This window comes from Acomys russatus, chromosome 9, assembly GCF_903995435.1.
Source record: "Acomys russatus chromosome 9, mAcoRus1.1, whole genome shotgun sequence".
Classification (NCBI taxonomy): domain Eukaryota; kingdom Metazoa; phylum Chordata; class Mammalia; order Rodentia; family Muridae; genus Acomys; species Acomys russatus.
This window is the reverse complement of record NC_067145.1, coordinates 7,868,753-8,445,468: the sequence shown is the minus strand read 5'-3', so window position 1 is coordinate 8,445,468 and position 576,716 is coordinate 7,868,753. Positions and strand designations below refer to the sequence as shown.

Below are 576,716 nucleotides of genomic sequence, written 5' to 3'. Positions count from 1 at the left end.
GCTGATACCACAGTCTGCCTTATAAACAGAACTTAGACCCTTCTTTATGCCAGGTACCCACCAATGCCAACTGCTGGTTCCTTACCTACAAGGGGGATGCCTTTAGGAAGGCGAACCTTTGCGAGAAGATGATCCTGTTTGATGCTAGGAAATTTGTAGAAAGCTCTAAAAAGGAAAAGAATTCACAGGAAGAGAAGCAGAGACCCAAGGCCAAGTGGAAAGCGGTGTTCCAGAAGAGAACATAAACACAGCAGCCAACGGCTGCTGAGCCCAAAGCCAAGAACCTTTATTCTGATGCCCAAGAGTATCTTTGGTTGGATCATTGCAAGCATGAGTGCCCCAATGGAGACACCCTCATTGGTGCTGCCATATTCAGGGGAGCACTTTGGCAATAATAGTTGGCTCCTACAGTGTGGTGAGAGCTGCTTTCTGAAGAGTTCACCTAGACCCTCATGAGTGACAACCTTATCACTGGTGTCTTCCAGGGATTGGACAGGCTGAAGAAATCTGCCTTGCCAGTGTCATTCTCTTTGGACCCAACAATGGCAGCGCCGTTGTCCAGATTGTCCGAGAAACTCTAAGTCACGTATATCATGCAGAAGGGAGCCCCGGATTCTGGTTGGTTCTTCTCCTGGAATGGGTTCTTCCAGGATGTGGACAGAGCCTTCAGTCAAGGCACGATCTTCAAGTGAGTGTCTCATGCTGTCATCTAGCTGCCTGTACCGACCCTTCAAGGGAGATGAAAGTCATTAAAGGAAACAGAATATTTTTTTTTAAAAAAGTCACAAATCACCATTTGAACATTTTGGGCATTTCTAAGTTATTTCATTCGTTTTAGGTTTGGCTTCTGAGCTAGAATGCAATGAATTTATTGAACAATGAATAGCCTGGTGGGCCAAAGGATGGACATTTCATACCTGCCACCCAAGCATGACTGATGTGGTTCCATATACCCCATACGAGAAGAAAGGTCACTTCCTTTCTTCTCGTCTTCATTGTTTTACAGAGTTGCTCATCCTCAACAAAGTTACAAGGACCTGCATTCAGAGCCTCAGAACTCACGGACAGGCCTGATGCTTAAACAGAAACACATAGACAGACCCATGCAGCTTGCTGGCCCAACAAGCTAGTCAAGTCACACACACACACAGAGCACACAATACATCCTTACTGTCACAAAGGATTTGGATTTGTTAGGGATAGTTAGAGGACATTTGATAAGGTAATGGAGTAAAGCGAGCCCCCGTGTTGAGTAGTGGTGAGAGCCTGCCCTAGAGGGTCAGGTTACTTGGGTTTGAGTCCTAGCCCTTCCTGTCACTGACAATGGAACATATTAATTATAGTCAGGCCACTTAAGATAGATTAACATTTCAGGAAAGGTTATTTTTAATGAAAAATGAAGCTATAAATTATGAAGAAGCTTTCGTTGAATAGAACATAGGCTATAATTCAAACTATGGGTTCGTTCTCAGAATGAAAAATAATAAATCTCATGGACTTTTCTGGCATAATTATTAAACTAAAATCCCATGATATTGTATGATACAGTAATCTTCACTTTGTGTGTAGTTTTGGCAAACATATTAAGAAGCATCATTCATTTTCCTAGGGCTTTCTTCTAATTCATTGACACTAAGGCATCACGTTTAAAAGCCACATATTCCTACTATCCGCAGTGGTTTCAACAGGTATGACAATAGGGAGGGGCACTGTTAGGAGGTGTGGTCTTGTCAGAGTAGGTGTGGCCATGTTGAAGGAAGTGTGTCACTGTGGGGGCAGGCTTTGAGGTCTCCTATGCTCAGGCTATGCTCAGTGTGGAAGAGTTTCCTGCTGCCTGCAGATCAAGGTGTAGAACTCTAAGCAACTCCAGCACCATGTCTGCCTGCCATGCTTCCTGCCATGATGGCAACGAACTAAACCTCTGAACTGTAAGCCAGCCCCAACTAACTGTTTTCCTTTATAAGAGTTGCCATGGTCGTGCGTCTCTTCACAGCAATGAAACCCAAATCCTTTGAATTTTCTTCCTCCAAACACTATTTTATCCAGTCTGTAATGGTTGTTCATACACATGCAGGAATCTCTCATTACTTTCACCAACTCTATTGACTCCTGCATTGTCTGAAATAACTTCAAAGTCACTTTGCTTTCTTTCTCTTTCCTTTTTTGCTTATGAGCCTTTAAAAGCTGAGCCAATTTCCCACACTCATTTTTTTTCTTTATTTTGTTCTTCACTTCTTTTTAAAAAAACATTTATTTTTAATTTTGTGTGTGCGTGTGTGTGTGTGCGTGTGCCTGTGTGTCTGTGGGTGCCTGCGTGTGTGCATGTGTGTGTATGCGTGTGTGTATGTGTATGTCTATGCGTGTGTGCATGCGTGTGTGTGCATGTGTGTATGCGTGTGAGTGTGTGTATGTGTCCGAAGGTGGATATGTGCATGTGAATACAGGTGTCTGAGGAAGCAAAAGAGGATGTTAGATCCTCTGCAGCTGGAGTTACGGGTGGTTACGAGCTGCCTGATACAGGTGCTGGGAACTGACCTAGGGTTCTTTGCAGCACTCTAAACCACTGAGCCACAAAACACCACCTCCCACACACTGTACACATAATTTTTAAAGAATAAAAATAAATCTTATTGTTAAAAAAAAAAAAAACAAAACAAAAGCATGACCATGACCAAAGCAACTTGGGGAGGAAAGGGTTTATTTGGCTTACACTTCCATATTACTGTTCATTATTGAAGGAGTTTAGGACAGAAACTCAAAAAAGGCAGGAACTTGGTGGCAGGAGCTGATGCAGAGGTTGTGGAGGAGCGCTGCTTACTGGCTTGTTCCTTATGGCTTGTTCAGCCTGCTTTTTTTTTTTTTTTTTTTAATAGAACCCCAGACTACCTTTCTTTTTTATTTTTATTTTTTACAACTTTTTTTTCTTGTTTGTTTGAGACAGGGTTTCTCTGTGTAGCCCTGGCTGTCCTGGACTTGCTTTGTAGACCAGGCTGGCCTCGAACTCACAGTGATCTGCCTGCCTCTGCCTCTCAGGTGCTGGGATTAAAGGCGTGCGCCATCACACCTGGCACCAGACTATCTTTCAAAGGATGGCGCCACCTACGATGGCGTGGTCCTCCATCATCAATCACTAATTTTAAAACTGCCCTGTAGACTTGTGTGCAGCCTGATCTTATGGAAGTATTGTCTCAATTGAGGTTCCTTCTTCTCAGATGAACACAGATTTGTATAAAGTTGACTTGAAACTAGTCAACACAGCACAGGTAGACTGTATCATCGTCCCATTTTATAGTTGAGGAGGCAAAGGTACATATGCATTTAAGTTCCTTGTCCACAATGTCATAGCTATGGTGTAGTAGGGATGGAATTTGGGCCAGGCTTTCTGACTCTGCACCCTATCCTGTCTCTCTGTGCTAGCTGCCTCCTGCCCTAAGTCACTGTTACTTTCACATTTAGGCAAATAAATTAAGACTTACAGAGAACATAGTTGAGCAGGTATCCTTGTTGTAAGGGGGAATGTCTTTTGGGTATATGCCCAGAAATGGTATAGGTGGCTCTTGAGGTAGAACTATTGCCAATTTTCTGTGAAACATTCTTGATAGCAAGAAACTGAAAACAACCCTAAACCAAAGAATAAATAAAGAAACTGTGATACATTTACACAATGGAATACTGATAAGCTATTAAAAACAAGGAAATTGGGGCTGGAGAGATGGCTCAGAGGATAAGAGCACTGGCTGCTCTTCCAGAGGTCCTGAGTTCAATTCCCAGCAACTACATGGTGGCTCACAACCATCTATGATGAGAGAGGTCCTGAGTTCAACTCCCAGCAACTACATGGTGGCTCACAACTATCTATAATGAGATCGGGTGCCCTCTTCTGGCATGCACACATGCAGGCAGAGCACTATACATAATAAACAAATCTTTAAAAATCATCAATAACAACAAAACAATAACAAACCAAGGAAATCATGAAATTTGCAGGCAAATGGATGAAACCAGAAAATATTATCCTGAGTCGGGTAACCCAGACCCAGAAAGACACACATCATAGGAGACTAGCACAACTGTCCTCTGAGAGGCTCTGCCCACATGCAAAGACCCACAGCCAAATGCTAGTCGGAGCTTGAGGAATCTTGTGGAAGAGTTGGGGGAAGGATAGACAGGCCCAAGGTGACAAGAACTTCACAAGAAGACCAACAGAGTCAACTAACCGAGGACCACGGGTCTCACAGAGACAGAAGCACCAACCAAAGAGCATGCATGGACTGGACCTAGTCACCCTACACATACGTAGCTGATGGGCAGCTTAGTCGTTATGTGGGTTCCCTAGCAGCCAGTGGAGCAGGGGTTGTCTCTGACGTGAACTCTGTTGCCTGCCTTTGGATCACTGTCTCCTAGCTGGGCTGCCTCAGTGGAAGAGGATGCGCTTAGTTCTGATGCAACTTGATGTGCTGCGGTGGGTTTGTGGGTGGTGCTCCTTTTTCTGAAGAGAAGGGGAGAAGGGAAAGGGGAAGAGGATAAGAGGGTGGGAAGGGAAGGAGAGGAAGGAGGGGCTGCAATAGGGATGTAAAGTGAATAAATAAATTTTTAAAAAGACTTAGAGGTTTTTTTTAACTTTTATTTTTATTTGCTTTTTATTATGGTGTATGTGTATGGCACATGTGCATATTGGGTGAGGGTGAGTGTGAGAGAATCTCATCTGATCTGAGTCAACTTTCTTCCTCCATGGGGCCTCCGGAACCAAGCTCAGGGTCTCAGGGTTGCATACCATGTGCTCTTACCCACTAAGTAATCTCCCGGAACTGTTTTTCTTTCTTTCTTTCTGGCTTACTCTAATGAGTGACTGCTTCTCTTCTTGCCAATGGGTGGGTAGAATTGTATTTTTCTGAGGGAAAGGTTGGAACATCTGTGATTTGCTAGACCCCTTGGGGAGTCATATTTAAGGGCAATTGACTCATTAATAGACGAGGCCCTTATACCCTGACTCTAAAGACGGAATTGTTTTAGCCAGTCCTTTGGCCATGTGTGTTTTCCCTGTTGTCATTTGCTAAAGATATGACAATGTGCTCTTTGCTTGGGTTTGCAGCTAGGAGGCCTGTGTGTTTTCCCACCTACCTCTGGAATGCAGCCAGAAAAAGCACTGGCATCCAGGAGCCATCTGGGAATGCTTCCTGAACCTGCTCTCAACTGGGACGCAGGGGCAGCTGCACGCTTACATGCTTCCCAGTTCACCTGGATTAGGCTCACTGCAGAGGACCTTATCGCCCAAAGTGATTTATCTGCGATGCCAGCTGTCCGGCTTCTGATGAGCAGTTCCCAGGGAGGGAAGCTGCTGCTGGGTGAGGTTCAGTGGGTGAGGTTATGGCTGAGGGGCCCCTTGACTCTTCCACTGCCAACCTCTCGACATCTGGGTACATTCCTCATTTTGATTGTTTCCGGATGCTGGCTGCCTACCCGAGCAATGGAAATAATGGCCACCTACGCTCTGGAGACATCAACCCAACTTCTGTCTTGCTTAGAGGAAGCAGAGAGATGTGTGAGAGCCATGTCAGTGCTATTTATTTAGGCAATGGAAGTGCACGAGTTGGTGTCCAATCAGAGAGCAAAAGCATAGTCAGGGGAGTGACTAAAGAGAGTGTCATTGACAGAGCAGTTAAGGGGAAGCAAGAAGGATGAAGAAGCATGCCACAGGGAGCGGGAAAGGGGCCCGTGGCTACCCGGGGTCAGAATAGGCATGAGGAAGGAGCACCTACAGAGACAGGGCCTGCGAGTGGTCAGGTGTGCCTGCTAATGCATGCCTGTGATGCTCGCACTTCAGAAGAGGAGGAGGAGGAGGAGGAGGAGGAGGAGGAGTTTGGATCCAGCCTAAGCTACGTACCCAACCCTATTTCAAAATACAAAAGAAAAGCAACAAGAAAGGATGCATGGACATGGCAGATTAGAAAGGTTCCTAAGAGCAGAGACACTATCAACCCACAACCCAGAGGAGAGTTGGGGTAGATGTCAGGTACCTTCTCCCTGCTCTCCTGCCTTCAACCATTGGCCGGTGGTACCTACTGCTCAAACCCAAATAGAAAGCAGAAGTCAAAAGGGCAGAACACGAATCCCATCTGTAATTCCTGGGGCCTGACACTGGGAAGACAACTGGTGGTAGTTCACAGAGGGCAAATAGGCACAGTCCATCCCAGGAACCACACATTAGTGCAATTTTAGGCTTCTAGGTTTTGGCATATTGGCTTCTGAAGGGCCACCTTATGAATGACTAAATATGCTTGCTATATAGATTGCCAAGCAGAAGAAATCAACTGAAGAACAATTCATGCCACATATGGCAAGAGCAAAAAACTGTTCAGATAGATACCTTTCCCCCCAACAGATCAAGGAGCCTAGAACTAATGCAAAGAAAGAGCATTTTTATTTTTAGATGTTATCTAACTTTTACAGGTACAAGGCAATTAGCCAAATGGTATGTGTGTTTTTCCTCTACAGCCCTATGAGATAACTGTTAATCACCAATGTCCTCAACAAATATTTCCTAAGCAGCCACTTTGTGCCAGGCACTGAAAGATATTTCTCTAAACCAGATGAACAAAACGTTTCCTATTGTGAAGTTTGCTCTGTACCTGAAAAAAAAAAAGCGAATATTAAATGGGTAATTTAACTAAGAATTAAGAGCAGTTCAGATAAGAATTTTACTATAAAAGCAGTGTCACGGGATAGGGCTCCTAGCCTAGCCTGGGAAAACCAGAGCTTTTCCTGATGGAAATGAGGGTTGGTTGGAGTCCTGAGGAACAAGAAGGAACAAGTTGAGGGGAGGAAACCTCCCTCATGGCAAAGGAAACAAAAACTCCCAAGTTCTGTGCAACAAAACAGCATCATGGTGTTTTTGAAGGATGGAAAGGCAAAGAACACTTCTGAAACTGGGAAATTAGGGCTAGAGTGTGTAAGAGGTGGTGGATGAAGATGCAAATGAGCCCTGTGGGCTCATATTTTTGAATATTTAGTTCCCAGTTGGTGGGCGTGTCTTGAGACGTATCAAGAGGTAGAGCGTTAGTGGAGGAGGTGTGTCACTGGGGGCAGCTCCGAGGTTTCAAAAGACTCATGCCATTTCCTGTGTGCTCTGTTTGTGGCTCAATATGTGAGCCGTCAGCTGCTCCTGTCACCATGCCTTCAGTCTGCCATCATAAACTCTAAGTCTCTGGAACCATCAGCCCAGTTAAACACTCTCTTTTCTAAATTGCCTTGGTGATGGTGTTTTTGTTTGTTTGTTAGAGTTATTTATTTATTATGTATACAGTTCTCTACCTGCATGTATGCCTGCAGGACAGAAGAGGGCATTAGATCATATTACAGATGGTTGTGAGCCATCATATGATTGATGGGAATTGAACTCAGGACCTCTGGAAGGGCAGTCAGTGCTCTTAACCTCTGCGCCATCTCTGCAACTCCAGGTCATGATGTTTTATCACAGCGATAGATAAACAATTAAGACAAAGCAATGAGAATGAGAGTGAGGCAAAGAGGGCTAGGGACACGTGTTTTCAGCTTTCAAGGTTTTTATTTTGGGTTGGTTTTGGTTTTGGTTTTGGTTTTGAAACAGGGTTTCTCTATGTAGCTTTGCCTGTCCTAGACTCACTTTGTAGACCAAGCTGGCCTCGAACTCACAGCGATGTACCTGCCTCTGCCTTCCAAGTGCTGGGATTAAATGTATGCACCACCACGCCCGGCCCTTTCAAAGCTTCTAACATGGCCATGAAGCCTTTTAAGAAGACCATCATATGTCCTATAGTACAGCATGTTTCTGTGGAGCTTGGTGTAGGCTTTGTTGAGGAGATCCCTGTTGTAGTATAGATCTGGGGCCAAATGGACAAATCTTGCTTGTCTAGGGCCATGTAGCAAACACCTTCAGCAGTGTGGTTCTGTCACACTATGTCAAATGACTATGTTCAATTCTTCCCTTGAAGGATGAGCAGCCATAGCTGTGGTCTAGTGTGTGTGTGTGTGTGTGTGTGTGTGTGTGTGTGTGTGTGTGTGTGTGTGTGTGTGTCTATGTATATATATATATATATATATATATATATATATTTTTTTTTTTTTTTTTTTTTTTTTTCCAAACTCTGTTTAGAACAGAGTGGTCAACACTCTAAGTACTGCAGAAAGAACCGAGCAGACATAGCTTTGAGACTTAAGAAGCAAGGGACTTTTGAGAGTTTTGGTTTAGATAGTAGGGGATATTTGTGTTCTGAAGGTTTCAGGGGAAGAGATTACAAATTCAGTTTGTAGTTAAGGAGCCTGAAGAGCCCAAGGAATTTGAAAGTAAAGAGATGTCTCAGGGCTGGAGAGATGGCTCAGAAGTTAAGAGCACCGTCTGTTCTTCCAAAGGTCCCGAGTTCAATTCCCAGCAACCACAGGGTGGCTTATAACCACCTGTAATGAAATCTGGTATCTTCTTGTGGTGGGTAGGCACATGTGTGGGCATAATACTGTATAAATAATAAATAAATCTTTTTTTTTAAAGCGATGTCTTCTTCGTGAGGACGAGGGATGCAGGTCTGATTCAGAGAAGTCCTATCAACCTAGAGAAGTAAGAAGGAGGGTTCTTTTTGGATAAGACAAAGAAGTAAAAAGTTTGACCATAGTAGAGAAGGTAATAAATAGTGGGCCAGAGAAATAAATATTGGATGTTGTTACAAGCCAGTTAAGATTGGCAACTGAAAATTCACCATCTACTAGACTTTCTATAGTCTTGCCATGAGCATTTCAACAGACAATATAAGCCAGGCGCAGAGCAAGTTTCATGCTGGGGCTGGAGCTTTCCCGGAGTTGCCACCCAGGGACAAGAGTGTTTAGATAAGCAAGTGGTCAAGTGAAAAGACATGGAGTTCTTCACACTGTTCCTGACAGTGAGCTATGAGGTTACATGTGTTGTGATCAAATAAACAGACTCCACTAGAGACAGCTGCGGGGAAGGCGGGGTCCTTGGTGGAAGTCTGGAGTGGAAAGGAATGTTAAAAAGAGCGGCTGAGGACACGGGGCACTTGTTGGCTGTCGGGGTAGGGGTGCTAGTTGCCACAGTAGTTTGGGAACATAAGAGAGGAAAGCACACTGGGGTCTAGACAGGGCATTAGTGACAAGTCCATGGTAAACAGGGATAACAGAAGGCTGGCAAGGGGCGTGGACCCATGGAAAAGTGAAGGCACAAGCACTTAAGTTTTCCATGCCACCTGCAGGGTGCTGAGCACTCAAGCAACAGAATGCAGTTGATGTGCAAAAAATAGAAAGTATGGATATGCCGCTGCCAGAGCGGTCTCTTGGTGACTGTTTGCCAAGTGTTGACAACTGTGCTCTCAGGATGTGTGTGGCCATTCAGAGCGGGAATGTGGGAGGGTGTGGGCAAGGCAGAGAGCTGAAGTGTTACATCATGGAGTTGCATCTGGACCCAGGTTTCCTGAGCTCACCTCCACAGTCATTAACAAAATCCTAAGCTTGTCTCCAATTTGGGCCATTAATTACTGCCACAGAGGTTCTGGCTGGTTGATGTCCAGTGTTTCAGCCTTTTCAGGCCTCTGCATTTTATGTGTTCTGTAGGAACCAGAATCAAAAGTAGGGTAAAGGGAGTGGTCCAGCTTGAGACCCACACCATGAGAGGGAACCCATGCCTGACACTGCTAATGCTATTCTGCTGTACTTGCAGATAGGAGCCTAGCATGGGCATCATCAGGAAAGCATCATCCAGAAACTGATGGGAACAGATGCAAAGACCCAGAGCCAAACATTAAGCAGAGCTTGGGGACTCCTGCGGAAGAGGGGGAGGAAGGATTGAAGGAGCCAGAGGGGTCAAGGACACCACAAGAAAACCCACAGAATCAACTAAACTGGGTCCATAGGGGCTCACAGAGTCTGAACTGATGAGTAGGCCTAGGTGCTCTGCACACATGCTACAGTTGTGTAGCTTGGTCTTCATGTGAAACTCCTAACAGTGGAAGCAGGAGCTGTCTCTGGTTCTGGTGCCTGTCTTTGGGGCCCTTTCCTCCGATGGTAGAAGAGGAAGCACCTCATCTTACTGCAGCTTGATATGCCAAGGCTGGTTAATTTCCACGAGAGGCCTTTTTTTTTTCTGAAGAGAAACAGAGGAGGAGTGGATGGGCTGGGGAGACTGGGAAGAGAGGAGAGAGGGGAAACTGGCTGGCACATATATTTTACAAAACTAGGGTAAAGGGCTGGAGAGAGGGCTCGAATGATAAGAGCACTGGCTGTTCTTCCAGAGAACCCAGGTTTAATTCCCAGCACCCACAAAGCAGTTCAAAACTGTCTGTAACTCCTGTTCCAGGGGATCCGAAACCCTCATACAGACATATGTACAGTCAAAATACCAATGTACACTTTATTTTAATTTTGAAAAGACTTTTTAAAAACAGGGTAAAGGAAAAGAGACATCTATAGATGCTTAGCATCCTGCTTCTGATGCAGAGTCGTCGCCCGTCCAGAGAGCTGCTGTCTCCAGCATCTTCCTGCTTCGCCTTAAGTCCTATCCACATCCAGTTAGGATGTACTAGCCTTGGGACCATTTACTTCAAATTTTAATAAAGGCTTGCCAGTTAAAAACTCCATAAAAAATCAGGTTTGCTCTTGGAATAGATCATTTATTAGGAAAAATTTTGTATTGTATGCGCCTGCAGTAAAGAAAATTTGGGAGGCTTCACTCGGTGACCCAAGCAGAATGGCATCCATTAAAAACCGTTTGATCTCTAAAAGCTTCTTCTTTTCCTTCTTCTTCTTCTTCTTCTTCTTCTTCTTCTTCTTCTTCTTCTTCTTCTTCTTCTTCTTCTTTCAGTTCCATGCCGGAGAGACAATATTGATAAGCTGCATGACATTCTGACTGATCACAGACATTTCAAAAGACTGTAATAAGAAAAATAACATGCTTTGAGGAGCATTTGAAATTTATCATAAGGAATAAATTTATAAGTATGCTGCCCTCATTGGAGATTAATTTGTCTCCTGGGCCATGGCACAGAGGTATGTATCTACCCATACTGGGGACCATGAACGACCTTAGTTCTTGAAGCTGGTCCACAGTGTGGGGAGTGGATGAAGTCCCAAGTAAAGGCGTGTTGTTGATATGATCATGACCAAGTCAAGGACCTCAATGCCTCAAGCCAACGGGAATGCCATGCCAAAACCTTCCCCTGGGCTGTGTACGGATGTTGACAGGGTTTTCCAGAAACTGTGGGAGTCAGCTTCTTCCCCCAGAATATTTATAGCTGGAGACTGCTCCTCTATAGAAACCTCTTATTGACATCAGCTGTATACAACAAACCTACATCTACCAGCTACAGTATACATTAAACCCGATATGCTTTCTGGCTGATGCTGCAGCGCCATTAAAGCACGCGACCCACCTGATGGAAGATTTACTATACATGCCCCTGTTTGTTCCTCATTGACCCAGTGAGGTTTCCAAGGCCCAGCTATACAGGGCACAGCAACTTGGTAGTATTCAGCACTCGAGCAGCTGAGGCAGAAAGACTGGGAATTTGAGGTCAGTCCAGGTTACCTATCTAGTTTGAGGCCATCCATTCCAGAAGGAGAGGGGGAGGGATGAGGTGAGTGGGGGTGTGGGGGTGTGGGGTGTGGGGCTCCTGCTTGCAAATGCGATGTGGCCTCCTGCCCCACGCTCTTGCCACTAGGCTCTCTCTGCCATGATGACGGTCACCTCTACCTATGAGCCAAAATAAACGCTCACTTCCTTAAGTTTCTATTGTCAGATATTATTCACAGCAACAGAAAAGTAACTAAAGCAAGGTCAGTCCAGTTTACCCAGGGAATCGTAGGACAGGCCCAGCTACATAGGATTTTTCTCTCAGAAAGACAACAAACAAAACAACCCCTCCCAAACGTAGTTTAAGTTATTTGCCTTATTGATAAGCACATGAGAAGGTGAAGGAAACAGTAATTCATATTCCCCTGGGGCCATGGAGTTTTTAACATTCAAGATTTCATTTGTTCTCCTGTTAGCCAGAATAAGACAAAGCCCTCGGGTAAGTAAAATCTAGCCAAGACCATGGTCACCTGGGCTCCTTCAAGAAGTAGCTGGGCGGAAGTCTACTCTGACGAACAACCAGTGTTTGTTTGTTTGTTTTTTTTACCAGATGTGCCTTTCAAGTTCACCTTAGCATTTCACGAAAGGTTTTCATTTCTGTGGGTTTCACTGACTGATGAACTTGCAGACGGCAAAGATGCAAAATGCATTTTTAATATCTCACTAATTGCTACACCGTGTGGAGAGGCTGCGGATGATCACTCACCAAATGCTCCTGGTGATGCTCACTATGGAGGCGAAATATAATAAGGTGCTTTATCTGCTCACACTTGGTGATAAACTGACGTTTGATTGGCTGTTGCTCACACATGCTTCTCGTTTGAACAGAACTTTAGTTTCTTTCAAAGTGCCATCATATCTTTGTTCCCTTTAGGGACCTAAAATCCTAATGAGACCTTGAGTCACAATCATTTCAGAGAAGCTCACCCCAGGTTATGCCCGTGCTTCCTCGTGTGGTTGCGATTGGTCTCAGAACACAGAGCTTGCTCTCTGTTGTTTTCCCAGATGAATTGTCATTTCTGTCTCCACATCCAGAGCACCAGTAAAGATGGATGCTAAGACTGGCAAAAGAGATAAGGAGTGAAAAAAAATATTTAAAAGAAAGAAAACAGCACACATGAGCAATATATTTCTTTCTATAATTACCATTTTTAGATGATTCAGTGAAGCTACTTAGAAAGTAAAAATAGCGTGTGACTGACTTAAAGTGATGCCTTTTCCCTAAGCTGTGCAGAACAGAACGAGGATGATCAGCAGGGGAGCTGGGACAGGACTGACGATGAGCTGTGCACAAAATCAAAGGCATAGATAGCAAGCCGCTTCGCTAAAGAGACATGCGTTTTGATACACAGTATTTGCCTATATTGTCCCAAGTTTTGAGACCACAGCCGTACTAGCACAGCAGAAACCACAAGCCCAGCGAGGACTCGCTGCCAAGTCCCATCTCTGGTTTATAAAATGAAAGCAAATTATAAAAAACAAAACAAAACACCATCAAAAACACACTCTGTGCCTGTGTTACTATTACAGCAGCTTATTTTAGAGAGGCTGGTTGTAAGACAGGTTATGCTAGTCAAAACCCCTTTCTCTTTTCTTCTAATTTGCAGTAGATGTGTTTTGCTGGTGCCCTAATCCTAAGGATCAAGGATGCTCAGAAGCAACCAAATGCCACTGCCACCCATAGAAACCTACTGGACTGGGGAGTAGCTCAGAGAGTGAAGTGTTTTCCTAGCATGAGTGAAGCCCTGGGTGTGACTTTAGAACTCTCTGGAACTGGATGTGTAATGCCCACCTGTAATCCCAGTGTTCAGGACATGGAGGTAGGAGGGATTCGGAGTTCAAAGTCAGCCCCTGCTAACATGACTTTTCATTTAGAAAACAAAACAAAGCAGGATCTACTGGATTCCCACTACATCCTGGAACCCTTTGACACAAGGATTGCATCATTGATATATATTGTGACCATAATAAGTAATACACGAACTGTACTTGCTAGTGTATAATTGATTTTTCCTGCCAAAATATATGAAAAAAATAGTGTGGTAATCAATGTTTCCTTATTATAAGTGGAGAGTTGTGAATCAAAGTAACAAAATAATAGATTGGCTTGGCTGTCTTAATAAATCAGAGTGTGTTTTGTTATTGTGAGTCCAGGCGAAAGTCAGAGCCTCTGCGTATGTCGAAATATTAGACAACTTTGGAAAGACAAGGAGCATTTGTCCAGGCTCTAATATCACACACATGAAGCATCACTCTTATTATGTGTAAGAGGGAAAGTACTTAAGTCTTTCCATGGACCTATCTTTCAAAGAGCATTCATCAACTGCAGGTCCATTCTGTATACTGGCTAATCAAAGATTGGGTCTGAGACCAATAAATACCACAAAGTTTTCATCAATATTTAAAACGTAATCTATCACTGCTATGACCAGGTCTTGGAATGTGGACCTGCACTGCTTCTTGTCTGGACTACAGAGCTTCTCCAAGCCTGCAGCATGGTTCACCCAAATACCAGCCACTGAGCTCCAGGTTAAGGAAGAAGGATACAAGATACCCTAACCCCATCAGGGCCAACTTACAACATCCAGAGCATGATGGCTCAGGGGGCTTAGAGCCCAAGGATAGAATTTTCCCATCTCATAGGAATCTGTAAACCCCAAATCTGATTTGGGGTCCAGCAGTTCTCTTTAAGCCCTTTTCTGGCCAAGGGATGGCACATTCCAATTTGAAGTCTCAAAAGGGGAGTTTTAAAGGACAACAAGTTACAGAGAAGGAAAGGGAGGCAGCCAGCCTGGTAACAGGAAGTTAGAGTCAGGTCTGGGGATAAAATGAACCCCCAGAATCTGAGAGGAGAGGGGGAGCCAACCCAGCACGCAGTTGACTAAAGCTCCTTTTCCTCCCAGTGAACTTGGGAGAGAAGTGGAGGAGGCGCGATGGAAAGAATGGAAACTTCCAACGTCTCTTCTGAAATGTGTGATGAAGCGATCTGGTGGGGGAGATTCTGCTTCTAAAACGAAAGCTCAGAGATGACCCAAAAGTCAGTGAAATCTGAGGATGGCACCCGAAGGACACAGCGTTCTTCAACCTGTCAATACGCGATAACTGAGATAATGTTTCTTTCTCTGCTCATTATTTTTATCTTCTGTCTGAGTAAGTGCAACAATTTCTGTGAAGAAACACCATGACCAAAGCAACTTGAGGAGAAAAGGGATTGTTTAGCTTGTGCTGCCATAGTGGCTCATCACCGAAGGAAGTCAGGACAGGAACTCAGGCAGGGCAGGAACCTGGAGGCAGGAGCTGATGCAGAGGCCATGGAGGGGTGCTGCTTACTGCCTTGCTCACAATGGCTTACTCAGCCTGCTTTCTTATAGAACTCAGGACCAGGCCAGGCGGTGGTGGCACACGCCTTTAATCCCGGCACTTGGGAGGCAGAGGCAGGGGGATCTCTGTGAGTTTGAGGCCAGTCCGGTCTACAAAGCAAGTCCAGGATAGCCAAGGCTACACAGAGAAACTCTCTCTCAAAAAACCAAAAAACCTCCGACAATGGACTGAGCCCTCCCCCATTAATCACTAGTAAAGAAAATGCCCTCCAGCCTGATCTTATGGAGACACTTTCTCAATTGAGGATCCTTACGTTCAGATAACTTTAGCTTGTGTCCTGTTGACATAAAAACAAGCGAGCACACTCTAGTTTTAGCTTTTGTGCTTCCTCCTCCACACCATGCATGTTTCAAACAGTGAATTAAAGTAGCAACTTGGATAGATGAATTAATCTGTGACCAAATATTTGACAAGAGGGGGCAGAAAGGATTTACATTTTGATCTTCAAACATTGGACATTAAATGACTTCGCTTGCCAGTCTTCAAATCAACAGGACTGCAAGGGCAAAACAAAAATTCCACGCCTTTGATTGACCTCCTGTGAGTTGAGCTTCTATTGAAGAGCGAGAACTCACAAAAACATACCCGAAAAATAGCAGATGAAATAGCAGGGATTGGAACCTGTAGCCTTTTAAGCAAGGTAACAGAACCATGTCTGAATGAGGCAGATAATAAAAACATTCCATTTGCATGCATTTATGTGTAGAATGGGTCACACGTGTATTTAGTAATAACTTATCTTTGCGTGTGTGTGTGTGTGTGTGTGTGTGTGTGTGTGTGTGTGTGTGTCATGGCACACTTGTGGAGGTCAGAAGGTAAGCTGGTTTTCAGTTTCCATCTTGTCTACAGCCTGTCTCTCTCTGTGACAGGTTTGCTGCTCTGTGTGCCAGGATGGGGCTCCGAGCTCCTCAGGGTCCCTGAGACTTGCCTCTCATCTCCCTGAAGGAACACACATGGGTTAATGATGTCCTACCATGGCTGCCTTTCCCTGGGGTCTGGAGATTCTAACTCAGATCCTCGTAGTTGCACAGCAAGCATTTTACTCCCCAAGTCATCTCCCCAGCACCCTAACAACTCATTTTACTTTGGTATATAATTTTTTGAGAGGCTGGCTATCGGTTGGACATGACACTGAGCAGAGCTTTAGAAACACCATATGATCTGTTAGGGTTTTTTTTGTTTTTGTTTTTGTTTTTTTACTTCCAGGAACTCACAAGCTAGAATTATGTAATACAAACACTACCAGCTCCACAGCTCTGTTACCGGTATGAAGGAAGTGCTACCTTTGCAGCAATTAATGAGGAAGAGGGCACCTGATGCTGGCGCTGTGAATAGGGGAACCCTCCCAGAAGACAGACTACTGTTCAACTCTGGGATCTCAGCAGAGCCTGGTGAGTGAGAATGCCATTTGGCCAAAAGAAACAGAATTTCTGGGCTGGAGAGATGGCTCAGAGGTTAAAAGCACTGTCTGTTCTTCCAAAGGTCCTGAGCTCAATTCCCAGCAACCACATGGTGGCTCACAACCATCTAAAAGGAGATCTGGTGCCCTCTTCTGGTATGCAGGCACAGCACTGTATACATAATAAATAAATAAATCTTAAAAAAAAAAAAAAAAAGAAGGAAAAAGAAAGAAACAGAATTTCTAGGTCAGAGCACAGGGTTGGGCTGAAAGGGTTTGAACTTTGGATCCGGCTCTGTGAAAATGAACAGTGAGAACCCTTGGAGTTATGACCATTTGCATATTCAGCTGAGTGCACAGCAGGATTTCCGGGCTCCGGTGCTGGGTACAGAGGCTTGGAAGACACCAGTGGGGGGGGGGGGCGGGGGTGGCAGCTGAGCCTGGGATCACTGAACAAGCAGATAGCACTGCATAATTGTGGAAAGATTTTTAGGGGGATCCTAATAACACCTTCGTAGGCAGAGACCACCTCCTAAGTGCTACCCAGAACAGCCTACTGCTGATCCTTACTCCATTTCTGCATGCTAAGTGTTTTCTCTTATTTATAGGTAGGAAGAGAAGCTCTAGGTGCCAAACACTGCAGTTCATAATACTCGAGGCCTGGGTTTGTACGGGTGTTAGTCTCTGTGGCTTGGGGACTACAGAAGCTGAGGAGGAGCTGAATCCAAGAACCCCAACCCCTGCTGAAAATACTATCCAGAAATTCCTTGGGAGTACTCTGGTCTCTGGTGCTGAGGAACAGCACTGTGAGGGCTGCAGGTGAGGTATACCCATGTGAGAGAGAGAGAGAGAGAGAGAGAGAGAGAGAGAGAGAGAGAGGAGGGCTTATTTCCTTGCTGGGGAAATCTAGAGCCCCAGTGAGGCTCCGCCATCTCCCCATCTCCCTCAAAGCAAAGATTTCCAATTACTGCTCGGCAGAAGATGTCAAAAGCATTATTCAACAACTTGTGATCCCCAGGTTTGTAATTTTTCGTATGTTTCCACCCTTATCTGCCAGCACTTGAAAAAGACCAGCTTTTTCTTCTCAAGAGAGCTTAATTTGCAGAGCTGTGCAATCTCTCTATTATGTTCTTATCGTCCTCTCCCTGTGTTAGGCAAAATGACAAGGATGACAAAAAAAAAAAAAAAAAAAAAAAAAAAAAAAAAAAAAAAAAGAACCAAAAATATGTGAAGGCTTCCTGAAAATCTATGGGTGAAGCATCCTAAAAGGCAGAAGTTCAGCTTCCCCCTAGTGACCTGGAATAAGGCGAAGGGCGGTTGGCCTTAGTTCTTGAGGCCCACTCAGCAGGAGTCCCTGGCTAGTGCTCACAAGGTCCAAATCCCCCATCCTGGGGCCCATGGAATTTCCTCTAGCGCCTTAATTGAAGGATTAACAGCTCTGAGGTTCTTAATGCGCAAAGAGGTTCTCTCTCCCGAGGAATGCTCATAGCAATGCTATAATAACTTTTGGTATCCTAAAGACCAGAGGCCAGGGTCGTTTAAGATGGGTGGTTGGCTCTTCTCCAGTCTCCCTTGGCTTCCCCACTCATTCTCTGATAAGGCAATTGACATTTTTCTTGGCGCTATGTTAAGTGCTATGCAAAAGCTAGTTCAAGTCTCTTAGCTCTGGTTCTTCCACCTAGAGGGCGCCCCAAACCCTGCCTGCACGACAATTCTGAGCGGCAGTCTCCCTGGATCGGTTCCTCCCAGGATCCCCAGGAAGCGGGAGCATCAAGACGCTGGTTCCCGGGGAGAGCCGTCCTCCCCGCCCAGGGGCTTGCTCCGGGGAATCCCCGCCCACCTTGTCATTCCTGCAGGGGAATCCCCGCCCCCTGGGCCTGTCACTCCGGGAAGGTAGTTCCCGCCCCTGGACTCCAGCAGTGGGAAGGAATCCCCGCCCATCCTGGAGGCTCGGAGCATCCCCTGCGCCGCGCTGCGCAGCGAAGAGCTCACTCCCATCGCCCGTGCGTGCTGGCGGCGGGCAGAGGGACGCGGCGGGGCGGCTACTGCGGGCGCCCTCCAAGCTCCGAGCCGATCGGAAGACGCTCGGAATCGCGCCTCCCGCAGCAACCCGCGAACCCCTGCTGCTCCGCAGCTCCGGTCAAGGCGCGGCGTCGGCACCGGTGGCGGCAGGGGCGGCGGTAGCTGAGCCGGCACGGCCGGGCGGCGCCTGGGTCTGGACACGCCAGGAGCGGCTGGAACGGCTTGAGCTGCCGATCCACGAACAGGTGAAGAGACCTGGCTGCGGCCGCGACGCTGGAGGGCGGAGTTGGGGGTGGGGGACTCACCGGGCAGTGGAGCTCGGTGACCCCAAGACGGCGTGTGCCAGAGAAAGTTCAGTGACTATTGGGTGCGGGAATCCCAGTCCAGGCAAAGCGGTGAGTGAGGGCACCCAAGTGGGTCCCCACGTTAGGTGGCGCAAACTCCTCTTCCTTCTAGTGGGAGGTGAGCGGGGCACAGTGTAAAAGAAGAGGTTGGGCAGAGCCGGACGGAGGCTCATCGCCTGGGACGCAAAAAAAAAAAAAAAAAAAAAAAAAAGGGCCAGGAGTCCTCCTTATCCCAGTGTGTTGGCTGGTCTTCCTCCCCTAATCAATTCCTGTCTTAAAGACCATCCTCTCCGCTGCATCCCTTCCGAACCCCCAGCCCACTAAGTGGTGCGAGAAAGAGTATGCTTGAAGAGCAAGGACATCTTTGGGGTGATAAAAGCATCTGCTAGGGAGATAAGGGATGTTCCAGTTGGGAAAGTATTTCCCTCTGAAGTCTCCCCACCCCTCGGCCCCCCTTCCCTCCCCTTCCCCACCAAGCACAAGACTGAATTGGGGGGTGGGGGGGCTACGGAGGGAAGGCTCTAGGACTCTGGACAGAAGAAGTTTACCAGCCTCCTGCCTTCAGCAGCTCTGCTCTATGCATAGATAGATCTTGATAAGAACCCTGGGGTCACACCAGGTCTGGCTTGTGCTGGTGGCAGCCACTGGAAAGGCAGACACCAGGGCATCCCAGAGTGTAGGCATCTACCAGGTCTGGAGGTTGGGTACTGCAGAGGCCTGAGCTGGGTCTTGCCTGTTCCATGTGTGTTGCTTGACCAGCCATGCTGAAGCTCCTGAAAGAAAGTGGTTGTGGAGCGGTGGCCAGCGCCTCTTGCAGACACGCCTCCGGACGGACCATCATCGTCAGTCAGAACACCTTCTCTAGGGGGTCTCCCACACTCATCTCGGCTTCAGGCTTGGGTTTTGGGTTCCCATTATTTCTACTGGGTCAGCTTTTTCTGGCCTGTGACTTCTGGGTGGGAGGGAGCCAGGTAGGTGCAGGCTGGCAGGTGTGGTGTGGGAGGGCTGCCTGTGAGGGTGGAATAAAATATCTCAGAGCACGCCCCTGGCTGTGGGTGGTTGTTCTGGCTTCCGTGAATCTCTTCCATTAGGATGAGCCAGGAGCTGCTGCTACTATAAAAGCCACACCATGGTGTAAGCTTGTGCGCCGTGTTACAGGGTAGGAGGGGTGGGGTGGTAGGTGTTGGGAGAAGAATCAGAATCATGTGCAGTATATAATGTATCCCCCTTGGCATAGTTAATAAGCACCTGGAAAAATATTGAATTATGCTTTAAATCTAAAACTGAAATTGATTTGGGAATGCACTTACGGCAGTTTACTATTTAAGGAAATGTGTGATAATTCCTCTATTCATTTCAATCATTTTGGGGCACCTGTGGTTTGCTGGGTCTAGACGGTCTAGCACATAGAGTAAAGAGGCTCTGTCCCTACGGGGTGAAGCGTTTCAGTGTAGCAGGAGAGAAGCCTATGGACAGTGATGGCGCCAGACTATAGTAAGCTCCCTACGTTTAGTGGATGAAGGGTTGAAGGGATAATTAAATGATTAATTCAAGGATGCTCCAAATGAAACATCTATGGAGGAGAACAAAGCCCCCTTTTCACTGTGGGGATCGGAAAGCTTTGTGGAGGACCACCTAGGGGAGGAGGTGTGTGTCAAAAGATTGGTCCTGTCTTAGGAGTCTTCCATGGCAGAAGAGGATGAACTTTGACCTACAAGAATCAAGTTTTCCAGGCAGTCAGGAAATGCTTAGAATTTTTGAGCAAGGGTTTATCATGATCAGGTATGTGAGCAATCTCTCATAGATAGGATTGAGTGAGGTGAGTGAGGAGAGAGGAGAGGTGGCGTGTCTAAGGAGAAGATGGTTGCAGTGTGATGGTGGGGAGGTGGGGAAGTCCTGAGCTGGTAGATGATGGCTTGTGAGGAAGAAAGGAAAGAGTCATCCACCGCGGGGCTTAGGTGTGGGCGTGGGTGGGATTCAGAGGGCAGAAACAAAGGCCACCGCAGGGTCTAAGTACAAGTAGTGAGCTAAATTAGGGACTTGGCGTATGTCTGTGCGCACGCGAGCGTGTAATATGGCTCATGTGTGGAAGTGAGAGGACAATTTTGTGGAGTCAGTTATGTCCTTTCACTGTGGTTCCACGGAATAAACTCAGGTGGACAGGCTTGTATAGCTAGTATCTTCACCAACTGAGCCACCTCGCCAGTCCCCAGCCTTCTTTTTCTCACTACTTATTGTAAAATTTGTCATGGTCCTGGGGACCTATAGGCTACGCTTCATCCCTGTCTGCCGAGATTTCTCTCTTGCCACAGTACACACACACACACACACACACACACATGTACACGCACACGTATGAGTCAAGGACTAGTCTTCCTTACCTGCTATGGTCTCTGCCTTACAAGGCTGTTTTCCCTGGGTGGTGAATCCTTTCCTTCTCTGGTGGTCGTGACAAACCTCTTCACCAAGATCCAGCTACAGGGTCTCCTCTGTGAGTCTGCCACCATTCCCCAGGGACACGTGGTCATGGTGCTTTCTTCCCTGCCCACTCTCTGCAGAGCCTGGGTGAGGATCTGCTCATCAGGGCATCCTGGCTGTTTCTCATAACATTCTCCTGCATATGAGATGTTTACATTACGCTTTCTAACAGTAGCAAAGTTACAATTATGAAGTGGCAACAAAATCATTTTATGGTTGGAGGGGGGTCACCACAATATGAGGAGCTGCATTAAAGGGCCACAGCATTAGGAGGGCCGAGGACCACTGCTCTAAGACCTTATTTTAGACTAATGTCCATATTAGACCTGGGACAGTGGCCTTAGGCTAGGCAATAGAGTGCAGGGGAACTGCCCCAGGCTGATGGCGCCTTAGGGTCTCTAAGCCCTGAGTGGGAGTTCCGCATGGAACAAGACTACAGATGCTCCCTTGACTTAGATCACATGAGCCTAGGTTAGTCATACCTTGGTGGAAGAGGCATCCTCATCCAAAGATGGCCCCAGGCCTGGGTACACTAACCAAAAGCAAAAGAATAATCCCAAAGAAGAGGAAGGAGCTCACCAAAGATCACGGCCGAACCCAAGAGAAGGTGAGCCTCTTGGAGATTTTCTTCTGTCTTCAAGGATGTCCCCAGAGTGTCCAGTAGGAGGCTGAGCACAGCATGTGCCTGATATAGGAAGAGCCTATGGCAGAGAAGCTGATGCCGAGAGAGGTGGAAAGGACCTGCCATGGACATACAGACAGCAGTCTAGAGCAGTGGTTCTCAACCTGTGGGTCGAGACCCCCCCTCATAGCACTGCCTAAGCTAATTGAAATACACAGATATTTGCATTATGATTTAGAAGAGTAATAAAATTATAGTTATGAAGTGGCAACAGAAATAATTTTAAGGTTGGAGGTCACCACAACTTGAGGAGCTGTATTAAAGGGTCACTTAGTTAGGAAGACAGAGAACTCTTGGTGTAAAGGAGGGTCACTGAGCCAGCTTGCAGAAGAAGAACAGGATTGGAAGATGGTGAAAATGGGCCCACAAGCACCAGTTGCAGTGTGGAGTGTTTGGAGAAGGTAGTGGTACTTGAAAGAAGAGTGGATCCCAGTTTCTCCTCCTCAGGCATGCTTGGAAGGCAACAGAGAGGTGGGAGAGGATGGAACATCCGAAGACAGGGTGTTTGGGAGGGTTGAGGCTGGGGACAATCAAGAACAGGTCCAGGGAAAGAGAAAGTCTGCCTTCCGGCTTCCCTGTAAGGAGGGAGGCTGAGGATGGGAGAGCACTGGAGAGAGAGAGAGAGAGAGAGAGAGAGAGACAGAGAGAGAGAGAGAGAGAGAGAGAGAGAGAGAGAAGTGCCACAGCCAGGGCAGTAGTGGAATTGAGTCTTCTCAGGGATACAAGAGGGGTCTTCAGAGAGCTGGTATGACATCTGGTTAGACTGGGGGCTTGGAAGGAAGCGACTGTGGTCCCACTGCTAGCCCTGGGAAGTGAACGAGGTTCTCTCTGAGGTAGCTAAGGGGGAGAAGATGGAGTCCTGAAATGGAAACTACTGGAATTTGGGCAACGCAGCTGTTTTTAAGAGGCATACAAAGAAGTGCCAAGGTGTGCAAGTCCCCAAATGATGGCCTCTGGTATGCAGTGGGCCCTCTGGACCAGCTTGGTGACAAGGAAGTGAATCTCTCTCCAGTCCTTCCCGCTGAATGTAGTTGCAGGAACTTTGACCAGGCTATGACCAGGCAGGCAACTCGTCTTCACGGTTGGATAAAGATCTTTTTTTTTTTTTTTTTGATAAAGATCTTTGGACTGCTCTGCGCTATCTGTCCCTGCCGTCCTCACCTCAAGGAACCCCTTTGGGCTGCTTGCTTTTTCATCTATTGTCTTACAGCAGTGACTCCACCGTCATCAGATGTCCCTCTTGAGCAAAGGTCCAGTCGCTGGGCTCTAGCAAGGATGGTTTGCCCTGTCCCCTGCGATCTGGAGAGGGACAGTGCATCAGCCCTCCCAGTTCCTGTCCTTCAGAAAGCCAAGGCCCAGGAAAGAAAGAGCACTGGCCCCCATCCCCTCAGCTGGACCGAGAACTGCAGCACACCCTTGCTTGATCAGAGAACTCTTGTCAACTTTAAAGCAATTGAGCCAGGTGAGGCAGGCCAAGAAGTAGTGAGCTTCATGGCAGCAAGATGAAATAAATATTCTCTGTTATTAGTGAAGAAGGGGAGAAATAGATTGCGTCACTTTATTTACTAAGCACTCAATAGATGTATGCCAAACTAAATTAACTTTGGGAGAAATGAGAGAGTGCGTTGTAAGGAAATAGAAGCCTAGAATTTTTCTTTCTCATTCTTCATTTTCCACCTGGATAGTTCATACCTGAATCATGTTGCCCTTTGGGCTTATGCATTGCTTGCATATAAAAAGATAGGTATTTTATGACATTTAAAACTTTTAAATCTTTCATACTGGTGAAATGGGAGCGGAGATGGGGTGGAATTTGGTTCTGGGCAGATAGGCATTTGAATCAAGGCAAGTCGTGTGACTCAGTTTGACTATGACAGGTCATGTGACTCAGTCTGACTATGAACTGAAGGATCCTATATTCTGTTGACAACTGTGTTCCAGAGAACACCTTGTGTTTATAGCCTGACCCCAGTCAATGGTTGCAAGAGGCCCCTTGTGCCGTGATAAGGCCAAGGAACTGGTTTGCTAAGGTGCAGGCGTATGGACAAGATGCATTTGTCTATAAGTTTCTGTTGCTGAGAAGAGACCAACCTGGGGGCTGTATCTCTCTCAGATGTCAGATGACACCCTCTCCTCCTGACTCAGTTCTCATCATGTCATGCCCTGGATCTCTCTCTCTCTTTTTTTTTTTTTTTTTTTTTTTTGCTACCTACTTTAATACATTATGAGTAAAGTGCTGGCTGGAAACTTACAGAGATGCTTAACTCTTTCTACTACCGTCTAATGAAACCAGGTGGCAGTGAACACCTGGCCCAGGGAGTCTTCCCTGGGTTATTGGGTTTTAGGTAATTTTTTTCCCTTGTGACTCAAAAGTACTCTTAGAACATGGAAGTTTGGTGGAAGCAGGGATGTGGAACCTCTGTATACAATGTGGATTCATTTTGCACATATGATTATTACAAGTTTTGGATGAACTAGTGGTAAAGTAGAGAGATTTGCCAGAAGCAGCTGCAGATGACAAGATCCCTCCAGGAGGATGAAAAGAAATCCGCAAACTCCACAAATCCTTGAAGAGGGTAATCTGCTCCCTTGACTTCAGTTTGAAGCAAATTAAGGCCTTCCCAGATAGGATTTGTGCTGGTTTAACAGCTTCCTGGGCAGGGACCTCTGTGACATATTTGTCCTTTATAGAATGATGCCCCCAACAGGGTCCTCTGAGGTGTTTTGCAAGAGCGGAAATGGCTTTGAGCAGCTCTCTTCCTGGGCTCATTTTTATCAGCACTTGGGCACCTCTACTACCTTGACTTTGTAAGGACGAGTTTCACTGTGTTACTTCAAGCAAATCATCCAAACTGAAACACACACACACACACACACACACACACACACACACACACACACACACACACACACACACACCCTGTTGTGTTGTTCTAGCCTCGTAGAGTGCTCATCCTGCTTTGCTAAAAATAAAGATGGCATCCGGATCATGCCAAAGGGGATTCCTACTGTGAACAGGGCCATACTCAGTGCTGTGTAAATCCAAAGTCAGTTCCTGGCTGGCACCAGCCCACTGACACAGTAGGGGTTGAGCTGGGAGGAGGGTAGGCAAGAGGGCAATTTTGGATGCTGGTGTCCTCAGTTCTCAGTAGGGGAAGGAAGGCAGGGTCCTGGGCTTCCTGCTGGGGCGATTTCTGGGCACCTGGAGGAAGCTGGTGGGAGGAAACAGAGTGCCCAAGAGAGCTTTGACTTCCTGGGGCCCTGCCTGGCTACAGTTGCCCCAGGAGATATAGGAATTCCTCAGGAGGGAGAAAATAAACAGCAACATTTGACTTCACCAAAGGCCAGCCTGGCTCAGCCTGTTTAAATATGCCAGGCATTACTGCAATTCTGATATTTTATATGGTGATCGTCCTGGACGGTGGACTGACAAGCGCCTTTTAAGCTAACTGTAATATCTTGGACTGGCGCCCAGTAATGCCACCTTCCTTGAAGAGTTCCAGTGATATGGCCACCAGAAGTGTCACCACAACTTGACCCCCTCTGTATAGTGAGCTCTGTATAGGTGGCTCTGCATAAGGCTCTGGTTTGCATGCTGGCGGACACAGGCAATCACAAACTCTTCCCAAGTGTTGTAGCATTACTTTCTCTGCACCCAACAAGATGAAAGTGGAGCCAAGGTTAATGAAACAAGGTGGCAATAAATTTCTTTCTCTCTCTGTCTGTTTCTCTCTCTCTCTGTCTGTCTGTCTCTCTGTCTGTCTGTCTGTCTCTCTCTGTGTTGTGTTGGCCAATAGAAACATAAAATGTCTGATTCCAGCCATGTTTCAGTTCATTCCCGACACCCTCCCCACCCCGTCTTCTGCTCCATTTGGCACAGTGTATTTTATAGAGATTTGGGTAAGTCTAGATTGTGCTATCTGGGTCTCCTGGTGAGGAAATTAACTTTCAAGGCTAAAGCAGCCATGCAAATGTTATCACAAAATCACTCAGCATACCGATGGGCATGGCTCTTCCCCAGTTTCCTCTACCCACTCTCCACACCTATCCTGCTCTGGTCATTGCTATTCCCAATATCATTAAGCTAATAGAAGAGACAGCTGTCCCCAGAAAATATGCTCCGAGTGTCCTCATCAACATGAGTTCTCATGAGAGAGCAAGCAGTGAGACGGCGTGAAGAGACGAACGTACTGGAAAAGATTGCATTCACCCCCCCTCTCGATCTAATACTGATCTTGGAAACCCTAGGCAGATGTAAATCTGATTGATTGCTTGACTGGTGACTGCTGTGGGGCAGCAGACAGCAATTTTTGGCGCCAGGAAAATACACCTGGTACCTGAACGCTCATCTACCGTCTGGTCCCCTCACCTGCCCAGTTTTCTTGAGTGCCATCTTTACCTTGAGCATGGGCATATCCTAAGATGGACTGTCATTTCCTCTTGCTCTTCAGTATCCATCACAATGTCAAATACATGGTAAAAAAAAAAAAAAAATTAAGATGGTTCTAATGTTTAGTATTTGGCGAGCGCTATTCTAGACACTTTCTACATGTTAACTCATTCAGTTCATAATAATCCAGTGAGGCGTATCCTTTTATTGCTCTTTGGGCTGCCAAAACAAATTAACACAAGCTTGGTAGCTTAAAGCAATAGAGGTGCATTGTCTCATGGTTCTGAAGGTCAGACGTCTGAGATCCAGCTCTTAGACAGGACTGTGTTCCCTCCAAAGGCTTCAGGGGGGAAATGCCTTACCTCTTCCACCTCCCTGTACTGTTGACATCCCTCGAGCCGGTGCCACTCCATTCTCTGCCACTGTTGTCACATGACAATCTCCTGTGTGTATGTGCACATGCATCTCGTGTTTACATGATTCCACTTTGTGTCTTTTCCAAGGACACGAGATTAAAGACAAACAGATTGTCTTTTCAGGAACAGAACTGACATAATGAAAATACATAGCCAGGTGTAGTGGCTCTTGCATTTAATCCCAGCGCTCCGGAGGCAGAGGCAGGGGATCTCCGAGTTTGAGGCCAGCCTGGTCTAAAGAATGAGTTCCAGGATAGCCAGGAAAGCCAGAGAAACCCTGTCTTTAAAAAAAAAAAAAAAAAAAAAAAAAAAAAAAAACCAAATAAATTATATGTATTATAAGTGTGTTTATTAGATTGGCTTATACAAAACCGCCTGGTAGTCCACCAATGGCTGTCTTCAAATTGACGAGATAGAGAACGTTGAGATCTAATAGCTACTCAGTCCACAAAGCTGGCTACCTCAACAGTTCCAGCCTGGTGTGGAAGGTCTGGGGGAATTACTGGAGAACCACTGGCCGCCTTCAGTCCACACTGGAAACCAGAAAGGGTTGGCTTCTGATAGCAGTGTTCATTCAGCGAATGAATGCTAACGTGGGCCTCTCTGTGAGCCTTAGACTCATGTGTTGTTGTGCTTTTAAATTGTATTTTTATTTTGGTTTCTTTAAATCTCTTTCTCCCTACCCCTCCCCAATCCCTTACAATATCCCAACACCAGGCAGGAGAGAATGGTTAGTGGGGAGAGAGGGGCTAGTTTTCCTTAGCTTAGTTTTCCTGCTGTCTAGGGTTGTCGGGTTCCTTGGGGGCAAGTCCGATCCTTGTTTCAGGTCGTCTCTGACTTCCTGTTGTCACACTGCATCAACAGCAACCAGGAGCAGCAGAGAGAACGCCAGCAGCCTTCTTCTTCTTTCTCTGAGCCCCCAGTTTCTCTCTGGGTCTGGCATTTATCCCAACCGGCAAAGACCACTCCTCCACACGAGGCACTTCACAGCTGACAACCTTCACAGGCCTTCTCAGGAGGCAGTTGTCAGCTGTGGGCGAACTGGGGTAGCGCCCCTATCCCACACCTGGGATTAAAACAAAACCATGTTTACATAGAAACCAAACCTTCCACAACACTCATGTGTCAACCCCCGCTGAATCTCTCCACATAGGTGAGTTACAGATATCAGAAATCAAACCCAATGGGGTAATTCTCCCTCCAACGAGTTCCCCCCTTCTCTTAGAGACTCCCCCATCCACCCAACACCTCATTCCCAGGAATCTAGTGGCTATTCTTGACATTATCATCCTTTTTGTAACCCCACATCCAAACCATAGGCCTGCCCCAAACTTCCACCTCCAGTGAAGCCACACAGGCCTTCCCGTTGTATTTGTCCAACTGAAACTCCTGTCCTGGAGCTTGTTCTGTGGACCAGGCTGGCCTCGACCTCACATCAATCCTCCTGCCTCTGCCTCCCGAGTGCTGGGATTAAAAGTGTGCGCCGCCACTACTCAGCCTGAAGACAGTCTTGAACCCTCGTCTGAAAACTTTCTTGAACGCTTGTCTTCTCTCCTCTGAGCAGACGGAGGGGGTTGTTTGAAGAGTTTATATTTTCCTATTTCAGTTTGAGGTGCACAGCCAAAATAAGAGGGCAGCACAAGTTTCCTCCGTGCACGCATGCCCGCCCCGTTCTGAGCGGTCTCCACGAGGATGCTGTGTTGGTTATGCTGAAATCTTTCACATCATTTGGCAGATGCCTGAGGACCACTGTTACAGTAGCACATGGGGTATTAGCATTACCCTAAAGATCCTGTGTTTCTCCTGTTCGTCCTTTCCTTCCTATAACCCACTCAGATATTTTAAACTAACTTTTTCTTTCTTTCTTTCTTTCTTTCTTTCTTTCTTTCTTTCTTTCTTTCTTTTTTTTCCAAGACAGAGTTTCTCTGTGTAACCTTGGCTGTCCTGGACTCACTTTGTAGACCAGGCTGGCCTCGAACTCACAGAGATTCACCTGCCTCTGCCTCCCAAGTGCTGGGATTATAAGTGTGCACCACCTGTACCCAACTTATTTTAAACTTTTTAAATGTATATTTTTATTTCATTCTTTTTTTTTTTTTTAAAGACAGTGTCTCATTATGTGGCTCTGGCTGGCCTGAAACTCACTCTGCAGACCAGGCTGGCCCTCTAACTCACACAGATCCATCTACCTCTGCCTCCTAAATGGGTCCTTAAAAAGCATAGTTCAAGATCTGAAGGGATGGCTCACCAGTTAAGGGCACTTGCTTCTCTGGTAGAGGACCTAGATTCAGTTCCTGGCACCCACATGGCAGCTCATAACCACTTGTAACTCCAGTTCCAGGGGATCTGACGCCCTCTTCTGGCTTCTCAGGACACCAGGCACACACATGATGCGCAGACACACATGTACAGATGAAACAATTCATCTGTATAAATAAAGTAATAAAAGTTAAAAAAGAGGCTGGTGAGATGGCTCAGTGGTTAAGAGCACTGACTGCTCTTCCAGAGGTCCCGAGATTAATTCCCCAGCAACCACATGGTGCCTCACAACCATCTATAACGTGATCTGATGCCCTCTTCTGGTCTGCGGATGTATATGTAGGCAGAGCACTGTATACATAATAATAAATAAATATATATTTTTAAAAAGTTTAAAAAGATAATCTTTAAAACACAATTCAAATCATCTCACTTCTTAGCTTAACACCGGGGATTTCTCAATATTAAGTATGATCTGTGCCCCTTGGGCAGACCCATGTCTCCTGTGGCTGTGACCATCCATTGCCCTCCCTCTGTGCCTGACACACTGTCCTTTCAGTTCTGGAACCTACCATGTCTACTTTTCAAAGCTTCTTCTCTAAGAGCCTCCCAAGCAGCCAGGCGTGGTGGCGTACGTCTTTAATCCCAGCTCTTGGGAGGCAGAAGCAGGTGGATTGCTGTGAGTTCGAGGCCAGCCTGGTCTACAAAGCGAGCCTGGGACAGCCAAGGCTACACAGAGAGACCCTGTCTTGAAAAAGAAAAAAGAAAAAAAAAAGAAAGAAAGAAAAATAGAAAAAAGAAAAAAGAAAAAAAAAAAGAACTTTACAAGCCTGTCTTATAAATTGGAACCTCTTGAGGCTCCATAACATGATTCCTGTTTGACTTATAGCCTTGATTTCTTTGCTTATTTTCTGTATCACCTCTAGGAACACAAACATCATTCAAGCAAAGGTCTTGTTTTGTGCGTGTTTCCTCAGTGCTCACAGCAGTCCTGCCATACAGCAGTTTCTGCCAGTTGGAGCTCGTTCACCCCCCCCCCCTCCCCCCCCATATAGCATGTCGTCAGCTGTTAAACACATCGGACACTTAAACGGTCATGGTTGCCCCTGTTTTTCAGGTCAGGGGACGCAGTCTCAGAAAGGCTAAGTGACACGAGGCCCCATGTCCTGCTAGATTGGCATCTAGATCCCTGTGTCTCCTAAACTGGGGCCCTCAGCCATACTCTGCATGGAATCTCTGAGAGGCAGGCATGGGCCAGGGTCCTGGCAGTCCGTACAGACTACTGAGCTCTCCCAAGCTTCGTCTCCTCCTCACAGATGGTGGTGAACAGGGAGGAGGAAATCTCAACCTCGGATTCTCAATTTCTCTGAGAAGTTGGCCTAGGACTTAAACCTGAGAAGCCGCCGAGGAGTTAATTCTGCTTTCTCTCCACTTTGGGCTCAAGACTTTTTTCCTGTTCCATCTTGAGACTTGATGGACTAAAAGCGCCTTCCTTGAACCCTCCCAGGGAAAGTAGAGATGGCCGCCGTAGTCCTGGCAGGCAGCGGTGTGAGCATCACCGCGATAGGTAGGAAAGGACTAGAAGGTTCCGACGTCTGCGGGACTGTAGGAACCCTGGTGCTTCCTTTTTCTCAGAGGCTCCATGTGGGACATGGCTGAGAACTTGGGCTTAGGAGGTGGAATCCATTTTAGCTTTTAGCCTTTAGTCTGGTTTTCCTTACACATGAGCACTTTTCTGTACTTTTTTGGGTTTTGTGGCCCCTGCATCTTTTCACCAACGATGGAGCCCCTGGATACAATTGAACCTGTAGATTGGCAGACAACTTACTTCCTGGAGTCTTTAAAAGGCTGGCCTCTCTGTCATCAGCTATGGGCTAGTCATGGGAGAGGCCAAGAAGAAAGTAGCTACCCTATCCCCTTTGCTGTTGAATCAATCTCTCTTTCTCTCTGCCTTTGTCTCTCTCTCTTCCCCCTCTTTTTTCTTCCCTCCCTTCTTCCTCCCTTTCCTCCCACCCTCCCTCCCTCCCTCCTTCCTTCCTTCTTTCTTTCCTTACTTTCTTAACAGAGTCTTGCCTTGCTGCCAAAGCTGGTTTTGAAATCTTAGGCTCAAGTTACTGTTGCCTCAGCCTTGTGGATAGCTAGGGCAGCAGGCCGGACCCACTGTGCTCAGTTAAGACCTCCACTTAAAAACAAGGCCAATCCTGAAAATTGCATCAGCATGCCAGCAAGTAAACATCCAGATCTGGGGGTGGCGGGGAGAAACCCTACTCTTTCTGGCAAATAGCAATTGTAGTTGTGAGAATTCCCAAGACCCACAAGTGTTACGTGACTTTTCGTCGTGGAGGGGGCCACAACGGCTGAGCAGTACTTGTGGCAGATATAGCTGCTTTCCTGGGGGAAGGCAGAACCCTGGCTATTCGAAACATCATGCACCCCACCTCTGCTGTCGTAAGTGGGGTTTGCTATGGTAACTAGAACTTGCCTGAGGGTTGTGCATGTAAAGTGCCACTCATTGGTAGTACCCTTTATTTTTAGCATCTACCAAAGAGGAGCTGCTCATTGTTCCTGTTACCAGGCAGGTGGGTAGTCACAGTGGAGCCAGGATGGATGTTACGTGTCGTCCTCATGTGGAGTTGTTGCCGCCCACCACAGTTCTCACTTGTTGGATGGCGGTGTGCTTCTGTAATCCCATTGGTTCAGACTCTTGCTAGCGCCTGCACACTAGGATAGTTGGACGTACTATTTTTTCATAACACGTTCTCAGCTGCTGTTCCTGATCATGGTCTTGACACAGCATGCCAACTTTATAACAGCGGTGGTCCTTCCTGCAGCTAGGAGGTGGATAGCTACCCATAAAAATCAACAAAAGCTGAGGAAGCACGGCAAACACACGGAGGAGGTCGTATGTTTCCCCTCAGCAGGATGCTCAGTTTTCTCTTACGGCTTACACTCTGTCCTTGATGCCCTCAAACTTTTTCTCCTTTTTTTTTCATTCAGCTAATATTTATTTAGCACATGACACATAAAGAAATTTTATATATGCCTCTCATTCTGTACGTGGTGAAATAAATGAAATTCAGATTTCTTTGAATTACCATATTTGAACTATTAAGTACGTCAATGTAGTCAACATTCTGGAAAGACTGGACAGAATGATGGCGGCTACCTTTCGGGTCCTCCCCTTCCAGCCTGTATTCACTCCACGATGACTTTGTCTGATACTTTACTGATCCTGTCAGCTTCCAGTGTCTTTTCTTGCCCTCATGCCCCAGACTTCATGTGTGGAGCTGCATGCCTATAACCCCAGCACTTGGGAAGAGAAGGCAGGAAAATGAGGCGTCCGAGGTCACCCTCAGCTATTGAGTTTGGGGCTAAACTGTGTTGCATGAGACCATGTCTTTAAAAAACAAAAGACCGTAGTGAGCCCACAAAGCCCCATTTTCTGAGGATTCTGGGTAAATTGCTTGCTATGCGAACATGAGGATCTGAGTTCAACTCCTCAGTGCCCACATGAAGGCCAAGCATAACTGTGAGTGCTGAGACTCCAGCAGGAAGGTCTCTGGGGCTTACAGACCATCTGCTGTAGCTAAAGTGATGGTTTCCAGGTTCACTGAGAGAACGTCTCTCAAAGAGTAAGGTTCATCTTGGTAAGAAGGATTTCTCATGTCCACCTGCTCCCCTTGCCCCAGATCCTCCTGTGCTACATTTCTAGAGCTCGGTGGGTCTGGGTGGTTGGACCTGAATGTGAACTGTTGTCTAAAGCACAGCCAGTTTTGGTGTCGGCATTGGTCAGAAGAGTAGAGTGGAAGGCCCATTAAAAACAATGACCATAGGGCCAGCGAGATGGCTCAGCAGTAACAGCATTTGCCACCAAGCCTGACAACCCCAGCTTGGTTCCCAGAACCCACACAATGAAAGGAGAGAACTGAGTTCAACAGACTATGCTTTGGGTTCTGCAGGTACACTGTGGCACATGTGCAGTCATGGCTACACAGTCACATGCTCATGCATGTGTACACACACACACACACACACACACACACACACACACATGCTCAAAATGTAACTAAGAGAAAGAAGATTGGTGGCATGGTGTTGTTGAGACTCAAGCGCTCCGTGAGCTGTAATATGTTCTTCATGAAGCATCTTCTTAAATGAATGAATTTAATTTCGGCTGCCATGTCTATGGTGGCCAAAGAAGAAATGGGAATGTGCTCACAGCTGAGCCATGGGGATGCTGCGGTCTGAGATGGCACTGCCCTCGGACATTCCAGTTCAGCTGATGAACCTGCTGATAGATGCCCCTATAGAGTTATGGTATCATCAACAGCCACTTTCCACGAGGGAAAGAGCCCCTTTCGGCATGCTATTTTAGATGCTTTTTTGAATGCCCTGTGCAAATACATGCGCAATTCTGCTTACTTAAGTCAATAAATCCAGTATCTGTTTGAGCTCTCCTATGTGTGGGCCCCTTCAATCACTGTAAGACAGACAGACATCCCATGAGCTGGTCCAGCAGAGCATCTGTTCTCCCATGATCCTCATCTCCAGCTGCTTATAACTGCTCTTCTGAAGGCTGCTAATAATGATGCCACATTTGCTGAATCCTAAGATACCTCCTAACCTGGTATTTGATCCCTCCAAACATCTGACACTGTCAGTCTATCCACTGCTCTCCTTGAGGTACTCCTTGGTTCTGAATGTCACATTTTGTAGGCATTCCTCTTTGCTACCCAGTCAGCATTCTTTCTTTATTTTTCAAGGCTGCCTCCTCACTTCTCCCTTATCCCTCTAATAATACAGAGGAGTCCAAGACTGCACATTTGGACTGTCTGTCTTTCTATGATGTCACTCATCCTGCAGCTCTGAATGCCACCCAGAAGTCAAGAATGCTCACCAGTTTACCCTCATCTTGTACTGTTTCCATATGGAACTACTTACTTGGTCCATAAGGCTCATCCTCTTCCTCCTGCCCCTCCCCCACCCCTTCTTCCTTCTCTTCTGTCCCCTTTCCATTCTCCCTCCCTTTCTCTTTTTCTTCCTCCAGACAGTCCTGTGTAACTTAGGCTGGCCTGACTTTGAACTCTTGATCTGCCTACCTTTACCTCCCTAGTACAGGTGGGTGCCACTGCGCCTGCTGTATGTGCCACTAGAGATCAAACACAGGGCATCGTGTGCCCTAGATAAACACTCTACCAACTGAACTATATTCCCAGCCCTCTTTTCTTCCTGCCTCTCTCTATCTGTCTGTCTGTCTGTCTGTGTCTGTCTGTCTGTCTGTCTGTCTGTCTCTCTCTCTCTCTGACATGTAGCCCAGGCTGGCCTCAAACTCAGGATCCTCCTGCCTCAGACTGGAGTTAGAGACATATGCCACCATGCTCAGCTCAGATGATACGTCTTCACTTGGTCCTTTAAAATATATCTGGAACCTGACCATTTCTCATCACTTTCCTCATCCAAGCTCTTCTCTCTCAACTGGGCTATTTTAGGAGACTCCCATTTGCTACTTTCCCCCTTTCCCCTCGTATTTTATTCTCAATGGAGCATCCGGAATGATTCTAGTAAGATATAAGTCATTCCATGTCACTTCTCTACTCGGATCTTTCCATTACATTCTCACCAAACTCAAAGCAAAAGCCTGCTCATCACATGGCCACCAGGCCCTTGCTGGTGCTCCCTTGCCCTGCTCCTCCCTCTCTGACTTGTCTGTTAACTCTTCCTGCCAGCTCTAGCCACACTTGCAGGCTCCTGCCTCAGGGCTATGATGCCATTCCCTCTAGAATGTTTGTCTCTCATATAGTTAAGTTCTCCTTCACTTTTTCTGAGTCTTGATTCAAATGTCCCCACTGGTAAAATCTTTTGTGCCCACCCTATGCCATCTTGGGGTTTTCTGGGCTCCATTCTCAGCTTTATTTTCTTTTAGTTTACACACACACACACACACACACACACACACACACACACACACCTGATTTACTTTCCTTTTCTGCCTAAAAATTGCAATGTGAGACTGATGGTGTTTTCTGGGGGGCAGCGGGGGTGTCTGTTTGGCTCACTGTTATATCACCAACCTTTACAAAATGCTTGGCTAGTAGCAGGCACTCAGGAAATATTGGTTGAGAGAATGAATTAGAATCAGTGGTATTTTTAATTTAAATATGTGTACTCTGGGGACTGTGATTTAATTGGCACAAGGTACAACCCAAGTGCTGATCTTTCTTGAAGGCTCCCCAGGTGATTCTAATGTGAATCCAGGGTTGCAAACCACTGCTTTGTGAGCTGAACTCCGCGTTGTTTTTTTCTTTTTCCCCTTCGTGGATTTTTACGTCTGTGGCATATGCTGTTATATTCTTAGAAAACCCATTCATTTCAAAACATAAATTGCAGCGACTGGTTCTAATAAAACTGGTGCTATGTAGGGTAGCATGTTAGGGTTTTAATTGGAGCATTCTATTAAAGTGAGTGTTCTGGACATTTGTCTCTGTATAACCTTGGCTGAACTTGGGCTGGGATGAACAGGCCCCACATTACAGTGTTCTCTGTGAGCTCCCCAGCTTAACCTTAGATTTTTTTTTTTTTTTTTTTTTTTTTTTTTTTTTAGGAGAGGGGATTTGACTATGGCTATTTATAAACTCAGTTTGCCTGAGTGAGCTACGTACATTTTCAGCCCCTACCCAATGTCTGCGTGCCCACGGTCTAAATTCTGCCTATCTCTTGGGGCTCGGGAGAAGACTCATCTTCTTTTCTTCCCTGCCTGGCAGCTCCCCCTAGGGTGCTTGGCACAGTCACGTGGTATCCAGTTTGTGCTATATAGCAAGTGAGCCCTTTCTGAGGGCATCTTGTGTTTTGTTGCTACTTTCCCTATCCCTATATTTTCTCTAGGGCCAGGCTATTTTTTTTTTCTGCGCCAGCCCCTTTAAGTCCCTAGCAGGAGGCAGTAATCAGATGCTGATGGGTTGCTTAAACTATTGCTGTTTACTGGATGGACAGCATTATCTAAGGACAGTTGCCTGGGGGAAAGGCTGCTACATCCTTCGTAATGAGGGATTATCCCCTTCATAATCACCCTGGCATTTTTCACTGTTTCATCATTGATCTGTATCGTTCTCATTTTATGATATTTTAAATTAATATATCTTCTCTCATGCAATACATCTCAACCGCAGCCTCCCCCTACCTCATACCCCACACCAGCCCTCTTCCCTAGATCCACTGCTCCTCTGGTTCCCTTCAGAAAGGAGCCTCCCAGGGATATCAAACGAACACGGCATGACAAGGTGCAACAAGACTAGGCACATGCCCTCATGTCGAGGCTGGGTGAGACAACTCAGTAGGAGGAAAAGGGTCCCAAGAGCAAAGAAAAGGAACTGAATATATATACCTATGAGATTTAAAACCCCAGGATTTCTGGACCCTATTTGAAAAAGTACTCAAGAAAGTCCGGACATCATCACATTTGGCCTTATTGCCAAAATCAGATGCAAAGGGGTAGACTTGTCATTGCATCTGAGGCCTGCTGAGATGACTTTACCAAACAGGTCAGTGGGGCATGTTTAGGGCTCATCTGTCTATTCCAAGTAGTCACTTTTCTTTAAAAAAATATTGTGTGTGGGTGTGTTTTTAAGATATATTTATTTATTTTATGTTTATGATTGTTTTGTCTGCAAATATGTCTGCAGACCAAAAGAGGGCATTGGATGCCATGGATGTCTATGTTGTAGATGGTTGTGAGGCACTATTTGGGTGCTGGGAATTGAACCTGAGCCCTCTGAAAGGGCAGCTAGTGCTCTTAGCCACAGAGCCATCCCTCCAGCCTCTGGGGTTACTTTTCAACCAGAGTCACATTATCTGGGTGACATTCTGCATTTCAACAGCCTGGGAGAGTAGGTAACCTGATACACTAGAGTTGGGGGAAGGTCTGAAACTAAGTCCTTATTAACACCTTTATGTCCTTTGAAGCCCGGGGAGGAGTGGGGATGGGGGTGGGGCTTAAGGGAAAGCGATATCTTGGTGAGACAGGAAATGTTACAAAGCTATAAAATGCGACAAAGCAATCTCCATCTGGTTGGAGGTGAATAAGGAACAGCAAAGAAAAGTGTTTTGTATTCTTACTTGCAGAGGTAAGGTTGCCAGACCAGCTCACCGCAGGGGAGCCGTTGATCCAGACTTTCCAGCCTGGGTCATGAATGGTTGTTACCTTTATCTTTTCATTGTCTTGTCTAAAACAGGGTCTTGCTGTGTAACCTAGATTAGTCTCAAACTCACCATCCTCCTGCCTCTCCTATTGGAAGGAACACTTGGATCAGAGGCATGTGTCACTGTACCCAGTCTTAGTGATATCTTCACAGGCAGAAACGGAGCATCGTGCCCAGCATGTGGCCACAGCAGCGGGGCGGGGGAGATCTTAAGGTGACCAGCTGTGTACCCAAAGGTGCCTATGGATTGGTGTCCACCCGGAGAGAGGGTTCCAGAAAAGGAGTGCCAGGCACAGCTCCGCTACTGGTATTACCCTGCTCCTGTTCCCACATTTTTTACCAAAAACCTGAAAAAAGGCGTGGGTGACATGTTTATCCCATTTGCTCATGACCCAGATCTGGGAAACACGGTGACCTCATTTCACTCCAGGAACCAGACTGGAAGCAGAGGCCAAGCTTCGCAGAAGTCAGCCAAGGGCTCCAGTGAAGATCTTGTACTCAGGTTTGAAAAAGCCAACTGCGCTTTTATTATGGGATGGCCAGGAGCCTGTCTTAAGAGCAGCCTTTGTGGAAAGGATTTAGTGCTTCATTGTGGCGTGCCTCTTAAAGAAGGTCAGTCCCGGGTGTGTGAGGCCAGACACACAGCGCGGCGTTCTGCCCCAGTGCCCCACATCCAGCCTGAGCTGCCTGGGGAAACATGAGGCGACATACTGAGGAGGGCCCAAAGCAGAAGAGTCAGTGGGAGAGAGTGTTAAGAGTTTTTCAGTCCGCCTATGATATCACTGCTTACTGCCACGGAGGCGTGGCCCTGCCCAGGGCCATGTAAAAGAATAAACCCTCCTCGTGGTCTCTACTTCCTCTCTCTTTCTTCCTCCCTTCCTCCCTCCCTCCTTCCCTTCCTCCTTCCCTCCCCCTCTTTCTCACCCCTCTTACTCTTCCTTTCTCTTCTCATTCTTCCTCTGTCTCTGTCTTTCTGGGGTACCCCTCCCCCTTTCCCTTTTCCTCCATGCTTAAGAAACTCCTCTACAACATAATATCTAAGCCTTGTAATTAATATATATATATATATATATATATATATATATGTTCCAGGAGAGAAACTGGTTGTCTTCCAGGGCTTTCCCTTTTCCAGCCTGTGCCCCATCACTTCATCAGCTCCTTGGCTACTGTCACAAGCTTCCTATCCTCTTCCCAGGCCCTCCAATGTTTCTACAAATTCAGCCACCTTCACTTTCTGTCCTTGTGGTCTGACTGCTAAAGCATGTCTAAGGAAGAAAAAAACAAAACCAAACAACAAACAAATAAAACCCACTCAAGCTGGGTGTTGGGGTATACGCCTGAAATCCTAACACTTGGGAGGCAGAGGCAGGAGGATCCCAGCAGGTTCCAGGCCAGCCTGATCTCCAGACACCAAAAATCCAAACTGAAATCAGATCTACCCAGTGACTTGTGGTGGTAACTGCTGTAGAGTGAGTCTCTAAGCTCAGCAGGCACACAGGCTAGTGCTCTAACCAGACTGTCGTCCCCTGGACAACACATATCCGTTCCCATTCTAGCATCTACCCTAACTCTTGCCCTCCCCTTTGGCTCCTACCACTGCTTTCTCCTTGCTCTTAGGAGAGAATGTTAGTGTGATCTTCAGAGAGAGAAGCAGTAGAGATCCCCCTGCCACATTCCCTCACCACAGACCACTCACTCCCACACCCAGCCCGCGTGCCTTCCTTCCTATCCGATTTCACTGGGAAGTTTATGGTTTGGGGTGACTGCCTCCTCTGGCTTCACTCAGGGTCTCTGATGAGGAGCATCTCTTTAGCCTTTCTCTGTCGATGGGAGATTCCTCGCCTGCCACTCTTTAATTAAAACTGCCTTTGCCCTGTATGCATAATCACCAAGTCACTTGAAAAACTGGTCCCTCTTGGCTGTTCCTGCTTCCCAAGTCTCTCATTAATCTTTGGGTATGCTATGAGGTCTGATTTCCAGCACTTTCTAGCGAAGTGCTCTCGCTGTGTCTACCTGTGGGGACCAAGACCTAATCTGCTAAGGGATTTTCAGCACCGCCATTCTCTGTGAGTCTTTTATTCTCAGGGACTCTGGGCTGTCACTTTCTTTGTAGATCTCCTTCCATCTCCCCCAGCTTCCGCCTGAGCCCCTATCCAGGGCAGCTCTCAGTGAATTTCTGCATCAACCTTTAGAACCTCATGTACTTTTGGAGATAGGGTCTCATTATGTAGTCCAGACTAGGCTAGCCTCAAACTCAGCCCTTGGCCTCAACCTCCTGCATAGGCCATGATTCCTGGCCTTGTTTACTTGTTTTGATGGAATTTTGTGCTTTGCTTTATTACATCTATTTATTATTTATTTATTTATTTATTTGGTCCACACTCTGCCCTCCCACTATAACCCCAGCAATCTGAGGCTTATCATCAAACTTTATCCGCTATCTACCTATGGACTGGTTCTTCCTATGTCTGTGTCATCCACACAGTCTCTGAGCTGTAACTGACCCATTATCTCCGTCTGGGCCCAACCCTGGCTCCTCAGAAGCAACATGTCCCAGACTACATTTGTCACATTTTCCCCCCACCACTCCCCCACCCCATGGGCCTGCTCCTCTTCCTCTGTCACCTAGGTTGGTCAACACCCAACATGGCGCTCCTCTAAATGAGAAGAAACCCTGGCTCATCCCTCGCCTTTTTCATACTCCCCGTACTTGAGCTTGTCTGGTTTGAAGCTATAATCCATGTGTGGCCAACTAATGAACCATTCCAGTGGCTTCATGGTGTAAGACTTCTTTTGGGTTTGAGAGACAGAACAAGGGCCAAAGCATTGCAGTTAATGCCTAGAAAAGCACTCCCACGTTAGGAATTTTTCTCTCTCTCGGTTCTGTGAAGACACGGAGAGCTCGGCAGCTCCCTTTTTCTGTAGACATCAAGAAAGGACTAGAAGATGGATATGCCAAGATTAGACTGTGTAGCACCTAATGGCTCCTCTAAGTTGCAACTTCCTCCAGCACCAAACCATGCCCTTTCATCTCCTTTGTCTGTAAGCTACCTCACCCTGGCTTCCTCATGGATTGCTAGACACCTTAACCAGTCTCAGGGACGAGAGCTTCTCCTAAGGCGGTGTGGCTGAGCAGATAGCCTTCCACAGGAGAGCTGCTATTCCCAAGGCCTTCTCTTAGTAAAGCCACTGTCTTCCATCTGGTAGTAGAGACAAACCTCAGATCAACTGAGTGAGGCTGAGCCTCTTCATTTGGAACAGTTAAACCTCTGAGGGTAATAGAAAGGAGCCATCCTGTGGTTTGAAGCTCACATTTGGAGCCTGGGTCCTCCCTGAGGGGGCCCTGTGCTTCTGTATGTTACTGTTCCCTCCATGTCTACGAACACCCAGTGCAGACTTCTTTATAGACAGCCACATCTATTTTCAGGGCATTTGAAGAGACACATGAGGAGGGCTTGGTTAACCCTTTGCTTTACTTAGAAAGGGTTATAATTAAATGCAGGTCCTAGCCAGCCTAGGAGGATCCTGGCTGTGGGTAAACAGTTGGTGGTTATGTTGATGAGGTTCATCCTGGGTCTTCCTTTATAAGCTGGCAAAAAAAAAAAAAAAAAAAAAAAAAAAAGACAACCACATATATGGGAAAGACTTCAAGTAGAGAATGGAGAATATATAGAATATATATGTATATATATACACACATACATATATATGAAATGCACATGTGTATGCATACATACACACACATATAAACAAATATTTACCTCCTTTTAATGTCTTGCCTCTTGATTTCTTTCTTTCTTTCTTTTTTTTTCTTTTTCTTTTTCTTTTTTTTTTTTTTTTTTTTTTTTTTTTTTGCCAGCCACTGTACTGGTAGGACACAGAAGCCTGATTTAAACACCTGATTTAAGCAGCAACCTTGCAGGCAGTGTAGGACAGTAACCAGGAGAAAGGACAAGAGGGGCAGGTGAGTCTGGATCTGACACCAGGGCTGTCGAGGCTCAACTCTCATGGGTCAGCTGTGAGCCGCTATTTGGACAGCACTCGTTAATGGCTGTTCTCAGCACTCAAGGAGAACCCATCCTTCCACAGGCTCTGAATTTGCAGCCACTCTCTCCCTCCCTCATCTCATCCTATCATGACTGTTGCAGTGTGCGCAGAGCTCGCTCAGCCTGTGGGCCTGAGGGACTACCGTGGCCCGTGTAATTAAAGTTTGCAATAATTCCTCACCCTAAAGATAGAAATAGTCAGCTCCTTCGCTCCTTTTCTCTGAAGCCCAGGTGAAAAGTGTCAAGTGGAGTGGGGGGTGTGGGTGGGCAGAGGGGGTTGGTGGAGGAATGGGGTGGGAGCAGGGACAAAATTCGTAGACCCCTTCTCTCATCTAGACACTTCCGTGTCTCTCTCTCTGTCTCTCTCTGTCTGTCTCTGTCTCTCTGTCTCTCTCTCTGTCTCTCTCTGTCTGTCTCTGTCTCTGTCTCTCTCTCTGTCTCTCTCTTTCTGTCTCTCATTTTGGGTGAGGCCCTACCTTCCTCACTCTCAGAGGAAATGATGGCCATTAGTAAATCCCAAAGCCACTTTTCTGGAAAAAAACTAAGACGACAACAGCTGGGTGTGGCAGCATACTTAGGCATGAGGAGAACCAGGAGTTCAAGGCTATCTAGGACTACAAAAGTGCATTTGAGGCCAGCCTGGGTTACAAGAGCTCTTGTTTTAAAACTAAAATAAGAGAAGACCGTGTCCCTGCCAGTGGTAGTAACATACATACACCTGTAATTCCATCTCAGGCACGAGGAGACCAAGGCCTGGCTGGGTTACATAGTGCGACCCGTGTCCAAACAACAACAAACCCCAAAGTAAGCCAGGCATGGCGGTATATGCCTGTCATCTCAGAGCCTGAGAGGGAACAGGAGGGTCAGGAACTCAAAACCAGCTTGAGGGTGAGTCTGGGCTACCCCGTCTCAAACAACAACAAAAGAAACCATCCTAACTTGAAGTTGTTTTGCCGTAATCTTTACATTGCCTGCCTTAGTTCTTTTGGGCTTCTCTGTAAAAATACTATAAACGGTGTGGCTCATAAGCAACACAGATATGCATTTCTCGCGGTTCTGGCGTCGGAGAAGTTCAGATCAGGTTTCCATGAGACCCACATAATCATGCTGGCTGGTGGATTGTCCTCAAAAGGTAGAAGGGTCCAGCTACTCACTGGGTCTTTCAGAGAAGAGTTGTGATTGTCACGAGTGTTCAGTTTTTAGCCACACCCTCCCCCCAGGCTCCAAAGACCCGCTTCTATTAGCACCATGGGGCTGGATTCCCCCGTAAGGCAGTGGTTCTCAACTTTCCTACTGCTGTGACCCTTTAATACAGTTCCTCTTGTTGCGTTGATCCCCCAACCATAAAATTATTTCATTGTTGCTTCCTAAGTGTAATTTTGCTACTATTAGAAAAATGTAATGTAAACATCTGATAGGAAACCACTGTGGGGTCGTGACCCACGGGTTGAGAACCATTGCTGTATGCTTAGGGGCAAGCCACAGGCATTCAGACGTTCGCGCTGCCCCTTGCTCAAGAGTGTCCACTCCTTTCCTGTCTCATGACTAAGACTCAGTCACACTGGCAGTGGCTTGGACTTCAGGCCTGGAGGAATAAATTCCTCCAAACCAAGCCTCTTGCGAAGATGCCGCATTTCTGTTAGGAGTAAGTTCTATGGCAGCAAAAGAGTTACAAGGTATAAAAATAAATAAATAAATAAATCAGTTCCTGTTCACTGGAAGTTTCTTCCTCAGACTTCAGAGGCTATCTATTCTAATTTGTGTTTTATAAGTGAACAAATCCCAGAAAGCTGAGGCAGCTTCCTAAGAGCCACACAGCAAAGACTTCTGCAAGGGGTTTTCTCACTGCCCTAATTGCAGGATACTTGGCACTCTGTGTTCAGAAAAAAAAAAAAATTACAGTTTCATTTCTAAAAGGGCTATTTTTAAATGAGAGATTCATTCACCTTGACTTTTTTTTAAGGAGAAAAAAAATAAACAAGTACTCTAGATTTGTCCTTTTAAGCCAATTTGAAAAGTGTGCCTTCTCTGCTGTTGAAACTGGCAGGCTGGCATCTTGCAAACAAACTGTTCTGGTCGGTTCTGGTTAGTTGTTATCCCAAATGCCAATCTGACTCACGGGTGAGATCATGAGAAATTTGGACTTTTTTTTTTTTTTAATGACTTTTTCTTTCCTGCTCCAGTTTTCTTTTTCGGTATTTGGCTGTATGTGATACCCGTGCAGGGCGGTGGCGCCTTGGAAGGACTGTTTCTAGGATGTTCTCTGTTACTGTATGAACCACACATAGGCAGAGTAGGCTTGGCCATGACGCTATGTGATTTTGGTGCAGGAACTTAGGGTACATGTGCATGTGAGGCGGGTGTGTACATATGTTCATGCCTCCGTGTGTGTGTGTGTGTGTGTGTGTGTGTGTGTGTGTGTGTGTGTGAAAGAGCGGGAGGTGGGGAAGAGAAACAGACAAGGACAGAGACAGATGATGATGATGAGATGAAGAAGAAGAATTTCTGTGAACTTTTATTTTCTGGGATTTGAGTCCCCTTTAAAAAAAACGGATGAGGCTCATTCAACAAAAGGCTGGTGAGATGGCTCTGTGTGTTAAATGCTTACTGTACAAGCATGAAGACCTGACTTGATATCCCAGGACTAGTAAAAAGCTCAGTGTGGCAGTGCACACGTATTCCCAGTGCTGGGAACAGTCGGGGCTACCAAGACTCCACTGGCCAGGCACTCTAGCTGAGCTAGGCTCAGTGAGAGACCTTGTCTCAAAAACTAAGGTGGACAGTGAGTGAGGAAACCACCCAATGTCAACCTCTGGCCTCTACGTGTATGCAAACACATGCGTACATACAGACATGTATATATCTACCCCAGGGCTGATTTAATAAATGCACTTCTCAGTGTTCAGACATTTGGGGAACTCCTATGAACATTAAATCAGTACAACAGTATCTACTCTGTTAGATTAGGGTAATGATAGGTCTGGTGGCCACCCAACTGCAACATTTTAGTGTGGTTTATTTTAATTTAACATAACAACAACAACAAAAAAAAGCACTTCTCTTTCACATAATAACCTCTTGTCAGCAGGTTGCTCTTCCCTGCGTGGTAAGTCAAAGACAGGGGTCTTTTTCGGTCTTCCAGTTTCTCAGGGTTGCAAATATTTTACCTCTGGCCATTAGAAGGGCCTAGAGATGGTAGGGTGGTATCATGCCTGTCTCTTTGGGCTGCATTGGCTTGGAGCCGGTACCCAGTACATGGCCCTGGTCAGATGCAAGCAGGATAGGAAATGCAGTGTGCTGGGTCTGCCTGTGCTCTATAAAAGGGAACATATGGGCTTCAGGAACATGTGGACTTTGCAGGTTCTGCTATTGGGTCTTGGGATGTAGTTGGGGCACTACCCACGTAGTGAGGAGAGGAACTAGGTTGGTGTGCAGGGGAATTGGTCCTTTCTGAACTTGATTTCAGCTGCCTCTCCCAGTCTTTCTCTCTATTGCACCCGCCCTTCCTGGTCTTTGACCTTCTTCCCCATCCCGCCGTGACCTTCCTCTGCAGACCTAGCATTCGTTCCATTGGGGATAAAAGTGGGATGCACTTTCCCCAGAATCCTTTCTTGGATCGGGGTCACAGGTGTGTGTTCTGGCCATCTCTCAAGACAAGTTATAATTTCTTGGGATTTGAGGGCCTATGGGGAGGCGCTTGTCCTCATCAGACAGAAGTTTTATGTGCTGTAAACCTTAGCACTAGAACAGAGAGACAAGAAAGTCTTAAGATCGCCGCGGGGGTGGGGTGGGAGTGGGGGGTGGCGGGGGAGGGAGAATGGCCTTCACACCTTCCAGCCAGTGGCAAGGGAGCCCTGCAGCCCTCTGAGGTAGACTAGGCTACTTGTGATCCTCAGCCAACACTTCTCTTCCTGCCTGTCATGAGTCTGTTGAGGAGGCTTATTTCCAGAGAGTAAGTCAGAAGAGTTTTGTGCTGGTTAAAGAATGTTTTCGTGTTTCTATGGGGCCAAGCACTCCTCTGGTCGTGTCTTCCCAGCCTAGAGGCCAGAAGGAGTTATTTACCCAGCCAACCTTAGTCTGGCCCCGAAGCTGAAGGGCAAAGTACAGAATCCTCCAGGACGGAGGTGATCTTGGAATGTGTCTTCATGTCCCAATGGCTCTCGACCTTACAAAGGTATTCATGTGGGATATAAAAAATGAGCATGATTCTGCAGCCGAGTTTATCTCCTTACTCAAAAACTATTTCTCTTCTAATTATTTTTAATGATCTCCAGGAAAAGGGCTTTTTTTTTTTTTTTTTTTTTTTTGCAGTTATTTTGACAAGTTCATACATACAAGTGCCTGCTGATCCTGAGTTTACAAGGTGGTGGCAGCTTTTACTGGGTAGGTTACCGCTAGAGTTGCCTAAAAATAGACCACTGAACTGTGCTCAATACTTGGCAGACTCCCTTAGGAAGGGGACAGGGCAATGCCATTGGCTGTCTGCAGCCTGCAGGCTTGGCTCTCTGAAGTCAGGGTCTGGTTGTATCAGGAGAGATCAGTCTTGCTTTGAGGACTGATGCCACTGAGGACAAAGTATCAGAGATGTGATACTAAACCTCTAAGGTCGGACACACCATTTCCGAACCCTCGGTCCCTTGGCCACCCAGACAGTCCAGGCTCAGACCTTTATTCATGCACTAAATATTGACAGAGCTTCTACTGTGTGCCTGGGGAGCCAGACTCTAAGCTTCTGGCTCTCATGGCAGTCACATATGGAGTGTGGACACAAAGCCAATGAAAGCATAGGCAGTGAAACTGGGGAACTAAAGACTTCTTAAGGGCATATAAAACGGGTTAAGGAGTATGGAGCATTTACGGGGGGGGGGGTCTGCTGTGAGGCAAGGCTACTCTGAGGACAGGGCTTTGACACAGAGATGGGGACAATGAGGAAGTCAGTCAGGCACTGATTGCTGGTGATAGAGAGCCAGAGAGACGGGACAAAAACTCAAGGACAAGGGCTAGGGGAAAGAGTGGAGTGTCCCTTCACACGAACTACAGTTATCCTCCCCAGTCTTCCCTCTCACAGCAGCAGGCCACCCCATCACCACAGCGGTCTTCCGTCACTCTTCCTAGTTACTGAAGCAGGACACAACGTCATCCCATCCTCATACACTGCAGTCCCTCCTTGCCATTCCATCCACTCACTCCATCAGTCCTCCCTATCTCCACGGCCCCGTCGGCCATTCGGTCCTCCCCATCGCTGCAGCAGCCCTCTCTGTCGCTCTGTTGCTCCTGCCCTGCCACTCTGCTCATTTGTGACGGGCCAGTGGTGGCATCACTAGAAGCTGCCTTCTCTGTGGGTTAATGGTACTTAGGTGGCCCTGCCCTGGTTTGGAAAGCAAAAAAGGAAGACTGTGGAATGACTTACGTCCTCTAGCAAATTGACTTTCTCGCTGCTCTAACACATGCAGCTCTGGCAGTGTGCTTGCCTGGTCTTTACAGGAATTTGTTTGTCCATATAAAGGGGGAATTGATGTGCCCAACCAACCTTGAGCACCTGTTTATTTGCAAGCTGGCAGAGCTCTGGTCCGTGGGGGGGGGGGTGCTCTGACCTTCATCAAATCAGCTGGGGTTCACGTCCCATTGTGCAGCGACCTTGACCATCGCCCAGAAAAGCCATCTGATCTTTCTAGTTAGGAGCAGCAGTGTTGTTAATGAATCCTTTGAAATCGTTTGCCTGTGCTGGGATTTCATGGCACATTTGCATGTCAGAATCATCTGCGCTTTGGAGTTTGGGTCTCCTGCTGTTTCTAATGTCATAAACAGATCGTGATAGCCATGGCGAGGGTGTGTTATTCTGGAGTTGTGAGTAGATGAGCTTTAAAAACATCAATCCTATTTGCAGGCAAATGTAGCTAATGATAGACTAGGGAAAACAAAAATAATCTTAACTCTGCAGCAAATGCTTGCTTGTTTCCTAAGGCCTGCTCTCTAATGATGTGTAGTGGAGAGGAAGGATGAGCGAGGTGGGCAAGAGCTAGCTAGAGAAAAGAGTAGGTAGGCATGGCGAAGAGAGTCTTAATATTCTTGTCGTTATTGTTACCAGGCCAACCAAGGCAGAGGAGCCATACCGACTCCTCCCTGACATGGGCCCAGGGCTGGATCACAGGGTCTTGCCCCTGTCTGGGGGCCGCTAGGGAATCGAACCTTCACCCTTGGGACTCTCCACTTGACTGGTTTTTGCTCTAGGGGAACACTTGGGGATATCTGCAGACAACAGTGTTGGTTACGCTGGGTTAGGTAAGAGTAGAGGTCACATACAATACAAATGGTCTGACCGTATTCAAGATAGCTCCCTCAAGCCCAAAACAACCCATTTTCCTTTATCAGCAGTGAGGAGGCTGAGCACTACCCATCATGGCCTGTTGCTCTGACCTAACGTTCAGGGCAAACTACTCACCTTCAGTGAGGGAGACCTGGGAGGGCCCTAGAAATGGCCTGCTATTCATCTAACAGTCACAGGGAGGGCTTTGGGTTGATGAAGTGACTTCCCTAAGTCCGTATTGCTTTTTAGTCACAGCGTAGGTTGAATGAACTGCAAAAGATACAGGTAAGAGCTTTGACCAAAAGGGAGGAGGCACTAGGGAGAAGGCTAGCCTAGTGCTGGGAGCACAAGCAGGAGGACCCAAGTTTAAATTCAGAAACTACAGGAAAAGCTGTATGTAGTGTGTGTTTGTGAGATAGGAGGGCCCCTAAACCTTGCTGGTCAGCCAGCCTAACATACCTCATAAGCTCCAGGCCAATGAGAGAGAGAGAGAGAGACTGTCTTAAACAGCAGGATGGGAAGTTCCTAGGAAACAGTACTCAAAGTTGGTATCTATATCTAGCCTCTGTGATTATCTATATCATGCACTCACGGTGCTTCTTGCGTTCTATATTTGGCTAGTTCCATCGTTTATATAGTAAGTCACTACTGTGTGTCTTTCATGTAGCTGGCACTCTGCCCCATCAACCACCTCATAAACACGGAGATTGCTGGTATGGGCAATGAAATAATAGTAATGATAGTGTGGAAACCATTTGTTGAAGGTTTTTTTTCTTGGCCAGGACTAAATGGATCAAACCCTCTAATAAGTCCTGTTTTATTAAATCCTCCCACAGAACCCTGCAGGCACAGCTTTCCAGCTAATGAATCTGAAACTCCAATACGTCAGGAGGATGCCAGGCTAGAATTCACACCATGGCCTACTGGCCTCCAGAGCTGGCATCTCTAGCCACTGAGCTCTTGTGTATGACAGTTAGAAGTTGAATTGTTAGTGTAGGTAGAAACAAGGCTGTTTTTAATGTGGTTTGATTTTTTAAAAAATCGTGGGAAAGATGTGTTCTAGTCTTGCCACAAAGGCTTTCCTAGTTTGTCTGATTGCTATTGTGTTGGATAGTCAAGGCACGGAGGGACTTTTATTTTACTTCTATAAATACTTGGTGTGTGTGATAGTTCACAGTGTCGGGGTGTGTGTGGCTAAACACTGAGTTTTTAGCAGTGAGTGAAATGCTTGTCCTATTTTGATTCCTGACAGCAGAACAGTCAAGGCTGTGGTACAGGGATGATGACGAATATGAGGTGAGAGGAGAGAGAAGACAAGGGTTTGAAACATGCCTTAGAAGTGCCTCACCATGATGCATGGACTCCAGGTTATACACCACTGAGTCTCAGCCTCCTTCCCTCATTGGGGGCACAGTGGCACCTCCCCAGGCAGAGTTCCTTGGAGAGAATGAAGGACCCCAGAGCATTTTTGATGGGTGTGTTTTGGTGATCTTCACAAGAGAGGCTAAGATCCACCATTTCTGCTACAATCCTGGACTCACAATCATGTAGACAGGAGGAAGATCAAAGCTCACAAGTCAGTGGGAAAATAAGAGAACTACAAGGAATGCAATAGGAAGAGGAGAGGGAGGGAGAGGAGGAGGAGGAAGGGAAGGAGGAGGGGGAGAAGGAGGAAGAGAGGGAGAGGCTCAGTCAGGGAAAATGAAAGAAGACCTTCTGGAGAAGGTGACATTGAGTGACCAAGAAGATAGACACATCCCTGTTGTTGGCACTGGCATCTTCCCTGATCTCTTCTCTGGGTCGGCACACATAATGCTGAGGGGTGTTGTGTGAATTCTTCCTTTCCACTGGGTTGTCATGCCCAGTTTCTCATGTGGTCATCATGAAGATCTGGGGCCCAAGAGCTGTGCTCCCAGCAGTAAGAGTGCTCCTAACAGCACCCCCAATCCATCAGTCTTAAGAGTCTTGTGCCAGTTCCAAGACCTTGTGTGTCAGCCGGAGCCTGCCCTTCTTCAGATCTGGATAGCAGCTGTCACTGCTGATACCTGGCCAAGCCTGGGCTTCCTGACAGCCATCCATGGACAGGTTCTCATGGCTTACACCACTGCTTCGTACTAACAAGTCTAGAAGCAAAAGAGCATACATGCAGTTCACAGAGAATTCCGAGGCTGCTGGGAGGTTCTAGTCTTGTAGTTGCAGGCCATGTGCCTTCGTTTTTGGTTGGGGGAGGGGTGCAGGGACTCTTGTTTCAGTCTTCATGTGGAGGAACAAGGGCTCTGGGACCACTCATCATTTTTTCTCCTGCATTTGTTCTCTTAAAGCAGGATTTCTCATCCTGGACTCTAGTGGTTTCTGGGATAGATAATTGCTCCCCTGCTCCCTTGGTATTTTGAGATGGGGTTGGTCTTAGTTACTTTTCTGTTGCTTTGACAAGACACCATGACCAAGGCAGCTTATAAAAGCAAATGTTTAACGTGGCTTATGGCGTCAGAGGGTTAGAGTCCGTGATGGTGGACTCAAGGAACAGCTTGATCTGAAACCACTAGGCAGAGAGAGCTGGTTGCAGAGGGATGCACTGAAATCTCAAAGCCCACAAGTGACACATCTTCTCTAAAAAGACCATACCTCTTAATCCTTCCCAAACGGTTCTACTACCTGGGGACCAAGTTTTGAAACATGAGCCTGTGGGAGCCATTCTTATTCAAACACCACAATCTTTTTTTAAAAAAATTAATTTATTCAGATTACATCTCAATTGTTATCCCATCCCTGTATCCTCCCAGTTCCTCCCTCCATCCCGCTTTCACCCTATTCCCTTCCCCTATGTCTATGACCAAGGGGGGCCTCCTCCCCCATTATATGGTCATAGGCTATCAAGTCTCATCTTGGTAGCCTGCTTATTCTTTCTTTGAGTGCCCCCAGGGCTTCCACCAAGGGGAGATTGTCAAATATGGGGCACCAGAGTTCATGCCAGAGTCAGTCCCCGCTCTCCACTCAACTGTAGAGAATGTCCTATCCATTGGGTAGATCAGAGTAGGGGTTCAGTGTTTACTACTTGTATTATCCTTGGTTAGTGCCATAGTTTGAGCAGACCCCCCTGGGCCCTGGTCCACCCCGAAATTTGTGGACAAACACCACAATCTTGATGGATATCTCAAGCTAGCCTTGGATTTGCAATCCTTCTGCTTCAGGATCCTGAGCATCAGGGTTATAAACATGAAGTAATATACCTTGCCCCATGTAGTTGCTCATTGCAGTTGTCTGTGCCTTACCCTAGGCTCTGCGCACCATGATTATACCTCTGCAGGGGCACACAGAATGTCTTCAGACATGGCCAAATACGTTGGAAGGTAAACAAACATCATCTTCCTTGAGAATGCCTAACCTCACTGTTCTAGAATTTGTTCAGGCTTTGGTACCCATGCGACTCAGATGGAAGCCTTTTTCAAATGCAGATGGGAATTCAGGAGGCCCAGGGAGAGCCAGAGTCTATCTCCATTGATGGCTAGGTACTGCTGGTGCTGCAGGTTGGTCTCTAGGTACTGCTGGTGCTGCAGGTTGGTCTCTAGGTACTGCTGGTGCTGAAGGTTGGTCTCTAGGTACTGCTGGTGCTGAAGGTTGGTCTCTAGGTACTGCTGGTGCTGCAGGTTGGTCTCTAGGTACTGCTGGTGCTGAAGGTTGGTCTCTAGGTACTGCTGGTACTGCAGGTTGGTCTCTAGGTACTGCTGGTGCTGAAGGTTGGTCTCTAGGTACTGCTGGTGCTGCAGGTTGGTCTCTAGGTACTGCTGGTGCTGCAGGTTGGTCTCTAGGTACTGCTGGTGCTGAAGGTTGGCCTCCAGGTACTGCTGGTGCTGCAGGTTGGTCTCTAGGTACTGCTGGTGCTGCAGGTTGGTCTCTAGGTACTGCTGGTACTGCAGGTTGGCCTCTAGGTACTGCTGGTGCTGCAGGTTGGCCTCTAGGTACTGCTGGTACTGCAGGTTGGCCTCTAGGTACTGCTGGTACTGCAGGTTGGTTGGCTCATGCTCAGAGGAGAGGCCCACACAAGTGAGCACACATCTCTAGCAGTGTCCAAGGCTCAAAGGTGTCCGTGAAAGAACTGATAACTTGTACCCCTGGTTCCCTTCAACTTCCCCAGATGGAGGACATCTGAGGCAGTTCCTTCTCATCCCCCACCGCCCACCCCCTACTCCCCACCCCTCTCGCCCCGCCCCCGCTGCTACACCCCCTCCAGCTGGGTGCCTCCAGCCTTTCTTGTCCTGGGAAGGGTAAGCTTTCCTCCAGAAGTGACAGTGAATCTGTCTTCCTTTGATGCGCTTAAGGATCTCACTAGGGCCTTCTCAGTCTCTGGAAAACCCTATTAGCCCTTTTAAGTCTCCTTTTTCTTTTCTTTTCTTTTCTTTTTTTAAGGGGGACTGTAGGAGGGAGCGTCCTTGTGGAAGAAGAGAGGCACAGGTGTTTGGCCTGAACACTGAGGAAATCTAGACTCTCTAGGACAGTGGAGAGAATCTGCAGAGCTGGAAGAGTAGCCTTAATTATGCAACGGAATGGGGAAGGCCTTAAGCAGATGGGACTGGAGGGGAGGGCCCCTCTTACATACCAGTGAACCCCAGGAATTCTGCTAATGAAACTCTTTTCAGCCTCCTAGAAGTGCTGTCACTTTGCCCATTGTTATTTTTAGCCATTGTCTGTTTCCTATTGTTAGGAGCAGTGAGAATTCTTAGGAGACCTCTTCTGTGTGCTTTTAGCAAGAAGGTTGAGATACTGTAAAGAAAAAGAGGTGGCTACTGTCCTGGGAAAGTCCTCTAAGAAAGCACTCTTGTGTGGGGAGCAAAGAGGACCTAATCTCAAGGATCAGTGGTGGGGGCCCTGACTGCGGCTGACTCTTCTTAACCCTGGTTACTGGTTCTGAAGGACTGTATGGACTGTGCTGGTTGGAGGGAGCGTCCTCCTTACTGTTTCTATGGAACAGTGTATTGCAAATGCTGAACTGCAGATGGGTGTGTTGAGAACTCCTATTGGCCAGACTAGGGGTGCTCTATCTCATAAGCCCTACATACAACAAGAACATAATCCTTCAGTTGTCCATTAGGAAGGGTATGGGCGCAGAAGGGGACGCCTAAGAGCGGTTGAGTGGACTGAACAGGAGGGAGATTGGCCGGTGCTGAGAACTGAGCAGTTGTCTCCTCTGTGTTGAAACCCTAATCTCCCACATGGTGGCAGATAGAGGTAAGGTCTTTAGGACCTTAGGTCTAGGACATGAGAATGAAATTCACACAAAGGCATCATTGATCATAAACAAAGACATGTGAAAATCTGGTCCCTTCTCCACCCGTGAAGACATACTGAGGAGGCAGATGTTCACCGGGGACCAGCTCTGTCGGCCCTTTGATCCTGGACCTTCAGACTCCAGAGCTGGAGGAGATGACTCTGCTGTTCTCCAGCGACATGAGATTTCCACTCAGTCTGTGGGGCTGTTCTGTGATGGCAGCTTGTGTAGATTAAGACAGGCAGGAAGAAGACAGGTCAATGGGCTTCTGAGTGCTGTTTATGCAGAGCTGGATACTGGTCATCACTCAAGTGTTAGTCTGTTGAGAAATAAGGAAAACAAGCTTAATACAGTGAACTTTTTCTTAATGCCACATAAGTGTTTTAAAGAGCAGTGCTGTGGGCCAGGCTGTGTCTCTCTTGCTTGGAGGAGATTAAACTACAAAAGAATGGCCTTACACAATTGTATTTATTTAGTATCTTAATTGCAAAAGCCTTTGGAATAGTTTTATTCCAACAATAACTTATAAAATGTTTTATTGGCTTGCAAAATCCAGATGTGTTAAAACCACAGCATTGAGAAATGCAAAAAGTGGAAAGGAGGCATGACGGGGGTATAGATTTGGGTGTTATCAGGGGGAAGGAGGGCCTCGGAAGGAGAGCAGGATGGGGCTTGTGTCAGGCTCTCTGTGGGTGCCTCTGAATATGGGCTGCCCAGTGATATCAGGAACTTTTAGAAAATGTAGAAGTTGTGGTCGGAATGGATCTGGGGACAGATGGACCATTTGGGAACCATAATCATTAAAACATTAATGGCCGCTGTCTGTTGAGAATCCAGTACTATGAGCCCCAACTCTTAAGATGCCAATTAATCAGTGTGACAGCCTTTTGAGGTTGGTGCTGTTGTTGCCTTGGGTGTTACAAACGAGGCCAGAAGAAAAGAGAGTGACAAGGTCCTCTCGCTGAGCAAGGCAGATGTGGGGGGATGGGGAGGTGACTCAAATATGGGACTTTGCGAGCCTACAATTTGGGAAGCACTAGGCCATTGTTGTGTTATGGTACTGTCTGTGGGAGCACTTGATTCTGGGCTCGGGTGAGATCTGTCTGGGAAGGAAAATGAAGGAGTGAGTAGGGCAGAGACTAAAAGTATTTGTTTAGAGCCTTCAGAACCCCCCCCCCCCCCAGTATCTTGTCACTGCCAGACAATCTCCTGATAGGGAAGGGAAAAGCACTATATATACAAATACTGTTGACTGGCTGGGCAGCGCTGTTTTGATGTAGGCTTCTTATGGGCAACTAGCCAAAATAAAGTGATTTTGAGAATCGCCCAAGTGGGTGACATGACAGACAAGAGCCAAAAGCTTAACAGGTTCCAGTGCAAGTCAGGGCCATATTACTGTCAATCCCTGGGTTTCTTGGGCAGATGGGAATGCCCTGCTTTCTCTGGTCTTGTGGGCTTTAAAGAACTCTAGGGACAAAATCATTAAAAGACATACGGTGGACTAGAACTCAGCAGTACCAAGGCTGATAGGTGAAACAGTATGGACCAATCTCAGAGTAGTTGTCCTGAATCAAAGAAGCCAAACAGAATGGGTCCGTTCAGTATGTAGTCATTTGAATAAAGTTCTAGAAAAGGCAGGAGGGTGCTGCAGGGAAGGACTCTTGCCTAAGTTTGATCCCTGGAAGGAGAGAACTGATCATGCCGTTGTTCTCTGACCTTTGCGGGTGCACCATGGCACCCTCTCCCAAAAATAAAAACATTAAAAAAAAAATGCAAACAACTCTTTGGTAACAGGAAGCAGGCGGGCATTTTTCTGGGAAGTGGGGATAGAAAGACATAGGATGAAGAGAGAAAAAGAACAAAGGGAACTTTCAGGGTGGGGCTGGCACATGGGCTTGTTCATTGTCTTAATGACAATTGCACTGAATATATATACACACACATACGCACACATACATATATACATACATACATACATACACACACACACACATATTTTAGATGTTAAACTATGGTGGTGTACACCTGTCTGTAATGTAAACTCCTTGGAAGGCTGAGAAGAGGATTACAAGTTCAGAGCCAGCCATGGTGGTTTAGTGACAATCTAAAAGAAATAAAAAAGGAAAGAAAAGGTAAAAAGGAGAGAAAGAAGCTGTCCTAGTTAGGGTCACTGTTAGGATTCTGCTAGTCACCATGACCAAAAAGCAATCTGGAGAGGGAAGGGTTTATTTCACTTCCATGTCCACGTCTACGTCACAGTCCATTATAGAAGGAAGTGAGAGCAGGAACTGAAGCCAAGGCCATGGGAGAACACTGCTTATTGTCTTCTCCTCATGGCTGACTCAGTCTGCTCTCTTATACCATCCAGGACCACCTGCCTGGGGGGTGGCATCACCCACAATGTGGTATGGACTCTCCCATACCAAGGTGATGCATGCCTTTAATCCCAGCACTTGGGAGCTCAAGGTCAGCCTAGTCTACAGAGCAAGCCCAGGACTGTCAGGGCTAGGGTCCACTCCTGCTTGATGGGTTTCATAACTCCTTTAGTCACTGATGATATCAATAAATGTTGCCCTATTGGACTGTTTGGGGGAAAAGTGGCTGTGTTGGCTTCTGAGCCAAGGAAAACACTCTTTTTATGTGTACTAGGGTGGGTGGGGGCATGAGAGGACAGGCATGGTGCCCCTTAATCAAGTTTCACTTTCTGTGATGTCCCTTACTCACAGTCACCTTCTTACTGGACATCTTAATGTTTGTCTCGACTCTTTTTTTTTTTTTTTTTTTTTTATTCAAATTTCAATCTATGTGCATTGGTGTGAGGGTGTCAGATCTTGGAGTTACAGACAGTTGTGAGCTGCCATGTGGGTGCTGGGAATTGAACCTGGGTCCTTTGGAAGAGCAGGCAGTGCTCTTAACCACTGAGCCATCTCTCCAGCCCTGTCTCGACTCTTTTTGTGAGGTGAGAAGGAGGAGGGGAGACCTCACATCTGCATAGCTGCCAGGGTAGTAAATTGTTATATTGCTCTGTTCTTAGTTACTACTGTGCCCGATGTGCCTGATGTACACTGTTCTTTATCAGAGGTGTGTGAGTGAGTGTGTGTGTGTGCGTGCATGTGTGTATGTGTGTGTGTGTGTATCTGTCTGTGTGTCTGTCTGTGTAGGAAAGTGTACTAACTGTTTGGTACCATCTCTGAGGAATGTGATGTGTAGATTCAGGAGACACTGCCTTTCTCACAGTGCTGACTGTTAAGACGCCAGGTCCTTTTCCACAATAGAGCGGCACAGTTCCAGAATTTCTGGTGGAAAACAAAATGTTTGTTTTCATTTCTGCAAAGCAGCTTATGCTTAAAGACATTCCCGGCAGCGCATGCTTTCAAAGGCGCCCCTCTTACAAGCAAGCCTTCAGAAAGTAGGCTAAAGCAGCTTGTTTTTCACCCACGAGATGTAAACAGGACACCAGCGCTGTTTCCCAGTGTCTTGTGAAGTGCTGTTACCTGAAAAAGACACTGGTCACTGTACCTCCTTGCATGGCATCCAGTTGTATTTTTATGTATCAGGCTGCTAAGCATCGATTACCACGTGCCAAGCATTGTTCCTTGTGTCCCAAACATATTAGTTCATTTCATTTACTCTTTCCAACAAGCAAATGTAGAATAAATACCTTTAACAAGTGAGCAAGAATGGCCTCTGCCTCGTGGACTATAAGTTTGCATAATCACATACTTATACACACTGAGCTGTTTTCAATCTGCTTCAGGATTGAACATCAGAATTTTGAAGGTTCCCTTCTGATTGTCTCAGGCCCTGTAATACCAAACCTGCATGAACTAAAGATCCCCAAGGTGTCTTGGGAATGCCTACACTTACAGAAGAGCACTGAATTTGTCCTATTTTGTCAAGTCTTTGAATAGCATGATTTCCCCAAATGTTCAGCTCCAAACGTTTTAAATGTGTTTTCTTTTCCCTCTTGCTGGGGTACCAGATGGAGGCTCACTGTATGCCTTGGTGTGCTTCGTGCTCGTGAATTGACTTAGAAGACTAAGGATGTCCCCATTCTCCCACCCAGCCTTTCATTTGTACAGTTAAGAGTAGCTGTCTCTGAAAAACCAAGTGGAGGTGGGATGGGACAAGCAGGACCCCATGGTGGTTGCCCATGGCAGTCTGTTTTCTGTCAATGTGCTGAAATACCTTCCGCTGGTATTTCTACAGAAAAGGGCTTTATTCAGCCCGGAGTTTTGAAGGGTCAAGGGTATGACACTGGCATTGGCTCTGCTCTGGTATAGGCCTTATGGCATCACAGTAGTGACAGGGCTTCCAGGAGGGAGTGATTGATGGTGAGAGAGGAAGCCAGGCAGGACAGCTTCCACTAAGAAGAGCTAACTCTGGGAACTGAGAGCCCCCAGGCACTGCCTGAATCTCACCAAGTGACAATGTCCTCCTCTTAACGTCACCACGCTGAGAACTAAGCTTCCAGCATGTTACCCTCTGAGGGACAAAACCATGTTTAAACCATCATACTCTCTGTCACCAGGATTGGAGGGGATCACTCTAATGTGACATTAGCTTCCCTTTCCAGCAAAGGCTCTTGCCAGATGGGAAATAGAGCCAATGTTGGGGGGAAGTGGGAAACGTGGGTTCTGTAGACATTGTAAGAGAAAGACCTCTACCCATCTTTCAGAGCAGAGAAGAAATAGGTCTGGGTCCAAATAAAATCTCTGAGACCCACTGCTTCTGGGTGGTAAGACTGAGCTGGGTGTGGGATTCAGTCACCAGAGAGCTTGGGGGAAAACTCTGCATTCAGAAGGCCACTTTTCAGAGACAAACCTGCCTTCAGAAGCTAACTCCCCCATGCTGCCAAGGGAGGGGCTGGAACCAAGTTGCACACTGCTCCCAAGTGTATGCCCAGACCTTGGTGACGAACACATGCCAGCCAGGAACAAGACTGTGACTCCTCAGCCTGCCCTGCCAGCCTTCTGCCTGGACATGTGAGCTTAATTGCTCTGTAGCTCCCTGAAAGCAATGCTGGCCCAACCTTGAAATCTCTGAGCAGGAGCCAGGCCCTGCTGGGTTTGTAAATGCCTCCCGTTGTGGGTACAGTTCAGCAGTGCCCAGTTGGGCAACTTGTCTCCTGCAGTTCTGAGAGATGCCTCATAGCAATGGGTCTTGCTTGTGCCTCTTTAACCAGCCTGGGCTTCTCAGATGATGATTGACTGTTGATACCCGTTTGGGGGATTGGCCAAAGCTCAATTTCTTCCTTGGGCTCCCTGAGATTTCTTATTCTCAAGGTCGACCCCTGAAAAATAATTGCCACTGTATATGCAAATGGCTCTACTTTTTCCATGAATGGAGGCTGCTGCCGTATTATCAATAAATGGCTGGGAATTCACTTCTGTTTCCTTTGCCTTGTGATAAACATTAAGGGCTTGGGAATGTTGGTTTATCGATGCTAATGACAGCTTCTTTTATTTGTCATGAATTTTTTGTTTTGGAATTATTTTAGATCTACAGGAAACATACCCAGATATTAAAGGTTGTCCCATTCTGGTTAGTTGTTTATTTACTGATCTCTGAGGTACTGGGGATCAACCCATAGGGCTTTGTCGTGGTAGGCTTAGTGCTGGGCCACAGAGTCACACACTACCGTGTGCTTCCACTGTGGCTGATACGTTACACAGCCATGGTGTATATGTGTCAGAGCTGAAGACCAGTCGTGGTGCATTTTTTTCTAAACTGAATTCCATCCTTCATGCAGATTGCATGACTGTCCTTCATCTGTTCTAGGACCCAATCCAGGATCCCACAGAGCTCTTTGTCGCATTACAGCTTAATCTCAGAGTTTCTTACCTCCAAGCACTGAAAGGACAATACAGAGTGACTGGGCAACTGTGGCTTCTCTTGCAGAGAATACATCCTTATGATAACAATTAAATGACAATCAGATCCTGAATGCCAGCTGTCAACCTTGGGATGCCATAGAGTTTTCCATTGGGCTAATTGTCCAAATTTGGTCTGATGCAGCCACTTCTGTTTATTAATTTTATGACCTCAAAAACTATAACTCTGGGTTTTGCTTCTCTCACAGTGTATGTATTTCTCATATATGAGCATTTCAGATTCATGAGATGTACGCACATGTGTCCATGTGTGCCTGCGGCTCCACACCTGTCCACACTAGCCTTCCTGGCATAGTGAATCTCACATTGCCATGTAGAACTCTTCATGGGCTAATCACTGTAATAAAAAGATTTACCTTTAGAAAAGCTAGGTTAGACGTCATTTCATGATACTTGCAAGCTGATTTTAGCAGGTGTTATTATCCTCAGTGTTGTTGGGTCATGCTTTTGAGCAATATAGAAATCTTTATGTAAAAACCTCAGCTTGCCCAAGCTGGTTTCTCTAAAGAAAAGCACATTTAGAAGAAAGCACGATAGAGAGGTTTTCACACCAACTAAAAGAAAGCATGATAGAGAGGTTTTCACACCAACTAAAAGAAAGCATGGTAGAGAAGTGTTCACACCAACTAAAAGAAAGCATGGTAGAGAGGTGTTCACACCAACTAAAAGAAAGGACGGTAGAGAGGTGTTCACACCAACTAACTATATTGTAGTAACATAGTTTAGATTCCTTTACCAGATGTAGAAAATGCTTAATATAGGACCAAAAGAAGGGTATAATTTTTTCAAAACACCATATTCCTTTTTCTCTCTAAGGCCCACAGAGATAATTATATGATTGGAAAATTATTCCCTGGAGGCAAGTTTAAAGGAACCAAGACTGGCTATACCAGAGGAAGGGAGAGCAAGGGGCAAACTGATGGCCTAGCACTTCCCTGTAGACCAATAGTTCTCAACCTTCCTGATGCTGCAACTCTTCAGTACGGTTCTTCATGTTGTGGTGACCCCCCAACCATAAAACTATTTTCATTGCTACTTCATAATTAATTTAGCAACTGTTATCAGTTGTAATGTAAATATCTGGTATGCAGGACATCTGATATGTGACCCCTGTAAAAGGGTCAGTTGACCCCCCCTAAAAGGGGTCATCACCCATATTTTGAGAACCTCTGCTGGAGGTGGAGAGGCAGGGCTGGATACAGCCACAGTGTAGCTAGCATCTTGGTTAGTCCTGATCATGACGGAGGCCAGCGTTTGTCTGAAAAGCTTTTCAGGTATGAGATCAGTGTGAGTGTGCAAAGCCAGCGCAAAAAGATTTGTTCCAAAGCACTACGTCTAGAATTGGGGAAAGCATCAATGCCTCATGATAGCTTTGTGTCTCCAGAAGCCTGGCTTCCTATGATGCTAGTTAATTAGGAGAGTGGGATGGCAGACGCCTGCTTCCAATTAAATGCAAGGCTTTATTGCAGCAAATGACTCTAGCACTACCTGGTACTATTAACTTTGTATTTAAACAAGGCATAAACTTTTAAAGCCCCTTTTTAAAAGTACAAATAAGGACCCATTGGATACCTCCCTTTCACATTTAAAATTCTTGGCAACAACTTAATTGGGTTTTGTTTGTTTGTCTTTCAGGTTAAAGAGAATAGCTCACTCTCAATCTTTAGGGTGTGTGTGTGTGTGTGTGTGTGTGTGTGTGTGTGTGTGTGTGTGTGTGAGAGAGAGAGAAACAGTTCATGTCCATCATAAACTGTCCTACTCCTTTTCTGTCCTAAGATCTTTTTTTCCTGACTTTCTAGCCTCCATTGTATGGGGGAAACAAAAAGACAAAAACAGACAACCCACCTTTTTCTTAACTCCTTCATGAGTGCATGGACCAGCTGGGTGAACCCATGACACCCTCCCTACCCCCAATCAGATGGAGTCATTTATCTTTCTCTGGGCCTGACCAAAGGCTCTGACTTTATCTCTTTGAGGGATCTCCTGCCTGACCCCTGCCATCTGGTGTTTACTGGTTATTTGTATCCAGCCCTTAAGTTTTGCTCATTAAGTACCCTGGTTGGCAGCTCTGTGGCTTCCCTGCAACTTTTACAGCTTGGCCTTGGGTACAGGCTGCTTCCAACAGAGCCTGAAGGCACAAAATCTCAGAACATTCAAAACAAACAAACAAACACCAAAAAGGTCCTAAAAGTTTCACACAGATTTAAAGTGAATTGTCTAATGGGGTAGGACCATATTCTTTCTTTGTCCTTTTTTCTTCCCTTCTTTTAATGGTACCCAGGAGGATGTCTTTAAAGATGTGTATACAGGCCTAGAGAGATGGCTTGATGGTTAAGAGCACTTATTGTACTATCACGAGCATAGGTTTGGATCCCAGCACCTATATAATACGCTGAGTGTGGTCTTGTGTGCACCTGCAATCCCAGCACTGTGGGAGGCAGAGAGAACAGGATCAAAGGGTATCTTCTCTCTGTGTCTTCTCTCACTTTTAACCTTTTTCCTTTGATGCAGTCAGTCCCTGATTGAGGCAGCTCTCAACGCATGGGTCATGACCCCTCTGGGGGTCACATATCAGATATCCTGCATACAATTGATAACAGTAGCAAAATTACAGTTGTGCAGTAGCAACAAAAATAATTTTATGGTTGGGGGGGTCACTGCAACATGAGGAACTGTATTTAAATGGTCACAGCACTTAGATGGTTGAGAACCACTGTCCTAGAGCTTGCAATTTTTGGCAATGCTGGCGGCCAGCAAGCCAGTCTCGCGTGAAGCACAAATAAAAATAGTGAGAACTTTGATCTGTTTTGTTTGGTGTCTGTTAGTCAGCATCTTGAAGAGTGCGTGATGGGCAGTAACCACTTGAGCTAGCTTTTGGAATTTTACTTCGCACTGTATCCTGTCTGTTTGCTCTCTCTCCAAATTCCTTTTGTGATTACAACTTCACAAGAAGCTTTAATGCGTACAAGACCAGGCTTTCTCTTTCACAAAACTCTCTTTCATAATTTCTACAGCTATTATATTTCTTTTCCTAGAGGGTTTTTCTAAAAGTACTCCCTGTTGGCATTATAATTGGATTCATATTGGATTTACAGAGGGGGACCATTTACCTTTAAGTTTTGTTTTGTTTTCTTGCTTTTTTGAACAGAGGTTCACTATGTAGCCCTGCCTGGCTTCAAACTCATTGAATAGACCAGATGGTCCCAAACTCACGGAGATCTACCTGCCTCAGTTCAAGTTGGCCTAGAACTCACTATGCAGCCGCGTGGGCCTTGAACTTGTGGCCATCCCTTTGCTTTAGCTTCCTAAATACTGAGATAACAGGCATGAGTTACCACACCCAACTTCAGGTTTTTAATCTAAAAGTTGACTTTTATTGACCTAAATTTTTCATCTGGGAGCTGGGAAGATGGCAGTCTTCCTGCCTTAACATCCCAGGTGCTGACCTTAAGGCGCGAACCACCATCCCAGATCTACTATAATTTTTCTCTTTCTCTCTCTCTCTATATATATACACATATACATACATATGTTAGAATTAATCATTTTATATATTGTCTAATCTGTGACTGTATTGAATTTTCATTATATGTGTGTGTACGTAAATACATAATTTCACTTATATGTGTGTGTACCTATATATATACATACACACACATATAATTTCACTTATATATTATGCTGGCATACAGGCTGTGGTCTGGCTAGTCCAAAAGTGGCTATATCGCAATGGAAAGGGCAAAATTCTGGTACTTTTTCAGCAAGGCTGGACATTTCGATACTTCCTGGTGCTGGAGTCCTAGTGGATTCTTGGAGAGCTGTTGATCTTGGAATCCCTAAGAAGCAAGTTCTAATGCTTCAGCAGCGTGGTAGATGAACATGCCAGCAAGAGTAAGAGCAAACAGAAAAACAAAAACAAAAACAAAAAACAAAGGTTCTTCCTTTGTGTCCTTTTTTGGTGGTTGGCCTCCAGAAGGCAGAGCCCAGATTTAGGGTGGGCCTTTCTGCCTCAAATGATCCAAAAAAGAAAACTCCATAAGGCATGCCTGGCAGCTTGGGTTTTAGTTGATTCTAGATGCAGTTAAACTGACAATGAAGCCACCAGGAAGCCTGTGTGGATGAGAAAGAATGGGATGTTCAGAGCCAGGTCAGGTTGGTCCTGGAGGATGCTCACGCCCGCAGAGAAGTACCAGAACACGAGCTCAGCCATGTCTTGGCGTCTCCGATGAGAAGTGCCTTTCCTTCTCTTCCCAGCCTTGTGTCCCTCGTTTGTATCTGAGAGCTGACCAGAATGATCTGTTTAGTGTCTGTGATTGCGACTGTTCTATTTCTGTGGTAAAACACCACGACTAAGGCAAGTTGTAAAAGAAAGTGTTTAGTGGGGCTTACAGTTTCAGAGGGTTAGAGCCAATGATGGTGTGGTGACAGGAACATCTGAGAGTTCACATCTCACAAGCAGGAGGCTAGGACATGTCTCTTTTGACACCTCAGTCCTATCCCAAATGACACACTGCCTCCAACAAGGCCATACCTCCCAATTCTTCCCAGACAGTTCCACCGAGGACCAAATATTCAAACATGAGCGCCTATGGGGGACATTTGCATTCAAACTACCACAGTATCCATATTTGTCCCAACATCCTATTCATATCAACCTGTGCTTTTTCTAGTTAGCATACTCCTTAAAACTCTTCCAACCAGCTCTGTCTCAAAATACTAGTTCCAAAAATACTTGCATATTTTTAGTTATCTGTCACAACAGTACTCTATGTCTCAGTATCGATCAGCTAAAGCTGCTATAACAAAACTTGGAGGACTGAGTGACCTAAAGGGGCCAGAAACCTGAAATCAGGGCACCAGCATGGCTGGTTCTAGTGAGGGCTATCTTCCTGGCTTACTGAGTTCTCTCTGTGTCCTCACATGGCCAAGTGGGACAGGGAGGGAGTTAAGTTGGGGATAAGGAGTGGTTCTGCCCCTTTAAAGCCCTATCTTTGTGTATGTTCACCTGTATATGCTCCCCTGTGTGTGCACATGTGGGATCTAATATAAGAATCTTCTATCTGTCCTCACCTTACTCTTGAGATTGGGTTTCTCATTGAGCATGGAGCTTGCCATCTTATCTAGACCAAGTGGCCATTGAGCTCCAGGGGTCTTCCTGTGGTCCCCACCCCCACCCCGAGCACTGGGGTTACAGAAGTGGATGGCCATGCCTGGCTTCTCCATGAAATTCACGTTCTTTTTTTTTTTTAAGATTTATTTATTTATTATTATATATACAGTGCTCTGCTTGCATGTACTCCTGCAAGCCAGAAGAGGGCGCCATATCACATTACAGATGGTTATGAGCCACCATGTAGTTGCTGGGAATTGAACTCAGGACCTTTGGAAGAGCAGGTGGCACTCTTAACCACTGAGCCGTCTCTCCAGCCCCAAGAGATTCAGGTTCTTGAGTTTGTACAGCAAGCACTTTTCTTTCAGTCCCCTAAATCCTGTCTTACTGAAGTCATGTGGTGCAAACAGGTTGGGGGAGTATTGGGGTTTCAGCACATGAGCAAGGGATGGCAATGCTTTCATCACTCATTCTTGGAATGACACGTCCATGGTTCTTTACTGGGGATCCTTGGGGCCAGATGTGGCTTAGAGCGCAGCCTTTGAGGAATCTTTAGAAAGATCATGTGGTAGATGTACATATCAGGGAGTACTTCCGGTGGGCTTTGGAATAACACCTTGTTTTCAAGTGAATTACCTGTGCAGCAGCCCAAAGTAAGACTACCATAAGGACCAGGTAAAGAGAGAGTAAACGAACCCGGCACTTCATATCAGACAATGCTTTGCTGCCACACACCTTTTAAAGCAAAAAACACACGGGCCAACACTATTTGGTTTGGAGACTTCCAGATTTGTGGACCTGCCCCAGAAAAGGTCTTAGTGGCTCTAAACAGATCTAGAAGTGAGGGTGGGAGAAACAAACAAGGCTGTGGTCCTCTTCTCCACATGGATCTGTTAACCCCCAGACCCCAGCCTTGAGGCTATCCACTTAGAGACTAGGAGCACCTTGAGGCTAACATCAATCTGTGCTCCTTGCAACATCCCCCAACCCCCCCACTGACCCCCCCCACCCCCCGCTTCCTTGTGGCACAACCACCAATTCCCATGCCAAAGCCTCTTTTCTACTTGTTCTGCAGTGCTCCAGGCGACCCAGGGCAAAGAGCTGACTGTCCTTGGAGACCACACAGGCTGAGCCCTTGGGGTGAGAGGTGGTGGCCCAGCAGGCTGTCTTCTCCAAAAAGCTAAAGAAAAGCACTTTAAGGGACCTCCTAGGGCCCTTCTCTCTGTCTTCTTCTCTGTGGAGATTGAATAAATACATGGCCCCTTTGACTGAATATTTGCTGTGCTTGAGAGAATTGGATTTCTTTAAGCAGGAGGTGGTTAGCCAGATTCACATGGGGACAAAGCTACGCTTTTAGAGCTTTGCAGTGAGTTTACAAGTCTCCCTGGGGGCAATTAGCATTTTCAGTTACCCAAGCAGCAGTCTTAAAGTCTTCAGCAACTTGTTTCTTATATGCGAGAACTGCTGGGACCTGGAAGGCTATGGGTTTTCTGATGGATTTGTCCAGGCTCCGCCTCCTGAGAAAGCCACATGTAGCTACCAGGTGCATTGCTGTTCAAATGAGTCAGGGCCCTGTACACCTGGAGTTTAGTTTAGTCCCTACACTTCTCCCTCTCTTGCCGGATTCTGCAGAACACTACCATGGTGAATCGGACTCACAGATTTCTGGGCACAACCGACTGATTTCCCCCTAAGAGAAACTTTAGGAATTTGTTTCTGGTGTACTGCTTTCTGGGTCAGGCAGATTTCTGGGACATTATACTTTCCTTCTGAGTTTAATAGTCTCTGTTCCAAACAGGACAAGCTTATTTGTTTGTTTGTTGTTCTTACGGTCAGCACTGAGACATGTCTGGGTGGTGTCTTGGCTTCCAAGGCTTTCCTTATGAAGAAGGAGGAAATACTTCACAGGCTCTTCAGGGCTATTTAGGTGCTGGCGAATCCATCAGCAACAGCACTCAGGTCATTTGAGATCTTGTCTTCTCGTCCACACAATTAGTCATTCCCTGACTTTTAGAAAGAAGCCAAACCTCAGAGATAAGTCTGGTAAAAATATCATGTGAGATCGAAAAATAAGTTCAGCTCCGATGCGCAAATTCCTGAGGCGGGCTGCACAGAAGCAGGACGTGGTCCAAGCAGTTCTGGTCTTTCAACTGGAGCAAGCAGTCCATGTAGGGTTATGTTCCCTTCATCCCAACCCACCTTGGCCAACTTTCCTCACTTGGTATCAGTTTGCCCATCTGATAGATGGAGACAGTGCATGGGGTTGTTGGATAACTGCACAGTGCCTGGTGCCTGGAATGCACGAGATCTGCTCGGGAGACACTTGCCGTCCTCCTGCTGTTCAGAGCGGTCAATATGTTCCCCTCCTGACAGATCACCGTTGGTCTTAAAAAGAATATTCACTAATTTCCTCCCAATTCCAAAGGCCCTAGACCTCAAAGCAAAGAGCCAACAGGGCCACACTGCCTCTTGAAGGAACTGAGAGAGACCTCTTTTTCCCTCTCCAAGCTCCAGGAGACATACAGGTTCCTTATCTATGGCTGTCACTCTTGCTGTCCTCTGCTGTCACCTCTGTGTCTGGTCATCATCTGTCTTTTGTGTACTCATATGTAGCATTGCATGTCAGGAATACCTGAGTGATACAAGCCAAGTACCTCCTTTTATGGTCCCTCCCTTTATCATATCTGCAAGGACCATTCTTCCAAATAATGTGACATTCACAGGTTTTTGCAACTAAGATGTGGATACTGGAGGGGACCACCATCCAGCCCTCTCTATAAGATGTAAATATTGTCTGGTATGATCGTAGTAGTCATAATGACAAAGACAATACAAAGAAGACAGAAATGCTGGCACGTCCAGGGAGGAGCCTAGACTCCAGCCTCATTTAGCTTCCTGCCCATCACTTTTATGTTTCTTTGTATTAATAACTTAAGGTGGGGGTGGGCAGCATTGGGATCTAGTGATACCCTACATGTATACTGCAAAATTCTGGGTAAAGAGGATGCTGTGAGTTAGGGACCAGCTGTGACTGGATGAAGGTTCAGTCTGTCTGCTCTGAGCTTGCGGGTTCAGAAGAGTGGGAAAGCTCTTTTCTGTCTTCCTCATAGATGGAGCTTTGGGGTAGCACAGCCTCCCAGAGCACCCCAGCAGGAGACTCAGAAGCTCCCAGAGGTCAGCTTAACTCAGAGAGTTACTTAGCCATCTAGAAGGTACTAGAAAGAAATTGCTCCCCAATGTACCAGCTCATTCCCTAAGGCTAAGATCAGTGAAGAGCCTCAGAGTTAGGAGACTTGGACTCTCATCCCAGTTCTGGCTTTCTGGTCAAGAAATTTTTGAGGAAATTGCATAAATACAAATGAGAGGCGAGAGTACTAAGCCAGCTTGCTGCCCAGCCTGGGAGAGGAGCAGGTAGGTGTCTTCCAGCGGAGGTCTTTGTGAAACCATTTGTCCCTAGAAAGCTGCATAGGATTAAAAACAGTTTGAACAAAAATAATGTAATGTGGGCAATGCCTGTGCTATGTTTGCATAGATGGTGGCACTGAAAGCGTCAACAATGAAACTGTGCTTCAGTAAGTTTAGCTATTGGAAAGGACCAGAGTGCAGCCTTCAGCCAAGGGCCTGTCTGGGCTTGTTGTGAACTCCAAGGGGCCAGTAATCAGTCCTTCTGGGTTATTCCAGCCTTCCAATCCAGTGAGGGAAGCAAATGGCTCTTCTAGCCTCTTCCCAGGCTGGGCTTTTGGCCTGTATAGTTTTATTCGTTTTTATTTCATATCTTCGTTGATGTTTATTCTTCAGAGTCCACCTTTAGGCTGCTGAGCCCTCAAGAAATCTTCCCTGGCCTCCTCTGCCAAGTTTACCCTTTATTCTTCTGTTCCTTCTGGGCCTACCACTCACAAAACTGAAGAGATGTCCAAAATCTCTGTTATCAAGATCAATGATATTTAAAAATATCAGCATATTAAAAAAAATCAAGATAATGCCAGTAAATCTCTGTTGAATTTAGTGTGCATTTGAAATAGGAGACCAAGGGGCTGGCAAGATGGCTCAGCTCGTAAAGCTACTTGCTACCAAGGCTTTAAACTTGAATTTGATCCTTGAATTACTCACGGTAGAAGGAGAAAACTGAGTTTTTCAAGTTGTCCTCTGACCTCCACATATGCTGTGGCACACATGCCCTGTCCTAAGTAAATAAATAAATAAAAGTAGTGACAGAGGCAGCATCCTTCCATACACTCCAGTGACTCAGCTACATTCGTTTATATGTCATCTCAGCTCTGCCCACAGCAGCTGAACTGGGGCTATGTAGCTCACTGGGAAATACTTGTGTACCATATGTGATGCCCTAGGTTTGGTCCCCAGTGCCATATGAAATTGGATATGTAATGAATGCCTATAATCCCATCACTTGGGAGGCTGAGGCAGGAAGATGTGAAGTTTAGGATTATCCTTAGTTATATAGTGAGTTTGAGTCCACCTTGTGCTCACTTCAAATGCAAAACAAATATATAAACAAAAGATGTACTTATTTATTTTTAATTTAAGATTTATTTATCTTTATTGTATGTATGTGAATGCTTGCCTGAGTGTGTGTATGTGTGCCATGTGTGTGACTAGTGCCTGAGAAGGCCAGAAGAGGGCATTAGATCATGTGGATCATGGTTGTGAGCTGCCATGTGGGTGCTGGGAACCAAACCCAGGTCCTCTGAAAAAGCAGCAGGTGCACTTAGTCACTGAGCCATCTCTCCAGCCCCTCCCTTAACATTTTTTTTTTTTTTGCTTTTGTTTTGCTTTGCTCTCCCTCAGCTTTTTGCCCAGCATCCCCTCCAGTGTGTGTCTTGGCACACACAACCACAGGTGTTTATCTATTTGCAAAGTTTCCCTCCCACAGCAGCACAAACCGTGTGGGCAGGGCTGGTCTCTTTTTATTGGTGCGGGACCTCCATGCCCAGCTTTTGCTCCCACCTCTTCCTCCCCCTCATGTTGAGAACAGAAATAGTGCTTCACTGGATTCTGCCCAGTCAGTCATCAAAGCATTTGCTGAAGGATGCGTATTTTACTGACAGTTTCATGGGGAAGACAGGAGCAGAGCATCCGCAGAATCCTACTGAAGACAGTTTTTGATTCTCTTGCCCAGAGTTCTTCATTGCTGCCAGCTGTCTTATCTCCTCCTTCTTATTTCTACAACCTCTTAAGATAGAAAAAAAATCAGCATCTCAGTGCTGCCCTGGATTTTTACAGCCTCTAAGCCAAGCCAATGTCTACCTGTTTTATTCCTTAAAATCCCTGAAAGATGGCAGCACCAGCAGTGGTGGGAGTTGCAGGCTTCGTTAATTATACTGCCCCAAGGGATCAATACTGCCCCCTAAAGGGCCTTTAGGGCATAAGTGGTGAATGAAAGAGTTAATGAAAGATGAAGCCTGAGTGGGTTGGATGGGATGCCTGGGGGAGGTGTTCTTTCACAACAGCTTTTGTTTGTCACTTTCCAGATAGATTCTCACTATGTAGCTCGGACTGGTCTTAAATTCACGACCCCCCACCCCACACTCCCAAACACTGGAATCACTGGTGTATACTGCTGCACGTAAACCCTGCCCCCCCAATGCTTCTAAATGGACCTGAGGTACCTTTCTTATCCCAAACTATAAATTCTGGGCTCCTCTGACCCATGAGTACTGGCCAACAGGACACCTAATGGTATCGGAATGGCCCGCCACCCCACTCCCTGTCTTGGGAAACTTCGACCCCTCTGTAACAGTTGGTCGGGATACTCTTGATGACCCACTGGTCCATTGTCATCACAGCAGCCCTGAAACCCAGGCCACAGAGATTTGAACATCAGAGAACATGCCTGGGGGGTTACAACTTGACCCCAATACTAAGTGTCTTGGGCATTTTTCTATTGCTGTCATAAAACACCATGACCAAGGCAACTTATAAAAGAAGGGATTTAACATGGAGCTCATAGTTGCAAAGGTTTAGAGCCCACAACCATCATGGTGGGAAGCCTGGCAGCAGGCAGGCATGATTTTGGAATGGTAGCTGAGAGCTAACATCGGGTCCATAAGCATGGAGAGCTAACTGAGAGTAGCATGGGCTTTTGAACTCTCAAAGCCTGCTCCCAATGACACACCTCCTCCAACAAGGCCACACCTCCTAGTCCTTTCCAAACAGTTCTGCCAACTGGGCACCAAGCCGTTAAATATATGAATGTTCTCATTCAAACTGCCACACTGAACATAAGTTATCTGATGTCCCACCTTCTTCTGGCATAGAACTGGTCCTTCATTAAGAACGGCATGAAAAAAAAAAAAAATCTCCCCACACACAAGATCCTTTCTACCTCAATGTATAGTATATGAAAAATAATTAAAATAATTTTTAAAAATTAAAAAAAATGTCACAGGCATTGTAAATGCCGTCAGACAGCAGAAGTATCTAATTATAGAAAGCTAAGAAAGTAGGGAATGATATAAGAATGCTAAATTGCCTAGAATCTTGCTCTCTGACATAGGCTAGGTTAACACAATGAGTGCTTGTGTTAAGTCATGCTTATTACTTACTAATGGGCCAGGCTGGGTAGCACGTGCATTTAGTCCCAGCATTTGGGAAGCCAAGGCCAGATTGGTCTGCATAGCGAGCTAGTTTCAGGCCCGCTAAGCCTACATAGTAAGAACCTGTCTCAAAAAACAACAACAAACCTTTCTTATTGATTAGGGAGGGGCCTATGAAATCCCACCCGTCTCTATGGAGTGACTGGCAGTTGCTGGCATCTGGAAGAAGGAGAGACAGTTTTCTTCAAGGATGCAGGCGTCCTCTTGGTCTTGTCAGATATTTTCCCATCTCTCTTTGCAGAAAAATAATGTTCTTTTGGGTTGGGGAGTGAGTTTCGGCCTGTGCTACTTTCTAGGCTGTTCCCCTGCCACTGAGCCAGTGTGGAGTGCTGGAGGGCATCGGCACGAAGTCCCTGAAGCTGCTTCTTGGGTATGGAGAGGCCTCTGAGATGCCTGTGTTCCAAGCCATGGAGTCTGGGTGACCTTGGGATCCAGTCACCCTGCTTTGGGTAATAGTGTCACTTCAGGGTCACAGTTCAGGCCTAGCCTTTGTCTTCTTCCTCGTTTTCTAAGACCAAGGTGCAGGAGATGGGAGCTTCCAGTGTACACTATGAATCCAGGTTTTACTAGACTCTGACTCTCTTTTAGCGCCAAGGGGAGAGAAGAGGAGGAAGGCTGGGTGGTAACCAGTACTAGACATTTGCTAACTGCTAACAGTTTTACATCATGACTTCATTTATTCGTCATGACATCATGGCATGAATCATTATGATCCCCTATTATGATTGAGGACCTAGGAAGCTAGGGGCTTTTGATGTTACCAAGGATACCTGCAGCCCTGAGCCAACTGTCTCCAGGGCCCAGGCTTTGTGGTGGGTCCGGAGGTAAGAGAAGAGGGGTTTGTCTTTGCTTGGACTGCTTTCAAGGGTGATCTGACTGCTTTCAAGGTTAGTGCTATTTGGCATGTACTAGGTTGCAAGTTTTTGTGTATTCATCCTTTACACATTGTAGTGTGCCGCCCAAGGGGATGGAAGTCGCGGTTTCCACGTTCCATTTCCTGCTTGTGTGATATGGCACCCTGACAGATGCAATGTAAGGAAGGGTTTATTTTAGCTCACAGTTCCCACGGTTATAGTCCATCACGATAGGGAAATCATGGCAGCAGGAGCTGGAGGCAGCTGGTCACACTGCATCCATAGTCATCAGGATGAAGGGGGAAGGAATGCTGTGCCCAGCTCACTTCTTTCTATGCTCTCTGGGGCCACACGGCCCATGGAATGGTGCTGGTCACATTCAGGATAGGTCTGTCTACCTCCATTAACCTGATCTAAATATTCCATCACAGCTGTGCCTGAGGCTTGCCTCCTGAGTGATTCTAGACTCTGTCAGGTTGTATGAAGTCTGTCCACGGTTGATTTATATTTTGGTAACCGTGTTAAGAGTACAGGGGACGGGAAACAGGTGTACTGAAATCCGTAACAGTCTAAGGAAGGTGGGTGAGGGATCAGTTCAGAAACGCCTCTCAGAGTGGGCAGGTTTTGAGCTGGAGTTGGAAGGCGGAGAGCTGTGAAGCTTCATGGAGTGTGTAGGAATTCACCCATGTCCATGACAGCTAGACTGGAGGGGCAGAGGGCAGAGTAGAGAGCCCAGAAGTGTGCCCAGTTAGAGTGAAGACTGGGTAATCCCTCCCCTGCTCATCCAGACTTTGGTGTTCAGCAGTTTTCGTTAACCTCTAGTCACATCTGTTCAGAAATGATTAAATGGAAAAATTTGGAAAGGCATTTTCTGCAGTCACAGCAGCTTAGAGGACCCACGATAGGATTTTGAGATCAGCTGCGCATGATAGGAAAAAACAAAACAAAACACCTCTTGGTTCCTGAGTAGAGAGCAGCCTGGGTGGGAGATGAGCCTGCAGTAGTAGAGATGTGATTCTTAAAGTCTGAGTTGCACACTGTTGTAAATAAAGTGATGAAATTGTACACTGTCCTGCCCCAAACCTGAGTCATCTCTTAGTCCAGTGTATTCATGCTGCACACACTGCCCACTGATTTCCTGGTCTGTTTCAGTCATCAGATCCACAGTCTCCATATTGGAGTGCTTGTGTTAAATCACTCTTACTACTTAGTAATGTATGGGGCAGAATACATTACTGGGCATTTAGTCCCAGCATTTGGAAGACAGGGGCCAGCCTAGGCTATGTAGTAAATTCTAGGCCAGCTGAGGCTACACAGTGAGACTCTTTCTCAAAAAATGGGGGTGGGGGGCAGTGTTGAGGAGGGGCTTTCAAAGTCCCACCCTTATCTGAAAACAATTGACAATTTATGGCTTCGTGAAGAGGGAGAACCAGTTTTCTTCAAAGATGCGAGCACTATCCACGCCCCAGTGGATGTTCCCACACCCATGCACACACAGGCAACAGTAGGTATTAAATTAAAAAGAAAGAAAGCACATGAAATGGGAGGTGGGGGGGGTAGTAGCAATCGGTAAGGAATGGGAGGAATGGGGGATGGATTTGATCAAAACACATTATATGTATAAATACTTAATAAAATAGTTTTTTAACATCATAAGCCTGTTATGCGACACAATTTTTCCCAGGGAGATACCACACATATTTACTGAGCCCAAATTAGGAGCCCATGAGAGACCAAAGTATAGATACCAGCAAAGTCCGACTTGGTGAACCAATGAGTTTTGTTGGTGTTACTTATAAGCGTATGGGTGAGGGGTTACTTACAGGAGCAGAAAGTACTCAAAGCTGGCTGCATCACCAAAGCCCTCCCCAGCATGGGTGACAGCCCACAAAGCCGGGAACCTGGAGCCCACTGCTCAGCCTGCAGGGCTGCTCAACAGGCTGAAGAGTGTCTGTTCTGAGTGACTCGGTTCGTCTAAACCTTTTCAGCCAGCTGGTCTAGTCTCAAAGTCCCAGAGTTTTCTTTACAGCTTGGAAAGTCTGAGAGTCTTCTTTGTAGCTTGGTTTGCCTAAGAAGGACTCTCAGCATTTGTTGCTCACTCTGGGTGGGAGGAGCCTAGTGGATCCGATAAGTTTCAGGGACTTCCTGAGGCTGTTTAAACCTTCCTCTGTGAGGAGCTTCCCTGCGGGATGGAATGCTTCAATCTTGGAAGGCATTTGTATACAACACTCTACCTCTTGGCTCTTTATGTCCTGTCCAGTCCTGTCCAGCCCCACCCACTCACCCCCATCTTTTCTGCAATGATCCCTGAGCCTGGTGGGGCAGGGTGTATAGGTGTCCACTTATGGCTAAGAAATAGGTCACCGTGCCACAGTAACAGCTATTTGTTCTCAGGAGCTTCACCGGTGGTTATGAGTTGAGGCTGACAACAATGATCTGTGTATGGTTGCAAACACATTTAGAAGGCAATGTAACAGGCACACCACATCTGTCTAGAAAGACTGCAAAAGTTGCTTTCCCATTGGGACCTAGAACCTCAAAGCCAGGTTTTGATTCTGGCTTACAACACCAGTCTTAAACTTCCTGTTTTGGAGCAGGCCTTAAGTCAAATTGGAAAGCTGCTGGTATTGCCCAAGACACTGAGCCACTATTGCACGAGCAGGCACATCGTACATTGTATGCTGTGTTTTAGGAAGCAGTAGCGAAGCAGGAATGTTGGTGATGGTTCTCCACCTTTGTGGCCCCTCCAGGCCAGAGTCAGCTATAAAAGTTGTGAGCCCCTCTCAGACTACTAAAGCTGAAAAGAAGACTCTCAGACAAGCCAAGCTGTGAAGAAGATTCTGAGACCAGGCCAGCTGCCTGGAAGAAGCAGAAACCAGCCAAGCTGCCCCCAAAGAGATTTAGACCAACTGCGACACCTGGAAAGGATGCTCTTCTGTTTGCAGGCTACACGGTGTGCCCCAGGTGTCCAGCTTTGTGAACAGTCACCAGTCAAAGGGGTGGGCCTTTGAGCAATTTCTGCTCCTGTAAGTAACCCCTCACCCATACTCCTGTAATTAACCCCAGTAAAACTCAGGGTTCACCAAGTTGGACATTGGTAATATCATACTTTGGTCTGTTGTGGGTTTCTTATCTGGGGTTAGATATATGTGCTGTGTCTCCCTAGAAGAAGTTTTATCACACAATGAGGCCCCAGACTTAAAAGCAGTGAGGCTGGCAGTACAAATATGCCAAAGACGTGAAATGGGAGAGTACAGTACAACCATGGGAGTGTAGCTGTTGGGAAAAGCATAGTGTGTATAGAGCTCAGCCCTCTCAGAGTTTTGAGCATCCACTGGGAACTGGGGGGGGGGGGGATTCCCCTTGGGTGAGCAGATACTAATGGAGCCTCAAAAGCTTAAAGGAACATTGTGTAATTTTTACAAGTCAATTCCCTGTGATAGAAAGACCAACTCTTGAGTTCTGAAGAGGTGAAGATGAGCTCGCTGCAGTGGACAGTCAAGCCGGAGGAGAGCTGCACAGAGGCAGGAGGAATGGACTTGAGGGGAGTGAGATGTGAGAGCCAGATCAGGAGGAGCGGCTCCCAATGCGATGGGGGGATGGGCCCGGAGGGAGTGGGAGAGCAAGGAAGGAAGGATGCTGCCTGACTTTAGACTGTGCTGGGGTGGAATGGAAGAGCTCTCAGGAGATGGAAGGGTACGTGTGTGTGTGTGTGTGTGTGTGTGTGTGTGTGTGTGTGTGTGTGTGAAGGGTACGTGTGTGTGTGTGTGTGTGTGTGTGTGTGATGCTATTGAATAAGTCAGGAGAAAATACTTACTTACGCTTCAACTTCCAGTGGTCACATAAAAGTCTGGGCCACTGGCTAGCTATTAATGAGGGGTCCACCGTGGTGCCCAGTGCTGAGTCTGTTGTACAAGGCTCATTGCAGAGGACAGACAGGGAGGGGTTGGAGGACAAGGCAGATTTTGCAAAGGATGGGGGGGGGGGGCCTATTGACAGATAAGCAGGAAAAGCCCATGAGTTAAATAGTTGGTTTCTTTTGGTTGTAAGTGTAGAATTTAAAGGCTCTGCTCGAATCCACCCCTCTTTCCCCCTCCCCCGCCCCACTTCCTTTCTTTCCTGCTGTGTTCCTGATCCCTGAACCAGCACATGCTCGCCCTGCCATGCCCCACAGCTCTTCCAGCACCTGTGGTAGGTACTGTTTGCCTTTCTTCTGACTTTATAAATAAGGAAACTAAATTTCATAGCAAAAGGTTAATGAAGATATTGTCTGATCAGAGGAAGAAAGAAGAAGGCACAGCCATGTTATCCTAGTTTGCGGGGACCAGCCTGGTTTAGCATTGAAGTCCTCAGTGCCAGGTTACCTTTCAGCCTTGGGTAAATAGGTATACTGTTGATTACCTGATGTGCTGGGAGTAGGGTGTGCTCTGAGCTTATGCCCCTTTCTCCCAGGGGATGCTGTGTCATGGACTTCCAAGCCCTTCTATCTCAGAGAAACAATTGCCAGGTTATACCTGGGTCACCTGTGACTGTACCTGAGAGTGTGTTTGTCCTTCTAGAGCCACTTGCTGTCCAAGACATAAATTCTCTGTCCTCCTTGACGAGCCTTGTACAGACTCAGCACTGGACACACGGTGGACCCCTCATTAATATCTAGCCAGTGGCCCAGACTTTTATGTGACCAAGTTGAAGCATAAGTATTTTCTCCTGACCCATTCAACAGCATTCCTCTAGCTGCGCGCGCATGCGCGCGCACACACACACGCACATACACACGCACACACACACACATACACACACACACACACAGATGTCTCCTTGCAGCTTCACCCAATTTTATTTAGAAAATCCAATAACTTTTCTAATCTCCCAAATCCCATGCCCTCCAGGGTAGGGGATGAGGAGGGGCAGTTCCAGTGCTCGAGGCAGCTTTGATGTCACACATTTGCATCTGGGAACGGAACTCTGGTCCTCTCTCGCTGTCGGAAACCATGGAGATGACGAGCAGATGTTTTTCTAATAATGAGAAGATGTGCAGGCGCCGACGCGAGAATAGTTTCCAGTCCGAAAGTTAATTAGCAAGCTGGGGAGCCCAGATAAATAAAGCTTCCTGTTTCCCTTTCTGCGGCCTAAAATACCAGATCTGGAGGTTCCCTCCCTGCTTCTCCTCTACCCAGAGCATGAGGATTTGAGGGGAAGCGTTTTAAAGGCTTCGTAATTAGTGTGAGGGGAACTGGCTTCTCACACAACCTGGGTCTGGATGACACGTCGGCTCTTGGACACGGAGTCCACACTTGTAGCAGCTCACTGGCTGATCATCGATATCCTCCTCTCTCGGGATTGCTTGCGGATTAGGAAGATAACAGTACCAGTAAGAGGGCTGGAGAGATGGCTCAATGGTTAAGAGCGCTGCCTGCTCTTCCAAAGGTCCTGAGTTCAATTCCCAGCAACCACAAGGTGCTTTACTGTAACATGATCTGATGCCCCTCTTCCGGCCTACAGGTGTGCAGGCAGGCACAACACTGTATACATAATAGTAAATAACTAAATTAAAAAAAAAAAAAAGAGGACCACTAAGAGAGGACTGAGTGAACAAAGATCCTCGCCCAACCCAACCCCTGCATCCAGTTACGATGCAGGAAAAGTGAAAACCGAGAACAAATTGGTTGGCAGCATTGTTTTTCCGTTGTACAGATGGGGAAATGAAGGCCTAGACAACTTAAGCTACTGCAGCCATTACATAGGGGAATGGATTTAAAACTGGGTCTGTCTAACAGCAGGACCAAGTTCTTTATCACTGGATGTATTTTACTGATGAGCCAAACCTTTGCTTATGTTTCAGTGCTCGGCTTGGACTAGGCCCTGTGCATGCTAGCTAAGCACTCCACTTGGAGTTGCATTCTGTCTACTTCCTTTATTTTTTAAGGAACCAAGGACTCTTCCCCAGAAGGGACATCCCAGGGACCCTATCCCAGACACTGACTTGAGATGGATTTGAGGTGGTTGCTTGACAACTCTTGGTTAGGGTTCCTGTTGCTGTGGTAAAGCGCCATGGCCAAAAGCAAGTTGGGGAGGAAAGGGTTGATTTTTGGCTAACACTTCCTCTTTTTTTTTTTTTAAAAGGATTTATTTATTTATTATTATGTATACAGTGGTCTGTCTGCATGTTCACCTGCAGGCCAGAAGGGGGCATCAGATCACATTACAGATGGTTGTGAGCCATCATATGGTTGCTGGGAATAGAACTCAGGACCTCTGGAGGAGCAGTCAGTACACTTAACCTCTGAGCCATCTCTCCAGCCCCTTGGCTAACACTTCCACATGGTAGTTTGTCACCGAGGGAAGCCAGGGCAGGAACTTGGGGGCAGGAGATGATACAAAGGCCAGGGGAGAGGTATTTCTGACTGGCTTGCTCTCATGGCTTGCTCAGCCGCTTTTTTATGAAAACCCAGGACCAGCAGGCCAGAGATGGCACCACCCACATTGGGCGGGGCTCTCCCCCATCCATCACTAATTCAGAAAATGCCCTGCAGGTTTGCTTTTGCTTACAGCCAGATCTTTTTTGTTTGTTTGTTTTGGCTTGTTAGGGTTTTTTAATTTTTGGTTTTGTTTTTGTTTTTTTTTTCCAAGACAGGGTTTCCTCTGTGTAGCCTTGGCTGTCCTGGACTTGCTTTTTTAGACCAAGCAGCCATTGAACTCACAAAGATCTGCTTGCTTCTGCCTCCCCCAAGTGCTGGGATTATAGGTGTGTGCCAATGTGCCAGCTACAGCCAGATCTTAAGGAGGCATTTTCCCAGTTGAGGCGCCCTTCTCTATGGTGGATGACTCTAGCTTGTGTCAAATTGACACAAAACTGGCCAGAATAGCAACAAAAACCAGCCTTTCAACCCCGAGGCCCCGCTTTGCCCTTCTCTCTGTTGTTCATTAGCTATCTCCTCTCCATTTCTCTCACATGTCAAATTCTACCCTATCAATCTTTTTCTTCTTCTTCTTTTTATTCCTTGTTCTAAGAATTAGCTCAAATGGCCCCAGCTAGTGTTTGTCAGCAGGTAGCACACCATTTTGTGGACTTTGGCCAGGGGGAAGGGGGGAAACATGAGGAATTCTCCAAATTTATTACCGCCAAAAGAACTTAATTCAGGAAGTGAAGGGAAAAAAAGTCCCCAGAAGTGCAGAATGGGAGACTTGGAATTGAACGAGAGTGTCCCCCTGGTTGACAGGGTGTTTACCCATTCTCGGTGTCTGTTGCTAACTGTGCTTTGAAACAAGAGACATGTGTTTTTAATAGAATTGCAAGTTTTATGCCTTGTTAAAAATACCCACACGGATGCTGGCTAGGGCTCTGGCGGGATGCTGCGGAGCGGCTCTGAATTCCATTCCCAGCCTGCTAGGACAGGAGAGGAAGTGGGGAGGATGGCCCATGCCCTCCATTTGCTTGACTGTGGACAGCCCTCCCTAGTCTCTTTGGAAATGACTACTGGCCCTCAGCCGAGCTCCCAGCCCGCCCCTATGTGGAGCAGTGAAGGGCTCCCTCCTCTCTTAACAGGATGACAGAATATTCATTTTTTACTTCCAGACAAGCGTTTGCTGTAATTGGGAAGAACGTCCATTGGACTCTGTGGAAAGCCTGAATTACAGGGTTCTTTAAAGATATGCAGCCCTTGTTATGACTTAATGGAATACTTGCTGAACGCTAGGAACAGGAAGGGCCAGACCCCCACAGTAACCAGTGATCCTCCTGTTCCCCAAGCGCAGCCCCTGCCAAAGAGGGGTTTTCAGTTCTCTCTTTATCTCCTTCCCTCCCTCCCCCAGCCCCTCTCTCTTTAGATTATAGAAAAATATTTTAAAATGAAGTAAATTTAATTTTACCACCTATAGATGCTGCTCGCATCAAAGCATTTCTATGCTGCTTTTTCTCAAGTATAACAGTATATTGGGTACATCTTCCCATTTCACTAAGGAGCTTTTGAAACATGTTGGTTTTTTTTTTTTTTTTTTTTTAAATAAGAAGGAGCTGGAGATGTAGTTCAGTTGATGAGTGTTTGTCTAGCATGCCTAAGAGCCTGGGTTTGACCCCCCCGCCCCGCAGCACCACATAAGGTGGGCATCCTGGCACACACCTGTCCTCAGGAGGACCAGAAGTTTAAGGACATATTTGGCTAAATAGTTTTTTTTTTTTTTTTTAAATATGTATGAGTGCTCAATCTGCATGTACACCTGCAGGACAGAAGAGGGCATCAGATCATATTGTAGATGGTTGTGAGCCACCATGTGGTTGCTGGGAATTGAACTCAGGACCTTTGGAAGAGCAGACAGTACTCTTAACCTCTGAGCCATCTCTCCAGCCCCCTTGCCTAAATAGTTTTAACTAAGCTTGGGATATGTACTGGCTGGCTTTGTGCGTCAGCCTGACACAACTAGAGTCATCAGGGAGAAAGGAGCCTCAGCTGAGAAAATGCCTCCATGAGACACAGCTGTAAGGATCTCAATTAGTGATCAGTGGGGGAGGGCCCAGCCCACTGTGGGTGGTGCTATCTCTGGGCTGTGTTCTGGGTTCTATAAGAAAGCATGTTGAGCCAGCCATGGGAAGCAAGCCAGTAAGCAGCACCCCTCCGTGGCCTCTGCATCAGCTCCTTCCTCCAGGTTCCTGCCCTGTTTGAGTTCCTGTTCTGACTTTCTTTGCTGATGAACAGCAATATGGAAGTGTAAACTGAATAAACCCTTTCTCCTCTAACTAGTTTTTTGGTCATGATGTTTCATTGCAGCAATAGAAACTCTAAGACAGGGTTCATGAGAACTTTTCTCAAACACACGCAAAAAAAGATCAAAAATGTATGTACAATCCTCAGTCCAGTGACAGTCTCCCTGTGATTTAACTGGGATGCTTTCTCTCAAGTATTTTGTCTGCCAGTTTTTCCTATTATAGAAAGTATCATAATAGCCTTCTTCTTTGCTTCTAATTATGTGAAGTGTTTCTTTTGCTTGAATAATCACTGCTTTTCACGTATGTTAAAAGACAGGCATGTTCTAGCAACACAAATCAAATTTCTTTTGAATGCAGAATTCCATTGACACTAGTTCAAAACCACATGTTGTTTTATAAACAGGGCTGAATTTAAAAGATCAAAGGCAGGTGAGACTGGGAGAGGATGTTTGCACAGTGCGTCACCTTGTGCATAAGCCTGGGTTGCATCCTACACATGAAGACTACACTACGTCACATCTTTTCCAGCAGTTCACTCCTTGCTGTGCAAGAGAGAATAAAAGCAAAGCACATGGGAGGCTACTACAAGCTATGTGGCTGATGCATTAAGAGGAGGCAGGAAAAGAAGTTGGTTTTAAAGGCTCTCCGGCTTTAGGAAGATAGAAATTACCTTGTATTGAGTCCGAGCAACGCGCTTAGTATATTACACACATATCAATTAAAATTTCCTTACAGTGACACTGCCTATTTGTAATTAAAAGCAACTGGACTTTACACACACACACACACACACACACACAGAGAGAGAGAGAGAGAGAGAGAGAGAGAGAGAGAGAGAGAGAGAGAGAGAGAGAGAGAGAGAGACAGAGACAGAGACAGAGAGACAGAGAGAGACAGAGAGAGAGAAGGAGAATAAAATAAGTGTAAAATCAATCTTTAAAAAATGACCAGCCAGATGATTCATTGACACTTCCCTCCAGGCCTAATGACCTGAATTTGATCCTGGCACTCACATGGGAGAAGGCGAGAATAGACTCTTGAAGGTTTCTCTCTCTAAATCATAACCTTTGTTTTGTTTTTGTTTTTTGAGACAGGGTTTCTCTGTGTAGCCTTGGCTGTTCTGGACTCACTTTGTAGACCAGGCTGGCCTCGAACTCACAGAGATCCACCTGCCTCTGCCTCGCTGAGTGCTGGGATTACAGTATGTGCCACTGTGCTCAGCTAATCATAAAAACAATTTTTAAAATTCTTATATTTGGGGTTTTTTTGGTGTGTGTGTGTGTGTGTGTGTGTGTGTGAAGTATATGCCACAGCACACGTGCATAGGTGAGAGGACAATTTGTGGGACTCAGTTCTCTCCTTCCACCATGTCGCTTGAAGTCAGTGAACTCAAGTCATCAGGTTTGGCAGCAAATGCCTTTACCAGGTAGGTCAGTGGTTCTCAACCTTTCTCATGCTGTGACCCTTTACTGCAGTTCCTCATGTTGTGTTGACACCTCCCAAACATCAATTTATTTTTGTTGCTGCTTCATAACTGTAATTTTGCTACTGTTATGACTCATAATGTAAATTTTCTCTAAAGATAGAAGTTTGCCACAGGGGTCGTGACCCACAGGTTAAGAACCACTGAGCTAAGCCATTTTACTCGCCCCCTAAAAATTTTAAAAAGCAAAATTGACTCTGATAAACACACACACACACACACACACACACACACACACATATATATAATAAGATTTAACACGTAATAAAACTGGAAAGCTGGGTATTGTGTCTCACATCTATAATCTCAGCACTTGGGAGTCTGAAGCAGATGGATTGCTGTGAGCTTGAAGTCAGCTGAGCCTACACAGTCATTTCCAGGCCAGCCTGGGCTACAATGTAAGACCCCGACTCATGGGAAACAAGAAATATTGAGGGCCCAGTATGTTTGGGTGGGAAAACAGACAGCAAATATCTTCTAAATGATATTTAGAAGGAAGGTAAGATAAGAAGGTGTAAGTGCTATAAGAGAGGTCCCTCTGCTGAGTTTGCTCACTGGCAGGTCCCACATCACTGGAGGAGTGACTTCATGTAGCAAGTGTTCCATAAATATTTGCTGCACGAAGGATGGATGAATGGATGGATGGAGTAACCAGTGTACTTGCCACAAGCTCTTGAGTATTTGGTAATAGCAGATGCAGCTCTGACTCTCAACTGCATTGATGAGAAAGCACATAGTGTAATGTTCTCTGTGAGTTCAGGGCCAGCCTGGTGTACTTAGTGAGTTGCAAGCCAATCAAAGCACTGTGAAGCCTTGTCTGAAAGAGAGAGAGGGAATTGGGGTGAGGGTTGAGAACTGATGAGATGGCTCAGCAAGTAAGTGCACTGGCCACAAAGCCTGAAAACCTGAATCTGAGTCTAGTGACTCCCATGAACATGCCATGGCACACATGTATGCATACATACATACACGCACATAAATAGATAAATAAATGTAGTTTAAAAAACTTAAAAATAGAAATAACCTCAGTCTATAAATAAGGAACAAATTTGATGGCAATGGGGACAGAATTTGACCTCCTTGTTTCTCACAATGGGACAAGTATTGAACTTGCCGCACGTCCCATCGGAAGGGACAGTGCTGCGTAGAGTCAGCCTGGTGGTGCATTTGGCAGCTGGGTGTGTTGGGGACCAGGAGCAGCTTCCTGAGTTGGGTAGAGTACATAGCAAGAACCTATGGAGAGAATGTGGTGAGAAAGCTGACTTAGAAGCAAAGCAACCTTCACACCCCTTATCAACCCGTTCCCTTTGTTAAGAACTGAGTTTTGTCCTGCTGTCCGCCAAGTTCATGTGATAAAGCTCTAAAGCCCAGAATGACTGAGTTTGGAGGCCAGAAGGGTGGGACCTTGATCCTACGGGACCAAGATCCTTGTAGCAGGAAAACACACCAGGAAACCCCTTTCTGCAGCACATATATGCACACTGAGGAAGGCATGGGACCTTGATACTCGGCTTCCAGATTTGGGAACTGTGACAAAGGGTATCTAGCCTGTGGCAACTAACATACACATTATAGGAGGACAGGAGACAGACTCATTCCCACTAGGAGACTACTGCCAGTTCATATTTGGTCCCCAAAGCCTAAAGCATCTCAGCGTTGTCCATTTTTAGCAGACTTGAAATGTGATCTGTCCCCTTTTATGCTTCTACGCATTGACCCTGTCTCACCTCTTCATGGTGGTCACAGCAGCTCAGAGGCCATCATCTCAGATGGGTGGCCTGCGGCCAGCATTGGGTGACAGGGCAGGCCATGCCCATATAGATTGTACCGATTGTGTTCGATCTCTTCAATTTTGGTCTGGCATTTTCCACCATAGCTTTCACAACCTTTTTATCTAAAGCCCTGGCCCCTCCTTGCCTGGCCCTGCTCCACTCTGATCTCAGATACTAGTCACCCACAATTGCAAATCAAAATTGCATATCATGGGAGCAGATAGTCGAGGGCTATCATGGTCACTGACTACCCTTCACTTTTGGCATCCGGCTCCAACCATAAATTCCCCTTGGCTGAGGGAAGGGCTGCGTGGCAGGAACTGGAGCATTTGTTTCTCTCTGGCTGTTTTCTAGGCTGGAATTATGCTTTTTCCCCCCTCAAGCTTCTAGAACCCTTAAAGATATTTTAAAGGGACAACTGATGCTTGGGTCTCACAGTACCAGAAAATACTTTCTCTGAAAGTGATTTTTAAAGCCAGGCTGCCTTGTACAGCGTGTGCATCTGTCAGGTTAGGAGACTGAGATTCTCTGCCTGAGTCTGAACTCACAGCCTGGTATCAGACCAAGATCAATTTGGAATCACTTGTTTGTAAATAATTTCATTTTACACACACACACACACACACACACACACACACACACACACACACACACGCACGCACACACACAAAATAAAGATTAGGGAAAGACCCCAGCTTTTGATGTTCTCCTTTGAACCCCCTTGCTAAATGTCTCTGAGCCCCAGTTTCCTCACATACAAATAAATACAAGAGGCTTGAGAGCCTCACTTTGTCACATCACTGTGGTGGATAAGGAGATGATTCGTGTCTTAGGGTTTTATTGCTGTGAAGCGACACTGTGACCATGGAAACTATATAAAGGAAAACTTTTAATTGGGGCTGGCTTACAGTTTAGAGGTTTAATCCATTATCGTCGTGGTGGGAAGCATGACAGCACATGGGCAGACATGGTGCTGGAGAGGAGCTGGGTTCTACATCTGGATCCAAAGGCAGCAGGGAGAAAATTTGACACACTTTCTCCAACAAGGTCGTTCCCCTTAATAGTGCCACTCCCTATGGGCCTGTGGGGGCCATATTTATTCAAACTACTGCAGCTTGCTTGCAAAGCCAGGGTAGAGCAGCTGGCCTATTGGGAGTTACATTTGTAATGAAAAGTACACTTCACAAGCCGTTTCTTTCCAGGGGCTAGCCTATGGGATGAACTGTTGTTGGAGGGGCTGTTTTGATCTCCCCCTGGGTGTTTAAGCTGAGGTCACAGCCCCTGAGGGCATGTCCAGATGCTGGGGACTAGGCAGCCGTTCATTTCTGACAGATCTTGGCAGAGGGATCCGGACTGTCCTTTTTGCTGAAACAAACCCAGTAAGCCTCATGCCTTGTGGTTTTACAGCAAAACATGTTATTCATTCTAATTAAAGGGCAGAAAGTATACACACACACACACACACACCACTAAACCAGAAAATGTATGATTCCTAAGCTACTGAGTGTGTGTGTGTGTGTGTGTGTGTGTGTGTGTGTGCGTGCATGTATGTTAAGGGTGGGAAAGTCTAAAAGAGAGCTGTGAACCATATCAGTTTTCTAAGCGTGAAGTGTCATTAAGCTCTTGCCTAGAAATCTTCATTAGTTACAAACACATTACTACAATAAAATACCTGAGATGACTGACTAAAGATAAACTGTTTTTACTTTTAAATGTCCTAAGAATTAACATTTACAATTTTATTTTATTTCATGTGTGCGTAGGGAGAGGCATTCACATGGATACCAGAAGACAGTTTGTATAGTCTGTTCTTTCCTTCTACCGTGTAGGTCCTGGAGATTGAACACAGGTGGTCAACCTCGGCAGCAGGCCCCTTTTCCTGCTGAGCCGTCTCACGGGCCCCAGAAATTATTTATTGAGCTTGCAATTTGGGAGACTTGGAGCTGAGATGGAGTGGTCCCCATTGGGTTGAACCTCTGGGGAGGGAATCAGATGGCAATGGCAGGAGGGTGTCAGAACACACAGTCACATGTAAATCAACGATGTAAAGAGAGACAGACGAGAGCCCCACAGTGGCCCAGAGATTTCCCATTAGGCGCCATTTTCTCCAAAGTCCACACCATCTCTCATACTGCTTCCCAAGACCAGGACATACCCAAGACCCAGAGAAAAGGCAAGCCAGTTGCTTGATTTTATGTGTCTAAACCCAAGGCAGTCCCCATGGACATGCACAAGTGGTGTGTGACAGAGGAAACATCTTCCTGGTACTGCCAGTCTCCTTTCCCCACCTCCGCTGTCCATGCAGGGAGGTAGGAGGAGGAAGCCGGTTATTCCTAAACTGTCACTCAAGGTGAGTGGCAGGCTGTACTTGTCACTGTTTCCCTTGACCCTGAGTTTGTCACATCTTTTTCTACAAAATGTACCAGTTGGGCCCTTTAAGCGTTAGGACCACACATAGTTTTTTAGCAGATGGAGCATCTCTGCGGTCTGTGGTCACCCTACGGCTGGTGCAGGGGAGGGCTGTCTTATCCAAGACAACCTTGCAGCTTGCCTCTTGGGTCTCAACCCTAGTATCTCGGCTATAGCTCAGGCACTAACTGCCACTCTCCAAGGCACCAGTCTTAGAAGGAGGAGGTGTTTGCCCTTTGTAGCCCTTAAAAATAGAACAATAAATAGACAACACTTAGAACCTTTGAGCCTAAAGTCAGTAATTAACTTGAGTTCCTGAGGAATTGTACGTGTCAGCCTAGGAGAGAGCTTGGCAGTAAGCAGAGGCCATGGCTCTGGGGGAGCAAAACTATGGTTCATCCTTCCAAATACAGGGTCCAGTCCAGCCCTGGGTGTAGTGAGACTCCAGGGCATTAGCATGGGGAGCCCAGAGCCCTGAGAAGTGCTTTTGTCTTTCTGTGATGTGAATGCGCCCTGAGCACAGCTGCTCCCAGGCAACCCAGCCATTTTATATAAGCTTGTGACTCCGTGGGCCAGGATTTTGGTGGAGTTTGGCTAAGCAACTTTTTTTTTTCTTGATGTGGGATTGTTGGGTCTCTTAAGTGGGATTCGGCTTGTGACTGGGGCTGGTCCAGAGGGTCTAGGAAGGCTCTGTTCTTAGGTCAGAGGTCCGGGCAGGGAGGAGTGGGAAGGCTGAGGGTACCTGAGGCACTAAGGTGAGTAAACCTTTTCTTTCTTTCTCCCTTTGGCCCCAGTGCCTCTCCCTTTGCATTTGCTTTCTCCACATGGTCCTCTTAGCGAGGTTACCTTCTTCTGCCATGGAAGCTCAGGGTTTACTCGAGAGACGGGGTCAGTTCTGCTGCATTCTATTGATGCAGCCGTCACTGAGCAGCTCAGCCTCAAAGGGACGGAAAGGCAGGTTTTAGGTCTCTAGTGAGGAGTGATATGTGTGCACGTGAAATGAAGTACTGATGACAGCTATCTTTGAGAGTCAGGTGCTGTGGGGCCATGAAAGATGGGAAAACTGAAGCCAGTGCTCACATCAAAGGTAAAAATGATGATGCTCTAGTGTCTTTGTGGGTGCATATGGTGCTTTGAATGGGAATGCTCCCCATAGTTTCATATATTTGAATGCTTGGTCCAGAGTTGGTGGAACTGTTTGGGAAGGATTAGGAGGTGTGTGCGGTCTTGTTGGAAGAGGTATATTACTGGGAGTGGGCATCGGCGCCATGATATAAGACCCCCGTGAACATCAGTACATGATGTAAGACCCCCGTGAACATCAGTACATGATGTAAGACCCCAGTACATGATGTAAGACCCTGTGGGCATCAGCACCATGCAAGAGGTTTATACCCAGAGGCTTGGCTCTAGGGGCGCTTCCAGGAGTGTTTGCCTGAATTGGAAATAAGAGTACCCGTGGTGGGTTAGGTGTAGGCTCTATTTTTTAACAATTAAACTTTATTATACAACCTAACTAGCTTACACAAGAAGGAAAAAAGGTTAAAGGAAAAAAAAAGAGTGAACCTTCCAGTATCTGTTCCATGGGACAGGTCCTTAGGTGTCTCTGGCCTGCATGTTGGTCCAGCCTGTTCGCTGATCTATGTGCGCTCAAGCCTGGTCTCAACCTGCTGCTGCTTTTCCCCTCTCCACCTTCTCTCATTGAGGGTCAATTAGAAAAACAATAATCCAGGTGGAGTCCCCAGGTCTGCTTCCTAAATTTCAGGCCCAGGATGCCTCCACTTAGTCTATCACAAGGTATTATCACAAGGTATCCATGGGATGCCCAAGGGTAAAGTCCGCCAAGACTGCTTTTACCTGTGACAAAGCTTACAGTCTTTCTCACAGTTAGGTCCCCAAGTACTGGTTCTAGCTGAGGTTTCTGGTTGGCCATTGTGAATTTGTCTGTAATTCCTGATGCTGCACTGCTGGTAGGTTCTACACTGTCCAGGTTTCCATGGTTGTTGTTTTCCATGGTTTGAATTGCTGCTCCGAAATGCTTACATTGACCTTCTGGTATTAAATCAATAAACGGGAGAGGCTTAAGCCATCAGAGAGGGAAATCATGTAATTGGAATAGCAGGAGAAACTCTGAAGACCTTCAGGATGGGAGCTGGTAATCGAGTGGCTGAATTTCCAATCTCACATCTCCAAAGGAAAGACTGTTTCTTCTTGCCTCTGGAGGGCTACTGTTTACTGGGTACCCACACTATTGTATCTGGAACTCAGAACTGTGACAGTACATTTGAAGATACTCTTTCAGGCCATGTGTTGCTGAATAAGGTTTGTCTCTTCAGGCATCTAAAACTCCCAAGGAGACTATGAAGAAATAGACACTGCGGTTTATGTTATTTATTTCTAATAATGGGAATGAGTGATTCTGTGGAACCTGGGCAGCTCCTTGGGTGCTGAAGCAGTGGAGTAGTCTGTGGATTCCTGCTTTCTGTAGGGTCTCTCTAGTAGAGATCTGGTAACGGAGGTAGTGTGCTTGCTTAGCACGAGGCTTCAGTCTCCGGCACTGGGTAGCAGGGTGTGGTGACACATGCCTGTCTTTCCAGCTTTTGGTGGAGGGAGGAGGAGGAGAAGTTCACGGTCATTCCCTGCTAGTGTGAGGTCAGTCTGGAATGTGGGAGACCCTATCTCAAAAACAAAGCCCGATCTCAAAAACAAAGCCCGATCTCTAGCAGAGGAGGACTTGATAGCATTGGTTCAAGAGTAAATCGGTTCTCCCTGGACATGAATGTGCATGTGGCTGATACATCTGGGAAGTGTCATAGTTCTGTGGATGCTCCATGGGTAAGTCCTGGTCCAGCACCCGACAGGTCACCCAGAGTCTCTGCAGAATCACCGTGTGTGTACCCAAGAACCAAATTGTAATCAGGATATTCTTTATGGTCATTAAGATACAGAGGCAATTAAGGCTCCTCATAACATTGGAAGCTATACAGCACCTTAAAATGGGCCATAATCTTCCAAGGAGGATGAGCTTATAAATAGCCCAGCCACTGTGTGGCCTGAATTTTATTTTACTGACTTTTTGTAATTGGTCAACTAAAAGTTGTTGAAAAGCCGCTTAGAGAATTTGCTCACCACTTGCTGAGAACAGTGACAGTAGCTCACATAATTTGTTGAGCGTTTGCTTGTGAGCGTGCACAGACACAGGGCAGCGTGCTCCGTGCACCTGGGATCTCATCTCAGCATTCCAGATAAATGGGAGCTTCCAGTGCTGTCATTAGGCAAACACACAAAAGGGACATTTCCGTCACCTCTTTGTTCTGTTGGTTTGTATGCGTCCATCTCTGAAAGGGAGGATGTGATGTTTCACTTTGGTGCAGAGAGTGTTGGCTGGATCATCTAGGCCTGTGTCCCTGGCCTGGGCAAGTTCTGCGGGGAACATGCTGGAGGATGGCTGTCTGTCCTTCTGTACGTTCTTTAATTGTCACTCTTGCCCCAAACACATGACTGGGGGACTACACTGCGTATGTGCTTGGCTTGGCCCACCCTCTCCCAAAACTGTGTTCCTCTCTCACTTGTATTCACTCTCTCTCTCTCTCTCTCTCTCTCTCTCTCTCTCTCTCTCTCTCTCTCTCTGTGTGTGTGTGTGTGTGTGTGTGCATGTGTCTTTCTCTCTGTCTCTCTGTCTCTCTCTCTCACACACACACACACATACACACACACACACACACTCTCTCTCTTTCACACACATAGACATACCCACAGCCAGAGACACATTCACACATAGGCAAGACACACTCACACACACTGATAGAACCAACACACCCTTCCTTTCTTTTGAAGAAGATGTGCAATTTGGAAGAGACTGGTCAATTTATGATTACTTATTTATACTGACATTCAGCCATCTATCTCAAAACCTACCTATGATTTGTTTCAGTCAGAGATGCCTGCCAAGAGCAGGAAGTTTCCATTCAGGCCCCTAGAAGCAGGAGGCACAGCAGGTCACTCAGGAGTGTGTGGGGAAGTCATGGTTGGTTGGGAATCAGGATGGAGAACAGAAAGTGGCTCTTAGTGTCTTGGTGGCAAGGCCTGGGCAAGCAGTGGGCGCAGAAGAGTACGGCTGTCTATAGTACCTGATTCTGCAGGATGTGACAAGTGAAAGTTGAACCCAGGAGGAGTTATGGCCTCTTGACTGAGCACTTTAGAGAAGAAAAAAAGGCTGCAGGCTATTGGTGTAAGGTCTGAGAACTGAGAAAGGCCCAGGGCAAAGATAGACACAGCTGTGTTGTCACACATAGGAGCTGGGGAGGTTTCCTTAATCCTTTATGGCCCTTGCCTCAGGCAAAACAGGATCCCTGCCTTCCACACAAAGAATCTCAAAGCAAGCCAATATGAACAAAGCAGATTTAATTATGTATGTGTGCGAGAGAGCACATGCGTACTTGCTTGCACGTAAGTATGAGCACCATTAGAAGTGGCGGGGAGCTTTGGATCTCTGGGAGCTGGAGTCACAGGTTGTAAGCTGTGCAACTTGTGGGTGTTGGGAACAGAACTCAGGTCCTCTAAAAGAGCAGCACATCCTTTTCACCGCTGAGCTAGCTCTTCAGCCTTGAGTTGCAATTCATTTAAAAGACATTTTTTAAACATAGAGTTTAAGCACAAGGGTTAAGAAAAGAGCACGTGGGAAGAAACAAGACACACCTGAGACATAGGTTTTGGGCTTCTTACTGAGAGCCGAGCTTCATTGTGGGGTTTGAAGCTATTATAATGAAAAGTCTGCTGAGGAACCTGAGTGAGATCACAGGGTGGCTCCTGGCAGGATTACAGCTGATAAGGTGAAAGTCTAAATCACAGGGACGCTGGAAGGCAGAAGATCTCCACTGGAAACAGCTAACTTCTTATTTGAGATTCCCAGAATATGCCTGGGAAAAGGAAGGGGATCCTACCCAAGGTCACATACATGCTGGCCTTCAACCTGGCTGTTGCTATAACAACAAAATATTCATGTGTGAAAGGAATACTATCTTTCTCGTGGTGTTGAAATTCTCAGCTGGCGAGGGTCTTCTTTCCTCACCCGTGACCTCTGAATTTTCCCTGACTTTCTACTTTGTCTCAGGAAGTACCACTAAGATGGCATCCTTTGAAACAACAGTTCTCAACCTGTGGGTTGAGACCCCTTTGGGGGTCAAACTATCCTTTCCCAGGAGTCGTTTATCAGATATTTATATCACCAATCATAGCAGTAGCAAAATTACTGTTATGAAGTAGTAATGAAAATAATTTTATGGTTGGGGGTCACCAAACATGAGAAACTGTATCAAAGGTTGGGACTAATTGCTTCAACATGTCTGCCCGGGAGACCGTAAGCATGCTTAGGATGCATGCTAGCACCTGGCCTTGGCAACTCTAGGTCCAGTCATAAGCCATGCTAGGTCCTCTGTTAATACGTCATGCTGAACCCAGACATGTGCTCAAAATCCCATTGTTAGTCACAAGGAGAGCCCATCTAGGCTGAGGCAATGTTTAAATATATTTACTCTCACTTGACCGTCGCCATTGTAAGCCTACAATCATTTCTAGGCCACAGAGCAGGTTGTGGTCTCCCTGGCCATCGAAGCCAAGGGGTTCTTCATTCCTTGCCTCCACTTCCGGTTCAACAACGAGATGGTGCGCTATGACAGACTTCAGATGAATTGTCCTGTAGTCCCTCACACTTTATGGGGAAACTGGGACTGGTGATCCAACAGCAATTGGCAGAACAGACGAACCAATCCTATTGACCCGCCCAACCCTTGGGCCTGGGATAGGGTGAAGCGTTGGAGGGCGTGGCTAATCCCCTGCAGATCCACCCTTCCCCCTAACTTCATGAGTAACAGGTCCAGTCCTTTCTACCCCCTCAAACCAAGGCTGAAGTGTCCCTTTCCATCTGCCATGGCTTCTCTTCAGGAAATCCGGCCTCTCTGCTGCCTCAGGGGTCACTCCTAATACATGCCTTTAGTCCTCTATACCCAACAGAACTCTGGGTGTTAATTTGGAGCAGCTGTACCACAGCTACTGGTGGCCTCCTGGGAAGGAAACAGCGTGGGAGGATGCCTGACAGGATTAGGCAGGAGCCCTCCAAGGGGCTACACCACCCAGAGAGCCCCTTTCAAATGCTCTTTGCTCTAGAAACCACTCTGCAAGGGGCCAGAGCCAGCACAAAACCTAAGAGGTGTGTGTGTGTGTGTGTGTGTGTGTGTGTGTGTGTGTGTGTGTGTGAAGGAGTTTGGTGTGGGAAGCTGTGGGTTAGGCTGTCAAGAGGCAAGGAGGCCTTGATAGATATAATCAGCACCCTAGTCTGCATTGCTTAGTGGAAACTTATTTTTCTCATGTCCCAGAGGTTGGAAGCCCAAAAGCAAAGTGTTTGGTTTCTTCTGAGACTTCTTTCCTTGGCTTTAAATGGTCACCTTCTCCATATGTCTTCAGAGCCCCCCCCCCCCTCTCTCTGTGTCTTTCTGTGTCCACATTGATTTTTGGAGACAGGGCTTCTCTGTGTAGCCTTGTAGACCTGGCTGGCCTCAAACTCAGCAATCCATCTGCCTCTGCCTCCCTGAGTGCTGGGATCACATTCCTTGTTTAAGGACACCAGTTGGCTGGTAAACTCTGACATGCTGACTTACACTAAATCATCCTGTAAGGGCCCTGTCTCTAATATGTGCAGTACTGGAGCTAGAGGTCCAGTATAATTTCACTTGTTGGTTTATTTGTTTTAGGGAGGGGAGGGCACCAATTCAGCCAGAACAGGATAACATGCTCTCTTCCTTTCTCTCTCTCTCCCCTCCCTCTCTCTCTCTCACACACAGAGCAAAAGATAGACTATTTAGGGGAAGAAGGGAACTTATGGCAGGGAGGAGTAAGGTGATTGAGGGGCATGTGTGAATAAAAAAAAAAAATGATGTGTGTGTGTGTGTGTGTGTGTGTGTGTGTGTGTGTGTGTGTGTAAATGTCATCAAAGCATTATTTTGTATACTGACCTCCTCCTCCTCATTTTTTTTTTAACTAAAAGACAGCTCAGATGGCCAAGAATGTATGAGTGAGTAGTGTCCATGCAGTAAATGTAGAATTAATGGATCCCTTTAGACAAACAGGGAGCAAATCTGCTGGTAGGGAATAGGAGGCTGTCTTGCCATCTGAATTCCAGCCAGCAAACAGCACCGGGAGGGGGGAGCTGAGGTGAAGCCGAGCAGCCCAACAGCATGACTTTCCGCTACAGCCTTTGCTTGCACAGCATTTGCTTGCAGTGTTCGCTTTCACAGTGTTTGCTCGCACACTTGCTTTCCACTGCTCTTGCTGACGAGTAGCAGGTGTTACTTTATTTTAAAAGTTTGTTTCTGGAGCTGACGAAGTCCTTCTATTAAACACATTTTCTCCATGTCTTTGAGGAAACTGCACTGCTTTGTCTTCGCCACGGAGCCACCTTGGTGTTCCAGGGATATGTCGTTTAAGAAGTACCATGCGAGGCTCTGACTCTAGGCCTTCCTAACTAGCCAGGGACTCTGGGAAGAATGAATGCTTTGATCATTGGCAGAGAGGCTGGGCATTTATAGTCTGGCTTCCCCCCCCCCCTTTTTTTTTTATTTATTCATTGTGGTGGTTTAAGGAAAAAGGCCCTCATATGCCCATAGGGAGTGGAACTATTAGGAGGTGTGGCCTTGTTGAAGTAGGTGTGGCTTTGTTGGAGTAGGTGTGTCCCTAGGGGGTGGGCTTTAAGGTTCTCTGAAGCCCAAGCCTGGCCAACGTATCACTGTCACTTCTTGCTCCCTGTGGATCCAGATGTTGAGCTCTCAGCTCCCTCTCCAGCACCATGTCTGCCTGCATGCTGCCATACTTCCCTCCATGATGATAGTGGGCTAAACCTCTGAACTGTAAGCCAGCTCCCACTAAATGTTTTCCTTTACAATACAATTGCTGTGATCATAGTCTCTTCCCAGCAATAGGAATCCTAACTAAGACAAAGACATTCATTTGCTCACCATAATAGATCACCTTCAAAAAAATGCATAGCACTCTACCAGGCGTAAGCGGTCCTGAATGAGTGGGATTCTGTTCTTGCTTAAGACACTGAATTATTAGTGTAAATTTTTGGTTAAGGGAATGGAGATGTAGCTTATGCTAGAGTGCTCAAGGCCCTGGGTTTGATCTATGGCACTACTACTACAGCAAGAAGGAGATGGAGGAAGAGAGGGAGGGAGAAAGGAAGTCACACACCACGGAATATGCTCTTGCTGTTCAAGCAGAGAGCCGTTAGCAGAGACAGAGCTGGCTTGGAGGCAAAATAGCTGCTAGAGTTTGAATCTTAAATATCCCCTACAGGGCCCTGTGTTGAAGGCTTGGGCCTGCCCAGCCCATAATACTATTAGGAGGTGGAGTGCAGTGAGAAGACAGTAGGTACATGGGAAGCTGCCCTTGAAGGGTGTGGTAGCTTGAATGAAAAATGTCGCTCGGAGTCTTGAGTATTTGAATGACTTGTTCCCTGTAGGTGACCCTGTTTGGGGAAGTTTAGGTGATGCAGCCTTGTAGGCGGAAGTATGTTACTGAGGGTGGGCTTTGGGGTTCAAATGCTCCCTCCACTTCCACTTTACTCACTGTTGCTTTCGTGCTCGTAGCTGAAGATGTGAGCTCCCAGCCTCCTGGTCCTGCTGTCATGCCTGCAACTAGCTGCTATGATAGACTCTTACCCCTCACTGGAACCATGACCCAAATGGACTCCTTCTCCCATAGGTCACGTTTGGTCATGGTACATTAACCCAGCAACAGAAACGTAGTTAATGCCAAGAGGATATTGGGACTGTCACCTTTCCTTCCCCTTTTGGCTTCCTGGATGCTATGAGGTGAGCAGCTTTGCTCCACCACACACCACAGTCCCCATTATGACAATCTGCCTCAGCCCAGGTCCAAAGCCCATGAGTCAACTAAACATGGTCTGAAACCTCCGAAACAGCGAACAGGGGGAAAAAAAAATCATATTTCTTTTTAAGTTATTTTGTCATAGTGATGAAAACCAAATGAACATGGCTGGCCCCACTTAAAGGGACATTCTTGTGGCTCTTGACCCCTGCTCCCTGATCCCATGGGCATCAGTTCTCAAGGCTAAGCATAAGACACTGCTCTATGATGGCCTGGTCTGTTTTCTGTTGCTGTGACAGATCGCCTGAGGCTAGCTAAGTGTGAAGGTTTATTTGGGCTCATACTTCTAGAAGTCCCAGGAGTGTTGATCCAACATCTGATTGCTTCTGATGAGGGTCTCTTCGTGCTTCTAACTAATGACAGAGCAGAAGGCCAGTGGACCAAGAGGTGGTATGATGAGAGAAGTGAGAGAAAGCCAAGGATACTGAGCTAACATGGCAACTGCCCATCATTCTCAGCTGGAACAACCCCATTACTGATCTTTTCAAGGTCATTCCTCTCAGCGTGGCCAAAAGTGATTTCAAAACAGAAGCATTTTGCTTGCATAAAATTTCCTAGTGCTGTTTCCCCCTGTGAAAGGAATTAATCCTTCCTGCGTTACCGTGACAGCACTGATCTGTTCCTTAGAGCTCTGCCTCACTACAGTAACAAAACCCGGCTCCTGCGTCTCTGATTAAGCCTCAATAGGAGTTCAGTGAGGATAAACTGTGGGAAGAGTCTCGGCCACTGTTGTCCCTGAAAACAGCATGTACTGAATGAACTACCTTTGCCAAAATAGCCTCCACAAAAGATAGCTACTTCCTCACACCTCTCGCTTGTGACTGGCAGAGCCCAAGTCACATGACTGTGGCCCGGCAGCAAAGGAAGATGGGAAAGCAAGTTTCTGGATTCAGCCCAAAGTTGTGTGGCTTCATGAGCAGGGGCCTAATCTCAGCACCTAGTCTGATGGAAGATGTCTGTGTCTCTAGAGTGTAGCATAGTGGGAAAATACTATAATAAAAATATATTCTTTTTTAAAGACGTGGGGGTTATAGTATTGCAAGTAGAGTGCTTACCTAGTATGCACAGAGCTTCGAGTCCAAGTCCCAGCACCCTATAAAACCAGTGTGGTGGATCATGGCTGTGATCTCAGAACCCAGGGTGTAGAGTCAAGAGGATAAGAAATTCAACATTATTTCAGCCACATAGCAAGTTCAGGGCCAACTTGGCCCTGTGTGAGACCCTGCCACAAACAAACAAATAAAAAAGACATGTGTGTATTTGAAGGGACCATAAGTTACTAAGAGTTTGGGGTGACTAAGACTTCCTGGAGGAGGTGATTGATGACTGAGCTCATCTTGATGCGTGGAACAATAGGGTGTGTGTGTGTGTGTGTGTGTGTGTGTGTGTGTGTGTGTGTGTGTGTGTGTGTGAAAGCCAGAGGTTAGCATTGGGTGTCTTCCTTAAACACTCTTTGCCTTATTTTTAAATCACACTTATTTATTTATTTATGTAATGACTTGTGTAGATATGCATGTATGTGCCATGTTGCACATGTGTAGAGGTCAGAGTTCAGTAGTTGGTGCTCTCCTTCTACCTTGTGGGTTCTAGGGATACAACTCAGGCCATCACACTTGGCAGCAGGTGCCTTTACTACTGAGCTGTCTCTCCTGCCCTCTACCGTATGGGTTTTGGGGGTTAGTTAGTTAGTTAGTTAGTTAGTTAGTTAGTTAGTTAGTTAGTTAGTTTGTTTTGAGATGAGGTCTCTCCCTGAACCTGGAACTCACCAGCTTAGCTGCCCATCTGGCCCACAAGCTCCAGGAATCTTCCTATTCCCTACCTCCCTAGCACTGGGATTACAGTCGCACAGCATAGCACCCTGCTTTTTATGTGGGTTCTAGGGAGCAGACTCTGGTGCTCATGTTTCTGTGCCACCTTACTGACAAAGCCATCTCCCCCTAGAACCCTCTGCCATCTCTTTAAAGAAATGTTATTATGAAAGTATAAAGTATGAAGTCGAGACTAGAAATATCTCTACAACAAGCGCCTGTGTATTTCTGTGCGGTCTTTCACACATGACCTCAAGTGCTGTCACATTCTGCCTAGTGTTTTGCAAGTTTTCCCCCTTTCCTTATCTTAGAATATTTAGAAAGTGAGTGTTGGTGACACTGCTTTGCAATGGTATCCGGTCAATAACTATTTATTACTAATGAGGCTAAGGATGAGAGTATTTCTAAGGCTGAGAGAGTTGCAATGCTGGGCTCTGCCTGCATCCCTGTGTCTGTTTCTTAGAGAGATTTCCCCATCTCAGTTCTGTTCACTTAGGAATTTCTTCAGGTCAGGAAGGCAATTATCACCTTCAGTCCCCTACCCCATCCCACCAAGTGGCTGTCAGGGGCTCCATGGTCTCTCCTTACACTTTGATCTCCAAGGGTCCCCTGCCCAGTTACACTTGCATCACACATGCACACAGGCACACACACACACACACCAGAGGTCCTGCAGCCAGAATAAACCCCTTACTGCTCCTAGCTGATCATTCCATGCTGAGATTTCAACTCAGCATCTTCATTGCTGGTCACTTTCCAACATTTTGTCTCCACTGCTGGTACACAGAGCTCAGCCTTGCTGGGCCAGCCTTGACCACATTGCACAGTGGACCCCCTCCTTGTCACTGCTGGCTAGCCAAGAACCTCTGGGAACTTCCAGCCATGCCTTGAAGAATGCCTTATACACCTAGGCCCCAGGCCTGAGTGGAGAGCCTACCCTCACATTACTGGTTGTTCTTAACTGTTAGGCCTCAACTTAAATGCAACATCCTCCAAGAGACTCATCTTGTATCAGCATGCCTCTTACCTTCCCCAGCATTTTCTCCACGTTTTTTTCTGTTGATTTATCTTCTAGCCCTTCCCACAATAATCTATATGCTTTGGACATGCACACGCGCATACACACACACACACACTGATTCTGGAGAGATACACATCTTATCAGCCTTTTCGAATTTGTACCTAGCACATCTGGCTCAGGAGTGTGCAATAATGCTTCCTGAAAGAGCAAAGCAATGTAGCTCCATGCCAGAACTCTACACCCTTTGAGAACTGCTTTGTCTCCCTAGGGAGGCTACTACTGACCTCAGACTTAGTTAGCCCAGGCTGTCCCACCTGCGGCAGCCTCTGAGGGTGTTCAGCCTCTGAGCCTTGCGTGCCTGCACTCAGTCATGGCGACCACCACTAAGGGATGACATACGAAACCTTGTCTCAGTCAGTGAAGCCAGCCCCTCCCCCATCTCTCCCTCTCTTTCCTTCTCTCTCCCTCCCTCCCTCCCTTCCCCCCCCCTCTAGTTTTGTCTTCCAGTGGTGAGGACTGCACCACTGCTGCATGGTGGGTAGAAGATCAGACAGGCTCCCCTGGGTCATTCCTGTAGATGTCTAGTGGGGCAGAGAAAGCACTGGCCTCTGAAGTAGAAGCATAGTGCCTGGGCCCTGCTTCCAACCCTTGTCTGTGCCATTTTGATCCTCCCTTTCCTTATGTGTAGAATGTGACAGGCAGTCCCTGCTTTAAGTTATCTACCAGGACTGTGGAATTGACATTTGTGCCTGCCTAGGGCCAGCTATTTGTCCTGCGAGTGTGCTGCCTAGCATGCCTAGTCTTCATTTGGAAGGAGGGGCTGCTGTGGAGAGGAAAGCCCGATCAGTAAAGTTGCCTGGACAAAGCTCCTGCGCTGCCCAGCAGATCAGAGAGTCATGGGGTCTGTGGAGTGGGTCCAGGACCTGAGGGACCATCTACCTGAGGATGCACCTTGCAGGCTTTCCTAGAGCCCAGGTTTGACCCTCAAAGAACCCGTCTCCGATCATGAGCTGAGAAGGAGCTAACACTGCAGAAGCAGTTGCCCGCTCTGTCTCTGCTCACTCTGTGAGATGGCTTCCTGGCTGCTGCAAGGGAGTGACTTCTGGGAAATTCTTCTTTCCCCCAGGACTGCCTATCACCCTTTGCAATGATGCCAGCCCGCTACTAAATGCAGGCTCCTGTTTTGAGAGCAACTAGGACATAGTGACTGGTTATGCATGGGTCAAAAAAAAAATCTAACATTTCCTCTTTGTCCCTAAGGCAGGAATTTTTAGCGCTCAAAACCAGTGACATTTTGAATAGGATTTTTTTTTTTAAATGAGGAAGAGACTTTCTTGTCCATTGTAGAATGTTTGACAACATCTTCTGGCCTTTACCCACAAAGTGCTAATAGTAAGTCCCCACCCCCACCCCCCAATTCTCATTTGTGATAACTGAATATATCTTCAGACAGTACCTGTGAGAGAAAAATCTCCCTCCAGTGCAGCGTATACATACACCTGTGGAGAAACACTGACCTAAGGGAAATAATACACAGGACAGAGGGGTAGAAGAGGGAGGGAAGTTGGGTACCGGAAGCTGAGCACAGCACAAGGGCTCTTACGCAGGTCCCTGGAGTGCCTGGCTCCGCTTGGCTGTGGTAAAGCCGATCAGGACCACACCTGATGGGATGCTTCTTCCCTGAGCTAGGCTGAGAAACGCTGAAATCAACAGGCCCCTCGGTTGTAAAGAGTACGTTGCCTGAATAAAGGCGATGTCCATGAAACTAGGTTGTGTTTATAAAGTGAGTAACGATGGGGCTGATAAACACGGCGTGGTGTGCTCAGCCTCCGATTCTTAGCTCTTCAGGACCTAGTCATTCATTTCCATGTCCTATGGTATTTATATTGAAACCGCGACACCATGTGTCTGCTCTAGTCTCTATTTATGTGTCTGCTGCACTTCATGTTATAGATCTTACTTGATGTATATATTTTAACATTTACTATTGCATATTTATTTTTATACTATATGTATATACATCTGGTATGTCTGTGTGTGTGTGTGTGTGTGTGTGTGTGTGTGTGTGTGATGTACAGTGGGAAGGTTTGTATGCATGAGTGTGCATGCATGCGGAGGCCAGAGAACAACCTGGGTTGTTGTCTCTGAGACAGTCTTTCATTGGCTTACAGCTCACTAAGTAGGCTCGACGTACTGGCCATCAAGCACCAAGGGCCTGCCTGTCTCTGCCCCCTAGGACTGGGGCTATAAGTGCATGGCGTCAGGCCTGGCATTCTCACATAGGGTCTGGGGATCCAACCTAAGTCCTTAAAAGTTCTGTGCTGCCTGAGCCATCCCTCATCCATGTATATTTAAATATTAATTAAGATGGTTATATGTGTATATAAAATTTGATGTTCACAGTTACCCATGAGATAGATGGTATGGTACCCATTTTACAGATGGGGGGAAAATGATGTTCACAAAGGTTTGGCATCTTTCCCAGGTCACACAGCCCGCACAGGGATGATGTTGGATCTCAGCTTATTAGGCCTTCGTGGCATGTAGAGTGGTTAGGGGAAAAAAAAAAAAAAAAAAAAAGAGGTCTGTCCCTAGATTTTTTTTCCTTCTATCTGTCAATTTAGGAACAATCTTTTCATCGGAATATTGTTTTGTGGGATACATAGATCTGTTCTTAATATATCTGGCCTCACCCAAAGCCACTCAGACACAAGCACACACATGTGGACACAGGGTGTACCTTCTCAGCCTTTCCTCCTCAAGTGCGCTACACAGAGTTGGTGCTTAATAGCCATCTGCGCTTTGATTTCCTTCATCTCCTGCGTGCTTCTGGCAAGACTCAGTGTTTGAAGAGGAGTGAAAGCTCTTCATGCCTCTTAAGGAATGGAAATTGTATCTTACAGTTAAACTCTGACAATGAATTACTTCTTGCCCTCTAATTTTAGACCCAGGAGCGGCAGCTGCTAGGAGAAGGTGCTTGAGTCTGTATTGGCACTTTGTATGCACACCCCTCCTCTGTCGGCAGGGCCTAACTGCGTTAGTGTATGATCGTGACAGGATGAGGAGCATCCTTCCTGAGCTGGGTCCTGGGAGAGGGTCAATGCGCCACGCTGCTGAAAGGATGCAAGGATGTGTAAGGATGATGCAGCTGACAAAGAAATGCCTATCCACTTTAGGAAACTGGGTGTGGTGTGTGTTTGTATGAATTATGGAGAGCATGGGGCACATGTGTGTGCATGGGTGCATGTGGGAGTGTGTGTGTGTGTGTGTGTGTGTGTGTGTGTGTGTGTGTGTGTGTGTGTGTGTGTGTGTGACGTAGGATAACTCTACCTGGTAAATGGGGCTTCTCTCACAATCAGCATGTTTAGGAGTATCTGAAGTGAACCTCGGAGTGAGAAAACCATTAGCTGTATCATGGGTTGGAATCTGAAGTTATTTATATTTTTAAAAACATTCCATGTGTCCTTGCTCTAAAAGGGAACGAAGCTTTGAGGCAGAGAACAAAGAAGTGAATGTTTGGGTGCTAGCTCGCTATGTGGAGTCTGCTGACGGAGTTGATTAGGCGGCCTTTAAATGCTGTTGTGTCTTCTCGGGGTTGTGTGTATCATAATTGGGTGAAAACGAATTCTTTTGCTTTATTTCCACTTTAAATGAAAATGACACTGCTCTCACCTGCTGGAGCTACCGAGATATTTTTTCAGCCTAAATTGCTTGGCCTTTTGGTGTGCAGGCTGTTGCTGTGTCTCCATCACCAGGGCCAGGGTGTAGTTTGGTATCCAGAAGCTCAGAAGCCTTCTAGGGGTGGCTTTTGTTACAGTTGCTGTTTTGTTTTGTTTTACATTTCTAAGTCCATAAAATGGCTGTGGTTTGGGCATGTGTGTGTTAAGAGGCCCAAAATAATAGGGCTCCCTGATCGCTGGGCAAAATGGGTACTCATGACAGCAGGAATATAGCCTGGCCCACCCCGGACTGGCTTCATTTGTGATTTGTTTGTTTTTCTCCCTGAGGTGAAATGAGCCACTTTACTGTCTATATGTCCGTGATGCCTAGTTCTTTCCTGGTGCCATGCAGCTGCCGTCCCTGTCAGGTTTCAAACATCGTCACCGTGCCCCAAGGGAGACCTTGTACCTACTAAAGTAGCCACCCTCATTGGTTGCTCTGCACAGCCCTGGGTAGCTTTAACCTGCTCTGCCTCTGTGGATTTAAATAGTCTGGCTAGCTTCCACATATGGAATCATACAATACGTGACCTTTTGTGTCTGGCTTTTTTTTTTTAAACTTAGCATAGGGTTTTCATCTGCTGTGCATTGTCTCCCCTTCTGGCCCAATTGTACTGCTGTATGAATAGAGCCCGTTTTGTCCGTAGAGTCACTCGTTGCTTGGTGCTGTCCTTGCTCCTACCTTTGAGTTGTAATAGCACTACTGCGAACGAGCATTCCAGAACAAACACTTGTTTGGTCTCTGGCCTTGGCTCTTTGGGTATATTCTTGAGAGAAACTTGCTCAGCCCCCAGAGTAGCTCTGTGCTTTAATTTTTTGAGGCCTCAGGGCTGGTGTTTGTGGTTTAGACTTTGGTCTGCTGTCAGGACTCTGAGGGAGAGTTTGCTGGAATCATGAATTCTGAGAACCTTTCCATTCCTTTTCTATCCTAAGAAGCTTGTCTGAGTCACAGCTCCGAGGAGCCCCTCCATCCTCTCCGGAGAGTTCTAGCACAGAAGTATGACCATCTCGCCGATGGCCGGTACGATCTCCTGGTTTACGTACACCAGGTTGTAGGTGAAGTCTATAGCTTTTGGGGGGATTTATTCCCAGCTGAGATTTAAGGTCAGGGAAAAGTTTCTGACTTTCATTAGTTCTTTAAAATTCTAGGGTGGCCCAATGGTTTGCTTTTCCTTCCTTTGCCCACTGAGCCTTTGGAAGTTTGCTGAAACATCATCCGTGAGTGGCTGCCTTCTTCACACTGTGGCTCTCCGGATACCAAGAAGGGAAAGGTCACGATCCTCAGCGTTCACCTGCGAGAGGACAGAGTGAGGCTGGAAGGTTGTGCGGAAGGAGGTGGGAAGCAGAGAGACACGGCAGACCACACTCACCGGCCTTACCTGCCCTGGATCTCGGGCATCTGTAGTTAACTGCAGGTGATGGAAGAATTTACTGGAGAGCACTTGGTTTGCAGAAAAGAGCGTGTCTGGGGGAGCCGAGAAAGCCCTTGGGGGTTTCACAACTTTTGGTGTTGATAGGGTGGGAAAGATGGATCCGGAGCTGATTTAAAAACAATGAGCCATTTACAAAGTAATATAGAAATGTACAAATCACAAACTGGTACTGGCATATGATTCCATTTATGTGAAATATAACATGAGGCAAAACTTGCCTGTGGGTTTAGGAGTCAGGATATTGTTTACCTTTAGGTGGGTAGTTCCTGGAAGAGAGTCACGAGGGCTGGCCATGAGGTGCTGCCATGTTCTGATTCTTGATTTAAAACAGCTCTTTGTAATATAATGAAATCTGCAGTATTATTTATGTCCAGTGAGAGAGAGAGAGAGAGAGAGAGATATCACGAGCCTGAGAGCTTGAAGTGACATAGTCACCAAAGCATTGCGTTTGGAAATGGCTTTGGTGTGGCTCTCCTGAGCATCCTTTTGTTTGAATTTGCCCTTGCTCGCAGTCAGCGCATGCACATGCTGTGAGTGGTCTGTCTGCATACCCTCCGGCTCCAGAAGCAGGTTCCTAAGTACCTGCTGAGTAACGACCACATGATCCAAGTCAGACAAAGTATGACCTGAGAAACCACTAGGAGGGAGACACTCGCGTTTGATGAGTAGCATAGAAGTTTCAGCTGTTGGGGCTGCCTTTGCCACCATATGCCAGCTGGAAATGAAGCCAATACTGAGATAGAAAGGTTAGGGTTAGGGCTTAGGCTTAGGATTAAGGTTAGGGTTAAAATCCTGGGTAAAGGGCATGTAGATGCAGCCAGGTTCAGCATCATCTCCTATATAATATGTGGGGTTAGGAGTAATGGTATGGTTAGGGGTTGGGGTTAGGGTTAGGGGGTGGGGTTAGGATCAGGGGTTAGGGTTAGGGTTAGAGGTAGAATCCAGGCTCGCTGGGTGCCTGTGCATCAGACTGTTGGTGGTTATCAGGAAGGACCGAGCAGTGACTTTCCATGACCCACATCACGTGAATGCCACATTCAACACCTTGTTGTGGTAAAGCGCACAAAGGTGTTCAAAGGAGGCCATGGGAGGAGGAGGAGTATAAAGATGGACTACTCCGATTGTCAGGGACGCTAAGTCATGATTATGTAGATGGGGCATCAGTAACAGTCTTGCTATATGGATTTGCAGCTGCTCCCTGGGTGGGAAATAGTCTACAGTAAAACAGTTAGTGAGTTATGAGCAGTTAGGAAGCATACACAGAGCATGTCACTGGAATAACCAATACTGCCCGTGTTTGGCTTCTCCTGCTGTTCCTGCACACAGCCGAGGGCGCTGCTGCCGTATTATTGTTCGAGGACCTGTGTGAGTGCTTGGCCGCCGGTGACCTGACCTACTTCCAAGGCAGAGTTTTTGTGCTGAGCCCCACAAGTCTGCCAGCAGCTCCGTGGCCTTGTTTCAACTAACCGTCCAGACTGGTTTGACTGGTATGCTCACCCCACTCAGAACAACTATGATATGACAAAGTGGGGACTTCTACCTGACCCTCAGGGGGTGAAATCTTTTAGATCGTAAAGTTGCTGTGAGCCTAGGACCACATCATCTTACGTGACTAGGAAGAAGCTGACCCTCACTCAGTCACCTTATTTTATGTGACATAGAAGTAACTTGCTTACACAGCGGTGGAATGGGGCCGTGCCCAGGCTAGGATGCCGAGTGGGCAGAAGCTATCCACCCCTCCAGCTTGGGCTTGGGTTGGGCTGTGCTGTTCTGTTGAACTTCAGGGCAGCATCACATCTGAGGATGGTCCTCCTGCTGTATTGAGTTTTCTAGAATTCATGTCTTAGCTTCTTCATATCCTCGGAGAGATGCTAAGCAAAGACAGGTCACCCAGTAATTTTATATTTAGCTAGGATTTTAAGTTCTTTCCCCCCACCCCCACCCCGCCCCTGTGTGGCTTACAGGAATGGAATATAGATGGGACTTCTTGGGTCATATCCCGTTCCTTTCACATCCTCTGGCATGAGGCTGGAAAGCAGTGGAACTCAAAAGAAAAGAGCTCCAGGAATTGATAGCTGCATATCTGCTTGTGAACTATACCCTGACCGATAGAATTAAAATCAGCACTCGCTTGAGGCTCTTTCTACGCCACGTACTTTATGTAGATGCTCTTATTAAATTTTCACCAATCCATGTGAGGCATGTATAGCAACCGGGCCCACTTTCCTGAAGGGGGAGCAGAGTGAATTACATATTAGTTACTTGTCTTACTGCTATGACAAAAATGCCTCATAAAAGCAACTTATGGATGGAGAGAGGTTTATTTAGGCTTACAATTCAGGTCATATAGTCTATTGAGGTAAGGCAGGATCAGGAAGTGGTTGGTTCCTCTGTGTCCCTGTGGTCATTTGAATAAGAATGTCCCCTTCCACACATACACCCATAGGCTCATATATTTGAATGTTTGCTTCATATTTGGTGGACAGTTTAGGAAGAATTAAGAGATGGGGCCCTTCTTGAAGAGGTGTGTTACCAAGTGGGTTTGAGGTTTCAAAAGTCTATACCAGGCCCAGTCTCTCTCTGAGCCTTTATCTTGGATAAAAAGATTTAAGCTTTTGGCTATTGGTCCAGTGCTGTGCCTGCCTGCCCCCGTGATGACCATGGACGAATCCTATGAAACTGTAAGCAAGCCTCCAATAAAATGCTTCCTTTTAAAAGTTGCCGTGGTCATGGTTTGTCTTCACAGCAACAGACAATCAGGAAGCACGGGGCCCTAAATGCTAAGCTTTTCCTTTTATCTTTGTTTTTGTATTGAGAGAAAGAGAGAGAGAGAGAGAGAGAGAGAGAGAGAGAGAGAGAGAGAGAGAGAGATTGTCAGAGAGCAGCTTCTGAGAGTCAGTTGTAGAGGAATGTTAATTCAGAGCATGGCTGCTCTGGCAAGAGGTCACATCTAAAGACCTTCTAGGTCTGTGTGATCTGGCTCGAATACAGACACGCCTTTAATCCAGGAGACAGAGGTAAGCAGATCTGAGTTCAAGGCCAGCCTGGTATAGAGCAAGTATCTGGTAAAGAAAAGTTTAGGTTCAGGCATGGTGGTGCATGCCTTTAATCCCAAATGAAGGTAAAGTTTTTTTGTAAAAGGAAGCACCCATGTTTGAAAGTGATGTCTAATTGAGTGGCAGAAAAGGTGAAAAATCAGAGATTTGACAGAGTAGGATATGCCCAATTCTCAGGAGAAGAGAGAGCAAAGGAAAGCTACTTAAGAGGCAGTTTTTACCAGGACAGTAATAGGGAGATGAGTTGCAGAGAGAGAACTCAGGTGAAGATGGAATGAGCCAAAAAAATGAGAAGAATCCAGAAGATTAGAGCAGATTGCTGAGCAATTCCAGGCCGAGAGAGAAGCCAGATTAAATAAATCAGCTGGGAAAAGAGTTTGAGCCAGAACAGCTGAGTTGAAGCAGCCAGCCCAGCACGCAGTAAGAACAAGAAGGGGGTGAGCTCATTAAGCAGTAAGTCTCAGAGGCTGAGAATGTTCTAGGCCTAGATTAGATTCCCCGGCGGCTAGAAGCTTCTAAGACTAGGCCTAGATTACCAGACAGAAACAGTAATCCTACGAGACAACAATTGAAGCAACAGAATAAAAATTCTTTTACAGTCAGTTCTCAATCCTTCCATGACTGAATTCATGTTACTCAGGCTTAGCAACAGGTAGCCTTCCCTGGTAAGCCATCCTGCTGGCCCAGCTCCTTCTCATTTTTATTCAACCTATAACGCAGCCCTGAAATGATACTGCCTACACTTGGGGTGACTCTTCCCACTCAGTCTAGAAAAATCCCTCACAGACAACACTCAGAGATTTATTTCCATAGTAATTCTAATTGGTGTCAAGTTGAAAATCAAGGTTGGCCATCACCTCGAGGCTTTTGAGGTCAAGTAACTTGCTTAGGGCCACCCAGGGCTATTTCAGTCGCCGTGAATAATAACAGTCTTGAAAAGATGACATTTTTGACGGTTACAGAGATGGAAATGACAAGGTGTGACATCCACAACAACTCTCAGACACGGAAAGTTTCCCCAAATCAGTTCATTCCACTGAGAAACGATAGGTCGTGTATACTAGCTATTCTTCTATCGTTCTGAGGAAAGACCATGGCCAAAAACAACTTATGGAAGAGTTAGTTTGGGCCTATGGTTCCAGCGGGCTAACTGTCCGTCATGCTGGGGGGCATAGCGGCAAGCAGCAGATATGGGGGCAGGAGCAGGGAGCTGAAGATCACATCTTCAGCAGCAAACATAAAACAAAGAGAGAGAAACGGAAGTGCAGCAAGCTTATGGGCTCGCAAAGCCCACCCCCAGTTGAAGGACTTCCTCCAGCGCAGTTCTGCCACCTAACCCTCCTCATCAGCCGGGCACCCAGGATTGTAATACATGGATCTATGGGCACAGTCTCCTTCCAACCACCACACCATCTCACCCCATACAGAGTTCTCAGCTTTCAACTCTCTTTTCCATGTCTGAAAGGTCAGACAATAGAAATAATTTACCTGCAGTGAGGAAAGATGCTGGCAGTCCTTAAAGGGCACCGGGAGAACTGTGTCGGTGTTGAGGTATGCACTTTGTGTTGCTTGGGGCTTGGGGTCTTTCCTGGGTCTGTTGGTGTGAAGGGCACAGGGAGACCCAGATGGCTTCTGAAGGTGGCAGGAGGATTCCTGAGGTGAGGGTGACACTGTAGCTCCAGTTCACCTTATAAGCCTTGTTCTTGCACTTTCTAAAAATATTTCTGACAAAGAGCTAATGGGCATTTTGGCTGAACGGCTGTAAACCACTGCTGCCATTTCGAGCGGGGCACTTCATCAGGCCTGCTCATTTTGATTGATCTGAGTGGGACAGACTCAGCTGTTCCATGGGACGTCCCAGCAGCCCACACACCAGGCCCTTCAAAACTAAGAAGATGCATTTGTGCATCTTTTTGCAAGTGTTGCTTCTTTTGCTCATCAAAACCAAAATGAACCAAAAGCTTCACTGGGAAGCACACACCTGCAGCCAATTCCTAAGCACCGTTCGCCATACACAGGGGACGGGAGGCACTTCCATCCCTCCAGAAGACTAGTTGGTTCTGAAATTGAAGAAGAAAAGATGACTAATTTTTTTGGAAACTGTACAAATTTATGTAAATTGCTGTGGTTTTTTTTTTTTAGAAAGCACATTTACAATATATAGGAAGAAATTCAAAGTGCATGCATTGTTACCCCCAATTCCATTTCTATAAATAGATCTTAAAGAATCAAGTGAAAATAAAAATAGTTTTATATTCATCAACACTTTGATGACATTGCAAAATGGGTCATAACCTGAAATCTCAGCTATAGAACTAGTAAAATAAATAATATGGTGGCTTGGTCATTGTAGTATTACAAAGTTATTAAAGTCTGGAAGAATTATAATACTATAAAAATGTTGAGGATAAAAGAAGTGAAAATACATACCTGAAAATTACACTGATGGAGCTGGTGAGATAGATGGCTCGACAGTTTAGAGCACTTGCTGCTCTTCCAGAGGACCTGAATAAACTTTCTAGCACCCATGGTCAAGTGGCTTACAACCACCTAAAAAAGTGTTCAGGGCATCCAACATGCTCTTCTGGCCTCCCCAGCCACCCGAATATAACACACACACACACACACACACACACACACACACACACACACGTATTCACACACACATGCACGTGCGCGCACACACACTCAATCTTTTTAAAATTATATGTATAGTTAAACATGTGAAATACAGCATATGTAAATTGCAGCTAAGATGAAGGAAATCCAAAGCCATGATTATCTCTCGCTGGTGAGATTGTAGATGACTTTATTTTGCATCTAGCTCAATTCTCTCCTTTTCCTTCTTTCCTTTCCTTCACTCCCTTCATTCCCTTCCTCCATCCCCTCTATCCCCTGCTTCCCTTCCTTTCTTTCCTTAGTTCAGCAATGAAAAACCGATGCAGTTAAGAGGGTTCTTTTTGTCTTTGGGGGAAAAAAAAAAACCAATCATCTCAGAATTTTCTTAGTGCCTTGTTTGTATATGGGCATCCATAGCTCCATGGTGATTTCAAAGCCAGCTCTCCAGAATGTGAGCCTCAGAGAAACCCACATCTCAGCAAACCTCCCTCCTGATGGTGGAGCTGCTGGGAGCACATTAGCGGGTCCCAGCCTGTCCTTTTGATACTTGCTGCCCCTCGCCATCCTCCCCCACCGCCATCCTCCCCCACCGCCGTCCTCCCCCACCCCCACCCCCCCCCCCCCCCCCCCCGGTTTACGAAGGACCTTGTCCCTTCTTTCAAACACACCGCCGCCACTCAGCATGGGGCGCATTGTGTAGTGAATACTGAACCTAAAGCTCTGCCCAGAGATTCCTGCATTTTTAAGGGGAGGAGGAAGTGACCTCGAAGTCAAAGGCTGACTCTCCCTCCAACAACTACAGTGTTGGGGGCCCATGACTGGGTAGTAGGGAGGCTCCAAGGAGCCTAGTTTAGCTCCTGAGGACCAAGACTGAATCAAAGCTCTCTTCAAAAAGCAGATGCAAAGTCACCTATGTCCTTTTAGCCTTCGTGGCTTGATCATCCCCACATCTGCCCTTCGAGGGTCACTGTGAAAAGTGGACCGCCGTAGAGGAGATGATCCCAGGCAACTGCCAGGCAGGGCTTGCTCTTTGGAAGCCGGTGGCCTGTGGCCAGTGGCCTGGGCTTGTTGCACTGTTGTACAGGGTTACACAGTGTTGTTTTTCCTCTTTCTTTCTTTTTGAAAAAGAAAAAAGCCTTTGTTATACTTGAGAATCAAGTAGTTTCACATTTTAGAGGAGAGAGAGAGAGAGAGAGAGAGAGAGAGAGAGAGAGAGAGAGAGAGAGAGAGAGAGAGAGAGGTGTATATGAACGCACATGAATATGTGTATGTGGGACCCTCCCTAGTCCTAGGATTATAGTCACATCCCACTGCTCCTGGCTTTTGCTGTGAGTGCTCAGGATTTGAACTCAGGTGTTCAGGCTCCTGCAGCAAGAACTTTCCCCACTGAGCCACTTTCCTGCCCCCAAAGGTGTAGTTTTCTCTAAAAGAATTTGCTTAGTCTCCCTGAGTCCTGGCAGTCTGGCATAGCACCAGTTTGCTAAAACCCAGTAGCGGCTGCTCACTCCCAGGGGAGCCCAGACCTGAGAGCCCGATTTCCATTCTGGGAAGTGACAGGAGGCCTGGCTGTGAAGCCAGAACTCCCTACCCTGCGTCCTTGTTCTGTCATTTGCAGCTTGTATGACTTTGATCAGTCCACTAAATTAGTGTCTAGTGAATTTTTTTTCTGCTGTGATCACCTACCTGAGGGGAAGCCACTAAGGAAGGAAGTGCGTGCTTGGGCTCCTGGTGTAGGGGGCGGTCCCTCACTGAGGGGAAGTTGGGGCTGTAGCAGCCCCTCATAAATGTGGCTGCAGGAGCAAGAGGCTGCACTGGACGGACTGTATCCCCAGAGACAGACAGGACAGGAAGTGAGGCTGGACTGTAATCCTCTGCTTTCCCTCCCAACTTCATCCAGCTAGGTTCTACCCCTTAAAGGTGGCACAGCCTCCTCAAGCAGTGCCGCCACCTGAGGCGCAACAGGGAGACACACTGTGTGCAAACTGTAAGGATTTGCAAAGCTGTAACTTGCTGAGGCTTCTGTTTCTTCATTTGCACAATCTTCTCAGAGGACTTGGGCAAGGACCAAGGGCGGGGCATGCACGTGATGTACTTAGGACAGGGCTGGCAGAGGTGTCAGATTGGCGTTCCCTGCCCATCTCTGAAGGTATTTGGCTGTCTAGCTTCCAGCTGAAAGATGTGAATCACATGATGGCTGTTGCTTCTATTTACCTGTCTGTCTATCTGTACATCCATTCACTTAGCAATTACTCTGCTATATGTCATTTTGTAGTAGACCTAGATGGAAGTGTGTGTGTGTGGTGTGCACGCGAGCGTGCATGCAAGCACACGCACATGCTTTCCTAGTCTTTTCATGTTTTCCCTTTAAGTGTGCCTGTTTATAACTAAACACAAACAACTTGAGGCTCTGATGTTCTAAGCAGTACAGTTGCTTGTGTTTGACCACACGTGCCTTAGGTGGTGGCACTGCTTAGAGAGGTTGTGGAACCTTTAAGAGGTAAGAACCTAGGGCTGGAGAGATGGCTCAGTGGTTAGGAGCACCGACTGCTCTTCTGGAGGACCCGGGTTCAATTCCCAGGATCCACATGGTAGCTTACAACTGTACCTTCAGTTCCAGAGTAGCTGACACCTTCACACAGACACACATGCAGGCAAGCCACCAATCAATGCTCATAAAATAAAAATAATTAAGTTTTTTTTTTAAAAATAGAGGTAGAAACTAGCTGGATGCCGGCCGTGTTTTTGCCGTGTTCCGGTTGAATCATGACATGTAAATTCTTAGAGACTACGGCTTGGGTACGACCTTAAGCAGTCCCAGTCCTGTTCCTATTTTCAAGTCATGCCCATGCACTGAGAATTGGAGATGCTTCCTGAGATTTGACATTTGAGTTCTTTTAGAACCACCTGGCAGGGGAGACACTATGAGCACTAAGGTGCTTCTCCCAGGCAAGGCGCATCCGTGGGACGCTGACCTCTGTGATGTCCCCAAATTTGGGGGACTTGACTGCTTGGTAGTTGGAGACTGGGTTCCTAGTCTCCTCTGAAAGTTAAAGATTTAAAAATTAACAAATAAGCAGCATGGGTCTTACCTCCTCGTGTTTACTGGCCAGAGACACAGCAGAGTGACAATAGGGCCTGTCATATTGTTAGGGAAACAGCAACAATGAAAATATCCTTCCTGGCACAACCAGTGTTCAAGAAAGGGTGTTGATTGACTTGTTGGGGGATGGTCTGATGTATTTTGATGCTAAGTATTGCTTGCTGTCTGTGTGACCCAACTTTTGCTTAATAAAAAGCCATCCCACCTGGGCAGGGAAAAGGAGATAGGTCGGGCTAGGAAAGAGAGAGGAATTCTGGGAAGAAAAGAGACTGCCACAAGGAGAGAGGAGAGAGAGAGACCTGAAGGGAAGAGAGGAAGACTGCCATGGGTTAGATGGAGGAGACGCACATGGCTGGCGTGGAGGCAGAATCCGGCCCAGATAAAGAACATTAGCAAGTATTTGGGATTATGGATGGGAGGTAACTTGATAGAAGTTATTAGAAACAGATGGCATGGGATTTAGACAGGGATCCCATGCCTGTCACACTATGGAAAGTAGTTTAGAGGATTGATATCTGCCCTGCCCCAGGTTAACTAATGCTATTTTAAAATATAACAAGTGTCTGTGTCTTAATTGATCACTAGCTGGGCCTACAGGTAATACAGATAATTTAAAAAACAATATTCACTTCCAAGGAAGGAGAGTAGCTTACCTAGTGAATATGTTTTGATATTGAGCTCCTTTGAATGAGTCATGTAGTCTTTTTCTCTTGATATTTAATTTCTCCTCTGATATTATCTTGATGCTAATTCTAAAAAAGAAAGAAAGAAAGAAAAGAATTCTCCCTTCTGTAATTTCAATAGGAAAGAATCTTATTGTGAAGGCACTATATTCTCATTCTCCTTTTTCCTATGTATAATTATTAAAACTAAGAATTCATTTTAATTATTTCAGAGGTGTGTGGGTTTTTTTTTTTTTGTTTTGTTTTGTTTTGTTTTGTTTTTGGTGGTTTGCTGTTTTCTGTTTGTTTGGTTGGTTTTTCAAGCTTATAGAGTAACACTAAAAAAGTTTTTGGAGATGGTAATACACACCTTTAATCCATCATGTAGAAAGCAGAGTCAGATGAATCTCTGTAAGTTCAAATCCAACTGGGTCAATCTATGAATTCCAGGCCAGCCTGGTCTACCTATAAGAGTTCCAGGCCAGCCTGGTCTGCCTATGAGTTCCAGGCCAGCCAACACTACCTTATGAGACCCTGTCTCAAAAGAAAAAAAGATACCTTGAGCTGAGGTGAGCTCTGTGAGTAAAGGCACCTGCTGCCCAGCCAGATGAGCTGAGTTTGGTCCCTGGAACTGCCCTGGTGGGAGAGAGAGAGAGAGCACCTGTTGATTGGCCTCTGACCTCCACAAGAGTATGATGGCAGCTGATTGATCTCAGGTCATCAGGCTTTGTCTGCTGGCCTATCTTACTTGCCCTAATATTTTACTTTGATAGGTCACATTTTTGATTAATAAAGAAATTCAAATTTGTTACAGAAAAATGTAAATATGCTGGATTTCAAGGGGTGGGTGAAGGTCAATAATCCCGGTATGAAGATAAAACCATAATTGACACCCCATCACACATACAGAAGGCAGAAAGAAGGACAAGTATTTTAGGGCCACTTACTTTGCTCGTTCTTTTATCTCCAGTTTCTAGAATCGTGCCTCACGTACAATATGTGCTCAATAAAAATTTGCTTAAAAAGTAATTGTGGATTCCTAAAGACATTGCAAGTGCCCCACAGGAAGCTTTCATGGACCCAGGGATGCTTTCTCCATCTCTACGTGGTCTACGTGGTTCTCACCTTCCGGCATGCTCGCCTGCCTCTCAGTTTGCCACAGTAACATACCTCTTAGCGTCTCTTCCGCTTCTAGAAAGGCTTGCAGTTGACTTTCCAGGCTCCCTGTGTTATTAGCACTCTCTCCTGTTTGGAGGAAAGGGGTTTTGTTTTGTTTTGTTCTTTAATAGGGAAATGGTTGCCCTCTGTTTCATGTTATACACCATGGTCCGATGTTGTTCCTGATACATTTTGGAATAGGGCATTCCTAACCGTGCAAATGAAACTGTCTATCAGAAAATACAGCCTAGAAATCAGTAGAATTTTTCTCAGTTGTGTCTCCTAGCACTGCCAAAGTCTGAGAGAAGGGGAGAAAAAAAAAACCCGGTGAAATGTGATGCTTAGAGCCAAGCGGAGGGCCCAGAATTAAGCAAGCTGCGGCAGAGACTGTTCTCACGGCGGCACAAACAGCCAAATATAGGGCTCTAAATAGAGCTGTGTGCTCTCGCTGGTTTGGTCTGATTGCAAGTCAGAGGCTGCTGTTTGGATTCCGGGCACCCTAGGTGGACACCGCTGCCAATCCCTAAAGAAACGTGAGGATGATCAGCGTGTCTTTGGCTAAGACAGACGCCTCAATGCAGCAAGGACAGGATGTTTATGGCTTAGCCCTCCTGTCCTCGGGAGGTTGCAATCTAGATGAAGTGTAGACTGTGTGAGGTCTAAGCAGCATCGACTCACGCGTATGTTTCCTTAGCTGTTAAGGGGAAGTGTTTCCAGGAGATTTTGTGGCTTTGACTGAGATCAATGAGAAAGGTGATTCGTGGAGTAATGTCTATTGTGGAGTGGATGGCTGTGCACTAGCGACGGGGCTCATAGACTATCTTAAATGTTCACCTCTGGGAAATGGGAAACACTAATATGTATTTTCATTAAATTGGGACCTCTCCCCACCACCTTTTTAGACACGGTCTGAATATGTAGCCCTGGCTAGCCTGGAATTCACTGAATTGACCAGGTTAGCCTTGTAGCAGAATCAGAGATTCTCTTGCCTCCGCCTCCTAAGTGCTGGGATTAAAGGCGTGCACCATCATGTCAAGCACCATTTGTTTTCTTGATGTTAGACCTCCTGACTAGGGTGAGATAGAAGGTCAAAGTTGTTTTAATCTGCATTTCTCAGATGGACTAAGGATGTTAAACACTTTTTAAAGTATCTAAAAGTCTAAAAATTACCCTAAACTGGACACAGTGACATACACTTTTAATCCCAGTACTTGGGTGGAGGGCAGAGAGTAGGTGGATCTCTGTGAGTTTAAGGCCAGCCTGATTTACATACCGAGTTCTAAGCCAGCCAGAGCTAGAGTGAGAACCTGTATAAAAGAAAAATTAGACCACAAATGCTATTAAGAGCAGAGAGCCAGGCATGGTGGTGCATGCCTTTAATCCCAGCACTTGGGAGGCAGAGGCAGGTGGATTGATGTGAGTTCGAGGCCAGCCTGGTCTACAAAATGAGTCTAGGACAGCCAAGGATACACAGAAAAACCCCTGTCTTGAAAAACCAAAAATAAAAATAAAAAAAATAAAAATTAAATTAAATTAAAAAAAGAGTAGGGAGAAAACTCTTAATCACTGCTGGTGGAGGTGTAAACTGGTATAGCCACTATAGAAATAAGAATGGAGGTTTCTCAAAACCCAATCAAGACCAAAATCTAAAAGTAGAACCTACCAGACGACCCAGGATACCCCTCTGTGTATATACCTGGAGGATGCAGCCACAGAAGTACCCGCACACCTGTGTTTGTGTTGCACTATTGCTAACAGCCAGGGACCGCAGCCAGACGAGATGTCCACCCACAGATGAATGGATACATTAAGTCTGCCCGGCTCTAATGAAGAGTAGTAGTTGGAAAAAATAGTATTGCACAAAAGGGTATGATGTAATCGAGGACTACAAACCGGGTGGAGACGATGTAGCAAGGCCTGTTTATTTAGATCCATCCCTGTGTCTGCAGAGATGAGAATGCTGTTTTGCAGGTCACCTCAGGAATGAAGGTCTCAGACCCACTTCAGGACAGAGGGCAAGGGAAAGTGAACATGGCCTTGCACCTCTTGTTTACCCAGATGCCAAAGCACCGTGTTTCAGAATGCTGTGACCCGGGCCCTGTCAGTCTCAGCTCCTCGGGTAAATTAGGAGTAACACAAGCTTGAAACCTGTTGACTGAACTTGGACAGCCTGCGGTTGTCTACTTACGACTGTAAAACACTGGGTCAACGTCTATTGCCAGGAAGGCCTTTTGTCTTCAAGTAACTATGAATAGGCCCAGGCAGTGTGAGACTGAAGTCGCCAATTAAAAATGATGCAATCATTGTTGCTGACTCCAGACTGCAGAGACTCCTTCTGGAAATGGCTCGTTGGCAGTATTCCTGGTAAGTATGGTGGTTCTGCTCAGATCCACCACCTCAGAACATCAGCCGGTTACCCAGACTGGTCAAGCAGACAATGTCTTTGACCCGCTAGAGCTCTTCGTTTGTTGTGTTGGTTTGATTTAGCTGCCATTTTAAACAAGAGTGTCTGGGTCAAGAGACTTCATGCAGGAGGAACTGACATCACACATTATCTGGATGGACTTCATTGCTTCTGCTCACATAAGACTTTTGCATTCCGCTCCGTCCCTCCGGGTGTCTGGGCACTGCCACTCACCAAGCGGGGAAGAATGAAGTGGAATCAGGCACAGGAGGGGTCTGCAGGAGCCAGGTCCAGCGGGTACCAGGAGGAGAAGACCTTCTCAGAGGAGTGTTCCAACTCTTTTGGGTGATGATAGGCCTTTGCCAAGAGGGACAGGAAGTGGAGCAGATGGGCAGCCAATGCTGTGAGCAGCGTGGGCACTGGGCGGGGCAAAGATGGGAGCTCAGGTCCTATGGGCAAGGCTGCCGGGAGGGCAGCTCTGAGGATCCAGCAGTGAATGTCCAAAGAAAGAAAGCCGTCTCCAAAACAGCCCCTCAAGTCTTACGGCTCAGTGCAACGGCAACTCTTAGACAATCATTGGTGGATCAGCTTGTGTCTGTTTGTTAGCGAAGCAACTTACATCCGGTTATTCCATGATGAACAAGTACCATGGGAGCCTTGGGGAGTGGGAGAGATTGCGGGTGTGAATGCATCCCATTGGTTGTGGCTGGCATGCTGGTGATGCTCTATTTACATCCAGGTGTCGGCTACATGACTCCCTTTGTCTACCTTGCAAGTTGGAGTTGTCAGGTTATGTGCACCAGGGCATGAAGGTTCAGAACAGGGAGGGAGTGGGTCTTACTCTTTCTGGGGTTTAAATACACTCCACCTTGCTACTTCCATGCCAGTTCCTCTGATGGCATGGTCCGCGGACCCCCACACTCACACCCCATTTTTCTTCTGTGGAGTGGCTGGGTGGACCATGAAATAAATGGTGGTCAATCTGTTTCAGAAGTGGTGCCCTCCATTTTATTTTTCACAACGTAGCATGTCATTGCAACATCCACAGCTCAGATGCTGAGTGGGTCTCAGGGCATCTCTTCAGAGGGGGCATAATGGGTCTTTTAGGCTGCCCTGGCACAGACTGCTGATCTTCCTTTGCTGCCCTCAGCCCCCTGGCCATCTCTCTGAGAAGGTCAGTCCCTGTGTGTAGGCATTCCCAGAATGGGGTGGTAGGTGGGGAAATTAGGAGATGAAATTTGAATCTCTTCAGTTTGCTGCTTGTCAGCAACTCTGATCACACACTTGCCTGGGGTGGGAGCTGAAACCAAAGACTGGAAGAAGGTTTTAGGTTATCTGTGCGCTGCAATTGCAGGTGTGTTTAACGGTGCGTTTCAGGTCCAGGTGTTGTGGTTTCTGTAAGCGACAGGAACAGACTGTAGGCTCTCTACGCTTTGCACTTCTGCTGGGCTGGCTTTATTTCTCGGGGGAGCATGTACAGCGGGCGAACTGCTCCATGCTTTCTCTCCCGAACACTGGTTCTCCAGGGCGGTGATGCCCAGTCCTGGAAATAGCACGTGGAACAACCCTGATCTTGAGATGTAACAGTCCCTTGTCAGCACTTAGTAAAATTAGAAACAGCCCTAAGCAAGCAATCAAGACAGGATGACATCACTGAATTGTTACTTTATCTGGGTCTCTTAATTTCTAGTCACTTATTTAATCTCTGCAGCACCCTAGGAGGAAGGGTTTGTGATTTTGAAGATTCTTTCCTTGCTTTTTTTGTCTCCTGGTGGAGCTGATTGTGTCTTTCAGTATCAGCAGTGATGTGTTATCTAGATCAGTGGCCACAGTAGACCATAATAGTAGGCACATAGTAGTTTATTTCTCAGAAGTTGGATTGACTAGAGAATAAGAAGATAGAGCTTAGAGGAATGGATGATTCACTTGGTACCAAGCCTGGGATAGACCCCTGCTTCCATCCTGTTCACCTGATTTCAAACTAAAAAAGGAGAGCAGTGTGACCCTAACGCCTCTCTACTTCCGGAAGTGCTCACCTGCATTGCCTGTGCCCCAGGATTCTTAGCTTGCCCTGTCAGCCTATCCTACCCTCAGAACCAAGCTGAGCTGTCCTGATCTCCTTCTCAGTGGGGCTCTCACCTAGAAAAGGAGAAATTCAACACTGGCTAGATCATTGCTGTGGCAGGGATGGGCAGATAGCCCAGTCAGCAAGGTGCTTGCTGTGCAAGCTTAAGGACCCCGGATCGTCACCACCCGCCTCAAAACCAAGTGCCAGAGCAGTGTGTGTGTCGTGTTTGCAACCCCAGGCATGCCGGGAGCTGGGAGGAGACAGGCACATCTCTAGCGCTCATTGGCCAGCCAGCAGAGCCAGGCTAGTGAGATGCAGCTCTGTGATGAACCTTCCTCCAAAGGTGGAGGGCTACAGCGTAGGGATTAAGCACACTCGATGCTCTGCCAGAGGACCTGAGTTTGGCTCTCAGTACCCACATCGGGCGACTCACAACTATCTATAGCTCTAGTGTCAAAGGATCTTCTGAACTTCCTGAGAGTGCATGCTGGAATATGCCCATGCTAACATGTTCACACAAATAAAAATAAAGCTTGAAAAAAAGGTAATGTGAAAAGAGATCAAGGAACACACTTCAAGTCAGTCGTGGTGGTGCATGCCTTTTAATCCCAACACTTGGGAGACACAGTTAGGTAGATCTCTGGGTTCGAGACCAGCCTGCTCCACAGAGTTTCAGGATACTCAGGACTACACAGAGAAACCCTGTCTTAAAACAAACAAACAACAACAACAAAAACAACATTTCAGGCCAACTTCTTACCTCCGCAGTCATGCATGTGTGCCCGTAAGCCTACATGCACAGAGACACATACACCCCTACACATAGGATATAGGATATGAATGAAAGAATGTCGTTGCCCAACTGACTGGCTTTGCAACATCCATCACCTGCTCTGTGGCTCATAGGCTTGATGCAGCCACCCAGGTGTCCCTTGCTTGCTCAGGGTCAAAGGTCACACTAAGCAACCAGCCACTGGAAACCAGGAAAAAGCTGTCTTGCCCTTTCTATGCAATGTCATTGTTTGCTAAGAGGCCCCAGGAACTGACCTTTGGGTCACTCGGACCAGTTTGCCCCCCATTACACCAAATCCTGCTTTTCCATTCCCAGTCATGGCTCCTCTGTTATATGGAAAAATTACTGCTCTTGTTGGAGCAATACCACAGATGGCACCAGAAATCCCACACATCCTCCCCAACCCTGTGGGTTCCCTCAGCTCATCCTCCATCCTGATGGAGGAGTTAGTGGAGACTAACTCTTATTTACAGAGCCTGGAGATCACGCTTACGCCAATCAATCAAAACTGGCAAGCAGTTGAGAGCTTCAAAGCGCTCACTAAGATGAATGGAGGCTCAACAAGCAAAAAAAAAAAAAAAAAAAAAAAAAAAAAAAAAAATCAGGCCACTCTTTGTCCCCATGAAACTCACATTTTAGTGGGAAAGCAGATGGTAAACATGGCATCTCCTGAGGAGGGATGCTGAGACAAAACCAAGGTGGGGCGAGGAGCCTGATCGTGAGGGATGATGTTTTCGGGTGTGTGTTTGGGAAGGCCTGAGGGTGACAGAGGGGACTCCGTGTGCTGCTAAATTCAGCTAGTTTCCGATAGAGGGGACAGCAGGCTTGAAGGCCCCGATGCTGGAGCCATTTCACTGAATTCAAGAAGAAATAACAAGCCGGGCGTGTTAGTGTATTCTTAGAACTCCGGCTCTCAGGAGGCCGAGGCAGGAAAATAATGAGTTTGAGGCCCACCTAGGCTGCACAACCCATTCAAGATAAGCCTGTGCTGTTGATCTTCTCTAATGCATAAGTAAGTAAAAAGCAGAGAAACCACTGTGCCAGTGTGTTCCTAGCAGCAGGGGCATGCTGGGCTCCCGGTAGATGCCTGGTAGCCAGCTGAGTGCTGTGCTCAGAGGGAAGTGAGTGGAAAGAGATGGACAAAGAGCTAGTCAAGAGCAAGGTTAGCTAGCATTTTGAAAACCCATCAAGATAGCAGGTTTTGCCGGGCGGCGGTGGCGCACGCCTTTAATCCCAGCACTCGGGAGGCAGAGGCAGATCTCCGTGAGGATCTCCGTGAGTTCGAGGCCAGCCTGGTCTACAAAGTGAGTCCAGGACAGCCAGGGCTGCACAGAGAAACCCTGTCTCGAAAAAAAACAGAAAACAAACAAAAAGATAGCAGGTTTTATACCCAGTAGGCAGGGGTGCCACTTAGTGGCTTGAGCGGTGAGAGAAATTATGACACTGATCTTCTCCCATTGTGAAGAGCTTACTGTGTGGTGAGACCAGAGCGCGGAGGGGTGGGCAGGGAGACTAACTGGGAGATTCTCACAGAGGCCCAGGTAGGAAATGATAAAGACTTGGGTTGGGAAGATGAGGACAGCGTAGACTCAGCATGCATTTTGAAAGCAGAGGCTGTAAGTTTAAAGACTATATTGGATAGGGAAGGAGCCTAGGCTGAGCTCCAACAAACACCCTTTATATTAGTACCAGGGTGGAACAATGATATTAAACCCATGTGTTTGCCCACTTCTTCCTTTTGGTTTCCTTTGTGGACAGAGACTATCGCCTCATCTTGAGGCATACTGTCTGTAGGGCCCTGATAGCCCAGTGGCCACTCCATAAGCAGCCAACGCCATACATAGATCAGCTGCATGGAGCCTGACCTTTTCCATCCTCGCCGATGGTTTGGGTACTCTAGTGCGTAAGACCTTTGTGAGGGTGGTCCTTTACAGCACCCAGCTGTCACCAAGTAGTTAAGATGCCACCTCTGCTTACCTGAAGCGGGGTTGGTGAGGAGGTGGCAGCCATACCACGTTCAAAGCAGTTCATTCCTCCTCTCCCAAGAATACTATGCGGAGAGTTACTCACTGTTCCCTGTACACTCTGGGCCTCTCTTCCTCAGTAGCATCCTCCCACCCTCTCTTGCTTTCTTTCTTATCAAAGCACCACTCCTTCTTAGAAGCCCATTCCAGATACTCTCTATGCCATGTAGTGCAGCACAACTATGGTAAAGCAGGGCATGTCAGGAGGCGGTGGAGGCTCAGGTGGCCAGAGAGCCATTTATTCATGTGACGTTACAGCCAAGTCTCGCTTCCAGTCCTTGCCACAGCGCTGCTGGGTGGTTGCTTTGCCAAGAGAGGCTGCAAATTGAGTCTCTCATATGGGAAGTGCTTGTCTCTGGGTGTTAGCACGTGACTGTACCTTCCACCTGCCACCCCTGAGAACAGCACCTTCGGGAGGGCCTGGCTACCAAATCGAGGTCTCAGATTTATGCAGGTGTTAGACTTGGCTATCCTGAGAGGGAAAGAAGCGAGCTCCCTGTGAAGCCCACCCAGCCGGGGTGTCTCGTTGCTCTGCATCCACTTGAGTGGGAGCCGTGGGGCTCTTATTACCAGTGCATTGCCCAAATCCCAGCTTTGTGTGGCGTAAGCACTTCTGTAGCTTGCCTTGAACTCCGTATCTCAGGCTTTTTTTTTTCCCCCTCTAGGAGTGGCTTAATAGGAGACTGCAGTTTCCTGCAAAGTATAATTGGTTTTAAATTGTAGGTTTAATAATGATGATGGTAAACTTAATGCTGCCTCTCAGCCTCAGCTTGCAGCCCTTGGCAACCAGCAACTCACTGATGCCCGTGCTCTCCTTAGGAGGGGACAGCTGCAAGGACCCAAGTCCATCCACGTGAGGAGAGGACTTCAGGGAGAACAGGACAGATGCCTCCCTTAGCCCAGGGCCACTAGGAAAGGTGGTGACAGAATCCTTTTGTGCCCTGGGCTGGTTGGATACTCTAGGTTTGGGTTGGCCATCTTCTTCCCCACAGCTCATTAGGAATTCCACGGGAAGCCGAGCAGAGGATCTCAAATTCCATGATGTGCTTTCTGGGCAGAAGATTTAATTGGGAGAGTGTATTAACTTAATTGGCTATCATCAAGCTTCTGGCTGTTTTCTGTATTTTAAGGAACCTTTTCTCATTTTCTCTTGCTATGGCCAGGAGAGCATGCCTTTAAGAGATTACATCGTGTTCATCAGTCTCTCTGCGTGAAAAGCACCCTGGCTTTGAAGTCGGAGCCTGGATCTGATTCTGATCTTTCTGGGCTGATGCTGAAGTCAGTCACTTTTCCCCACCTTCTTCCTCACCGAGTAGAGGAGTAGGTTAAGTTATGTGACCACAGAAGTCCCTTCTGGGGCTCTCCACGGGTGACTTAAATGTTTCTGTGAAACGACACTAAACCCTCCCAGGACAACATTTGGCATGTTTCAGAAGTCAGTCAAAATGCCAATCTACATATGTTATACAAGAGACTAACCGAGGCTTGGACGAGCGAGGGCTTGTTCAGCGAAAAACACAGCATTTATGTTATAAAAAGCACAGCAAAGGATGTAGATGCTGTGTGATGTGGGGTAATCTTGCTGAAAATTACAGGCAGCAGAAGCAATGACAGGGCGGTGGTGCACAGGCCAACTGGGGGCCGCCTGCTGTCGGCTTTCCAGGCACACCCTCAGACAAACCACAGCCGTCCAGCACTTCAGGTCTGGTTCTCTGCGGAAGATGAGCAGTTCCTTGTTGGCTTAGGTTCCTGACTGCCTTTGGTTCCCCCAGTGTTTCTGGACTTTTGCTGCTGTTGTTGTTTTTTGTTGCAGATAGGGGTAAATTATAACATGGGAAGAATGAGTGGAAGTCAAAATAGAGAAATGAGCCTGAGGACATCTGTGTGGGCGTGGAGGTCTGTGGTGGTCCTGATGGCCATTATGGAAAAAGCAGGGATTGTAGCATTTGAAGACAGCACGCCTAGAGAGTCCGTTATACAGTTGTGGCCTCCAGTAAAGCTCATCAATGAATCGATCTGTCCCTCCAGTGGGCACACTATGTTCCTGAAGGCCCCCAGGCTTTACTAGCAGGTCTCATTCACGGTGTTTGTTTGTTTGTTTGTCACCCTCTAGGTGTTGTGTTGTTCATCTTCCACAGGTAAATGAGCAACAGATGCCAGCAAGTTGTGTTCTAAACATTCATCATAAGGACGGGATGTAGCATCATGGCAGGTTCATCCGAACAGAAAACAGCGGCCTAGCTCCCTATGAGATGTGGTCACAGCTTCTAAATGGAAGATATCTGTAGCTGGGGGAAGGGGGACCACTACAGCCTGGAATAGAAGTTGTATATTTCCTGCCTATGAGAATTTAAATTGGTTGTAGTTAACTGCCTATGGGGACTTGGACTCTGAAAAGAAAGCACTAGGTCTTAGCTATAGAAGACTATTGTCTTTGGAGTTGGCATTACTTTTTTTTATTTTTATTTTTTAAGCATAATTTCATGCCATCGAAACTGGCGTCAAACTTACTTTATAGCTAGGATAACCGTGAATTTGTAATCCTCTTGCTTCTATTTCCTAAGTAGGATTACAGGTATGTGTAGCCACACTCTGTTTATACAGTAGATATCTTCATCCATGTATAGTCTACATACACTGTAACCTGCCATCCTGCTCCACTGTGATTGGGTGGAAAATAAAATAACATAACGTGGCTGATGAGATGGCTCAGTGGGTAAAGGCACTTGTCACCAAGCCTGACCACCTGAGTTCCATCCCCAGGACCTCCATGGTGGAGAGAGAGAAGCGACTCCTGCAAGGTGCCTTCTGGCCTCCGTACATGCTCCAAGGCACATTCCGGGGCTCTGTGCACACTAGGCATGCACTCTACAACCCGCTACATTCCCAGTCCTTCAGACTTCTTGAGAAGGGTGGTCGTGAGGTAGAACAGCAGAAACAGCTTTTACAGAAGGCAGATTCAGGCAAAGCACCGCATCTCTGATAGTTCTGCGTTGCGTGGTTTGCCTGCTTGTACATTGCGATCATGAATTTACCTCTGATCTAAGAGACCCCTGAGAAATGAAGTCTGGAGGAGAGACAAGGCTGAAAGTATTTAAGGAGTTTTCCTAAGGTCAATTATACACTGTGAGAAAGAATCCAAGGCTGTCTCTCTCTCTCTCTCTCTCTCTCTCGCTCTCTCTCTCTCTCTCTGATAGGAACACTTTTTATCAGTACCTCTCCAGTGCCTGCCACTGAGTGTTACTGCTCATGGATGCTTGTGAAAGCGAAGAAGGCGTGGGGGTAGAAAGATCTCATGCTAGTGCTTGCTAGCCTTTCCCTTGAGTTCATGTAGATCCTGTGCCCACGGCAAAGCTGTTGGCATGAATATCCTCAGAGCACTCTCTCTCAGAGCATCTCTGGATAGTCACAGAAAAAGAATGTAGCCAATGGATACTGGTGTCAGAAGGACCAGAGACTACACCTAAGAAGGCAGAGCTGAGCAGGGGTGGCTTGCAAGTATGGCAGGGTCACTCACAAGGATGGTCTGGGGAACTCTATACATCTACAGTGTTGCTGGGTACCACTACTGGACACCTGTGCTGACTCATACAAGGGACCCCTTCTCCCTGCCATGTGGAGCTGGGGGATGGGCAAGAGAAAGGTAGGCATACCCTGGAACCTTGAGTAGTCTTCTCAAGCAAACCCAAAGAAAGGAACAAAAATCAAAACACTGCTACATACATTTTAGCATGTTCTTTCTTTAAAAATCACATTCTTTACTGAAGGGTGTGTGTGTGTGTGTGTGTGTGTGTGTGTGTGTGTGTGTGTGTGTGTGTGTGTGTAGGTGAGCATGCCTTGAAGTATGTATGGAAGACATCTTGCAGGAATCAGCCACGTAGGTCCTAGAGTAGGAATGCGGGTTGTCAGAGCCATCTCACCAGCCCACATCTTATTTTATTTTGCACCCAATCACAGTGGAGAAGGGCTGGTAGGTTGCAGTGTAGACAGATTATACCTGAATGGAGTTATCCAGGGACCCAAGTACAGCTTAGTGGCTTAGGTGGCATTCTCAAAGTTCTCCTTGTCACAGGAAGGATGTCTTCTTACGATGTACAAGAGAAGAGCCAGGGTTGTTTTGTTTTCAGCTCAAGCTGGAATTCTGCCGAGGGCCTTGGGCTTGGGCAGCATCTACCGTGTCCATCTTCCTGTCCCAGTGGCCAGCTGTTCTGAGCAGTCATTTTCCTAGGTCAGGGGGAGGAGTCGTCCGGGACTGTTAGCTTGGCCTTGTATTCTGTGAAGTTCTATGGCTTCTGGGGGTTAAATTAATTCTTATTTTTTTTATTGTGCTGTTAATTCTAGCTTCTGCTCATCTCCCTGATTCATCCCACATGTCGGAACCTCTCTGCTCTGGCCAGCAGCCATCTGTTTGTCCTCGGCCGTGGCTCCATGGGTGATCTCTTAAAGTTCGTAGGTGCCACAGTCAGGGTGGCCTCCCCTCCTCTCAACCTTCTGGCTTCTAAACCTCCTGGGCCTTCACTGCCTGATGCTTTGTGACTTCTATGAGCCTGACCCTTGGCACAGGCTCAGCAAACTCTTCCATCTATGAATGATCCAGTGCACCTTGGAAGGCCGCCCATCATGAGCCATGCCAGCCAACATGGGAGAGAGCAGGCATGAGTCATCCCAGCATGAAGACATGCAGTTAGGGTCGGTCAGCCCAAGGAGGTATACACTGGGATGGGAAAGCTCATGTGGATCCCAAAATGGATCTCAGCCAGCACTTAGCATTGGAGAGGCTATGACACATTTGGTGCAGTAGCTGTATCTGCTTGAGCTAAAGGCCTAAGAAAGGAGAACAGTGGGCCGTGGAAGATTTTACCCTCACACGTGGGCCCTGGACAGTCCTATTCAACATGAGACCATAATCGTGTGTTGTGTTCAAGTGGGAAGGGATCTCTAGCTTGAAGTTTTCTAAAGTGTGTTCTTTTCCCTCCCCTCTTCCTCTTTCTTTCCTTCCTTCTTTTTTCTTCCTTCTTCCTTCATCTTGACCAAGTCCTTTCATCTTCCCTCTTGATGCAGAACAGCAGAGAAGGTCAGTAAACGGGTCCTTTTCAGGATCTGGACAATGTATGGTCTCTACCTTAAAAGCCAAAAGGCAGAGTGAGAAAATGTTAGAAAACAATGTATTGCTGCTCCTGCCTCCCAACATCCCATCATTCCTGGTCCCTCTCCTTCCTTCTCTTCCTCCTGCTGCTCCTCCTCCACCTCATCCCCAACAGGTGCTCACCCATGATGAGCCATTAGCAATACTCTGAGAACCCACATGGAGAACACCCCCACAGCAGCAGTCAGCAGCAGCACCCACCTCCCTTTGTCTGCACCTACCCACTCCCCCACCTTTGTCCTCTGTCGTTGCCGTTATTGTTATTTCTAGATGCCTGGGAGGGAACTGCATGAGCAAGCTGCCGCAGAATGACAGTGTACCGTGACCACCCTCCTCACAACCACAGCGTGCCTTAAAAAGGATGCATGCAACAGCTGTCGTCACACACACACACACACACACACAAACACACACTCTTTGAAGAGGCTGGGGCGGAACGGAAGCTTCCCAGTGGGAAATGAAAAGATCAGCTCTTTATGCCTTCTTCTAAAACTTTACCGAAGCCTGATTTGCCGAGCCCCTTGCTGGAGTTAGAATTCTATGAAAAATTAGTAGGTGGTTCTCAGAAGAGAGTGCGAAGGCTGGGATTGTAGCTCAGCAGTATAGCATGTACTTAACATGTGGGAGGCACCACTATAAAGTGGGGCATGGGTAGGCATGATTTTGGAACTCACAGTTAAATCTTTTTTCCGAGAGAATGCTAATTGGTTCAATTTGGTGAGGGCGGGGCTATGTAACTGTTGCTCATCTCAAGGCCTGAAAGGAAAAGCTTTTTTTAAAGATTTGTTTTAATTTTAATTTATGCAGATCTGTGTGTATCTGCGCAAGGATACATAAGCAGCGTGATGCAATGCCTGTGAAGACCAGAAGAGAGTGTCAGGTATCTTGAAACTTGAGAGAGAGGCACTTGTAAGCCACCCAATGTAGATACTCCTGAAAGAATGTGTCCTCTGCAAGAACAGTTGGTGTTCTTAACCACTGAGCCATCTCTCTGGCCCCTAAAATATTGAAAGAGTCTATGATTTATAAGGAAGTGGCTCACAGTATCTTTCACCCTGAGGATTCCACACTGGAAGAGCATCTCTCAGATGGGGGCCTTGAGGATATCCCATTCTAGATGGGACAATACAGAGGGGAAAGGGGATAATGTTGCTCAACATCTCTTTAGAGAAATCAAATAGTAATGGGAGAAATGCCACCTTCAGTGGATAAGGAGCAATCAGGTTGATGGCTGTAATGCCGAACTCAGGCACAGCTAGTTACCTGACATATAGTTACTGGAAGAGTAATCTGCTTCCTAGGAGCTGTGCGTGCTTGCATGTTAGATGCCTGAGCAGTCCTGGGTGTGCTTCAGGGATCCATGAAACAAGTCTCCATAAACAGAGTGATCTGAGGCAGCAGACAGCCAGCAGAGAAAAGCTGACATATAAAAGGTAACATAAGGGAGAAGGTGGACGCGCCTAGGGTTATTATGAAGACATTTCAGAGAAAGTAAGATACTGGGTAGACATGATGCTGGTTGAACCTCGATTGTGTGTAAGCACCCCAAGGAAGGCCTCATCCTCTATCTTGTCCTAAATTTTTAGCACGAAGTAGCCGCAATATACACTTTCTGAGTACATGGCAGAGTAGAAGAGAGGGACAGAGGATTCCACAGGTGGGCTATAGAACAGCAGATTTGGGGGTGGGCTGCACTGATGCATGCCAGGAGGATGAGTGATAATGGGGTGAGGTTGGGGGTGGGTGGTTGTTTAGGCACTCTAGGGTAGAAAGCTGGGGTCAAATGGTAAAGATCCTTGAATAAAAGAATGGAAAGTTCAAGCGTGGTATTGCAGACTCTTAATTTAGGATACAACAGGAGAAGACAATAAAAACCCACTAAGATGAGAAAGGGCCACAGCAGCAGTGACTGAGCTCTGATTATCAGCCCGGTGATTGGTGTGGGGTGACTCACTCTTCCCTGTGGGGTGTTAGTCCTGTGAGCGGACAAGTGAAAGGGATCGGAGAGATGGTCCAAGCCCAGGTAGAGTTTGTAGGTGAAGAAACTGAAGGCCAGAGCAAGCATCAGGAGAAGCTCACTGTCTTTGCAGAATGACAAGGCATGTCTCAAAGTCCAGGTTTTAGTGTTACCAGGGTCGTGACTGAACAGCCTCCCTAAAGGTAACTGGAAACAGTATGTTTAAGTTTGGGAAGAAGCCTTAGAGAGGAACAGGGGAGAGGCAAGCGCAGTGGGCCGTCCTGGGACTTTCATCTATGCATCTGAACATACTTGAGATAACACAAGTCAGCTACAAGGGAGTTGTGGTCTGAAGTTCTGCAAAAAAACTGAAGGTCAAGTTCGTAGACGAGTTGGGAGTGTTTGAGGAAGACGTTGATTGATGTATGGCACCAAACATCCACTGTGGCCCAAAGAAGCCAGAGCTGAGGCATCAAGTATAAGAGCTAAGAGATGTTCTGGAAGGTTCTTGACTCAGACTTCTGGAAGTCTAGACTTCTAGGGTTTTGTTGTTGTTGTTTCTTTGAGACAGGGTTTCTCTGTGCATCCTTAGCTGTCCTAGACTTGCTTCGTAGGCCAGGCTGGCCTCAAACTCACAGGGATCCACCTGCCTCTGCCTTCCAGAGTGCTAGGATCACAGGCGTACACCACCACGCCCGGATTCATATGCACCTGATGGAATTCTGTGCACACTGGCCAGAATATCCAGGTCTCCGCTGTACAAATCTCATGCTTGGTTAAATGTTGTAAAAGAACTCCCACTGAATATTAATTTGCCCATTCAAGCTTTCAGGTTCCATGCGTGGCTTCTTCCTTCCTACGAGTGGCTAGACTTGCTAAGTCATCTCCCCGTTCATGGCACTGACAGATAACTAAGATGACCGGGGCAGGTGTTCCGAAGCACCGCAGCCCATTCCTGCGCAGACAGAGCAGCTGTCGACTGCACAACCTTCTGACTTTAAATCTCTCCTGCGCACCCGACTGACTTTACATGTGAAAGCCATGAGCTGAGCAGCAGGATAGACTGATGTTTTGGAAAGACCAACTGGAGTTGGCGATAGTGTAGTTTGAGAGAAGAGATAACCGTGTTCCTCTGGGTGTGTTGGGCTGAGATTATCAGCTAACGGCTGTAATAGGAGTAGAGCCAGACCGGGCACTCGCAATCTCTAGACCTGACCCTGGGAAATGCATGCACAGCATCTGGACCAACTACGTAGGGTCTAGGAAGCCCCGGCTGGGCTCAGCTGTTAATAACATTGTTCTTGCAGAGATCCTAGCCCCCGAATTGGGTGGCTCACAACTTCAGCCCTAAGGGGTATGATGCCTTCTTCTGGACTCCACAGGCACCTGAATTCACATGCACATGTCCATATATATACATAATTAACAAATAATAAACATAAATCATTAAAAAGACAAATCCCAGCTGTTCAGACATCAGCAGTCACTCCCAGCAGGCACAAGCAAAAAGGCAACAGAAGACAGGGCAGGTGTATTGAACAAACAAAATCTCCTGTGGTGCGTGTGGTAAAACATGAAGCTTAAAATGTATCATTTTAATCCGTACATTTCAATAGCTTGAAGTAGCTTCACATTTCATAATTGTCATCATTATCTGGTTCCAGAGCTGTCTCATCATTATTTTTCCCCCTGAGACAGGGTTTCTGAGTAACCTTGGCTGTCCTAGACTCGCTTTGTAGATCAGGCTGGCTTCGAACAGAGAGCCACTTGCATCTCCCTCCCCAAGTGCTGAGCTCACAGGTGTGTGCCAGCATGCCCAGCCTGTTTCATCACCTCACAAGTTACACACTCCATAGTTATTAAACAATGTCTCTCCATGTTCCCTCTCTGCAGCTATTGGCAACCACTAATTGGCTATTTGTTCTATAGATTTGCTTATTTTAAGTACTTCAATAGGCTCATACAACATGTTCGCCTTTATGTCTGGTTTCTTTCACTTAGCATATAATGTTTCAGAGTTCATCCATGTTGTAATATTTATCAATTATTACATTTCTTTCATGTCAAATAATAGTCCCCTAAGGACTAGGTATGTAGTTCAGTTTGTAGACTGTTTGCCTAGCAGGCATTTGGTATCCTGCATTATATAAACTGGGCATGGTGATGCATACCTGTAATCCCAGTACCAAGGAGTGAAAATAGGAAGATCACAGGTCCAGGGTCATCCCCTCCTACATATCAAAATTGATGCCAGCCTGGGACACACAGACTGCCTCAAAAAAGAAAGTGCCACTATGCATGTGTGTAGCACTTTGTTTACACACTCACTGGCTGATGAAACTGTTGGGTTAACTCCCCCTTCCAGCTATTGTGAATAGTGTTGCTATGGACTTGGTGTACAAAGCTGCGGCTTTGCATGTGTTTTCCACTCTTTGAGGATGGAGCCAAGGAATGGGATTGTAGGGTCGTGTGGCGATTCTGTTTAACTTCCTGAGGAACTGTCAAGACTTTTCCACAGTGGCGGCACCGCGTTACACGCCCGCTAGTGACATGGCAGGGTTTCCGTTTCTTCTCATCCTTATTTTTCTTGAAGAATGTCGCTGCCTTGTGCTTCTTTGAGGGACAAAGACTGACCCCAGGGCATCATAGCATAAATCTGAAGCTCCAGCTCTATCCACCGGCCACCACAATGGCGAGCTATGGAGAGGGCTGCCTTCATCCAGGTGCCTTGTGTTCAGCTGCCCAGTCTTTTTTGGTTTGTTAGTTTGTTTATTTTTCCAAACAGGGTTCTCTCTGTGTAGCCCTGGCTGTCCTGGAACACACTCTGTGGACCAAGCTAGCCTCGAACTCACAGAGATCCGCATGCCTCTGCCTCTGGAGTGCTGGGGTTAAAGGCATGTGCCACCACACCCGGCTCAGCTTCCAAGTCTTAATTTGCCACCTTGCCTGCTCTGCTTCCTGCCCAGTCTTATCTCTTGCCCAGCTTACTGTCCAAAAGCTTGAATGCTACAAGCAATATGAGCCAGAATAGACCTTTTCTTCCCTTCAGTGTGAGTAATCAATACCGAATCACTGTTGTCCATCAACTCTGACAGATGCTGTGTGTCACGTGGCTGCCGAGGAGGCCGAGCCATAAATCAAGTTATCAGATGGGAACACTAGATGGTAGCAGGGCTGGAGAAGAAGGGGATTTTTAACTGGAACGTTAAATGTGCGCGCTCACCTAGGCTTCACTTGAGCTCCATCCCATGGTGGCAGCTCTCTGTGGAGTTTGCACTTGGCATTTCAGTCCCTCTTCGCCCCCTCCCCACTACTTCCGCTCAGCATTGAGGAGTAATTTGACTTGACGTCAGAGTGGAGCTTAGCTTATTAGATAATTAATTAAGGATGTGACTTGTAAGAAGTGCCTAAGGGTGATTTGGGATCAAACGTCCATTTTGTTCAAATAAGAGTTACTGGTACATGAGGGCAGTGCCTGGAGCATCATTCTTGTTCTTGGGTGCTGAGGGGCTCTAAGGACAGCCCTGAGTTGCTCAGGATGAACCTTGCCAGCACCAGCATGTCGCCACTGAGTCTCTCTGTGCCAGGGGCTGTAGCTTTTGACTCTATGATACCATGCAGGCTAATGCTGCCTACCTTTACCAAAGCAGTACCCGGCATGCTGCACGCCGACTCCCTTCCAGTCAGAGTGCTGGCCTTAATGGCTATGGACTTTCTTGATTAGAATAGAGGGGGAAAGAAAGAGAGGGGAAGGAACTCCTGAACCTCAACAAAACAACAAGTGACCACAGAGTGCAAATGGTGTTTAGGCGCCACACTACAGGGAAAGAATTTAGAAAGAAACCACTCAGGCAACTTCTTCACATAAGTTTTAATACTATGTGCGTGTTCTTAAATATAACTTGAAATTAGAAACACGTAAACTCTGAGTCAGAAGGAGCGATGTCAACTAGAAAGCAGAGCAGGCAGCTAGCCATGCGCCTCTAGCCCATGGAGACCGAGAGCCAGCAGTACACAGACCGAGACCTCGTGTGAGAGAATCAGAAACCAGCAAGGCAGCACAGCTCAGACAAACCCTTAACCAGTTCCATCCAACACATTTGGCTCAAGGTGGAAATAGCCAGTTTCTAGCAGTGGCCAAAGCGTACACAGCTAAAGGAGGCAATACGGTCCTCTGATAACAAGATACCAGCTCAGGTCTTGTCAGAGAGCATGGCTCTCTGAGCTGTGACCTCAAGCTCTCGATAGATCAAAGGCATCAAAAAGATAAGCTCAGAAGGCACTGTGACTTCTGGTCAGTCTGGCTGTGGGAGATCAAAGAGAGGAATACCTGGATTCCATGGTGAGTGTCAATCCATTTGTGCTCGGGACTCACAGACCCCGTGTCTTTTCCACCCTCCATCTGTGATAGTTAATATTGATTGTCAACATGATAGGGTCTATATCCACTGTCTTTGTTACTCTCCGATTGCTATGACCGAGGCAACTTATAGAAGAAAATGTTTATTGGGGCTCACAGTTTCAGAGGGTCTGAGTCCATGGTCATCGTGGTGGGGAGCACGGCTGCAGGGATGGTGCTGGAGCAGTAGCTGAGAGCTTCCATCCTGATCCTTAGGCAAGAGGATGCAGGGGTGGTGGGGGTGGGGAAGGTAATTGGAAATGGTGGAGCTTTAGAAACCTCAAAGCCCACCCCCCAGTGACACACCTCCTCCAATAAGGCCACACCTCCAAATCCTTCCCAAACAGTTCCACCAACCGGGGGCCAAGCGTTCAAATATATGAGCCTATGAGGACCATTTTTCATTCGAACCACCCCAGTCACCTAGAAGACAAAGCTCTTGGGACGTCTAGGAAGGGGTTTCTAAACTAGGGTGATTGAGGTGGAAACTCAATTACTCAAACTATGGGTGGCACCGTTCCAGGCTGACGGTTCAGACTGAGTTTAAAGAGAGTAGCTGAGTTCTAGCGTTCATCTCGCTCTAGTTCCAACTGCAGGTGCACTGTGCTCAGCCGCATCACATGAACCACACCCTCAAGCCCAGAGCCGAAACAAACCCTTCTTTACTTGAGTTGTTTCTGCCCGGTACTTTGTCACCTCTTCTTTAGTTTATTTAGTCCTTGTCTGTGTGTAGCTGTATGAACACTTATGGCAGGGCCTGCGGAGGCCGGAAGAGGGTGTTGGAGCTGCAGGTACAGGTGGCTGTGAGTGGCCTGATGTAGGTGCTGGGAACTGAACTCTTGTCCTCTGCAAGATAGGCAAATGATGTTAATTGCTAAGTCGTCGTCTGTTTAGCCCTGCTGATTTATTTTTAAACGGAAGAAAATGGGGTGCATGAGAAACAGCAAAGTTGACACACTTTACTTCACTTTAATATTTGAAAATGGTTTAGGGACTCCGGGTCACTGTTTTGCGATGCAGCTTCAGATGGTGTCTTTCTTGTTGCTGTCCACTCTTCCCTGCCTCATTGCTGCCTTCCCCTTCCGACTATCTGAGTCTCAGGCTTGGGAAGTACGCCCCGAGGATTGAGGTCATGGGCCAGATGTTCACAACTTCTCTACCTTCTAGAACACTTGCCTCAGGGAGAGGGTAGCGTTTCAAGTCACTCGCCTTCACAGAGCCTAAAGATTCTAGAAGAAAGCTTTTATTCTCTCGAGAAGAAGCCTTACCTTCCTATTGAAAAAGAAAAATCAGTGTGTGTGTGTGTGTGTGTGTGTGTGTGTGTGTGTGTGTGTGTGTGTGTGTGTCTCAGCTGATGAAGGCATTTGCCATGATGCCTAGTGGCCTGAGTTTGATCTTTAGGACCCAGATAGTGGATGGAGACAAAGAATTCCCATAAATTGTCTTCTAACCTCCACATGCATGCACACAAACACACACCAAGTACATAAACTCAACATGAAATTTGCACACGTCCACATGCCCACCTGACCCACATTTCAGACCCATATTCTAGATTGTTCTGCCTCTCGCCATGTTTTAGCATGCATTCTTCCAGTGCCCTGGTATGCTGGTGTCCAATTTTTCAGCAGCATCTTGTGAGATTGCCGTTCTTGCTTTAGAATTGTCTGAAGGAAGCAGACAAAGGCTGGTCTGGTCTCCTCTGGCTCATCGCTGATGGCTCTCTCTTCAAGCACCCTTCATTAGGCACATCCAGCATCCATCCAAACTGTCACATCTCACGACTGCTGGCCTTTCTACTACAGTGCTGCTGATGGTGACTGAAGAGGAAACTGCACCTGTTCCTCCATAAATGGTGCCTTTTGTGACTCCCAGATAATTGGTGGTGGCCATGTGTCCCTGTAGTTTGCAGTCTCAGCCTTCAACCTTGAGTCCCAAAGCCACAACTGCAAGAGCATTTCTTATTTTTTAAGTGAAAGGCTTTTTTAAAAAAGTGGTAATCTAACTTATAATGAAGATTTAAAAAAGCAATTTCCTGCCCACCACTGTGTGTTCTCTTTCTCCCTTCCCTCCCCTTCCCTCCCCTCTTTCCTCTCCACCCCCCCCCCCCCAATCCTGCTGTATTCTTTGAAAAATACAGCTTGAGTCAATATGGCCCTGGGGAATAGTGGATGTGAGAAAGCTGTGTAGCCTGGGCCGAAAAGCAATTAGTTGTCCCGGAGCAGTCTCCAAGCAAGCAGAGGCGCATCCCTGAGGTGAGGAGGCAGCACTGTGATGTAGTTCTCTCTTGGGCGGCTTGCTGACAGCACGCTGTGTGTCCTGGAGTATCAGGAGCGGCGCTGGCAAAGGCAGAGGCCACCCCTTGCCTTTGCAGTGACCCTCTGTCGGTGAGTAAGAAGGGAAGCCCAAGGTGGGCTGGGACTGAGCTTGTGCCTGATCGCGCGCTGCCACTTGGACTTAAAGCGGTAAGTTAAGATGCTGCCCGCTTGGGTTTTGCTGGACACCGCTTTTTGTTTAAAATGCAAACCAAAGCACACCACGAAGCCCAGATGTGTACATCTGAGAGATGCTGATAGATAGGTATGGAACACAGAGTTCTGTATGCAAATATGTTTCAGGGGCTCCAGGTTAATAGTTTAAGCCTCAGATAGCTTTCTCTAGCACAGAACCTCCCAGAGTCTTCCCTCAGAATGAGAGCCTCAAGGGGGCATGCAGTAGAGCCGCTCTCAAATGTCTGCTGGTGGAAATCCTTCATCTTTGTTCAATAAGTCCCTTGCCACATATCTGCTGGAGAATGTTCTGGTGTTGTCTGACGTGTTCCTGTTCACGGACTTTGATTTTCTTTTTCTCATCCCTTCTTTTTTTCTTTTCTTTTTTTTAAATTGAGGCAGGACTCCATATAGCCCAGGTTGGCCTCCAAATCGCTATGCAGCTGAGGCTGGCCTTCAATTCCTAGTCCTCCATCCTCTTGCCTCCTAAGTGCTGGGATTGCAGGTATGTGATCTGCCTCTCGCTTTCTACTGATCCTTCAAAACAAATGACTCCTTGCTCTGTATTCTTTCCCTGTCACGTGATTTGTTTCTTAAGAAAATGGACCCATTTGGACTATGTCTTCAAAAAGATATGCCCACCCTCTTGAAAGAGATGAGGTCTCTTTAAAGTTTTCAGATGGCCCTGTCGCCTGCAGGCCTAAGAATGTCCTCATTAGCTGAGGCCCAAAGGCATGGAGCAAGTGTCCATGATCACGTTGCTGGCTCAGCAGTCTAGGGCTGAGTCAGGCAGCAGGATTTCCCACAGGCTAGCTCAGTGTCCTTCCTGAGGTGGTTGCTTTTCCATGAAGCATCCCCTTTGAGCCTGAGGACTCTGTTCCTTGTCTGTTCCTCAGTGTCTTTCTTTCTTTTTTTCTTTTTCTTTTTCTTTTTTTCAAGACCAGTTTCTCTCTGTAGCCTTGGCTGTTCTGGACTCACTTTGTAGACCAGGCTGGCTCGAACTCACAGCGATCCACCTGCCTCTGCCTCCAAGTGCTGGGATTAAAGGCGTGCACCACCACACCCAGCCTCAGTTTTTTTCTTAACCCATCTTTCTTGCTTTCTTTATTTATTTATTTCGTGTGTGTGTGTGTGTGTGTGTGTGAGACAAGGTTTCTCTGTGTAGCCCTGGCTGGCCTGGAACTCACTTTGTAGACCAGGTTAGCCTTGAACTCAGAAATTTTCATGCCTCTGCCTCCTGAGTGCTAGGACTAAAGATATGTGCCATTATGTCAGCTTCATCCACGTTTCTTGAGGGGATTTGTCTAGGTCTCTTAAGCCAACTGCTGTTTTAGTAGTTTCACTTTGTCCAAATTTAAGTAGAGAAATTTCAGGACAAGTGTTTTGTTGGTGGTGGTAGTGGTGGTGGCTGTACTGTATTTAAAAGCAAAGCCATCAATTGGGAACAAGCGGACCATTTTTCTGGATCTCTTGTCCCACAATCCTCTATTCTCACCCATTATCACACCCAAAGGCTTAGCCCAACCAAAGGCAAAAGGATAGAGGACAATGCCAACTTCACAAAACCCAAACCCAGCCTGGCGGTAGGCCTCTGCACAGTGAGGTAGGACTGTCTGCAGTCCAGGGACCTGGTGAATGAAGTATGCCATGGCTCCAGAGGCTTGGTGAAAGTCAGAAGGGAAGGCCAGCAAGCAGCTTGTAGCACAGCATAGCCATCCTCTCAGGAGACAGGGTGACAGGAGACAGGGTGACATCTCAGATGCTACTGTAAAAACTCACCTAAGCTCAATTAGACCTGGGCTGTTAGGACTAGGGCCATGGCCACCAGCAGTGATGAGCATAAACTGGTGCTGACTTAAAGGTTGTGACTGGACGGCTCTTCCATCTTTTCCACCTAATGTCACAATTGCACCAAAGGTCCTAATAGTACAAAGCTGGGTTAGAGACTCAGAGGGGTCCCATGTAGGGAGAAATGATGGCTGAGACCCAAATGTCCCCCATGCATTCCTTGCCCTATCTCTGTATGCCTTATGTTCACTGGTGTTTTCACAGATCCCATGACCTGCTTAGCTCATCTTGGCACCACATGTGCCGAGCACAACGCCGTCCCCAAGGTACCGTAAACACTCAGCAGGAGTGACCCACTTACCAGCCTTGCGAAGGAAATGAAGTTTGCATGGGAGCCTTGAGGTGTGCATTTTACATTGCTGTGGGCAATGAAGCTGCTGAGCCCCACTCCACACAGAGTTAATATGCTGACTGGACAGCCTAGATATTGTGTGGCTGAACTAACCTGGCTAGAAATAAACGCAAGTGACTCTCAAGGCTGCAGGTGTGTTTCCTTTGAACTCTGGCTGGTAGACACTGAGCTGGCTCTGTTTGCCTCCCTGAGGATAAAAGAGAAGCTCTGAGTCCCACCAAATGCCAGAGTTTCAGGCTAACAGTGACATTTCCAAAGTCACTAGCGAATGTTTCTTAGTTTCCACTTGTAACTTGGAATATCAGTGTTGGAGAAGGACACAGATCAAACACTGAGAGGTACATGACCTCCAAGGTAAAAATAGGAGGGAAAGTCAATACTCATTTAATTTTGACTAATAGCACCAGGGTTCTGTCCAATCTGAGCTCTTGAATCTAATTTTTATGGCTTTCTTCCTTGTCCTTTAAAACCGTAGGGTGTTCTGAGTCACTGAAGATTTGGAAGGGGGCAATGAATTTTTAATGCACAGTGCAGAATTTGGAAGTGCCGAGCAGGTCACAGTGTGGCAGGGCTCCGGGCCCAGCCACGGCGTTTGGAGGAAGAGGTCTTAGGCTCTTAGAAGAAGTTTGTAGTCATTTGGTTCATTAATAACTTCTTGCTTCTTGTTGAACACTTTTAGATGTTGAACTCCCTGCCAGGGGCTGGAGCTGAATTTTGTAATTGTTTGGTTTGGTTTTTCTCCTGCCTGGTCTCATGTGAGTCTCTGAGTGAAGGAGCTGTAACTCGCCGGTCTTGGTTGTTCATCTCGCTCGCTGAGACTTTCTAGCTCCGTGGATTCTTTTCCCAGAGATGAAAAGCCACTGGAAGTATTAGGGTGAAGTATTAAGCTTTGTGAGTTCTGCATAATCACAAAGAAGGGGAAAGTAGGTCACATTTAGAGCCCGTTCTGTTTGTGGAAGGAAAAGAGGATGAAGAAGGAAACATCAGAGAATTTAGTTTTTATCACAGCTTCTTAAGCCAACCTGATCATGTCACAGGCATGGGGTCTGACACCACCGCGGCTCTCTGGTCTCTCCACAGGTTTATAACAAACCTTCCTAAGCCAGGCTCAGAGACCGTCACACAGTGGACACTAATACAGCTGGCTGAAGAGGATTCCCCAGTTCCCTTCAAGGAGAATTTCCATTGCCACTAAGACGGGCTTCTATGTTGGAAGAAAGGATCGGGAGGCTTATCTGTCTGGGCAGGAGAACTGTAAGTAGCTGCTGTTCAGGTGACCCTAGATTTCCCCTACCCAGTTCAAGTGTCCCATTCGTTGGCTGTCATGGACTGTCAGGGAGGCTAAGACATTAATAACAGCCAAAATTTTCAAGAAGCTCAGTGGATTCTCACCCGCCTTGATTTTGGGGTCATGGGATTTCTTGAACTAGGCTGTCCTGAGAGAGAGGCTAAGAGTAAGCAATGCTGACCACAGATTAACCTGCCCCAGACAGAGCCCAGAGCCCCGTATACACAGAGGGATGCATGGCTTGCGAAGCACCAAACCAGGACAGTTTCTCAGCAGCTTTAGCAAGAGAGTTTTCTAAGCTCTAGGGGAGTTTTCTTTGTCTTTTTACTTCCATTCAGTTATTTTTTTCTTCGTCTTTAATTGTACCTCATATTTATTTATTTATCTATTTGTAGGAGTTGTGGTCTTGAAACTATGCATGCTTTAAAAAATTTTTTTTTAAAGAGTGTGTGATGGAGTCATTAGGGATGCTGGCTATTTATGGAAACACTGCAGTGATGCAATTTGTAAAAGGAAGAACCCTTAGATCGTGCAAATAAGCAGGAGCTCAGGCTGTGCTTGCGGATGAGGTAACCTGTTTGCTGCTTATAAGTGGAGAGCCTTTATGGCATCCTATAGTTCTATGGTTCCGCATCTGATTTCCTGTTACTCTTTTAACATTCACATACGAGCCGAGAGCTCTGGCGGGGTCTCGGTCTGTGTGGATGCTGCGGGGTGTCTTCTGGTTTATCCTGTATGTAGCTGTCGGTCATCCCTATGCTCAGCAGCAGCAGCGTTAGCAGCATCGAGCCCATGCACACTACTCAGAGGGGGCATGGAAGCGATTGGACTGTTACATCCTAGGCTTGCGGCGGGGGAGGCGTTGGCAGGTACCAGGGCCACCCGAGTGGATGTGAATTTGTACGGTGTGGGGGAGATGCAGAGGATGTGGCGTTAAGTGAGAAGGCCTGGAAGGCCTGGTGTTGACTGGCCAGAGTCCACAGACAGGAAATCTTATTCAACAAGTGGGGCGAGCACAGGTAGTGGAGCCAGTGCCAAAACTGAAAACTATTACATCATTTCCTCACCGTCAAGAACAAGAGCAACAGCGAACCAGAGAAAAGAGCGAGGGGAGCATCTCTCAGGCCAAAGTCAAGACAGCTGAAGCAGGAGGGAACGTGGGTATAAATCGACAGTTCTCAACCTGTGGGTTGCACCGCCTCTGGGGGCATCAAAAGCCGTTTCACAGGGGTTACAATACCATCGGAAAGCACAGATATTTATAATATGATTCATAACCATAGCAAAATTACAGCTATGAAGTAGCAACAAGAGTAATATTGCAGTTTGGGGGTCACCACAACTTGAAGAAGACCCTGTGTTAAAGGGTCGCAGCATTAGGAAGGCAGAGAACCCCTGGCTTAAAGGCAGGCTGTCTTGTCATTTGTTGCCTGTGTAATCTTTGCACGCACCCCATCCTCCACTCTGCCTCTATGGGTGTCTCTCAAATGCTCTATTTTTTTTTTTTAAAGATTTATTTATTTATTACATATACAATGTTCTGCTTACATGTACACCTGCACACCAGAATAAGGCGCCAGATCTCATTATAGATGGTTGTGAGCCACTATGTGGTTTCTGGGAATTGAACTCAGGACCTTTGGAAGAGCAGACTGTGCTCTTAACCGCTGAGCCAACTCGTCAGCCCTCAAATGCTCTATTTTTAAGATACCAAAACCCTTTCTTAAGATAGTGTTGATAAAGAAGCCCAGTGTGTAAACCAATGAAGGTGGTTAAACTTTGTTCTGCCAGCACTGGAGAGGCGTGGCATTGGGACCGGAGCCTCTAACTACTTGGTTTCCATATTACACATCAAGGTGGATTCTCGACACCACAGGAATGACACTGGAAGATACTGGATTGGACAACATGTTAGAATCCCGCCTATCTCAGAAGATTGGCAAACAAGCCTTTGGAATTAGTGTTGTCCTTTTCCATAGTTCCCCGGACATATTTCCTCAAAGGGCCCCTTCTGGGTTTTCAGAGTCTTCATATCTGCACAGAGTCAGGCCTTTTTGTCAGGCACCAATGAGCCTGAGCAGCTGCATAACCAGAGCTAGACGGCCCATACTACAGGTGAATGCGTTATCCATGGTCTGCTTAAGAAAGCCGCTTAGTTGACAAGTCTTCTTGCCCAGCTCCAACATGTTCAGACACAGGGAACTTGGATGTATCAGGTGGTCTTGTGATTCATTCTCTTGGTGGCAAAGTGAGAGCCATTGAGTAGTAACAGAGGAGTAATGCCAGTGTTCACCCTACACTCCAAAGGGTCTCATGCAAAGAGTCCGTAGGAAGCAGAGGCGAAGGGACAGGAGACTACCACCTGTCTTCCTGCAGAGACCATGAGCTGTCAAAAGCGAGTCAAGCTGAGGTCAGTGTATTAGACTTTGCTCTAGTCACAGAGGTTGTCTTAGGCTTGCTGGATCACAGGACTAGAGAGAGAGATACTCTAGTCTCTCCCCCCCCCCCTCTCTCTTTCTCTCTCTCTGTCTCTCTCTCTCTCTCTCTCTTTCTCTCTCTCTGTCTCTCTCTCTCTCCCTCCCTCCCTTCCTCTTCCATCCTCCCTCCCTCCCTCCTCTCTCTCTGGCCCAGTCTTACCAATTACACTAAGCTAGCTGGCCACTGAGCACCAGTGATCCTCCTGTCCCTATTTCCCCAGAACTAGGACTAGAGAGGTACACCAGTACACCCCACTTCTTTTTACATGGGTTCTGGGGACTGAACTTTACTGAGCTGTCTCTCTGGCTCAAAGGATTAGCTCCACTACAAAGAGTACATGAACCTGCTGGGAAGATGCCGGAGATTCGAAACAGCCACTTGTTGGTCTCACCTCCCAGAATCAATGTTTTGGCTGCTTTGCTTCCTGACTTTTTATACACATCAAAATTTATACACAAAGACATTTAAAAATGGAAAAGGACCCTCCTGTTACGGGTTTTACCAAATGGTTGGTGGTACTCGGGCCATCCTGACTCAGATCGTTTGCCAATTTCCCCAGTGTAAAGACTCCCACCGTTGCTGATTTCAAACTACCAAAATGATGTCAACCAGCTTGGAAACTTCCTGTAAATTTCACAGTCAGCTCTTGGGAGCCAGCAGGAGCCAAGTGCAGCAGGCTGCCAACTAAACCCTCCTTTCTAATTAGCCTTTCTCTCTTGCAAAAATCTTTGTGTCTAAACTTTGAAAGTTGTCTATTGCAAATTACTCCCCCCTTTTTTTAAACAGTCAAAATTACTTTTCTTTGGGGAATTTGAGGCTGTGTCATATTCTATTCAAATGAGTGTAAATATATTTTAATCAGAAGAAGGGCAGTTTTCATGTTCCATTCCACAGATCTTTGCATGTGTGGGGAAGGACTTACACTTTTTTTTTTTTTTTTATTAGGTAGCTGCTGTAGAAATAGTTTAAAACAAAATGAACAACAGATGGATATATTCAAGGAAGAGAGAATGTGGTGGCCTGGGACTGATCCTTGGGCCCATTATCTGAGAGTATGGGACTTTCTAAAGGCGCTTCTCCATCATGGCTGCTTCTCTTTAGCCCACATGTGCCAGTTGTCCCTCAATTCCCCTGGCTTTCAGAGAAGCTCTGTCCCCTTCTCTGGTTTGTCCAATGAGAACCAGGGCTACAACTGTTTGGCCCAAGCTAAGCTTCTAATCAGATGCACATTTTCCTAGTCAAATGGGAGCTGGAGGTGGGAACCGGAAGAGGGAGCAGAGAGCCCAGTCAAGGAGCAGCAGTGTGAAGAGTCACCTCCTCTTGGCTCTGGTGTGAGCTGTTGGCCTTGGTGGTCGAGCTCCTCTGTGGTCCTCACCTAGGTAAAGAAGTTGGTGGTGCCAAAGGTCTCCCACGCGGGGCTTTTAATTAGCCTCTGTGAGCTGAGTGTTGTGTGGGCTCCTGATAACAAGCCTGGCTCTCCTAGGGCAGGAATACTCAGACAGGAGGGGCTGGCTCAAGCTTCATAAACGTAGGGAACAGCATGGCTTGGTCAGGCGTTAAGGAGAGGGTGGTCCTTTGCCATGTAGAGAAGAAAGCCGCGGCCATCCCCTCTGCCAGCGGAGCCCATGTGCACAGAGAACGGCACAATGGAGTCTTGACAAGAGGGCAAAATTTGGATTTCTGGGCTATCAGAGAAAGGGCTTAAGCTACTGTGTGAACCCCCCAGGCCTCTCCGTATCCTGGATCATCTTAGAATGATTTTCTTTGTCTCCTTTCCTACCAAACTGATTCCAAGAGGTCACCAAATGACTGATGAACTTAGTGATGCTTGAGAGGCCCACACCCACTTTAGGGTGTACAGAGCTGTCTGTCCTCTTATGTACCTATGGTCAAATGTATATTAAAACACTTTCTTGTATGTGTGGTATGTATGTATGCATGTGTGCACATGTGTGTGTGTGTGTGTGTGTGTGTGTGTGTGTGTGTGTGTGTGTGTGTGTGGCATTATGTATATGTGTATGGGGGTGAGGGGGTGCTTACCCATGTTTGTGTGGCAATAAGTAATGGACTTTGGATATCTTCTTCTCTTAATATCATATTGTTGCTACTGTTACTATTACAGTTAGATTGCCAGTTAGATTTGCTGGCCAGCCAGCCAGCCAGTGCTGGGGTTATAGGCCGCCCCACCTTGATTTTCCATGAGTGCTGGGGATTTGAACTCGGGATCTCATACTTAAAGCAGTAAGCACTCTACCCACGAAGAATCTCCTCACTTCCTAAAACACTTTCTTAATAAACTCCAATGTTCTTTAAAAAAGAAAAAGAAAAAGAAAAGAAAAGAAAAGAAAAGAAAAAGAAAAAGAAGGAGCCTGGAGAGATGGCTTAGCAGTCATGAGCACTGGATGCTCTTCAGGAGGACTCAAATTTGAATCCCAGAACCCATATGGTGGCTAAAAATAAATAAATAAATCTGTAACTCTAGTACCAGGGAACCCCACACCCTCTTCTGGTCTCTGTATGTACCAGGCACACATGTGGTACATAGACGTTACAGGCAGGCAATACTCTCCATACACATTAGAGATGGGGGAGGGGACCTGCTTAACACCATCTCAAAAGGTCAGGGCAGCTGCCCTTTCCCTTTGTCCCCATTGCCACACCCTTAGCTAGAAGCATGTTCCCGAGCCCTGCAGCTAGCCCTTCCAGTAGGCTCGTGGCTGTCTGGTCTAGTGGCATCCCACTGCACTCACTAAACACTACACTTTTGAGTCACTAAAGTAATATATGTTCATATGCATCTAGAAGGCCCAGAAACAGAATGTGAAAAGCTTCTGATGAACTTCCCTGAAGTGAAAATTTACATTAGTTAAGTATTGTTGAAAGAGATTGCTTGCATTTTTTAAACAAAATTGATATACAACCAAAGCTACTTATTCACAGGGTGAGCATTTTCCTTATCAGTGCTTTTCTAAGACAAAGACCCAAATTTGATTGCATCATTCTTTTGTCTAATAAAGACATAGTAGGAGACCCTGCCCACTCCTTTACCCAACCTTTCTTATTTGGTGCATGAGTACACTGCCCACAGGCTCACCCTAAGACCCCCTCCTCCCCTGTACCCTCAGCTCATGCACTGACTCTACTCTCCACATCATGGTTTTCATCCTGTGGTGTTCTTTTACGATACACATTTTTAAAATATATTTATTTGGTTATGTATTTTGTGTATATGGGCACTTTGTCTGCATATACTCCTGCATACCCGAAGAAGGCATCGGATCCCATTAGAGAGAGTTATAAACCACCATGTATGTGGATGCTGGGAATTGAACTTGGGACCTCTGAAAGACCAGTCAATATTCATAACTGCTGAGCCATCTCTCCAGCTGCCAAGTTATACATCCTTTATGTGCGTGGACCTAGGAAAACTGGTATATTCTGAAGGTACAAGTAGGACGCAATGAGTCTGGACTTCAGTAGGTGGTGGTCATGCCTGGCACCAGGTAGTAGGCACCCAGCAAATATTTCTAGGGTGAATTACCCTCCATTTGGTATGTCTGTTCTCATCCTGTCCATGGCTAATCTGTCTTCTTCCCCTTTCTTCCTTTACTGTAATGAGAGCTGTACTAGAATAAAAGTCCGTGGCTTGGGGCCATCCATGACTTAGGTTGTACCTTTGTTGGTGCATTGAAGACATCACTAGTTTCCAGTGGCTTTGATGTACCATTTAGGACCCTGAGATGTGAGTTGGCATTTCCAGAGTCAGTACTGTAGAGGTAAACTGCCACCTGTCAATCTCAAGAGGCGACTTACAGGTATGTGGAAATGTTTGACGAAGGCACCACTGGGAGAGTTCTCAGAGTAAAAGTTTGAGGCTAAGAGCCAGGGACCAGCTCAGTGGGTCAGGAAGACAGGGCCTCCAGAAGAAAGGAGACAGGGCAGGTCAAGCGTGTGTGGGTGTGGGTGTAGTTTGCCCACCAAACTGCCCACAGACTCGGGGATCCTGGGCATGAAGGATACCTGGGGGATTCTGGCCTCTGTCTTTGCCTATGTTTCACAAAAACAAAACAAAACAAAACAAAACAAAAAACAGAAAAACAACAACAACAACAACAACAAAAACAAAAACAAAAAAAAATCGCAATAAGACAGTTCCATACACCACGTGCTGGCTCTTGTGTGCTGGTGAGATGTAAACGTGAAGTCTCTGCTGAAGAAAGGCACATTTATTTCCTATTCTTCATCAGCAAACATTAAAGCTGGCCTATTTTGATATAAGCTCAAAGAAAAGAAAAAGCCAGTGGTTTTGGGGATACTAGAAATCAGCACCTGGCTTCCACCTTCTGGGATGGAGCTAAGGGCAGGTGGACCCAGCTAAAGTACTGCACATCGTAGAGTTTGAACTTCCATGCCCAGCATGGATGCTCTCCTTTAAGAATGGCTTTCAACAGAGAAAAAGGCAGATAATGGTGTTTCCAGGTATGAGTTAGAGAAATGTAATCTTAGCCAGCTTCAGCACAAACAATACCAAGTGGCCCCAGTTGTCCACGTATCATCAAAGCCCTAGTTTCAGTTCCCTTCTCACTCTCTTACTCCTTACATTAAGGTCCAATTCAGCCTGGTACCCTAGTGACAGCAGCCATTCCAGACATCTCACACACATTGATGACATCAGAGGAAGAGGAGGGTCCTGTACATCCTGGTGCCACTCACAACGGGGCCAGGTTCTCCTGAAGACCCCACAGGCTCTCCACAGCTCACTGGCCAATGCCAGGCCACCTGCTCACTGCAAAAAGCACTGCCAACCAGGGCAGTAAGCCATTCATGATCGCTGATCAAAAGATCGAAGAAAGATGATTGAATTCCTCAACAAAAAAAAATCCCAGTGGAGGGCACAAGGGTTGAGTGTGTGTTGGACATCCAGTGTTCTCTGCAACACAGACGCCATTAATAGAACTGGTTGCTGCTTGTTTAGTCTAGTGGTTTTCTTTGTTGTTGTTGTTGTTTGTTTGTTTTGCTTTTTTTGTTTGTTTGTTTTTCGAGACAGGGTTTCTCTGTGTAGCCCTGGCCATCCTGGACTCACTTTGTAGACCAGATGGTTAGTGGTTTTCAAACAATATTTAGCTGTTTAACTTCATGCAAATAATATTATACCAAAAGAATAAGCAAATGAAATGAACAAAGTTATGGTATATGATATAAAAACTTGTGGATGGTTGTGGTCCAGGTTTACGGTTTGAAGATCTCAGTTAGAAAACCCCTTTGGTTACCTCCAACTTTGTTCTATTCCTGATCAGCTGTGCTTACACAGTTGTCTGATGTGAGACCAATATCTCTGTGCATTGCAGACCACTCCAAGAGGTCAGTTGGCAAGAGGCAACCAGTATTTGTAGAATTTAGACAAATTGGGAATCCAGGAAAGGCAGTTGATCTGAGACTAGAAAAATTACAAGCATGAGCAAGAGGATGAGGTGACAAAGAGCTGGCAGTGAGTGAGCTGACCCTGGTGGCTGGACCATGGCGATATTGGCATCTAGGAGGAAATATAAGCCCACCGTAGCAGGACAAATGTTACATGGCTCATACAGGACAAGCAAAGCATGCCAGGTAAAGGTTCTATGAGTTTCTTTCTTGGCAGGAGTGGATACAGGCATGCCACCTAAAATACGAGATTCCCAGTTTTTCAGGCATGTAAGTGAATAATATTTCAATATAGATGTGCCTTGATTGCTGCAAATAACTAAGGCATACACACTACCATGTGTAAGGTGCAACAAGGCAGTCCTTAGGGTTTTGGGGTTTTTTTTTAAACTTGAAATTCATATTTAATGGGGCACTGTCTTAGGGTTATCATTGCTGTGAGGAGACACCATGACCAAGGCAACTCTTATAAAGGGAAACACTTAATTGACCAAAGCAACTCTTATAAAGGAAAACACTTAATTGGGGCTGGCTCACATTTTCAGAGGTTCAGTCCATTGTCATCATGGTGGGAAGCATAGTGGTGTGCAGACAGACATAGTGCGGAACAAGCCAAGAGTTCTACATCCTGATCTGCAGGCAGTAGGAGAGATACTATGTGTCACACTCAGGCCACACCTCCTTATAGTGCCCCTCCCTATGGGGGGGGAGCATTCAAACACTTGTGTCTATGGGGGCCATACCTTTTCAAACCACCACAGATACTATATTTTTTTTAAACTTTATTTTATTATTTGCATGTGGGTATGACATGTGTGCCATGACCTGTTTGTAGAGGTCAAAGGACAAGTCTATGGAGTCAGTTCTCTCTTCCTATCTTATGTGCTGTGGTGATTTGAATGAGAGGTGTCCCCCAGATGATGCAGCTGTATGGGGAGGTAATGGAACTTGTAGAAATGGGGAGCCTTGCTGGAGTACCTATGTCACTGGAGGGGGGAACTTTGAGAGTTTAGAGTCTCACCCCATTTCCAGTTTGCTCTTTCCTCATGTGCTGTCAGACTGTGACCAGGCAGCTGCCTGCTGCTGTGCCATTCCCACCATTATGAGTGCTATCCTTTTAGAACCATTGGCCAAGCTGGGCGTGGCGGTGCACACCTTTAATCCCAGCACTCGGGAGGCAGAGGCAGGTGGATCTCTGTGAGTTTGAGGCCAGCCTGGTCTACAAAGTGAGTCCAAGACAGCCAGGACTACAAGAGAAACCCTGTCTCGAAAACAAAACAAAGCAAACAAACAAAAAAAAAGACCACTCTAGATTTTAAATCCCTAAGGATGAGGACATTTCTTTACTTATTATGTCCAATAAATATTTGCTGAGAGAAAGAATGATTCCCCCGCTCTCTTAACCAGTGTTTATCTTGTGCAACTCGAAAGACCAGAAGTGGAGGCGGTTTTCTTTCCATCTTCTTCCTGGGTTGAGCCTCGTGGGAAAGGACTTGAATGGAAGATGTGTTGGAGCGTCTGGAAGAACAGTAGGGAGACAAGCAAATGGCAGGAGGGAAAGAGCACCTGAGCCTGCCAGGCAGGGCCAGGAGCATCCACACTGGGGAGGAAGCCAAATTCTTAATCACCTCCTCACGGGAAAAGACTTGAGGTTTCAAGTTGAGAACAAGCCTTCAGGTATTTTCACATGATTCCTTTAGACTCTGTCTTGGCATGGTCTGTTTGCTCAGCATCTCAAAGAGAATTAGGCTGTTTTTGGAGTCTTCTAGCCAGGCGCCCAAGGCAGACTGGAAATGCTTCCGTGGAACTTGGTGGGTGGTAGGTAATGGCCATTATGCTAATCTTGGTAATTCCCCATCATTGGTGGATCTAAGAATCTCTACTTCTCCTTAGCTCCTCTCCCTATAGGGCTCAGCAATGTATAGGTCAGCCTTCTGTCCATGAAGAAGGCTAGAACAAGCCAGGCTGCCTCGGTCCACTGCCTGAAGATACACCTGAGGGGATACACTTTCTAATGAAAGAGTGATGTCAGGGATAACGGGCTCTGACCGTTGACTGAGTACCAGGCCCCCTCTCAATCTGTTCCCTCATCTGTGTAGCTGAAGAGGTTGCTACAGGACCCCAGGGCTCTGGAAAATGCTGGTACTGTCTAGAATTTCCGAAGCATAAGGCTCCTCAGTGGGGCTCCAGGTCAAGAGTGGAGGAGAGAATGTGCCTTCCTTTGATTTTTCCTTCACAACTTTGCTTCTGCCTCTCCTGCCCTTGCTTCCTTGAAGCAGTCACATGCACCACTGTGAGTAGATCAGACTGCCTGGTGCGTCCCCACGCTGTGAGCACTCAGTTGTCTCCTGTACTTACACCAGACCTGGAAGGTGTGTCGGTGTTAATCCGTTTGTGCTGTAACAAAACACCATGCGCTGGGTTACTTATGAAGGAATGTTTAATTGTGCCACTTTGGGAGGTTCAAGGTCAAAGTGCCAGCCAAGCACTATGCACTGTCACCACATCCTCTGGAAGAGATGAATGCTATACCCTGGGCTGTAAGAACCTCGTCCCATCCTGTCCTTTGAAGGGCAACCAGCCCATTCACAAGGACAGAACCTATAAATACTAACTTCTTACCTCCACTCTAGTCAAGATTTGGCTTCAACATTAAGATAGGAATTTGGAAGGAATGCATTGTGACCATAGCCGTGTGTCCTTAACACTTAACAAGATTCCCTTCTCACAACTGTGAACTTAGAAATAAAGCAAATTTTTCAATATTAAATTAAACTATAAATGTAACATATATGGTAAAACGCGCCACCACGGGAATCCCCAAGGCAAAGAGAAACGCCCACGAAGATATATAGACTCTAAAGCTGGAGGCATAGTCATCTTGCAGGTAGGGAGGTGGGCTGGAGTGTGATTGTGCGTGTAAGACATTAAAACTAGTCTTTACTGATGTGACCAGATATGTGGTTTGGAGAAAGTGGGCTGAACCCAAGGGGATGGTTAGAAAGAAACCTGCAGGAGGCAGAAGCAACTGACACTTTTCTCAGTGGTGTCTTGTAGAGAGAAGACTCCACTAAGCAGGTCGTGCCCTCCACAAAGTGCAGGCTGCAGAAGCTGCCTGAGCCAGTGGGGGAGGGGCCAGGGGAGGGGGGAGGATGGGAGTGAGGGAAGGGGGTGGGGGTGTTTCCTAAGCTCCTTGCTCTGAGGTTTTTGCCTGTTCTCCATCCCGTCCTCAGGGGAATGCTTTGCTGATTGGGTCAATGCAAAAAGTCTGCTCACTTGGTAATAGGAAAATCAATGAGCGAGCTTCCTTGTGGGTAACTATCTACACAGAATAGATGAGGAGCCTCTCGGTGTGCTTTTCTGAATGCCTAGGTCTGAGAAAGTCACAAGGTGAAGGTTATATTATGGCATGTCCTTGGCCTGTCCGTGGCCTGCCTCAGTGGTGTCTTTTACTTGTGCACATGTCTACATGCATCAGCAGTGGTGGTCCAGCCTCCTCACTTCCCTCACCTTCCCAAGGTCCTGGGAATGCCCCATGTAGAATCTACTTGGATGGTTCTCAGTCCTGCCCCTCTGTTTTGTATGTGCGCCTGCTTCCTATCTTCTCTAGGTTGTTTCTCTTGCTGTCCTGTTAAAGGCCAAAAGAGCACAGGCTGGAGTCGGGGCTGGAGCACCACGCGCCCTCACCATCTTTCCTTCTGGATCCTGACTTCATAACTACAGGGGTCAGATGGGGATGCAGTTCGCACTCCCTCCCATGGACGCTGACTTGCGTCCTCTGAGGCCTTTTCCCACAGGAAGTCCTGGGAAAGGGGGTTTGCTTCCCAGAGAGCTGTTCAGCCGAATCTCTCTGCTCCGTGATCTTTGGGTTTCCTCTGAGGATTCTCCCTGCACCAGGCCTTCCGGCCTGACCCTGCAAGTGAGCAGTCTGGGAAGAGCAGGGAGGGTGGGAGCCAGTTTCCATAGCATTTAAGCCCATGCCAAGTTGGAGAGTCTGTGGGGCCTCAGTAGGAACAGGATTTCCTGTGGACCAGCCCACCTCCCCAGGCGAGTCCTCCCTCTCTTCATTCTTTCTGCCTCTCCAAAGAACATTTACCCTGTCGGATATATTTCTCCATGTCTTCTGAAAGAGCTGGGCTGGGGTTGTAGGCACATGGATGTAAAACCACCCCTGGGGCTCCCTCCTCCCTCTCTCTCTTGGCAGATGGTCAAAGTCTGATAAAGCCATTTGGCCCATCTCCTCTGTAGTTTAAAACTTCCATGTGTTGTGGCTATGCCTCTTAAGGAGGCTAGCAACTCCATTCCCCAGTCGCTAACTCAGCCCCAGCATCCTGGAGAACACGGTAGCTGGGAAGAAACGTCATCAAACCACCTCACTTGGCAGATTAGGAAACCGAGGCTCAAATGTTCTAAGTGACTAGCCCAGGGGCTACTGCAAGCTAACAGCACAATGCGTTACTGGCTATTAGAAATACCTATGCTGTGAATTAATGATGAGATCAGATCCGATGCAGTTCTATGCTAAGAATTTAAATACAGTAAGCAGGTTATGTACACAAGATCTAAGGATAAGAAGGATCTCAAAAGCCAAGTGGCAGCGATGCACACCTTTAATCCCAGCAACTGGGAGGCAGAAGCAGGCTGATCTCTGAGTTCAAGGCCAGCCTGGTCTTCAAGGACAGCCAGGGCTACACAGAGAAACTCTGTCTTGAAGGGAAAAAAAAAAAAAAAAAAAAAAAAAAGAGTATCTCAAATATGGCTGAGGAGATGGCTCCGTGGATAAAGTGCTTAATGCACATCTGTAAGGACCATGGCTCACATCTGGCAGCCCGCCTTGGACTCCCCAGTGTCCGGAAGGCAGACAGGGTATCCCTGGAGCAAGATGCCTGGCTAGACTACTTGTAAGGTGAAACTCCAAGTTCACTTAAGAGGCTCCAGTGATGAAGACTATTAATGCCAGCCTCGGGCCAACATGAAGAAATCATTCCAGTGTGGTACATGGAACATAGTGTATACTGTGTGATCTGCAGTGGGTTGGTGGCATCGGGGCTGTCCAGGCCACGCACAGTGAGGACAGGATGGGTCTGATTTAATGTACCTCGGGGTTGTCTAGCTATCAACATAGAGGCTGGTACTGCCCTAGGGTAATTGTTCAGCAGAGAGTCACTGTTGCAAAGTATGGAATGGCCACTGTGGAGGTATGCATGTGATGCCATGTGTTTCCTCTGTGCCAGCCTTTATGCTCTTCCAAAACTAACACAACTGAGCTCTAGAAGTAGTTAATCCAGAACTGACCAAAGCCTGGCTTTCCAAAAAAATGCTTTGGACAAGACTGCAACTTGTTTTCAGTATTAGAAGTCATGGAAAATATATTTTAGAAGAAGGTGGGCAAAAGTAATTATTACTACTCTTCAGTTTGACCTATTATTTATTTTTTATGTTTATGGATGTTGTGCCTGCATGTTTGGCTATGTACCACATGAATGCAGTAGCTAAGGAGAACAGAAGAGGCCATTGTATCCCCTGGGCCTGGAATTACAGACAATGTGAGCCATTATGTGAGTGCTGGGAACTGAACCCCGGTCCTCCAGAAGAGCAGTGTGCTAGCCAGTTGTGTATCTACTTGACACAAGCTAGCGTCATTTTGGAAGAGGGACCTTCCATTGAGAAAATTTTCTCACCAGATCGAGCTATGAGCAGGACGGTGCTATGCTGTTCTATCAATTAGTTGCTGATATAGGAGGGCCCAGTTCTTTGTGGGTGGTACCAGCCCACGGTATAAGAAAGCAGAATGAGCAAGCCAGTACCAAGTACGATTCCACGGCCCAGGCTTCACCTCCGTCTCCAGTTCCTGCCTTGAGTTCCTGCTCTGACTTCCGTCCATGACGGACTGTGATGCAGGAATATAAGCAAAGTAAACCTTTCCCTTCTCAAATAGCTCTTCGGCCATAGAGCTGTATCACAGCAATAGAAAGCCTAGCAACAACAACACAAGCAGGAAGTACTCTCATCCCACTGGTCCATCGCCCCAGCCCCCAATTAATGGCTTCCTTCCTTCCTTCCTTCCTTCCTTCCTTCCTTTTTGATTTTTCAAGGCAGAATTTCTCTGTATTAACAGCCCTGGCTGTCCTGGAACTCTCTCTCTGTAAACCAGGCTGGCCTCAGACTCAAAGAGGTCTGCCTGCCTCTTCCTTCTGAATGCAGGGACTAAAGGTGTGTGCCATCACAGCAGGCATTACTGTCTTCAAAAAAAAAAACGTATTTTATTTTATGTATATGAGTGTTTTACCTGCACATGTGTCTGTGTACCACATGTGTGCCTGGTACCTGAGGAAGCCAAAGGAGCGAGTCAGATTCCCTAGAACTGTAGTTGCATATGGCTGTGAGCCACCATGTGGGTAGTGGGACTTGAACCCCCGTCCCATGCAAGAGCAGACAGTGCTCTTAACTACTGAGCTATCTCTCCATCCACCACTCTCTATCTTCTGTCACTTAGACATAACTTTCTTTTCATATGTGGGATAGATGTCTCAGCCCCAAGGGAATTGGGATCCAAGCCTCAGTCACCATATCCAGACCAGAGCCCCAGGTATCTGCTGTTACTTTATTCTGGATATGACTCTCTGAAATAAGCCTACCAGGTTCACAGATAATCCCAGGGAAAGTAGAAAATAATTACCATAAAATTCAGTTTCTGAAAGGAAAGACAGAAGTCATAAGGGCCGTTGTCTGCAGAAATGAGCTGATCTGCCTGGCCAGTAGAGCACAGTCCTGATGGCTGCTCCCTTCTCTGGAAGGTAGTTACATCTGTGCCTACCATGGCCCTCCCTTCATCTGGAGTCACTCCTGTTCCTTGTCCTTTATGCCCCTTCTTGGGTTTTTTGGGGGGGCTTCTTGAAGATACTCTTCCTGGGGACCAAATATTCTGTAGCCTATTTTGCTAATGTACACTTCAGGGAAATCAAAAGATTCAAAATTATTACAGGCAGCTGGAAAGATGGCTCAGTGGCTAAGAGCATCGGCTGCTCTTGCAGAGGACCTGGTGGAGTACTCAGCGTTGACGCAGTAGCCCATAAGCATCCATACCTCCGATTCTAGAGGATCTGATGCCTTCTTCTGACTTCTGTGGTTATCAGGCATGCAGGTGGTTTACATACATATATGTAAGCAAGGCATTCATACACATAAAATAAATCTAAGACAAATTTAAAGAATAAGCTTCAAAACTAATGAAACCATCAGTGCTCTGTGAATCATCACACACACACACACACACACACACACACACACACACGTGCTGCTCATATGCACATGCAAACACCACATATATACAGATCACACATTCACACACACCATATGCCACACATGCCACACACACTCATTCTTGCACACATAGCACACATACACGTACCTTGTACACATATACCATATGTACACATAGTACACACACACAGGCCATACACACACATGCACATATTGCACATACACAGGCCATACACCACCACATATATATACCATGTACACATACTACATACACACATAGCACACACACACATGCACATGTACACACATACATATGTACACACTACATATACACAAGTCGCACATATACTATATACATACACACACCACACATACACATCACAGAAGCACACACATCACATGCACAAATGTATACACATACCTTTCATATACTACACACACACACACACACACACACACACACACACACACACACACACACACTACGATAGGAATCAAGTTCTTCCAGGTTGTTATAACCCAGCTTTGAGGTGTTTGGAGCAGGATGATACCCTCTCCATGTCAGAAGGTGTCTCTTCCTTGTGTTTCTTGTCAATTCTGATAGGCTGCATCCTTCCTTTCTGACCATCTCCATGAGCGTTAACATCGTAATGAGCTGCCTACGGTGTGCACCTTGCGCAATTGAGACAGTGGACTGTGATGAGGAGTCCCGTTTTTTTTTTCAAATGCACTTAAAACTCTTGGCTCACAGGGCCTAGCTCACCCCCTTCTAATAAAACTGGCATTCGTCAGCCGTAAGGGTCAGCAATATGAGCGCCTTTGGCAGTTTACACTGCAGGCCGAGTGTCCAGAGAGCCTCCCAAGGCAAAGTGATGTTTCTATCCATTTTTTATTACCTCCATATAGAATTGGCGTTCTCTTGATTTTGCTACAAAGGAGAAAGCACTTTGCAGTGATCTAATTTTGTTCCTACTATTGTCCGTAACTGCACGGCTCCTGTCAGCACAGAAGTGGCCATCCAGGGCATGACAGGCAGTCTGTTCAAATGTTTCGCGTTGCGTGGGGAAGCTCAGCACCGCCCAAGCTGCGCCTGCTGGGTCCCTGACCCCTGCTTCCAGGGCTCTTGCTCAGCCCGCCCCACATTTTAACTACTGCTACGTTAAGCTCTTCCACTCCTCGACACCAAATTCTGTTTGTTTGGGTTTTTTTGGTTGTTGTTGTTGTTGTTTCAGACTTAATTAGACTAATTCATTGTGTAGATAAAGCTAGATAAAGGCAACTTTAAAAGCCTGGAGGTGAAGTTTTCCTTTCATTTCTGCTTCTCTTTCTAAGTATGTTGGTGTCAGCCACACCCAGTGTTTTGTTTTGTTTTTTTCTTATTTCATTGGTCAGATTTATTTACATGGCTATCTGTACCCACAAACAGAGCCGTGTTTCAGCTGAATGCCTTGCTACTCCCGTAGAATAAAGGAAGAGAGGATAGCTTTCAGGTGGACAGTCACAAGCTCTTGAAGTAAGCTACATGTTTCTTTGTCACTGGGAGCCTGTTGGCGGCCATGGACCAGGTATCCATCACCAGGCTGTGTGCCAACCTGGGTGAGGAGGGAACTGTGACAGAGGGTGGACTGTCAGAGGCAAGCGACATGCTGATAGAGGAGTATGGCCAGGACTGGCCTCTCATTGCTCAGTCATTTCAGAGCAAATCTGAGAGAGGTTCTGGACGTATGTAAGAGCATGCATTCCAGCCAGGTGTGGTGGTATACGCCTTTAATCCCAGCACTTGGGAGGCAGAGGCAGGCAGATCACTGTGAGTTCGAAGCCAGGACAGCCAAGGCTACACAGAGAAACCCTGTCTCCTCAAAAAACCAAAAAAAAAAAAAAAGCATGCATTCCTAAAGATGAGACCTATGTTCATGGGCCTTAGTGAGCAAAACTGTACACACAGCAGGCTGTCCGTGCTAGAACTCTTGACAGTACTACTGAAAAGAGAAAGAGACCATCAACAGCTCTGAGAGACTCACCGCTACCCTAAGCTTGGCTGTTGGTTTTGCTGTATGGTCTATGAACCACTCATCTCCTCCATCTTGTTCCCTTGGTAGACTGTTGAGATCGGCCATTTTTTTTTTCAGCCAATCCCAGAGCTGCTTTCTCCAGAGAAACATTTTCTAAGCTTCTGAGTGAGATGATGTGGCCCATCCTTGGCTGGTCACATGATACAGTGTGACCATACGGGAACATCTGTGGCCTGTGCCTTCCTGATGGGGTAGAGTCTTAGCCTCTCAGAGTTCTGCATGGTGCCTGGCAATAATAGGTCCCCTGGGGAAGGTTAATCGAGTGCAGTTGCCAACTGGCCTTCTCCATCAAAGAAAAATCTCACCCCCATTCCCCATAAATATAGAAAAATGATCCTTTTCACTCTCTCCTCTGAACTTCATTTTCTCCCAGAGAAAGTCAATAAAAACCGTGCCATCTAGGGTGGAAAACATTCTCCAGCCTTCCCGGGAAGTGACCTAACAGCAAATAATAACAAACAGGAGACGGTGTCAGTAATAAACGACCTTATTACTCGGTCCCCCAAAAGAGATTTCCAATATCGTCTACTTTGAGCTTTCAACGAACTTGAGTGTTGGCTATTAATTGGTTCCAAATAAATCAAAAGCTTAGCGAAGACCATCTACATAATCACACGGCTATTAAAAGCAACGTAAGATCAAAGATCACTGGCCACGTACAAAGACTGAAAGTCTCCTTTGGCCAAAGTAAGTAATGCCTTTCCCTGCTTCTCAAAGGCATATTAGCATCGTATGAATAAATCAAAGCGCTTCAGCCTGCCCGCCTTCAGAACTTTACCCTCCATTTCTTCCAAGTTCTCTCTGTCTCAGCAGAGATGTCCTCAACACACTTACACTGACCTGTTCATCTGTGCACGGCGCTTGCCACATTGTAGACTCAATAATTAAAAAAAAAAAGTTGTAAAGATCATTCAAATTAAAATTTAATGGCTTGTGATTCAAGGTGTTAGTCACAGTTCAGATGATTCCATATATAAAAATAGACTAATTGTCATCAGCAAGATGCTCTTTAAATGTCTGATTGAGGCAAGCCCAACTCAGGAGTAGAGACATTTTTTTTTCCTGGCATCGATTTGCATCCATCCATTTATTCCGGATGTATTTGCTGAATATCTATTAAGAGCCAGTCCTGTAAGCCATTGTAGAATCTTTTCTTGGAGGTGCCTTAGATTTCTGAATGTTTCGTAAAGAATTATGAAAGAATTAAATTGTCGAACTAGTCAAGCCTTAACCTTGGCACTAAGAATATACTATCAGTAAGGCAAATTTATTATCACAGTATTAGAGGAGTTGTAGATAAAACATGTTAGGGGCCAGGGAAGCCATTCAGTGAGAAGATTAAGATTTAACATAAATAGGATATTGGGTTAAATCCATTCCCAAAGCCATTCTAGAAAAAAATGAAAATTAGTATAGAATAAATCTATGATACTTTATCAATAGACTCAAGAGTTTGCTGGCAGCCAAGCTCACAAAGTAAACTGTCCCCCTGATCCAAACCTTGGCTCCACAGCAAAGCTGGGTCAGAATTTTTCCCTGAAAATTGAGCCCCGGTTGGGGCCAGGAGAACAAGTGTCCTCCCTTCTAACAGAGGCAAAAGTATGGATTTGGAGCTAGGATTCCCTATGGCGACATTGCTCCTGCTTCATAGACTGAGTAGAAAAGAAATATCCTGCCTGTAGATGGAGTTGGTCATTACAGGGCAGAGATGCAGAGCAAGGAGAGAAGGCAGGGCTCTCAGCACATCGCTTTTCTGTACCTTAGCCATCATGCATGGACTTGGGTCTGCATTCCAGCCCTTCCCATCAGTGTGTGTGTGTGTGTGTGTGTGTGTGTGTGTGTGTGTGTGTGTGCGCGCGCGCGCGCACACGCGTGCACGCTTTGTTTTTGTTTTGAGAGAGAGAGAGAATATCTTACAGATGGGTTAGAACTTTCTGTACACAAGGCAGTCTTCCTGCCCCGGCCCACCCTTGAGTCCTGGAACCAAGCCCAGCTGAATTCCATGTTAAAAATGTAACTAGTGGCCAGTGAGATGGATTCAAAGGTAAAAAGTATTTGCTGCTTGAACCCAATGACCTGAGTTCAATACCCAAAACCCCCAATAGGAGAGAACTGACTCCCTAAAGTTGTCCTCTGGCTTCCATACAAGCATACATGTATGCGTGCACAGAGGAACACAGGCATGTATGCAGTGTGTGCACACGTGGGCCAATACTAATAACAAACAAAATATGTTGTAAACTTTAGCTACTTAGACCAAGTGTAGTAACCCACATCTGTAATCCTAACACTTGGGGAGGCAGAAGCAAGAAGCTCACCACTTTGAGACTAGCCTTGTCCCACCCACCCCCCCCCCCCCAAAAACAACAGCAACAACAAAACGAAACCAAGAGCTGGAGATGCAGCTTACTGACATAGGTTTTGCAAACCCTACCCTTGGCCCTGGGGCCCAGTCCCCAACCCACAGTACCAAAAGAAACAAACAAAACAACTTAGATGGTGTGTGTGAGGGGCTCAGGAAAGAAACTACAGACAAGTGCTCCGTCATCAAGGGGGGCATTTTTATTGTGAATGAGAGAGAGAGAGAGAGAGAGAAAGACTATCCAAAGGCATCTGGAAGAGTCCAGAACAGAGGAAAAGAGGAACAGACTGGACATGGCCAGGGTTAGGGAAGAGGAGAGTGGGGGAGAATAGTAGAGGCAGCGAGGAAGCAGGAAACAGAGAATAAAGCACAAACGAGAGAGAGAATGAGAGGATAGCAGAAGATGGAAAGTATGGGGTGGACAAAACATGTGGATTATAAGGAGGATGTGTAACTGCGGGGAGGGAAGGGCCAGCATGCTACTTTGAAATGGGTAGCAGGTACTTGTGGTACAGAGGGAGGCCGGAGGCCAGCATGGGCTCTGATATTCTGATAGCTGCCACAGGTGTATGTCAGTGGATAACCAAGGGAGATGACTCCTTTCGAGGGTGAAAAATCCAGTTCCTTACAAGTTCCTGAGGAATGCTGGCTCTTACCTAGCGTCTGTAGTCCAGCCTGAGTTCACTTCTGGATATATGGACAGCCAAGACCTGGCAGAAGGAACAAAGGCGATGAAGAGAACAGAATACACAATGTGTTTAATCGTTTTCTTCTCTTGCGACTCAGAGGTTGTTACCATTTAGAGATGACCAAAATTGACAGGCTCATCTTGGGTCATTTGTCGATCTGTAGCCAATCAATTTGGGCCATGGGATTGGGGTCAAATGGCTAGAGATAACTCCTTGAAGCCTACCCTCTTCCCCTGTCAAAGGAGGGTAAGTTACTGCAAAAGTTGAACACATTCAAAGGTGGTCTTCTTTTCTTCCTTCCTTCCTTTCTAACTATCTATCTATGTATCTATTTATTTATTGTAGACAGGATCTTACACTATGTTTGGCTAGCCTGGAGCTCACCATTTACACCAGGTGTGACCTTGAACTCATAGAGAACCACCTGCCTCTGTCTCCCAAGGTCTGGGATTAAAGGTGTGCTTAAACTAAAGACAAGCTTATTCTGGGGACTGCACACTCTTTTAATTCCATTCCTGTCGTTGAGAAAGTATCAGCCGTCTCTCCAGTCCCTTCTTCTGTGAGCACTCATTTTCCTGTAACAAGGAATTAGCAAAGAGACGGGCGGTGGTGGCGCACGCCTTTAATCCCAGTACTCGGGAGGCAGAGGCAGGCGGATTGCTGTGAGTTCAAGGCCAGCCTGGTCTACAAAGCGAGTCTAGGTCAGCCAGGGCTACACAGAGAAACCCTGTCTTGAAAACAACAACAACAACAACAAACAAACAAAAAAAGAAATTAGCAAAGGCCCTCTCAGCAGTTGTTTGGGGTGTCTCTGAACAGAAGTTGGACAGTCACAATACAAGAATCCCTCATCCCGAGCTCTGAAACTTGAATTGGTTCAGAATCTGAAATATTTTGAACACGGACTAGAGACACAGGGAGAAAATTCAATGCCACGGATCTTCATTTCATGAAAACATTCTTTGTGGAAGGCCTATGGAAACCATAAGTCGGTTTTATGGTAAGAATGTAGATCCCATCCCAAGACACTATGGATTCGCAAGTATTTCAAACGCTAAACTCATCTGAAATCAGAGACATCCTGGCCTCAAGCATCTCTTGTGGGCTACTCAGCCTGTCCTATGTGACTGCACTAAGTGTGGTTCTCCATGACATCCAGTGAGACACTGCTGTGTATAAAGTGTTGGTCCTGAAAAGTTAGAGACGAAGAATCATATCGATTACAAACACGAGCACTGTCGCCCCTCAGAGCTGATCTCTGCAAGCTTCAGAAACTTACTCTTCTGAGATCAGTTACACCATTAGGGAACAAACTGTGTGGACACAGAGGCCCATCACAACAGCCCAATCCATTTCTGTCTGTTATATATAGGTCTCCAATTAGATTCCCATCTCAAGCAAATAGCCATGATAATTTAAATTAATTTTGAGTAGCTTGAAGCTGACAGCCCTAGCATTGAAATAAATGCTTTTGTTACGGAGGTAATTTATATACATGGTGCTGGGAGCTGCCACCTCTCTTGGATCCCCTTTAAACCAAATCATGCATTCTCAAGAGGTAATAGAGTTAGAAAGGGATGAAAAGTGGTCCAGAACCTTCCTTATGCTTCACTGGGGTCCTTTCATGCAGCCTCCTGATTGGATGTGAATTTGAGGGTATGTTGGTAGGAGAAGTGCATTTCACTTACCCGCTGAGCAAAGACATTTCCTGTTAGAAGGGCAGTGTTCTAGAGGCTCCTGGTTCCTGCCCCCCCCCCCCCCCCCGTGTATGTGTGTGTGTGTGTGTGTGTGTGTGTGTGTGTGTGTGTGTGTGTGTGTGTGTGTTCAATCTGTAGGCTCAACGTGGAGGGAGCTACACTGGGGACTGGCAGGCAAAAGGAGGAATTTGACTCCTAAAGTATGCCTGTATCTGACAAGTATACGTGGTCCTTTCTCACCAGGCTGGATGTTGTAACTCCAAGTTTTTGTTTTTCCTTTTTCTCTCCCAGGTGTGAATGAGGCCAGGCAAGATGCTGGCACTGCTGAGGAAACAGCTGATTTCCATGTTATTTGCATGAACCCTGCTGTGAAATGAGCCAAGCAAGGACTTGTCAGCTACTTCCTCCCTTCCCGAGCTGAGCACTCCAGAGCCATTGTTGCAGTGGTGTTTAATTGTGTCCTGTCCTCCTCCTGCCAAGGCAAACATCCCAGTCTCAAGAGGAGGCCTCTCCAAGCTCATCTCCTGGCCTGAACATGAACGTGGACAAAGCTGATGATTGGGAACGTTCCCAAGGGACATGGGTCCCCACGGGGTCCAGTCTCCGGAAGCAGGACTTCCCATGATGCTGGTGTCTGGGAGTGAGCATCATGCCCATCACCCAGGACAATGCCTTGCTGCACCTGCCCCTCCTGTACGAGTGGCTGCAGAACAGCCTGCGGGAGGGTGGGGACAGTCCCGAGCAGCGGCTCTGCCAGGCAGCCATCCAGAAGCTGCAGGAGTACATCCAGCTGAACTTGGCTGTGGATGAGAGTGCAGTCCCACCTGATCTCAGCCCCCCAGAGATGGAGATCTGTACGGTGTACCTCACCAAGCAGCTGGGGGACACGGAAACTGTGGGGCTCAGTTTTGGGAACATCCCTGTTTTTGGGGACTATGGAGAAAAGCGTCGAGGGGGCAAGAAGAGGAAAACCCACCAGGGACCAGTGCTGGACGTGGGCTGCATCTGGGTGACGGAGCTTAGGAAGAACAGCCCTGCAGGGAAGAGCGGCAAAGTCCGTCTCCGGGATGAGATCCTTTCCCTGAATGGACAGCTGATGGTCGGAGTCGACGTCAGTGGGGCCAGGTAAGCAAGGACATCATCAGCCAGACTGTGATTCACTTATTTGGGGCTGTGCTTATAGAGTTACGGGTCCCGTGGCAAGAAGCCAGTGGGCGACTTTTGGGCCCTATAGGAAAACACACCGAGTCTTAGGTTCCTGTTACCTCCTAACATCCCACAAGTTAAAGCAGACGAGAGGAGGCTTGATTTTTCTAAGCTCACCTCCTAGAAAGACCATTTATTGAGCAGTGTCTACTGTACTGGACATTTGTCAGCCAGTAAGTAGCTCAATGAATATGTGCTTGGTTGGTTTTATTTTGATGATTTTTTTTTTTTGTTTTTTGTTCCATTCATTAAGAGCACCTAGACTCTGAGCTTGTTTGGAGGTTCTAGCAGGGCAGCGCAGCTACTCGTATACCCTTGATGGAAGACCGGTCCTCCTCTATTTGGGGAAGGTCGTCCTCTTCGACCGAGCACACAGCTTCGGGAGGGACGCACATGGAGCGGTGAGGGAGGAAGGGGACACCCGCCTAGCCAGCCAGGTCAGCTGAATCAACCCTGGCGATCAATGGGGCGACAGATGTCGCAGCCAGATCGCCCTCACATGACTCAAAGCATTTCCTCTCCCTGAAACTTGAGGTAAAACACACATACACACACACACACACACATACACACACACACACACACATACACACACACATACACACACACACACACACATAAACACACATACACACACACGAAACTGTAATGTAAGACATGTCCCATTGAATGAGACTATGTCATTCAACCGAGCATCTATCTCACTGCAATTAGAAATCAAAGGCTGTGGTCCTGGGTGCAGTTCATTTGCTCATCACTTCACCTACAACAGTCACAGGAGGGCTCCCTTAGGCTCAAAGTGAGGACACCCCTCCTTACATACTTGTAGTTTCTACCCTACCCCCACCCCAATCCCCCAACACTGTTAGAAGTTAAGACAGATCAGTTATGTTGTTTCTCTGATGAATCAGACTTCCCAGAACCCCAGTTGTGGGCAGAGCTAGGCTAGGTGGGATCATAACACTCAGAACAGCTGTTGTGGCTCCAGTTTCTCCCAGTGAAAGGATGAAGACTGAAACCAGCCATGGTGAAAGCTACAGGGTAGAGTCGAGGAGCAAGCCCATGCCAGTGTTCAGTTGCAGCCTAGGATTAGCAGTGTACATGGTACTCAGAGGTCCCTACATGGGAGTGTTGCCACCAGGAAAGCTCATACGAGGCAGAGTGTCCAGGGTTCTTATGGGGTTGGTTGTGTGGGCCTGATATTAGTTACCTAGTCTCTAGTCTCTCCAGTAGTAAATTAATACCATGTGGTCAGGTACTCCCACATTAACCACACAGCTAGTATTAGCTAGTGCCCCCAGATACACATAGATGCTGTCCTTGCACGGGGATATTCTGAGGGCTTAGCTGTTGCCTTCCATGGCTGCTCAGAAGCCTGTCTTCCCTTTGGAGTGTGTGTGGGCTGAACTCCTGGACCTTCTGAGTTCACACTCTCCTGTGCACCTGGAGTCATGGGAACCCATGGCCTCATAACAGCCCAGAAGGTAACAGCAGAGGACAGGAGACTAGTTTGGTTTTTTTTTTTTTTTCAAGGCTCACTTCCTGGCCCTTTTTGAAGAATTAAAAGACACATACCACTTACTAAGCAGAGTCTACCAGGACGGACAGCTGCCAGCCAGTACCTCATTTAGTACCTAATCTCATCTCTCTATGAGAATGGGAGACCTTAACCAAGGTCAGCCAAGTAAGAGACAGAACTGGGCTTTGAACCCCAGTAAGTCTAGCTCCACAATTTGTGCTCCTGACTATGGTGTTATGTCTGGAGTCTTGTAGCCTGATGCATAATTTCATGGATGGTTTATGGCTGCCCAAAACACCTCCTTAGTATAACCACAAATACCAAGGGAAAAGTAGAACAAACCAACACAGCCTCTTCCTACCCAAACCAACAAGGAAACAAGCCTTTTGCCTCATCTTGTAAAAGGAATTACACAGATTAGACTGGCTTTGCATTATTAATACCTGAGGGAGGCTGCTTATGAGTGAAAGAATTTACTTAGTTCATAGTCCTGGAAACTTAAGACCAGGAAGCTCTGTATGTTTAGGCTCCAGTGAAGGCCTAACACTAGATGATATTGCCACAGCAACATGTTTGTCAACAGACAAGAAGCTAGAGAGAGACAGAGGTCCCAACCTTCCCTTTATATGTCATGCTCCCAACTGACCCAGGGACTTCCCACTTGGCCCTACTCCTTAGTCCACAGCACCTGCCAATATTGGCACACTTCAGACTAAGCTTTCAACACATAAGCCCTTGGGAGTCAGACCACACCCAAGCCATAGCAGAATTCCTTTGGCCAACTTAGGTGCTACTGAAGCTTGGAGACTAGAAACAAGACTGGGGATCTTGGTACAGTTGCTTTTCATGATCTGAGAGGATTGGTCTCAGGACCCCCAGTGAATAACAAAGTCTAAAAATGCTCAAGTCCTTCATAAAAACGGTGTCATGTTTTGCCTCTGCAGTATGCATATCCTTGCGCTTTATCTCTCAACTATTTATGATACCTAATAGAATGTAAATAGCTGTTAGCAATTATACTGTGTTAAGAAATAGTAACAAGGAAAATGCTCGGTACAAAGTGTTTTTCCTGGTAGTATTTCAGCTTATAGTTCTATATTCCTCTGATGCACAGACGGTGTATATACGGAAAGCTGACTATTACTGGTATTTTAAAGACCTTTGGGGCATTTTCAAGTTGTTTTTCCCCACGCATTATAACTGACAGTTTCTACTTTGCCATATCAGGATTTGTCCTAAGAAATGTGAAGCAGGAACTAATGTTCTATTGAGAGCCCCCATAGCTAATGAAACTCGTTGGGGCATCTGGTCTACCTCTGCAGTTTGCTTCTGAATTCCAATTGTTTGATGTGATGTTATAGACTGAATTGTACCCCAACCCCAAATTCCATATATCAAAATTCTAATTTCCAGAGCCTCAGAATACAAACTTGTTCAGAAGTAAAACTATGGCATGTGTAGTTAGGATGGGGGTCATACTGAAATGGGGCAGATAATGCAATGTGATTGTGTCCCATTTGGACACAAACACACAGGGAAAATGGCATGTCAAGATGAGTTATACTGTGACATGCCGAAGAACCACCAGAAGTGAAGAGAGAGGACCAAAGCAGGTCTGTCCACAGCACCAGGGGAACCTGGCTCTGCTAACCTCTTGATTGTGGACCTCTAGTTTCTAGAGCTGTGGGATTTTACATTTCTGTCTCTCAAGCCAGCCAGTTTGTGGTACTCTGTTACTACACCCTTGAGGAGCTAACACAGTTGTAAACCCTCTGTTACCTTTAAAGTACTGTGTTTGTTTTGGAGAAGGGCCCTTTGAGAGTTGCATGTGTTGAGTGTAGGCGGAACAGGTGCAAAATGTTGAAGATGAGGTCATGGTTGCTTATTTCAAAATTATATGAACAGCCATGGGTGGGTTTGACAGCCCTCTTGTATGGGTTCCAGTACGGAACCCAGGCCCACAGGAGCCTCCTCCATGGCCGGTACTCTTATGGCCTACAGTTTCCTTCTAGGTGCCCCAAGAAGTGTTTGAGGAATGACAGCTTCTTCCTTCTGTGAACTTCAGAGAACATTGTGGAGGAATGAGGAATATCAGTCACATGTGATGTCACATACCTCCCCTCCCCCTTGAAGACAAAGCTGGTAATAAATGGGAGAAGCCTCTGTTTATAAAAAACCATGGCCATCATTCTAGGAAGAAAGGGATTTTCTGAAATAGTCTGTGTATTGTGTTTGATGCAGGAAGAAATGGGGAAGGGTTTTGGATTAGTTCGTACAAGGAATATTTTGTAATCTTGGTCACTGCCTCCACTAGCTCTCTATAAGTAAAGCAGATCTGATCCCTGGGGATACTTTATTCCAAATTGGTAACAAAATGTGGAATTAATTAAGATGGAACCCACATACCCAAACAAATAGACTGTTCTGAAAAGTAAAAGGGCCCACACTTCACTTTTTAAATGGTTTTTTTTTTTTTTTTCAGAATGTGAACTTTGGAGGTTTTTTATAGGTTAATAAATGTGAACAGAGCACAGTGCAGAGAACACAGGCCTTCTAGGGAGCTGCTCTGGCTTCCAGAAGCCTGTGACTGTGGGCAAGTTCCCTTGGCACAGGAGGCTGACTCTGTTTTCCTAATAAGAGCTGTGTGGTGGGTGAGAGAAGATGACTTATCTGGCATGGTGACTGCTTGCTGGCACAAGGAAGGTATTCACCTTTTAGCACCTCACCCATTCAGCCCTCAGGCAACTCAAACCCACGGGCACATGTCACAACAGAGCAAAGGTCTTCGAGTTTGAAAGACAGAGCCTCAAACACTGCCAGCTCCTCAGTCACAAACGAGACAATTCCAGTGACATCACAGTGGACCCCTTTATCCACAGACAGTTCCTTAACCCTGTGCCCTAATGGGCTGTTTCCTGTACATACATATTTATGGCAAAGTTTAGTATGTATCGTATTTTTCAGACTATAAGACTCACCTGACCACAAGACACACCCAGTTTTTAGAGCAGAAAAACAGTAAAAACAACAATCGGACCATAAGATGCACCCTAACCCCCCCCCACACACACACACTTTTGGGAGGAAGGACATCTTATGGTCCAAAAATATGGTATTAAGTGTAGTAAGAGATTAACCACCGTAAGTACTATTAAAATAGGCCAATCATAGCCAACTACTATAATAAGTTATATGAATGTGCTTTCTCTCTCAAAATATTTTACTACACTGTATTTTTTTTAGCTTATTGACCACAGATAACTGAAACTATGGGTAAACGGTGGGCCATTGCAGTGTGTAGCTGCAGTGGCCTGGGTGCTGACCACTTAAGCCAAAGGAACAGACACATGCAGGCACGGGGTAGTATAGTGCCTCAGCCAGATAGTGCCTGTGCATTCCTGGAGTATGAGGAGTCTCCATGATCCCAGAAGGAAGTCTCATTAGCCAAATGTGGCCCTGGGTGACTAGCCACATGGCATAAGGACATGCCATGCAGTAAAGACTGACTGACTATCAGCCCTAGCCAGCAAGCAGCCTTCAGTCCCCTCTCAAACTCATGTGTAAAAATAAATTTAGGGTTGGTACAAGCTTAGAGTCTGGTTACCCATGGCAACCTTGACTTCTGTCTAGATTAAAGCAGATTTAGGCAGAGTGTCAAGAGGGTAAGAGAAGGTGTTACTTGGAGAAATGGCTGCAGGTGGTGATGTAGTAGAGAGAAAGGAAGACTCTCCAATTATAGCTTTATAATATGGTCCCCAGGGCCCTCAGCGCAGAGTCTTGTCTCCCTGCCTACGTGCCCAGAGGCACCTAGTGCGCCACGCATGACTATATATATATAGTGAGAGGTGGTCATCTTCATGACCTAGCAATATTAAGGAAAGGTTAAATTATACTCAGCACGCTTACTTTAAGAAGCCAGAGAAGCGTGTAACACACTTTAGAACGATTTCCATTGCAGAAGGTTAAAAGAAAAACAAATTTCAGCATTTAAAATTCAATTATCTGGAAAATTTGCCATGTGGAACAGTCCATTCCCCTAAGAATGGAGGGTGAAAGAAGCGGTCCATGACCCACACTGGTGCCCCATGCCATTCTTGTCAGCCCGCTTCCTTCTCCGTGCAAGTTCATTTCATGACTTGGTTCCTAGAAATTCTTCGAGTTCGCTCAAGTCCTACTTTCTTGAACCATAGACGCAACTGAGGCTCAGAGGAGAGCTTTCCTGAGGTCATGTATCTTCACAGGGATCAAATTTACGCCCTTTGATTCAGATTCAATTACTTTTGTTTTGTTTTGTTTTGCTTTGCTTTGTTTTCAATCCTGTAAATAATACCAAATGGCATTAGGACAGTTTTCCATAAAATTAAGTCTTTCTATGTGTTTCATAAACAAGTCGGGAATTACATCTAGAACCTTCCACCTCATTACAGTGTAGCTTGTAGCAATTTCGTGACAACTATCAATGCCACTTCTGAGAAGGAACACTGAGCTTGCCTTTCCCTCCGCTCCCAAGTGCCACCAGGCCAAGGCAGTGGAGGATCTGAGAGCCATCGTCTGCCATCTTGTGGTTGAAATCAAGCACTGTGGGAGAAAGTACTAGGCGTTACTTGCACCCTGAGCTGGGGTGTTTCACAGCAGTGCTGTTCAAAGAACTGTCACAGCATAGCTCTTTGTTGAATCGCACCCATGCTGAGCCACTGGGATATGAGCAGGACACTTTGTCTCTCCAGTATTCATTCCTGGCCTCCAGGTTCCCACAGAAAGTGAGACAGTGAATTACACAAGCTACCCTGCTGGCGCCTTAAGGCTGATAAGGAGGGAGTGCCGCAGTTTCTTTGACTCTAGCCTTCAGAGTCTCTCTGTGTAGCCCTGCCTATCCTGGAACTCACTCTGTAGACCAGGCTAGCCTTGAACCCAAAGATCCATCTGTCTCTGCATCCCAAGTGCTGTGATTAAAGGTGTGTGTCACTGCCACCCAGCTCAGAAAAATCTTTTAATGTCGGTCAAGTAACTGAAGCTTCTAGCACTACACTGGCTAGTGAGGTGAGTTCTTAGAGAAAGCTGGCAGTGTTGGTACACCCTCATCCACAGCTGTTCACTGAGTGACATTTCACGGTCCACTTTTTTGTTCTTCGAGACTGGCCCATGCTGACCACAAACTCACTATGTAGCAGAGGCCAACGTTTAGCTCCAACTACTCCTGCTTCCGTCTCCTGAGTGCTGGAGGAGTCACAGGCATGCACTGCCATCCTGCTTTATGGGGGTGCTAAGGACCAAACCCAGAATTTCATGCCTGCTGGATCCCCAGCCCTTGATCCAGTTGCTTTTATGAAGAAAGAGATAACATGAAAGTGGGGGGGGGGGACTTTCCACGATGCAGTGCTCTGTCTAGACATCCGTGGTACAGTGCTTTATCCAGATGTATTTTCTTTCATCCCAACCATCTGCTTTTCTGGTCCCTGACTTGGAACTGAATGTCAAGGCAGCTACAGACTCCCACCCAGGAAGATGGAAACCCCAGGGCCCCACCTAACATGCCACTGTTAAGAATTACTTCTAGAAATGGCTGCCATTATTAGGAAGCCTAAGGAGAGAAGCATCTGGCATGATTAAAGTTTGCTTCTTTGTGTAACAAGAATAAATTAATAAAAAATTTTTTAAAAAAGTTTGCTTCTCTGACTTCAGACCCTCCCTCGTGGGCATTTCTGAGCCATTCGTAGGAGCACTGACTTCCACCTCACCTTTCATACTTGCTTATTGAACAGGCTTGAACATTTATATTGTACTAAATGTCCCCAGATGATTTTGGATTTTTTTTTCCCTAGAGGGTCTTTGAAATCCAAGCTTTGATACTTGAATCACCTCCTACCTTCTCTTAAAGATTTCTGAAGGGGAGGCAAGGCCCCACACAGCCGGGCTCTCGCAGAAAGAGAAAGCTACAGCTCCCATCTTCCGATGTTCACTTTGGGTGGCTTTGAGAAGGACCAACAGTCTTAAAGGTCCAGTTGTGTACAATTTAAAATAAAGGCAGGCATGGTGGCACACACCTTTAATACCAGAATTTGGGAGGCAGAGAGGGGTGGATCTTTGGCTTCGAGGCCAGCTGGGTCTACAGAACAAGTTCCAGGACAGCCAGTGCTACACAGAGAGACCCTGTCTTGAAAAACCAAAAAAAAGAAAAGAAAAGAAAAAAGACAAAAGCAATTTGGGACTGTAGCCCAGAGGTAGCTCATTTTCTTGACATGCTTAAGATTCAGATTCTGGGCTGGAGAGATGGCTCAGAGAATAAGAGCACTGTCTGTTCTTCCAAAGGTCCTGAGTTCAATTCCAAGCAGCCATATGGTGGCTCACAACCATCTATAATGAGATCTGGTGCCCTCTTCTGGCACGCAGGCATACATTCAGCTGAAATACTGTATAATAAATAAATAAATCTTTAAAAAATAATAATAATTTCAACCCATATAGGAGCAATCTCCGGCAGACTTCAGAGCGAGTCTCAGCCGTCCAGATGTGCACTCCTGCAAAGTCCTGTTTCGTGCTGAAGGATGAGCAGAAAGGACACTGACTTGAAAAAGACAAGAGATCCTGACAGAAAAGACACAAGTAGACTAGCAAACACTTACTATGCTTGCACCCCAGTCCTTGTGACATCCCTGGAAAGAATTCAGAGAAGGCCCATAGAGTTTGGGGTGGAAGAAGAGAGATAGTTTGTTGAAGAGCAGAGCTTATTCTCAAGGGATGAGAGTAGACAGTGGTTGGAGACTATGTTATTAATTAACTTAGTATGTTTGACACAGAGTCCCACTGTGCAGCCCTTGCTGGCCTGGAAGTCAGAGATCCACCTGCGTCTTCTTGCCAAGTGCTAGGACTAAAAGTGTACACCACCATGCCTGGCCTATATTTTTATTGTTGTTGTCCTTACTTGATTTTATCATACATATGATAGATTTTAATCATATTCTTTCCCCTCCCCCAACTCCTCCCAGACTCTCCCCAGCAGCTTTTCTGGGGGCCTTTGTGGTGTCCAGGTGATTGACAGACCTGTTAGATTGTCTCTTGCCATTGTTTCTTCTCAGAAGGCCTCCTGCCTGAGAACAGTTGTGTAAGGTTTGGGACTCCAGGAGCCCCAGTAGATGGCTGTCCATTAATGGCCTCCCAGGCATGCAGGCCAGAATGTCCCTCCCCCTTCTGGGACCACAGAGAGGACTTTGGTCCCATTCTCCGGAAGCCATTCAAAGCCTGCTGCCCTACTCTTTTGTTGTTGACTCTCAGGGAGGGGGTCCAGCCCCGGTGTCCCCCAAGATTGCTAGTATCTGATTATCTGTCTAACAGAGAGGTTCACCTGTACATCTGTATAGAGAATGTATGATTTTCTTTTTTAAAGACAGGTTTCGCTAGTTGCCCCATCTAATCTGAAACACTCACAGACCCGCCTGCCTCTGCCTCCAAGCGCTAGGATTGAAGGCACACATCACAATGCCCTGCTAGGATTGATTTTTAATTTGTACTTGCGCGTGTCTGTATTATATATGCCACGTGTGTGCAGGTGCCAGGGAGGCCAGAAGATGGGGTGTTGTCCCTGGACTTGGAATTGCCAGCGGTTGTAAGCTGCCTAGCATGGGTACTCGGAAGCAAGCTTGGCTCATCTGGAAGTATGGCAGCAACTACTCTTAACCACTGCATCGTCTCTCGGGGGAGCTTTTAATTTGTTAAAAAAAAAAAAAAAAATTCACTGAAAGTCTTATTTTTATTCATTTAACAGCAGTGGTTCTCAGCCCCTTTGAGGGTCGCGTGCAGATCCTATATCCTGCACGTCAGATATTGACACTGTGACTCACAATAGAAAAATTAGAACTATGAAGTAGCAATGAAATCATTTTACAGTTGGGGGTCACCACAACATGAGGAACTGTATTAAAGGGTAACAGTCTTAGTAAGGTTGAGAACCACTGTTTTAGAGTAGCATATTTACAAAGTTGTTCATTTATTCCTAGGATACCCAGCGCCTCCCCACGTCACAGATTTTTTCACTTATTTCAGCGGCGTTGTTGAGACGGCATTTAAAGAGCAGAACCACCTGGGACCCAGCTACGCTGAGCCCACTCCTTTAAAGTCTCTGCTGGGCTGCTCTGTGACCATGCATATAGCTTGATCGCACCGACTCAACGGGCTTGATCGTCCTGACTCCGTCTGTCTGTCTTGCTCTGCAGTGCGTGTAGTTCCAAGTGCCTTTCTCAACAACTGTTTAGGTAGGCGAGCTCTGCATGCTCACAGTGAGCTGTTGGGACAGAACAGAGGGTGACGTCAGAGAAACCTCCTGAATGCAAACCATGTTCTCTCATTACTGCCACCAGTCCAGAGCCCCCTCTCTAGCCTCCTGGATTGACTTTCCAAGAATTTTTGAAGGTGGCTGGAGGGATGGCTCAGCAGCTAACAGCTCTGGCTGCTCTTGCGGAAGACCTGGGCTTGATTCCCAACACCTACAAGGTAGCTCACAACCATCTGTAACTCAATTCCAGGAGATTCCTTGCCCTTTCCTGGCCTCTGTTGCACTATTAGACACACATGTGTGCACAGACATACATTCAGACAAAATACCCATACACATAAAGTAAAATTGAATTAAAAAAATACACACCCATATTAAAGAACTCTCTAAGTATATACAAATATACTGTGTCATTTTCTCTAGGGCACTTTGCCATACTGCTGTCCATTTTAATTTTTTTTTTTTTTTTTTTTTTTTCTGGTTTAAAACCCATCTGAGCCTGGCAGTGGTAGCACATGCCTTCAATCTCCAGCACTCGGGAGGCAGAGGTAGGCCGATTCTCTGTGAGTTCCAGGCCAGCCTGGTCTACAAAGTGAGTCCAGAGCAGCCAAGAACTACACAGAGAAACCGTGTCTCAAAAAACCAAAACAAGCAAACAAACAAAACATTTGAGAGGGGCTGGAGAGCTGACCCAATGGTTAAGACCGTGTGTTGCTCTTCCAGAGCGCCTGAGCTCAGTTCCCAGCACCCATGTTAGATGACTCACAACCTGAAACTCCAGATCTAGGAGATCTCAGACTTTCTTCTGGCCTCTGTGGACACCTGCAGTAATACACACACACATACACACATACACACACACACACACACACACACATACACACACACATACACACACACACACATACACACACACATACATACACACACACATACATACACACACACATACATACACACACACATACATACACACATACATACATAGCCACACGTATACACATACATACGCAATACATTCACATACACATGTGTACACATACATACACACTTATACACACACACACACACACACACACTCGAAAATAAAATAAAACCATTTTAGAGATTGATTTAAATGAAACCATGCCACTTTGACTTCCACTCCTTAATAACTGCGATTGCACCAAGCTTTTCTTAGCTGGTTCATTTACGCAGTCACCAACTGCTGGGTACTTTCTTTGTTCAGTCTTTACTATTTCAGCAAGTCTTCAATCCATCTGCGTTCACATGTCTCTGTGTACATGTGAGTATATGTGCACATGCGTGTTTGTAACCACAGTACTTGGGAGTCAAGAGCAGGCGGAGCCTGAGTTTGTAGCTAGATTGTGTAGCCAGACTTCTGGCTCAAAAACTACGATAGAAACATACATTAAATTTGTTACTCCTGTTGCAGATCGCTTCCCACAAGAAATTATACTAATCTGTGTCCCCCACTAACAGAAGAGCTCTTTTGTTTTGTTTTTTTTGACAGCTTCTACCACAGGAATGCTTTCAAAATCCTGACTGTGAAAAGGACTCTGAATTGTCTTTGCTGTCACTGAACACATTTAAAATATGTTCCTCCTTATGAAATAGCCTTTTCTTCTTCTTTTAGACAGGATCTCACTATGTAGGCCTCACTCGCTTACAGCTCACTATGTAGACCAGGCTGGCCTCGTACCCACAGAGATCTGTATGCCTCTGCATTTGGCTGGTTTTGTTTGTTTGTTTTGTTTTGTGTTTTGTGTTTGAAACAAGGTTTCTCTGTGTAGCCTTGGCTGTCCCGGACTCACAGAGATCCACCTGCCTCTGCCTCCTGAGTGCTGGGATTAAAGGCGTGCACCAGGACACCCGGCCAATTTGGCTATTTTTGACACAAAGTTTCACAATGTTTTTCAGGCTGGCTTTGAACACCTGCTTCAGCCTCCCACGTACTGGGATTACAGGCATGCACTGGTTTTAACTGGTGCTTACTTGATCGTGAAGTTTTACCATCCCCACTAGTACACTTGAAAATCATGTTTTATTTGTTTGTCTAACAGGTCACATAATTGACCAACTATCCTTGTCTCAAGTATGAGGGCCTTGAACATTGGATAGGCATTTATACGTTACTGGCTTTAATCCTTATATCCTAGATGAGCAGATTTTTCCCCCAAGTGAACGTTGCTATTTATCTTGTGGTTTTAAGAGTTTTTATGGGTCATAGTTGCTGGGTTTTGTTTGGTCAGCTTTTCATCTTGTTTCTGTGGTGCTAGGGGTGGGACCCAGAGCCACATACATTCCAAACAATTCCTCTAACACTAAGTTACTTCCCCAACCTTGGTTTGTTTCTTTTGTAATCATGGTTTTTTTTTTTCTGCTCTATACCTTACATTTCCCAAAGACCTGGCTCTCTCTTGCCAAGTTTACTGATTATATTTTAAGATTCATCTTCATGATTCAAATTTTAATGTAGTGTTTCTTTGAATGTAGGGCAACAAAATCATATCTTAACTCTTTCTAACTCTCAGTATGACTATAAAAACATCACTTACGGGCTGGAGAGATGGCTCAGAGGTTAAGAGCACTGTCTGTTCTTCCAAAGGTCCTGAGTTCAATTCCCAGCACCCACATGGTGGTTCACAACCATCTCAACAAGATCTGGTGTTCTCTTCTGGCGTGCAGGCACACATGAGGGCAGAACACTGTGCAAATAATAAATAAATAAATAAATCTTTTTTTTTTTAATCACTTACTAGTAATCTTTTCACCTGGATAGATTTGTGAGGCATGGCTTATTGTAGCTGCATATGTGTGCACACATTTTATTTACATGTCACTTCTGTGCTAGTCGAGCAGTTCTGTGTTATACTGACGCTGGTCTCCTCCACCACTTGATTGTTGAAATTTCTTTTGATGCTTTTGGAAATGTTTACTATTTTCACTTTCCAAATTCGGCTCCTAAGCTGTGATGTTGTCTTCTTTTCTTTTAATTTATTTATTTTGTATACAATGTTCAGCCTGCATGTACACCTGCAGGCCAGAAGAGGGCACCAGATCTCATTTAGATGGTTATGAGCCACCATGTGGTTGCTGGGGATTGAACTCAGGACCTCTGGATGAACAGAGGTCTGAGCCATCTCTCCAGCCCACGATGTTGTTTTCTAAGGCCATCTTAGGGGATGCTGTCTTTTCCCACCAGGCTCCATCCTTCTAGGTCCTATAAATCTAATCTCTCCCCTCTTGTAAACAACATTGTGTATTGACTCAGGGACGGCACTAGGCAGTTTCTAGAATGTCCCACAATTTCACACTCTTGCCATGCCCAGACCCTTGTGCCTCCGAGACTGAATTTGAAGGGATTCATTCTCGTGACTATGTCATGTTTCATAGCATAGGTGACTTTAAGAAATGATCAGGGCAGGGTCGCACCTAATCATATGAACATTTTCAAAGCAGTTTAGCTGGAAGCAGAAGGGATAGGGAGCATGCACCCATCTGGCCTGAAGGAACCTGAATAGCCAAGTGAATATTCTAGAGTGGGACTTCAGTCCTACCAGTGTGAGCAACTGAATTCTGCCAACAGTGATCTTGGAGGTCCTGAGCTATCGGTGAGACTGTTGGCAGCAAAGCCAACATTTCATGCCAGCCTTATGCCATGCTTAGCAAAGCATGCCTATTCAATGGCATTAGTTTTCCCCTAAGAACCACAGTACGGGCTGGAGAGATAGTCCAGCAATGAAGAGCTGAACCTCCTCTCCTAGAGAACCCAAGTTCAACCCCTGACATTTACAGATGGTTGTGAAGCCTGGTGTGGTGGCGCACGCCTTTAATCCCAGCACTTGGGAGGCAGAGGCAGGCGGATCACTGTGAGTTTGAGGCCAGCCTGGTCTACAAAAATGAGTCCAGGACAGCCTGTGCTATTCATAGAAATCTTGTCTCAAAAAAAACAAAACAATAATACAGATGATTGTGAGCCTCCATGTAACTCCAGTCCCAGGGATCCAGCGCCCTCTTCTGGCCTCTGAGGGTACAAGGCAAGTATGCAGACAAAGCATCCATATACTTTAAAACAAACAAACAAAACAAAATGCCTATTGAACACATGAATGACTTGTATTTCCCCAGAACCTCTGCATGAGTGGGACTTATTACACAGTAAGAGAAATGTATTATGAGCGTCATGCGTAGGTCAGTAGCAATCCCCCTCAACTCTCGACTCACTGTTCTGGAGGGTTTTGTTTTTGTCTTCTGCAGCTGCAGCATAGTCCATCCATCTGTAAGGGCCACACCTGGAAAGAAGGCGGCTAATGCTGACAGCCCAGCGTTAGTGTCGGAAGCTTTGGTTTAGACCTCGGCTCAACCTTGCTAAGCTTTGGCTCATGCTTCTAAATGGAAATTAGAAGCTTTGGGGGAAAGCACTGAGCAGACATACATTCGTGTTGCCCGTAGTTCCTTCTGAAGATAAGGCTGATACAGGACGGAACCTATGGAAGGAGTGGGGGGTTAAATGAGGTGATGCTTAGGAGGCTCAGGGAGAGGGATGCACGGGACCCTCTAGAAACAGTAGATCATGGGTAGCAGTAGAAAAACATCCTTTGAAGCACTTGTCCCTCCTGCATGAAGTTCTGAATATTCTAATTTGTTTTGTACCTCAGGACTCTGGCCCTTTGTCCATCCACCCACAAGTCCCCATTCCAACCTCTCTCTATTGGCCACTCCATCTGGGGCAGACACCCTCAGTCCTGCCTTGGAGACTTGATTGGCATCCAGGCTGGTCTCCTGGGAGTTTGGGATTGAGCCAGTGTGGTCAGGCTGCTCCTCAGTGTGAACAGACGGAAAGGGCTTCTGGAAGATGCCTAGAATCAGGTCCCAGAAGCAGCTGGACTAAAGCACGCACAGAAGGACAGACACACAGAGAAAGCCAGCTCCTTTAGAGGGACACATGATAGGCACCCAGGGCGGTGATGGTTCCCAGGAAGACAGGGGACAGACACCAGCTCCTACCATGCCTGGCTGGACTCTATCTCATGCCGTTTCTGTGTCCTCATAAAAATTGTTTTGCAAACAGATAACCCTGTCAGAAGTCTGCTGTGGAGACAAAGCTGGTTCTCATCCACTTGAGGACGCCATGCTCAAATGCTCATCCCACATAAACATAAAAGAATTAAATTGCCTTTCCTTTGGACTTTTTGCAGAACCTGTCAGTACAGTTAAATTCCCAGTGGCCTCTGGAGGGCACTATTTAATTAACTTTATTTCATGATAGTGTGCAGGTTACCAATCAAAAGTTCTAGTGCTGCCTACCATTCCATGAGACCCAACAGTACCACTGCTAGCTGGGTGCAGAGGCTCTGCACTGTTAGTCCTTGAGCAGTGGCTGTCCCTCCACCATCCAGTGCCTGTAGATTGCTTTCTAAAGCAAGAGTGCTCTTGTTTCTGCAGGCATGGTTTTAGCGGGTGATGAACAAAAGTCTCCTTTTTTTTTTTTTTTTTTTTTTTTTGTTTGTTTGTTCGTTTGTTTCAGTAAAGGGAGAGATTTGTGAAAGGAACCAGTTCAAATTTACTTGGCCTTCAATTAGTTGATGCAAGGAGACATAATTTTTTTTTCCGGGGGCACGTGTTTCTTTTTAATTAGAAAGACATGAATTAATGGGCCATGGGTTTAAAAAGAAAGAAGTGTTGAAAAGGTTTTCAGGTCACATGGGATAATTACCTGGGTGTGTCCCCATCCCATCCCACCCCCAGGCACCCTTCCCGTGTCCCCCTACACACACACACACACACACACACACACACACACACACACGGTAAGGTGGCATCTACCTCATACCTTTAAACGCCCCCCCTGCCCCCCCCCCACCATTGTGTTGGTTTCCAGCTGGGCTGCTGGTGGCTGGGAAATGGGAGCCAGCACAAAGGGGGTAAGTTTGCTTTTTCTAACTGTTCACTCCCAAGGCGAGAAAGGGAAGGTAGAAGTGAGGGGTTTCCCTCCTCCACACCGTCCCCCCTCCCCCGCCACCGCTGCAGTCTTAAGTGACAGTTCTTCATTATTTCTGAAATAACCAAGATGCTCCTTCCCCGCTTCTGTCCCTTCTCCTCCCGTTCCTCTCAGGCTCTCTTCCCTTTTCGTTTCTTTCTTTAATAATTTCTCTGAGTAAAAAACTATGTTTGCTGTTTGATGCAGTGTTTGCTCACCAGCAAGCCCCTGGGGTCCTCCCATCTCTGCCTCCCCATCACTAGGATTAGGGGTACACTCTGCCACACCCAGCTTTTTACGTCGATTGGGGGATCAAAGGCAGGTCCTCAGGCTTGTGTAGCAAGCGTTCTACTGACTGCACTGTCTTCCTCGCTCCTAGACAGTCTCATAATCTTTACAGTTTTAACATACGCAAGGGAATTTAGTGACTACTGCAGCTTAGCTTTGGATCTACACACTAGATAACACTGGTGCTCCTGAGCCAGGCAGTAGTGGTACACGCCTTTAATCCCAGCACTTGGGAGGCAGAGTCAGGTGGATCGCTGTGAGTTCGAGGCCAGCCTGGTCTACAGAGCGAGTCCAGGACAGCCAAGGCTACACAGAGAAACCCTGTCTTGAAAACAACAACAACAAAAACCCACTGGTGTTCCTGATACATGGAGCTCTTGATTTTTTTTTTAATTTATTTATTATTATGTATACAGTGCTCTGCCTACATATACATCCGCAGACCAGAAGAGAGCATCAGATCACATTATAGATGGTTGTGAGCCACCATGTGGTTGCTGGGAATTGAACTCAGGACCTCTGGAAGAGCAGTCAGTGCTCTTAACCACTGACCTATCTCACCAGCCCCAAGCTCTTGATTTCTTACAATATGCCTAAGAAAACTGTCTTCCTGTACATGTAGGCAGAACACTGTATGTGTAATCTGTAAATAAATCTTTTTTAAAAAACCCCAAAGCAAACCCTTTGCTTTCAGGTCTCCTGTGCATATGTAAGGTATGTAGAAGTGGGACTGACAGTGAGATGGTCACGAGGAGACACTTTTTGAGGACTGCAGAATCACAGCACCATTGCACATCCAGACCAGCACCACATAAGCATCGTCATTTCTTACATTCCTGCCCAAACTTGTTACCATGTCATAAGGCAAGGTCTTGCTAATGTAGCACAGGCTGCCCTTGAACTCGCTATCCTCCCATGTCAGCTTCTCGGATGCTGGGTCAAGCCAGTGTGGTACCAACCACTCTTCACTTATTGGTGCCCCTCTGGCTATTCTAGCCGCAGTGGAGTGGTACCTCACTAAGGTACCAGAGATGCTGAATGTTGTGTGAGCTTTGGGCCCTTAAGGCTGCGTCTTTGGAGAGATGGTAAGATACATCTTAGCCCAGTCGTAAAATTAGGATAATTACCTTGACTTTTGTTAGTACATTGTAAGACTTCTATCAGATGTATACTTTATGGTCTTTTCTCAGGTGGCTACAGAGGTTAAGCAGTTGCCACTGACTGCATTCAACAGCCACCAAGGGTCAAGGGTATTCCATTGATTTATTTGTTGGGGGTGTGGGGTGTGGGGGTGTTGGGGAGGTGGCTGTGGATCAGAGGGACAGCTTGTGGGAGTCAGCGCTCCTCTCTCATCACGTTTGCTCTAGGGATCAGACTTAGGTTGCCAGGCTTGGTGGCAAGTGACTTTGCCTCCTGAGCCATCTGTTTCATCAACCTGGATAAGGCTGCTCTTGCCGAGTCGGCTTGCAATCAAGTCAGAAAGATCATCTCTGAAGATGATGCTTCCAGACAGCTGCCAGAGAGGTGGGACATCAGAGGCATGGCCAGCCCAGGATTCCAAGCCTCGGTGTACCTTTCTGACTGTTAGTGAATGTTTTAAACCTTGGGCTAATTGCAGATATTCTTGAAGAGAAACTTGATTTCAATCTTTTTGTTTGTTTGGTTTGGTTTTTTGTTTGGTTTTTTTTTTTTTTTTTTTTTTGAGACAGGGTTTCTCTGTGTAGCCTTGGCCATCCTGGACTCACTTTGTAGACCAGGCTGGCCTCGAACTCACAGCAATTCGCCTGCCTCTGCCTCCCGAGTGCTGGGATTAAAGGCGTGCGCCACCATGCCCGGCCTTGTTTTGTTTTTTAAGACACAGTTTCTCTGTGTAGCCTTGGCTGTCCTGGGCTTGCTTTCTAGACCAGGTTGGCCTTGAACTCAGAGATCTGCCTGCCTCTGCCTCCCTGAGTGCGGGGATTGCAGGCGTGCACCACCATGCCCAGCCAATTTCAATCATTTTATCCAGTATTCTTGTTGCCTTTCTGTTGGGGTGGATTGTTGTAGAGGCCTAGATCTTACCATTGCAGAAAATATGTTCAAGTAACTAAAGTGTATACACACATACAGACATGGACAGACATATATACACAGACACACAGACCCATACACACACGGACACGTACATACACACACATGGACACACACAGATACACATACATACCACAACATAAACACACACATGGACACACATACATACCACAACAGACACACACACACACACACACACACACTCATCCAGAGCAGGGAACAGCTCTGCAAAGAGTCCTTCCCTATGGCTCTTATTACTTGCTCTACTAATTACCACAGGGAAGCACGCTCGGTAGCTGTACTGTCTTGTCTAGCACCAACGTGGATTTTCTTCTCATGTGTCTGATTCTATTTGTTCAATTTTCCACCAAATCATTCTCTTAGGATATCTAGTCTAATGGTCTAATGGCTAAAATTTTAGAGAATTTGTTGTTGTTTTGGTTTGGTTTTGGTTTCTGAGGCAGGGTCTCTCTATGTGTAGTCCTGGAACTTACTGTGTAGATCAGATAGCCATGATATTCAGAAATCTGTCTGCCATAGCCTCCCCAGCGCTGGGATTAAAGACGTTCGCCACCACACCTGCCCTTGAAGAAGTTATTGACTCGTAGCCTCTTTGGGACTCCCACTGGTCTTTGTTAGTCCTCTCCCAGAATGCCTATATTGGCCGTTCTATCATTTCACCTGGCCCTGAAGCACTGACCATAGTCAGCTCTCTCTTCTTTTCCTAGACTTGCAGACATTTGATCAGCAGGCTGGAAGCTGCTAGGATGAAGTCAGATGGTTTGTCAGAAGGCATTTGCACAGTGCCTAAATGTCCTGCTTGTTCTGATCTGAGGGCTGTGGGTAAAGCACTGGCCTCCTATAGAGACACACTGTTTTTCCAGATAAGCCTTCAGAGACTCAGCTGAGAGGGTTCATACTGAAGTGGCATCTCCTGAGGAATTCTCCCAAGGGTACAGGCCTTCCCTGGTGCTTTATGGGGTGTGAGGAAGCAGGTCCCTCCCTGTGCTTTTCCTGGTGACAGCTCATTAACTAGCAGTAAAGAGATGTTCTAGGGAGGGTGACACTAGAGAGAGGAGGTCATAGTGACATGGACAGTCCCGAGTGATTGCCTGGGAAATGGAGGAGTCAAAGTGGCTGAACTTAATGGTACAAAGAATAATCAAAGGGTGGGAAAAACTGAAAACTGAATGAAATGTTTGGCCAAAGATAAGGTGCTCAACATAATTAATAAAAATGAATAAAAATTTATTTTAAAAATAATTTTAATTTTTATTGAAAATAGATTTTTATACAATATATTCTGATCATGGTTGACCCTGTTTTTTTTTTTGTTTTGTTTTTTGTTTTTTGTTGTTGTTGTTGTTGGGTTTTTTGTTTGTTTGGTTCATTGGTTGGTTTTTCGAGACAGGGTCTCTCTGCATTAGCCTTGGCTGTCCTGGACTCGCTTTGTAGACCCAACTGGTCTCGAATTCACAGCGATCCGCCTGCCTTTGCCTCCCGAGTGCTGGGATTAAAGGCATGCACCACCACGCCTGGCTTTTGACCCTGTTTTTTAAAGGAGCACTTCTTTACAATAGAAAACAAGATTAGAATCCAATCCAATACACTGTACACACATTTTTCTGTGTTTTAGTTTTTACTCATGTGTCTTTTATACTCCCTCTATAATTTATTGGGATGATAAGAGCTAATGCAATGGTTTCTCAGAAAATAAACACAGACTTAAACTATGTAATCTAGCAATTCTAAGCATATTTTCTAAGTAAATGAAAGCACAGGATTGACTAGATAGTTGTATGCCCATGTTTGTAGCAGAATTATTCACAATTGTTAAAAATGTGGAAAACACCCAAATAGCTAGGGATGGATATGAAATCAAAACATGTTTAGGCATACTGTTATGGTTTGAGTGTCTATTACAGGCCTATGTTGAAGTGATAACACTGTCTTGTGAGGTTATGGAACCTTTGCAACGTAGATAGGACCTCACTGGTGGACACGGGTCATTGAGGATGTAGTCTAGCCTGTTTCCAGCCCCACGTCCTGATCCACTAAGACAGAAGGAACCTTGCTGCATGTTTCCAATGCCACCCCAGCCACCATGGTTTTTCAGCCATGGTGGACTGTCTCTTCCGAACTGTGAGCCAAAAGGAATTCTTCCTCTCTTAAATTGATGTTTTTTTTTTTAAAGGTGTTTTATCATAGCAAAGATAAAAGCACTGATAGGCATTCTTATTGCTTAAAATATATTAGTTTGCTAGGGCTTCTGAATACTATAGCATGAGTGACTTTTTAAGCAGAAAGTGAATTTTTACTCAATTCTGCAGGCTAGGAGTCTAAGAGCCATCTGTAGCATTGTGTGTTTCTGCCAAGGCCTCTCTCCTAAGCTTATAGATAGCCATCTTCTCACTGTGTTCTTACAGTGTGTGTGTGTGTGTGTGTGTGTGTGTGTGTGTGTGTGTGTGTGTGTGTGTACACACAAGTCTATGTTAAGCTAGATACCCAAGACAAACACTGTAAGGTTTCACATATGAAACAATTTGAGTAGTCAAATCACAGAGACAGAAGTTAGAATGGAGGTTAGAAACGGACTGCACTGGGGATTGGCTGTCTCACAGGCACATCTCACAATGCCATGGGCACGTGATGGCTGCACAGCAGTGGGGATACACTGGAACTGTAAACTTTGAGTGGTGCATTTTATGATATGTGTGTTTTGTCCTAATTTAAACAAGTAGGGTAAGTATAAACCCAGGGTCAGGTGTAACAGTTCATACCCATGACCCCAGCGCTCTGGAGTCTGAGACAGGAAGATTGCCAGGAGTTCTGGGCTATCCTGGAGTATATAGTAAGACCCTTATTTCAAAATAAAAGTACAGCCTGGTTGTGTGAGGACAGGACAAAGGTCACAAGAGACCAGAGCCTCTGGGGACTGTATGTATCATTAGCCTCTAGGAGATCCCACCGCCACCCCCATCTCAGCCTCATCCTCAACACCTATAGTCAGGTCTGATTAATCCAGGGATGCAGTGCTGTTGACACACAGCTAGCCATCAGCCAGTGTCTGTTCGATGTCCTTGAAAGTTTGTGTTTTAGGCTTCCAGAGCCTGCCTCACTGACTAAGGAGGTAAGAGTTCATTTGGGGACAGTTCTGTGAGCTATGTCCTCAAACTACACCTTCAGGCATTTGTGTTTAACGTTTTATGGTCTACCATCTTTAAGTAGCACACACCCAATAGGTAAAGAAAATGCAAGGCCTTCCTTTAATTCTAGCACACCTTTAATCCTAGCACTCAGCGACAGAGGCAGGGATCTCTGTGAGTTCAAGGCTATCCTCACCACATGACAAGTTCCAGGATAGCCTCCCTTCAAGAAGAAGAGGAAGAGGAAAACATGTGTGTGTTGAATGTTTTTTCTTCTTCTCATTCCTTCTTTCCTTCCTCCCTCCCTCCCTTTCTTTTTTCTTTTCTTTTGTTGTTTTGGTTTGGGTTGGGTTTTGAGTTTTGTTTATCAAGATATGGTTTCTCTGTCCAGACTGTCCTGGACCTGACTCTGTAGACCAGGCTGGCCCTGAACTCAGATATTCATCTGCCACTGCCTCCCCAGTTTGGGCATTAAAGGTGTGCACAACCACCACCTGGCTAAATGTTCCTTCTTAAAACGGGTGTGTTATCTTTCTGTTACCATAAAAACCATCAGTAATGGTCAACCTCAATAAATAGGCTACAGGGCTTTGGCTGATAGTTTGAGATTTCATCCCATGATCAGCTGGCCCCATTGCTTTGGGCCTACGGTGGCATATCTTGGTGGGAGCCTGTGTCAGAGAAACATCATTCATTTTGTGACGGAGATGCAGGGTTGGGGGAAGGGAGGAGGAAAGAAAAGAAAGAAAGCTTTCTGAGGGGCCCGCCTCTTGTAGTTTCACGGTCATACCATGCTGGAGGGCAAGGCAATGGGCCTGTGGCAGGTGCTGCAGAATCAACTGGTCTTCAGTCTTAGGTTGTGCCCTGCTGTCACAGGCCCAGAGTCTTATTACACAGTGAGAATTAAGTCCATTATGCTTTTCCTGGTCCTCCTGTGTGCAGCAGTGTGTATGGTTTGTTGTAGTAATCAGGGGGTGGGTAGGGCAATACACACTGGCAATCTCAGAAGTTGGGAGGTCGAGACAGGACGATCAGGAGCTCAAGGTTATCCCGAACAACATAGTGACTCTGAGGACAGAGTGGGCTACGTGAAATGCTGTCTTGGAAACAAACAAACAAAATCCCGAATGAGCTAGGCAACCCTGTCTCTTAGCAACCTGTGCACCCTCTATATTTGGTCCATAGTTCTGTCAGGCACATCGGCTATTGAGAATGTGGTCATAAATCCTCCTGGGTCATAGTTTGCCATATCCATAATTGTCCACCTCAAAAAAGAAATAGTATTGTGTTAAATGAGTTTTCACCTGCTGTGGTGACATAAGGGGTTCATCATTGGCACCCCTAACCCTTCAGTCTGACTTGTATGTGTTGAAATGGAGTAAAGCATATCCTGGTGGTACTTATGTATGCTCATTTCCTTTTTCCATAGAAAACTAGTAGTAATTTTATTGTTTATGGGAGAGGGGGAACCTTACACAAATTTTATAAATTTCCACAGCTTAGTTGATCTATATCCTTATTTCTTTCACAATGCTTTTTACCAAGATGGCACTCCGCTGATCAAAGGCAAGGTGTAAGCAAAGGCTTTTCCCATTTCTTGTAGAAATTCTATTTACAGAAGGTAGCCTAGTCTGCTGAGAAGTATTAAAACAAATCATATATCTAATCGCTCTAGGAGGAGAGGGGGAAGTCTGCTGCACTTAATTCCCACATGCAGTGTGGATCTAGATATGTTGAATTTTGAAACAGAATACTGTATCTGGAGCCCTCCGCACAGAATCCATTATGCTAGTGTGTACTCATTTGTTGTTGTTTTGTTGTTGGTGGTTTTTTGTTTGTTTTGTTTTGTTTAGCCAGGGTTTCTCTGTGTAGCCCTGGTTGTCCTGAAACTCACTCTGCAGACTAGGCTGACCTCAAACTCACAGAGATCCACCTGGCTCTGCCTCCGGAGTGCTGAGATTAAAAGTCTATGCCATCACCACCGAGCTTGGTGTCTGCTCCTAAGAGTGAACTAGTGCATCATGCCCATTAGACTGTAGCCCATGGGGGAATGGGCTCCCTCTAGGTTCCAATGGGCTGAAGTCAAAGCCAGTAGAGCAGCCAGATCTACAGACTCTGCCTGGGGTCTTATGGCCAAAGGAGAATAGGCTCCCACCTGCCGACTAGTATAGTTTTTACATTTTTTTAAAGCTCACAGAAAACTTGAGCAGAAACCATAGGTGACCTGGAGAGCCACAGTATTTACTGTCCTGACCCTTTTACAGGAAGGGTTGACAACCTTGACCCTGCATGCATTAGCGGTTAGGCGGGCGTTCCCAGCTTTCCTCAGGGTACCCTAAGAGCCCACAACAAGTCTGAATATAAAGCTGAAGGCAGCTCCATCACAGAGAGGCCAGCTGTGATGAAAGCAAGGCCAAGAACACCTGGAGGCCTTGCCTATTTGACCCTTCCATACTCCACCTCTGCATCTTCAGCAGCATGGGACAGCAGGAACCAACAGCTACTGCAGCCCCAGCATCTTACCTGGCTTCCCCAAACCACCCCAGGTCGCTTCACCTGAGAGGACCCTTGAGAGCTCTCAGCAGAAAGAGGTTGGGGCCCCAGCTCTAGGGACAGGACTTTGTGTACCTCCTCCAGTGTTAATACCAGCTGTGGGAGAAAACAGGAAGAAGTCATCACGTTTGAGTTCAATTCCCAGTGACCTCAGTTGTTCCTTCAATTGGCTTTCAATTTCTTTCCTCCCCCACACAGATCCTCTTTGAAGACTTCTTCTGTTTACAGGGCTGCTGGAGACTTCATTTATCATTGCAGCTCTCCTTGAAGAAGACTTGAGAGTTTGCAACAGTTAAGACAGATGTTTGCTGTTGTACGCTTTCTTTATTTTCAATCTTACCAATGGCCAGAGAAGGGAGATTTTGCTCTTCCTTTATAAGTAATTATGCAAAGGGAAAATTTGGTAAACAAAGGCCACAGGTTTTAAGAACCTATGGCTGGTATTATGAAGCATATGATCAGCAGGTTGTTGGGTTAGTGTTGATGCTGTAATCATGAGCAAGTCTGAGGTTTAGAACTCAAATCTGATGCCCCAAAGACAGAGTCATGAAAACTGAGCTTTTAGGGAACAAAGAGATAGAGAGAGCTTTTATTCTCAAGAAGTTCATTTGGTTAAGATGGTTTCTTGGAAGGTGGTGACTTCTAACGGGTACATGTGTGTGCAGGTGCCAAAGGAGTCCAGAAGTGTATCAGATCCTCTGTTGTGGGAATTATGTGCAGCTGTGAGCCACCTGATGTGGGTTTTGGGAACCAAACTTAGGTCTTCTGGTAAGGGTTATGCATACTCATAATGACTGAGTCCCATGTGCCTATTTTTCCAAGCCTCATTTTGGTTTACTTGTTAAATCTTGCCATTAAGGAAATATTTTGTAGAATTGTTGGGTTTTTTTGTCTGTCTGTTTTTAGGTTGTTTGAGATAGGGTGTAGTGAGAGGTTCGGTTTCTTTAGAAACCCCGTTTGTGTTATGTGAGTGTGGTTTTGTTTTAATCCCAGGTGTGAGATAAGAAACTGATTCACAGCAGGTGATTATGATTTGTCTCCTGCGCTAGCAGGGGTGTGATCTTGGCCAGATGCAGATAGTTGCAGCTGGGGCCTCCAGAGAGGGTATGAATGGGAGAGCCCCGAGCGGGCCTGAGGTCACTGCTGTTGGTTTATCCTGCTACTATATTTACTGTTTTTGAGTTTGCTATTGCTTGGTTGCTGGTTTGCTGGACTGCTGGATATTCTGACTATGAAGATTGGACTTGCCCCAAGGAACCCAATGCCCCTAATCAGCAGGAAGTAGCTTACAGAGGTCTACACACCTTCTCCCCTCTAACCTTCTTTCTGTCTTACTTAGTGTGGGGGTTGGAAGGGATTAGGTTGGAATAAAGGTTGGAAAGGAGGATGAGAGCTATAAAAACCTAATAAAAGAGATTTTAAAAAAATACACCAACAAACAGGATCTCACACAGTAGCCTGAAATTCTTTGTATATATCCCACGCTGGTTTTAAATTTGAAGCAATCTTTCTGCTTTAGCCTGCTGAGTACTGGGATCATAGGGTGTGATCAGAGGCATGGGGTGTGAGCTCCTATGCCCAGCAATTGACAAACATTTTCAATTACAAAGTAATGTGCATTCAATTCAAGAAAGCATAAAAAAAAGAATGCATCACCTGTCATTCCCCGACCTTGTGGTCACCACTGCTAATACTGGGTAAATATTTTTCTAAATTAGACACTTACATAGTTAAAAAATGCACACAGTATTTATACATCTATCTATAGTTGGGGTTTGATGGTTTCTATACACTTATGCTCATGAATTTGATGAGCCTTGACCTCATCACAGGTGAAATGTGTGACTCTGGGCCATTTCTTTCTTTCTTTCTTTCTTTCTTTCTTTCTTTCTTTCTTTTAATTTGGTTGTTGTTTTTTGTTTGTTTGTTTTTTGTTTTTCACGACAGGGTTTCTCTGTGTAGCCTTGGCTGTCCTGGACTCACTTTGTAGACCAGACTGGCCTCGACCTCACAGCGATCCACCTGCCTCTGCCTCCCAAGTGCCAGGATTAAAGGCGTGCGCCACCACGCCTGGCCTCTGGGCAATTTCTTAACTTCAAACTTTCCGTATATAAAAGGGAATAAAGAAAACACTATCTAGGATTAAAGGAAGCTAATGTATGTGAATACTTATCACCATGTCTGACACACAATGAGCATTCAGCACATGTGAGCTGCTATTAACTTGTAACTTTCTCTTGTCACTTTTGAAAACATATGACTCGATATGCCTTGCGGTGGCTTTGGAAGACTCCCAGTTTCCCTTTCTTTCATTTTTTGTTGTAGTGAGGATTTGCATATATTTGAATCCTTCACACAAGTGAGTTCTGAACCCACAATTATAGTCATTGTTCAAGCGAATGCTTATGCACATTTGCAGGTAGGTGCCAGCATGCTATGCATGCCAGCACATCAGAGCTGGCAGCACCTCTACAAGGTAACTGCATTATCCTCAGTTATAAATGTCAGAATGCACACCAACAGCAGAGCTGAGCAGAGATTCAAGCCCTCCTCTTCTGTGTCAGGCTCGCCTCGCCAGCCCAGCGCCCAATCAATACAGGGTATAGAGACAAGCCCCCAGCCTCCTACTGATTCCCACACAGACAAGAGAGGTACCCTGGTCTCAAGTCAGGAAGCCTTGAAGAGAGAGTGTGTGTGTGTGTGTGTGTGTGTGTGTGTGTGTGTGTGTGTGTGTGTGCCACAGTGTATGTGTATAGTTCAAGGAACAACTCTATGGAGTCTGTTTCCCCCTTTCACATTTATGTGGGCTCTGGGAATGGAACTCAGGTCACTAGGTATGTGCAGGGAGCCCCTTTACCCACGAGCCATCTCACTGGCCCAGCACTTCCATCTTTTTCACTGCGTTTCTATCACTTTGGGGAGTGGGAATAGTAAGATGTGCTGTCCCTTCCTGGTGTGTGAAAAGATAACCAGATGGAAGTGGTGAGACTCATAACATGACAGAAGCCTTTTATTAGATACTTAATGAATGCTTACTCTCCTTCTACTACCAATTACGACATCTTATTAATAGCAATGATAGCACTTAGGTTTTTACTACCATGACTGCTTTTTAACAATGTTGCCATGGCGGATGATGATTCAAGGTGCTTCCACCTCCCCGGACATCAACAGCTTTTGCTGGTCTCACTGATGTTCTCCCTCCCCAATTCTCCACGAAGAGCCTCACCAGATGCTGCTTGCTACCCTGGCCCCTTCTACTCGTAGAGCTCTCACTTGCAATCCTAGTTACCTTATGCAGCCCCTCCAAACTCTTCCCCTTATCGGTGCATCTACAGGCGGGTCCATCATCCCTTACGTGGGGTTAGGTGACTCCTTTGTACAGTGCCATTGGTCAACAACATGGCTTTGAAAGGTTGAGGTACAAGGTTTAGAGAAAAACTGGGGCGAGGTTTCTTTCTTTTTCCTTTTTTTTTTGTTTTGTTTTGTTTTGTTTTTGTTGTTTGTTTTTTTGGTTTTTGTTTTGTTTTGTTTTGTTTTTTGAGACAGGGTTTCTCTGTGTAACAGCCCTAGATATCCTGGACTCTCTGTAGACCAGGTTGGCTTCGAACTCATAGAGATCCGTCTGCCTCTTCCTTCCTGAGGGCTGAGATTAAAGGCGTGTGCCACCATGCCCAGTGGAAAGTGGGTTTTTCATTTGATAGAAATTACTCAAAGCTTCATGGGTCCCTTTGCTCTCTCCAAGCAGGAACCTCTCTAATGGAGAGAGAGAGTAACGGTGGACCTGACCAGGGATCTTGGAGTTAGTGAACATGGAGTGATTAGGAACAGGCGTCTGATTCTTGAGGTCAGTTCGGAAGGATTGGGCACATGCCGTCCCTGTTCAGTATCCACTGACTTGCACCGGGAGACATTTTGATACATCATCATAAGAGAGCAAGTCAAGGTGAAGCGCACAATTGAATGGTAATTGCTTGGGAAGAGAAGGGTCACAGTGGTTGAACTTAACGATGCAAAAGTAGTGATCGTGGAAAGAGAATTATAAAGGAAGGAAGGTGAGGCAACAGAGAGGCCTTCAGCTCACTTGTTAGAAAATGACTAACCTTCTCCTTGTAGGGAGACATTAGCGAAGAACAGACACCGCAAAGACTGTTTTCAAGGCTTCTGATTTTTAACAAAGCATTACACATGCACGTGCGTGTGTGCAGGAGCGCACATGTATGTGTGTGTGTGTGTGTGTGTGTGTGTGTGTGTGTGTGTGTGTGTGTGTGTAATTACCTATTGAATGTAAAAGAGGTTTTTCTAAAAACCAAATAGCAGGTACAAATTAATATTACCAAATTTAGTCAATAAAATAATCCCATGTGGAAAAAAAAATCTCACCAGGCTGTGGTGGAACACATCTATAATGCTAGCATTTGGGGAAGCAGAGGCAAGGGGCGAGGGCGGAAGCTGAGGCACAGGTGAGGGCGGGGGCAGGGGCAGATGGATCGCTATGAGTTCAAAGACAGCCTGGTCTACAAAGTGAGTCCGGGACAGCCAGGGATACACAGAGAAGCTCTGTCTCAAAAAAACAAAAGCAAAAAGCAAACAAACAAACAAACAAACAAACAAAACAAAACAAAAAAATAAAAGAAAGAAAGAAAGAAAGGAAAGAAAGAAAAGAAAGAAGAAAAAAAAATCCCATGCACTATTTGGGAACTGGAATGAAAATATACGTGCTTGCATCTGTAATTTAAAAGTAAATGAGTCTCTTGTATTTTATCTGCCAAGACTAACACAACCCCATTTGGGAAGGTGTGTTTGCAGAGAAATAGGAACGCCTCTAGAATATTCTGTAACTTGGGGCATACTCAAGACTTTACAGCAGACCCTTCTCAGTGACATAGTGCTCACTATTAAAGCCATCTGGAAAGACTGGGCTTGGGCCAGGCCTACAGGTCACAGCAGCTGCAATGGGCTTTCCATCCAGTGACAATTCTCTGGGGCCAAAAACAAACACCCTCGTGATCTGGAACATGTTTTCTTGTTTTGCTTTTTGGCTCAGGACAAGAGGAGCTCGAGTGTGTGGTACAAGCAAAGGAGGTAGACATGAGGGACAGAGGTCCACACTGCCAGGTGTTGTGTCTCTGAAGGGAAGAAAATCCCCTCCAACTGACAGGAACATTTATTAGTGGGGTTGCCTTTGAGTGAGAGTCTGCACCAGACCAGGTGTGATGGCTCACATCTGGAATCGCAGCACTTGGGAGGCTGAGGTAGGCAGATCACAACCTCAAGGCCATGAGCTGCTTAGTAAGACCCTGTATCAGAATTGAACGTAACAGACTCTATCCGTTTAGTCAGGGGACTCTTTTAGCATATACTTCGTAAATTAAATGGATTTAGGACATCTGGTTGGAGTGGGTAAACACACTCTACAAGTAAAATCACCCCTGGAAAACTCCCAGGAGGAGTATGGGGGGCGCGGGGGGAGCGTCTGGAAGGTGGAGCCCATCTGAAGTAAATTCTGACAAGATGGAGTGGTGGAGTGAACTGGGCCACAGCGAGAGAAAAGAGGTAGGTACGGAATCTAGAAGTTAATGATACCAGAAGCCAGGCTCGGTATGGAAGGAAGTTAGAGGCTCTTAGACGTTGGAGGAACTAAGTGTAAAAGAAGTGGTAGAAAAAAGACTGTTTAGCCAGAGAGGGTATGGAAGTGGGGGGGTGGGGGGCTTAGGGTGGGAACCTCTGACAGGGAAAAAGGAAACCACTTTTATACACAAGGAGTTCTGTCATCCAGTATACACCAGTTTGCTGAGTCCTTACTGCTCGTGACCACTGAGGCAAGATGTAGGTCCTACCCCCATGTATGATCGCTCGTTCCAGAATGTCAGCTTACATGCAACTATTCATTAAAGGTCCGGGCCAGGAGGTCATTTATCAAGAAAACCTTTGCAGTGGGATTGGGGGTGGGGGTGCATCTCTAAGGTGAATTTTGAATGATAAATGAGGTTTGGTTTTTTTTTCTCCAAGAGATCAAAATAGGACAATGACTGTGGCATACCCGCCTGAGCTGATTAGCTAATCATTATTCAACATTAATAGCTTGGAACGATAAGGAAAGGTTGAGAACTGTGTATCTCCTGACCTGTGACCCCAGTGCCAGGTGAAAGTCAATCCTTAATGCCTGCCACATGCAATGGGTATTAACAAGCAGGTGCAGATCCCGTCCCAGGACCTGCTTGGCTAAGTTTGGCGTCACCTCCAAGGAACCTCTTGCCAACAGTTTCAGTTAGAAGCACGCACAGCCATCCTCTGAGGGCAGATCACCAGGCGTGGGCATCAGCCCCAGAGACGGAATCCTTAGGGGACCCTGGTCTGTCTATTTAACTAAAGCTGGCTCACAGGAGTGGGGAAGCTGGCTCATCTAACTCAGGGAGCAACAATAGAGATGCTCACCAACTCTTCTCACCAAGTCTTTTGACTACCTCAAACTCCACCGGGTGAAGAAAAGATTTCTGATTTCCAGACTGGTAGCTATGGAACCTTCTGCTGCAGATTTAGATAAATGATTTTTCAAGTGCTTGCTGCAGCTACAGAGGCTTGAGTCCTGATAAGTGTCCTTCAAATGTTAGTTCACAGCCTCTAGGGCGTAGAATGTGGTCGGCATTGCTTGAAATCACAGTCTGCTCCTCAAATGTTTTAAAGTAAATTTCAGAAGAGATGAAGAGTGTAGGGAACACTCCAGGCCACCAGCAGGCTTGGGGGTGAGTGTACAGGTGACCTTTGCTTAGTCCGTAGGCATTAAGCCCATGTAAATAGACTCTAGAAAGTTAAATTTCAGAGAGTCTTTTACATTAAGGTCTGTGATTGGCTTGATTTCTTTCTTCATCTATACTTCAAGAAACGTGGTAACGTCTGCCACATGGGTTTGGGAATGGTTAAAAGAATATACAGGGGCTGGGCATGTATGTAGCTCAGTTGGTAGAGTGCTTGCCTAGCATGCACAAATCCCCAGGTTCAGTCCCTAGTGTGGTATAAACCGGGTGTGGTGGTGCATGCCTGTGATCCCAGCATATGGGCAGTGGAGACAAGAGCCTTAGGAGTTCAAGGTCATCCTGGGCTACATAGCAAATCTGAGGCCAGCCTTGGATACCTGTATTAATAATAAACAAACAAGTAGAGACTATGTAGGAAAGTTTAGCAGGAAGCCTGCTCTACAGTAAACTCCCAATACGTGTAGCCGTGGTCCTTTCCAATTATATTTATTTATTTATTTATTTATTTATTTATTTATTGTGTGATGGGGGTTGGGGGCCATGCACGTGCCATAGAATGCCTACAGAGGCCAGAGAATAACCAGCGTGAACTGGCACTCTTCTTCTACCATATGGGTCCCGGGGCTCGAACTCAGGCCATCAGGCTTGTTGGCAGGTCTCTTTACCCACTGAGCAAGCCATCTTGCCAGCATTACCACGGTTCTTTTTTCTGTCACTACTGTTGTCAATGTTGGGAAATTAGTAGTTTTTTTCCCAGAATCCATCTCTGTGCCTGAGGCATACAGGTGCCTGATGAATATTGGTTGAATAAATGGGTGTCAACCAATTTTGGTTAATATTCACTCCTGAATCTACTGAGTACCTATTGTGAACCATAGTATGTGCCTATCCCTGGGCCTGGTTCATAATAGGCATACAACATAATCCAGGAATGAATAATAAGCAAAAATGGTTGACACTCAGCCAGTCCTCACCAGGCACCTTTTTTTAAAGAGCATAGAGTCTACCAGAGTGAGCAGAGAGATGAATAGCTGACCGTGAGGAGCCAAGGAGGGCCCTGCAAAGGTTCTGGGGGGCGGGGTTCATGGAGAATATGGGATCTACACTGACTCATGAGAGGCGAGTAGCAATTGGCCAGGTGATGACAGTCAGGACGTCGTTAGTCTGTGTGTGTGTGTGTTCAGAACTGTGCTCAGAGAAACCAGCGTCTGCACAGCCCTGCGCAGGAAGCTCATCTTCTCCCCCAGGTGCCTAACAATGACTGGAGACAGTTAAGTTTCACACTTTCTCATCAACTACACAGAAACCACCCGTGTTTTCTGATGGTAAAAGGTAAAACTGTTGTCATCAAGTCTGGAGGGTGGGGGAGGGGAACCTCCCTCTCTCCTCTGGTTTTGGTTAAGGTGATTTATGCTCTATCTAGGAATGCGGCTTTTTATTTGACTGAACCAGTTGAAGTCTCCAAGGCACAGCTGCGCGTCCTTTTCTCTCCCACCCCATTTTTCATCAAGCAGTCTTGCAAACATTCATTAGGTAGAAGCTGACAGCGGCTCTGGGTTAGGTTGTTGCGGGGGAGGGGGGCAATGGATGAGGGCTGAGACTGCACATATCTGTACTGACGTCTGGAATAGGCAGAGAACAGCAGAGGGCGTGACCACAGCACAATAGGCATTCACTTAGGAAGCCCCAGTGAGAGGTACCCTTTGTCCCTGTGTTTCAGTTCCCCTAAGGTCAACTCAGACTTCCTTTAATTGGCTTCAGGCTCCCATGCCAAACTGGCTTGTCGTCAGGACTACTTCCCCTGGGCTCAAGTATTTGGGGGTCTCTGCATACAGAGGTCAGCAGACTCCATAAAACTTCTGCTGTGCCAAGGCCTTACCCACCCCCACCCCCCAACTTGGATGTTAGCAGCAAAGCAGGGCTCATATTTCTACTGTGTTTATCAACCTTACACAACAAGGCGTGATGGAGCTCTTCCTAGCAGTGCTGTAGTGTAAGAAAGCAGCAAAGGGAAAAGACTGAAAGGGTAGATTCTTCGTGTCTTTTAAGGGGCTCACAGTATTAATTTCTCAGCTGGAACATTTTTCACGCTTTGAACTGGGAAGTCTTTTGGGGGTCTGCTCTGTGTTTTGGAGGATATGTAGCTACATCCCAGGCCCCATACTGTAGGCTTCGATCTTGTTTGTTTGTTTGTTTGTTTGTTTTGTTTTGTTTTTTGAGACAGGGTTTCTCTGTATAGCCCTGGCTGTCCTGGACACACTTTGTAGACTAGGTTGGCCTTGAACTCACATCAATCCACATGCCTCTGCCTCCCAAGTGCTGGGATTAAAGGCATGGGCCATCACACCCGGCAAGCTTTGATCTTTTTAAAACCTACTTTATTTTGGATTACTTATCTCTCTTTTCCCCTTCTCTACTCCAAACCCTTCCAACACCCCAACAGGAGGAAAGAAGGCTAGTGGGGGGAAGGGTTCTCTTTGGCTACTTTCTGCTGTTTAGGGTCATTGGGTTCTTTGAAGCAATGCCAATCTCTGTTGTCAGTGTATTCAGCCAGCAACTGCAAACACAGCAGTGGCCTTCTCTTTGTCCTCTGACTGTCCCCTCCAAGCACTCTTCTCACAGCCCTCTGTCCTCTTTCTCTCTAGGCTTTCCTATCTATACCTTCTCAGAGTCTGCATCAGGAGGCATTCTAACTGGCAAAGACCACACCTCCACACGAGGCAGTTTCCTGTCAACCAAGATCACGGTGCCCTCTCAAGAGATTGCCAACAGCTGCGGACAAACAGGGGCAGCTCCCACACCCCACACCTGGGATCAAAGCCAAAACATGTTTATGTAACATAACTGAATTTTTCAAGAAACCAAAATTTCCACAACACCTTATCCACTAGACGCCAGAAGCACCCCTCCCTGCAGTTCATGACTACACAAGCATCTCCTCTGTGCAGTGAGGGAAAATGCAGAATAGGCCCTGGATGTGAACCCCAGGCTTACACATTCTCAGACAGCATCACAGATGCTCCATGTACACTTTTGAGCATATTCTCCCTTCTTTGAAAAGCTTGACTATGAGAGTGGGAAATGTTAAGTAACTCACCAGAGCCCTGTGGGATGTGGACTTTCTCATTCCGTAATATCTCTAAACGGACATAGATCCCCTCAGAGGAGATGCTTGGAGAGATGGGGTGAGAGCCCAGTAAATTAGTGAGTTTATTGGAAAGTCAGTGATGGAGAGCTCAAGAGAGAGGTAGCAGTGGGCTGGGGAGGCCAAGGAACACTTCTGCAGCCGTCCCAAGGGTCTTTGCATGTTTGTGGGCAACAGGTTGACTGGTGCGGTGAGATAGGCACCCTCCCCCAAGGTCTAAAGTCAAGGGCTCTACCTGATTGTGGAGATGACACAAGATTTGGATGCAAAGCACTGTGTAACAACTATGAATAGGCATGATGTCCACACGGGCTCTGAGGTCCATGTCCTCAACTTACTAGTGTGTGGCCACAAGCCATATGCTGCTGATCTTATGGGCCAGTGTCATTGTCTGGGGGGAAAATGCCTGTACTTCATGTCCTGCTGGGCTGCCAAGGCCCATTTGTCAATGACATCAGCCCCAGGAACTAGATTCTGTGGACATTTAGGAGGGGGTGCTATGAAGGAAGTGCTTGGGTCATTACTGCCATGCCCCCCAAAAGACTGGGAGACCAAAGCTCTGTGTTTCGTGCTTCCTGGGCAGGAGGTACTCAGTTTCCCAACCATCACTTCCCAGCATTGCCACCCCGGCCAAAGGCCTAAAAGCAACCAGTCTACCTAAGCAGGGGCCAGAAATTGTAAAACCGTGAGGCAACAGCAGCCTCTTTCGTTAAGAAGTTAATTCTGTTTTTTGCTACAGTGAAGCAAAACTTACCTTGAGTATAAAAAGAAGACTTGCCATATGTCAAGCCTGAAGTGATTTTAACGAGTTAAAATGTGACGGGCCTACGAAAGAGCTTGGATCTAGAACGTAGACATGGCATACTGGGTTTTTAGTATTTGGTTCTTTGTACATCAGTAACGATTAGAATTCTTGCTGTAAATAACAGCTTTGGAATCGAAGTCTGCAAAGATGTCCTATGGGCACCACACTTTCTTTTGCTAGATGCTTGGAAAGACCACAAGTTGTTACTTTTGGGGGTCAGTTACCATCGCTAATCGTTTAGTAACTTCTGTGGGAGCATGAAGGAGAAGTGTTGATGGCATCTTCCCAAGAAGGTCTCAAAGGGAGAAAGAGGCACTGTGGGCATCTCGAGGTGCCACTCACGTAACTATTTATATACTCCACACTGACTGAAGACCGTTTTGGTGCTGGGCATCATGTTCCTGCTAACTATATCTGGAACACCAGTACATTGCCACTCTTCCCATGTGTCAGCTGACTGGGGAGGGCTGGCATTGTTAGTTAATGGGATCTGTGTCAGAATCCTGAGATTTCTTCTTGAGCCTTGCCCAACGTCAGCCACTGACACTGGCTTTGTATCTATGGACAGCTCCTGTTCTGGATGTGCTGGGAATCTTGGGGAGTCTTCTGGGAATTTCCGTTCGCTGTTTCTCTCTTGGGCTTTTTATAGTTCCATAAGGTTTGGATCTGCTAGCAAACACTCATGTAATGGGGCCTCTCTCTGTTTATAGACTCAGGATAAATTGCCCTAATGGGAAATATCTGCCTTTAGGAGTGATTTTAGATCAAGGGTTTTTATTTTGTGTTTGTGTACAGCTCATCTGCCTTTCTAAAAACTATTTTGATGTCTGTTTCAGTCATGTGACTCATCCCCTGTTGATAAACAACAGGACTCAATATACCTCCTTACAGAGCCTGTTTTGATCTAAAAGTAGCTGGCACTGGGAAATACGTGACCCACCCATCTGCGTTCTCACGGGTGCTAAACCAGAAGACACCATGGGATTTGAAAACTCATAGAGGACATCAGATAAGAGCCCAGGAAATGACTGATGATAAGAGCCTTGCTCACCAGCATCCTGGGAATCTCCTAATTCAGTTGTTTTAGGGTCTCCCAAAACATTACATTAGCGTTGATGATGATGATGATGATGATGATGATGTAAGCTTAACTTCCAAATGAATATCAGTTGTTTGTTTTTTCTTTTTCTTTTTTTTTTTATTTTTTAATTAATTTATTCTTGTTACATCTCAATGTTTATCCCATCCCTTGTATCCTCCCATTCTTCCCTCCCTCCCATTTTCCCATTATTCCCCTCCCCTATGACTGTTCCTGAGAGGGATTACCTCCCCCTGTATATACTCATAGGGTATCAAGTCTCTTCTTGGCAACCTGCTGTCCTTCCTCTGAGTGCCACCAGGTCTCCCCCTCCAGGGGACAGTTTGTTTGTTTTTTCAAGACAGGGTTTCTCTGTGTAGCCTTGGTTGCCCTGGACTCACTTTGTAGACTAGGCTGGCCTCAAACGAACTCAAAGCGATCCGCCTGCCTCTGCCTCTCCAGTACTGGGATTAAAGGCGTGCTCCACCACACCCAGCCTATGAGTACCAGTTTTTAAAGATTATTTTATTTTATGAGTATGACTGTTTTGCCTATGTGTGTATCTGTGCACTGTGTGTGTGTGAGTGTGCACGCGCGCGCGCGCGGGTGTGGTACCCACGGAGGCCAGAAGAGAGTACCAGCTTCCATGGAACTGGAGCTAATAGACAGTTGTGAGCCACCGTGTGGGTTCTGAGAATGGAACCCCGGTCTTCTTCAAGAGCAGCAAGTTCTCTTAAGAGCTCAGTCATCTCTCCAGCTCTTAGGTTTTGTTGTTGTTGTTGTTGTTTAGAGTCTACAGTCCTGTAAAAGATAACCAGGCGCCTTCTCTGCCCCGAAATGGCGCCACCCTTCCCTTCCATGGCTGTCCTAGGGAAAGACGGTTTCACTCTCTAGACCTGGTCTGTACTTACCCTGGCCACTTTGTTTTTGTTTTCAGTATCTTCTGCCACTGAACGGGCAGGAACGCCTAATGGTGGGCGGTAGTAGCGTGGTAATTAAGCACACCCCCTTTGAGTCAGACTAAATGGGTTTGAACTGGGGCTCCAGCATTTACTAGCTTTGTTACTTAAACCCTTTGTGACTCAGTTTCTTTGTGTGACACAAAACCAGCAATTACTCCTACTTCACAGAGACACTGCGAAACTGAAGTGCGCTAGATAATGTGCATAAAACAGAACGGGCACGGTGCCCAGCGTCATAACAGCAAGAGTGTTATAGCGCACGGCTATCATCAACGACTAGGATGATAAAGCAGTGAACCCACAGAATACACTTATCCTAATATACCTGTGTTCAATAACCAAGGGTGGGCGTGCTCTTAGCTACAAAGGTCCGGGTTGGGTGGACGATGTCATTTTTCTCATGAGTTAGTAACAACCACCATGGAAGCCCAGGCATTTTGTCCTCACTTCTGATGGAGTAACTGAGAAACACTGCAGCTCTGGCAGTTCTGGCAGGGAAGGTGGAGGGGTGGGGATGGGGGGGTAGGGTGGGGTGCGGGGCATGTCTTCAATTTAGCTTCTGCCTAAACATACAAGACCCACTCAGAACGGCCGCTGATAAGTGAAGACTATCGGTGATGTAATGAGAGGCCAAATTTTAATGGTGTATTTAGTCTCTTACCTCGCCTGTCCTCCGCAGAGATGAAGAACAGCTGGCCTGCATCCTCTTTATAGGAGAGTTCTGTTAAGTTTGCCTGGGGCACTTTTTCCCCACAGACTAAACAAGTCCAGGTCCTTTACCCTTGCCTCTTAGGTTCTACCTTCCTGTCTCCTTAATCATTTCGGTCCTCTTTTGGAACTTCTCCAGCGTCTCTACATCTTCTTTTAAATAAAGAACCTCAGACTGGACATAGTCTCTTGTAAGAGCGTGCCTGCTGTCAAAAATCGTTACCGCGAGCTCGGGAGGCAAAGTGCACTTTGTTTTATGGCGGTGGCGGCGGCTCTCCACTATCGTGACTGCTCTAGCACTGTGTGTGTTATCTGGTTCCCATCGATCCACTGGGCACATTCTTAGTCAATGCATGGCCCGATTTGATTGTTCCTCGTTCAGTTTCTCTTAAATCGAGACGCTGAGCGCTTTTGAGTCTGTCCCCGCTGATTATCACACCGCCCCCCCCCCCCCCAGGATACAATTTTGCAATCAGCCAACATGCTGAACCGCCCCCCCCAACTGTCTTTAATGTGCCATTTCCTTAACACATTGACGCTACTTTAGATTTCCTTAACATATAAGTGGTTCCTACCCGCCCCTTGAATTCATATTATTTGCAGTCTCTGGGTGTCCACAAAAAAAGAAAAAAAAAAATGATTTCAAGATTGTTGAAACCAGATCCAGGATAAAATAATGGTGCACACTTGCAGTCACCCTTTGTTTACTGAGCCATTGATATCTTTTCCAGTCAGTAGTGGAGCCTGGGGAGGGGAGAGACAGCCCAGTTCCTACCTTTCTGCTGTGCTGATGAGAATGTCACATGTTTTCCAAAGCTTTCCTGAAACTGAGATGTTACACAGATGTGGGCCGATTGCTGATCCGATAGCTCAGACACACCCTGAACTGGGGGTCAGTGGGGAAGAGGACTATTTATTTGCACTGTTCCTGAAACTGTGGATCGCTTTAAACAGCACTGACTTGCCCATCATGCATTCTGTACTAGATTGAAGGCACAGAGAAAGCCAGGTGCTGCTCACACATGAAGCTCAGCCAGAAAGACCCTCACAAAGGCAGAGGCACCACTGGAGTTAATATTAGAAAACCATTCAAGTTGAGCTTTAGCTCCTGGGGAACTCGTTGGATTCTGAGATGTCATGTGAAAGAATGCTGGTGTACCATGAAGATGTCCACCTGGGGCCGAAAAGCCGGAGAAGGGAAGGGAGGGGCTGTTAACATCCATGATACCCCAACTTCTTAAACTGTGGGTCATTGACCCAATTATGACGTAATGTGGGGTAGTGGAAAAATTGGTGATAGTAAAAGGTTTTGTTTGGTTTCAGGCATTCCTGGGGTGCCTACCTGCTGCAGGGTGTGGCTGGCATACTCTGCCCTCTATCCTGAACTCCCTAGCCCAGGGGCGGGGCTTCCCCTCTCCCAGATGTATATAATTCAGATGTTTTGCTCTCTCTCTCTCTCTTTCTCTCTGTCTCTCTCTCTTTCTCTCCCTCGCTCCTCTCCTTCTTTCTCTCCCTCCAACCTCTCTCTCTCTCTCACTCTCACTCTCTCCTGTTCTCCTCTTTCTTTCTGTTCCTGACTCCTCCTTCTCTCTCCCCTGTCTCTCTCTCTCTCTCTGTCATCTCTCTTTTTTCTCTCTCTCTCTCCCCCTCTCTCTCCCCCCTCCCTCCCTCCCCTGCTTGGCTGCTGAGAATTGCTTCCAATAAACCGGCATTTGTATACTATATATTCGTCTTGCCGTTAGTGCATTCTGTTATTTCAGTCAGGTTTCTTAATGCCCAATGGCCAAACATAAATTCAAAATCAAATCTGAGGAATCTGAGATGGTTGCCTGCACTGCGTCTTGCAACTTCAGGATCCTTGGTGTTCTCTAACACTAGCCCCCCCCCCCCCCCGTGTGTGTGTGTGTGTGTGTGTGTGTGTGTATTCGTGCATATAGATGTCAGAAGACAACCTCAGGTGTTCTTCTTCTGGAGTTGTGCAGCTTGGGTTTTTTGTTATGTTTTGTTTGTTTTTTAGGGGTCTTTTTACTAGGGCCTGTGCTTGCCAATTAGACTAGCTGGCTGGCCAGCAAGTCCCAGAGATCCTGTGTCAGTCTCCAGCCCACTCATGCCACTATGTCTGGTTTTTCATTTGTTTGTTTGTTTGATTTTGTTTTTTAACATAGATACTGGAGGTCAAACCCCCAGGGCCCCTTACTTGCTCAGTAGGCACATTACAAACTGACCTGTCTCCCAGACCTGTATTGTTGGTTCAGATCCCGCAGCATGAGCGCATGGCACTGTGTGCATCACCATGCCACACAGGAGGACACTGCGGAAGGACCTCTACTCGTACCTACTTATGTTATGAACTGCGGTTCTATACAAAGCTTTCTGCTTGTCTAAAAACATAATGGGTCAGTGATAGAAAACAGACAAAATTTTCCTATAATCATTTCTTAGGATATAAGCATCACATTAGTAGTGTCTCTTTGGGTTGATTCTATTAGAATACTTGGTTTTTAAAACTTGCTATTTAATTTGCAAAATTAAGGGCTTTTGGGGTTTTTTTGTTTGTTTGTTTGTTTGTTTGTTTGTTATTTTCAAGAAAGGGTTTCTCTGTATATAATCCTGGCTGTCCTGGACTCACTTTGTAGACCAGGCTGGCCTTGAACTTACAGAGATCCTCCTGCCTCTGCCTCCCGAGTGCTGGGACATGGGCTACTGCGCCTGGCGAGTTTCATTTTTAAAAAAATTATGAAATGAATGATGGCTTGTGTTATCATTAAAAGCTGGCTCAGAGGTTAAGAGCACCATCTAACTTTCCAAAGGTCCGGAGTTTAATACCCAGCCACCACGTTGAAGCTCACATACCTGGTGGTGGCAGGTGATGCTGTCAGAGGTTGCTAAGCAATCTAGAGGTAGCTGCCTACATGCTAACAGCTTGGAATTAGGACAGAATTTTCAGCAACTTCTGAAATGGCCCTAAACATACTTCTGCCATCTTATACTAAAATTTTTTGTTGTTGGTGGTGGTGTTTTAGTTTTTATAGACAGGGTCTCACTACATAGCCTTAGCTGGCCTGGAATTCACTCTGTAGACCAGGGTGGCCACAAATTTATAGAGCTCTGCCTCTCCCTGCTTTCCAAGTGCTGGGATTAAAAGTGTGCTCCCCCTCACCTGGCCTTTACATGAAGCATGGACAACTATAACACATCAATGAACTGGAAACGCTAAGGATGCCCTATGTCCTCAATAACAGAGTTTTCAACCAAGATTTAGTTCTTTATGTAAAAAATAAACACACACCTATCACATAAGTGGTAAAATTACATGTATACCAGAGAAGTGCTTTTTTTTTTTTTTTTTTTCTTTTGGTTTTTCGAGACAGGATTTCTCTGTGTGTATCCCTGGCTGTCCTGGACTCACTTTGTAGACCAGGCTGGCCTGGAACTCACAGGGATCCACCTGCCTCTGCCTCCCCGGTACAAGGATTAAAGGCATGCGTCACCACGCCCAGCCCAAAGAAGTGCTTTCATCGGTTTCTTTGTACTGTATTATCAGTAAATGTTTGGTTTGTGTATCACATTTATATACTTACATATCCAAGGTTATGTAACAGTTTCTCAACCTAAACGAAGTTACAAATGGAAAACGTTATCACCTGGAAGCCAGATGCTTTTCTGTTGAGAGTGGAGATACAGTAGCCTTTTCTGAAACCATGAAGTCTTTTGAGGACTTGGCTTACAAATCTGCTGTTCCTGGGGCCTCCGCCAGGTGGAGTTGTCTACAGGGACTCATGTTTTGAGATAAACCGTCAAACAAGGAATGCCGCAGCCTGGCATTCCTACCTGTTTCCGGTTTGCTCTTAGGCTGGTCTGAATGAAGCCACTGGGGGTAATCCGAGGGCTAGTAATTGGTAATTGTGGTAATTATTTACTGTGTGCTCCTGGGCAGCTTCTGGAAGTGGGCAGGTTTCCAGCCCTGGCTTGACATGGGCTTGCCTCTCCTGTGCTCCAATTACCCATTCCAGTGGCAGTAATGGTACTGGGAATTGCAGCCTTCTTTGGCTTCCTCCATTATAATTAATTGCGTGGAATTCCAAAAGACTTGTCCTTTGCAAAGCTCATTTACTTTCAGGGGCTGCAGGATGGCCAGGCAGAAAATGATAGCTTAAAGACGCATAGTGAAGTGAAGCTGTGCAGCGTTTTGATACAAACCCAAGGAACTGGGAGGGTGTGTGCCTGTCTGTGCAAGTCCCAGGAGGGAGGCAAAGGGCTGCAGTGAGCTTGTTTGTACTGACATTCCTTCATTTAACCTCAGGAGCTCTCTTTATCCCTAGATCAACTTTGCCTGGGAGCACTAAGTTAGAGCCCTCCGGAGCCAGGTGAAATGTTTTTGTTTGAGCAGAAGTTCCTTAATGGTTTGAGGTTTGGCACAGATGAGCTTTTACGTTTCAACAAGTGTTAGGAATGGAAACGGAATAAAATACAATTGAAATTTTGAAAAGCAATGGGATGACGGGGCGGGGGGGGGGGGTCCCCTCCCCCAAGCCTTCTCTCCTACTTAAAGAAAAGCAAACATTGTTTTCCTAAATCGCTCTTGCATTCTCATTAATTTAAGACAGGAAGCCTTCGGTGGGTGTGACATAAACAAGTTGGGCTTCCTCATCAGTTTGCAGCTGGAGAGATGGCTGAGCAGCCCAAGCCCGTTCGGGCCTCTCGGGGGATGACTTGTTGACTGAGCCCTGCAGAAGGTGGGAGGGGCAGACGAGCGGAGAAGGTATAAAGGAAATGCTTTAGCTGTGCAGTCACTGGTGATTGTAATTCAGGGGTGGTGAGTTTGGTTACTCCAGAAGGAATCTGACTTGGAGTTGCTGGAAAGTTCCCTAACATCCCGCCCGGTAGGATAGTTGTGATTTTAGTTGGGTGTTCCCCCGCCCCAACAAGAAGCCAGGCTTCTGCAGATGGTGAGGCGGAGTGGTCAGAAATGAATGTTTGGAGGTGCAGCTTCTTCGAGTGTGGGAGAACTTCGATCAGGGTTCGAGTGTCTGGGTGCCGGAGGATGGGGGAGCGCTTTCCCAGTTCGCTGCCGGAAGCTCCTGAGCACTAGATGTAAACAAAAGTGTCTGAAAGAGAAACCCCAAACTCCTTGCCGCCTCCGGGCGGTTTCCTTTTCCCTTCGGAGGACTAGGTGAAGGGGAAAGGACTCTGGAATGTTGTGGAGTTTTGACAAGTGAGAGTCTGGGCTAGGATCGCATTACAGCCTTTTCATAACCCCTTCCACCCGCCGAGCAGGGAGGGTCCTCCCGCACATCCGTAGCCCGCGGAGAGGAGTGTTGGCGGCGTCCGGCAGGAGAGGCTCAGAGGCTCAGAACCGCGGACAGCCTGGGGGATCTGGGGGGGGGGAGAGACCAGCGTCCCCCCCGCGAAGGCTGCCCCGGCCCTGCCCGGTGCCCCGGGCTGCCAGCAGGTGCTCCAGTTAATGACAGGTCTCTAGGGCTTGCTCAGCTCAGCCCCATCGGATTACCCCGAGGCCAGCTGCTCCTGCTTCCAAGGCTCCGGGAGTAACTGAGGGAAGAGGACTTAGAGAAAGCTTCCAGAGGTGACTTCAAAAACTGGAGGTAAGAATCTAACGGGGGGGGGGGCGTCGGGGGGGGGGGGGAGCCCAGGCCTTGCGATCTGATCCAGGTGCATTAAGGAAGCTGGATCCGCCAATGGGAGAATTTGGCCGAAGCCTACCAGAAAGCGGCTACCTGGCAGCTTGTGACTTTCTTTTGGGGGTTTGCACGCCTGGGGTGCTTCATTTTCACTGCGAGGAGCGACTTGCAACTGGTTTGTCAGTAATTGGATGTAAAGAGGCAACGTGTGTGTGTGTGTGTGTGTGTGTGTGTGTTGGTGTGCTGTGTGTTGAGGTTGAAGCAGTCTAGGTGTCAGTCCTATTGTCCTTTCTCCTGCTTTTGGTTAGCTTCTGGTTAGCTTTGGTACAGCCAAGCTGTTTGCTCTGCCATACGGGGAGTTTGGATGTTTCCACACACAAGGCTTTCATCTCCTCTGGGAGGAACAGATCTTTGCCCCAAATGACTATAAACAGTGTGCTTGAACAACGGTTCTATTCACTCGTGCAGAAACTTTTTTGATTAGATTACCGAAAAGTCAAAAAAAAAAAAAAATTAAATGAAAGATGCTTGAAAAGAGGATAGTTTTCTATTGATATTGCTTGGGAGTGTTTGTCTTTTTTTTTTTTTTGATTGACAGGTCTCCCTCTGTATGTAGAGGCTGGGACTTATGGTGATGCCCCTACCTAAGGCTCCAGTGCTGGGTTACACTTGTGAGCTATCTCTGGCTGAGGATGGCACTTTGTATCACACAGTCCTGCTTTAGAGGGCAGTTTAGGACTACCAAGAGTAAAGTGACTTCAAGTAAAAGAGGGGAGGAAGCTGTCCTTTTCAGAGGAAAGTTTCTTTTTCGGAAAAGTTTGTTTATTTATGTATTCTATGGATACTAGCGCTCTGTCTTCATGCAGAGCACAAGAGGGAATCAGATCCCATTGCAGGTGGTTGTTGGGACTTGAACTCAAGACCTCCGAAAACGCAGCAAGTGCTCCTAACCACTGAGTCATTTCTCCAGCCTCAAAGAGAAAAATTCCTAAGAATATAAACAGTGTTTTTTTTTTTTTTCTTTCTACAAAACAAGTCAAGCTGAACATGATAGGGAGCATAATCTATAAAATACAGTGCTATAACTGGTTTGCAATTCTAAACTCACATTATAGGTGAATTATAAAGTAAGTTAGGAGGCAAAATTTTCGTATCTCTAGCTGTTCCTGCACTGGTTCCAGGAATAGTTGTGGGATCCTGGGGTGACACTCAGAGCTTTGTAGGAGGAAACTCTTGTGGGGTCTAAAGAGAAGAGTTAGCCAGGCGGCGGCGGCGCACACCTTTAATCCCAGCACTTGAGAGGCAGAGGCAGGTGGAGCTCTGAGTTTGAGGCTAGCCTGCTCTACTGAGCAAGTTTTAGGACAGCCGGGGCTTCATGGAGAAACCCTGCCTCACCCCAAGCCCCCAACTCACAGCTTTACAAAAAAACAAGACAACAAAACCAAGAAAATAAAAAATAAATAAAAAGCCCCACCTACTACCATTCCTAGATGGGACGCAGGCAGAAGCTGAAATAGCATGTTGGGGGGGGGGGAGTGTCAGGGGAAACCAGGATGAGCTCAGTTCCTAAGGCTTGCCCCAGATCACTCAGCTGCTTTGCTGGGTGTGACTACTATTGGGAGGCGGATCTCGGCAGCCTCCCCCTTATCTACTGTGAAATGAAGCTGGCACAGGAGTAGCAGCTCTATCAAGTACTCCCATAGATCACCCAGCATCATCTCACGTGGTAGACTTTTTCCTGAAGCGAATCCATCCCGTGTGGCTGCTAATGTCTGGGTAGGCCAGGGTCCTTACACTGAAGGGCTCCCATTCCTCCCTGTCTCCTGGCACATGCCGGTCAGCCCTGCCTTCACTAAGGTAATCTCTCTCCCGAGCTTTGGCCAGGCACATGTGGCCTGCCTCCATCAGTGGGTGCTCCAGGGAGTTGCTTGGGCTCTTCCTGATTCTTCTATGCCTCTTCTGATTCTTATTCTGACGTCCAATTGGAAATCTAAGCTATCCATTCTGTATCCAAAGTACACTCACAAATACTGGCTGATTGATTGATTGTGACTGGGTACCACTGTGTCACCTTGGCTGGCCTTAGACTTGCCGTGTAGACTTCTACTTCCCAAGGGCTGGAATTAAAGGCATGCACCCACCACGCTCAGCCCAAGAATTATTATTTTTATAAGACCTATCGCTAGGGACAGAAAATGTTCCCTTACCCATCACCAGCGCCAGTTCCTGTGCTCCAAGGATAGCCACTTTCAACATTCCCACTTATTTTTTAATGGTGAGCAAGCGCATCCTGCCCTGTGATGTCTTTCTTACTGAGCCTGCCCTGTCTTCCGATGCACTCTGGGTTTGCTGCCCTTCAGCAAAGCTGGGAGCATCGGGCAGCGAGATTGCCAGCAGGCATGATGGGGTGAACAAGACCCTCAAAGACCACCACCTTCATCACAGTTGTCCCTGTGTCACTATACTGAGGATGCATTCTGCCTCTTGCTCATGGGACATCCTTTTCCCCCATAAGTGCCCAAGAAAACATGCATATGAAATCAGTGTTTTGAGAGCCTCCAGAGCTGACTGTCAGGTTGAACTAGATTTGAACCCCACAGTGGAAATCTCTTCCCCGTTGAGTCTTCTGCAGAGCGTTGTTCTTCCTAGTCTCAGAGTCACCAGTCAGCTGTCACTCTACTTCCTGCTGTTTGGAGGCTATTACCCCCTCTCTGGGTTTTTCTCCTGTCCTTTACTATTCTTTTTCTTTATACTGAAGATTTATTACAATACACTTTGAGTCTTTGTCCATGTATCTTACTACCCTTCCCATGAGCTATCTCAGCCTGGAAAAATCTGCCTTTTAATTCTGAACACTTGGTTTTGTTTGGGGACAGAGTTTCTCTGTGTAACCCTGGTTGTCCTGGAAACACTTTGAAGACCTGGCTGGCCTCAAACTCACAAAGATCTGCCTGCCTCTGCCTCTCAGAGTGCTGGAATTACAGGCGTGTACCACCACACCTGGCTTCTGAACAGTTTCTTTCCTAGAGGTTTTTAAATGTAAGAGCCCCCTTCCTCTCCTCTCTGGACCACCATTAATTTGAAGGAAGTTTTTATGGACTGAATCATTAAATGCTTAGCTATTCTATTTCCTGTTTTCCCTTTTTTAAAAGTTCTACTTTCTGGGAAATTTCCTCATTTTATCCTCAGGACCATATATCCCAGTTTTATGTCTTCCATCAAACCTCTAACTGCCAAGAGCTCCTTAGTATTCAGAGTTGCCTTATAATCTCCTGTTATTGTTGCAGGGGTGAGCCGCGCCTCCACTCTGGGGTCCTCAGGGGAGGGTCTTTGAAGTACTTCTCCCCTCCCGGCATTGTCTCTGTTGCCTCTGGTTTCCCCTTGGCTGTTTGTTTTGGTTTTTAATCTCTTCCATGGGGAAGGCTTTTCCTAGCATGTTTGATGATCCTTGACCTGGTCCTGAAACGCTAATTGGAAAGTCTGAACGGGATACGACTGATTCTGAGGAACATTTCCTTTCGATTAAGGAGAGCCAGGGCTGAGTCTCCAAAGGAACACTTTCCGTAGGTGTCTGCATAGTAATTGAAGGACATAGCATCTTGCCAAGGCCAGGGGCCAGTGATTGGTGTTTGGGTTTGACTGGGTTTTTTGTTTGTTTATGTCTTGTTTTGTTTTGTTTATATTTTGTTTTTTAATTAATTATTTATTTATATACAGTGCTTTGCCTGCTTGTGCTCTTGCAAGCCAGCAGAAGGAACCAGATCTTATTATAGATGGTTGTGAGCCACCATGTGGTTGCTGGGAATTGAACTCAGGACCTTTAGAAGAGCCTCTGAACCATCTCTCTTCAGCCCCTGTATTTTGTTTTTTAGCATACAGTTTATTTAGTTGATATGGCAGTGATTGTAAAGTGCATTCCAGGGCATCCACAGAACACTGACTGGCTGGTGGTGTCAATGGAGAACTCTCAGCAGCAGAGATACTTTTCTCCCTGGGGCAACCACCCATATGGAGAGAAGTCTCTGGAAGAAGAGACTCTCTTGCAGCAACATTTTGAAGGTCATAAGAAGCCATAATACTTTCTCTGGAGACCCTCTCTTTCCCCATGTGGTGGTCCCTCACCCACCAGCTACAACAAGCATCTCTGTCCGGAGCTGCTCTGACACAGCTGAGAAAAGTAGCAGAATGCAGGCGTTCTCCTGCGGCCTAGGACAAATGTGGTGATAGAGGGGTCCAACGGGTTTATATACTGACCCTCAGCCAGCCTGCTTGCATTTGTGGGTACTCCTGTGTGGTTGGTGCCTGACACTCCTAATTCCTAGAGCTCTCTTGGGTGTTGGGGATAAAGGCAGTAAGAAGACTTCCGGGCATTTCCCCAAGGCTGTGCTAGGATGAGCTTGCTCTCATCAGAGGGTAGGTACTGCTAGTTTGTTTATACACCTGTCAGCTTCCAAAAAGCACTGCAGTCGCTGTTTCTCCAGTTTGCTTTATCTTAGTCCTGCTTTGCCCACCCCCTTTTCTGCAAATGTCTTAACGTTCCTGAACTCTCAGCCAGTCATGTGTAGTCCCTGGCTGATGATGATGGTGGTGATGATGCACCCAGCTTTGCCCCGAGGGTTTCCTCCGTTCTTCCTCCTGTGTTTCTGCCCCACTGCCACAGGTACCTGCTGGGGATGCATGAGTGGTACTGGGAGGCACTCCAGGCTCAGAATGGGTTGGTGACTGGGCTCTGGCTGAGCAATTTGGAACTGATTTGTCAGTTACTGGATAGAGCTTGTCAACTCCGTTGTGCAAGAAGCTGCTGCTCACTGTCAAGTATGGAGCGAAGGGTATCTCTGAATATTTGAAACCCAGCTTACAGGGTTCCGCGTTCATGCGTAGTGTCACAGCCTGTTGATTTCTGTGAGCCATCTGTCCCAGTCCATTTGTATCTTTGGTCCTCTCCAGCCACCTGGTGAGCGATGGGAAGATTGTGTGAACCTGAAGCGCTTTTCTCTGAGATGCTTGTCTCAGGCGCTCAGCCCATCCTGTCAGGCATCTTCTTCAATCCACAGATGGACCAAAGGGCGCCCTGGGCGGTGAGGTGTGAAAACAAGTCTGTTGTGACGTTTTAGAAAAGGCTTATTTCTTCCTGAGAGATACAAGATAGCGCTCTTTTGTCATTTTAATGATTAAAAAATAAGAAAATAATATGCCAGGCAACAGGTATTAGATGGAGAAGTTTATTGTATGAATATGGGGAGGGAAGGAAAGGGGGGAAGGTACTCCAGGGAGAGAGACAGAGACAGAGGAAGAGGAAGAGAGGGATGAGGGAGAGGGGGAGAGAGAGAGACACAGGGACGGGTGGGTCTGTCCTTTTATATACTGGGCAGGGCCACGCCCCCGTGGCAGGTAGGCGATGACATCACAGGTAGGCGGACAGCAGGTGTGGAGTGGGACGATTATACAGAAGTCGTGATACACCGAATGTTCTCTTTCTCAAGGTCAGGCTGGATCTTTGTGGTTGCCAGGCAGAATAATTATCTCAAGTATGCAGACAGCTGTGGCTTTCAGCCAGCAGGGCCTCTCAGCCACTGGGGCAGGTCAGGCAAGGTCCTATGGCTCCTGACAGAAGCCAACTCCTAACAGTCTTCTACATGCTGGTATATGAAAAACGCTGGCCTCCAGCCTCTAACCTCAGGGCAACCTAAGGGAGGAGACCATTGTGTCAGCTGCAGAGATCTTGGCTGGAGCCCGGCCTCCTCTCTCTCTCCTCCCCTCTTGCCTTCTGTTTAAGCCATTTTGAGTCACGTTTTGGTATCATTTGTCATCATAGTGATAGAGGTGGAGATTGATTCAGGCATCACCTTATCTCTGAAAGGAGTCAGGGAAACCTCAGACTGGCTCAGATTGGAGCAGCTGTTTCCTCGTTTGATTCTTGCATTGATTCCAGGTAGATTCCTCTCAGCTCAGCCTGCTGTGTAGGTTGATGAGAGTAACCTATTTCTTTTTTTTCCTGCTCCAAAGGTAACAGTAACTATTGAGACACTTAGGGGTGGGAGAGAGGGTTGCAGATTGCGGTTAGCCCAAGTGAAGACTGAATTTAAATGGCGTGCAGTGAGGAAACCTAGAACCCTCGGCCTCCAGAGGCCAAGGGCTAGTTTTAACCCCAACTTGGTTTCACGCGATATGGCTTCCTCGGTCTTCTATGCTTGGTATTTGCCCTGCAGACTCGGGGACATGTTAAAGATGAAATAAACTCTGAAAGTGCTTGGTGGTTATCAGGAAGACCAGAACGTAGGAGAAAATAGACTGTCATTCTGTGTTTTCCGGGTTGACTCGAGTGGCAGGGTTGCGCTCTCTTTTTATGAATGGAAAGCCTGTCTCGAGGGGCTCCATTCCTGATAAAACCGCAGCCTGAAGGGCAGCCCCTTCATTGCACTAGTCACTGTGCCGTCATTGTTCTGTTTGCCTCTGTGTGTCTTGTCAAAGCAAGGCTCTAAGGAAGACTGCATCACACTGTAACATAGCGGAGGTTTTCCTTCCTCCCTGCCAGGCCTGTTACAGTGTCACATGTATGGACTTAGCTAATGAGGATCTTAATGTTTTGTTTGTTTAGGGTTTTCAAGACAGGGTTTCTCTGTGTAGCCTTGGCTGTCCTGGGCTCACTTTGTAGACCAGGCTGGCCTCGAACTCAGAGTGCTGGGATTACAGGTGTGCGCCACCGCACCTGCCACACCTGGCCCTCAGGCTTGCATGGCAAGCCCTTTTAGCCACGGAGCCATCTTGCCAGCACTACATAATGATATATATTTGGGGGGGGGGGTTGAGACAGGGTTTCTCTGTGTAGCCTTGGCTGTCCTAGACTCACTTTGTAGACCAAGCTGGCCTTGAACTCACGCTGATCCGCCTGCCTCTGCCTCCTGAGTGCTGGGATTAAAGGCGTACGCCACCATGCCTGGTCACTGCATAATGATCTTATGAGGGTATTCTTATCCCCGTTTCACAAGGCACTCATGGAGTCACACTATTTAGAAAAATGGTTCAAGGTGGTCCACTTCTCGGTGATAGAACAGAGATTCCGCTGTGAGCCTCCTTCACAGCCCATCCCATCCTATAGCACCCGACTTCATCATATCCTAAACACCCTAAACACCATCTGTGTTCAGCAGGGATTCAGACATTGTTGTCAATGAATAAACAGGATTTTCACAGTATTATAAACTCACTGATTGTAATGGCAGCATATTTCCCCAGAGGGTCAAAGGCCGTAACTTACCAGCTCTTCCCTGAGAATTGCAGAGCTGTCATTTGGGTCATAATATCTGAGACACCTTAGACACGTGCTTACTATTTGAGAAGGGACCATGAGACGTTTTATTGATTTAGTTATTTTTTGAGATAGGGTCTCAAGCAGCCCGGAGTGGTCTCCAGCTCCCGAGCCTCCCGCCTTCACTAGCCAAGTGCTGGGATTGCAGGCGTGTAGCCTCCTCTTCATCTCCCAGCTGCCCTCCACCGCCCCACACACAGGGCTTAGGAGAGGCCTCCATCTTCCTCCAGATCCCCATCACTCGCACTAGAACCCTGCAGGAAAGCCTGTGGCGTCTGGGAGACGCAGTGTTGTTGGACTGTTTCCAGGGGTCCCTGTTGACAATTAAGCATTAGTTGGCAGAGTGTCGCACTTTAGAATATAGATCCCTAGGCCGTGGCCTGCCCAGGGCCATTTCCAGGTGTTTTCTCAGAACATGTCCCTATTACACTTTTCAATCTAGAGGCGCTGTATCAACTCATTCATAATCTGAGGCTTTTGGCTGACCTCTGAGATTCTTTTTTTGATTGCCAGCTGATAGAAAATACAAATGGAAAAATGCATTAGTGTTCAAACTTTGAAGTTTGATATCTTTGGAATTGGGGGGATCTCATAGGGCTAGAGGGTAAAGGAAAATAATGAGATTTTCCTTTTTTTTTTTTTTTAATCTGGTAGTGTCGTGACAGTTTCACTTTTTTGGCCATTTATAAACAGATACACTGGGCCTTTTAGGTTCATCACCTAGTGTATAATATTTGAAAAAATCAAAAACGTATTTATCCTGTTCTAGAAACATGGCTCTGTGGGTATGGGCATTTGCTCTGAAAACATAAAAGTGCGAGTTCAAATCCCTGGCACTCACATAAAAATCTGGACATAACTGTGCAAACTTGCAACCCCAGCACTGGAGGGTAGAAACAGGAGTTCCCCTGGAGCTCTCTCACCAGCCAGCTTTGCAGAAACAAGTTAAGTGAGCGACCCTGTCTCAAGGCTGTAAGGTGGGACCGATAAAGGAAGACAGCCAACATCCTGTTCTTGTCACTACACATATGAATGAATGTAAGTGCATGCACACTTGCGTGCATGCACCAAACACACACATGTGCATCCCCCCCACGTGTCTGTGTCCTGAATACATCTGAAATATGCATTATGCATATGGCTTTCTTGTTCCTCCCCTGGTCCCTAATTGATTTTCTGACTTCCTCTGTACCGTGTTTATAATCATGTTTATTATCTGTAACCTTGGGTTCCCTTGCCCTTTGCTTCTGACTGTATGGACCCCAGCTGGCAGGAGCTGGGAAGCGGGAGAAAGAAGGTTGAAGTGTTCGTTACCTATTCACAGTCTGCTCAGCCTTGCGGAGGTTCTGGCGACAGCTAATTTCTCCCAAGGCCTTGAGGGACAGCTCTCTTTCATGGTGCCAACTCCCATATGGTCTTGTGCTGCCACTTCCTTCTTCCCTTAGTTGCTAAACTCCGGGGGCAGTGCCCTGCTGGCCTGTCCGTCTGTAAACCGTTCCTGTATCAGACTCTTTGAATTTAACCTTTTAGTGTGCTTCTGAGTCCTGAACATTGACTGGTACAATTCTCTGATATACTTTCTTTCTTTTTTTTTTTTTTTTTTTTAAGGCAGGGTCTCACTGTGTAGCCTTGTCAATCTGGAATGTACTATGAGACTAGCCTGGTCTTGAACTCACAGATGGTCTGACTCTGCCTTCCAGGTGCTAGAATTAAAGACACATGCCATCATGCTGGGCCCTGCTACAAGTTATCAAATCTGGCTCTAATAAACTGAAGGCATTGGCTTGACCACATCTGACTGGAATTGTATAGTTTCTGAGAGTTGCTTTGTATCATCTTATTTCTATTCTTCTTCTTTATTAAATTCCAAGTTTCAGGTTGGGTGGAGGCGGAGAGAATTCTATAGAGAAGTCCTAATAATTCATAACTCCTGAGGTCAAACGACACAGGTAGAGAAGCACATGATTTGGGGACACAGAGATGAGTGTCTGTGAGCGTTAATGGATTTCATAACCTCTCTCTCTGTCTCTCAGTGTCTCTCTGTGTGTCTCTGTGTGTGTGTGTGTGTGTGTGCGTGCACGCGCACACACATGTGCACAAGCTTATAGACCTTGGTCCATTATGCAGTCACTAATGGCCCAGGGACAGTTGGAAATAACACACTGTGCTAGGTACTCCGGGGACCAGAGTGCTAGAACATTCAAATAGAAGGGATCCCACAGCGTCTCTAACCCAGTTTCCATCTCCTGAGGTGAAGTTCTGGTTGAGAGGTTCAGAGCTGTTGCCTGGAGCACGTTTAATGAATAGCAGGGATACTGCCAGATCGGGTACCCAAACTGTCCGGCTAGGGCAGTGGTTCTCAACCTTCCTAATTCTGTGACCATTTAAAACAGTTCATCGTGTTGTGCTGACTCATAATCAGAAAAGTATCTCATTTCTACTACATGACGTTATTTTGCTACAATATACATTGTAATATAAATTATCTGATATGGGACCCCCCCCAAAGGGGTCGTGACCCACAGGCTGAGGACAGCTGTGCTAGCGTCTTTCCCCATCTTCCTACAATCACACAACCTGGCCATCTCCTAGGTGTTTCTGCTGCGGCAGCTGACCTGCATCAGGTGCCCTTAGGAAGCCCTGTAGCCACTCCTTATTGATTTCCTCTGTGCCGCAGATGCAAAGCAGGCAGGCATGCTCTGAGCTCAGCAAAGGGCCTAATGGGATACAGACGGTAGACGACTCCAGCCCAGGCTCCAGGTTAGTGCCACAGGCACACTGCTGGGAGAACATTCAGACTGATCCATAGCAACCCTTGGACGTAACTCCCCGCCAACTTTAAACTGGGAGCCGCGGTTTATGTGGGTGTATGAGGTGCTGGGTTTGGGTGAGTCAGTTAGAGACTCTGGCTAAGGTAGCTAGCCTCCCCGCTCTTCTGAAGGAGATGTGGCCTGTTTCAGTTAGGCCTGGAGTGCTGGCTGAGGCTATCCCTGGGGGCATTTACATGCTCACATGCACACGCACTCCAGTGCACGCATACCAGCTCTGTGAAAGAACAAAGGCATTTTATGGGTCCAGAAACCATAAAGAATCTTATTCTTTATATATACCCAAAACCTTTGACTGTGAAATTCATTGCTTCAAGTTAAAGGTAGACAGGAAAAGCCTTTCCCCAATGAACAGAGACAAAGCACACTAGGCATACCACTGTAGGAAAGCTCATGGGTGCAGAGATAAGAGTACGTCTAGGCTCGACAGGCTGTAACCTCTCCTGTGTAGAAGTCAGCTGCGGGCCTGATGAAGCCTTGCTCCCATAGCCGTGATTCCCCAGTCTAGCAAGGCAGACAAAAAAGGGGATGTTGCAAGAATCTTACGTTTGCGTAGCTTGGTGTCCCCCTCACTTTGCAGATCCAGACCATGAGCTCAGAGGGACTGGTTGCATAGTTACACAGGTAGCGTAAGGTGAGTGTTCTACCGTTCCCATGGGCCTCACTGTATGAGCTGTGTGAGTCACAGAAGGCTTGTGCTTCTAGCCCAGCTGTCCCAGTAGACTTTAGGGAATGGTGTGTAACGTTCCTGTCTTGGTTTTCTCAGCGGTAGGTTAGGGATGAGGTCGGCCCCTCCCTCATGAGTTAGTGCAAGGACCAAATGGGGCACCGCACCTAAGTCTGCAGTGCTGTGCTGGGCACATGGCTTTCTGAAAGGGACTCGTGAACTGGGGTGGGGCCTCCTGCTTCTTTCTCTGCTGTTCTTTGTGACTTTAGAGCCAACTCTTTAAAGGAACCCAAGTCAGTTTTCTCATTCATAAAATGCTCTAAGGTTCAAAAAAAAAAAAAAAAGCTTTCTCAATGGAGAAAAACACAAAGAAAATGAAGCAAGTTTCTGTCTTTTTATCCTATTTCTTTGAAAACTTTTTTTTTTTTTTTTAAAGATTTGCTGCTTTTGTGTGTGTGAGTGTTTTGACTGCTTGTATATACATGTACTACATGTGCCCTGGTGACGTTGGAGGTCCTGGAATTGGAATGACCAGTGGTTGTGAGCCACAGTATGGGTGCTGGGAACCAAACCTGGGTCCTTTGCAAGAGCAACAAATGTTCTTAACTGCTGAGCTATTTCTCCAGCCCCATTTTTTAATGCTATAATTATAGCATAAATTTGGGGGGATTAATTAATTCCCAGACTTCCAAAGATGCTTAGTGTATATGCTATTTTCTGTGTGTATTTATTTATTATATCTGTCCTGGGGATTGAACTAAGGCCTGGCATGCTGGGTAGGTGCTCTACCACTGAGCTACACCTCCAACCTTATATTCCTTCATTTGGTTTTATGTGACTTGAGAGTTGTCATTTGCTCTTCAGGATATTTTTCTATAGATTAGACAAGTTATAAAGGAAAGAAATTTTGGCTTGGCTTGGCTTGGTTTGTTTGTTTCTTTGGGGTTTTCAATTTTAGGGACTGAGGTGTTCATGATGGAGTGGCTACTTCAAACAAGGGTCTTGTAGGAGCTTTAACTTAGGGTGGGATGTGGAGGGGCCAGTGGGCACATGTATGAGAGAGAAAACAAGGGCCAAGACCACTTTATACTAATCCCTTTCATGGTAACTAACCCAGCCCCTTGGGAGCAAAAGCTCCCTCTCAGGAAAAAGGCGTTGATCCAGTGTGAGGACTCAGAACACCTGCCCCAAGGCCCGCCTCTAAGACTGCCTCACTGTGGATCAGGCTTCCACTGAGATTAGGTGGGAACAGCCATGTACAAACCATAGCATTAGTTACGTCCTTAGTTCTTAGCACTTGGGGTTCCTCCGCTTGCTGACTCACAGAAGTATTTTCATCATCAGTCTCTCCCCAACCCCATCCCCCTTAAGACAGGAAGGTACTGACTGCTCTGAGCATCACGTACAACTTGGAGTATTGTCCACCATTTCATTTCCCTTCAATCACCGATACAGGTGAAGCCTCTGAGATATTAGGCCCTTCTTTAGAATATTCTAGAAAAAAAAAATCTCCAAATTTCTCACATATGGCCCTTTCTGGCTCACATTTATATTGGCAGCTCCTGGTGAAGCTCTTAAGATATTAAGCTCTTTTTTAGAACATTCTAGAAAAATCTCCAAATTTCTTACATATGGCCCTTTCTGGATCACATTTATATAGGCACTGCCAATATAAATGTGAGCTGATTTCAAACTCTAACTCCTGGTGTTGTTTTCTGGGACATCTGATGGTAGAGGTGGGCAAGTCATCTCAGAAAGATGAGATGGCATGGGTAGACATTCATGCCTGCACGGATTCCCAGAGGTCTGCTGTCGTCAACAGCCTCATGCCACTCTGCACGAGTTATTTTTAAAAGAACAAAGACAGAAGGCACTTGGTGTGGCTTTGTGTTGAATAGTGTTTGCCTGGTGCAATGTGTACCTTTCACAGGGTCTTTGGCACTTAATATTTAGGGTTCCTCTAGAGTCCCCCAAAACCACCCTGTGCAAACCTACAGACAGTCCTGAGCCATGTTATCATGCTGCCTGCTAAAGGACAAAGGCAGGAGACAGGAACTGTGTGAGATGAAGTTAAACCATTTTACCAGGCTTGCCTAGCCATAATGGCCTACCCTCCCTGCCCCCTCACCTCCCTGTGCTTGGACATTATGGCCCCGCCCCCCGCCCATCTTGGACATTATGGCCCCGCCCCCACCCATCTTGGACATTATGGCCCCGCCCCCTGGGAAAGTTACCATGGGAAGAGAGCATTGTCTTTCATTTATGTCTTTATAAGCCCCCCTCCTGCGAGAGCTTGTGCTTATTTTATTTTGAACATCAAAGTATTATTTACAGAACACACATCAGTCTAAAGGGACCTTAGACGTTGCTGTTTTGGATCCTAGAGGAGGGCAGCTGAGGTAAATAGTATTTTGAAGGTTGGGAGTGATTTAAAAAAAAAAATCTAGGAATATTCCAGGGCCTCTGACCTCATAGTGACAAGGATTGGGTTTCTTTGTAAATAAGACTTTTAAAGAGCGCTTTAAAATGGAAAGTTAAGAACCTTATTCAAGTAACTTAGATCAAATGAAGAGGGTGTGTCTTGAGAGTGAAAGTGTCACCACAGCCACAGGTGTAAAAATGCTGCTGACACAGAAGAATTAGGTAAATGTCCTATAGTACAAGAGCCAGAAATGGGACACTGGCACCTCAGTTGCCCGATAATTTATGTGTTGATGTATTTCTGCATGTATTTTATATGCAGGTAATTTTGTGCGTTTCTATGTAAAGATGGTAATGTAAATCCCTTATATGTAGCATAATCTATTAATAATAGAACATTTATACCCAATGATGCCCTTTCATGTGCCTCATTTACCTTTAATGTGTTTACCCTCAAAATGTTTATGGCTGTCTTTTGAATGGGACAATAGAAGATCATTTATGTTTTTGAGTCACCTTCTGATCCAGTGGAAATGTCAAGAAATACTTTTGTAATGTATTACCGCTTTGGGTCGTTGCCTCAGGAATTTTGTTCTCGTCTCTCGTTTGAACTTTTTCATGGTTTGCAAGAGTCAAAGCAAAATACAATGAACAGAAAAGTGGCTAATTAAAATAACTCAAAGAAATTGTCTCTAAAATTGGTAAGGGACTCAGGCCAGGCGTGGTGGCACACACCTGTAATCCCAGCACTCTGGAGGCAGAGGCAGGTGGATCTCTGTGAGTTCCAGACCAGCCTGGTTTACAAAGTGAGTCCAGGACAGCCAAGGCTACATAACCTTATCTTGAAAAACAACAACAAAAATTGGTGACATGACTCTGCCCTAGGAAAGGCAGGGTTGATAATTGGGGTCACCTTGTGTCCAGGCAAGCACTGTGTTTGGAGATGTACTGAGTGTTTGTTACTGCCCTATGTGGTCAGCCCAGACTGGATGCTGCTGGTGACAACATGGATGAAGCAATGCCACGGGCGTGCAGAAATCCTCAGTGGAGGCTCTCAGTATGGTCTGTCACCCTGTGCTTTCAGTGCAGCAAGCAGAGCATTTCCCTGAGGAAATACCCCAGTTTAAGGACAGAGCACACTTCAGCTCCTCTTCCTCTCCCAATTGAGAGTATAGATGTCTGACTTCCCAACAGGGCACCTTGCCAACAAGTCAGCATGGTCAGACAGGGACATTTCAACTAGGAAAAAAAAAATGCCCAGAGAGAAGCCACCTCACTGAAGACTTTTATTTTCCCATAGATAAACCCAAGATACATTATATTCCATCTTGTGAGTCTCAAATAACTTCCCACCGACTCTTCCTGCCCCAGTGATGCTCTCCTATGTCTGTTACAAAATTTGGGGCTTTTAAAAAAAGATTTATTTATTTATTATGTCTACAGTGTTCAGCCAGCATGTACACCTGCCCACCAGAAGAGAGCACCAGATCTTATTATAGATGGTTGTGAGCCACCATGTGGCTGCTGGGAGTTAAACTGAGGACCTCTGGAAGAGCAGACAGTGCTCTTAATCTCTGGGCCATCTCTCCAGCCCCTTGGGACTGTTTTTTAACTACCCCAAAGCTTGTGATGTACGTGCACAGTGCAGGTAAACATTGATGCAAGGTCCTCAGCTAGAGCACTGCTCACACAGAGCAGACAGCGTTGGCTGGAAACTTATGCAGGATGTCTATGTTGGGGGACTCAAGTAAAATACTGTCTCTTTTGGGAAATCTTTTGTTGTTGTTGTTGTATTTTGGGTTTTTTTGGTTTTTTGTTTTGTTTTGTTTCCTTTTGGTTTTTTGAGACAAAGTTTCTCTGTGTAGCCTTGGTTGTCCTGGACTTGCTTTGTAGGCCAGGCTGGCTTTGAACTCACAGCGATCCACCTGCCTCTGGGATTAAAGGCGAGCTCCACTGCATCCTGCTAGTCTTTTCTCTTAAGCCCTTCTCTATTTTGAAGTCTGCCCACATTTTGGACAGAGTGGGGGAGGGGAGGCGGTTTTATTCAGTCTACTGATTTATATGTTAACCTCAGCCTAATATGGTAGTAGGTTTTCTGTAATCCCAGGATTTGGGAGGCTGAGGCAGGAGGAGTGTTGCTTCCATGCCAGCCTGGGCTACATAGTGGGTCTTTGCCAGGCTGAGTTCATAGGGAGTGGCTGTATCTAAATCAATCAATCAATAGACAAGGTTTCATGTCATCTGTAGTGCACCTTGGTAGGAGCATCTGTCTGCACTGCTGTTGAACTGCACAGCTGGGCTCTGTAGCCCAGCCATGCTGACCTGTAGCATGAACCATCACGGTTGGCATCAATAACTTCAGTTTTCTGCCCCATTGATAGTCCTGTGTTGAAGAATGAGCTGTAAATAATAAAATACTCTGGAGGCGGAGAGGACATTTCTAAAGTTAGCCTTTAAGAATTCTTAAAGACGTAAAACATAGAACATGCAAAGACAGTCTAGCATAGTTCTGCCACACAGATCTAATAGACATTCCTGTTTTGTTGTGTTCATTGTTAGCTTGGTAGTTTTCACTAAATGGCTTCATTCTGGGAACTCAGCTCCATGTTACTCCCAACAAGCACATCACTGTTCCGTCTATATCTCACATGGCTCGGATGGATGTGTACTTGATGATAAACATGCAAATTTTTGTGTGCATTTGAATTGACACAAATGGTATCATAGCATACCAAATTCTGCTTTTCCTGCTATATCTCTTTTCTTTTTAGATCTGGACTTTTTTATTTTTATTTTTGGAAACAGGGTCTCTCTGTGTGTAGCCTTGCCTGTCCTGGACTTGCTTTGTAGACCAGGCTGACCTTGAACTCACCGCGATCTGCCTGATCTGGACATGCTAATGATTTTATTTCTATTGACTACTTTTTTCTTTCTTTTGTTTTTCTTTTTGTTTTTTCGAGACAGGGTTTCTCTGTAGCCTTGGCTTTCCTGGACTAACTTTGTAGACCAGCCTGGTCTCAAACTCAGAGATCCATCCAGAAGTTTTTTCCTTTCTTTTAAATCTCTAATTCCACTGTTTTTCTTATAGTAATTTTTTTTTTCAATTTTAGGGCTTTTTGGGCTTCCATGTAGAAAGCATATAATTAGATCTTTACTCTAGGAAAAAAATTTGAGATGACTTAAAATGCAACTTTAAGTAGATTAAAAGCCATGACAAGGATTTGCATGTTCTTACCCACATACATAATCCCCAGGGACATATAGGTCGCTGCACAGTTGCTCTGTTGCTGTGACCAAACACACAGGAAAAATTTCTAAAGAAAGAGGATTACTATGGCTCACGGTTTACGAGACAGTTCACATGGCACAGAAAGTGTGGTGTCTGGGGCTCCTTGAGACAGTGGGGGCTCACTACACAGCTGGCTGCATCTTAGAGGATTGTGAAACAGAGAACCGGGGCCAGAAGTGGATGGGCTGTCACCCTCAAAGCCTTCCCCCGAGCAGCCCGTGTCCTCCATCAATCCGTCCCTAGCCCCCATGCACACCTGAAAAGTCGTACAGCCTGAAAAAAAACAAAAAAACAAAAAAAAAACCTGTTGTTACAAGCTGGAGACCACACATCCCAAGAGAAGCCTATGGAAGGCATTGCACATCCAGATGATATTGACGGCTAGGCTTCTGTTTCCGTGGGATTGCTTACTTATTCCTGTGTGGATATCATCTTGTCTTCTCGTTCCTCTAAGAGAGGGTTTTATGTAGCCCAGGCTGGCCTCAAACCTACTACTAGGTAGCCAAGACTGGCCTTGAGCTGCTCCTGCCTCCAGCTGCTCCTGCCTCCATCTTCCGCGTTCGCAGATTGCAGGGCTGTGCTGTCAAGTTTGGCCTCTCGCTGCATCAATTCAGGATTTATGCCTGTTAGTAGAGTTTTGTGACTTCGCACCAGGAGTTTTAGACTTGGGTCTGCCCGTTTGTGCACTGGGTGTCTGTAGCAGCGGCCTGAGTGAAGAATGCAGCTTGTTGTTTCTTGCAAAATGGTGGCATCTTCAGATTAGTTCTAAGTGTTTAGAGGTTGGTCTTGATAATTAATGTAAACAACCGCAGGCCTTCGGTACCTTCAATGTCAGCAGTTCTGAAGCGGTGGGCCGCCTATCAGGTACCCTGTATATCAGATTTTTTGTTTGTTTGTTTGTTTGTTTGTTTGTTTTTCGAGACAAGGTTTCTCTGTGGAGCCCTGGATGTCCTAGACTTGCTTTGTAGACCAGATTGGCCTCGAACTCACAGAGATACACCGGCCTCTGCTCACACCGCCACCACCACCTGGCTTGTATATCAGATATTTACAATTCCTGTTCATAACAACAGCAGCAGAACTAGTTATGCTTCTCAGCGTTAGGAAGGTTGAGAACCACTGTTCTAAATGGTAAATTCCAATTTTATTGTCATCCACAATTGAACATATTTCACAGAGAATGAAGGAACACCAGGAGTTGGTCCTCCGGAGCAGGGCCCAGGGAAGCAAACCAGGTGGTGCTTCAGTCATGGATGGTGACCAGGTATAACCTCAAATCTTATTCATTCATCCTTTCCTTTCCTTTTTCTGAGACAGATTCTTTCTGGGTATGCCCATCTGGCCTGAAATTCACAGTGTAGACCAGGCTGGCTTCTGAACTCATGGAGATCTGCCTGCCTTGGCCTCCTGAGTACTGGGGTTAAAGGTGTGCCCCGTTACGTCAAGCCCTAGTCTTCCTTTTACTTTTTCTTTTGAGACCAGGTTACGCTGAGTTGTCCAAGCCTCGAGTCTATTCTGTAGCCTTGGAAGACCTTGAACTTGAAACATGCCTTCTGGCTCCTCCCAGGTACCTGGGATCCCAGGCCTGTGCCAACCTGCTCTGCTTACACTGCCTGCTCTGTTGCCAGACTGCTGGGGTTCCAGCATTTTCAGAAATGATCAGTGCCTCCCTGTGTCAGATGAAAGGCTGGATGATAAAGTGTAGGCAATTGTAGCACATACTAGTATACTAAGGGTGGGGGTGGGTGGGGACAATTTGATGACACTCAGTGAGTTGTTATGTGTATCTGGCCCAGCTGAAGTTTTCATTGGGCACTAAATATTATTGTGGCAATGCTATTACATTTATACATTTCTGCCATTTGAGACATCTCCTATCAGTAGTGTGGGGTTTTACCAGTGTACGATCATTGTTACTTTATCAGAAGTCAGTTCTTCTCTTTCATAATTGGTTTTAGAGTGTTCCTGCCTGATAATCTGACGCAAGATAAAAGGAAAGTTGCTTCCCAGAAACTCGCTCTGCAAATTATGCAGAAAAGCCTTTTTTTTGATATCATGACATCTTACAGCTGTATATTAATCTCTGCCCTGGCCAACTGAACTGGTTAGTATCTTGGTTTTGAGTCAGAGAGAAAATACTATGCTTGACAAGAATCCCAGAACCTCCCACGCTGATGGCTCCTGTGTGGACTGCAATGGGTTCCTGGAGTGATGCCTTGGCCCTTTCCCCATTTGCTAAAAGTGGTCTGGGCTCAAGAGTCCCAAACAACCTGCTTCGTCACTTCCCAGTGTCCCCTATCACCCAGCCTGTCTCCTAAGAATTTAGCTTTTTAAATTTTTTTTTAAATTTATTTATTGTGTGTACAATGTTCTGCCTGTATGTGTGCCTGCACACCAGAAAAGGGTGTCAAATCTCATTATAGATGGTGACGAGCCACCATGTGGTTGCTGGGAATTGAACTCAGAACCTAGGGAAGAGCAGCCGGTACTCTTAACCTCTGAGCCATCTCTCCAGCATCAAGAATTTAGCTTTCAAATCACTGTTCTCCTATGCTAAGCCTTGAGGGAATACAAATCATTCTAAGAGCTGGCCGAGTAACTTATTAAGAGGTGTTATGGCAAGGGGGACAAGGATGGAGTACCTAGAAAGGCAAAGATCTTGTCCCTCTGTGGTTCAGGGGCTTTGGTTTATTGGAATTAGGTAGATTTGATTGGAACTTGGTATTCTATATTGATAAACAGACCCCTACCACACTGGCTAGCTATATAGACATGGTGCTATCTGGCAGTGACTGTGGGCCTGCGGTTGGACTGTATCACAGATGATGGTCATCCACTGATGCTGGCCCCATTTCTATTCCAATTCCTGTGAGTGCTGGACACGGCTCTCCTCCAAGATAAGCAGGTCATTCTGATCACTTTGTCCTGCATCTCTTCTTAGGAAGAGATGCCAAACGGCCATTGTTCTTAAGAATGGTCTACCACTGGAGGATGCAGCTCAGTGTTAGAGTATCTAACCAGCATGCATGAGGTCCTAGGTTCTGACCAGAAACAAAACAATAACAAAAGAATGGCCAAATCATGCCAGGTATGGTGTGCGTAATTCTATCCCATGGTATGTGGAGGCAGAAGAGTCAGGAATGCAAAACCAGCCTTAGGCAAACATGTCCAACTTCCTCTCAAGCGACATGACATTGTCGTATACAAACTCCATAGGTCAAGAACCATGTAATAGCTGGATGTGGTGGCGCACTCCTTTAATCTCAGCACTTGGGAGGCAGAGGCAGGTGGATCACTGTGAGTTCGAGGCCAGCCTGGTCTATAGAGTGAGTTCTAGGACAGCCAAGGCTACACAGAGAAACACCATCTCAAAACAAACCAAAAACCAAAACCAAAACAACAACAACAACAACAAACCCGTGTAATAGAGTTACCCACCTCAAAAACCTACATTTTTTATTTAGTTTAAAAAAAAAATGAAATTAGCCGGATGGTGATGGCATAATCCTTTAATCCCAACACTCGGGAGGCAGAGGCAGGTGGATCCCTGTGAGTTTGAGGCCAGTCTGGTCTACAATGCGAGTACAGGACAGCCAAGGCTACACAGAGAAACCCTGTCTCAAAAAACCCCCCCAAAAAACAAACCAAAACACCAAAAAAAAAAAAAAAAAAGAAAGAAAGAAAAAACTCAATGTTTTACATAAATCTACAATCATTCATTACTGCTCTCAGCCACACACAGCACACAGGCTACAGATTGGACAAACATGGCTCCCACAGTGAGTTGGAGTGGCCTGCATGAGAGTGAGTCCGCAACAGGATGGTCAAAGCATCCTTGGCTAGAGGGAAACCAAGTTTGTCTACCTGTTGGTCCCTCTGGCCTATTTTTCTCCCCGCCCCCCCTTGCATACTAGGAATCAAAGCAAAGACTTCACATCACACATGCTAGGCTTGTACCCTTCCCTTGAATTACATCACCAGCCCAATACAGACTTTGCACATTGACGTCTACCTGCATTTTAAATGCCTTCTCCTTTTTTTCTTCCCTGAGGTATCTTTAAAGATCTATAAGAATTATAGTTTTTCAATAAATTTTAGATGTTTTTATCTTTGGTTTTTTTTTTAATCTTTGTTTTTTATCCTCAGTATCTACTAGATTAGAAAAAAAAAAACAAAAAAACAAAAACCCTCTGTTATAGTTGGAAGGGTACCTTCAATGCCCAAATTGAGATGATTCAAACCCATATTTGAGTTTGATTCTACTAAAGATGGCGTTATAAAACTATACATCACTTCGCCAGAGTCACCTGGTTTTAGAGACCAGTATGGTAATGAGCCTTTTTGTTTTATGCTAAAATCCACTGAGATTTTTTCAGATTTGGCCAATGTGAGGACAGACCTTTACAGGACTGTTTGGCCGCCCTGTGCTCTCTGACTCTGCTGTGCCTCTGCCTGCCATTTCTTCCACCATATCCTCTATAGCCATCTCTATTCACAGATGAAAGCAAAAGTTGCTCAAAATTCTATGCACATGATGCTTTCTCTTTTGTTCTTTCCCAGAACGGCTTTAGTCTGTATACTCACTTGCAGAGATTCAAATCTGATCAGCGGGAACCATATTTTGATAGGCTGTTGGGCCCTAATAACTCTAACTAAATGGTTATTGTTCCCTCGAGTGGTGACCCTGGGCCAGAACACAGTCTTTATGACTTCAAGGGGCCAAAATGGAAGTGTGAATGTCTTGGCAACAGACTGAATAGTCTCAGTGACCTCGGTAGGTGGGTGGGTGGCTTGCTGGCGCGTAGCTGAGGGTTCCCTGTGACTCTGTGTTCCAGCTAGCATTCCCCATCATGATTGGACCTGGCTTGCTTTGTAAGTTAGGGTTATTCTCTAAAGAATGCGTTGTCATTACACTGCTGGTCACATCATTCTGTTTTCTCATATTTAATAGCTCTTACTCTGGGTCTGTCCCTTCACTGTTGGATATACAAATACTCATCCTAAGACGTAACTGCTTTGCAAGCCACCGTGATCAATAAAACACACTCCAGTGGTTTCACTCCATGGCCCTCTGCAAAGGAACACATACACGTCCCTACTTATCCTCTCTGCTCCTTGGATTAGAGTTTGCTGTCACTGCGATCGTGTCTGCTCTATAGAACCAGCGGCAGACATTGAAACGCCACCATTACTAGCTCTGCAGTTGAAGCTTGTACTCAAGCAGGCAAGACAGAGATAAAACAGACCCAGGATGAGTCTTAGGGTTGCTGTTGCTGTGAAGAGACACCATGCCCACAGCAACTCTTATTAAAAAAACAAAACAAAACAAAACAAAACAAAAAAAAATTTTAAAGGATCTGGCTTGTGGGTTCAGAGGATTAGTCCACTATTGTCATGGTGTGCAGGCCGACATGGTGCTGGAGAAGGAGCCAAGAGTTCCACATCCATAGGCAGCAGGAAGAGAGAGTTACACTGGGCTTGGCTTGAGTTTCTGAAACCCCAAAGCCCAGTGCCAGTGACATACTTCCTCCAACAGAGCCACACCTACTCTAACAAGGCCACACCTACCCTAAAAGGCCACACCTACCCTAAAAGGCCACACCTACCCTAAAAGGCCACACCTACCCTAAAAGGCCATACCTTCTAATAGGACCACTCCCTATGGGCATGAAGGGACCATTTTCATTCAAACCACTACAAGATGCCTCATGTGATAAGTTTTGCCGTGGGGCCCTCAGTGCCAGGTTCCTGTGACACTCATCCAGGAAAAACCCAGGGAATCCACACAGAGGGAGCAGAGGCAGCCAGGCGTATTAGCAGTATTGTCTCCGTTAGACCTGCACCCATATTTTAGAACATCTGCCAATGGACAGCTGATCTAGCAAAGAATACACTGGTGAGCACATGGAGTTTTAAACATTGGGTCATTTGCTGCTATTTTTTCCCTGTTGTGAGTGGTTTTAGAGCACTGGTTTAATTGGCAGTGTTATCCAGCATATTCTCCAGCAAAGCGGCTGTCACCGTCATCAGAAAAGCTGCTACCAGAGATGCCCCAGGTTAGGTTCATCGACTGCTGCTATCTCACATGGAAGAAGGGGCTGATGAGGGTCATAGGACTCTCACCTGAGGTTCCAGCCATCACCACCTCCTCCTAGACAGCTGTATGTGATTTTGTCTATTTGCCCATGGCCTCATGGTCTCCTGAGGTGGAGCTAGAATATATAGACCAATAAAGGCGAGTTTAACGAGGCCCCATCTATGCTGGGGAGACTTTTGATGGTTCTACTGGCATGGGGTCAGCCATATTCCTGTAAACGACCCCTGTCCGATGCTCTGTGTTATAATCCCAGTAAGCTCATTGGTTGTCCAGGTTGGACTTTGGTAGAATTGTTCTTTGGCCTGTCACTGGTACCCTATGCGAAGGTAGATGCTGGTTTGTCTCTCCAGGGAAAAAGATTTGAAAGTCTGGGTCTTAGGGATGCAAGAGAGAAACCTGTCAAGAGTTCCCCACTCTCATTTATTGAAGTCTTAGTGTGGAGAAACAAAGTCAATGTGTTAATAAATAATTGGGCAACGGTGATGAATGTTTATTGGATGTGCTCTTGAATGGAATTGTCAGTTTATTTTACTTACTTTTTAATAGGCTAAAAGTACACAGATGAGATGATAAAGTGCCCGGTTGTGTTTTCGGGTAAAATTAGAAGTGAGCTAGCTTCTGTAACTGAAACCCAAGCCTGGTTCATAGACTGAAGACCTGCTGTCTGGTCGGTTCTATTTCTGTTAGGCTGCCTCAGGCTCATCTCAAGCAGATCTTTTCCTGTTTCTCTTCATTTATTACCAGAGGGAGTTGGACTGAGTCTCTAGCTGTAAACGCTCTTGAAGCCTGGAAGAGCTATCAGAATCAAGAAAGGGGAGTTGAGGGAACTTGGCAAGGCCTGCGCAGCTCCAGCTAAGTCAGCGGTTCTCACCCTTCCTAATGCTGTGACCCTTTAACACAGTTCCTCATGTTGTGGTGACCCCCAACCATAGAGTTATTTTGTTGCTGCTTCATAACTGTAATTTTGTGATATTGCTACTATTATGAACTGTAATGTTATCATCTGTGTATTCTGATGGTCTTAGATGACTCTTGTGAAAAGGTCAGTCAATCCCCCGCCCAGAGGTCATGACTCGGGTTGAGAACCACTGAGCTAGAGCCTTACAGCTGTTGTGCATTGCTCACTGAGTTCCGCTGCACTGGACAAAGATTCCACTGTTGATAAGAGCTGTCTAGAAGCCACTGTGTTGTTCATGAGAAACTACCTTTGCTGCTTGTGGCAAACTTCCATGAGCAAATTTTTAAGAGAGAGATAATAAACAGGACGGTGGGTTAAGAGCACATATCACACACATTGGTGGATGTGTCTTGGTTTCTATCACTGAATAGGACCTCAGCCAAAAACAACTTGGGAAATAAAGGTTTCATTTCATCTTACAACTCTGAGAATCACACTCTATCACTGAGGGAAGTCAGGTCAGGAACTCAGGGCAGGAACCTGAAGGCAGAAACTGATGAAGAAACCATCTTGAAATGCTGCTTACTGACCTGCCCTTCACAGCCTCCTCGGTTTGCTTTCTTATACAGCTGAGACCATTTGCTCAGGGTTGGTACCACCGCAGTACGTTAGGCCCTCCTACATCAATCATTAAGAAAATTACCTATAGGTAATTTTTCTCAACTGAGAAACCCTCTGCCTGAATGACTCCAGCCTGGGTCAAGGAGACATAAGACTGGCCAATACAGAACACAGTAAGGTAAGCAATGGAAGAATGGGCAGTGTCCCTCAGTTCCAGGGGAGTGGTTCTAGAGTACCCATGGTACTCTCAAATCACAGGACAGTCTAGTATTGCCATGTAAGTGGGGATTCCAGGAGCCAAATCAGTCTTCAGGGTCCTTGGCAAGTGCCCTCCCAGCTGTCATCTCCTCCTCCTCTTCCTCCTCCTTGTCCTCCTCCTCCTCTTCCACCTTTTCCTCCTATCTGTTTTCCTTTCATCTTCTTCACCCTGTTTTCCCTCTTCTTCCTCCTCTGCTTCATCTACATCCTTTCTTTTCTTTGTTTGTTTGTTTGTTTTTGGTTTTTCGAGACATGGTTTCTCTGTGTAGCCTTGGCTGTCCTGGACTCACTTTGTAGACCAGACTGACCTCGAACTCACAGCGATCCACCTGCCTCTGCCTCCCAACTGCTGGGATTAAAGGCATGCGCCACCATGCCCGGCTCACATCCTTTCTTTTCATTCTCTCTTTTCCCCTGTCCTTCTCCTTTTTCTTTCTTCTCCCCTTTATCATAACCAACTCAGTCCACTTAGCGTTGCTGGCCTGTGCATGGGTATGGGGCTATCCATCTGAGCAAGAGCAACCTATAGCAACCACACCCCTAGAGAGGAAGATGACTCCCCCCCTTCCAGCAGACATTAACTGCCTACAGCTCTTCATCTGGGGGCTCCCTGAACACTTTGACCCAGGTTTTATGGAATCTGTGGGTGTGCAGTATTGAGGGCTGACTGCTTAGGAAGTCACTGAGGAGAACATGCAGATGGCAAAATACAAGGAAAAGCTGGAGCCCTCTGCAGTCAGGGCAATGCCAATCATAGCATCATTATTCTGCCACGTCTCTACGCCGTCCCTGATAGACAGTCTTAGTACTAAGGTTAGCCTCAGGTGAAAAAATGGAAAAGGTGATAGAATCAAGTCTAATCAGTTAGGGGAATGGGTATCTACATGTCATCAGTGAGAGTAAAATTTATTGCAGGTGTTTTGTCAGTATGTATTAGAATTACACATAGCCTTTGACCCGAGGTTTACCCCTCTAGATGCATGCGGGTGAAATGCCCACATTTGAACACTTTCCCTCCGGAAGCGTTTGAAATGGGGCAACAAGAAAATGAAACATTTATCAGTGAGGGGATAAATAAAATATGCTAAGCCTGGCTTTCAGAATGCCATGTGGCAGTTTTCAAGAACTGAAGTGGGTTTGCCTGAAGGGAGCCGTGTCAAAAGCCTCAGTAGTAGAATGAAAAACCCAGTGCAATCTGTGGCTAGTTAACAGCGGGGGAAGTTGGTTTTCTAGTACCTAGGTAAATCTTTATCTGGAAAACAGAAAGAAATGGGGAGGAGGATGCAGTCAGTGGGGGAGAAAGCATGCAGAAGTGAACGTGTATCTTAAGCAGTTAATGATGCCTTCGCTTAACAAGTGCCACTACACTAACCAAGGCTCTAAAGCCGGTAGACTTAAAGGTTAGATTGTCAGATGCTTGTCTGCCCGAAGTGGTGGTCCCTTCCTTCCTTGACACTCCTCCTTCCTCCAGAGCAGGGCGTGCCACCCCTACTCCCTTCCTCCCTCTTCCTCCTTCAGTGGGGATGTGCCAGCAGGAGACATTCCTCCCTTTTCCCCTCCCACCCTTCTGGAAGCTGTGGGCTGGCAAGTGTCCATTACGTGCCCTGAGGCGATCTTCCGTGAAGGATGCTGGGAAATGTGGGCTCTCTGCCACAGCCCCGACCTCCCTGTGGACCTCCCGTACAGCCCACAGTGGACTTCGATTCTCAGGTCACAACCAAGTGGCTCCCCTGGAGAGCCCAAAGGGATTTCTGCACCCAGTAGACCTTGGAAGCGCCTGCTGCATGCTTTCTGGGGGAAAGGCCCCATGGTTATAGCCTTTCACATACTTAGAGCCACAGTGCCCTTCTGTGTTTGAATCCCTAATGTGCCGGTATGGGGCAGGCTCATTCTTAACGGGGACTTCTGTATAATAGCTACACTCATGAGCTCTGAAAATCCTGCAAGGGTTCTAAACATGGACTTGGCAGAGCCTAAATAATCTAAAGAGTCAAAGATTATACAGAGACTATGGTGTGCAGGGAGAGGCACTGGCGAATGGGGGTTGTGTTAGGAGGAGTGACTCAGAAAGGCAGGAAACATTATTAGCTGTCCAGAATCACTCTCTAGAGGAGGGACTTGGGGTGTTAGCAGAGGCCACCATGAGATTCTTTGAGTGACCTCCGAGCTGATGCACACTTTCATCATTTAGACTTGCCCTTGCTGGGGAAGGAGACCAGCAGTGGGAGGATGGCAGTGTTTCCAATAGGAAGAAGGAGTTTGGCAGCTGGAAAGCCCCACTCCTGAGCTCTGCAGACTCTGCTCCCCACCCCACCCCCACCCCACCGCCCTTGCTGTCAATTGCGCATTGTTCTTTCTGAACAATGGAGGTGATTTTTTTTTCCCCAGTAGGAATCTGACAGAATGTAGAAGGGTTTTTTACAAAGAACTTCCAGTTAGGGGGACAAAGTCAAGGCTGCCACAGGCAGAATGCAAAGGGTCACCTGCACACGCTCTACCCCAGAACCTTTCTCCTCTAGGTCAGTCATCAGTCTTATCTCCCCCCCCCCCTTAAGCTTTTTCTAGAAGAAAAATAAAATAGATTGGCCCAGGGAGGGACAGGCATGGCTTTAAAGAAGAGTTGCTTGCCTGAAGGGTGGCGAGGTAGGGAGGGGCTATTTGGCATTGTTAACTTCAGACACAGGTTGGGTATTTGGGAGTACGCCAGAGAGAAGCACGTCCACATCCAAGCCTGGCATGCAGGGGTGCAGCTATTTCAGCCCATTGAGAACAGTAGAATTTGAGTAGAGCAGAGGGACACTGTGGAAGCTTCTCTGGATAGGGCTATGGGCGTGGGCTGGACCACTATGGGCGTGCGCTGGTCAGGACCATGTGCCAGCCTGTGTGAGGTAGTGAGTTCTTTGTGGGTTTAGCTGTTAATATGGTGGTTTTTAAAGCCTACAAAGGACATTAAACTAACTTGGAGAGGTGGGTGGGCCAAAGGCATGACTACCACAGCATCCCATGAGGGCCTTACACATGGCAGGTAGTCTGTCCGAGCTGTTGATGAGATGACTTTTCTCAACCCTAAACCGTTCACCAAAAGAAGCCATTGAACTTTTTCTAACTACCCACTCCCTAGAAACCTTTATGAAAATCTCTGCAAGGAGTAGGAAGCCAATGTGGAGTGGCCTATCAATCAGAGTGCCTAGCATCTCACCCTTCAGGAGAGTGGTCTGTTTTTTGCTGATGGATAAACACAGTCAGGCTGTGTGGCCATGTTCAGCACTGGGGTCTCCATCCCCGGAACTAGGAAAACTTGAGCCTGACCTCCAAGTGTGTCAGCTTCTACCCTCCTCCTCACTTCCCTCAATCGCACACATTCTGTGACTTGTTCTATTGTTTGTCTTTGAAAAGATTGATTTATGCATCTGTACAGAAAAATCCCAGAGCCTTTTCCGCTTACTGCTATGAAGTTGCCATTTAATGAGGCGTTTAGAAGGCCACCCAGCCACTTGAAATCTGAAGTGTCACACTGAGAGATTGTTACCAACAAGTATTTACATTGGAGCTACAGTTTTAACTCTCTTTTGGCAGTTGATGAATTTACTACAAGAGCTAATAAATCCTTGGACAGATGAACAGATTGGAGGAGGAGGAGCTTCTGTTTGGGGCCTTTTTCTGTTGGAATGCTTTTAACACTTGGCTCTGGGAGGATTGTGTCCTTTTGTTAAATGTTCAAGTGGGCCTTTTTCAGGGCCTGTGCAGAATGCCTGTCAGGACAGCATGGCTCTGGAAGGAGTTAGGCTATCCTGTGCCCTGCTGTCTGTAGGCCTAACCCTGCCCTGGAGGAAATGTCTGAAAACGCTTTATTGTTGTTGTTTTGGGTTTTTTGTTTTGTTTTGGTTTTTGGTTTTTGGTTTTTTTTGTTGTTGTTTTTTGTTTGTTGGGTTTTTTGTTTGTTTGTTTGTTTTGTTTGGGGGGGTGTTTTTTTTGTTTTTTTAAGGCAGGGTTTCTCTGTGTAGCCTTGGTTGTCCTGGGCTCACTTTGTAGACCGGGCTGGCCTCAAACTCACAGTGATCCACCTGCCTCTACCTCTCAAGTGCCGGGATTAAAGGTGTGCGCCACCACTGCCTGGCGAAAATGCTTTTTCTTAAAAACAGGACTCAGGTTTGCAAGGCTCACCTGAGTGCCACAGACTGTGGGAGCTGAGAGAGAAAAGTCTTTCCTTTGCCTACACCATTTTAGGCATTAGAAGGAAAAATTGCCCCTTTTGAGAGTTTGGAAGAGGCCTGGTTGTAGCTCATATAGGCACTGTGAAGGGCTTTTCTCTCTGTGGACTTGTAAACATATGGAACATGGCCTCCTGTTCAAGTTCTCTGTCTCTGTCTGTCTCTGTCTTTGTCTCTATCTCTCTCTGTCTCTCTGTGTGTCTCTGTCTCTCTCTGTGTTGTGTCTCTGTCTGTCTGTCTGTCTGTCTGTCTGTCTCTCTCTCTCTCTCTCTCTCTCTCTTCTCATGGCATTGCCTTGTACAGCCCATAGAGATTCTCCTGTCTCAGCACTGGGATTATAGGTAGATATGCTACTGTGACTGTCTTGCCACCAATACACCCAGTTTACATTCAAGATTTTGAGGGCAGAAATCCAAGTAGACTTTCCAGAAGAGTGAATTCATGTCTGTCTGAGGTGACCAGTATGGTAGCCATTACCCCCACGTGGAATGGAATCACGTGACTACAGAATTGAAATTTGTTTTTATTTATTCTGTGGGGTGCTAGGGCTCAAATCCAAGGCTTCGTGTTATGCTAGGCCATCATGCTACTGCTGGTCTCTGCTCTACTGTCTGAGCAGGAGTGCTAGGGAGGGCATCCCTGAATACAAGTCACCTCATCCAAGGACTCCAGTGACGTCACCACTGGTCTGCAAACACCCCCCACACCCCACCTGAGGACTGATTCTAAATTCTGGTTTAAACAGCCACATTTGGTGGTTGTCAATTGCCGTATCGGCCAACCCGGTTCCTTGGAGTGTTGGACTTTCTCTAAAGACCTCTATCACAATCGTTTGGTTTCCACAGCCTGCTCAGGAAGGATGAAAGTTTGCTAAGTAGTCTGCTCCTGTTAGGAAAACAGAGCCCCAGAGGAGAAAACCCCAACGGCTCAGAACAAACACCAGTATGAAGAGCAAAGCCAGGAGTGGGGCCAGGTCCCTCTTACTTCACCTCCCTCCTCTTCTAGCTTTACATGTTAATTGGAAGGACTACTTAGCAGGGGACCCGGTCCGCAAAGAGAAAGCTAGCCTAACATCTGGAAACCTGGCAGTGGGCCACGTATTTAATCTTCTGCTTTAAAATCAAACAGGCTTAATGAGCAGCAAGAGTTGGGAAATCCCTCTGGGCCCTTAAATCTAAGGAGGGGGTTCTCAGGAGCCAGAGGAAGTGGGCCAGACAGGTGGAGCAAGTCCCCTCCCCTCTGGCCTCAGTTGCACACCCTCCCCGCAACCCCCCCCCCCCCCCGACCCCGTGGCAGTTACAAGCAGAGAAGGACCTGTGCTTCTACTTTCCTGCCCCTAATGCGCTGTAAAAAGACCAGACCCCAGGCCACATGCCATATACTTGGATAACCATGATTCTATCAGTGCCTCTGGCAACCGAGTTAGTGTGCCTGTTGCTGCTACTGCTGTGGTACAGACCAGAACCATCCACCTCAAGTGCTTTAATGGGTTCCAGCCCTCTCCTCACCCTGCCTTGTACTTGCTGCTCCATCTCATGCTTGAGGACTGTAAGAAGAAGAGCTCTGTGACTTTTCCATTTTTGGGGTACGTGCCAGTAGCCTCCCCAAAAGATGGCTTTGTGGCCAGGATCCTGGAGCAGTAAGATGTGGTAGCCCCGAGATCAGTCAGACCTATCTGGTTTGGAACAAGGACTGCTGGCTAGCACCATCAATTCTCAGGAATCCCTGTGGGGATTCAAGGCCAAGTTGGCTTTCTCCTCTGCCGCCTCCAGTCACCGCCAGCCCCACCCTGGGTCTAGGCCACACCAGTATGCTCAGAGGAGCCAAAGACAGGCAAGGTTGATGCTGCAGTCGACAAGCAGTCCAGATAATTAGGAGAAAAAAAATGTGTGTGTTCATCAAGGCTATTCACCATCTTTTAAAATTGCTGTCAAGACGGGTTGATTAGTCCTCAGAATCTACCTAGTGACCCACCTCCAAGACCCACAGCAAGTAATGGGAATGTGACCTTAAAAAATGAATCTGAAAGGACAAGGGTGAACATTTAGTCACTATTCAATAGTGAGTGGTTACGTAATTTATCATGTGCACCAGGGCACTTCTGGAGTAAGAGGAAGCACTGATCATTATATTTGGATAACCAGTTCAAGTCAAGGTATTTAAAGACCAGAGCGAGGCAAATATCTCCCATGTGCTTGGGTTGCGGGCACAGATGAAGGAAGCTCCACATTGCCTGTCAGGGGCCTTGCAGCACCTGCGCTGCCCCAGCCTGAGTAAAGAGACAGATGTGAACAAGATGACGGTTTTAGGAGGATAGAGAAAGGAAAGTTTTGCAAAGGGAAATTGGCCTTGGAGCTAATGCTCTTGTATCTACTTGACTAGAAAGGACCCCTTTTTGGAGGGATTTGTATAGACCTCGGTTGGGTCAAATATTGTTGACTGTTTGCATAGACGTGGGCTTCCTGTGTCTGCACCTTGCTTAGCTTAATATTGACCATGCACTGTGGGGATAGGGGAGAGGAAGGAGGTGAGTAAATATTTATTTTCTAAAAAATAGTTTTATTATCATCATGTGAGTTTAAGTCTGTGCATCATGTTGTGCATGTAGAGGTTAGGGCACCTTCAGGGGAGCTGGTTTTCTTCTACTATGGGCTACGGGCTAGAACTCTCAGTCATTGGGCTTAGCCGGCAAATATCTCACCAGCCCCGAGTAAGAAGCTCTAAAGTGTCTGGATGGTTTTGTAGTAAAGAAGATGCAGCCAGTTATTCTGGACTCTAACGTGTGAGTCAGGTTGTGTCTGTTCTTACCCTGCTCTCTCCCTTACACTGACACGGCGTGTACCTGCCCACTGTAAAAGTACAGAACAAAACCAAGGCCTCAGGTGAAGTTGTCATTTAAGCCAAAAGTTCTCAGATGGAGTTTGAGATAAGTGCAGTCTATTTTAAAGGTGCTCCTTAAGATTGGAATTTGAGCTGAAGTTTTGACTAGCATTTCGTTCTTCAAAGTGCTGGGCTCTGTGGCCTGCAGCTACGTCTGGCTCACTCTCGAGTGGGTCAAAAGCCAGGCATGGTATAGAGTGTGATTTGAACAGTGGTCTCTGGCCAAACTCTCTAAGGCCAAGATGCGTGGGTAAGATTAGGCTGGCCTGACTTGTGTTTTTCTATCTCAGCTTTGGCTTTTATGCATTGTAGTAATAAGGCCATAATAATTTTAAAATAATTTGAAGGGGGAAAATTCCCCTCGGTCCTACCACCCAATACATATTAACTGTAGTCTGCTCTTCCAAGCTTTTCCAGACGCTGTCTGACTGTTCGCTTATAATAACATGGTAATTACAGTGTATTCTGATTTTTATTTTGTTCTGGTTTTTTCATAGCCTGGTATTAAGTTTGGAGTGAGCTAGTGAGCCTCAAAGTAGTGAAAGGAAATGTTCTAAGTGTGGTTTTATCTTCAGCCCAATGAATCTGTAATGATGTTTGAGAGAAATGTCCCAGAAAGTGGATCAAGAGGTTACTAGACTGCTCGAGTGCCTTTCTGGAGCGCATTACTTCATTGCTCCTCCTTTGTTCTGCTAAGAGCAGTGAACTGAATGTTTATGTCTCCTAAAGTCTATGTGCAGAGCTCCTGTCTTTAAAGCAAAAGGGGACTTTGGGAAAGTGATAAAGCCCTGAAGTGGACTGATGCCTCACAGGACCGCTGGTGAGTGACCTTTCTACTCTGCCCGAGACAATGTGGCAAGTGGCAGAAAGACAGCCAGGTGTGGTGGCGCAGCTAAAATCCCAGCACTTGAGAGGTAGAAGCAGAAGGATCAGGAGTTCAGGGTTATCTCCAGCTACACAGAGAGTTTGAGGCTAGCCTAGGATGCGTGATACCATCTCACCATCCCTATCCCACATACCCCAAAGACTTATTTATTATGAGTCTTTTGGGTTTTGTTTTGTTTTGTGAGACAGGGTTTCTCTGTGGAGCCTTAGCATTGTAGACCGGGCTGGCCTTGAACTCACAGAGATCCTCCTGCCTCTGCTTCTGCTTCCCTGAGTTCTGGGATTACAGGTGTGCATCACATGTCCAGTTTATTATGAGTTTTTTTAAGGTCAGTTTTATTTGTCAACTAGACATAACTCAGACTCATCAGGGAGGAGAGTCTCAATGAGGGATTGCCTACAGCAGTCAGCCTATGGGGATGTCTGTGGGAGGCCCATCTTGGCGGTCTTAGTTGTTGTGGGAAAGTGGGCAGTGTGTTCCTCTGTTTAGAGCCATGTAAAAGTAGAGAAAGCTAAGAGAGTACTTAGCAAGCCAGCATTCCTTTCTCTGTGCTCACTGTGGTGTGACTAGCTGCCTCACGTTCCTGCCTTGTCTTCCTCAGAGTGATGACCATAGCCTGGAACTGTGAACTAAAATAGGCCCTTTCTCCTCTAAATTACCTTTCTGTCAGGGTTTTTCATCACATCAATGGAAATGAGGCTAGGACAAAAGGGTCCTCCCCAGACGCTGCTGCAGCCTTGATCTTGGACTTTACAGCTTTGGAGCTGTGAGAAATGTCAGTTGCTGATCAGCCACCAGGCTTGTGGTGTTATAGCCACTCAACTGGAGCTAGAAAACTGCTTTTCTCCCTGACTTGTCTGCTGCTGAGCTGCGTCAGGACAAGGTTCTTCTATGTACTAAGTCAATGGGAATGACCTTGAACTCCTCCCACGACCTTGCAGAGACATGTTGTCTACCCCTTTTCCCTTTTTCACTCAGCCAAGAAATAATCCCCTCACCCCACCCCAGCCCCACCCCTACTAAGGACTCACTTCTGTCCTCACCCCTGTCTGCCCTGTTCCTCCCAGACGTCTACTCTGTTGATACCTGTTTGACAAGGACTGGTTGAGAGCTGTTTTTAGCGGTCTCCTTTCTCCATAACTGTGTGGATCACAGGTACAATTTCTATGCCTCTGCTAGGGAGCTAGCTCTGCTGACCAGCTGTGTGTCAAGGGCGCGGCACCAAGCAGCCCAGTGAGACACAGGTTGGCTCTGTTCTGTCCTACCAGTGAGACTGTAAGGTGAAATTTAAGAACATGCCCAAGGCCCCGGACTTGGAGCTGGTGGGGTTCAGAATTGACTCATTTCAAATCCTGCCCTTTTCTATTGGTCAAACACTGTCCTCTGACCCCCTCTGTCACCTCCTAGGAACCGTGGTAAAAGGGTGAAAAGTAACTATAACTAAGTGTCCTCTTAGGTACAGAGGCATGTAGCATATTCTGGACAGAGTGACAACCATGGGAGATGGAGGGACTTGATTGTTTGTGTCAGTTGGTTCCCCGATGATAAATTCTGATCATGTGAACCCATCCTCCATGCTTTCCTGCCTCGTCATATTCCTAGCTGACACACACAGTTGATTCTTTCTTAAACCCAACTGCCTCAAGTCTGTTTGGCACCTGCTTAGGCTTGCCCGACTCATCCTTGTTGTATACTTTGGCTTTTCCACAGCACTTTCCCCAGATGAGTTCATCCATTCAAATAAAGCTTGTTGAAGCCTAGTGTGTGGCGGGCCCTGCTGATAGAGACTGGAGTGGGTTTAACTTCTCTCTGTCTGTCTCTGCTGGGGTACAATCAGGGAGCTTGCAGATCCTAGGCGAGCCTTCTGCTATTAAGTTACCCTTCAGCTTTTATTTCTTGTGGGGAGGCAAGGAGCTGGCTGGGGATCAAATCGAGGATCTTGCACATGTTCTGCAAGCACTCCGCCACTCTAGCCTGGTCCTTTTTTTCTATACCACCCCCCCTTAAGTTGGAGGTAGAAACAAGAGGAACAGAAATTAAAGATCATCTGTGGCTACAGAGCAAGTTTGAGACCTGCCTGGGCTACTTGAAACCCTGTTTTAAAAACAAACAAAAAACCAAAGGAAAATATTTGGTCAGTAGGCATTCAGTTAAGAAACGTTCACATAGTGCTTGCTATGGGTAAGCCTGATCTTGGTTGATGCTAAGAGAATAAAATAAATCTGTCTACTTGGAGCCTTTAGAATGGGCTTAAATCTGTAAGCACGCCAGCACAGTGCCTGAGAAAACGCTAAGCATCAGTTTTATGGCTTCGTAGCCGGGATGTGGAAACCAGAGTATATATCGCTTAACGCAGCATAGCTGCTGGCACACATCATTGGAAAGGTGCAGATGTAAATGCTGGGGACTAGCTCCCTGAATAAAGCTGAGCTTTGCTTAAGCGTAAGGAAGAAATGCCCACCTGAATAAATGCTGCTGCTGGCCTTGCAAATCAGCCTATGGAGTTAGGAGAGCATGTCCGGTTGGCACCCATCAGCGTGACTTTCTCAGCATCACGGGAGCAGTGGCAAGGTGGGCCACCAGTGTGACAAGTGACTGAGCCATTCCAGCAAAGTGCTGAATGTATGGATGTAACAACAGACATTTACTTTCAGGTGTGCCTGGAGCCTAGGACTCTAGGATGTAGGTGCCTGTATGGCTGTTTCTCCTCACAGCTCCCTTCATGGTTTTAGGATATCTGCCTCTTTACTGTGCTATACTGAGCCAGGGAGGAAGAGGAAAAAAACAAACAAAAACAAAAACCCGCCTTTCACAGGGAAACAAGCCCATCACAAAGGGCTACCACCATACCCTCATGTAAACTTGGTCACCTCTCAAGGTCCTCTCGCAGTGTATTCACCCTGGAGATGAGGGTGTAGTCTACAGGACTATAGTTTGGATTTTCCTTTGAGAGTCAACAGCATCCCGAGTCTCCATCCAGGACACTACCTAAGTTCCTGTATATTTCTTTCAGACCTATTCCATGCTATCACCATTTTGGTGTTCCAAGTGCCAGCCAGTTAGAATCAGCCATTAAGTTCTGCTTATGACATACAAAGGTTTCTCTAGGCAAACCCCCAGACTCTTCGAGTTGAAAGCATCATGAAGATATTCAGTAAATATAACTGGGTGATATCCTTATCCCTTTGAAAAACCATATTTATAATACATGAAGATATTCTATATTTTCTCTTATTTTATTTTACTTTGCTGTGATCTTTATTTCCACTTAAATCTAGGCAAATATCAGAAATAAGAGTTATGAGTACTAATTTAAGGATCAGAGGTGTGTGGTTTAAGATGGCTTCTTGATACCAGTTTTAATTTTCTATGCATATTAAAAAGTGAACAAGAACATTTTCCTTTCCCATATGTACTAGGATATATAAGCTCTCTACCAAAGGAAAATCTACAGAAGGCTTTGGCAACATAATGCTACATGAAATAGCACACTTAATGTACTAATGGAGTAAGATCTAATGTGCTACTAATAATATTGTAATATGCGAAGTAACCATTAGTACTTGGTTTATTAACTTAAGTCACATGCACATTTGAAATGACATTGGGGGATGGGAATGGAAAGATGCCTCGGTGCTTGCTGCGTTGGAGCTCAGCCATGAACACTGGAGCTCAGATTCCAGCACCCAGCTTAGGCAGCTTACAAACCCTGTAACTCCAGCTCCAGGGGATCTGATGCCCATTTCTAGCCTCCACAGGCATATGCACACACGTGTGTGCCTATATAAACACACACACACACACACACACACACACACACACACACATAAAATAAAAATCTAGTTTTAAAATAAAATCACATTGAAAATTTGAATGAAATTAATTTTGAGTATTTCTTTCCCTAAGTTAGCTTATAAAACAAACTTATTCAGACTCAGAGTTGTGTTTTTAAATCCCGTAAGTCAGTTTTTCAGGAATTATGAATTCATTTCCATCTTTGCTACTTACAAAATGGCAATTTTTATATCCTTTCTATGATTCTGTCTTGGGCTATTTATCAGAGCCCGCAAGTGTACTTTCACATAACCCTGGCGTGGTTCTCTATCCATTCATCTGGTTGAGAAAACCCTCCGCTTATGTATTATCACAGCTGCTTTACACGCAAGCGTCACCACTCCTAAGTGACCCTATGAGGTAGGGTCCTTTATCTCATTTTACGGAGGGAACTATCCTCCAGAGAGGTTAAGAAACTCCCTCAAAGTGACATCTCGTGAAAGGTCAGGTCAGGATTTCAGCCCAGCCCCTGAGCTCCACAGTCCCTGGTTTTAACCATTGTGCCACTTTGCCACCAGGAAAACCAAGCCCTTGAGGTTATGAGACTATTTCCCTGGAAATGATTCTTAGATTTCACGAGTCTTTTCTCCTTTAGAGCAGGTCTACACAAATGTCTAAGTTTGCATTGAGCTAGAAGCAATGGCATCCGCCATCATTAAGGAGAAGTTTGTCCCTTGCTCTCAGATACAACAGCTTCCTCTTTGTGAGGGTGATTTTAGGGAAAGAAAAATAATGTAACTTATTATTTTGTTTACCCCAGTACATAATAAGCCCAGTTAGTTGGTGAACATTGGATGGGATGCCTGTACTATATGTGTTCTTAAACTACTTACTTATTTACTGTCTCTCTGTCTGTCCATCCATCTGTTTGTCCATCTCTATCTATCTATTGAGTTTTGAGATTTGAGTTCTAATCACTTCTTTGGTTGGCTGGTTTTGTTTGTTTTTTAAGACAGGGTTCCTCTCTATAGCTCTGACTGTCCTATAACTCTCTCTGTAGACCAGGCTGGCCTTGAACTCAAGAGATCGGCCAGCCTCTGCCTCTCAAGTGCTGGGATTAAAAGCATGAGCCACTGGGGCTGGAGAGACAGCTCAATGGTTAAGAGTACTTTTCTGCTCTTTGAGAGGTCCTAAGTTCAATTCCCAGCAACCACATGGTGGCTCACAACTGTGATCTGATGCCCTCTCCTGGCCTGCAGGTGTTCATGATATAAAGCACTCATATACACTAAATAAATCTTTAAAAAAACAAACAAACAAAAACAAAGAACATGAGCCACCACTGCCCAGCCCACTTTTTTTCCTTAAAAACTCAATTTGACCAGACTCAGATTTAGAAATAGAACCTCTCAGCCTACATCTCTTGGCAATCTGTTCTTGGCAGTTTGCTTTGGCTTCTTGCATTCTCTTGGCCAAAAGTTTAGCATAGCCTGCAGCCTGCTCCTTGATTTCCTTGTATTATTTTTGTGGATCAGCACATCAGTGTTTTATTGCAGGACACATGGAATAAACAAGATGCTGACTTGTGGGCGCTTTGGTCCTGGGTTGCTGATGCTGTTTGTTTTCTGAGACAAGGTCTCACTGTGTAGCCTTGGCTATCCTGCTCCTTGCTATGTGAACCAGGCTGGCCTTGAACACAGAGAGATCCACCTGCCTCTGCCTCTGCCTCTGCCTACTTCGTGCAGGGATTAAAGGCGTGTGCCACAGTACTCAGCTAGGTGGTCCCGGGTTTCTTATTTTCTTTGTTCTAGAGCATTCTGACAACATATTGGCAGATGTCATTTTCTTTAAAATGTTTTAGGGTTCGGCTAGCCCTTTTGGGCCCCAGGCACCAAGGCAAAATTGTGCTTGTCAGTCCAGGAATAGCTAGTTTCTTTCCTTCCTTCCTTCCTTCTGTCCTTCCTTCCTTCCTAACTTCTTTGCAGTAACCAAGTTGAGAACATCAAATTGACATCCACATTGCTTTTTGTTTTTGGTTTTCGAAACAGAGTTTCTCTGTGTAGCTGCCCTGGACTTGCTTTGCAGACCAGGCTGGCCTCAAACTCACAGCGATCCACCTGCCTCTGCCTCCCAGAGTGCTGGGGTTAAAGATGTGTACCACCGCCACGCCCGCCCGGCTTGACATCCACATTGCATTGCAAACAGACCTGTGCTTCCTCTCTCCCATTCTTGGTCTATAGCAAAAAACTCCCCTTACTCAACAGCAGGTCTTTCTGCTGTGTGTCAGATGCTTTGCTTCCTGGGGGAACCTTCTGTGTCATTCCCTCCACTCACAGGAACCACGTAACCCTTCTAGTCTTCACCTGCGCATCAGCAGCTACATCTGTTTCAGAGATGTCACCTTCTCACCGTGCGGATGGTGAAAGGAGCAAGGAAGCTCTTCTTCAAGCTCACCCATCCCATCCATTCACGAGGGTTCGAGCCCTGATACCTCATCACCTCCTCAGATCTCCTCCCAGTGAGGGAGACAGAAAGGCAGTTTAGATCCTAGCAGGCAGGTAGCATTTGTGCCTCCGTATCTTGTCTTCGGTAGATGGAGACCAAGTGCTGAGCATAGGCACTCTTCTTAAATGCGCCCCAGACCCCACATTGTCATGCTGGGCTAGGTGCTCATGGCTCAGCTTCTCTCCCTGTGTCGGGTATACAGACCACAGGGGCCCTAATCTCAGTCTGTGTGCTTCATCTACTCGAAGGACCTTCACCATGTGGAAGGGTGGCCCTAGGACCTCAGTGTTTGCTGGAGTTGGTTTGTTTCCGTGGAGAGAGCCTTTCCTCTGCAGTATGCTAGTTGGTGTTCAGTCCTCCATTCCCGACTCTCTTCCTGAAGCTCAAACTCTGGTTCACTGGGTCTCAAATCCAGAGGACAAAGGTAACAAAAAGAACAAGGGCCCCCACCCTCAGCATCTTTCTTTAAAAAAAAAAAAAAAAGTTATTTTATGTACATTGGTGTTTAGCCTGCATGCATGTCTGTGTGGGTGTCAGATCTTGGAGTTACAGTTTTGAGCTGTCTTGTGGGTGCTGGGAATTGAACCCAGGTCCTCTGGAAGAGTAGTCAGTGCTCTTAACCACTGATCTATCTCTCCAGGCCCCTCAGCATCTTTTTGACTTAAAGGAATATGCCGTGTGCAGGGTGTGGTGGTACACGCATTTAATGTCACCACTCAGGAGGCAGGGGCAGGTTGATGTCTGAGTTTGAGGCCAGCCTGGTCTACAAATTGAGCCCAAGATAGCCAAGGCTACACAGAAAAACCAAGATAAGAAAAGAAAAGAAGGGCTGGAGAGATAGCTCAGAGGTTAAGAGCACTGTCTGTTCTTCCAAAGGTTCTGAGTTCAATTCCCAGCAACCACATGGTGGCTCACTACAATCTATAATGTGATCTAGTGCCCTCTTTTGGAGTGCAGGCACACACTCCACATGTGGGCGGAATACTGCATAAATAACTAATAAATCTTAAAACAATTTTTAAAAAAAGAAAGAAAGGAAAAGACACTGTGTCCTTTAGACTTCAGCTTCCCAGTTGTTTTTGAGCAAAGCTTGGCTGGTAGGCTGCATGTCTCAAAGCAACGGAGACCTGAGGGAAATATGTTTGTTAGAATACTAGCATAAGGCAAGGAAGCAAAAACTAAAAACTAGCCAGTGCTCTGCTTTACTAAATTTATCTGATCTTGTCTGTAAAAAAGAAAAGATGATAAGACACACAGGAACCTAAGAGTTACCATAAGAAATAAATGCTAAAACTTTGGACGTGGTATCTGGTGTGTAATTTTACGGCGTTAGCCTCTTATCCCTCTGAGAAACCACAGCTCCCCTGGGTGGGGCCTTTTCTGTGGGCCTTCCATTCCCACGCAGCTCTTGCTGCCAATGTGGGTTTCTTCCTCTCTTCCTCTGGTTATTACGTGGGTAGTTTACATCATCAGGTCAATAAGCTGATTAAGGTTTATGTAATTCAGAGTAGGATGGGGGAGACACACATCTGCTTCCTTAACACCTCTGATGGCTCTGACTAGAGCGGAGAGCTTTATGCAGTATTAGAAATAAAGCTGTCATCAAGGATTTCAATTTGCATTTTCTGGGTGCCTTGAAATCTTGATTTTTCCCCAAGGGCTTGCAATCCGTGTATTAATTTTCCTTCAGGGTCCATTTAGCGGCAACAATCTGAGGAGTCATTTGCATTTTAATTGGGTCATTCTCCCCCTCCCCCTCCTCCCCCTCCTATCCCCCCCCTCCTCCCACCTTCTAGCTTCTCTGTGCTGGAAGCTGAGAGCTGAGAGCTGGAGCCAGATGTTGTCACTGCATCTGGCTGATTGGCAAGTCAATGCCTCTAACTGTTCAGTGGCTACCAGCCCTGTGATCCCTAAATTAAAAAGCTGAGGAAAATCCCAGGTCAAGCATCAAGTGTCCAAGCAGCCCTACCACGGTAGAAACTGGGTTTCTTGTTCAAATTAAAATCACTAACAATTAAGACTTTTATTGCATGGTCCTTCCCAGTGAGCCAGTCTCACTTTTTTTTTTTTTTTTTTTTTTTAACACAAGGTTCTTGCTTTGAAAGGGAAAAATCACAAGAAGAGGGCTCAAGTCTCAGGGGACAACTATGAGACTTTGGAAGGACAGACTACAGATGTGAGAAAGGCAGATGGGATGGACTAGATGCCATTTTCCCAGATGAAGAAACCAGGCAACAATTTCGCCAAGGTCCTGTTGAAATTGAGGCTGTGCTGTGACAGGACCACTTCCCATCACAGAGTTGACACACAAAGCTGCTGAAGCAAGCCTGAATTCAGGCTAGCAGCCTCAGTGACTCTGACATTACTGTGCTTGTAGGGAGTGGGGCATCATGAAATATTTATAATAGGCATGGTGGGAACTGATAGACCTGCAGGTTCAGATCAGCAAACTGTAGGGAATGGAGGGAGCCTTGAGTGGCAGGCGTTTACCTAGATGTCCGTGAGAGCTTTTCGGAGAGAATTGCTGTTTCTTTTAGAAGTTCTGGTAGGCGTGTCAACTCTGCAGCCCACGGGACTCGCATACTCAGAATAAGGTATGAATGCAGCCCAACGCAAAATTGTAAACATTGACACGGTTCTATTTGTCTTTTGGTGACTCCTCCTCACGGGTCTCCATCAGAATTTTACCGATGACAGTGCCATGTTTTAGTGCTGAAATGTTGGACACGCTTGATCGAGAGGGAGGGTCATCTTTAAAAGCCTTTTCATTACAAATGAATAAATAAAAGGCTGAGAGGCTGCTGGGTGCTTCTTAGGACTCTGCAGTGATGCCTGTGTTCTTCCTTGAATTTCCCAGTCCTTTGTTGGTTGCCACTGCCAAGTCACTTGTATGTGTGTGCAGGTGCTCATAGACACCAGAGGTTGCACTGGTTGCTCAACACTTTATTTATTGAGGCATGGCTAACCTGCTTGTTCTGGGGAGTTCCTGTCTCTTCTGCCTGCATGCTCAGAATATAAGCAGGCTGGGACTTTCTTTGAGTTCTGGGGATCCGAACTTCTGGTCTTCCTGCTTGCACGATACGCCCTCCCCCCTCTGAGCCATCTTCCTAGCCCCAGAGACATGTTCCCTCTAGATAGGAGCCTACTGGTGTGCAGACAAGTTTAGTGGGGACTTAGGCCCTCTTCTCAGAGCCTGTCCTGTCCCTATTCTGTCTCGAGGGAATACAGATTTTCGCAGTGCCCCTGCAGATCAGGGCTTTGTTTGGGTACTCCTAAACATAGCTCTTGGGTTTGGGTTGGTTTGGTTTGTAGGACAGGGGTTTATGTATCCCAGGGTGCGTAGCTGAGGGTGATCTTAAACTTCTGATCATCCTGTTCTGCCTCCGAGCACTGGGATGTCAGGTGCGAGCTGCTATCCCCAGCGAGTACGATGCTGAGGAACCAGACTCATGCTCGGTGAACACGCCACCTACTAAGCTGCATCCGTAGCCTCACCTTTTCCCTTTAAGGAATCTTTGTTGGAGGTTGGTTTGTAGGGGTTGTGATTATCAGAACCCATGTTGGAGAGCTCTGGAAAAATAAATGGGAGATTCGGGGTCCCCTGTACTCCTATTGATGGTAAATAGTCATGAAATCCAGAGACTGAGTGCAAATAACTGAAGCTTTTCATGTTGGGATTTATTTATCTCTGTGTTTGTGTGTGTGTGTGTGTGTGTGTGTGTCTGCCTGTCTATCATTGGTTTTGCTTTGGGTGGTTTTCAAGGATAGAATCCAGGTTTGCAGAATACAAGGTCCTGGAGCAGGAAGCTGCTATATGTGTCTGTCTGGGGGCTGTGGGTACCCTGCTTAGAGCAGTCCTGTACCTTCTAATGTTGCTCAGAGATGTCTGGCTATGTGCAAGGGCTCGCTTTTCTATGTCACCTACTATGCTGTGGCACTGTCTTACCAGTCCTGGGAGATTGCCTTTGCGTGCCTTCAGTCAGATGAAGAGGCCTCACTTCTCCTCCCACTGGGTCCCCCACTGCCGTTGAGTCAGAGGTGAGCCTGTACACCTGCCTTCCCTGTGTTGCCTCATACCCTGGGGGCGCTAGCTGTCCCCACCCAGCAATCAATGCCATGTGAGCAAGGTGTGGTGCCGTTTTCCTTTTGAGACCTTTCAATGTCCTAATCCAGATGCATCTATTTTTAGGTTGGGCTTGCAGTGGTTAGATGGGTCACTATTGCAAGGCTGTGACCTGCACGTGTTCAGTTGTTTTCCTGAGGGATCCCTGGATGTTTGTGAGTTAAACATTCAGCTGAGTGGTGATGCTGGCACATGCCTTAAATACCAGAACTCCAGAAGCAAAGGCAGGCGGATCTCTGTGAGTTCAAGGCTGGCCTGGTCTACAGATGCTGGACAGCTAGGGCTACACAGAAAAACCCAGTGCTGGGAAAACAAAAACAAAAACAAACTCAGTTTAATGTTAGTGTCCAGGGGCCTGGAGAGTAGAGGGGATGCAGGCTTGATGGGGACAGCTTATATGACTATGAAATAAAAGGGAGACATGAGCCTCTTATCAGAGTGTTTGTCAGAATTCACAGAGGGCTCCATGTGGACTGGCACCATAGCAGACATGTGGCCTCATTTGTGTGTTCGCAAACTGCATAGTGGTGTTGGCAGATATGGGTGCCATGTGCTAGCAAGGCGTGAGGGCAGTGCTGAAGACTGACCCTAGCTCTTGGACATGGAGGGGCACAACAACCTGCTGTGGAAAGCAGAGGACACCATGTGGAGGTGGCAAAAGAGACTGTAGTTCTAGCATTTGGTGGCCATAATCAGAGTTGCTTAGGATCCAGAAAAACCCTCATGGCCACAGGACCGGGGTGTGTGTGTGTGTGTGTGTGTGTGTGTGTGCGCACGCGCGTGCGCCTGACACTAACCAGGTAGAACATAGACAACTCCGAGGTCATGGGGAGTTAGGAAAGAAATAAATAGCATTGCTCCTGCTGCAGAACATACAGAAAGAAAAGAGAAATGGTGGGAAGTTTTCTTTAGAAGTTAGAGTAAAGGCGCCCAGGAGGGGTAGGGGGTCCTTGGAAGAAAGGACGGAAAGACACCCTTGAGCTGAATGTGTCATTAACACACTCAGGTGGAAGTGCCAGCTTCCCATGATTCTCCAGGTGAGAACCAAAGGGCTTCCAGGGTTGAGAAGTCAAGACGGAGAAGGAACCGTCTGATGCCATGGGCATCGTTCTGGGCATTTTAGAACTCTCTCTATGTTAAAGCTGGCATATTGAACAGACAGCAACACCCATGCCTCCCTTCAGCTCTTAGAGATAGTGTACGTGTGAGTGCTTACATGTGTGTTCATGCACCATCCGTGTGCTGGTGCCCTCAGAGCCCAGTAGAGGGTCTCAGGTCCCCTGGAACTGGACTTAAAAGCAGTTGTGAACTGCCCAAGTGTGGGTACTTGGAACCAAACCTAGGCCCTCACCACTGAGCCATTGATCTACCCCAGTCTTTAGTTAGGGCTTCTGTGACCAAAAAGCAAGTGGAGAGGGAAGGGTTTATTCAGCATACACTTTCAGATCATAGCCCATCATCAGAGGAAGTCAGGACAAGAACTCAGGCAGAGCTGGGATGCGGAGGCAGGAGCGGATGCAGAAACCAGCTTACTGCCTTGCTTCCCATGGCTTGCTCAGCCTGCTTTCTTGTAGAACACAGGACCACCAGCCCAGGGGTGGCACCACCCACAATGGGCTACTCTCCCCACCCCCACCCCCACCCCCACTGATCACTAATTGAGGAAATGCCTTACAGCTGGATCTCATGGAGGCATTTTCTCAACTAAAGCTCCTTCTCTGATGACTCTAGCCTGTGTCAGGTTGACCCACAAACCCAGCAAATACAACCCCTGAGCTTCATTTTTTTTTTTTTTTTTTAAAGTAGAAGTGAATTCTGCTAGCTCAGGCTTATCTTCTGAATTTTAGAGTCACTTTACTCCTTACGCTTTCTCTTTATGCTTCTTTTTCTTCTTTGCCTTTATCAGTAAAAGAGGAAGCAGGACCTGCTTTGTGCCTGGCCAGGAACTAATTTAGACATTGTAGAAGCCGAGGGCCATTTTACCCCTGAGAAGGAAGGTGAAGCACTCTTTCATCCCTGCTCTTGATGATGGATTGACCCAGGAGATGATTAAATGTCTCTCTGTGCAACTTTCTGGGCGGTGTTTCATGTCTCTCTTCCGGGGAAATCCCTGGTGATGTGTGACTCTGTTCCGCCCTTGTCAAGTACCCAGTGGCCTGATTGGAGCTGGCAGCCCCTCTGGGAGCCACTCAACACTGACTTCTGAGTCCTTTTACACTGCTGCTCACTGAAAGTCCTGTTTCTTTCCCGGTTTCCCTGTTGTCACTTTCAATTAAGCCAGGAACTTCTGGAGCCAGGAAAGCCATGTGTAGTCTGGCTAGTGATGTCCATACGCTGACATGGCAGAGAAGAAACAGATGGGACAACATCGCACCACTGTGGCATCGATTGATCACTTTTTTTTTTTAAGAGAAGTTAAGCACTGGGCATATATTTCCAACATATGCCCTTCACACTGTTTACCCCCTCACAAACACTCCCCACCCGATGGTCACATTTGCTATCATTGGTAACTGCTAGAAGGCCCACACACTTCTTTTGTTCTTATTCTGTTACTTTTCTGAGACAGAATTTTGCCACATAGCTCCCCCACCCCCCACTGGCCTTGAATTCACTGTGTTGCCCAGGCTGGCACTGAGCTAGGTGCTTCCGGGTCAGCCTCAAGGATGGCTGGCATTGGCAGTGGTACCCCACCACACCCAGCCACCCACTTTCTTAAGTTGAGTACAAACCAGAGTAGCTTGATCCAGGCGCTTGCCGAGTACTGGGGAGTCCCAGCAAGTTCTCCGCCTTGGCTGCCTGTTTGATTGGCAGAATTTGTATTGTTTCTGGGCCGCAGGCACACTGCTAGGGCCTTTGTTTTCTAGCTGCTTCAGATAAGGTTTAAGACCTGGAAGTCCCTCTCGCCTCATTCCCATGGGAAATTGCCTCCAATTATTTCTAGAAATTCTTCTTGTGGGAAGGAAAGGGGAGAAACAAATAACTGATTGTTTGGAGGCCCATGGAAAGAAGTTTACATCAGGGACCTAGCTTCCTCAGCAGCTTCAGAAAGCTGCAGGTTTGTGAGTCAAGTTCTTACAACCGCCAATGCATCTGTGACTCCAACGAGAGCCTTAGGAGGAAAGAGGAAAGCGCTAAGTGCCTTGAAAGGGTAGCTCTGAGCCCAAACATGTCAGTGAGTGGCATGTGGCCTTAGATAGATTTCTTCTTCCAAGGTCCCACCCACCCACCCTGCTCCACTGAGGGAGAAACCCTCTGATACCTCTTGATCATAATGGAGCTGTGGTAAACTCGGAAAACAAAATTAGCTTGAGATCTGGAAATTACACGCTGCTTGTGGCCAGCCGCTGAAACTAGGACCTACCAGGAGTCCTGTGCCTTGCCTCTGTTGGGCTTGTGGAAAAGCATAAGAGAGGGCAGGGAGAGACGGCCTGAATAGTCACAGAAAACTGGTCCGGAAAAGATTATTTTTTTTAATCCACAGAGGGTTTCACCAGCATTTTCCACCATACACTTGCAGCAGAGTCATGAGGGAGGAGGGGCCTTTGTTGAATACCTGCTGTGCACAGGCTCCCAAAGATGCTGTCTCTCCTCACTGCCAGGTGTTCTCCATGTGGTGTGTAGATCCTCCGCTAGTTTCACTTTGGAGCTCTGGTAGAATGAATGTGTCAGGTATGCGTTTGGGGGCCAGAGATGGGAGGGGTAAGGCCTGAGGACTATCTGCTCTTCTGAAGTTGACTCTTCTTTACACCAAAGAGACTGGTCCTTTTCAGCCATGTCTGAAGGGAGCATGCCTATCTTTTTCTCATGGACTGATCTAATCTGCATGAAGGTACTGTGACTTTGAAAGCCACCCGAGAGAAGACAGACAGCCCTGAGGACAGCTGTCTTTGTTGGGGACCCAGGTTCATGAGCCACTGTAACATGTGTTTCCTGTTCGTTTACCTAACCTTTTCCCATCTTCACTCAGAACGGCTCAGTGAGGAGGCTGAGAATAGGAGAGCTGAGCCAACAGGTGTGCCTGAGGGATGGGGACCTGCGTGGTAGGGTGGGGCTTTCCTATGTATAGTTGAAGTTTAATCTCAGTATCCTATGCCAAAGAAAGAAGAGGTCTAACAACAGATGAGGATGTGAGAGAACATTTTGGGAAGCTCTCTAAGCACTTGCTCCAGGAATATTAATAAATGCCATACAAATAGGCAGGAGTGGGAACTCCGTAAAAGGAGGTCTGGGCACAGCAGATAATGGATGAGCCAGTTACCAACACTTTCTAAGCTTATTTGTTCAGCCCTTCTTGCATAGAGCATCTCCCTAAATGATATTTTATAGAATCTATTTTTAGAAAAACTAGATTTAAGATCATTAGGAAAATGAGAAAGAGCCTTTAAAAAGAAAATGGAAAAAGACGGTTAAACCAGGGCTGGTGAGATAGAATCACTTATTACTAAACCTGATGGCGCGAGTTTAATCCCTGGAACCCAGGTAAAGATGAAAGGAAGAAATTGACTTCACCAAGTGGTTCTCTGCCTCCATAAACACCTTATGGTATATGTGTACCCAAGCACATATTACACACACATACACAGACACACACATGCATGTGCACTTACACACACACACACACACACACACACACACACAGATTAATTTTAAAAAGCAGATGATGATCCGGGCATAGTAGTGCACGTCTTTAATCCCAGCACTTGGGAGGCAGAGGCAGGTGGATCTTTGTGAGTTTGAGGCCAGCCTCGTCTACAAGTGAGTCCAGGACAGCCAGAGCTACACAGAGAAACCCTGTCTTGAAAAACCAAAAAATAAAAAGCAGATGATAGGTTTTGCCCTATTTTCTCATTTCCTAGGCATTATGGGTATGCAAGGTCCTACAGGGACAGAGAAGAGAGGCCACCACTTAAATGTGTCCCAGCATTTTCATTAGAATGAATGCCAGGCTGCCAGTGAGATGGCTAAGTCTGTAAGGATGCTTGCCACCAAACCTGAGTTCAATTCCCAGGACTCACTTGCTGAACTTTGCAAGTTGACCTCTGACCTCCACATTTGCACTGTGACACACACACACACACACACACACACACACACACACACACACACACACTAAACAAACAAATATAGTTTATAAAAATTTAAATAGAAATAAATGCCAGAGAGGAAAGCATTTCCCACCAGAACCCGGAAGGCATGCAGAAGCCCCGAACCTGGCCAGGCGCTGTGTGACTCAGTGACGTGCTTGGGGGACGTTAAATCTGTTTGTTAGAAAGGTACTACTACCTACAGTTCCCTGGAGGTGTCTCCTGCATTTGTATGACCTGTTTCTCACTGATTTAGTATCCTGCACCCTGCCAGCATTTACGCTCATGGTCCCTAGAACGGGAGGTAGTCACAGTATAGTGGGTTCTTCTGAGAACCCACGTGGCACCTGCTGTAGGTGAGTCTTTGTTGTAGGAGGCTGACTCACATGTTGTGAGCTATTCAGCAGCGTCTTTGGCTTCTGCCACTAGGTACCAGTAGCATCCCTCCCTCCATCCCAGTTATTACAACATGTTCGCAAATACGGCAGAGCCAAAGCGTTCCTTCATAAGAACCAACCGCGAGCGGCTGGTGGTATGGAACTCAGTGATGATCAAACACTTGCCTAGTGTGCATGGGGCCCTGGATTTGATCTCCAATGTATGTGTATGTGTGTGTCTGTGTGCGCATACATAGAATCACTGGTACATATGAAAGCATACATATTTGTGAAAAGGCAAGAGCCAATGTATGTATGTGTGTGGAGGTTTCTTTTTTTTTCCCCAAGACTCTGTGTGTGTGTGTGTGTGTATACTCATGCATATCCGCAGATGAGTACAGGTGCTCATGGAGATCAGAAGAGGGCATTGAATCCCATAGAGCTGGAGTTACACGTTCTTGTGATGTAGGTTCTAGGAAACATGCCTGAGTCCTCTGAAAGAGTGGTCCATGCTCTTATCCCCGGAGCTGTCCATCTCTCCAGCCCCAGGGTGTGTGTTTCATAATACTGACATTGGACTAGATCAAGAATGGCCTTAGATGCTCTGTGAAGAAACAGAGGCTTTATTCTATGCACACTGGTGCATCAACAGAGCATTTCAAACTGATCTATACACTCACTATCAGGTACCACTGTGTACACGATAGAATGGCAGGCTGGTCACCTAAGGAAATGAGAAAGAGTTAGGAATCAAAGTCTTAATGTGGAGTGGGGAACCAGGTGCTGTGGCACACACCTGTAATCCCAGCACTTGGGGAGGCAGAGGCAGGTGGATCTCTGAGTTCCAGGCCAGCCTGGTCTACAAAGCGAGTCCAGGACAGCCAAGGCTACACAGAGAAACCCTGTCTAGAAAACCCAGTCAACCCATCAATATATAAGTAAATAAAGTGTGGAGGGGATACAAGGAGGGGGCAGCTGAGAGATTTAAGAAGTAGAGGTGACAGATTTAACTACAAGATACATAGAGGCTGGTCTACAAAGTGAGTCCAGGACAGCCAAGGCTACACAGAGAGACCCTGTCTCGAAAAAATAAAAAATAAAAAAAATTTTAAAAAGATACATAGAGGCAAGAAGAGCCAGGTGATTCATTGATTGAGTGACAGGACTGTCGCAAGGATTGGAAGAGGGAACACTGAGAAAGGACGTGTTTGAGGAAGAACACGATGGATTTTATTTTAGGGCATGATGAGTTTGTATAGCTATTAGACATCCCAGGAGAGGTGGGCAGGAGGCAGAGGCTGCTCAGAGCTCAGAGGAGAGCGGGCCACGGAGAGCCTGTGCACCCTTAGTCCCTGTAACTCTGCAGATAGAGGAGATTGAACGCAGAGACTATGTGGCAGAGCAGCTGGAGAGAGGGCTGTACATGCTGGCCCGGGAACTGGACAGATCCCACAGCTGAGACTGGGTCCAGGGAAGAACCAGCAAGATGGTAATACTAGTCTGCCAGATGCTCGATGTGAGCGAGGCCTGGGCATGCTGGCTACGTGTGGGTTTGAGAGGAGAGGACCAGACTGCAGACCTGCGGAATTTTCTCTAAGGAGTAGCTGCAGAGGGTAGCTCCTGGAGCTGAGGCCAGGCCTCTGCCGCCTTGCACAGTCCAGTGTGTTCCCCCAATGGCTTCTACCTTATCACCGCTCATCACGGAACAGGGAAACGGAGCACCTTGCTTGCTTATATTACACTGGCTTGAGGAACAGGTGGGGAAGTTCACAGCTGTTGTTTTTGAGGCTGCTTATGAGGTTTGTTTTGGTTTTTTGGTTTTTCGAGACAGAGTCTCCCTGTGTAGCCTTGGCTGTCCTGGACTCGTTTTGTAGACCAGGCCGGCCTCGAACTCACATCAATCTGCCTGCCTCTGTCTCCCGAGTGCTGGGATTAAAGGCGTGCGCTACCACACCCAGCTTGCTTGCTTATGAGTTTTATCTATTGACATGTGATCATCTTTTCACTTTTTTGTGTGATTTTTGTAATCAGCATAACAGTTCTTCTAGAACTGGGAAGATGGGGGGGAAACCAGGTTTCATTGGTGTTCTAAAAAGTACGAAGACGTTACCGCTTCAAGCTCTTTTTTAAGCACGTTCACATTGTTGTGCAAACATTGCTAGCAGCTGTCTCCAGAACTTGGGTTTTTGTTTTGTTTTGTTTTGTTTTGTTTTTCAAAACAGAAAACTCTGGGCGGGCCATGGGCTAGGATGCCAGCACTTGGGAAGCAGAGGAGGAGGATGGCGAATTTGTTGTGTGCACATAGAATAGCTTTGATGCTTCCTCTACGTGGCCCCTGTGGTCAGTGCTACTTGTATGTATGTGTGTGTGGTGGAGTTAGTGTAGTTACAGAGGTATGTGTGCACGTATGCTTGCACATGTGGAGGTGAAAGAAACCTCAAGTGTTATTCTTCAGGTATCAACCACCTGGGGTGTGTGTGTGTGTGTGTGTGTTTGTTTGTGTGTGTTCGTAAATATATAAATATAATCTGCTCAGTCCGTTTAGTGTTGCATATATACATCAGGGGACCAATCCATGAGGAAGACTGTTTCTCCGAAGCCCTATGAGATCTCCCCACCCATGATAAAATGTCTATCAGTCACTGTGCTCGTTCAGGTCTTCCTTAGGCAGCCATATTGTTGAGGTATCATGGGTGAGCCTTCCCTGTCATCTCTAGGAGACACAACCACGTAGCAAGTGTTCCAATCCTCTGCCTCTTACAATCCTGTGAAGTCCTGTATTCTAATCTCAGCACTAACATCAGGGAAGCTTTCTGCCTCCCTGGGCCTGTCATGCCCACACAGTGAGAAAGTATGAGGAACTGGTCTTTAGGGTCCCTCTCAGGTCACTACTGCTGTAGGAAGTTGCTGAGGACTTATCTCAGAAGACAGGGATGGCGAGGTGGCTTGTGTGCGGTTCTTACACTTGCCCCAGGGTAGCGTTGTAAGTAAATGCAGCAGCAATTCTCCTGGAAGCAAAGCTTCATGCTATACATTTCTCTGATGAGAAAACGTGACAAAGGTGGGAAACTGGTTTTACCGTAGATTTTTGGCAGCCCTAACAAACTAATAGAATATTCAATAGACAACATACTTGTCACTGTAACTGAAGTTAATTCGTGAGGCAAAAACATGTTGACCCCATTTTCTCCACTGCTTTAAAAAATAGATATAAAGGACCAGGCTTCCTTCTTATGGTAAAGTCAGTGTAGGAGAGTGGGCCCTCCCGGGGTGGGGGTGGGGCAGGCTGGCTCTCTAGACACTTTGGGCTGAATGCCATGCATGGGGAACTGGGTGCTTGTCCTCCAATGGTCTTATCCGACCCACTAGTGAAACAGCACGAGCGCCCTGACCATAAAGACAAAATCACCTGGGTATTTCTCAGAGATGTGCTGGGCTATGAGGAGGACCAGAACTCAGAGGATGTGTAGTTTCCTTTTTTTTTTTTTTTTTTTTTTTTTTCCCTTAAAGAACTGGTCTGTCTATTTTATAGCTCTGCCTATTTGGAAACCACAGGCTGGCCTCATATTCAGAGAGATCCACCTGCCTACCAGCCTACTTTGTTATTTGTTGTTGTTACTAAAAACATTTAAAAACATATTTGAGTATATACATGCTTCCCCACATGCATGTCTGTGCCTGCAGAGGCCAGAAGAGGGCATTTGGTGCCCTGAAACTGGAGCGGAAGACAGGTGTGAGCTGTGGGAGCTGGAAATTGAACCCTGGCCCTTTAGGAAAGCCACAGAGCCATCTCTCCAGCCCCAATATACTACCATTCTTAAAGTAGTTTTGAAAACTGAAGAACTTCTGAGGTGACTAAAAACAGGTTGTGACAATATGAACTTGTAGGGGCGTGTGTGTCTATATTGGATAAAATTCTAAAATAAACAGATAAATTAAAGAAGATGGATGCCGTGGGTCCTGACTTTCTGGAAGTGGACCCTGAGAAGAACTAGTGAACAGAAGGTGCTTTCCTTCTGTTAATTCCGCCTCGCTGTGGCTGCTGAGAGCTTTGTTAACGTTGTGGTAACAACGCACCGTTTCCTTCTGAATTGTCCATGTGTCCTTTCGGGCCTTGGGGCTGTCTCTGGCCGAACTTGCAGAGACACCTCACTTCATTGTAAAGCAAAGCTTTTCCCATAGAGGAGAAATGATGTTATGTGTGTGCTGGTTTGGGGGGAGCCTATTTTGTAAAGTTGTATTTCCTGATTATGCTCTGGTGAGAAACCAAATCATCTTTGCTGCTGCTGCTGTCCTAGCAAGGGCTGTATGTTCTCATCAGCCGTCTCTGCATCTGATAGACGGTCTGAAATAGAAGATGGGATTACATGGATTAGAAAAGCGGATCTTTGTTGTTATGGTGACAAGTACCTTTTTTTTTTTTAAACACTGTTAAGATTAGTTTATGTTTTACCCCCTACAGTTTAGCAGGCTAGCAGATGAGTTGGAGAGTCAGACCACACAGGGGATGTTTGTTTACTGGGCAGCCCCAATTCTACCACAAGCCAAGCGGCTTCCAGCATTTTTCAATCTTTGTCCTTTCATCATTTCCACCTTTTCTCAAGTCATCTTGTTTCTCATGGACCACCTTTGTACGGCCAATGGTGGAATGCTCTCCTGATAGTGAGATCACATGATCCCCAATGGACACACTGGCCACACCCATCCTTTCCGGCAGTCACATTGCCCAGCTCTCCCAATCTGCTAGTCTGCCTCGTTTCTTGGAGTGAAGATTAAAATGAGGTGCTGTCCCGGTACAGCCTTGTGCGTTATCCCCAAACGGATGGACATGGATCCCGTGTTGGCCTTCAGTCGATCGTGTAATTACCAATGCATGCCTTGTGCTCTGACAGTCGCCCTTCAGCACACAACATAGCTTCACCAAGAGACATCCGGGGGCGGGGTGCTCGGGATCTGAGGGGGCCGAGAAAAGCCCCAAGTAGCCCATCTTTAGCAATGAATTTCATTATGAAACAAATTCCCTATTTTTACACCCATTTGAATGCAGGTTTTTCTATCCACCCCCCCCCCTTTCTGTGTGTGAGAGTGTATATATGCACATTCAAGTATGGGGTCAACAACACCAGCTGGCCATTGAGCCCAAGAGCCCCCTGTCTCCACCTCCCGGTCCAGCAGTTACAGATGTGTGCCACTGCACCGGCTTTTACATGGCTGCTGCCATTTCCCACTCAGCCCCTCAGGCTTGCATAACAATCATCTTGCCCACAGACCACCCTATTAGCCCTTTAAGGTGTGAAATATACTCGGCTCCTTGTGAAGCCCTAGGTCACTGACTGGATGGAAAGTCTCTCTGCTCGCTTCCCGGTGTCACATTTTTTAGTGGATGTAAAATACACACTTGGTGTATTTTTGTTGGTTTCCCGCCTGAAATCTTGGGTCTACTACCTCTGTGGTCTGCATCCATATCCTAAGCTGTACTTTGCTGAGGGCAGAGCCTTACCTACAGAAGAACGCCTCCCGTACTGCCGGGAGCTGGCTCTCCCCCCCCCCCCCCCCCCCCCCGTACCATCCCAAAATTAAACTGGTTTTCAGCAGCCTGGATTTCACACACCGGCAGAGCTGTGTTTGACGCATTCCTTCCCCGACATGGTTTAGCTGGATGTACTCATAAATGAAAAATGATCTGAGTGCTGCTGCATGTGGGTGGGGCCCTGAGCCCAGCAGGTGAAGCCAGCGGAGAGTCTCCGCGCTCAGCAGAGCATGGAGCGCTGGCTGGCAGGAAGTCGGAGCACGCACTGGCATGGCTCACTCTTCTTGTGGATAGTTGGTAACCCTCAGTGAAGAGCTGAATGGAGAAGGGAAAGAAAACACAGCGAACTTTGGTAACTGGCCTGTGCAAGTGGCTGCTGGAGCCCCGTGGAGAGAGTTCACCTGACCAGCTCGTGGTGCAGGTAGGAAGCAGGCATGAGAGTGAATCCTAGGTCCTCTTAGCCACAACTTCTAACTCCCAGTGGCTTTTTTTTTTTAATTAAGTATTTGAGAAATGAACAAGAAACGACATGAGTAAACTCAGCCTGAAGTGTGCTGATACTGTTCAAGACAGTTTGACAACCAACCGACCGTCTCAGGCTAAGGGAAACTTTTACAAATGAGTCACGTAGGATCACGGAGCGTGTAAGTTAAAACCAGCATTTAACTTGGCAGCCGAGAAGCAGCAGGCACTGCTTTAGAACAAATTCTTGGAAGACAGTTGACCAGAAATTGATTTTTTTAGGCTTGAAAAAATAATTGCTACTTTTTTTTTTTTATATAGTTCAGAACCAAAGAAAGGGCTTGCTAATTCCTTCTGGCGTTTGTGCTCAAAAGAGGTGCTTGGCTAACAGCTGAGGGAGATCCAGAAATTGACAGAGATCCAGAGCAGAGCTCTGGTGTGCTGGTGTTTTCTCTGAGGAGGCAGTCCACCTCTGCATAGCCTCTTAAGTCAGGAAGGGAAAGCCGTGAGAAGATACAGTGTGGCTCCTGAGTATTTGTCAGAGGTGAGGTGGGTAGATGGAGGGCTGGCAACTGTCGCGGTGGCGTCCTCACTGGGGTCAGCCAGCCGTGGCTGCAGCCACACAGGAGGGAAGTTGAAAATATTTGCTTTGTGCCTCCTGGGATGGTAGCCGATCTCAGAACACCCTTTCTGTGGTAGAGGCATGGGACGAATGATAAAGAGAAATAGAACGGAAATAAAACCCAGCCCCGGCCTGCAGAACCATTTCCAGACCTTGCTTCTCCCGGTACCAGGGCTGAACTGACAGGTCTTCCGCTCCCATACACAGGTTGGAATGCTGTGAAACTGAGCTGACTTGGGGTGGGTTAGAGCTGACGTGGCTTGGTTGCTGTGACGTGAACCTCGGAGGTAGGTAGTGAGCTGCAGCCCGGATCTGAGAGTTGAAGGCCTATACGAGCCACAGAGCTGTGTCTGAGAAGGCAGCCGTGGGAGCTGCTCACTGGAGGGCTATCATCCATGGCTAGTAGTGGCCATATTTTGTAGTTTTGTATTTTAGGCCCAGTGGAGCTGGGTAGCCACACCTTATCACTGTCGCTGCTTTCCCATCCGGAATGTGTCTCAGCGTTCCACAGCCAGCGTATATGGAAAGAGGGAACCTTTCCGAGGCGTTTAGGGGACCTCTCACTTCTACTCTACTGCCACAGCCTTGCTCTGTCTTGTCTGGGGTTGTCTCCCACCCTTCCTTCAGCCTGATCCCTCCACCCCCCACCCCCACACCCCAGCCAGGTACTCTGTGTAGTGACTTCATTTGAGCGATGGAACCAGCCCATTATAGAGGCAGTTGGGCCAACAAACTATGGCCCAAGAGCCAAGTCCAGCTTGTTCTAGCCTGTTTTTTGTTTTGTTTTGTTTTGTTTTAATATGGCCTGGGAGCTAGGAATGTGTTTGTACATTTTAAGGAGTTGGAGAAACAAAGACAGACACTTCCGGCCTACAACACCTAAAGTATTTGCTCTCTGACCCCTTAGGGGAAGGTCTGTCTTTTAACACCCTGTTTCTCTATAATCTTGAACGGTGTGTACAGCAATCGACACAGCTCCTTGTGTGTCCAGTAGTTTGAATAGGGGGCTGTTTTGGAAGCTGTTTCTTGGTCTGTGTTAAATGACACCGCTACCTCCAAAAATGTTGTGGGGTAGGGTCAGGGGTCAGGAAGTTGATGAAAGCATGACAGGGGAAGGTCGTCATCAATGGGGTAGGTGACTAAGGTTGGGTTTTCTTCCCTCTGTGATTTGTGAGCCACATGTTGACTGAGGCATCACTCCTTTCACCAAGTCAATGCTGGCCAGACTTCTGCCAGCTCAGTATTTGGCATTGGCACTTAGAAAAGCTCTCTATAATAACATGTGTACATATCTATACACTATGTGTAAGAAGTTAGCTGAATATGGTTTCTCACTTAGTAAAAGGTTTCCTTATGAGTCCCAAAGAACACTTAGTGAAAGCCTGCCAGCCTTCCCATGAGCACCCAGTTCTGTATGTCACACAGTATTTCATTGTTACTGTCATTTCTCATAAGGGAAAAGAAAAACCCAGTGACCTTGCTCATGTTCAACTTGTGTCAAAACTGCAGGCCTGGATCCAGAGCTGCCTTCTGTAAGTAGCTTATTGTCCACTGCAGAAACATGGGAAATCTTTCACGAGGGGTTCCCAGTTTGACAAGGGAAACAAAATGCCGGAGATTAAACTTTTTTTTTCCTGCTAGAACATTTCAACCATCCATCCTCCTCCGGTATTTTAAAACGGGACGTTGTCAGTAAAGAAGGGTGGGGGCGGAGCTTAGCTTGACAGATGAAAACTAGGGGCATAGGGTGAAAACGTGACCACTACTGTCCCTCCTGGGAGGCAAAGACTGGGAACAAGATGGCGCCTGTAACCCCTGAGGAGTCAGGTTGTGGGAGCCAGGAGGGCTGGGTCATTAATCCGCCATGGGAGCAGGCCTCGCCTCGCCTGTGTTTAGCAAAGGGGTTGGCTCTCAATCTGGAGATTAAGCAACCTGCTGTTCCTGTATGCGCTGGCATTTCATACACTCAGAAACCTGCTTTACATAACTGTTGCAACCCTACTGGAAGCCAAGGCACTGAGCTGGGGCACCCCAGGGAGTTCAGGGAGCTTGCCCAGAAAGGCTGGTGCTGTGTGGCCCACCATTCTTGGTGGGTGGGTCAGCTCCTGTTCCCAGAGGGCCTCCTTCCTGTGAGAGTGTACATGGAGTTCCTTAGACTGCATGATATCTCAGGGTCAGAAGGGGCCTTTTCACTTCCTGTCTTTTTTTTTTTCCCCCTGAGACAGGGTTTCTCTGTATAGCCATGGCTATCCTGGACTCGATTTATGTAGACCAGGCTAGCCTTGAATTTATAGCAATCCGCCCTGCCTCAGCCTCCCAAGTGCTAGGATTAAAGGCGTGCGCCACCACGCCCAGCTCACTTGTTGCCCCTTTTAAGATGAAGGCCGCCCAGTGTGTGTCTGTGTACTCCCTGCAGTAGGGACAAGAATACAAGGCAGGATCCTTCCAGAGAGGAGAACCCTTGACAGCTCTGCCTTCTCTCAGGGGATGGAGAACAAGATGGCAACCATCCTACCCACTGACCTGGCATCTACCCCATGACACAGGAGAAGGCACCATGTGGGACACCACAGGATGGCTCTTTTGGTGGTTTTTGTGGCCCCTACTGGCATGTCTGCCCCAAGTTGCACTGATTTATTCCACCCGGGTGTGACTGAGCATAAGGACACACTGGGATTCCCTCTTCTGCAAGTTAGGCCCTGAAAGCTGGTGACTTGGGACTCCAGATGGATCTACCTTCCCTGTCATTTCTCCCTGAACCACCAGTTCACCTGCATTTATATGACAAGACCAAAAGTGACTCCTCTTGTCTGGCAGACAGAAGAATCAACACAGAGTCTACAGTTTTAGTAATACCAGGTTTTAGAGCTCTTGTTTTCCACCTGTGGGTTGCAACCCCCATTGGGGGTCAAATGACCTTTTACAGAGTCACCTAAGGCCTTCAGAAAGCACAGATATTTATATTATGAGTCACAACAGTAGCAAAATTAACAGATACGAAGTGGCAATGGAACGCTTTTATGGTTGGGGCTATCACAACATGAGGAACTGTTCTAACGGGCTAGCATTAGGAAGGTTGAGAGCCACTGGTTTAGAGGCTATTGGCTAAGTTTAACATGGGCCACAGGAGGACCCGTTTCTCTGCCTTTCTAATTTCAACACTGATTCCCCTCCACTCCCAACATAGGGGAGAAGAACCAAGTTGCATGTTAGTAGAAGGTGATAAGCCTCTGTTTCCATCAGACTCAGACAGTGGAGGCAGACAGGACACAGTTGTAGCTTGACTTTAAGGTACTGGACAGGCCTATTCTTATATTGTATTTTCTCAAGACTTTATCTCCTCAACAAAAAATTAACTTCTGCAGGTAACAGTTGAGAATCTCTATACAAATCAGAAACAAGTGGGAAACTTTGAGGCAGGGTGAACAACAGAATGCAAATATGGCTGTCTTGACCTCCCCTTGAGTGACACTAGTTCCAGAGTCTGTGGTTATATTCCTTTTGTTTGTTTTTTGTTTTGTTTTGTTTTGTTTTTTGAGACAGAGTCTCTCTGTGTACCCTTGGCTGTCCTGGACTCACTTTGTAGACCAGGCTGGCCTCGAACTCACAGCGATGTGCCTGCCTCTGCCTCCTGAGGGCTGGGATTAAAGGCATGCGCCCCACCACACCTGGTTTGTGGTTATATTTTTTTTTAATTATTTATTATTCTGCATGCATGTATACTTACATGCTAGAAGATCACATTGTAGATGGTTGGGAGCCACCATGTGGTTGCTGGGAATTGAACTCAGGTCCTCTGGAACAGCAGTCAGTGCCCTTAACCTCTGAGCCATCTCTCCAGCCCGTGGATATATTCTTAATGAGACAGCAGCCCTTCTCTCTTGCCCTTTCCTCCTATCTCTGCCCTTCTGAGGGAAGTGCTCCTATGCTGTCCTGCTCTGAAGTGTTCATATGTTGTCCCCCTACCTTCTGGCCTCATCACCAAGAGCCTTCCAAAACACTAATGTTTGACTAGCCAGATTGCACTTTGCTTTCAACTTGCAGCATTTAGCCAGACCATTGCCTGTGGGGTTCAAGTACTGACTGCCAGTGTTGCTGGCTTTGGAAAATACCACATGGACTTTATTGTAACAGAAACAAAGCGGTTTGGCAGAAAAGCAATAAAGACCTGGAAGGAAAACAGAACAAAACAAAAACAATTATGCTTAAGTGCTGCAGAGAAAAAGGTGATAGCAAGAAAGGATGCCACTCCGACATGTAAGGCACAGGCCACGGCTTGCTTGGCTTCAGTTTGTCCCTCAAGTGAGCCGAGCAATGTAAGAGAGAACGAAACACTAAAGCTGAGAAACAGACCTGTGCGCATCTTGGTGCCTGTGGGGTTTTATTGGGGTCCCACTGGCCTGACCAACTCTGTCAGAAATCCTCCTGTTTTCATTGAATAATAGAAGGATGTTCTTTCTTTATTCTTTGACACTTTCATAGACATTGTGCTGGCTGGTCTTATGTCATCTAGAGTTATATGAATGACAGGAACCTTAACTGAGAAAAGTGGCTCCCTAAGACCCGGCTGTGGGACGTTTTTTAAATTAGTGATTGATGGGGAAGGGTCCAGCCACTGTCATGCCGTCTCTGGACCAGTGGTCCTGGGTTCTATAAGGTAGCAGGCTGAGTAAGCCATGGGGAGCAAGCCAGTAAGCTGGCTTCTGCATCAGCTCCTGCCTCCAGGATCCTGCCCCTGTTTGAGTTCCTGTCCTGACTTCCTTCAGTGATGGAATATGTGCTGTGGAAGGGTAAGCCAAATAAACCCCTTTCCTCCTTCACTTGCTTTTTGATCATGGCGTTTTGTGGCTGCAGTAGAAACCCTAACTATATCTCAACCACCCTCCCTCCAGCTTCTCCTAAACCCCCTAGTATAGCTCTCTTCCGTATTTATGTCCTCTTTTTCCCCTAGCTCACTGATAAAGAATTCCTCTTTATTAGTTTATTTGGATGATTGTTTTGAGACAGTGTGATGTAGTAAGCTATGGCAGATTCTTGCTATATGTGAGATGCCTCCACAGTCACTTCTAACTCTGCCTATTGCTAGGGTTGTGTCTAGAGAAACAGAGGCAAGAATTGTGTGACTGTAAGAGTGAAGTCATGAGATGGGCTCATGTGATCAGCCACAATAGCCACCTGCAGCAGAGGGCCAGGGAAACCTCCAAACAAAGCCTAGAGTTCAGTAACACGGCCCACAGGCTCCAGTAGTGTGGCTGTGCAAGTCCACATCCAAAGGCTAGGATCCAGAATCCGAGTCCATGGCAGTAGTTGCAGAAAGAACACAATTGCCCTGGAAGAGAGGAGCAAGCAAGAGCAAGCATCCTCCTGTGGCACCACATCACCACTACCACATGCGTCATAGGGATGGGGAGGGCTGTACCCAAGCCCAAGGTGATCTTTTCACTCAGTTTGTTGGTCCCCATCAATCCTCCCTGGAGAAATGGGTCACAGGCACTTATGGACACTTGCTTCACTGATTCCCTAGGTAACCTTCAAGCCAAATGCAATGACCCAAATTAACTGCCCCAGGCTATTAACCCTGTAAGGATGACCCGTAGAGATCTAGATAATGATTGTGCGATGAACCAGTATAGGATGTTCACACGAAGTGGTTTAGAAGTTCTTTCAGGTGAGCAAACTTAAGTAAGAAAGCTAATGTGAGCGCCAAGCACCCTCCCTCTCTGCCCCCTCCCCCATCGTGTGTGTGTGTGTGTGTGTGTGCGCGCGCGCATGCATGTATCCATACCTGGAATGAGATGAGCTGCAGGTTGCAGCTATTTCACAATGCTCCCATGGACCTGAAACAGGACTGTTAATACATTTAAAAATTGTTACATAAAGCTGTGTCTCAATCTGTAGTTTTTTCTTCTGTTTTATAAACATATGGCCCAAGCGCTCCTGGGATGTACTTTTTCTAAAACAAAAATGTCTTTTTGTAGCTGTGGCTAGCTCTGGAGGCATTCATGTCATGTGTCGGAGGCTCCCCGAGGATGGAGTGCTCACTTCCCCTTTGCTTTCACGGCACTTTGGGTGAGGGGAAAATAGCCTGCAGAGCAGTTTTAGATGCCCTGGGCATATGATTTTGAAATGCAGAGACAAATTGATTTGGCTTTTCCTGATAACGAATCTTATTTTGAGAAGCACAGTTGACATGGCTGGAGGGAGTGTCACTTTCTCTTGGTGAGAAAACCACCCAGGAAAGATGCTTATGGTCCAAAAAACTGAGAGCCTGTCCCAGAAGGGACAGTTAAGAGCTCAGTGTCAGCCATTGCTGGAAGACTATCGTTGCTTGGAAGTTGCTATGCCAGGGGAACAGCACATTTCCTTTGAAGTGGGATTATTTGGGTTGTTCTGTGTAATGCGTTTTGACTGCAGCATGACATCCTTGCTTCAGAAGTATTAGAAGGCAACTTAAAGTTGGCTCTACAGAGCTCAGCTGTAAGGGCTCATGAGGAGGAGGCCAGGTAAGCCTACATGGTAACTGCAGTGGCTATCATATGGGGAAATGATTGGATGAACTGATAGATGGGTGGGTGGCTTAGTTAGGGTTTCATTGCTGTGACCACGGCAACGCTCCTAAGGAAACCATTTAATTGGGGCTGCCCAACAGTCCTTGTGCCAGGAAGCATGGCCAGTGTGCAGGCAGACATGGTGCTGGAGAAGGAGCTGAGAGTTCTACATCTGGGTGGGCTGGGGGGATGGGGAGAGAGAGAGAGAATGCAAGAGATGCTGGGCATGGCTTGAGCATCTGAGACCTCAAAGCCCACCTCCAGTGACACACTTTCTACAACAAAGCCACACCTACTCCAACAAGGCCACACCTTCTAGTAATGATACTCCCTATGGGCCTGTGGGGGCCATTTTCATCAAATCACCGCAGTGGGAGTGATGACTCAAAGAGAGGACACAAAAGTAATTTTTCCACTTCTGGTAGATGCAGGCACTATAGTACAGTAGCATTAGAAGTGGCCACGTTTTTGCTACTAGTTGAACTGGCACATGGTGTGTGAAACAGGTTTCAGTAGCGTCTGTCATCACTCCTGTTTTGTCAACTAGGCCGGGACACCTGTACTTCCCAGCATTCTTCAAGCTGAGGCAGAAGCATCTCAGGTTTGAGGCTGGCCTGTATATTACTGGAACTCTGTTTCACCGGGGTTGGGATGAGGGGGTTAAGGGTAGGGAGTCCAGGACATAATTTGCTGCCATATCTTCAGATTTAATGTGTGAACCCAGTAACACATCTGAGTTACAGTATTATATATTCTTAAATACTCATGGCATTGTATTTCAATTTAATTGGTTTTCTTTGTAACTCTGTATTTTATGCATATGTGTGTGTGTGTGTGTGTGTGTGTGTGTGTATGTATGTATTGTTTTAATGGGACTGAAGAGATGGCTCAGCAGTTAAGAACACTTGCTGCGGCGGCTGGAGAGATGGCTCAGAGGTTAAGAGCATTCATTGGCTGCTCTTCCAGAGGTCCTGAGTTCAATTCCAAGCAACCACATGGTGCCTCATAACCATCTTTAATGAGATCTAATGCCTTGTTGCTTTTCTAGAGTACCTGAGTCGGTTCTTAGCATCCATATTGGGTGACTACAACCACCCAGGGCTCAGACATCCTCGTCATGCCTCCGTCGATATACATTCTCATTCTCTCTCTCTCTCTCTCTCTCTCTCTCTCTCTCTCTCTCTCTCTCTCTCTCTCTCTCTCACACACACACACACACACAAACGCACGCACGCACGCACACATACACACACACACACACACACACACACACACACGCACGCACACATACCACAATTTTTAAAATACCATTTTAAGATTTACTAACTAACCAAGAGAAATCCAAACAAAATAGGGAGGAAAAGACAAAACCCCTATCTTAAATGCTACACTATTTGGTATGTGTTTAGATTTTTATCTGTTGGGCAAGAAAAAAAAAATTAACCAAGGACACTGTGGTGTGTTTTAGCCTATATCACTGGAGGACCTTAAAAAAAAAAAAAGTTTGCGGCAGAGGCAGGTGGATCGCTGTGAGTTCGAGGCCAGCCTGGTCTACAAAGTGAGTTCAGGACAGCCAAGGCTGCACGGAGAAACCCTGTCTCAAAAAACCAAAAAACAACAACAGCAACAAAAAAAAAGTTTGCTTGTTTTTTTGTTTTTAGTATGTCTAGGGTAGACCTGGGCATTTCTGCTTTTCTAACAAGTATAGAGTGGCCTGGCCATGGCCTACAGCAGTCCAAATGAAGGGTTCACTTCCTGAAACTCACTTCCTGTAACGTTAATATATGTCGGTATGGGTAATAGCTTAGCTGCCTTAATTCTTGGCAACAGGTGGAGGTGTCCCAGCACGGGGAAGCATCAGCGGAACCCCAGCAGCCTACGTCACCTACCTCAGAGGGCTTATGTTGCCTCGTCAGAGCCCAGACGCTAACAGGGAGGCGGGGAGGTGGCACAGTTGGTAAGGTAGGACAGCAGTATGCACACATCTCCTCATGTGACCAACGCAGCTGCAACTCAGAGGGCTGTGTCCTGCGCTTTTCCGGACAGGTGTGCACCACATGAGCCGTGAACTGTGAAGCAATGCTTGTCTGTAGCTGGTTACCTCCACTCACGTGCCTGGAAGAAGGCAGCGTTACCACTAAAACTGTGAAACGTGTGCGGGCCAGATGCTCTGGAGCGTGCTGTGTGGCTGCTTTCCCGAAGGGCATTTGATTAAGCTTATCATTAGATGATACAGGCTGTGTACCTCTGTAGGGTGTTTATAGGCACTTACTTAAGGGTAAGGCCATTTGCTAGCAGGCTGAACTTACCACAACCCAAGCAAATCTCTCTAATGATTTATCCCAGAGGCCCCAGATCTGACAGGCCATCTCTCCGGGGTGCGTGCCAGTGGCTTTGGTGAAACTACTTAGGTCACAGCCAGCTGTGGTTTCATAGTGTGGCTGCAGATGTCCAGAAATCCAATTTTGTCTGTACAGTGGAAGTTCTCAGTTGCCTGGAGACCGACTGACACTAATCAGGTCCCATTGACCCTGGCATCATCTATGCCTAGCCCGGCTAATTTATAGATTTCCAATAAGGGACGAAATCATTCCTGTGACCTATGACATGTTTCTGCCGTCTTCCTTTTATTGTTGTTATTTCTGTCATCTTTAACTGTGTCTTCTCTGGAGAGAGATGCTTATCATTGAGAACTTCCCATGGAAAGGTCTTAAGGGATGCTCCAGGAATCAAGTTGTCATGCCCGTTGGTACTCCCAGAGCTTAAGAGTCACACCAGAATCCTGACTGTGTACACTGCCCTTACTAGATTCTCTGTCATGCTCCCTCCTTCACCAACCCCATTTTTCCTTTCCCTTGTTCTTCTTTCCATGTGATTGCTCTCCTGGGTAGGATCTGCGCTTTTCCTGGGCACCCTTGTTTTACTCAGTTGCTTACTTACTCATGCATGGAGGATTGTCTCTGAGGAGAGGAAATGGGTAGGAGGTGGGTGGGGGGTGCTTCACCATGTGATTGTTACTATTCAACCCTTTCTACTGTGTGGCAATCCCACATATCCCTAAGAGTCCCACCGCTTTGAGAAACACAGGAAGCCCCACTGCCCAGAAGATCCTCGTCCCTGATACACGTGCTGTCCTGTAGTCATGTGCCACTTGGCCATGGTTCAGTCAGCGACTGACCACACGTACTATGGGGTCTCTTAAAATCATGTGGCCCAGTGACATCCTAGCCACTTTACTTTGAATAAGCATTACGATGTCCACACCAAGACAAACTGACAAAACCCCTTTGGGGCTTGAATGACCCTCTCACAGGGGTCACAGGGGTTTTTTTTGTTTTATTTTCTCCTCCTCCTCCTCCTCCTTCTCCTTCTTCTTCTTCTTTTGGTTTTTCAAGACAGGGTTTCTCTGTGTAGCTTTGGCTGTCCTGGACTCGCTTTGTAGACCAGGCTGGCCTTAAACTCACAATGATCCACCTGCCTCTGCCCCCGGCCCCTCCCCCCGCCCCGGCACCTCCCCACCCTGTGTGCTGGGATTAAAGGTGTAGTCCACCATGCCCAGCCTCATAACAGTAGCAAAAAAAAAATTATATCAAAATTAGTTATGAAGTAGCAATAAAGGTAAGTTTATGGTTGGATAGTCACCACAACATGAGGGAGTATATTGAAGGGTCACAGCATTAGGAGGGTTGAGGACCATTGCTCTATATGGGATCTATACGCAGAAGCAGCACTTGCTTAGGCCTTGACAGCCTCTCTCTGGGGGAGGGAGAAGGATCGGGACTCGGATGGGGCCCGGTTCTCATTTCCTGACTAGAGTGGCTGTGTCAGCCATTGATGATCTCACACCCTCTGCCCTTATTTCTGTCACTTTCCCACCATACACCAGAGCAGATCCTACAGGTAAGCAAGTGTGTAAACACCGGAAGACATTGTTCTGTATGCTGGACAGCAGTGGGTGTCTTTCTTCCCACCTTTGTTGTCCTGGGTAGTAAAAAAATAAAAATAAATAAATGAATAAATACCTTCTAGCTCCAGCCTTTCAGAATGACATAGGATTTTTGTGTTCCAAGTCTGACTTGAAACCAGACAATTTTTAATATGTGTGACAAGCTGCTGCAGATGTTCAAGAAACATATTCCCTGTAAAATATAGCTTTATTCATCTTCCCAGGAAATGATCCTGCTTGGCTGGGAAGAGATAACTTATTTCATGGTAATTAGTCTCAGTGTTGAGCATCCACTAAGTGTCTCCCAGAGTCGTATGGTTTAGAGACAAGGCACAGAGAGCAAATGCGTATAAAATATAAAGGATGAACTCAAAGTAAAACGCTACATGGATTCACCACATGATTGTAGACGCACGTGCTTAATGTAGCAGAGGTCACCCGATGGATGCTATGATGCTATGCTCAGCTGTAGGTTGGAACGGTTGGGAAAGAATTCAGAGGGAGGCTGTTCCAAGTTAGACCTTGATTTCCGAAGTCGGGATGTACGGGCAGTGTGAAAGTCTAGGGACATGGGGGAAAGTGCTGCATGACTTTTGTGGACCTAAACATTGAGAAGGAGAAGCCAGCCTGGGAAGAGAGTGCCCTGTCACACCAACGCTCACGGGTTAAACCAGTGTGGCCTAAAGGGGGAAAGGAGGACACTGAAAAGACTTTAGCAGAACCGAACAAAAGAGTTTATTTCAATTTTAACACAGGAGACTTGTGTTGAGTAGTTTCTGTCATTTTCAGTTACTCTAAGCCTGATTACCAGTGCTGGACTGCTATCTCCTGTGTTAGAATTCCCTGGAAATTTGCTAAGAGGGAAAAGAAGAGTGTGTCCGTGCTGCTTCATTATTTCAGAGATTGCCTTGCTTTCTCCTTTCTTATCAGTGTGTGTGTGTGTATGGACAGGCGAATGTGTGCACACACGTTTGTGTATGGAGGCCCAAGGTTAAGACCAGAGCTGTCCTCTGCAGATCTTCCTCCTTATTCATTGAGTCAGGCTCTCTCAATCAAATTCAGAGCTCATTGATCTGCTTGTCCTACCAGCCAGCTTGCCCCTGTGTATTAGTTGTTTTTCTATGGCTGTTATTTCTATTGCTCACATGAAACAAAGCCCACCCCCAGTGATGTACTTCCTCCCACAAGGCCACACCTCCTAAATTTCTTCAAACAGCACCATCAGGCACCAAGTGTTCAAATGTCTGACACTATGGGGGCCATTTATCATTGTACTATCACGTTCTGTCTCTGCTTTCCAAGGCTGGAATTTTAGGGAGGCTCACCCAGCATTTATGTGAAGTTTGGGGTGCCCAAACTCAGGTTCTTGTGCTCACACAAGCACTTTAAGCTCCGAGCCATTTCCCTAGCATACTCTTTTTTTTTTTTTTTTTTTTTTTTAAGTGTACGGAATGGAACTGACACAAGAAACACAATTTCACCCTTGAGTGTAACACAAGGACAATCTCAAACAGCAGGTCACAGCACAACAGCTTTGAGGTTATAAGCATCAAAAAAAATTAAGCAAAAATTAATACTAAGTATTACAAATTTTCAGAATGTTGGAAGCCCCACAAGGCAATGGAAGAGTTGAGCTCCGGGCTTGTAGGCAAACAGCAAGGAAGATTTGGTGGCCAGGGACCAGTTTCAAGGTCATGCTGGAGACTGTTTAGTGCGCTGCCACCACCAATGATATACTCAGGGACCAGCTTTGCCTCTCTACATCTCTTTGGCATCACTCCCTCATGATCCAGTGTCAGGAAGCCCCCACTCATCTCTGTCCTGCCCCAGTGGATCGGATCTTCATCAGATACCTGTAGGCTGATCATCGGGAGAGAGAACACAGGGCCCTCTCTGTCACCTCTCATACAATGGTGGCGTTCCTCAATTCAGAGCACCTGCCTTCGTTTAGTCCTTTCATGCAGCAGCAGCTGCCTCTTCCCCAACAAGATCACAAGCCCTGATGGTAGCATCCCTGGTTGCCTTGGTACATTAGATGTCAACTACGCCATCCAGGGGGAGGGGCTAGTGTTTGAAAAGCTTTATCTTTTTGGTGTTAATTGTTTTCTGTGCCTTATATTTTATGTGGGGAGGTGGTCAAGACAGGGTCTTTCTGGGTAGCCTTGGTTGTTCTGTACTCACAGGCTGGCCCTGAACTCACAGCGATCCACCTGCCTCTGCCTCCCTGAGTGCTGGGATTAAAGGTGTGTGCCACAACCACCACCGGCTATATTCTTATTGGCACCAACTCTGTAACCTATGCCACGCTGAAGTGACCTGCCTCCCTTTCCACATAGCCTTTCCTATATGTGTATACAAAATCATCACTTCCCTCCAAAATTTTTTTTCCATTGTGCCTCATGAAATAGAAGGTTTTAACTCTGTCACTTCACTAGTGACATGTGTAGCTTGATTCCCTTAATTTAGGGAAGGATTGGAGTCTTTGTAGATTATATCGCTCATGAAGTTATCCATCAAACCCTATTGCTTATGCCGGAAGTGTCTGAAGCTCTGTGGGTCTTGTTTGATATACCCTGAGGGATAATGATCTAATCCAAGACATTACTAGACGCCATTATAGCCTAGTCTCTTGCTTTCTCAAAAGAATGTTCTAGAATCTCTGTGAGTTCCAGGTGGTTGGAAAAAACGAGTAACACAAACCAGCAAGAACAACTTGGTGGGATACAATTTATTTTCATTAAGTGGACCTGGTACATAAACAAATAAGGACGCGGTGTTCTGTTGACATGTGGAATTACCAAAAGGAGACTGGAGGGAGGCTTCCATTTACACGAAATTTAAAAAAAAAATCATTATTAATCAATTTTATTATGATATAACTTGCCCAAGCTCTTAGGCATCATCAGTTTCTTCAGTTGTATAAAAAACTAAATGGAGGAGGGTGAACAATGGCTCAGCAGGGAAGGATGCTTGCAACCAAACATCATGACCTCAGTCTAATTCCCTAGGACCCACGTGGCGAAAGGGGAGACCTGGCTCCTGAGTATTGTCCTCTGGCCTCCACAAGGGCACTGTGGCAAGCCTGTGCACGTGTATATGTGTGCACACATGCAATTAAAGTTTTAAACGTTAAACGAGGGATCAAAACCGAGACGATACACTCCATTCTCACTGTGGTGCTCTCTCAATTCTGGCCAGTACATGCCCTACAAATTTCCCACCATGCATTTCTATGGCACACAGACATTCAAGCCACAGTGTTATATAATATGCTGACAGTGGGATTTTAATGTTCTAGTTTCAGTTCTATTGCAATGGCAGATACAGTATAGAGAATGAAAGGGTTTATTTGGCTTCAAATGTTAAGACCATGATTTCAGAGAAGTCAAGGCAGAAGCTCATACATCTGGTAACATCATATGTACAATAAAAAGCAGAGAACAAGCTCAGCCTTGCTGTCTTGTTCTCGGATTTCATCCGTCTTACCCTGTCTAGGACTCCCTGCCTAGGGAATGGGGCTGCCCGCAATGGGCTAGGTCCTCCTACATCAAGTAGCAATCAAGAGAATTCCTCACAGATATACCCACGGGCCAATCTGATATAAATAATTTCTAATCAAGACTTTCAGGCAACTGTAAAGTTGACAGTTAAAACTAACTAGCACATTCAGAATAATGCATTTGGGATTCATCTGCATAGCTTTGCGTATCAAGAGTCTGTTCCTTTGTACTGCTGAATAGCGTTCTGGTGTATATATGCGCGACAGTTGGTTTGTGTATTGATTTTCTGAATGTGTGGTTACACCATATAGAGATCTGTGTGATTATGAAGAAGATATCCTATATCTTTTTATCTTGGACCCCAAAAAGAAGTTTTCTTTCATGTGAGATTTCTGTACTTAATTATACTATATTGCCATTTTCTTTTCTTTTCTTTCTTTCTTTCTTTCTTTCTTTCTTTTTTAGGGTTTATTTATTATGTGTACAATCTTCTGCCTGTATGTACCCCTGCAAACCAGAAGAGGGCATCAGATCTCACTATAGATGGTTGTGAGGCACCATGTGGTTGCTGGGAATTGAACTCAGGACCTCTGAAAGAGCAGTCAGTACTTATAATCTCTAAGCCATCTCTCCAGATGCCATTTTCTTAATAGCTCCCTTATACTGAAGAATATGTTAAGTATGTAGGTGAATATGGTTTTTTTGTTTTCCTTTGCCTGCAAGTGTTAACGTTAGGTTTTTGTCTATTTTGAATGTAGGTTTTATCTCTGTCTCTGACTACATTTTGAACCAGCTTATACTCTTCTTGGGTTGTGTTGTTCTTTTTAAAGAAAACTCTAGTCAGTATCTTTAAAGGAAATGAGCCACTTTCCTAACATTATGCCCCTTTATTAAGTTGTAATTATTACACAGAGATCTCAGAACTTAAAATCTTTTTAAACAGCCTTCAATTTAAAGTTGGATGTGTCCCATTAGAAGTCTGTGGTGATGATTTTGAGACCTCAGCGCCCGCAGATAGTCATATCATAAACACAACACCTGGAAATTCACTTAGAGCAGAGAAGGGGTAGCATGAAAGAGGGTGATTTGAAATTATTGGGTGATGGAAATGTCTGAATTGTGTCCTTTGGTTTATGATCTGCTGGGAATAACATTTAAAGAAAACCTCGGACTTCACAGCCTCAGTTGCAGGCTTGTGGGCTGCTGCTCACAGCATGGAGATCACTCTGAAGACTCAGCGATGACCACAAGCGCTGGTGAAGCGAGTTGGTTGCTGCTTCTTAATGAGGAAAGCCTTACTTTACTGCAACCTTAATTAAAGAGCAGTGGTTCATGTTATGTTATTTATAACCACAGTTCTTGCAACTAGTGAATGTACTCTGTAGACGTTATTGTTGTTTTTGTTGTTGTTGTTTGTTTGTTTTTGTTGTTGTTTTGTTTTGGTTTTGGTTTTTCTAGACAAGGTTTCTCTGTGGCACCCTGGCTGTCTTGGACTCCACTTTGTAGACCAGGCTGGCCTTGAACTCAGTGATCCACCTGCTTCTGCCTTCCAAGTGTTGGGACTATATGTGTGCACCACTGTACCCAGTTGACATTCTTTTTTTTTTTTTTTTAAGATTTATTTATTTACTTATTATGTACACCTGTAGGCCAGAAGAAGGCACCAGATCTCAATAGATGGCTGTGAGCCACCATGTGGTTTCTAGGAATTGAACTCAGGACCTTTGGAAGAACAGCTGGTGTTCTTAACCTCTGAGCCATCTCTCCAGCCCCCTGACATTCTTTTTTAAAATTTAGTTTCTTCTTCTTCTTCTTCTTCTTTCTTCTTCTTCTTCTTCTTTTTTTTCTTCTTCTTTTTCTTCTTCTTCTTCTTCTTCTTCTTTTTCTTCTTCTTCTTCTTCTTCTTCTTCTTCTCTTCTTCTTCTTCTTCTCTTCTTCTTCTTCTTTTCTTCTTCTTCTTCTTCTTCTTCTCTCTCTCTCTCTCTCTCTCTGTGTGTGTGTGTGTGTGTGTGTGTGTGTGTGTGTGTGTGTGTTCATAGTTGCATGTGCCAGAGCATGCATGTGAGGTCAGCAGTTAGCTCTCTCCTGCCATTGTAGGTTCCCAGGATCAGTACCAGGCTGTCAGGTTTGCACAGTGCAGCTTGCATCCACTGAGCCATCTCATTGGCGCAATCTTCCTTTAAACACCATATTCTATTATGTTTCTTTGTTACCCACAAATAAGTACAGTTTCATCAAAATATCTTAATTGGTTTTAAATTCACAACAAAAATCTGGTGTCTTCTCACCAGTCTGTAAATTATACTTTAAAGCTCTGGTAATTAAGATGGTATGGCACATGACTCAGTAAACAGACCCATGGAACTGAGTATCGTGTTAAGACAGTCCCACAGATAGCAGGAAATTTCACATATGGAAGTTTTATATTTTGAAGCAGGTACAAATGACAGAATAATGAGTAAGTGTTAGTGGAATAATTAGCTCTAAAACTCTGTGGGTGGAAGGGTAAAGTTCAATACTGTATTAGAGTCCACAGAGAAATAAATTCCAGATGGAATAAAGAGCCATGCGGCTGTCTGGCAGTGTGTAAAAATAGTAGCAGGAGATACGCATGCGTTGTATTTTCTAGGGACAGGCAGCCTTTAGTGAGACTGGAAGATCAGGAAGAGGGAGGCACACTGAGCTATGTAAGTGGATGGCAGTGCGCATGTCAAATCGAGGTGCTTTGGGGTGATGGGACTCAGTATACTTACCTTCCACATGAACATTTTTATGAGAGGTTCCTAAGCTGTGTGGCTTTCTGGTGTACTTGCCACCATGAGTTGGCTATGGTAAACAGGCACATAGATTATAGCGGCTACAATTAACTTACGACCCTATTCCTCTCTGGCAGTGATATGCATTTGGAAACTGTAGCCGCATATCTAACTGCTTGTGTGAGATTCTCTGTATGTTTTGAAAAGTGCTGCCTCTTTGTTGCAGCTACTCTGAATTTGTTTTCCTGTCAAGGTAAAAGATGCCATTCTGGTTTTAAATGACCAGTGACCTCAGTAGACTGCATTCCAGGGAGAATGTGGGACACAACACAGGCTTGAGATTCCCAAAGGACCAAGGACCCTCCTTGAGGCATTCACTGTCTTGATTAACATGATATACGAACAAAAGCTGCTGGCAGCCACATGGGGAGCATCCCTGGCATCCCTCATCAGGGCCAGGCACCAGATACGCCAGAGAGGTACCATTTCCTTGGGAGTTAGGAAGAGGAGGACACAGGAGCCCAACAGTGATGCAGTGAAGTTTGTGGGAACTCCCTCTGAGCAGGTGCTCAGGCATGGGTTGGTTCACGTGTGTCCCTGCAGGATGCCACTGCACAGGGATAGCTTGCATGGTGGGTGCCTGGCTTTTCCTGGCAGTGCCGAGAAGTTGCTGCTCTCTGCCATGTGGTCCAGGGCCCTGTGGTTGGTTCCCAGCTGCCCAGCATTTCGTCCACCCCTTGTGGGCTCTTATTCCTTCCTTTGCCAGTGGGGATTTTTATTGATATTGGCCTTCTCTCCAGTGCAGTGGTAGGCTGGGATGACGTCACCTGTCAACTCTTTTTAAGTGATGCAACTTTATAGCACATTCTTTCCGTTTAATTGATATCTTATTAGCACTGCCATCCATTTCAGATAAAGAAACCGAGTCAGGAAAGACGCAAAACTTGTTAACATTTGTTTCTGTTGTTCTCCTAATCGGTATTTACATATTTCTGCTTGGTGGTTGTTATTTCCTTCCTTCCTCTGATGTTGAAAAGTTTATTCTTTTCACAATTCCTTAAGGCTTTGGTCAGTTAAGATCTTTCTTTTTCTGAACTGGCAGTATCACACAAACCTCCCTCCTAGAACTGTTCTTGCTGCTTCTATGAGTTTGCATAGGTTGAGGTTCACACTTTTCATTTCTCTTAAGATAGTTTCTGATCACCATTTTTATTATTTTTTTTTTACATGCATTTGTGATTCTTTCAATTTTCCTCTTTACCAGCATCTGGACTCATTCCAGCATAGTTGGAAAAGATGCTTATATGATTTTACTCTTCATAAGTGCATTAAGACTTGTTTAGTGATCTGACATTTGTTTCTGGAAAATGGTCTCCATGTTTTTGGAGACTGTGCATGCTCTGGAAGGGACTGTGGTGTCTGATTGATTTGGTCCTTTTGGCCCATAGTAGTGTTCAGAGCTGCTATTTTCTTATTTTCTCTGAATGACTTGTCTATTGTTGGAAATGATACATGGAAGTCCTCTACTATAAAACTGTTCATCTCTTCCTTTGGATCTGTTAATATTACTTTATATAGTAGGTGCTCCAGTGTTGGGAGAAAAAATAGAAAAGAGCAATGAAACTAGGAATTGATTTTCTTAAAGTTTGAACATTAGCAAGACTAGAAAAAGACAGAAAAGAAAGCCAGGTGTGATGGCTCATGCATTTAATCCCTACACTCAGGAGACACAGACAGGTCACTCTCCATGAGTTCAAGACCAGCCTGGTTTATGTGGTGGGTTCCCAGTCAGCCAGGGCCACATAGTGAAGAAGAAAGAAAGATTTTATTTATTCAAATCTATGAATAGGGGCAGGCTAGAGAGATGGCTCAGCAGTTAAGAGGACTTGGACACATTTCCATGGATCAGGGTTCAATTCCCGGCGCATGTATGGTGGCTTACAACCATTCACTTCTAGGGGATCAAGTGCCCTCTTCTGGCCTCCTCTGGGACCATGCACACAAGCAATGCATGCATGCATGTATGCATACACACACACACACACACACACACACACACACACACACAGGCTAAACACTCAAACAAATAAAAATGAATAAATTTGGTTATTAAAAGTCTATGAACAATTCTATTAATAAATTGGAAATTAAATAATTATAGCAAAGATAAGCAGTCTCACCCAGGTGTCTATCAGTAGATAAAGTCATTGTGCTATATTTGTATACAATAGAATGTTACCCAGTCTTTAAAAAGAAAGTAAACATGTCATTTATGACATGGATGAACTTGGAGGACACTATTATAAATGAACTAAGCCAGACACAGAAAGACAAGTAGCTCATGATCTCATTTATATGTGGAGTTAAAAAAAAAAAAAAAAAAAAAAAAAAGATTGAACTCAAAGCTACAGAGAGTATAATGGGTTGCCAAAGGCTGGTGTAGAAAAAGATGTAGAGATGTTAATGAAAAAATGCAAAACTTCTGTTGGACAGAAATAATAGATTCTGGGGGTCTGTTTCCCACCTTGATGAGTATTGCTCGTGTGTTTTATAGATGGAAGTTGCCCAGAGAATGGATCTTTTTTTTTTTTTTTTTTTTTTTTTTGGTTTTTCGAGACAGGGTTTCTCTGTGTAGCCTTGGCCATCCTGGACTCACTTTGTAGACCAGGCTGGCCTCGAACTCACAGCGATCCGCCTGTCTCTGCCTCCCGAGTGCTGGGATTAAAGGCGTGCGCCACCACCGCCCGGCCAGAGAATGGATCTTAAATGTCTTCTGCTACAAAGGAAAGTGTGTGCCTCATTGGTCCACTACTTTAGTGTGGTTTTCTCAGTTCACAGTGCAAATCATGCCCATCGCATTGTATACTGTAAGCACAATCTTTATCATGTCTTAATAAAGTTGGAAAAATAATAAATATGAGTCATAAAGAAAAAAAGAAGGCAAAAAGAATTCACTTTCCTGTCACTCAATTAGTCAATAAAAGGACACATGTTCTGCCAGCCCCACAGCCTGCCTTCTGTCCCCTTAGCTGCCCAGATCTCACCTGCCCATTCCCCAGGGACTGTCACACATACTTCCCATCACACAGAGAAAATTCTCAAATCTCTGTCAATGGCTCAACAAGTTCCTGAAATTACAGCTTTCCCATCTTACAACATCCCCAGGAGTGTTTCTCTGGACCGTGTGCTCAGACTGGCTCCCTGAGAGCCTCCCTCTTTCTCCGTGTTTTGCTAATAGACTAGGTGTAGACATGGCTTCTTGGTCTACCTCACAGAGTTTGATGGTCAGATAATGATACTGCAAATAGTGACACTCATCAGGCCTTTCAGGCGAAATCTGGGCAGGGCAAATGCCACAGTCTCCAGTCATGGTTTTTTTGACTTGTCTGCCATGCTTAACTAACAAGATTAGCATTCCAAATGCTATGAGAAAATGGGAGAGGTGCTATCTTGTTAACACATGCTATGATAATTTGTCAACTATGGTAAGACAATGGCCAAAGAAAGAACAGTCATAGCACAGGTTAGCTCCTTCATTGTCTATAAAGGTTAAGACATGGATGAGTACCTTTACTGCTCTTCAGCAATCTCTTCTGTGTGCTTGGGAAGGAGACACGCTAACATGGCTGCACCCTTGACGCCTCCTGACTTCTGAACCGGAAGCAGCCACCACTCACTTATTAGGCCTGACTCTAGGCACCCGATGCCACCTCAGGCTCCTGCCCTTGGGCAAGCTCTGCTGAAAAGTAGCCAGGGCTTGACCAAAACCTGGCAGAGGCTTGTGATATTGTTCAAGATGATAATGAGCCATATCTTCATTCTATGAATGAAAACCAGAAAAGTGATATGACTTAAAGATTTCCTTATGAAACAGAATGAATTCATGAGAGAGCAGATGGTCTTCCGGGTCGGACACACAGTTCTCATCAGACGGCCAGCTCCATCCTCTGTGGGGGTTTTCTCTCATTGTGTGATCTTAAATGGCCCCATCCTCTTAAGGATGTCTTCGTCTGATGAACTCATGGGGATCATTGGTCAGACAGGAAGGAAAAGAAGTGCTCATGATTGAAGTTATTGAGGAGCACAATAAAGATGGTCTCTACATCTCTCTCAAGCCCCATCCCGCTCCAGCCACACGTGGGAGTGCACACATATATATAATCCTATTACTTAGGAGGTGGAGGCAAAAAGAATCAGAAGTTTTAGGCTAGCCTAGGCTATGTGGTGAGTGGGAAGGTAACCTGAGCTATATAAGACTCTGTCTCAAGCAAACAGTACTCCAAACATTTAAATGAGACTCATTAAAGATTTATACCGAGGCCAATGGGTGAAGGCCTTTCCCGCCAAACCTGACGATCTTGGTTCACTCACCAGGACCCATGTGGGGGAAGGAGAGAACCCGTCCCTGTAGGTTGTCTCCCGACCTCTGCACACACTCATGCAATACGTGCACACACACTAAAAAATTTTAATGTAAACAGAAATTTAAATGTTGTATGTCACTTGCATCTCTTGTCTGGCTGCTGGTTGCAAGTGATAATGGCACCCCTGTCCAGCACTGAGATTCCCCCTCCCCCCCGATAAAAGGGGATGCCTCCAGGGCATGCCTGAACCCACGGGCAGCACCTAACCCTGGCCATGCAATGGACACATACACGTCTAATACTTTTTCTATCACACCCACTTGCTTTTTACTCTCCAAGTCCCAGGAGTGACAGCAAAAGTAACACAGCTGGCTCGTTCTGTCTTTGTGGTTACGTGGATTAAAAGATTCCCTCTTTAAAAAAAAAAAAAGATTCCCTCTTAATTAGGATGATAAACATATTTTTCTCAACATCTTTAAAGTGAGACTATTCACTTTTTAATTCTAAAAATGCATGCCGTCGCTTTTCTTTGGCATTACTGGCTTTCCAGAAACTCCTTGAACGCTCTGGAGCCCTTGTTCGTTAAAAATAAGTGCTATTCACACGTAGCACTGCGGTGCCATGTCTGATAGCTGAGGTGGCTAAGTGGTCATCGAGTGTGTAGCATGTACAGAGTAGATACACCAGACAAAGGGGTGATCTGCATCCTTGGTGGCACAGAGCAGGGAGGATAGAGGTTGCGTTAATCAGGACAGCAAGCGGTTAGAACAAAGCTGCTCATTTCTTTTTTTGCTCCATTTAATATTTCCAGTTGAATGTAGTAGCTGGAACCATGGAACCAGAAATCCCAGATAAGGGGGACCGCTGTGTAGCGTGAGGAGAGATTACGCCTTACAGCTGGAAACTTTCTCTCACGTCTTGTCATTTAGACATGAAACATGATCATTTTCAAAACAAACCAGAAAATCTTACATAATTAAAGTTCAAACATTCCTAACATGGAACAATTAAGACAGCAGGGTTGGGTTTTCTGCTGCTTATATTACAATGGCTAGGTAATCGTCTTTTTTTCCATTATAAAATACATACTCCTAATAAGTTCAAATGACATGTGTTTAAATATCAGTCTGTACACCATCCTAGCTCTTATGGAGTCATCCCAGCTAACCGAAGCAGTGCACGTCATTCATGAAAAGGGGGAAATTGTCTTCATGGTTTAAAAAAAAATTAAAACCAAGTTTAAAACATATTCACAGGCCGAGTGTGGTGGCGCACACCTTTAAACCCAGCACTCGGGAGGCAGAGGCATGCTGATTGCTGTGAATTCAATGCCAGCCTGCTCTACAAGGCCAGGACAGCCAGGACTAAAAGAGAAACCCTGAGTCGAAAGCAAAAACAAAAAAACAAAGCCAGCCTGGTCTACAAAGTGAGTCCAGGACAGCCAAGGCTACACAGAGAAACCCTGTCTCAAAAAAAAAAAAAAAAAAAAAAAAAAAGAAGAAGAAAAGAAAAGAAAAAAGTCATATTCCAAGTGATTTTGTTTTGTTTTGATTTGGTTTTTTGGGGGGGGTTTTTTCCCCCTTTCAAGACAGGGTTTCTCTGTATAGCCTTGGCTGTCCTAGACTCACTTTGTAGACCAGGCTAGCCTTGAACTCACAGAGATCCATCTGCCTCTGCCTTCCAAGTGCTGGGATTAAAGGCGTGCGCCACCACTGCCCGGTAGAGTAATATATTTAAAATGGTTTTGTTTCCACATAAAACAGGGCAGAGTTATCTTAAGCGGGTCTTAGAAATTGTACATCTTGCTGCACAAGCACTAGGTCACACTGTTTGGAAAACCAGCGATGGTGACACCGTTAGTGCCCACAGCAGCAGCATCACACTGTGTGGCATCTCTGAGCACAGAGGACCGGGTAGAAGTTCTGAGGGAGCATCCTCCTCCTGCCACAGTGCCTGGCCCTCGGAGGCAGTCTTTGTGTTTGGATTACAGACGCACATTCCAACCTCCCCCTTTTCCTCTCTGTCTCCCTTAAGGACACTCTTTGCTTTGAGAGTCCATTCTAATCTAGTATTGCATATATTTATGTAATAATTAGTAGAATTTTTATAATTCACCCTTAATTACAACTGTAGAAGCTCGGCTTCCAAGTCGTATTCTATTTCTGCAAATGCTATTTATTAAAAATAATGGGAAAAAATGGGTTTTATCCTGACATTTTCATACATGTGTACCAGGTTATCCCTTTTGTGTTCTCCTGTCTTATTCCCCATTCCTGCTGGCCCTACCCTGCCTCCTAGCAATTCCCTTAGTCTATTTTCATGTGTTCCCCCCAGACCCTTGCAAAAATCTGGAATCCATGTATAAAATATTTTTCTCTCTGGGGTCTGGCTTATTTTGCTTAACATGATGATCTCCAGTTCCATCCATTTTCCTGTAAAGTACTTGTGTATGGCTAAAACAATACTCCATTTAGACTATACCACACTTTCTTTACTGTTCCACTACCGGTAGGCACCTGAGGCTGATTCCGTATGTCACCGGCTCTAGTGCCGTGGTGACTTGCAAGGCTGCACCTGCTCACGCCTGTAAAGCCAGGCCATCCATCCGCAAACAGAGGCACTCGCTCTCCCTGCCAGCATGTGCTTTCTCCTAGAACTCAAGGAGCATGTGTCTGCAGCAGCCTTCTCTCAGCATGCATTGGTCTGTCTGTCTATTGCAGGACTCTGGTGCATTTCATATGAAAATAACTGAGTTTTGGGCAAGGTTCTCTGGCCTCAGAAGAGTTTGGGAAAGGCCCCTTTGAGAGATAGGTGAGTCATTTGAGGCAGGTTTATCATTCAAGATTTGTAACAAGTAGAGAGTTGTTCTGACTGTAGGTCAGAGGTGAGCAGATACCAGCAGAAGCAGTAACTCCTCTCTCTCTCTCTCTCTCTCTCTCTCTCTCTCTCTCTCTCTCTCTCTCTCTCACACACACACACACACACACACACACACACACACACACACACACACACACACACACCCCACTGGCTTGTGGTAGTTGCCTCTGTCAGTGTGAGCTGCGCACATATGTTACAAAATACGAAGGAACCAGCTGGACTAGTGTCTTGCGCATGATGGCCAGTCAGTCAGCCTTCACCTTGAGGTCTGGGCCAATTCTAATTGACCAGCCTCAGAGGTCAAGTGAGGCCAGAAAGCTTGCAGTGGCTCTGAGAGTTAAAGAAACAAGCCTCTGGCCAGATGGATATGGAAACAAAACCAAAGGCCACTGTTGGTCCCTCTGGCAAGGAGCAAGACTTGCAGCTAGCTGCGCCCTGTGCTGTTCTCCGCACTAGCCATCCACCCATGTGTGCACACACCAGCCCTGGCATTCTGTGCCCAATGACTGGGCTCATGCAGCCTTCAGTACTTCTGGGATTCAAGTGTAGTGTCAAGGTCTCTGTCCTAGGATGTAATTGCCTTCCTAAAGCTCTGGTTTTGAAACCTCTTTCTGACGTTCTGGTTGCCCAGGTGAACTTGGTTTTTCCAGACATCCCTTTCTTGAGACCTTTTTTGGCCAGGTTCTTATTACAGAATCAGTTCTGACCACTCCCCTTTTGTGAATTCATCTTTTGGGAGGTTCCAGCCTGGACAGAAATGGCAGATAACTCAACTTGTTGACTTGTAATTATCGACCACATTTCTGAGGGGAAGGGTTGGTGTTTATTGGCATCTAGTGTGCTAGGCGAGGAAACAGCCGTCTTGTTCATCATCCAGTCTAATATTCCAACAGCCCCGTTGCTAAACACTGGTCTCTGGAGTTAAGGTCTTGCTCAAGGCCCCATGTGACACTGCTGAGACCTGAGCCAAGGGCCATCGTGCTCCAGATGTTGGTATTCAGATGAGTCTCCATGAAGCTGACACTCTGTGTATAGTTCTGCAGATTTAAATCTGGGGCCTCACTTATGTGTGGGTAAGCTCTCTGCCCCAGGGCTGTAGCCCCAGCTTTTCAAGGTCTTTAGGAGTAAAATATAATCCCAGTCCAAAGCCAGGGAAGGAAATTTCTGTGAATGGCTTTCAAAAATGCCTCTGCTGTAGCTGAGGCTGCCGGGGAAGGACTGTGGACATCGGTATGGAGGGTTCTCGGTTCGCCCCAGCTATCCCGTTCCTGGGTGCCCTTTGCAGCACCATCCGCAACAGACAAGATGGGGGTCAGCCCGTGCACATGACGCGTGGTGCATATTCACAAGGGAATACCAGCCAGAGGAAGACTGAACCGTGACATCTTCAGGAAAATGAATGGAACTAAAGAGTATCATAGTCAGCAAAGACAGACAGACACAAGAATTGTTTGTTTTCACTCAGACATAGAGTCTGTCTGTCTGTCTGTTTGGTTTTTTGTTTTTTGTTTTTTAATAAACCAGAAAGTAGTAGTTGGGCTGCTAAAAACAGGATAAGGTGATATATGAGGGTGTGTGTGTGTGTGTGTGTGTGTGTGTGTGTGTGTGCGCGCGCGCACCTATAAATTATAGGATAGGGTGTGCGTTATAAGTTATAAGAATAGGGAGTGGAAGGGAGAGTATATAATATACGTATATATGGAAATGCCACAGTGAAACCCATTCATATATATATTAATTTTGTTAGGTAATAGGCAGGTTTTATTTTCAGGTTTGTTTGTTTGGCTTTTACTTTTCCAAACTTTCTTTTTTATTCTTTGAAAATTTCATACGTATGTACACTATATCTTACTCTTATCCATCCCAGCTCCCACCGACTCCTCACTACCCAGCAGTTAAGAGGGTTGGCTGCCCCTCCGGAGGACCTAGGTTCGATTCCCACCACCCATATAGTGGCTCATAATCATCTAGAACTTTAGTTTCAGGGGATCCAAAACCCTCTTTTAGCCTACATGGGCACCAGGTGCACACATGGTACCGACATACACATAAGCAAAACATCTATACACATGAAATACGTCTTTAAAAAAAAAAACGACCCACTGAGTTCATGTTGCCCATAAGTGTCTGAGTATGAGATATGGGCAGCCCACAGTAGCCACCCTCAAAAGATAAGAGACTCTCTCCCACAGAGGCCATCTCCTGCCAATAGCCCCTGGGTTAGGGTAGACTCATTATAATGTTTAAAAAGCTGCCCTACTGGTTTCTTTTATGTTCAGATTAGCTGAGTCCTTTTGTGCTGCTGTTATTTTCCGCCCCATGCTTTGGGAGTGAGGGTTAGTGGGTGGCATTTCCCTGTGGCCATGTGTATGTAAGTTAGGGTCTCCAGAAAGCAGATGCTTAGTCCTAGAGAAGAGTGAAAACTGTGAGTTGGGGGCAGAGGTAAAGCCCAGAAAGAAAGAAGCAGGACAGAGAGAGGAGGGGAGCCAGTATCCCTGTCAGCCCAGGGAGGAGCTCTAGGGACAGGGATGGTGTGGGCCAGGAGATGACAGGAGTCAGGACTGACAAGACTCACATCACACTTTATCCAGTCATCTGCCAGGAATGACCTCAGAAGAGAGTAACTGACCTGAGAAATTCACCACCAGAGGTCATGAGCTAGTCACACTGGACGTCAGCAAGGTCCTAGCTGAAGGAGGTCTGCGCAGTGTGGCTCTGTAGGCCACATAGCCCAGGAATTTCCCCGCCCCTATCTTCCATGTAAATCCTCCACAAGAGCAGTGGCCATGAGGTAAAGGCCGTCTGGTGCCGCTAGACCACATTCACTCCTCAGAAGGAGTGTACACAGCGAGGTCTCCATCATGAGAATGGCATTTATAATATAATATCTGAACAAAACTAAGAATGGTTTGTTTGGGGAGACAATTATTGAGAGCGCGGTGCCCCTGGAGAGGCCAGCATTGCAGAGGTGTCCTGAATTTGCTCTGCTTGCCAGAATAGCTCCTTAGTGCTTTGAGTTTAAATAAGTTGAACCAACATAGCCTCCATTTTCCCCAGCATTCTTGAGGACCAATGCAAGCTCATTACTCAGAGATGAAGTGGAGAAGTTGGCCCCCTCCGCCCACACCCTACGGAACCACTTTACCTCCTCCCTGCCAAGTGAGCCTGCCTGAAAATGCCGCTTGCTTCCCCCAAGCCTTTGTTTATGAGTGTGAGACATAGTTGAGGTGTTGACTTCCCACTCAAATAGAATTCCTGGTGGTGCTTAGAGAGGCTTCTTTTGGCTGTTAAAAGTCAGCATCCAGCCATTTTTCTGTTATCCAACCTGGTACCACAAGCAGCATCAGGACCGGGCTTTGCCATGAATCCCAGGTTTGTTTCCATGGTTTGTTTGGAATTAGGTGGATTTGAAACCTGTTCCACCTTCACCAACTCGGTGACCCTCCCTGCTGAGCTTACAAGCTTTGGCTTCCTCATGGTAGAAAAGCAAATCGTGGTCCTTACCTGATGGGGGCGCTATTTTAGGGTGATCTGAGTTCTGTGCTCATGGGCTTTAACATGGCACGCTGTGCGGTGTTAAGCAGTATTGGTTCCAGTCTTCAGTTTCTATGGTAAAGCTCACCGTGTAGAGTACTTCTGATGGAAATGGCTGTTAAACTTTGGGTCTTTGACATCTGTATCCGCACATCCTGCAATTGAGAGCTCTTTTTGAACGCTTCACATGCAGTCAACCTTAAAAAAAAAAAAAAAATAAAGAGGGAAAATAAATACAAAGGCATTTATAATCTAATATCTGAACAAAACTAAGAACCGGAGGCCCCCAAGAGCGCACACATGTAAAACACAGTTACAGTTACTCAGCGGATGGCACAAGTTCACCAGCTTCCTCCCACATTTGGAAAGACATGCTTTGTCTGTTTTTCTAGGCCAGGGTTCTGTTGACTTGGCCTTCTTACAATCAAAGGCCTCTAAACAGCAATAGTCCTAAGGGATCACAAAGGCGGATGGCCCATGGGAAAAGGATCCAACCATTTCCCCCAGTGTCACAGGAGCATCCTTTGCCCCCCGAGGGAGAGGGGGAGATACAAGCTAGCAATTGGTCTGCGTGAGCCTTAGTAGATTATGGTACCCACCAGCCTGCCTGTGGCTGCCAGAGAAGAAGCAGAAGAGGAAAGGGTAGGTCCAATATGAATAGAAGGGATGTTGGATGAGGCAGGACATCAACCAGAATATGGAGATGAGGAGTGTCGCCTTGCTGTTTCTTTTAGTATCTTTTCTGACTTCAGAACAGTGAAAGCAATTCTGAAAAGAAGCCCACAGTGTTGATGGAAGCTGTTTTGACATAAGTGAAACCAGGCTTGGCACAAGGAGAGGGCAAGCCCAGGCCAAAACCATGCATAAGGACCCTGGAAGGATGGAGGCGAGCTAAGAAATTGGTTCAAGATGGATCTGGAGCCACTTGAAAGTCAGGGGAGCCAGGGCAGTACAGACATTTCGTCAATGTCTGAGTTAGTGTGTGAGAGGCCTTGTATGGGCTCCGGGGGGTGGGGGGGGGGCATCTTCTCTCAGTTACCTCTGAAGAAGAGAGAGGGACACGGCGTGGACTTGGGAGGTCGCCTGGGGCTTGGGAGCTGCCAGCTGTGGCTGGTTTGGGGAAAACAGAGTAGAAAAAGAGACTGGTTTTCACTCCCAGAGCATCCAGCAGCTTTGACTGGGAAGAATTTGGGAGATGCGGCAGGGAGTGTATGGGAGTCTGTCCTTACTTTTTTTTTTTTTTTTTAAGGGGTGGTGGCTTTATTCAAGAAGATAAACTGAATGTAAATCTCTTCAAATTTTATTCTGGAGCACTGAGAGCAGCCTCCTCTTGCGGGGGAGGAGCAGGGGCAAACAGCCTATGTGGAAATCCTAAGGGCTGGCATTGGACGCAACCTCAGGACTCCAGAGTGCACAGAAAGCTTTGAGGAAAGCAGTCCCCGTGGGAGCTCATGGGATGCACTAGAAGGGGCCAGGCTTCCAGGTCCCTCCTGGGAAGTTGACTGGAATCACAACCACACGAGGCCTCCAAGCGTTAGAAGTTGCTGGAGAGGCTATCAAGTCAGTCTTCTCACTGTGAGATGTGACCGCCTGAGATAGAGGAGAGCAGTGGCCTTGTTGCATGGAAATCAAGATGATTTTCCCCAACAACCCCAGGACCTTGCCCTTTTCATCCAGTTGTTTTCCCAGAAGTCCCACCCCACCCCCACCCCTTTATTTCTAGAAGAACTTAGAAGAAAGGATGTTATAACATCTTGGAGGTTGCAGGGGACAAGAGTTGAAACAGAAAAGAACATGTCTGCACTTGATGCTGAGGCGCACGGGATGTGGTAGACATCGCATAACAGCCGGATTTCAGGTGCACATTGATTTACATTTCTAGTCACCGGGCGCCAGAAAGTGTTGAGCTCCTTTTAAAAGCAACAAAACCAATTATAAGCCAGCTCGTCTGTGTGTTGTTCGGCTGTAAGTGAGGCGCTGTCGTTCTGCCCTGTTGCGGGGGGACACTGGTTAGCCTGCGGTAGGCTCATGAATGACGGCAAAAGAAATGAGGCTTCTGGGTCAAGGATGACAGGCAGTTCATTGTTCACAGGAATAGTAGTACACTAATTCCTATTCTGTTTTTACTCAGTCCCACTTATTGTGGTTTGTTACCCACGGCCACTCACTCTGAGAAAAGGAAATAGAAGGGCTCAGAAATAATTCACGATTTTTGAATTGTGTGCCACTCTCAGTAGCATGAGGGACCCTTGAGCCATCCCAGTCTGCTCCACCCGGGATGTGAACCATCACCCCTTGGTCCGGGGTGACCATGCTCTCTCTACTGCTAGTCATTAGGCTGACTTCGAAAATAGATCAGCTGTTGTGCTAAGCAATCGATTGTGTTCAGGCAGCCCCTAATTTCCCTCATTGTAGCTACAAAGCAGCAGAGGAGAATTAATGACAATTCAGATATGCCAAAGAGAAGTCTTAAGTGAAAATCTGAAAGTGTATATAGATAGAAAAAGAGTAGGTATTAGCCCTTAATCAAGCGTCCACTGGGAGGTCTTGAAATGCATTCCTCATAGATAAATCTGGATTAGTGCAGCTCCACCGTTTCCCCAGGCCCTGGTTCCCTACAGGCATCACGCACCCCCATCCATACCTAGCATTTAATTTTCACTTTGGGACCGTGTGATGCTCACAGGTTTTCTTAGAAAAGGTTGTGGGAGCCTGGTCCCTCAGATTCAAGCTCTCTGGGAGGCATCACCCAAGGCAGACTACACAGACTACACACGGGTCCCTGGGTGGATCTGTCTGAACTTGCTTCCCACTGTTTCCCAGCCATGTCATCCCTGGGAAATGAGTCTCCGGGTATTTAGCATTTCTTCCCAACCCTCCAGCTGCCTCCAAGAGTCCTCTGGAATGACTGGGCTTAGCACTTGTCCAAAGATCATAGATTGATGGCTCAGCCTCCTTTACTTCTCAGGAGAACAACAATCATAGGCGAAATGGTTGATCTCCGTCTGCCCCATGTTAAACAGAAAAACTGTTGGCACCCAGTCCGATGTGTGTTTATATGTGATTGTTTGTTTTCGAATCTTACTCTATATCCCAGGCCAGCCTGGGACTTGCTTTGTAGCTCAGGCTAGCCCAGAGTTTGCGTCAATCCTTCTGTCGTGACCTCCCAAGTGCTAGGATTACAGGTGTGAGCTACCACTACTGGTTTCTGCCACTGTTCTATGTAACTCTGGTCCCATGCTGAGGATAGATAGGCCCAGTGACAGAATGCGTACTTAGCATGCTCCTAGTTGCCGTGTGGGAACACCCTCCTTTGGTCAGGGTTTGTTTTCATATACACTGAGTGTCTTGACATTCTGGGGTGAAGTAGGAATTTCTGCTTGGTTGAAAAGTATTGAGTTATAGAATTACTTTAGAGTTCTTAGGTTATATATATTTCATGAGCAGTGTCTAGTGCTGGGCATCTAGGTTACTTTAAAAGTCACCTAATGTATAGGCATCAGTAGTCTGTGGCCAGATCCCCAAGCAGTTTTCAGAATCACCTGGGGAGTCTTCCTTCTGAGGGATTGGCACAACCATCAAAGTGTCCTGATTGTACTCTGTCTCTCCAGGGCACTTCTTACCTGGATTTCCTTGTATTTCTTGAAACTCTGGGCACCTATATTCAAGTGTCTGGTCTCACCTGACCACTCCTTCCACGTCCCCTTCCTCCAGAACTGGACAGAGTGGTCAGGGAGCAGAGATCATCAAAGCCTCAGTTTGGATAAGACACTTTGTGGGACAGAGGATGAACAATAAAAAGGGAAAGTTCTAGGCTACGATCCAAGGTCCAAGGGGGCTGGAGATGTGCTCAGCTCTTACGGAGGACCCAAGTCCATTTCAAGCACCGATGTCGAAAGGCTCCATCTCCAAGGTCTGATGCACTCTTCTGACCTTCACGGGCACCTGCACCCACATACCCATACCTGTGCACAGACATGCTAACACACAGATGCTCATATGTGCGCATGCTTGTGTGTGCGCGTGCACAATTTTATTTATTTATTTATTTATTTATTTATTTATTTATTTATTTCAAAACAGGGTTTCTCTGTGTAGTCTTGGCTGTCCTGGACTCACTTTGTAGACCAGGCTGGCCTCAAACTCACAGAGATCCACCTGCCTCTGCCTCCTGAGTGCTGGGATTAAAGGTGTTTGCCACCACGCCCGGTGACAATTTTAAATCCTTAAAAAATATAAGAAAACCTCACTGGGTGGTGGTGGTGCGTGCCTTTAAACTCAGTACTCAGAGAGGCAGAGGCAGGTGGACCTCTGTGAGTTTGAAGCCAGCCTTGGTCTACAAAGCAAGATCAAGGATAGCCATGGCTACACAGAAACCCCGTGTCAAAATACCAAAACCAAAACCAAACAAACAAACAAAAAAGCTCACTACCAGATATGTTGGCCTTTCTTCATTTTAAAATCATCCTAGGAAAGTTGAAGTATAAATTTAATTAAAGTAATAATTTTATTTGCCAAAAGAAAATCTAAATTGGGGGAAAAGGGCAACTTTGAAGCAGTATTATAAAGAAGCCTCCGAAAAGGCAATTGGACTTTTTTCGGGGGGGTGGGGGGGAGGGTCTTCTGCTTTTCTAACCCTCAGACATCATGTCACTCACGCTATTCAGTGTGTCCTTTCTCCAGTGGCAGAGCTCAGGCTGGGACTGGCTACCCCACACCAGTGTGTCTGCCACCACAGTCTGGGGGGATGTACTTGAGCTGTGTGAGTGAATGCCTTTGCCACAGGAGTGTGTCTTCTCCTGCGGCTCCAGGGCTGACTGCTATGAAGTGAGGTTGTCCTTTGTGGTCTCCCTTTCCTCTCTGTACTCAGTGTCCTTACTCCTCCTGCCGTGAGCTAAAGAAACATAAGAACTTTGTGAGATGTGCCCACCCAACCTCAAACTCTTCAGCCTGCGGCATCAGGAGCCAAAATAACCCTCTTTTCCTGTATAAGTAGCCAGGCCTCGGATTGCTGTTCAAACAACCAAAAGCTAAGAGCAGCTGATTTTGAAGTTGAGTGCAAGGCTTCTAACGACTGAGGTGAGAAGATGAGTAGGTGCGTAACGTGCTTGCTGCACACGAACTGTGAGGACTCGAGTGCAAGGAAAAGAAGAAACTAGTCAGGCATGGTGACACAACACTTGTAATCCCAGTACTGGGAAGATAGGCCTTTCTGCCTACCTAGCCTACATGGTGAGTTCCAGGCCAGTGAGACGTCTTGTTGGAAAAGAAAAGAAAAGCGATGGGAAGAGAAGGGAAAGAAAAGAAAAGGTTGGACAGCACCTAAGGAGTGACACTCAAGGTTGTCCTATGGCCTTCAAATGTACACGAACACACGTGCACCACTAATGCTAGGTGAGAGTCCCACTGAACATAAAGGAGGGCTTGAGTGCATGAGCTACCGCAAAGTACTGGAAAAGGTAGGTAGGTCACTTGGGTACATATGGAGAGAGAGTGTGGGTCCATTAGATGGAAGGTGATTTAATGATTCTAAGAAAATGACCCTCTAGCCAAAGTGTCTTACTGCAGTGTGGCTTATTACAGGGTCCATGGTTCATTAATTGCCCTTTGTCTTTGAGATGGCATTGTAAAATCCAGAGTCCAGGAAGAAATAAAACAACCTGCCTCACAGTTCCTTTATGGTGCTGAGATATTATTTATTGCTGGGAAGCCAGAAGGAAGCAGAGACAAACACACACACACACACACACACACACACACACACACACACGCACACACGCACACACGCACACACGCACACACACACACACACCGGGGGGGAGGGGAACTGAAAGTAAACTGTATTTGGCTTTATAGTTTTTGCCCAAGACAGACCCCGTAGAAAAAGTGAAAAACCATCACAGGTGCCGGCCAAGGTTCTTGGCGCTTTCATGAGAGCACATATTGAAAAAAGATAGTTGAGGTCATGGGCCAGGCTTTTAGATACTAAAGGAAATATCTGTGTGTGTAACTCCTATGCACAGGTGTGCACAAGTGTATGTGTGTGCTTATGTGTGTGTTACTAGGCTTGAGCCCAGTGCCATTGACCCACATCCCCACCCCTCATGGTGCAGATCTGGCTTATCCGATGTGGGGAATCCTTTGGGCCAAACTCAAGCACATTTCCACCAAGCCGCTCCCTTGCCGGGAGAAAAGATGACCCACCCTCCTTCCCATATGCTGACAGCCCAGCTTTCCATCTGATTTACCCTGGTGACAGAATCTCAGAAGGGCATCTTAATGTCTGTTTGTCTGCCATCTTCTTTTCTTGGGAGTCAGCATTGTGCCTGGGGGGAGAGGGGCGGGGAGAGCAGGTGGCTTGGTCCACCTTGGAAGCTTCGCTCTGTCTCTCCCTGACTGGGCATGGAGGTTGCATAGCCTCTGGCCTTCTTTTTTTTTTTTTTTTTTTTTTTTGTTAAGACAGAAGCAGAGGTTGGGTTTGTGAAGGATTTAGTTGTCGGACCTCTCTGGGAACCGGTAACGTGTGGGAGGTGGCAAGAGTCCAGGGCTGTAGGCATTTCCCCCAGACTCTTTGGCGATCTGCACATCTTTATCTCCTTGGAGAGTGCGGGGTCCAAGCCTGTCTTCATTTCCTGACGTTGAGCAAGTCTTTATTGGAGCTTTCGTTATCTGAGATCCTAAATACCAACCCTCTTCCGTGGATTCTTAAAGCTCTGGAGCAGACACTATGCCACGCTTCACCCGCATTCTCTCCATTTTAGCCTCTCCTGCTTCTTTGGGTTTGTCAGCCCTCAGATGTAGGGCAAAGTGGCCAGCTGTGATCAGCTATGACCAGCTGTGACCAGCCTTCTCCATTCTGAGGCCCCTTATTCCTCCAGCTGTTCCTGGCTGACAGTTTCCAACAGCCTCTTCTGTCCTGGTCAGCTTGGTCAGGGCCTTTTGTCCTCTAAAAGTGGAGCCCTGGGCATGGCAGTCCGCGTGCGCTGTGAAAACCCCAAACTAGAGCCACTATCAAGAAAAAAGTCCGCACAAGGCTTCCAGTGCTTCTTCAGCCAGGGACATGGTAGTGCCCATCCATGCTCAGCGCTGGTCTAGTGTCACTGTCTGCTTCCAGGCGGAAGTTTGTGTTGCACTGGTTATGTTTTCTTCATTCTAAAATCAGAATTCTGTCCAGTCTGTTTTTATCTATTTTTCCCATTTATTTTATATTTATGTAGATGGGTGTTGTGTATGTGCACATGTATGCCTGGTGTCTGGAGGAGTCAGAAGAGTCAGATCCCATTGACCCAGAATTACAGATGGTTATGAGCTACCAGGCAGGTGCAGGTCTTTTGCAAAAACAGCAAGGGGGCGGCTGGAGAGATGGCTCAGAGGTTAAGAGCATTGACTGCTCTTCCAGTGGTCCTGAGTTCAATTCCCAGCAACCACATGGTGGCTGATAACCATCTATAATGAGATCTGGTGCCCTCTTCTAGCCCGTAAGTATACATGCAGGCAGACTACTGTATAAATAAATAAATCTTTTAAAAAACAAAACAAAGCAAACAAACAAAAAACAAGTGCTCTTGACTACTGAGCCATCTCTCCAGGCAGTTCCCATTTTATTTGTCCTTTACTGTGGGAATTGTATTAGTTATCGGCCACACCCAGATGGGAATCTTTTGTATACTTATAATTCAAGCAGTTGTTGAAGGAGTGAATAATTTTTCTGGTTTAATCTCTTTACCTGTTTAAACATTCATAATTATGTATGCCTTTGGGATACATTTCAAATATGCGTCATAGTGGTCAGATCAAGGTAACTGGCATGTTTCCTCACCATTATTGGCCATTGCTTTGTTTTAGGAACAGTCAAAATCCTCTCCTAGTTATTTTGAAATATGCAATTAGATGTTGTCAAACACAGTGGCCCTATTATGCTATAGAATAGTAGAACTTACTTCTCCTACAAGAACTTTTTTGATTTTCTATTTTTATGTGCACCAGTGTTCTGCCTGCATGTATGTCTATGTGAGGGTGCCAGATTGTGAGTTACAGACAGGTGTGAGCTGCTCTGTGGGTGCTGGGAATTGAACCCAGGTCCTCTGGAAGAGCATCCAGTGCTGTTAACTGCTAGACCATCTCTCCAGCCCCCAAGAATTTTATTTTGTTTAGGAACTGAACGTAGAGTACAGAGGTAAACTGCTCACCTAGCATATAGGAGGCCCTGGGTTCAATCATCAGTACTTCAAAGCAAACAATGCACATGCACGCACGCACGTGCGCGCGTGCACACACACACACACACACACACACACACACACACACCTTAAAAGAAGATAACACGTTGAGATTGAACCTGTTGTAGAAAAACCCTATTAGGGCTCCCAACTCTAGGAGAGATAAGTTAGAAGTTTCCATTCTGTGTGGTCTTCTGTCTGCTTGAGATACTGAGGGTCGTTTTAACACCAACAATTGAATATGTTGAAAGATGGCAGTTGAAAGCTGAGCTCACTAGGAAGTGTGGGGTCCTGGCTGGACACCAAGTGCCATGTCCGGGAAGGGGCTGGAGTTTAACTGCGCATGTCTGTTGTGTTGCAGTTACCTGGCTGAGCAGTGCTGGAATGGCGGCTTCATCTACCTGATCATGCTGCGGCGCTTCAAGCACAAAGCCCACTTGACTTACAATGGCGACAGCGGCAACAGCTCGGAACCCGCAGAGACACCTACCTTGGAGCTGGGTGACCAAACTTCCAAAAAAGGCAAAAGAACAAGAAAGTTTGGGGTCATTTCCAGACCCCCTATCAACAAGACCCCTGAAGAAGCCAAGAGCAGCCGTGGCTGTGATGTGACGGATGACCCCAACCCTGAGTTGGAGAATGGCACAGACCCTGACCTTGGAAATGGCCATGCCTTTGAGCTAGAAAATGACCCACATTCCCTCAAGGATGTGGCTGGCCCCCACCTGGAGAAGTCAGAAGTGGACACAGGGGCAGAACTCAAAGTTCCAAAGACAGAAACTCCTCTGGGCAACTGCAATGATAAACGTCACTTCTCAAAAACTGGGAAAACAGACTTCCAGTCAAGCGACTGCCTAGCACAGGTAAGGTGCAGTTGGATTATCAAATCTGAGTTTTTTTCAGAGAGAGAGAGAGAGAGAGAGAGCGAGAGCATGCATATCCGCCTGTCTGTCTGTTGGTATGTGGATACATGTGTGTAGAGGCCTGAGGACAATCAAAGGTGTCATTCCTCAGGTGCCCTCCATCTTGTGTTTTGAGAGAAGTCTCTCACCAGCTTAAAACTCACCAGGCAGGTTAAACTGACTGGTCGGCAAGCCCCTGGAATCTCCCTAACTACCATTCTCCAAAACACTCCTATGTCCAGCTTCTTGTTGTTGTTGTTGGTTTGTCTTTCGTTTTGTTTTGTTTTTTGAGACAGGGTTTCTCTGTGTAGCCTTTGCTGTCCTGGACTTGCTTTGTAGACCAGGCTAACCTCAAACTCACAGTATCTGTCTGCCTCTGCCTCCCGAGTGCTGGGATTACAGGCATGTGCCACCACGCCTGGCTGCTGTTGGGTTTGTTGTTGTTGTTGTTTGGTTTGGTTTGGTTTGGTGGTTTGGTTTGGTTTGGTTTGGTTTTGGTTTTTTTGGCTTTTTGAGGCAGGGTTTTTCTATATAGCCTTGGCTATCCTGGAGTCACTTTGTAGTCCAGACTGACCTGGAATTCACAAAAATCTGCCTACCTCTGCCTCCCCAAGTGCTAGGATTACAGGCTTTTTGTTTGTTTGTTTCGTGCTTTAAGATTTTTTATTTTATTTTATTTTATGTTTATTGCTGTTTTCCTTGTGTGTATGTCTGTGTGAGGGGTTGGATCTCCTGGAACTGGAGTTACAGACAGCTGTGAGCTGCCATGTGGGTGTTGGGAAGAGCAGCCAGGCTCTTAACCGCTGAGCCATCTCTCCTGCCCCCTGTTTCTGGCTTTCATATCGGTTGTGGCATTACGTTTGGGTCCTCTTGCTTTCAGGGAAGCACTTCACTGTCTCAGCAGCTGTCTCCTTGGCCCTAGAATCTGAGTCTTAACATAAACACTGTTGAGGTTGCTTCTCAAGTTTACCTAAGATAGCCTTGGACTTAGAAGCCAGCAAACTCATCGAGATGAATGAATGAGCAGAGCCTGTAACAATAACAGAAAAGTTCAAGTTGTTTTATCCCACTTAAAGAGCCAGTGAAGTGGTCCTAAGTGGAAAATTGAAGCTCTCGGAGGCCCGGATAAAGCACTGAGCAGCCTTGTTATTCATCAGTACTGTCACAGAGAAATTGCTACTTCAAGGCCAGCCATTCCTGGTGGCAGTTGATAATGCAAACATCGAGCCTCAGCGTGACACAGGAAGGGCGGCCGACACAGGGAAGCATCTGCTTGTATTTTTAACAGTTCAAAGCCAGTGCTATTTTTATGAGATCATGTTATTACATTGGTAAATTCCAGTGACACACAGCAGCGTCTTCACCGGCATCTCGTTTAAGTGGTTTCTCTGTCAGTTCGAGGCTGGTCCTGTGGAAGTGAGAAGAGACTAGTAGTGGGGAAAAAAAAAAATTGTATTGCAGGTTGTCTCCCCAGCGTCCTTTCTTAGACTTACATTTCTGTATAGTGGACATGCCTTGGCAGAGGATGCTAACGGAAGCTATAGCTTCCTGAGTGGGTGCTGACTGGCTTCTCTGACACAGAAAACGCCTCTAGGGGTGAAAGGCAAAGGTGTAAAAGAGGTGTGAAAGCATCCTGTTCCTGTTTGCTGCTGAGAAAGCACGCCCTGGGCATGAGTGACATGTCCCATAAGGCTGTTCGATGTGGTAACTTCTGTAGTTTTAACCACTTCATATGCAGAGTTGAGAAGGAGAAATAACCACTCTCTCAGAATGCCTGACACAGAGACAGTCTTCTCTGTGGACGAATGGAGGACCAAATGAGAGTGGCTGTGTTTCTAACCATTCTTCCTGTTAAGTTTTATGGGGCTCTCGCAGGAGGTTTAAAGAATAAACAAGAATATAGGTAGTGATGGTGCACACCTTTAATCCCAGCACTCGGGAGGCAGAACTCAAATCTGTGAGTTCAAGGCCAGCCTGGTCTAAAAAGTGAGTTTCAGGACAGCCATGGCTACACGGAGCATAGTACATACCACCCAGAGGCTAAGAGCGCCAGTGCGCTGGCTGCCGTAACTTGGCCAAGTCTTTCCTCATCATGGTTGGACATGAAGCCACAGTGAAACTCTTAGGTGGATAGATAGCCTTGGCTTCCTTGGGCATTTCAAGGGTTTGGGTGCCAAAGGCGGTTGAATCTCACAGTCTAAAAATCTGGCTCATTAAATTCAATTTCTGGGTTAGTCTGCAAAGACCCTTGTGTACCGCAGTGCCTCTTGACTAACCTTTTCAGATCAAGGGCAAATGACCCAGAAGGTGTAAAGATTTAAAAAAATGCAAACCCTAATCTATTGCAGTGGGGCCCTGCATGCCATGGCACATACGTCAAGGTCAGAGGACAATTTGGAAGAGTTGGTTCTCTCCTTCTACCATGTGGTATCGAACTCAGGTTGTCAGCTTGGCAGCAAACGCCTGTTCCCACTGGGTCATCTGTCATCTCTACAGCTCTATGGGACATTTTTTTTAAGCTACATTTTTTTTTCCCTAGAAGAGGGGGCTCTGTCACCTGCAACTGGCTTCTTTCTAAGTGTCCATAGATTGATGGCTGGCTCCAGTCGTACTGTTGGTGTTGGAAAGTGAGAATGGACCACACGACTGAGCTTATTACCCACAAACCCCAGAAGCTTCTTTTCCCTGTGCATTTGCTCAGGATGGAGGGCCGACAAGTGCTGCACAGCTCCCTCCGCTCCACCACAGGAGCCCTTGACGTAACCCTCCATGAAGAATGGCTGGGATCTTGGGCTGCAATGAGTGGGTTTTTATTTTTTACTCCAACATGGTTGAGACCAAGGTCATGCTAAAATGGAATTTCCAGAAAATAGCTATTTACCTCTTAAGTCTTTGGGGGAAGGGAATTCCATTCTGCTTGAATAATAGGTGATTTAACATGCCAGTGTAATTCCGTTTGTGCCTTATTAATGATTTAATATTATCCATGGAGACTTAATAAGTTATAGGAAAGGCCCAGAAAGCCCAGTCAGACCATTTTGTTTGGCAGGGCAGGTTCTTCTTTATTATAGACTTATTTGTCCTAAGAAAATACTACATTAAAATAAACCCCAGGCCATTGTTTCCCATTCTGCTCTCCTTTAGCAGAGCAATGAGAAATGTACTTCCTCTTAACAATTGTGGTTTTTTTTTTGTTTTTTGTTTTTTTTTTTTTTTTGAATCAGGACTTGTTCCACACCGCTCCCTGGTCTGGTACTACATAGTTCAGGGGTTGGCCTCAAATTCACAGCAGTCTACCTGCCTCAGCCTCACCAGTGCTGAGAGTACAGGTATGAGCCACCATGCCTGGGGCCACAAATATTTTCTTTAAAACAATATTTTAATGTGTATCTGTGTGAGCGTATGTGAGTTGATGTGCACCGCCTGCATGCAGGAGCCCTCAGAGGCCAGGAGAGGATGCTGGGAATCTCCCGGAGTGGGAGTTACAGGCAGGTGTGGGTGCTGGCAACCAAACCCAGTTCCTCAGCAAGAGCAGCCAAGCATTCTTAACCACTCAGCCACCTCCCCAGAGACCAAATTTTTTCTTATTAAAAAAATGGTATGTTTGTGAACAACAGTAACTCAAACAATACATATACAAGCAGATTACTCTTTTAAAATGCCAAATTTGGGTCTGTCTTCTAAAACACAAGGATATCTCAGTCTATGGACGAGCAATTTTAGAGCTATCCTCAGGGTAGTTTTACAGCCTTCCTGGCAAACCCCATTTATCATACAAGAAGACAGTTGCCTCTGTCTGTTTACCTGGAATGTGTCTTTTTGTAAAATGCCAAAATGCATACAACCAGTTGCAAGTAGGGAGAAATCCTACCAGACCAGCCAGTTTCCTTCTGACTGCGGTATGTGTCTGTGGGTACAGTGATGTCTCATTCCAATAATGATCACTTAACCCACACAGCATCAGACCTTTCCCCTTAGTGTGGTTCCCTGGGGACCTCATGTGCATACCCCAGATCTGCGTCTCCCATGTGGCCACTGGTTTGCACTGACCAAGGACAGCCTGAGGAGGATTCTAGGGAGCCCCCAGAGTCACTGGGAGAGCACCTTGTCCTCTGTGGTCATACTCCAGGTCTGTGCCTTCACCTCTCCCCTTCTCCAGCCTTCGGACCACCTGCCGGCTGTATGACCCCATTGTAGATGTTTCATCTTGTGCCTAAGATTCAGTGCCAGCCTTTCCGGAATGGTGACATCCACCCCAGTTCTAGCCTTGCTTGGTCTTATCCAAGCTTGGGGGACCATCTATCCATTCTGGGCTGTCTGGGATTTTGTTGTTAGTCACTGAACTTGCTAGGAAAGCCCTGTTGGCAAAGTCTGCTGAGATGCTGCCCTCTCCTTTGCATCACATCCATGTCTCTGCCAAGTCTTGCTAACTCTGGTTCCCTTTAAGCTTTCACAGCTACCTCCACGGCCAGAACATGAGGTTTGGGCAGGTGTAAAACATTGTGGCTTACACAGTCTCTTTCCTGCCAGTCATCCACTGTAGCTTTGAGGAACCTTACTGAAGAGCAAAGCAAGTTGCTCATTCTCACCCATGTGCAGATACACCACCCACACATATACTATAGTCAAGCCCTTTGGGTAAGTCCACAGTCATGTCCAGATACCTTGGCATATCATTCAAGGCTCTCTAGTCTCTGATTCTATACCTGACTTTCTGCCTCTGGCTCCCTTGTGTTGTTTATTGTATAGCCATCTAAAAGAGTGATACCCAAAGCCCCACCCCCAACACAAGAGTTTCTGTTCCCATGGGAGCAGGTGCAGCCCATCCTGGTATAGGGATTCATTCCCCAAGCCAGAGGCATGCCAAGGCCCATCCATACACAGAGCCTTCATCTCGCACCGAGCCTTCATCTTGAAGGTGTGATGCTTCAAGGATGGTGTGGGACCAGAAATCCCAAACTCCCGGCGTTGTGGTTTTCCTGAGGCCAGATCTGCGCCTGGAGGTACTCAGGGTTTCTTGGCGTACCCTGCTGCCACCATGTTAGCTAATACTTTCATCAGAGCTGCTAGCTTTTGCTCCTGAGCTGTTGTAGATGATGAACTCTGCCCTATGTCTCCTCCTCTTTCCACTCTCTCTTAGATCCCACCTTCCTGGGACATCACACGTCCAGACGCATGCCTTCAAGAGACCTCTATGGACCTCTATGGCCTTCTGGAAGCATGCTTGTCATCAGGCCATTCCATTCTGGGCTCCTGCATTGCCCCACTTTCTGCCTATTGGCCCATAACACTTAACCCCGTCATATTTCAATGGCCATTTAGCTTGTGGTATCCCTGTGTTCCTATTTCTTGTCACCAGGTCTTATACCAGATCTTGTCATCAAGGCCTTATACCTGAAGTGTGCTGTATGTCCTTGTTAATGAAGACGCTCTAGGGACACTAGGACTAGTTGGGACAACGGGTTCCTACCCCAGTTCTTCTGCCTACACCTCTGTGGCCTCCAAACTGCTTTGGCTTTCCTCTGGGCTGCTCTCTTGCCTGTAAACCGAGCGTTGTGGTCTGATGACTAAGGGACTTCAAACCCTGACACTGTGATAACACGTTTTTTCATTTCTTACCGGTTACTCCAAATAAGAAGAAGGGATAAGCAAATGGTCTCAGGATAGGTTTGCAGTGAGGGCCAAGACATTTACTGCAGTGAAAAAAATCTGTTTCAGTGATGGGTGTTTCCTCACATGTGGGGCAAAGACGCTGTTGTAAAATGCTCTTTTGGCTTCCAGCAGAAATGAGGTCATTTAAATGCTGCATAGTGGCTTTCTAATGTGCTGCCCTGTCTTAGTAAATAAATCCCCATGCTGCCTTCAGTAAAGCTTTGCACGTGTGAACTCCCACAGTAGTAGTTGTGGTTTACAGGAAAGGCTAACACTCTGTCATTGGTACAGAAGTCCATAGCAGCCCGTTTTCCATCATCTGGCCTTTTCTCCATAAACTCAGTCTCGTTGCCCTTTAAGCCATTATAATAGAAAACTAATGCCCAAGCCATCTGTCTAGGCAGGGCCTATCTTGGAATTTGGTTGTCTCTACGGCTGAATCTGTGTCAGCATGCCGATAAACACTGGCAGACACACAGGTCTGGAAGAGCTCTTAATGTCCATCTCCATGGTGCCCAAAGAACCATAAGATTTGTGGTTAAGCACTCTATACTGCATGACTCCTCCAGGCTTATGGAATATCGTTACGCTCTGTTCTGGCTGCTAGAGAATCCGGTTGGTAAGTGAGCTAGACCAGATCCCTGTCTCGATGTCATTTACAGTGCAGAAGGGGCTGTAAGTAATAAAGGGGCCTATAAAATATCGAATGATGACAAGCACCTTTAGTGAACTCAGCCAAGGTGAAGAGGGAGATGGCAGGACACGTCACCCGCAGGGCTAGGTGACGTCAGGTGTCAGTGAGCCCAGCCATGCTGAGGAAGGACAGACCTACAAGAAGGTCTCAGGACAACTAGCAACGCAGCTGCAGACAGCAGGAGCAATAGGGTGTTCCAGGACTAAAGTGGTCCTAGGAGAGGACACAGGCTAGTGGACAGGCTAGCGTCTAACATTGTTCTGTACAGTCCAGAGGACGATCTGTGACAGCCACGGTACTCGCTTTTCCAGTGAGTTGGTTAGGTGCATAGCAAGCCAGAATAAAAGAGGGCACGGCAAGTTAAACAGATAGCTAAGAAAGCATCATTAAACCGGGCACTCAGAATATCCGGCGGAAATCAAATGGGGGAAGGCCTCTAAGGCAGCCAGCTAGAGCTCCGGTAAAGAGAATCTCAGGCAGATCAGAACGACCCGTCCAATGAGGCTTCAAGTGAAGGAATGAATGGTAACAGAGATGAGGCCATCAAAACTAGAGCTCTCAGTGTCCAGCAGAAACTGGCCGGGGATGTTGAGACAATTGACTGGAGTCCTGCCTGGCCTGTGTCTCCATGGCTCAGCTCCAATGGCTGGCCTTCCAGCTTCCCCTCCCCACAGTAGGCATTTTCACTCCATGGATAAACAGTGTTGATCTTTTTGGAATTGGTCCTCAAGGACACATTGGTTTTATTCTTGTGCTTTTTTTTTTTTTTTTTTAACCTTCCCTGTCATGGTATTAGGGAAGCCATCCCATCCCCAGGCAAAGGACCATGGAGGGCCCTTTGAGACAAACCTGGTTCTGAAATAGGAAGCGGGGCCCCCCTTTGAGAGCCAGGGGCTCAATAAACTCAAACAACCCATGGCATTTCACATTGGACAGAAGGTCATGTCCACCAGCACAGAGTGTGAACCTTCTTCTCAGCCCACAGCTAGTTTAAGCCCCCAAGGGGTATAAGCAGGGACTGTCATGGCCTGTCCTTATAAAGTGTGTCCCCTGGATGGTTAGTAGCGAATATCCTATGAAACCAACTAGTAAGCTAAGAGCCCATGTTACGGGCGTTTGTGATCACTCAACCCAAAGATGCTTGTGGCTTCGATAAGAGTGCCGCTAGGGAAAATGGCGGGTAGATGTGGGGGTCTGTTGCAGCAGCAGACCCTGCAGATGGCTCCCGTGGTTCAGGTGTGGGCAGTGATGGTGGCGATCATACACGGGTTTGGAGCAGACACTTTCTCTGCATGGTGAGCAGGTGGTAGCCATTTCCTGCTGAGTAGGGAAATCTAGGAGTAGCTGGGGGGCAGGGGGGGCCTGGAAGGGGAGTCTGGTCTTGACGCTGCTGAGGTCTGAATTAAACACCAGAGTGGAGTTGTAAGCAGGCAGTTGGAAATACATTCAGTGTTGTTTTGTTTAGGGGAACCTATTTGCTTTTGGCCAGTACTGACTCTAGCCTAGTAAATTTGAAATATGCATTTTAACTTAAATGTTGCTTTAGCCCTGAGCAGCTAAATTTCAGAACAACAATTATACAGATAAATTGATAGCGTTTTCCTCTGTTGCTGTGTTGCTGTTTAGACTCCTCCAGTAGACTGAAAACGTTCAAGCAAGGCGATGTTCATTGATTTCATTGGATAACTTAGAATTTCTACCTTTGATTGAAATCATCTTATTGAATGAAAGTGAAGAAGAGGAGTTGGTCAGTAAAGTGCTTGCTGGGCCGCATGAAGGCACGGGCTTGGATGTACATGTCTCTAACCCAAGCCTGGCAGCACAGGCAACCTAGGACTCAGACTTCTGTCAGTCTAGCCAAACCAGTGGCTGCAGGTTCAGTGAGACCTTATCCAATTTATAAGGTAGAGAACATCCAAGAAGACACCCAACAGGGACCTTTGGCCTCCACATGCATAAACAGTGTACATCTCCCCCACCCCCACCCCCCAGTGAAGAAGTCTGGTTTTTAACTATAGACTAGTTGGAAGTGGAGTAAGAAAAGATCAGTTGGCGGTGCCTGTCTTACAGACCTCTGTTTATACCCTGTAAAACCATTTATCTTAGAAATGTGTATAGTACTTTGTGTGTGTGTGTGTGTGTGTGTGTGTGTGTGTGTGTGTGTGTGTGTGTGTGTGTGTATAGACATGTAGGCACATGTGTCCCATAGCAATGCATGTAGAATTCAGAGGAATTTTGGGGGGGCATGTCCTTGTCTTCCCTTTGTTGTCTCTGCACTGACTATCCAGGTTAGCTAAACATGAACATTTGATTCTCCTATTTCATCTCTTATCTCACCACAGGAGTGCGGGAATTACAGGTGCATGCACCATACCTTACACACTCCACCCTGTCTTTTGAGATAGGGTTTCTCTGTGTAGCCCAGGCTGACCTAGACTCACTTTGTAGATCAGGCTGGCCTTGAACTCACAGAGATCTACCTGCCTCTGCCGCCCAGGTGCTAGGACCACAGGCATGCACCACAGAGCCATTTTTTTTTTTTTTTAATGTGGTTTCCAGGACTAGCACTTTAACCTGCTAGCTACCCCTTGTCTTTTGCTGTGTTTTCAACTATCTGTGTGTTAGATTCAGGAGCTTATGGATTATGTGAATGCTCCTTATGAAACTTTCAGAGTACACATGTAGGCTATTTTTCTACCTCTTTGGGCATAGTTTCATTTTTGAAAAAAATCATAGATCCTACTTTTTGGTTTGTTTGTTTGTTTTTGAGATAGGGTTTCTCTATGTAGCCTTGCCTGCTCTGGACTTCCTTTGTAGACCAGGCTGGCCTCGAACTCATAGAGATCCACCTGCCTCTGCCTCCCAAGTGCTGGGATTAAAGACATGCACCACCACAACCTGGTCATAAGTCCTATTTTTAAAAGCATTTTAAATGGGGAGGAATAAATTTAGTATCATGCCCTTTGTGGACCATACCTACGTATTCTGCCTAACACAAGGACAACAAGATGGGGGGGGGGGTGGAAATTACATGAACTAATAATGGGGTAGACACATTCTTACTACTTTGAGCTAAAACCGAAAGCGTTCAGTAATGGGCCCTATTGCTCTTTGAAAGAAGAGCCACAGATTTCCTTGGCCGAGGGAGAAGGAATGGTGTCTTACCTAGTAGAACCCAGAGGGGGAAGAGGCAAGCCACTGCTCTATTCTCTTGAGCCTAGGGAGGCAGCCAAGAAGGATGCTGGCACGAGAGACACGGCTAACAAGCATAGAGACTGACCACCATGCCCTTCCAGTGTTGTGTACTAGGACACTGGGTCTTCTGTGTTGGAGCTGTTGCAAGCTGCCACCTTGGCAGCCACTCTGATTCCCAAGGATGGCTGTTAGACATAGTGGAGCTATGAAAGCTGTGAAGGCCAGGGAGGGTGTTCCTAATGGAAAGCAGGAAGGCGTTCCAAAGGTCAGAGGCAGCAAACCAAAACTGTGGAGTTCAGAGCAAGACGATTGGATGAAATAGGGCTCACTGACAAGTTCATGAACAGCTGCGGTAAGCCAGTGGCTTCTGAAGTTGCATTTGGCCAGACAGGCTGTGTTTGCCTGTGGTCAGTAGATGGAGGAGACGGTTGGCACCACTGCTTCCTGCTGGAATACTGGAGGCCCACCGAGCGACACCGTACAGAAGTGTAGGATCCACCAGGTCTCAGTTTGGTAATAATTTCTGTAGACATTCCTGTTGCTGCACATCAGTGGTGGTTCAACATCTGGGCCTTTTACCGTCCGTGCGGTTTCACTTCAGTTGCTGACAGCATGTATCTCAGGTTTTATCAATGCTTCACATTCTTTCTGTTTTGTAAGCAGCTCTAGTGGGCAGGTTGCCTGTTCCCAGGGGGATGAGAGCTTTGTTCCTACGGACGGACGCTGGTGGTTGCACTGAACCTTCATGATGAATTTAAAAGGCCGATGCTGGGGAGTGTGCTGTGTGACTCATGCTCATATCGCTAGTGATTTAAAAACAACAATAATACAGAACTGTACCTAAACTTTTTTTTTAATCACTTTAAAATATTTTTATGGAGCTAGAGAGATTGTGCAGTAGTTAAGAGGGCACGAGTTCGGTTTCTAGAACCCATATCATGTAGCTCACAAGCGCCTGTAACTCCCAAGTCTGTGGGGGTTTGATGCTTTCCGTGGGTATTTAGACACATGTGCACACAGACAGACAGACAGACAGACACACACACACACACACACACACACACACACTTTTACTCTTTTTTAAGATTTTATAATTTAGTATCTCTGAGCATTGAAGTGTCTCAAAGAATGCAAGCATCTTGCAGGGGGCAGGTTCATGTCTTTGGCATGAACCAGAGATTTCAGAGGAAAATCAAGCAAAACTAGAAAGCAGCCAACAATAAGAGGGCTTAAAGACATCAGCCTTGGAGAAAGGGCAGCTTTCAGTGAGGGTTGACGCGTACTTTAATGAGCAGGTAGCATGCAAACCGATGCTGTCACCTGCTCCGTTGACCAACACCTGCTCTGTTGACCAACACTCAGCATCAGTTTCATCTGCTTTCCGTTTGGGTTTCTCATGTCTGTGCTCTGAGGAAGAGTGAGATTCCAGAAGGCAAAGGAATCTGAAGCACATTGGCCCCAAGCCTCTCATGAGGGGTAGCTGACAAGGACTGTCTGACTTCCTGTCACCATCTGCCATGTACCTGCTCAGTCTTACTCTGTTCCCATGGATGCTTCATTGAGTTCTACAACAAACACAGAAATAGTAATAATGGCTCTCACGTTAAAGGTGAGGAACAGTATCTATCTAGTAGGTGGCTCTGTAAGTTATAAATAGCAGAGTATTGTAGGCTCTGTTTTTTAACAATTAAACTTTATTATACAACCCAACTAGCTTACACAAGAGGGAAAAAAGGTTAAAGGGAAAAAAGTGAACCTTCCGGTATCCGTTCCACGGGACGGGTCCTTAGGTGTCTCTGGCCTGCATGCTGGTCCAGCCTGTTCACTGATCCACATGCGCTCAAGCCAGGTCTCAACCTGTTGTTCTCTCCTCTCCGCCTGCGCCTGTGTCCTGTGCGAAGGGAGGTCTCCTTCTCCCATTGAGGGTCGATTAGAAAGACAATAGTCCAGGTGGAGTCCCCAGGTCTGCTTCCTGAATTTCAGGTTCAGGATGGCTCCACTCAGTCTATCACAGGATATCTATGGGGTGCCCAAGAGTAAAGCCCGCCAAGACTGCTTTTACCTGTGACAAAGCTCACAGTCTTTCCCACAGAGTATCCTGCAAACTAGCGGAGGTTTCCTGGTACCCAGTCATGAGCTGAGCTTTCTTCCTTTGACCTGCCCATGTGCATTAGTGCTGTACAGAAGAAGTATAAGCACTCCAGAGTAGAGCAGTGTTTGTATGCACGGTGCCATCTGCATTCCCAAGAGGAAGACGCACTACCCACAGGACACCTGATAGGATGTTAATAACTGGGATGGCTAGCTAAACAGAATTCTCTGAAACTAAAATGTAGATACTTGGCCACCACTGCACGCCTACATATGGGCAGTGAGTCCCTATAGATTGACACAGATAGAACATTTCCATTATTCCAGAAAGTTCTATGGATCAGCACTGACAGCCAGACTTTGGTCCAATCAGCAAAGGCCTTTTCTTCTGTGCTTGTGATGTCTGGTGATAGATGGCTTGGCCTGATGTGACAGTGCTACTCTACCATGTCAATGCTGTGTGTCTCAACATCCTTCATGCACGCTCGCTTTTTCTTCCAAGGAGGAAGTTGGCCGGATATGGAAGATGGAGCTGCTCAAAGAATCAGATGGGCTGGGAATTCAGGTTAGTGGAGGCCGAGGATCAAAGCGCTCACCTCACGCTATCGTTGTCACCCAAGTGAAGGAAGGAGGTGCCGCTCACAGGTGACTAAATAACTCTCCCTCATCCCTCTCCCTCCCCTTGCCCTCCTCCTCCTCCTCCTCCTCCCTTTCCCTCCGGTGCTGGGTACTAGTGTCTTTCACTTGATTAAAGCTCTGTTAGTTACAGTGCATAAGGCATGTGGGAGCCCTGGAGGAAACAGACAAGAGCCGTTCTAACTGGACACACCTCAGAGCACAGGAAGTGGCTCATTAGGGAGGAAACCGGGATGCTCTAAACCGTGGAGCAGAGGTTTCGTTTCTTTGTACTCCCTTTTAGATTACTTGCTTATCCTAACTCTTGGAATGCTAGCAGTGACCGTGGCACTATGTGATTATTTATTAAGAAGATGCCCCTGAACTGAAGGTCACGTTCCTGACATCTGAAGTCCTGTGAGACTGTGACTAATGACTCAGGAAAGTGGCACTGACAGAAAATGTGGCCACCGTGCAAATGGGTCAGATCTTTCAGAGTTTCACACGCACGCACACACCATCACATGTCTCCATTGCACAAGAGGAGGTGGAAAGTAAATGTGATTCTTCTCCATATAGCCTAAAAAAGCGGCACTTAAAAGCCTACTTTTTGATCTGAACAATTGTGTGAAGTAGTGAGAGGGACTGTGTTTAGCTGGAGCACATATGAAAAAGGTTATCTGAGTGTGAGGTATATAGCCATCCCCAAATGGTCCTCGCTGGGCTACTTTCTTCCACTCACGTGTGGTAACTACTATTTACAAGGCATGGGGTATGAACATGTGTTGCCATGCCCACGTGTACACAGTGAGACTACAGAGAGAATGGCCCTGGTGGGGAAGTGATTGTCTTCTATCTAGTCTGGAATTTCTTCTGGCAGGGGGCCCAGACTCCAAGATGGCTATGATGAGCCATAGTGTGAGCGAAAGTCTGCCTCATAGGGTGTAGATGAGATGGAGCTAGAGTTGTTTAGGCTGAGTAACAGAAACGTAAAGACAGGACTGGGCAAAAGCTAGCAGACTGCATCCTGCTCTTCAGCCTCATATAGCAGGATGCTTAAAAAAAAAAAACAAAAAACTACTACACTAGTGGTAAGATTAACTACAACTGTCAATTATCCAAGTGACAGTATTATTAAGAGATTAAGACCTTAGATGGCTTTAACCCAGATGAGCATCACTAAACTTCCTGAATGGCGTTCCTGATATGCCTTAAGGAACGCTCCACAGCCGGCTGTTTTCCCATTAATGCTATGTCTTACGTTCTGGTCTATCTGGCAGGTTGGCAACTGGGAAATTCCTGTGCTCAGAGATAAGCTTTATGTGGAGATGCTCTTATTGCTTTCCCATCAGGGCTATGGCTAAATGGTCCCCATCGTTTTCTTTTCATTTTTAGCCAGAAGTGCTGTGTGTGTGTTTCCTCTGTGCTATACAACTCATCAGTGGGGCATTCTAATTAATAACAAGAGATGAGAGAAAGTGGAATTAGAGAGCAGAGTAAGGAAAGGGATAAACCGGGATGTCTTGGTGGTGGCGTGAATAAGGAAGCCCACTAGCCATGGCCATTGAATCGTCTATGCCAGGTCCCCCTCCTCCCGTAGGATCAGCCCCCAACCCACACCCCCCCCTTGAGATTCCAGTGTGTCCCTCCTGGTGACTTTCTCATTCCCTCTCTTTCACCATGCCAAATAACTAGTGGGGCCCTTGGCATCTCTATACTTAGGGATTTTTGAAAACAGAAGGCAGAGGCTGTTGGAAGTCCCTTGTGCCCCTTGTCTTTTATTAGAACCTAGACTCATAAAGAAAGATTACCATGTGCACCCCAGAGGACAGAGACAGCAAGAGAGATGCTGATGAAAGGGGAGACGCTGGTTCATTCATTGGGAGGAAGCACAGGAGAGAGAGAGAGAGAGAGAGAGAGAGAGAGAGAGAGAGAGAGAGAGAGAGAGAGAGAGAGAGAGAGCGCTGGGTGGGCCCAGGAGGGTGCAAGGCATGCGCAGGTTCCATGACAGGACCTGGGTAGTGATGGCAAACCTTGAGAGGAGGGTAGACCCCTAGGCCCATAGTCTCTGCCTCACCAGATTTGGCTCCTTTTTGGTCCATCACCAGTTCAGTGGAATCACTGCGTAGGCCCGCCCAGTGTTCTAGAGTTATGTGCATTGAGGGCCATGACCCTACCCTAAGGAGACAGACCCAGTGACATCAGAGTCTCTTGCCAGAAGGAAGCTCAGAGTTGGGCCTGATTGAAATGAGAAGACACAGAGTTCCTACAACCATCGAAATGGGCCAGCTCTCAATCCTATAGCAACAGCAAGTTCAGCACTTGATCCTTCTGTTTGCGTAGTTTGTCTGTGGGGACCCAAGGGTGAAATAAACCTCAAGAAACTTTATCTTCGAGGTCCCGTAGCTCTGCTGGTGGGGGTGGGGAGGTACGCATAGCACTTAGCACCAGTCCCCAGTTAGCCCAGAAAGAACCTTGCCTCTGTCTGATGGGAGCAACAGACCAGTGAAGGGCTGCAGGTGAGCTTAGCATGTCTTGGCACTGCCTGTGCTCAGCTTAGCAATAGCCCTGAGCCGATGACAGGGAGGATTCGAGAAAGAATGACTTGACTCTCCTAAAACCGGAGGGTCTTAGTTGATCTGTCATTATAATCACCCAGATGAAGTGTCATTGACATTGACGTCAGATACATTTAGCTTAAGAGTGAGCGTATTACTAAGTGACTGTCAAGAATCCTAGAGATATTCGCCCCTCTCCTGGGAGTCTAGATACCAGTGTTAAAGCAGTCCCACCCCAGACCATCTTTGGATGTCATTGCTTCCTCTTCCACCCAATTTTAGCTCTCCCTTCTCATGACTTTTCCTAGCTCCAACCCAGAATGTCTTGACTAGGGTTTTGCTTTGTTTTGTTTCCCCCTGCCCCCCCCCCCATCTCCGTTTCCTCAGGGACGGCAGGCTGTCCTTAGGAGACGAACTGCTGGTGATCAATGGTCACTTACTGGTCGGGCTCTCCCACGAGGAAGCTGTGGCCATTCTGCGCTCAGCCACTGGGATGGTACAGCTGGTGGTGGCCAGCAAGGTAGGTCGTGTTTTGTCGTTCTCAATGTTTATGGCAGAAGTGTGAATCTGGGTGTGGGCCTTTCCCAGGCTACACAGATAGCTATGTGCATGCTTACAGCTTACATACGTTGGGCTATGCAGCAGCTGCAATTCCACAGGGCCAGCGCGCGTGAAGAATTATTTAAGTTATTAAAGATGGCTGTTAGAAAAGGAATGATAGAGTGAAGGATAAGGTAAGGAATGGGTGCAGAAGCATGCAGAGTAGGGAAGAAGGAGACTGGGTAGATTTATTTATTTTTTTGTCACTATGATGAAACTACCCAAGATAAGTAACCTAAAGACGATGAAAGTTATTCGGGCTCATGGCTTCGGTCTGTGATCGGCTGGATCCATTGCCGGGCCTGCCAGAAGCTTCATGGCAGAAGAGTGTGGTGGGCAGAGGAAAACTGTCTGCCCCGTGGCAGTCAAGAAACGACGGCACTGAGACATGAAGAGAGCCTTCAAAGGCACACACCCCAGCAACTCGCTTAGTCCAACCCATCTTCCAGTTCCTACCACCTCCTACCGTACTCTAATTATTAATCCATTAGTGGGCTCATCCTTTCATCAGGTGAGAACCCTGAGGATGCAGCCACCTCCCTAAGTCCCACTGTTGAGCATCACACCCAGGACCAGGCCATCAACATAGCTGAGGGGTTGGGGGATGAACACTCCAAAGCCAAGCCACAGCAGTAAGCATTGCGTCTTCTAAGGCCAGAATGAGGAAGGTCCCAGGGCTGTCCGTGGGCAAGCCAGGGGCCCTGGTCCAATCGCACTTAGGACGATGAAGCTGGAGGAAGCCCTGTGCCTGCTTTGTCCAGCCACCTCTACCTTCCCATCTTCCCTGGCTGTACGGATAAGACAGTGAAGCAGAGCATCCTCAGTGGCTGCCATCTTGCAGAAGTCATGGTGCCGTCATCAGTGCCAGGCACCCAAGCGCTTGGCACACAGCCCTCTTGTCTACCCAACTTTACTGCCACCTCTACCCCCTGGTTTTCACTGTCTTGATGGGATCATGAAACCCCAGGTCGGGGCTTCTTTCATGCGTGTGTTAATATGATGACTATGTCATGGGTTCATAGCGTTCAACCCCTGGAGGAAGGCTGCCGATGTCCCAACTCTGACGAGGACAGGAGACAGTGACTCCTCTCCTTCCTATGCCTTCTATAGGAACTATATGCCTTCTAGTTGTACTGTTGAGCCTATTACAGTGGCCCTATGACTCAGGAGTGAGTATGGTGGAGCCACACAGCTGTTTCTGCTGCCAACTGGCTGGCCGGGAGAATCTGTGTGAGACCACATATATCTTAGCTCTGCAAAGATGCAGTTGCCAGTACTTCTCATTCCCTTTCCATCTTCCCCATTTTTATTTTGCAGCTTGGCATCTTTAGGTTTCTGTATATTTTTCCTTCTTAGGTTACATGATCTATTGGCAGTTTGAGGACCGCAGTTGGTTCTTTGTCTCTCTGGGTCTCCATCCATAGGCTCAGCCGACCTCAGATGGGAAGTCCTTAAAATAACAATCGCATCTTCACTGCACACAGACTCCTTCTCCCCTTGTTGCTCCTTAGGTCATTCAGTAGCTATTTATAGAGCATTCACATTGTATTGGCAACCTGGGAATGATTTAAAGTGTACAGAAAGATGTGTACACGTTTTCCACAAGTACCATATCATCTTATATGTAGGAGGTATTTGAGCATCCTTGGACTCTGGTGTCTGTGAGAAGTTTCTAGAAGGTAACAAAGAGCAACTATCACATAATAGATTAGGATTCCATTATGAACTACCAGAAGAAAATTTGCCTTTCCTTTTACCTTTTACCCTAAATCTCTGACTAGAACATGACATTTGCCAAGGCACAGCTTTGGTGACGGCTGTAAGCCCCCAGAGACAGAGCTGAGCCCCGTTTGCCTGGCAGTTTTCTTCTTCCTATAGGGATTCCTGTGGGTCCTGGGAACTTCTCATGACTCTTTCACACACAGGGCGGTCTGCATCCTTTGCTAGGGACAAGGAAGAACAGAAGTTCTAGGGCTTTCTCTGTCCCTCTGCTGACCACTCCACACAGCAGGGAAGAGCTTCAAGGGAAGGAGAGACCACCTCCTCACTTTGTCAGGCAGATCAGGAGTTTGAAGGCATCCCTGGGTCATGTCCATAGTCCTGTGTGTGTAGCCTGCTTCATTTGCACAGCTCAAAAGTGTAGGTGCCTGCCCAGGATTCTGTGCTGCACACTTTTCCCTACTAAGTTTGGAAGATGAAAAGGGGGATTTCTTACCTAAGCTAAGCTGTTATCCACAAACATGAGATAAAGGGAAAAAAAAAAAAAAAAAGACTACTGGCCAGCTGGGAGAACCTATGTGAGGGTGCACACATCTCCACTCTGCACAGAGCTATGCTGTTGCTACATTCACAGGACCTCAAAGATGATTCCTAGTGTTGCCAAGCTCTCTGCCTACTCTTCACCTTAAAAGAAAGAAAAAAAGGTAGAGTGATAACAGTTGCCAGATACTACAATCCTCTCACTAGATGCTAAACCACTCCCTTGGGGCAGATGTGTGTTCTTTTTATTCAAAGTTTTCCATTTGAATCCCACTGGTTATTTAACTTCCTTGGGGCCCCACGTTGGTAGACAAAAGCAGGTTTTCTGCCAAGTCCAATGGATTGTGAAATGGCTGCCGCTTCCATTCACTCAGCCACCCCAGGGGTAGAGAAGATATAAAACGGAACAGAGCAGGCCATCAGAAAGAGATAGCATGCTTCTCCCAGAGGCTTTGACTTCGAGGGGCATGAACTGGGGTCCTTCTAAGGCTGATCAATATTCGGGAATCAATTCTCAGTCAGTCCACGGGGTCCTGGGCACCTGGCCTGGCCCTCAGAGGGCCTTTCAGTTTGTAGCATAGGTCCTGTTTGCACGCAGGCTGTCAGCTGTCCAGCCTACTGCTGGTTCTTAACCTTGTCCCTGACTGACTGGGTGCTCGTCCATGCAAGAGGAAGAGGAGCCTCCATCTTCAGGATCCTCCTGGCATCCAGCCGTTCCTATTCTTTATCCAACCAGGATAGGCTAGCTATAGGTTTTGTTTTATCTTCATTCCTGGGGGATGAAGGACGGGAGAATTTCCAACTTCCGACTATAAAGAATAATAAAAATGTAAAATCTTATTATTCTAGACCCAGAGAGCTTGTCACAAAACTTGGAGGCACTGTCTGGAAGTTTAGTCACTTCCCCATGAAGGGAATGCCGGGGGCTTCCACAGAAAGACGTTATTAGTCTGCAGCATAGTAAGAGCTTGGGTGTCTGTATGGTGAAGTCAGATCTGTGTGCTGCTCATTAGCTTTTTGTCAGCTTGATGTAAGTCAGGGTCATCTAGGAAAAGTGACCTTCAGGTGGAAAAAAAAAAATGCTTCCATGAGATTGGCCCATGGGCAGCTCTGTGGGGACATTTCCTGAGTGATGCTGCTGTGGGAGGGCCCAGCACACTATGGGTATTGTCACCCCTGAGCCAAGTGGTCGTGGGTTCTATAAAGACAAACTGAGCGAGCAATCCAAGCCATGGTGAGCACAGCCAGGAAGTGGCATTTCTCTGTGGCCTCTGCTTCAGCTTTGGCCTCCAAGTCCCTGCCTTGAGTTCCAACACCCCTTCCTTATAGACTGCAGTGAGGAGCCCTCTTTTCCTCAGCTTGTTTAGTCTCTTCTTGTTTGTTTGTTTTGCCTTGGGTTTTGAAATAGGCTTCCTCTTGCAGCCCTGGCTGTCCTAGAACTCTCTATTTAGACCAGGCTGTCTTTGCAATCACAGAGATCCATCTGCCTCTGCCTCCCGAGTGCTGGGATAAAAGGCGTGCAGCACCACACCACACTTTGAATTCTTTTTTTTTTTTTTTTTTTTTTAATCACATTAATAAAAAAGCAAAGTAGGACAGCCAGGGTGATTTTTGATACTATTTATTTATTTATTTATTTATGTATTTATTTATTTATTTATTTATTTAGAGAGTGTGTGTGTGTGTGTGTGTGTAATGGGTGTGTGCAGGTACCCATAAAGGCCAAAGGCGTTATATCTCCTTGGACCTGGAACCACAGACAGTTATGAGCCTCCTATGTGGGTTCTGGGAACGAAACTTAGATCTTCTGAAAGAGCATGTCTTTTAAATATCTGAGGCAGCCTGGCTTTGATAATCGCGGTAGCATTTTGCAGCCACAAAGTTTCTTTCATGCTTTTTATTTTCACTCTTGGTTTTATTAGGCAATAAAATGTGAAGCAGTTAAGTGTTTATTGAATCTCACACAGAAAACACACAGATGAAAATGAAACTTTGCCCATGCTGCTAACAGGACTGTCCACACACTGTTGTGTCCTTCTGCTCAGAAGCACATGTATGTGTGCAATGTGCATTGCCTACATGTTCTTTTCGTTGAGTCAGACACAAAGAGGCAGAGTGTGTCTTGGCGGCCACCTGGACTGCAATGCTAGCTCTGCCCTGAGAAAAGCTGTGTGTTCTGGGCAAGCCATTACATGTTTAAATCCGAGTTTCCTTTCGATGCAGTGAGAATCAGGAACGGCCTCTGAGAATGTCACGGAGCTTGAAGGAGGCAGGGAAAGCCCTGAGCAGTTCAGCTGCCCAGCAGGGGAGAGGGGGAGCAGGGACAGTGGAGAAGTGACCACCTTCCTCTCTGTCATACATGAGCACATATGTAGTCTATAATCACATACGTGGCTGATATCATGACTGTCACACATGCTTCTGAGCTGCTCATTCACTATGTAGCACGCTGGAAGAACTTTCCCACAAGAAGTTTGTCTCAGCACCATTTTTTTTTTTTTTTTTTTTTTCCCGGAGTCAAGGTTTCTCTGTGTAGCCTTGGCTGTCCTGGACTCGCTTTGTAGACCACGCGGGCCTCAAACACACAGCAATCCGCCTGCCTCTGCCTCCCTAGTGCTAGGATTAAAGGTGTGCACCACCACTGCCTGGCTCCCAAAGCAACATGAATTATCTCTTCTACCCCCCCCCCACCCTCTCTTTTTAAAGGTTTATTTATTTATTATGTACACCATGTTTTGCCTGTGTGCCAGAAGAGGGCACCAGATCTCAGTATAGGTGGTTGTGAGCTACCATGTAGTTGCTGGGAATTGAACTCAGAACCTTTGGAAGAGCAAACAGTGCTCTTAACATCTGAGCCATCTCTCCAGCCCCCTCAGCATCACTTTTCAAGGCACATTATATCCCATAGCTGCTGTGTGATCTACCACCCATTGGGACCTTTCATTTGCTTTTTTTTTTTTTTTTTTTTAATTCTTTATTGTTAAAGGCTCAACAGAGTAGACAGCATAGAAGAGATATGGACTCACGACTTCCCTAATGGCTTCACTTCCTTACATAGAAACAAACCGTGCAACATTCCCTCACAGTTACTGGTGTGACATGATTGTTTGAGGCCTGGGGTATACCTCAATTGGTAAAGTGTTTGCCTAAAGTGAATGAATGTTTTTCACGTTCTTCAAGGTAAAAATGGCTTTAAGCGGGTAACAAGCATCGCTGACATAAAATGCCAGATCACTAAAAGTTTGTATTGTCCATTACAACTTGGTGGTTTTGGCGTCTGTCTTCCATTCTGTGTGGGTGGCCAAGTGGTTTGATGGTTCAGACTTTGTGGTACCTTCTACTCCCTGTAGAAGGGGCTAAGGTGAAGAGATGAGGAGAAAACACTACTGTGTTTCCCTGGCTCGGCTCTTCAGCCCTTGTTCCCATCCCTGGCCTTAGTGTCTGGCGACCTTTTTAGGATGTGTGCCAGGCTCCTGCGTGCACCTTATGTACAATGGAGACTGTCAAGACCGTCTTCACCTGCATCCCACATCTGCTCTGCCATCTCTACATACGAGCAAAGGGCACCTTGGGGAGTCTAAACATAACGGAGGCCCTGTGTTGGTTTTGATCTTGAAAAGCTGCTCACTGAAAAGGCACCATCATGTCTCCAGGTTGGCATTTTGATTCTGAAACAGAAAAATCTCTGTTTACGGAGCATGTGCCAATAAGATGGCCAGTGAGCGAGGGACAGTATGAGCTTCCGGTTAGGCCTATGATAAGTAGAAACGGTTCGAGGAAAAGTAGTGGGCACACGGGAGAGAAAGCTGGATGAAATCAGATATGCTGCAGAGGTGGAAAGAAACAGCCAGCGACACTGGAGGAGAAAGGGTGAACTGGTGCTGCCTGTCAGTCAAAGCCAAGGCGTTACGCATGCTAGGCGAGGGCTCAACCATCAGGCTAGGCTCCATCTCCAGCCCTAGGACCTCCAGCCCTTGGAGGGGCTAACAGAACGCCTCCTGGCCTGGCACTGGTGGTGCAAATGAATGCCCACGCTTGTCAGAGTAGGCCAGAGTCATGAGTGATCCAGGAAGAGGGTGGCAGGCAACACCAGGAGGATTAGAACTGGTCTGAGTGAAATGTGAGGCTAAGAGGGAAGGAAAGGCAGGCTTGGAGCACTAGGCAGAGACCAGCTCTTTAAGTTGTGGAGCTGCACAGGAAAAGGACGTCACTCATCTGACCAGTGACAGGGAGGCTCAAGGGAGCACCAACCTTACAAACTCAAATTTGTTAGGAACTGCAAAAACTGCTTTGGCTTTAAATTGTGTTACCACCCTGATGTTGATGGTGACTCCACACGTGTAGGGTCATAAACGCCACGTGCTCTCTGGGTGGAGCACGTGGCTGGCCTCATCAGGTTGACTTCCATTAGCAGCTGGTACCCCAGGGGTAATTCCTGGGCCTTTCGTGTGTCCTATTAGGAGAGCTCAGCGGAGGACCTCCTGAGGTCAACATCGAAGAGTTTACCTGACCTGACTAGCTCCGTGGAGGATGTGTCCTCCTGGACTGACAATGAAGACCAGGAAGCAGACGGGGAAGGCGAAGAGGGGACGGGCTCAGCCGCTGTCCGGGGCATGGTAAGTGAGCCTCTGGCTGTTTCCAGCTCTGGGATGATGCTTCTCTGAAGACTGGGTGACAGAATCAGAGAAGAATGCGGCGCCTTCCTTTTTTATATTTTTCTCAGAATGTTCTGGAAACATCTGGAAGGGAGATGCATTTCACTTAAGAAAACTAAAACTGGAAACCACAGGCTGTTTAGTTTTGTGCAGACACTGGTCTCTAAAATGCTCTTTGGCGTCCATGAAGACACTCTTAATACTTCTTAAGGATGCTTGAAGGCAACCGAGGGTTTCAATACAGACTTCCAGATTTCTGCCTAAAAGTGGAAGAGCCCACTCAGACAAATTAGCGTAGAGTGATCGTTGAGCTTTGACCGTACCAGGTCACCCACGTAGCTTCCCCACGTAAGGGAATTGCTTTGTTAACACCTGGCACACACAGGAAGGCGTCCCTACTACAAGGAAGCGATGTGGACTCCTGGTCTCTTTCTCTCAGATCTGAAGAACGCATCGTTAGTGCAAGCTCTCCCTGCTCTTGAGCCAACCTTCTTTCTGCCCTACGGAACCGGCTACTTCTCTCTCCGGGCCCTACACTTAGGTAGCATGGGGGAGCGTTGGAAAATGAGCTCTGTGCATCCCGAGCCCTTCAAAAGCAAAACAAACACCTGCATTCCTCGTCATCGTTACTAGACAATGCTAGTACGTTTGAGGGGAGGAAAAATAAAAGTTGCTTTTCCCTCAAATGAGAGCTTTCTTCGAAAGCCCACTCAACGCAAGCCTCCCCTGAAGGACCAGGGTCAAGGTGGGGGGAGGGGGCAGGTTAAACAACCCTTGGCTAATCCTTTCTCTACGCAGTATGCTATGATTCGCTGGCTTTCCTTGGGCTTTCAGCAACCGTGGAAACTGAACTAACCTTCGCAGCCTCCGTGTCCCTTCTGCCTGCCTGTCAGACCTCTCTTTGCATCAAGCTCACCATTTACTCTAAGCAACTGCACTCCACTTCTCCAGAGCCCCTTGTGGTGCCTCCTCCCTGCATTCCTGCCCCAGGACCTTTGCGGATGCTCTTCAGTCTGGGTACAGCTGACTTGGGCTCCTCTTCTAGACCTTGTAGTCTGACCTCCTCAGAGGAATTGAGCACACTGTCCATACTGACCCTCTTAGCTCCTGCTGACTGCCCATGTGTGCCCCCCACGTCAACTGCTGGCCCCCCCAGATTTGTTCGGTGTTTTTCCCAAGCCGTCGTCATCAGCTGCATGAGGCAAGTGATCCTAGCGACTGGTCTGGCATTTCTGTAGACCACCCATCTGGTGTTTGAGCTCCGAAATATTAAATAAGGCTTGACATGGGAAGCCTGGGGCTGTGGCTCTGTTGGTAGAGCGCTTGCCTATCATGTGTGAAGCTCTGGACTTGAGAGAATGAGGATTGTCAGTATGACAGGGCATGAGGGAGGTGGTGACTCGGGAAATGGAGAATTTTGTGTGTGTGTGTTTTTTAACAACAAAAATTTTATTTCATGAAAGTAATCTCCGTCATACACATGGTTGTGTCAGCTCACAATTGTCTCCGCTCAACTGGGAGGGTTCTATTCAGCCTGTCGATGGGAAGCTTGGCTCTGGCTTCCTTTGGCATCAGAGGAGTTTGTTCTGATGTTTCTGGCCTGGGAAGTTTGGAAGATCTTAGAGATCCCTGGGGTGGTCAGTCTTGAGAAGATAAAGGACCTCACCTAACAGAGAATGAAGAGCTATGTTGGACCTTACAACCCTGTGAGCCTGGCACGGGCGTTTGAGTCCTTTCATTGGTGGACGAGACCCTGAAATTCGGTGTCCTAGGTAACTGTTTCTCTACTAAGAAAGGATTTGGCTTCTCGTGTTTTGTTTGGGCTGAACATCTGGTGGTGTGTCTGCTCTAAGTGTACCAGACATGTCTGGACACTGGGAACTTACCAAAGCATCTCACGGTGTCATTCTTGGTTGACTGGGCTTGTCCAGGCTGGGAAACTGTTTCTTCTTTGGGACCTGACCTAGAGTGTTTTCTGGTGACTCTGGAGTCTATACAAAGAGTGGTGAGCACCATATGCATGCGGCTGAGCTTGGTAACATTAAAACAGGGAGGTGTGTTGGTTGGATTGGAATGTGGAAAAACCCAATCCAGGCTCCCTGAGCTCCTGTAACAGCTCTCTCCTCACAGCCTCAAGGGTCATGCTAAGACTTGGCTCTCCTGTGGGCAGCAGCAGGAAGTGTTCTAGTCCATGAATCCCTCCGAACCCACGGCACCAGCAGCATAACGCTTAGCAACTCCCACTTGGTTCTTCTTCCTGGGTGTCCACTGCCTCTGGCTTTGGGATTCACCTCTCCCAGGAAGTCTTCCAAGATGCACACGTCATACCTGCCTGGGGCTCTGGCATGCTGTGCGCATGCGTTATCCTTCATGAACCTTAACACAGATGGCTATGACATACTGATTCATGTGTGTGACAGTTTTCTTAATGTCACGGTCCCTCTGTAGTGGTAGGTCTGGGAAGTGGCTGTGCCAGCTTTGTCACTTGCCCATCACACACGCTCAACTTTAGACTTCTAAGTATAGAGAGGACCTGGATGGGTGGAGAGATAGCAGGCAGGTGGCCAATCTTCTGTGGTGCCTGGAGTTCCCACAATGCCCTCTGCAGACCTCTAATCAAAAGGACTGCTGAGCTCCACTGACATTGCCATCTTCCCCAACCACCTGTGAATTTAAATTGAACATGGACAGTGGACATTTGTTTGTTCGTGTCCTGTCTGCTTCTCTGTTCTGGCAATTTCTGCCTGGAACAAGAATATAGGTGAAAATTGGAATCGTTTAAGCACTCCTTCCTTTAAAATGGGCATCATCTCTATAACGAATAAGTAGATACTTTTTCTTCCTGTTTGGTTATTAAGAGTAGAAGAAGCAGGTAGGCAATTTAGGACTTGATTTTTTTTTTTTTTTTTTTTTAACAAATCAACAGTAGTGACAAAGGATTACACATCTCAACAGAAATGGGTAAAGTACAAGTGAAATGCGGGTGGAGTGACTAACCAGAGGCGCGGTGGAAACCCACAGCTGTAGAGGACGTGGGCTCAGGTAAAACAAACAAACAAAAACAAACAAAACCCAAAAACCAAAACAGTAGCATGGCAGACCTCTGTAACCTGGAGACAAACAAGCTGGGCCACACTTCTCATGTTTTAGGCTAGGAATCCTTGATGAGAGAGGCAGCTGAGATCCTGGGATAACAGGCTTGCCCCACACCCCTCTCTCCCTCCCTCCCCCTCCCTCCCTCCCTCCCTTCCTCCCTCCCTCCCTCCCTTCCTCCCTCCCTCCCTTTCTTTCCTCCACCCATACTCATCTACTCCCAGCTAAGGCAGCCATGAGGGAAAACCACAAGGGAAAGGGCGGCACACCAAGACTTTAGACACACCCCGGACATGCAGGGGCAATACACAGCATCTCTGCTCTTGTAGGAGGGTGTAGCTTTAATTCAGAAGGTCTGCAAGGGGTAGGGCCAAGGAGTCTGGGCTTTCTGAAGTTCCCATGTGACCCTGATGCAGAAAGCAGAAGGGGCAGGGCACTACCAATCACCTGGTAGACTGGCAGGAACCCCTTACCCTGTCCTGCCCCAGCATCTCCCTGTACAGGGCACAGCCTTGAGGGAAGGGGAGATCTTAGACCCCAAATACCCCTCTCCTCCCTGCAGTTTAAGGGCCAGAGAGTAGAGGTGTCTGCTGTGTATATGGAAAACTTGGAAGCCTGGGGTCCTTCAGGCACATGCTGGCACATGATGTTCTCGCTGCCTTTGCATACACCTGTCCCTGCAGATGGACTGGCAGTGTGCTTGTGGAAACCATCGCGCCAGCTCCAACATGGGTGGATGTACAGCTGCCCAGACTGCGTGGCTTTCTCTCCTCTGTCCCTAAGTACGAACTGGTCCACTGGATTTTCCCAGGTGCGCCTTACTTGACTTCCGTTTCGAGCAGCGCTTCCACAGGCACAGAGCAGAGATGAGAGGCTGTGTGGAAACTCAGTGCACTATACGGAATTGCCGGAGCAGCATAAGTGGAAGGCGGCTGCCGTTAACACTGGCCTATGAAAATAAGATTTCAATCTGAGGGTGCTTTTGATTTGGTTTGGTTTCATACTTAAGGAGATGAAGCGATGAATGGAGAAGAACAGAGATAAGGGTAATTACTTGCTTGGGATGAATTGCCCAGAAAGCTGCTGATGTTTGGATTAGACTTATTCTTGTTGTAGCAACATTTGCAGGGACTTGCTGCAACTCGCCACCTGGCCCTGTGCCTCCTTCCCGCCCATGCACTTTGCAGTTCTCAGGGAGGTAAAACAGCCTGTGCTATTTGTATAGAACGCATGAGGGCTGTGCCCTGTAAATGGGGGCTTGTAATATAGGGGTCTCCAAAGGGAGGTAGACACACCTGAAGGGAGGCCTCCTGGTTTCTGGGTTATAGAAGGAAAATATTACGATGTTTTATAGATTGCATATCGCTTTATTATATTATTAATTTGGGGGGGCTTTTGTTTGTTTGTTTGCTTTTGTTTTGATTTTATCTTTTGAGACAGGGCTTTACTATGTATCCCTGGCTGGTCTGGAACTTGCTCTGTAGATCAGACTGGCTTCAAACTCACTCCTACCTCTGCTTCCCGAGTCCTGGGATTAAAGGCATGCACCAGTATGCCCAGCCCTTATTTTACTTTATTTTTTGAAATTTTTCATTACATTCTAGTTTTCGTGTGTGTGTGTGTGTGTGTGTGTGTGTGTGTGTGTGTGTGTGTTTTAAAGAAAAGTACATCTATATACAGTTAGCTTTTGGACTTGAAATATTCCTTCAAATTTCAGTGAAAATAATATAATGGGCCACTAGAACATGTAGTATTTATTACTTATTATATAATAATATTTAAAATAACATAACGGACCACTAGAATGTTAATAAACTATCCTTGTCTTCTGTTAATTTCTTTTGTGAAAATTATATTGTAAAAGTCATATGATTTTTATCACTTTAGATGACTTCCTGTCTTTGTGTGTTCTAATACATTGCTCTAAAGACACCTTTTACATTTGTCCTTAATTACACACCGTGTTGGCAATCGATCCTACTCTCTTTTCATTTGGATCTGCTAGATTTCAGGCCTCTGGGGACTAAAGTTTATGGTCCACACATAGCAAGGTAAAGGGGAATATAGAGAGTAAAAGAAAGAGGCAGTTCTAAGATAGAACATGTCTTCTGCCATAGACAAAGGGACAGCAGCAATCAGTAGAGGTGGCCGAGAGGGACAGCATGACTCACTTGAGCTTTGAGAAGCCCTTGAAACGTATTTGTTTTCTTAAGGCTGCTCCTGGACATAATACTGTCAAAATCTAATCCTATCTGAAGACAGATGGTCCCTTCTCAGCCTCTCCTCCACGTACTCTGATCATTTTTAATAACGCAAAAAGTCCTGCACCAGCAAGATGGTTTAGTGAGTAGAGGTCCTTGCTGCCAAGCCAGAGGGCGCGGGTTCAAGCCATCCTGGCATTCCCATGGTAGAAAGAAAGAAGTGAAGCTGGTTTCCAATTTCCATGCGTGCTATGGCACACGCCTCACACATGGAGGCTCACAAAATAAGTACATGTAATAAAAATATTCCTGAAGTGACATTGCTCGTCAAAATGGCCATTGACAGTGCCCGCATGCATCAGATAAATGAGAAGTAGGTATTGGAAACGCACACCTTAACAAAAGCCTTTCTGGACACCAAAAGGTAGAATCTCTTGACTTTTTCTTATTCTAGCCCCTTCTTATGCAACATGGCAGCACGGAGCCTGGGAAAGCAAAGCAAAGCAGAATATAAGAGGTCAGAAGTTCTGCTGTGGAATTCAGGGCAGAAATTTCTCAAAGAAACAAAGATGCTTAGGACCAGTAGAGCTCTCCCATCCCGCCCCCTGGTGGGCTGTGTGCATGCATGCCTCGGCTTTTGTTTGCTGCTTGTTGGCTTGTTTTCCTCCCCTTGCTGTTTACATAAGTGGAAGTTTAGCTCCCTAGATGACATTTGCAGAGAAAGAAGACCATGGTCCTTGTACCTTACTTCACTTAAAGTTCTCTTCCTTCCATTTCTTGACTACCAAGACTCTACATCCCTTTCTTTTGAGAAGTTTTTATTGTCACACAAGTCTTCTATCACCTCTGCCTTTACCACTCCAAGTCACAAAGCCAGCCTCTGATTCATGGCTTGTCAGCAAAGTGCCCTTCCCCTCCCCCTCTCTCCAGACACCTCTAATTCTTCATTCTATTTCTCCCAGCCATACTATGTCCAGCCACAGAAGTTTGTCACGTGGCCTTGCAGGTTGCCCACAGCCAAGCCACCATGAGTCACCCAGCTCTGCGCCCAGCTCCGCATTGTCACAGTGAGCGTTTTCTAATGTGTCTTTCTCCTCTTACAGCATTTATTATATGCCAGCGTGAATTAGTGATTTCCTGTACATTTTACAATCCCTACTTCTGAGTAATAAATGTGCTATATGCTGTATTGAATCATATGTTATATTGACCTCAAAGAGACAGATATAACCTTCTCTCTCTCCCCACCCCCCCTTCCTTCCCTTCCTCCTCCTTTTTTTTGTTTTGATGACAGGGCCTTACTTTGTAGCCAGGGCTGACCTGGAACTCACTATATAAACCAGGCTTGCCTCAAACTCACAAAGATCTCTGCCTCCCAAGAGCTGGGATTAAAGGTACCTAGGCCTTTAGTCCACACAAGGAATTGGGGCTTCTTTTATAGGAATTTGGTGGTGGTGCACGGCTTTAATCCCAGCACTCAGGAGGCAGAGGCAGGCGGATCTCCTTCAGTTTGAGGCCAGCCTTGCTCTACAGAGTAAATTACAGGACAGCCAAGGCTACACAGAGAGATTCTGTTTAAAAAAAATTAGGCAGCATTGTAGTTGAGTGACAGGCACAGTTTCCATGTTGGGATCCGTGGGCGGTGAAGGATAGGAACAGTTTAAAGGTGAGCAGACAAATGTGGACGTCTATGCTGAGACTTCACTGAGTCTCCACTGAGAAGGAACATCCGCAGTCTGCACTAAGGAGGGATGTGCAAATCCATCCTTGCCATCCCCACACTCACATTTGTACTTAAGAGGCTACTGTCCTCTTTTTAGGCCATAGAAACCAACTGTAAGAGGATCACACAGAGGCTAATGACTGATGACTTTCCAGGGGTCTGAAGGGTGACTTCTTCACCACAGCTTTCTATGTAACCAAGAAACTTATTGAATTTGTATGCATAAAATCATCTAATCCCTAACACAGTCCTTTAAACTCGTTCAGATTTATGGGGGCGGATGGTGCTTGATGAATGGGCAGAAACAGGAAACAGGCTCATACAGAACAAGGGCAATATTATCTCACTTGCAGAGCCACAGCCTGGATGTCTCCATGGACATCTGCTGTAGCCCCTCCCCCTGCTGCGTCTGAGGGGTTCTGAGCCGTGCACACTCCCTATGCTCTGCATGGACCAAAGAGCACAGGGATGACAAATTGGTCTCTCCATGTTTACTGCTTTTCTTTTCAGCCCCAAACTGTTCTCTCTGGTGAAAAAGCAATGGTCCAGTAGAATGGCAGAGTCGTCTTTTTCTGCGTGCAAGTCAGAGGCTCTTTGTCACTTGGTGCTGACTGAATTGTGCATGTGTGCGTCCGTGTGTACGCGTGTGTGCACGCACACACACTGTTGCTCTGATTCCCTCTGTATGAATGGTTATTTATTTCCAGCCCTGGCCTCTCTGATGGCCATCTGGTTCTCTTTGGTCACTCACACATCTGCCCCAGAGATTTGGAAAAATGGGCTTCATTTAGCAGTCTAAAAACCATCTTCCTGTGGCTGAAAGCATGAAAGGAAAGTCACGTTGTTCTGTCCTGTGGATCCTGACCAGTGGGGTGAACCAACTCCACTTCCCCCGGGAGCTGAAATGTGTCTGCACATCTGCAGTTTGTTTGTTTGTTTTTGTTTTTCTTTCAAGTGATGAGAACAGTAACACCCCCCGCTTCCCCACCCCCCATCCTCCCACCCCACCCCCCATGCGGACTAAGAATGACCATCTCCCCTGAGGTTTTCCCTTGGGACCAGATATGCTTGTGTAGTGGGAACGCTGGAGATAAAAGTCAAACTGTTTGTTTGTGAGGCCTCGGGAGCCAACTGTTAAATGAGTCACACAGGGTATTCAGGACGTCTCTTACACACTTTGAACAGCAGTCACAGAGCATCCCTAAGTAATAGATAGACCTTCGCCTGGGCCCAAGGGGCCAATTCCTGAGTAGCACTGAGTACCTTCCTATCTCTGCTCCCACAAATCTTGGTGCCCATGGATTGTCTTATTGAAAACTACTGTTTTTTGGGTATATTCCAAGGAGTGGAATAGCTGGGTCTTGAGGAAGCCCTATTCCCATTTTTCTGAGAAAGCACCAGATAGATTTCCAAAGTGGTTGTACTAGTTTGCATTCCCACCAGCAGTGAAGGAGTGTTCCTCTGTCTCTACATCCTCGCCAGCATGTGGTGTCAGTTGAGTTATTAATCTTAGCCATTCTGATGGGTGTAAGATGGAGTCTCAGTGTCATTTTGATTTGCATTTCTCTGATGACTAAGGAGGTCGAGCATTTCTTTAAGTGTCTCTCAGCAATTTGATATTCCTCTGTTGAGAATTCTCTGTTTAGTTCTGAGCCCCATTTCTCTATTGGGTTATTTGGTTTGGTGGTATTTAATTTCTTGAGTTCTTTATATATTTTGGATATTAGACCTTTGTCAGATGAAGGGTTAGTGAAGATCTTTTCCCAGTCTGTAGGCTGTCGCTTTGTTCTCTTGACAGTGTCACCTGTCTTACAGAAGCTTCTCAGCCTCATGAGGTCCCATTTATTAAGTGTTGATGTTAAGGCCTGGACTGTTGGTGTTCTGTTCAGGAAGTTGTCTCCTGTGCCTAGATGCACTACCACACAACAGGGACATATGCTCAACCATGTTCATAGCTGCCTTATTTATAATAGCCAGAACATGGAAACAGCCTACGTGTCCCTCAGTAGAAGAATGGATAAAGAAACTGTGGTATATTTACACTATGGAATACTACTCAGCTATTAAAAACAAGAAATTTCCGAAATTTGTGGACAAATGGATTGAACTAGAAATTATCATAATGAGTGAGTTCACCCAGAAGCAAAAAGAGTTAAATGGTATATACTCACTTATATTGAGACACTAGTCCAAGGGGTACGTCCCCATGAAAAACTTTACCTATCAGGAAAGTGGGTCAGGGGGGAGGACATCCTATTGAGACTTTAGGTGTGAGAAGCCTGGGAGAATGAGGAAATAGAAGGATCCAGAGGGTCTTGGAAAACTACAGGTGGGTCTGGGCCCTGGGGTCCTCCTCAAACTATGGCACCAGCCAAGGAAAATATAGGCAGTAAACTTCGAACCCCTACCCAGACTAGCCGATGGACAAGACATTCTCCACCATTAAGTGGAGAAGGAGATCTGACTTTCACACAAACTCTGGTGCCCCATATTTGACCATGTCCCTTGGATGGGGACGCCTGATGGCACTCAGAGGAAGGATAATAGGTCACCAAGAAGAGACTGGATACCCTATGAGCATATACAGGGGGAGGAGGTCCCCCTCAGTCACAGACATAGGGGAGGGGAATAGGGGGGGAGCGGGAGGGAGGGAGGAATGGGAGGATACAAGGGATGGGCTAACAACTGAGATGTAATATGAATAAATTAATAATTAAAAAGGGGAAAAATATTTAAAAACCATAAAAAAAAAAAAGGAAACTAATGTTTTTCAGCAGTTCCACAGTAAGGAAAAATGTGAATGACGTCATGCTAATCAAGTCAATGCCAACAAACCTAAATCCCCGTTTACAGCTCGTAATGTAAAGAGGTTAAGAATCAGTTGAAAGTAATTGTCATCTAAATTTAAGTTTCCTTACCTTTTGAGTTTTTTTTTTTTTTTTTTTTTTTTTTTTTTTTAATTAATGCTATTCTTTGGACTCTCCTATGTCTTATTTGCTCCATCTTAGCTCACGAGATATGATGTGCAGGAAAAAAAGATTGTTTTTCCACCATCTGTAGACTTGACTGCATCCCACTGAACTGCTCACCCTGGCTTCTTCAGCTCCAGCAGGGTTGGGTCTGTTAGCCCCACGCGTTCTTTTCTTCTCGGTGTGATGCAAATGAGCCAGCGTACCATGGGCACATAGCTGTGCCATGTTATTGCCACCCTTGACATTTAGAGGGGGCAAACTCTAACCTGTAAAAAGTGTTCCAGATAAACTCTTGTTTCTGGGACCTTATTTGCTTCTCCCAGGATGGTTTCCAAAACTGTCAAAATGCCTGGAATTTTCTGCATCAATAGGGAAGCGTTTTCTCCAGACGTTGTGCTCTTTTGGGTCAGAGGCCATTTTGACTGGCACAGGAGGTACCACAGCTGGGTTTTGGCTTGCTCTGGTAGGAAGCAGTCCCAGGCCAGGGGGCTTTCTGACTGCATCAGTTCCCCCTCCCCCCTTTTTTTTTGTTTTTGTTTTGTTTTGTTTTTGAGACAGGGTTTCTCTGTGTAGCCTTGGCTTCCTGGACTCACTTTGTAGACCAGGCTGGCCTTGAACTCACAATGATCCGCCTGCCTCTGCCTCCCGAGTGCTGAGATTAAAGGCGTGCGCCACCACAGCCTGGCTTCCCTCCCTCTCTTTAAGTCCTATGGTGCAGAAGGGTCCCAAGAGATGGACACACAGCAGACTTGCATCGCAGGTGAGAGACCCTGAACATAAGCAACTTCCATCGTTCTTGATGGGCTTGGCTCAGGCCTGAGCAGCCTTTGCTCTAGAGAGACACATTATCTTACTTTTACCTCGTAGTAAATAAACCTACATCTTCCTCCTGGGACACCATATCCAATTTCGAGTCTGTTGGCAAACGTTGGAAGAATTCAAAAGATCAGCGGAGAAGTGCGTCCCAGTTGGTAACAATGGAGCATTGCTAATAGCATGTAAAGGAAAGTTGAGGATGAAAATGTACTGGGTTGGGGGGGCGACTGTTTAGAGAGATGACTAAGTAAGTAAGTGAACTTGCTGCTCCTTCGGAGGACCTGGGTTCAGTTCCCAGCATCCACATGGCAGCTAACAGCCATCTACAACTCCACTTTCAAGGGATCATTGCCCTCTTTCTGCCCCAGACGGTACCAGATATGTATGTAGCACACTTTCTACTTGCAGACAAAACCCTCACATCTAAGATAAAAATAAAATAAATATTTTATTAACGATAACGTTCTCATAGTTGGGCGAAGTGGTACACACCTGTAATCCCAGCACTCGGGGAGGCAGAGGCTGGCGGATCTCTGTGAGTTCGAGGCCAGCCTGGTCTACAAAGTGAGTCCAGGACAGCCAAGGCTGCACAGAGAAACCCTGTCTCAAAAAACAAAAAAGAAAACAAAACAAAAGCTCGTCAACTCAACTTTGGAAAACTGCATGCCTCATTTTCTGGGCCTGGCTGGGATCCCATTCTTTTTGGGGGTATCAGGGATGGAAACCCTAGCTCTGTGTTTCACCACAGAGCATGTTGCTAGCCCTCACGTAGGCGCCTTAGATCTTGGTTTTTCTCAGTGGGGACACTGGCATTCATAGATGTTCATGTGCATTACTAATAAAATGGCACAACCAGGATGTGTGACTTACGGCCAGTTTCTTTCCCCACCTCCATTCATGCAAACCCTAGAGCTAAAACTGCTTCTTCATTAAGAGAGCATTTCACAGATTGTAGGATAGAGGAGGGTCTGCAGCAGGGTCTGGAAAGTTCTATAGATTCCAAGAGTGTAATAACATCACCTTGCACAAATTAGAAATGGCTCACTGCGCGTGAGTGCACACCCTACCTGCTGCTGGGCTGGACTGAGCTCTTCCAGAGAGGACTTCCTGCTAATTTCCTTCTAGAACAGCTACAAGTGTCACTTTCAGAACAGGGCCCTTTGTTGTGTGAATTTGGAGCGCATTGTCCAGCAAAAGTATTCTCTTAATGCAGACATTTCCAGACAATAGCACAGGACTAAGGGAAGGCTCATTGTAGTCAAAATTACACGTTGTACAATGCTTCCTGCTGGAATCTGGGCCTAATATGTCTCCACAACCCACTTCCTGTTCATTGAGTTCCAAGCCATATAATGTGACAAACCAATTTTCTGTCAGGGGAGGAAATGGTGCTTCACATTCCAAAGCCTCCTGCTTTGGTTGAAGTGAATCCTGGGTTGGGAATTTAGCCCCCTGTGTGGTGTTGGAAGGGAGGGCCTGAAAAGAGGTGACAGCCTTCATGGATGGATCATGTCACCTTCGTTCCAGGCTACTTACTGTGAATAGGACTTTCTGGAGGGCAAGCTTGGCCCCTAGGCCTTTTGCCATGGGAGTGACAGAGCAAGACACCGTCACCAGGTGTGTTGGCTCCTCAACATTAAATTTCCCAACACACAAACTAGCAAGGAAAACAATATCACTGAGAAGGAGCCAGCACTCAGAAGGCAGAGACAGAGGCAGGTAGATCTCTGAGTTCAAGGCCAGCCTGATCTACAGAGTGAGTTCCAGGACAGCCAGAGCTGCATGGGGAAACCCTGTCATGAAAAACCAGAATAAATGAATGGATGAACGAGGAAGGCCTTGAACTCTGCCTCCACCAGGGGAGTACTGGGATTATAGGTGTGCACTAGCACACCTAGCTTTTCAATACACAACCTGTAGTGACATGTTAGGGCAATGTGAAAAGGACCAGCATTCCTACATTAACAGTTCCAGGAGCTCTAAAATAAATTTTCACTCCTGCCTTGATCTCATCTGTATGTCCTTTAAAGTGTCTCATGGGGCCGGGTGTGGTGGCGCACGCCTTTAATCCCAGAGGCAGGCGGATCGCTGGTGAGTTCAAGGCCAGCCTGGTCTATAAAGTGAGTCCAGGACAGCCTAGGCTAACACAGAGAGACCCTGTCTCGAAAAACCAAAACCAAAACCAAAACCAAAACAAAAAAAAACAAAACAAAAAAAAAAAAAAAAAAAAAAAAATATATATATATATATATATATATATATATATATATATATATATATATACTTTACAAAGCAGAGAGCACCCTCTTCTTTAGGCGAGCCATGAGCCTAAGCCCGCCTCTGGGAATTGCTGCTCACAGAGGAGAGAGATACCTCTTTCTATGACATTTGTTATCTCTCTGAATGACTCTTGCATGGTTCTTGGCCCCCTGTAGTCCGCTTCTCTTTACTGGGTTTTTCATCCTTGTCAGAATTTGAGGTTGGCAAAGGCATCCATATCCCTGGGTGTAAAAATAACCCTCAGGGTTCCCTTCATAATCTGGCCGTGGCACTGGCCAAGCACTGACATTGTAAACTAGTGAGCCAAAGTTGTTATCTTTGTTTGCATGACAGGATTTGTTTTCCTTCCCAATGCCCCTTCCAGAACTTTGCCCACATCTCTCTATTCTCTGACGTTTTATTCCTCATTCTTATCTGAGAAGATACTTGAGCCTAAAGAAGAAAGGGACGTTTCAAACAAACAGATTATATATAAAAGTTGATCTAAGTAATCACCTCATAAAAGAAGAGTCGTTTAGGAGATAGCTCTAAATGCCTTTTATAATTTACACACTGAATTAGATACACATAATATCCTTTGCAACTTTGTGTACCATTCTCAGCATAAAGCTTGTCCATTTTAATACAAGGCTCGCTCTTTCCCACTAAAACCTCAAAGGAAAGGAAAGTTCCAAGGCGGGGGAGCATATTGTTTGACATGATTAATAAGTTCTAAACGTATCCCTCCTTGAAATGTTCATGTGTGCTTGTGTACATGTAGGCAGACTTACACATGTGTGTGTGCCGGAGGTTGACAATGGGTGTCTTCCTCTTGCCCACTCATGTTAGTTTCTGAGATACCATCTCTCAAAAAGCTCTAGAGGCCAGGCGTGGTGGTGCACGCCTTTAATCTCAGCACTCGGGAGGCAGAGGCAGGTGGATCGCTGTTGGGTTCGAGGCCAGCCTGGTCCACAAAGTGAGTCCAGGACAGCCAAGACTACACAGAGAAACCCTGTTTCAAAAAACCAAAAAAAAAAAAAAAAAAAAAAAGCTCTAGAGATCTGCCCATTTCTGTACATCCCCACCCACCCTACCCCACTGCCTCCTACCTTTTCATGCTGGAGTTAGACTCAACCCCCTCCCCCGCAACCCCGCTCTTTACATGGGTTCAGGGGGTCTGAACTCAAGTCCCCCTGGGCTTGCATGAGAGGCACTTTATTCACTGAGCCATCTCCCCTGTACTCCTTCCCAGCCCCACCCCCCACCTCAACTTTTAACAAATCCTCCCAAACACCCAAGTGTCCTGGTTCAGTCTACTAGTGTGCTTTTCAACACGGTTTGCTTCCCTGAGATGCCCAACACCAAGGCATCTTGGGACGATCTTCTCCAAATCACTTCCTGGAATCCAATGCCAAATATGACCTTACAGACGTTTGGGGTGACTGGCACGTCTTCCACAGAACCTGGACAGTTGAGAATCAGGAGCGTGGGTGACACCCCGAACAGTCGGCTGTAGGGAAGCACACTCTTCAAGCACATAACATTTCAGTCAGGGCCACATAGACAGAGGCCCCGGAAGAGTAGAACAACTCTATAAAATGCCAACTTAGTGACATTGCTGTGCAACAAATGGTGATGCCGACATCACCTGAGCTACTAGATGTGAAAATCCAGCATATGCAGTTACACACAGTACATAGTACTTGACAATAAAGGACTGTTACTCATTTATGTATTTTTTTACAGTTTTGGTTGTGAGCCTAGCCACTAAAGGCTGAGCCATCTCTCCAGCCGCATTTATGTATTTTCTATACTACACTTTATATATATATATTTTATTTATTATTTGTTTATACAATATTCTGCCTGCATGTGAGCCAACAGGCCAAAAGAAGGCACTGGATCTCATTATAGATGGTTGTGAGCCGCCATGTGTTGCTGGGAATTGAACTCAGGACCTCTGGAAGAGCAGACAGTGCTCTTTTTGTTTTGTTTTGGTTTGGTTTTTTGCTTTGTTTTGTTTTTTCGAGACAGGGTTTCCCTTGTAGTCCTAGCTGTCCTGGACTCACTTGTAGACCAGGCTGGCCTTGAACTCAGAGAAATCCGCCTGCCTCTGCCTCCCAAGTGCTGGGATTAAAGGCATGTGCCACCACACATGGCCTCAGTCAGTGCTCTTAACCTCTGAGCCATCTCTCCAGTCCTATACTACACTTTTTATCCTCATTCTGGAGTCAGATTTTTTTTTTTTTTCCAAGAAAAGGCTTTTCTGTGTAAATCTGGCTGTCCTAGAACTTGCTCTGTAGACCAGGCTGGCCTCAAACTGACTGCCTGCCCTCAAACTGACTGCCTGCCACTGACTCCAGAGTACTGGGATTAAAGGAGCTGCTGCTGCTGCTTCCTCCTCCTCCTCTTCCTCCTCCTTCCTCCTCCTTCCTCCTTCCTCCTCCTCCTTCCTCCTCCTCCTTCTCCCCCCCCCCCCCCCCCCCCCCCCCCGCGCTCCGCCTCCAGTGATTGGCCTAGATCGGCTAGGTCTGTCTCACACGTAGTCTTTAATATTTACACAGTGGCAGAATTGCATCACACCACATTTCCAGAACATATCCCCATCTGTCATTGGTACAACTCGAAGTCTTAGAAACTTGGATTTCTAAGACACTTGGTTTAATGTCTCTCTGTGGCAACTAGCATCATACAGAAATCCCTGAGCCATAGACTAGGAGACCTGGACTCAGTCTACCCTCACCTCTCTCTGACTACCCTGGGGCGACCTTGACCAGGTTCCTCCAAGGTAAAATGGGAGTGGAAACAGCCCCAGGGATCCTTTCCAGTTTGAGGTCTCCCTGGTGGAACTTGCCAGCTCGTGGCCCCTGGTTATCTTTAGGGTGGGGCTTTGATCCTGTGACCCACTTCTTCTCACATGACATCTGTATTGCTGCTTCTCCTAGCCATCCGAGATACCTCCTTGGAGGCCTAGCCTCTCCATTCAGCTCTTTGCTCTGCCTTCTAGATGCCTGGTTCAGAAGAATCCCAGGACGTAGGCAGCTCTGAGGAATCCAAGGGGAGCTTGGAAAGTCCCAAACAAGGCAACAATAAGATGAAGCTCAAGAGCCGCCTCTCAGGTAAGTGGGACCCCTCCCTGCCTGGTGAGAACGAGACAGGCTTGCAGCCCCAGGAACGGGGAGACAATCTCATTGACAGTATGAGGCACAATGCTCAGGCTGGCCTGGACTCACAATCCTCCTGCCTCATCCTCCTAAGTAAGAGATTTCACAGACTTGCCCCTGGGGAGATGAGCCCTTTATCTCCTTAAAATCTCAGAACTGTTTTCCACAGTGAGGCATGCCTGGCAGAGCACTCCATTAACCCTAGCTGCCCAAATGACTAATTTTTTTTTTTTTTTGTAACCATTACAAAGTGCATGTCAGCGTGTGTGTGTCCATTAAAACTTCAATTTCCTGAATGTTTGGTTCACTTAGCTTAAAGAGGTTTCAGGTGACCCTTTCAGTGTCAACTCTCAGAGGTGGCCCATGTTCTCAATATGCACATGTCCCCACCCACCCACCCAAAAGACTCTCAGCCAACTAGGTGAAAGGATTTTCTCTCATCGAATTTTCATCTCATCTAAGCAGCAGAAATGATGAAAGGGGCTGCAGCTTTCAGGATGGATAGATTCCATATTCTACATGCCCTGGGTGTTTCCTTAGATGACCTGGCCCGTGGTCTGGGGGGAGACAGCGGAGGACACATGGGACTTTCATGGATCCTTGGCACTTGTGTTTTGTTGGATACTTTTTTCCATAAAACATAAAATTGTATGACTGTGTTCATATGAAGAAATACACACTGGGAACTGGAGAGATGGCTCAGTGGGTCAAGTACTTGTTAACCAAGCTGGAGGACCTGGGTTCAGATCCCCCATCCCCATGTTGTAAAAGCAGGTACAGGTACGTCTGTAACCCCAGAACTGGGAAAAGGGTGTGGCAGAATAGGTGAATCCCCAGGGGCTTACTAGCCAGCAAGCTTGGGGTTCAGTGAGAGATCATGTCTTAATCACAGAGGTGAAGATAAAAAAGGAAGCCATCTGCCCTCAACCTCTGGCCTTCCCAAACATATGCATATGCAGACACAAGTGCATGCTGTCTCACACGTACACACACATACACACACATACACACACATACACACACACACACAAATACATTGCCTCCTCAAAAAAAATGAAGAGATAGTAAACATCTGACAACATTAATCTCTGACACATTCCATATGCATGTACGTATCCTGCATACATGTGTACATATACCACGCATACATGTGCACAGATACCACGCATAGTAAATTAAATAAATAAGTGGTACAGAATAATAGAGGAAGACCTGTAGTGCCAGCCTCTGGCCTCTACACACTGTATGGACTTGTTTACTCCCACACACATGCACACAAACACGCACACACACATGCATATAATATACACATAAGATATATACTAAATTCATTACTGTCTACTCATTCTTATCCTGCTCAACTTTTCCTGCATTTAAAGAATGTATTAAAGCATTTTTATGGTCTCCAATTGTGGCATGGGCTCCTGGCACAGTGCCCAGGGGCTCCAGCCATGCCCTCACAGGCATCTGGAAAGCGAGGCAGAACTTGGTTTTGAGCCCTTACCAAGTGGTAACCTTGCATCCTTAGCCTGTTTCAGACCTCTCTCAACTTCCATTCCAACAGCTGCACAAAAGAGTTAGGACCAGACTTGGAAAGATTGGGTGATGTTTCTACTTTATCACTTATGTATTTATTTCTGCAGAGGTGTGTGCATGTCATGCATAAGTAATGAGTAGACACAAGTGTGGAGGCCAGAGGACAATTGACACCCAACGATTGTGTTGGTTCGCTCTTTCCTCTTTTATTTGAACTCAGGCCAGTGAGTGCTTAAACCACAAAGCCGTCTTGCTGCCCACAAGTCCTATTTTTAACTCACAGAAAATCACCCAACACAGGGCATAATGTGTTCCCATCCCCCATCCCATCATTTTCTTCTTCTGCACCCAGATCCCTGAAGAAGAAAGGGACCATGCTGCCCGCCAAAGAGTATCTGCCCCCATCATCTGGCCCTCTGCCATGTTTGTTCTCAGAGAAGATAAATAGCATGGGACCACAAAGGGCAATGCTTTTAAAGCTCTATTTGTGAATATTATTTTGTATTGATAATTAGGAATAGTTAGGCAGCATCACATTTAAGTGAGCATTAGAGCTTGATTCCTGCAGAAAGGGGTAGCCTCAGGCTGAGAAAGACTCCCTGAAGGCAACAAGCGGCTCCCACCAGAAGCTCTGAGAGAGACCCCCATAAGCCCTGTGTGTTCAAGGACAGAGAGGCGGCAGTCTTGACAGAGCTGATCACCACTGTGTCATCAGCTCCCAGGGAGGCGCTCTGAGTTCTAGAGAAATACAAGGACCTTTGAAATCTCTGCTGTCACATTCCTTATTTTATAGTTGAGATCAGAGCAGCTGAGGAAATCCCAAAGGTCACTGGGTTGGAACGAGGAAAAAGACCTGCATTCTAGACAGTTCTAGATTCTTTCCAGATTCTGATGAGGGTAGGGCATGTAGATGTCTGATTTTTTTTTTCTTTTTTTTTTAACTATTCCCATATTGTCAATTTGGACCCAGGAATGCCTTTAGCTGATAGCCAGACCAGGGCTGGGCCACTGTTTTGACACAAGAGGATGTCACCTTCCTCTCAAGCCGTCCAAGCCCGTGTGATAGGGGAGGAAGCAGATGCAGGTCCCAGCCAGAACCGGGCTCAGTGGGTAGCTCTGCCCCTGAGATAAGTGACGTGGGACCTCAGCTTCTTGATCTGTGAAAGGAGGGTTGCGCTATGCACATAGTCTTTCAGTAAATGTGCCGAGCCTCTGTGTTTGTTCCTCTCGCCCCAAACAGCAATGGGCCCTTTCCTCAGAAGCCTCCATTGTTCTTATTGTTGAGGTCATTTGTATTATGGTCAATCATTTTCGTTTTCATTCTTATTGTTTATGCCTTGTTCCCTCTCAAGAGGAGAAAAAAAAAATGTTTGAATGGCTTTAGACAGGAAGGCCTCTGTGAGAACTTTTAGTCCCCGGGGAATGTAACCCACATGCACACACGCATAGCGATGGCCCCAATAATGGCCGTACACATACAAGCAGCAGAAGCCTGGAAGTCTGGATGGATTGTGTGCTGGTGGAGCCATTCAGAAACAGCGGGAGAAAGGGGACACCAGTAGCCGACTTGAGTTCTGTCATCTAGACGTGGAGGAGAGGAACAGGAGATTTTTTTTTCCAGGCAGTGGGGGGAGAAGGAAAGACATCTCGGGCAACTGTTTTGAATCCTCTCTCACTTGAGAGGCCTAATGTAATCTGATGGCAACAGTGATTGAACCCAGCAAAGCTTGGCAAGAAGAGTCCATAGCCGGAGGAATGCAGGCTGTTGAGGTGGGAGGCGATGGTGTTCACAAAGTTGGGTAACCTTGGGACATTTATATTCTCAGTTCTGGAAATGAGTAGAGAGGAGGTGGACACGTCCTTGGCAGCCATCAGCAAAGAGTAGACTGATGGAGTAGGGCGGGAAGAGATAAGGCTGGCAGCTTAACCTGAAGACACCCTCAAGAAGCTTGGGGAACTGGGCTCTGACAGCGCTGTGAACTGCTTTACTCTAAAGGCCTTCGCATTCGCATACAGAAGTTTGGTTGGTGGTTTTGTTGGCTGATTTTGGGGTTTTTGAGATAAGGTTCTCTATGCAGCCTTGGCCTTAAACTCAGACCCACCCGCCTCTGCTTCCCCAGCGCTGGGATTAAAGGTGTGCACCACCACTACCCGGCTTGCTTGTTTATTGTCAATATAAATGTACGAGTGTCTGTGTTTATGCTCAAGGAGGTGAGAGAGGTGTGGGCTCTCTGAAACGAGAGTTCCAGGAAGCTGGGAGCTGCTTGATGTAGGTCCTAAAAATCAAACTCAAGTCCTCTGTGAGAACAATGCGTGCTCGTAACCGCTGAGCCATTTCCCCAGCCCCAGATAGAAGGCTTGAACACCACAGGCTCCTCACTTGTCTGTCTTCCAGATCTGGCTGTTTGTTCCATATGTGGTGTTCGTATATCAGGGAATTGTCAATGGATGCTGCCGTGTGTGGCTCCTCTCCCGTTGATGACAAGCGCCTCCCTGTCAACTCAAAAGGAATTCTCTTATAATAAATCTAGTTCAGATGAGTAAGCACGCCAAGAAAGATTAATCTGGCCCATGAGCTGCTAAACTATGAATTATTTAAGCGCCTGTGTGAGGTTGCAGCCGTTCCCATGAGGGCTTTGCCTAGTCTGGCTCCAAAATGACTAAAGCAACATCATCTTTCATTTCACAGAACACTTTTTTTCTGAGTTTTCCTTACTGCCTACCTCTTTCCTTGCCAGCAGGGACCGCCTTTAATTTCAATACTTTTGATTTATCTGTGTTAACCTCTTAAGTTTGTGATCTTTTTAAATGCAAAACGTTCCTTGGTCGCAAAGGGATTTCAGATGTTTGAAAACCTGCTTTCACAAAGTTGATATTTAGCTTTTGAGACGTTAACCTTAGGCAGCATCCATTAGCTGTATCAGCACCATATCATTATTAAAAGCTCAGCAGCACGAGACTTTTAAAAGTCTACTGTTACCTTGCCTTATTCCCTGAAAAACTTTCTTTTTTTTTTTTTTTTTTTTTTTTTCCCTGAGACAGGGTTTCTGTGTGTAGCTTTGGCTGTCCTGAACTTGCTTTGTAGACCAGGCTGGCCTGGAACTCACAGTGATCCACCTGCCTCTGCCTCGCAGAGTGTTGGGATTATAGGCGTGCTCCACCACACCTGGTTGTATTCCATGAAAAACTTTGAGAGAAATTTCTAGATGGGAATTGGACAGCATCAAATGAAACATTGCACAGCCCAGGAGAAATCAGTCCACTAAAGAATCAATGTATGGAGCTGAAGAAATTCATGGCTCATTGCTCTTGCAAAAGACCTCAGTTCAGGTCCCAGCACCCATATAGGGAGCCTCACAACAGTTCTAACTCCAGTAACTGCAGCTCCAAGGGATCTACACCTCTATAGGCACCTGCACATATGTGCATATACTCACATACAGACACACCCAAGTGTACAGAATTTAAAATAAATCTTTAAAAAAATAATTGATGTGTATTTAAGTAAGCACATATGTGATGTGTACTTTTTAATACAGACTTTATAACGATTATAGCTTTATTCGTGTGTAATTGATCTATCATTTCAGAATAGTGTATTGTCTAAATTAGGTGTTTTTAAATCATTACAGATTTTGTCAACATAGCTCAGTGGTACCTGGGTTACAGCATACACACAACACCCACACACCCACACACACACACACACATTTATTGCCAAAGTTTCTTACATAGAATACAAAAGTATCAGTTGTAAAAGTAAAAGTTGATCTGCAGTTATGCTTGCAAAATTTCATTTTGGTCCACAATTGGGCGACAAATACATCTGTGGGCCCGTACTACAGAGTGGTACTGTAGCCATCATCAGAGTTTTAAGTGTCAGCTTGACGCACCCTGGAATCAGCTAGAGGGACTGATTCTAAATGAGTGATTATCTAGACAAGGTTGGCCTGTGCCCATGCCTGTGAGAGATTGGCTTTATTGGGTTGGCTCAGGTAGGAAGATCCATCTTGAAGGGGTATTGCTGTTTCCTGGGCTGGGTCCTGCACTGACAGAGAGCAAGCTAAGCACTAACACACATGTATTTGTTGCTCTCTGCTTCCTAATTGTGGATGTGATATGACAGAGCTCTGTGACTTTCCTGACATGATGAACTATGACCCGGACCAGGAGCTAAAGTAAACCCTTTCCTCTAAGTTGTCAGGGTATTTTATTTAAAACAACTAAATTTAAGCTGGGTATGGTGGCACACGCCTTTAATCCCAGCACTCTGGGGGGCAAATGCAGGCAGATCCAGACCGCTGTGCATTTGAGGCCAACCTGGTCTACAAAATAAGTCTAGGACAGCCAAGGCTACACAGAGAAACCCTGTCTTGGGGGGAAAAAAAACGGAAAAAACAACAACAACAACAACCCAGCACTCAGGAAGCAGAGGCAGGTAGATCACTGTGAGTTCGAGGCTAGCCTGGTCTCCAAAGCAAGTCCAGGACAGCCAGAGCCACACAGAGAAACCCTGTCTCAAAAAAACAAAACAACAACAACAACAAAAAAAAAAACCCAAAAAACTAAATTTAGACTATATAATATCTGAAATGATAGAAAAGAAACTATGATATCATCTTATTTTTTTATAAACACACTGTACGCTCCTCAAAACATTCTGTCATTAATTCATAAATGACTACATCACACTATTAAATTATGACTTTCTTGTGTTTGCCAGAAAATACCATTAAGACAACGTAAGGTGCAGATGTGTAGAAAAGATTTAATAATTCATAGGTCCCACAAAGGATTCATATTAAAATAAAGAAAACTTCTTAGAAATCAATAAGAGAACTTAATAAAAGAGTGGACAGAAAAGTTTAAACATACTTTACAAAAGGAGCGTCCAGTGGCTATATGCACAGAAGTGTGATCTTGTCAGTTGTCAGTGCAGTGAAGATTTGAAACCACAGTAAGATCCCATTGTGTACCCAGAGAACAGCTGAGTAAAGACTGACAGGGAAATGATAGAGTTCATCCTGCAGGTGACAATACTGAAGAAGGAAGAGATGCCAGGAGCCAGCACCTCCACAGCCACATAGCATAGGGAAGCTCTTACATTCACAGGAGGTGTGCGTGAGAACACAGTAGCTGCGGTCTCCATCAGCAATCAGCAAACTACATCCCGCAGATGCTTGTGTGGACCGAAATGCTTTCTACATTTTTAATGTTTTTTTTAAAAATAATGTGCGGCCAAGGACAAAAACAAAAACATGTACTACGTATGCCAACACACACACACACACACACACACACACACACACAACTACAACTGTTTCACGTCTAAAGCTGGAAACAAGCCAATGTCCCTCAATTACAGAATGCAAAAAATGCAATGTTGTGTTTATGCAATAAAATGTTATGCAGAATGGAAATGAACAAACTGTTGGCACACAAACAGCATGGTTGAATCTCACAAAAGAAATACTTTAAGGGTAGACAAGATGGCTCAGCGGGTAACGGTTCCTACCTCTACTCCTAACGACCTGAGTTCCACTCCCAGGACCCATGTAGAGGGAGGAGTGAACTCAGTCCTGCAAGTGGTCCTCTTACCTCTACATACATACAGTGGCGCATCTGCCCCATGTGCATACATATACAAAATAAATACAAATATAATGAATGTTAAGAACAGGGAGCTCTATACACAACAACTATATATTCTTTCATATAGAGTTCACCTAGACAGAAGTGACCTGTGATGTCTGAAGTAAAGTTGATGACCGTTGGGTAAGGAGCGTTCAGGAAGTCAGGGGGGCTTTTGAGATGCTGGTTAATGTGTGTTAGACGTCACGAGAAATTTTACTCATGTGCTTTTGTGCACATTTAAGTTATACTTAGTAACGACTAACAAAAATGTTGTTTAGAAAGCCAGTACTAAGCCAGACACCGTGCTATATGCCAGTTGTTTCTGTACTCAGAGGGTAGAGGCCCACAGTACAAGAGAATTCTGAATTCCAGGCCAGCTTGGCTGCATTACAATACTTATGTCAACTGTACCTCTCGAGATACACACACACACACACACACACACACACACACACACACACACACACACACACACACACACACACACACACACACACACACACACACACACACACACACACACACACACACACACACACACACACACACACACACACACACACACACACACACACACACACACACACACACACACACACACACACACCCTAGCAGTGAAGCCATGACAAACATAGATCATCTGCCTATGGCCCTGTCACTAGTTTCTGGCTGTTGCCACCACCCCTGCATCTGACTCAGTGCGTGCATTGCTCCTTAGGCAGTCTTGTCCCTTCAGAAACTCAGTTTCTTAGAACACAGCATGGTTACGTAGAACCTGGTGCTAGCAACTAGGCAAACCCTTTGTATATCTTCAGCTCCGGACCTTCCGAACCTGTGCGGCAATTGTAAACACAACATCTAGGCCCTGTCGGTTCTGTTAATACTCTTCTCTCCCAACCGAGCTTCCACCATCTCTTGTTGCAGGAGGTGTCCACCGTCTAGAATCTGTTGAAGAATACAATGAACTGATGGTACGCAACGGGGACCCCCGGATCAGGATGCTGGAGGTCTCCCGGGATGGCCGGAAGCACTCTCTCCCCCAGCTGCTGGACTCCACTGGGACATCACAGGTTAATCATGGGCTGTGGGGCCTCTGGTTCGTTCATAGCCACCATTGCTCGGTGAGAGATGAAAGTACAGCTTTTGAACCACAGTGTCTCCAAGATTGTGTGCATGTGAGCATGCACCTATTTTTATTTCTTTTCAAAGACCTCTATGAACCCCTACTCAGAAGAGCTGCCCACTGATAAGGGCTATGCATAATGAGCCTGGAGAGCGTAGAGCCAGAGCCACAGAGAGAATGTGGGGTCTACCCAGAACGATGAGAAGGTAGCCAGCTCAGTAGCTGAAGAAAATAGGGACATAATCTCTTAATGGATCTCAGCATCTCGGTTCCCTTCATGCTGTGTGTTTTGGAACTAAGAATTGCCCTCAACTGCCAGGAGACAATGGCGTCTCAGAGTCTGTGGCAAACCACCACTGCTTGCTTAATCGGAGCATCGTGTGTCAGAATAACAACTGTGTGGGTGAGTGTGAGCACGTGTGGCATACTGTGCCTGGGGTCCTCCTACCTGCTATCCAGTGATGACTCAAACAGCCAGGATCGGGGCCACCAGAGAGGAACAGAGTAGGTGGCTACCCTCACAGAGCTTGGCTTTGCAACCCAGAACAGGGCCTCTTCCTCAATGACCTTGCCTCTAGCCCACTGGAAACTGAGCAACAGGCTCACAACCAACTTGGCCAGAGGCTCACTCTCCAGGGAACTTGGGGTTCCTTGGGTCCTGACACCATGAGCCATAAGGAGAATCACTGGTGTTTTCTCTAGGCCTATCAGAAAGCCAGTGCTGGGAGAGGTTACAGCAGCAGTCATGTCCCTAAGTATCGCGCTTGGGGACTCACGGCTGATGGGGTCTAAGGGCCTTGGACTCTTCTTTTAGTGTGTTATGACCCACTTTGCAGGTGGACCAACTAAGGCTCAAAATGACAAATATTTATATGTCAGACTATAGTCAATTATGTTGTTAGTTTTTTTGTTTTTTGTTTTTGTTTTTGTTTTTTTATGTTTCTGTTTCTCTTTACCTGACAGGGGGTGGGGAATGGGATGGGGATCAGCATGCTTCAAGGTGGGTCCTGCTCAGGTTAGTGTATGTCTAATTCATCCCAAGGCAGATCGAGGCAAGTGAAGTGCTAAGAGGACAGTGGGATGTAAAGGTGTGAACAGAGTTTATCAAGCCTCGTCTAGACCAGCAACAGGAGACAGTCAGGTCTGCTACGTCCTCGGCATGACCCAACTGGCCTAGGGGAAGGGAGTAGGGCCGGTCAGGAAGTGGTATAACCTCATTGTCAGGCTGTGTTGGGGTGAAAGAGAGAGATCAAAGTCAGGGTTTACTTTCCTCATGGCTGAGGCCCTCACGCTCAGGTGACAACTTCTCTTCTGTCTACTGAGGAAACTTGTCCATGTTTATAGTCCAGAAACACCCATTTCTAGCCAGGCCCCAGGAAGCGCATGCTGGACTACAAAGTCTCAGCAGAGAGTTCTGCCCTCTTCGGATTTTCCTTTCTCCTGTCTTCATCCCTTTTCTTTTTTCCCCAGGTTTTATTCCACCACCCATTGTCTTTTTCCTCCACTAAAAGTACTGCCAAGGGTAGAGTTAACCAATAAAACTTGGTGTGTAGGTATAAGTGGGTTGTGTTTTGCACCATCCAAGATGGCGGCTATGGGTATCTCAGCCCGTGAATGCACTAGTGTAGGTGAGGAGTGCATTTTAATTTTGGTGAGCCATATTTCAAACCTACAGCCACTGGTGGCCAGTGGGACATGGTGCAGGAAGGACCCTTTGACTCCCCCACAGCCACAGTGAAGCACTCAGGTCTTTGGCTTCTGCTTGTTTCCTGAGAGAGGTGGCATGAAGCAAAGCTGAAGACTGGTGATCAGAGAAAGGGTTCCCCAAGGGGGTCATCCCTGAATCTCTGTGTTCGAGGGTTGTCAAACCGCAACCCTCTGTCTGGCGCTCTCTGCGGTGGTTTCAGTAAATGGATAGCAACACTGCCAAGCCCACATCATTTATTTAATGAGACCAAGTCTGGGCGGCCCATGTTACTGGCAGATAGTCTGTCAAACTGCAGAGTGTAACTTCGAAGCTGCCAGGGGATGTGGAACGCCCCTGGCAGGAGAGAGCGTCTCATTCCTACACATGAATGAAGCAGACACAAATCAAGGAGAACTATTTTGTGATAGGCCTTTTTCCCATCCTAAACATGAAGTGATTTTTTTTTTTTCACTTGTGCTATGCTATCTGTACCACATAAGACATTTATTACTCTAAGAGAGAGTCAGAGAACTAAAGACTCCAGTTAGCAGTGGTCAGTCTCTTGATTATGTTATCAGTATGCATTCCATTGATACCCAGGAATATCATGGGTGAGGGCATGATAAGGGGATTGAGGTTGGAGCTGCTGACCAGAAGGGGAAAATGTGGCTTATGGCAAAGTATTTGAGTTTTCCAAATATGAGGGATTAGGGCTGAAATGGTTGCCGTCTCTCAGCAGGGTATTTTATGTGGAAAAACAGTTGTCTGGGTTTGTGGTTTGCCGTGTATAAGAAACACCGGCTTGCTGAGTTTTTGAATGAGTAAATCAAGCTTAAAAACGGCGAGATACTTTTTAAACATGATTTTGAACTTGGAGCGGGGGTCAGGGAGAGTTCCAAGAAGAGTCCAGGGTGGTCCTCTTTATTCTCCTGACTATCCCAGAGGGGCCTTGTGAATTATGGCTAAGGATGGAATGATATAGGTGCTCGGGGGCGCTAAGCGACTCTTTGTGACCAGGCAGGTATGGCCAGCAAGGCACAGCATTGGGAGGCCCTGCTCCATTAGTGTTTAGAGTAAACGTTCCTTAAGCCAGTGGACCACAGAAGGACCAGTGGGAAGTCGCTAACGCAAACGACAGCGAGATTTTCAAAGTCTCTTCGCATGCCAGAGCCCACAGCAGGATAAATGAGAATATCTGGTCTTGCTTGTGCTTGTGGTTTTCAGGAATACCACATTGTGAAGAAGTCTACCCGTTCCCTGAGTACCACCCACGTGGAGTCTCCGTGGAGGCTCATTCGGCCGTCCGTTATCTCCATCATTGGGCTGTACAAGGAGAAAGGCAAGGTAAGCTGTTTCCTGCAGGCGCTTTTGCCTTCCAGGTGAGTGGTGGCATATCCCTCAAGCAGTTAGCCTTCGTTTTGATCTGTTTTTATATTTAAGAAAAAGTAACATATGGAAGGAGCACTATGACTTCCCCAGCATTCCTTCCTTTGGGCCTCCCAGTGGCAGGCTGGTACCCACTCTTTGCCCTAGTAAGACGGGGAGTTTCCAGCCCATCAACAGGTGCTAGGGTGGAAGGAATGATTTTTATTCTGTCCCCTGCCTTTGAAAGAAATATAGCACCAGCACCCTTAGAGCATGTTCCCTCTATTGGTTTGGAGTGATGGCCATGGCTTTGCCATTCTGCAAATACCTTGGTGATATGTAAGTGTTGAAACACCCACTTCGACGTCACACAAAATGAAAAGACTGAAACAAACATGGCACGCGCAAGGTGTGAAAAGACTTGAAGAGCCGTTTTGCTCATCAGTAGAACTGTGACCCTTGGAGTCAAAGACTGTCAACTTAGAAATTCCAGATGTTCGTCCTGAATATGGCACAGGTCTAGAGTACTCCAGCTGAGAGGGGAACTAGGGAAGGGAAACTTGAATTTGAAACTAGTCGCTTACCTCAACTCCAAACCTGAATAGAAAAGATACTTGAGATACTGCCGTGGGAAGGGGTTGTATGGTTGAATTCTGCAGTGCCAGCCTGGACCTATGTCCACTTTGAACTGTCTCCTTTAAACGTAGGGCCTTGGCTTTAGCATCGCTGGAGGCCGAGACTGCGTTCGAGGCCAGATGGGGATTTTTGTCAAGACCATTTTCCCAAATGGATCAGCCGCTGAGGACGGCAGACTCAAAGAAGGTAGGCAAGAGTCTCTGGGCGTGACCCCGCAGTGACAGGCTGAGTCCTTCAGAGTCTGTCCCCTCGCAAGAGGTGACTGGGTGGCATGGCAGCTGAGGTCACGGTCTTGAGAGTATCCTAGACCTAAATCCAGCACCTCTAATCATGACCTTGGGCAGACCACACACCCAAGCTGCACTACTTGGGATATTAATGCTTGCTTACCTTGAAGCGTGGGTTTTGTGGAAATTAAAAGAGGTCATATATGCGAAGTGGCCTGGTAATTCCGTTGCAAACTGTAGATGTTCACTGTCACTCCCTGGCCCTTGCTCAGGTTCTCTGACTTTAAAATGCCTGAGAATTTGATAGTCCAGTCTCCCCTTAAGGCTGATGGGAAAGCAAAGAGCTTTAGTAGCTATTTAATGTCTTGCTGTTGAAATCAATACCGTGAGGCTGGCTCCTAATTGAACGCCTTTCCATTCCCCGTAGCCTGGTGTGTTAATCAGACATAAACCCAGCAGGCAAGTGATTTGGGGTATAGAGTGAAGGAACAATGAGGTTTGAAGTTACGCCTCTCAAATAAAGTTCTCAAATGCTTAGCTACACCTTGCATTTCATGGTGCTTTAAACACTCACAAAGCATGTCTGTGTGTTTTGGTTATTTCATTAGCTGTTATTACAAGCCTGCTGCATAGATGTTTTAGAGTGATCCTTTTATAGATGAGGCAGCTGGCACTCAAAATTGTTCAGTAACTAGAAATCTGCTCCTCTTACTGTGTAGCCCTGGCTGGCCTACACCTCCCTATGTAGACGAAGCTGGCCTCGAACTTGCAAAGAGCTGCTGGCCTCTGCCTTTGTGCATGCTGGGATTAAATTTATGCACTACCACTTTCAGACACAGTACTTTCTTACAATAAAGAGATTGTTCTCATTGTATACGTTTGCATGTCTTACAAAATATCTATCTGGATTAAGATGTTTACTTTCATGAAGCAAGCTTGGCGGTAGTAGCACACACCTTTAATCCCAGCACTCAGGAGGCAGAGGCAGGTGGATCGCTGTGAGTTCGAGGCCAGCCTGGTCTAGAGAGGGAGCTCCAGGGCAGCTGGGGCTGTTACACAGAGACACTCTGTCTCAACAAAACAAAACAAAACAAACCAGATACAAAAAAAGAATTTTAAAAGGCTGGGCAGTGGTGGTGCACACCTTTAATCCCAGCACTTGGGAGGCAGAGGCAGGTGGATCTCTGTAAATTTAAGGCCAGCCTGGTCAACAAAGCAAGTTCAGGACAGCCAAGGCTACACAGAGAAACTCTGTCTTGAAAAACAAAACAAAACAAAGCACAAGAAAACCCCAATACTTTCATGAAGCAAAATTGTCGGTAAACTGTGACCATACTCTACATTATCACTAACCAACACCCGAATCCTGTTTCCCCCCTCCCTTTTAATACACTTTGTTTCACTTTTAAGTTATATTTATTTATTTTTACGTATATGCATGCATATATAGTGGGGTCACAGTGTGGAGGTCAAAGAACAAACTAGAAGAATCAATTCTCCATCCCTACAATCCGTGTCCCAGGACTCACACTCATGTCATTAGGCTTGGTAGCAAGCTCTCTTATCCGTGGAGCCATCCCACTGGCCCAGCATATGACTATCATGAGGTGGTTATGTCGGGATATTTCTAGTCACCTTTAGAAATTTTATAACTGTCCAAGTCTGTTGACTCAAAGTGTAGTGGCCTCTGGTTATATATGGGTTTACTTCTTTTTTGAAAACTGGGAGAGTGAATTGGAGTGTCCTGGTTCTAGGCAGAGCATGCAGAAGCGTTCTTGTAACAGCATGACTTGACTAGGCATAATACTTCTAGGGCAAAATATTTATCTCTATCTCTCTGAGGCAAAGTTAACCCCCAGGTGCTATTGCTGTCTGGTTTCCGTGCAGTGTAAAAATCCAGGAAATCAGTCTTAGAATGGATGTGCCATGTATCCATGTGATTGAAACTCATCCTGTGAGGTTGGTAGAATGAAGGAAGGGGGGCGGGCATCAATCACTATGATAGGTTAATAGTGGGTGATTCTCCTAAACGGTGGTTTTGTTTTTTTTTTCATATGTGTTCACTTATGAGAAATGTAAGTCGTTGGACTGGATTTCTAGACTGTCGAGTGATGTGCCTTAAGAATACTCATATAAATCATACGTGCATGAGTAATCAGTTCAGTGGTTCAGTCCTGCACCCATGCCGATACAACCTCCAGTCAGAATGAAATAGTTGGTGACACCAGGTGGTTTTTAAAGGGGGATCATTCGCCTTACAGTGGGGCTTGTGCGGCTGCGTTGAAGAGAATGTGCAGGGCACTGCTGTGTTGCTATACCTCACCCAGAGGGTTCCCCTGTGCACAGCAGGCTCTGGGATTGGCTGTCTGAGGTGAACATGCGCAGTGTTCTGCTGCTTGGCACTGTCTTGTGCGGAGTCTCCTCTCCTGCTCTGACAGGCAACTCTGTCTGTCCGCCCCCCCCCCCCCCCACCACTTCCCCCTCCCGGGACATCTTTCGGTGTTTGACGAGCTATTATTCTAAAACACAGCCCGTGTCACTAGAGTACAAATGAGAAACAGTTCTCAGAAGCCAGCAGGATGTCCACATCCTCTGACCTTCCCAGAAGACACTCCGGCAGCATGGAAAATGACCTGATTGCATCTTCACAGTGTTGAAGATGAGAGGCTACTTGAGTCAGGGAGAAGCAAGTGTGCATTGCACACACACTCCTCACAACTCAGCATGTCCCTGCAGTTGTTTGGCATTGACTTGTAGTGATCTCTGAGCCAGAAACTTGTAGTCTTGACAGCCTAAAGATGGAGCCCCAGGACTTGCCCCAGGAAGACCAGAAATCTGGACTACTTCTGGAAGTGGGGCTGTCAATTCTCAGCCTAAAGACGGCTGTTGAAACCCTATTCCATGTCACGTTGATTCTCTGCACTTGGATGGCTTGTCTTTCTAGGAGAATGGCTTCCCACCTGTGTCTCTGTTCATGCCTCCTTATGTTTTTAAACAAGACTATTTAAACTCAGTATTTGCATTTCAGTCTCTGAGTATAAGATATTTCTTGTCAAAGGTGCCAATGCTCAATAATCTGATCAACAGGTTTTCTATGGTTGGTGTTGGCTTTTAGTGGTGTTAGTGGCTGGTTAGTTTGTTGGTTGGTTGCTATTTTACACTTGTTTTGTTTGTGTGTGTTGGGGTTTGTTTGTTTTTTTGTTTTTTGTTTTGGTTGATTGATGGGTTAGTTTGGTTTGGGATTTTATTTTGGTTTGGTTTTGATAATAGTGTTGGGTTATGGTTGGTTGGTTGGTTGGTTGGTTGGTTGTCAGTTGGTTTCAGTGGCGTTGTAGTACAGACAGTCTTATTTTGTAGCCCAGGCTGGCTTTGAACTCACTTTGTTATCTCAGCTAGCTTTGATCTTCCTGCCTCAGCCTGTCAAAAGCTAGGAATCCAAGTGAGCCCTACCAAATCCAGGCTGACAGTTGTATCGATTAAGTGCTGATTATAGAATTATTGCTAAAAAAACTGAGTTTTTTCATGTGTATTTATTATCCTATTTAGGGGACATTCCTAGGGCTAAGTTAGTTAAAATGGCTTAAAATGATGAAACTTCTATTTTGACAGTAGTAGTCCAGGGACTGTAGAGTATGCCTCTTTCATTCTAGCGAAGCAGAGTCCAGTAAATTAAAGCTTAATGCACTTCTCATGTTTGGCCACTAGGAGATGAAATCCTCGATGTAAACGGCATACCAATAAAGGGCTTGACGTTTCAAGAGGCCATTCACACCTTCAAGGTAATGGTGTTGCTGTGGATCTCCTTTGTCAGCTCCCTCTGTCCCTTCTGGGATTTGCTTCTTCATAATAAGAGCAATCTGAGCTTTCCACCCACCCACCTACTTGTTTTTGCAGCAAATCCGAAGTGGGTTGTTTGTCCTCACGGTGCGCACTAAGTTACTCAGCCCCAGCCTTACACCATGCTCCACTCCCACACACATGAGCAGATCGAGCTCCCCAAACTTCAACACCAGTGGGGGAACCCCAGCAGGAGGAGGCCAAGATGAAGGTGGCTCTTCTTCCCTGGGTCGGAAGGCTCCTGGCCCTAAAGACAGAATTGTCATGGAAGTCACACTCAACAAAGGTAATATTAACTGTTCCTTGCTCCCCTTGCTTTCTCCTGAATAACAGGAACTGTTCTTCCATCCTTTTTTTAAATTGGTCCTTTAGAACCACCTGCTGTTCTCTAAATGGCCAGGGTAGTCAGAAGGAGAGATGTTTAATCATTTTACATGAGTGAGGAGAAGTCGCCAGTAACCTAATCTTTAAAGCTCTCCTGGGATGAATCACTGTGCGTCAGAGACTCAAGTTAAAATGAGTAGCTGAAGTCTAGCATTCTAAAGTTGTAAAGAATTAAAGGAGACAGTCAAGAATAAGTTCAGACTCGTAGCTATAAATCATAGGTTCTCAGCACATCTACTGCCTTTTCACACGTTTCCCCTCCCCAACAAGTACTAACTGTAGAATGATGGTCAACAATTATAAATAACCAAGAAATTAGTGGACTGCCAAAAAAAGTCTAAAAGGTTTTATATCCAGGATAAAAATATTAGTCATTCTCCAGCTATTTCCAGAGACAAATTTGAGGAAGTTCTTCAGACTAAGCAGAGAGTAGAACATTAGATAACCCGAATAGCAGGGCTTACGTCCTGCATCTGGACCAAGCCAGAAGCTCACTGGTCTGGTACCTATTAACACTGGTTAAGTTGCTACCACATTTTCTTGTCCCTGTGTAATGTTTGCTCTTGTTGTCTTTGTGTCATGCCTCTCCCAGAGCCAAGAGTTGGATTAGGCATTGGTGCCTGCTGCTTGGCCTTGGAAAACAGTCCTCCGGGTATTTACATTCACAGCCTTGCCCCTGGATCAGTGGCCAAGATGGAGAGCAAACTGAGGTTAGTAACATCCTACATCCCTGGCATGATAGAGTCCTGGTGTGGGCTTGAGCTGTGAAGACACACATTGACATCGGCTTAGATGGACACGGACAGAGGGACAGAGAGAGACATGAAGCCCAGGCTGGTTTTGAACTTACTATATAGCCAAGAATGACCTTAAACTTCTGGTCCCGCTGCCTCTACTTCCCTAATGCTTGGACCATAGGTGTACCACTATGCCCATCTGCTCTACTTAATTTTCCTTTGACCCTCATTCTAATAATATAGCCAAGATTCTAATAATATAGCCAAGACGGAAGTTAATAGCATCTTCAAAGATGAAAAGCTTTATATGAATCAAGTGTGGTTGCATCACGGGACTTTGAATTTTGTTTTCTGTGGTGACTTTAATAATTAATAATTGACACACTCTAGAATCACCTGAAAGTCTCACTGAGGGGTTGTCTGGAACAGGTTGGCCTGTGGGCATGTCTTTGGGGATTGTTTTGTCTTATGTTAATTGTGGTGGGAAGTCTGTCCACTAAGGGTGGCACCATTCTCTAGGAAAGGGATTCTGAGTTGGAGAAAAGTGGAGAAAGCAAATCAAGCGCATGCTCTTAAGTATCAGTATGACTAGAGAGTTCAAGTTCCCATTGCCTTGACTTCCCACAGTGATGGAGCGCAACCTGGAGTTGTGAGCTACATAAGCCCTTTGTCATACACTGTTTTTTTTGTCCCATTTTATCACAGTAACAGGGAAAAAAAAAATTGAAACAGCTTTCCTACCTGCTTTGTTGCCTTTGGACTCAGAAGTTCAGTGTCAGAATTTTGACAGCATACAACTCTACACAATTATCTGTGGTTGTTTTAATATCCTCTTCCACTTTTTATTCATTTATGCAAACGTTATCCTATAACCTAAAACTGCTTATATCGTTTAAGTGGCTTGATGCAAAAAAGCCCTGAAATCATGTGTATGTGGGAGGTCTTATTAATAGTTTTTGAGCTTTTTCAGTAGTTTTCACTGCCATTTGAGTGATGGTGACTAAAATCATAGACCATTAGATTTCTTGCCGCAGATAGTTGACTTGCGTTAGTTACCAGCATTCCGTGTATACAAGAAATATTAATTTTTTTCACTGTAATTGCAGTGGTTGGTGCCCACCTAAACCTCACAAAAATGTGCACATGTTACACAAAGCACTCTGTTCAAACAATATCGCCTTTCTCCCCATAAGCCTCTAGGTCCTTTGGCAGTCGAGGAATTGTCAAAACAGCATTTGTTGAAGTTGCCATCTTGGAGGCTGTGTTAGTAGATTCTATTACATTTTTCGTTAATCATCAGAGTGAATTTCCATATGAAAAAAAAAACTTAGCAAATCAGTCAAAAGTACATTAAAGAAAATATACTTTTAGAACCCAAGGAAAAAAAAATCCTTTAATGGCATCCCAAGTTGATGTTTCTCTCTTGAATGGTTCCATATGCCTGGGGCCAGCCAAATGAGCATTCCTCAAACCCGTGTAAAGGGTCTTTGTTCTCTCCTGCTGAGCACTCTCCCGATAATTTCAAGTCAAAATAGGCAACTTGTCCTAAATTTCTCATTTGTTCAAATTTGAAATATTTTTACAAATTCTTAGGTAACCTTGGAGCGTCAGGTATTTCCTCCTTTAACTATATTACAATAATCATTTCAAGATGGTAGGAAAAAGGAAGAAACCAGTGGTGGTCAAGAGGCTATCATGTGATAATCAAATCACATAGACCTGAGATGAGTCAAGTATGCCATATTTGAGTGGCCTCTGTGAGCCTCCTACTTAAAAGTAATACTTCAGCCTACCTGAAGTGTTACTGTAGAACCTACTTTGTATAGGACCTCATATACAGTAGGTGCTCAATAAGTGGCCCCCTTCTTTGTTGTCTTTTTTAAAAAGACATATATACACACATGTATATATATCTTTATACACACACACACACAACATACTGCCTGCATGTGTGCCTGCCCTCCAGAAGAGGGCCCCAGATCTCATTATAGATGGTATGAGCCAACATGTAGTTGCTGGGAATTGAACTCAGGACCTTTGAAAGAGCAGCCAGTACTCATAACCTCTGTCTGAGCCATCTCTCCAGCCCCCTTTTTGTCTTTTTATCAGTTTTCTTTACATTTACTCTTTCTGATAATGACCTTGGTCAATTTAAAATGTGATGTTCATATGAATATGTTGCTCTTTATATGTGTTACAAAGATGAAAGAATGTCATTTGCTTCTTTGAAGTATTCAGAGAAGATTTCATATTCTAAAGCCCTTCCTGAAAGCTGCCTTAGATTCTAAAAATCTGACTGTTGCCACAATGTGTTATTGTATCCTCCCTCTCTAGCCGGGGAGACCAAATCCTGGAAGTGAACTCTGTGAACGTGCGCCATGCAGCTTTAAGCAAAGTGCACGCCATCTTAAGTAAATGCCCTCCAGGACCCGTTCGCCTGGTCATCGGCCGACACCCTAATCCAAAGGTGAGGTGTTCCACCGTGCTGTGAATATGGGACAGTGGCTTGGCTGCTTGTTTGGCCAGTGACAGCATTCACACACGAGCCTATCTGCTGCGGTGAGAGAGTTCACGCAGCCGGGGCTGGGCATCAGTCTATAAATTGTTGATGCATGTGGGAAGTGAACCTTGTATCTAGTCTTCTTCATCTACGTGGTCTAAAAATTTATTGGAAAATGCTGTCGAAGTTATTTGGTGAATTTAAAATCTGAGCTCATGGTAACCACTTGGCTGGCTGGCTGGCTGTTAGTGAGATACCTAACATCTACATCCAGAAAACCTGACCATGCCAGACTAGATAATCTCTGTAAACTCACTGAGCTTTGAGATAAGAAATCTTAGGGGTGGCTCACCTGGGAGATGGTCAGTGAATAAAGCGGTTGCCACGCAAGCATAGGGATTGGAGTTCGGATCTCCAGAACGCACGTACAGCCTGGTGTGGTAGGTCACATCTGTAACCCCAGAAAGCCTGTGGTGAGATGGGAGGCAGAAACACGAGGATCTCCAGAAGCATGCAGACCAACTAACTGTGTCTGGACAGAGAACAACACGTGACTCTGCCTCGAGGCAGACGGTAAGAACGCACACCCAAAGCTGTCCTCTGACTCCACACATGTACTCACACGCTTGCATACACACACATACAGCGCACACACGAAAAAGAAAACAATCTCTTTTTAGCCAGACTTTTCTTTGCCCACATGTTGGGAATTCTATCCCGTGTAAGTTCAGTGTCAATTTATTTTTGAAGCTAATTGAGAGAATTTTAAACTGCATTCAAGTAAGAAATAAAAAGGTGTTGTAAGAGAGACGGCATAGCAGTTAAGAGCACTTGCTGTTCTTGCAAAGGGCCTGAGTTCAGTCACCAGCACCCACACGGTAGCTTATTACTACCTGAACTCATATTTTAGGGGATCTAATGTCCTGTTCTGGTCTCTGAGGGCATGAGGCACATAAACAGTATGTATACATACATGTAGGCAAGCACTCATACATGTAAAATAAAAATAAATACATCTTAGAAGAAGAAAGTGTATAGTTCAGTGACAGTCATTGCCTGGTGTGCTCAGGGCCCTGGGCTTAATCTCTAATGCCACAAAAATAAAATGATTAATTAATTAAAACTAACTTGGCTAATATATTTAATTCACTTCCCACTGACTGCAGATGCATTCCTATCAAATGTTATAGATCCTTTGGGGACAGTTCATTGTCCCTCACGGAACAAACATCTCCAGCTCTGAGAAGGAAGGATTCCTTCTTCATATCTCCTTTTAAGAGGGAAAAAAAAAAAAAAACAACCCTGTTTGTCTTATTGGATGGTTCTCACCTCTCACAATTTAAATAAACGAAAATAGGTTGAAATCTAGGTGTGCAAACCCACTTCCTTATTTGCAAATGCTGCTCTGTGGGGTTTGCTTTCATCAGAGTTGGGGAAAATAAAGGCCAACATTTCAAACAAACTTTGATGTTCAAATGATTGATTTTATTAGATATCAAACAGGATCCTATCTTTTCCTGTCTGGTGGGTCAAGTCCTTGAGACTGAATTTCTTAGCCCATGCTAGAAGCTTTTCTTCCAACTGCTTGCACACAGCGTAGACACACACCGAAAGTCCTCCATCGTGTGGGTTGTACTCACTTTGTCTGGAACTGGTTTTGTTTGTTCTGCTAAGGATATCTTTCTGGACTTGTGTCATGTGGATAGCTCCACATGCGAGAAGAGGAGCATCCAAGAATGGGCACAGAACTCCCAGTATCTCAGCCCACTTTCTGCTTGTGAAGATGAGCATAGGTAGTCTTTGGCTGAGAATGAACAATTAAAACCACCTGTTCTAGCTTCACGTTTGACTTAGCAAGGAAGAAGGACGATCCTTCTAGTCTGATGTCTGTTGGTAGCTCAGCCACAGGTACCACCAGCCTTTGTGACCCTACTAATGAAGGAAAGAGAGTTCCTTTGGAGACCCTGGACAAGATGGCGTGAGTGTCGAGGTTGGGAAGCAGGCAGGCTCCTGTAACGGAGAACCTGCCCTTCCCTGAATTCCGCCAGTCCGTGTGATTCAGATCGCAATTCTCTATGTGAAATTCATCAGCTAATGGTCCCTTGAGCTTCCTTCCACCGGGTGGAAGGCGATGGCAGCATCCCAGAGCTACACAGATGGACTCTCACAGTCCCCTGAGAAGGGGCTCTTAACCTGACATCCATGGAGTCTTACAAAGACTTCACAGATTATACCAATTTGGGAACATATTTGTGTTTGTGGGCGACAGGCAATAACTTATATCAAACTTTCAGTCATGCCAACAACAGGCAACTGTTGCATTAAGGTGTAAGAACTTTAGACAAATGGCAGGACTGAACTGGCTTAAAGAGATGTCCTCTTCTGACCTCAGTAGATTCTTCTATAATTAAGATCTAAGAGCTCACTTCTTTTTTTTTAAATTGAAATGACTTTTTCAACTGATGGCTCATAAACACTGTTTTGTGATCTCTCCACTTTACAGCTGCTTTTAAATCCTTTAAGTGAAGCCATAGTCACCTCAACAAGTTCAGCTCAACCCACTGTATAAAATAATTTGTGGGAAATACTCAATGTAAAAAAATTAGCTTGTTTCCAAAGTTATGACCAGACTGTATTTAAGCTCAAAAGGTGCAAAACATTGGCTCTTCCTGATATGCTACACATGAGACGTATCATTTTATTATGCCCTGAGTGGTCCCAGGCTCTCATGCTTCTTGGACTTTATATCTCTGAAGGCTCCATCGGTAGCTTCTGTTTGTTTGGTTTTGTTTTTGAGACAGGGTTTATCTGTGTAACCCTTGGCTTTCCTGGAGCTCACGCTGTAGACCAGGCTGGCCGCCTGCCTCAGCCTCCCGAGTGCTGAGTGGTGGTGTTTTGTTGTGTTAGTCCTGGCCTGTGCAGATAAGCACCGACAATCTGTAAACCCTCATCTTGGTCTGGAGGTGTGAAGACCGTGATGATGCCGGACAGATCCGCACTGGTGGTCGCTGCTGCTGTTTGTTGTTCATTTGTTTTAGGTTTTCTTCCCCTAGATTGCTTGATCTACATGCATTCTCAGAAATGTCTTCCCCTGGTCCTTGTTTGTTTGTTTGTTTGTTTGTTTGTTTGTTTTAAGAATTTGATTTAGGATCTCTTTTATTTTTTTATTTTTTTTATTATTATTATTATTATTATTATTATTATTATTATTATTATTATTATTATTATAGAATCTCTTTTACTTGTAAACTATTTCTGCTACTGTCCCTGTAGTTCCCTCTGGGTCACAATTAACACCATTTCGCTTTGCGATTCTAGCAAGCTAGAGCAGTTCCCAGCTCCTTCCTCAACTTAGATGCCAACATTCACATCAGCTCGCTGTCCAGCACGCTGTAGCTGACCTAACACCCCCAACCCCCCGCGGCATTGAGAAGCCACTGGCCTCGAGGCCTGTCTGGCTTCCAGGATGGTGATTTGTTCAGGCTGCTTCATCTCAGCCCAAAAGCTTTTCTTGCCAACACAACCCATATCAAAACAGGATTTCAGTGCAGAGCCTAATCACCGTTATGGACGGGTGGTCTGAGACCCCATTGGACACACAAATAGATTCATTTTTCCAGCCACAGTAAAATGGTCTGTGGTACGCTGGAGATGTGCCCAGCAAAACCGCACTTCAGAAGTGGACCGGCCTTCACGTTTTCTCCTAGGTCAACATGATTTTCTTGCTTGCCACATGATACTATGTTTTTCTTCTGGTCAAGATTCCATCTTAGATTTAATGTATTTTCGGACCACTTATTCCTCGTTCCATGCCAGGGGTACATTTTGATACAGAATATATGCGCTGCCTTGGTTTTTGTGTGGTTCCAGAAGAAATACCGTAGCGCTTTCTTCTCTCCTGTTTCTCATGATGTGGGGAGCAGTAGCTGCGCAGCTGGGATGGCCAACCCCCGCCGGTCTACACAGCTAAAATGTGCACTTGCTAGGAAAGCAGCTTCTCAATTGTGTTGGGGGGGGGGAGGGGTGGTAACAGAAATTGGCTTTTCTTGCACTCAGAAAAAAAAGTTGCAAACACTGAAAGTCTACTTTCAAGAAAAACACCATCACTGGCTCATTTGCACAGTTATATTTTTGCTTTGTGGAGCAGGGAGTGTGTGTAAGTGTACCTATTTTATTTCCCTTGAAGCCCACTCTAAAGTATTACATAACTGCCACGGTGTGAGTATGATTTGTCTATTAAGGCAAACCCTGTATTTATTTATTAAGACAAATCCACATTCTTGTCCAAAGAGGATTTATGTTAAATATTATTTTAGTATACAAAATTACCATCCTAAGTTTAAAATATTCTTAGCTTTGAAACTAAGAGTTCTAATTATCTTTTGAAATAGGATCACAGTTTGGTATATAGCAAGCTTTATAAAGAAATTTCCCATCATTAGTGACAGTTAAGGATAATGGTTAGGGATCAGGGAAATAAAAAGATCCCGGCTTTATAATCACAAGGGCCTGGTTTCAGAGTCCTACCTCACATGTAAAAGCTAGGCACAGCAGTGCCCCTCTGAAACCCAATGCTGAGTAGGTGGTGGGGCCAGCCAGGCCCCTGTAATGAGGTCATTCAGCCTAACCAATCATTGAGCTCTGGGTCCAGTGAGGGATCCTGTCCCCAAAATAAGATACCGTGATAAAGGAAGACATGCAGTGTCAACATCTGGCCTCCATGTGGAGACACACATGTGCATACACACAGGAATGTTTTTTAAAATCAGAATAAATTGAAAATCTTTAAAAGAACAGGATTAGCACTGTATTAATAAATACAGAAAAAGATGGAAGAAATACAAAAATCACTTTTAAAGAACTTCATAATAATGATTATTTCAGCAAAAAAATCAGTAATGCTAAAATGAAAGATGTTATGAGGGAGCCCAATACTTTGTATGCTAATTTTAAAAATTAATACTGTACATGCAAACACTATATATGGGTACAGGGTGCTTCTATAGCCTCAAACTATCTCTATACAGACTCAGTGATGAGAAAGTTCCAACAGAGAAGTCTGGCTCAATACAAAGTAACTAAGAGATCAGAGTTCATTGCATCCAGTTGTAGAGTGGCCCATGAGTGACTGAAGGGGAAACAATCTCCATACCCTTTCTGAACAATCAAAACAGAATCTGAAGCTAAGCATGAGGTAACATCAGATAGGTCCAAATAAAATGCTTCAATTGTCCTGAGCTCCTTTCGGACACCAGTATCTTCAAAGACAAAAGACTCAGTACAGGTTCAGGTTTTAGAAGGCAGAAAAACTTGGGAAGTTAAAGACAGGCAGATCTCTGTGAGTTCAAAGCCAGACTGGACTACATAGTTCCAGGACAGCCAGAGCTACATGGTGAGACCTTGTCTTGGGGCAAAACGACTAAAGACAGATGGCAGCTAGGTCCTAGATGGCCAGAATCGTCTTCCTATAAAACAACAAAACTGGGACACACGAATCACAGCAGGTCTAAAAGAGTTCAGTGACATGGCACCGAGTGTAAATCCTTACATTACTGTGCATGTTTAGCTCAAGAGGAAGATGCACACTAATTTGCATTTTGGAGGAAAGCCCTTGCCTCTGCACAGCCTGGTGTCACACCCTGGGAACTAGCTGTAGCCGATGGGCACTTTTGAGTAGGACTTCAGAAGGGTGCTGTTAGAGCACCAGCTAGCCACGGAACACAAAGAATATATAGTTCCTGCATCGGCCAAAAGGACTGTGGTGACTTGACGGAGCAGCTTTTCTTTTTTTTTAATCCATCATTAAATATTTACAAGCCAAAGAACATAGTATCTGCAACTTGCAAACAATTCAGCAAAAAGAGAAGGGGGACCGTAAATGTGGTGATGTGTTAAAAATTAATGAATTTGGGGGACTGAAGAGATGGCTCAGGGGTTAAGAGTCCTGGCTGCTCTTACAATAGTGTATTTAGACAAATAGTACAGTAAGAACGGTCTTGCACTGTGCTTGCATATTTTATAGATTTTTTGTTAGAATAAATTTTTTATTACATTTTTACTTTTGTGAAGATGTGCATGTGTTGGTGGTACACGTGCCGCAGTGTACATGTGGAGATCAGAGGCCAACTCGTGGGAGTTGAGTCTCTCCCTCTACCACACTGGTCCCAAGAACGGAACTCAAGCGTGTGGCAGGCACCTATATTTGATAAGGCATCTGGCCATCCCCAAGGGCTTTTTTTTTTTTTTTAAATAATCTTAATTTTTAAGTTATTTATTTTGAGTTTTTTTGAGACCGGGTTTTTCTGTGTAGCTATAGAGATTCACCTGCCTCTGTCTCCCGAGTGCTGGGACTAGAGGTGTGAGCCACCACTGCCTAGCTAATATTTTTGTTGGTTTGGTTTGGTTTGGTTTGGTTTTGGGTTTTTTTGTTTTGGTTTGGTTTTGGTTTTTTGAGATAGGGTTTCTCTGTGTAGCCTTGACTGTCCTGGACTTGCTTTTGTAGACCAGGCTCCACCTGTCTCTGCCACCCAAGTGCTGGGATTAAAGATGTGCGCCACCACTGCCTGGCCCTTTTTTTTTTTTTTTTTTTTTTTTTTTTTAATTCTTAATTTTAAAATTGCATTTATTTATTTTGTATGTATGTGTTGGGCATGTGCCATCATACAAGTGGAGAAATCAGAGAAACAGCTTTCAGGAGGGTCCTGGGGATTGAACTCTGGCCATCCGGCTTGGCAGCAAGCACCTTTACCTGCTGAGCCATCTCACTGTCCTGACCTTAAGTTCTTTAAGAAAATGAGAGCTAAATGTTCTAGAGAGGTGAAGATACAGCAGATTTGGTAATCAGCAGATGGCAGGGGCCGCTCTTGTGTAGACATTGAAGACACTCAGCACTCAGGTGCAATTGCGTGTTCAGAGTTACTGCATCTAAGGCATTCTTAGTCCCTGACCCTCTGAGGAAGTGAATACATGAAACATCTAATTTGTGCTTTCTGCTGAAAATCAGGTTTCTGAGCAGGAAATGGATGAAGTGATAGCACGCAGCACTTACCAGGAGAGCAAAGAAACCAACTCCTCGCCTGGCTTAGGTAGGTAACGGCGCGTTCTTGTTCAATATTGGGAAAAGGTTCTGGTTAAGCTTACCCAGGGGTACTCCCTGCACGGTAGCCTGGGGTTCTCTGCAATTGCTGGGGCTGGTGACAGTCGCTGTCAGACAGTCTACACTCTCTTGGTTCCTTCATTAAGCCAGGCAGAGGCAGGTGGATCGCTGTGAGTTCAAGGCCAGCCTGGTCTACAAAGTGAGTCTAAGACAGCCAAGGCTACACAGAGAAACCGTGTCTCAAAAAACACACACACAAAAAAAGCAAAAAACAAAAAGTGTTTCATTAGAGGCCCAGTAGTCCATGCTGCTTATATGACTCCAAATAATTTGAAGCAAGTTAACAGCCATCCATGAACCTCCAGGGCTCATTTGAAATACGTAGGTCGAGGAGATTGGACGCTAAAACATGAGTAATTTAGTAATGCAGAGTATTATCCATCCAGATGCTGAGATTTCACTATGTGGATTTAGAAGTTTTAATACAAACTACCTCCAGTTTGCTGCTGTAGGCAGCACAAATTCTTCAGTTTTTCTCCTTACGTGGAAACGTTCAGGCAGGGAGGGGCTGCGGCCCTCCTCAGCATCCCTTATGAATTTAAAGCATTGTGTGGAGTTTTAAAGCCATTCCCTTAGGGTGGAGACGTAGGAGGGGGTTCTACCACCATTGCTCACTTGGGCAGAGACGTCTCTGACACTCAGATTGAGACCCAAGGGGAAAAGGAACTTGGAGATACCAGTTACTGGACGGCAGAGGAAAACAAACGGGATTTGGGGCAACCGTGAAATCCCTAATGATTTGCATCCATAATTAATATATTTAAAGTGGCCTCAGCTATAATAGGCTCTTTATTTAGCCTGTACGCTGGGTTCTCTTCATCCCAACATTTCTATTTGATCAGTCAGCAAAGATCTTTTTTTTTTTTTTAAAGCCAGAATTCTCATGCCCTAAATCTCCTTTGCCTGTGACATGTAATTTAAAGTGTACATGCTGAGCTCCTCAGCCTTTGGCTAAGAAGGAAACTCCATCCAGCCACTTCCCTAGTTTTTTCATCAATTTCTTGGATGGGGTTCGTTTGTTCATTCATCCTTCTGGCCATTGACCAAATGTCACTGAGTGCTTGGCACACAGCAGGTGCGGTGTGTAGGCAACACCCCTGCCCTGTGGGTTGTCCAACCGAGGGAAAGGAGAGATACAAATAGCCGTTCACCGTTAATCTGTCCTGTGTGCACACATAGAGCTCTGAGTCAGATAAGACACTCGGTAGCATCACAGAGGGGGAGGCCTCCGAGCCACAGTCTTGCCGCAGGAGTGGAGGCTTGAGGGAGGGAAGTGGGATGGGATGGGGTAGAGGGGTGCCCAGGTAGACTAGATGTGGGGGTGGTCACCCAGGTAGAGTGCATACATGCAACTACCTATGCATGTACCTCGTTAGTGACACTTGGGCAGAGAGCAAGTCTGTTGACTATGCTTGGTCCCTTCCTTTCTGGTGAAAAATGGAAGCCTGCTTGTCACTGGGGCGTCATCACATTCACCGTTTTGCGAATCCCTCCCACACAGGTACCCCCTTGAAGAGTCCGTCTCTTGCCAAAAAGGTGAGTCAGAATTGGGGACCACAAACCAATTTTTAGGAGCCTCTCAGTCAAGCCCGGGACACCCCCTGCCCCCAGCTCATATTTCTGCCTATGAATCCTTTTGGCCACTTTATACAAGGAAGTGGCAGCCATACCTATTGGAAAACAAACACCCAAAGGCCTGTCTGTGTTAGTAAGCACTCATCCAAGAAAAGAGCTGAGCAGCGAAGTAAAAGGCCCGAGCCTTTCAAACTGCTCCCTACAGAATAAAGACAGCTTGGGTTCCTGAGGGCCTGACATTGTCAGGGACATCAGTGGTCCTCAGTCCCACGGGGTCAGGATTCAGACTGGACAACCCCCCACCCCATCCCACCTCCAGGTGTTTCACCAGTTGAGCCATATGGCTTAGCTCTTTCCCTGTCCTTTCCCGTCCCTCTTCGCAGTGGTTTGCTGAGACAGTTGATAAACTATTGATGTAAGGGGTTGGAGAGATGGCTCAGTGGTTAAGAGCACGGACTGCTCTACCGGAGTACCTGGGTTCAATTCCCAGGACCAACACGGCAGCTCACAACTGTCTGTAGCTCCAGTTCTAGGGAATCCAAGACCCTCACACAGACATTTATGCAAGCAAAACACCACTGCACATTAAGTAAGTAATTAATTAATTAAAAACTCTTGTGGTTTTTTTGGTCATTGCTAAAACATGCCCCAACCTCATCTAAAAACAATACCTGGCCCATGTTTTGATGTACTGATGTCCCTTTAGCCACCCTACAGTAGATGGAGATGGGTTGTTGCTGTCACAGTTGTCCCCAGTGATCAGGAAACTCAGGAAAAGCGGGAAACCATCAATGTGGCTCTACTCAGCTCTGGTGTGTCTCCCTAGAGTCCAGCATCTTCTTTTTCAACAGGACTCACTCCTCTCGGAATCTGAGCTCTCCCAGTACTTTGCCCATGACGGACAGGGCTCCCTGTCGGACTTCGTGGTAGCTGGCTCTGAGGATGAGGACCACCCTGGAAGTGGCTGTGACACCTCGGAGGATGGCAGCCTGCTTCCCGGCCCCTCTGGTGAGCAGGAGAGCTCTAGGGGCCCTGAGACTCAGCAGTGCAATAAGCAATAATTAGTTTCCCCACCCCCATCCCTGCTGGAGGCCTCTGGGGTCTGCCTTGCCAAGGACAGCAAGGAGAGAGAGCTGGAAACCGTGCGCCTGGCTGAGTAGAGGCAGCATCTCCTGTGGGTTGTGGTGACCAGCTGTTAATGCAACAGTGGGTGGCTGGGCCCACATTCTACTACCAGAGGTGAAGATGGCGCATCCAGGTACCTGTCCCATGCTATCTACAGCATGCCATCTTTGAGTTCCATGGCATCAAATCAGGGTAGGCAACCCAAGACACTCATAATTGAAGGAATCCCAGGCAAATTCTAGATCTCTTCCCTCATTAGGCTCTTACCGTAATTCCTCTTAGAAAATAGTAAGATAGGGACTGGAGAGATGGCTCGGTGGTTAAGAATCCTGTCTGCTCTTCCAAAGGACCCGGGTTCAATTCCCAGCACCCACATGGCAGCTCACAACTGTCTATAACTCTAGTTCTAGGTGATCTGACACCCCCACACCAATGCACATAAAATAAAAATTAAAAATGAAAAATAGTAAGTAAGATAAAGAAGTGGGGCTGTAAGAACCGCTGTGAGCAAAAGGCCACTTTTCCAAAGCCCTCGAGCCTCTACCCAAATGAGCTCATCTGACACGAACCACACTGCGCTCTCAGACTTATGCTGTCAAGGTCTCCCTTTTCATCTCCAGCATTTAAGCTTCAGAGAGGCACAGGACGCCAGTGGGGACTCAGGGGACTTACATGGGTGTGCAGATGACAAGCCTGTACTTTGCACTGCAGTGTGGACGTTAAGCATGCAAAAGATGTGAGGAGTTGCGTGCATGCCGTGCCTCAAAGATGCCCTTTGCCTTAGGAAGTAGACAGCTTGGGCCGCGCACCACGCCCTTCTGCTAAAGATAGGGAAGGGAGCTCAGGTGATGAGAACTCAGGTGCGACCTGCTAGAAAGGAGTTCTCTGCAGCAGCATGTAGGTCAGACCTCGCCCTGCCCCCCAAACAGCGAGAGACGAAATGAAACGAAACTATAAACTCTCCATCTCTAGAAAGCACGTCCTTCAATTGCGTTTGTTGTTCTTCTTAGGGGTGAGGAGATAGCTCAGTGGGCAGAGTACATGAAACACAAGTGCAAGGGTGAGTGTGGATCCTAGAAGCCACAGAAAGGCAGAAAGCGGTAACCACAGCATAGCGAGAGGAGAGGTAGACAGGAGACTCCTTGCTTGTTTACAGGCCAGCTAGCCTGCCGTGTGCAATGGCAGAAACCAAGAGACCCTGGCCCACAAACAGTCTGGAAGGCGAGGACTGACACCCGAGGTTGGGTTTCAGCCTCTGCCCACACCATAACCACGTGCCTGCCCTCCCACATTTACACCCAGACACACATATTTCTTACCCTCCAACACACACAAGGACATGGTGTGGACATGGATAAATAAAGGGGGTAGGGCAGAGCAAAGGAGAAGCAATAGGCTGTTTGGACCACAAGAAGCTGTAATGTTTACGTGGACATCCAGGGGCCAGAGGCTGTGCGAGTCATGTGTGAATTCAGAAGCGCTTATGTACCACTGGCAGGATTGGTTGTTTTAAGTGGCTGGACGAGGCAGATTTTACTCTTGATCAAGAGGGTATGATTGGAAGAGCAAACCCTGGGGTTTCAAGATTATAAAGTCAGGCCAGATTTTGTCTGATTCTTATATTTCTACATTGCAGCTCACAAGGAGTCGGGAAAAGCCAGGGCCAACAGCCTTGTGACATTTGGAAGCCAGAGGACCTCTGGGCTCTTACACAAGCAGGTGACAGTCACCAGGCAAGCCAGTCTCCCCGGAAGCCCACAGGTCCTCAGGAACCCCCTTCTCCGCCAGAGGAGGGTGCGCTGCTATGACAGCAACGATGCCAGCGATGAAGAAGACTTTGATGGAGAGGGCGACTGTGTCTCACTGCCGGAAGTTCTCCCAGGTCCCAGCAGGCCTCTGGTAGAGGATGACACTAGGCCTGCCTTGACAACCTCTTCCAAAAGTATTGATGTGAGCAAGCAGGAGGAGCGGCCCCCCAAACCTCTGGTCAGCAAGGCCTGCTCCGTGCCTCTCCTTGGCAGCTCACTGGACTTAGAGCACAGTAGCCGAAATGGAATGGTGGGGACCCCTCCCAAGGCAGCCAGCCTGCCAGGCTCTGTGGAAACCTCCAAGAGTGGGCCTGGAGGCTCTGGCAGAAAGGAGATGTCAGGGTCAAAAAGTTCACCAAAGCTGGAATACAGAGTCCCTACAGAGAGCCAGAGGCCAAGGAGCCCGGAAAACCCCACCTCCCAGCCACAGAAGAATGAAACTCTGGTGTCCAGGCACAGGCCTGTGGCCAGGATCAGCCCACACTACAAGAGGTCTGATGTTGAGGCCCCAAGTGGAACAGCCAGTGGACCCTGTGGTCAGGACTTGACCATCCAAGCCCATTCCACGAAAGAGGCTGTCACTGGCCATCAGCCAACTGGAACTGCAGAGAAGGTAACGGACTGCCTTCTTTACTCTTCTGTTAAGTTTGACTACTGTGGAGTGGCGACAGAATGCTGTGTAAGGCGCAGGGTAACTAACCTGGATGGAAGGTGGTGACCGGAGGATTAGCTTTCAACAGTCATCTAATGTGGTGGCAGGTGGCTGTTAGTCATGAGATCACTCAGCCTTTAGGATGTCCTCGCCCCCTCAGCAGGCAGGACACAGGGCCAGTGATGATGATGATGATAATGATGATGATGATGGGAAAGCATTGTGGAGTGGGGCAACTAAAGCCTGGGACCTGGGCCAGTTCGCTCACTAGTTAGCACAAGCTGAGTGAGGACCTGGGCAAGTCATTGAACCTTCCTGAGCCTTGATTCTCTGGACTGTGAGGCCCGGGGTTCGCTCTCTGCCTCAGTTGGCTGAAGGGTGTGGCCAGCAGATGCTAACCGCCCTTCCGTCCAGCTAATGAGCTTATGAGGGATCCTTGATTCTTTCAAGGTCTCTACAGGAATCGTGTGTGCTTAGAGCTACATAGACCTTCAGGTGTGGCAGCGCATGCCTGTAATCCCAGCACTCGGGAAGTGGAGGCAGGAGGGTTGATGAGTTTGAGGCTAGCTCAGGCTACATAACAAGACCCTTGTCTCAATAAAAGAAAATAGCAACTAAAATACCGTCACACAAAATAGCAGGGCTGTGTCCGCTCAAAACTTAGAGTACACCCCCAGCGAATGCAAGTTAACTGATACTACTAATTGTTTGTTTGTCAGTTATTATCTAATCATTCACTTACTTTTTTTCAGTACATCTCTATTTTAGCAAATAGGGGGAAAAGAAATTAATCCAGTCCCTGAGCACAAAATCTGAGGTGATTTTTAAGGCCGTACTAATGAAGCTAGTTTATTGTGATTTAATGTGAAAATAGATTCATAACATCTATATGGACTAGAAGTCTTTTCTTTTTTAACCTTACGCATTCATATTTTCTCAAAAATTTGTCTTCAAGATGCTCATGTTTTATACTATGTGCAGTCAGTGGGTGTGTCGTTTCCTTTTAGAAAATAATGCCAGGGCAGGAGAGGGAGCGCTGGCCCAGCATGTACGCTCACACACAGCCCTGGGTTCGGCCAACTGTAGAAGGCCAGGTCAGGATTTTTTATCATAATTACTCATATGTACTAAAAATAGTTCTTGTCATACGTGGTGTTGTAACATATCTGTCATGTTAGCAGTCCTGATCCGACAGGGCTACAGACGAGATCCCTTGTCAGCACCTACGCAGATATACATGGGGGATGAGTATATTTTTCATTGTATTTAGCGTGTCCATATTCTGTCTCTCTTGGGCTCGCTCATGCTCTCTTTCGCTCTCTCTCCCTCTCTTTGTCTGTCTTTCTCTGTCTCTGTCTGTCTCTCTCATTCACACATGTACAGTGCTGCAAGTTTTAACAGTGAGAGGCCAGCTTGAAGGAGTCGGTTCTCTCCTCTCACCCTGTTGCTTTCAGGGATCAAACTGAGGTAATCAGCCTGGGAGGCAAGTGCTTTTATCATCCCAGCCCGAGATTTAGTAGTTTTACAATATTTGCAGTAAGACCTTTTGAGCGGATAGAGAGATGGCTCAGTCATTAAGAGCCCTGGGTGCTCTTCCAGAAGACCCGGGTTCAGTTCTCAGCACCCACATGGCAGCTCACAACCTCTGTAACTTCAGTCCTGGGGGATCCAGTGCCCGCTTCTAGCTTCTGCGGCCATGAGGTGCACAGGTATTCAAGCAAATACTCATACACATAAATAAAACCTTTTAAAATGGGGGGAGGGGGTCAGGGCAATGGTGGTGCACACCTTTAATCCCAGCACCCAGGAGGCAGAGGCAGGCAGAACTTGAGTTCAAGGCCAGCCTGGACTACAGAGTGAATTCCAGGACGACCAGGGCTACACAGAAAACTCCTGCCTTGAAAAACCAAAATTAATTAATTAAATATTCGAAAGTGGCAGGGGGCTTTTGAGTAACACTTTCATTTAAAATGTTTTCCTCATAAACATTTTAGTTCTAAAATTTGACTTTATGACAAAAGAAAGAATTTCTTGCTCACAATAAGACGCCCTCAGATATGAGAAGCTGAAAACCAAACTTCTCTTTTAGTGTTTTCTATTGTTTCTATTCAGCCCTTTTAAAAAGTGTTTGTGACGTGGTGTGTATTGTTGTTATTGGTGGTGGTGCGTGCGTGCGTGCTTGCATGTGTTTCTGTGTGTATGTTTGTGGGTAGCGCACACAGCTGTGCACTCCTACGGACACTAGCCTAGGTCAGAGGATGGCATCAGGTCTCTGTCATTGTCGGTGTCTGCCTTGACACAGGCCCTCTCACTAAACTGAAGCGTGATGGTTTTCAGCTAAGCTGGCATCTGATGAGCACTGGTGACCCGTCTCATCGCGCTGGGGCTCCAGGCATGAATGCCACACATTTATTTCTGCATGGTGCTGGGGTCTGAACTTGGCTGTCACGTGTGCACAGCAAGCACTCTTCTTGAGCTTCCTCCCCCCACCCCACCCCCCACCCCCAATCCTAGTTACTAAACTCTGTATTAAGGTAAAATTCTTATATAACAGAAAATGATTTTAAAATACAAAAATCCAGGGGTGCTTCCCACTCCACTCTTCCCTGCTTACCAAAAAACAGAAACATACTGAGTTGGCACTATACTCCACTCAGTGACTGATGATTCACAGAATGAGTTTTAACAAAAGTCATGAAGGATACATTATCCCCCCCCCCCTTCTGCTGCCACCTTTGGGCCACTTTATAACACACCAACTCAGTGGATTAATTTCAAATAAATACAGTTGGAATTTTGAGTGAGTTTTAATTTTTTTTTTTTTTTTTTTTTTTTTGTGCTGAGAATTCCATAGTAGAAAGGAAGATAAAATCATTGCCACTTGGCCTTAGGGAGATCCTGGAATATCACACACCGGTTTCATTTCTCCCAACTTGCTGTCTCCCTCGCTATCAAACTTAGGAATTGGTTTTACAGTCTTGGCTACGCTTCCAAAACGTTAGAAGGCACCTCCCACCTGTATAGACCTTCTATTTTTGTAGCTCTTCTCATTTAATCATCTTTTCCTTAAAACCTTTGAAATTTGGCAAGTCTTTTTAATCCCCACTTGAAAGCTGAGCAGTCTGAGGCTTAGGGATGCGGTCCCCAAGCCCAGGATCTGCCAGCTCTCAACCTGATTCCCCTCTGCTGATGATGCTTAGGATGCAGAAACCCTGAAAAGCTATTAACATGGTTTCTGCTTCTCATTGTGCCAGGAACCTTGGGAAAATCCCACCCCAGGGGACAGCTCTGTCCCCACCAACTGTGGACCAGCCAGTACCCCATGCCACCCAAACCCTGGACCCCCCACCGAGAACCTGCAGGGAGCCGCAGCAGACTGTGGGCCACACCCTGAAACTGGTAAGACTGTGTTCTTGTTGGTTCCATTGAGAGACAGGAAAACACACGTCCTAAGAAAAGTATTACAAAAAGACAGCTTTGTGGAGGGAAAAGAGGAAAGTAGTATCTAGGAGACGGCATCATGAAATCGCTGTCCTGCCCCCGCCCACCCCGCTGAGGCCCCAGCACTGCCCCAGCCCCCCACAGGCATTCTACATTAAGTGCATCCATGTTTGATCTTTACTTTGTGATGCAGATGAAACATAAGAAACGGGCTTTTTCCTCCTTGGAACCTTCATAGTCTGCTTGTATGAAATCAAGTGCACCGAGAAGCGGCAGTAAAAACCTCCACAGGGAAAAGTAAAAAATTAATAATAATGTGGGAGAAACTATGTAAGCCTGATGAGAGAAAGACTGGTGGCATGGAAGTAGAAATCATTGCCACTTAGAGCTTGAGGGTTTTTCTTTTTAATATTTATTTATTTATTTATGGTTTTTTCAAGGCAGGGTTTCTCTGTGTAGCTTTGGCTATCCTGGAATCACTTTGTAGACCAGGCTGACCTAGAACTCACAGAGATCCGCCTGCCTCTGCCTCCCCCAGTGCTGGGATCACCAGCCAGCTTGAGATTTTTTTTTTAAGTCAAACTGAATTAAGTGACTTTGTTTCTTTAAAGTGGAAAGAGAAACTTTACTTAGTGGCTAGTAATTGCTGTAATAGCCTGATAGGCCACTGGTGTTGGTGGTCTGTGACAATAGCAATGAGACAGTTTACTTGTCAAGGCAGTCCCCTCAAATTATTACATTTTATTTATTTATTGTATTTATTTATGATGTGTGTCCGTGATGCATGCGTGCGTGTCTGTGTGGGCGTGCCTACATGTCAGGGTCACAAGGCAATTTGCTGTATTCAGTTCTCTCCTGGGGATTGAACTCAGGTCTGAAGGCTGACCGCAGGTGCCCTTACCCATGAGCCTCTTCGCCAGCTCAGGGATGGCCTGCAAATTTAAAATTCGGAACTTTAGAATATTCACCACAGGCTTTTATTTTTGGAGACAAACTCTCACTTTCTAGCCTACACTGGCCTAGAACTTGTGAACTCCGCCTCAGTCAGTCAGTCCTGGGTGCTTGAATCACGGGCACCCCACCACGCCTGTCTTCCCCCTACACGTTGCTGGCTACCACAGAAACCACGCAGGCCGCTGAAGCGCTCCGCAGCTCCCTGTTCCCCAGTCAGGGGTGGGTCTGTTCACCGTGCGCTCTGCTCCGTCTTTCAACTTCGATTCGTAATCAGCCACTGGTGAATGGAACGTTAAAGAACAACTGACGTCACCAATTCGATTTCACTGTGAAGCGTGTTAACCAAGCGGGGTTCCGGGTGAGGAAGCTGGCGTTATGTGGAGGCCATTCACGATGTCACCTTCGTACTGCCTAAGAGTGCATGTTCTGCAGCACAGAGTTCTCCGGCCATTCTCCTGGAACCCACACTGCCCTCAGAATTGATGGGCAGCAAAAGATTACCTTCTTTTATCACCAGAACCAATCTCTTCCTTATTTGAAACGATGCAAATCCATCCAGTCGGGGATTTAGTCTGGGCAGGCTAATTTTCCTAGTCCTGAGGAAGTGTTTACACAGGCAGACTCTTTGGACCAAAGACAAGACCCCTCTTCTGTGTCTGCCACCCCCTCCCTCCCCCCCCCCCCCCCCAATGCTTTTCTACCTGTTCCATGTCAGATTCCAGTGCAATGCAGGTGTTTGTCTGTCCTCTCTGGACTTCCCACCAGTAATAAGCCATAGAGAAGAGCGAAACCAATAGACAAATGTGCCAGGAACTGATGGTGTTTAATATGTAACAGTGCACATATATAAATAACCTTAAAACATACTGTGCTGGGTATCACTGAGTTCTTATATGCAAGCAGCCTGAGAGAATTGGAGTGATGATGCTCTGGCGCCCTCTAGGGCTTTGGAGGTATGCCTCAAGTGTTTGACCCACATGATAAATTACCTACAATTTTTAGTGCTTCTGTCTTTTTGTGGTATTTCCATTTATTTCTCAGTTAAAAGGGCAAGAGAGACCTTGGCTGTTTGGCATGGCTCTTCTTTTTTTTTTTTTTTTTAATTTTACCATGACTAGCTTAACTGCTTTCTGATATACAGGAAAGATAGTCTTCAAAATCTAATTTTTTTTTTGGAAGGGAAAGATCCCCAAACACATAATTAATAAAAGAACCTTTCTTTACCTTAAACAAAGTCTGCTTTTGGGATCGTGAGATGTCTCTGCAGGTAAAGATGCTTGCTGCTGAGCCTGAAGACTTGGGTTCAGTCTCTGAGACCCATATGGTACAAGGAAAGCCCTGGCTCCCAGCTTGTCCTCTTACCTCCACGTATGTGCCATGCTACCAAGTGCCCTCCCCCCCCCCACACACACACATAATAAATACTGATTTTTTGAAAAAATCCTGCTTCTTAGAAAATGTCTAAAAATGATACAAGGCAGGAAACACGCAAACATCATACGAAGACAGGGACTCCAGGCAAGTCACTCGGATCCTCAGTGCTGCCTCATAGGCTTGGTTCTGAGGCTCTGTGAGGTTTCTCAGGGTATACTGTTCAAAGCAGTGTCTAGTAAAACAGTGTGCACTATGTGTATGAGCCTCCAAGGACTCCTTAGAGCTGCTAGAAGAACCTGGGAAGGTGTGGGGGTATAGACACTGCCATTCATATATATATCTATGTATATGTACAGATATATATACATATATGTGTGTGTATATATGTGTATATATGTGTATAAATATATGCCTAGCATATCATAGGCATTCGTCAAGATATGTACAGGCACACAGAATTTTTCTGAGATGGTTTTCAAAAAAGAATAAAAATTGATTTGTCTTTGTATGCAGGGACATGGCCACCTGACTATAGCTACGCCACCATTAAGAGTTGACCTACATCCCAGGAAGCTATGACTGATTTTAGTTGGCCACTTTTTTCTCTTTTGAAGATTTATTTATTTATTATATTTATGGTATTTATAGTATGTATAAATATGTATGTATTTTGTTTATTTATTACATATATATTATGTATATATACACTTGCACACTAGAAGAGGGCACCAGATCTCATTATAGATGGTTGTGAGCTACCATGTGGTTGCTGGGTATTGAACTTGGGACCTTTGGAAGAGCAGCCAGTGCTCTTAACCTCTGAGCTATCTCTCCAGCCCTAATTGGCCACTCTTAAAACCAGGAGCAGGTAACCGGGTATGGTGGCGTATACCTTTAATCCCAGCATTTGGGAGGCAGAGGCAGGTGGATAGCTGTGAGTTCAAGGTCAGCCTGGTCTACAAAGTGAGTCCAGGACAGGCAGGGCAACACAGAGAAAACCTGTCTTGAAAAACCAACAAAACAAAACAAACAAACAAACAACAACAAAAACAGGAGCAGGGAAGAAAGTCCAAGGACTCTTTAGATCTGCTAGAAGAGCCCCGGGAAGGTATGGGGAGTGTAGACACTGTTTGTTAATAGCTCTGTAATAATGGAGGGGTCTTTATTATAAAAATTAGAAAGTTTTTTGATCCAACAGAGAAGGACGTTTTAAAGTCGCCAGAGCCCCCAGAGGAAATCTCCATTGTTATTTTTCTTTGTGTAATTTGGTCCTGTTGTGTGTACAACAGCCATTTCTTTTCTCCTATGGCACCTAACATACTTCTTGACCTCAGATGCCCACAGAAAACAACACTCAAGCAGCTAGTGTGGCAACAGGACAGGTGTGGCAGGTCACGCTAAGCCCTGGTGACTCAGCTGAGATGCAGCCTGCTGTAGGAGGAAGCTGTACCCACGTCCCAGTAGCCGAACACACCCCGCCATCACGTGCAGTGATGCTAATTGTGCCTTCTACCTTAGGGGTGTTCCCACTAGAAAACATTTGGTGGGAGTTCCAAACGAAGCATTATTTTGAAAGGCAGTACAGAGCTGCCTCTGGATAACTTCATCTCCCTCGGATAAAGCCCTCTGCAGGGCCTGGGGTGTGTGTGTTGGGGGAGGGGTGCTTCTCTGGGTTGTGTGAAGATGCATTCTGGGATCCCTAGCAACACATGAATTGGTTGTGGTGGCTTCACTTGTAAGCTGAGCACTTGAGAGCACTTGATCCTGTGAGAGGATCAGGAACTCACTCAAGGTCACCCTCTGGTAGACACTGAGGTCCAGGTTAGCCTAGGATACATGAGAACCAGCCTCAAATACTAAGTAAGTAAATGAACAAACAAACCTTTAAGATACACACTTTACAGTAACTCCGATCACTGACAAAAACACGGCAGAAAAATTTGCCTGCCAGAGAATGTTTAGTAAGCGAATCTGAAACTGTTAAATGGCCTCTGGCAGCCAGAGACGTCGTGGCTCAGTGGGTTAGGTCCCTGAACACACATGCTGAAGGGAGAGAACACATACACACTCCTACAAGTTGTCCTCTGACCTAAACATGCTCACGAGTGCACACAGAAGTACACACACGTGCACGCGCACACACACACTAAATGGTCTTTTCATCCCTTCCTCTTGTCACACTGCCGCCACTCTCCGCTGCATTTAGTGTCAGCAGACGCAAGAAGCTGAGCTTGAGAGTTCAGTAGTTGAACAGAGAACAACACCTGGATCAGCAGGTGTTCCCAGCAGCATCTGGTCTTCCACAGCAGGCCGAGGTAATTACGTGCCACCCCCATGGGCGTCTTGATGAACTTCCCTTGTTGTTGGCACGCACATACTACACGGAGGCCACATGGTTCCGGGGTCGTAAAGAACGGGCTGTGGAGCAAATCCTGGCTTGCACAGGTTGCCTAACCACTCAGTGACTCCCTTCCTCCTTCTCTCAGTGCACAGGCCCCACCTCCCAGGACTGGGAGGAAAACTAACCGCGTGAAAAGTCTCCTGACATGGTGCTGACACTCCATTCCTGGAAACACTCTCAGCACAGTGCTGAGTCCTAGTAACTAGTTTGTAATCACTCATAAAGAGACAACAGGAGGAGGGAAAGATGAAATTAAAAGCCAAGCCTAGTGACACAAGCATATAGTCCCAACCAGTTGGGAGACTGAGGTCAGAGGATGGCAAGTTCAAGGCTTGCCCTGAGCAACTTACTGAAACCCAGTATCAAAGTATCACATGAGATGGCTCGGCTCGCTGGTCATCACAAAGTTGTCCCTTGATATATAGTGAGTTCAAGGTTAGTCTGGGATACTCGAGACCATGTCTTAAAAAATTAATTAATAACAAATAAAGATGTGAAGATAGACACTTTGCAGTAATTCAGCTCTCTAGCAAAGATTGCACAAAATTTGCCTGTCAGAGAATGTTTAGTAAGTGACTTTGAAATTTAAAAAGCCTTTGGTAGCCAGAGATGTGACTCGGTGGGTTAGATCTCTGAACACACATGGTAAAAGAAGAGAGCACACTCGTACAGGTTGTCCTCTGACCTACACACACACACACACACACATACACACACACACAAATAAACACATCCCACAATAAATGTTCTTTTCAAAATAACCTTTGAGTCCCTTCCTCTTGTCACACTGTCATTCTCCCCTGTATTTGGTATCACCAAAGGTAAGGATGTTGAACTTGAGACTTCACAAGTACAGATAAGGTAGCTAAGGTGCTTGCCACCAACCTTGACTTCCCGAGTTCAATCCCCCCCCCTACTTAACATAGTAGAAGGAGAGAGTCAACTCTAGAAGTTGTTCCTTGGATCTCTACATGTAGAAGGTGGTATACACATACATACGTAACAAATAGATATAGTTTTTGTTTGTTTTTTTTGAGACAGGGTTTCTCTGTGTAGCTCTGACTGTTCTGGAACTCACTCTGTAGACCAGGCTGGCCTCGAACTCAGAAATCCATCTGCCTCTGCCTCATGATTCCTGGGATTAAAGGCATGCTCCACCACTGCCTAGCTAAACAGATGTAGTTTTAAAAAGTGTTTTTAAAGAGAAATTGGGCTGGATCGGTGTTAATAAACTATAAAAGTTTAATCCCAGTGTTCAGGAGATGAGAATAGATGGAGATGGATCTCTCTTAGTTTGAGGTCAGCCTGGTCTATGTTGTGAGTTCCAGACTAGCTGAGGCTACATAGTGAACCGATCTTAATGAAAAGAGAGAGCTGAGGATATAACTCAGTGTTAGAGTGCTTATTTGTCACCTGCAAGGTCCTAGGTTCAAATGCTCAGCACCAGCAAAAAATGGAAAAGAAAACAAAGTTGTAAATTAAAATCCTACCATTCAGAATGTACCCAAATTGGTTGGTAGAGTGTTTGCTTGGCAAGCACAAAGGCGTGGGTTTGATAACCAGCACCTTATAAACTGGGCACAGTGGTGCAGCCCCAAAGTCGACTTTGTTTCAGAAACGAACACAAAACCCAATTGATGGGTTTACAGGAGAGATGTGAGAGGGACATAACAATTAAGGTAACGCTTCCTAAGCCAAGACTTTTTGTGGGTCTCTGAGCCTGTTTCCCCACATGTCAAAGTGAGATTAGCTCAAGAGAGTGCACACTGCAAGGCTTTCCGGGGAGACCCCTCCTGGACAGAGCAGCTCTCAGGACCTGCCCTGAGTGATGTGAGCCCCAGCCCTGCACCTTAGAGCTTTGTGTTCTGTGTGCCTCTCTGCTTTTGACCTGTTGTTCTCCTCAGCACGTGGACCAAACTGTCCCTCAGGAGCCCCTCTCAAGTGCCCTCCACTGTTGAGGTTTCCTGGAATAACTAGCTTTTCTGATCTTCAAGCCGTGTCGAGCTAGAGCATGTGTCATGCAGACACCACCTAGGGCATTCTGTCACTCCCATTAGCTCCATCTCTTGTGCTCAAAAACAAACAACAACAACATAATATCAGCCTTGTTGGCCAAGTGTGCACGCTCAGGCCTGTCATGGAGGCTGAGTTGGGAGAGGTCAACCCGGGCTATACAGAGAGACTGTCTCAAAAATCAAATAGAAAAAGTAAGCCTCTGCCGGGCAGTGGTGGCGCATGCCTTTAATCCCAGCACTCGGGAGGCAGAGGCAGGTGGATCTCTGTAAGTTCGAGGCCAGCCTGGTCTACAGAGTGAGTCCAGGACAGCCAAGGCTACACAGAGAAACCCTGACTTGAAAAAAACCGAAAAACAAAAACAAACAAAAAAACCCAAAATCAAATAGAAAAGGTAAGCCTCGAGTTCAGAGGTTGGTACAGTCTGAGTCACTCATGATCAGCTAGATAGATGCTAGAATGAGACAAGACACGAGGCGTCTGCCCAGTCTAGACCAAAGCTGAGGAATAAGACCAGCAGTGCCCATTTTCTCAGAACTGCCGCCCGCAGAGTCTCCCAGGTAAAGAAATCCAAACCGTGGATTTCTAGCATCTCCTGTCTCAAAGCAAAGAGGGAACCAGGCAAGTCTGAATGCTCATCCTTACTGTTTGTCTAGGTTATTTTAAGGCAAGTAAAACAGGGTGGTGGTGGTTAAATGTGAGCACTCTGCAATTTGAGAGACAAAACCAGAAAGACAACGTCTTTATGTAGGCTCTGGCATGTCTGAGAAACAATATTAAGATTGTTTATACTTTCTTTCCACCTCTAGAGGGCGTCTGTTTGCTTACACGTCCTCTTATATTTCCCTTACCACCCTATGCAGGATGGGATGGCTCCTCAGAGCATCTCCCTCCCCCACGGAAGAACAAGCAACCTCATCCTGAGTCCAGCGAGACTTCCACAGGCACAGAGGAACTCGGCCAGCCTGTGTCTCCCCGAACCGCGGACCCTGAGTCCCAGAGCATACCTAAAATGAAACCAGCCAGCCAGCAAAGTGTGTCTCCCAGGGAGAAGGCCTCAACTCCTCCTGACTTTAGCAGGACTCGGCCTCCACCTGGGGCCTGCTCTCCCAGCACCAGGAAAGCAGCTGTCCCCGTGAGCATAGGAACAACGCCTGCTACCCCCATCCTTCATGTCTCCCTTGTGTCCCAGGAAAGGAGTCGAGGCCCCTCAGGTCCCAGCAAGGCCCTGGAAACAACAGAATTCTGTATACCTAAAAGCTTGAAGGACAATGTTCCACTTGAAGATCTCGCTTCTCTGTCTGGAAAGACGTCATGTGCCAGCCCCTCACTGCCAGTGGCTACTGACAAGACCCTGTCAGGGAGCAAAGAGAGCCCTGTGACAGACATCGACACCTTCATCAGGGAGGCCTCTGAGGCAAGGTCTCAGTCTCCTCAGAAAACAGACTGCAGGGCTCACCAGGGCATTTTTGAGGGCCACCCACCACGTGGAGCTGGGGGTGGCAGTTCCAATCACTCACAGTCAGTCAGGAGTGACCAGATACCCTCCCCAGGGAAGACTGGGAGCACAGGCCTACCCTTCCCCGCTCAGTGGGCCTCCCAGCCTTCTGTTTTGGATTCCATCCATCCTGATAAACATTTTGCTGTGAACAAAAACTTTCTGAACAACTACTCTAGAAATTTTAGCAACCTCCATGAAGACCACCTCTCCCGATCGGGCCCAGGTGACAGTACAGAGCCGTCACTGTCATCCATGTACGGCGATGCTGACGATTCACCCTCAGACCCCGAGTCTCTTACTGAAGCCCAGCAGGCAGTGTCCAGGAACAGCTGGTCACCTCCTCATTCTCACGAGTCCTCCCATAAGGAGGGCACTAGTGAGTCTGAGGAGGAGCAAGTAGAAATCTGTGCCACAGGTGCTTTCCCTGAGACCCCGGCGACTGACCCGCTGCCTGCTCAGGTTGCAGTCTGCCCAGTTTTCCCAGTACAGCCCAGTGCTCTGGGTGAGCCAGTGGGGGACTCCTGTGGAGGAGCCTGCCTCTTGCCAGGAGCCTCACACACTTCCACCCCGGGCTCCCCCCAGCCACTTTCCTTCCTGAATAAAAACTCTCAGGAGCATGAGACGGGCATAAATGCTTTACAGAACCGCAGGCCCTCGTGCACAGAAGAAATCACGGCCGTCACCAACATGAGCTCAGTCGTGGGAGATAGGCGGCCTTCTGAAGTGACCAGGCATCGTCACAGCCCGCCATTCACGCTTAGGAACCCGAGTATGGTAAATGGCTCGGGACGTAACCTGCTGGACGAGGGAACCCTAAACGAAGAAGCCGCTGCCGCTAGTGTCATGCACAGTGTGTATGCCCTAGGTGCCAAAGGCCCTAAGAATGGAGAGACTGTTTTGGCAAACCTACATATTGCCAAGGGTCACAACCTGGATGACCTGCTACAGAAACCAAAAACGGTCTCCAGGAGGCCCATCCTGTCCTGGTTTAAAGAAATAAATAAAAACAGCCAAGGCACATATTCTCAGAGCAAATCTGAGAAGGAACAGTCCTCGATGCTAGCCACAATTCCCAGCTCCAAAGGCCACACGGTAAGCAGCAGCCACAGAAAGGGAGTGGCTGTGCCTAAAAGTCCTTCTCCACTGCAGAAGAGTCAAGAAAATAAAGACCTGCCCCCCCAAAGTCCAGTGGAGACACTAAGTAACGGTCAGAAAACCAAGTGTGGCCCTAAGCTGAGGAGACTAGGCAGCAGAAGCAAAGCTAGTCCTGAGGCCCCTGTGGCCAGTTCTGTTAAGGCCAGTGGGACTGACCACAGGAAGACCTTGACTTCACCCCAGGCCTCTCATAAAATGCTTGCTAAGGCAGCATCACACCAGGTCCACATAGCTGACCAACAAGAGCCTAACAACACTCCTGAATGCATGCCCGAAAGCAAGCCACCCCTGGCTACCTCTGGGTCGCTGAGGACCTCAGCATCAGATACAAGCATCAGAACGTTCACGTCACCCCTGACCTCCCCCGAGCCTCTCCCCGAGCAAGGTGCAAACAGAAGGTTCCACATGGCTGTCTACTCGGAATCTCACACAAGTTGTCCAACCACCTCCAGGTCCCCAAGGTGTGGACCAGAGGGCAAGGTGCCCCATGCTGACTCGGGGTCAGTGAGTCCTTCTGCATCAAGGAGCAGTATGGCCTTGGCGGGGGTCAGACAGAGCAAGCAGTTCATACCCAGCCCAGTGGACTTGGTGGTGTCAGAAGCAACCCAGCCCAGGGGGACCAGTGAGAAAGGAAGCGATAAAACCGCTAGCAGTCCCCTAGGAAGGATAAACCAGCTGAAAATAGTTGAGATTTCTTCTGAAAGAATGCCAAAGAATGTATGTGGTGACAAGCCACCTGACAGTGACAGACAGGGAGGGTTCTCGACCCAGAGCAACTGTCAGGAGGAGAGTGGCCTCAGACTCTGGCAGTCAGTGGACTTGTCCCCAAAGCATCCATCCTCTCCTTACTCTCACGCCTCCCAGGTGGAGCCAGAAATGCGCTGGTCCTTCAGTGCGGCCAGACTGGCTGCCACCTCCCCGCAGCTGCCTGCCAAAACACCAGATTCCTCCCAGGGTGTATCAGGCCAGATGCCAGCCTCCTCAAGGGTGCCTAAGAATGGCATACCCATAGGCCCAGGAGGAGAGGAGAACCCTTACTTCACACCAAGGCCAGCCACCAGAACTTACTCCATGCCAGCCCAGTTCTCAAGCCACTTCGGACGAGAAGGTCCTGCCCCGCACAGCCCAAGTCGCTCCCCTCAGGTCCCTGTAATGAGTGGCAGTCTCTCTGAGGCAAAGGCAGCCAAAGGCGTGACTAATGAACAGAGTGTGTATAGTGTGAGGCCTCTGTTGGAAACGTCAAAGAACCAGCCGCCAGTGGACGGAGGGGATGCCGGTGCAAGCCCCGAGACTAGCTGCCTCATCCCGGACAAAGTCAAAGTCACCAGGAAACAGTACCACTATGAGCAGAATTGGCCCCATGAATCTACCTCCTTTTTCTCTGTGAAACAGAGGATTAAGTCTTTTGAGAACCTGGCCAATTCTGACCGGCCAGCAGCCAAGTCTACCACATCCCAGTTCTTATCCGTGAGCTCCAAGCCTCCCGTTAGCAGACGGTCATCCGGCGGCATCACTTCAGGGAGCCCCGGTGACGTGACAGCGCGGTCACTGCGACGCAGCTTGAGTTCCTGCAGTGAAAGCCAGAGTGAGGCCAGCAGCCTTCTCCCGCAGATGACCAAGTCCCCATCCAGCATGACGCTGGCTGTCTCCAGGCAGAGCCCACCAGAGACTGGTGACAAGGGCCCCAGTTCAGACCCAAAGACATCACTTGTCCCTGTGGGAATGCCCACCTCATCAGTGACCCCGGCCTCACCCATCAAGAGGAATAAGTCCTCGGTGCGCCACACCCAGCTGTCCCCCGTGTCCCGATCCAAGCTCCAGGAGCTGAGAGCCTTGAGCATGCCAGACCTGGACAAACTGTGTGGCGGGGAAGATGACTCTGCCAGCCCAGGCACTGCCCTCTTCAGAACCCAGTTGGAGATCGTCCCCAAAAGATCCAAAGGCGGCTCCCCGGCTACCTCTCCAGCTGGCTCCCCAGCTAGAGGCCACGGAGGAGGCATCGTCAAGGGAGCAGCCTCCCAGACAGGTCCTATGAATGGTGGGACCAGAGTCTACCTGAGAGGAAACAGCCCTCCAGCCAGTGGTGAGCCTGCAGTGCCCACGGGAGCCAGGGAACGGGGTGAACTTGTGCAGGCCTTGCCTTCTGGAAAGAGCTGGTCAGTGAAGTAAGTATCTACCTCCGCCTCTTACCTAAGCAGGCCACTGGGGACACTTTTAGGTGTTTGCCTAGGTCATGAGGGGAGACCCTGTGCTACCTCGCACCAGCTCTTCCTGAACCACGTATCTTACGCAGCCCTAGTCCGTGAGTGAGAAATAAGGATACACCAGCTGCACAATGCCACAGACTTCTTATTTTACGGAATCAATTCCACTAGTGTCCTCTTGTATTCCTGGACCCAGTCTAGATACCAAATTGCATTTCAGTATCAGTCCCGGAAGTCACCTACGCCCCGCCAATGTGCAGCGGCTCTGAGGAGTAGCAAGTGAGTGGGGTGGGGGAGAGCAGGCTGTGCCTTAGAGAGACTCTGGGGCTACCACAGCAGCTGGCGCTAAGTGGGGAACTCTGAATGTTTTAAAATGTTGCACTGGGGGGGCCTCCCATTTCTCACCGTGTTAGAAGTTGTCTGCTGACTCTGACATGAACTCTGATGCCCCGTATTTGACCACTTCCCCTCGGTAGGGAGGCCTGGTGGCACTCAGAGAAAGGATAAACAGGCTACCAGGATGAGACTTGATAGATAGCCTATGACCATATGGTGGGGGAGGATGTCCCCTTCTGTCACAGACCTAGGGGAGGGGAATAGGGTGAAAGAGGGAGGGAGGGAGGGAGGGAGGGAGGAACAGGAGGATACAAGTGAAGGCATAACAATTGAGATGTAATCTGAATAAATTTTTAAAAAGATACAATTAAAAAAGAAGAAGAAGTTGTTGTCTGCTAAACTCCTGCACTAGTCCCTTACTATCCTAGAGAGCTCCCCCAGGCTCACTCCCTACCGTGTCAGTGAAGGATATTCGAGCTGGCCTTGCAGAGTTCTGTAGTTAACTCTGGGCGGAAGCCATGCCCAACAGGAGGCAGGTAGATCAGAAGACCTTTCAGATGTATCCTCAGGAAATAGAGAGGTTGCTTTTGTATTTACTTTTCTTCCAACTTTTTAATTTTTTTTTTTTTTTTTTTGTTTGGTTTTGTTTTTCACTTAGTTTGGATCAGCTCCTTGCCTCATTGGGAGAGCAGCAGAGATTACAGGCCGTTTTATCATCCGTGGGGTCCGAATCCAGCATTCTCACTCTCATTCAGGAAGCGAAGGCACAGTCTGAGGTGAGTGGAAAGCATAAAACCCAGATATGGTGTGATGCAGAGAGGGGGCTCGTGCCAGGCTTAGTCCGTTACCTTACATCCTGCCACTGGGTTGATGTTGCTGCGATAGGAAATGTTAGATTGGTGTCCCTGCTGCTTTAAGAAGTCCCCTGCAGCCACTGGTCACCAGCCTTTCTACCCTACAAATGGAGTTTACAGAGGAAATGTGAGTGACGCTGAACCTCCGGCCCTGTCAGCGCCCATGTAAACTAGTAAGGGGAGCCACCTGCTGGTGAAAGGCTCACATTGTTACAGCCCTACTTGTGGCCTGAAATGTATTTGGGAGTCTACAGGACAAAGAGAGAAAATTTAGATGAACCATATGCCACAGTGAACAGTAACAGATGAGAGCACAGGTTCCCATGTAGAATGCTCCTCTAAGGACAGTAAGAAATTAAACCTTGACAGATAAGTATTTGTAGAGAAAAAGGGCAAATAAGACTGGCTGGCAACCCAGCGGGTTACTACTGTCAGTTAAAAAACATTGTTGCAGCAATCACCCACTGGGTACCTTCTGAGGTTTCTCAGCTATGGTGCGGCCTTACCATTTAGTGGGCCAGGATGGTGAGGAGACGGGGTGGGGGAGGGACAGACAGGAAACAGATACCTGTTAGTTCCTGTTCCACTCAGATTCTCAGCCACTGGTCCGGGTAAGTACAGTGAAGACACCCTTGAGAGAAGTCGAGTGCTTTCATTTTGAGTGACAGGGGCTAGTCATCAGCTTGCGGCCTCCTTCAGGGTTGGACTGTGTCACACAGGTCACAGTCTCAGCTAGGACGCACTCTCATTCTTTACTGGCCCTCTTTGCTCCAAAGGTAGTGTAACAGAAAAAATGGTCGAGGAGACAAGAAAGCCTCAACCAGACGCGTACGTCAGATACGCATTCTCAGAACGTCAGTGCAGACAGACTGCCAGATGCTTTGCTATTGGTCTGATACCAAGCAAGCATGCAGTTTTGTGTCACGGACCGTTGCTGCTTCCCTCAGAATGTCGTTTTCTTTTCCTGTCCCTCTTTTGTTTTCGGTTGATTTCAGAAAGGAGAGAGAGCTGGCCTTACCCTGCCATCTTTGTGCCAGCAGTTTTCTGCTTTTCCCCAGAGAGTATGATATGCTAAAAAGCAGAACAGCACAAACCAATATCCCATGGCCTTCAACTGTACCATGAGAGAGGCCAAAATCCTGTTTTTCTGGCTGCCACATGCCCAAGCTTTGGAGGGAGTGTGCTGTTTGGCAACCCAATGATGTCCCAAGTGTCTCAGGCAAAATCTGACTTCATCGTCAGCCACGAGTACACCTGTTCCCCCTAATACCCCTGCAAAACTTAAGTAAATGGAAATTTTGATGGCAGTATGCCCATTTTAAAATAGACTGTCCCTACTCTAGGACAAAAGGACGTTGAGAAATGTTTGTATCTCAGCATCTGAATACTACCTTCCAGAAGTTGTGCGGACCATTCACTAAGCCACGTGCTTCTGTGTCTGTTTAAAAAGCTGGGGTCAGGGTCACCTTTCTGTCCATTGGTCTGCATGGCTGAGGGTGTCCAAGTCTTCCTGACTTACCAATAGAAAAGAACGCTCCTCCATGGATGCCCTCATCAGCTGGACTCATGATGGCCCTCTGCTGCTTCTCTCTCACCAAGCCAGTCCTCACCAGTCACTGTTAGCCCCTATGATACTGTCCTGCTTAAACCAGTCCTCACCAGTCACTGTTAGCCCCTATGGTACTGTCATACTTAAACCAGTCCTCACCGGTCACTGTTAGCCCCTATGATACTGTCCTGCTTGAGAACACCTTGAAGCCATTGATGATTATTTCATGAAAATCAATCAATGTAGAGCTTTAAAATGATGCTAATTCGTGTCTAAAACGGGGGTGAAGTTAGACTTCAGAATACTTAGCCCAGTTATGTTTTATCTTCTATCTCCAGTTATGTTTTGCCTGATGTTTTTTTTTTTAAAGATTTATTCATTTTTCATATATACACATATATCAAAGCCTGCATGTACACCAGAAGAGGGCACCAGATCTCATTGCAGATGGTTATGAGCCACCATGTGGTTGCTGGGAATTGAACTCAGGACCTTTGGAAGAGAGCAGCCAGTGCTCTTAACCTCTGAGCCATCTCTCCAGCCCTTGCCTGATGTTTGAAGGAAGAAAGTTTATTTAACCATAGAACACTAAGAATGATCTGGAACACTAACTGCTAAGAGTGAGTGTTCTGGTCTCATATGGTTCGCAATTTTCACCTACTTTGTCTTATGACAAAGTTGTACCTGGAAATAACTCAAGAACCCAGATACGGAAACACTGGCATGTAAAACGTGGTTGCAACATGTTGCCTTTATCCTGCCTCTTTGCTCTGATCTTTTTGTTGTTAAAACCTAGGTTTGCTAATAACAGTGGACTGACCGAGTATAGCTCAATTGGTAAAGTGCCAGCCCAGCATACACAAAGTTCTGGGTTCGATCCCCAGGATTACATGCAACCAGGCATGGTGGCACACTCTATAATCCTAGTCCTTGGAAGATGGAAACAAGATCAAACCATAATCAGAATATATATATATATATATATATATATATTTTTTTTTTTTTTTAATCCATTCTCAGGTTTCAAAAAAAGATCAGAAGTAAGTGATCACTCTCGGGAACATAGCAAGTTTGAGGCCAGCCTGAGTTACACGGACCCTGTCTCAAACTAATAATATATAAAGTATAGACTCGGAGAAGTATGGCACAAAGCATTCCCTACACAGCAGTGCTGTGGTCAAGTCTGGGAAGGCAGCAATTTTCCTCCAATGACTTGAAGACTTGGGGACCCAGGAAAGCGCCTGTCTCCTTTCTCATTCATGTCCCCCTTTCCCGGCTTCCGCACACAGCGTGCACACAAGCCCACCCAGGACAGACAGAGGAAGGCTGAGCCGGGCTCCCCCACCTTCCTGGGGTAAATGGAGAACTGCTAAGGGTCTATGTCAAGCACCTCCATAAGGACTTAGCTCAAGACTTTCTCACTTCTGGGAATGAGGAATACACCGTGAGTTGTCTGTTTCTCTTCTTCCCTAGAATAAAGAAGATACTTGCTTCATAGTCTTGAATAAAAAAGAAGGCTCGGGTCTGGGATTCAGTGTGGCAGGAGGGGCAGATGTGGAGCCAGAATCAGTCACGGTAAGCCTCAGTGCTCCAAGGCTCTCAGGGCGTCCCTCAGTATGTAGCAGAATTTGACCAGGACACAAAGTTCCAATCAGAGATCCCCGCTACCAATGTGAAAATGGGAGCTTGGGGAGAATAGTAATTCCATTCTCAAAGATCAGTGTTTTTACAGATACCTAACATGAGATACGGGCCAAATGCAACATACGTCAGCATAATTAATTATCTACATCATAGTTTAAGTCAAGTGCCCACCTTGCACACAGTAACATTTGTATCACATGGTGGCCTTGGGGCCATATTCACTGGACAAATTTTTCCTGCCTGTATAGCTGCTGCCTGCCCTGTGGATGTGAGTAATGAATGTGGCAATGTGCTGGAGGGACTGGTTAATTCCACCTGTACACGGGTGAAGTGAGAGCATTTTGAAAAGGAAGCTTAGCGCGAGGAAGCTCCTTGACCACAGATTTGCAGTTGCCCTCTGTCAGTCAGTCCACCAGGGTTATGAATGATTTGTTTTCTTTTCCTGTCCGTCCCAGGTCCACAGAGTGTTTTCTCAGGGTGCGGCTTCTCAGGAAGGGACTGTGAGGCGAGGGGATTTCCTTCTCTCCATCAATGGCTCCTCCTTAGCCGGCTTACCCCACACTGAGGTCCTGAAGGCTCTGCACCAGGCTCAGCTACACAAACAGGCTCTCGTGATTATCAAGAAAGGGAGGGACCAACCCAGGCCCTCCCTCAGGCAGGAGCCTCCCTTAGCCAACGGGAAGGGTCCATCTCCCAGAAAGACCTCACCGCTGGAGCCTGGAGCTGGTAAGCTACCCACTGATAGTGGGCAGCTGGCTGGTAAAGCAGCCTGCACTAGGACTAGACTGTACTAGCAAGATAGAACAGGCTAGTGACTAAAACAGCTTCTGTAATCGGATTCGGCATTGAAGGGGAGATTCCTGATGTATCCTTGAGAAACATCAAGATGGACACTGTGTTCCTGTTTTAGCAGAATATAAGGAAATGAAGGGCTAAACATGTTTTTGTGTTTGAAAATAGAGATTGCAGCCCTTGTTTGCCAAGAGCTTCAAAAAGGCTCGGGATGTGCTCCTGTTGCCCCGCCCACACTAGGCACTGGTCCATGCCCAGGTTCCTACAGCCTTTAGATAAGCCCTGCAGGTTCCCTTGGCATCCCCTCCCACTCTCTGTCTAGAGGGCAGATAACGCAGTTCAAGGCAGGAGGCCCTTTGTTTGTTCTCAGCATCTGTCCTGACAGTCTAGGGTGGCCGAATGCCTCTGCTCAGTTAGGCTTGGATGTGGCCTGAGCTATCCACAGGACAGCCATCCATTCACTCTACAGCTACACCTTGCCAGACTGACAGGCATCTGCTGTGGGCCTGCCTGTACAGTGGAGGCACCTGGAAAGCTGCTTAAAACCCTGATGCCCAGGAAGTCCCCTGCTCAGCTGAACCAAGAACTCTAGGGAGTAGGGACTAGACATGAGTACAGCTACAATGCTGTCAGGTGATTCTAGGACAGAACCCAAGTTGGGAGCCATTATGAAAGCGTTCTTTCACCATTGAGCAGCAAGTCACCCACTAAAAATTTCACCACTACAAGCTGTAGTGCACACCTGTAATCCCAGCATTCCGGGAGGCAGAGCCAGGTGGATCTCTGTAAATTTGAGGCCAGCCTGCTCTACCAAGCGAATCCAGGGCAGCCAAGGCTACACAGAGAAACCCTGTTTCAAAAAGCCAAAAATAAACGCCAGGCGTGGTGGCACATGCCTTTAATCCCAGCACTTGGCAGATCGCTGTGAGTTCGAGGTCAGCATGGTCTACAAAGTGAGTCCAGGATGGTCAAGATAACATAGATAAACCCTGTCTGGAAAAATCACCAAAAAAAAAAAAAAAAAAACCCTAAAATAAATAAAATAAATCACACCACTCCCAATATTAGCAAATGTCTTTCAGACTATGCGGATTGGCTTTAAACTGCAATAGGGAACTGGCAGTGGTGCTAGTCCTAACGACTGTACCAGGTAGCTGTTTCATTCATTCCTGGTCCCGCTCCTGCCTTCCAAGCAGCTAAGTACACCTTTCCATTCAACTCCATAGTACGGACTTAAGGAGACTAAAAGGCAAGTGCACAATTCCTATTCAGTCCGCAGTCCCCAGCCTGGCCTTTCCAAACAAGCCACGGAGCTGCTATCACCATGGAAACACTTCTCCCCACACAAGAGCAAGATGCCAATGAAGGATGCCAGTGTGAGGGAGGCAAGCATGCCCCGGAGATGCCAGGGTTTCCTCTCACAGAAGCACAGGGCACAGGGCAAGGAAGGAAGCCCCACCGGGCTCCAGGGACCTTCCCAACCAATCATGATGGTCTCTCGTGAGCTGGGCACTTCAGTGCCTCTGCTTTCCATAGCAGATGGTGACATTCTGTTGCTGTGGTAGCCAGGGTTGGCAGGAAATTGAATTTGATTCACTGCGTGTGACTTCCAGCCTCACCAGGATGGGAGACTTGACTAGAGCAGTTTGTCTCCTGGGCATTTCTGCCTCGGGGAGAGCGCGTTCTCTGGAAGCAGAAGCTCTTGAGTCCAGTAGGACACCAGCCAGCTAGGAGGCTCCCTTCCGGGAGGCCACGGCTGATGCTGGGACCAAAGGCTGTAAAGACTCAGGGGCAACCAGAGTCTCTGGTGCCAGAAGCAATGTATTGGGGGCGGGGGGGCACTGGACAGGTGACATGGTCAACAGCAACCTGTCGCTTTTTATCTTGATAGACATCCTTGCCACAGGGAGAAACGGGGCTGCTCACGACACTCTGTGCGTTGAAGTGCTAAAAACCTCGGCTGGGCTGGGACTGAGTCTGGATGGAGAGAAAGCCTCCGTGTCTGGAGATGGGCCGCTGGTAATTAAAAGGGTGTACAAAGGTAAAGTGCATCTCCATGGAAACCCATCCCTCCTGCATGAGAACTGACTTTGCAAATTCTGCAGCACCCTTACTGCTGCGTAATGTTGAGTTAGTTGTGTTTTGCATGTATTTAAAACTCCCCAGGCCCAGATAGGTACTAAGGCGGGCACTAAGTCAGAGAGGCCAGCAGGAGCACTTACTGTCAACCAAGACTTCAGTGATTTCAGATACTAGACAGCAAGAAAAGGGAGGTAAACAGCGGTGAATGGCTCCTTCGTGAACTTGAAATCTTCATTTTATGATCTTGGGAAATTGTTTGGGCTGGAGGATTTTTTTTTCTTTTTGCACGTGGGTGTATATGGTATGCATATGCATGTTCACGTGAAGGTCCAAAGTTCATATCGGGCATCTTCCTCGATGGCTCTCCACTTGGTCTCTGAGGTAGGATCTCTGACTGAACCCTGTGCTTGCCAATTGGGATCTGCCTTCAGAGTGCTGGGGTTACAGGTGACCCACACACGTGTGTTCTGGAGATCCAGACCCTGACCCCCATAGTTCATCCACTGGGCTCTTCCTCTGGAAAATCTTTAAAGCCTTCAGATTCCTAAGCCATCAGAAATTACGTATATGTATAATTATGTATAATTCCATCATCACGCAGTCACAAGACCATCTCAGAGAGACTCACCTTCCCACACCAAGTCCATCACTGTTCTTCCCTGAACCTGGCACCTGTCATTCTAGCTCTCTTCTGTCTCAGCCAAATACATATGAACAGTACACCTCTCACATCTTACGTGCATAGTTGTAAAACATCTCCAGCTGGGCATAGTGGCTCATGCCTACAGTCCCAGCACCCAGGAGGCAAGGGCAGGACTTACGACAAGTCTAAGGCCATACAGGGAGTTCTAGGCCAGCCAGGGCCACATACAAAACAAAATCTTCATCAAATGTAGAAGCAAAGCCCGAGGTGGTGAGCTGCTACTATATGTGGCCCAGAAATGTGCAAGCAGAACCGAAGCTTACAAGCCCACCCACGGGCAGGGGCTGGGCGCCTCCTGACTGGGTGCTGCCGGATGTAGGCATCTAGTGATGGGAAGGACTGGGGCTTCCCCGCCAGGGAACTAGAAGTGAGACAGCATCCAAGACAGGCTGTCACTGTTTATGGCCCCACATGCAAGCAGAAAACAAGCATGGATCTGGAGTCAGGCCTGCTGTGTGTACTACATAGCAGTACTAGGCTGGAGGACACTCCCCGTACTCAAGGACTCAGTAAAGTGACAGGTAGAACAGAGAATGGCGTAAGGGGAGCATGGGGTCTTTCGTGTTAGTCTCAAGTGATAGCTCCCAGGGAAGAGGGCAAGGTGCATGAGACGCTCTGCTGCCAGCAGGACTCATACCGAGGGCCCATTAGAAACTACTAAGGCAGGCTAGCAGCTGGGCAGTCACTGAAGACCAGATCTGGACTTCCCCATCCTTAAAACTGTCTCTGGCTTTCCTACCTTCTGAAGCTTCTGCCAGAAAACAATAGGACAGTGACCTGAGCTTGACCATTGCATTCAGTCGGACTTAAACCAAAGTGTGTGTGTGTGTGTGTGTGTGTGTGTGTGTGTGTGTGTGTGTGTGTGTGTGTGTGTGTGTGTGTGTGTATACATACACACCACCTGGATTCCCACCGTCACAGGTGCCTCCCTGAGTACCAGCTTCGAGCCCAGCAGTGCAGGGTATAAAATGGAAATAAAACATACCAGAGCCTGGCCAGCCCGGCAGATGGGTTTCTGTTTCCAGGCCTTTCTCTCTCAAGCTGTGTCTTCATTTTTTTTTTTAATCAACTATTGTAACCACAGGTATATAAGTAGCAACTTTTTAGGCTCTAAAAATATGTGTGTGCACGCATGTGTGGGTACACACCATTCAAGTGCCCGGAGAGGCCAGGAGGTGATGGAGGCCACTATCCACCCCACACCCCAGACACACACACACCCCATAGTTTGAGTTATTGGTGGTTTTAAGCCAGTAGACGTGGGTTCTGGGAGGTGAAGCTGGGTCTCAACTTAGGTACTCTGGGAGCAATAACTCTCTTAACTGTTGAGACATCTCTCCAGCGCCTTTAGTAACATTTCTGTTACCTTGTGTACATGTGGTACTCAACGGAGGTCAGGGCACAAGTTTCAGGAATCACCTTTACCCACTGAGGCAGCTTGGCAGCCCTAAACACCTAAAATGGCTTTCTAAAATGTCCATCTGCTCAGTCTTTTGAGATCTGAAGTTTGTAATAAAGTTGCTATTTCCTCTCATACTTGAGAGGTTTTTTATTTAATTCACCTCTTCCACGGTGTGCTGTAGGTGAGTGTAGCTGGGAGGAAAGAGAGGAGGGTTTCTGCTTGTCTTCTGAAAGCACGTGTGCTATAGCTTCCACAGTGCTGTAATACAGAAATGTGGAAAGCTCTGCAGGGAGGTGATCCATCAGTTATGCTATGGACACCATCCCCACGGCCTGGGGAGCAGGTAGCCTCTCGTGTTCAAGGCCTGACATAGCCCCGGCTGACATCCTGGATGATGCGGTTTCCACAAGCTTGTTGGGTATTTGTTGGTACTTTAGTTCTTGGTTTCCTTTGATCAACTCTTGAGTATTTGCTACTGGTTTGTTTTTTAATTTAAAGTGGTTTTACTGCTTGAGTACACAAGACTTTATGCCACTATCGCAGAGGCTGCCAATGAATGATTCATATTTGAGTGGGAGGACCCACTTAGTTTTATAACATGTCGGCTGGTAAATGCTACTATCTGAATCAGGCAGAATTTAGCATCCTTGCCCTTTCTGTGTTTCTCAAGATGCTTGTGAACAGTGACTATACTTTCTTAAGTGAATGGCAGACACCCTCAGGAAGAACAAAGGCAGGTCCCTTAGACTTAAGCAACACCATGAGCCCCTCAGGATCACACCAATTGATGAGAGGGGTCAGACCTTTCTTGGCCAGTTCATAAATCTGTTCTGTCCCGTAGTCAGACGTTAACTTCGGCCAGGTGGGGATGCACGGAAAGAAGGACAGAACCCGCTGAGCCGGGCCCTTTCCTGGAACGTGCATGTGGTCCATGATGGCAGTGGTCTGGTAGCCAAAAAGTGACTTGTGGCTCTTTAATATAAATACACCACCTTCCTTTTGTGAATTGTGGATGTGGAACTTGTTTATATTGGGAACTTGTTTATATTGGGAAGAACTGCTCTGCAGTGATTTTGTATTGTTTAACTTACAGGAATATCCCTGAGGAATGTTTCCCGTTTAAGCTCTTAGCTGCCCTTCTTTAAGGATGCAGATGTTAACGGTTCATTCTGCACATGCTCTGACAGGTGGTGCCGCAGAACAAGCCGGGACAGTAGAAGCTGGGGACGAGATCCTTGCCATTAATGGGAAGCCCTTGGTTGGGCTGGCACACTTCGACGCCTGGAATATTATGAAGTCTGTTCCAGAAGGGCCTGTGCAGCTCGTGATTAGAAAGCACAGGAATCCGTGAACTGTAACAAGAGCGCCCCCCTCCCCTAGAGTCACTTCTTTTAGCAAATCAGAATGACTTCCTGAAATGTGTTCTTGAAGCAACAGACAGCTTACACAGATCTCCACAATTTTGTACTTTTAATATGAAGCCCAGACTGCCTGGCCCATCGAGGCTGGGAGGGTGTCATTTGCTCAGTGCCTGGGATCAAGAGCTGACGTGCTCTTCATCGCAACACCTAGCTACACCTTTACATCCCTCACGCCACCTCTCCCAGCATCAGTCCTGGTGAGTAGGGACCAGAAGGGTAATACAGATGCCCCAGATAAAATGGTGTATGTATGTAAGTAAGTTGATATAATTTTGTAAGTAAATGACATAGTGCTTTTAGGTACATGCAGTGGAAGGCAGAGCTATGGGTCTACGTATGTTTACCTTGAAAAGTAAAATGAGACTTAAAGAAAATGAATTTATGACCTAATTGTTAGGCAGAGCTCAGGAATTACCCAACAGTGAAAAAGATGAAAAATTTTTAAAGTGCTATTTTTTAATGAACGTGATGTACGATGTGGACTAGGAGGTTTTGGTTGTTTTCTGTCTCAGAGAGTGTAAGTCGTAAGGCTGTTAAGAGTGACAGCTCTGACGGATTGCAATAAGTAGCTATGAGCTTCCCTGCTTGGGAGGGGGAAGTTCTAGCCTGAAAGCACCTTGCATCTAGTTTGCAAACTTGAATATGTTTGAATTCAAGACTGGGCAACCCAAGAGCAGGCCCAGTTGTCAGTGTGCTTCCGTTGCCACGTACATGCACCACCACCTTAAGAGTTTTTGAGAGTTAAATTCTTCAACTTGCAAACATAGGATTCTGTGGTTCAACTGAAGAGCACCTGATAGCCTCTCGGGAGGTTTTCTTGGGTTTTCTCCTTTTCCCCCCACTAGCCCTAAAGCCGCATGGAGTTCTAATCCGGCTCTCTTCCCTGACAGAACTCTGCAGTGGCCCAATTTTTTGCTATTTTGCTTTTTCTTGTTTAGCAAATTCTTCCTCTTGCCAAAACTGGGGTCCCACAGAGCATCCTGACTCAAGCTGTTTGTGACACTCCCCCAGAACCTTCCTCCTCACAAAGCTGGCTTTTTTCCCTTTGCACTGACCTTACCTTCTTAAGTCCCAACACCTCATTAGCTTCATTTACCAAACAAGAAGAAAATGGAAAAACAGGGTGAGTCACTCTCTAGGAAAAGGACTATAGAGCATCTGCCACCCTATCCTCAGGTGGTGCCACCCAGGGCTGGGTCCTGGGGTTCTGGGTGGAGACTGGTCAATCCCACATGCATGATGCTATGGTTTTGTTGGTTTAATGCACATCTGGGTCTAGGAAAAGTCACTGAGGTGCTTGAGTTGTTGCTGCCTTTGTCCATCTTTTCTGAGCCCGAGCCTGCTGGCCACCTGTGGAGTAGGCCCAGAGGGTCTGTGGGTGGGCACAAATTGGCTCATTTTCAACAGGTCTCACACAGAAAACTAGAGTCCAGGAGTTAGCATCTACTTTTCATTACAGTTACAAGTAGGATACTATAAGACTTCAGTGCAAGGTGCATGCTCGGTTGTCGTTTAAGTCTCCGGCATCAGTTTCTGCTTTCTTACCTGAATGATAATCTCAAGTCAGCACGGAAAAGCATTTTTGTTTCTTTTTTGCCTTCACTCCTTTACAGTCATGCCTATTATTAAGTCCTCTGTGAACAGACAGGACTTGCTGGAGCAATAGTCCGAGTGTCCCTAAAGCTCCTCGTATCTGAAGAGTACAAGGAGGACCTCTGGCTTCATCAGGCATTTGGACTGGATCTTTCTAGGTCTTCCTAGCTAACAGGGGGACTGTAAGGGAAGCAGCAAAAGCTAACCTGTCTTTGACCCTGAGGTAGAAAGATATTTATTTATAGTCTTCGGTGTTCAAGGCATGACCTGTATTGCTAATTAGTCTAATAAATCCCCACACTTCCTGCAGTGAACACTAATGGTATTGTTCTAAACCTTTTTTTTAAGTGGTCAGTCATTCACAGTAAGCTATGAGGTAAAATGTGTTAAATAAGTCGTAGTCGTAAGAAAATACAGTGAAGGCTCAAGTATGCTGGGTTTCATTCCCAGCCGCCCACACATATTGCATTGCATTTATACGGCTGATGTAATTGGCACCACACTTGTATATTATACATTATTCTTTATTTATGTAAAATAAAATGCCTTATATATTAAAGAGTAAGTGCAATAATATGAAATGGCCTGTACATTTTTAAAATGTTGCCAAGTTATGTAAATCCACATCTCTGTAAACAATTTTTTAAATAATTTTCAAAAAATAAACACTGCTTACTACTTGATTTTGTCTATTATGCAGTAAGTAATGCCAAGATTTTTTACAATGTGCTATTACCTTATTATCACCTATATAGGTAAGAGCAAGGGGCCTCAGTTAGCTGCTCCTTTCTATGCCTACACACAGAATCCTGACAGCCTCAAAGCAGCACACCTCTAAAATCTGTCTTACATCTGGACCTCACACAATCCCCGTCATGTTTACCCACTACACCTTGTCTCCTTCTCCCCTTCCAGCTCGATCCATTCACACTTCTCTCACAAGAAACACAGTCAAACTAACACTAGATCCCAGAGGCTTAAGACCTCACTGCACTGGCCTGTCAGATCCTTCCAAATAGAAGGATCTTGGAACCTATGCCTGTTACTACAAATTCCTCACGCACAACGAAAAATACCACCTTAAACTCCCAATTTCCAACTTCCCCTGGGCCCTTTGCTGCTCAGCAGTTGTTTGCCAGTTTTCCCTCTCATTGTTCATGAAAGCGTTCTCTTCCTCAGCGGCAACCCTATCATCCCCCTCATACTTGATCTGGGGTCCTATTTCATAGGGTGAAATAAAAACCATCTCCTTTATTGAGGCTCTGCAGCTTAGAAGCAATTCTTGCCTACAAAGGAGGCAAGAATATACATTCTCAAAGTCAGGTTCTGATCGCCTTAGCAGCAGTGCCTGCCAGTATTACTTCCCTCTGAGGACCACTGACAACTGAGACACTCTGCTCATGATACCGCATGGAAACAACACCAACCTAGCTTATGAATTTGGAAAACTGTATCGCCATATGGGGTAAGATCGAACACCACACTAAAAAGAAAATGATGCAGGATACCTTTCAATGAGAAAAGACAACAGGTGGCAGGAAATGGGGGTTCTGAAAAACCCTTGTAGAAAGATCTAGATGGGGAGCAAGATACGCTCAATTGGGAACCTAACCAAGCCTGGGGGGGGTGTTGGGGGGCTGAAGAGAGAGAACTTCTTTTTCCCACACATCAAGTGATCTATCTAGGCATGGCCGAGAGGGTGCTAACAGGCAAGGAGTGAGTTCATCTGAGGGAAGTCACCAGGTAAGGTCCTGCACTAAAAGGCCCAGCCTGTCAACTTAGCCCAGAAAGGCTGCAGTCATGTCAATCCACACACCTGATCCTTCCTCCCAACCACATGACAAGTGAAGTACCGATTAAATCAGCTGGTGTGCATACACCCCTCTCTTGGCCTAAAGGATGAATTCAACAATGCTAAACAAGCTAACAGAAGCTGGCAAGTCCTGGGCACATGGCAGGCCTGACTCTCCCAATATTACTGAATTAAATTCAGCAATATGAATGTATGAGTGGGATAGAAAAAAGAAGCAAAACAGACATAAACAACAACTGATAGACACGATAAAACAAACTTAGGAAAAGTTAATTTTGATTCAGTTTCAGAAGTCTTGGTCTACTTAGCTCCATCACCTTACGTCTGTGGCAGCATGTACCATGGCCAAGAATGGCTGTTTACCACATGATAGCTAGGAAGCAAAGAGGAAAAAGATGCTGGGCGTGGTAGTACAGGCCTTTAACCCCAGCACTCTGGAGGCAAGCGGATCTCTGAATTTGAGGCCAGACTGGCCTACAAAGTAAGTCCAGGATAGGCAGAGCTATCTTGTGGAAGGAAGGAAAGAAGGAAGGAAACAAAGGAAAAGGACAGGCCCCTCCCCACCCTCCTAAAGGTTCCACCATTTTCCAACAGGGCCACACTGGCAGCCAAGCCTTTAGAATATGGGCCTCTTGGGTAATGTGAGATTGAACCCGGCTGGGTGTGGCAACAGGCAGTGGAGGAAAGGGGTCAGGAGCCTAAGGTCATTCTGGAGCACATGCAGAGTAAAGGGCAGCCTGAGGGATGTACGTGCCTGTTTCAGACCGAAACAAAGCCAGGCAGGTGTGGTGCACACCTTTAGTCCCCGCACTCGGAGGCAGAGACCAGTGTGGTTTACAGAGTGAGTTCCAGGATAGCCAGGGCTGCTGTACAAAGAAACCATGTCTCAAACCAAACCACAAATGTGTAAGATAGTTCAGGTAAAAGCAGACCCAGAATCAAAAGAGCTAGAGAACAAAAAGGTGCCTGACCTACATCTCTATTCCACAAGGAAAGAGAATTCACATTGAGAAGTTACTGTACTTAAATCCTTCACACAATCATAAAAAGCACAAGGAGCAAATATCATCCCTGCAGACAACAGAAGCACAGGTGAGAGAGGCCCAGGAAAAGAACCGTGACTCCAAACCTCAAATTGAGCTCAAATACATTGAGTAAGAAACATGACTGAATAACCACACGAAACTAGAAACCCTCCGAAGTCCAGTGTTTACTCAGGAGGCAGCCAGGCACGGTTATACAAGCCTGTGATTCCGGCACTTGGGAGACAGAGGCAAGTCCACGGCCAGCCCAGGCTACATGGTGACATCCTGTGTCACAGACAGCTGGCTAGATGGCAGTCGAAAGTGCTTGTGCCTATGTGGGTTCAGTCCGTTTAAGCAGCCAGGTATGGGGCACACTTGTAACCACAGCTTTGATAAGGTGGAAAGACCTTCACACACATGTATACTTGCACAGATATAAACGCACAGACCTATACATGCAAAAATAGAAGATGCATGGTAGAGTTGCAGAATGGTAAAAACCAACTTGCCTGAAATTAAGGAGAAAAAAAAAATTGAGACACCACTTAAAAGAACGTATTGCTTACAGGCAGAACCAGAACACTCTGTAGTAATTCTGGGAGAAATATCCAGAAGGCATCCAGACAAGAACGTATTCACAAAGGACAGACTATCACAATTACCAGTGTTTAACAAGAATGCTTATACCAAAAAGAACATTCATTAAGTTACTTAAAAAAAAAAAAAAAAAAAAAAAAAAAGCTAACTTTAGCATTTTAAGCAAACTGACTTCCAAGGCCACATACTACCCTCAGCAAACAAAAGCCTGGGCTTGCATTCTCACAAACCCACTACAGGAGGCTCTACAACAATGGCTGTCACCTGTGGTCACCACAAATGACCCTTTCATTACAGTGGAGATCACAACTGTATTATGAGGCACTGCATTGAAGGACTGCAGCAGTAAGAGGGTTGAGAAGCACTGATCTAAGGAGCAGGTGAGAACAGAAGAGTGATGCGCAGTCAGGGTATGCAGATGGAGAGAGAGCCAAGAGAGCAGGTAGGGCACAAAAGGGCTGCTCTTACAACGCTGATGGAACCATCACCCCAAGTGAGGGGAGAGGACGGCTGCAGTACAGCTCATCCATACAGCTCTTGACCAGCGTACACAAGGTCCCAGACTCAATCCCCAACACTGTGAATAAACAAACCCTGCTCTTAGAATGTCAGGAGTGTAAAGAGAAAAGGCAAACGAATACATAATATTTTACTCTAGATTGTTGATATGGACAAGACAGAGGAAAATCCCACAGCCCTACACGTGAATCTTAAGTACCAACAGAAGCTCATCAAGTACTTTTTGAATTGTTGGTCAAGTAGTAAAATACACATAAAATGTGCTGATCCCACCATTAGGGGAGTATAGTTCAAGTGCACCACCATCACTGTCTCCAGAACTTTACTGGCCCAAACTCAAACTGTAAACTCTGTTTTTATACATAAAAGCATTTTGCCTGGCACAGTTGTGCACGCCAGTAATCCCAGAACTCGGGAGGCAGAGACAGGCAGATTTCTTTGAGTTCAAGGACAGCCAGGGCTATTCCAAAGAGAAACCATGTCTGGAAAAACAAAAACAAAAAACAAAACCAGTAATCACAGTAGAAGTAGCAAGCATGTTGAATAAGAGTCCAAACTGTGGCCTTGAAGTACTATTTTATGGAAAAAGAATGCACGGCTTGTTGCAGACAATGATGGCTCCATATATGGGGTAGGATTGTACAAGTAAGCCTAGAATCTCTTGCCACACCAAGAGGTCATCAAAAGACTACTGGGGTTATGCAATAGAAACTGAAGATCCAGGCTGGAGAGGTGGCTCTGTGGGTGGCACTGTTTGCCTCTAAAGTCATCTGAGCAGATGTCAATCCCCAGAACCCAAGGTGGAAGCAAAGAAGCAATTCCTGAAAGTTGTACTCCACACATGACATGAGACACCCATGTTCTCCCTCACAACCCAACCCCAACCCCACAACAGTAACAGAACTGTGTAATTCTGGCATCCTAGCACTATGTAGACCAGACTGGCCTCAAACTGATCCATCTGCTTCTGCCTCCTGAGTGCTAGGAATGAACGTGTGCACCACCACATCCAGGCAGAAAATGCTTTTAAAAAGATCTTTGAAGAGAATGTAACTGTCCAAAGATAGAAAATTGGAGTACTAATGAGGATAATTGTAATAAAACAAAACCATATAAAATGTCTATTGCGCCACACTATGAAAAATAACCACACACTGAAAATAAGGATTTCACTTAAATATAGCCTCAAAACTTAATTCAATCAAACAGATGCTAGAAAAGTGGCTAGGAGAAGCCTGGGATAAGGGAAGGTTGAGGAAATAGAAGCAATTAATTAAAGTATATAATGTTCCAACAGTGAGTTGGATCCAGCTACCACACTGTGATCAGTTCATGGGAACAGTCCAGGGCCCGGATGCAGCAGCAGCAGCAGCAGCAGCAGCACAGGGGGAGAGCAATGTTTAGCACTCACAAAGGCCTGGGCTCAGTCCTCAGCACCAGAACAAAGGGGGATTTCAAAGCCATGAACACTTTTACCATTCTCACCTGAGGGAGGAAAAGTTGGCAAGGTAAAGGCTACCTTAGGTTCATTTACTCTCTACAGTGTATACACAGATCAAAACATAATATTACACCCCACAAATACAAAAATTATTTGCCAATTACAAGTACACAAATAGGTACACAGCTAGCTTATCTCCAAAAACAACTCTGTGTGTGTGTGTGTGTGTGTGTGTGTGTGTGTGTGTGTGTGTTTTCAGGTAGCTATGGAGGCCAGAAGGGGGCACTGGATCCCCCAAAACTGAAATTATCGATGGTTATAAACAAACACCCAATATAGGTCCTATGAACCAAACTCTTGTCCTTGGCAAGCAGGACCTGAGCATCTCTCCAGCTTCTGCTAACATCAATTCTTTAGACAGCGTCAGGAAAACAACTCTTCTTTGAAAATAGACAAGTGAGCTCTTAGAATGGATCCTACCTTTCTTTCCTCTGTGAAGTAAGCTGGGAGATAACGGAGATAATCTTCCCGTAACAACATTCTAGCTAATAAAGGAGACATGAAAACCTTAAGATACCACCAGTCCAAGGCCTAACAAACTCCATGATTATCTGGGCACAGAGGCTCACAACTGTAACCCAGCATTATGGAGGCTGAGAGGCAGGCGTTCAAGGACAGCCCAAGCTACACACTGAGTTCCAGGGCAGCCCTGCCTCAAAAGGAAGAGGGAAAGAGGAGTGACAAGCCATTATTTGGGTGTTTCCTAGACAGGCTTCCCACAGAAAGAAGGCAAAGTGCAGAGGAAGACACCCAGAAATCCACAGGACAAGAATTCATCACCAGGTGGGTAACATCACGAAGGTGTGTGTATGTGCCTCCTGATGGAAGTACAAACCAGCACTAGAAACAGTCTTCCCAACACAAGGAACCCAAACCCTGATACCCTCTAGAACTACCTCCCAGTTCCTGGGAGAGGGGAAAAATTAAAATTAAAAATTAAAGCATGTGTAGTTACACCTTGCAGATGCGATCAGCAAAACCTAAACTTTGGAAGCCTCCATGGACCAACTTTCCCGTTTCATGAGCAACAGTTAAAAAAAAAAAAAAAAAAAAAAGGAAAGGAAACATTCAGGGAGAAGCTACAGATTTACAGAAACTAAACATCTACTGAGTGGGAAAACGGAAATCAAAGATGTGTAGATGAGGAAGGCTGGAACTGGGAGAAGCCTCAATAGCTTCTCCCAAGGCTGTTCGTGACCTCAATGACAGCTTTAAGTATATCTGCCTTAAATTAAGTCATTAAGGTTTCTTTAAATTTTAACCTTAATTTTAATAAAATACTTATGTCTAGATATGTTCATAACTTGTATTTGGTTTTTCTATTTGTTAATCATAGTTCCTAAAAAAAAATTAAAAATAAAAAACCCAGCTAGTCTATAAACTAACCACCAGGCAAATGTCTTTAGTATGGCAATTAAGATCTCCACTGATTGGGATCAGAGAGATGGCTCAGCAACTAAGAACATTCACTGATCCTGCAGAGGACTCAAGTTCAATTCACTGTACCTACATGGTGACTCACAACCATCTGCAGCTCCAAGTCCCAAGACAGCCACTGTTCTCTTCTGGCCTCCATGGCACTGGGCACACATGTGGTAGACACACAGGCAAACAAAACACCCATATAGATAATGTGCATAAAATAAATATTTTCAGTCAAAAAAACCCCAACCCCATTGGTTCCACAGTCAAGCACTAGATGTTATACTTTCCTGATATCAAGTAAAAAGCACAAAGAAAAACATCACACCAACTTTAAAGCCTGAGAAAAACTAACGGTTAGCACAAGCACAGGGTTAAAGTGCTTTTCACACTTTTCTGATGTAAAAAGACAAAACACTGTTTTTAAAAGTCAGTGCCCAAAAAAGCTTTGCCTCTCTCCTCTCTAGAGACTGATTTATGCGTCAGCTGCCAACAACCTGGAATAACAAAGCCCAGGCTAAGCGTCAATGAAAGGGGTAAATAATCTTGAGCTGGTAAAGAAGCCAAGTTAAAGGCCTGCTGCTGGTGGCGCAAGCCACTCGGGAAGGCAGAACTCTTAGTTCAAGGCCAGCCTGGTCGACAAATCGAGCTCAGAACAGCCAAGGCTACACAGAAACCCTGTTTTAAAAAAAGAAAAAATGCCAATCAACAATAAAGATGCTAAACGATAACCCCTTGATAAAACAACTTGGGAGTTCTGCCGTATGAGGTTGGCAAAGGCCAAGACTGACAGTGCCCTGTATGTAACGGGTGCCAGGGCCAACATCCATGCTACTGGCGGAGGCATTAAGTCAGCACAGATCTTAGAAACCAGCCAGACTTGATTTCTTATTTTCAATATTTATTCTACCACACTGCCCATTTCTGTGAAATCTCCTACAAAAATCAGAGAAATACAAAGCTATTCTCACAAGATTACTTATAATAACCAGATGTAAGAGGAATTTGAATAGCCACTCATGGAAGCTAAGCTATATAATGGAGCCACTCAAAAAGATGATGTACTCGGTATATCCATCCTCCTGAGTGCAAATGCACAGCCAGGCCTAACATTAGGCCAAGAGCGTGTGCACAATTAAAACCATGTTACCATCCACAGCTCCATGAAGAAAGCATGCAAGGTTAAGAAACATCACCACTTTCCCAGTGCCGCTCAATATATGACCTCTCCAATGAGCTTATAAGATAGTCTTGGGACCACAAGACATAGTGGGCTGGGCTGGATTACAAACAGTTTGTCCTATTCAACAAGCTGAAAACAGAACAGAGTGCTTTAACTGGCATGAGCTCTAACAATACACGATGGAGAGGCCACGGTTGGGACTTAAATGAACTTCATAAAGCTCTCATATAAACTCATGACTCATACTTGCCAGGCTGCTGGGGCAAGGCTGCCCATGCCTGGCAGATATGAATCCTGTGACCAACAGGCTGAGGGGCACCACTCACTAGTCCCATGTTTATTTATTTTTCCCTAATGGTGAAAACTTAAGGCACTTAAAATCCTATGCCCTCCTGGGGCCTGAGAGATGAGATGGCTCAGTGGTTAAGAGCATTATCTGCTCTTTGAGAGGCCCCAGGTTCAATTCCAAGCACCCACATGGCAGCTTACAACTGTCTGTAACTCCAGTTCTAGGGGATCCAACACCTTCACACAGACACGTGTGCAGGCAAAACAATGCACATAAAATGAAGAAAAAAAAAAATCCTCTCAGAGAAAAACAGCCTCCTCCCGGTGCCCAAATAAGACAGGAAGAGCTGTAGTTGGACACTATCCCTGTTTGCTAAATCACTTTCGGATCAAAATCTTAAACAGCTACTAGATATGTGAGACAGCCATCATCTTCTGAGGAATCTCAGGTGTCACAAAGACCTCAAGGCATGGAGAACGTTACACAGCTTGTTCAACTACTGCGCTGGTTCACATTTGTAGGTTTTTTTTGTTGTTTTTCTCCAGAAAGCTCATCAATTAAACACTGCATGATGAAGCCAAAAGGAAACGGTAACTGCTCATTTTTAGACACAATAGACATCCACACAAGCTTACTATAAAAATTTATTACCAATGGCATCTTGGACTAACATCTTTTAATCTGTGACATGAGCCAAAGGAAATATGGTGTCCTACCACACAAAATAATTATTTCTATTAAAGAACCATCATTGCTTCTAAGAGGCTCGTGCCAGGCATGGTGGTACACTCCTTTAATCCCAGCACGCTGGAGGCAAAAGCACGCAGATATCTTGAGTTGTTCGAGACCAACTTGGTCTACAAAGTGAGTTACAGGAGAGCCAGAGCTACTCAGAGAAACCCTGTCTTGAGGAACAAAAAAGAAAGAAAAAGAAAAAGAAATGAAGTCAGTGAGTCACTCAGTCTGTCTGTCTACGGGGCTTGTGAGATGGCTCAGCAGTTAACACCGCTCATTGTTCCTACAGAGAACCAAACCTGGGTTTAGTTCCCTGCACCACATGGTGGCTCACACCTAACACATCCTTCTGCCTCTCACAGGCACTCTCAGAATACACATGTATACATGTAGGCAAAACATTCATACACATAAAATAACAGATCTTATTTTTAAATTTTCAGTTTTAAATGTCAGTTTTCAGTATCCATTTTTACGTTAAAAAAGAAAAAAACCTTTATTGACAATAGTGGTATCATTTGGGAGGAAAATTAGTTTTTTTGGTTTTTTTTAAAGATTTATTTACTTATTATATATACAGTGCTCTGCCTGCATGTACACCTGCGGGCCAGAAGAGGGCATCAGATCACATTATAGATGGTTGGGAGCCACCATGTGGTTGCTGGGAACTGGGACTCAGGCCCTCTGGAAGATCAGCCAGTGCTCTTAACCTCTGAGCCATCTCTCCAACCCCGAGAAATGAGGTTTTTAATGTTTTCCCCATACATCATTATAAAGGGGATGGCAAACTCACTTAGTGGCAAAAACATTGCCTGCTTCTCCAATGTTTTACTGCCTTTTGTTTGCATAGTCAGTGACAACCAGCTTTCACTCGTCAGAGTTGAGTTTCTGCAACAAACACCATATGCAGCATGCAAAGTTTAAAGTATTTCCTATCTGGCTCTTAAGACAGTTTGCCAGGCCCTGTAGTTGAAATGTTACGATGCCATACAAAGTAAAACATCATTCGAAGCAAAGAAAATAACACAAAAATCAAATGACATGCTTGCTCTGATTCAGGCACTTTCAAGATCATAGTTTATTTATTTCTTCAGATAAAAAGATAGTGTACATATTAGGGAGTCCCTTAAAATTCACCTCTAAAGTTATACGCTTCTAGTATTTTTGCATCAAATGTTAACCAAAAGTTTCCAGACACCTGAAAGCCCCACTATTAACATGAACTATAGTAATAAAAAATGTGACATTTAATTTGTTCAATGTATAGTATTTACATTATGAAACTAATGGTAAATAAACAGTGATAATGAATAAAATCAACATTAAAAAGCAGAGGTTTGCAGTCTTATGATGTGCTAATTATCATAATTGTATATAAAAATTAAACATAGCAGAGCTTTCTGTTACAGAATTCCTAATCATCTGCGCTGTAGTCATTACTCGCTACCATTTTACATGCAACGCCTGCTAGGACTGACATCTGATCTTCGTTTCCCCAAGAAAGGATGAGTAGATAAACGGTATTTCAGAGCAGACATTAATTTACTTGGGGACAGAAAAATGAAAAGATTTTTAAAAAAACAAAAACTGTACTCAAGATCAGTACTGGTCACAAGCCTCTTTCCTATAGAAATCATAAAAACAGCAAAAGTTTAAAAAAAAAAAAAAAAGTCCCAATAGAGATGCACAGGCAAAGTACCATAAGGGGCACAGCTCAGAAAGAGTCCTGAATGAATCACACATCTTGTCTCTCCTTCAATGATGAGAGAGGTCTATTTTGCCATCAAATAACAATGAATGAAACCAAGTGAGGCTTGGCTTCAGAAAGAACCCTGAATGAATCACACATCTCCTTCAATGATGGGGTCTATTTTGCCACCAAATAACAATGAATGAAGCCAAGTGAGGGGCATCAGATGCACAATTAAATTTTGCAAAATACTAAAATGAGGCAGAGGTGGCCAGAAGACGGGGCGATTCATATATAATTCAAACTATATACAGTTATCAGTGGAATGCAGCCCATCCCAAACGGCTTTGTGAAACAATTGGACCTTTATGATTTTAATAGCTAAAATTATATCAGCTGTAATCATACAATAGATTTACATAGGAAGCAAAATCCAGGGGGCATTTTATATTATGTATTTACTGTGCTGTTTCAATTTAAAAATAATTTTGCTAAGTATACATCTCAACTGAGGTCTATGTATAAAATGTCCTAAGAGATACAGATGTTTACCTTTGGTGAGTTGAAGGCCTTGTTGTGACTTGTCAGAACTGTAGGCGGAACACCAGGTGAGTATGCACATGTGGGAAAACTCGATCTGAGGTAATCCAGAAGCTGTGCATGGGGTGGCTGGAGCTACTCTGAAAGTCAAAGTACACCGGAAACCCACAACAGGGGACAGTGAGAATGGCAACAGGGAGTGGAGTGCCAATGTGGCAGTGAGGTTGGTTAAAACAGAAAGAGGAAGGCCTCTCGTACCAGCAGAATCCTGCGTACATACAAAAAGAAATAGCCACCCACCATTTTGTAGAACAAAAGCAAATTATTAGCGTGGGAAAGTACAAACTGCAGAAAACCAGAAGTCAATAGAAGAAAAAGCTACTCGTTCACATGAGAAAAAGGAAACCTTCCATTTGACAGTTACTTGGTAAATGCAGCTACAACAGCCCATAGCACTTCATTGGTGTTGGCCTTCAGACACTCCACTTCTGGGTCTAAGTCGAGAAGCTGCCGGACTCTCTTGGTGGCTAAATCATACTGCTCGTCCAGAAGAGGAGCAAAAGCATTCTCCAAAACATCCGAGGCATGGGCTAGGTAAATGAGGGCCAGCAAGCGCTTGTCCATTCGGTGAGGGTCATTTACCCATTTGTCAAGAACAGCTTCTTGTACCTTTTTGATGAGGCGCTGCTTAATGTTGTTATTGGTGAGAGGATGTGTCGTCATGTCAAACAGGAGGAAGTTCTGTTTCTCTGTGGTCAGCACACCCTTTTCTACCAGGTTTTTGGCTAATCGTTCCCGTACATTTCTTAACTGATAATGCAATTTTAATGGATTCCATGTCTCACCTAGATAAGAACATTCCAGAAGTTAGGAATGGAGAGTATGATTTGTTGAATTACAACAAAAATATATATACTATTAGATAAGCCACATCCCCCTAGACCATGAAGCCCAAATCTGGATCTCTGGGTTCTAGGCTCCCAACACACTCTCAGGCACAGCATCCACTTCCTTTTGAGATGGCAAAGTACTTTTCTAAACTAGAACACATTAAAACTCAATCACCAGCTCCTTTATTCAATATAAAGACTCTAAGGCTGGACTTTGGAACACTTAGAGAATCAACCTCAAGTTATATCTAAGCTGAATTATTGAAGTCAGTAAAATGGAGCTATTAAACTTAAAAGGTACTTAAATTTTCAGTTCCTCAGCTTTACAAGCCACATTTTAAGTAGCAACAGCCATAAATGGCTGGCCATTAACTACTAGACAGCACAGAACACTGTTATTATCCCAGGAAAGAGTAGTGGACTGTAGCGCCCTGGAATATATTGCTGTTCAGATGGCCACAGAAACTATTTTACTTGTATCACTAAGAGTACAAAATATCCTTGACAGGAGCTCAGTGCTCAAGAGTACATAATGCTCACACAGAGGATCAGAGTTCGATTCCCAGCACCCATATCAGTGAGTTGCCTCACAGCCACCTGTAACTCCGATTTCCAGGAGGAAACAATGTCATTGACCTCTGCAGCACACATGGTGCACATGCATACACTCAGGGCACTCAGACATATAAAATAAAGACTATCCTGGACAGCAAAGAATCTTCACTATTATTAGAAATATGGGGGAAATAAATTTAAAGTGACTTTTCAGATATTGGTCATAAAGCATTCTGAAACTATGACTCTTGGGCAAATCTAATGAGCCTCAGGACTGCCCCACGTACACTACCTGGAGGCATACCCTAGGGGACAGAGCAGGAATGACGCAGCAGTCACCCTACCCAGTCTGAAGTCAGAGATCAAGACAGCTAAAGTAGCTGAAAGGTGCAAGACTGTAGTCTAAAGACCTGTGCAGTATTCTCGAGTCTCAGACAACTAAGCCACAGAAGTTGAAGTGAGAAGCTACAGAGCTAAAAGCAAAAAGACAAATACCAGAAAGCTGAACAATGCCTGAGTTTTCAGAGATGAGAGGAAAACCTGAACACCACCCAGCCTGAGGTGAAAGGCCTTAAAGTAAGAGCATCTAGGACACAGGAGACCCAGAAAGACCACGTGGAAACTACTCTAGACTGTACCACCCAAGCTTTAAAGCATGTTGGTCCACAAGTAACTCAGATGTCTGTCTTCCAAAGCCAAAGTCAGGGCTGCCCTTCCCCCTGGGGAGAGGTGGAAAGGAGACAATAATGAGGATGAACTCAGGGCCCCCACTTCAAAGTTCAGCACTTAATCTAATATTCACAATGCTGAGTATTCAATATTGTTAATAACAAAACACATTACATTTGCAAAGAAGAAAATGTGCCTGCAAACTAATGAGGAATGGAAATAGCCAACCAAATCAGCCATGAACAAGAAGTAGCAAAAATGAGAAAACCAGCAGACAAGGACTTTAAAGAGAGCGAGTATAGCACCTACACAACTTAAAGGAAATGTGCACAAAGCAAAGGAAAATTGGAATTCTCTGGGACAGCCTTTTGTTATATTATTTGTTATGACTATATGTGTGCACATGTGTGTGACTCATGCCTCAAATGTGGAGGTCAGAGAACAACATGCAGAAGTCAGGTCTGTCTTTCCATCATGTGGAGTCAATCCCAAGTTCAGGTCATCATGCCTGTCAGTAAGTGCTTTACCCACTGGCCTGTGGAACAGCCACTGAAATTCTGCAATTTACAATGGAAAAGGAATTCAGGTATATGATAAAGGGCTGGCACTATGAATGACTAGTAGTTAAGGACATTTTACATAATTGAATTTTTTTCAAATAAAATATTAAAACAAATCAGTGTCTTCAAGCATGTGTGGGCTTGTGCGTGCATGCACGTATGCATGCATGTGTGTGTGTGAAATCTTTATAATATAATTTACTGGCTAGAATAAAATGGGAATGTGGCCCTAAGAACAAAATGAGGCATTAGAAATGATTTAGTGGGCAGTGATGGCACATATCTTTAATCCCAGCACTCAGGAGGCAGAGGCAGGTGGATCCCTGTGAGTTTGAGGCCAGCCTGGTCTACAATGCGAGTCTACGACAGCCAAAGCTACACAGAGAAACCCTGTCTCAAAACAAAACAAAACAAAACAAAGAAAGAAAGAAAAGAAAAAAAAAAGAAAAGAAAAGAAAAGAAATGATTCAGTACTAAGGACTGTCTCTAAGAAAGGTACAGGCGAATGGGCACACAAGTTACATCTAGACTTCCAGAAAGAGTAAAACATCCTAAGAACAGAAGAAACAGCACTGATGATGACCTTTCCAAAGGTGTATGACTTCCACCTTCAACTGTACAATCCACTGTCTCTCAAGAGCCTACTTACCACCTGACAGTTTAGGTTTGGGTTCTTACTCTGTTTCCTAAAGCCAGTGCAGGAAAGCTAACAACCCTAAGCTAGAATCAGACAAGATGAAGTAGCTGACTTTGGAGAATTCAAAGTAATACAACTTAAAGAGGATAGCCACATTTATGTAAATACTTATTTTCCTTTAATTCTACAATTAACTAACTATGCATATACTAACCTGTAAGCTATCAAAGTACTATCCCCCAGCAACACTAGCTACTTAGGTTATTACTGTCAGATACAATTATGTTTTCACAGAGCTACAGTACAACACAACTGTGTCCCAACAGTCTGCTAGCGAGGACAGGTCTCACACTCTAGACACCTTTGTGGCCACCTACTTCAAACACTGAACTCAGGCGAGCAAGCGCCCTTATCTGCTGAGCCATCTCACTAGTCCCTTCTAATCCTTCTGAAAAGGCACATTTCCTTCTCTGTGTGTAATTTTTACCCTTTAAATGTCTAATCCAAGGACTTCTTCCTTCTTTAATATCTAAAAGTTTCCTCAGAGGAGCCAAAAATATTAAATTATTAGACACACTTAGGTGATCTTAAATATATTTTAAGATCCCTTCCATTTGCAAATTCACAGCACTGATGTCAGTACCATGTAACCCTGACATTCAGACAGTGCACCACATCCTTTTCTGTTGCTGATATTTCTACAGTGCAAGGCAGGAGTCAAATCCAGAGCTCTGACATTCTAGATCCTAAGGACTATAACACTGATAAAGACAACTTTGAAACAGCTGAAATTTTCAAAGGAAAAAAAAAAAAAAGTTTTAGCCTCCAAGCTGGCTACAGACCTATACACTTTAAAATTTTATAAAAATGGGAGAGCAGTAGGATGGCTCAGTGAGCAAAGCCACTTGCAGCCAAGCATAACAATCTCAATTCCATCCCTGGGACTCACATTGTGGAAGGAGAGAACTGACTCTTGCATATTGATTGTCCTCTGACCTTTGCCCCTGTGCCAGAGCAAGCTCACCATCACCCCCTCACCACCCCTATTAAAATAAAAGTGATAAAAATCTTTATTATTTGGCAAGCTGCACTGCAGTCTGGTATATCTGCTCAATAGGAAGCAAGTGGCTATTTTCCTTTTCTGTTTCCCAGGGCCTCACACACAGTACGAAGCACTCCATCACTGAGCTCCAACTACAACTCCCACTACTAGCAATGTGCTTTGTTTTCTCTTCCTCCTAAGCTGGACCCACTCTTTCATGCCATTCCTAATGTATACCTAATAATAATATGTGCTATAAAGCAACATTCTGGCATCTATAGCCAATCTAAAAGCATAGGATATTGTTTAAATATCTGCCTCGTGACTTGTGATCTAACCCAATGGACATCCTACTATATTTCAATACTTGAGGAAAAAGTTTTTTTGTTTTTTTCTTTTTTGGTTTTTTGAGACAGGGTTTCTCTGTGTAGCCTTGGCTGTCCTGGACTCACTTTGGGAGAAAGCTTATAGACCTCGCCATTTCTTCAATGCTCACTCCAGTGAGAAGAGTCCAACAGCAACTCAAGTTGAAAACCAAGTTCAGTCACCACTTACACTTGTAAGAGTTAGTCAGTTCACAGCCATATAATGTTAACTAGTTAAGTATACAACCACCTTAACTTATCAACCCAACCCCTTAGGCCAATACTAGTTTGGGGTATATGCATTGCCAAAGGCAATCAGGTGATCAAGACACCAACCACCAGATAGAATGAGCCCAATGAGCCACTGGTACATGTAATAAATGATCAAGAGACAGTTTATGGTTTATGAGGACATCCTCACAGCTTGGCCCACTCTAAACAAAGAAAACTGTACCAATGATTTTTATAAAGAATGGTCGGGCCAGGCGTGGTGGCACACGCCTTTAATCCCAGCACTCAGGAGGCAGAGGCAGGTGGATCACTGTGGGTTCGAAGCCAGCCTGGTCTACAAAGTGAGTCTAGGACAGCCAAGGCTACACAAAGAGACCCTGTCTCAAAAAAAAAAAAAAAAAAAAAAAAAAGAATGATTGGATACAAGCATGTGGTACAGGCTTTTAATCCTAGCACTTAGGCAGCAAAGGCAGGTGGATCTCTCTGAGTTGGAGTTCAGCCTGTATAGTGAGAAGATCTTGACTCAAAACAAACAAGCAAGCACCTGAAGGAAGAATGTCCAGCTTATTCAGTATCTTGTCTGTCATGTGAAAGGAGATAAGACTTTATATATATATATATAATCCCACCAGCACGACGTTTCCATACGTAACTAAACAAACTTCTCTAAACAGGACTCAATGTTTACTTTTTAATACATCAGCTTACCACTAAGTAACTCAATCCAGTTCTGGACTGTCTCTGGAGGCTGAGTCTCCTTAACATGCTTTAGAGCTTCATCAAGAAGAACATCCCCTGTTGGAGCATCCGATTTACAGATCACCTAAAACACAAGAGGTCAGAAAAGATCCACTGGTACCTTCTTGTCACAAACTCGTTACATGAAAAACACGTAAGTACGTAAACATTTCATGCTCAGAGACCTTATACTTACTATAATTCCATTTGATGCTGAACCTTGAGCTATTAAGTACAGAACTTCATTCATTGAAACATTCTTAGGCAAAGAAAGACTCCATTATATGGAAGAATTCAATATACTAAAGGCATTTCACATAAGCAACAAAACTAATTTTCTCAATGAATGTTATTAAATTACAAAATTAAGAAATAGCTCCCATGAGCTTATGCTCAGTAAAAGATATGAAGGGGAAATATAGTTTCAGGAATAACAAAGACGTTTTTTAAATTGCCACTGGTAAGACAAGCAGTGGTTTGATTATATAAAATGACTCAATCTCCAGCACCAAGTAGATGAGGATCAGAGATGAGGGTGTGGGGCTGGTAAGGACAGGCTCTCTAAATCACCTATACTGGGTTACAATGTCAAAAGGGGCTGAGACACAGCTCAGGACTTAGGCACACTGGCTGTTCTTCCAGGACTCGGGTGTGTTGCCAGTACTCACACAGCAGCTCGCCTGTAACTCCAGTTTCAGGGGATCCAATGTCTTCTGGCCTTTACAGTTGCAGCATGCATGTGGTACATACACATATACACAAATAGAACCCCCAGACACATAAAATAAAATAAATAAACCTCAAAGGCAAGAAAAAGTGGAAAATAGCAGGGGGGGGGGGGCAGGGGCGGTAGGAAATGAGCTTAATATTGTCACGCTACTCAGCTACCCTGGGTTCCCGCGGGCTTCACTCATTTATCTCCCAAGCAATACATTTCTAGTTGAAATTCTGTAGTACCAAAATTCAGCCTATTACAGTACCTTAGACTGGCTATTAAAAATGTTGTGAAATTTAACAATTTTACTTTTAAAATATAACTGTTCTCTTATTTTTCTTCAAAAAAGTGTCCTTCTTTTTTTTGCTCAATTTCACAAAAGATTAAAATATATAAGGTCTTAATCCTCAGCATTATACAAGCGAAATATATAACCATAACGCCACCACAAATCTAGCTTTAAGAATTTAAAAAAATAAAATTTTAAACACTGGGTTTAATCCAGTATAGCCAAAATTAGTCCATAATAGATGTTTGAAGGCTGAGACATCTAGTATGTTCACCACTGCTGTTTTTTAAAACCCAGTATGTTTTTACAGCATAGCTCAGTTTATCAAAGTGACATGATTACAACACTGGGCAGTGCAGATTCAGAAACATCATTCAGAACACTCACTCTATGGTGCTTAGTTAGACCAGGGTTCACAGCGGAAAAGGACTTGAGGAGAAAAGAACCCTGTGCCTGTGATATTGTAGCCGTGTGACCTACTTCCTTCTGCTCCCTCCATCCTCTCTTCACTGGCCAGAATCTGGCCTCATCATCCACCTTGCTTCTGAGCCAAGTGTTCTACTAGGGTCAGAACCTGGCTATGGGGAGATAATTTTTCTTCTAAGTTCAGCTCTAACCCTTTCTCACATGTGTCATTTCCTCCACTACCTTTGACAGGATTCTAGCCCACAAGTCTGACCATCTATTCACTTGTAATTCTTCTGAGTAGAGGCCCTGAACATTTTTAATGCTTTAAGAATACTTTTATTTATTCTTTGATAATTTCATAGCAATGTACAATGTAACTTGATCATCTCCAACCCAAATTCTCCACGTTCTCTCCCCACCAACAGCTCTCCTCCTGTCACCTTCACACACACACACACACACACACACACACACACACACACACACACATACACACACACACACACACAAACACACACACACACACACTTTTAAATAAGCCACTCCTACTGTTGCTTGTACGCACATGGGTGTTAGGTCATCCATTAGAGTGTGGACAGCCTATCAGTAGCCACACACACACACACACACACAACCTTCCCCAGCCATCAGCTGCTCCTCAGCTGGGGGTGAAGCCTCATGAGAACACTCCAGTCCACACTGGGGCACTGAATGGCTTCACCTTGTACAGCTAAGCACAGCTGCTGTGAGCCTATGAGCACATGAGGGCAACACTTTCAGTCCCATGTTCCATACTGAGCTCGTCAGCAGGCAGATCTTACTACATTTCAATGCTCCTGCTCAAAACCAGTCAAAGATTCAAACAAGTGGGCTGGAGAGATGGCTCAAGGTTAAAAACACTGGTCCTGAGTTCAATTCCCAGCAACCACATGGTGCTCACAACCATCTATGATGAGGTCTGGTGCCCTCTCCTGGCACGCATGCACACATTCAGGCAGAATACTGTATAAATAATAAATATATATATAAGTCTTTAAAAAAAAATTTTTTTCAAACAAGTTCTAAATTCCTTTAAAACTTTCAAGAATATGTGTGACTTCAAACAAATATGCTCTACTTCAATAAATCCTTGCTAACTCCAATCTGAAGCCACGGTGACTTGTAGAGAGAAACAACCTGAGTAGGCTGTTATTGTAGTTATCAATAAAATATATACACAGATGAGTAATTTAGGAACTTTTCATTAGAGTCCTGACCTAAAGCAAAAAGAGTAAGGAAAAAGATAAAAAACAAGACCTCCAAGGAAATGCATTATATAGATTAAAGATTTCAAAAAGGCCTTGAGGGTTTAACAGAAAATATTAGATTCATAAAACAAGCAACCCTGTGGGAGCTATAATCTTATAACAGAGAGGCCCAAGGTCAGTTGTGCAGCAGTAATATGACACGAGGCAGGCCATGAGGACAGATGTGGACAGAAGCTAAGGAGCAAGAGTAAAACAACCAAAAGCTGAAAAGGTACAAACAGATTCTCCCTTAGAGCCTTCAAAAACCAACACAATGCCAGACGTGGTGCACGCCAGCACTTGGGAGGCAGAGGCAGGTGGACTGATGAGTTCAAGGCTAGCCTAGTCCACAAAGCAAGTCCAGGGCAGCCAAGGCTACCCAAAGAAGAAACCCTGTCTCAAAAAATAAAAAACCAACATGATTACATCCACTAAGGCTATGGTCATTTGTTAACATGAACTTAAAATGAACTGATGACAGAGCCAGAAGTGGTGGCACATGCCTTTAATTCCAGCACTCAGGAAGCAAAGGCAGGAGGATCTGTGAGTTTGAGGCCAGCCTAGTTTATATACCAAACTCCAACTCAGACAGGACCTCAGAGAGAGAATCTGTCTTTAAAAATAAAACAAAAAAACTAAAATAGTTGGCTTCCAGGGAGAGACCAAGGAAAAACAGCTACATTTGGTAGTTAACTATACGCATTATCTTAACTAAACCACAATTACTTTAAATTTTAACCTGTTAAATCATATGGAGTATTTTTGCAACAACATTACCTACAGCACATGACATAGTAAGCCACTACAGCGAGGGAACAAGTTTCTCCTGACCATAACTGTATTCCAAAGTCTAGCACAGTGCATGATATACTTAAATACTGAATACACAACCGAAAACTAAACAGACGATTACCAGTCCATGACTCTTGCTCAGGAACAACACAAAACTTACTCGTTTCTAAAATTATTTTTATTTTATGTGCATTGGTGTTTTGCCTGCATGTATGTCTGCATGTCAGATCCCCTGCCAAGCGGAGTTACAGAGAGCTGTGAGCTGCCTATGGGTGCTAGGAATTTAACCCCAGGTCCTCCAGAAGAGCAGCCAGTGCTCTTAACCACTGAGCCATCTCCCCAGCCCCCAAAACGGACTCTTGCTAGCTTACTCTTTTTGCTTTAGGTCAGGACTCTAATGAAAAGTTCCTAAATTACTCATCTCATCTATGTATATATTTTATTGATAACTACAATAACAGCCTACTCAGGTTGTTTCTCTCCACAAGTCACCATGGCTTCAGACTAATATAATATTGTATTGTTTTATGATACAGTTCTCCAAAACAGTAATTTTTAAAAATTATTCCAATGCCAGCACAGCTGTCTTAACAGTAAATTACTAAATTGACTTTAGAAATGGCATGAGAGACTATTTCTATGGTGTTGGCCTATAATATCAGCAGTTCAGGGAGTGAGTTAGGAGAATCTAAATTCAAAGCCAGCCTAAGCTATACACCTAGACCCTGACTCCACTAGACAAACATGGCCATGTCACCTGACCCACCCAGTACTAAGCTCAAACCCAGAGCCCACCCCCACCCTGCACACACCAGGGAAGCACTCACTGTGAGCTGCATTCACTCCAACCCAGCATAGAGCTTACATTACTTCCTGCATGTAAAGTTCGTCAGCACATTAATGGCTTTCCTTCTTATAAAATTATCGTTTCTTGTTTTATCAGTCAGACAGTGTTCAGAGTAAGAAATGAAGGCATGATGGGCTGGAGAGATGGCTCAGAGGTTAAGAGCACTGACTGCTCATCCAGAGGTCCTGAGTTCAATTCCCAGCAACCACATGGTGGCTCACAACCATCAATAATGTGATCTGATGCCCTCTTCTGGCCTGCAGGTGTACATGCAGACAGAACACTGTATACATAATAAATAAATCTTTTTTAAAAAGAAATAAAGAAAAGAAAGAAATGAAGGCACGAGCTTGTAATCTTAGTGTTCTGGAGATGGAGATGGGAGGCCCTCTAAGGTCAAAGGCAGCATGGTAAGCTCCAGGTCAGCCTTGGTTAAAAAGTGAAGACTCTGTCTTAAAAAAACAAACTGCGTGCCTGGCATGATGGTGCACGCCTTTAATCCCAGCACTCAGGAGGCAAAGGTAGGGGGAATCGCTGTGAGTTCCAGGCCAGCCTGGAATACAAAGGGAATAGCCAAGGCTACAGAGCACTTAGAAACCCTGTCTTGAAAAACAAACAAATGTTTGGCCTAACATTTAGATTTATAAATATAATACAATTACTAAATTGGTTTTGAAATACCATGTCCAAAGCATAAGAATAGAAAAGAAACAATCTTCAATATTTGAGGCTGGGTCTGAATTTAAAATCCAAAACCTAAAACCGGGTGTGGTAGCACATGCCTTTAATCACAGCACTGGGCAGCAGAGGCAGGCGGATCACTGTGAGTTCGAGGCCAGCCTGATCCACAAAGCTAGTTCAGGACAGTCAAGGCTACACAGAGAAACTCAGTCTCGAAAAAACAAACAAAAAACAAAACAACAACAACAAAATCCAAAACCTAGCATATACATTTCTGTTCTACTACAGAAGTACCTACAAACACCTTCACCATGGGAATAAGTATAAAGTCAATCACAGTCTTCCACCAAAAAAGATTAATTTCCGATGAGTAACTGAGTTCCACAAACTGGATTTTTGTTTTGTTTTGTTTTGTTTTTACAAGACAAAGTTGACAGGGTTTCTCTGGGGAGTCCTGGCTATCTTGGAACTCTCTTTCATAAACCAGGCTGGCCTTGAATTCAGAGATCTGCCTGCCTCTGCCTTCCGAGTGCTGGGATTAAAGGTGTACGTCACCAATGCCAGGCTCAAGACTGAATTTTTAAAAGTTTCAAGGTTTTCAAACTTACTTCAAACTTTTTCAGAAGCAAATAAAGTTAGGCATTTTCTTAAGATGCAATGGACATCGATCCTAACAGTAAGTGATATCTGTTGCATATGCAAAGAACCAGAAAAACCAAGAATGCAATCCAATTATGACAATTTTAAACTATTTAAGTATTTAAAGCTATTAGAAATAGCCGGGTGTGGTGGCGCACACCTTTTATCCCAGCACTCGGGAGGCAGAGGCAGATGGATCATTGTGAGTTCAAGGTCAGCCTGGTCTACAAAGCGAGTCCAGGACAGCCAAGGCTACACAGAGAAACTCTGTCTCAAAAAAAAAAAAAAAAAAAAAGAAAAAGAAAAAGAAAAAAAGAAAAAAGAAAAGAAAAAGAAATAGTCCTCATCTATATAGAACAAATTCTTGTAAAGGAGTATTATTTAGAAGTCCTCTTACCTTTCTTGTTAAAAGGCTTTTTCTTCTCATTCCACAAGCCTCTAATTGTAACCTTCCTCTCAAGGCTAGCTCAATTAACATACAGCCACGTAATCCAGATGATATGCAGTCATTCCAAAATGATGTATAACCCTATTGAAAAAGAATAAAGAAAACAAAACAGCTAATTTACCTTAAGTCATAAGTAGAAATATCTTTAGCCAAAGCCACACGTCTTTTTATAACAAAACACTAAAAATGCACTATTAGTATATTGCTAACATAGGATCTGGGGCAGGGATTTTTTTTTTAAGCAGCATATTCTTTCATATAAACAAAGAAGAACTTTAGAGGTTAAGCTGGGCAAAACAATACATACCTATAATTATAGTGTTGGGATATGGAGGTATTCTAATTGCTCAAGAGTTCAAAGTCAGGCATGGAGAGATGGCTCAGAGATTAAAAGTACTTAATGCCCTTACATAGAACTAGAGTTCCCAGCACCCACATGGTGGTTCACAACTGTCTGTCACTGCAGTTCCCAGGGACTCAATGCCCTCTTCTGGACTCCTTGAGCACCAGACATATGTTGCAAGATATTTGATCACACTCTGAACCCCAAATTGTATTGTTTACTGAAAAACCTGATTCTACTCAGTCCTGGCACACACCTTTAATCCAAGACGTTTCTGCTTGAGTATTGTAAACAGGATTAAATAAAGTTAATCCTAGGTCAAGAGATGGAGCAAGCAGCCAATTAATAGGGAGTGAACATAGGAAAAAACGAGCAAGTCAAGAAGACAGACACACAGGAAGTAGAAGGGGGGGACATTAAGTTTGAGGGTTTTTGGAGAAGCTGTGGGGAAGGAGGTTTCCTTTTCTGCTGAGGAAGGTCAGCTAGGTGCTTTCTCTGTCTCTCTGAGCTAGCATGCTTTCACCCCAGCATCTGACTTCTGGGTTTTTATTGGTAGAACTGAACGTTTGAGATTTTGTTAAGAAATAAACAGGCATACATACAGGTAGTGCAGACATACATGAAAACAAAACAGCCATACACACAAATTAAACTAAAATGTTTTAATAAATAAAAATCCAGGCTAGGCATAGTGGCTCATACCTCCAGCATTCAAGGCAGCCTGGGCTACACAGGGAAGGCTTCCTGGTACTTTAGCCAGGTCAAAGTGATCAGCCAGGATTTAAGAGGATGGCTGACCATCAGAGTTCATGGAGCTTCACTAATGATATGGGGACTTAAGTGCAACTCCCAAGATACCACTTTTAATGAGAACTTTTGGAAGAGCAGCATTTAGGTAAAAGGAACTATAGGGTGATAAGCAAAACTACAGTTTTGTCGGGCACTGTGACCTACCAATCCCAAAACTTGGGAGGCAGAAGCAGGTAGATCTCTGATCTACACAGTGAGATCCAGGACAGCCAGAGGTACGTAACAGTGAGACTTGTCTAAAACTAAGTAAATAACTAGGTTTTTAAAAAATAATTATTATTTAAAAAGCCAATTTCAATGTGAAATCAAGGAGGCAGACTAGCTTTGAGATTTGCTAAAATGAAAAGACTGTAAGAAACTAAGCAACATGTTTATTAAAAAACAGTAATCGATAGAAATCAAGATCTGAAGAAATTAAAGACTTAGAAAGCCTGGGAATTGATTCCACATGAAACTAACAGCTGTGTGGTTCTCAAAAGCCTGAAGATACAGATGGGGTTCTTGCAAGGAAAACCAAAGTGTAGACAGCATACACTTCATGAAGTAGGGTGGGTGTGGTGAGCACACCGGTCTGAAAATGCCAGCTAGACAGTTTAGCAGTGTACCTTTGATGGCAGATAACAGGGCTGAATACGAATGTCCCCACTGTTCTCATGCTATGAGTCACCCAGCGATATCAGCAGAACATGCTCTTTACTACAGAGTTCAGAATTACATTTAATGAAAAAAATGAATTAGCTCACATGGGAAAGTAGATGAAGAAAAAGAACAATTATATGCCAAAGTTTATGGGACTTATCTGAAATATACAGGATCAGTGAAGCTAAGAGAAACATCAAGCAACGGAGTACCCAGTGCCTTGATAACCTCTTAATAAACCCATATCTCAAAAACATGATCAGAAATTACTGGGGGAAGGTTTTTTTTTTTTTAAGTTGCATAAACTGACCCAAAACAACAGTGGGAGTAATATGACTGACCAGATAACAATGCCACATTAGATTAAGTAGGCTAGAGACAAAGCAGACCAGGAGAGTGCCAGTCATCTGCAATCAACCTCAGCCAGCCCAGTTCTCTAGTGAATCCACGACACAACAGAGTGTAAACAAGTTAGCAGGGGAACTGCTCAGAGTCAAGAGTTTAAAGGAAAACTTGACCTTGTTTCTCTAAAGAACAATTACAGGAGCCCAGTGGAGGACTACATACTCATAGCATGTTTATGTGTGTGTCAGCAGAAATCTTTCCTATCTAGCACAGCAAGTGAGCCACTTTTAATGAGGTAGCCAAGAACCTATGAGAAAGACTAGTAAAAAACTGGCAGTATCAAGCAGCTCCATCTTTAGCTCAAGAGGCAGAAGTAACTAGCTGTGTTTGCATACAGGGTGAGAGAATAGAGGATCGAGGTGGTACCCAACTCTTACTCCTGGAAGCAAAACAAAGCATGAGGACCAGGGGCTGTAAGACAGTGCCCCTCGCCTCACCCATCATGTATGTACGAGACAACTCCAACCTGAGTTCAGTCAGAGGACTGAACAACCTGAGGCATTCCAATTTCAAAATTAGTCCCTTTGCCCTAAAAAGTAATATCAGCAAGGGGAGACATTCCAAGATAAAGTAAGCGGGTTATGTACTGCCCTCCAACACACAGGTATCTAGAATGGCATGGGTCCAAAATAGAACAAAACATACTACAGAGTGTGCCAGAGAGACCCTAATATACTGTCAGGTCAGGTAAGATGGCCTTCAAAGTCCCAGCATATGCAGCTCACTACACTGCCCAGCTCTCTTCTCTCTAACAGAGAGCTAGCTAGCTGCTAAGCTAGTGGACTGCAGCATCCTCTGTTGCTGTGGGTCCTCTGGGTCCCAGCCAGAACCAAACTGCCAACCATCAGGGCAGACCTCATAGTTTTGTGTAAAACTCAAATGAAACTTGCTCAACCATGTTCATAGCAGCCTTATTCATAATAGCCAGAACATGGAAACAGCCTAAATGTCCATCAGTAGAAGAGTGGATAAAGAAACTATGGTACATATACACTATGGAATACTACTCAGCTATTAAAAACAAGGAATTCCCGAAATTTGTGGATAAATGGATTGAGCTAGAAATGATCATAATGAGTGAGTCAACCCAGAAGCAGAAAGAGTCAAATGGTATATACTCACTTATATCTGCATAATAGCCCAAGGGGCATGTCCCACGAAAGCCTTCACTTACCAGGAAACTGGGACAGAGGGGAGGACATCCTATTGGGACTCTAGATGAGAGAAGCATGGGAGAATAGCAAAGTAGAAGGATCCAGAGGGTCCTAGAAACCTACAAGAAGAACATTATGATAGGCAGATTTGGGCCCAGGGGTCCCGCTCAAACTAAGGCACCAGCCAAGGACAATACAGGCGGTAAACTTTAAACCCCTACCCAGATCTAGCCAATGGTCAGAACATTCTCCACAGTTGAGTGGAGAGTGGGATATGACTTTCTCACGTACTCTGGTGCCTCACATTTGACCATGTCCCCTGGAGGGGGAGACCTGGTGGCACTCAGAGGAAGGACAGCAGATTACCAAGAAGAGACTTGATACCCTATGAGTATATACAGAGGGAGGTAATCCCCCTCAGAAACAGTCATAGGAGAGGGGAATAAGGGGAAAATGGGAGGGAGGGAAGAATGGGAGGATACAAGGGAAGGGATAACCATTGAGATGTAACAAGAATAAATTAATTTTTAAAAAAAAGAAAAATAAATAAAATGCACATTTCCTAAACTTAAAAAAAAAAACAAAACAAAAACTCAAGTGAAACAGGTCTTTATCATTCCGTGCACCATTCAGTCAGGAAGTCCAGCAGAAAGAATGAACAAATGAGGCAAGGGGACATACTCCAAAGAAACAATCTTCCCCACCACTGGCAGTTTCAAGGTTAACATCTGGAGGCAAGACTGAACTACACATCTAGGAACACCCCATCCCAGTTTGTCAGTAACGACCATCACTGGTGTGGATCTCCAACTGCCTGCTCTCTTTCCCCTCAAGTGGTCTGGCTTGCATGGGAAAGGGGGCATTGTTTACTGGGCCCTCCAAAGTGTCAATAAGGAGAAGCCCTCCCAAGTGGGGTGAAGAGCTACACTACTTAGTCCTAATCTCTTGAGGAGAAACTTGAGTTAGCCACTCACAATGGAATACAGGGTAAACATACTCTGAAGGTTTACTAAGAGAGATACAACAACCAGATGTTCTAAGATTTTTCATGTATTATACAAACAGATACAATATGGAAAAAGTCCTTGATCCATATTTTACATAAGATACAAAAATAAGATAAATATGCCCTGAATTTATAATGATATAGAAACATAAATACAGGTTTTGTATAGTACTCCTAGCACTCAGGAGGCAGAGGCAAGCTCAGCTCTGTGAGTTCAAGGCCAGCCTCGTCTACATAGAAAATTACAGGCAGGGCAGGGCTACAGAGTGAGACCTTGTCTCAATTTTAAACAAAGAACAGGGAGGGATTTAAAAAAAAAAAAAAAAGAAATGCAAATCTTTTGACACAGTTCTATAGACCTTAAGCTATATTACAGAGTACCATGCATAGAAAAACTTATGTACAAAGACACTGATCTTGCCACTTATAACCAAACAGTAACAATCATGACAAAGCCTAAAAGTAAATAAATTCAGTATTTGCCAAACTTTTTGACATTGGACCACTTTTATTTACTGTATGCATGTCAGAATATTGTATGTAACTTTCTAGGAACCAGGCTTTAAATCCAAGTAGAGAAGAGCTGAGCAAACAGTACCATGGTTAAGAGCACATGCTGCTCTTCCAGAGAACATGAATTTGATCCCCAGTATCAAGCCACTCACAACTGCCTATAACTCCAGTTCCAAGAGTATCCAATGCCTGGAGCCTCCCAAAGGTACCTGCACTCAATGTATATTAACAACAGAGACACACATTTAAAAATAAGGGCCAGGTGTGGGGTACCTTCTTTAATCACAGCAGAATACGGTGGATCTCTGTGACTCTGAGGCTACCCTGGTCTAATAGCAAATTCTAAGTCAGCCAAAGTTACAAAATGAAACTTTCAAAAAATAAGTAGCCTTTATTCTCTGTCCTAGCTCTTCTGCCTTGGCCTCTTACCCCCCCTAAAATGTATGCCCACTCCAAGATCACCTCTACAGTCTCCTTGGTGTCTGTAGTGATACTAAACTGACAGACACAGATCAGAGCCTCAGCATCCTCTGACCTCACTCATCCCTAGCCACAGCTTCCAAACCAGCCAACACCATTTCAAGGGTCATCAAGACAGCAGTCAAGTTCACTGAGATGGGGGCTGCCTGCCACAGTTGGGTGGGTGGCTCTCAGGCTGATTTGGGGACTGTTTAGGGGAACCTCAAATCACAGCTCTTCTACTCACATCTGGATTTTCTTCAGAAGCAATGAGTTCTTTTGCCTAATGTTAGCCTTTGTCATCATATCCAGAAGCAGCTGTCTCCATTTCCATCTCCCATAGTTCTTTCTCTGATATCTCATTGGCTCTCTATGTCCCTTTTTCTGTTACCCTCCACCCCCACCCCAGGAAGTCTGGGGAAAGTGGCTGGCTCCAAGTGTAGTGGATGTAAACATGTTTTTGTTTTGATCCCAAGTGTGGGATATAAAAAGGGCGTTCACTTGAAAAAGACTTGTGAGAGGGCCCATGTTTGTCCACTAGAAGAGGAACTACCTCATGCCGGGGCATGGTTTTTGCCAGCTAATAAATATCCTGGTACAGACTGAAAGGAGATATATATGAGCCCCAAACCAGAAAGTTGGCTTTTTTGGCTTCTGCATCACTTCACATCACGTGGCTGTTAATCACTCCTCCTCAAAACACTCCAGAGAATGCTTTGAGGTTTCTAGGTTTCTGCTGCTGCAGTTGCAGTTGCTTTTGCTGAATTTCTGGTTTGCTGTTTAATGGGTCTGCTGGAATCCTGATGACATTGGCTGAAATCCACCTGAAGAACTCAGTCTACTTCTGTCCCCATTAACCTTCTTGGAAGGGAGTTATATTAAGGCATTTAAAATCCCCAAATAAAGTAGGTTTGTAAATGATCAAAGCCTATATCAAAGTTTGACAGATGGAAGACAAATAAATACTGTATTAATAAGGCAGCATAAATAAATACATGGTTTTAATGATCCCAGTGCAAAGATTATTATAAAATTAGGAAACCACCTGGGCAGTGGTGGTGCAGGCCTTTAATCCGAGTACTAGGAAGAGAGAGAGGATCTCTGTGAGTTCAATGCCAGCCAGGTCTACAGAGAGAGTTCCTGGACACCCAGGGCTATCCAGCGAAACCAATTCATTTTTATGTATGTATGTATGTATGTATGTATGTATGTATGTATGTATGTATACATCATATATACATGTGTGCATGTGTATGCATGTTGATCCCACTTTTTAAGTAGGCGAGAAATAATAATGGCTAAGAGTAATGGCTATCTTCACTTTACACTTTTCTTTATAGATCAGAGAGAAAATGGAACAAGAAAAAGACTGGTTATTATAAGGTAATAATTAAGATACAATCAGTAACATGGTAAGGGTTAATATTAGAAACACTAGAAATTTGTACCTGATATAACTAAGAACCGACTTCCAGTTTCTCAAAGCCAACATAGGCCTCTGAATATAGGGTGTCATCACTAAGCCTGGCTCTTCTCAATCCTTTGGATCTTAACCAAACAACATTTCTTAGAAAGGTCTCTACTGTGCCCAACAACAAATTCACTCTCAGAGTCCTCTCTTTTTTCTTCAGCATAACTATCACAGTTTTTAATTATGTACACACATCTTTGTATATTTATATATCTGTTTTGTGTCAAGCACAAAACAATTACCACAAGTAGAATTTTTAGTGACTAAAGGTCAATTATGGGCTTTAATTCTTCTCAGGTTTTTTGTTTTGTTTTGTTTTAAATTTCTTCCAATACTAAGAAAACACAGAGTGCTACACACACCAGGCAAGAGCCTTCATCATGGAGACACTCTCCCCAGACACTTAAGATTTTTTTTTTCGTGTGTGTGTGTGTGTGTGTGTGTGTGTGTGTGTGTGTGTACAGGTAGCTGAGGAGATTAGAAGAGGGTGTCATATGCCCTGGGACTGGAGCTACAGGGAATGCTGAGCTGGAAACTTAAACTCAGGTCCTCTGGAAAAGCAGCAAAAACACTTTAACTGCTGAGCCATGTTTCTGGTCCCTATTTCTTGTTTTTTGGTAACCTTTATTTTCCTAATACAGACTACTTGTGTGTTGTTTAAAGGCATAGTTCTACTATTCTCGTGCCTTAAGCCCAACACCATCATTTTACTTCCTTTCTCTCATAGCTTAGGAATCTTAGTAATTCTGTGTTGTTGTTGTTTTAATCTTTTAGGCAATCATACGCATGTGGTATAGACATAAATGCTGGTCAAAAAATAAATAAAAATAAATATATAGTCAAGCATGGTGGCTCATGCCTTTAATCCCAGCACTCAGAGGCAGAGGCAGGTGGAGCACTGTGAGTTTGAGACTATCAAAGCTAGTCCTGACAGCCAAGGCTACACAGAGAAACCCTGTCTCTAAACAAACAAACAAATAAATAAATCTTTTAATCTTCACCCAATACTGGCACCAAATTTTGCAAGTTCAGGCCAATGGGGTAAGTGTTTAGAAACCTGATACCCTGAGACCCTCATAATGGAGAGAACTTATTTTCACAAGTTGCAATGTGACTTTTAAATGCACACCATCATGTACACATGCATGCACAAAGAAACAAACAAACTGTAAATGTTTTTAGTAATTCCAAGACCAATGTCTTTGCTGTCTCCAGTGTTTCCACTCCTTTCTACACTCACATCTTTTAAAAGCCTGTTTACAGTATTGTCTTTAAAGCCTGCAACTGCTTCCAATATCAACCCCAGATTTTTTTTAACATCCTGTGCCAATAAAGTCTCATGTTCCTTATTCCATTCATAATCTCCATCATAACTGTTATTTTCACACAATTTTTATTTGCTTTTATAGTTGAGTAAGACTGCTTTTTTTTTTCTTTCATCTAGGTTCTTCTTGTGATTCCCATCTAAAAATGTTTTGTTTCATGTTAAGTAACAGCCTGTACTTCACTGGGCTGAATATCTCCAAGTACAGGGGCACAGAGTGCCTGGAGCCTCAACACCTGAGAGCCTGGCACAGAAAATTCACTTCAACCAAGGAGTCTGGAACCAGCCTGAATTACAGTCTCAAACAGGACATGGTAGACAAGCTAAGAGTACAGTTCCATGGCAGGGACTTACCTAGCAGCATGCTTATTCTGAGTTCAATCCTCAGCAGTGTAAACATTTCTAAGTATGGAAATAAATTTGGGGACTGGGAGATGGCTCAGCGAGTAACACTGCTTACTGTGAAAGCTCAAGGACCTGAGTTCAAATAATATGTAGGATCCACATAAAGCTAGGGATGTCCAGGTATGCCTGTACCTTAGCACAGTGGATCCTGAAAGCTTGGGGACCAGCCAGAGTACAGGCATATACCCCTCACCATTACACACACAAATAACATTAATTCTTTAAATTATTTTAGAGATTATAATACAATTATATCATTTCCTCCTTCCATGTCATCCCATATACCTACTTCCCTTTGCTCTCTTTCAAATTCATGGCTTTTAAAAATTTGTTACTTCCACTATGAATATATACATTAAATTTTTAAAAAGAAATATTGTTAAAGAGTTGTGGACCCCAGAACTAGAGATTGAGCTCAGTTGAGAGATTTGCCTATCCCAAATGTACAACATAAACTGAGGACAGCAGACAGTGCCTGCAATCCCAATACTCCAGAAATGGAAGCAGAAGGATCACAAGTTCATGGACATCCTCAGCACAGAGCTGAAGACCAGCCTGGGCTACCTGAGCCCGTCTCAATAATAAACAGTGTGTGAAAGCATTTGCCACCGAAGACCTGGTAAGTCAAGTTTGATCCCCGGAAACCACATGATAGAAGGAGCGAGCCAACTCCCATGAGTTGTCCTCTGACCTCCATACAGTGCCCTATATACCCCCACACAAATAAATATATAAGATATTTTCTTAAATAACTTTTAGAAGTTGTAGAATCCTGCCCTAACCACCTTCTGTAAAGATTCTGGCCTTGAAAGTAGTAAGGATTATTCTCGTCCCCTAAAAAACAAAGCACCACAAAGAGGAAATAAGATCAAAATATGGGAAGACCTGATTACAAGGGCTAGAAGAGGCAGACACCTCACAAGCTTTTTGTTTTGGAGCCAAAAGGCAAAAGGAAATAAGACTTACTGCCTGCCAACTACACTTGGCACTTTATACAACACAGCTGCCATGACAGTCACTGGTTCTGGAAGTTTGGGGGCTCCTGCTATCTCAGGAGTGAACAGTATTCTGGAGAAGGGAACTAATGGAAACAATCACAGACTGCGCTTCCATCTAGGGAAAAGAAACCAAAAATCCTTCAGGTTTCCAGAGTTCCCAGCCCAGATGGTCTAGGATTACAAGGGAAAAATATTTCTACACACACACACACACACACACACACACACACACACACACACACGGGGCGGGGCACAGACAGGCACAGAGACAAACAACATACACTGAGAGTTTCAGTGAAAAGGCATAGTAGGTAGTAACTGAATAAGTCAAACATTCACTAAGTTATCATGTCCAGGATGGTCACAAACTAACGACAATAATGAAAGCTGGGCTGGGGCAGAGCACTTGCCTGGGGCGCTCAAGGTCAGAGTTTGATCCTCAGCAATGAAAGGGGGAGAGCAAAGAGGAGAGCGAAGATCAAGCATTAGTCAAAAGCAACAGCATTTTTCTTAGCTTAAGTAATATAGCACCCCTTAGAACCTGTAACAGGCTATGTGATAGACAATAAATAGAGGTCTATTTGGCCCAGGAAACTATGAAGTCTAAGAATTCAAAAACATTTAGTCTAGCTCTCCCAACTGGGAGTTGAAAAGCAAGGCTAGAATCGAAAACCATGGTATTTGTGTTAGTTTCTTTGTCAACTTGACACAAACTACAGCCACCAAAGAACAGAAACTGAGAAAAAGTCCCCATAAGATTGGCCTATGAGCAAGCCCGTGGGGTATTTTCGTGATTGATGATTGATATGGATGGGCTCAGCCCACTGTGAGTGGTGCCACCTCCAGCAGGTGGTCTTGGGCTGTATAAGAAAGCAAACTGAGCAAGCCAAGAAGAACAAACCAAGAAGAATAAGGCAGCATTCCGAGTCTTGTGTCCCATCCCACAGGCTCTGCCTAAATTTTCCATCCTGACTTCTCTTCTTGACAGAGTATACTTATGAGCTAAAATAAGCCCTTTCCTCTTCAAGTTGCGTTTAGTGATGGTTCTTCTAGCCCAGCACTTCCCTAGTCTCTAATCTACATCTTCAATTTCCTCTAACGTTGGTATCCCATCATACCAAAACCCTCTGGAGCTCTGTCTCCTATGTAGACAGAATGCTCTTTAAAAGCTAAAAATCTTAGAAACCTCAGCACCTAGCACAGGGAATGACACATGGGTGCCATATTTGGATTAACTGAGAATAAAGCTACCAATTAAACCTGTTTACTCCATTGGTGCTCTCTTTTTCTAGTATGACTCAAAAAATTTAAAAAAAAAAAAAATCACACTAGAAAAAGACAGCACCAATGGGCCAAGAGTAAAACTCAAAGAACCATTTTCAAGCCTGTGGTACACAGGAGCACTGTTCTGAAAAGGTAGACCATCCTTCTAGCCTACTATGCTTTTCCTCAAGCCTCAGGAGGACAACTGACTGGACAAGCCTAGCTTTAACAAAACAAAACAAACAAACAAACAAAAAATAGAAGATCCTTCAAGAAGCCATCCAAGCCAGGCATGGTGGTGCACGCCTTTAATCCCAGCACTCTGGGAGGCAGAGACAGGCGAATCTGTGAATCCAAGGCCAGCCTCGTCTACAAAGTGAGTCCAGGACAGCCAAAGCTACACAGAGAAACTCTGTCTCTAACAAAAAACCAAAACCAAGAAAAAAAAAAAAAAAACAATCTATTGGGCAGTGGTGGCACATGCCTTTAGTCCCAGCATTTGAAGGCAGAGGCCAAAGGATATCTTCGAGTACAAGGCTAGCCTGGTCTACAGAATGAGTTCCAGGGCAGCCAGGGCTACATGGAGAGACTCTGCCTCAAAAATAAATAAGTGAATGGATGAATAAGTAAATAATAAAAAGCATCAATTCGATGGCTAAACACAATGTAGAACCCCACCCTCGCCCCAAGCAAGACAAAATGGGGAAAGTTCATTAATGTGTAACAATAAGGGGCACAAAGTACAATCCCAAACATTTGAAGTAACCTAGCCATTTCCCACCTTTTATGAGAATTCTGAGACTCTCACTCACTAGTATGTAAAGAAAAGGGCTACAAAGCCTCACTTTTTTTTTAAACTGTGTGTGCATATATGATCATGTTGCCCTCGGATAACAACCACCTTGTTTTTCAGACAGGGTCTTAAAGGAGAGATAAACTTGTTTTTTAGGATCCCAAGTGTGGGATCAGAACACTCTTGTGAGAGAACAGGTGAGGTTAATCCACTAAAAATCAAGCAGGAGCTTGATTTTTGCCAGCTGAAAAGATCCCATGAACAGACTCTGGGAGGAGATATAAGTGAGCCCAGAACTGGAGGCAGGCTTTTGGAGACTTTGGATAGTTTTGGCTGTTCATCACTCCACTTCGAGACGCTCCTAGAGAGAACCACTCGAGGGAAGGCTTCTGGGCTCCGGCTCCTGCTGAGGTTCTGGGTTCCAGTTACTCCAGGTTCCAACAGATAAAATCCTGCTGATTACGCCAGGAGAATCGTTCATTGGAACTGATATCCTTACAATTTTTTCACTGTGTTCTTTAATCCTCTTTTCCTATTGTTTTGGTAGGCTCGGTTACTAAGTTGCAATAAAATATATTGGATTAAAAAATTGAGTCTACAGGGTCCCATACTGGTCTGGAGCTTGCTGAATAGGCTTAAGTACCTTGGGAGAAGATAGGAAAACTCCTGACCCTTTAAAAGAGTATAAACATGCCTATGATTTTAGCACTAGGGAAACAGAGGCAGGAAACCAGGAATTGGAAGCCATCCTACACTTTGTACCAAGACCTTGTCTTAAAAAAAAAGGGGGGGAACCTCCCCCCAAAAAGCTGGATTAGTGTATAAGACTAGTTACTAGTATGTATACATACAAGTATACATACACACTAGTATATATACAATCAATGAAAAAACTATACACCAAGAAGCAATGCAAAACCCCTGCCCCACCACAACACCACTTCTTATACTTGCCTACATCTTAAACCCCGCCCCCATAACTTATGAAGTCTACTGATACTTACACAAAATAATCACAAGAGATGGCTTCAATTACCTGGCATCAAAGAACTTCAATTGCTTAAAAACAAAAACATACCTAAATGTTGTGGCATTAAATTTCAAAAACTTCTTCAGGCTATCTTCATGGGAACCAACCACAGCTAAGTAAGTGTTGACAGCTTTAGCTTAAGCATTCGGAGTAACGCCTCTAAAATAAAAGGGACTTTCTCACCATTATTTCCTCAATGTGACAAGACCAAAAGCAAGTTTTCCTCTAGTTTTAGGTTTATGGAGTTGTGTCAATACAGAACCAATATGCTAACCCAGGAACATAGTGTCCATTTTGTTTTTCTTGTATTCCCTGAAAATGTCTCATAATCTGTTTTGTTTCAAAGGAGAGGAGGAGGGAAGGAAAAGGGTGTACTACCAAGAAGCCTACTTTCTAAATAATACTTTCTCAACAAATGCTTTCTAAAATCGCATTACTATGGCACTAACATCTAGCTTTTCATATCAGCACGCTCACACACACACCCCACCTGCCTTCCTCATTATAACTAATTAAACAAGTACTGTGCCCCTTTTACAGCGAGAGGACTACTAAGTGTCTTCAAGCTGAAGGCTATTAAGGCATGTGAACATTTCCACTGAGAATCACTTCCCTGGATAGCAGCTAACATCCCAGGACCCACAAACAGTGCACAGAAAAACTCACCTTTCTACCGCTGCGAAGTTTGAGGCCCTAGAAAATTGTTTTATGGGGATGAACTGAATTTTTTGCCCTCCTTCCTGAATTGTAAAAACTTACTTACAACAAGACCCATCCCTTTCTATCTGACTCTCAAAATGTGCTGTCTAGAGTTTCCACACTGAAACGAAACAAGCTTCCGGGCCACCTCATCACACATGATTTATGAGACATCCAAACCTCTACGTCTTTCAAGATAATCATTTTGTAGACGGATGGGTATGTAATAAAATCAAACGTTTAACTACAAAATCCAGATGTTGAATAGGCACAATCACTATAATTTTTTTTTCAACTTCTACGTGTAAAACCCCTAGATATTTGGTGTGCAAACGACCTTTCCAAAAGTCTATCTAAATCTTTGCGGCCTTTCATCAAATCGCAAACTTGGTATTCCCAGCACTTCACAAACCTTCCCTTAAAATGGCAAAACTGGGGCGACAACGGAGCAACTAACCGCAATACTAACTCACCGCTCGCTCAAACCAAGCTGACCCAAAAAGTTACTTCCTAGGTCTTAGAACAATTTTGTACTGACTTTTTAAACAATACCCGATAAAATAACTTTTGCTAATTCTTAACAGCAAGTCGTAACTGAAGTTTTACATAAAAACAAAAACAAAAACAAAAAAGAGGCCAACAGCAAGAATATCCGTCACTCTTTCCCCCAGGTCTTAAAACCTGCAAAAGCTCAATACTTGGGGGCGATGGTACCACCACCCCCCCCCCCCAGTCTTTGGATCTACTTAAGCCATCTCGGGCTGGAATTGCAATCATTTGCGGAAGAAAGCGAGGAGGAAACGCAAAGACGGCCAAGACCTGGATACGAAGAGTGTGAACAGAGGAAGGAAAAACCCAAGCACCTGGTACCGGGGGGCGGAGGGGGGACACGGGGGGACCTGGAACACAGGGGGCCCCGCCGGGGGAGAGGACGGGGGGGGGGTGCTGACTCCCACACTCTCGGGACAAGTCTGGCGCTCAGGGGCGAGGGGCTCCCGAGCCAGCGGCAGGTGCGGCCTCGGTCGGCGCCCACCTGGGCCCACCTGGAGCCCGCGCCCCGCCGCCGCCCCGCCCGGCCCGCCGCGCCCGCACCTCTCGGTCCTTGAGGCCCAGCAGGAGCACCTCCTCCATCAGGGTCAGCCGCGTTTCCTTGGAGTCGCCCTTGTCGTCGTCGTCCTGCTCGTCGCGGCGGCTCTGCGCCTCGTCCTCGCCGCTGCCGCCGCCGCCTCCCGCCGCCCGCTCCTTGTCGGCGGCGTTCCGTGAGGCCTCGGTGCGCCGCTGCACCAGGCCCGAGCTCCGCTGGGTCAGCGAGGTCATGGCTCCGGCCGAGGAGCCGCGCCGGACAGACAGGGACGCGGCCCCGGCCCCGGGAGCTTCCGTGTTAATTCTCCTCGGAGCTGGGGCGATGGCCGTGGGCTGCGGGGCCGAAGGCAGTCATGGGGAGCCGGGTCTGGGTGAAGCCGGCGGGCCGGGGCGTCGGCGGGGTACACACAGAGGTGCCTTCAGCCCGCCGCTGTGGCCCCACACGGCCCAGGATCCCGAGCGGAGGCGGCGGCGGCGGCGGCACTTCCCAATATGGCGGCGCGCGCTGACGTCACCGGAGGATGTGGCAGCGCCGGCGCGGGGCGGGGCCGGGGTGCCGGAAGCGGCGCGAGCGAGGGGGAGTGGCTAGCGGCCTCCCACCCCGGGCGGACAGCGGGGCTTCGGGCACAGTAGTGTCCGTGATTCTCGGGACCTGAGTCGTGGTCGGTGGCCCGCCCCGCTTTCATCCGCCTCTCACTAAGCTCTCACGGTCCGGCCTGGCGCCAGCGACCAGCAAGGCCACCCCTGGACCCCATAAGCCGAGGGCACGCCAGGGCGGACCCCGCTGAGCCCTTAGCATCCCCATCAGTCCTAGGAGACGCTGGGCCGTTGTGTCCCAAGACCTACAGGAAGGACTTGGCTCTCTGCCTGAGAAACTCCCTGGCTTCAAAAGGAGCCATCTACACTCAGGCGTTTAAAAGTGTTCATGTGCTGTGCTCTAACAGACGAGTTGTGTTTGTACAACTTATTTCCTACCTCCGGCTGGGGCTGTAAAGTAACCAGAGCATAGAGACCATTGTACGTTTAGTACAGCCGACCTTAGGATCCTTTTATGGCGATAGTAAACCTCTTGAGTTTTATGCCACGTCTTTGTAGCCCTAAATCTCTTTCGATATAATTACTGGGTTAAATCCCCCTTGGCGTGCTAGGCAGTTTGTGCAAATCAAGTTAAAAGAAAAGCTGCCAAACCTGAGAGCGGTTTGGAGAAGCAGAAGAGTGGAACTTGTGAGAAAACATTACCCAGAAACGGTATCGTAGATGCATCCAGTATCATTTTAAAATAAGCAGTAACCACATGCAGCAAGTAAGCGAGGTTTAGACAGAATCTTCCTGTCTATAAATACGTTGTCTCAACTCCTAAAAGGACAGTAAGTCCCAGTAGGTTCTCCCACCCGCAGCCCCAAGCTACTTTCTCCTTTTGCTGCAAAAAGTTTGTCCTGAGCCTGTTTCTCCCAGTCACATCATCATCTTTTTGTTCCTTCACCTTTCTGCTAATTCTTTGCCAACTGACTTTAAGTGTTTCTTTGTAAATCAACTGATTGTTTAACTCATGAGGTTAAATCCGAAAGGTACGACGTTGTGTGTACAGGCTGTGCCTGTTCAGCTAGTTGCTCCCCTTCCTGGGGCTGTTTTGAAACGTGGTAAAGTGTGACCACCTCATTAGGGAGGTTGGTCAGTGGGTAAAGTGTACTTGAGGACAAATTAGAAACTGGCTCCTGGGAAGACAGAGGAAGATTCCTAGAGGCATCCTTGCCAGTGAGCCTAGCCAAACGGGCAAATGCCTAGCTAGGTTCCAGTAAGAAAATTTGTCTCAGAAATAGTGTGAGGGCCGAGTGGATGGCTCGGTGAGTAAACGGCTTGCTGTGCTGGCATGAGGCCAAAGTTCAAACCCTGGCACTCACGCATACCTGTGATACCAGCCTTGGAAAGCTGAGGAAGACAGATCCTCGAAGGGTTAGAAACAGGAAAGGAGGTTACCTCAGGTCAACCTATGGCCTCCACCAGTGCGTGCACACACACACACACACACACCAAAGGAGAGCAGCACCTAAGGAATGATCACACACAATTTTTTGTTTGTTTGATTTTGTATTTTGAAACAGGACTTCTCCTGTCTCTGCCCACCAAGAGCTGGGACTAAAGGCATGCGCCACCACCACCCAGCCACACCTTTTTAAATGTGAATCCCGTTCACCTTCGCCTTGAGTGAGGCCCAAACTTCAGGGATCTTCCAGTGAATAAAATGTGATCTGCCTCCATGGCCTACCTACATGTCTTGATTGCCCTGCCCCCACCCCCAACCATATCTCTTATCTTCTGGTTCTATCCATTCATAGCCCAGTACATAATCTTCCAATTCAATTTTGCTGCTTTTTTTTTTTCTCCTGCATTTTCCTGGTGTTTCTCCACTAACTTTTCCATGTAGACCTTAAAATCACTTCAGTAAGAGAAAAGAAAAAGAGAGGGAAGGAAAAAGTAAAGAGGGAAGGAAAGAAAGGGGGTAAAGAGAGGAAGATTTACAAAGTAAACATTTCTAGGGAGAACTGGTCCCACCCCTCACCGGCTATAGCACTGGGGAGAGCTGGTCCTGGTGGCATAAGTATGGAAGAGTTGGCCCCACCCCTCACCTACTGTGCAGTGGCATGGGGTGCAGGGAAATGGCCCTGCCCCCAGCCTGGGCAGCTTGGGAGAACAGCAGAGCTGGCCCTAGTGGCATGAATGTAAGAGAACCAGCCCTGCCCCTTGCCAGCTGCCTCAGGTAGGAAAGCTGTCTCTGCCTCTTACCTGGGCAAAGCCAGAGAACTGGCCCCGGTGGTGTGGGCACAGGAGGACTGGCCGTGGTGGTGTGAGCACAGGAGGGCTGGCCGTGGTGGTGTGGGCACAGGAGGGCTGGCGGACTGACCAACTCCAACATCTGCTTCATCTATGAACTGCAGGAGCACAGAACCAAAGCTGCAGAATCTCAATGACACAGGGCAACAACAGGATTATCTGAGAGGAGTCCTGGTGAAAATCCAGTATTGATGGTGTAACAGAAGCTGGGGTTGGGGGGCTCAAACCAGACTGATTACTCATTGCAGCAAGTAAAGCTGTCTGGGCAAAAGGGTGTACTATGTGACACACTGTGACACACCACAGCTTCTACAGAAAGATTTTGTTGTTTTTATTTTTGTTTTGTTTTGTTTTCTTTTGGGGGGAGGTTGCAAGGGCAAATACAGAGAGAGGAGAAGATGAGTGGGATTGGGGTACATAATGTGAAATTTACAAAGAATCAATAAAAAAATGTAAAAATATTGCCAATAGTAACAATGACTTTTTTATTGATTAATTGCTAAATGTGTGCCAGGTGTGTTTTCTAATCATCCTTCTGTGGAACCTTCCATGTCTGCCACTGTGCTGTCCAAGTCCATGTGGGTTCCAACCATCAAATTGCAGCCTGGGGACCCTCACCAGTGTCTGTCTGGAGGTTCTAGAATCAAGGAAAATTAGTACTTAGAGCTGACGCCTAACAGGTTTCCCTTCTTTTCCCAGATGAGTTTTGTTGTTGTTGTTTTTGTTTTTGTTGTTGCCAGGCTAGCCTGGGCTACATACAGAGTCAAACTCCTCCTGCCTTGGGTGCCCCAGAGCTAGGATTACAGGCATCCACCACCACCACACGTGGCTTCTCAAGTAGAATGTGGGAAACTAGTTACATATCTTCTCAGAAGTTCAACCATGGTTTCAGTCCCTCCTCCTGATTCCTGATCCCTCCTTCCTACCGTTACACTCCCCACCAAAATTATGCCACAAAAGCCTGTGCTTCAGGATGATTTTCTAGGGAATCCAGAAAACCCCCCCATCTCACTTGGGAAAGTGTTTCTAGGAAATTAAGTAATCTGCTCTACATGGCACAGCTGGCAAACTGCAAGCAAGGGTTAGAGCCTTTTATTTAGTCATTAAACAAGTATATACACTTGTTTTCTATTGGCAGCCATTGAGCCAAGCAGTAAGGTTATGACAGTGCACCAGGAGACACACAGTTATAGTTTTCCTGAAGCTGATGAGAAGTAAGGACAGAGTGAAGGGAACAAGAGAGAAGCTGGGGCTGGGGGTTAGTTCAGTGGTGGAGAACTGTTTTTCTTTTTTTTTATCTATCTATCTATCTATCTATCATCTATCTACCTATTTTGATTTCTCAAGACAGGATTACAGGCCTATGTCATCACGTCCAATTCGGCATTGCATCTTTTAAGACTACAGTTATAGATGGTTGTGAGCTGCCATGTGGGTATTGGGAATTAAGCCCAGGCTCTCTGGAAGAACAGCCAGTGCCCCTAACCACTGACCCAACACTCCAGCCCACGGCAGAGTGTGTGCATGTGCAGGGACCTACGCCCAACACGGAAGAAAGAGAAAAGGAAACATACTTTATAATAACAAACATTGTATTTCTTCTTTGACAATTTCACACATGCAAACAATGTGCCTTGATTGTATGTCCCCACTCCCCCCCCCCACCCCGCCTAGCTCATCTTCCCTAGTCCTCCTGATCTCCCTGCCCTCTCTCCCTCCCACCTTCTAATCCCCCCTTAAAAACAATAATCCACTGAGTCCCGTTAGTGCTGCATGCACACATATGGGTATGGGAGCCTTGCACAGGAACATGAGCACTCTACCTGCAGTCACACCCACAACAAAGGAGTCTTCTTCCCGCAGAAGCTGCCTGCTGCTGATGACTACAGCTGCAGGTGGCGCAGGCTGACCTCCTCACGCCCTGCTGGATGGTTGACCGGCTTGTGTATGCCATGTGCAGGTGCTCAGAGCTGCAGTAAGTTCATGAGTGCAATAGCCATGCCGTGTCCAGATTACAGCAGATTCTAGCTCTGCCCCACACCCTGCAGCTCTTACCTTATTTCCATCGCTCCTCTGAGCTATGCCCAGGCGAGGTTGATACAGATGTCTTATTTGGAGCTTGAGAGCTCAGCAGACACTTTTGGAGAGGCTATCTGTGGGGGGTGGGGGAGCACCTATGCTGGAACATGCATGTGTAGGTCAAAGGGCACTTTGTGGGAGAAGATTCTCTCCCTGCGTATGATTCCCACAGGGCTGAACTGAGGGAGTCAGGCTTGGCAACAAGCGTCTTTTAAGCACTAAGCCATCTTACTGACCCCCAACACTCACTAATTCTCAACATTTTGATGAGCTATGACAAGTCCGCATTGACACTGCTGCCCAATTCAAAATGAAACTTCTCTGGCCAAGGCTGAAAGCAGTATTAGCCAATGGCTATAAACATAGTTCTTTTTATACTTCATCAATAATGATACAATTTAGAATTATGACAAACAGCAGGGCCAGTGGGACAATTAACAACGCATTTTCAAATTCCTGACGTATTTCACTTTGAGATTCAGGAACAGCTGATCAGGTAGCCCCTACCTGCTACAGGACCCTCCTGGCTTGTGTACCTGCCCTCTACCCTGAACTTTCCAGCCTAGGGGTCTGGGCAGCTCTTCCCTATATAGTCCAACCATTTTGGCTAACTGGCCTCTTTGTACCTTTAGGCCTCTTGGCTGCTTCACTTTGTTACCCTGTTCTCCCCTCTCTCTTCCCCTCCTCTTCTCCTCATACAGCTCAGAGTCACGCCTACTCTCAACTCTCCCCGATGCCTGTGACTCTGGCTGTACCTCCCCACATTTTTACAATAAACATTTTTCTCAACTGTACCAAGGAGTAGTTATTTCCTTTCCTTTCCTTTTCATTTCATTTCTTTCTTTCTTTCTTTTTTTTTTTTTTTTTTTGATTCAGTAACTCCCCAGACAATGTTATAGAATTATTTATTGCAAACTGTATTCCAAATTAGTGGCTCAAAATGCATACTTCAGCTGCTTGCTCTTCCGTGGTTTGGCAGCTCGGGCTGGAATCACAGGCAGCTGCTGCGGTCTGACAGAGCTACCCACACAGGTGCACTTTACTTGAGCTTGCCCTTGGTCTCACTCACGGAGAATACAACAGCAGCTGTAGGCCAGCCCATTTGCAGGCTAGTCTCATCTGAGTTCCAAGAAGAGAAGTTGCAAGGCTCAAAAGTTGTACAGAATTAATTACTTAGGCTACATTTTATTCATCAAAACAGCCCCCAACATTAGTCCAGATTCAATGAATAGAAAAAATAGACAGCACCTCCTCCTTTCTTTCTTTCTTATTTATTTATTTACTTATTTATTTATTTTTTTCAGAGAAAGGATTTCTCTGTGTACCCTTGTCTGTCCTGGACTTAAATTGTAAACCAGGTTGGCCTCGAACTCACAGGGATCCACCTGCCTTTGCATCTCTAAGTGCTGGGTTACAGGTGTGAGCCACTATGCCTGGCCTCCGTTCTTTTCTAAAACTGCTCAAATTCAAACCTACAAACATTTTAGGATTTACCTGATGGCAAGCTGGCTGTGGTAATGCATGTCTATATTCTGCACTTGGGAGTTGAGGCAGGAGGACTGCCATGAGTTCAAGACCAGTCTAGGCACCATAATGAATTCCAGACCAAAATAAAAAAATAAATACACCTCACCTGATAGTATAAAAAAATATCAATTTGTTGTTTTTGTTGTTGTGTGGTTTTTTAAGACAGGATTTCTCTGTGTAGCCTTTGCTGTCCTGGCCTTGCTTTGTATGGCCTGGAACTCACAGAGATCCGCCTGCCTCTGCCTCTGCCTCTGCCTCTGCCTCTGCCTCTGGAGTGCTGGGGTTAAAGGTGTGTGGCACCATGCCCAGCTAACTTATTAAAGATTTAAAAGCAGAGGGGGAAAAAGATTTAAAAGTGCTTAATATTTACATTTTGCGTGTGTAGTATGTATGTGTTAAGTGTGCACAGTCACATGTACAGGCACATGTGTCTTTGCAGGTGCACCTGTATATACATGAGATGGAGTTAGGTGGCGGCCAAAGGTTGACATGAGGTGTTTTCCTCAATTGCTCTTCATTATATATACTGAGGCGGGTTTTCACTTGAACCCAGACCTCACTCCTCTGGCTGGTCTACCTAGCCAGCTTGCCCCAGGGATCTCCAAGCTCTGCCTTCTGAGTGCAGGCCACCGTTCTGGATGCTGGGGACCCAAACTGTAGTCTCCATGGCTGCACGGCAAGCACTTTACCCACTGAGCCATCATTGAGCTCCACGTCAACATGTATTGTCGTTTATTTTTATTTTATCTTTATGTACATTTGGTGTTTGGCCTTCGTGTATGTTTGTGTGAGGGTGTCGGATCCTCATAAAGTGGAGACTTGAATCTGGGTCCTCTGGAAGCACAGGCAATGTTCTTAACCGCTGAGCCATTATTGCTCCAGCCCCACATGTATTAACATTAAGGGAGTTGGTTAAGCTTTGCTTATATACAATACCTACTATCTATGAATGTCTTCACATGTTAGTGTTAAATATTGCTAGATTTATTCCAAATAAGTTGCTGTGGCTTGGAATGGTTGAAATTTGATTGTCAACATAATAGATCTGAGAGACAGGGTCTTGAGAGATTTCTGTCTTTCTTGTGATCATTAATTAGTTTTTTGCTTTCAGAGCTCCTGAGAGAGCGTTGTTGAAGTATCTGCCCTTCCTGCACAGTCCTCACTCTCCTGAGTGCTTCTGTCATGTGATGCAGATTCAGGCACAGATTCTTGAACCTTCCAGACTCCAGAAGTGTGAGCCAAAATAAGCCTTTTCGCTGGTGGCACATGCCTTTAATCTCAGCACTCAGGAGGCAGAGGCAGGCAGATTGCTGTGAGTTTGAGGCCAGCCTGGTCTACAAAGCAAGTCCAGGATAACCAGGGCTGCTACATAGAGAAACCCTGTCTCAAAAACCTAAAAAAAAAAAAAGGGTGATGGGGCTGGAGAGACTGGAGAGATGGCTCAGTGGATAAGAGCACTAACTGCTCTTTCAGAGGACCAGGGTTCAATTCCCAACAACCACATGGCAGCTCACACCTGTCTGTAACTTCATGATCTGACACCCTCACACAGACATTCATGTAGCCAAAACACCTATGTACATAAAAAATAAATAATAAATAATTTTTTTATTTTATTAATTTGTTCATATTACATCTCAATGGTTATCCCATCCCTTGTATCCTCCCATTCCTCCCTCCCTCCCATTCTCCCCTTACTCCCCTCCCCTATGAATGTGACTGAGGGGAACTTCCTCCCCCTTTATATGCTCACAGGGTATCAAGTTTCTTCTTGGGAGCCTGCTATCCTTCCTCTGAGTGCTACCAGGTCTCCCCATCCAGAGGATGTGGTCAAATATGAGGCACCAGAGTACGTGTGAAAGTCATACCCCATTTGTGGACAAATGGATTGAGCTAGAAATGATCATAATGAGTGAGTTAACCCAGAAGCAGAAAGAATCAAATGGTATATACTCACTTATATCTGCATACTAGCCCAAGGGGCATGTCCCACGAAAGCCTTCACTTACCAGGAAACTGGGACAGAGGGGAGGACATCCTATTGGGACTCTAGATGAGAGAAGCATGGGAGAATGGTAAAGTAGAAGGATCCAGAGGGTCCTAGAAACCTACAAGAAGAACATTATGATAGGCAGATTTGGGCCCAGAAGTCCCCCTCAAACTATGGCACCAGCCAAGGACAATACGGGTCGTAAACTTCAAACCTCTACCCAGATCTAGCCAATGAACAGGACATTCTCCACAGCTGAGTAAATAATTTTTTTAAAAAGGCCTTTTCTTTACAAATTTCCTACTGCTGTAATGATTCTGTTACAGCAACAGGAAACAAACTTGACCTAAGAGTTTGCCTTAAATATTGCTATTTCCCTTTCTCTTCAACTTTTTTTTTTTTAAATACAGATGTTGCCGTATGGTTCAGCGAGCCTCAGCCTTGTGGATCTGCAATAGGCTCTGGGCTGTTTATTTTTGCTTGTTGACTTCAGAGGATCCTGAATCACCCTGCAGGTGAAGCCCTGAGCAAGTCTGTGAAGGGCTTTCCAGATCAGGCTGAGCTGGGAGTACCCACCCTAGTTACGGTCCCAGTCTGAGCTTAAGAAGAAAATGAGCTGAACATCAGCATCCTCTCTGCTTCCTGACTGTGGAACCAGCAGGCCCACGATGCTGCCATAGTGCTTCCCCAGCAAGGACAAGCTGTCCCCGCCAAAACCTGCCAGAACTGTAGCTGAAAACAAGCCTTTCCCTCTCTCCTTCCCTGAGTTGCCTTTGCCAGCGATTTTGTTGTAACAATGAGAAAAGTAATCAGTACAGTTTCCCTAGAGTATTTTATAGGCATGGGCTAGTGTGCCTATCTCTACTTTGTTTTTGTTTTTGTTTTTGCGGGGGGCGGGGTGGGGGGAGGTTTTCTTTTGTTTCTCTGCACAGGGTTTCTCTATGTAGCCTTGGCTGTCCTGGACTCTTTTTGTAGACCAGGCTTGCCTGAACTCATGGAGTGCTGGAGTTAGTTACAGGCATGAGCCACTGAGCCCAATTGGTGATTAATTTCTTGTACCAATTTTTGCCCTCAGCTTCCTGATATGATTTAATAAAAAATGTTAATGAGTAGATGTGCATCTTGAGGATTTAAAGTAAAATGGCTGGTTGTTTTATATATATATATATATTTATATTTATATTTGTGATTCTTTTAAGATTTTTGTAAGATTGCTTCTTAAGATGATAATTGATTCTTTCTTTGTAAAGACAAATTGTAGCCATGCCAGTGAAGAGAAACTAGCTGAAAAAATTACCTTGCTTTGTTAATCTATATAACAAGTTGCTTAGTTACAAATGTATGTGGGTTCTTGGAAATAATTTGGTTTTCACCCATAACATATAAAACATTTGATTCTGTAAGGGTATTGGAAAACATGTTTTTCTTACGTATATTCATTATAATCATTGAGTTAAAAAAAATAGAATGTAACCACATTGTGATTTTTGTGCTGCTTGAAGAATTTTGCTGGGATATATAAGCTACGGGAGAAAACATAACAGTGGAGCTCACTTTTTAGAGTTGCTCCATCTACCAAATGTACATATGTACACATGTGCATATATACAATGGTTGGGGCCATTAGAGTTTGCTTCATCCACCCAATATGTATATGTGTATATGTGTATGTATGTAAAATGGCAGGAGCTTGCTCTTTGGAGTTTTGCACCATCCATTAAGGTATGAATGTGTATATGTCTGTATGTGTGTACGTCTGTGTATGTGTAAAGTTATTGAAGTTGTTGGAACTTGTTCATTGGAGCTTGTCTTGTTTCATCCATCTACTGTGTGTGCACACTGGTCTCTTTTCCCCTTCTCTTTTTCCTGGCCTCTGGCTATTATCAGTAGCAGTCCATGCCAGGAGCCATCAGCGCTGGCTCTCCACCAGTTACTATCCGTTCTGGGCTATGCCTGTTGCCACCAGCACAGGCTTCTCCCTCCTCTCCTTCCCTTTTTAAATTACCTGCTGCCATCAGTAGAGGCCAAGGCCAGGTGATACCCGATCCTGGCCCCCACTGACTCTATGCCCTGCCTCAGTTTACCCCTGTGATGTCAAAGCTGACCTTTGACAGCCTTTAATCCCAGCACCCAGGAAGCAGAGGCAGGCAGATCTACAAAGATAGCTCAGAGGTTAAGAGCACTGGCTGCTCTTCCAGAGAAACTTCCCAGCACCCACATGACAGCTCACAACTGTCTGTTACTCCAATTTCAGGAGATCCAACTCCCTCACATAGACATACAAACATCAATGTACACAAAAATAAATAAATGAATAAATGAATAAGGAATCATTTTTAAAAAGAGAGAGAAAAAAATTAAGAAATTAATGACCTTAAGCCCAGCTTTATTGAGAGAATCATGTCAGCCCATGCTAATTGGGGCATTGTTCTTACTGGACAACCTCAGAAAGTCCCCAGCTCAGCTATTAAGAGTGTGCTTCTCAGCTGGGCGTGGTGGCACTCACCTTTGATCCCAGCATTTGGGAGGCAGAGGCAGGCAGATCAATGTGTGTTCGAGGCCAACCTGGTCTACAAAGCAAGTTCAGGACAGCCAAGGCTACACAGAGAAACCCTGTCTTGAAAAACCAAACCAAAGCAAAGGAAAAAAAAAAAAAGAATGTACTTTAATGACTTAAAATTGTTCCTCAAGATTTTCTGCCTTGGGCTGGAGAGATGACTCATAGGTTAAAAGCACTGTCTGCTCTTCTAAATGTCCTGAGTTCAATTCTCACAACCACATGGTGGCTTCTTCTGGCATGGCGACAGAATACTGTATACATGATAAATAAATAAATCTTAAAAAACAATTTCTGCCTCAGAGCCACTGACAAAAACATCTTAACCCAACTTTCTAAAACCATTTAAATCAAATCAGGAATTACATAAAATCATTAATTCATCTAAACAATATTATTTTATGAAAGTTCATCTTCATATTGAGCTGCAGGAAAATCGCCCAACAGAGTGGGCTGTCACCCAGGAAGCACTCACACCAGACTGTAGGCAGTGAGGGTCTCCCCACACCCAGTCACACCATGACATATATATGAGGACCACAGCAATGACAAACATGAGAAGGCACAGCAGCAGCAGCAGGGAGCAGTCTGGAGATGGAGCCCCCAGGGCCATGCCTCTCCAAGGTACACCCATGGAAGCCATGCAAAACAGTGGGTCACCTCCAGAAAGCTCATTTGCCCACTGCAGCTCCTCCTGCCTGGCATCTGCCAAGTATCCAGCTCACCTTTTAATTTTAATAAATATTCCAAAGCACTTGGTAGGAAAGTCATATGTGGGTCAGAGAGCACTACCACTGGATTGTTTTATAGCTTCAGATATGAGAAGTCTCGGGTTAGTGAGGTGACTCAGTGGGGCAAAGGTGCTTGCCACAAAAGCCGAGGGACCTGCTCAGTCGCCAGAACTCATGCAAAGGCAGAAAGAAAACTGACCCCACAAGGCTGTCCTCTGGCCCACACAAGAGCACCTGGCACACGTCCACACACACATCACAAACACACAGAGACAGTAAAAAAGAGAGGTGAGACATCTTTCCTAACCATCACTCAAAATCCAGAATGACAAAATTACATATTAACTGTGATTTTATAAAAAGCAGTAACTGTGATATCAAAAAAAGTCACAAAGCCAACACACGGCAAACAATATTTGCCAAGTGTCTGTGTTAGGGTTGCTATTGCTGTCATAAAATGCCATGACCAAAGCAACTTGGGGAGGAAAAGATTTCTTTGGCTTATACTCCCAAACCACTTCTTATCATTAAAGGATATTAGGACAGGAACTCAAACTGAGCAGGAACAGGGAGGCAGGAGCTGGTGCAGAGGCCGAGGAGTAGCGCTGCTTACTAATAGAACCCAGGATTGTACCATGCACAATGGGGACCCGCCCCCATCAATCACTAATTAAGAAAATGCCCTACAGGATTGCATACAGCCAAATCTTTAAAAAAAAAATTGTTCCTTTTTAAATTTGCTTTTATTTTTATGAACATTTGTGTTTTCTCTGTGTATGTATGTCTGTGTAAGGGTGTTGGATCCTGGAGTTACAGATAATTGTGAGCTGCCATGTTGTTGCTGGGAATTGAACCCAGGTCCTCTGGAAGAACAGCCAGGACTCCAAACTCTGAGCCATCTCTCTAGCCCCAGTATAGCCCAATTTTATGGAAGCATTTTTTTTACCCATTAATTAAATTATTTATTCACTTTACATCATGGTCACAGGCCCCCTTCCTACTCACCCCCCAGTCCTACCATCATACCCCCTTTTCCCCATGCCCCTCCCTTCTCAGAGAAGGGGAGGCCACCCTCAGATACCCATCTACCCTCGCACATCATGTGCAGCAAGACTAAGCCCATCCACTCCCACTGGGTCCAGTAAAGGCAGCCCAGCTACGGGAAAGGGCTCCAAAGGCAGGCAACAGAGTCAGAGACAGCCCCTGCTCCAATTGTTAAGGGACCCACATGATGACCAAGCTGCACATCTGCTACATATGTGTGTAGAAAAAAAAAAAAAGGCAGAAAGTCAGAACTGTTATACATTTCAGGTAAAAAATAATAAAAAATTGCTCTAGCTGTCCCTCTCCTCTGACATCATATCCTGGATTTATCTGCCTATGTATGAAGTGGCATAGAAAGGCGTTTGGCACCATAGCACTGTTTGAGGAAGTAAAAGGCTGGAAATAATTACCAGAGAAGCTTCCTCCTGCCGCAGATGGGAACAAATACAGAGACCTACATTACACAGAGAGAAAAGGAGAGAGAAATCCTGAAACACAAGCTCTAAATGGGCTACCTCTATCAAACCCCTTCCTTCAGAGCTCAGGGAACCCCACAGAAGAAGCAGAAAGACCGTCCGAACCAGAAGGGACAGAGGACACCAGGAGAGCAAGGCCCTCTGAACCAACTGAGCGACACTTATTACGAACTCACAGAGACAGAAGCTACAGTTACACGCACAGGGCTGACGTGGGCCTGCACCAGGTCCTCTGCATAGATATTACAGCTTTCAGTTTAGTACTTTTATGAGACTCCTGAGTGTATGAGTTTAGTATTTTTATGAAAAAAAAAAAAATTCCCTAGGGAATCTCTGATTCTTCTGCCTTGACTCGGGGCTCTGTTTCTTCTGTGAGATTGCCTTGTCCAGCTTTGAAGTGAGGGCTTTTGTTTCATCTTATACTATTTTGTATCATCATGATTCATTGTTATCTCTTAGAAAACTGTCCTTTTCTAAAGAGAGACAGAAAGGGAGTGGATCCTTTGGAGGGGAGATAGGAGGAACTTGGAGGCATACAGGGAGGGGAACTGTAATCAGGATATATTGTATGAGAAAAGAGTTTATTTTTAACAAAAGGGAGAGGAGGGTTGGGGGTGGGGTGGGGTGCGGAGAAAATACCAAGTAACAAAAAAGGACAAGAAAGCATCTCAGTATCACACTGTTGTGTGGGGCGTTGTTCTCTTCACTGTCTGGTCCTGGAATGTCAAGGAGTGCTTATGATTGCAGGGTTAAAGCTGCAACTCTCTTTAATAAATGTAACCAACACCAAAAAAGAGCGAAGCAGATGATATATTACAAGGTAATTCACTAATACGGTCTTATAATTGTAGCCTATACAAGGTGAGTTGGGTTTTTTGTTTTGTTTTGTGTTTTAACATTTACTTCCTTTTTTTTTTTTTTTTTCCCCCTGCTTCTCCAAGTGCTGGGATTTACAGGCGTATGCCACAGTGGCTGGCTCAGTTGTCATTGTTGTTGTTTAACTAATTATGATGTTTAATCCTGGTTGCCAACGTAACTGGACCTGAATTCAGCTGAGACAGATCACAGGGCTCACCTGTGAAGGTTATTGGTTATTTCACGTGGGACAATGTACCCTCAATGAGGGAGGACTTTCTGATGGCAGAACAGATAAAAAGAGATCTAAAAAGCTTTGCTTTTTGCCTGCCTTTCTTCACTCACTCTGGCAAGTGCATCTATCCTATTGCTGCTGCTGCTCCTTTTGTTGTAGTCCTTCACTGATTTCAGAGCCTAGTTTCTTTGGACTTCCAACATCAACTAAAAATGAGTGGTTCTCCAGGAATTCTCCAAGCCTTTGGTGCCAGACTGGAACTGTTGAGGCATCTAGCCTTGTGGGCTGAGCAGCTCCTGGGTTCTTGGTTTTTCAGGTGTGAGACAGCCATTTTTGGATGATCCACACTGTATCTTGTAAGCCAACTTAACAAACCCTCTTGTAATATACATTCACTCTATCCATTCTGTTCCTCTAGAGAGCCTTGACTAATATACCACCTGAAACATATTTCATTAGGACTTTGGATATAGCACATGCAATATTCAGTTTTGTAACACTGGCATAATTAGCACGAGGTACCTAATTTTCAAAAGTATGGCTAAGGTAAAAGATACATAAATCATAAAAGAGGATATAGCCAGGTGTGGTGGCACATGCCTTTAAAATCAGGATTCAGGAGGCAGAGGCAGGCAGATCTCTCTGGGTTCCGGGCCAACCTGGTCTACAGAGTGAGTTCCAGGATAGCTAGGACTACAAAGAGAAACCCTGTCTGGGGTAGGAGTTGGGGGTGGGACAGGATATAAATCTCATTGTTTTTCTAGTTTTAACTTAGTAGTCATTTTTTCCTGGTGGATAAGTAAACGCAGACAGAACTGATAAGCAGGTGCATAAAATCCAATGTAAGCCTCACCATTTTAGAATGGCTGTTCTACGTGCATGGACGTTCGTGGAGATGTATAGACTTTGGTCTGGCCTAGAACTGACTATGTGGACCAGACTGGCCTTGATCTCAAACATTGGGATTAAAGCATATGTCACTATGCCCAGCCATACATGCCTTTAAAAAAATTCTAGAAATGTAGAAAGCCCTGAGTTGAATGTGTATTGTATGTCTCAGTAGAGATGACATTTCAAAAGGCAAACATAAGCTTGAATACACATACAATATACACCTGTATACATTTTTATAAATCTGCTTCATAGAATAAATAGCATATGTCATGTCAAGGATCCCAATGTGTTAGACCCATGGACAATGGCCAAGCCTTCCTTCCTGGTCCAATTGCAAATGTTGATGGCATGTGCAGAAAATGTCCAAGGTAGCTTTGTTCTCACCCCCCCCACCCCCTCCCTCCCTCCCTCACCTCTCACCTCTCATCTCTCACCCCTGTGGTTTTAAGGTCTAGTCACCGCTCCCCAACAGAAACTGCTCCTGCAGAGGCTAGCAAAACCTGCCTCTTTGTTCAGCTGTGTATAATACCACGGCCCTTCCTTATTCAGCTGTCTGCAATATTCTCAGCTCCCTGTTCAGCTGCCTACAATAATCACACTGAGCTTGTGGAGTGCTAAGCTTCCTTCACCAGAGAGCCCAGTCCACCTGTTTGCAGCTTTTCTGTGTATTTGTATGCTTGTCTTTTCTTCATTCCTTCAACTCCCCAGGCAGGTCCATCCTCAGAGTCATGCTGGATGAGGCACAGGAAGACACAGAGGAAATGAGCAAGAGGAGTCACAGGATGTGGGACTCAGCACAGGGCTGTAAAGCAACACTGGGGGGTCATATGCTATTTGTTCTATGAAGCAGATTTATAAAAATCTGTACAGGTGCATATTGTATTTGGGTGGGTTTTTTTTTTTTTTTGGGGGGGTTTTTTTTTGAGTTTTTATTTGTTTGTTTTTCGAGACAGGGTTTCTCTGTGTAACCTTGGCTATCTTGGACTCATTTTGTAGACCAGGCTGGCCTCGATCTCACAGAGATCTGCCTGCCTCTGCCTCCCAAGCGCTGGGATTAAAGGTGTGCACCACCATGCCTGTGTATATTTTATTTGTATTCAGTCACATTTGCCTGTTGAAATACCAGCTCCACTTACACATAATCTATATATCACATGATCATCCAAATGGTACTAGTGGCTTTCAGTATATTCACAAAAATCGCAAGGATAGTTTCATTATTCCCCCTTCTTCCCAAATGCATAGCCGCTAGCACCCTTTTTCTCTTTCCCCCACCTACCCCGGCACCCCCTGTCTGCTTTCTGCCTCTGTGGAGCTGCTTGATGCATGAGGGGTTGGCTCCTATTTCCTCTTCCTGATCATTCTCCTTCCTATACAGATTCAGTCCCCGTGGTTAGTTACAGCTACAATGCAAACATCTCCAACTGTCACCATACTTTATTTAGCTTCATGTCTATAAATGCTCTGTGGTGGTAACACATGACATCTGCCAGCTTCCCATGGCCACTGTCCTTAGCTGACTCGGAGGTTCTCACTAATTGTCTGCTGTTTCCCTTCCAGCTCTTTGTCTCTCCCGATGCTCCACCTGCCACAAGACATTACCTCTCAGGGTACAATCCTGGGACCAGTGTCTGTCTGTCTGTCTGTCTGTCTGTCTGTCTGTCTGTCTCTGTGTGTGTCTCTCTCTCTCTCTGTCTGTCTCTCTGTCTCTGTCTCTCTGTCTCTGTCTCTGTCTCTGTCTCTCTCTCTCTCTCTCTCTGTGTGTGTGTGTGTGTGTGTGTGTGTGTGTGTGTGTGTGTGTGTGTGTGTGGTATATGTGTGGAAGAGGGCAGAGGGGCAACTCTGAAGAGTCAGTCCTCTCCCTCCACTCTGGGTTGCAAAGATCTAACCTGGGTGGTCAGGTTTGGTTGGCCACTGCCCTCTGGTTACTTCTAGTGATACAATGTAATCACTGTGTAAATTGCTGCCATAAGGTGTTTTAGGGAATAATGACAAGGACTTAATATCTTTCTAATGTTTTTCAGTTGGACATTGGCTCAGGTTGCAGATTCGAAACTTGTGAAGGTAGAGAGACAACTGTATTTGCCTGTATTCAACTTGAAACCAAGAATTAACCAAGTCTGTCTATGCTATTTCTTGAAACCGAAGTGGGACCAGGAGATGGTTTGCGTGCTTTCGCTCCTTCATTCCCTTATGCTCTTCCCAAACCAAAGGTGATGTCAACTCCCCATTTCTCAGAGAAGGCAGTGAGACTGCCTCAAGCCCAGGGGTCCAGTGAAAATTAGCTCCACAGCTTCTGGGAATAGACTATCAAAACATGTGAGTCTCCTTTGTTTTCTTGGGATGCTGACTCTGGGATGGCATCCAGGAGGTGGTGAGGAAATCAGTGCCCTGTGGGAAGCCCGTGTAGACAGGGACTGAGCACTGTGGGCCATGGCTCTAACTGAGCTCGCAAGCAATTGGCCATCCACGTGTGTGAACGATCTTGAAAATGAAGCCTTGAGCCCTGGGTTGAATTAGCCCTGCTGATGCCCTGTGGAGCACGTATGACCGCCGAGTCAGGCGGACTAGAGAGACAAAGTACTTACCGGAATAGGCCATTGGTGCTAGAGATTTAGCTCTGCATGGATGTGTGCTGTGTGCACAAGGCTAAGGGTTTGGTTCCCAGACATGCAAAGTGAGATAAAATACATAGAAGTAACGGAATCAATTCAGCAGGCAGAGTTCAAGGCCAGCCTGGTCTACAGAGCAAGTTCCAGGATACCCAGGGATACATAGAGAAACCCTGTCTCAAAAAACAAACAAATAATAAATAAATAAGCAAACAATAATCCTGGCAGTGGTGGCACACGCCTTTAATCCCAGGACCTGGGAGGCAGAGACAGGCGGATCTCTGTGATCGAGGCCAGCCTGGTCTACAGAGCGAGTCCAGGACAGCCAGGACTACACAAAGAAACCCTGTCTCGAAAAACCAAAACCAAACCCAACAAACAAAAACCCAAAAAACCAAACTAAACCAAACAAAAACAAAAACAAAAAATGTCCTTGGAATAATGGCACTGCACTTGTAATTCCGGTGCTGTGGGGAGGATGAGACAGGCTCACTGGCCAGCCTAAGGCCCTGAGTTCGGATCTCCAGATCCACATAAGGCCCAGAGCTCCTATTGGGAATTTGGGAAATGGAGACGGGTGACTCCTCAGAGGCTAAACGGCCAGCCTGGCTTACAGAGCACAGAACAACATTGGTTCCAAAGTAACGAGTTATCTCGATTGATTGTTCACTGTCTGTCATACACTGAACAAAGCGTGGAATAAGAGACCTTGTTTCAAACAAGGTAGAAAGCAAGAATCCATAGCTGAAGTTATTCTCATACAGGCACACAGGCACACCTACGGAGGTGGGAGGGAGAAAGAAAAAAAGAAGGATGGACCAAGGAGTGGACGGCTCCCAAGGAGCAATGCCTGGAGATGACCTCTGGCCTCTGCATGTCCCCCACCACTGCCCACACACACAGAAGAGATCAGGAATCAGGACTTGGATAGATGTCTCAGCAGTTAGGAGATCTTCCAGAGGCCTCGGCTATAATCCAGCCACAGGTGGCATATAATCCTCTATAATTCCAGTCCTAGGTGATCTGATGCCTTCTTCTGGCTTCTGTGGATATTAGACATTCATGTACTGCACAGACATGTAGGCAAAGCACCCATACTCGTAAAATAATTTCCAAAAAGAAATTAAAAATGATGCCTTTGTTGTATCCTAAACTTGACAGTGTATAGCTCTCATAAACAGCTATATTTTCTTTGTAAACTATTAAAACTATGTATGTGCGTGTGTGCATGTGAGTTTAGGGGTTTGTGTGTGTGTGTGTGTGTGTGTGTGTGTGTGTGTGTGTGTGTGTTACTGAGGTACATATATATGCACACAGGTGCATAATGTTAGGTCTCAAACCCAGGCTAACGGAGGTGCCTATTTAAGATATCAAAGCAGACCTGGCCATCAGACTCTCCCAGCATCCCTCAGTCCCTACCTGTTATAGGGTATCAGTGACATATCCCACCTCCTACTCTAAGCTTTTCCACCCCAGGGTCTGGGATGCTGTTCTTCCAGCTGCCCTTCCATATATAATCCAGCCATTTTGGTTGCCCTGTCTTTTTCTTTTCTTTTTTTTTTTTTTTTTTTTTCTACCCTTTACCCTCCTGACCTTTTGGCCTCTTGGCCTCTAGGTCTCTTGGTCTCCTGGCTCTCCCATCCGCCCATCTCCTTACAAGGCTTGGCTCAGGGTCAAATTCATCTGGACCTCCCAGATGTCTCTGCCTCTGGCTATGCTTTCCCTTTTATCTACAATAAACCTTCTCCTCCATCACACCTAGGAATAGTCATGTCCTCCTTTTTAATTTATTTTCACTCACATACTGCAACTACTCCATTATGGAAGTCACAGGAAAAGTTGCAGGAAACTGGAGTTCTCTTCGTCCACCATGTGAGTCCCAGGGATTGAATTCAAATCATCAGACATGGCAGCAGGCTCCTTCATCCACTGGGTCATCTCACCTGGCCTCCTGCATCTCCGCGACCTAAAGCAGTTCTTCAGCCTTTCTCTCTTTCACCACACTGGAGTTTAAAGAATCTGAGTCAGTTATTTTAAGAAGTGTTCCCTGGCTGTTCCAGCCGGGTGGCTCCTCATGCCTTGGTTGAGGTTTGGGGTCCTCTGGGAGGAGGTGAGCATCCGAGCTGGAGGTGCCCCATCCATCAGTTGGCCCTGGGGCAGGATAAAGTTAGCTGATTACCTGATCCACATGGTATCAAGTGTCTCTACTAAATAGCTACTATCATTTTCTCCTTGCGAAAGGCAAAGCTGTCTCCTGAGAGACACTTCAGGACTGAGGAAATATCCTATCTCTTAGCAGACATTATCTCTAGATTTGGCAATCACTGCTTCCTGCCAAAGTTTTTTTCTTAATTATAATTTATTCACATTACATCCCGATTGTAATCCCCTTGTTCGTATCTTCCTGTCCCCACCCTCCCTCCCTCTTCTGCCCTCTTCCCCTCCCCTAGACCTCTAACAGCTGGGGTCCTCAGTCCTCCTCCCCCACCATCTGACCACAGCCTATCAGGTCTCATCTGGATCGCCTGCATCCCCTTCCTCTGTGTTCCCACGGGGCCTCTCTGCCAAGGAGCAGTGATCAAATCGTGGGCACCAGAGTTTGTGCCAGAGGCAATCCCTCCTCCCCCACCCCTTCCCCATGTGGAGAATGAGCTGTCCATCAGCTACATCTGAACAGGAGGTCTAGGTCCGCTGCTTGCAATGTCCTTGGTTGGTGCATCAGCTTGTGCAGGCCTCTTGGGCCAAAATTACTTTTTGTTTTGTTTTGGTTTTTTGTTTCTAAACTGTGAGGATTGTAAAAGTGTTACAACCTATCCCTTCCTCCACTTGTCCCTCTCACCTCTGTTTATCAATCACCTATCAGCATGAATTGAAGGAATGGGTACTGTGTGTGTGTGTGTGTGTGTGTGTATACAGGGTATGTGCATATGGGTATGCAAGTCTACATGTGTGTGGGTGCATGTGTGTGTGGATGTCTGCGTACATGTATGAACATGCATGTGAAGACCAGAAATCAATACTGGGTGCCTTCCTCAGTTTTCTTTTTTCTTCTGTTCTTTCTTTGTTTCTTTCCTTCTGTTTGGTTGTTGGTTGGTTGGTTTTGGTTTTTGGAGATAGGGTTTCTCTGTGTAGTCTTGGTTGTCTTGGACTTGGTTTTTAAACCAGGTTGGCCTCAAACTCATAGAAATCCACCTGCCTCTGCTTCCCTGAGTGCTGGTATTACAGGCGTGTGCTACCATGCCTGGCGTTCCTCAGTTTTCTATACCTCATACATAGAAGCAGGTTCTCTCACTTGAGCCCAGAGTTCATCAATCCTGCTAGGGAGCTTATGTGGAGATGCCATCTCCTGAGTGATGGAATCACATGCAGGCCGTAACGCCAGCCTGGGATTTACCTGTGTTCTGGCGATCTGAACTCTTTGAGTGGCAGGCAGGCGTTTTCCACACTAAGCCATCCTTTTAGCTGTTTGCTTTGTTTTGACACAAGGCTGCCTTTTAGCCTAGGTTGGCCTTAAACTTGCTATGCAGTGGAGGATGGCCCTGAACTCCTGGTCCTCCTGTCCCCACTTGCCAAGTGCTAAAATATTACATGCATACACCCCCAACCCTGCTGTATAGAATCCTTGTGTAGATGTGGAATTTAGCTTTGGTTTTTAAGATAACCCAAGGGAATCTACTACTTCCCAGGAGTACACGTGTTTTGCCATTTATTCAAGTCTTTTATGTCTGAAGGATTTTATTTTAAAATTCACTTAGCCGTAGAGTTCTTGAGGGTGGAGTTTATTATTTAATTTTGGTTCTCCTATTGGGTATAGTACTTAGATGCCAAAGGGGCTTAAGCCATCAGCTAACTGAATGAAGGAAGGACCATTTGGGTTCTTTTTTTTTAAGATTTATTTATTATTATGTATACAGTGCTCTGCCTGCATGTACACCTGCAGGCTAGAAGAGGGCACCAGATCACATTATAGATGGTTGTGAGCCACCATGTAGTTGCTAGAAATTGAACTCAGGACCTCTGGAAGAGCAGTCGGTGCTCTTAACCTCTGAGCCATCTTTCCAGCCTCCCATTTGGGTTCTTGACTTACCCTTTCTTAAAAATAACCCACCTACTCTGTCTCCAACAGAGCTTCTCTGTTTTGTTTTGTTTTGTTTTATTTTATTTTATGATGTGTGTGTATGAGAGTGTGTAGTGCACATGTGTGTGTGGTATGGGCATGTGGCCCTGTGCAGAGAGGCCAGGGGAGGCAGGCCCTGGGCCCTGCTTTTGTTTTCTTAAGACAGGGTCTCCCACTGAACTTGGAGCTAGGCCAACTACCAGCGAATGCCAGGGATCCTTCTGTCTCTGCTCCACCATGCACTAGGGCTCCGGGGTTGCAATGCCACGCCTGGCTTTTGACATGGGGTTTGGAATTTGAACTTGGGCTCTCGTGCTTGCACATGCTCTTACCTGCGGAGCTATTTCCCCAGGCCTGAAGTGTTTGTGTGACTCGCGTAACCGTCTCGCCAGCAAGAACGACGCGGCACACGTACAGGATCCTTCTGCAGCAAAGCTTTAATGCATCTTGAGAGGGAGAGCATAAGCTTACAGCGAGTAAAATGGAGACCCCAAACAGCAGAAACCCATCCCTTATATAGGAAACTGTTCTCCGCTTAGGACGTGTCAGTCCCTGATTGGCTGTTACTCATCAGGCGATATGACGCCACGGGAGAGGCAGAGCACAACAAGTGGAAAGTTCCTTCGCACATGCGCAGATTACTTGTTTACCAGTTTGGGACACAGGATGTCAGCGCCATCTTGTAATGGCGAATGTGAGTGCGGCCTCTCACATCTCCCCCTTCTCTTTTAATTAAAGGCCTAACTAAAAGAATAGGTGAAAACTGGCGCCACATCGGGTTCGCAGCTCGCTACAGTTTGTTGTATGGGCAATGAGCTTAGGAAAAGGAAATGGTCCGATCAAGGCTGGAGCATGACTCTGGACCAACCGATCAAGGACCATTTTAGAGGTACCACTCAGTGCCGTCCCGCGTGCAATGGGCAATTTTCCCCGCGGGGTGCAACGGCCACTGGGTGCACGTAGATATAGGGTGCCTTTCGACGTGCAATGGCAACTAGGCCCAGTCGAGTGCAAAGGCCACGCAGAGAGAAGAGAGAGAGAAAACTCATTGCCCTTATTTAGGACTTAAAGGCTGCCCGCCAAGCTGCCATCTCCCCCTATTCCTTTATTTAGGAAGCAATAAGACACCCATTAAAGAGAGTGGAGACAGAGGTAAATAGCTCATATTGCCGCAGAGCCCTTTTACTGCAATACCTCACTATGCAACTCTCCAGGGCTGCTGAAACTTACTCACTCCACCTCGTGCAATGAGCTGAGACTCTGAGGGTGCAGGAGCTGAGCAGCCAGCGACTTATTGCTTAAGCATGGATAGCCATATATCAGGGGAGGTCCCACTTTCTACTGCTGCAAGTGCTTGGGCAATAACCACCTTGTCTCTTTTTGTTTGAGCCCTGAGTTTACAGACCAACCATAGGGTCAACACTAACCCACAGCAGATCGCAGCTCCAAATAATCCAACCCCAACCCATTCCTTAAAGAAGGAGAAAGCCGAAGATATCCATGACGAAAGTCCCTCTGTAAGCGACAGATCCAGGCGTGTGGAATTAACTTGAATGATGGCAGTTCTTAATTCTCTTAATGTTTGCTCAAATTCTGTTGTCCAATTCGGCATCGGGAGTGGGAATGTTGACATGATCCCCCAGCGTTGTTCCCTCTTTGTTATTATCACTTGGGTCATCACCAGGCTGAATATCAGCATCTTCTGGAACCGTCTGGATTTTTCTGGTAAGTCTTTCTGGTACCCAAAACGGATTGTCTTCATCCTATCCCTGCAGTTCTGAATCCTCCTTGAAGTCAAGGGGTCTCCGAAGGTGCTGACGATGGTGTGGTCAATTTCCCGGGTTTCGGCACCAGATGTGACTCGCGTAACCGTCTCGCCAGCAAGAACGACGCGGCACACGTACAGGATCCTTCTGCAGCAAAGCTTTAATGCATCTTGAGAGGGAGAGCATAAGCTTACAGCGAGTAAAATGGAGACCCCAAACAGCAGAAACCCATCCCTTATATAGGAAACTGTTCTCCGCTTAGGATGTGTCAGTCCCTGATTGGCTGTTACTCATCAGGCGATATGACGCCACGGGAGAGGCAGAGCACAACAAGTGGAAAGTTCCTTCGCACATGCGCAGATTACTTGTTTACCAGTTTGGGACACAGGATGTCAGCGCCATCTTGTAATGGCGAATGTGAGTGCGGCCTCTCACATGTTTGAAGGCCTTTGTGGATGTGGAGCGTGAACGTAAGGACAGAGCTTGTCCTTGTGTGAGGGTGGGGACCTCGGCGGCCAGATACACTTGTCTAGTATCACAAGTAGCTCTGGGTTCCTAGTGCTGGAAGAAGGAAAAAAAAAAACGAAACTGGGCAGGGAGAATTCTCGATTAAAGTATAAAGAATAATTCCAAGTGAAAACGAAGTAACTTGCACCCTGAGTCAGATCTGAACAATTCCTTGTCATTAGTACGGTTGTTTGAACAAGAATGGCTCCCATACACTCATATGTTTTACTGTTTGGTCCCAGTGAGTGGAACTGTTTGGAGATGGTTAGGAGGCGCGGCCTTGTTGGAGTGGGTGTGGCCTTGTCAGAGTGGGTGTGGCCTTGTTGGAGTGGGTGTGGCCTTGTCGGAGTGGGTGAGTCGCTGAGGATGGGCTTTGAGGTTTCAAAAGCCTAAGTCAGGCCCAGGCTCTCTTCCTTGGCCTGCAGCTTAAGCCTCAGATGTGAGCTTTTAGCTACTTCTCCAGCACCATGCACCCGCTGCTGTGTTCCCTGACATGATGGGTTTGGGCTAACCTCTGAAACTATAAGCAAACTCCCAATTAAATGTTTTCTTTTATAAGCTGCTTTGGTCATGGTGTCTCTTCACAGCAATAGAAGAGTAACTAAGACAATCAGCGTGTGTGCGTGTGCGTGTGCGTGTGCGTGTGTGTGTGTGATTTATTTATTTTATTTTATGTGCTTTGGTGCAGGGGTGTTGATCCCCAGGAACAGGAGCTACAGACAAATTGTGAGCAGCCATGTGGGTGCTGGGAATCGAACCCATGTCCTCTGGAAAAGCAGCCCATGCTCTTAACCACTGAGCCATTCCTCTAGACCCTCGGTCAACATATGTTTGTCCTATGCTTTGTGTTTATGCTATGTGTGCCGACGTTAGTGTAGCAGAGAGAGAACCGGTGCTAACTGCCTGTGAAGTGAGAGACGCTGGTGACACTTGCGTGCACTCTCTGACAGCCCAGCCAGCCTTGCAGACGTCCGTCCACATGGCGGATCGATAGGAGTGGCCTAGAGAAGAAAGTCTCATCAGAGGTATGTGTGGAGGGTTGCACATGTGTGCAGATGTGCATGCACCTGTGTGTGCACGTGGAGGCCAGAGGTCAACCTCAGGTGGTGTCCCTCAGGAGCCATCCTCCTTGTATTTTTAAATAGGCTTTCTTATTGGCTTGGATGCCTGCAGGTAGGCTGGCCGGCCAATGGAAAGCAGGGATCTTATGTGTCTGAGTCCTCAGCAAGACTGTAAGTGCCACCTTCAAGTGGGTGCTAGGGAGGGAACTCAGGTCCTTCTGTGTTACACAGCAAGCACCTCACCTACCTACCCAGCTCCTAATCTAACGTCACGAAATGTTCATGGTATAATTTATGGCTTTTGTATGACTAACGAAAGCTTGCTGGTTTATTATATAAAATACAAACTAAGCTGTGCAAAAACACATGCTTGCCAAGTATAATTGGACTTAATGGCTATCTGAAGCCTTCCTTCTGCCTTTGTTTGAAAACATAATCCCAATTTTGGGGCGGAACTGCCAATTTACCTGACTTAGTTGATTTTTTTCCTCCACTTCTCAGAGTTACTGTAGACTCAATCCTACGGAGGGGTAGCCATGAGGTAGGAGAGCTGTGAGGAGCTGCTGTGATTTTATAACCTGCATGTATTTTAACTATAAGTTGGAAAGACTGCAGACATATAGCTCAGTGGAAGAACACTTGCCTGGGCTGTGCAAAAACTCTGAAGGGCTGAATCCTCAACACCTCAAAAATCAAACCGACAAAGAAGGAAACAATTAACTATATGTTGGACTTTCTCACACTAGCAACAGGGCTTGCTCATCCTTGCACGGTGTCCACTCTGTCTGTCCACTCTGGATTCTTCCATGTGGTCAACCCAAATCTGCCATATGTAGATCTTCTGGTGGTTTCTTCCCTTGGTGCTACCTGCATGCAACCCAGCTTACCTGGCTAGCTGCAACAGAAGGGATAGTAAGGTTGGGCTAGCCTAGGCATAAACATAGCAACATCCTGTGTCAAAATCAATTTTTTTTTAAAAGGTTGGGGGTGATTCTGGTAGAATCATGCTTACCTGACATAATCAAGGCCTTGGCTTGATCCCCGTATTTCAACCAACCAATAAAAGTTACTCCCTAAAAAGATACATCACAAGCACACATAGTGGAATCTCCCAGAAACCAACCATGTCTTCTCCACTCCCTCACAGCGCTCTCTAGAGGAGTCAAGAAAGACAGTCAAGGCACCTGAAGAGTCTTGTGTAAAGTCTTGTCCACACAGCTTTAAAGGCCAAGGCACAGCCTTCTTGTCAAAGTTTTCTCAGTTTCTGGGGTTTCTTCTCCCACTGTAGCATGCTCTCCCTTCACGGCCACCTCACCACCTGCTCCATCACCTCTTGTCCTTGGGCCACAAAGAGAAAGTGAGATGGTGATTGCGGGGCAGCCACCAGCGAAGACTGCTTGGACAAGGGTTTAAGCCAATAGCAAGTCTTTATCAGTGGGCTGTAACTACCCTGGGTCAGGATCACAGTGAAGCATGGGGCTTTCCTCAGAGTGAGGTTTTAGAACAAAATCCATACCCTGGGTTGACATACTTCAGTTAACAAGAACAGTCGGCTAGAAGCGGAACTACAGAAGACAAAGAGCAAGGTTAGTACATTAGGGACTTTCCCAGAACTATGGACTTTGATGGACTAGGTCTTTGCTTTGGCAGGGGACACTGTCTCTACACTGACTTTTATGGCTGGAATGGTACTTCCATCATGGAATAAGTTGTGCTGAACTCTGGGGGCCTATTAAGGTCTAGAGGCCCATTACAACAATGACCCTTTGTTCTCAGATTTCTCTAATCAAATCTATGAGTTGTAGCTCATGAGTTCCTAAAGTTCCTCTGTTCATCCTTGGAACTCTGGGAGCACAGCAGGTAGGGGCCAGACTCTGCCTTTGCTCCCCCCAGACTTTTGTTCTCAGTGAACAGATCTTTTTTTTGTTTTGTTTTGTTTTTTGAGGCAGGGTTTCTCTATGTTATCTTGGCTCTCCTGGACTCTTTGTAGGCCAGGCTGGCTTCACAGCAATCCAATCCCCATGCCTCTGCCTCTTGAGTGCTGGGATTAAAGACATACACCACTGGGGCTGGAGAGATGGCTCAGAGGTTAAGGGCACTGACTGCTGCTCCAAAGGTCCTGAGTTCAATTCCCAGCAACCATATGGTGGCTCACAACCATCTATAATGTGATCTGATGCCCTCTTCTGGCCTGCAGGTGTACATGCAGGCAGAGTACTGTATACATAATAATAAATAAATACATCTCTAAAAAAAAAAAGATATACACCACCACGCCCCGCTGTCATCTCTTCTCTTGCCTTTTCCCTTTTTCAAGGCAGGATCTTATGTATCCCAAGCTGGCCTTGAACTAGATACACAGCCAACAGTGACTATGAGTCTCTGCTCCTCCTGCCTCTATCTTCTGAGTCCTGGGATCACAGCCATGTGCCACCATACCTAGTTTATATGGTGCCAGGAGCTCACGCATGCTATCAACTATATTGCATCGTCACACCGAGGTTTTAATCAGGAGTAGTGATGGGGAAAGGGCCCTGACGCCTTCAGAGCCTGCTCTGGTCTTCCTGATAGCATAAAAGGAGAAGCTCATTACAGGAGTGAAGAAACTAAGTGTTTGGAGTCCTGACAGCCACAGTCTCTCCAACAGAGGAGGGATGGTGTCCTGAGTCAGCTTCGGTCTGGTTGCAGATAAACATAAAATGGCGCCCATCAAAGTTGCTAGTCTAGCTACTCCCCCCCCCCAGCTCCCCCCCCCCTCCAAAAAAAGCCTAAGGGGTTAGAGTAAAACGTTATTATTGCCTAGCCTGCCTAACAACCTGAAGATATGACATGATCATGTAGCTGATAAGCTTTCAAACAAACAGGATGTAAAACAGAGGCGAGCCCATTAGGCTGGCTGGGTGCTTTGTCAACGTGCCGCAAGCTGGAGTCATTTGGGAAGAGGAAACCTCCACTGAGAAAATGCCCCCACCAGAGTGGCCTGTGGAATACTTTCTTGATTAGTGACTTAGGTGGGAGGGCGCAGCTGCAGTGGGCAGCGCCACCGGTGAGCTGTGCCCCTGGATGGTGTAAGAAAGCAGGGTGAACAAGCCACGAGGAACCAGGCAGGAGGAACATCCTTCCCTAGCTTTGTGCCCGCTCCCAGACTCCTTGCTCTGAGTTCCCCTCAGCGACAGAGTGTGGCCTGAGAGTTACAAGCTGAATTCAACTCTTTCCTTCCCAAGATGCTTCTGGTCAGAGTGTTTTACCACAATCGAAATCCTAACTAAGATACCCACGCAGTCTTCGTTAAGAAGACACAGGAGGTGACCTGCATGATTGTACCCTCCTGACTGCACAGCCGACAAGGGAAGTGAGGAAGGGACCTGCGTGAGGGTGTTTAGATTCTCCTCTGCTCGGTCAGCAGGCCTGCCATTCTGGGCTGACACCTGGCTTTGGAAAGTCATAAAAAGAAACTGCCTTGCTGTCACTACTCCCAGTCTCCAGCGCTCTCATTATGAAGTGATTATCACGAAGGTTCTCTTACTAGAAAGGAGAAGTCTTGCCAGGCATGGTGGCACATGCCTTTAATCCGAGGATCTTTGTGAGTTTGAGGCCAGCCTACAAAAAGAGTCCAGGACAGCCAAGGCTGTTACACAGAGAAACCCTGTCTTGAAAAACCTGAAAAAAAAAAAAAGAGGAAGTCTTCATTTCTCACATCTTTAGATCCCACCTCCCATTTTCTTAGCCTTTTTTTAGCCTTTAAATATTTTTTTAGATTTTATTTATTTTATTTTTGGTTTTTCTCGAGACAGGGTTTTTCTTTGTAGCGTAGACCAGGCTGGCCTCAAACTCACAGAGATCCGCCTGCCTCTGCCTCCTGGGTGCTGGGATTAAAGGCATGTGCCACCACGGCCTGGCTATTTATTTATTTTTATTTTATTTTTGGTTTTTCTCGAGACAATGTTTCTCTTTGTAGCCTTAACTGGCCTGGACTCACTTTGTAGACCAGGCTGGTCTCGAACTCACAGCAATCCACCTGCCGCTGCCTCCTGAGCATTGGGATTAAAGGAATGTGCCACCACTGCTGTTTCTTGATAGCAGACTAGAACTCAGCTCCTTCTGCTTGCTCAGAAGCACTTTTACCAAGTGGGCTATCTCCCAAGCCCAGACAGCATTCTTTTTTTGTTTGTTTGCTCTGTATCCCTGACTAACTTAGACCTCTCTGTAGCCCAGGCTGCCCTTTAGCTAGCAGTTCTCCTGGGGTTTGGGTGTGCTGCCCCACATCCTGGTCCATTTGGATTCATTCTTAAGGGACCTGGCACTTGTACATCTTTGTTTCGTACCAGAAAGCCTCTAGGTAGATAGTAATTCTGTGATCTTCTGGGCAGTTTAGGGTGTCATAGAAACAGCCAGAGAGATGACTCAGATCCATTCTTTTGACCAGTTACCAAAGTCCTGCAGGCTCAGAACTGGTTTCACAAGCTGCCAATGATGAAGGACCTGTGACCTGCTAATATCTGACTAGCTACCTAAAGCGGGCGGCTGGCAACAAGACCAGACTGAGCAATTGTCTTTGTTAGTCCCAGAACTGAAAACCACGGAGCAAATAAGTAAGTGTCTTTTTGTACCACATCCTCCTTCACTACAGACCAAGGAAACAAAAAGCAGATCAGTGGTTTTCAACCTGTGGGTCATGACCCCTTTGGGGTTAAAGGACCCTCTCACAGGGGTCACCCAAGACCATCTGTGCATCAGATAGTTACGTTATGACTCACAACAGTAGTAAAATTAGTTATGAGGTGGCAATGAAAATAGTTTTACGGTTGGGGGTCACCACAACATGAGGTCGCAGCACTGGGAAGGCTGGGAACCACTGAAGTGAACAGAGAAAGCCTGACAATGAAGGACCATGGGACAAAGCAGAAGCATAGACAGCATTGACGTCCATTTCCAAGAACTGCTGTTTTCTCCCTGAGTTTCTGATTGAGACCAGATCTTCATGGCCACTTCCTCCTTAGGGAAAAGCATACTAGGGTTGAGTTCCTGTCTCTTGAAGTTAAAGAGGTCTGCTTGCTTCCTTTGAAAAATGTGTCTTCCCAGAATCTCTGATAATATAAGTAATTATTGAGCTTACTGTAGGGAAAAACAAATAAACAAACAAACGACCAGTTTCAGAATTGTAAGAAGAGGCTGTTGCAGGGCTGGAGAGAGGGCTCAGTGATTGAGAGTATTGGCTGATCTCTCAGAGGACCCAGGTTAAATCCTCAGCACCACCCACATGGTGGCTCAGAACCATCTGTAACTCCAGGTCCAAAGGGCTCACTGCCCTCTTCTGGTCTTTGACAGCTGGTACCCAGACCCTACCAGTAGGCAAAACACCCATATACAGAAAATAATAAAATAATCTTTTTAAAAAGCATTGAAAGAGAGCCAGGACCACATAGCCAGACTCTACTGCTCTGGTCTCTGAAAACATCTCTTGCTATTTGGACTATTTTTCCTTCCACTTTAGTATGTATCTACATAAATTAAATCATGATTTTTTTTTTTGGTGTGACTTTTAAAACCCATACCTTTATCCCTTTCAGATTATACCATAGGCATTTCTATGTCAATATATTTTAATAAGTGGCCCAACTATGTCAGAATGAGTGCAGTTGACCCCCTCCATTTCTAAGAATAAGATCTGTGATGTAATTAATAGAAAAGAAAAAAGTTGGTCAACAAAGAAAGACAGCGTTGGTCTCTGCCAAATGAGAAAGAGAAAAATGCCTTGTATGATGCAGTTTCTGTGGGAAATGTCTATCACTGGTAAAAAGCCAGCGCTTTCTTTCTCCTTCACCATTTAACCAGAGGGAAGTAGCTCTAGAAAAAAAATGTCAACATTAGCTAAGCAACCCCTGTAACAAGCACTGGGCTGTACCTTACATAGGAGACTCCTTTAAAACTACTCAAATATTTATATGTAATGTTTAGTTAACAAAAGGGTGTTTCTAAGTCCCTTATTGATACTGTAAGAGAAAAGAGACCATTATAATCCTGGGTAGAGTCTCACAGTAGATGAGTATTTATGAAGCTAGTATTATGTTAATATAAAAGTTACAGTGAAGTATCCAGGAAGACCCCTGGCTGCCCAGGAGGCCCGCTATATACACCTCATGATTGGCAGTTGACCAATACATAGATAGCTTCTGTCCTGGGAACAATTCTGGAGACTTTTCTAGGCATCGCTTTCCTTATGTGAAGGCAGAGAGGGCTGTTGATGAAGGTCTCAGGAAGGGAACCCACATTTTTACCCTAACAGTTGTCAGAGGGCCCTGGAGGATGTTATGTAAGCTGTTAAACTGCTGAACTCTCTTTTCTGGTGCTTCCTTTGAAAACGTATCTTCTCAGAATCCCTGATAATAATCTATACTAATTTGTCCTTATTCCCAGCACTCAGGAGGCAGAGGCAGCTGGATTGCTGTGAGTTTGAGGTCAGCCTGGTCTACAAAGTGAGTCTAGGACAGCCAGGGCTACACAGAGAAACCCTGTCTCAAAACAACAACAACAACAACAACCAAACAAAAAATAATTTGTCCTTATACCCACAGATACGTGTAGTTCTCACTTTTCAACCAGGAACCTTCTCTTTGGAACAGAAGGAGACCAGTACAGAAAACCACAACCAATCAAGACGCAGAGTTGTGGAGCCTAGTCCCAACAGATACATCTGGAAAACACTCCTGCACCTACAGCTCCTATAGCTCGGGGGACATTGAGGAAGAGGGGATGGGAAGACTGTAAGAAGAGCCAGAGGCTCGGGGAGTTTGCTGTGAGATTGCGTGGTCTATCTAGCATGTCAGAAGCTCCAGCCGTAGAGAGTCACCAGCACGACGGCCTGAATGTGAGCTGAACAAAGGTCACCCTGATGGACCTGCCAAAGCCGAAGAGGAAAAGCCTAAGAAGCATCAACCCCACACACAGAGCTGTAGGCAACCAAGGAAAGCTGGGAGAGGGAGAAGTGTCCTTCTCCAGGGAAGAGCTTGCCAACTGGTTGTCCAGTGCCGACAGTGTCAGCGCTGAAAACACACACACACACACAGGTTACATTATACAGACTGAATAGGTTATACTTAGGAATATATATGTACATGTACATTCATATATGCATGCAATAGCAATTAGGGGACAGGAGCTTGAAGGAGAGCAGAAAGAAATGAATGGGAGGGGTGGGAAGGAGGAAAGGGAAGAGAAAAATGTAATTATAATCTAAAAAAGGGCTGGAGAGATGGCTCAGCCATTAAAGGCAAGGCTCACAACCAAAAATATAATCTAAAAAATTTTTTTGTTTTTGTTTTTGTTTGAGACAGGGTTTCTCTGTGTTAGCCTTGGCTGCCCTGGACTCGCTTTATAGACCAGGCTAGCTTCGAACTCACAGCAATCCACCTGCCCTCTGCCTCCCAAGTGCTGGGAATAAGGACAAATTATTATAGATTATCATCAGGGATTCTGAGAAGATCATTTTTCTTTCTCTTTTTTAAAGATTTATTTATTTATTGTATATGAGTGCTTTATCTGCAGAAGAGGGCATCAAATCACATTATAGATGGTTGTGAGCCACCATGTGGTTGCTGGGAATTGAACTCAGGACCTTTGAAAGAGCAGACAGTGCTCTCAACCACTGAGCCATCTCTCCAGCCCCGAGAAGATACATTTTCAAAGGAAGCAACCAGAAAAGAGAGTTCAGCAGTTGGTGGCAAAATCAAACCCAAAGCTCCCAGCAATGCGGTTCCACTAGCACTGCCATCTTTACAGGTGGCTTTCTATGCCTTTGGACCAAGACAATATCATCACTTGGATCCAGCACACTGTCATCACTCCTACCAGAACCTGGCACGAATGTTAACAATGTTGGGGTTGTAGCCAATTTTCTTAATGTAGGTCCTGAATTCCTGAACAACTTCCTCCCATCTCTTCTGGCTGTAGGATGGCTCAGTGGAATCCATTTTGTTTGCACTAACAATTATCTGTTTCATGCCCAGTGTGTAAGCCAGAAGCACATGCTCATGGGTCTGCGCCTCCTTAGATATAGCAGCTCCAAGCCCACTCATAGCAGCAGCTCCAATCAGGGAGGCCCAATCAGCCTGAGATGTGTCTGTAATCATGGTTTGGTTTTTGTTTGTTTGTTTGTTTTTGTTTTGTTTTGTTCTGATAAAATCTGTGTCCTGGAGCATCAGTGATAGTGACATGATGTTTGCTGGTCTCAAATCTCCACAGGGAGACATCAATAGTTATACCACGTTCACACTTAGCTTTCAGTTTGTCCAAGGCACATGCATACTGGAAAAGGCCTTTCCCATCTCAGCAACCTTTTTTTTTTTTCAGATTGTATAGTGATGTGTTCATCAAGCCACAGCAACTTTGTAGACCATGTGGCCAACGATGTAACTTGCCTGAGGGACAACAAGAGTCTTTTCCTTTCCTGTTTTGGCTTTGAGTTAGCAGTAGTGGTGATTTTTACAGCACACACATTCTGATGACAAATCCATTGCAAAAACAAAACAAGCAAACAAAACAGATATTGCTTCCTCTATGTGTATTTACTAAGTGGAATGAGATAGCTGGTTTATGGTTTTTCAAGACAGGGTTTCTCTGTGTAGCCTTGGCTGTCCTGGACTCACTTTGTAGACCAGGCTGGCCTCGAACTCACAGCTATACGTCTGCCACTGCTGGGAGTGCTGGGATTAAAGGTGTGTGTTATCACCTCCCGGCTAGATAGTTGGGCTATAATACTGACCCATTGCTTCTGTATCCTATGGGATGTCTCACATTCAAGTGAAACTTGATTGCCAGGAGCCAGAAAGGAAAGAAGGACCCAGAAAAGAAAACCTGGTCCAAGTGGAGAGAGTCTAACAGAAACGAGGGGCACTGTGATCCAAACTCAGGGACGTGTCATAGACTGACCGGCTATAGGCATCCACTGGAATTTATGTGTCTCCATCACTCCTCAGCCATGGGCATCTGCTGGGATGGACATGTCTCAGTTAGTCATTGTTTTGACAGCTTGGCTGCTTCCTGCCTGAGTCAGGCCTGGGTAAGTTCACCTTGTGCCTGGAACATACTGAGACCTTATTCCCTGGCATCTGCTATGTTATTATGAAGAAACCCAACAATTTTTGAATCTGCTCACAGAGGAGACGTATGTATCAAACTGGTTCTGTACAAGGCAGAAAACGGCTTGTGTTATGTTATGTTTTCCTTACCACCTACTGTAAACAGACGCTGTTTAATTTCTTGGCTTTTTAACTAATCTTGCAAAAATTACAAAATATTTCTTGGAGTCTTGCTACTCTTTGCCGCTGCTCCACAGCTTAGAGGATCTGGGGGGTGGGGCAGCATTGCTTACTATGCTTCAAAGGCTGTTAGAGGTTCTTAAAACCAGATGACAGCCATGGAAGTACTCTGTATACTGATAGCATTATATAGTTCTTTTATCTAATAGAAGTTCAAGTGTAGATTAAGGATTAAATTCTGTAACCATCCAGTTAATGCAGCATGTTTATAAAGCAAGGGACTGTGTGGGCCAAACCTTCAATTCTGGAAAATCAGGCCTGCAACTAGAATCCTGAGGCTGGGTACACCTCTCTGGTAGAAACCAGAGGCATTGCCAAACGCCCACTGGTGCTTTGAGGACATAGAACACTGCTCCTTTATGAAGGACGGGCAGCCCCGCATTCCAGACCGGCCAGAAACTAAGTAACTTCAATTGAAGCAGAAGGGAGCTGGCCGCGCCTGTGAGGCCTAGGCGTGGGAGGGAGCAGCCACGGCCCCCCGTGTCTGGACATTAGTGTAGCGAGAAAAGCAGAAGGGAGAGATGTGGCCCTAAACAGCGTCTGACCACTCACATGCCTTAGGAGCAACCTGAACCCATTGCTTTTGTAGTAGTCAAACGCTGCCAATCTCCTATTGTTTCCCTCTAGATGGTTATGTATATCATATATGATTATAGGGGCACAGTGACAACTAGGAAAGGCTATTGTGGTGGTTTGAATGGGAATATGGCCCCCATATGAGCATAGATTTGAATTCTTTTTTTTTTTTTTTAAATAGGAACATTATTTTTTTTAATTTTTATTTTTTATTAATTTATTATTACATCTCAATGATTATCCCATCCCTTGTATCCTCCCATTCCTCCCTCCCTCCCTTTTCCCCCTTACTCCCCTCCGCTATGACTGTGACTGAGGGGGACTTCCTCCCCCTGTATATGCCCAGATCTAGCCAATGGACAGGACATTCTCCACAGTTGAGTGGAGAGTGGGGTCTGACTTTCACACGAACTCTGGTGCCTCATATTTGACCACCTCCCCTGGAGGGGGAGACCTGGTGGCACTCAGAGGAAGGATAGCAGGTTACCAAGAAGAGACTAGATTTGAATTCTTGATAGGTTCCCCAGCTGGTGGAACTATTTAGAAAGGATCAGGAGATGTGACCTTCTTGGAGAAGGTGCGTCACTGAGGTCAGGCTTTGAGATTTCGAGAGCCTATGCCATTCGCAGTTAATTCTCCACTGCCTGCTTGTAGGTCAGATGCGAGTTCTCTGTTACTGCTCCAGCACCAAGCCTCGCTGCTAGCTGCCATGATGCCCACCATGGTCACAGATTCAGTCTCTGAAACTGTAAACCCCCATTAAATGCTTTTGTCTCTAAGTTACCTTGATCATGCTGTCTCTTCACAGCAAAAGAAAAAGTAACCAAGACAAATATGTACAAAGTTAACACAGACAGAGGACGCATTATAAACAGAAAAAGAACTTTTGAGGGAGAGAGAGAGAGAGAGAGAGACAGAGAGACAGAGAGACAGAGACAGAGAGAGCGCACACGTAAGAGAGACAGTACCAGCAGCACGACATGACCTTGCCTATGAAGGAGGCATGCCTGCACATATAAGGGGGACACAGCTTTGGTGACAGCACCAACTCTCCTCTCTCAGGCAGGCCGTCATCACAGCAGGCTCTGCTTGCACTCATCGCGCCTCCTTCCTACATCCTCCACAGAAGGAAACCCAGGCTCCTGCTCCCAGGAGGACCAGGCATACCAGAAGAGGGCCCAGATCGCATTATAGATGGTTGTGAGCCACCATGTGGTTGCTGGGAATTGAACTCAGGACCTTTGGAAGAACAGACAGAGCTCTTAACCTCTGAGCCATGGTTGAAGCGGCTGTAGGCCTTAGTGGGAAACTCACTAATACTCTTTAGCTTAACTTGATGCCGAGGTTAGAGAGATGCCTCAGAGGTTAACAGCACTGACTGCTGCTCTTCCAGAGATCCTCCTGAGTTCAATTCCCAGCAGCCACATGGTGGCTTGCAACCATCTATAATGTGATCTGATGCCCTCTTCTGGTCTGCAGGTGTGTGGGCATGCATGCAGGTACAACACTGTGTATGTAATAACAAAAAAAGAAAGAAAGAAAGAAAGAAAGAAAGAAAGAAAGAAAGAAAATAACCATGGGGCTGGAGTGATGGCTCAGAGGTTAAGAGCACTGACTGCTCTTTAGAGGTCCTGAGTTCAATTCCTAGCAACCATATGGTGGCTCACAACCATCTATAATGAGATCTGGTGTCCTCTTCTGGTGGGCAGGCATACATGCAGGCAGAACACATAATAAATAAACAAACATTAAATAAAAACAAAAAAACAAATAGCCAAAACACTAAGAATGTAACATTTATATAATTCCTGATTGTTTCACGGTTCTTCTTGCTATAGGTAGTTATTGTATATATGTGTAATAATATAAATGTATATGTAAAAAATTAAAAAAATTGAGTTGATGTCAAATTGTCTTCTAAAATTCTATGTTTATAACCATGGACAAATGCTTTCCTTAGCCTTAATGAAAGAAGATTCTCTTTACAATAAATGGGAGTGGTTGCAGAATCTCTTAACTGCATCAAGGCACTAAGAAAAAGGAAGCATTGAGTGTTCAGCTCAAACAGGGCATTTATGCCACCCCCTCAAATGCTTGGAATATTGTGGCAGTGGAGGTGGAAATAATGTAAGATCCAGAAGAAAGGGGAAGTCCTATAAAACACTGCCTTCTAGGTATGACACAGCCATTGTAGTCATGAACACAGAGCAGATTGCCCATAGGCAGTTACTGATAACCCCTCCCTGCTGAACTGAAGGGCTCAGGGGATGTGGGGGGTCAGATTTAGGTTTGTGTCCACTGTTTTGTTTTGTTTTGTTTTGTTTTTCGAGACAGGGTTTCTCTGTGTAGCCTTAGCTGTCCTGGACTCACTTTGTAGACCAGACGAATGGCCTCAAACAGCGATCCTCCTGCCTCTGCCTTCCAAGTGCTGGGATTAAAGGCGTGGGCTACCACTGGCCGACTTGTGTCCACTGTTGAGCCCATTAAGAATAGTTGGATAGTGTCATACCCAAGGTCACATAGACAGTCTTGGTTAAAATCACTGGGTCTCATGCTGGATGTGGTGGTGCACGCCTTTAATCCCAGCACTTGGGAGGCAGAGGCAGGGAGACTGCTGTGAGTTTGAGGCCAGCCTGGTCTACAAAGAGTGTCCAGGACAGCCAGAGCTGTTACACAGAGAAACCCTATCTTGAAAAACAAAACAAGGGCTGGAGAGATGGCTCAGAGGTTAAGAGCACTGACTGCTCTTCCAGAGGTCCTGAGTTCAATTCCCAGCAACCACATGGTAGCTCACAGCCATCTATAATGTGATCTAATGCCTTTTTCTGGCCTTTAGGTGTACATGCAGGCAGAGCACTCTGTACATAATCAATCATCTGTTTAAAAAGAAAAGAAAAGAAACAAAAAATTTACTGGGTCTCAAACAAAAAAAAATACATGAACATAAAAAGGGAACTTATATGGAGGAGGGAGTATTGACAGGTTTGAAAGAAAGATGAAAGAAGGCGTTAATAAAATTAATCAGTTGGGTGTGGTAGCGCACATCTCTAATCTTAACCCTTGGGAGGCAGAGGCAGGCAGATCACTGTGAGTTCAAGGCCAGCCTGGTCTACGAAACGAGTCCAGGACAGCCAAGACTACACAGAGAACTCCTGTCTCAAAAAACCAAAAGGAAAAAAAAAAAGATTACTCAAAATGCATTACATACATGTATGAAATTATAATGGAATAAATTTAATTATTAATTTTTTAATAATTAAAGGCTCTCCCCTGTGCAGAGCAGAAGAATTGGCTTTGACAAGGCAGTCCTGAGCAGGAGCAAGGAAACACTGGGTGACTTAACACTGGGCTGTTTTCACGTGAGGTCTTAAAGCACAGGGACCTTCTCTAGACTACCCCGAGGGGCCTGGGCCCCAGCAGCTTAGGTGCTGATGCTTGGTTTTAGGAATAATGGCTGGTCTGTTGGGGGATTTTCTTCCATCCTGAGAGGTGCAGTTTAATTACATGGCATGAACGACTTCGTTTTGGTCTTCTGGGGCCTGGTGCAGAAACTCAATCTAAAACAGTAGACTCTCCTAAATCCCACTGAACGCTGATAAATCTGATTCCAACCAAGCAATATACACGGCTGTTTTGCAACACTGAGAGAAGTGGGTGAGACAGCCAATTCACAGGACCTCTTGAGACTAGGAAGAGCAACTAAATATTTGCAGAGGCCTGTGGGCATCTGGGCGGGGCGGGGAAGGGGTTACTAGTGTGTTAATCTAAGCTAGACTAAGCTAGTTAGGTGCCATGCTTAGAAGAATTGGCAAACCTAGCTGGTCGTGGGGGCAATCACGCCCATCTTCCAAGGGGCCCTCCTGACTGCAGCAAATGGTGCCCTGCCCACATCTCTGTCGCTACTTATACACACCAGCAGATTCCCAAGAACAAGCAGCTTGCAGAGAGGAAAAGAGCTGGTGTGCCATCTTCCTCTGGCAAGACAGCTCTGAGCACATGCCACACAGTTACTCAGTATGTGCCAGGGGCGTTTTAGCCAGATTCCTAGAGCAAGTGTGTGTGTGTGTGTGTGTGTGTGTGTGTGTGTGTGTGTGTGTGTGGGTTGTATGCATGTGTGCATGTGCACTTGTGTCCCTATTTTGAAACAAGATTTCATGTATCCCAGGCTAGCCTCAAATTTACTATGTATCTGAAGATAACCTTTAACTTCTAATCCTTCTGCCTCTGCCTTCAAAGTGCTGGCATTAAGGGCATGCACCTCCACTTCTGGCTTTCATTCATACACTTATTTTTATTTTATTCATGTGTTTGCTTGCATGTGGTGCCCAGAGGCCAGAAAATAGGGGATCCCCTGGTACTAGAGTTCCAGACTGTTAGGAGCCATCACACTGGGATCCAAACTCAGGTCTCCTACAGAAGCAGCAAGTGCTCGGAATCGCAGACGCATCTTTCCAGCCCCTCATGTGTATACTTTGGGGTGGGGTGGGGTGGAGACAGGGTTTCTCTGTGTAGCCTTGGCTGTCCTGGACTTAATTTGTAGACCAGGCTGGCCTCAAACTCACAGCGATCTGCCTGCCTCTGCCTCCCAAGTGCTGGGACTAAAGGTGTGCACTACCACACCTGGCTATTTGTGTGCTTTTTTATTGTCTTTCTCTTTGCTCAGTTCTCTGTGTGCTCAGTGGTGCTCAGGATTACTATGTAAACATACTATTTTCACCCAGATTCCTGCCTCAGACTCAGCTTCTGAAGGGAACAAACTAAGATATACAGATCTTAAACAAAGGCCCCAGGCAACAGCTATGACAGCCGGAAGGCCACAGAGCAGACTCTCATGCCACTCTGTCTTAGTTAGTTTCTACTGCTGTGATGACACAGCATGACCAAAAAGCAATTCAGGGAGGAAAGGGTTTATTCAGCTTACGTTTCCCATCACAGTCCATCATCCAAGGCAGTCAGGCAGGCAGGGCAGGAACTCAACAGGGCAGGTCCTGGAGGCAGGAGCTGATGCAGAGGCCATGAAGGGGTGCTGCTTACTGGCTTACTCATCATGACTTGCTCAGCCTGCTTGTTTATAGAACCCAGGACCATCAACTCAGGAATGTTCCTACCCACAGTAGTCTAGGCCTTCCCCATCCATTACTGCCTGCCTCCAGCCTGCTCTTCCAGTGGCATTCTTCTCAACTGCCTCCTCTCAGATAATTTGTGTCAAATTGGCATAAAACTAGCCAAGACAAACTCTTCAGGAAGCAGAGGAGGCCTGCAGCTGTAACTATGACAGAATGTCTAGTAACTGCAATCCTGAGTGCCTTTCTTATACATGTTATAGCGTATCATAAACTGACCCAAGGTAGGGTGATAGTTAACCCTGATTATCAACTTGACTAAACTGAAAAGTGCCTGTGAGACAGACACACTTGTAGATGTGTCTGGGAGGGGTTTCCAGACATGGTTTACTGAGAGAAGAAATTCTTAAAGTTAGTGCTCTTAAAGGCAAGGGTCTAGGTGGGGTTCAAGGGGGGAAAGGAGAAAGCCCATGAGTGCTGGTGTTCACTCACATCTGCCTTCCGGCTCCCTCCCTCGCCCCTACCCTCCCTGATCATTGAGGTGAACAGCTGCCCCACTTTTTAGTGCTTTCCTGTGAATTGAAATATTCCATCCTGAAAGTTCCTTAAGGCTCAGGAAGTCCTAAAGCAGTGTTTCTCAACCTGTGGACTGTGAACCCTATGGCAAATGTCTATCTCTAAAAATATTTAAATTATAACGCATAACAGTAGAAAAATTACACTTAGGAGGTAGCAATGAAAATAATTTTATGGTTGGGGGGTCACTACAACATGAGGAACTGTATTAAAGGGTCACAGCATTAGCAGGGCTGAGAACCACTGTAAAGAAAAGTTTTTCTGGGCTGGAGAGATGGCTCAGAGGTTAAGAGCACTGTCTGCTCTACCAAAGGTCCTGAGTTCAATTCCCAGCAACCACATGGTGGCTCACAACCATCTATAATGAGATCTGGTGCCCTTTTCTGGCCTGCAGATGTACATGCAAGCAGAACACTGTATACATAATAAATAAATCTTAAAAAAAAAAAAAAGAAAGAAAAAAGAAAAGGTTTTCTTTTCTTTCTTTTTTTGACAGGGTTTTTCCGTGTTGGTTTCCAGCCTTGGATGTCCTGAACCCACTTTGTAGACCAGGCTGGTCTCAAACTTACCGCGATCCACCTGCCTCTGCCTGAGTTCTGGGATTAAAAGTGTGCGCCATCATGCCCAGCTGGTCCTTCACCCACACTCCACACTAACCTCAATAAACTCATTGGTTCACCAAACTGAACTTTGGTGGTATTTTCACTTTGGCCTTTGACTAGTCTTGGTATGGGGAAAATTATATGCTACCTATTTATATATATATATTCACAACACAGTCAAAGTGCTGTTTTAATTATGAAGTCTAATTGAAAGCTGTACTTCTAACACAGTCAAGAACAAGGAATGCTAAGCTCTGCTTCTGTATCTCTGCTTGTTTCTGTCCTTGGGAAAACACACAGAACCATCTGAAAAGGCAGCTGTTCTCCAGCCTTTCTTTCAAAACAACCCTACTAAAACTTACATACGTCATATGGATTTGTGACTCGGGGCCCAGTCTTCCCTAGAGCATTAGCTTAGCGAGGTGGCCAGCCTAACTCAACTGCAGCCTCCTTTGCAACCTTCGAGTGCACAGAAAGACTTCTTGCTGGAATTGGTCTGAGAGTTACTCTGCCCTTATAGGCTCCCCAGCAAAGGTGTCACACGCTCCCACTGCCGTGATGCACTGCCTCACTCCATACCCATAAACATGGAGATATGTGCTCCAAGACTGCAACCACCAGCCAAATCCATCTTTCCTCCTTTCAAGTGTTCATATGAGCTACCACATCATGGTGACAAAGTCTGGCTGACAGCTGTGTCTGGTCATGTGGCCACCACACCATTCCCTTCTGGCAAATAGCAGCAGCTGGTGGAGGGTGCAGCAGGCAGGGATGGCAGCTCCTTAGCAGCTGGTGCTCTTCAGGGTAAGTCTCAGAGTAAGGCTTACAAATACACAAACCCTTATTAACAATGCGAATGGTCATGATCCAGTTTGGTGGGGGCCAGCTCTGTCCTCAGGCCTCTACACTACGCCTTCTGGGAAAGCCTCACTCCTGAGCCAATGCAACGGATAGTGGCACTACAAACAGGGACAGGAAGGGTTTAGACTTTGCTCTGCATCTTAGGTGCTGGTCCTATGGATTTGTGACTTACAGGTATGATGGTGGGGCCTCTGCAGTTTTTCCAGTCAACCACATTCCTCACCTTTGAAATAGTTTTTATATACTATGTTAAACCAAGTGGGATAGATTAAAATTTTTTTGTTTTTATAGTTTTTGTTATGTATATATTTTCCAATACAGTATTTTTATTTTTTGGGAAATTCACATAATACACCCTGATCAAATTCACTTCCCAGGCTTCCCAGGTCATCCTTGTGACCTCCCCTCCCTCTAAATAAAAAGAAGAGAAAAACAACAAAAAGTCCAATTTGTATTGCCATATACTCTCTGGACCATGGTCAAACTCCCAGTGGCTAGCCCCTTAAAGATTCCTTCCCTATGCTCACCCTAGCCAGAAGCCATCGATTGTGGAGAGCTACACTTCAGCATCTCCATCACACACTTTTTTTTTTTCAGGATAGGGTTTCTCCGTATAGCCCTGGCTACCTTGGAACTCACTTTGTAGACCAGGCTGGCCTCTGTCTCTGCCTCCTAAGTGCTGGGATTAAAGGCATGTGCCATCATGACCAGCTCCTTATCACACTTTTAAAGAGTTCTTTTTAATGGTTTCCGACTAGTCTGTTGCTTGGGGGGGTAGTATAGTTGTGTGTGTCTGCTTGTGGGTATGGGCATAAGAGTGTAGGTGTCATCAGAGGCCAGAGGCATTGAATCTCCTGAGGCTGAAGTTAGAGGGTTGGGAGCCACCATCCAGGTGCTGGGAATCGAACCCTGGTCCTCTAGAAAACCAGCAAGCACTCTTAACCACTGAACCACCTCTCCAGGTAGATCTGACAACTTCTGAAGTGCTTATGCTTTATAGATGCCTTTGGAACTTGTGTTCCTGCCCAGGGTATGTCAATGCTAACTGTTCCTGCAATGGAAAATTTCATACTCTATAACAGCTAAATTTATTAAGCATTTACCTCATAATAGATACTGTACATGAACTTATTTTTAGTCCTCTAGAACTTCCCACAGGTGGGTTCCATAAGTGATGATGCTAAGTTACAGAGGAGAGGACTCAGGAGCTGGGCTTCAGGGAGTCCAGGACCTTAAAAACTATACTTTGTGGCCTCTCATGAGGCCAATGCCAGAATCAACTTGGAGAAATATGAGCTGTTACAAAATGTGAGAATCTGGGGTGGCGGGTGGGGGGCAGGGGGCGGGGAAGGCTGACTTGGTCATAGTAAAAAGATAGCTCTCAAAGTCTGTTTATGAACTCAGAGATGTGCAGACATTAGGAACAGACTCCTTCATGTAGCTGGGTCCCCAAAACAGAGCCAGCTGAGAACTCTCTTCACCAGAAATCTGACTGCTATATTGAAAATAATTTCTGTTGGCAATTAGAGGAGATGAACACTTTAAGAAAAGGCCCTCAAGCCAGGAGCAGTGGCATGTACCTTTAATTCCAGCACCTGAAAAGCAGAGGCAGGTGGATCTCTGAGTTTGAGGCCAATCTGATCTATAAAGTGAGTTCTAGGACAGACAGGGCTACACAGGGAAACTCTGTTTCGAAAAACAAAACAAAAAACAAAAGGAGAAAAAAAAAAAAAAAAAAGGCCTCTCTGTCTATGAGCATTGAGACCAAACATCTCTAATGTCACCTTTGATGATGAGGATGATGATTAAAGACTTACTACCTTAAATAATGGTAACTCAAAGTTTTAATGGCTATATCCACAAAAAAATTCAAGCCAAGAAATATGTGACTGCTTTAAGAAGAACCACTGAAAGTATATGGGGACATGACAAAAGGGAGGGGACCAAGGCCAGGTGTGGTGGCGCATGCCTTTAATCCCAGCACTCGGGAGGCAGAGGCAGGTGGATCTCTGTGAGTTTGAGGCCAGCTTGGTCTACAAAATGAGTCCAGGACAGGCAAGGCTACATAGAGAAAACCCCGTCTCAAAACAAACAAAAAACAAAAACAAAAAGGGGGGGGACAGGGGACCAGAATTAGAAAAAGTTGAGAACAGTAATCTAGACAGTACAAGATGCTGCAGAGAGACCAAGAGAATAGAAGGAAAGGGATAGGGGAGGTAAACATTCTAGTTCTTTCTTCAATTTCCAAAATGACTACATCAACCACTTTCCCCCTTTCCAAATTCCATTATATTCTTCTGAAGCCAGGGAGCTTGATAAGGCTGGGGCACCTCTCCCCTCCCTTTAATGATCAATATACTCCCATATGTATTTCCCCTCCTGTGTCTCCAATTATTTCTTGGAGGATTTAAACTTCTGCCCATATTAGTACAAAAACTAAAGACAGGCATGGTGGTCTTTATCCAGCACTCGGGAGGCAGTGGTAGGCAGATCTCTGTGAGTTTGAGGCCAGCCTGGTCTATGGAGTGAGTTCCAGGCCCATGACGGTTACATAGTGAGACCCTGTCTCAAAAGAAACAAAGGAAATGCCTATCAAATAACAAATGAATGTTTTTTAAAAAGCACTGCCTAATTGCTACGTCTAGATCACTCCACTGTTATTTGTCCTATTATCAAGCGCCTAGCTGGTCTATCCTTCTACCAATCCTTTAACCCAACGTACTGTTAGTACTATCACAAAGTAACTATGACATCCATAGCACTCAGAATGATCAAATAGCCAAAGAGTTGATTTGTTACTTTTTTCCCCTTTCATTTTCTTTCCTTTTTATTTTCACTTACTAGAGATTGCAGAACCTTATGCATGGGAGGTACGGTACCCTACCACTGAGTTACAGCTCAAGCTTTGCTTTTCTGATGTAAAATTTAAGTACAATGAAACACTCCAAAATTGTTTGGGGTTTTTGGTTCTCGTTTGTTTTTTGAGATGTTTCTCTGTGTAGCCTTGGCTGTCCTGAAACTCCATCTGTAGACCAGGCTGGCCTTGAACTCACAAAGATCTGCCTGCCTTTGTTTCCCAAGTGCTGGAATTAAAGGTGTGCACCACCACTGCCCATTGAAACACCCAAATCTTAACTGTAAATGTGCTGGGTTTTCTCTCCTCTCCGCCCCTCCCTCCCCCCTCTCTGTGTAAAGTCACTGCTACTTTAGTATATTACTGAGTCTTGCCTCTCCCTCCTCCCCCCCACCCACCCCCAGACAGGGTTTCTGTGTGTAGCCTTGGCTGTCCTGGACTCGCTTTGTAAACCAGGCTGATCCACCTGCCTCTGCCTCCCAGTGCTGGGATTAAAACCATGGGGCACCACACCCGGCTCTGAGTCCCTTCTTATCTAGCACTGTCTCCACCTGAACCCCTAAAAATCTCAGCAGATTACACTACAAACTAATCAGTTGGGGTGAAGGCTCTTTTCATGCCTCTTGTAAGAACAACTGTAGTAGATTGCCATCAGGGTCCTCAGGGATGAAATGTGGAATACTTGAATTCTTTCCTACCCGAGAAAGGCCGGCACGGTGCCTGTTCAGCCGCGCTGTGGTTCAGTTAGTATAACATCCATCAGGCCCCAACTGCTGGGAAGAGGGTTCTTTTTCTCCCCCCTCAAGACAGGGTTTCTCTGTGTAGCTTTGAGTGTCCTAGAAGTTGCTCACTCTGTAGACCAGGCTGGCCTTGAACTCACAGAGGCCCACCTGCTCCTGTCTCCCAAGTGCTGGGATCAAAGTTGTACACCACAGCTGCCCACCTGTGAAAAGAGGTTTTTTAATACACTTTCACTTAGGATTCAAAGGCAATGGTTTTTTATTTGTTTTATAAGACTATAATTTTTATAAGTGGCTCAAAAGCTCATAATTTCTATGACTATATATTTCATACCCTTTAATTACTAAAGACAGTATAAGAGACAAACAAGTAGACCTAAGCCACAAAGCAGGCTCCCAATGCCTGTTAAAGACATTAAAACCACCAAGTGAACAAGATCCTTTCCACTTAATATTTAAACGACATGTAAAACACTGACTTTGTAGTACCCACTGGCCAGGCTCTCAATCTCCCATGTAAACACTATGATACTGTTGGGTTTCAGAGGCAGGACAAGCAGCCGAGGTTCCTATTTAATATATCAAAGCGGACCTGGCCTCCAGGTTCTCCCAGCATCCCTCAGTCCCTACCTGTTACAAGGGTGGCTGGCATACCTTGCCCTCTGCTCTGAACTTTCCAGCTCAGACATTTTTCCTCTCCCTCCATGCGCAAACTCCCTGCCCCAGTCTCCCTGCCTGCATGCTATTTCCCTTAGAAATCCAGAGCTGCCCCCAAATGAACCTGCCTTTCTTTACTTTTAATTCAGCTTGAATTGGCTTATTTCCTTGTTGGAGAAAACCTATTACTTTCCTGACAAATGGGGATCCACAGGCAAACAGGAACCCTCTCCTTTCCTTATCTTAATAGTTCTTAGGGTGCTATACAGGTTTTAGCAGGGGGGGTATTGGTATTGGGAGATTGTTGTTGGACCTATTAATCAGCTTCTTTGATGCTGTTATAAAATATCTCACACACACACACACACACACACACACACACACAAAAGGAGGGGAGTGTGTAAGCATAAAGTCCATCATGGCTGCAAGAACATCGGGCAGCCTGACATGATGTGTTATATCTGCAGCCAGAAAGCAGAGAGATGGCTTGGTGCTCAGCTGGCTTTCTCCCCCAGCCCATGGACTAGTGCTGTACACATCCAGGGTGGGTTCTCCCATCCCAGTTACACCTCTCTGGAAACAGTGTCACACACAAGCCCGGAAGTCAGTCTCCTAGCTGAATCAAGTTGACAGAACAGCCCAGAAGAGTAAATGCTGGAGCTGTGCATGGTGGCGCACACCTGTAATCTCAGCACTCATGGAGGCAGAGGCAGGTGGTCTACCTGCCTGGTCTACAAAGGAAGTCTAGGGCAGCCAAGGCTACACAGAGAAATCCTATCTCAAACAACAACAACAACAACAACAAAAGCAAATGGCAGCATATTAAGGCCATACACTACAGATCCTACCCCTGTAAGAGGGTGTGTGTGTGTGTGTGTGTGTGTGTGTGTGTGTGCGCGTGCGCGCGCGCGCGCGCGCACATGTAAGCATGATTCTAGATGCTTAGCTCCAATCTGTCCTGCCCCAAGGACGGCATTATAAATATGAGTCGCAGTACAGGAGAGCCACTTTGACTACAACCAGGGAAAGCTCAGAAAATGGGCTTTAGTCAGGTTACTTCTATAGTCTGTCCCGCAGAAGGGCAGGAGGTCACATGGCACACATACATCACACACATGCAAACATGAATATGATGTAAATCAACCATTACAAAGTAAGTCAGAGACGAATGTAGCAACAAGAGCCTATCAGATGGCAGGGGAGCGAAGGCTGGCTTTCTGGACACAGGGGAGGCGAGCCAGACTGGGAAGGGCATTACAGGGTGTGGACCGGCAAAGGCATGGGAAGCCTGACCCGCAGGTGGGACAGGGCAAAGACAGAATGTCTCAGGACAAAACAAGCAACATGTTCCAACCTAGTAAGCGTGGGACAGAATAAATGACATACAACTAGGGCACCTGCTCTGGCCATGCTCACCTTTCACATCGGGAAGGAAAACAAAGGCCACCTCTCAGCTTTAAATAAACTCTGATCCCTTCCAGCAAGAAATAAAATCAGAACATCATAGGTCCCCACAAAGCAAATATGCAACACTAGCTCATTTCAAGAGCACAGAAAGCCCTTTCTTTCACTCACCCCTGAGAGCTCCTGACCCCATTTGCTTTTTCTTCAGAGCACTAGACATTATACTTACTTATTCTGTGTGGGGAGCATAGATAAGACGGTCTGTGTGGAGGGCAGAAGACAACTTACAGGGGTCAGTTCTTTTCTTTCTCCTTTTGGGTCCCGGGATTTGACGAGGGTCGTCAGGCTGGGTGGTAAGTGCGCTTAGCTGATGAGCCATCTCACCACCCCTCCTAATAGCATTCTATTACCATCTAGAATTTGAAGCATTTGTCTGGAGGCTGGTTCCCCATGTTCACGTATGTGCATACACAGAGGAGAGGGGGAGGTGGTTCAGAAAAGCGCACCGTGAACTCCCGAGGGCTCTGTCTGCTGTGGGGCCTGCCGGGACCCCGGACTCGCTTATTTATCATGTCCTGAATGAGGAGGCTAAACCAGGAATCAGAGCACACACATCAGTCATGGCGCTGCTTGGAAGTTGTGCTTTAATCTCTGCAGTTGGCTAGAATACTGTGAGACATGAGCATAAACTTTCATTAACACCCATAAAATAAACTGCACATTTTTACTGCTTTGCCTAACAGCTTATTCCTTTGAAACTTTTGAATTGGATTAAAGCTAGTTTATCTTCAGTGTAAAAACTTGGAGGTATAAACAAATACAAGGTATTATATACAGTTAGTTATTAATATACACTTCCAGACTTGCACAGTGCATTTCAAACAAATGGTCTTATCTTACTTTTTAATGTTATGCATAATCCACATTTCAGTCTTGGATAGAAATTCACAATATATAAACCTACGGAAAGTTCCGTACACAAATACAAGTTATAGAAATCTGGTTTCAAATATAAATACATAAACTGTCATAAGCACACAGGTTACAATAGCTTGCTTGCTTTCTCTATTGTGATCTTTAAAAAAAACATAGAAAAATATTTCAATGTACATTCAACTGCTATACCAAGGGTCATGACCTTGTGCCTTTAAACCATACCTTGTGAGGTATAAAACATCACAAAAGGCATTTTTGGAAAGGAGATCACTAAGACTGTAAAGGCTACCATATAAATATTCACGTTATAATATGGTAACAAAAATAGTTATCTCTGCTGAGGACTTGGGAAGCAGAGGTGGAGAGGAAGTGGCGGTTAGTGCTGAGCGCTCAAAGAAGGCAGCCAAGGGCCTGGCATGTTCTAAACTTCTCCACCACAAGCCTAGCATGGATCTGGCCTGAAAGACTCTTAAGGCAACCAAGACTGAGTGCGTTTGGCCCCAGAAACACAAACCCTGACCTCCCCCCAACATGCTGTCTCAACACAACAACCTGGCTTGTGCGTTACTGTGGAGGGGAGAAGAGGGAAAAATGATCATACGTACAAAGGCGATTCAGTGCAAATCAGAAAGAACTCTTTATGAAGTTTCAAAATGCCTTATTGCCCATGAGCAACAGAAAGATTCCCTGCACAGGACCTCTCCTGAGCAGCAAATGTAGACAGGAGGCAAAGGCTCGAGGCGTTCTTGTGTGAGGTCCCTTACCACGTCTGTTCTCCATGCTCTGTGCCTTTTGTGGGATTGGACAGGGTTCTGTTGAGTGACAGGGCTGATTCTTACAAATCATACTTTCAAACACTAAAAAAATATACATCTTTAAAACAGCAGATCCAAGGTAACCAGGCAGAGCTGAGTTTCTCTATGGCTTTTTAATCACTGAGGCATCCCGTGAGAAGTGCTTCTGACTCTTACAATGGCTTTCCTGTGAAAGCCTCATTGGAAAGGGACCCACGCGCCCCAGCATCTGTGAAGGGGGTGGGGGAGGCGAGGGGAGCAGCTGCAGGGCTGGAGGCACAGTCCAGGTGCCCAGAACCTTGGTATGGGAGCAGAGGGCCAAGTGTGTGTTCAAAACTGAGGGGCTCCACCAAGGAATGTGAGCTCCCCTTCGGAAGACAGAGGAATTGCCCTAGTTTAGCCAGCAGGTCAGCAGCAAGACACTGGGACAAGGTGCACCAAGGTGGACATGCAGAATGGCATGGAGCAGAAGGACGCAAGGGGGGGATGGCAGCAAAGGAAACCAGGCAGGTGCCTGCCCCACCCTGTGCTCTGCTACAGTCCAGGAAGGAGGCAACTGGACATTAGGATGAATGACACCAGTAGAACTTTCCAGCTTTTCAAAGGTGTGTGTGTGTGTGTGTGTGTGTGTGTGTGTGTGTGTGTTGGAATATGCTTGGCTTAAGTCAAAGCACATCTCTTGATACCTCTGTCTCTCCACTTACAGGCCTTACATAAAGCTGCTCTTGCTCCAATGGCCACACAGTTGTCTTGGCACAGACAGGACGGGAGGAGGAAGCCGTCACAGCAATCCCGTCATGAGCCATTTTGTGTATGTATTGTACAGGTGTCAGGAAGTGACCTACCCCTATGACAGGTCAAGTAGAAGCTCCTTCCTATGAATAGCAGAGGCACGGCTTTCGTCGCACTGTCTTTCAGCACTGTGAAAGAAGAGGAGAACCGGCTCTCTTCCTGTAGGCCTGTTTTCTCCTGCACAGCACTGCGCTAACACCATGACTCCACTCCAGGGAATGACTGCCCCACCCTCTTTCATGTCCCATGCCTCTTTCACAGTCCCTGAGGAGACAGGTCACACGTCCCCTAGGTCCACAAACTCATCTTCTCGTTTGGCCAGATCATCTTCGCCTCCCAAAGCTTTCCACCCACTGGTGGGTAAGACAGGCTTGGCTGAATGTCGCTGGAGCAGCGCGAAAGGGAACAAGGAGGACAGGCGAGCAGAGGTCCTGAGCAGGCACGGCGCCTGTGCGTGGACAGCCTCCTGTCTGTGATGCCTCGCGTCAATTTTCTCCTGTAAGCTCTGCACTTCCTCCATCATTTCCAAGAGTTTGCTCATAGTGGCTACTCTGCCACCACCCAGGATTTGGGCTTCTGGAATCCAACGTAAGTAGCGCTGGGCCCACACCTTGATTTCCGGCCCCTCAATGTGAGGCAGCAACAAGCCGTGATAGTCTGTGGGCTTACTGTGCCAGTTGTCATAGAACTCTCGAGAGTTGTCCTGCAGCTCGTCCGAAGAGTTAATAAGTTTACTAATTCTCTTGCCTAGAAGGTTTTTGATTAAATGATCTGTTTCTTCCCTGAAAAATCCTCTCTTGGGAGATGACTTAGACTGGGTAAGTGGCAAAGAAAGTTGTCGCTGATGCTTTGAAAGAAAACACAGAGTATATGGTTAAGAGACAAGGTTACAGTTATTCTCGTTATAATAGTAACAATGAGCATCATCATCCTGCTGTGTGCAGTGTCAAGAGACATCAGAACGGCCATCTCATGTGCATCCACTAAAATGCTGTGGCACACAGAGGGGACTTCCTGCTTAAGGTGACAGTGAGTGATCTATGCATGATGCACATCAACAAAAGAAAGAAACCAGGCATGTGTGGGGCTGCACAGAAAGGCATGCTGGGACAGACTGGACCTTCTGATAAGATGGGCACCAGTGGACACAAAGCACTTCACTGGAACTAGTTTAGTGACTTAGGCCAGTCTTGGGGCCTTTTTGAGACATAGTTGTGCTACACATAGCCTGGCCAGCCTGGAACCCACTGTGTAGATCAGGCTGGCCCCCAACACTGGGACCCTGCTGCTTCTGCCTTCTGATCGCCGGTATCACAGGCGCGTGCCACCACTCCTTGCACATCTTTAAAAAGGGAACGAAGTGTGTCTTTCTTGAGAACTTAAGACCCTTCGACTGCACCAATATCTGAACATCGAGGTTCCCCCAGGACTGACCACTTGAAGATCTTATCCCGTGGACAAAATAACCTTTTGTCCGTCCGTCCGTGTGCATGTGTGCGTGTGCGTGCATGCGTGCGTGCGTGCGTCTGTCTGTCTGTCTCTCTCTTTCTCTCTCTCTCTCTCTCTCTCTCTTTCTCTCTCTCTCTCTCTCTCACACACACACACACAAGGGCAACAAACAATGGGAGCCAGAGGCACTGGTAAGGAGGAATGGGCTCACTTGGCCAGATATTCTTGCTTGACAGGATGCTCAGAGCAGGAAACGTGAGAGCATTTAGGTTTTGTTCCTTCGTGCTAGCTTTCTCAGGAGTAAAGCATGGTATGCCATTCTGCAGCACACTGTGCCAGAGTTTGTGAGGACTCATCGATGCCCAAAGGAAAAGGTACACATGTAAGGAGAGGCTGCTTTCTGCCAACTCTCCTGCTCTTAAGGTGTCCATCATAGTAGGAATGGAGAGCTGTAAGCAGAGGCTGATGCCTGGAACCCCATGCTGGGGGATGGGGGCTGAGACTGGAGACTGCCTGGGGCTTGGGGCTGGCTTGGGTTACATAGCAATTAGCCTGAGCAATAGTTGCTCACCCTCAGTCTTGCCTCATTTACACAACCTGTAATCCCCTTGCTGGTTCACGTCTCTCCCACCAGCCTCTCCTGGAGCCAACACCATCTGCCACTGTCTAAAAGAAGAGACAGCGAGAGCATCAGATAAGGGGTGCTCAGCTGTCCCAGGGGCTCCTTGCCCCACAAGTACCAGGCAGCTCTGTGACACAAGCCCAGAGGACGTGCAGGCTGCCACCAGGGGGCACAGCACACCACACAAAAGCTCATCTCTGACTGACAGGCTGAGGTGCAGCAATCTTGCTCTACTTGCTGAAAAGAAGCATCCATGTTGGGCCTAAGAACAGCTCAGAGGGCATCACGGCGGGCCTAGTGTTCAGCAGCAGACACTGTCTCCAAGTGCTGGCCATGGCTCCCTGCACGTCATCTTCCTTAGACTAGAACCTTATTCCATGCCTGACCTGGCAAGGCTCCTGGAGGCCCCGAGAGGCAGGCAGGCTAGGAAGGACAGAGGCGGGAAAGATACGGGGATGCAAGGACATAGATCTGTCAGGGAGGGATTCCAAGCCAGGCGATGATGCTGGGGAACACTGTTTAAACTGTGGTCAGTTAGTGAACGCTGGGCCATGATGATTAGTCAAATCAGAACAATTATCTAAAAGAAAAATGAGGACTTGGTGGTGGTGGTTTAGGAGACAAGCTGGCAAACTCTACTCCATGGGGCAAAGCTATGGGGCGGGGTGGGGGTGACAGCTGTGTAAAACAAGGGAACAAAGCTGTGCCCACTGTATATTATTCAGGACAACTTCCCAGTTCCTAGAGCTTTAGTACAGTCTGACACAAAGCTTGCCACTCTCAGTTTATAGGTTTATTAAGTATCTTGGGGCTGGAGAGATGGCTCAGTGGTTAGCCAGAGCATCGACTGTTCTTTCCGATGATCCAGGTTTGATTTCCAGCACCCACATGGGAGGTCTACAAGTGACTAGAAGGCCAATACCGGGGATCTGATGCTGTTTTTTTTCTGGCCTCTGTGGGCACCAGGCATACATGTGGTACACAGACATATACCAGATAAAATACAGCGACATATAAAATAAGGTAGCAACAATTTTTTTAAACAAAGAAAAAAAAAAAAAGTCTTGTTATGAGCTCTATGAGCTGGCAAATATTTAGCAAAACCTTCACGATCCCCGTTCCCTGTGCTCTCCCAGCCACACTCAAGAGACAGAGTAAGAAGCACAGTTCTCTGCAGCGCTGCTGTGGCAACAGCAGCCTCAGCTACAGGTCTCACCAGAGCAAAGGTGGGTTTGCTGAAACACAGGGCACCACTAAGGAGCCCCGATAACCTAAGCGCCACAAATCCCAGCTGCACTCCGTATAAAGAAGTAACACACCAAAAGAGAGGTCCATAAAGTAGCCTTTGTCCTCATGTACATGGGATGGAGGAGCCGGTGGGGGGTAAGGGAGGGGGGTGGGGGTGGTTAAGACATGCACATCTTACTTTGAAACGAGATCCTTTCCGCTGGCCTTTGTCCAGTTTTGGCTTTTCCACATAAAGAGGGTTTCTGAGCAATGTCTGTGCTTTGGGTTCAAACTGTACTGACCAATCCCACACGGTAAGCAGAGTCAAAGGCTCTGTGTGCAGGCTTTCTCTACCCTGCCAAAACAAACACAGGTCACCACAGCTTCCAGAGAGGGCTGGAAAGCAAACACACGTTCTCAGAAACAGGGTCCAGGAACAGTGCTCTGCTGGGACTGAGAATGAATACACACAGGCACGGTGTTTCTTAAGGTGGAGGCTCTGGGCAGGAGCACAGTGAGAAGGGCCCTACGTCAGCTATAAGGCTGGGTGCTTTCATAACAACCTTGTGAGTTAACCCGTACGTTCCCAATTTGACATCTGAGGAAACTGAGGCTCAGAAAACAAAAACGGGCTGCCTGAGGGTATAGAGCCTGCAAGCTGCAAGGCTGGTCGCTGTCTAAGACGCCACGTTCTGTTGTCTCTGCCTCCTCCTGGGACTTGGCAATCTACCAACTCAAAATCAGGCCAAAGCAGGGCAGGGCTAGGGGAAGGCACAGAGGTTCACCTGAAGCACAGGCTGAACAGGCGGGACCAAAGGACTTTCAGGTGCAAAACCAAAGCCCAGCTGCCCTGTTCCTAGGCATCCACTCTTGTCCCAGAGCAACTCTAGGTGTTAAGGTAGTGGAGAAAGGACATCTGGTCTACCTATAAAAAGGATAACTTTTAATTTAGTTTATTCCTCAAACTTCAAAATGGATTTCCAGCTGAATATTCACTGTATTAACCCTGGGTTAAATCTATTGTTTCAGAGTGTGCTGCAAGAATTAAGTACTTTCCCAGGAGGAACAGCTGGGGTCACTTGAAGCAATGCCTAGTGCATAACCAGTATTGAATACATGTCAGCTTTAAGGCCAGTATTTTGCATGGAGTTTGTGAGATGCAGCTTCTTTGGATGGGGTCTTTAAGAGGAACTCTTACCGTGTTAGCATCTTTTTGATGAGGCGAATTGAAGAAGAAGGTGCTAAAAATAGGTATAAACAGACTATCTGACAAAACAGTCAGGTAAGTCTCTGTGAACTCAAATGCTGGAGGGTACTGGTGCACCAGCTGCCAGACACAATCTAAGAAAAGCAGGAACACAGGGACCTATGTGGAGACAAGACACACATTACTTAGAAAGCCTTGGCTCAGCAAGAGCTGTCCTGAGCTCAGTGGACAGCCATCAGGAGCTTCTGAGCCTTGCTTCTCCCACAAACAAACAGGCAATCCATTCCAAGGGATGAGCATTCTCACTTCCTTGTGGGTAGGCATCAGCCTATGAGGTACCTACTATGTCAAAGATGAGCAAGCAGCTGCAAGCAGCTTTGGTGACAGGGAACACTAACTCTGACTCCAATTAAATGAATTCCATTACTGTGTGTGTCTGTGTGTGTGTGTGTGTGTGTGTGTGTGTGTGTGTGTGTGTGTGTGTGTGTGTGTTTCTCAAGATAGGGTTTCTCTGTTGTCCTAGAACTCGCCCTGTAGACCAAGCTCTGAAGGCCTCGACTTCAGAGCTTCACCGGGGCTCTGGGACTAAAGGCATGTGCCAGCACTGGCCGGCTAGGAATCCTGTTCTTCTTCATTCCTGCCTGCCCCCGTGGTAACAGGTGGAGCTGGCTCTGGAGGCTCTGCTGGAGAAGGCAAAAGCAAAAGCTGCCGGAAGGGCTCCTACCCCGTGTTCACATGTGTCTTGTTAACCTGAGTCCTCTTTTGAGAGCTCTCAGAGGCAAGTCTAGTCGGCAGGTCTGTTGTGCTACGAGTTATGAGGCTTTCCTCTTGATCCCCAGGGACCCTGCAACAGGGTTAAGGCAAGCTATGTGACAGTGTCCACCTTCTACAGAAACCAGTAAGAAGAAGGTGGTGAGAATTTTTGGGGAAAAAGGCCCGATTTACACAGTAATATCACACCAGCAAGTCCTTCAGAACTCCAGCCAGGCAGCTCTGAGAAGCTTCACACCAGAGATCCTGGGCAACAGCACTAAGTACAGTGTGAAGTGTAGGCACCTCACTGGACAGGGAGGGCCAAGGCTCTGAAGTGTGAGGACTCTCAAAGGGCTGAGCACAGGCCTGCTTTAGCTTCCTTCCCAACTAGACACAGAGCCAGTCAGCCTCCCTTTCTCAAGACATGCACCATGACACCTTTCCAAAGAGTATCGCCTCACTTTGCTTATCACAGTGTGTGTAGCTCATTAGTCTTTCAAATTACTTCCTCCAAGTCCCTCCCAAGACTGAGAAGTGGTAGTCTCTCTCAAATTTGATAATACACAGAAGAACTCAGGTCTGTCCTGAAAGAGACCAGCCGGCATAGTGACAGAGGCTTCAGTCTCCCCAGACACCTGTCAGGCCCTGAGGAGCAGGCACTCTGGCTCTCTGTTCACATAGCATGCTGTGCCACACTGCTCTGCACCCCAGACATGCTAGTTAGTTATCCAGAGGAAGAAAGCAGTATTCGCAGTGGTCACTCTGTGGATGACTTAATTAGATAAAGTTGGGTCCATTTCTTCTTTCATTGGTTATCAAAGAGAACCAAGGAATGTGTGTTGCTGTTGCCTAAGAAAGCACACTATAGTCTGGAGGTGAACTACATTTTAACTCAGGCTGGGGTGTGGGTCTGCTGATGGAGTGCTTGCCTTAAATTCTTGAAGCCCTGGGGTGTGCCTCCAGCACTGCATAAAGCTGGTTGTGCTAGCATATGCCTATAGTCCCAGTGCTTGGGAGATGGAACAGATGGATGAACTTCAAGTTCATCCTTGCTACACAATGAGTTTGAGACCAGCCTGTGATATGTAAGAGCTTGTCTAAAATAAAATCAAAACGAAACATAAAACAACTCTCTGATCTGAGAAGTTGAACCACTCATCTGAAGGGAAGCAAGCCGGGTGTGGAGTACACACATGAAATCCCAGCTACTCGGATGATGAGATGGAAGACACTTGAGGTCAAAGCCAACATATGTAAGATCACCAAAACCCCATACCCCGAACAACATAACAGTAACACACAATAGAAACAGAAGAGGTTGTGACTCAGGGTCCACTTCTCCCAGCACTGCGAAGGCTCTAGCAATGGATGGCACGAACAAAAGGAAAATTTACTCTGCCAAGAATACTTTCTGGGGGCTGGAGAGATGGCTCAGAGGTTAAGAGTACTGCCTGCTCTTCCAAAGGTCCTGAGTTCAATTCCCAGCAACCCCATGGTGGCTCACAACCATCTATAGTGAGATGTGGTGCCCTCTTCTAGCATGCAGGCATACATACAGGCAAAAACATTGCATACCTAATAAATAATTTTTTAAAAAAGGAAAGAAAAAAAAAAAAGAATACTTTCTGTAGTACATTTAGAAGGAAACACACATACAGCCTTACTCTGCACGAGTCACATGCTTACTGATATTCTCTTGGCCCTGGGAAACATGTCCTTATTGTGAAAGCTTTCAAAGTCATCCTGAGATGAGCAGACCGGTTTCCTAGTGTCTTAGAAGTACGCACTTCCACTTGGCAAGTGTACATTTGAGGACGGGGACCAGATGAGAGGAAGCCTCTCCCCAGGACTGCAGTGAGAACACTTACCTCCTCTTTGTCGCTCTGGCGGAGATGGTTACAGCGGTCCAAGAAAGAGTGGCCACCCATGACCCACTCCTTTTGGATGAGGCTCTGGAACCCAGTCCTGGTTCGACAGTGGGGGTCCATCATCACTTGCACCAGAGAGGAGAGGAGGCAGCAGAGGTCAGAAGCGTTCTCTTCTAGAAGGGCCCAGCAGCAGCACCAAGAAAAAAAAAGACAGCGTTACAACGAGGCAGTACTCTCATCCACACAGCTAAAAACTCAGTTCCCAAGAGCACGGTCTATTGTTACTTCTTAAAGGAAAGGGCCAGCTCGGGAGAGACAGACTGTTCCTGGCCTGTTAGGACAGGATCCAGGACACAGTAATGCTAAGCATGGATCTGCTTCCTGAACAAAGGCAGCACTGAAAAATCTACTTTCAGCACATGGCATCCATAGGTGCCATAAAAACATTTCTGCACGGAGAGCCTGCCTGGCTGTAGATGAGGGTCTGGAGGGTCACTGCCCACTGCTCCAGACTCAGACCCCTTTCTTCACTCTCCATCCAAATGACCTTTTCAGCCACAGGCTCGTTCCTGTTCTGAGGAGCACAGAGGTAGCTGGTTCTCCTTGCCAAGCCTACAGGAGGAATTCTCCTTGACATTTCTCCATGTGCCCACCTGGAATGCACTTCATACAACCCACAAGGCCGGACCATTCACAGACTTAACTAACAGCACTGTTGGTTAAGCAAAGGCAGGCAGGCATCCACAGTTATGCATGCTTCTTAGAGGATGAAGACACTAAAGCCAGGTCTACATTGCCCAAGACTGTTTCTTTATTCCCCCTTTCCAATTAGGTCTAATTCATACTGTGTTTTAAAAATGTTCTCAAGAAGATGGTGTCAGCATCTTTAGAGCTAGAGAACTGGAGATATGCCGTTCGCGCTCTTTCTGTGCCCTGGAATCACAACGCACTGAAGCTCAGGCTTGCACTCACCCCAGATGAACATGCAGGACTGTACAGGGTTAGAGACACATTTGCTCATGTAAGCAGATATGCATGTGAACGTGTGTGTGTGTGTGTGTGTGTGTGTGTGTGTGTGTGTGTGTGTGTGTGTGTGGTGCATGTGAAGGCCAGGTCACAGGGCAATCTTGTGTTGCTCCTTGGGTACCATCTACCTTCTTCCTGCCCCCCAAGACAGGGTTTTTCACCGGCCTGGACCTCAGGATTAGGCTAGCCTTCCTGTCCAGTGAGCACCAGGGATCATGTCTCCTCCTCCCCGGTGCTGGGGTTATGGGCACATGCTACCATGCCCACATTTTTTTATTTTTTAAGTGAAGGCCTGGAGATCTAACATGGTGCTTCCAAAGCTACTGACTCCTCTTCTCTGCCCTGGAGACAGATCTTTGTATCTGTCCTTTAGTGCTGTTGGTTTTTGACAGTTTCATATCGTATTATGCAGTATTCCTCTGCATCGTCCTGTGCTGAAGGTTGGTACAGCTCTGGGGACAGCGGTATAGGGGGAAGGATATCTCATTTCCATCAGAAACAGATTTCACAACTGCATAGCTCTTCAGATCTGCTCTGGGCTCTCCCAGCTCTCAGCTCTCATCCCTCTTTACTAGCTATTTAGAATTCAAATAATACTTGTGTTTTTATGAAAATCTTCTTATGGCAACGCTCTCATTAGTTTGTACGTGTCTAGACGGAAAGCACGGCATTCTGCACACAGAAGGTGCTCAATGAGAGCATCCAGGGTTAAGGCAGTGAGCTAGCACCAGGTGTCCAAAAACCACGGCAAGGACCACTGTCCAATTTGATCTTGGGGGCTACAATAAGAGAAGTAAACACCATGGGTAGGAAAAACAGGAGACAGTCCACTTCATATGTAGCAGTGTTGGTCTAGAAACTTAAGACCCTCTAACAAAGCAAGCTAGGACGATGAGACACATCTGTAGTTCCAGATAACTGTGAGGCTGAGGCAGGAGGATCACTGAAGTCCAGGAATTTGAGGCCAGCATGGGCAACACATGATTCCTCATCTCCTAAAAGCAAACTGAAATAACATCTATAAACAGCAGATGCGGCTTCCGCTCCTACCTGAGGGCTCACAGCAGCGCTCTCCGCTGCGGGTGGGTCATGCGGCTTTTATACACTGTGTGACTCAGTCCTGACGCAGAGCAAATACCCTCTGAGAAGAGCAAAGCCACTGCCCACTACTTCACTTCCATGGCAACTGCATAAAGCCGCCTGCACACAAGTAAGAGGAGGAATCCTTCTTGGCCTGTGAGCAGGTCTGCCAAGTTCCAAGGGAAAGGATTTCATTTAAACCCTAACACTGAAATTTGAGGCAAAGGATTACCAGTTAAGGAAAAGAGAGAGGGAGAGAAAGAAACAAATCTACCCCTAAGTATATACACAAAGGCCACCTCTCAGTGACAAGGATGGAAACCACCCCTCCTGCCTCATTACCCAAGAGGACGACATTCATGTTCTGCGCTTCCAGGCATCCTGAAATCTCTATTGCTTTCTTCAGGCAGCGTCTACACATGGGAGAGACACAAGAACTAGTTACTGAGCCCGCTGCTAGAAACAAGAAGGTTAGAGTTCTTCAGTTTTCCTTTTTATCTCTTCACGCTAAAAGGCTAGAAAAGGAAATAATCACCGTTTACTGATACTGCCTATGAGAAACAAATTACAACTATAACAAGTACACACTCACAGATGACACACACACACACACATTAATTCAAAGAGATAAAAGCAGTATCTTAGATATCCACACTCCTATGTGCACGGTAGCTTTATTTGCACTACTCACAACATTGAAGCAACCTAAGAGTTCCCTGACTCGCGTGTATGTGTGTGTGTGTGTGTGTGTGTGTGTGAGAGAGAGAGAGAGAGAGAGAGAGAGAGAGAGAGAGAGAGAGAGAGAGAGAGAGAGAGAGATTATTATTCAGCAGTACAAAAGGCCACTGCCACTGCAGGACTATGGCAAGAACTTGAAGTGAAAGAATTAGGGTGCAGAAAGACAAATGCTACATAATTCCGCACACAGAACCCACAAGTGCACAAGTCTGACACACAGAGAGCAGAACAGTGGTTCCCAGTAGACAGGCAGCAGTAGAAATGGGGAGATATCAGGAACAGCATGGATGGCCAGGGAGTGCTGAGCTGTGGCTGTGGTGACCATCACACAGAGCCCATGTATACAGACTACCGCACTGTGCTGCTCGCTGGGGTGTACTCCACGGTACAGTGCTCAAAGATGAACTATCTTCCATCTCTAGCACCACCAACAAATATGTGTAACTTCAATGTACAAACTCTCCACCAATTAAACCACCAAGAACTGAACATTTTCATAAAGGAGCCATGAAAATGATGTACAGATGTTCCTGATTTTTCTTTTTCTTTTCTTTGTTTTTGTTTGTTTGTTTGAGACAAGGTTTCTCTGTGCAGTCCTGGTATTACTTTGTAGAACAGGCTGGCCTCAAACTCACAGAGATCTGACTGCCTCTGCCTCTCTAGTGCTAGGATTAAAGGTGTGTGCCACTATGCCTGGTCTAATATTTCTTTTGTATTGTAATTTTTAAAAAAGATTTCTTTATTTATTATGTATATAACATCCTGCCTGCATGTGGGCCTGCCCGTTAGAAGAGGGCATCAGATCACATTATAGATGGTTGTGAGGCACCATGTGGTTGCTGGGAATTGAACTCAGGACCTTTGGAAGAGCAGCCAGTGTTCTTAACCTCTGAGCCATCTCTCCAGCCCCCTGTACTGTAATTTTTAGTAGCATACCAAGTAATGGCTATGACTAGCACATACATGTTTCTTGGTCACATCCATCCTCTACGCTCCCCTCCTGGTCTCCTTCACACCCAAATAGTCACTCTCCATTCTCACTGGGAAGGGGTAGAGAGAGTGCAAGAAAAACAGTATCCAGATTCAGTCTGAGAAAATGCGCCTTACTGTGCTGCCCAACCCTCTCCTCCTGCCTGCCCCGACTTCAGAGGCCCTCCTCTCACAATCTCCATTATACCATCTCTTTTCTTAAAATGTGCGTGACAAGGTCTCATACGGCCATAGCTGGCTACATAACAGTGGACGATAACCTTGAACTTCTGACCACCACCCTCACCTCAAAGGGCCTGGAGTCTGTCTGTCTGTCTGTCTGTTTGTCTGAATTCTTAGACAAGGTTTCTCCATGTAGCCCTGGCTATGTTGGAACTTGGTCTATAAACGAGGCTGACCTCAGACTCAGAGCCTCTTACGTACTGAGATTAAAGGTATGTGCCAACACCTTCCAACTATTTTTAAGCACCAGATTTATACTTGTCTGTCAAATATGCATAGATCTCTAGATATATCATATCCTGCATAAAAGAGGAAACATGTTGTAGAAGAATGCTAATTCAGAACACGGCTGCTCTGGCAAGAGATCACATCCAAAGACCTTCTATGAAGGAATACAGACATGCCTTTAATCTACGAGACAGAGACAGGCGGATCTCTGAGGCCAGCCTAATTTACACGGTGTGTTCAAGGACAGCCAGGGCTACACAGAGAAACTCTGTCTTGAAAGACAAAAAAAAAAAAAAAAAAAAAAAGAAAGAAAGAAAGAAAGAAAGAAAAAGAAAAGAAAAAAGAAAGACAGACAAAGAAACAGCAATGCTACTTTTCTCTGAGACAAGGCAAAAATGACTCAGTGACATTAACAGTAATTTTCTACAATAATAACTAATAATTTTAAGTAGGTACAAACAAGAAACACACAAAGTTCAGAATGCAGTCCAGCGAGAAGCCAGGCCTTTCCTGCTGGGAGGCCAGCACTGTCTGACTTGAGTGGTCACGGCTTTTCCTGCAGCCTCTGCACGCCTTACCGAGTGAGTGCCCGCCTTCTGTGAGCAGGGAGGATGCTGTCAACCGTAAATGGGAAACATAAAGTGCAGCCCAGGCCTGACCAGGACGTATGACCTCGGGATAATTAACTGTGACATGCTAGGAATCTGTCACATACAACTCAGAATGAGGCAACTGTACAATTCATGTGCAAAACAATGGGTTGAAATACCTGATTATATCAAGCCAGCTGCTGCTTTCTAAGAGAGAAAACCATTTTATATCTGTGTCCCAAAATTCCGTACTGTTATCTGAAAAAGGAAAAAAAGAAAAAAGAAAAAGGGAGACTTCAGGTTATTGTCCACAACCACGCGTGCCACAACACACCCATCATGCCCCCGGCTGTGCAGCTCAGGGTCCCAGACTCACCGTCCTGGGTCAAATAAATTATCTACTTCAAATCACATGTTTTGGTTAGAGAGCTGTAGTTTCTTGTGTCAATCATCTTTGTCAGGATGCCTGGCCCCGTTAGTCCATGCAGTGAAAGCTCAATGTCAGCCACAAAAAAAATCCCAAAATAGTAAAGAATGTGCTGAGAAGTCAAAGATAGGAAAAGGTATCTCCAAGCCTGACATTCCCCAGAGAAAAGACTGGTTTAAGAATGTGAAGAACGGGCTGGAGAGATGGCTCAGCCCTTAAAGGCTCACAACCAAAAGGATAAGAATGTGAAGAATAAGCCGGGCGTGGTGGGCTCGCCTTTAATCCCAGCACTCGGGAGGCAGGGGCAGGCAGATCAATGTGAGTTCGAGGCCGGCCTGGTCTCCAAAGAGAGTCCAGGACAGAAAAATCCCAGCTCGAGGGTGGGGGTGGAGGTGGGGAAGAAAAAAAAGAAAAAAGAAAGTATACATGTCCAATGTCCAATGACGGCTACAACAAATTAAAGCATCCCTGATTTGGGAGAAAAATCAACCAGGGAAAACCAACAAGTTATTCACATTATAAATGATTACAAAGATCAGCGGCTCCAGGTACTCACTCCATGGTTCAAAACCCGAGAGGATCTTAGAGCTAAAATGTTCACCACAGAGGTAACTGACATGCTGGGGAAGGAGAGAGGAGAAAGATGGCGAGGTGACTATTCCAGAAAAAGCCACAGCGAAACCATGGCGAGCTGGACAGGAGCTCTATCAGGGGCAGCTGGCACCCTGGACCTCTGCCTACAGCCTGACACTGCTTGTCAGTGACCCTGGAGGCCAAGAGCCCCCGCACACCGCCATCAGCTTCCAGCAGATCCCCGAGGCGCAGCCTGTCCCCAGCTGAAGAAAGATTTGGCTCATCGCCTTCTCACCTATCAGAAACAGCTGCTTAAATTTACAGTATGCACTCTGGATTTCCTGCAGGGTCAGGAAGCTGCTTGATAAGTCTTCAGTTTTAGCCACTTCGTAGGGTGGCCTGTGGATGGTCTTACAGTAAATTCTAGGTGTCAAAAAGAAACATGAGGTTAGAAGAGCAAACAGGAGTCTGGGGAGCTGGTTTGCCAGGAGCACTTGTCATAAGCCACAGTCTGTGTCAGAGCCCTGTACCTGCCCACTCATGTGATCCTCCTTCACGAGAGCCAGCAGATGTAAAAATGAAAGTCACATTTGGGTCAACCCTGTGCTGTGTTAAGCTATCTAGTTTGACTTCATCACACGTGTTTTGAGGGGCTGGAGGGATGACTCGGTGGTTAACAGAACTGCCTGCTCTTTGAAGCACCTGGGTCCGGCCCCCAGTGGCCCACAATAATCTGTAATTCCAGTCCCAGGGAACAGGACAAGTGGTGCACAGGTGGAATACCCACACACATAAAATAAACACATGAAAATTTTAAAATTATTTTGAGAAGCTTCTGCTCTATATACTAGAACCGTACAGTGATGTATGTCATGGCCTGGATTTGGCAACTGTTAACATTACAGCTGTCATGCCACGCCCACCCCCTGCCCAATACGTCCATGAATCTCTGAGACTTGCAGTTGACCTTCCTAATGATTAAGCTACACTGATTCCTTGGAGGATAATTAAAACGAGTGTTGTAACTCATAGTCCTCCAACACAAAGCTACCACACCACGTAAACAGACTGGACACACTAGGAAGATCTGCACTACCTGCTCCTTACCAAACAGGACCTAAGTAAGATCTGCACTACCTGCTCCTTACCAAACAGGACCTAAACAGAACCAGAACGGAACAGAGAAGAAGCACTGACCCGTCCAAGAAGTTCTTCTGGACCTGCAAAGCGCCATCGTCCTGCTCTCTAGGCAGTGCTGACATTTTCAAAAGGGCACTTCCATTGTGGCAGGACCAACACCAGATCTACAGAAAGGAAAGGAAAACATTTGCCAGATGGAGTATTCAAAACCCAACAGGGGGCAGATGAGTTTTGCATTTACAATCAGACAGTACATTTATAACTTCATTTTTTTTCTTCTTTTTTTTGGTTTTTTGATTTTATTGAGACAGGGTTTTTCTGTGTAGCCTTGACTGTCCTGGACTAACTTTATAGACCAGGCTGGCCTCGAACTCACAGCGATGCGCCTGCCTCTGCCTCACGAGTGCTGGGATTACCGTGTGCCATCACACCTGGCTTCATAACTTCAAAACAAACTGGCTGGATACAGTCAATGAAAAAGATTTAGTCTTGAAAGCTAAAGAAAACAGGTCTAGGCTAGAGAGATGGCTCAGTGGTTAAGAGCACTGCCTGCTCTTCCAAAGGACCCAGGTTCAATTCCTAGCAACCACATGGCAGCTCACAATTGTCTGTAACTCCAAGATCTGATACCCTCACACCAACACACATAAATTAAAATGAAATAAATTAAAAAAAAAAAAAGAAAGAAAGAAAGAAAGAAAACAGGACTAAGCAGTCAAAGCTGGGCATGTTCGCAGGCTAGCATTCACCCTTCGCTTGGCTTCAGAGCTGGTGACTGAGACAGTGACCGCAGCACCATTGCCGTTTTTACTAGCAGGACACTAGCTACTGAGGCAGCGCAGCTTATATGCCAGGCATTCTGCATGAATTAGCTCACTCAGTTCTCAGGGTCACTGCGTGTGACAAGTATGAGTATGAGTCCCATTCCCAGCAAGGAACTGAAGAAGAACAAAGGACTTTCCTCACATGTAGAGAGAGCATTAGCTACGTCTGACTCCACAGACAACAGGCAGCTCAGCTCCCACCAGCAGAGAGCGCGCTCCTGGGAAGATGGCGAGCTATTTGACAGGGAATCTGAAGCTCACAGAGGGAAGGCCCTGATGAGGTTGTGAGATGGCATAAAGACAACCAAGACCCACTCTACCCCATAGCTCTTCTCCAGCAAGATAGAACGTGGGAGACAGCGGGAAGAACGGATGTGGAGGAATAGCAAAGGGAGGGGAAAGGATGTGTGACTGTGACAGACAGGCTTAGGTGCCTGGATGCTTTTCCCTGGATACTGCTTTTGGTTATTGGAAATGATCTTAGGATGAAGTAATGTGCCCTTGGTGTCGTGGCCAGATGTGTAAGCACAGCTTCTGTGCCCTGCTTCAGGTTCGGTGGTGGCCAACTGTCTAGCCCTTGCTCCTCAGACCATACTATCAACCTTGGCTCAGCAGGTAAAGATACTTGGAGCTCAGCCTGACAATCTGAGTTCAATTCCTGAAGCCCACATGATGGAAGAAGAGAACTGACTTGTATAAAGTCATCTGCTGACCTGGGCACACGCGAATGAATGAATGAATGAATGAATGAATGAGTGAGTGAATGAATGAAACTCCGCTTTTTTCTCTTGGTAGACACCATTCACAGCACCTGCTATGAACAAGCCATGCCCTGGATAAGCGAGCAGCTGCCTGGGCCTGCACAGCAATCCAGGAGCTTCTCTGCATCAGAGAATCAGAAAGGAGGACTGCCCTGGGGTTCAGGAGAAGATGGTGGAATTGTCACTGGGCACACAGGGTACCTAGTGCAGCAGCTGATGTATCAACGTAGAGCATCCAGGAGCCTCGGAATGAGGGGTTATGAGTTCAGGAGAGAGCACTGCTGCGTGGAACATGGGAAGTCCTGTCAGTTGGATCGGGGCTGAGGACTGCTTTAGCATCTGCGCCCCACCCCCCTAAAATCATATGAGGCTGTGGTATTCAGACACTGGGAAAACTGAGGGGCCCTTTGCTTCTTACACCCTCCTCCAGGGTGACAGGAAGCAACATGCAGAAACTACCACAGGCTTCTGTGCTGCTGCCAAAGGCACAGAGCGATGCCCTGAGTACTGCAGCAGTCACACCCACAGCCGCTACAGCTTCCGTGGATGCAAATGGAGGAAGGACACTCTTAGCTATGACTGAATGACAGTTAAAAAAAAAAAAAGTCTCTAATCATTTTTAACAACTATTTGGGGCAAAAAATGGCAGCCCTTTAGGGAAATACATTTGGGACATATGTAGTGATGACCTTTAATCAGAATAGTCTCATCTCACCTGAGGCACAAGGGACAACTAATTACTGTTCTTTATTTCAAAGAGTAAAATCTATACAGTCAACTTAGCAAAACCGGCCAGGATCAGAATGACCTGACAAACCACACAGAAGAGTTAGTGAAGGAATAAACAGAAGAGGGGCTAACAGAGACAGCTGCAATGATGAGCATGGCGAGGCCCTGCATTGGAGCCCAGCCCCAAGCACAGGAAGAGGGAGCTGGGCAGAGAGCGGAGGGGAGGAGGCTCACTGCTCTGTGTCCTGGGGCACACATGTATCTCACTGCTGTCCTCGCACACTGCCTCACTAAGGACGGTAGAACATGTAACTGCAGCAGTGGAGGGAAGAGCGCCTCCTAAAGCTCCCAACAAATGTGGCTGGCCCTTCACCCATTTCTTAGGAGAAAACTTCCTGTGCCTCAGTCCCAAGACCTGGGGAGAACATGCTGTATCTAAATGTCCCATCCGGCAGGGATGAAGAAGGAGCCTATTCCTGCAGGCATGGATAATTCTCCTTTTCTGTCTCTTCTCATGGACCTCACCACACCCTGCTTTCTGTATTTCTCCATGAAAGGCTGAAGACAGAAACCCTCACTGTCATGCCTCTCAAGCAAGTGTACTTTTCCAAGTGTCCCATGCACTGTCCTGAGATCCAAGACCTTGTGGGTGGCAGCAATACCACAACCATTTTGTACTGTGGTGACATGAGCACTGGTGGCACAGTAGCAGTCAGGGCACAGCTACCCAACTAACAGCTTGCTAATGCTACCACTTGGAGGGAAACAGTCTGAGTCACCTGAGAATGCCCTTCAACAGAAGGTCAAAGATGACAAATTTTAGGGCCCAAGTGATAGCTCAGCCAGTAAAGCACTTGTTGCACAAGCCTGATGACCAGAGTTCAATCCCCAGATCATGAGCAAAGGTAGAAGGAGAAACCCCACAAAGCTCTCCTCTGTCCTCCACACATGTACAATGGCATCCATGTCCCCAACCCCCACTAATAAAAATTTTTTATTTTAATTTTATTTTTTAACACATTTTTATTGAAAAATAAAATAATTCATATTACATCTCATTTGCTATCCCATCCCATGCATCCTCCCATTCCTCCCTCCCTCCCGCTTTCACCCCATTCCCCTTCCCTATGACTGTGACTGATGGGGACCTCTTTCCCCTGAATATGATGCTAGGGTATCAAGTCTCTTCTTGGTAGTCCGCTATCCTTCCTCCGAGTGCCATTGGGCCTCCCCAACAAGGGGAGATGCCCAAATATGGGGCACCAGAGATCATGTGAAAGTCAGTCCCCAGTCTCCACTTAACTGGGGAGAATGTTCTATCCCTTGGCTAGATCTGGGTAGGGGTTTGATGATGACTGCATGTATTATCCTTGGTTGGTGCCTTAGATCGAGCAGAAACCCTGGGCTCAGATCCGCCCATCATAGTGTTCTTCTTGTAGGTTTCTAGGACCCTCTGGATAATGATCAATTTTATAATCTTGATCATTGTATGACATAAATTGTCTCCTCCACTGAGTTGGGAATGTCATTGGCAAAACTGTGCATACTTAGACTTTAGGGATTAGCTCCTATAGTACTGGAAGGAGCTAAGCAAGCTGCCATGGGAGAAAAGTAGTCACCAGCCCTGCTAGCCATGATGCCAACAGACCACAATAGTGACCAGCCCAGAAGATAAGAGTCAATGGAGCAACTGTGGCACTTTAACTTGGGGTAACTAACTGCTGTCTAATAGGACCTGCATTCTAAATACTTATCCATATGCCCACAGGGAAGTGTAGCTCTCACACTCATCAAAGAAGCCTTATTTTTACAACAAATGGTGATTATTACAGAGACCCATAGATAGTCAAATGCAGAAAAAAAATGACTGGGTGCTCAGCCCTAATTGATATATTCACAACAGCAGAAAGTTTTCAAGAACCAGAGGATCAGGACACCTGCTGGGAACTAGTGTCTTCAAGACATGACCAGGAAGCTGCACACATGAAACCTCAATAATATGATCGGTTGCCTAAAAACGACCTGCATAATGAGAACACCAGTTGATACACTGATGTGGATGGAGTAAACTTCACAAGGCCCCAAGCCTAGATGAAGAGTCATGCGCCATCAATAGCTCCTGAGACAGGGAGAATCAGTCATCTCCAAGAATGATCCCCGGAGGGATCTAATTCTCAGGGGTCACCATCAACACATGTAGATACAAGCAACACTAAATGGGCTCAGTAGGCTGTGCATGTGCATTCATACATACATACATATATGTGTATATGTACACATGCAAAAACATGTGAAACAATTACATGTTACGCAATAGTTATCATGTGTAATAACTAAAGAAGAGGTCGTGATTTTGAGAAGGAATAGGGAGGGACTTGGGAAGAGCTGACAGAAGAGAGGGAAGAGTGAGTGATGGATGCCCCTGTAGCAAGTCTCAAAAAGTAAGGCACATGGAAGGCTAGTGCCTGACATGACTTGAACAGCTTCCTACATCTACTCTTCTGGAAACAGGATGGTATTGATCATCAATATTTACATGTACAACCCACGAACCAGTATGTTCAGATGTGTAATAGGACAGAGTGCATACTTTAAATTCCATTCAAAGCATAAGACAGACTGGTGGATTTTAACACCAAATGGGACCAGTTCCTTGTGTTTTCAGAGTCCTTTCTGTGGTTAGCCTCTGAGAAACCATCAGGACCGTGTTCCGGTGCACTGTCAGTACCAGTATTCTCAGTTCAGCTACTAACTACGCCTCTTCTCCAAATGCACACGCCTGAGGCTGGATTTCCTCTGTTCTTTAACTCATCCCTAGCACACAACAGACTGAATAAAAGAGTCCAGCTGTCTTCTATTTCCAAAATGCAAAATTGTGCTATTCCGTTTTATTGTCTTGGATGGTTATTTTCCCTAAAAGGATGCTACTTATGCTAACATGGGCTACTTAAATTTTTCATTAAAATTTAGTTTGGAAAAAAAATTTTAATAGGGTCTTACTCTGTAACCTACACTGGCCTAAAACTTATGGAGTCCATGCTGGCCTGAAACTCATAGCAATCCTCCTGCCTCAGCCTCCTTAGTGCTAAGATTACAGGCATGAGTCATCATACCCAGTTCCAATTGGAATTTCTAATATGACAAAACCCACGTTAACAACAGCTCACAACCACAATAATTTCCACGGTGTAAAGATAAGTATAAAAACTGCAGCTGTCAATCAAAGGCTAAAAACTGGTGGACTGTGATCAGGTATACCCCAAAGAAAATCTTTTTGAAACTTTCCGACTTAGCTCTGTCTAGTTGGAGATCAGGAAAACTCACATAGAAATCTGTACCTCTGGTTTCCTCTGAGAAAATCTGGCCATCCGGCAATATTCAGCGACAGTGCTACAGGCTGGTGCTGAAGAGCTGCCTCCTGAGCCAGGCAGAGGGACTCCACCCCTCTGTTAGGGCCACACTCATTCCCTGTTCAGCCTCCCCTCTGTAGGAACTGGGCCTGTGATGGTGTTTCACTATCCTGGCTCATACTCAAGATTCTTGTGGCCAACCAGCCTTATGCACTGCACAGCACTTCCTTATAATTCTTATTTCTTACTAAATCCCCACAGGTTTGGCAACTCCCAGCCAGCAATTAGAAGTAGGGGTATCATCTAGGCTTGCTTTATTTGGTCAGTGACACATTAAATATGGCTCTGATCACATCCTATTCTCTGAAAACTAAGGTGTGCTTCATGCTGTCACTAGAGACAACTCGGCATGCCCATACCAAGATTAACAGAGCTGGCCAAAAAGAATCTATGATTAAATATGATTTCATCTAGGCGGGCCTATTTTCCTCCTAGAGCTTTTCATCGTCTGCTGAAATGTCAAGAGCATTTGTAGTGGCTTCAGCCTTGTTCCAGGGAGCCCTGTTTAGGATGCTGCTTAGGGAGACCCTGTGCTGTTTCTGGATTATTCTTAGGCTGTAGACAAACTCTGGAAGACTAAAGCAAGGGCTTTAAGGAGGATCACTGCAAGGACAGGCTGAGAGCTGCCGCCGTCTCCTCGCCAGGGTCTCCAGATGCACTTACTGGTATGCCATGGCCCTGAAAACGCTTCATATCCTCTTCGGAAAGGGGAGTGGGGACAACAAAGCACGCTGGCAACCTAGAGAAAGAGATAGCATCAGCCTTTAGTCAGACACTTAATTCACAACATAGAAAACTCACATCAATGAATAGCAGGAAGTAACAATGAGATAGAAAAAGGCCCATCCTGCCCTATTATGAACCAGCGCAGATCAACTGCCATCCTTGGGCTGGTAACAGGTACCCTGACCAAACAGGTTAGGGATCTGGATTCCAACCCTAGCTCTGCCTATGGCTCTGCACAGCCCTGCCTCTGCTAGCAAGGAAGGCAAGTTGTTCTGCCCTTCTGAGTCTGTGTGAGGGAGACGGGGATGTGTAACAAAGCCCCTGCCTAGCAGGCACAAGACCCTAGATTTGGTCTTCAATACCTAAGGGGGGAATTGGAAAATATGATATCTAAAAGTATATGAAGTCAAAATCTCATCGACCAGTAATAACATAAACACCTGTGTTGTTTATAATTAAACTAATATGAGAATCAATAACCATGATGACTGCTGTCCATTTTATCACATACTCTGAGAGGGCATGGTGGCACAGGACTTTAATCCCAGCACTTAGGGCACAGGATCTCTGTGAGTTTAGGCCAACCTGGTCTACACAGTGAGTTCCAGGATAGCTAGGGCTACATAGAAAAACAACAATAACAACACAAAAGCAAAAGGAAAAAGACACAGTCTCAAAAAAAAAAGTTCTGCCAACAACAAATATTTAAAGAGAGCGCCTCTGTGGCAGACACTGTCTAACCCATCACATGGATGGTTCCTTTAACCCAACATCACTAGCTACAGGAGATACTTCGTCTCTACAAGAACAAGCCTGCTGGACAGTAGAAGATGAAAGAGCTAGACTGTTCAAAGTTGCAGGGATCAAGACTGCATGGGCACACTGGCTCCTAGGTAACAGGTCCGTCCTGTGGAACTATAAACACCTTTCCCTCAGAGACTCTGAAGTCAAGCCCCTGTGTGGCTGAGCTTCAAGGGAAAGCAATGGATGGTGTCTGCATGTACGCTGTACACTTGACCCAAATCTGTCAGACACCAGGTCAGGGAAAAGATACATTTGAAAACAAAGTTTGTATTTGTATGTGAGCGTGCCTGAGCATACATCTGTACACCATGTCCATGTTGGTGACCTCAAAACCCAGAGAGGGTGTTGGATTCCCTGGAATTGGAGTGACAGACAGTTGTGAGCCGCCATGTGTGTGCTGGGAACCAAAGAGCAGAAAGTAGTCTTATCCACTGAGCCATCCTTACCCCCAGCCCCAGCACCATGGAAAGATGGATCTATAAAGTCAAAGAGTTCAGAACACAAATGATTGAGCCATTAATCAACTCACAGGAGGTGGACCAACATACTAAACATCACTAGATCATCAAACTCCACACTGGGAAAAAACTAGCAAACAGCTTGCTTTCTTCAAGAAAGAGATGATGATGTGGGAAACTGCACATAAAGCAACTTAAGAACCCTGTCAAGAAATGGCAAAAACACTACTCTGATTCTTTATTAATAATAAATTTAAAAAAAATAAAAGAGAAATGTTTGCCACGCATGGTCATGCAGCCTTTAATCCCAGCAATTCTGGAGGTAGAGGCAGGTAGGTCACTGTGAGTTTGAGGCTAGCCTAGCCTACAAAGTGAAGCCAGGATGGCCAGGACTACAAGAGAAACCCTGTCTTGAAAAACCAAAACCAAACTAAACCAAAACCAAACCAAAAATAAATGTTTCTAAAATGAGTCAAGAACTTGTGGCACACTATTATAACCCTAGCACTTGGGTGGCCAGCCTGGGATATATGGTAAAACCCTGTCTCAAAATAAACACACACACACACACACACACACACACACACACACACACACACACACCAAAACAACTTCCTTCTACCCACATACAGGCAATTTTACAAGGACAAAGACCCTATGAAACTGGATGTATATTCAGGTCTATGAACTATTGCTTATGGCTCAAAACCCTCAAGTTACTAACAGGGTTAAGACCTAATTTCTGAAGCTCTGAGGTACTTACATTTTCTCACATACTTGCCTGAGTAGGTGGGCAGTAAGCTGACCTTTCTTTAGGGATAGTCACTAAAGTAAAATCACTTTCACAGATCAATAGCTTTTAAACTCAAGAAGCCCATTAAAGGCACAGGGAGATTAGAAAATTTGGGGAGGGAGGGGAGAACAGGAAGATACAAGTGAGGGGATAACAACTGAGATGCAATCTGAATAAATTATTTAAATAGAAATTGTTAAAAAAGATCAGAAAATTACTAAAATCCAGGCTTGAGCCCAAGATTACAAATCAGAAGCTTCAAGCTCTCCAGGAAGGCAGGGATTACCGCTGGAGTGCCAGCTTATCAGTGCAGCATCACTAGAGGAATGCAGACGCCCCACCCACCTGCATATCTAACCATGGGAAGCACTGACTGGTCACTTCCACACAGGCCACTTGAGGAGTTCTCAGCGCCTTCCTCAGCACTACATACTATTATGCTGCAGTGGGCCCTGGTCCTAAAAAGCTTTGCATGTCTTCCCCATGCAGTAAGACTGAATATTCTACAATGTTGGTTCTCTGGTTAATTTCATCTTATACGAAGCTGTTCATACACAAGAGGAATGTCTACCAATTTAAGCCTCTGTCCTGAGCTATGATGATGAGCACACCAGGCACCTGCCCCACTTAGCTCTGGCGGGTCCCAGGTGAGAGCCTTTCTTGGGGCAGCTTCAGTCATGGAAGCTGGGAAGCAGCGATCCCCTCAGGAACAGCGGTGGTCTGGGGTCTAAGCCCAGGAACGGCCGCATCTTGCTGTGTGGCACTAGTTCAGGGGTCTCTCTGTAACGCACACACTCCACGGGGCCATACACCTTCTTGTATCTCCACAAGGAAGTGGAAGGAAGTAAGGATTGAGGAGTGAATTGAAAAGGAGAAGCAACAGGCTGGCAGCATCCGACCAGCCATTCTGACAGTGCTCCAGTTTCTCCTCCTTACCCAGACCGACGGACAGGGAGGGTCTCCCTGCTCCCGGTTCAGACTGGCCAGATTCAAAGCTGATAGGCTGAAGAAGCTGAGCCAGCCCAATATAAAAAGCACTACGAACTGACAGTACTTTATGGAGTTGTCAGCAGACATAGGAAATTATGTTCCCAAATGATAAGACTCGTTTCTAAAAACAGATCCACAGAGTCATCCTTTAAAAATGTAGGCCAGATCACTCCCTGCCTCTGCTCAGACTCCCCTCATTGTTCTCAGAACCAGAAAGGATAAAGTCTTCTGGAAGCATCCAACTGTCCCTTCTCCTCACCCTCTAGGCCCCTTTCCCTGGCTTGCTCCTTCCCAGCCCTGCCCTGACTGATCCTGCTACCAGGCTTCCCTGCCTCCTACAGTCTCGGCTCTGATCAAAGGTCACTTGCCCCCAGGGCCTTCCTGCCCACCCTCCTCTCCACCACCTCCAGCTCTTCTACCTTCTGCCCTATCATTTTTTTTTTAATTAATTTATTCTTGTTACATCTCAATGTTTATCCCATCCCTTGTATCCTCCCATTCTTCCCTCCCCCCAATTTTCCCATTATTCCCCTCCCCTATGACTGTTCCTGAGGGGGATTACCTCCCCCTGTATATGCTCATAGGGTATCAAGTCTCTTCTTGGCAACCTGCTGTCCTTCCTCTGAGTGCCACCAGGTCTCCCCCTCCAGGGGACATGGTCAAATGTGAGGCATCAGAGTACGTGAGAAAGTCATATCCCACTCTCCACTCAACTGTGAAGAATGTTCTGACCATTGGCTAGATCTGGGTAGGGGCTTAAAGTTTACCGCCTGTATTGTCCTTGGCTGGTGCCTTAGTTTGAGCGGGACCGACCCCTGGGCCCAAATCTGCCTATCATAATGTTCTACTTGTAGGTTTCTAGGACCCTCTGCAACCATGTTCATAGCAGCCTTATTCAGAATAGCCAGAACATGGAAACAGCCTAAGTGTCCATCAGTAGAAGAATGGATAAAGAAACTGTGGTACATATACACTATGGAATACTACTCAGCTATTAAAAACAAGGAATTCCTGAAACTTGTGGATAAATGGATTAAGCTAGAAATGATCATAATGAGTGAGTTAACCCAGAACCAGAAAGACTCAAATGGTATATACTCACTTATATCTGCATACTAGCCCAAGGGGCATGTCCCACGAAAGCCTTCACTTACCAGGAAACTGGGACAGAGGGGAGGACATCCTATTGGGACTTTAAATGAGAGAAGCATGGGAGAATAGCAGAGCTTGTTTTTTGATGCTGGTTACTGAACCCAGGGCCTCATACACAATAAGCAAGTGCTCTATCTCACTCAGCGTCTGTTTGAATAGCTCTCTATCTTAAATTTGTTCTATGTGTTCCCGTGTGAGGTGTGAGTCATGTGCGGTCAGGAGTCACTTCTCTACTTTAGCCTTAGGTTCTGGGAAGGAGCGCAGGATCATGGGGTAACAGTTTTACCTGCCAAGCCACCTTTTTCAGTGAGGGTCTCTGGTGGAATCTGGAGCTGCTCAGCTGGCTGGACTGGACAGGCAGCAAGCCCGGGGTCACCCTACCTTCACCGCCCAGCACTGGGATTACATGGGCCCTGGGGGTCAAACTGAGGTCCTCCTCCTTGTGTGGGAAGCACTTCACCATCTAAGGCGTTGCCCCAGCCCCACTCCTGAGTCTTAACAGATGCTCTAAGGGTTTCTGTTAAAAGCTGCTGTCAAGAGTGCAGGTACAATCTTACACCCGTCAGAATGGCTAAGATCAAAAATTCAAGTGACACCACATGCTGGCAAGGATGTGGGGAGAGAGGAACACTCCTTCATTGCTGGTGGGAATGCAAACTAGTACAGCCACTTTGGAAATCTATCTGGTGCTATCTCAGAAAACTGGGAATAGGGCTTCCTCAAGACCCAGCTATTCCACTCCTTGGAATATACCCAGAAGATGCTCCAGCACACAACAAGAAAATTTGCTCAACCATGTTCATAGCAACCTTATTCATAATAGCCAGAACATGGAAACAGCCTAAGTGTCCCTCAGTAGAAGAATGGATAAAGAAACTGTGGTACATATACACTACGGAATACTACTCAGCTATTAAAAACAAGGAATTCCAGAAATTTGTGGATAAATGGATTGAGCTAGAAATGATCATAATGAGTGAGTTAACCCAGAAGCAGAAAGACTCAAATGGTATATACTCACTTATATCTGCATAATAGCCCAAGGGGCATGTCCCACGAAAGCCTTCACTTACCAGGAAACTGGGAGAAGGGAGGACATCCTATTGGGACTCTAGATGAGAGAAGCATGGGAGAATAGCAAAGTAGAAGGATCCAGAGGGTCCTAGAAACCTACAAGTAGAACATTATGATAGGCAGATTTGGGCCCAGGGTCCCGCTCAAACTAAGGCACCAGCCAAGGACAATACAGGCGGTAAACTTCAAACCCCTCCCCAGATCTAGCCAATGGTCAGAACATTCTCCACAGTTGAGTGGAGAGTGGGATATGACTTTCTCATGTACTCTGGTGCCTCACATTTGACCATGTCCCCTGAAGGGGGAGACCTGGTGGCACTCAGAGGAAGGACAGCAGATTACCAAAAAGAGACTTTATACCCTATGAGCATATACAGGGGGAGGTAATCCCCCTCAGGAACAGTAATAGGGAAGGGGAATAATGGGAAAATAGGAGGGAGGGAAGAATGGGAGGATACAAGGGATGGGATAACCATTGAGAGTGCAGGTACAGACCGGTGGCACAGCTCTTGCCTGGCACGCACAAGGCCCTGGTGGCTGTCTCCACCATCACAAACAAATAATAACAATAAAAGCTAGGGTTAAAGAAAGGAGTCTTCACACAGTTGAGGGGACTGCCAAAGGGTACAATCTGTGAGGCAGTCGGTCTGGTAATTCTTTAAACACAGCTAAACAAATCACACATTTTGGCATTATATTAAATTATATACCAAGGAGAAATAAAAAGCGTATCTGCATAAAACTTAAGCATGAATATTTAGACAGCTGTGTACAGAAGAGCCCCAAACTAAAACAACAAAAATGTCCATCAGCAAATGGGTGGATAAATAAAATATGGAATGTCCATGCCATGGACTGTCACTTGGTGATAAAAAGAAAAGGCCACATGTGTAGGTGCCCATGCACACGTGTAGGTGCACATCTGTACCGACTACTCAGTCGACTGAAGCAGGAAGACCTTGAGTTTGAAGCTCATTTGAGCTAACTAGTGAGTTCCAGACCCACCTGGGCTCCACAAGAAGACCATGTCTCAAGGGGGGGAAAAAAAAGGCAGTCATTTAAAGACCACCTATTCTATGTCTTATTTATTTAAAAATGTCCAGAATAGCTGGGCGTGGTGGCGCATGCCTTTAGTCCCAGCACTCGAGAGAGAGAGAGGCAGGCGGATCTCTCTGAGTTCCAGGCCAGCCTGGTCTACAAAGCGAGTCCAGGACATCCAAGGCTAACACAAAGAAACTCTGTCTCAAACAAAACAAAACAAAACAAAAATGTCCAGAATAGACAATATCATTTGCTTAGGGACTTGGACAGGAAGAATTGAGGAGAAATGTGGGGTGACTGTTGATTTGGAGTTTCTTTACAGGATAAAACTGTTCTAAAACTTACTGTGATTATAATTACGAAATAATGTCAATACATTCAAACACAGTGTTGGGGGCTAGAGAGATAACTCAATGGTTTGTTTTGTTTTCAGATAGGGTCTCTCTATGTGACACAGGCTGATGTTGAACTTGTCAGACCACACCCTGTAAGAAAACCTAGTTAATAAATTGTGTGTGTGTGTGTGTGTGTGTGTGTGTGTGTGTGTGTGTGTGTGTGTGTACGTACACATCCCGTTCTATCAGACTTGCTTCTTCAGAGAACCCTAACATATGATCTGCTTTCTGGTCTCCAAGAGCACCCACAGACACATATGCATATACCCACACACATACACACGTAGCTAATGGTGACAGGCAACATGGAAGCTTACCTGTCAGAGATATTGTAGCCTTCATTCACAGTCACTGCTTTGTACTTCACACTACCCTTGGTCCGCTCCAGCTCCCAGCACCAGTCTTTCGCTGTGTCAAACATTACAGTATGGTTCCTGGGATCAGTAGCTAAGAAAACAAAATGAGTATGACAGTAACATCTTTGCATGATGCTGCTATCTGTCCATGTGGGCACACCCGCTCTGAACCTAATTTATTACACTGAGTCTATTTTTATCAAGGAGAATAAATTCACAGCTCAACTGGTCCACATTTCTCCATCTTCTGTCACTAATAAAAATTATAATGCGGACTTTATTCAAATGTGCATTACACTTATTCATGCTGTGTCTGAGAGGAGAATGGCATATCTGTCACAGTGCACAATGGTTGAGCAGAGGACACCTTGCAGGTGGCGCTGGGGATTAAACTGGATTGACAGGTCTGGAGGTGATGCTTTTTTACCTGCTGAGCCATCCCGCTGGCCCACACTGACTATATCCAACAGGAAGGGGACTGTTCTGTTCTTAAAGATTTGCTTTCATTATTTTATGTGCATATGTGTGCATCTGTTTCTGTATGCCAAGAGTGTGTGTGAACCTGTGGGGTCCAGGAAATGGTGCTGGAGTTACGGACAGTTGCAAGCCACCCAATATGGGTCCTGACAACTGAACTTGGGTCCTCGGGGAAAGCAACAAGTGCTCTTAACTGCTAAGCCATCCCTCCAGGCCTACAAAAGCTATTCTTGCTCCATGCCTTACAAAGTAATTTCTAACTCCGTTCTCAGTCATCTGCCCACACGATACTTTACATAAAACAAAACCCTGTGAAACACTGAAAGATGGGCTTGGCACAAAAGCTAAGAAATGAAGTATTTTAGCCCTACCACATGTGTACGACATGGCCCCCTGGTTAGAATGGCATGTCAGGCTCTGGACTGCAAATCCTTCTTCAGCTTGTGACACACTGCCTGCAGGAGGCCTGCCCAGGACGGCACTTGGTTACTGAAGGCCATAAACAGATCAGAGCGTCACAGTGAGGAAAGTGGCCAATAGCCACGGCCTGCATCATGGTGACAGGAACTTTGGCTACTAAATCAGCACTGTTAGAACAGAATGTCCAGAAGCACTGTCCAAAGCTCAGCAGAAATGGCCGTGGCCTTTTTCCAAGTCATCACTGATTGCTGGAAGTGCATGCACATCAAAAAACCCAAACTTCCTGGAAAAAAAGCAAGTGTTTGCTAAAACCACCCCAGCTACTTCTGTTAAATAAAATAATATTACAGTAAAGGTAGCTAGAACAATGACAATAATTAGTAAGTTGAATATTCCTAATCTAAAAATTATGGGAAAAAATCTGAAACTTCTTTACTGTCAATGTGATATCACAAGTGGAAAATACCACACCTGACCTGTCAGTCAAAACACAAGCACATTAAAAATACTGTGCAAGTGGGACAAAAAGATGGCTCTGTGGTTAAGAGCATTGGCTACTCTACCAGACTACACGAGTCCAATTTCTAGGACCCACATGGCAGCTCCTAACTGCCTGTAACTCCAGTCTCAGGGAATCCAGTGTCCTCGTCTAGAACAAGCACATATGTGGTGCATACATTCATGCAAGCAAACAATCATACACATAAAAACAAATACATCTAAAAATATATTATATAAGATAGGAATGGTACTCATATCTATAATGTCCACGTTTAGAAGGCTAAAGTAGAATCTTGAGTTTGAGGGTAGCCTGAGCCACATACATGTTGGAACCTGCCTCAAAATAACACCATAGACAAACAGATACCATGTCTATCTATGTAGCCTAAAATACTAGGCTGACGGAGAAAGCTCAGTTGGTAATGTGCTTGCCTTTCAAGCATGAAGACCTAAGTTTAGTTCAGGCGGGTGCTTGTATTCTCAGCACTAAGCAGGTAGAGAAGGAATGATCAAACTATAAAGCTTGAATTAACAAAACCATACTCAAACACTAATAGCCACTGCACAGTGGTGGCAAACACCTTTAATCCCAGCACTTGGAAGGCAGAGGCAGGCAGATCTCTGAGTTTGAGGCGAGCCTAGACTATAGACTGAACTCTAGGGCTGCTAGGGCTACACAAAGAAACCCTGCCTTGAAAAACAAAAACAAAAACTAATGGCCAATTAGTGTCTATTAGTTACAACCTTTACTATCCAATGAAGGTTAGGAGGAAGAACAGAAAGGCAGAAATATAATAAAGGTTCTATGTATTCTGGGTGCCTGGCACAAAACAAACAAACACTGGAGAGCCGTGAAACTGTCCTGGCAAGAACCAGACTAAAACATCAGGATCAGTGGTGCACACCTTTGACCTCAGCATCAAGAACATAAGAGATGATAGGCTGCATCTCTGAGTTTGAGGCCGGCCTGTGAGTTCCAGGCCAGCCAAGGTTACATAGTAAGACCCTGTCTTTAACAACAACAGTTTTAAAATTAAGATGTGTGGGAAATGTACTAATTTTTCAAAGATGAATCAAGAGACGCTTATATATAATTAGTCAACACCACCAAAACTGTGCATCAGCACCCCGGCCAGAAACAGAATAAAAAGAGGTGCGGGATTTCTAAAAATGGAGATGATTATTTCTCAAGTGTGAGCCCGATAGATGTTTATATAAACTGTGGTAATCAATAACAACAAAAAGCCATGCTTGTATCTCCCATGCTGTCGTGACGTTTCATCTACAAAATAAAGATCTGTCTATAACAAAGATGAACATCAAGGACATATTTCCCCCTTCGGCTTAGTAATACTAATGTGAATATAATTGTTAAACATAGCCCACCATTAAGGATAGGTACTTTTTTTTCTTTGAAACAGGTCTCTGTGTATAGCCCTGGTGGGCCTGAAACCTGGTACCTAAAGTAGGCTGGCACTGAACTCTCAGAGATCCACCTGCCTTTGCCTCCTAGTATTGGGTACAAGTATGTGACACCATGCCCAGAAAACAGGCACTTTGATTCTCAACTAGCTCTCATAAAATGGATGCATCCTATATGCCATGAATTTACTATTTAATACTCTTCAAAAGAGAGGCATTAACACTGCTGGTTTTGTTTATTTGTTTGTTTGTTTTCTGAGACAGGGTTTCTCTGTGTAGCCTTGGCTGACTTGAATTTTAGACAGAGAAACCCTGTCTAAAAACAACAACCAACCAACCAACCAACCAACCAACAGATATATAAAATGAGAAAACACAAACACACAAGGCATTCAGAACCCTAAATAGGCATCACTAAGGAAGAGCGTCTCCATAGCCATGCAGTCAAGATGTTAGAAAAGCAAAGAAGTAGCTAGAGAGATGGATGGGTTAAGGGCTCAGTATACAAGCATGAGGACATGAGGTCGGACCACTAGCACCTACTTAAAAGCTGGGCTGGGTGTAATGGCCACCACCTTAAATCCTAACAGAAGCAGGGAGATCTATCTCTGGGAGGCTGAGGCCAGCCTATCTCCACAGCAAGCTCCAGCACAGCAAGGACTACATAGAGAGCCCTGTCTCAGAAAACAAAAACAAACAAGAAAAGCCAGGTAGGCACACCAGCATACATCTGTAAGGAGGGGAGCAAACCTAACTGGATCCCTGAACCTCACTGGCCAGTTGGCTTAGTCAATAAGTTCTAGGTTCAATGAGAGATTCTGTCTCAAAAACTGAAGTGGAGAGGAACTATAGAAAACACTCAATATCAACCTCTGGCCTGGACATGAGTGTACATGCACACCTACATGAACATATACATACAAAACACACACACACACACACACACACACACACACACACACACACACAGAATCCACTTAACAATAACCAACAAGAACAGAAACAACAACAACAGGCATAATGGCTCATACCTATAATCCCAACATTTGAGAGGTCAAAGCAGGAGCGTCCACTAGTTGGAGGCTACCTTGTGCTACATAGTGAGTCCTAAGCCAGGCTGGACTATAAGTGAGACCATGTCTCAAAAATTTATACAGACAGACAGACAGACACATACACACAGAATAAAACATTATTAAAAGCTCTAAGGGGAAAAGGCTAATTCACCTACGAAGGCTAGCAACCAAAATAACATCGGCAACCCTAAAATCCAGGAAAGCATAGAGCAATATACTCAAGTGCTGAAAGTAAGTAATTACCAACCTAAATTGCTATAAATAGCAAAGCTATCTTTTAGGACTGACAGAGAAATAAGGATATTTCAGGACAAAAACTAAGGCAACCATGATGACCAGCACAAGGTCAAAATCATAGTAGTACATAAAGGAATACTGTCATGACAGCAGTGCATGGACAAAGGAGAGCACGTAAGGAACTCACCACACCAACACACTACACTAGCACAGCCCTACTACTAACAGCAGAAAGACTCAGCAAACAGCAATCCACCCAACCAGAAAAGCAAGCAAGACAATTACTAGAATTAGTAAGTGCCTCTCAATAGTAACTTTAAGTGTAAATGGCCTCAACTCCCCAAAAATTTAAAAAATGAAAGATGCAAACAGGCTAAATATGTTTTAAAAGCAGCTCCAGGGACTGGAGAGATAGCTTTAGCAATTAAGAAAAAGTGCTGCTCTTCCAAAGGACCCATGGTTGGTTCTCATCACCCATGACAGTTGACTCACAAACACCTGTAACTCCAGCTCCAGACAGACCTGATGCCTCTGGTCTCCTCAGGCAACACTCACAAAACAGCACCTACACATAATTTAAAATAATGAAAAATAACAGATCCAATCACCTACCATCTCCAGAGAACAATTCACCAGCACAGACTGAAAATTAAAGGCCAAAAGAAGCTGTGGTAACTATTCTGAGGTATACTTGAACCCAAGTAAGGACAGAGAAGGAAGGCCACTATATAGTAATAAAGGAAACAATTCATCGAGAAGACGTAAAATAGTAATATATGTGTGCCAAATGCTAGGGCTCTTGATTTTTTTTTTTTTTTTTTTTAAATGTATACAGTATTCTGTCTGCATGTGTGCCTGCAGGCCAGAAGGGGGCACCAGATCTCATTATAAATTGTTGTGAGCCACCATGTGGTTACTGGGAATTGAACTCAGGACCTCTGGAAGAGTAGCCAGTGCTCTTAACCTCTGAGCCATCTCTCCAGCCCCGCTCAATTTCATGAAACATAAAATAGTAGACACATAGTGCCAAACGCTAGGACTCTCAATTTCATAAAGCAATCACTAATGGGCATTAAAGTCCAATAGGTCCTGATAACACTGGGCTACTTCAATAGCCCCATCTCATATCTGGATCAGTCATCCAAACTCAGAATGAGGAAAACTATACCATAGATCGAATGGATCTAACGGATAGCTACAGAATATTCTACCCAATAAAAACCGAGTACACCTTATTCTTCTCAGCAGCCTAGAGAGCTTCCTCTCAAACACACCTAATATATGCTCTAGGATGCAAAGGAAGTCTTAGCAAATACAAAAGAATTGAAACTGTTTCTTGTCCTCATCAGACCATAGTGAATAAATCTAGAAATCAACAGCAAGAGAAATTACAAATACTTAAGAGACTGGACCACACACTCCTGAGTGGCCAATGAGTAATTGAAGAAATCAGGGAAAAATTAGAATGCAGGCTGGGAAGACTGTTCAATCAGTAAAGTGCCTTTTTTACAAGCAAAAGGACCCAAGTATGTTCCCCACAGCATGCATAAAGGTGGTGCACACCTTTAGTCATAGCACTCAGGAGGCAGAGGCAGTCAGATTTACATGAGTTCAAGACCAGCCTACTCTACTAATAAGTTCCAGGATACCAGGACTATACAGAAAAGCCCTGTCTCAAAACAAAACAAACAAACCCAGCCAGGTGTGATGGCATGCACTTGGAATCCTAGCATTGGAAAGACCAGAAGGCAGGGACAGGTAGACCCATGGGGCTTGCTGGCCACCTAGCCTAGGATGCTTAGTGAGTTCCAGGCCACCCGGAACTAGAGATCTGTCTAAAAAAGACAGGGAAGAAAGAAAGGGGAATAAAATGTAGACAGTGCTTGAGGAATGACACCAAAAATTTTTATTCTTTCATCTCAATCATTCATAAGTCCTAGAATGTATCACTTTCTCTGAAACCCCAGTACATCTCCAAGACTAATGCCAGCTCTTAGCAGCCACACTCTAGCTGGAGTACGGCTCACTCCCTCTGCCAACAAAGCGGACTTCCTTGGCAGAACACATCACTCTGCCACCTCCTTTCATTTTTATAGTCTTAGTCTGCTTACCCCTACCTTCCACAGGGTCAGGCCCACAGCAAGCATTCAACAGATGCTTACTAAATGAGCGGTTGGTTGGTGCAGTCCAAAAGCTTTCTATGCATGTGCTCTTAATCTTAAATAAGCCAACCAGGTGTCTGTGACATGGGGACCAGGGTCACGAAGCACCCACTTCATATGACAGTGATGGGCAGAGTGAACATACTCAAGAAAGAGATGCCTAGGAAGAAGCAAACACCTAAAAACACATCCATGCTGGATGCTGTTCTGCTTGTTTTAAATTACATTCACTTGTTTGTGTTGTGTGTGTGTGCACGTGTGGAGGAGAGCAGAGCTCAGAGGACCTGGTGTTCTCCTTCTGCCATGTGGCCCTGGGACTGAACTCAGGTCACAGGCCCTTTACCTGATGAGCATCTCAGCCTTGTTCTCAAACTGGGAAACACTAAGAATTTTAAATGATATTCTCATTCTTCTCTGTCTCTCTCTGTCTCTCTGTCTCTCTCTCTCTCTCCACACACACACACACACACACACACACACACACACACACACACACACACACACTGTCACTATGTGTGTACTAGTAGGTCTGCATGTTTTCCCTTATCAAGCCAGACCACTGGAGTGCTTTTTCTTATGAACAAATGTCCTGTTTTCCCCAAATATCTACTGAATATTATTCTCTACTTCAAACTTTAAAGAATATATGGCATCCTCTAGAATTGTAAATAAACCCTACATAAATTATATTTATGTAGAAAAAGAACCTAGAGACAAATAAGGTTAAATCACTTCAATGTCTTTCAATTGTTTTGCATTTCCAATATACTATTGATTTTACCTTTTTTAATTCAGAAAAAATAAATTTCATCTGCATGTGTGCGTGCACATGTGGGTGCCAGAGGTAGACCCCAGGTGTCTTCTTCTATTGCTCAACAACTTACTTTTGAGACAGAGTCCCTCACTGCATCTAGACCTTGCTCTCTCAGCTAGGGTGCGAGAGCTGGCTGGCTGGGAAGCTCCCACAGGTTACTTGTTCTACCTCCGGTACTGTAGCTCAGGCACGTGCCAGCACCTGTCTTTTGTATGCATGCCAGGGGCTCAAACTCAAGTCCTTGTGCCAGGGCAGCAAGCATTTTCATAAGAAGTAACCACACAAACAGTTCATTGCAACATGGAAGCAAACAGACCTAAAAGGCAAGTTAAGCAAAGATCACACGAAAAAGAAAAAAGAAATCTCTAAATGAGTAGTATGTTAGATGCTTGCAGCCAAATACGCGCTGTCATCTGGGGAGTGTCCTGGCTAGTTTTATGTCCATGTGACACAAGCTAGAGTCACCTGAAAGGAGGAAGCCTCAACTGACAAAATACCTCCATGAGATCAGGCAAGCATTTAATGCATTTTTTTAATTAGGCAGAAGACCCAGCCCATTGTGGGTGGTGCCATCCCTGGAGTGCTGGCCCTGGTTCTATAAAAAAGCAGGCTGAGCAAGCCATGGGAAGCAAGCCAGTAAGCGGCACTATTCCATGGCCTCTGGCTCCAGGTTCCAGCTCTGCTTGACTTCCTGTCCTGACTTCCTTCATTGATGGACGATGTGAAAGTGTAAGCCAAACAAACCCTTTCCTCCCAGCTTGCTTTTGGTCATGGTGTTTCATCACAGCGACAGTCACACTAACTAAGGCGGGGGGTTGGGGAGGGGGGCGGTGGTGCAGACACTGTGGGAGATTGGACCTTCTTGAAGGAAGCAAGTCACAGGTGTATCTCTGGAGAAAGCAGGTCGCTAGAGTGTGTCTTTGAAGGCTATGTCTTGTCTCTGTTCCTTCTTCTTTTTCTACTCCCTGTCCTTTACCATGAGGTGAGCAACCTCCTCTCCATGAGTACACGGGCCAAGAAACCATGGAGTGAACCCTCTCTGGCAAATATTTGGTCATAGTGATACACACTCACTGAGGCGGGGTTTCCCTTCCTGATTACAGGCGAGAATGGAAAGGAACCTTCTGGGGGTGGGGACATTTTACCAGGAGTCCCAGAGACCCAGGCAGGAAGTTCCTGAGCTTGCGGTCAGCTTGGCCTATAGGAGAGACAAAACCAAAGCTAAACAGGAAGGATCCTGAGTGCTGTGCCGTGATGGCTCAGAAGGCACTTACCTGTGCTGCGCACAGTGGCGGCGGCTGCTGCATAGGAAAACAGAAACAGTCTTTTCAGCAGTAACGGAGACTGGGTGTGATGGATGATGCCACTGACAATCTAGAGAAGAAAAGGACCAATGGATACAGTTATGCTTCTGATAGATCAACACTAACAAAGGTAGGAGCCAACTTATCTTTCTCCATCACACTAATGGGGCTCTAGGGACAACACCACAGCCCTTGCTGAAGCTGGATCTATGAGCTAACGCTTGGAATAGTGCCAGAGCAACAGAACACTATTTTGTCATGCTTTCTAAGAGCCCTGGATTTCTAGGGAAATTCTAAAACAGTCTGATGTCCCAAAAACCAAGAGTTAAAATTCTCAACTGCCCTATTAGGTCAGGTCCTAACTCACAACTGACATCTGACACTAAGCAAGATTCTTTTAGCTGACTCACCGTGGCTGCTCTGGACAGTGAAGGAAAGAGGCTAGGAAGGAGCTTGTTAGTAGTGCGCATGCCTAGCTTGCACAAAGCCCTAGCAGCTCATGCCTATAGTCAGAGCGCTCAGGAGGTAGAGGGAGGAGGAGCAAAGCTTCAAGGTCCTTCCCAGATACAGAGAACATTCAAGGCCAGCCTGTGCTACGCAAGACCTTGTCTCAAAGGGAAAAAAAGAAAGTAGGAAAAGAAATCAGTCTACTGTGCTGTTTATTGTGTTAATCAAAAGTATGTTTGGATAAATAATTAAAATAACTTTTCAAAAGGAAATGCTTTGTTTCTTGGGGAATTTTCTCTATCTATAGCCTTCTTTGCCGCCACAGAATAGATACTACAATCACACTTCCTGTTCTAACTGAAGGAAAATTAGGGCATTACCCACAGCGTGCATAACTCATAGCAGATAAGACAGTATAAGCAAACTGGCTTCTTGTTCAGCTTGCCGTAACTGAGCACTATGAGGGGCAAGACCTTCAGTCTCAACAAGACAAACCTAGGAAATTGTAATGAATTGCAGCAAACTTGTACAGCATTTCCAGACCATAACAACTTGCTGTGACCACCAAGAAATGATGCTTAACGTTCAGCGGTGCACCTGGTAACCTGACTTTGCCCGTGTGACCTGTGTTCCCAGGGCCACAGCCAACTGCTACCTTATAGAGGTAAACACACAGACTCTTAGGAGTTGGGAGTCAGCACTCCTACTTTAGACAGACTGTCACAGGAAGAGGACCAGCCTTAGCATTCCCAAGTGAACCCTGACCTCACCCATCATCTTCCAGGACCATGAACTGAAGGAGTCAAGGAAGCAAATGCCAAGTCAATGCAGTCATGCTTGCCCCAACTATCTCTCACATACTAATCCAAGATGAGGTTACAGCTGACTTCAGCTTCGAAAAGTAAAAGGCTCCCTTCCACCTTCAGGCAATATAAGCAAACCCTACAGTCAGTGGGGGAAACCTGACGGGAAATAAACCTAAAAATACATGCAACTAGTTACCCTTTTGACTTCCTCTTCCTTTGTGTACCTCAGACAAAAGTGGAGCACCCGCAGATCTTTGCAGTGGATAACAAGCTTCTCGGGGTATTTCTTCAGTTGTCCAAACAGAGGTTTTTTTTTCTCATCAAACACTACAGATCAATGACGAAATCATGAGTAGAAATGAATGTTACAAGGCAACAAATTAGTGCTAAAGAAACAGATAGACTGTTAGCACCTAAGGCAGAAGTCCCTCACAGCACGATTCTTTTTTGTTTGCTTTGTTTCAGGTTTTTTTTTGGGGGGGGGGGGGGAGTAGTTTGTTTAGTTTTTGGTCTCTTTCAAAACAGGGTTTCTCTGTGTAGTCCTGGCTGTCCTGGAACTCACTCAGCCTTGGCCTCGAGCTCTGAGATCCACCTTGCCTCTGCCTCCAAAGTCCTAGCCACATCTCACTCCCAGCAGGATTCTGTTTTTCTTTTCTTTTCTTTTCTTTTGTTTTTTGGGGTTTTTGTTTTGTTTTGTTTTTTTTGTTTTGTTTTGTTTTTCAAGACAGGGTTTCTCTGTGTAGCCTTGGCTGTTCCAGACTCACTTTGTAGACCAGGCTGGCCTCAGACTCAGAGATTCACCTGCCTCCCTGAGTGCTGAGATTACAGCCATGTGCCACCATGGCCAGCTCCTAGCCGGATTCTTTATTCCTCTGGAGTAAGTCTTAGACTCAAATGGACAAACCAGATTCCAAAAGCCTAAAGAAGACTCGGCTTTGATGGGCCTGAAAAATGGCTGAGCATCTATTAATGAGTGCCTGCTCTTTCAGAGGACCAAACTGCAGCTTCCAATATCCATGTAAGCAGTTCATAACTGCCTGTAACTCCAGTTCCTGGGAACTGGGGAGACACACACACACACACACACACACACACATACACACACACAAACACACACACACACTGAGTCTGGGGAGATAGCGGTGAAAAGCACTTGTTGCTCTTGCAGAAGAGAGGGTTTGTTTCCAGTATCCACATGGAGGAGGCTCACACCCATCTCTAAGTCCAGTTCCAGGAGCTCCAACTCGCTCCTTACAGGCCCCAGGCATGCATGAGGTACATAGAGGTATAGGCAAACACTCAAATACATGACATTTAAAAGTAAGTATTTAAGAGAGAAAAGCTGCAAACCCGAAAAGGTTGAGACCACAAAGAATGGAGAGTGCTGGTGTGTATTTTCATGCTCAACAACTCCTACATTTGTGACTAGAGCCTCTGCTGACATTCCCTTCCCTGGTCCAGAGACCGGAGTCACTCAGCACCTACTGGTGTTTTGAATACCATAGATGACTGGACACTTTCTGAAAATACCCTAAACCCCAAAATAGAGAACAGAAAACAGAATGAAGTTTGGAAGGACAGTCTTATTAAGTCAACAGAAAAGACATCCCAATGTTATACAATCAAGCTTTTTTGGTGGGGGCAGGGGTGGGGTTTCTGTCCTGGAACTCACTCTATAAATCAGGCTAGCTTTAAATTCAGAGATCCACTTGCCTCTGCCTCCTGGGATTACAGGTGCTCAACCCCATGTCTGGATCAAGCTTTTCTTTTCCTTTTATAAACAATAAGCTTCTCTCCTTTAAACTTTCATTGTGTGTACTCACTGTACACGGCACTAAGTTTTCTGAGGACACTGCCATGTAAGCCTATGTGGGCCACGCACAGCCCCATTACCTGCAGATGACGAGCCGTGCCTGATCAACATCTACCACAGAGCAGGTTTATGTGGAGTATTAGAAAAGACAGGCTGGGTGAGGAGGCTTACACGTGAGAACTCAGCACTCAGGAAGACGAGCCAGAGGCAAGAAGATCGTATGGTTGAGGCTAGTGGGCAACACTAAAACAAACAAACAAACAAAACTGTCTCAAGAAGAAGAAGAAGAAGAAGAAGAAGAAGAAGAAGAAGAAGAAGAAGAAGAAGAAGAAGAAGAAGAAGAGAAGAAGAAGAAGAAGAAGCAGCAGCAGCAGCAGCAGCAGCAGAAACAGCAGCAACCACCGCCACCCAATGTGGTGGCACACGCCTTTAATTTCAACACTCAGGAGGCAGAGGCAGGGGGATCTTCATGAAGTTGAGACCAGCCTGGCCTACACAGCGAGTCCAGGACAGCCAAGGCCAAACAGAGAAACCCTGTCTCAAAAAAAAAAAGAAAGAAAGAAGGAAAAAAAAAGCAAGCAGAGAGGAGAGTGAGTGACATGGTGCAGTGGGTACAGAGGCTTGCCATTAGGCTTGATGACCCAGGTTTGGTCCCCAGGACCCACAGGGTGGAAGGCTGTCCTCTGACCTCCACATGCATGCTCACACAAACACACAACACACACACACACACCTTAAAAAGAAAAAAGAATAGGACAGAGAAGAGGACCCAAACCCAGCTTGGTTCACTTCTACCCAAATGACCCAGTGTGAGCTACTTCATGCTGCACTTACCATTCACAAAGCTGCTTTACAAAGTAACTTGTGTAACACAGTTTAATAGACTGTAAATGTCATCACTATTGCTATACATTGAGGCAGGCAAAGCAGCAAGAGGAGAAACTCACCTCCATAAATCTGATCCACACAGTGGAGGGGAACATCATTCACTCCTACGATCTTATTCTTAAACTGAGTTTCCTATAAAGAAAAAAAAAAAAAAATCAAAAGGAAATAACCGTGACTCTTTTCTTTTTCTTTCTTTCTTTCTTTTTTTTTTTTTTTTTTTTTTTTTTAAGCTCAGAGCAAAGCACTGTTCTCCAGTGTTCAGTGAGAGAAACTGAGAACGGCATCCACACCGTGAGTGCCAGTGTTTCAAGCCAGGAAGTATATGCCATTTCTGGGCTGCACCCAGGAAATACACGGTGCCACTGAAAACCAAGAGAGGAAGCGACAGTATTTCTGCACACAAACGCAAACAGGTGAACAACAACACTCCCTGGAGAGCTTTGGAAAACACTGAAGAAGTCACGGTTTTGGCAAAGCTGCCTTTGCTCAGGACTAGGAGCCAAGGCCTGCAACAGACAGCAGTGCAGGCGGCCTGCCTTGAAGGCAGCAATACTGCCGCTTCATAGGAAGCAACGAAGTCCAGGGCAGCTGGCACACGGGGAGGCAGCGGCCTCCTGGGTTTCCACCAAGATGCAGAGCTGTCTCTCCCCTACTGGCCACTCCTAAGTAAACGCAGGTCTCACAGTGACCCTTGCAACTAGGTTTAGATCAGAAAGCACCCATACTCAGAGGCTGTACTCTGATCAGTTTCACTATGGCCCTCAGTTCCCAAATCTGTGAAAATGCTCAGCAGAGAGGAAACACGAAGAACTATGTAAGTGAGAGGCTATTCGAACAAGTGACTCACTCGCTGTGCTGAAAACACTGAATACAGAAGAAATCTGAGGGTGTCAACGTCTAAGGGCAAAAGCAAGGGAGCCCTAAGGCCCAGGTGGCCCACCTGGTGAAAGGCACACGCCCCTAAGGTCGAGAGCAGACCTCTGATAGGACAGGTCTGCCTTTTGTTTGTGTGGAGAAGAGGGAGCCGCTGCTGGGAGAACAGTGGCGTCTCAGCTATATTTCCCTACCACTTAGCACACTTACTTACCCCGCCATTATCCAAGGCCGAGTCTTCATCCCCCAAGAAGGCAATCTTGAAGTCAGTGCAGACCAGCCTCCCATAGATGCCACGCTGACAGCAATCTTCCTGCACGTACTTCAGGACTGTGCTGGCCTCACAAAGCAGCTGTTCACCTGAAGGAAACCAGAGCAAGCTCTCCTCAGGGGCCTCAGGGAATGCACAGAATGTGAGCGCTATGGTTTTCGCTGTTTATGTAAGGACAAACACACAGTACAGCTCAGTGCTTGGCAGCAGCTCACCCCAGAGGGACGGGAACTGCAAACTGAGGAAAGAAAGTGAAGCAGGGAAGAGAGAGCAAAATGCCTCCGAGACATCTGCATGCTGGGATTTCTCTGACCTCTCACCCTGATAACGGCAGTTTCCACACATCTAATAATGATCTCAAAGCTCTTCTCTTTCCTTTGTTTGGAGACAGGTTCTCACATATTACACAGACTGGCTTTGAGCTCCCTTTGTAGCCTGGGCTGGCCTTAATTTACAGGAACCCTTCTGCCTAGGCCTTCCGAGTGCTGGGATTAGTTTTGCATCCCTGCACCTGGCTTGCAGCCAACTTCTCCAGTGTTTTCATTACTTTGGCCCAGCGGGAATCCCACAGCAATGGTACTGTAAGTAGAGCAATGGCAGGCAGGTTGGCCAGCGGGGCACTTTTTCCTGTGTAAGCCAGAGTCTCCAGGCAGCTTCCTCAGATGACAAGGGTGCTAAAGCCTTCCATAACTCCTGTGTCTCCTCCTGGCTCCCACGTTGGAGTATGAGAGGGAAAAGGGAGTCCTGGGGGCGGGGGTTGGATGGTCTCTCTTTTCGAGTTCAAAACATTCCCTCTTGATGTGCCACCTCCTCAGCCCACAGGAGAAGCCCAGACTCTAAAACACACTAGGGCTGGGAACTAGGTAAGCATCATCTGCTCTCTGGACACAAAGAAACCCTGCTGGTGTCTGGGTGAGGGCAGGCAAGAACACGTGGGAAACATCCCGCAGACAGCCATCTTCCTCACAGGGCTATCCTCTGACTTTCTTCACCTTTGAATTCACCCATTGGCTAAAACTTCATTTAAGCTAGCTTCCAACATGAAGATAAAGAATAAGCTACAGAGTTCGAGGCCAGCCTGGTCTACAAAAGCAAGACGGAAAAACCCTGTCTCAAAAAAACAAACCAAACAAAAACAACAACAACAACAAAGAATAAGCTACAAAGTGAGTCCATAACAGCTAGGGATACACAGAGAAACCCAGTTGAAAAAAACATGTTTAGGCCATCATTTTTTTTTTTTTAAAGGCCTTTGAAATTTAAAAACATCATTTAAAAGTCTAAAATAAAAAATCAGGTGTCTTTGTTACAGAGAAATATACATTAAATACACAAGAAAATCAAAAACCTTTTGAAACTGGATGTAGCATGTACACCTGCGAGCCATATTCAGAAGACAGAGGCAGAAATACATCCCAGGCCAGCCCGAGCTTTACAAAACCTAGTTTCAAAATAAACAAAACCCTTGTTAAAAAAAAAAAAAAGGATCCTGGATTGGGGAAAAAAATGGAAAAAAAGAACACACAGTTAACAAGACCGCCCACATAAGATGGAGCTATACCATCAAGAGGTCTCTGTTCTTGAACTCAGAGGTAATTAAAATTTAACATGAGCTTAGCCACTCTCCTCTGTCTCAAACACAGTCAACCAAGCCAGGCTCCTTCATAATGAATGACTTCAGAGCAGAGCCCAAGGGCCCCAGCATCTCTGGGACCTGTGCTGAAATACACCCGCAGCCAGACAGGGGAAGCCCACGATGGACGGCGGCAGCAGGAAGCACATGCAGATTCTAAGATTCTTCCAAGGACTAGGACTTTCTTGACTGGAGACCAGAAAAACTGGGTGAAGCCAAGTAGGACACCCTCAAAAAGGTCCCATTGGATTGTAAGGACTTCCCACTGTTTCCACCAGGTTGGAGGAAAAGGAAACAAAAGAAATTCTTTCCAAATGTTGTAACACCCAGAGCCAGGTGTGTACTCACTCAAAACCTTGACATCTTTGTTATGATACACTATTACTGCTACGTGACGGAGGAAGAAAACAAAGGAGTTTATACACAGCCACACTAGGGAATGATGTAATCTATCTTTGGCCTTGAGCTATATGTGAGATATGATGTTAACATGACCGTTACCTGGCAACAAGTGAAGAGTGACTTCCTCTTTCTCTGTTACTTCCTTTTCATTTGTGTGAATTTCCTAAAAATAAATAAATAACCAAATAAGCACAAGAGCAAAAGATTTTAAGGGCTCAAAATAACATGCTTTCAAAAGACACATTAAACTATCACCTATACTCAGAAACGTTGTGTTGATTTAACAAGCTACTGTTATTACAGTTATTTATTTATTGTCAGTGTATACACATGCAAGCACAAGTACGTGTGTGTGTGTGTGTGTGTGTGTGTGTGTGTGTGTGTGTGTGTGTTCATGCTCACACACACACGCGCAGGTCAGAGGACAACTAGAGGAGGCTGGTTCTTTAGGCTTGGTAGCAAGTACATCTCTCCACTGAATTATCTCGCTGGCCTTTAACAAGTGACTTTTCAGATATATGTCTAGGGGCTAGAGCTATTCCCTAGCATGATACAGCCCTGGATTCCATCCTTACCATTGAAAACAAAAGCAATCAAAGCACAACTGATGTGGTGAGATGCCTCTCTCAGTGAAGTGCGCACTGCACAAGTAGGGGACATGCACTCTGTCACCTGCACCCATGTAAAAGCTAGAACAGACATGCACCTACAGTGCTGAGAAGGCAGAGGCAGGAGGCCCCAGGCTTCCTGGCTAGCTAATCTAAGCAAACAGGTAGGCCCAGGTTTAGGGAGAAACTGTCTCAGAAAAGAACATAGAGTCGGGCGTGGTGGTGCACGCCTTTAATCCCAGCGCTCGGGAGGCAGAGGCAGGCGGATCTCTGAGTTCCAGGCCAGTCTGGTCTACAAGTAAATCCAGGACAGTCAAGGCTACACAGAGAAACTGTGTCTTGAAACACCAAAAAAAAAAAAAAAAAAAAAAAAAAAAAAAAAAGGGGGGGGGGGGGGGGGTGGGTGGATAAAATGGACGGCAACTAAAGAAGGCACTCAATGTCAACTTGTGGCCTCCACAAGTGCACAACACACGCACCTGCATACATATGTACATATATAAACAGGATGTGTACACCTGTAACTCCAGCACTCAGGAGGTGGGGGCAGGAGGATCAAGGTAACAAACTGTCTTTCCGGCAGTGACACCTCCCTACGAGAATATGCCTTTCCAGAAGAGAAGAGGAAACACAAAAAACGTGCCTGGTGCAGAGCCCCGATTTCTATTTTATGGATGTCAAGTGCCCAGGATGCTATAAAATCACCACGGTCTTTAGCCATGCATGCCCAAATGGTAGTCTTGTGTGTTGGCTGCTCCACTGTTCTCTGTCAGCCTACAGGTGGGAAAGCAAGGCTGACAAAAGGATGCTCTTTTAGGAGGAAGCAGCACTCAAAGTACCTAATTCAAGATGAGGAGGAAACTACCCCAATAAACACATTTTGGAAAAAAAGAAAGAAAGAAATTGAATTTAAGGTCATTCTTGTCTATATAGCAAATGTGAGGCCAGCTTGGGCTACGTGAGCCTCTGTCTTAAAAAAATAAAACTAGGGAGTGAATGGTTTAGTGGGCAAAAACACTTGCTACCATTCCTGACGACGTGATTCCCAAGACTGTGCAGTAGAAGAAAATTGGGCCCACAAGTTGTTCTCTGACTTTCTTTTTTGTTTACTTTTTCTTTTTGTTTGTTTGGGTTTTGTTGTTTTTGTTGTTTTCTTGTTTTGCGAGACAGGGTTTCTCTGTGTAGCCTTGGTTGTCCTAGACTCAGTTTGTAGACCAGGCTGGCCTCGAACTCAGAGATCTGCCCGCCTCTGCTTTCCCGAGTGCTGGGAGTATAGGCGTACGGCACCCTGCTGGCTTGACATTCTTAGTGTCATCACATGATAATGAACAGACACTAAGTAAATAAATATAATTTTTAAATATGAAAACAAAATGTGTTTTTATGACAGGGTGTGGTGGTCCTGACTGTAATCCCAGCACTTGGATGGTTGAGGCAGGGGAGCAGGAGGTCAAGGTTATCCTTGGCTACAAAGTGAGTTCCAGGCCAACCTGATCTATATAAAACCCTGTCTCAAAAAACAGTAAAATTAAAGTAAATAAACAAATATCTTTAAATAAAGGCAGACAGAAAATCCCAGTCAGTTTTAGCGATAGTGACTGTATTAGGAAGGCAATGGTAGGAGTCCCTTTTATGAAGGAACAAGTGGAAGGACACCTAGACAGAGCGACACAGGTCAGACAGCGTCAGGGAGAAGTATGAGACTTGTCAGAGAAGGAGCCCCTCTCTCCAAAGAAAGCCAAGGGTTGAAAGCCAACGGGGCTGTTTCTTCTTAGGAAAAACTGTCTCTCTATAAAGACAAACATAGGCAGTAGTCAGTGCAGCTCCAACTACTCTAAGCAGCACACTAGGTTAGGGCTCAGTAAAGACACCAGACACTCACTGTCCACTCTAAGTTTCTTAAAACCACAAACTGTGGTCATGGTTGCAACCACCTCTAGGGGGTACCAAGACCTGGCTCAGTGTCACTGTTTCTCAATAAATACATCCTCAGATCCCTCTTTTGTGCTCAGCATTTACTGGACGTTCAGAGATATCTGTAAACTTTAATGAGAGACTTAGCAGAAACACTTGTTAACGTAACAAAGAGACTAGACCTCCGAGGAGTCGGCCAAGCCATCTAAGTATTATTGGCTTAGTAACCAAATGCCTAACCTCAAACACACCTGGTTCCCAATGCTTGCTCCAGAGGAACAGGGATTTTTAAGTTTCAAGCAGTGTGAGCTACACAGTAAAGTCTAGGTCAGCCAGAGGTGCAGAGAAAGAGCCAGCCAAGGACAGATGGACAGAAGTCAGGAACCATGGGAAGAGAAAGGGGAGAAGGATAGGAGGGAGGGAAGGAGGGAACAGGCTGGACTGGTGGAGGAAGCCCATGAGGCCTGTCACTCAAGAGGCTGAGGCAGGATAGAAAGTTCAAGGCCAGTCTGGGAAACCTAAGGAAACTGTCTCCAACTAAACAGGAAAAAGAGGGCTGGGCTTGCAGTACAGTTCACTGTAAGACCACCTCCCTATTAATCCCAGCACGCAGGAGGCAGAGGCAGGTGGATTGATGTGAGTTCGAGGCCAGCCTGGTCTACAAAGCAAGTCCAGAACAGCCAAGGCTACACAGAGAGACCCTGTCTCGAAAAACAAAAACAAACAAGTAAAAAAGAGCACCTCCCTAGCATGGGAGATGCTTTGTGAGGTGCAATGCCTAATACAGCAAAAAAGAAAAGAAAAAAAACAAAAACAGGACAGAGACACATAATAAATGATAGCTATAGGGATAATGAATCAGTCAATACATGACTGGAAAATGCTAAAAGACCTGACAGTTTTGTCAGCAAATAAACTGGGTTTATTTAATTTTACTTAGGTAAAAGGCTATGGGTAGAATAAGAGTCTGACTTTGTTAATTCATATTGAACTAAGGTTTACGAATAAACCTGGTTTCTTTCTCAGCACAATTATCATTTGTATACAGGAAGGCCACTGACTTTTTTGAGTTAATTTTGTATCTAGCCACTTTGCTGAAGGTGTTTATCAGCTGTAGGAATTCTATGGTGGAATTTTGGCAGTCACTTATGTACACTATCATATCATTTGTGAATAGGGATAATTTGACTTCCTCCTTTCCCATTTGGATCCCCTTGATCCCTTTTGTTATCTTATTGCCCTGGCTAGAACTTCAAGAAAGTGGGCAACCTTGTCTGGTTCCTGGTTGTAGAGGAATTTCCTTGAATTTCTCTCTAATTACTGTTGGCTATTGGCTTGCTGTATATAGCCTTTATTATGTTTAGGTATGTACCTTGTATCCCTGATCTCTCCAACACTTTAAACATGAATAGGTGTTGGATTTTGTTAAATGTTAAGTGCTTTTTCTGCATCTAAGTAGATGATCATTTTTTTTTTCTTTCAGTTTGTTTATATGGTGGATTACACTGATGGATTTCTGTATATTGAACCATCCCTCAACACCTGGAATGAAGCCATCTTGGTCAAGGTGAATGATATCTTTGATGTGTTCTTAGATTTGGTTTGCGAGTATTTTTGCATCAATGTTCATAAGAGAAATTGGTCTGAAATTCTCTTTCTTTGCTGGGTCTTGGTGAGGTTTAAGTATCACAGTGACTGTGGCCTCATAGAATTAATTTGGTAATGTTCCATCCATTTCTATTTTGTGGAGTAGCTTGAAGAGTATCGATATTAGCTCTTCTTTGAAGGTCTGGTAGATTTGATAGGCTGTGATCATATGGTGGGGGAGGAGGTCCCCTTCTTTCATAGACCTAGGGGAGGGGAATAGGATGAAAGAATGTGGGGGAACAGGAAGATACAAGCGAGGGGAAAACAATTGAGATGTAATCTGAATAAATTACTTAAATAAATTAATTAAAAAAATAAACCTGGATGCAGTAGAGGCAGTGCTAGAGCCCAGGCAGTGCTAGAGTCCAGGCAGTGCTAGAGCCCAGGCAGTACTTGAGCCCAGGCAGTGCTAGAGCCCAGGCAGTGCTTGAGCCTAGGCAGTGTTAGAGCCCAGGCAGTGCTTGAGCCCAGGCAGTGCTAGAGCCCAGGCAGTGCTAGAGCAGAGGCAGTGCTAGAGCCCAGGCAGTGCTAGAGCCCAGGCAGTGCTAGAGCAGAGGCAGTGCTAGAGCCCAGGCAGTGCTAGAGCCCAGGCAGTGTTAGAGCCCAGGCAGTGTTAGAGCCCAGGCAGTGCTTGAGCCCAGGCAGTGCTTGAGCCCAGGCAGTGCTAGAGCCCAGGCAGTGCTTGAGCCCAGGCAGTGCTTGAGCCCAGGCAGTGCTAGAGCACAGGCAGTGCTAGAGCCCAGGCAGTGTTAGAGCCCAGGCAGTGCTAGAGCCCAGGCAGTGCTTGAGCCCAGGCAGTGCTAGAGCCCAGGCAGTGCTAGAGCAGAGGCAGTGCTAGAGCCCAGGCAGTGCTAGAGCCCAGGCAGTGCTAGAGCCCAGGCAGTGCTAGAGCAGAGGCAGTGCTAGAGCCCAGGCAGTGCTAGAGCCCAGGCAGTGTGAGAGCCCAGGCAGTGTGAGAGCCCAGGCAGTGCTAGAGCCCAGGCAGTGCTAGAGCAGAGGCAGTGCTAGAGCCCAGGCAGTGTGAGAGCCCAGGCAGTGCTAGAGCCCAGGCAGTGTGAGAGCCCAGGCAGTGTTAGAGCTTACTCTGTAGTCCAGCCTAGCCTTGAACTCAGAAATCTGCCTGCCTCTGCCTTCCCAGTGATGGGATAAAAAACATGGGCTACACTGCTGATGAGACCCTTTCAAGATAGCCTCGTTTGCAGCCTGGTCTGCAAAGTAAGTCCAGGGCAGCCAAGGCTATACAGAGAAACCTTGTCTCGAAAAGCAAAACAAAAACAAAAACAAGAAAATAGCCTCTTTTGGAGGAAAATATGATTTCCATCTCAGGAGATGCCACAAATCTTATCCTTCTCAAACTTAGGGTGTATTACCAGTCCTGGGAGCCTGTTAGGGGTGGCTAAATCTGATACAATGTTTAGGGGTTGAGCAAGCTATTCATGTACAGTGAGTATTGGTAATTTGGGAATTCTCACTCAGAGTTTTCATTCTGTCACTGGCAAAGAACTACATTAAAGCACAATTATTTTTGTTAGTTTTTTTTGGGGGGGGGGTTGGTTTTTCAAGACAGGGTTTCTTTATGTTGCCTTTGCTGTCCTGGACTCGCTTCTTTATAGACCAGGCTATCACCAAACTCACAGAGATCCACCTTCCTCTGCCTCCCAAGCACTGGGATTAAAGGCATGCACCACCATGCCCAGCTATTTTTGTCAGGTTTTATCATCTCTCTCTGCATGGAGCAGGCTGGGTGAGGACTGCCCTGCTATAACCACCAGAAGTGTCCTGCCTTCTTATGTAGCCCACGTCGGCCTGGAACTCAGGATTCTCTTGCCTCAGCCTCCTGACTGCAGACATTACTGGTGTGCACCACTATGCCAGGTGTGAAATTCTTTCTTTAATTGAGAGAAACCTTGTAGCATTCACTACAATCCCAAAGTCCCTTTCCCCAGACACTGTTCCAGTTCCCAGCTTCTTGGGGGAACCACTTCTTCCTACTAAGGGCAAGAGGAGTGATACACAAACACAGGCGGACTGCCTCTCCTAGTAACTTCTCTGAAAGGCTCAGAGATGCTAGTCAAGCTGGCGCCTCAACTGCAGACTGGAGAATTAGGCCACAAGCATGGGGAGGCAGAGGAAGGTGCTCGATGGAAAGGGGCGGGCACAGACGAGCTATATGGGGGTGGGGCAGAAGGGTTAATGGGGGTGGGGCACAGAGCAGTTACACGGGGCGGGGAGCACAGAGGAGCTACAGACACAGCTCTCAGAAGCTGGCAGCTCTCTGACTCACACCTGTGTCACCACCAACAATTCCCTTGTTGGCACACATCTGTCACAGTGGAATTATGTTTACTGTCAAAACGCTAACTCTGGTCAACTTTGTAACAGTGAGAAGCCACAGATGACTGGACTCACACCACCCAATGCATCAACAGTACAATACTCTTAAGAGTCACAGGATAAGGATCTAATGTCACAACCACCAGAAAGGAGTCAAATGACAAAAGCAGCAGCTATAGCCTCAAATACATGAGGTTCAGGTGGCATCAGGTATTGTTTAAAAGCAAAATCCCAAACGTTCAATTTTACCAATGAAGACTGAGCAGCCAGATACTAGGGTGAACGCCTATTAGCTTAGAGGCAGAGCAAGCACCCAGCGGACAGGGAATGAACATAAAAAACCAAAATAACAAAACAAAACAAACAAACAAAAACACAGGAGGGGCTAGAGCACTGTCTGCTCTTCAAAAGGTCCTGAGTTCAATTCCCAGCACCCACATGATGCCTCACAATCATCTATACTGGAATTTGATGCCCTCTTCTGGCATGCAGGTGTACATCCAGATAGACCACTCATACACATAAAATAAGTAATAATGTTTTAAAAGAAAGAAAACAAACAAAACCGAAAGATACAGGAAAGAGGGACATTGACTTGAGGAGTTTTTAAGACAGTGTGGAGTCAGAGAAGGGACTTTTTTCCTTCTGGAATGGCGACTGAGTAGGAATTAAGGTCAGCTGGGTGCTTTCTCTGCCTCTCTGAGCTAACAGGCTTCCATCCCAGCATCTTTGCTCCTGAGTCTGTTGGTAAAATCAAATGTTTGGGATTTTGCTTTTAAAAACAACATTTTGGTACCTCACACTGAGTGCCAAATATAAAAGTAACTTTTATTTGCCTGATGTAATTGTCATCTCCGAGGCTTACTGCCTCCTGCTAACCTAGGCCTAGTCCTGGAAGCGTCTAGCGTCCATACAGTCTAATCTAGGCCTAGAATGTTTTCAGCCTTTTCGACTTAAGCTGAATAAGCTCATCCTTTCCAGCTCTTTCTGAGCTCTGACTGGCTGGTTTAACTCAGTTCTTCTGGCTTAAACTCCTCTTCCAAGCTGACTGATTCAATCTGGTTTCTCTCAGTTTCTCACTGAATCGCTCTGCTTGGCCTCATACTAACTTTGGCAATCTGTTCTCATCTTCTGGCTCCTTCTTGCTTTCTGGTTCGTTCTAACTTTACCTGTGTCTAGCTTGTTCTCTCTTCATCCTGTCTCTAAAACTCTCCCAGTAAAACTGCCTCTGAATTCAGTCCACAAACTGAACTGTCAGGAACTCAACTGTACTGCACTGCCTCTCAACTCCACTCTCAACCAAACTGACTGACCTGCCTAGAACTCAGAGATCTGCATGCCTCTGTCTCCTAAGTGCTGGGATGAAGGCTGTGTATCACCAGACCTGGACTCAAACACAAACACATGGTGCCTCAGAAATTACACAGATCGGCTTCTGCCCCCTACAGACAGAATACTTAACAAAAATTCCACGTTATTCTTAACCCTATCGTTCTGAAACTAAGTCTTACAGTGTATATACATATACACAGACACATACATATAGTTTTGGTTTTTCTTAAAGTAGAATATAGTATGACTTATGGTAGATGAAATGTGTAAGTACACAGAAAGAAGGTCATTTATAGAAGACAGGGGTCATTTAAATGAATCCTGGACAAGTGTTGGAGCTGAGCCCCAAAGGAAAAACGGGCGCATGTAGTCCAGCATGGGAAAACAGTTACCAAACACCCTTACACTATACTGTGAAGGATGCTCTCCTCAGGGCACTGCCGCAGGGCTGTGGGGGCACAAAAGGCACCACGCTGCAGGAAGACGAACAGAGGAGGATATAGAAAAGAGACTGGCAACAGCCTTCTAAGAAATGACAATGAAGGACATAAGCAGACAGAAAATGAAGAGAAGGTACAAAAGACGGCAGCGGGCACCTGACACCGTGAGAGGTGTGCGCCATCTTAAGGGATTTGGGTTTTATCCCATGGGCAACAAGAGACAAGGGAGGGACTGGAGATGGCTCAGTGGTTAAGAACATAGACTGCTCTTCCAGGTGAACGGAGTTCAATTCCCAGCACCCACATGGCAGCTCACAACTGTCTCTAACCCCAAGATCTGACACCTTCACACAAACATACATGCAGGCAAAACACCAAAGCACATAAAATAAAAGTAAATAATTTTTAAAAACGGAAACAAGGCAAGTAGAGAAGAAAAATAAGCATGTAGTATTTACTATCTCCAATAAATGTCATTCGAGACAGAGCACAGGGCTGAATCAGGAGCAGGAGTTGGCAAGGGCAGGAGTCCCACTCTCAGAGCTGGTCGGAAGGGATGACGTGAAGAGCTGTGCTGCCTGCCCTGTGCCACAGAAGCCCATGCAAGGCTCAGGTCACAGAGGGCAGTCTGAGTATGTGCGCCCAGACTGGGCTGAGGTATAGCTCAGTGTAGGCTTGAACCTTGGGTTCAATTAAAACAAAGCAACAAAGGAGGGGAAGAGGAGGAAAAAAGAAACTGAGAAGCATGAGCCCTGGAGGAAGACCCACTGTCTCCATGGGGAAGCACAGGTCACAGCCCACATGGTGTTCACAGAATGCCAGCAATCTCTAGAGCACTTCCTGGAGTGAGGAAGAGGCTGTACTTACTACAGCCTTTAACTTTAAAAGCACCGCCTTCTTCCCCAGAATAATGTTACATACATTTTAATATTGGCACCTAGCTGCTAACTGAAAATCAGTCTTGTTTCAGTCTTGGGAAAATCCAAAGCAACAAAGTCACCTGGGAACCGCAAACTCACCCAGGAGCCACATATTTTACGAAGTATTTGGCAATTTCAACATCAGAGGAGCATGGCAGAAAAGCCAACGGATTCCTACCCTGCTCAGCTTCCGACCAAAACTGCCACTATTCATCACACTTCCTCAGCACTGGAGCCAGGAAAGGAAAAGGCCAGAGCACAGCAAGACACTGCCGCTGCCGCGGCCACTGTCACTGCTGCCGCCACTGAAAACAATCTTATCACCAAGCAGATGCCAGGCCTTGTCTCAAAGGGCACTAAATCAACTACACCAACACCCTGTTCCCCCCACATCCAGATCACACCGAGACCTCACCTATTTGGAATGCTGTCAAAAGTCATCAAGACCTGAGCTGCACTAATGAAAGTGTAGAACTTGGCACACAGTGACAAAGTCCTCCCTACCCAGTCTGATAGGCTTACCTAGCAATAACAGCCAACACCTAATAAGCGTCTGTTCACACCAGATCCATCTCCCCATTAGCATCCTAGTCTCCCTCAGCCCCAGTACTATCTCCACTTGACAGATGAAGAAACTGAGGCCTAAAGAGGACCAGCAACCTAAGTTTCAGAGGAGAAATGAGGCACCAGCCTAGGCTAAATGAGGCCCTACCTCAAAGAAATAAACTCCCACATGTGCATGTTCCTCCCAATCATGCTGTCTTATGTCAAGGCATAAGCTGTTGTCCCTGTGAACCCCTTGGACAAAAGACCGCAGGCTTCGCAATGTGGCCTTTACCAATAGATGAATAAATATAACCGCTCCCTTAGCCCAGTGTGTTACTGCATCAGGACCCAGTGCACACTCTGTGCTCAGGGTTCTCCAATCTGTGAACGCCGCCAAGGTCTCCAGGCCTCTGTCAGAGTGAGCTCGGGGCCAGCCTCACTGTGACAGGTAAACGATGATGAACGTTTCTTGAGCCACAAACGCCTGGCTTGTTTAAAGGCGTTGTGCTTGTTAACTCATCTGACCCTCACAGCAATCCTTCAAAACATCGTCATAGCCTGGAGCACTTCCTGTACAGATGAAGGCACCAACCAGGATATGGAGCAGTACAACTGATGCCCAGGTATCTGCACTCTTGCAGAATGCCATGATGTGTCTTGTATCACAAGGAATAGGAAAACAGGCTGAGCAGTCAAGCAGCTCTAGTCCCACCTGCAATCAGATCAAGCGCCACAGAGTGCCGCTAGAAGCTGGCCGTGTGGGGCATGCTGGAATCTCTGCACTTGGACGGTAGAGCGGCTCAGGAGTCAAGACCTCCACTGTCCTCAGTTCAAGGACAGCTGGGGCTACAGGAGAGCCTGTCACCAAAAAAGAGGGCGAGGAGCAAGGAGAAAGCCCCCAAGAGTACTGCTGGGAAAACAAAAAACGGCTGCTGTATTAGTCACATACTTGAGAACTTTACGGGAGCCCACAGCTTAGTGTCAATCCATCACAGTGGAAAGGCGGGCAGAGCAGAGGTGTTCACGCCATGGTGGGCAAGAAGCAGAGAGAACAGTATACTACAAGGAACCACAGCAAGATATAGTTCTCAAGGACACACTCCAGTGACTTCCTGTCTTCTACCACCTCCCCAAATGCCATCATAAGTAAGTCTACCTAGGGCTCAGTCCATTAGTTGGGTGGGTCAGAGGCCCCCTGAAGCTGACTCTAGAAATGTTTCACTTCCACATCCAAAGCGTGCTAGCCATTTCTTTCTTTCTTTCGTTGCTGTTGTTTTTCAAGACAGGGTTTCTCTATGTAGCCTTGGCTGTCCTGGACTCACACTGTAGACCAGGATGGCCTCGAATTTACAGAGACCCGCCTGCCTCTGCCTCCTGAGTGCTGGGATTAAAGGAGTGCGTGTGCCACCACCTCCTGGCTGTGCTAGCCATTTCTTTTCTTTTCTTTCTTTTTTTTTTTTCCCGGAGTTTCAGGGGATTCAATGCCTTCTTCTTCTTCTTCTTTTTTTTTTTTTTTTTTTTTCACTTTTTTAAAAAAAATTAATTTATTCTTGTTACATCTCAATGGTTATCCCATCCCTTGTATCCTCCCATCCTTTCCTCCCTCTCATTTTCCCCTTACTCCCCTCCCCTATGACTGTTCCTGAGGGGGACCTCCTCCCCCTGTATATGCTCATAGGGTATAAAGTCTCTTCTTGGAAACCTGCTATCCTTCCTCTGAGTGCCATTTCTTAATCCACTTAAACTGAGCCAACATTAACCATCACACCTACTCCTCACAAGTAGTGGACCGAAGTGACACTGGCCTGCTGTAGAGGGAAGAAATCATGAGCTTCATTCACACAAGCTGACAGAGTACTCCCTTATAACTCACCCCATTGTGTAGAAAGCAGCAATCTCCTGGTTGCCCTCCCAACTGTGGAGAGTTCAGTGAGTATCATGGCTCACTGTGCTCCAACCCTAATTAGCGCTACTGTGTTCTGCTGTCTGGGCAAGACAGTGCTTCCCTTCAAGAGTTTATACAGCCTAAAGGTCATCCTAAGAGTGCCTGTTACACCCCTCCAACCAGCCTCAACGTCCACTCTCATACCAAGTCTATCAGCATCACCTAGGAAGGATACTACAATCCTTCCCTCTGTCCACCAGCCCCATCCCATTGGAGGTCGCCTCATCTCTTACCCACACCACTGCAATAGCTTTTCAACTAGGCTGCTTGCATCTGCTTTCCTTCTAACCCACCCTCCACCCTCAGGTAGGAACGACCTTTTCAGAACACAGCCTGCTCTGGCTTAGGCATGGGATAAAAACAGTATTCAAGACTATGAAGCCCATACCTACTTAACCCGTCTGGCCTCCCACCATGTCCTCATCACTGTATCAGACACTCAGCCTTCTCTCAGCCCCTTGCATCTCTCTCACACCCTCTCATCCGGAGCTCTCTCCACAGGCATTTCCTCTTGCTTTGAATGGCTTCCTATCCGTCTTTGGCACTGGCTCAGTGCAAGATCATTTCCTCGGGGAAACCTCTGTTGCCAGGTCCTTCAACATCCTGTGTCTCTCCTAGAATTACCTATCTCCCTGAAGTCAATAGCTTTGGGGCAAGTCTTGGTCCCCAGAATCTAATAAAGGTCTGGTACACAGTAAATCTCAAAGCCTTGGTTAAATTAACAAATAACTCAAAATAGAGTTCACACTTCCTACCTATATTTTATTTTCAATTTCCAGGCAGAGTGGTACTAACTGCTTCACTCAGGGGGAGAGGCAGAGGGATCGCATGTCCAAGGCTGGCCTGGCCTACCCAGTAGACCCTGTCTCAAAATCTGAATTCAGGGGGCTGGTGGTAATATATGGCTTTCTGGCTAGGAGCACTTGCTGCTCTTGTAAAGGGCCCAGGTTCAGTTCCCAGCAGACAACTGTCTGTAGCTCCAGTTCCAAGAAATCTAACATCTTTTTCCAGCCTCTGTAGGCACTGTGTGTACACTGCACACATACATACAACCAGCCAGAATACTTATATACATATAATTAAAACAAATTAAAAACATATATATGGAGACTTGAGAGATGGCCCAGTGGTTAAGAGCACTGGCTGTTCTTCCAGAAGTCCTGAGTTCAATTCCCAGCAATCACATGGTGGCTCCTAATCATCTTTAATGAGATCTGTTGCCCTCTTCTGGTGTGCAGACATACATGAGACAGAACAGTGTATATGTAGTAATTAAATAAATATTTTTTTAAAAAAACCCACATGTATATTTAAAATAAAAGGCCAAGCATGGTAACTCAAACCTGAAATTTAAGGCTTCCACAGTCCTCAACAGGAGGAAAAATGAGAGTTTGAAGTCACTCTGGACAACAGAGCGAGCTTTAGGCCAGCCTGGGTTATGAGTCTCTGTCACAAATAACATTTAACAACTAAAATATAACTTTAAAAGTTTCCTAATAAGCAGATTCTGAAATCGGCAGGAGACAGAGAGCATATGGGAGATTAAGAAACAACAGCTAGATGTGGCCATTAGTAAGGCTGGCATCACCAAATGTTCTAACCACGGCAGCAAATCAAGCAAAGAATGCTCCCTTAAACACTGCCATGCCATGTGTGGCACTAATCCAGACTGTCACTCAGGAAACAGGTCCAGAAGAACTTCGGCCAGGCAGCCTCCAGGGACAGACCTGGCCAGGCAGCCTCCAGGGACAGACCGGCATCATTCCAGGGTCTCTATGCAACAGCCAGTTAACCAGCTGCCTCTCCAGCAGCCTTGTCCAGTTAACCAGCCACCTCTCCAGCAGCCCTGTCCTTTGGGTGATGGGAGCTTTTTTTTTTTTTTTTCCTTCCCCACTGACCTCATTAACCATCATGTTCAAATGTGCAGGAAATAAATGTATGATAGTTAAGAATCAAGCAAAAAAATGCCTCTATGACAGACTAATTTCTAAAGCTAACCCATTTCAAAGAAAGACAAATTTTCTACCCGTGTAAGTTATAAATGGCCTACGTACTCTGTCCTGCACCTCCTACTCTTCCACTTGAAAGGGGACAAAGCTTGTTATTATGGTATAAAAGAAAAGCAAAACATTGCTGTCACTGGGGTCAGAGTATGTCTAGGCTTTTAAGACTGGGGGCTGTTTCAGTGACATGGACTTAATTAGAATGGGGACAAAGCGTGGTTCCGCCAGAGTGGCAGGATCAGAGCTGGGCTTCCTTCATTTCCAATTGCAATGTTTACCTCAGTGCTGTGGGCATCCTTTCTGTTTGTTATAATTTAAAACAGGATAAGAGCATGAAAAGCAAGTCTGCTCATTTCTGAAACTTTTCCTCCACAGATCAAAAGGAGTTGGCTGCATCTGTTCTGGCTTCCACTAAGAGAATCAACAGCCCTTCCAAGAGGGCCTGCAGCTGCCACTGCCCCATCTTCCAAGATCCCCACCCATGCTCAGGCAGAGAAGTACACCCTTTCTAGCAATGTCTATGCCAGAGAAAATGAGAGCCTGAGAACTGTCACCCAAGAGACCCACCTACACAACTCTCAGCACCACAAGAGCTGTCAGTCTCGGACCTGTTTCTGAGGAGTAGCCCCAAAATCACAGGGCTCCAGTGAGGAGGCGTCAGCACCTCATGCTGTATGTCTGACTTCAACAAAAAGTGAATATTCTAAATACCAAATGCTGGAGACTCTGGTGAACAATTCAGTGATAAAAGCACATGCCATGCAAGTGTAAGGATCAGATTTGGGTCCCCAGAGCCCCACCTAAAATGCCAGGGGGGGTGATTCCAGCCTCAGAAGGTGAAAACTGGACCCCTAGAGCAAGCAGCCAACCAAGACTGGCTGAACTGGAAGAGCAACTGAGGACAACTGTCACTGATCTCAGGCCGAAACATACACATGCACACTCATAAACAAACACACGTGCCTACACATATATACATACATACATACATACATACATACATACATACAAAACATGTCCTAGTCAGGGTTACTATTGTTGTGATGAAACACCATAACCAAAAACAACTTGGGGAGGAAAGGGTTTATTTGGACAAGGAGAAAAAAAAAAAAGATGAATTGACTTTCATTATGAAATTCAGGTGCACGCCTTTAATGCCAGCACTCAGGAGGCAGAGGCAGGTGGATTGCTGTGAGTTCGAGGCCAGCCTGGTCTACAAAGTGAGTCCAGGACAGCCAAGGCTACACAGAGAAACCCTGTCTTGAAAAAAAATTTTAAAAAAATAATAAAATAAAATTCAGACAACAAAAAAAAAGTGTTAGCTCCTTGGATAATTGAGGTAATGGTTACTAAAAAGCCCAAAAAATCCTATCTGCACACTTCAGTTAATTTTCAAGACTGTGACATAGCACTACTGCTCTCATTGTTCACAAGAAAAGACTGAGCCAAGTAAAGTGCAGTGAGCCTCTAGCCTCAGCTATGCAACTAAAGCTGTGCTCTCTCTCACTCTCTCTCTCCTTCGGTCCGACCTGTTTCTATCTGCAGACTTCCTCTCTGGGATGCTGCCTCTGCCCCTCAACACTCACACTCTTCCGGTACTGAACAGCCATCGCTTATGATCTGCTCTAGTCCAGGCAGAGCAGTGAGAGACAACACAGCACACACCTCTAACTCCTTAGAGCCCAGCATGTCCATCACCAACACAGCATACAAGAAAGGGGCCAGCATCTCACAGAGCCAAGGCCTCCACTGGACTGTGTAGCTGAGGGCAACCTTGAAGTTTGATTCTCCTGCCCGGGGCCTCCTGATATCACAGGTGTATACCTTCCCACACCCACCTTCAGAAAGGGATGAAACAGACTGGCACCCTCAGAAAAGTGTCCTAATATTGGGATCGGAAAATGGGCAGAGGAGGCAAGTGTAGCGGCGCATGCTTTTAATCTCAGCACTCAGGGAGGCAGAGGCAGGAAAATCTCTGGGTTCGAGGCCAGCCTGGTCTACAAAGTGAGTCCAAGACAGCCAAGGCTACACAGAGAAACCCTTTCTTGAAGGAAAAAAACAAAAACAAATGGGGTGGGGGGCAGAGGTTACCTGTACGGAGAATGGCCAACACTCTTACTCAAGTCCCTTTGCTGAGAAGGCCTTAATGCCTCTCCACAAGCCCCCACTCCCTAGAGGAGCACTTCCATTCACAGGTCCTTTGGATGATGATCCACCATGCATCTGTGGTCAGAGTTCCAGATCTAGGTACCCTACAGCCCCCTGGATGCTCACATTAGAATGCCCCTCAGTTCTTCAAGCTCACAACTCAAAGCCAGTCCACCACCACATCCATCCCTGCCTCTTATGAAGCTGGCGCCTGTGGGATCTGGCTAACAAACCACTCCAGGAACCAGGGAGCCATTGTCTACTGCCTGCATCTCAGGTCTCATGCTCTGCTTTCCCCATCACTCTCTTACTCGGGCCACCATCCTGTCACCTAGCATGCTGCTATGATACCAAGTCTTATTGCCTGTGTGTGACCCCAGCCCCTGAGCATGTACTGAGACCACTCAATACCTACAGGTCCCCAACGCTGTCCATCCAAATCTCTGTCCAGTCCACTGGCCACACAGTACAGCTCCTTTGGAAAGCTTTCCCTGATCTAGCCTTCCTCACAAGACTGACAAGGAGCTCTTTTCTGGATGCCTGTCATGGTACGTCCCATACTTATTGCCAACACATGATGCCAACTCAGGGCTTAGACTGGACCTTCATGGGTTGTTAGCTTCAACTCCTACCCTTGAAATATAGTAAATCATCAGTGAAAATACACTAAAGAACATATATATCAAAATATATAAAAACAAGTAACTCTTTTTCTGGGTAATAGTCTTCACCGCTACTCAGCTCTACTAAAAAAGTCCTAAGTGTAATAGATAAGCTTTAGACGATCCATCAACAGCCCTTGTGTTAAAGGTCTGACTACCAGTCTGGTGCTATTGGAAGGTAATGGAAACTTGAAGAAGTGTGGCACAGTGGACATCTTTGAGGCTCTCCTCAATGAAGATGATGGACCCTGATGCTTTTCACCAGGAGGTCAGTAGTTTTGCCCCACCACACACTCCTGCCATGATGTAGTACCTCATCACAGGAAAAAAACAAGGCCAACCAATCATGGACTAGAGCCTCCAAATACATGAGCTGAAATAAATCTTAGCTTTTTACTATTCAGGTAATTACTCCAGGCATTTCGTACAGCAATGGAAAGCTAACACACTGCACTAAAGTGGCTAGGGCCATATATCATCCAATTGCCCCCTTACTTGACTTTCTTAAGTATGTTCTAGTTTTACTGAGAGAACAGGGGCACATTCAAGCTCAGATTTGAAACTGGAAGTTTTCTCATCGATGATACAGACTCTAACCTGGATGAACCCACACATCAGTCAGTTGTAGGTAGCTAGAGTCTTCCTGGAGGTGCTGTCAGAGGACTGACTCCCTCGGAGACAGCCTTCCTAGTAGATTCATTCCCTGAGCCCCCTGATTCAAAAAGTAGGACCGCTTTAATCCCAGCACTTGGTAGGCACAGGCAAGTGGATCGCTGTGAGTTTGAGGCTAGCCAGGTCTACAAAGTGAGTCCAGGACAGCCAAGGCTACACAAAGAAACCCTGTCTTGAAAAACAAAAAAATCAAAAACAAAAAGCAGAGTTCGAGGACAGCTTGGTCTACAAAATGTGTCCAGGACAGCCAGGACTACAAGAGAAACCCCATCTCAAACAACACCACCACCACCCTAAAAAAAGAAAACAACCAAACAAACAAGCAAACAAACAAAAAGCAGGACAGGATAACAGCTTTGCTGCTGGCCACAGCTACAAGCTATATACACTGCTCTTGGCCACTGCAGGCACTGATACTCTGATAATAAGCCAAGAAAAGAGGATCTGAAGGCAGGCAGGCAGGCAGACAGACAGACAGACAGACAGACAGGCATGCAGTAAGAAACTAACTGACAATCTGTCTGGTTCAAGGTAACAATAATACACAGTTATAACTACATATCTGGTCTTTAAGGGCTCTCCTGTTCACTCACTATACAAATCCGTTTCAGCCAGAAGTCATTTTCATTTAAGAGGCTACTTAGAGACTAGCACTTCCAGACTAAGCATCTGTTGTCTACAGACCTCTGAATGTAATCCACTGTTGTTTACAATGTCCACTCATAGATGTCTTGCCTACGTCATTTATTTTCACATGTTTGTCCAACCTTCTGCATTGCATAGATGTTGTCATCTACAAATGTGTTGGACAGCATTTACAGTTATCCTGGGACACAGCCCAAGTGCTTTAAGTTAGACACGCCTGTGGGATAAGGAATTTTCATCCCTACCTTCAAGATAAGGCCAATAACACTGTAAAAGGCTAAGTAAAGTCTCTAAGGTTCCCAGAGCCAGAGACAGGGAAGCCAGGGCTCACCACCATTACCCTTGACACCAACTCTCGTATTCCTGACCCTTAAATGTTTGGGGTTTTTTTTTCCCTTTTGTTTGAGACAGGGTTCACATACCCAGACTGACCCTGACTTCTCTGTGTAGATAAGGATGGCCTTGAAGTTTAAACCCTCCTGCTTCCACCAAATGCTGGGGTTACAGTACGCAGCACGAACCCCATGTATCCCAGAGCTTCTGACTGGTTTGGTTTGGTTTGAAGAAGGCAAAACTACTCCCCAGAATGCACACGAGAGCCCTGCTCTTCCAATAGCTCATCATCTACTGAAGGAAGTGGAAACACCACTCATTCACACTTCTCAGCAGGAATCCCCAGAACACACCCTGCCTGCCAAGCAAACACCTCCCCATGAAGAAAGTCAAGTCAGAGAGAAAAAGTTAAGACACAAATACCAACATAAACCTCAGGCCCACAGGAGTGACTTCATCAGTTAGCTGGCCTCCCTTATGTTCTGTGAGCCACGGCCAAGCAAAGGGTCTATGTGCTCAATGCTGGGGAACAAAAAACTATGAGAACACACACATGTGCGCTCCAGGCATCTAACAAGTCACAGGCTGAAGAACCGCCACAGGAGCAGGGCGTGGTGGTGTACGCCTTTAATCCCAGCACTCGGGAGGCAGAGGCAGGGGGATTGCTGTGAGTTCGAGGCCAGCCTGGTCTACAAAGTGAGTCAAGAACAGTCAAAGCTAATACAGAGAAACCCTGTCTCCAAAAAAAAAAAAAAAAAAAAAAAAAAAAAAATATATATATATATATATATATATGTATATATATATATATACACACACACACACACACACACACACACACATATATGAGAGAGAGAGAGAACTGCCACAGTAGCCAGGTGTGGTGGCACATGCTTTTAATCCCAGCACTTGGGAGGCAGAGGCAGGGGCATCATTGTGAATTCAAGGCCAGCCTAGTCTAAGAAGCAAGTCCAGGACAGCCAAGGACAGCCAAGGCTACACCGAGAAACCCTGTCTCAAAAGAAACACAAACAAACAAAAAACCTGCCCCTGTGATAGCAAAAAGAACTGGTTGGGAAGCCCGGCGTGGTGGTGCACGCCTTTAATCCCAGCACCCGGGAGGCTGAGGCAGGCGGATCACTGTGAGTTCGAGGCCAGCCTGGTCTACAAAGTGAGTCCAGGATGGCCAAGGCTCCAGAGAAACCCTGTCTGGCGGGTGGGGGGGGGGGGAAGACTGGTTGGGAACAAAGGACCTCAGGCCAAATCTGATCAGGAGCATGAAGACTGAGCAGGGCTCACACTAAGGGATCAATGTGGCGGCTGCCTTCCGAGATCCTATCCTGGAACAGGATTCAACAAGGCCAGTGAGTGGGTGGCACGGCCGCCATGACTTCAGGGGGTTCAGGCCCTATTGGAAAACAGACTCACAGCAATTACTCAAGGACAGAAGAACAGTCAACTGCACCAGTGGCAAGAATGGGAGCTGCCAAAGCCTGTACCACAAGTGAAAGAAAGGGAGACAGATGCTGCCAAGGGGAAAGCCGGAGCAACACAGAGAGGAGGGCTCAGCACTGCCCCTCGGGAGCTTTACACACTGCTCTCGCCCCTTCTCTTCCCTCTCTGAGTTTCTCATTTGGTTGCATCTGAAAGGCCCTCAAATTTTGAAATAAAGTCTCCCTTCCGGGTCATGACCTTCCCTGCCCCTGAGGCATATCAGAATGCCTTTTTTGTTGTTGTTGTTGTTGTTGTTATTGTTGATTTATTTTGAATGCCTGAATCTCAAAGTACCCCTTGGTGGCACCTGCCTTTAATCCCCACACTTGGGAGGTAGAGGCAGGCAGATCTCTTTGCTCAAGGCCAGCCTGGTTTACACAGGAGTTTCAGGACAGCCAGAGCTACCCAGAGAAACCCTGTCTCAAAAAAAGGGAAAAGAAAACCCACAACCTCTAAAATCAGGAATTTTAATTCTCTAAAATCAGGAGACGAGTGCTTGGGTCACACATGAAAGAAAACAGCCACAGACCAGGCCTACGAACCCAAGCTCAGGCAGAGGCAGGGGGATCGCTGTGAGGCCAGATTGGTCTACAAAGTGAGTCCAGGACAGTCAGGGCTACACAGAGAGACCCTGTCTCAAAAAACAAACAAAGAGAAGCAGTTCTAGACAGGGAGGGTGGTACTACAAATGAAGACACTGTCACAGGGGCTCTCACAATGGGGCTCTGGGGGGCTGTGACTGCTTTACTATGGATTGTGAGGAAAAGAGTATCCTGACAGAACCCTGAGGGGATGACTTCAGAGAAGGAAAGCAAGCTGAACTGGATGTGTGTGTGTGCATGTGTGTGCGTGCGTGTGTCTCCAAGACTTCTCATGCTGCCTGAACCCCAGGCCTTCCTCTGAAGTCCTAGACATGAGATACAGCTGTAGAAAGACATCAAAGCAACTCTGAACTCCCATGAAAAGACAAAGCACAGGCAAGGAGGCCTGACTAGGTGGCAGCCACAGAGTGGTGGCATATGCTACTAGACAGAAGGCACCTGTCAGTCCAGATCTCAGTAAATGTGGTTATTCTTCTCATCTTCAAAACAAGCCTGTCCAAATGCTACAATAAGAAGTCTCAAGGAAATGACAGTCCCATGTCTAAGGTCACCATCAAGTGGCTGAGTCTGAACAGGAAACCTACAGAATCGTGGGTTTGTCCGCAGTATCAGGGTACCGCCTTCCCATCCCATTTTCTGATGCTCAGCTCAAGAAAGGCAAATGCATGGGCAGGTGCACCCATGTGCGAGAGGGCACACGCACACACACAACACACACGCTGCAGCTTCCAAGGCAATGAGGAATAATGACAACAGCATGGGCCGGCCATGTAGCTCAGTGGTAGCATGCCTGTGTAACACGAATGAAGCCCAGATTCAACACCAGCACCCAAACCAGAAAAATTAAACAAAAACAATTAACACTGTCTACCAAGTACTGTGTCAACAGCTTTCCAGGAATCACTTCATGTAAGACTAGCAGCATCTTTATAAAGTACATGGTCTTATTCCTCCTCATAGATCAGAACTGAGACTCACTGCTGCGAACATGTTGGAAGTACCGATGGCCATGTTGGGAAGTGCAACGGTGAAAGCAAGGTGACAGGTGTCAGTACTGGGCTGACACTGCTTCATAACCTAAGCTAAGGGAAGTGACTAGCAGCAGTTACAGAGGCAGGTGGTGTGGGTGACCCACTCTCCACAATCTTCCCCAGAACTGCTCTATGCTGCTTAAATAGCTGGGAGGGGTCAAAAGCCTTGGTACAGGGCACACCGAGTCTACCCGAAGGCTTGCTAAGAGCCAGGCTGACCTAGTGGTAACGAGTCCTTCCAGAGCCTGGAAATGCTCCTGTACATTTATCCCCTTTCCACTGTCATGCAGAGATACAAAGCCTGGGTAAGATGGGGACAGAGGCCCCAAGCACACATTCCCAACACACCTGGTAAGCGCTCAAGCTGCCCCTCCCATCTGCCCGTCTAATTAGCACCTTCCTTTCACACCAAGTCCTACTGCATGACTGACCTTACCCAAGCCCACACATAGGCCTGATGCTGTGTGCGGGCCTCCTCTGCCCTGGCTTCCTGGCGTTCTGGGCATGCCTCGCTGCTGGGTTAGGTAGCTCCTGCCTCCATGCTTTACAGCCATCTGGAGACCTGCTGTCTCTCCAACAGACTGTGAAGCTCCCACACATGAGTTCTTTGGATTCCTAATTTTAACCTTGTGTTAAGCAAATGGTAGGTACACAAAGATGCTGAACAAGTAAAGAATCTTCCAGTTCTAGCTATGATTACTAATAAGAGTATCTCTAAGCTGTTAGGCATCTGCCACAAGACCAGGGTGGAGCAGAATAGTCAACATGTATCTCTTCTCATCCCCGAAATAAGCCTGCGGGGAAGATGCTTATCTATGGCCCAGGAGACTAGAAGAGACAGAAGGGCAAAGGCCACATCTAAGGTCACCATCAAGGTGACCAGAACCAGAAACCTCTAGAATCACAGCCTGAAGGCTCTTTCGTGATATCATGGCATCTTCTTTCCACCCACAATTCCCACTGTGACCAGTTTACTCTTCGGCTGTCTCACTGCTCTGGTCTGTCACAGTGGCTACCTTAGCGACAACACTGAGGAGCTGTCACACACCCCACAACGCCCCTGCCTTCTGTGTACCACAGACTGAGTTCTTGGGTTGTTGTTGTTGTTGCTGTTTGGTTCTTCTAGAGTGTTTCACTGTGTAGCCCTGGCTGTCCTGGACTTGCTTTGTAGACCAGGCTGGCCTCAAACTTAAGAGAGATCCTCCTCCGGAGTGCTGGGTTAGATGTGTGTACCACCAAGCCTGGCTCGGCAAGACTTTTTTATTTGAAAATTTTTTCGTTTTTCAGGCTGTCTCAGGTTTTTTTGTTTGTATTACTTTGTTTTTTGAGACAGGAACTTACTATGTAGCCAAGGCTAGCCTTGAACTCACTGTAACCCTGACTGAGCTGCCCTCAAACTCAAGACTTTCTTGCCCTGGCTACTGAAGGGCTTAGCATACAGGCTTGAACCACACCACCAGGTTCTTAGGCATTTGTTTGTTTGTTTGTTTTTCAATTCCTAGCAAAGGCAAATTTATCAAAGCCCAGCAGGTCAGGAGGACTGAAAAGAACCTGGCAACCTTACTTACAGACAGGACTCCTCAGAGCACTTCACCACTCCAGCCAGGGTTTTCTTGCCCTCGCCCGCACTTAAGCCCTGCTGTTTTGGCTCCCTTCCCCCAAAAACAAGCAATAGAGGATGTGAAGGCCACTGTGACAGGCTACCCGCCACCAGGATGATGTGGGGTGTGAAGGCCACCACGACAGGCTACCTGCCACCAGGATGATGTGGGGTGTGAAGGCCACCACAACAGGCTACCCGCCACCAGGATGATGTGGGGTGTGAAGGCCACCGTGACAGGCTACCCGCCACCAGGATGATGTGGGGTGTGAAGGCCACCACGACAGGCTACCTGCCACCAGGATGATGTGGGGTGTGAAGGCCACCGTGACAGGCTACCTGCCACCAGGATGATATGGGATGGATGCCAAGAGACAAATGGGGAGAATCTGTGCTACTGAAATATAAAACTAAAGCAGCATGATCTTGCAAATGCCTCTGAAATAAACAGATGTCATTTTATTTTGCTTAAGCTAAGTGTGATTTCATTTGATTCACTTTAAATGAGTCACTGGACACACGTAATAAAGGACAAAATTTGGCCTGACAGAAATGAGGAAAGAGGAAAAGTCAGTCCACACCACACAATGAAACTAGCAAAATGCCACAGGCTGAATGCTAGTAAAGAAAATGGCTGACAACTGTGTTCTCATTAGGTCAGAATTTTAAATATAGTCAAATCATTCTCAACTATATAAAGGAACAAAAAATGAAAAAGCCTGGAAAGGACATCTGTTACACACACACACAACACACAACACACAACACATACACACACACACACACACACACACACACACCGGACAGATTCATGGGCGGAATTACTGCTTTAATTGTGGTACAAAGCCTACAGTGGATTTTATTTTTCTAACTTTCAAATTGTAACTTTGTAACACTGATTTTATCACAAAAAGACCTATGTGAGGCTTTTTTTTTGGGGGGGGGGGTCAATGTTGTTTTGTTTTTTTTAAGGAAAAAGTTTACCCTGAAAAACAGATTCTTTCTGAAACCCACATGACACATGGGATGGTGCCATGCAGTAACCATCCAGGCGCATCCAACACCCGGCTGAGGCGGTGCAGGGAAGGGTAACGGCCTTAGCCTTCAGCTGTGGGCTTCCCGCAGGCTGAGGCTCTGACAGCAGTCCTCCTCTTCCATCCTGGGCCTCACACGTGCACCGCTGACTGAGTTTCACTCCAGCCCTCAGAGCAACCCTGAAATGGCAGCGTGAAGGGTGACCCGGCTCTAAGAGGAAGGCTGCAAGTGGCAGCTGTTTGGTCAGAACGCAGGAAGCGTTGCTTGGCAGAGCCTCCTGATGCGCCCTCCATCTGCAAGTTGTATGGTGTTGGATCTGACCCAGGGAGATGCCGCAGGAAACACATGCAGGGGAAAACAAAAGCGGAAGCGTGGACAGATCATCAAACTAAAGCCACAGCTAAGAAAGTGATTATTTTAGGAAGAACGTTTTTGTTTTTTCCCCCCAAGGTTTCTCTATAACAAGAGCCCTGACTGTCCTAGAACTCTCTTTGTAGCCCAGACTGGCCTCGAACTCAGAGCTCTGCCTGCCTCTACCTCCTAAGTGCCGGGATTAAGGGCATGTACCACCACGCCCAGCTATTTTAGGGAGAACTTTTAATGTCCTTCCATGGCCTATTAAATCACTTTCAGTGACTGCCAACTTCAATGAGGTAATTTGATGGGAGCAGTGGGGATACAGCTCAGTGCTAGAGTGCTTGCCTAAGCATATGCAGGCCTCGGGTTTAATCGTCAGCCCAACAAATGAATTAATTAACAATGGTAATAAATAATAAATAATGCTTGCTAAAAGAAGGAGGACCTGGCTTTATATTTTAATATCCCCACTAACAAAAGAAAAGTAGTGTGTTTCATATACACAGATGGCAAGCACTCAATGCATTAACAAACAGAGGAGAGCCAGGTGTGGTGGCACATGCCTTTAATGCCAGCACTTGAGAGGCAGAGGCAGGCAGATCTCTGTGAGTTCTAGGACAGCCTGGTCTACAAAGTGAGTCCAAGACAGCCAAAGCTACACAGAGAAACCCTGTCGAGAAAAACCAAAAATAAAAATAAAAAAGCAAAGAAGAAAGTTTCTAAATTTAAAAAAAATAAATGTTGAAAATGGAGAAAGTGGAGTTATAGATTTACAAATTAAAAAGCGGGGACCACAGAGATGGCTGAGTGAGCAAAGGCACTTGCCTCCAAGACTGACGACATGAGTTCAGTTCCTGGCGCCTAAACTGTGGAAGGAAAGAATCAACTCAACTCCTCAAAGTTGTCCTCTGTACACATGCTGGGGTGTGCCCATAAATGCATGTGCATGCACACACACTAAATTTTGATTGCAAAAAAAGCAACAAAAAAAGTAATGCATATAAGCCAGGTGGTGGTGATGCCTGCCTTTAATCCCAGCACTCAGAGAGGCAAGAGGCAAGTGCATCTCTGAGTTGAAGGCCAGCCTGGTCTACAGAGTGAGTTCCAGAGCTGCACAGAAAAGCCTTGTCTCATATATAGGACCGAGGCAGAACATCTGTTTCAGCCTAAGCTAATTTCTTCTTCATAGTATTTATCCATGAAAGTCATCAAAGTAAGTGGTCCAGCAAGGTGCACACCTGTAATCCTAGCACTTAGGCAGGAAGATCTTGGTTTCCAGACCAACCTGATCTACGTAGAGAGTTCCAGGCTAGCTGGGTTTACACAGGGAAACACTTCAAAATATACATAAGAAGAAGATTTTTCTGTTTCACTGTGTCTATTTTGTAGATTGCTACAACTCTACTGGATGCCTAAAGCAATGGTTGGTAGATACAGCAGATGCTAGGTAAACATCTGCTGAACTCTAGAGGCTGGAGTAAAGCAAAGATCCCGGTACCCGCTCAGTAACCTCCCAGATGAGCATCTAACAAAGCCAAGGAGGATACTGTCATGAAATGACACCAGTGAGAAAGCACTGGAGTGTGCCCCAACCAGATGTGGGCAACCCTGTTCTGCTTATGACAATTCCCTGAATCCACAATGATAAGGCTAAGGAGAACGAGGCACAGAACAGACCGTCCCAGTCTAAACACTGCATGATAGGATCGAACTGTCAGAAATACACAGATCGGGGCTGGAGAGATGGCTCAGTGGTTAAGAGCACCACCTGCTCTTCCAGAGGTCCTGAGTTCAATTCCCAGCAACCACATGGTGGCTCACAACCATCTATAATGTTATCTGATGCCTTCTTCGGCAAATAAAGCACTCATATACAATAAATAAAATAAATGAATCTTTAAAAAAAGAAATACACAAATCCAGTTCTCACCAAAGAAATGGACCTAAGGTCTAGGAAACAATACATATGTCCTGGCGGATAAAGAGAAAAGGCTCTTACAAATTAAAAGAATCCTTTTCCAGGGGTGGAGGGATGGCTCAGCGGGTTAAGAGCACCACCTGCTCTTCCTAGAGGTCCTGAGTTCAATTCCCAGCAACCACATGGTGGCTCATAACCATCTATAATGTGATCTGATGCCCTCTTCTGGCCTGCAGGTGTACATGCAGATAAAGCAATGATGCCCATTGAAATAAATAAATAAATCTTTAAAAAATAAAAATAAAAACTTTTCTAGCCAGGCAGTAGTGGAGCATGCCTTTAAATGCCTTTAATCCCAGCACTTGGGGAAGCAGAGGCAGGCGGATCTCTGTGAGTTCTAGGCCAGCCTGGTCTACAAAGCAAGTTCCAGGACAGCCAGGACCACACAGAGAAACCCTGTCTCGAAAACCCCAAAACAAAACAAAAATTTCCTTTTCCATCTCCATCTCCCTTCTTGCCTTTTCTCCCTGTCTTGGCGTTTCTAGTGCTGTGATTTAACACTCCAACCAAAAGCAACTTGGGGAAGAAAAGTTTCACTTGCCTTACTTACCCTTCCAGGTCACAATCCACCACTGAGGGATCCTATGGAGGAATGCTGCTTCCTGGCTTGCTCCTAAAGGCTTGCTCAGCCCGCTTTCTTTCTTTTCTTTTTTCAAGACAGGGTTTCTCTGCATAGCCTTGGCTGTCCTGGGCTCACTTTGTAGACCAGGCTGGCTTGAGCTCAGAGCTCTGCCTGCCCCTGTCTGCCTCCCTAAGTGCTGGGATCCCAGGCTTTATGTGCCACTCTGCAGCCTGCTTTCTTACACACTCAGGACCACACAAAACCTTTCCTGAATTCTTATGGGCCTGGCTAGGCCCTGTCACTTCTGGATCTTTAGAGGACAGTTCTTCGTTCAGTAATCCTGTGGCCCTGCGCAAGAGCACTTAACCCTGCAGACTCAGTTTACACATCTGTAAACTGGAGGACAAATTATATTTTCTCCCCAATCTAAAAAAAAAAAAAAACCCACAAAACAAGTCTCTGGTACTATTATTAGTATATCCAAGCCAAACACTGACTAAACCCCATAAGCAAGTACAATTTAACCATATTTGGAATGCCATGCAAAAATGGGTGTGCACGGCAGCACTGTGAGAGCCAAGTTTTCCAAGGCTGTTTTAAAGAACACACACGCACCGTGAAGCTTTCTGTTTAGCATCCTATCAAAGTGGGATGTACTGTCAAAGCCAGTCTTCCTCCTGGTGCTGCCTACTTGCCTTGCTGTTCAAGCTTCTGGGCATATCTAATCACTAAAACTGACCACAAGGCCTGCAGAGATGACTCAGCGGTTACAAATACTCCTTACTCTTGCAGAAGACCTGGATTCAGTTCCCAGCACCCAAAAAGGTGACTCAAAACCATCCGTAACTCCAGTTTCAGGGGATCAGATGATCTCTCTTGGCCTCCTTCGGGTCAGGGACACATGCAAGGAAAACACTCATACACATAAAATAAATAGACCCTTTCTAAAATGTCAAGTACATTAGCAAAGAACAGGTAATTTTGAACAATCACAGTGTCGTTCAGCATCAGTTTCTAAGTACAAAACCATCCCATCAGCTATTTTGGCTGTGTGTGCTGCCTGGCCTCTCCTGTCACTGTGTCTCTGTTGAGACACAAAGCCTGACTGTAGTCTAGCAACTGATATGGAGAGGTGTTTACAATATGTATTTTCGGTGAAAGAGGCAGCTGAGAATATGATTGGTAATATTAATACCATTTTGCATCCATACCTATATATTGTACACATATATGTAACAGGATATTAATGTAAGTTAATACATTTGTAATCTCTTTGTTCTTTGCCTCTGCCTCCCAAGTGCCCAGATTAAAGGTATGTGCTACCACATCAGGCAAATAAGAGTTATTTATTTATTTATTTATTTATTTATGTATTTATTTTTTGTGTATACGGTGTTCCGTCTGCATGTACACCTGCAGGCCAGAAGAGGGCATCAGATCACATTATAGATGGTTGTGACCCACCAAGTGGTTGCTCGGAATTGAACTCAGGACCTCTGGATGAGCAGTCAGTGCTCTTAACCTCTGAGCCATCTCTCCAGCTCGAGTTTTGTTTTTGTTTTTTTGAGACAGGATTTCTCTTGTAGTCTTGGCTGTCCTGGATTCTCTTTGTAGAACAGGCTGGCTTCAAACTCACAGAGATCCGTCTGCCTCTGCCTCCCAAGGGCTGGGATTAATGGTGTGAGCCACCACACCCAGCAGTTTGTAATTTCCTAACATGATTTTTTTTTTTAATTTTAGAGTGTGTGTATGTGTGTGGGTGCTCACATGCCACAGCGTGGAAGTCAAAGACAACTTGTGGGAAATGGTTCTCTCCTTCCACACCACAGGTTGGACTCGGGTCCTCAGGCTTGGCAGCAAGGTCTTTCTAAGCAATGTGCCATCTCCTCAGCACCAAATCCAGCCTGTTTTGTTTTGTTTTGTTTGAGACAGGGTTTCTCTGTGTAGCCCTAGCTATCCAGGACTTTGTAGACCAGGCTGGCCTCGAACTCACAGAGATCTGCCTGCCTCTACCTTTTTTTTTTTTTTAAGACTTATTTTTATTTTTGCGTATGTGAATGTTTGCCCCATGTATGTGTCTGAGGAGGCAGAAGTGAGGAGGCCTCCTATACCCTGACTGGAGTTACGAGTGGTGGTGATGAGGTGCTGTTGGTTCTGAGACCAAACTTAGATCCTCTGCAAGACCTAACAACAGCCAGCACAAGTTTCTAACTTTTACTTGTTTTTTGTATAACTTTATCTCATTTTCCTACAATGAATACTTTTGGCTCCTGCAGGCACAGTAATTCACACAGGTGTTCCATTTTCACATGAAACGTGGTTCTGCACTCAAACTATCCCCAGATGCCTCCCTGGGACACAGCTCAATATGCCTGCTGCACACTGCCAGACTTTCTTTGTAACCTGTGCCTGAGGCTGAGCTAGAGTAGGGGTGCTGAGATATTTCTAGGGATCAGCTATCAAGTAGCAAGGTGGCCCCAGAAATCTGCCTCCTGTAGCCCTCAACTTCCAGAACCATCGGCTTCCCACTTACCAGAGACCTCTGAACAGATTACAAAACATGCCCAAAGTAGAATCCATGACAAAACAATTCAGGTCACTTTGGCAGAGACACGGAAGCCGGCGCTAACTATTACCCAGCATTCTAGGCTAGCGCTGCAGGCCTTCTGGATCACAAGGGAGAAAAAGAGGATCATGTTTAATGATTTCACCTTCTAACACTTTACCCAGCGCTTTCGAGCAGAAAGTGCTGACTCCTGAGAGGCTCTAGTCTGGCTTTACTGAAGGCTTCTGCCTCTGGAGGCTCTAAGATCTGTCAGCAGGCTCATTGCCAAGAGCAGGCATCATTACCCGACAAGGTGTGAAGAAGGTTCTGCAACTCAAGTCATCCACAGATATGAAAGCATCTGAGAAACTGCAAATTTAGGTGATGAGCTGGGACGTGTGGCTCAGTGGTAGAGCACTCGTTTATCATGACGGAGGCCCTGTGGCCTCTCTCCATAACTGCACACAGGGAAAATGTGATAACAGATGCATTGGGCCTCTTCAGACTGGTATGGTTCTGGGTGGTATAACCAAAGACCAAAAATAAATAAACACACACACACACACACACACACACACACACACACACACACACGACACATGAGACAGGGACAGGCAGACAGTTAAGTGGAAGCTGAGTAGAAATACTGTACAGCTAGTCTTCATAAAAGTGTTTTGTGGCTCCCACTGGCTGAACCAAGAGATTATCAGACTCAGGGCGCTGAGGACCATTAGCAACACTCTCAAAGCTAGCAGCTCACCCATTTCCAGTAGCACGATGGCTAGCAAAGCTAGCTACATAAAAATAAACTGCTCTCTTGCCTCCTCCTCCCATTATCCTTTACTAATCCAGGCAGTTGAGTGGAGGACGCCATCCAGAACAGACTACAGCAAGCGTGCACAGCAACCTCACAGCCCTGCTCTAAAGACAGACACGCACTGCTTTCCCCACTACTTCTCAAAGGAGCCGCAGCCGGGCCTGTAGCAAAGAGCACACTTTTCAGATGAAAGAATGAGCACTTGTGAACTCTGGCCACACTTCAGAGGACTTTTCACTCATAGTTTACTCCCACTAAACAGGAGAGGTTAAAATCGGTTACCTTTCAACTACGGTGCACTAAAGACAAAGAGAAACTGATCACATTACCTCTATGGGATACAGGGTGAGTCTGTCGAAATTGTAAGATAACCCTGCCTCTTCGCTATCAAGTTATGACAGAGGAAGTCGTTTTTATTTGAAAATTCATACTAAAAACAGGACCCGTTCTAGTACTCTCCACGAGATGTCTTCATTTCACGAGACACATGCAAAGGCTGCAGGCCCTAGGTATCTGGTTTCTCATCCCTGGCCCACCTGTTTTCCACCTTAACAGAGGTGAAAAGTGGGAAGGCACAGGGAGGCACAGAATTTGGTAATGCATCTACCCGCACAGTACTGATCAAATTGCAGAAGTTGGCCACGGTAGTAGTACTGCCTTTAGTCCTAGCAGTCAGGAGGCAGAGGCAGGCAGATCTCAGTGACTTCAAAGCCAGACTACATTGTGAGTTCCAGGACAGCCAGGCTACATAACAGAAAGACCTATAAACCCACAAACAAATAAACCAAAGAAACCAACAAACAAGTAAAATTGTAGAAGCCTAGGAGGTCTGGTCTCTCCAACCTCTTTCCTGTGCCGCCTTCTCATGCAGGGAGCCAAAGGGCAGCCTTACACTGGGGCTGTCCAGAACTCCTTACCTAGACCTAACGTCTTCCAAGTCTTGAATGAAATACCACTTTCGCAAGAATGAAAAGATGCCTTCCCCTCAGGGTCTTCTAAATACCATACAATTAACTTACGCATATCGTTTACTGTTTCTCTTTTCACATAAGCTCTCAGGAAGGAGCGATCTTTGTTAGTTCAGGATCGTACCTGGCACACAGTAGGAGCTCATAAAGTACTTCCCGAGTGAAAACATTTCTTCACCAAAAATTGCAGATTGGAAGGGGTGAGATGAAATGGCAAGAAGCGTGAGCAGGCTTCTCTGGGGAGATACCAGGGCCAACCCACATTCCCTACAGCAGCGCAGACGGAAGGCAGTGCACCACGTCCCGCCTGCGGCATCAAAAGGCACAGAAGGCAGCCGGCGTCCCGTAGCCGATGAGCTCACAAGACTCACAGAGAAAGTCTCCAGAGTAGACCATACCCATCAGGCTGCGTGCTGCCTTCTGCTCCCTTCCGGGATACCTGGGGCTCGGCGGCCGCACGACATCCCCGGCTCCGGCTCCCGCCTACAGGCACCGTGGCGAGCGACAGGGCCCTGCCCCAGCACCTGCCAGGCCCGCCGCAGGGGTCCGGGCCGCGGCCCGCCCGGAGGCCCTAAAGCGTCCAGCCGCTTCGCCCCGCCCGGTTCCCGGGCAGGAAGGGCCCCTGCTCCGGCCGCTCCACCCGCCGCCGCGCTCGCCGGGCGCTCTCACCTCAGGGCGCACGTACGACACGAAAGAGGGCTTGGGCGCCTTGGTGCCGCCGCCACCGCCGACTCCCCCTTTCCCCAGCATCCCGCCGCCTTGCGAAGCAACGACTCGCGGCACCAGATGCGGCGGATCCGGATCCGACTCGGGCAGCGGCGGCGGCCACCAGCACCAGCGGCCGGGGCTCCGCCCATCCCTAGGGCCGCGGCGGCGGCGGTACCGCCCGCATCCGGCTCCGCCGCTGACACCGTTCGCCCCGCCCAGGCCGCGCGCCCCGCCTACTGACCTGGGACACGCCTACTATCGTTCGCCCTTCTCGGGCTGGAAGGCCCCGCCCACAGCCCTAGCGCTGGCCACGCCCACTCCCTTGTTGTCCAGAGAGTCTGAACGCCTCTGATGGCAGGCTCTGTTCGGCTGTCTGCGGCAGAGCCCGCCCCCGGGCGTCCTCTGATTGGCACGGGGCACTACCTGAAGAGATATTTGCTCTAGCCAATCCAGAGGGCGCTCTCTCCGGACTTACCCACGATTGGATAGCGAGAACGTCGCCGTTTGTCCAATGATCCTGCGGTCACTAAGTCGTTCAAACGCCTTTGCTTTATTTACTTGCCAGTAGCTTTGAAATTGAGTTTCCGAAAGCTTGCTGAGCTGAAAGCCTCCGTAGAAGCTTCGAATCCACATCTACGATGTTCATACTTTAACTTCAGACAAAAGAAAAAGAGAGAGAGCAGGCAGGCACTAAATAATAGACTGAAGAGACTGTTTTGTCAACTTCAAACTTTGTTGCTTTGTTTCTAACTGGTAAAATATCAAAAGCCCGTAAGACTTATCTACTCTCCCAAGTTATCGACAGCCCTCTCATTTAAACCAAGACTGCAAATAAAAACATGAACATGAGCCGGGCGTAGTGTCGAACACCTTTAATCCCAGCACTCAGGGAGGCAGAGGCAGGAGGATTGCCGTGACTTCGGGGCTAGCCTGGAATACAAAACGAGTCTAGGACAGCCAGGGAAGCCCTGTCTCGAAAGAAAAACAAAAACAAAAACAAAAACAACGAGCACGCTTGCACACACAGTTCATTTGAATTCCACCTTTGGGGCACTCGCCTCGAGTGAGCAAGACCAAAAGTGAATTCTCCCTCTGAAGCATTGTGTTAGACAGAAGAGTAAGACGGTGCAGCTCGTGAGAAGTTCTAACTACTGAGAAATGATAAACCTGTGCAATTCAAATTTCCAGTGTCAGGCCTCTTCCTGTGCATTAGTCTCACCAGCAGCTTTTCTTTCTTTCCTTTTTAAAATCCCAACAGAGTTCTTTTCCTTCCCAAAGCTCTCTGACGTAAAATACAAGTGACACAGACTGTGGGGATGGTCGTGCAACATCTGGGAAGCCAGACAAGAAGAGTGTGAATCTGTGGCCAACTCAGACTACTTAGAAAGTTCCAGGTCAACCTGGTCTATAAATAAGACATCCACATCCATCTCAACTCCTAACAACTAACTGACTTCCTCCACGTTGTTCCCAGGAAGAAATAAAAAAAAATTTTTTTAAAAGTTCAAAGGTTTACTCTTTCTCCCAATGCTGTTGTAATTTCACAGCAGACTCTAAACAGGAGTCGATCTTAGCTTGCTTCAACCAACGCAGCCCTGCTCCTCACTTACCAGGCAACATTCAATTATGGCGCATAGCTATATGAAGCTTAGCTGTTGACATTTCCTTCTCTTTGGAGTTACTTGATACAGTCCATGGGTACGTCTTGTTCATCTTGACCTAACGGGTACCTCATACACTATAGGAATTCAATATGTATTTGCAGTTGAGTGGATGAAGTAACTTAGTGTGAGAAACAGAGATCAGGGAGCACAGAAGCGACATATACAGACCTTTCAAAAACTAAAGCGCATGTGCGTGGCTTCATATATACCGTGTGTGTGTGTGTGTGTGTGTGTGTGTGTGTCTAGGCCGGGAGACATTCCTGGGTGGCATTTGTTGGATACCACCCACCTTGCATTTGTTTGTTTGAGACAGGATTTCTGTCCTGGACTCACTTTGTAGACGAGGCTGCCCTCGAACTCACAGTGATCCTCCTGCCTCTGCCTTCCTAGTGCTAGGATTAAAGGCGTGCCACCACACCCGGCTTCGCCTTCTTTTGAAAGACAGCATTTCTCACTGGCCTGGAACTTGCCGATGAGTACTAGGGATCCACCTGTCTCCACCTCCTGTTCTTCTGGGATCACAAATGCACACCGCAAAACCTGCCTTTAAAAGACACCAAAAACACTGGACCCAGCATGGTGGTGCACACCTTTAATCCCAGCACTCAGTGAGGCAGAGGTAAAAGGATCGCTGTGAGTTCAAGGGCTGCCTGGTCTACAAAGAGAGTCCAGTACAGCCGAGAGAAACCCTTTCTCCAAAAAACAAACAAACAAAACAAAACAAACAAACAAAACAAAACAAACAAACAAAAAGCAACAACAACAAAAACAACCCAAAAATCAAAAACATGTGTTCCTAACACTAACTTCTCTGACTGAGCTAACTTCCTGGCCTTGTATGGACACTTTCTACATTTCAACTTTACGAAGAAGTCTGGTGTCATCCGACTTCTTTCTTTTTTGTCCTGGAGGTAAAGGCAGGAAGAGCATGAACGTGAAGCCAGTTGTGTTGCATAATGAGACAGACAGACAGACAGACACACACACACAGAGAGGGAGAGAGAGAGAGAGAGAGAGTCATAACAGGATAGCCTGCTGGAAAGCTATTTTTTTTTTCCTATTTTCTGCCCTGTTGTCCTATTGAGAATGGCCTCAAACTCCTGGCTCAGCAATCCTCAGCCACGAACTTCTGCAGTAGCTTACACTGCAGTCAGGGACCATCACACTCAGCTTATTTATTTAGTTTTACTCTTTTGTTTAGTTAGTTAGTTCTGTCGTTTTACAAGATACACAGCCTAAGCTGGTCACGTGGTTAGAAGCCTAGGGAGCCTCATTGAATTCTGCCTTCTTCCAGCCAGTGGCTTGCTTGATTTACTCATTAAATAAAGGTTGACCAGGAGTTCATTGTGACTCACTCCAGCCTGGCCAGTCCAGAAGGTTCTTAATGACAGTATGGTCTCAGTCCCCTTCATAACCAGGATGACACTAACCACTGAGTGCTGCATGGCTAAGCAAATCCACCACAAGGCTCAGAGGCCCAGGACGTGAGGAGTAGAAGAGGCAGAGAGATGGCACGCACACAGTTCTGTTAAAAAATTGTCTTGAAGGCCGGGTGTGGTGGCGCACGCCTTTAATCTCAGCACTCGGGAGGCAGAGGCAGGCGGATTGCTATGAGTTCGAGGCTAGCCTGGTCTACAAAGTGAGTCCAGGATGGCCAAGGCTACACAGAGAAACCCTGTCTCGAAAAACCAAAAAAAAAAAACTGTCTTGAGAAGTTGGACAGATGGCTCAGCAACTAAAGGAGCTATGCTGCTCTCGCAGAGGAGCTAGGTTCCCAATGACTGTGTTGGGCAGCTTACAATAGCCTAGAACTCCAGCTCCAGGGACTCCAACACACTCTTCTCACCTCTATGGGCATCTGAACACACATATGCAAATAAATGCATAGACACAGAAACACACACACACACACACACACACACACACTAAACCTTTTGGGCTGGAGAGAGAGACATGGCTCAGAGGTTAAGAGTATACTGTTCTTCCAAAGCAACCGCATGGTGGCTCACAGCCATCTATACTGAGATCTGGTGCCCTCTTCTGGCCTGCAGGTATACATGCAGGCAGAGCACTATATACATAACAATTAATAAATAAATCTTTTTTAAAAGACTATTAAAATTGTCTAAGGAATTTTAATTATTAAAATTTGTCTTACTAAGGCCGGGCGTGGTGGCGCACGCCTTTAATCCCAGCACTCGGGAGGCAGAGGCAGGCGGATTGCTGTGAGTTCGAGGCCAGCCTGGTCTACAAAGTGAGTCCAGGATGGCCAAGGCTACACAGAGAGACCCTGTCTAGAAAAACCAAAAAAAAATAAAAAAATAAAAAAATAAAATAAAATTTGTCTTACTAAATAATACTAATAAATGTATTCCATAGATACACATGTTTAAAATGACATATAAGCATGCTTACTAATTACAATTCTTTGACTAAGGTTTTGTTATGCTGTTTTAGTTTGAGACAGGATCTCAAATAACCCAAGCTGGCCTCATAGGCTGAGGGCTGACCTCCTGCCTCCACTTCCCAAGTCCTGGGATTACAGCCTGTACCTCCATCCACTAACTACGTGTGTGTGTGTGTGTGTGTGTGTGTGTGTATGAAACATTGAGTTAGAAATATTGTAAATGTTCACTCACAGGGGTGGGTCAAGTAAATTACAGGACAACAATTTAATTGGGTACTATATAGCCATTTAAAAAAAAAGAATGAGGAAACGTTTTAGCTGTGCAGTTTGTTGGCTAAAGGCAACCATTCAGGAGTTAGACAACCTGGCTTCATCTGCCTACATGCCCTCCATATGTGGTCCTCCCTTTCTCTGAGACAGTGTCTCACTCTGCAGCCCAGGCTGTTTGTGACTCACTATGTAGTTCAGCCTGGCTTTGAACTTTGAATCCTCATGCTGTCACCTCCTCAGAGCTGGCCTCGCTGAAGAGTCCTGTTATACCATCTCTTTATATGGGAATAAAACCTTTCTGCACGGATATAAAGATAATTCTGGCTTTGGTTGTCTTTACAAAGAGAAACTGCATATTTGGAGGAATCTTTCTTTTCTTTTTCTTTTTAGATAAGGTTTTTCTGTCCTTGGCTGTTCTGGACTCACTTTGTAGACTAGGCTGGCCTTGAACTCTCAGAGATCCCCCTGCCTCTGCCACCCCTCAAGTGCTGGGATTAAAGGTGTGCCTTACCACCGCCCAGCTGAGAAATGTTTTAAGCGTTTTCTGGCCAGGCCAACCTGTTCTACAAAGCCAGTTCAGGGTACACAGGGAAGCCCTGTCACAGAAAAAAACAAAAACAAAAACCACCACCACCAACAAAACCACAAACAAATAAGAAAAAAAAAAGTTTTCTGAACATGCCTCTTTCTAACTTTAAATTCCTAACCAGGGGGATTATTATATAGCCCTAATAATTAGTAACTTAAGAAGTATTGTACTGGGAGCTGGAGAGATGGCTCAAAGGTTAAGAGCACTTGCTGCTCTTCCAAAGGTCCTGAGTTCAATTCCCAGCAACCACATGGTGGCTCACAACTATCTATAATGAGATCTGGTGCCCTCTTCTGGCATGCAGGTGTACATGCAGATAAAACACTATATACATACATAAATAAATCTTTTTTAAAAAGTAGACATATTGTATTATTTCTTTTTTGTTTGTTTTGATTTTTTTGAGACAGGGTTTCTCAGTGTCACACTGGCTATCCTGGACTCTCTTTGTAGACCAGGCTGGCCTCGAACTCGCAGAGATTCCCCTGCCTCTGCCTCCCTAGTGCTGGAGTTAAAGGCATGTGCCACCTCACCCGGATAGTGTATTATTTCAGCATACCTTTTTAAAAGGGTGACATTCTCACTGGGCATACAAACCACACTTAACAGCAGGCCCCATGCACAGCTGTAGATGGCCAACACAAAATAAATTCAATGGTATTTTTGGAGGGTTTCTTTTTCCCTTACAGGAATTTTAAAGCTTACCTATTATAGTTTCCAATTTTGTGTTTCTATAGGAATTCTGTGCATGCATATGTGTGTCTCTGTATCTATAAGTGTTTTCTGTGGTTTTTCTTTGGCTCTTTTTCTTTTCTGTTCATCTGTTTTGTCCTACTTACATTTGTTTTATTTTCTCTTTTCTTTCTTCCTTTCTTTTCTTTTTTAGACGCCTGTTTGTTTTCTAATGGTAGGGGGCAAAAAAGAGTGTGGATTTGTGTTTGGGGAGTTCGGAAGGATCTGGGAGAAGTTGCTGGAGGGAAAAACATTGCCAGAATATATTGCATAAAAAAATATCTTTTTTCAGGCGGGATATGGTGGCATATGCCTTTAATCCCTCTACTCAGGAGACAGAGGCAGGCGGATCTCTGTAAGTTTGAGGCCAGCCTGGTCTACAAAGCAAGTCCAGGACAGCCAGGGCTACATAGAGAAACGCTGTCTCGAAAAAAACAAAAAATAAACAAACAACAACAATAAACCAAACCCCCCAAAAAATCTATTTTCAATAAAAGAGGGTGACAGTCACATAACATTAGCCATTTTATAGTGAATATTTCAAGTAACTTGGATTTTAATAAAAAGCCAAGTACCTTGTTGTGAACACTTGTACTCAGTAAACATTAACATAGGAGATTAAGGCAGGAAAATCAGGAAGTCCAAAGTCCCTTGGCTACATAGTGAGTTCCAGCCGGTCTGGACTACCGGAGTCAGTGTCCCCTCAAAACAACAAACCAACCAGCCAAATAAACCAATGCCACTTTCTGTCTCTGCTTGTTTTGGCATAATTCCCCATGCCATCCTATCTAATAAATCTAGTCCCAGCGTCAACAGCTCCTTCGACAGCTTTTTTAGAGAGTGCTGAAGAGGTACGCCCTCCGAATTTCTCAGCATCTCCAAGCTACACAGACAGCGCCTCATCCTGGCCCCTTGACTATGTCTCAGTATCTAGAATAAATCCTTTCATCCTCCTTAGAGGTGAGCTGAGAGCTCTTAGGTAGGGAGGAGTGAGGGGGAGGGTGGGTGCTCCTGTTTTCTTCCTCCTCTCCCTCTCCTTCCCCTCCCCACACCTCTTTTTCTTCAACGGAGTCTTGCTATGCAGTCCTGGACGGCCTGGAAGGTACTATGTACCGTGTAGCCTCAAATTTGCAAGCCACGTTCCTGCTTCAGCTTCCAGCTTGCTGCCCAGCTGGCCTTTAAGATTCTCTCCAACACTGTCCTCCGCGGTTTAGATTACTCCGGGGGAATACAGTCAGAGCAAAGATCTGTGGATGCTTCAGTAACGAGGAAACTGCGCCCTCTACAGGACTACTTAAAAACTGGTAGGCTAAGTCCGACAGACTGGACCTGGTTCTGTCCGTTGTCCACGCCCACTCCCACCCGTCTCCCTGTGTCCCACAGTACCTCCTCTGAATACATCAGCTCTGCCACAACTACATGAAACTTGGGGTACAAACAGCCTATGTCATCGTCTGAGCATCCCCAGGAGTTACAGAATTTAAGAGGCTCCGACCCAAGTTGGTGGTAGTGTATGCCTTTAATCCTAGCACTCAGGAGACAAGCGGCAGGCGGATCTCTGTGAGTTCGAGGCCAGCCTGGCCTACAAAGATAGTTCCAGGAAGGCCAGGGTTAATACCCAGAGAAACCCTGTCTCAAAAATAAAAAACAAAAACAAAAACAAAAACAAACAAACACAAAGTTTCCAACCCTAGGTTGCAAAGAACGGTGTAACGAAGTTGTTCAGGGGGCACAAAGTCCTAAGTGTGACTCCCAGCCCCACATAAACCAGGCATGATGGTGCAAGCTTGATCAGCTCGAGGTCAGAGGCATACTGGCATACGCTAGACCTTGTCTGAAACACAAAGGTCGAAGAGATGGCTCAGAGGCTAAGAGCACTTGCTGCACAATCTTGAGAACTGGAGAACATGTCCTGGCACCTACATAAGGGGTCAAGGCAGCGGAGACAGGAGAATCACTGGGGCTTGCTGGCTTGTAACTCAGTTGAGAAAACCTGGCCCTGGGTTCCAGGAGAGAGCCTCCTGCAAAAGGAACAGGCAGAGATTAATAGAAAAGGATACCAAGCCAGGCCTGGGGTGGCACACACCTTTAATGCCAGCACTGGCAGAATCTCTTGAGTTTGAGGCCAGCCTGATCTTCAACAGAGCGAGTTCCAAGACAGCCAGGGCTTTACAGAGAAATCCTGTCTGGAAAAAACCAGAAAGAGAGAGAGAGAACCAAAGCCTTCTGGCACATACAGGCACATAAATAAATATTTTATTTTAAAGGCAAACAAACATGATAAAAGAAAACCCTCTCAGCATCACACTGAAGGCCATGGACAGGACCACCTCAGGAACTATTAAAGACACTGTGATATCTGAACAAAGTCAACTTTAAAAAAAATATTTATTTATTTGCTTGTACACCTGCACAGAAGAGGGCACCAGATCTTATTACAGATGGTTATGAGGCACCATGTGGTTGCTGGGAATTGAACTCAGGACCTTTGAAAGAGCAGCCAGTGCTCTTAACCTCTGAGCCATTTCTCCAGCCCCACAACTTTTTGTGTGCTTGCTGCTTTTTTTTGAGACAGGGTTTCTTTGTGCAGCCCTAGCTGTCCTGGAACTAGCTCTGTAGACCAGGCTGGCCTTGAATACACGGAGATCCACCTGCCTCTGCCTCCCGAGCTTGTGCATCACCACAGCCCAATACAAGGACAACTTTATTTATTTATTTAAAAGATGTATTTATTTATTATGTATACAGCATTCTGTCTGCATGCCAGAAGAGAGCACCAGATCTCGATATAGATAGTCATGAGCCATCATGTGGTTGCTGGGAATTAAACTCATGACCTTTGGAAGCGCAGTCAGTGCTCTTAACCTCTGAGCCATCTCTCCAGTCCACAAAGACAACTTTAATGTGAGTTCATTTTTAACTGCGTCTGTGTTTTCTCCACCCTCCCAGCTCAACTGAGGGAAGCCCTGTCTGGTATGGGAGCCTCAGGAGACTAGGGGCTGGTCTGTCCCCCAGGAGGGAAGGTGGTGTGCTTGGGATGTTCCCTGGGGTCTGTGTCACTCTTTTCTGTTCCTATGAATTCCATGGCCTTGGTGAGCAGGCCAAGGTACAGCCAAGCTGTCATCTCTTGGTTGATGCTGTTTCCTTGAGCAGCTGTGTCCACTTCCTTTGCTGAGTGTACACAGTGACTGTCTTCAGGGACAAATACAGGGACAGTGTCCCGCCCTCTTTGTGTGTGTGTGCATACATGCATGTGTAGAGGGAGAGCTGGCTGAAGACAGCTGACAGAAAAACCTGTTCTTGGCATGCCTTCCCCCTTACATGTCTCCTGACTCGATCCAGGGTGATAGAAGTCCAGATCCTGCATCCGTTTCAGAGAGCATTTGCAGGAGGGAGGAGGGCCTTACTGACGTCTTAAATGATGAAGTTTCACGCAATCTAAGGGATGTCTGTGTCATCCCAATACATGAGAGCTGTAGAGCACAAAATAAAAATAACCCGGGTAGCCAGGTGTGGTGGCGCACGCCTTTAATCCCAGCACTCGGGAGGCAGAGGCAGGTGGATCGCTGTGAGTTCGAAGCTAGCCTGGTCCACAAAGTGAGTCCAGGATGGCCAAGGCTACACAGAGAAGCCCTGTCTCAAACAAAAACAAAAACCAAACAAAGGAGAGCCCAGAAGTTGGGGTCACCCTCAAACCCCATCATGTTAGAGCGTGGTGGAGCACCCTTTAATCCTAGCATCTGAGAGGCAGAGGCAAGCAGGTCACTGAGAGCTCGAGGCCAACCTGGTCTACAAAGTGAGTCCAGGACAGCCAAGGCTACACAGAGAAACCCTGTCTTGAAAAAAACCAAAAACCAAACCAAAACAAAAAAGCAGGTTTTAGCAGCTGAAAGTAAGTTTGTTTTATCCAAAGACAGACTGAGAACACTGGGAATCACTGAGCTGCCACTGGACGGCCCCAAGTTTTTAACTCAGTAGCTTTTCTGCTGGAGGCCTGTTAATGATCAGCCAGTTCCTGGCTCCTTTCCTTCCTCCTGAACACTGCAGTCTCTTCAGCATTCATCACCTGGCCCCAGGAACGCGTTCTCAGGGCAGCCAAGAAAAGCAGGCAATGTCCAACTCTGCAAACATGTCTCACAGGCCTTGGAAATCAAAACAGGAACGTTATGACCCAGCTGAGGGGGTACCGAGAAGGCGGGGGGGGGGGGGGGGGGGAGTGGCATTTTCCACTCCATGTGAGGAATCTGCTGAAGAGGAAATATCCCCAGAAGCAGTTTGAAATCACTTGATAGGAAGTAATCCGTTCGCTTGTTGAAAAGAAGGTTCTTCGCTCTGCTTTCTCCGGCTTACCTCATATCAGTAAGGAGGCACTGATCTACTTAGCCTACTTCAAAGAAAACGCATATCCCCCATAACACTGTTAGGGTTCGGGTTATCTGCTGAAGAAAGGACTCCAAGGCAGTATGCAAAAGCAAAGAGTGTTTTTATTCTAGTATGGTAGGGTCGCCTCTCTCCTCCGGAGGGCGACCCGGAAATGAGCACACAGGCTCAATTTATAGACAGTTGGAGGGATCTGTGGCGACAGAATCGAGTCAGAGTGTACGAGGGGATTCAGGACTGGCTGTTTGGTTACTGGGGACTTTGAGTCACTGAAGTTTTGGCTCTAACTCAGGAGTTGGCCTTTAATTTGATTGGATCCGGCCAACTGAAGGCCATGAAGTAATAAAAACATAGTATCTAGTCAGTTTTGTTCTATAAGCTGATTAGCTGCCCATGAGCTGTCCACTCCTGTGGTTTTTGTTTGTTTGTTTGTTTGTTTTGTTTTGTTTTGTTTTCTTTCAGGAATTGTTAGAACCTTGGCCTAGTTAAGCAGAGTGAAAACCTGAAGCCTGTCATGGAGTTGGTCTAGTCAAGCAACTGGGATCTTTGGGGAGTCTGGGGTCACTGGGGGAGGGCCCCTTTAACACAACTCCTAATATTCCGCCAAAGGAGCACCTCACAAAGGCATAGAGGCCCAACTGAGAGAAAGCGCTGAGGACAAGGACTTGGCTCTGGAAGTTCCAAAAGGGTTTGAGGAAGCCTTTGAACGTCATATAAGGAAACCTGGGAGAGTGGTCACCCTGCTCAGGCCTGCAGTGTTCTCCTTTCCTCTGGCTTCTGGAATCCCTCAGTCTTGGGGAGAGCTCGCCCGCCCGGTAGTTCTAACACTCCCTCGCGCTGCAGCATTTTCTTAAAGGGACTTATCACGGCTCTTCAGAACATCCCCCTGCTACCAATAGCTGCAGCCTGCTTTATTTAAATCCTCAGCATGGCAGCCTGTCTCAAGCTGTTTTATCCCATTTTAAAGTTATTAGTCTCAGGTTGTACACGTTGTCTGCTCTCCTCATTCTTGGTGAGGTGAGACAAGGACAGAGAGAAGGGTCAATCTCTACTGACCCCTCATCCAGCTGATTCCACAAAACTGTCCTCTGACCCCCAAGGGCACAGTGGGATGGACACACACACACACACACACACACACACACACACACACTAATAGTAAAGTAAAAATTTAAGGAATTTATAATTTTGTATAGACAATAAATATGTTTAATTCTTGGTTTTTGTTTTGTTTTGGTTTTTTTGTTTTGTTTTGGTTTTTGTTTTTGAGACAGGGTTTCTCTGTGTAGCTCTGGCTGTCCTGGACTCACTTTGTAGACCAGGCTGGCCTCGAACTCCAACAGATCCACCTGCCTCTGCCTCCCGAGTGCTGGGATTAAAGGTGTGCGCCACCACTGCCCAGCCTAGATTTAATTTGTTGTTTACAAAAAAATCTTTGATGTACAGTTGCTGAGTCAAAGGCTCTCAAAATGCATGTGCCATTTTTTTTTTCACACCACACAGTTAAGGTGCTGAGTGAAGCTGGATGTGGCAGTGCATCCCAGTGATGCCAGCACTCGGAGGGCTGAGGAATGAAGATGGTGAGTGCGAGGCCACAGCTGCTGTAAAACAAGCTCCAGGCACCAAGCCCAACAGTGAGAGGCTGTGCAGAGCCGCAACAGCGGTGATGAGAAGCCGGACTGAACCGGTTTTCTTCAACTGTATTTTGGTGCTGAAAATTCAGCCTTAAAATTTTTCTTTTGGATAATTCAGACTTTAATATTTTTCAATCTTTATATATTTTTTCCATCTGATTCTATTGTCATTAAAATTTTGTGCACTTATTTGATTACTAGTAAGTTAAAAAAAAATTGGTTTCATATTCTTATAAACCATTTATTCTCAGTACTTGAAAGGCAGAGACAGGCAAATCTCTGTGAGTACAAGTCCAGCCTTGTCTACAGAGCAAGTCCAGGACAGTCAGGACTACAAGAGAAACCTTGTCTCGATATATATATATATTAGATATATATTTCTTTTGGGAATTTTCTGGACACATAAACATTATTTTGCCATCCCACTTTTGAAATGAGGTCTCTGTTAATGTCTTATTTCTGGAACAAAGACGTGAGAAGACATATAATGATATAAAGGGAGGAATTACCTGTTTGGTCATGTTTTCAGCACACGGTTCTTGGTGCCACCGCCTCTGGCCCATGTGATGCTCATAGCTGAAAAAGTGACTGCGAGGAAGCATAAGAATGAATGAAACTTTAAAGAAAAACAAACAAAAAACAGTGGTCACCAAGACTTCTCAGCAAGAAGTTGCACCTGACGCCCCCAAACCTGTCAACTTGAGTTCAGTTCCCAGAATCCACAAAAGATGGAAGGAGCGAAGGGTCTCCACCTCCGACTGCATATGTGTGCTTATGCACATGCACCCACATGTGCAAATAATGGACTAAATTAAACAGTAGAGCTAGAGAGATGGTCCATGAAAGTCAAAGCTGCTCTTTATCCAGCAGAGGATGAGTACCTGGAATTAAAAAAAAAAAAAATTCAAGCTATGTACTGAGGCGCACACCTTTAATCCCAGCACTCAGAGGTAGAAGCAGGTGGATCTCTGTGAGTTCAAGGCTAGCCTGGTCTACCCTGAGCCTAGGACGGCCAGGGATCTGTTAAACAGAGAAATCTTGTCTCAAAAAACCAAAAACCAACAATAACCCCCCAAAATTATATACACACATACATACATACATATACACACACACATATATATGAACAGAATATTTTCTTTTTTAGATTTTTTTATTTTGTGTGCATGAGTGCTTTGCTGGCATGTATGTCTATATACCACACACATATGCTTTACCTAAGGCAATGGTGAGCCTCCTTGTGGGTGCTGGGAATTGAACCCTGGCCCTTTGCAAAAACAAGTGCTCTTAACCAGTGAACCAACTGTCCAGACGCATAAACCTGGTAAACCTTCTCTCCCTCTTCCTCCTCCTCTTCCTTCCCTTTCTCGGCTTCTTCATCATTGTAGTTTGAAAAACTGAAAAGTCCCAGATTGTTCAATTTTACCAATAAAGACTTAGGAGCCAGATGCTAAGGTGAAAACTTGATAGCTCAGAGAGGTGGATTAAAGTGAGATGTAGAAGATGTAACCGCCCATCCCACATGGATATGGAGACAGGGTGAAGACAGTCATAACAAATGAAAAAAAAATCCCATTGGGATTTTGGGAGTTGGTTATAAGGTTTTTGTTTGTCTGTTTTCTTTCTTTCTTTCTTTCTTTCTTTTTTTTTTTTTTTGAGACAGAGTTTCTCTGTGTAACCTTGGTTGTCCTGGACTCACTTTATAGACTACACTGGCCTTATACGCACAGTAATCCACCTGCCTCTGCCTCCCAAAATCTGGGATCAAAGGTGTGCATCAACATGCCCTCCTTGTTATAAGTTATTATTGGTCTTGTGCAGAGAGAAAACAAAGTTGGACTCAGGTATTTCTCTCTTTTATTTTTCTCTTTCTTTCTTAGGTATGGAGATAGGGGTTGAAAGCAAGGGAGAATGTTGTTTTAATTGAAAATCACAGATCATTCTATTTTACCAATAAAGACTCAGGAGCCAGATGCTGTGGTGAAAAACTTGCCAGCTCAGAGAAAACACCCAGCTGACCTTCCTACTTAGCTTATATCCTGATGGAAAAGGCCTAAAAGGCTAAGTAACCCAGCTGACTGCCCAGGAAGAAAAGGCCAAAAAATCCAAGGTCAAAGGCTTGGTAGCTCAAAGCCCCAAAAGCCAAAGGCCAAGGAGCTGAGGTGCTCAAGAGCCAGAGCTAAAAGCTAAAGAGCTCAAGATATAATCTCAAGAACCTAAAGCTAAAGCATTGTCTACAATCTGTATTTTTAAAAACTTTTTGAAAGAGCAGGCTGAAGAAATGGCTCAGTGGTTAAGAACACTGTGTGCTCTTCCAGAGGTCCTGAGTTCAGTTCCCAGCAACCACATGGTGGCTCATAACCATCTATAATGAGATCTGGTGCCCTCTTCTGGCATGCAGGTATACACACAGATAGAGCATTCATATACGTAAAATAAATCAATAAATCTTTCAAAAAGATTGATTTAGGTACAAAACTTTGGACTCTCATAGATAGGATAATATTTTCTCCTAAATTGCCAAATGCATATGAACTGGACATTTCAAATGTAGATCTTGCCTGATAGTTTTCATAAATGTTCCATAATTATTATTGTATATTAGTTTATTATTGAAAGAAAAAGAGCCTTTTATTGGACTTAAAGGGGGAAATGTTGGCAAAATGTTCCTGTGGACTGTGTGCAATTTACCTTTGTTCATTCAAATGTTGATTTCTCCACCCTACTCTCTGAATCAATCCAGACATTGCATTGTGATGTATATTCTAAGCACCTCCAGTTTCAAGTTTGTGTAAACATGTCACTATTTGTTCTCTATTTTTCCCATAAAAACCAGCTAGCCAATGCAGGGTGTAGTGGCACACGTCTTTAATCCCAGCACTCGGGAGGCAGAGGCAGGTGGATTGCTGTGAGTTCAAGTCCAGCCTGGTCTACAAAGTGAGTCCAGGACAGCCAAGGATACACAGAGAAACCTTGACTCGAAAAACCAAAAACCAAAACCCAAACCAAAAAACAAACAAACAAACAAGCAAAAACCAACTAGACAACAGAGAATATGGTGGGACATCCTGGTCCTGTGAGGGGAAGAGAAAGAGGAGGAAGGAGAGGATGGAGCCAGGAGGAGAAGACTGGGAAGCACCAGCAGGAATGAGCCGGACCTAGGATGTGAGTAAAAAATAAGTATAAAGTGGGAAATCAGAATGGGAGGAAACTATACTAGCATGGAGGTTTAGGATGGAGTAATTATTGTGCAACATTGTGCTAATAAAATAGATTCTAGTCTCTCTGTGGTTATTTGGGTATAAAGCTGGTTGAGGAGTAACCGCTGATGTCACTAAAATAATAATTCGATATTAAATATTAATAACCATTCAACAGAAGCTGTGATTGGTGCTTTCTGTGTACTCTGGTTTTAGCTAAAGGACAGTCATTCATCAGCAGTCATCCTTGGAGCAGAGCTGAAGGCTGGGAGCCCATTCCTTTGAGCCAGACAAAAGGAAGGCTTTGCATTTCCATGAGTCTGAGACGTCTGGGTTCTTGGTGTGGCTTTGTTGGAATAGATGTGGCCTTGTTTGAGGAAGTATAACACCAGGGGTGGGCTTTGAGGTGTCAAGCACTCACGCCAGGCCCAGTGTGTCTTTCCTCCTGCTGCCTGACAATCCAGAGAGAGAACTCTCTACGCTTTCTCCGGCACCATGTCTGCCTACCTGCCACCATACTTCCCCATGTGATGCACACTGGACTAAACCTTTGAACTGTAAGCCATCCAATTAAATGTTTTTCTTTCTAAGAGTTGCCATGGTTGTCCTGTCTCTTCACAGCAATAAAAATCCTGAGACAATGGTCTTACCAGTACTGGACCCTGCACGCTGCAATATCAACCCACTAGGCAAATTGTGGCTTCCAGTAAAATAGTGGATGCTGTGGGTAACTAACCACTTTCTGATTAGATTTGAGGCCTGCTCTACAGGAGGGAATTTCTTTCTTTCTTTTCTCTTTTTTTCCTTTTTCTTTCTTTCTCTCTCTCTCTCTTTTTTTTTTTTTTTTGGTTTTTTGAGACAGGGTTTCTCTATGTTATCTTGGCTTCTTGGCTGTCCTGGACTTGCTTTGTAGACCAGGTTGGCCTCAAACTCACAGTGATCTGCCTGTCCCTGCCTCCCCAGTGCTGGGATTAAAGGCATGTGCCACTTTTTGGTGGGGGAGGGTATAGGAGGGAATTTCATTCCTGGTTCTGTAATCCTAGTGCTCATAGTTGGAGGGGTCATAAGCCTTAGTGTAGAACTTGCTATTGTTATTTTTGCTAAATGGTCATGCTGCCAAGTTGCCTTCTAAATATTCTTAAAAATATTTTTTTTTGTTTTTATTTTATGTGCGTTGGTGTTTTGCCTGCATGTAAATCGGTGTGAGGGTGTCAGATCTTGGAGTTACAGACAGGTGTGCGCTGCCTTGTGGGTGCTGGGGATTGAACCTGGGTCCTCTGGAAGAGTAGTCAGTGCTCTTAACTGCTGAGCCATCTCTCCAACCCTCAATAGTTATTGCTACACCCATAAACATGGGCTATTTTCAGCCTTAGTATGAGGTCTTCTCTTTGTAAGGGACAACAGGCAACAGAGATAGATGCATAACTGGTCAAAGTGCTGAGAAAAAGAGACTGAGTGCTCAGCCCTACACAGGACATCTGCGTCAACCCAATTCCCACCAAGGCTCAGGGAACATTGGGGAAAAGGGGAAGGAAAAAAAGGATGTCATAGCTAACATTAATCTTTTCCTTCTTGTTGTTCTTCTTCCTCTTCTTTCTTCCAGGGTTATGGCATGAACCCAGGGATTATAAGAGTGAGCAACTAGGCTTGACTAGTTCCCACTTTCTAGGTCACTATTTTGAGACAGATTATCACTATGTAGCCTAGTGTCTTACTCACTGTTCTATTGTTATGAAGAGACACCATGACCATGGCAATTCTGTTGGTTTGTTTTTGTTCTTGTTTTTTTTGTTGTTGTTATTGTTTTGTTTTTCAAGACAGGGCTTCTCTGTGTAGTCCTGGCTGTCCTGGACTTACTTTGTAGACCAGGTAGGCTTCGAACTTGCAGCGATCCACCTACCTCTGCCACCCAAATGCTGGCATTAAAGGTGTGCACCACTACCGCCAGGCCAGATGTCTTCCTTTATAAGAGCTGCATTGGTCATGGTTTCTTCACAGCGATAAAACCCTAACTAGGATATGAATCTTCTTTAAAAATAAAATATTTTTTATTCTTCGATGATATCCTACATGTAAACAATGAATCTTGGTCATACCCAACTTTCCTCCTCACTCCCCCAGGTACCCCAACATATCCCTGCAGTGGATATAAATGTGGGATGGGGAGCAGACTTGTGAGAGACCAGGTGATGTTTATCCACTTTGGAGTTGAACCACCACCTCATGGGGGGGGCTTGGTTGTTGCCAGCTGAAACACATCCTAGTGCAGACTCTGAGAGGATATATGTATATCCTCTTTTTGGGTCTTAGTATTGTTTGGCTGTTCGTCGCTCCACTTCAAGGTGCTCCAATGGAGAATTGCTCCATTGAAGGCTTTGAGGCTTCAGGCTCCAGCTGAGGCTCTGGGTTCTGGCTGCTGTTCCAGGTTCCAGCAGCAACTTTGGTGGAATTGCTGGTCTGCTGAAATCCTGTTCCAAGGATTTCAAGAATCGCTCCAAGGAACTGAATTCAACAAGGTCTACTTCTCCTGTTCCAATTAACCTCATTTCTCTCCCATCTAGAGTAGGTGGGTTGAAAAGGAGGTATATGCATTAAAGAACCCCAAATAAAGTAGGTTTGGAAAGGCTGAAGCTTACATATCCCTTTACCTCTGATTTCCTTTTTGTAGCTTACTGAGTCCTATTTGTGTTACCTTCTAGAATGTTGACTGATCTTGTTGGCTTGGTCTTGTGCAGGTAACCATTGCTGCAGTGAGTTCATGAGTTCAATGGCCAACTCATGTCCAGAAGAGAATATCCCACAATGCTGCTCCCCACTCTCTGAGGCTTAATATTCCTCTTCTTCCTCAATGTTTCCTGCATCTTCACGAGGAAATGGATATAGATGCCTCATTTAGGGCGCTCAGGGCATTACGGCAATCCCGTTCTCAGCACTTTGACAGTTACGTGTCTTCACATTAATAGCTGACTACTGCTGAGAGGTTTTCTCAACAGTGTTGAGGGCAGGCAGGACTAGTCTATGTGAATTACAATAAATATTAAGAAAGAAGTTTGATAGCATGTCAATTTATCAAGACAATGGTAGTAGGTCCCCACCTAAGACCTATGACCTCCCCAGCCATGAGCTTTTGGTCATTTGCGTAACCAAGCACGAGTTCCCTTTTTGTGGAACACGTCTCAGATTCAATCGTAAAGTAGTATCCTAAAAAAGTATCTCCCTAACATTCATGGCACTAACTGGGCATGGTGGCACATGCCTTTAATCCCAGCACTTGGGAGGCAGAGGCAGGCAGATCTCTGTTGACTTCGAGGCCAGCTTGGTTTAAAAGCTTACACAGAGAAACCCTGTCTTGAAAAACCAAAACCCAAACCACATTCATGCCACTATTTCACCATGGCTGGTAGGCTGGTACTGTGACATGAAGGGTTTTGTGCTGGGTGATGTCAGTGGTGGCTTTCCTCACTCAGAAGCCTCCATACCAACCAACTAGCAGACTGAAATCTAGCCAGCAGGGCAGAAATTTTAGATCAGTTCTGTTTATTTACTGTTTTGCAACCAGACTATGTTGTGTTTTCAGGGATAGGGCCATACCACTTAGTTTTGAAGATCAAGAGTGGAGAAAGTAGCCACCATTGTCTTGTTCCTGATTCTAGTTCAAATGCTTTCTTTTTTAAAAAAGATTTATTTATTACTATGTATACAGTGCTCTGCTTGCATGTACTCCTGCAAGCCAGAAGAGGGCGCCATATCACATTGCAGATGGCTATACGCCACCATGTGGTTGCTGGGAATTGAACTCAGGACCTTCATAAGAGCAGATGGCGCTCTTAACCATTGATCCATCTCTCCAGCCAAAATGCTTTCTTCTTGGTTCAAAATGTTGCTAGCAGTATGTGTTGGTAAGCATCCGGCGGGTGGCCTGGTTCTATGTCCCACAGGCACTGCTTGCTTTCAGCCAAGGACAGACCCTGAGGTCAAAGATCTGGTTTCTTTCTCAGGAACGGCCAGAGTGCTTTATGAGGGTTCCGCGCTACGCAAGGTTCTCTGTCTCACTGGGGGAGGTGGAAAGGATTTTCCACCGGGTGTTACAGTTTAGCTCTTTTAGGATGAAATGGCTCGTATCAGAGACTCTTAATACTACCAAAAGTGTTATAGCCGTCTCTCAAGCTGCTCTGCTAAAGCATGGCAGAGGAAGCAGGTGGATATTAGCAAGTCCAGTGAGACAAAGGCCTGGTGGTGCTTCACTGGCAGTAGAGCTAGCCACGATGGAGCAGGTTTCTGCAGTTGCCAAGGCAAGCTCTGCCATTGCTGCCTTCACTGGCAGTCAAGGCACCGGTGTCCAGCAGTGATTCCTTCCCAGAATAAATGAGAGTCTGAGTCAGTCATGGCTCCAGCACCCGAGCAAGCCAGGCAGCTTTTATTTCTACCCCTTGGGCAGTGGGGAGGCATTTGTGGGAGAATGGCTGATTTGCTGAGTCTAGGAGTGCCAGGATACTTAATTTGCATGCAGTATACAGAACCTCATTTACATGCAGTGACACTATCACAAGAAGGAAAACACAGCACTTAATTATCCCATGGGTGGGGGGCGGGGGGGAAGAACTTCTAGGTAGGATTAAAGGTCATTTGCTGGAGACCAGGATTGTCTTAGCACAGGGTGGGGGTACTTCCAGGAATCTCCAGGTCCTTTTGAGGAACAGGTTTTATCAGTCAGGTCAGTAATCTTCCCTGAGGGATATGTGATACTCCTTAGGGGGTCCCCAGCTCAGGGGAAGAGAGAACATGGCTGAGAAAGGGAGTCCTTCATAATAGAATGGGCTCAGTTGGCTATTTGGATACATCAGACTTTGACCTCTCCAGCATCGTCCCACAGGAAATGTAAAATTTGTCTTTATTAGCTTTGGGTATCTAGAAGATAATACTAGTGTGAGAAAGTGATAGGCAGTGTTCCTTCCTTTTCTGTTTTATGCAAACACCTGAAAAATATTTGTGGTGATATAGTAGGATGAAGGTATTTCCTAATTATGAGACTGGAAAGTTTTGAGGTAAAACATTTTCCTTCCTAAAAAATTAAAAAAAAAAATTGTATGGATATTCAAAAACTTACAGTGAGGGGCTGGAGAGATGACTCACAGGTTAAGAGCACTGACTGCTCTTCCAGAGGTCCTGAGTTTAATTACTAGCAACCACATGGTAGCTCATAACCATCTATAATGATATCTGGTGACCTCTTTTGGCGTGGACAGAGCACTGTACACATAATAATAAGTAAGTAAATCTTAAAAAAAATTTTCACAGAGAATTTAAGCAGCTGGGCACAGTGATGCACGTCTACAATCCCAGCACTCGGGAGGCACAGGCAGGGG

General features: G+C 46.0%; 3 protein-coding genes and 1 pseudogene across 4 annotated transcripts; 2 read left to right on the top strand and 2 right to left on the bottom strand.

The window, feature by feature from the left end:
* Positions 1 to 134,178: 134,178 nt before the first annotated feature.
* Positions 134,179 to 392,930, top strand: Pdzd2 (PDZ domain containing 2). The gene is made up of 25 exons (XM_051150986.1): positions 134,179 to 134,330; positions 160,194 to 161,027; positions 294,985 to 295,486; positions 307,660 to 307,802; positions 310,718 to 310,850; positions 317,650 to 317,805; positions 333,916 to 334,027; positions 342,167 to 342,312; positions 345,277 to 345,396; positions 346,125 to 346,239; positions 349,986 to 350,059; positions 350,175 to 350,403; positions 351,094 to 351,211; positions 353,573 to 353,705; positions 360,742 to 360,823; positions 362,396 to 362,430; positions 363,321 to 363,477; positions 365,231 to 366,015; positions 369,309 to 369,453; positions 377,101 to 381,058; positions 382,092 to 382,209; positions 385,310 to 385,411; positions 385,936 to 386,206; positions 388,164 to 388,313; positions 391,647 to 392,930. Exons 2-25 carry the CDS (start codon positions 160,552 to 160,554, stop codon positions 391,808 to 391,810), a joined length of 8,424 nt encoding a protein of 2,807 aa, XP_051006943.1. The 5' UTR covers positions 134,179 to 134,330; positions 160,194 to 160,551; the 3' UTR covers positions 391,811 to 392,930.
* An 11,607-nt stretch (positions 392,931 to 404,537) lies between these two features.
* On the bottom strand, positions 404,538 to 431,251 carry Golph3 (golgi phosphoprotein 3). The gene is made up of 4 exons (XM_051150985.1): positions 430,984 to 431,251; positions 416,529 to 416,660; positions 410,445 to 410,559; positions 404,538 to 405,632 (listed from the first exon to the last, which is right to left on the bottom strand). Exons 1-4 carry the CDS (start codon positions 431,206 to 431,208, stop codon positions 405,208 to 405,210), a joined length of 897 nt encoding a protein of 298 aa, XP_051006942.1. The 5' UTR covers positions 431,209 to 431,251; the 3' UTR covers positions 404,538 to 405,207.
* A 50,274-nt stretch (positions 431,252 to 481,525) lies between these two features.
* Positions 481,526 to 556,630, bottom strand: Mtmr12 (myotubularin related protein 12). Of its 2 annotated transcripts, XM_051150983.1 has the most exons (16): positions 556,436 to 556,630; positions 524,728 to 524,791; positions 522,537 to 522,682; positions 521,509 to 521,581; positions 518,945 to 519,075; positions 517,466 to 517,565; positions 509,044 to 509,173; positions 501,957 to 502,032; positions 495,627 to 495,733; positions 494,725 to 494,852; positions 493,609 to 493,687; positions 491,004 to 491,074; positions 488,556 to 488,728; positions 485,926 to 486,093; positions 484,927 to 485,082; positions 481,526 to 482,276 (listed from the first exon to the last, which is right to left on the bottom strand). In XM_051150983.1, exons 1-16 carry the CDS (start codon positions 556,514 to 556,516, stop codon positions 481,707 to 481,709), a joined length of 2,253 nt encoding a protein of 750 aa, XP_051006940.1. In that variant the 5' UTR covers positions 556,517 to 556,630; the 3' UTR covers positions 481,526 to 481,706. The 2 variants fall into 2 exon arrangements, with proteins under 2 accessions (XP_051006940.1, XP_051006939.1); XM_051150982.1 differs by lacking the exons at positions 522,537 to 522,682; positions 524,728 to 524,791; positions 556,436 to 556,630 and having other exon boundaries at positions 518,973 to 519,075; positions 521,509 to 521,553.
* Positions 525,907 to 526,198, top strand: LOC127193549 (40S ribosomal protein S27-like; annotated as a pseudogene).
* Positions 556,631 to 576,716: the final 20,086 nt, after the last annotated feature.

Coding starts and splice junctions, on each gene's coding strand:
- Pdzd2 (XM_051150986.1), top strand. CDS start 160,552: ATGCCCATCACCCAGGACAATGCCTTGCTGCACCTGCCCCTCCTGTAC. Junction 161,028..294,984: donor GTCGACGTCAGTGGGGCCAG/GTAAGCAAGGAC, acceptor GTTGTGTTGCAG/TTACCTGGCTGAGCAGTGCT. Junction 385,412..385,935: donor TGGAGCCAGAATCAGTCACG/GTAAGCCTCAGT, acceptor TGTCCGTCCCAG/GTCCACAGAGTGTTTTCTCA.
- Golph3 (XM_051150985.1), bottom strand. CDS start 431,208: ATGACCTCGCTGACCCAGCGGAGCTCGGGCCTGGTGCAGCGGCGCACC. Junction 416,661..430,983: donor TGGGCCTCAAGGACCGAGAG/GTGCGGGCGCGG, acceptor CTTTTTCAATAG/GGTTATACATCATTTTGGAA. Junction 410,560..416,528: donor AAAGCCTTTTAACAAGAAAG/GTAAGAGGACTT, acceptor CTTGTGTTTTAG/GTGATCTGTAAATCGGATGC.
- Mtmr12 (XM_051150983.1), bottom strand. CDS start 556,516: ATGCTGGGGAAAGGGGGAGTCGGCGGTGGCGGCGGCACCAAGGCGCCC. Junction 491,075..493,608: donor AGCTGGCTTGATATAATCAG/GTATTTCAACCC, acceptor TCCCATGTGTAG/ACGCTGCCTGAAGAAAGCAA. Junction 486,094..488,555: donor GCCAGAGCGACAAAGAGGAG/GTAAGTGTTCTC, acceptor GTCTCCACATAG/GTCCCTGTGTTCCTGCTTTT.